Source organism: Asterias amurensis, chromosome 20 (genome assembly GCF_032118995.1).
Source record: "Asterias amurensis chromosome 20, ASM3211899v1".
Taxonomy (NCBI): domain Eukaryota; kingdom Metazoa; phylum Echinodermata; class Asteroidea; order Forcipulatida; family Asteriidae; genus Asterias; species Asterias amurensis.
The window spans coordinates 2,794,457-3,201,837 of record NC_092667.1 but is presented as its reverse complement, the minus strand read 5'-3'; the positions used below and the strand labels follow the sequence as shown (position 1 = coordinate 3,201,837).

Below are 407,381 nucleotides of genomic sequence, written 5' to 3'. Positions count from 1 at the left end.
GGTGAATTACCCATACTTCCCCTGGTGTTGCAAATTCTATACACTTTCAACTGTGTGGTGAATTACCCATACACCCCCTTGTGTTGCGTATTCTCTTCACTTTCACCTGTGTTTTGAATTACCCATACACCCCCTTATGTTGCGTATTCTCTATCCTTTCACCTGTGTTGTGAACTACCCACACTTTCACTGGTGTTGCCTATTCTCTACACTTCACATGTGTTTTGAGTTACTCATATACCCCCTTGATTTGCGTATTCTCTACACTTTCAACTGTGTGGTGAATTACCCATACATACCCTTGTGTTGCGTATTCTCTACACTTTCAACTGTGTTTTGAATTACCCATACACCCCCTTGTGTTGCGTATTCTCTTCACTTTCACCTGTGTTTTGAATTACTCATACACCCGCTTGATTTGCGTATTCTCTACACTTTCAACTGTGTGGTGAATTACCCATACACCCCCTGGTGTTGCGTATTTTCAACACTTTCACCTGTGTTTTGAATTACCCATATTTCCCCTGGTGTTGCAAATTCTCTACACTTTCAACTGTGTGGTGAATTACCCATACACCCCCTGGTGTTGTGTATTTTCAACACTTTCACCTGTGTTTTGAATTACCCATATTTCCCCTGGTGTTGCAAATTCTCTACACTTTCAATTGTGTGGTGAATTACCCATACTTCCCCTGGTCTTGTGTATTCTCTGAACTTTCACATGTGGTTTGAATTACCCTTACTTCCCTTGGTGTTGTGTATTCTCTACACTTTCAGCTGTGTTGTGAATTATACCCTTACTTCCCCTGGTGTAGTTTTTCTCTACACTTTCCAGTGTGTGGTGAATTACCCATACTTCCCCTGGTGCTGCATATTCTCTACACTTTCACTTGTGTTTTGAATTACCCATACTTCCCCTGGTGTAGTTTTTCTCTACACTTTCACATGTGTTTTGAATTGCCCATACTTATCCTTGTGTGGTGTGTTCTCTCCCCTTCAATTATATTGTAATTTAAGCATACTTCCCTTGTGTGGTGATCTACTCATACTTCCTTTGTGTGCTGATCTACCCATACTGAAATAGTTACCCTTTTCATGTCTATAAATTAGATGTCCAAGTTAATATGACTTAATATATGATAGCTATTTAATTAGTTAGTTTTGTACATTAGTCTATATTCCAGGGGTGTGCCAATAATCTTGTCTGGTGATCTACTCATTCTTTACTCTGTGATTTATGACCCTTTCCGCTTAGTGGTGGTTTGCTTACACTTTTCCTTGTGTGGTGATCAACCTATTCCTTACACTGTGGTAAATGACACTTCTCCTTGTGTTGTGAACTACTCGACCATTGTGTGGTGAAATATCCATACTACCCTTTGTATGGTGAAATTACCACTTTGACTTCTGGTTAGATTCATCCACACTTCTCCCTGTGTGGTGAATAACTCTAAATGCCCCTTTTGTCCCAAGATCCATCCCTTATCTGCACTAAAGATGTATGATTCAGATTTCAATTAATTCATACATGAAAAACTAATTAAAATGCCTTACAATCCCCCGAAAAACATCTTCCCTTGCGGATAATCAGGGCACTCTGATTTTCTTCTTGGGAAACAGTTTTACGAGTCGGAGAGCACTCTGATTGAAACTGTTCAGAGAAATTTCAAACAAATTTTTCTTCCATTTTTTGTTTATATGAATACAGGGATTACATTCCCTTGTGGATAATCAGGGCACTCTGATTGTCTTCTTGGGACAGTTTTACCAGTCAGAAAGCACACTGGTTTAAATTTTTCAAAGAACCTTCAATAAAATTTTGGTGGGACTTTAGGATGAAAATAATTGATACCTTCCCTTGCGGATAATCAGGGCACTCTGATTGTCTTCTTGGGAAACAGTTTGACCAGTCAGAGAGCACTCTGATTGAAACTGTTTAGAGAAATTCCAAACAAATTTGAGATGCATAGAGTTGAAGAGAAAACCCTAACCGTCCTTTCTGAATCATATGTCTTCGTGTAGTTATTTTAATGTAGTTAGTTTAACTGTACGAGTTGCTCCTACAAAAGAATGAGACCACGAAAAAGAGTTGTTTTAATTAAAATAATTATTTTTCTCGAAAGCAAAGTCATTATTTCAGAAATTGGGCAAACATAAAAACGAAATTATGGAAATCTAAGTATCTTGCAGAGATATGGACATTTCTATCAAACAAATGACCGTTAAAACTTAATTCCTTTTTGTTTTGTTAAATCTCAGTAAGTATATTCAAAAGTATTGACTTTTCTCATGAGTGAAGTTAACGATTGTCAGAAATTGAGCAAAATTATGGAAGTATCTTGCAGAGATATGGACATTTCTATCAAATACAATGATAAAATTTCATTACTTGTTGTATTTTTCATTAGGGTTTTAGCTCTGAAAGATATTGAGAATACTTTTCAGAGTTCAAGGTAAAACCACAGAAATATCTTTTGGAATCATTGTGTAGGAGCAGCTCATTCGGATGAGTATTTCATGTATGTTAGGGCCTCATCCAAACCCATGAAAAACTCGCAGAGTTGTGCAAACACCTGTGCCTGTTGGTGGACCCCCTCGGCTGCCTGGAACAAGTGTTGGTCTTGTTGGTCTGGGTGCAATGGAAGGTATGTTCTCTGTTCACTGAAGTTCAATTAGATGCACCACTAGTGTTTTGTTTCACTGGTGTAATGCCTTACAAATTTGATGAGTTAGAGCGTAGCAATTTTTGGATGCATACATACTAGCGCGTTTCAAGCTGGAAAGTAGTGGTTGGTCCCTAAAACGTTTGGTTCGGCAAGATCTCTCAAGACGTCGGGATGAGGGCCCCTTATCATTTATCCTTTTGTTGGTCACGTCACTCTTTTGTTCTCTAGTAAACAGGTTTGTGCTGGGGATCGTTTTAGATCAACAAAGGTGCGAAAAGATGTCTTCGCTTGAGCCAATGGAATCTGGACTTGGTGGATGATGAGGACTTCTATTCAGTTGATGATATGATGGCTGGTGAAACATGTTCTGCTTGGTCATGCAACTTTACATCAAAATATCTAGTAAGAACACCCTTTTTATTGCCTTTTGATACCAACGATGACATTGGATTCCTATCATTCGAATTGGTTAGTTTTTAGAAGAGGTCAAGGGTTGCATATTCTCTATACTTTCATTGTGTTTTGAATAAGCCATACTTCCCCTGTTGCGTATTCTCTACACTTTCACCTGTGTGGTGAATTACCATCTCACCCCCTTGTGTTGCGTATTCCCTACACTTTCAACTGTGTTGTGAACTGCCCATACTTCCCCTGGTGTTGCGTATTCTTTACACTTTCACCTGTGTTTTGAATTACTTCCCCTTATCCTGCGTATTCTCTACACTTTCACATGCGTGTTGAATTACCCATACTTCCCCTGGTGTTGCGTATTCTCTACACTTTCACATGTAATTTGAATTACCCATACTTCCCCTGGTGTTGCGTATTCAATTCACTTTCACATGTGTTTTGAATTAAACATACTTCCCCTGGTGTTGCGTATTCTGTACACTTCCAACTGTGTTTTGAATTACCCATACTTCCCCTGGTCTTGCGTATATTTACACTTTCACCTGTGTTTTGAATTACCCATACTTCCCCTTATCCTGCGTATTCTCTACACTTTCAATTGTGTTTTGAAATACCCATACTTCCCCTGGTGTTGCGTATTCTCTACACTTCCAACTGTGTTTTGAATTACCCATACTTCCCCTGGGATTGCTTATTCTTTACACTTTCACCTGTGTTTTGAATTACCCATACTTCCCCTTATCCTGCGTATTCTCTACACTTTCGGTTGTGTTTTGAAATACCCATACTTCCCCTGCTGTTGCGTATTCTCTACACTTTCACCTGTGTTTTGAATTACCAATACTTCCCCTTATCCTGCAGATTCTGGACACTTTCACATGTGTTTTGAATTACCCATACTTCCCCTGGTGTCGCGTATTCTCTAAACTTTCACATGTAATTTGAATTACTCATACTTCCCCTGGTTTTGCGTATTCAATTCACTTTCACATGTGTTTTGAATTAAACATACTTCCCCTGGTGTTGCGTATTCTCTACACTTTCACATGTAATTTGAATTACCCATACTTCCCCTGGTGTTGCGTATTCAATTCACTTTCACATGTGTTTTGAATTAAACATACTTCCCCTGGTGTTGCGTATTCTGTACACTTCCAACTGTGTTTTGAATTACCCATACTTCCCCTGGTCTTGCGTATATTTACACTTTCACCTGTGTTTTGAATTACCCATACTTCCCCTTATCCTGCGTATTCTCTACACTTTCAATTGTGTTTTGAAATACCCATACTTCCCCTGGTGTTGCGTATTCTCTACACTTCCAACTGTGTTTTGAATTACCCATACTTCCCCTGGGATTGCTTATTCTTTACACTTTCACCTGTGTTTTGAATTACCCATACTTCCCCTTATCCTGCGTATTCTCTACACTTTCGGTTGTGTTTTGAAATACCCATACTTCCCCTGCTGTTGCGTATTCTCTACACTTTCACCTGTGTTTTGAATTACCAATACTTCCCCTTATCCTGCAGATTCTGGACACTTTCACATGTGTTTTGAATTACCCATACTTCCCCTGGTGTCGCGTATTCTCTAAACTTTCACATGTAATTTGAATTACTCATACTTCCCCTGGTTTTGCGTATTCAATTCACTTTCACATGTGTTTTGAATTAAACATACTTCCCCTGGTGATGCGTATTCTGTACACTTCCAACTGTGTTTTGAATTACCCATACTTCCCCTGGTCTTGCGTATTCTTTACACTTTCAAATGTGTTTTGAATTACCCATACTTCACCTTATCCTGCGTATTCTCTACACTTTCACATGTGTTTTGAATTACCCATACTTCCCCTGGTGACGCGTATTCTCTACACTTCCACATGTAATTTGATTTACCCATTCTACCCCTGGTGTTGCGTATTCAATTCACTTTTACTTGTGTTTTGAATTACCAATACTTCCCCTGGTGTTGCTTGTTCTCTACACTTTCACTTGTGCTTTGAATTACCCATCTTCCCTTTATCCTGCGTATTCTCTACACTTTCAACTGTGTTGTGAATTATGCCCATACTTCCCTTGGTGATGCGTATTCACTACACTTTCACATGTGTTGTGAATTACCGATACTTTCCCTTGTGTTGTGTTTTCTTTACACTTTCAACTGTTTTGAAATACCAATATTTCCCGTTTTTGCGTATTCTCTACACTTTCACCTGTGTTTTGAATTACCCATACTCCCCCTGCTGTTGCGTATTCTCTACACTTTCACCTGTGTTTTGATTTACCCATACTTCCCCTGGTGTTGCGTATTCTCTACACTTCCACATGTGTTTTGAATTACCCATACTTTGCATGGTGTTGCGCATTCTCTACACTTCCACATGTGATTTGAATTACCCATACTTCCCTTGTGTTGCGTACTCACTACACTTTCACTTGTGTTGTGAATTACCCATAGTTCCCCTTGTGTTGCGTATTCACTACACTTTCACTTGTGTTGTGAATTACCCATACTTCCCCTGGTGTTGCGTATTCTCTACACTTCCACATGTGTTTTGAATTACCCATACTTCCCCTGGTGTTGCGTATTCTCTACACTTCCACATGTGTTTTGAATTACCCATACTTTGCATGGTGTTGCGTATTCTCTACACTTTCACCTGTATTTTGAATTACCCATACTTCCCTTGTGTTGCGTACTCACTACACTTTCACTTGTGTTGTGAATTACCCATAGTTCCCCTTGTGTTGCGTATTCACTACACTTTCACTTGTGTTGTGAATTACCCATAGTTCCCCTTGTGTTGCGTATTCACTACACTTTCACTTGTGTTGTGAATTACCCATACTTCCCCTGGTGTTGCGTATTCTCTACACTTCCACATGTGTTTTGAATTACCCATACTTCCCCTGGTGTTGCGTATTCTCTACACTTCCACATGTGTTTTGAATTACCCATACTTTGCATGGTGTTGCGTATTCTCTACACTTTCACCTGTATTTTGAATTACCCATACTTCCCTTGTGTTGCGTACTCACTACACTTTCACTTGTGTTGTGAATTACCCATAGTTCCCCTTGTGTTGCGTATTCACTACACTTTCACTTGTGTTGTGAATTACCCATACTTCCCCTGGTGTTGCGTATTCTCTACACTTCCACATGTGATTTGAATTACCCATACTTCCCTTGTGTTGCGTACTCACTACACTTTCACTTGTGTTGTGAATTACCCATAGTTCCCCTTGTGTTGCGTATTCACTACACTTTCACTTGTGTTGTGAATTACCCATACTTCCCCTGGTGTTGCGTATTCTCTACACTTCCACATGTGTTTTGAATTACCCATACTTCCCCTGGTGTTGCGTATTCTCTACACTTCCACATGTGATTTGAATTACCCATACTTCCCCTGGTGTTGCGTATTCACTACACTTCCTCATGTGTTTTGAATTACCCATACTTTGCATGGTGTTGCGTATTCTCTACACTTTCACTTGTGTTGTGAATTACCCATACTTCCTCTTGTGCTGCGTATTCTCTACACTTCCACATGTGTTTTGAATTACCCATACTTTGCATGGTGTTGCGTATTCTCTACACTTTCACCTGTATTTTAAATTACCCATACTTCCCCGGGTGTTGCGTATTCTCTACACTTTCACTTGTGTTTTGAAATAACCATGCCCTGGTGTTGCGTGTTCTGTACAACCAGACATGTTTTGTGAAGACACATACTGTCTTTTGTATGGTGAATTTATCACGATTAATCTCGGCCCCGTTGAAGTGTTTGGTCAATGTCTGGTTTTCTTAAGGATGGTTGAATTTATATTGATCCAATGTCATCTACAGTATCATTTATTGGCAAACATGCAGTGAGAAAACATCACTACTTATCATGCTCAAACTGTTGAAAAATTTGTGACGTTTGTGATAATACGTCAGCACTTTTCCAAAGAATTTTGGCGACTTGCTTTACACACAATTGGTAACAAAATTGCTGCCCATTACAGAACTTGTTTCTCCAACCAGCACATCATCATCTGGATAGAAGTCATCATCATCTCTCGAGTTAGGATCCCATTGGAACAAGCGTCGACACCTCTTAGCACCACCAGTGCAGCTTGGTTGCGAAACCACAATCGGTGAAATCCTAAGCACTCTTGAGGGCACCATTTCATTTAAGCAAGCAACAACTACTTTCTGCTTAGCACTTCTGCGTTTAAAACGAAGCGCTAAATTGCGTCTAGCTCGTTAGATTTGTAAGACAATACATCGTTGTTACAAACCACTAGTAGCGCATCTAATTGAACTTCACTGAACAGAGAACATATCAACCATTGCACTTTGGACCTTTAGATCATCACGAGTTCCAGGTGGCCGAGGGGGTCCACCGACAGGCACAGGTGTTTGCACGACTCTGCTTTTTTTTTGGCCAAAATTTTCAATAAAAAATTGAACAGAACTCTCCTTGTAACTTGTGTTTTATTTGCATCAACCCTACCATCCCCCCCCCCCCCCAATTCAAATATGGAAGGCCCATCTTATCCCGATGGAACCGACCCCCACACTATAAGGACCTATTATATAGCCCCCCTACAGTGTGGGGGTGGGTTCCATCGGGTTAAGATGGACCCTCAGGCCACCATGTTTAACTACAATGCAGTTGGGTATGTATAAAGTCGCTTTTAGCCAAGTATTTTTGCGCATATGTAATTAGGTGAAAAAAATACACAACTGTTGCTGCACTGTGTTCAAATATGGCGGCCAAGTAGACGACTCAAGTAATAATGAGATATTAGTCTTCAACTTTGGGGCAACCAAAACTTAAATTGATTCACCCCTACAAATTGGCCTTTATTTTCGTACACACAAAACCAAACTTAAAATATTTAAAACCACAAGGCTATAGCCTTGCAACCATTTTCAAGCAAAATTTGATAAAACCATAAGGCTATAGCCTTGCAACCATTTTCAAGCAAAATTTGATAAAACCATAAGGCTATAGCCTTGCAACCATTTTCAAGCAAAAACCATAAGGCTATAGCCTTGCACACATTTCAACGCAAAATTTGATAAAACCATAAGGCTATAGCCTTGCAACCATTTTCAAGCAAAAACCATAAGGCTATAGCCTTGCAACCATTTTCAAGCAAAATTTGATAAAACCATAAGGCTATAGCCTTGCCTACATTTTCAGGCAAAAACCATAAGGCTATAGCCTTGCAACCATTTTCAAGCAAAATTTGAACAAACCATAAGGCTATAGCCTTGCACACATTTCAACGCAAAATTTGATAAAACCATAAGGCTATAGCCTTGCAACCATTTTCAAGCAAAATTTGAACAAACCATAAGGCTATAGCCTTGCACACATTTCAACGCAAAATTTGATAAAACCATAAGGCTATAGCCTTGCAACCATTTGCAAGCAAAATTTGATAAAACCGTAAGGCTATAGCCTTGCAACCATTTTCAAGCAAAATTTGATAAAACCATAAGGCTATAGCCTTGCCTACATTTTCAGGCAAAAACCATAAGGCTATAGCCTTGCAACCATTTTCAAGCAAAATTTGAACAAACCATAAGGCTATAGCCTTGCACACATTTCAACGCAAAATTTGATAAAACCATAAGGCTATAGCCTTGCAACCATTTTCAAGCAAAAACCATAAGGCTATAGCCTTGCAACCATTTTCAAGCAAAATTTGATAAAACCATAAGGCTATAGCCTTGCCTACATTTTCAGGCAAAAACCATAAGGCTATAGCCTTGCAACCATTTTCAAGCAAAATTTGAACAAACCATAAGGCTATAGCCTTGCACACATTTCAACGCAAAATTTGATAAAACCATAAGGCTATAGCCTTGCAACCATTTTCAAGCAAAAACCATAAGGCTATAGCCTTGCAACCATTTTCAAGCAAAATTTGAACAAACCATAAGGCTATAGCCTTGCACACATTTCAACGCAAAATTTGATAAAACCATAAGGCTATAGCCTTGCAACCATTTTCAAGCAAAATTTGATAAAACCATAAGGCTATAGCCTTGCAACCATTTTCAAGCAAAATTTGATAAAACCATAAGGCTATAGCCTTGCAACCATTTTCAAGCAAAAACCATAAGGCTATAGCCTTGCAACCATTTTCAAGCAAAATTTGATAAAACCATAAGGCTATAGCCTTGCCTACATTTTCAGGCAAAAACCATAAGGCTATAGCCTTGCAACCATTTTCAAGCAAAATTTGAACAAACCATAAGGCTATAGCCTTGCACACATTTCAACGCAAAATTTGATAAAACCATAAGGCTATAGCCTTGCAACCATTTTCAAGCAAAAACCATAAGGCTATAGCCTTGCAACCATTTTCAAGCAAAATTTGAACAAACCATAAGGCTATAGCCTTGCACACATTTCAACGCAAAATTTGATAAAACCATAAGGCTATAGCCTTGCAACCATTTTCAAGCAAAATTTGATAAAACCATAAGGCTATAGCCTTGCAACCATTTTCAAGCAAAATTTGATAAAACCATAAGGCTATAGCCTTGCAACCATTTTCAAGCAAAAACCATAAGGCTATAGCCTTGCAACCATTTTCAAGCAAAATTTGATAAAACCATAAGGCTATAGCCTTGCCTACATTTTCAGGCAAAAACCATAAGGCTATAGCCTTGCAACCATTTTCAAGCAAAATTTGAACAAACCATAAGGCTATAGCCTTGCACACATTTCAACGCAAAATTTGATAAAACCATAAGGCTATAGCCTTGCAACCATTTTCAAGCAAAAACCATAAGGCTATAGCCTTGCAACCATTTTCAAGCAAAATTTGAACAAACCATAAGGCTATAGCCTTGCACACATTTCAACGCAAAATTTGATAAAACCATAAGGCTATAGCCTTGCAACCATTTTCAAGCAAAATTTGATAAAACCATAAGGCTATAGCCTTGCAACCATTTTCAAGCAAAAACCATAAGGCTATAGCCTTGCCTACATTTTCAGGCAAAAACCATAAGGCTATAGCCTTGCAACCATTTTCAAGCAAAATTTGATAAAACCATAAGGCTATAGCCTTGCACACATTTCAACGCAAAATTTGATAAAACCATAAGGCTATAGCCTTGCAACCATTTTCAAGCAAAATTTGATAAAACCATAAGGCTATAGCCTTGCAACCATTTTCAAGCAAAATTTGATAAAACCATAAGGCTATAGCCTTGCAACCATTTTCAAGCAAAATTTGATAAAACCATAAGGCTATAGCCTTGCCTACATTTTCAGGCAAAAACCATAAGGCTATAGCCTTGCCTACATTTTCAGGCAAAAACCATAAGGCTATAGCCTTGCAACCATTTTCAAGCAAAATTTGATAAAACCATAAGGCTATAGCCTTGCACACATTTCAACGCAAAATTTGATAAAACCATAAGGCTATAGCCTTGCAACCATTTTCAAGCAAAAACCATAAGGCTATAGCCTTGCCTACATTTTCAGGCAAAAACCATAAGGCAACCATTTTCAAGCAAAAACCATAAGGCTATAGCCTTGCAACCATTTTCAAGCAAAATTTGAACAAACCATAAGGCTATAGCCTTGCACACATTTCAACGCAAAATTTGATAAAACCATAAGGCTATAGCCTTGCAACCATTTTCAAGCAAAATTTGATAAAACCATAAGGCTATAGCCTTGCAACCATTTTCAAGCAAAAACCATAAGGCTATAGCCTTGCCTACATTTTCAGGCAAAAACCATAAGGCTATAGCCTTGCAACCATTTTCAAGCAAAATTTGATAAAACCATAAGGCTATAGCCTTGCACACATTTCAACGCAAAATTTGATAAAACCATAAGGCTATAGCCTTGCAACCATTTTCAAGCAAAATTTGATAAAACCATAAGGCTATAGCCTTGCAACCATTTTCAAGCAAAATTTGATAAAACCATAAGGCTATAGCCTTGCAACCATTTTCAAGCAAAATTTGATAAAACCATAAGGCTATAGCCTTGCCTACATTTTCAGGCAAAAACCATAAGGCTATAGCCTTGCCTACATTTTCAGGCAAAAACCATAAGGCTATAGCCTTGCAACCATTTTCAAGCAAAATTTGATAAAACCATAAGGCTATAGCCTTGCACACATTTCAACGCAAAATTTGATAAAACCATAAGGCTATAGCCTTGCAACCATTTTCAAGCAAAAACCATAAGGCTATAGCCTTGCCTACATTTTCAGGCAAAAACCATAAGGCAACCATTTTCAAGCAAAATTTGATAAAACCATAAGGCTATAGCCTTGCAACCATTTTCAAGCAAAAACCATAAGGCTATAGCCTTGCAACCATTTTCAAGCAAAATTTGAACAAACCATAAGGCTATAGCCTTGCACACATTTCAACGCAAAATTTGATAAAACCATAAGGCTATAGCCTTGCAACCATTTTCAAGCAAAAACCATAAGGCTATAGCCTTGCAACCATTTTCAAGCAAAACTTGATAAAACCATAAGGCTATAGCCTTGCAACCATTTTCAAGCAAAATTTGATAAAACCATAAGGCTATAGCCTTGCAACCATTTTCAGGCAAAAACCATAAGGCCTTGCAACCATTTTCAAGCAAAATTTGATAAAACCATAAGGCTATAGCCTTGCAACCATTTTCAAGCAAAATTTGATAAAACCATAAGGCCTTGCCTACATTTTCAGGCAAAAACCATAAGGCTATAGCCTTGCCTACATTTTCAGGCAAAAACCATAAGGCTATAGCCTTGCAACCATTTTCAAGCAAAATTTGATAAAACCATAAGGCTATAGCCTTGCCTACATTTTCAGGCAAAAACCATAAGGCTATAGCCTTGCAACCATTTTCAAGCAAAATTTGATAAAACCATAAGGCTATAGCCTTGCACACATTTCAACGCAAAACTTGATAAAACCATAAGGCTATAGCCTTGCAACCATTTTCAAGCAAAAACCATAAGGCTATAGCCTTGCCTACATTTTCAGGCAAAAACCATAAGGCTATAGCCTTGCAACCATTTTCAAGCAAAATTTGATAAAACCATAAGGCTATAGCCTTGCAACCATTTTCAAGCAAAAACCATAAGGCTATAGCCTTGCAACCATTTTCAAGCAAAATTTGAACAAACCATAAGGCTATAGCCTTGCACACATTTCAACGCAAAATTTGATAAAACCATAAGGCTATAGCCTTGCAACCATTTTCAAGCAAAAACCATAAGGCTATAGCCTTGCAACCATTTTCAAGCAAAACTTGATAAAACCATAAGGCTATAGCCTTGCAACCATTTTCAAGCAAAATTTGATAAAACCATAAGGCTATAGCCTTGCAACCATTTTCAGGCAAAAACCATAAGGCCTTGCAACCATTTTCAAGCAAAATTTGATAAAACCATAAGGCTATAGCCTTGCAACCATTTTCAAGCAAAATTTGATAAAACCATAAGGCCTTGCCTACATTTTCAGGCAAAAACCATAAGGCTATAGCCTTGCCTACATTTTCAGGCAAAAACCATAAGGCTATAGCCTTGCAACCATTTTCAAGCAAAATTTGATAAAACCATAAGGCTATAGCCTTGCCTACATTTTCAGGCAAAAACCATAAGGCTATAGCCTTGCCTACATTTTCAGGCAAAATTTGATAAAACCATAAGGCTATAGCCTTGCAACCATTTTCAAGCAAAATTTGATAAAACCATAAGGCTAAAGCCTTGCCTACATTTTCAGGCAAAAACCATAAGGCTATAGCCTTGCCTACATTTTCAGGCAAAAACCATAAGGCCTTGCAACCATTTTCAAGCAAAATTCGATAAAACCATAAGGCTATAGCCTTGCCTACATTTTCAGGCAAAAACCATAAGGCCTTGCAACCATTTTCAAGCAAAATTTGATAAAACCATAAGGCTATAGCCTTGCCTACATTTTCAGGCAAAAACCATAAGGCTATAGCCTTGCAACCATTTTCAAGCAAAATTTGATAAAACCATAGCCTTGCAACCATTTTCAAGCAAAATTTGATAAAACCATAAGGCTATAGCCTTGCAACCATTTTCAAGCAAAATTTGATAAAACCATAAGGCTATAGCCTTGCCTACATTTTCAGGCAAAAACCATAAGGCTATAGCCTTGCAACCATTTTCAAGCAAAAACCATAAGGCTATATGCTTTGCACACATTTCCAAGCAAAATTTGACAAAACCTTGCAACCATTTTCAAGCAAAATTTGATAAAACCATAGGCCTACATTTTCAGGCAAAAACCATAAGGCTATAGCCTTGCCTACATTTTCAGGCAAAAACCATTAGGCTATAGCCTTGCACACATTTCCAAGCAAAATTTGATAAAACCATAAGGCCTACATTTTCAGGCAAAAACCATAAGGCTATAGCCTTGCCTACATTTTCAGGCAAAAACCATAAGGCTATAGCCTTGCCTACATTTTCAGGCAAAAACCATAAGGCTTATAGCCTTGCAACCATTTTCAAGCAAAATTTGATAAAACCATAAGGCCTACATTTTCAGGCAAAAACCATAAGGCTATAGCCTTGCCTACATTTTCAGGCAAAAACCATAAGGCTATATCCTTGCCTACATTTTCAGGCAAAAACCATTAGGCTATAGCCTTGCACACATTTTCAAGCAAAATTTGATAAAACCATAAGGCTATAGCCTTGCCTACATTTTCAGGCAAAAACCATAAGGCTATAGCCTTGCCTACATTTTCAGGCAAAAACCATAAGGCTATAGCCTTGCAACCATTTTCAAGCAAAATTTGATAAAACCATAAGGCTATAGCCTTGCCTACATTTTCAGGCAAAATTTGATAAAACCATAAGGCTAAAGCCTTGCCTACATTTTCAGGCAAAAACCATAAGGCCTTGCAACCATTTTCAAGCAAAATTTGATAAAACCATAAGGCTATAGCCTTGCCTACATTTTCAGGCAAAAACCATAAGGCCTTGCAACCATTTTCAAGCAAAATTTGATAAAACCATAAGGCTATAGCCTTGCCTACATTTTCAGGCAAAAACCATAAGGCTATAGCCTTGCAACCATTTTCAAGCAAAATTTGATAAAACCATAGCCTTGCAACCATTTTCAAGCAAAATTTGATAAAACCATAAGGCTATAGCCTTGCAACCATTTTCAAGCAAAATTTGATAAAACCATAAGGCTATATAGCCTTGCAACCATTTTCAAGCAAAATTTGATAAAACCATAAGGCTATAGCCTTGCCTACATTTTCAGGCAAAAACCGTAAGGCTATAGCCTTGCAACCATTTTCAAGCAAAAACCATAAGGCTATAGCTTTGCACACATTTCCAAGCAAAATTTGACAAAACCTTGCAACCATTTTCAAGCAAAATTTGATAAAACCATAAGGCCTACATTTTCAGGCAAAAACCATAAGGCTATAGCCTTGCACACATTTCCAAGCAAAATTTGATAAAACCATAAGACTATAGCCTTGCCTACATTTTCAGGCAAAAACCATAAGGCAACCATTTTCAAGCAAAATTTGATAAAACCATAAGGCTTATAGCCTTGCCTACATTTTCAGGCAAAAACCATAAGGCCTTGCAACCATTATCAAGCAAAATTTGATAGTAGAAGCAGATTGGGAAACGTGCTCGTCTGGAGATTTTTTCTGATTTGTGTTTTCGTAAAGAACCGATGCCTGGAATAAAAATATGTTTAATTCCTCCGTATTTTTGTGTTACAATATGCAATAGCTTAGTGCATTCTAGGGTCAAATTTCATAGGTACACAACTTGTTAAGTCCAGCAGTTTTATCAAACTTTTGTTGAAAATTGAAAAAAATCACAAGGAAGGGGTAAGTAGGCCAAGTCCAGCAGTTTTATTCAATCTGGGCAGACATAGACAACGTCACAAGGGGTAGTCAGCAGTTGTATCAATTTGTTTCGATGTCCCGGTGATGATGAAGTGGTAGCAGCAGGGCAACCTCCAACTCAGGAGCAACTAGAGAGGTCGAGGCTTGGATCAGCAAGGTGACAGAGAGATCGCCTCCAGATGAAGCCTACAAGAAAAAAAAACAATAACAACATGCATGTTAACTTTTTAACAGGGGTGACCGAGGAGTGTTGTAGGCAGCACCGAAAACAAAAATTACGAGTTTTCAAGCAAAATTTGATAAAACCGTAAGGCTTATTATATATATATAGCCTTGCAAACATTTTCAACCAAAATTTGATAAAACCATAAGGCCTTGCAAACATTTTCAGGTAAAAACCATAAGGCTATATAGCCTTGCAACCATTTTCAAGCAAAATTTGATAAAACCGTAAGGCTATAGCCTTGCCTACATTTTCAGGCAAAAACCATAAGGCTATAGCCTTGCAACCATTTTCAACCAAAATTTGATAAAACCATAAGGCCTTGCAAACATTTTCAGGTAAAAACCATAAGGCTATATAGCCTTGCAACCATTTTCAAGCAAAATTTGATGAAACCATAAGGCTATAGCCTTGCCCACATTTTCAGCCTTGCAACCATTTTCAAGCAAAATTTGATAAAACCATAAGGCTATAGCCTGCCCACATTATCAGGCAAAAACCATAAGGCTAAAGTCTTTTAATATGTCAATTGTTTTTCCAAAGTGTGTAAAAAAATACTGGTGTTGAGTAAAGGTTACTTATTGTTTTAGCTTAAAGCTATTTCTTGGTATTAAAGTTTGCCGTATTTGAACTAGAAGAAGTAAAAGCCTGTATAGGTGAAGTTAGAGTAATTTGTGATGATGACAAACCAATTCTCGACCTTCACATTCAGTCACACTACTACTTTGTGTTCCAAATTATAGTGAAACATTTTGCACACAAAATATAACCATACATCTGAAATCGAAATGCTCTTAGGAACTAGGTTATCTTTAATAGTTTGTACTAAACTCTTCAAAAGACAATCTGCTGCATGAACACTTTTTTTTCTTCTTAAAAGTTGCATGCTGCAAAATATTTTTATAAATAAAGTTGATTACGTACCTCAACATATCCACCTCAGCCCTCCATTCAGTTGAGCTTGAATCTCCCTGGGTGCGTTGGCCTTGCTAGCGAACTGACACTGTTGCTGCTTCATGGATGACATGGGTCCCTTAAGAGATGTGGTTGTTATGCCACCTCGCAGTTGGTTCTTATGTAAAACAAGGCAATTATTCTTGCATTAGTCTTCGTTTAATAACCTGATTGAACAGAGTATCGCAAAAGCACTTATAATCTTGTAGTTAAGTACACCATTGCAAGCACTATATTTCAGTTTCAAATTTAGCCTTTTCATCCTGCAGGGGGTGGGACAATCCACACAGGGGCGACATTGCTTTCCACTGTTGGGGAGGGGGGGGGGATTGGTTAAGGGACCATAATGCCTTTCATTTTTAAAGGTACATACATGCACATGGATTTTATTCATGGGTGTACCATGGGGGCTTAGACACTGTCAAACTATGGGAGGCTAATGATGCTTGGTGTAATTAAATACCCCACCCAGAATCAACATCTTTCATGAAGCTTACTTGGAATTTAGAGGACATCCAAAAATAAATTTTGAGTATAACTGGGAGACTTTTGAGATGCTGGTGGCAAATAATATAACATCCCTTGTTTGTGTCTCTGAGCGTGAGAACACATGCTCAGTATTGCACACCAAGGCCTGAGCACACTGTGAAACTGTGAACAAAAGGTTTGTCTAAAAGTCTCTCATACCTTGAATTTAGACCATTTGTTCGTCTTCATCTCCCATGATGAGTGGTGATAATGCCTCTTGGTTACTTGGACGGGTTCTTGGTGGATGCATGGGTTGGTGTGCCTGTACATCTATCTGTACAAAACGCAAAGTGTGAAATCAAAATGCAATCTTTACTTTGTTAAACAGGCGTTAGGTACAATAATGAAATCCCTTAAAATGTTTTGAAACTGTTTGAGAAACATTGAACTAAATAATACTTCATGTAGCAGTGCTCTTTACTACATAGAAAAATATGGTTATGGTATTTTTCTGCATATTCTTGTATCTTAGACTTGCATGATTATTTGATTGCAGCAACTAAGATGGGCAATTCCAAGCAAACATGGACATGACACCAAAAATAACATTTGTATCACGACTTTCTTTCCACTTAGAAGTTATAGCTATAACATATGAAAGATGTCCTTTTTTATGTCTCTGACCATGCGCGCACATGCTCAGTATTGCACATGTAGGCCTGAGTATGCGCACTACTAGCGAGAACTGTGAACAAAAGGACTGTCTATAAGAGTCTCTCATTACCTTGAATTTAGACCATTTGTTGGTCTTTACACTCCCATGATGAGTGGTGATTATGCCTCTTGGTTAATTCTTGGACGGGTTCTTGGTCCTCGGTGCATGGGTTGGTGTGGCTGTACATCTTTCTGCATTAAACGCAAAGTGTGAAAATTAATTAGCTTTCATTTCCGTACATATAAAACAGAACTTGAAATATGTAAACAGTGTAGGCAAAATTTGATAACTACACAAGCCTTGTACACACTTTCGGGAAAAATTTGATAGACAAGACTAGCCTTGTACAAATTGTTGCGCAAAATTTGATAAATCCACAAGCCTGTCCGCTTACGATGCCCGCCGTTCACTAATATAGCGCACACGCACTGCCGCATAACACCCCTTCTACAGAATGGTTTAGTCCAACTCGGTCGTGGCTCGGCAGTTCAGCAAGCGAGTAGGCTGGTGCCCACGTGTACAGCGCCTGGTAGCCAAGTGACCAAAAGATAAAGCGTTGAGCATATATTGAAAAGTCAAAATTCTGTGCGATGTGGCAGAAAAACAACAGTGAGTACCGAGCAGAAAATGTCTATTTTTGAAGATGTTTTTTAATTTAACTCAACAAAAAGGCCATACAAGCATCATGAATGTATATTGAGTGTGTGGTGAAAGTTTCGGGAATGTAGTACAAAGGAAATTTTAGTTATTGATGACGAACGGTTGAAAACTTTCACCTATCAATGCCGATTTTAAAAACGTATAGCGTTAAGGAGGTCCAAAATATTAGACCCCTACCTGTACCTCAGACCTAGGCCCAATTTCATAGTAGAGTTGTAATAGAATAATAATAATGAGAAGAAATATTTTAAGTCAGTATCTCTAATTTTTCTTTCTTACAACCTGTAACCTAGTCCTAGGTAGGCTTAAAACATGTTCAAAGCCATGGTCATAGTCATGTAGTCATGTAGTGTTGATGATAGTGATTACTAATTATTTGCCTCATTTTTTTTGTTTCGCCGACGCCCCCCCTCCCCCCAGTCCTAGCACCTTCTAACCCCCCCCCCCCAACAAAAAAAGACCAGACACGTTTTCCATCGCTATGTATCACAGTATTGATTTTACGCTAGCATTTTCTCAAGACAGAAGTCATGAAGTCTTAAAACAGCTGAATTGTTTTTCCTTGCCGATTTTTTCACGTGCATTTCAAACTTGCCGCTTCGACGACAGGAAGCACGTATGTTTGCATCATTTTGACCGTTTCACACACCAATATTCACACCAGGAAGTCCCCCAGAGAAGCTATACAGTTTTACAAACTTACCTCGCTATCTTTGTAGAAGGTTCGCCCGCTGAATTGTTAATAACATGTGAAAAACTTGCAGCGACAAGAGTCTTTTTCAGCCTTCAGCCATTTTCTTTCCAATATGGCGGCGATTTCCATGACGTAGGCCTACGTAGACCACTGACGTAGGCCGCCGTCGCGACGTGTCACCACTAATTTGCATATACTGTACACATTTTGTTTGGGGGGGGGTTGTAAGGACACGACTCGTCAATAGGGATGAATTAATAAGTAACTACGAACAAACTAATACAAAGTGACTTTTCTGTTGAAAATGTGAAAGGGAAGTAGGCCTATGGAAGGTTTTAAAAGGGGTTTTGTGTTTTCAAACGGAATTCACTCTCAAAAAGAACAATATCTAAGCAGATTCGGAGGTAGGAAGGGCGGGGCTTCATCGAGGGGGTTGGTTGGGAATGCGTTGGGGGAGCCTAAATAGTTATGATGAAGCATTGGTGTTTTATATACTAAGACTGGGCATTAAGTAGTAATCCAAAATATCCAATGCGTCAACATAAATGTCTTCATTCAAACAAAAGGGAAACAAAACTTGATTTGAAGAATATAATAAATTTAATATCAGATGTTCTTAAGGCGTATTATTACATAAAGAATAACCGAAATGTTTGAGTCTGACAATTTATACACTATTTAATCATTGTAAAAAGATTAAAGCTACTCATGTAATTTAAACAGTTGACTTGTAGGTTAGAGGGAAAGCAACAACTTGGTGTACCATCTTCATTCAAGGTACACATACCACCATCATTAAAGGCAGTAGACACTATTGGTAATTACTCAAAATAATTATTAGCATAAAACCTTTCTTGGTGACGAGTAATGGGGAGAGGTTGATGATATAAAACATTGTGAGAAACAGCTCTCTCTGAGGTGCCATAGTTTTCGAGAAAGAAGTAATTTTCCACGAATTTGGTTTCAAGACCTCAAGTTTAGAACTTGAGGTCTCGAAATCAACCATCTAAACGCACACAACTTCGTGTGACAAGGGTGTTTTTTCTTTCATTTTTATCTCGCAAGTTCGATGACCGATTGAGCTCAAATTTTCACAGGTTTGTTATTTTATGCATATGTTGAGACACACCAACTGTGAAGGCTTTGACAATTACCAATAGTGTCCACTGGCTTTAAGCAATAATCGTGTGCCATTTCTCGAGTCATAGGGTATTCAAAGTTTACAACTTATGAGCATCTTTGTATAAATATGACAGATAATGGCAACATTAGGCTTTTTGTTATTTGATTTTAAAGGGGACCTACCAGAGGGTAACAGATATACTATAATACAACTAGTGATGATTAATATTGATTAATATTATTATTATTATTTCAAACAATAACATTTAGCCTTATCTTGAAATTGTTTATTTAACAGCCACAAACTGTAACTGTTTCAATAGACCATATTTTACCGTAGACTTCAGTCAAAGGCACCGGACACCGTTGGTAATAACTAAATAAAATTGTTGGCATAAAAACTACAGTGAGGTAGTTTTTGTGAAAGAAGTAATTTCTCACTTAAATATTTTAACTGAATTCGAGACATCAGTTGAGGTCACAAATTCAAGCATCTGAAAGCACTTGTGTGACGAGGGTGTTTTTTCCTTCATTATTTTCTCCAAACCTCAATGACCAATTGAGTTCAAATGTTCACAGATTTTTTATTTTATGCATATGTTGAGATACACCTAATGAGACGACTTGTCTTTGACAATTAACAAAGGTAGAGCCTTTAAAGAAATAATAATAAATACAATCTATACAAACACGCTTTAGGAATGCACACAAGTTTACACTTTAAGGCAAATTACAAAATACTCGCTAAAGAAAAATATTGTAACTTAAGATGTTTTAGATATCAATATAAACCACAAGGAAACTGACTGGGTAAATTTGTAAATGATTTTTGGGGTTGAACAAAGAATTGACTAGAGTGGGATTCGAACCAACGACCTCCGGATTAACGTGCCGGCGCTCTACCAACTGAGCTATCTAGCCCTATATTGGCAGTGTCCCTATTTTGTCAATGTCTTTGTTCGGGGGTGCCAGTCAGAAGCCATACAACCGTTAACTGCCGTGTTCAACCCCAAAAATAAAATAAAAATAAGATGTTTTAAATAAATTCAAGTTAATCAATCTTTCAAACAGCTATGTTCACATACAACGAATGTCTTATTTTTATTAAAGACAAGAACTGAAAATTTTGGAGAATTTCAAGAGATTATTTTTTTCCGAAGTTTGAGTAGCAACAGATATGACCCAACAAACCAAAGTTGTCAAACAACCATTATTTTGATTTCGCAATCCAGCCAAGAGTTGGTAACCAAAGCCATTGATTGATTCAAGTACGAGAAAGCATTGTTTTCAACAAGACAATGCCCTTATATCATAGGCTGGTAGTCTTTCTTTCATTACAATATAAAGTCAGATTTGAAACTTGCCGGTGGTGTAATAAGTATTACAAGAAACTAGCTTACTGCTAACCATTGTTTTCAAAGACAACAGCCTTATATCAAAGGCTGGTAGTCTTTCTTTCACTACAATAAATAAAAAGTAAGATTTGAAACTTCCAATGAGATCTTTTCTTCAACGGTAAAATTTGTTAAGGCTATATCCTAGTTGCATTTTCATGTTAAATTTGATAAGTAAACAAAGCTTTAGCCTTGTTGCATTTTAGAGCAAAATTTGATAAATAAACAAGGTTGTACTCATTGCATTGATGTACACAAGCCTTGTTGCATTTTCACACAAAAAACCCTGATAAATACACATGGCTTTCTGGCAAAGTTCGCTTTGCTAGTGGTAAATTCATCACCATCTGCTCTGGGATTATTAGGAGGGTCTTGTAGGTCAAGGGCTGCAACGATAAGGAGCTTCAGCATCCATGAGCCTCTTGGGTAGCATGAAGAACACCTGTGAGGATACAAAACGGTTACAGTGTATTTAAATATTATGTACATAATGGATCAAAGTTTTTTAAAAAACTGTCTAACATTGCATTTGTAGGGTGTCATATCTAAGTGGATAAGAGCATCAAATTCAAGTTCTGGTGGTTAAGTTATCGGAGTGTAGGTTCGAATCCCGGTCGTGGCAATTGTATCCTTAAGCAAGATTCTTTACTGTGATTAAAAGCTTTTGGAGCGCTATGGTTGCCTAACTGTACCTTCCCAGAAGGCTGAGACAGAATAAAGGATTGTTATTGTAGAGTGTCATGGCTGAGTGGTTAAGAGCATCGAATTCAAGTTCTGGTGCAGTCAGCAGAGTGTGGGTTCGAATCCCGGTCGCGACACTTGTGTCCTTGAGCAAGATACTTTACTATAATTGCTTCTCTTCTCCCAGCGGTATCAATGGGTAGAGCTTGATATTGTGTATGAAAACCCACAAGCGCCTTACCGGCAGCTGAGAGTAAGGGATGTTATTGGCCCTATGACCAGGGCACTAATGTAAAGGGCATTTATACGGTTATTGTAAAATGAGCTATATAAGAATTTGTTATTGTTATTATTTTTTATTATTATCATTATTATTGGCCCAATGATCAGGGCATTAATGAGAGTTATTGTGAAATGCGCTGTAAAAGAATTTCCGTTGTTATTATTATTCTCAAAATGCGTCCGGCCAGTTATAACCAAACATATACCTTCCCTTTAACAAATTACACAAATAAATCAAGTCAGCACATTCCTATGAAACACTAACCACATAGAAAAATCCAGAAACACCCAGTTAACATGAACGCAGCAACCTTCAAAACCCAATAACTTGTCACACTTGATAACTTTTTGTAAAAGCCTTCGAAAAGTCTTTCAAACTCCATTCAACCACAACAAAGAACTCAATATAGATTTTGGTTTTGCCCACATTCATCACATCCATAGTCAGACTGAACTAGTAACAACCAAGGTGTGTCACTCTACCATAGTCCAACAGATTGTTGATTGAAATTCTGCAATGTTCAACATTTGATTTGATGCTTTGTTTCAAGCCATTGTCTTGGTTTCTTCCAACTCAAGTAAGTTATTATCAGTACAGGTAAAGTCAAAAGAAACCAAAGTAGGATTGTATGAGACATTTTAAGGCTGAAACATTGTATTTGTTTTGAGAGACACATCCAGGACAGATGCATAATATGACCAGACCCTTTACTCAAGTAGTAAAACTATTTGTGGAATAAAACACATCTGAAAACATCACCAACTCAAGGAAAATGTCATCTTTATCAGGGGCCTTGAAATGCAATTATTGTAGTCCATATTGCCATATTAACACTCAATGTTTCCAACTTAGACAACTGCGTCAAAAGAAGCAATTTATGGTTAATGGCAGTGTTTCAAAGTATTTTTCCACGAATTTGATTTCAAGACCTCAAGTTTAGAATTTGAGGTCTCGAAATCAACCATGTAAAAGCACACAACTTCGTGTGACAAGGGTGTTTTTTTCTTTCATTATTATCTCGCAACTTCGACGACCGATTGAGCTCAAATTTTCACAGGTTTGTTATTTTATGTATATGTTGAGATACACCAAGTGCGAAAACTGGTCTTTGACAATTGCCAATAGTGTCCACTGTCTTTAAGTGCGCTACTCAAGAACATGTTTGAACCTGCATTCTGAACTTGAGTCTGATGCCCTAGACCAATTGGACAGTTGATCTATTTTTATTTGTCATTAAATTTTCAGCTTAACAATTCAAGCTCTTTCACCGATCAAACAAGATGGCTGAAAGAATAACAGTCGAGTCAGTCTTACAAAAGATTGCATAAATAGACTGGCTGCACTAGTAATAGCCTATCACCAGCCTGCCTATCACAAACCCGCAGAACCCGTGTCTGTAACTCCTTAGCCAAATGTTCAGCCAAAACATGAAAAAAATTACATGTAAATACATGTATTTGTGGACCAAACAGAGCAACAACAAAAAACCACCAAAACCAAACCCTGTAATCTAATAATCCACAGTAGGTTAATTCGATGTTGGTATTATTTCTTTTTTTTCTGATTTACAGGTTAACAGTTCAAACTATTTCAATATTCATACAACATGGCTGAAAGAGTAACAGTTGAGTCAGTCTTACAAAAGATCAGTGAGAGACATCTTGAATGTCAAATCTGCAAAGATCGCTTCAAGGAGCCCAAAATGCTGGAGTGTTCTCATTCCTATTGCATGAAATGCCTCCAACAACTTGCAGAGACTAACCACACAAGTCCAACACTTATATGCCCAGTGTGTCGCGCTGAAACTTTCCTGTTTGGAAAAGGAGTTGTTGAACTACGAACTGACTTTAGGTTAACTTCTATGTTAGATGAAATTGAACAGCATGAAAGTGTACTACAAAAACAACAAGCAGTTCAACCACGTAGTAAGGGGTCTGTTTCTAAATGTAGCAAGCATACTGACATGGATGTTATCATGTACTGTGACTCATGCAAACAGTTTATATGCACAACTTGCATTGCAAAGGATCACAAAATGCATCCAGCCACTGAACTGAATGAGGTTTTAGACAAATGCAAGAAAAAAACGAAAACAATATTAGCAGAAGTCGGACAACATCGCAATAATTTCATGACCGCTTTGAAAGACATTGGTATGTGTCAGAAGCTGTTAGACACTATGTTTGCTGCCACCAAAGCAAAGATCTCCAAGAAGGCAAATGAGGAGATTGCCAAGGAGGCTGCAAGGATAAGAGGGGAAGAAAAGAAACTGATGGTAGAATTGGCCCAGGCTTATAAAGACCGAGCCTCTAAAATAGAAACTGCAATCGCCACAAATAACACTGAAGTGACAAAAGCACATAATACGGAAGAGATGGTTAATCAACTCATGGATGAACTGAACTTTTGTGAGAATCTAAATCTCATTGAAGAGCTCTTACAAAACCTCCAAGCACATACAAAGATACAACCAATGAACATGCCCAATGGGTTGACTTACATAGACTATGAAGATGATCAAACATCACTTGGGAGATTGGTGATGAAAGATAGACTAGAGCTAGAAGATGCAGCTGGTGCTGCGGCAACACAGCAACCATACAAACCTTGGACAAAATTTACAGAAATAACCACGTTCATGGACATAAATAGACAAATACAAAACATCTGTGCATCAGATGTTGCTTCCTATCACAATAGCACCATTGTTGTCTGTGATTTCAAGCGAAGAAGCTTGATCAAAATATCAGCCGACAGCAGAGCCCAATCAAAGGTCCTCCCAAAAGAGCTGTCGATTAAAGGTCTCATTCATCCAAGCAGAGTGACTGTGAACAAGAATGATGAGCTCATTGTTGTAGATAACACAGAAGTTAAAATCTTCAATGGCAATTATCGCTGTATCCATCAGTTCAGAGTCAACAGGCCATCATGCATTGCAGTGGATGAAAACAATCTGATAGCAGTGGTTTCCTGGAGAAACAGTGAGATCTCTTTACACGAACCAGATGGATCCCTCATCAGAAAGCTGCCAGCACCAGGAATCGGTAGACACTTTACCATCCACAAACAGCAGATCATCTATCTGTACACTAACATGGGTGTTGTTAAGTTAGTAGCATTGGATTACTTTGGTGGTATTGTATTCTCAGTAAATACACGTTTGCCTCATCGTTCATTTCCAGTTGGGTGTCCGAGTGGTATGTGTTGTGATGAAAAGGATGGCAGGATCTACATTGCTGTATGTGAAAGGGGTACATCTTACGGTGAGATCCAACATTACAGTCCTAAAGGCAATTTCATCGGATGTATTTTGAAGTGGACTCGTCCCAATTGTATAATACTGACACCAGCTGGAGATCTGGTCATGGCCACAGACACATCAGTTAAAATATATCACAATAAGTAAATACACAAATGAACCTTGTGTTGTATCAAAAAGGGCATGAATGCGGGTAATATTTGGGATTAGCAGTCATGGCCGAGCGGATAAGAGCACGGAACTCAAGTTCTGGTGCTTCGGTTCAGTAGAGTGTGAGTTCGAATCCCGGTCGTGACATTTGTGTCCCTTAGCAAGATACTTAACTATAATTGCTTCTCTCCACCCAGGGGTAAATGGGTACCTGTGAGGGCAGAGATGGTTCTTGTGATTGATTTAGTCGAGTAGCACATATTAATGTTGCATAGGCTGAATACTCCCCCCACCAAGGAGCTGAGATGGTTGAAGGAGGGAATTAAGGCCCAGTGACCAGGGGTAATAATGTGAAACACTTCGGGACGCCCTCCGGGTGTGAAAATGGCTATATAAAACGGGTTATTATTATTATTATTTTCATTTCGTTGCTGGTCCTCTTCTTTGGAATAAATTCCTCAAATCATTCGCAACATGTCCATGTGAGTAGTTTTATTAAGGAAATCCTCAAAACATGGTTGTTCACACAAGCTTATAGTCTATAAAGTATTATGTTTTTCTATAAGGTTCATGTAGTAGCTTTGTATATATTTATACTTTTTTCTTTTAATTGGTTTTCCGGTTTTGCGCCATGAGCATCTTGTGTGATGGATACCTGCGCATTATAAATATTCATGTTATTATTGTGGGTTTTTTCATTTCGTTTATTCTGGTTTTGCAGCCAAGAACTCTCAGAAAACCAAACTTATTTATTATACATGTACTAACCAAGAACACAATGGAGAGAAGAAGTTTCAGTTTTAGATGTGGACTGAAAACCCAAGAGACTTATTCAAGGGAAAACCCCACAGTCAAGTAGGGACTGAAAACCCAATCCAAGTTGTGACCCCGGTGTGATTGGAACCAGGTTCCTATAGGTGTATTTGTTTGTTATTAATGTTACTTGTAGCTTGGAAGAAGTTGCCGTTTTAATTAAACCAGTTAACTTTCCTTCTTAAAGGCTAGTACTATTTAGTGACAGTTAGGGAACTTTTGTGACACTAAGCGGCAGTAGAGTTACCAAGTAAATCCATTGTTCTCGGTAATGTGCACATGCTCAACTACGGAAACAATGGAAGTTTACCTAGAAAGGCTGCTGCCACCTAGCATTCCAACGTTTCCCATAACCAAAGCTTGCGTACTGTGCAGCGTAATATTATGGACCACACAGATTCTTTAAACTGTATATTTTTTTCGTCCATTGGTGTAAAATGAATGACGAGAAAAATTTAAATTGTAAAAACAAAACGCATAAAAAAGAGTCGGTTAAACTTTCTGGAATTACAGATCATTCAAACCAACATGTTGCACATGTTTAAATGATTGATAAGGAATAAATACATCAGAGTTTGAAAGTCAAGAATCTCACTCACCTCTCATTGTGAGCTTTCTGTTTCTTGTAAGAGCCAGCTCTCCCCGATAGTGTCTTCAGAGCTTCACTTGTAAAGTCCTCAGCATCTGACCTGGGAGTCTGACACTCACTAAGGATCTTGTGTGAAGACAAGATGAGGATCACCTGACATAAAAGAAGATCAGAGTACAGGATAAAAGATCCAACGATTATAAAAATGTCTTTGAGGAGCCGAAGGGTTTAAATACAGAGGAAGAAATTCCACATATCACTTTCAAGCTTTGCTTACACATCCCTTCAACCAACCACAAATAAGCTTTACTACTTTTCTACTATGGTTCTATTTCTGTGATACACACTCTAACAGAACCAGCCAATAAACACAACCTTAATAGCAACCTTCACATAATAATCTTTCAAATTTGATGAATATCCAACCACCACACAGAACCCCTTGAGCAGAATTTATGCATTGTAGGGTTCAAACAAGGGGGAAGAAATTAATAATAATAATAAAAATAATATACAGCACTTATAAAGCGCACAGAATCTGACAAAGAAAATGCCATTCAAGGGCGCCGGTTCCGAAAGTCAAGAGTCCATGATTAAGATAATTGTTTGAAGAGATGTGTTTTGAGCTGCCGTTTGAAGATTGACGGATTACTTTGTGTTCTGAGGGCAAGCGGCAGTGAGTTCCAAAGACGAGGTGCAATGCTGGAGAATGCGTATTAATATCAAGCTTTGCTTTTATACACATACCTTCAACCAACCACATCTCTATGCTTTTCAAAACAGGCCAACAAACCCATATAAAGTCAGTTCCATTTGTGTGATACACATTCTAACAGAGCCAGCCAATAAACATGCCCTTAGCAACCTTCACATAATAACCTGTCAAATTTGATGAATATCCAACCTACACACAAATCCCCTTAAGCAAAATTTAATTTTTTCATCCAAAACAAGTCTATTAAAGTTATTCATGCATTAAGCACATTCAACCACCACAAAGAACTTAAAATAGATTTGTTTTTTTTCCACATACGCAACATCCATAGTCAGACTGAACTAGTAACAACTAAGGTGTGTCACTCTACCATAGTCCAACAAATTTTTGATTGAAATTCTGCAATGTTCAACATTTGATATAATGCTGTGTTTCAAGCCATTGTCTTAGTTTCTTCCAATTCAAGTAAGTTATTTACAGTATAGATAAAGTCAAGGGAAACCAGAGTAGGATTTATTGAGTTATTTTGAGAAATATTGTACACCATCCATTGTGTCAGTTTCTCTATTCATGTCTCACTCGACTGTACAATTTGGACAGATGGATAATATGATCAAACTCTTTACTCAAAGTGTATTTATTTATGGAATAAAACACAGCAGAAAAGATAGCCAAATATTTTGTTCATATGATAAAAGAAAAATTCATAAAAAGCACGGCTGCCCTTCAGCAAACTATGTCTTAATGCAGCAGTACACAACAATTTAGAAAAAGTGTTCGATTATTTGACTGTTAAGTTCATCAAATTTATGATTTAGGATGTTCAACTTAAACACAAAACAGCAATGTGGTCTACTTCTGGGCTAGTAGATGTACACCAAATCAAATACAAACTTTTTCCGTGATGGGATATTGACTTAAAAAGTGTGCTTTGTAAGGTCTCCTTGAAATCAAATCATTGTAATCCAACATGCCATATTAACGCTCATTGTTTCTCATTTAGACAACTGGGTCAAGAGAAGCAATTTATGGTTAAGTGCGCTACTCAAGATCGTGTTTTGAACCCACGCTCTGTACTTGAGTCTGATGCCCTAGACCGTTTGGATTGTTGATCTATTTTTATTTGTCATTAAATTTTCAGCTAAACAATTTCACCGATCTTTCACCGATCAAGCAAGATGGCTGAAAGAATAACAGTCGAGTCAGTCTTACAGAAGATCAGTGAGAGACATCTTGAATGTCAAATCTGCATGGACCGCTTCAAGGAGCCCAAAATGCTGGAGTGTTCTCATTCTTTTTGTCTGGAATGCCTTCAACACCTTGCAGAGACTAACACAACTAGTCCAACACTAATATGCCCATTGTGTCGAAGTCAAACTTCCTTGACTAAAAACAGAGTTTCTCAACTTTGTTCCGACTTCAAATTGACTTCTTTGTTGGATGAAATAAGAGAGCATGAGACTAAATTACAAAGTCTACAAGAAATTCAACCACCTGACAGAAAGGAGTCTGTTTCTAAATGTAGCAAGCATACTGGCAAGGATGTTATCATGTACTGTGACTCATGCAAACAGTTGATATGCACAACTTGCATTGCCAAGGACCACAAAATGCATCCTGCCACTGAACTGAATGAGGTTGTTGACAACTGCAAGAAGAAAGCCAATGAAATATTAGCAGCAGTAGCACAACATCACATAACTTTTAAGATTGCTATGGAAGACATAGGTACGTCTCGTAAGACATTAGATTCTATGTTTGCTGCCACCAAAGCACAGATCTCCAAGAAGGCAGATGAGAAGATTGCCAAAGAGGTTGCACGGATGAGACAGGAAGAGAACAAACTGATGTTGGAGTTAGCCCAGACATATAAAGACAAAGCCAAACAAATAGAAACTGCACTTACAACAAATAACAATGAAATGACAAAAGCACAGAGTATGCAAGTTACAGTTAGTCAACACATAAATGAAGTGAACTTCTGTGAGAATATACAACTGATAGAGAAACTCTTGCAAGACCTCAAAGACTACACAGAGATACAGCCCAAACAAGTGACCAGCGATCTGAGTTGTTTTGACTTTGAAGGTGATCAGAAAACATTCGAGAGACTGAGAATCAAAGAACAGAAACTAGGAGCAGCTTCTGCTTCAGATACAGCAAGCAAACCCAAGACAAAACTGACATGGACACTGAAAACAGAAATAACCAGATATAAGAACAGAGATAAACAAATACAAAACATATGCGCATCGAAGGCGGCTTCCTACTGCAATAGCGACATTGTCATCTGTGATTTAAAGAGCAGTATCTTGATCAAAATATCAGCCGACAGCAGAGCCCAATCAACGGTCCTCCCAAAAGAGCTGTCGATTAAAGGTCTCATTCATCCTAGAAGAGTGACTGTGAACAAGAAAGATGAGCTCATTGTTGTAGATAACACAAAAGTTAAGATCTTCAATAGAAAATACAAGTGTCTCAATTGTTTCACACTGAGTGGACAGCCAACGATCCAGCCATCATGTATAGCAGTGGATGACAATAATCACATAGCAGTGGGATATGTACATGGAGAAATCTCGCTGTACAGACAAGATGGATCCCTCATAAGTACATTGCTTGCTCAAGGGATCGGTGGATTCTTAACTATCAACAAACAGCAGCTCATCTACACCAACTGGGACAACAAGAAGTTAGTATCAATTGACTACAATGGTGACATTGTATTCTCAGTAGATATCAATCATAACATGTTGCCTCGTGGTTTATGTTGCGACAAGGATGGTAGCATCTATGTAGCTGCATGGGATAAGCTATCACCATCAGGTGACATCCATCATTACAGTCCTGATGGCAAGTACATCGGTTGTATCGTCAAGGGCTGTGTTCATCCAAATGGAATAACATTCACACCAGTTGGTGATCTGGTTGTGGCTACGTATACATCAGTTAAAATATACAAACAGGAGTAAAAACAGATTTTGGAAAAACTGAAGAAACAACAAGACAAAGCAAGGATTGAACAATTCTATTTTGATTAATTCTATACTTCAGTCTAATCAGGGGTGCGTTTTGGCAGCTGTAACCAATACTTGTTTTTATCACTGATTAGTGTTTAAATGCTGGCCAAGTCAACTGAAACAGTTTTTGGTTACAACCGCCTAAAACGCACCCCAGGAATGGCCTAGATAACACTGAGTGATGATGATACCTCGTCTCAATTCTGACCTCAACTTCAGAAATCATTGGGTTTAAACTATAGAAACAAAACCCGGAGAACGCTGAGCTCGGCCACCCTCTGTGTCGTTTGTGGACGCGCCGTATCGATACCGCGCGATACGCCTGTATGGCAAAATTATCATCGTGTGAGACGCGTGTATGACAAAATGGCAAAATGTCAGCGCACATAGATCGTTTCTAGAGTGTTCATTGGTCAATAATGATGTCATTGTATGGCAAAATTGTATGGCAAAATTTTTTGCCATACACGCGTGATACGATCCATGCAGATTTGGCGTTCAAGATGTCCCTTACTGATCTTTTGCAGGAGTTGCTTACTTGTTGAAGCCATCTTGTAAATTAGAATTCTTGAAAAGCTGTTAAAGGCAGTGGACACTATTGGTAATTACTCAAAATATTTATTGGCATAAACCTTACTTGGTAATGAGTAATGGGGAGAGGTTGGTAGTACAAAACATTGTATAACGGCTCCCTCTAAAGTGGAGTAGTTTTCGAGAAAGATGTAAATTTCCACTAATTTGATTTTGAGACCTCGGGTTTAGAATTTGAGATCTCGAAATCAAGCATCTAAACGCACACAACTTCGTGTGACAAGGGTGTTTTTTCTTTCATTATTATCTCGCATCTTAGACGACCTATTGAGCTCAAATTTTCACAGGTTTGTTATTTAAAAAAAAAAAAATTACCCAAAAAATCGCTGCATATAGCAGCCACAAACGCAATATAATTTGTGAAGGCCTACACCAGATAAATTTTACTGTGTTTTGTAGAAATTATTAAGTTGACAATATACACTGTTCGTTGCGCTTCCACCGATGAAACCTCAGTCGGAAACATAGCCTCTTGAAACTTTCGAGTGCCATGGCAACAATACCAAAACCAATTAACAAATTCCATTGGTGTATATAATTATTAAAGGTTGTCCAATAAACGCCAAAAACGAGGAAAATGGCTGTCTGAACCCTTCCAATTATGCCATTGCAGCAAAACAGCCACCATAAAAAAGTGGCAAATAACCGATGGAGTAAGTGGGATGGCGGTGGGAAAATTATAAATATCTATTCCAAACGAATAACTGTGACGAAGTGAGAGATAAAATTAACAACCCTGCCAAAACAAAACTTCTGGCGTGCTGGGAACCACTTTGATTGGTTAAACAAAGCATACATCGATTTGCTACTTTAATTGTAAACAGCATGACCCAGAAACACAGCAATGAGTTTGGAACTCTGCACTATGCAGCACAGGGAAAAACAACAACTTAATGCTTGCAATATTTGTGCCCTGTGTGTATGCTGGGAACATGCCAAGTACAATGAATGTTGCGCTGAGTATAAGGCCTTGTATCTTTTATGGTGATAAAAGGAATTATGTAAAATGATTTGTTTCCTGCATCAAACTATAACTGCCATTAACAGCCCCGAAATGTAAAGGTTATAGGTTCAATGTGTTTGAGTAAGTATCTGCATCTATGGTGTTTCACACAGTGAAGTGAACTATTGATACTGAAACATCACTACTGTAGGCTTAAATGTAAACACACAGAGATTCTTAACAGGAAATGGAATTTCTACATTATAAGCAGATCAAATGTAAGGGGCAGTGTGTAATATAGTGCTATGAACGGAATCATTCTGTATTCACCTGGACCAAGTTACTTCTTCCATAAACAATTCAAGTAAGTTGCAGTAGAGTCAAACAGCAAAGGTATGTTTCAGAGATAGTTAGCTTGGGAACATTTACTTTCGTTTCAAAACAGGACATAACACGGTGAATGATTACCCTTTTATAGAATTGTAGCATATTACATCTAGTTGCTACTACAAAATCACAATTTTCTTACTAAATATTAGCATTCTGTTTGCACAAAGTCTGCTTTGTCTGTGTTGCTATGAAGGAGTGCTGAATGAAAATGTTCCATTCATGTATTTGACAATATCAATAAACAGTTTGACTGACTTTCTGATCAACCAAAATCCTCCAAGGTTTCCATAATAACAGATATGAAATGTCATCATGACCCAATGCTATACATGTTTTGATTAGACACAAATGACCGAAACAGAGTATGGGGGGGGTGGCGATTTCACAAAGAACTTGGGACTAACTTAGGACTAGTGTTATGAGATATACAAACCTTTATGTAAGGCTAGTCCTACATAAGTTAGGACATGCATGGATGAGTAACTTGTCCCCTACATGTAGCTCTATGGTACAACACGTATTTTAGGCATTCAGACGTTTTTTTTTAATGAATTACAATTGAGTCAACTGTGGACTTAACAAGTTACTGAGGCATAGATTGACTCAATTCCACTTGATTGAGCTCAACTAAATCATGTCCAATTGAGTCAGCTAAAATTAATGAACTCTATTTGAGTCAGCTACATGTATTGTAGATAATTGATTTAAGTCCATTTGAGTCAAGTTAAATTAATCAACTGTATTTGGGTCAGCTATGCATTTAGACAAGCTCAATTCGACTTGAGTGAGCTCAACTGGATCAACTATATTTGAGTCAGCTAAAATTAATCAACTGTATTTGGGTCAGCTATGCATTTAGACTTACTCGATTCCACTTGAGTGAGCTCAACTGAATCAACTCTATTTGAGTCAGCTATGATGTATGTAGATTGACTCAATACGCAGCATATAAATTGGTTTAGCCATGATAAATACATGTATTTGTGGACCAAACAGAACAACAACAAAAACCAACAAAACCAAACCCGGTAATCTAACAATCCACAGTAGGTTAATTCGATGTTGGTATTATTTCTTTTTTTCTGATTTACAGGTTAACAGTTCAAACTATTTCAATATTCATACAACATGGCTGAAAGAGTAACAGTTGAGTCAGTCTTACAAAAGATCAGTGAGAGACATCTTGAATGTCAAATCTGCAAGGATCGCTTCAAGGAGCCCAAAATGCTGGAGTGTTCTCATTCATTTTGTTCTAAATGCCTTCAACAACTTGCAGAGACTGACCCAACCAGTCCAAAACTAATATGCCCAGTGTGTCGCGCTGAAACTTTCCTGATTGGAAAAACAGTTTCTGACTTACGTACAGACTTTAAGTTGACTTCTATGTTAGATGAAATTGAACAACATGAAACTGAACTACAAAAACAACAAGCAAATCAACCACCTAGTCCTGGGTCTGTTTCTAAATGTAGCAAGCATACTGACATGGATGTTATCATGTACTGTGACTCATGCAAACAGTTTATATGCACAACTTGCATTGCAAAGGATCACAAAATGCATCCAGCCACTGAACTGAATGAGGTTTTAGACAAATGCAAGAAAAAAACGAAAACAATATTAGCAGAAGTCGGACAACATCGCAATAATTTCATGACCGCTTTGAAAGACATTGGTATGTGTCAGAAGCTGTTAGACACTATGTTTGCTGCCACCAAAGCAAAGATCTCCAAGAAGGCAAATGAGGAGATTGCCAAGGAGGCTGCAAGGATAAGAGGGGAAGAAAAGAAACTGATGGTAGAATTGGACCAGGCTTATAAAGACCGAGCCTCTAAAATAGAAACTGCAATCGCCACAAATAACACTGAAGTGACAAAAGCACAGAATACGGAAGAGATGGTTAATCAACTCATGGATGAACTGAACTTTTGTGAGAATCTAAATCTCATTGAAGAGCTCTTACAAAACCTCCAAGCACATACAAAGATACAACCAATGAACATGCCCAATGGGTTGACTTACATAGACTATGAAGATGATCAAACATCACTTGGGAGATTGGTGATGAAAGATAGACTAGAGCTAGAAGATGCAGCTGGTGCTGCGGCAACACAGCAACCATACAAACCTTGGACAAAATTTACAGAAATAACCACGTTCATGGACATAAATAGACAAATACAAAACATCTGTGCATCAGATGTTGCTTCCTATCACAATAGCACCATTGTTGTCTGTGATTTCAAGCGAAGAAGCTTGATCAAAATATCAGCCGACAGCAGAGCCCAATCAAAGGTCCTCCCAAAAGAGCTGTCGATTAAAGGTCTCATTCATCCAAGCAGAGTGACTGTGAACAAGAATGATGAGCTCATTGTTGTAGATAACACAGAAGTTAAAATCTTCAATGGCAATTATCGCTGTATCCATCAGTTCAGAGTCAACAGGCCATCATGCATTGCAGTGGATGAAAACAATCTGATAGCAGTGGTTTCCTGGAGAAACAGTGAGATCTCTTTACACGAACCAGATGGATCCCTCATCAGAAAGCTGCCAGCACCAGGAATCGGTAGACACTTTACCATCCACAAACAGCAGATCATCTATCTGTACACTAACATGGGTGTTGTTAAGTTAGTAGCATTGGATTACTTTGGTGGTATTGTATTCTCAGTAAATACACGTTTGCCTCATCGTTCATTTCCAGTTGGGTGTCCGAGTGGTATGTGTTGTGATGAAAAGGATGGCAGGATCTACATTGCTGTATGTGAAAGGGGTACATCTTACGGTGAGATCCAACATTACAGTCCTAAAGGCAATTTCATCGGATGTATTTTGAAGTGGACTCGTCCCAATTGTATAATACTGACACCAGCTGGAGATCTGGTCATGGCCACAGACACATCAGTTAAAATATATCACAATAAGTAAATACACAAATGAACCTTGTGTTGTATCAAAAAGGGCATGAATGCGGGTAATATTTGGGATTAGCAGTCATGGCCGAGCGGATAAGAGCACGGAACTCAAGTTCTGGTGCTTCGGTTCAGTAGAGTGTGAGTTCGAATCCCGGTCGTGACATTTGTGTCCCTTAGCAAGATACTTAACTATAATTGCTTCTCTCCACCCAGCGGTAAATGGGTACCTGTGAGGGCAGAGATGGTTCTTGTGATTGATTTAGTCGAGTAGCACATATTAATGTTGCATAGGCTGAATACTCCCCCCACCAGGGAGCTGAGATGGTTCAAGGAGGGAATTAAGGCCCAGTGACCAGGGGTAATAATGTGAAACACTTCGGGACGCCCTCCGGGTGTGAAAATGGCTATATAAAACGGGTTATTATTATTATTATTTTCATTTCGTTGCTGGTCCTCTTCTTTGGAATAAACTTCCTCAAATCATTCGCAACATATCCATGTGAGTAGTTTTATTAAGGAAATCCTCAAAACATGGTTGTTCACACAAGCTTGTAGTCTATAAAGTATTATGTTTTTCTATAAGGTTCATGTAGTAGCTTTGTATATATTTATACTTTTTTCTTTCAATTGGTTTTTCGGTTTTGCGCCATGAGCATCTTGTGTGATGGATACCTGCGCATTATAAATATTCATGTTATTATTGGGTTTTTTTCATTTCGTTTATTCTGGTTTATTCTGGTTTTGCAACTCTCAGAAAACCAAACTTAATTATTATACATGTACTAACCAAGAACACAATGGAGAGAAGCAGTTTCAGTTTTAGATGTGGACGGAAAACCCAAGAGACGTATTCAAGGGAAAACCCCACAGTCAAGTAGGGACTGAAAACCCAATCCAAGTTGTGCCCCCGGTGTGATTGGAACCAGGTTCCTATGTGTTTGTTTGTTATTAATGTTACTTGTAGCTTGGAAGAAGTTGCCGTTTTAATTAAACCAGTTAACTTTCCTTCTTAAAGGCTAGTACTATTTAGTGACAGTTAGGGAACTTTTGTGACACTAAGCGGCAGTAGAGTTACCAAGTAAATCCATTGTTCTCGGTAATGTGCACGTATGCTCAACTACGGAAACAATGGAAGTTTACCTAGAAAGGCTGCTGCCACCTAGCATTCCAACGTTTCCCATAACCAAAGCTTGCGTACTGTGCAGCGTAATATTCTGGACAATACAGATTCTTTAAACTGTATATTTTCTTTGTCCATTGGTGTAAAATGAATGACGAGAAAAATTTCAATTGTAAAAATAAAACGCATAAAAAAGAGTCTGTTCAACTTTCTGGGATTACAGATCATTCAAACCAACATGTTGCACATGTTTAAATGATTGATAAGGAATAAATACATCAGAGTTTGAAAGTCAAGAATCTCACTCACCTCTCATTGTGAGCTTTCTGTTTCTTGTAAGAGCCAACTCTCCCTGATAGTGTCTTCAGAGCTTCACTTGTAAAGTCCTCAGCATCCGACCTGGGAGTCTGACACTCACTAAGGATCTTGTGTGAAGACAAGATGAGGATCACCTGGCATAAAAGAAGATCAGAGTACAGGATAAAAGATCCAAATATTGTAAAAATGTCTTTGAGGAGCCGAAGGGTTTAAATACAGAGGAAGAAATTCCACATATCACTTTCAAGCTTTGCTTACACATCCCTTCAACCAACCACAAATAAGCTTTACTACTTTTCTACTATGGTTCTATTTCTGTGATACACACTCTAACAGAACCAGCCAATAAACACGACCTTAATAGCAACCTTCACATAATAATCTTTCAAATTTGATGAATATCCAACCAACACACAGAACCCCTTGAGCAGAATTTATGCATTGTAGGGTTCAAACAAGGGGGAAGAAATTAATAATAATAATAATAAAAATAATATACAGCACTTATAAAGCGCACAGAATCTGACAAAGAAAATGCCATTGAAGGGCACCGGTTCCGAAAGTCAAGAGTCCATGATTAAGATAGTTGATTGAAGAGATGTGTTTTGAGCTGCCGTTTGAAGGTTGAGGGATTACTTTGTGTTCTGAGGGCAAGCGGCAGTGAGTTCCAAAGACGAGGTGCAATGCTGGAGAATGCGTATTAATATCAAGCTTTGCTTTTATACACATACCTTCAACCAACCACATCTCTATGCTTTTCAAAACAGGCCAAAAAACCCATATAAAGTCAGTTCCATTTGTGTGATACACATTCTAACAGAGCCAGCCAATAAACATGCCCTTAGCAACCTTCACATAATAACCTGTCAAATTTGATGAATATCCAACCTACACACAAATCCCCTTAAGCAAAATTTAATTTTTTCATCCAAAACAAGTCTATTAAAGTTATTCATGCATTAAGCACATTCAACCACCACAAAGAACTTAAAATAGATTTGTTTTTTTTCCACATACGCAACATCCATAGTCAGACTGAACTAGTAACAACTAAGGTGTGTCACTCTACCATAGTCCAACAAATTGTTGATTGAAATTCTGCAATGCTCAACATTTGATATAATGCTGTGTTTCAAGCCATTGTCTTAGTTTCTTCCAATTCAAGTAAGTTATTTACAGTATAGATAAAGTCAAGGGAAACCAGAGTAGGATTTATTGAGTTATTTTGAGAAATATTGTACACCATCCATTGTGTCAGTTTCTCTATTCATGTCTCACTCGACTGTACAATTTGGACAGATGGATAATATGATCAAACTCTTTACTCAAAGTATATTTATTTATGGAATAAAACACAGCAGAAAAGATAGCCAAATATTTTGTTCATATGATAAAAGAAATATTCATAAAAAGCACGGCTGCCCTTCAGCAAAACTATGTCTTAATGCAGCAGTACACAACAATTTAGAAAAAGTGTTCGATTATTTGACTGTTAAGTTTATCAAATTTATGATTTAGGATGTTCAACTTAAACACAAAACAGCAATGTGGTCTACTTCTGGGCTAGTAGATGTACACCAAATCAAATACAAACTTTTTCCGTGATGGGATATTGAATTAAAAAGTGTGCTTTGTAAGGTCTCCTTGAAATCAAATCATTGTAATCCAACATGCCATATTAACGCTCATTGTTTCTCATTTAGACAACTGGGTCAAGAGAAGCAATTTATGGTTAAGTGCGCTACTCAAGATCGTGCTGTGAACCCACGCTCTGTACTTGCCTCTGATGCCCTAGACCGTTTGGATTGTTGATCTATTTTTATTTGTCATTTAATTTTCAGCTAAACAATTTCACCGATCTTTCACCGATCAAGCAAGATGGCTGAAAGAATAACAGTCGAGTCAGTCTTACAGAAGATCAGTGAGAGACATCTTGAATGTCAAATCTGCATGGACCGCTTCAAGGAGCCCAAAATGCTGGAGTGTTCTCATTCATTTTGTCTGGAATGCCTTCAACACCTTGCAGAGACTAACACAACTAGTCCAACACTAATATGCCCATTGTGTCGAAGTCAAACTTCCTTGACTAAAAACAGAGTTTCTCAACTTTGTTCCGACTTCAAAATGACTTCTTTGTTGGATGAAATAAGAGAGCATGAGACTGAATTACAAAGTCTACAAGAAATTCAACCACCTGGCAGAAAGGAGTCCGTTTCTAAATGTAGCAAGCATACTGGCAAGGATGTTATCATGTACTGTGACTCATGCAAACAGTTGATATGCACAACTTGCATTGCCAAGGAACACAAAATGCATCCTGCCACTGAACTGAATGAGGTTGTTGACAACTGCAAGAAGAAAGCCAATGAAATATTAGCAGCAGTAGCACAACATCACATAACTTTTAAGATTGCTATGGAAGACATAGGTACGTCTCGCAAGACATTAGATTCTATGTTTGCTGCCACCAAAGCACAGATCTCCAAGAAGGCAGATGAGAAGATTGCCAAAGAGGTTGCACGGATGAGACAGGAAGAAAACAAACTGATGTTGGAGTTAGCCCAGACTTATAACGACAAAGCCACACAAATAGAAACTGCACTTACAACAAATAACAATGAAATGACAAAAGCACAGAATATGCAAGTTACAGTTAGTCAACACATAAATGAAGTGAACTTCTGTGAGAATCTACAACTGATAGAGAAACTCTTACAAGACCTCAAAGACTACACAGAGATACAGCCCAAACAAGTGACCAGCGATCTGACTTGTTTTGACTTTGAAGGTGATCAGAAAACATTCGAGAGACTGAGAATCAAAGAAGAACAGAAACTAGGAGCAGCTTCTGCTTCAGATACAGCATGCAAACCCAAGACAAAACTGACATGGACACTGAAAACAGAAATAACCAGATATAAGAACAGAGATAAATCAATACAAAACATATGCGCATCGAAGGCGGCTTCCTACTGCAATAGCGACATTGTCATCTGTGATTTAAAGAGCAGTATCTTGATCAAAATATCAGCCGACAGCAGAGCCCAATCAAAGGTCCTCCCAAAAGAGCTGTCGATTAAAGGTCTCATTCATCCTAGAAGAGTGACTGTGAACAAGAAAGATGAGCTCATTGTTGTAGATAACACAAAAGTTAAGATCTTCAATAGAAAATACAAGTGTCTCAATTGTTTCACACTGAGTGGACAGCCAACGATCCAGCCATCATGTATAGCAGTGGATGACAATAATCTCATAGCAGTGGGATATGTACATGGAGAAATCTCGCTGTACAGACAAGATGGATCCCTCATAAGTACATTGCTTGCTCAAGGGATCGGTGGATTCTTAACTATCAACAAACAGCAACTCATCTACACCAACTGGGACAACAAGAAGTTAGTATCAATTGACTACAATGGTGACATTGTATTCTCAGTAGATATCAATCATAACATGTTGCCTCGTGGTTTATGTTGCGACAAGGATGGTAGCATCTATGTTGCTGCATGGGATAAGCTATCACCATCAGGTGACATCCATCATTACAGTCCTGATGGCAAGTACATCGGTTGTATCGTCAAGGGCTGTGTTCATCCAAATGGAATAACATTCACACCAGTTGGTGATCTGGTTGTGGCTACGTATACATCAGTTAAAATATACAAACAGGAGTAAAAACAGATTTTGGAAAAACTGAAGAAACAACAAGACAAAGCAAGGATTGAACAACTCTATTTTGATTAATTCTAGGGGAAATCTGTGCACCATGTATTTTACTTAGTGTGCTGCACAAAATTTTGAGTTTTGGGCATGCCCACCCTGCACCGTCCAGCACCGCCCAAGGTGGCTTCAACACTGATTACTCACCTTTCTGTTTCTTTGAATGTCTCCAACTCTCTCTGATAGTGTCTTCAGAGCTCACATCGCTGAGTCCTCAGCATCTGCTCTGCGAGTCTGAGACTGACTGCGGATCTTGCAGATCTTGGAAATGCCATGAAAATGCTTCAGACTTTGCAAGAAAAGGCCAGGTGGACATGATGAAAGACACCTTTGATAAAAAGAGTAAGAGTGAAAAAAAGTTGTTAACAATTGGAGACTTTGGAACAGTAGGTGGCAGCAGACTTACTAGGTAAATGTTAATTGTTTACGTAGTTCTGAGCATGCGCACATTACAGAGAACAATGGATTTTACCTGGTAAGTCTACTGCCACCAAGAGTCCTGAAAGTTCCCTATTGTCAAAAATGTCTGACCACATACTTCAGTCTAATCAGGGGTGCGTTTTGGCAGCTGTAACCAATACTTGTTTTTATCACTGATTAGTGTTTAAATGCTGGCCAAGTCAACTGAAACAGTTTTTGGTTACAACCGCCTAAAACGCACCCCAGGAATGGCCTAGATAACACTGAGTGATGATGATACCTCGTCTCAATTCTGACCTCAACTTCAGAAATCATTGGGTTTAAACCATAGAAACAAAACCCGGAGAACGCTGAGCTCGGCCACCCTGTGTGTCGTTTGTGGACGCGCCGTATCGATACCGCGCGATACGCATATATGGCAAAATTATCATCGTGTGAGACGCGTGTATGACAAAATGGCAAAATGTCAGCGCACATAGACCGTTTCTAGTGTGTTCATTGGTCAATAATGATGTCATTGTATGGCAAAATTGTATGGCAAAATTTTTTGCCATACACGCGTGATACGATCCATGCAGATTTGGCGTTCAAGATGTCCCTTACTGATCTTTTGCAGGAGTTGCTTACTTGTTGAAGCCATCTTGTAAATTAGAATTCTTGAAAAGCTGTTAAAGGCAGTGGACACTATTGGTAATTACTCAAAATATTTATTGGCATAAACCTTACTTGGTAATGAGTAATGGGGAGAGGTTGGTAGTACAAAACATTGTATAACGGCTCCCTCTAAAGTGGAGTAGTTTTCGAGAAAGATGTAAATTTCCACTAATTTGATTTTGAGACCCTCGGGTTTAGAATTTGAGATCTCGAAATCAAGCATCTAAACGCACACAACTTCGTGTGACAAGGGTGTTTTTTCTTTCATTATTATCTCGCATCTTAGACGACCTATTGAGCTCAAATTTTCACAGGTTTGTTATTTAAAAAAAAAAAAATTACCCCAAAAATCGCTGCATATAGCAGCCACAAACGCAATATAATTTGTGAAGGCCTACACCAGATAAATTTTACTGTGTTTTGTAGAAATTATTAAGTTGACAATATACACTGTTCGTTGTGCTTCCACCGATGAAACCTCAGTCGGAAACATAGCCTCTTGAAACTTTCGAGTGCCATGGCAACAATACCAAAACCAATTAACAAATTCCATTGGTGTATATAATTATTAAAGGTTGTCCAATAAACGCCAAAAACGAGGAAAATGGCTGTCTGAACCCTTCCAATTATGCCATTGCAGCAAAACAGCCACCATAAAAAAGTGGCAAATAACCGATGGAGTAAGTGGGATGGCGGTGGGAAAATTATAAATATCTATTCCAAACGAATAACTGTGACGAAGTGAGAGATAAAATTAACAACCCTGCCAAAACAAAACTTTGATTGGTTAAACAAAGCATACATCGATTTGCTACTTTAATTGTAAACAGCATGACCCAGAAACACAGCAATGAGTTTGGAACTCTGCACTATGCAGCACAGGGAAAAACAACAACTTAATGCTTGCAATATTTGTGCCCTGTGTGTATGCTGGGAACATGCCAAGTACAATGAATGTTGCGCTGAGTATAAGGCCTTGTATCTTTTATGGTGATAAAAGGAATTATGTAAAATGATTTGTTTCCTGCATCAAACTATAAGTGCCATTAACAGCCCCGAAATGTAAAGGTTATAGGTTCAATGTGTTTGAGTAACTATCTGCATCTATGGTGTTTCACACAGTGAAGTGAACTATTGATACTGAAACATCACTACTGTAGGCTTAAATGTAAACACACAGAGATTCTTAACAGGAAATGGAATTTCTACATTATAAGCAGATCAAATGTAAGGGGCAGTGTGTAATATAGTGCTATGAACGGAATCATTCTGTATTCACCTGGACCAAGTTACTTCTTCCATAAACAATTCAAGTAAGTTGCAGTAGAGTCAAACAGCAAAGGTATGTTTCAGAGATAGTTAGCTTGGGAACATTTACTTTCGTTTCAAAACAGGACATAACACGGTGAATGATTACCCTTTTATAGAATTGTAGCATATTACATCTAGTTGCTACTACAAAATCACAATTTTCTTACTAAATATTAGCATTCTGTTTGCACAAAGTCTGCTTTGTCTGTGTTGCTATGAAGGAGTGCTGAATGAAAATGTTCCATTCATGTATTTGACAATATCAATAAACAGTTTGACTGACTTTCTGATCAACCAAAATCCTCCAAGGTTTCCATAATAACAGATATGAAATGTCATCATGACCCAATGCTATACATGTTTTGATTAGACACAAATGACCGAAACAGAGTATGGGGGGGGGGGGTGGCGATTTCACAAAGAACTTGGGACTAACTTAGGACTAGTGTTAAGAGATATACAAACCTTTATGTAAGGCTAGTCCTACATAAGTTAGGACATGCATGGATGAGTAACTTGTCCCCTACATGTAGCTCTATGGTACAACACGTATTTTAGGCATTCAGACATTTTTTTTAATGAATTACAATTCAGTCAACTGTGGACTTAACAAGTTACTGAGGCATAGATTGACTCAATTCCACTTGATTGAGCTCAACTAAATCATGTCCAATTGAGTCAGCTAAAATTAATGAACTCTATTTGAGTCAGCTTCATGTATTGTAGATAATTGATTTAAGTCCATTTGAGTCAAGTTAAACTAATCAACTGTATTTGGGTCAGCTATGCATTTAGACAAGCTCAATTCGACTTGAGTGAGCTCAACTGGATCAACTATATTTGAGTCAGCTAAAATTAATCAACTGTATTTGGGTCAGCTATGCATTTAGACTTACTCGATTCCACTTGAGTGAGCTCAACTGAATCAACTCTATTTGAGTCAGCTATGATGTATGTAGATTGACTCAATACGCAGCATATAAATTGGTTTAGCCATCTTTTTAAATCCTAAAGGTATGAGCCTTAACAAAAGTCCAAGCAGAATATTTCTTAATTAATACGTTTTCGCTGAGTTGAAGATGGTTGAAGAGACCAAGGTTTTTGATGGCAAGTTTGTCTTTATAAAGCCTGGTTACATACTTCCTGCAACTGCAAAAAGGAACTTTGACGTCAAAGAGCTGTTTTTCGCAGATAATGTTTTGCAGGAGTTGAAAATAAGTCAAGTGACGCAAATTATTCGTTGCTATTTTGTGATGTCAACAATCGTATAGCATTCGCAGTCGCAGTCACAGAAAGTTTGAATCAGGCTTTAGTCTGGCTTAAATATCCTGAACACTGTTGGTATTGTCAAAGACCAGTCTTCTCACTTGTTGTACATCTCAACATGTATGCATAAAATAACAAACCTCTGAAAATTGGAGCTCAATCGGTCATCGAAGTTGCGAGATAATAAAGAAAGCAAAAACACCCTTGTCACACGATGTTGTGCGCTTTCAGATGCTTGATTTCAAGACCTCAAATTCTAAATCTGAGGTCTTGAAATCAAATTCGATGAAAATCTTCTTTCTCGAAAACTACTTCACTTCAGATGGACCCGTTTCTCACAATGTTTTATACTATCAACCTCTCCCCATTACTTGTTACCAAGTAAGGTTTTGTGCCAATAATTATTTTGAGTAATTACCAATAGTGTTCACTGCCTTTAAGTCCCACAATGGAAAAATCAGTGACTATGTGGACACTCGACAAGCAGCGCAAACAAATGTTTTTGTACGCTATGCAATTTTTGCTGTTATCATTCTTCATTGATTTTACAGGTAACCAAGTCAAGATGGCTTCAAGAGTAACAGATCAACCACTCCTGCGAAAGATCAGCCAGAGACATCTTGAGTGTCAAATCTGCCTGGAGCGCTTCAAGGAGCCCAAGATGCTGGAGTGTTCTCATTCATATTGCCTGAAATGCCTTCAACAACTTGCAGAGACTGACCCAACCAGTCCAAAACTAGTATGCCCAGTGTGTCGCGCTGAAACTTCACTCAGTGTAAAAGGAGTTTTTGAGTTACGAACCGATTTCAAGTTGATTTCTTTGTTGGATGAAATAAGAGAGCATGAGACTGAGCTACAGAGGCAACGAGAAATTCAACCACCTGGTAAGGAGTCCGTTTCTAAATGTAGCAAGCATACTGGCAAGGATGTTATCATGTACTGTGACTCATGCAAACAGTTGATATGCACAACTTGCATTGCCAAGGACCATAAAATGCATGATTATATTGAACTAAAAGAGGTTGTTGACAACTGCAAGAAGAAAGCCAATGAAATATTAGCAGCAGTAGCACAACATCACATAACTTTTAAGATTGCTATGGAAGACATAGGTATGTCTCGTAAGACATTAGATTCTATGTTTGCTGCCACCAAAGCACAGATCTCCAAGAAGGCAGATGAGAAGATTGCCAAAGAGGTTGCAAGGATGAGACAGGAAGAGAACAAACTGATGTTGGAGATAGACCAGACTTATGAAGACAAAGCCACACAAATAGAAACTGCACTTACAACAAATAACAATGAAATGACAAAAGCACAGAATAAGCAAGTTACAGTTAGTCAACACATAAATGAAGTGAACTTCTGTGAGAATCTACAACTGATAGAGAAACTCTTACAAGACCTCAAAGACTACACAGAGATACAGCCCAAACAAGTGACCAGCGATCTGACTAATATTGACTTTGAAGGTGATCAGAAAACATTCGAGAGACTGAGAACCAAAGAAGAACAGAAACTAGGAGCAGCTTCTGCTTTAGATACAGCATGCAAACCCAAGACAAAACTGACATGGACACTGAAAACAGAAATAACCAGATATAAGAACAGAGATAAATCAATACAAAACATATGCGCATCGAAGGCAGCTTCCTACTGCAATAGCGACATTGTCATCTGTGATTTAAAGAACAGTATCTTGATCAAAATATCAGCCGACAGCAGAGCCCAATCAACGGTCCTCCCAAAAGAGCTGTCGATTAAAGGTCTCATTCATCCTAGAAGAGTGACTGTGAACAAGAAAGATGAGCTCATTGTTGTAGACAACACAGAAGTTAAGATCTTCAATAGAAAATATAAGTGTCTCAATTGTTTCACACTGAGTGGACAGCCAACGATCCAGCCATCATGTATAGCAGTGGACGACAATAATCACATAGCAGTGGGATATGTACTTGGAGAAATCTCGCTGTACAGACAATCTGGATCCCTCATCACAACACTGCCCGCTCCAGGGATCGGTGGATTCTTAACTATCCACAAACAGCAACTCATCTACACCAACTGGGATGACAAGAAGTTAGTATCAATGGACTACAATGGTGACATTGTATTCTCAGTAGATATCAATCATAACATGTTGCCTCGTGGTTTATGTTGCGACAAGGATGGTAGCATCTATGTTGCTGCATGGGATAAGCTGTCACCATCAGGTGACATCCATCATTACAGTCCTGATGGCAAGTACATCGGTTGTATTGTCAAGGGCTGTGTTCATCCAAATGGAATAACATTCACACCAGTTGGTGATCTGGTTGTGGCTACGTATACATCAGTTAAAATATACAAACAGGAGTAAAAACAGATTTTGGAAAAACTGAAGAAACAACAAGACAAAGCAAGGATTGAACAAATCTATTTTGATTAATTCTAGGGAAAATCTGTGCACGGTGTATTTTGCTTAGTGTGCTGCACAAAATTTTGAGTTTTGGGAATGCCCAACCTGCACCGTCCAGCACCGCCCAAGGTGGCTTCAACACTGATACTCACCTTTCTGTTTCTTTGAATGTCTCCAACTCTCTCTGATAGTGTCTTCAGAGCTCACATCGCCGAGTCCTCAGCATCTGCTCTGCGAGTCTGAGACTGACTGCGGATCTTGCAGATCTTGTAAATGCCATGAAAATGCTTCAGACTTTGCAAGAAAAGGCCAGGTGGACATGATGAAAGACACCTTTGATAAAAAGAATAAGACTGAAAAAAAGTTGTTAACAATTGGAGAATTAGGAACGGTAGGTGGCAGCAGACTTACCAGGCAAATGTCCATGGTTTACGTAGTTCTCAGCATGCGCACATTACAGAGAACAATGGATTTTACCTGGTAAGTCTACTGCCACCAAGAGTCCTGAAAGTTTCTATTGTCAAAAATGTCTAAACCACATACTTCAGTCTAATCAGGGGTGCATTTTGGCAGCTGTAACCAAAAGTTGTTTTTATTCAACCCCAACCTATTTAAACTTACCTAGTCAGTTTCTCCTACAGTCTACTACTTGATATTTGAAGTTAAAAATTGGATCCCCTTCAGGTGATCCTTCTGCTGCCGCTTGTATCATAAAATTGGGTATGACCCAGTTACAGGTTGTATGACCACCAGCCTTATGTTAAATTTACTCAGTCAGTTTCAATAGTATTACAAGTAGGATTTGAAACTTTGCATGGTGGAAATACGATATAGAAAGGTTTGCGGTAACACCATGTAATGACTATATCTAATGAGTAGGATTTGAAACTTTGCATGGTGGAAATAAGATATAAAAAGGTTTGCGGTAACACCATGTAATGACTATATCTAATGAGTTGGGGTGGTTCTGAAAAACATCATTGGTTTCAACTCGACGTTTCGATCAGTATGCTCTGATCGTCTTCTGATCGTCTTCTGGATCGTCTTCTCCAACAGTTCTTTTCAGAACCATCCCAACTCTTTAGTGATAGTCATTACATGGTGTTACTGCAAACCTTTCTATAATAGTATTACATATCAGTCTAAGTTGCCTCATGGTGTGTGCTGTGACATTTATGGTGGAAGTCCTTATTTTACTGTATAGAAAGACTATCACTACCAAGTGAGATCCAGCATTAAAGTCCTGTTGGCAAGTTCATTGGGTGTACCTTGTATTGTCAGGGGATTTCATAACTCCATCAGCTTCTGTGGAAATGTCAGTTCATTTTGGTCAATGGTAAGCTTTTGAAGGGTCTATTTCAGGCCCCCCGTGTTCCTTCCTACATGCGATTACTGCCGGAACATCCAACAATAAGACAAATTTTGTTTTTTGAAGATGGATGGTTTGCCATGATGACATTTGGCGTCATCTGCTCATGCGTCACAGACGCCATACAAAAAATTGCCTGCTGACAACCATGAAAATAAACCACATTTTCAAAACTCACCATTATGTATCTCTTCCTCATCTTCTTCTTCAACTCCTTCAACAAAATGACTGTGTAAACAGTTTCAAATGTTTTGGCTAAGCAAATGTGTTTACTTTTCTTACAATTTCATTCTGGAATACTTCACAATTTAAAATTATAGTACAACCAGTGCCATCTCCTCCTAAAATACTTGATCAACCAAGTTAGTTAAGAGTTATAAATTAGTTCTAAAAATAATAAACTAACCCATTTGACTCCGCCCGCATATAAACAGTAGTTGGTAAGTCAAGTGTAATATCTTTTGAGTAGTGTTGGTTCTGAAAAGAACCAGTGGTTGACAACTCAACGCTTCTTCAGGTATTAGCTTACTTTACATTTTGAGCACTTTTAAAGCCATTGGACCCTTTCGGTTCAGAAAAAAAAATAAAAGTTCACAGATTTACAAATAACTTACAGGGTTTACAGAAGGCAATGGTGAAAGACTTCTCTTGAAATATTATTCCATGAAATGCTGTACTTTTTACAATAACTTACAGGGTTTACAGAAGGCAATGGTGAAAGACTTCTCTTGAAATATTATTCCATGAAATGCTGTACTTTTTGAGAAAACAGCCAAACAATATAAATTCTCGTTAACGAGAATTAAGGAATTATTTTAAACATATGTCATGACACGGCGAAATGCGCGGAAACAAGGGTGGGTTTTTCCGTTGTTTTCTCCCGACTCCGATGACCAATTGAGCCTAAATTTTCACAGGTTTGTTATTTGATATAGAAGTTGTGGTACACAAAGTGTGGGCCTTTGACAACACTGTTTACCGAAAGGGTCCAATGGCTTTAACAGAAGTTTTGTTTATCAACAATATTTTAGCTTTTACCCATATACACTGATGTGTGTTAGCACTGTATACTCAGTATTTACCCAAGTTCTGTAAAAAAAATCACAGGCATATTATTCGGGTGGGAATCGAACCCACAACATTTGCAATTTTAGAGCAGTGTCATACCAAATAGACCTTTTTTATAATCTTTATAAATCTGTTTGAAGGATTCATTTTAATTAATGACTCACATAAGTACAATAATAAAAAGCCAAATTTAATCTTTGCGGCTTACGTGTTAGTGATGATGACTTCAACTATAGGTAAAATCCAATAAATTAACTGGAAACTATTATTCTAAACTATTTCTTGTTTGGTCCCTGTATTTAAAGGCACTGTACACTGTTTGGTAATTACTCAAAATATATATCAGCATAAAACCTTACTTGGTAACGAGCAACGGAGAGCTGTTGATAGTAAAAAACATTGTGAGAAACAACTAATATAGTTTTTGAAAAAGAGGTAACTTCTCACTAAAATAGTAAAAGACTTCTGGCCAGAAGCCTTTTATTCCTATCTGAAAGCACACTATTATGTACAACAAGGGTGTTTTTCAATCATCATTTTCTGCAACTTCAATGACCAATTGAGTCCAAATTTTCACAGGTTTGTTATTTTATGCATATGTTGGGATACACCAAGTGAGAAAACTGGTCTTTGACTTACCAATAGTGTCCAGTGTCTTTAACTCATTGGTGTTTATACACTGCCAGGGTGCAAAATCAGCTGGGACTAGGCTTACTACTTATAGCTTTATAGTGGATGGTATTTACTTCACTACCTTGGAGTTAAATCTTGGGCTCAAAACTTTGACTAGCTTGTTCTAGTCAACATCAGAAGACTAGAATTTTCTTGTTTCAGGACAACTACTTAAACCAATTGTTTTAAGTATTGCATAACGTAGACTACGTGAACAGATGAATTCAATGTGTAATTGTTTTCTTCAACCCATTGTTAAACAGGCCCGGAATTTCATCTTTGAGAGGCAAGGCTATTTTGATATTGCTAAGGACACTTCCATTGGAAATTTTTAAAGTCTATGAGAAACTTTTGAAGGGTCGCCGCAACAGAATTACAGGCCTGGTTGACTATCACTTTAAAAAATCACGTTAGATAAAAATGGCATCCCTGCATAGAGCCCAAATCATCGTTTCCTTTTACTGCTGGAGGGTGTCTCGCTGACTTTACGCTTGGTGCCCCGCTCACTTGTTGATGGTGTTGAAGTAAAAAGCTGATATGTGTGGGAAGTTAAGGTGGTTAAATTTATCATCCCACCTGGGCCCAATTTCATGGCTCTGCTTACCGCAAGTACATAATCGGCACCGTAAGCACAGAATCGGCGCTTACGTAAGCAGGGAATTCTGTGTTTACAGCAACAGATTTCACTGGTTAGCGGCGAATTTTGGCTTCTGCACTTGCGTACTCCATGTTACGAGGCATTCTACGCTTACAAGGCAAGCGCAGCAGTTCGACGCTTGCACGTAAGCGGGGAATCGTGATCGTAAGCTCAGAATTCGGCGGTAAGAAGAGCCATGAAATTGGGCCCAGTGTAGTGTCTTACCTTCCAGGCAATGCACTGGAATGCAAATGATCACTTGTTTTTTCCAACAAGGGAGACACGTATAATAGATGTTAAATTTGCATCGGGGATAAAGAATATTAATTTTAGTTTTACCCATACACCGATGAGTGTTAGCACTACATCGGTGTATGGGTAAAACCAAAATTAGAAAAAATATCACAAGCATGTTACTCGGGTGGGATTCGAACCCACGACCCTTGCAATTCTAGAGCAGTGTCTTACCAACTAGACTACCGAGGTTGCCCGGCAGCTAGAGGCAGTTTGACTCCTATGTGGGTGACACAGTCTATCACCGTATACTAATTGTTATTTTCAAAGGATATAATTCTGGCTGGATCTCCTGCCTCAGCATCCCAGTCAGAATAAACTCAGCACTGACGATCTGTAGCCCCGCCTTTATGGCTGATTGACACTTGGCTTTATCCTCCTCGCATGATATAATGATGGTGTAGGGATCTGGCTTCACTGGCAAGCTGCTCAGGAACTAATGCATATTCAGATATTCATTTTATTCAAATTAGTAAGAACTGCCTTGATGGCTGATTGACATTTGCTCTTCAAGCAGACTTGAATCCTTGATTCTGGTTGGTCAACCCATACCATCAAGAGGTGTGATATAAACGTGAAAACGTGCAAAGTGACTATATAATAATAATCTGGGAGGCTAATCATCCTTAATCCCAGCTAAGAGCTGAATTGCGAAGGACGCAGCTACAACGTGTTCGAGAAGCAGGCATACAAGGGCGCCTCTGGCAGCCAGCCCCATTAACCCATTATGACCACAGAGCACAGCCAGAGATCGAAAGTGTCTGATTTTTTCGAGGGAGGAACACTGGATGGTCTGGGAAAACCCTCAACTCACATATGACCCTAGCAGGGTATCGAGCCAGGGTCACCTTGGTGAGAGGGGAGAGCTTTACGCACAAGCCAACCAAACCCTATTAGTGCAGAGTGCTACTGATCTACAAAGAAGTAAACAAAAAATGAGATTAAAATACTTACTTTCCCACCAGCACACAGAATGATTTCCTTCATTTGCTGTGGCTCAGGCTTGACACTTCCCGTCACAAACACGCGATACTTGGTCATCACACCGCCCTGCAGCGCCCTCTGTTGAGATGCCACATGCGTAAAACCGTGCTGTTTCTCTGCTGCCTTGTCTTTGACTAAGTATGGTGCCGGGTCTGTGGAATATCGGTTGATTATTCAGTGTTAATCAAATGTGGTATGTTTGATAAAAAGGCACACAGTCAACCCTTCTACTGTCTGACCATTCAATATCATCCAGTGTGGCTTTGAGTAATAGATAAACTATGCCAGCCTCCAATATTATATCACACGGTAAATGCAATCATACAAAACAGTCAACCCTCCTACTTTCTGACAATTCAACAACATGTAATGGTTTACAACATGATGTGGTGAAATGTACAGCTAGTCAAACCTTAACACAGGGGAGAACCCCCTTCTGTTTTTTAATAAGAGCACTGGGTTCTTTTGCGTGTGTTACACAACACCAGGACCACTGCCTAAGCATCATGGTAAAAGTGTCTCGTTAAAGGACACAAGTGTCTCGAACAGGACTCGAACCCACACCTTGCCGATCAGAAATTATAACAAAGAAAAAATACAAGTCACCAAAACAAATACATCTCAAGTAGAAAGGATAAACTTAGTTCAAACACTGTGCTGGACAATAAAGAGAACAGTTAATGAATTGTAGAATAATATTTAAAGAGGAAAAATCGACATTGTTTTGAAACTTACCAACGAATGTTTTACTGACTTTGCACTTATCTAGCCAATCAGGAACAACGATTAAAGCGCCCCTCGATAAGCAGCAAAGAAACTTCACTGTACGTCGAACCTTTGGAAGGGTTAAGAAAAATGTGTTTTAAAAAATGCATTTAGAGGTATTACACAAGATTGGTTGAGCTGACAAAATAGTCGCAGATACTGTTCACCTTTTGTGTCATCATGAAATAGCAAACCTGTGAAAATTTGGGCGCAATCCAAAGTGAGTCAGGAGAAAATAATGAAAAACCAAGGAAAATTTTTAGTATGTAAATGTAGTGTCCTTAGTTTTGATTGTAAAGAGCAAAACCTTAGTGTGTTTGTTTTTAGGTTTTCAGATAGTTTTCTCGAATACGACTTCATATCAGAGGGTAATAGTTAACAAACAAAATGGTTGCTGTCATGGTTGCTGTACCAACTTCACAATCAGTTTAACCAGTTTGGGTCAAACTTTAGTACACTGCTTGAACATACCCTACAAGCTCACCTTATCTGTGACGAGGTGTGTACAATCGAAGACCGATTCCACAAGCTCACCACCAAGGCTTGAAACAATCTGCACAAAGAACAACAAAATAAATAACATAGTGGTATTCAAATTATGAGAAAATAAAATTAGCAGTTGCAAACTATTTCACAACCAAAAGGACGTATGGTATAAATGCAAACAATTGTTACTAAGCTGAAGGAAAGATCCTTTATCACACAGCCATGACCCTACAAGGTTTAAATGGCCATTTAAACCAATTCACTACTCTTTGATTCCCAGTCATAACTGCCCTTTTTGGTAAAAAGCATAATAATGAAGGAAAACTTGTAAAACATGTGTGCTTTCTAAATTGACAATTTCTGTGCAAGCAACGCTCAACGGTTGTGCGTATGCACGCGTACTAATAGATTTTACATTGAGTCAGGTATGTATTGTTTGAATTTGCATAAAATACCAACCTGCATGGCTATAAGTTTGAGTGCCCAATGCGTGTTAGCCAACTCTGGTCTTTAACAGTACCAGCTATGTCTTCATATGTGTTCAATGCCAGGTAAACATGGTAATGCGAACCCCTTACAACCCATAGAACTATAAAAAAAAACACTCAATCATCCAACTTTTTGTTCGCAAACCGGGCAATCGTCCAACTTTTAGTTCGCAAACTTGGCAATCATCCAAATTTAAGTTTGCAAACTTGGCAGCAATCATTCAACTTTTTCCTTCATATGAATTCCACAAAATGAAAAGGCTCACCTTCTGCCACGACTTGTCAATCACCCCAGTGAACATGACTTTTGGCTTGAGGTCACTAGGTCGTCTCCGTAGCGATGGACTTGCAACCTCCCCCTCCGGTGTTTCAGGGGCGCTGACCTTTTTGCCAGATGGGGAGCCAGTCGGAGTGGACAAAGTGGGTGTGGATGCTCTCTTGCCACGCCTATTGTTAGGCATGGTTAAAGACTGTAATAGACAAACGAATTAAGTTCTATGGTGTAACTTTCTGCATTCAATCAAATCATTTCATTTATTAATTCTAGTTGTGGAGCCGACCACTCTCAGAAGACAAACTTAAACACTAAACTAGCCAAGAATAGATAGAAGACGATAGAAGACAATAAAGGAAGTTTCAGTTTAAGATGTGGAAGGAAAACCGTTGAGAATTAAGGGGAAACCAGGGGTGCAATCACTGCTTTATAGTGCGAGTCACTGTTGACAAAAAAAGTCTAAGACTGGAATCAAGATCTTAGGAGGCGATGGCATTTCCACCTCTTGACAACCCTTGAAATTATCGATTCCAATGAGCTTCTGCAAACAGTATCCCCATCACTAGAGAAATAGACTAAAGAGCATGACTTATTTTATTCAAAGACAAATACAACATTTTTTTGTTAACTAGGCAAACTTTAAAAAGTCTGAATGCAGATAAAAGTCTACAATTTCTCATCCCCGATTGAGGGGAAAGTTTGATTTACCTTTTCATTTTGGTTTTACCGTTATACACCAATGTGGGCTAGCACTGTATACTCTGCCTCTAGCTACCGGGCAATCTCCGTGGTCTAGTTTGTATGACACTGCTCTAGAATTGCAAAGGTTGTGGGTTCGAATCCCACCCGAGTAATATGCTTGTGACTTTTTTCACACAACTCTGGAAAGTACTGAATATACAATGTGCACACATATCGGTGTATATGGGTAAAACCAAAATGCATATTCTATCCCTGATGCAAATTTAACATCTATTAAATTTGATTTACCTGTTCTTCTTTCTTTGGAGTTTCCAGCACAGCAGCTTTCCTTCCCCTTTTCCCGCCTTTCCCTTGTGTCCCGTCCTCTTTCTTATTAGTCCCTAAAGGTGACGCATCAGACTGCGACGCATCTGACCCTTGATCTTCATCCTTCGTTCCTCGTCGCTTACGGCCGCCTTTTTTCACTGGCTCCGGAGCAAGGAATGTTTCTTGCTCAGCAGAGGGCTTTGTAGAGGGTTTAGTGACAGTTTCCTCAGAGGAGGTTCTTGCTCGTCTTGAGCAAGATGGTTCTGAATTTGTTGCAGGAAGTGAACATCGCTCTTTGGTTTCCTTTGTCTGTTTTTTCTGAACTTCTTCTATACTTGGATCCGAGCTGAGTGTATTTGTTAACCTTGATGTATCTTCAGCAACAACATAGTCAGTGATAGACGACTGTTTTTGTCCCTTTCCCTTGGCCGTTTTAGTGGATTCCTGAGGTGTTTTAGCAGCGGCCTTGGGCTTCCTACCCCTCCTAGCAGAAACAGGAGTTTCCTTTACTTCATTTGACTCTTGACTTTCATCTGCTGCTTTTCTACCGCGCGTTGATCTTGTTCCTTTACTGCTGCTACTGTTGTCCTCAACGAGTTTGGCTTTTGGTTCCTTGTCAGATTCACTTTCCTGTCGACCGAGAGAAATCTTAAGTTTTGGAACTTTTGCCTGCCTGTTCACAGCTGGAGTATCTGTTTCTGGATCAGTAATAACTGAGCTTGAATACTTCCTCTTGGGTACGTTGGATGCTTTGGAAGCTGCTTCTTTCGATGCTGCTTCTTTCAATGCATTGATCCTCCTTCCACGTCTAGGTTTCACCACCTCCTCACTTAACTTCCCATCACAAACTGTCACCTCAGTAATGCCCAAAGCTTCCAAAGACCTCCCCGAAGGCTCCCCAACAGCAACTTGTAAGCTTGATGTGGAAGACATTGACTCAGTGTCATCAGAATCCTCATCGTGGACAGCCTTCTTGTAGCTTGCCTGTCTCCTAGAGGTCCTCCTAGCAGCTGGCTTATCAAGGATGTTGTTGTTGACTTCCTTCAACTCAAGCCCTCCTGTTGACTTCCAGACCAGGCCCTGGTCCTCCTTTACTTCTACAGCGCTTTCCTCAGAATCCCCATCAACTGATTTCTTCTCTCCCTCAACAACATCTTGGCTTTCCTTCCTCTTTCGAGATGCCTCATATGGAAGAGTAAGATCCTTAGATTTTCTCCTCGTTGGTTTGGCATCTGTCTCTGTGAATCTCATCCTCTGGGGTTCTTTGACTTTAGGCTTCCTCCCTCGGGCAGATTTCCTGGTGGCTTTGTTCTCTTCTTGTGGAGAATCTTCTTCATCCGATTGAGTCTACAGAATTGAAAAAATATAAAATGAGCAAGAATAATAAAAAAAATTCATAACATCCGATGATATAAATCTGAGAAAAAAAGGTGTGGTACATTTTTGAGGGGATTATATTGGTTCACTCTTGACTTTTTTAGAGCACAATTTGTAAAATGCATTAATGGATTTCAAAAACTAATGGAGCTTTCCATTTCATAGAGCAATTTTTTGGGTCAGTCAGAATGTCAAAATCAAGGCCTTTTGATTGAATGAACAAAAACATTCCCGTACAAAAATGTACAGACCCCCTTTTCTCAGAACGATGTCCTCGGATGTTTTGGATGTTGAAAAAATTTGCACTGGAAGGTTATTGAATACAGCGTCAATAAACACCATTATAGTACGAGGATAAAGACTTGTATTTTCCCCCAATTCACATGAGGACTCTATCTATTGGAAAATGAGTACACCACAAAATTGAACTTGACAATTCCATGAAGAAACAGATAAGATTGGAAACACCTTGGTCCCTCATGTTGGAATACAAGCGAGACATGCACATCCTATTCAAGTCCTATTTAAAGTCACTGGACACCTTTGGTAATTGTCATAGACCAGTCTTCTCACTTCGTGTATCTCAACATAGGCAAAAAAATAACAAACCTGTGAAAATTTGAACTCAATTGGTCGTCGAAGTTGTGGCGAGAATAATGGAATAACAAATATCCTTGTCATCCGTAGTTGTGCGCTTTCATATGCTTGAATTCGAGACCTCAAAATCTTATTCTGAGATCTCAAAATCAAATTCAAATATTTTAGTGGGAAATAACTTCTTCCTCAAAAACGATGTTACTTCAGAGGGAGCCAATTCTCACAATGTTTTATACTATCAACATCTCTCCATTGCCCGTTTACCAATAAAGTTTTTATGCTATGCCGGAAGTTTGAACACAAGCTGTAGCCTGTATAATGCTTAAATTACATTTGATACCTTTGTTTGTTGTTACAATGTTGAAATAAATGTCAAGGGAGACTAGTACATCCTATTCCACCTTACCTGTTCCATGAAGGCCACTCTACGAACTCGTTGCGTCTGCTTCTTTTCAGGGCTTGCCATGGCGGAGCGTTCAGGCACTTTGCGGAGCATTGAGGAGACACGATGTCTTAAACCAACTAAAGGTCCCTCCTCTTCTTCTATTCCTTCTTGACTGTCTGGAACTTGCTGGAAATAAACCCCAAGAAAAAGATTACACCTAAAGGTGATTACTCATAGTTTTACCCATAGACCGATCTGTGTAGAGCAATGGTTGCTTTACTCCATAGAATAATATATAAGAACTAGAGGGCGCACTGGTGATGCTTCTTGCACAAACGCGACAGGACTGCAAGGAGACACGCGCGCCATTCTGCGCGCGCATTGAATATGAAGTACACGTTGGAATTTGTGTTTATTAAACGCTACGCGATGCTGTTTTGTCAACTTACAAAATAGCCACACAAACACACGCTGTGCGATGCCCGTTTTGTGAACTTAGAAAATGGCCACCTGTGCGCATGCCGGGTCGCATATATGGGCCAGTGTGCCCTCTAGTTCTTATATATAACTCTATGGCTTAACTCAGTACTTTTCTGATAATTCACAGTAACAATGGAAAATTTGAGAAATTATTTGCGAAAGCTCAGCAACCTTTATCCTGCGGCAGTAAATTTGCAATCTCAGATTTTAATTTCACCCTAACACCCATGTTTGTTTAGCGCTAAACACTTTCCTAAGTCCTGTGGAAAATAATCCACAGGCATAGTACAATTCTAAAGCAGATGTCTTATCACTAGACTACTGAGATTGCCTGTTAGTTAGAAGTCGTTCGAATCCTATGTTTTCATCAAGGGGTATGGCAACAGTTTAAGGGATTAAATTGAGTTCAAGTTAAATTTGCATCGGGATATTGAATACTATTTGGTTTTCACCATTTACCACTGTGTGTAAAGCAATGTATAACATGGCTCAGGAATGTACCGAGTATACAGTGCTAGAAACACACCAGTGTAGAAGTAAAAACTAACTAACATTCTCAAATTTTGCTTCACAATTGCAATTTGTATAAACACATATGTTTTTGTTTTTTGGTTGTTGTTTTTTTATCCCAGGGGACACCAGATAATTGTTGACATTTCACACAATCATACATTAAATCATTATAGCATTTAGATGAAAAAAGTAACAAGAAATCACAAAGGAATTTGAGCTATAGCCTTGACAAAGTACAGAGAAGAAATAATCGTTTCTTACCGTTTCACTCTCCTCATTAGCTCCATACACTTGAGTAGCTAAAGTGAAGTCATCATCAGCATCATTCTCTCCTGGTTTGATTCCTTCCTCATTCAATCCCTCCTGCCTTCCTGCAATCCCATCCTCCACGTCTCCCGACTGCTCCTTTGCGAGAGAAGATGGTTTCTCTCCTTCGGTCTCAGGGGTGGCTTCATTGTCATCATCATCACTGGTATCCGCCCCGTATGCTTGTGTTGCCATAGTTGTATCATCATCTTCATCTGCATCAATCTCTCCTAGTTTCACCTCTTCCTTATTTAATCCCTCTTCCCCTCCTTCAGTTTCACCCTCCTTAACTGCCGAATGCTGCTTTGCGAGAGACGTTGATGGTTTCTCTACGGTGGCTTCATCATCATCACTAGTGTCAACCCCGTATGCTTGAGTGGCCATAGTTGCATCATCATCTTCATCTTCTGCGCTGTACTGGAGGGTGGGGGCATTTGGGTCAGCTGTGGCAGCTTGTAGAAAATGTACAAATACAAGATTTTAGAAGCACACCAATAAGGTTATTCACACCAAAGGGACAGTCCTTATGATGCAAATACTGTCTCCAGAAATGATTTGCTAAGTTGCCTCTATTTTTTTTCCAAGAAACTTTTTAAGACTCCACTTCAATGGCATTGCTTCATATAATAATTTCATCGTTTCATGATTTGTGTTGCACACAGAGGCTCCTGCATTGTGTGCTATATAAACGTCTTCGTTTATTTCATCTTATCACAGCATAAAAAAGAAAACATTTTCCTCTGTGCCGGCAACTCCTCGAGTCTGACCACATCCCGTAACCTTAGATCTCAGGGTTTTCTCAGGATCCTTACTGTTCCCAAAAGCTCCGCCTTCTGCAACAGATCTATCCTCTTTGGCCCTTTTAATCTAGATGTTTCCCCAGTGCCTTCAGAATAGTGCCAAATGCTCCAACCACCACAGTGACTACTTTTACTTTCACGTGCCAAACCTTACTATAGGTTTTCTTGGTCAATTTCGACAAATGAGCAGCCAATTTCATTTTCATACGTTCGAATTAAAGCTGTTTTCCCTTTCCAGTTGTTACTGCGTTTTAAATTCAGATTCCGTTTTGAGGCATTCAAGTTCCTTTATCACTCTGTTCAATTTAGGGTTTCGTTGTCTTTTTTGTGACAAACATGCCTGCGAATTTGACTGCTGCTTTGATAAATTGTTAAGATTAATTATTATTTTGTTAAATCAAATGACGCAATCTCTACATTTGACTAATCATCAAACGAAATCGAATGACCCTTTTCAGTAGCATTCAATTTTGTGCGAAATAGAATAGCTTGGTGGTTAAATTGGCTGCTCATTTACCGAAATTGACCGAGAAAACCTATACTATTATAAGTATTATTAATATGATTAATACCTGCTTCTGATTCTACGCCATCTGCTTGTTGAGTTTCCATCTCCGCAAATCCAACAGTCCCCCTAGCTTCACCATCAGCCAATGACATATCTGTATCCATCGGCTCATCATCATCATTACTGTAAGCTAGCGTGGCTTCTTCGGAGTAGCTCATCTTTGGTGCTGCATCACTCCCCTCATAAGCAAGTGTCGGTTCTTCAGCAATGTTAGCGACTGGTGGCTTAGTATTGGCTTGATCATGAACTGGTTTACTGGAGTTCTTCATCTCTGGGCTATCATGATCAGAGTCGGAATCAGTAGTGACGTATGCCTGGGTTTCAGCGCCTGCCAAACCTGATACATCCATGACCTGTAAAAGAACATTCAAAAGTTATATGATTTGGGGGTAGAACAAAGAAAACTGATGTCCAAAAATCTTCCTTTGTAAGAAGTACTGCAGCTGTTGAGTATAAAATATAATTTCTCGTTTGGAGTTTATCGCTCAGTGAGCGTTTTATTCATTTTTGTTTTGGCATAGATGTAATGCAAAAATGGTAATCGGTGTTTCACTATTCTCTCGTGACCCAGGTTTGTCAGTTTGTGTATGTGGTGGATTACATAAAGTGCTTACACTACCAGCAACTTTTTTGCTAGCAAAACCAATTCTGTAATGTTCTTTTAAGTACACAAATCACTTCTCAGGTTAACAAACAATCACAACATCATGTGTACCTCATCATCATCTTCTTCTGTTGTGTAGGCAAGGGTTGGTTCTGTGGCAAGGTCCCCTCTTTCCTCCTCATTGCTCCCCTCTATTCCCATGTCATACTTCAGTGTCGGCTCCACCCCCTGCTCTCTCTTATCATTCTCTGTATCCCTCTCCGTCTCTGGAATGTCAGGAACAGTTTCTGCTTCGGCCTGCTTCGGTTTACAGTCTTCAAGACTTGCAGGCTGCATATCATATTTTAGAGTCGGCTCTAATACTGGCGCTGATTTCGAACCAGGAACATCGACTGCTTCGTCGGAATCCTCCGGACAAAAAGCCTGGGTTGCTAAGTCCGCAAACGCTAGTGTTTCAGCTTCCTCATTGTTGGGACCCTGAGGGTGCTCGTCGCTTTCGCTGGTAGTCTCGTCGTATGCCATTGTAGCTTCTTCCTCTATATCATGATGACCGGAGGAGAGACTTCTTTGATGTGGTTTGTTTTTATCATCGTCAGAAGAAAGGTTCAGTAGAAGTGTCGGTTCTAAACCTTTATGGGGGAAAAAAATTGATAAACCTCTTGAAATTTATTAAAAGGAACTGTCAAACTAAACAAGTGCTACTACTACATTTGTAGGTAGGAAATTGGTAGGTAGTACTTCTTTTGGTCTTCTTAATTTCACAGCCACTAATTGAGTTCTTGACTAGTCCTCTGTAGTTTGAATGATAAATAAACTATACCAGCCTGAAATATGATATCCTGTGAAAAATGCATCACACATCCCTGTTGCGAGATAATTTGTTCTGTGCACAGTTGTGCCCAAACACACACCACTAGTTGAAACATTGAAACCAATTCAAGAACTGACTCCGCAGTAGTGCAGTTAATTATGATCCTATAAGCTAAAGTTGTAGTCCCAGCCAATTTTCTATACATTCTGCCCGGGTAGTAGTTTGACACTTCTCTGGAAAATTCAACCTAGTGTAGGAGAATTTAAACACATCTTGATAAACTTACTAATTCTCTTCCTTCTTCTTGGGGTGTCTTCTTCCTCCGAGTCTGGTACAGTAAATGCTTGAGTAGGAGCATCAAAGAGACTCTGTCTCACCTCCTCCTCTTCTATTAAAACACAAACCATGTCATAATAGATGTTAAATTTGCATCGGGGATAAAGAGAACAAAATCTCAAAACATAGGATTCGAACTGCCTCTAGCTACCGGGCAACCTCGGTAGTCTAGTTGGTAAGACACTGCTCTAGAATTGCAAGGGTTGTGGGTTCGAATCCCAGTAACATATGATATTTTTTCACAGGACTCTAGTATACAGTGATAACACACATCGGTGTATGGGTACAAACCAAAAATTAACAAACCATGTCATTAGTTAAAGGCATTTATATTGCGCTTTTCCAAATCATGATCAAAGCGCATAGCAAAGAAAAGGATATATTAAAACTTGCAAGAAACAAATCATTAATGTACTATTTAGGAAAGAGATAAGTTTGAAGTTTTTTCTTAAAAGTAACACCACACAAAGAATTCCGGACATTGATTAGGAGTTCAGCAGCAGAGTGTGAGAAGGCGTGCTTGTCATAATTTTAATCTGGATTCATGAGTGTTAAGCTGAGTTTTATCGGGAGGGAGGGAGTCCTTGACGGTGGGTTTGGCGAAGATGAAACATATTAGACAGATAAGGTGGAGCAATGCCATTCAAACATTTAAAAACATATATATAAGAAGAAAGAAAGATAGGAGGTGTCCGAAACAGCGACTTTGGCTATAGCTACAGCTAGATTGCGCGCGTCTGCCTATTCTAGTCTTATCTCGAGTTAGGACCAGTCACTTGTCCGAACTTAGGACATGCCTTAAGTTTTTAATATCTCCTAGGGCTAGTCCCAAGTTGGCTCTTTGTGAAATCACTCCCTGGGAAAGCAAACTCGTTGTTTACCTGGGTCGGAATCAGTAACTGTGGGATATGCTTGGGTCTCTAGTTCAGCAAAATGTCCATAGGCTTGCGTTGGAGCTAGGGCCAGGGTACTAATATCCAAGTCAGACTGCTCGTTCCTTTCATCTACATCAGAAAAAAATTAAGAACGTTAAAGACACAGGGGTCGATTTCACAAAGAGTTAGGACTAGTCCTAACTTAGGACTAGTCCTAAGAGATGTCAAAAACGTACGGCTAGTCCTAAGTTAGGACTAGTAACTCGTCCTAACTCGAGATAAGACTAGTCCTAACTCTTTGTGAAATCCACCCCTGGACACCTTTGGTTATTGTCAAAACCAGTCTTGTCACTTGGTGTATCTCAACATGTGCATAAAATAACTCATCTGTGATAATTTTGACTCCATTGGTCATTGAAGTTGCAAGACAATAATGGAAGATGAAACACTCTTGTTGAACAAATTTGTGTGCTTTCAGATGCCTAACAAAGGCTTCAGGCCTAAACTCTTTCAACAGATTCAAATATTTGAGTAAGAAATTACCTCTTTTTCAAAAACTACAACATTTTTTACATTTCTCACAATGTTTTTTACTATCAACAGCTCTCCATTGCTCGTTACACAAGACCAGTCACTATACATCACATCAGAAAGACGAAGCAATAACCGTAAAGTGTCTCGCTTAAGGGCACATGTGTCAAGAACAGGACTCAAACCCACACTCTGCTGTTTAGAAACAACAGAGTCCGTTGCACAAAAGGGTGTCGTGGCCGAGTGGATAAGAACAACGAACTCAAGCTCTGGTGCTTCTGTTCAGCAGAGTGTGGGTTTGAATCCCGGTCATGACACTTGTGTCCCTGAGCAAGACACTTAACAATAATTGCTTCTCTCCACCCAGGGGTAAATGAGTACCTGTGAGGGCAGAGGTGGTTCTTGTGATTGATTTAGCCGAGTAGCGCATATTAATGTTGCACAGGCTGCATACTCCCCACTGGAGAGCTGAGATGGTTTAAGGAGTGATTTAAGGCCCAGTGACCAGGGGTAATAATGTGAAGCACTTTGAGATGCCCTCCAAGTGTGCAAAGCGCTATATAAAAACGGGTTGTTATTATTATTATTATTATTATTGAAAACCTTTAAGATCTTAATCTTTAACAAAAGGTCTAGATTTTTTGCGGTCTCAATCACAAGAAGATATTACATGTATTCTTACCTTCATCAAAGGTGTCATTTATCACGGTGCTCTCTGGAACAAAGATAAAAAAATTATAAAATTATAAAATAATCATCAAATATGCATCTTTGAGGTTGACATTGAAATTCGCACACAACACAAGATGAGTGTTCAAAATAACAAAGTTAGGCCGTGTCCGAATTGGCGGCTTCGGCTACAGCTACGGCTAGGGCGCACACGTCTGCTATTCTTCAACACTGACAGACGCGCTGATCTAGCCGTAGCTGTAGCCAAAGTCGCCAATTCGGACACGGCCTTATACGAGGACTGTGGACTATTTCTTCAGACAGAAGGTGAAATGGATTGGAACTGGTATCTCTTCACTGGGTGAACCCTGTGGTATAGCGGTAAAAATATCCTAAATGAAGGAGTGTGTTCGAATCCCACCTTAGGTTCCAGTCAATTAGAAACACGAGTAATGGCCTAACAATTTGACATTTGACAACAGTCTTTCTCAAAGGCTAAATGACAGCACAACAACCAGATTTATCCATTTAATTCACCTGATGTCATCATCACTATAATCTTGGTTGCGCCATTTTGGAAGTCAATGTCCTAGTTAATTATTTATACAGCATATTGCGAGTTTGAGCTGATGCAGCGTTTACACGCTTACACTTTGACTACCAAAATGGTGAGTGTGGTTTATCACTGCAAGCAGGGGTCTTTACAAGAATATTTGTGTATTTGGTGGAAAAGTTGCTTTAAAAAAAAAAAACTCAGAGCTTAGAGCACATAAAAGCTGGAGATGGGCAAAGGAAAGAATTCGGACACGAGACACATATGGGAGCTGGACAGAAGGAGTTCGCTAGTGTCAAAACAACACAGTGTGAAATGTTTTACCGGCTAGTGGCTTGGTTCCAGGCGTCTCTTCTACACTGCGATGACACATAGAGTTATCAGCCCCTGTTTTATCTGTTAAAAATATTTAAAAATATCAAAAATGTTTCATCAGCAACTTTTACAAATAGATATTTGCACTGGGCACTACTAGTATTTATTCAAAATAATTGTTAGCGTACGAACTTACTTGGTAACAAGCAATGGAGAGCTGTTGATAGTATAAAACATTGTGAAAAACGGCTCCCTCTGAAGTAACGTAGTTTTTGAGAAAGAGGTAATTACTCACTAAAATAATAAAAGACTTCTGCTGAAAACACACAAAGCACACAAAGTAATACAACAAGGTTGTTTTTTCTTTCATTATTCTCTTGCAAATTCGATGACCAATTGAGCCAAAATTGTCACAGTTTTGTTATTTTATTTATGTTGGGCTACACCAAGTGAGAAGACTGGTCTTTGACAATTGATTGATTTGAGGGAAGGTTTGAGACTTCATTGCAGGGGATTTATAACTACACGTACCTGGTTCAGTTGGAATATTCTCATCTGATGCCTCGGCAAAGATAAGAGTCGCTGGCTTTCTCTGAGGGGTCTCAAGGAGGATGGTCTTCTTCTCCTTGTTAAGATGATCATTCTCCATCTTTCTCTCTGTCTCTGTAGTACCATACGCCTGAGTAGGTTGGAGAATATCGTAGCTGGAACTTGAACCAAAGTCTGCGTCCTGAAACACCAATATGAAAATAATTGTTAAGAACTGGCGATAAAAAGTAGTTTGTCTCAGTAAGCCATTGTGAGTGAGATTTGAATAATGTCTTGTACAATGACTTGCTTAGTCACAATGAACCGCTTACAATGACAATTGAATTCCTCAGACTATGAGACAGTTGCTATGTCAAATGGTTCCGGACAAGCCTTTGTATAGCAACCTCCAGATGAGCAAACCATGGTACCATTGTGCTATACACATTCATTTAGAAATGCAAATGGATGTTCACCGTCTCTTACGTCTGAGGTATTCAAATTTAAGTGGTAACTTGTGATCAAGCACGTCATTGTACCAGACAATATTCAAATCTAACACACAAATGGCTTGTTGATTTAAAGATGCTATGTCAGATTTTTAGCCCCAAACATTAAAAAAAAAAAATTTTTTTGAGTGAATGGTATTTCAAAGAGTATCACCCGCTCTAACAAACAAAGTTTAACTTTTACTTTTAATGGTCAGGTACCATGACAAAAATTTAAAACGTTTCTTAACAAACACATAAGAATTGGTCACGTGATATATTGTCAGGATTTGAGCACTTTATTTCACTGCTACTAATAATTGACGGACTTTTTCGAGCAATGGCTCAAATGAAAGCTTGTAACTTACTCGACCCCCCATCAAAATACCTATTGAATTTTAAATCAAAAATTTTTGGGTCAAATCGGCCAAAAATCGGACATAGCATCTTCAAGCCTACTGAGTTGAGGAACACTCCCAGGAGGAGGATGTGTGGAATCAAGATAGACATTTTCATTGTTGATAAACAAACTGCTAGTTGACATGGATGTCCGAATAATAGTCAATCATAACAGGGCCCAATTTCATGGCTCTGCTTACCGTAAGCAAAGAATCAGCGCTTACGGAAGCAGGGAATTCCGCACTTATGTCAAGCATATTTCACAGGTTAGCAGGGAATTTGTGCTTGTACGCGCGCGTGCTCCAAATTCTTTGCTTAGACACCTAGTGCAGAAATTCAACGCTGGCACATTAAGTAAAGAATGGTAATCGTAAGCACAGAATTCAGCAGCAAGCTGAGCCATGAAACTTGGGCAAGATGATGTGACAGAGTTCAACACTTCTGCAAACTTTCAATCGAACAATTTAAATAAGTGCTTTTTCCATTACTTCACAATTTTTTTCTTCTCGTTTTTTTATCTTCCGAGATGGTGGCATAAACACAACACCATTGCCTCAGATTCTCTGTTCTTGCGTTTCTGACAGTTTTATGCCACTTTGTCCGAGTATTACAATGTAAGTATCAACTGAATGGATTTTTAAATAGCTAAGCATAACAAAAATTATGCTTACCAGAAAAAGGTGACCAGCCAAAGTACCATATTACATACACCGTTTTTGACTGGTATCCTGCCCATCTTGTCTTAGCAGGACAAATTAAAGCAATATTTCCTCAATATAAACACTCAAACAAAACAAGAAAATTCTGCAGCTATTTCTTGATATTTATAAATCATCCCGAGTATTTTATTTCAGCATGAGGTTATACACGCAAAAGCTTCAAACAGTTTTAACAATAAATTCCTTTTTACACTGCTCTATTCCTTGGCAACCCTGGGGAATAACAACCGCGCCCTTTCACACTTGGATCCCTTACCCATGATCTACCCCTGCAAATGGGTGTACACCTTTTAAAACATTTTGATACCTAGGCCCAATTCCATAAAGCCTGTACGCACAAAGATTTGCTTAGCATGACATTTCTTCCTTGATAAAAACAGGATTACCAACCAAATTTCCATTTGTTGCATAATGCTTGTTACTGGTATTCAGCTGTTGTTTGCTTATCCTGAAAATCACGTGGAAATTTGGTTGGTAATCCTGTTTTTATCAAGGCAAAAATTTCATGCTAAGCAAACTTTTGTGCTTAGCAGCTCTATGAAGTTGGGCCCTGGTCAAAATGCTCTGTGTGCCGACTCCAAAGTGGCACAATTAAGATTTAAAGTGAACTGGGTCAGTTGAGTTACGAGTTAGTAGTCGAGCTTTCTGAGTTACATGTAGTAGTAAGATTTTGCTGTAAGCATAAGGGGCCATTCAGAATAGTAAATGTTTAAAAATTGTATTTTCTTTTTCTTTCTTTTCTGTTTTAAATTCTCGGTGGGTTGGTCAAAAGCAATTTATAACTGAAAATCAAAATTTAGCTTTTATTAAAAAAACAAAAAACATTTCTTTAAACAAACGTCGAAAAAGAAGGAAAAATACCAAGCTCATCACTTTCTTTCTTGATTTAACTGCTTAGTTGCTTGTTTATGGCAAGAAAGGCCATTGAAAACTACTGTTGGAGACCTTTGATCCACAAATATCTGGTTCATTTGAGAAATTACTTTGTTCTTCAGTGTATAGACCGTGTTGAATATGACGTCACCGTTCAAATATCTGCCCTACAAGATGGCGTTTGTGCGCGTGTGCGTGCGGGTGTGCATGCATGTATGTGATGTAGAAATCAAATGGGGAATGTTGCGTGCTGCGTGCTTCATTGATGTACACGTTTAGACGCGCATCGGGTTTGACCTACAAGATGGCGCATTTTATTGCAACAATGAGGTTATTCAATACGGTCATTGATTATATGATGATTAACATTGACTGTTCTGAACAGCCCCTACCACAAAAAAAAAAATTACAGTATATAAATTCTTAGACTGTAGCGACTGAAACATTTTGTACCACAAATGTCTATATTATCCTCATCAATTCAACCACAATGATCAGGGCCTAATTTCATAAAGTCTGTACTGTAAGCATTAAAACTTCCTAAGCACACAAGTTTTTGCTTAACAGAAACCAGTTACCAACCAAAATTCCATCAAGTTTACATTGTTGCAACCGGTGCCCCGCACATTTTTTGCTTAGCACAGAAAGTTTTTAAGCAGTATTATCTACTTAAAAGCTTTCAGAGATTTGGCCAATGTTTTGTATTGACATGCTTGCCCATGGTTTTATGCTGACATACATGTACCTTCTACATTTCAAAAACAAAACATCTACTTTGTATTTTTTTCATTTAACATCAATTTAATTCCTTCTGCTACTAAGCTATAAAAGTAAATGAGTTGAAAAATCTGTGTATAGGGTACAAATGTAAGCATCATATTACCAATATCATTGCCATGCTCCCTGACCAAACCCACAACTTCATAAGGCAAAACAAAAAAGGGACCTGACTATTTTTTAACCCAGCCTTGTTTTTATGTTTTTTTGGTTTAAAGGGAGCGCCTACGTTTTGTAATCACTCTTAAATTTAATGTAAACAAAAGTTTGGTTAGAAAACTACAGCAGTGTTTGATAGTACAAAGCAAATCAAGAAACATTTCACTTCCAAGTAATGTGGTTACAAGTCAAAAGATAACAGTTTTTATGCCCCTAAAATTTTAATATGAGAAGTGTTATGTAACAGGAACTGCCACTGCCGTGTGGACCTCTACATGAGAGGCGGCGCTGCTCCAACCTCGACCGAGACAACCGAGGGTGCCGGGCCCAATGTCATGACTCTGCTTACTGCCGAATTCTGCGCTTACAATGACGATTCCCCACTTACGTGCAAGCGCCAAATTTCTGCGCTAACCTTGTAAGCGTAGAATGCCTAGTATTGTGAAGTACGCACGCGGAGAAGCCAAAATTCGCCGCTAACCCGTGAAATACGCTTGGTGAAGCACAGAATTCCCTGCTTCCATAAGCGCCGATTCTGTGCTTACGGTAAGCAGAGCCATGAAATTGGGCCCAGATCCATAGTCTCCAAAGACTGAGCTGACGCCAACTTAAGTTAAAAGTTCCTTCAAAGTTATCGCTCAATTCCATCAGGTTCGTGGCGTTCAACAATATTCACAACATATTAGCAAACAAAAGTTGGCTTCAAAACCTAAAGGTTATGAGCAATGTTTTAAAAGAGCTGGCTGATGAAGCTTGACGAAGGAGTAGGGTGAGACAGTTTCAGAGAACAGGGCCAGCATGGGAGAAGCTGCAGCCACCCACAGAGTGAAGGGATCTGGAACTTGAAGAAGGGAAGAGTCTGATGACCTCAGTTGCCTTGGTGCCCTTGAAATGCTCCAGTAGAAATTTACAGTTTCTTCATAGAGTGCCCTTGCCCTTTCAAAATCGAAGCAATTACAGGCCTGTATGCCTGTATTGAATTCTGCATATAGACTGGTGAGGAGCCATCAATTGCGTGGAAGAGTAGTACCAGAATGACCGTTTCAAAGTACACAAAATGTGTGTACCATTCTGCACTATGTTTGTTAAAGGCAGTGGACACTATTGGTATATGTCAAAGACTACGTGTAGCCTTCATAGTTGGTGTATCTCAACGTATGCATAAAATAACAACCCAGTGAAAACTTGAGCGCAATCGGTGATCGAAGTTGCGAGACAATAATGCAAGAAAAAACATCCATGTCACATGGAGTGTGCTTTCAGATGATTGATTTCGAGACCTCAAATTCTAAACTTGAGGTCTTGAAATCAAATTCGTTGAAAATTACTTCTTTCTCGAACACTATGTCACTTCAGAGGGAGCTGTTTCTCACAATGTTTTATACCCCAATACTCGTCACCAAGGAAGGTTTTATGCTAATAATTATTTTGAGTAATTACCAATAGTGTCCACTGCCTTTAAGTCGTCTACACCACCAAATGACTCAGAGGATCGTACATGTATGTCCGTATTGAAATCTGCATAATACAGACTGGTGAGGAGCCATGACTCGCGGGGGTAGACCAGAAAAAGAACTTTGAAGGTGATGTGTTTCTTAACAGGCAGCTAGTGGAAGGACTCAACAACAGGTGTGATGCAGTCTCTTAGCAAGACGAAATCCAATTCAGTCCACCGCGGGAGAGCGCTTCAACAAAATCGTTCACGTTTTAGATATCGGGGCCATCATTGCTGCAGCGCAATCTGGGGGAAATCTGTGCTGGGCAGCACAGCTTATTTTGCTCAGAGTGCTGGGCGAAAATTCCTAGTTCTGGGCAGGTCCGCCCGACACAGCCCACCGAGGCTACAAGACTGGTTTCTTGTGACTGTTTTTTTTTTTTTGGGGGGGGGGGTAGAGGTTTCAAAACCAGCAGAAGAATGAAAAAAGATGTAGCAGTTTATTATAATTGATGTTGATGAAGCCTTAGAAGAAGTGAGTTTACAATGTCAGGTTGTTATTTTCCCACTGACATCTGGCACACAAATGAACTTTCATCACTGCAGGATGCATCATTCCACTCGATGGTGATGAGGTTCCACAGCTCAACACAGCCCTGCACGTGCCCTCCATTCGGTTGCGATGGCGTCCACACCTCAAAATCATAAGCCGTCCCATCGCTCCAAGTGAACTGACTGTCCACATTTTCATCCGTCAGCCCAATCCACATTGCATCCCCTATGTCATGAGAGACAACCGACGTTTTCCACAACTCAACGAGGAAGTTATGGGTGCTTGATTGGTGGATGGAAGCAAGGTGGCCCTGGCCATTACTGGCGAAGTACTGCTGGCAGTGCTCTTCTGCTTCTTCCCACGTCTTCTGTGGGCCAAAGTAGCGGTAGCAGCTTCCTTCGAAGAACGACCAGAGCGGTGGGCACTCGGCAGCTTCAGAAAGTGCGATGATGGACAGCAACATGAAGGAGATTTTCACAATGACAGCCATTTTGAAGTCAGATTATCAAGTGTAACTTGTGCCAAAGGTGCAGGGAGACTTTATACAAGTTTCTTCTTATCAAACCAACATTCCACCACCCAGTTCTCACGCTCTGCATTCAGCGCTCTAGTCCTTAGTAGTTTAGTCAGTGCACGTGATCACAAATCTTGGACATGCGCGCACATTCTTGAAAATTTGAAATGTTGTCTGAGATCCGGGTTCTGAGCTTGTATTTCAGCATTAGTGTGGAATGTGATCGAACTGCACATTGTTTATGTTTCAACCTGATTTAGATTACTCTGTTACTTAATACACTGCCAATGGTTCAATGTTTAATAGAACATTCTATTTTTTTCAATACCAGGATTAATAAAAGGCGTTCTTCCTTAACAGTGTTCTCTCCAATGGCTAGTTCAGTGTTAAAATAAAATACCTCAGACAGTTTCGCTATTCATATTGGTGGAGAGCGCTTCACGTGGGTGTGTATAAACCTTTAATTAAGACCAGTAAAAAGTGTTGAAACATGGGTGTGACACGTGAGTTTGCACCTGTGCTTATAAGACAGTTTCTTCGTTCCTATTGATCGAGAGCAACGGCCACATCACGCGATACGCGCGACGCGCACAGCATTTCCTAATAAGGAGCTGTTTACCCGAGGGCCTTGATTGGGCCTTACCATTTCATAGCTGGAGGGGTGTTGTATTGAAAGAAATCATTGAAAAATTTTAATTTTTGCATTTATTTTACTTTTTGACCACAAGTGTTGATGTTTTTTGACCGAAAAGGTATTTATGAATGGGAATCAAAGTGTGTTGAATCGGTTTTCAACTAGTGGTTTAAACCCGCCGAGGCCTGGTTCTTGATAATTTACCTTGACTTCGTCTTGGTAAAATTATCAAGAACCAGGCCTCGTTGGGATTAAACCACTAGTTAAAAACCTCTTCACCACACATTGATTCCCTTACTAATGACAAGCTAACTGGTCCTGCTGGCCAGTCACTAAAAAGGTTAAAGACACTGGACACCTTTAGAAATTGTCAAAGACCAGTATTCTCACTTGGTGTATCTCAACATATGCATAAAATAACAAACTTGTGAAAATTTAGACTCAATTGGTCATCGTAGTTGCAAGAAAATAACAAAGAAAAAAAACCTTATTGCACAAATTTGTGTGCTTTCAGTTGCATAAAAAAAAGTCTCAGGCCTGAAGTCTACTACTATTTGAATGAGAAATTACCTCTTTCTCAAAAACTAGGGAGCAGTTTCTTAAAATGTTGGATAGCCTACTATCAGCAGCTCTCTATTGCTCGTTACCAAAGTAAGTTTTTTGGAGTAATTACCAATAGTGTCAAGTTCCTTTAAGGGCAAACTCTGACTGTGCTGAATTCTTATGACCCTGAAGAATGATACAATGTCAAACTAAACATCCTGTTATGTTGTTATCCAAGTGGGTTGTCCATATGGATTCTGTTTGATCGAATGTCAGTAATATTTATTTCCATATCACTTGTTTGTTTGCGACCCTTACACATGATGCTAAGTAAACTAAATATTTGTTACGTGGCTGATGATTAATAACATGCATCATGATATCCTCGTTACTATGAAATAAAACTTTACAAACAAGTAAACAATTAAAACAATCAAGCTAAATCAACATTATCTGTTAATATAGGTCCAGGTTTACTCCTGGACGAAGAGAAGCAACTAGGGTTAAGTGTTTGCTCAATGAAGAAAGTGACAAAAAGCAACACAAAAAAGAAATCAAGCTAAATCAACATTTATCTGTCATTACAGGTCAAGATTTACTCCTGGATGGAGAGAAGCAATTAGGGTTAAGTGTCTTGCTGTAGAATGCAAGTTTCAAAATGAAACGCCGACCAATTAACTGATGACTCGGCCACCAGACTGTTAGCTATAAATTATAAAAATCAAGCTAAATCAACATTATCTGTCAACACTGGTCCAGATTTACTCCCAGGAAAAAAGACAAATTAAGGTTAGGCGAAGTGTCTTGCTCATAAAGACACTGGACACCTTGGGTGTTTGTCAAAGACCAAGTCTTTTCCTGATGTATCACAACATATGCATAAAATGAAGATTTGAACTCAATTGGGTCGTCGAAGTTGCGAGATAATAATGGAAAAAAGGAAAAGAAAAACCTTGTCACACAAGTTTTGTGCTTTCCGATGCTTGATTTCAAGACCTCAGCTGAGGTCTCGAATTCAATTCAAGTATTTCAGTGAGAAATTACTTCTTCTTTAAAAACTACCTAACTTCAGAGGGAGCCGTTTCTCACAATGTTTTATACTATCAACAGCTCTCCATCGCTCATTATCAAGTAAGTTTTTTATGCTAACAGTTATTTTGAGTAATTACTAATAGTGTCCAGTGCCTTTAAGTGTCAAAATAGGATTCCATTTCCAAGCAATTAACTGATAACTCAGCCATCAGACTGGTAGTAATAAATCTGAAATAATAATAAGCAATTCTTCTCTTACCTTCCCCTTGCTTGTCTTTTCTCCCACTTTGGGCAAATCTTGGAACATTAACTCAGAATCAGTGTCGGATCCATCGTCACTCTCCGCTTCATACTTCTGTAAAAAAACAAATAAAAACGAGCTTATTACTCGGGTGGGATTCGATCCCACAACAGTTCCCATTCTAGAGCAGATGGGCCCACAAGATCACAAAAAGTTTCTGGTAGCCAGAGGCAAACCAAATGCTCACTTCTAAAAACATCTCTGTGAAAAAATTCCCCGCAAAAAGGTCATAAACACAGACTCAACATGAGCAAATAGTTAAAGGTTAATTCTTCCAGTGAGTGCCTGGTTTTGATTGCGCTCCAAACCTAAAATGCCCACCATTTTAAGATGTTTTGAAATTCGGTAAAAAAAAATTGAAATCAATCAGTCAGTCTTCCTCACTAACGAAATGTAACTTGCTGTTTTGTTTTGCCTTGGTACATCCCAAAGTCAATAAAGTCAATATTTCTTGAGATAATACCCTTATGGGCTGTACAATACTGGGCCCAATTTCATAGAGCTGCTAAGCACACAAATTTGCTTAGCATGAACTTTCTTCCTTGATAAAAACAGGACTACCAACCAAATTTCCATTAGTTGCATATTGCTTGTTACTGGTATTCAGCTGTTGTTTGCTTATCCTGAAAATAACGTGGAAATTTGGTTGGTAATCCTGTTTTTATCAGGGAAGAAATTTCATGCTAAGCAAATTTTCATGCTTAGCAGCTCTATGAAATGGGCCCTGGTGCTTTCTGAATACATCAAATAGAGCATACATGTAATGTACCTTGGCACCGAAAAAGCTACATGATGGCTAGTATCAATACTACCCCATGAAATTTGCGCAGGGGAAAACAACTACAGTTTGTTGCTTAGGAACAATTGTTGAGATTGTTTTCAGAGTTGATCATATCCAGTATTTTTACAGTCAGTCTGAAGCATGAAAGGTGTGACTACTACTACAGTGTAGGACCATTGGTTATGACAAAATGAGTAAAAAAATCAGATAAAAAACTGAACTCAAAAGAAGATAATAACAGTTTCAAACAAAGTGCAGTGTTGTCCACAAGCTACCTTTTTTCAATTTTTTTGGACTTTTTGAGAAATGAGTAAAACAAGTCACGAAAATAGTCTTCGTCTCAGGAGATGAACATTATTTGAGATGTAAAACCTATTTGCGTGATATTTTCTTACTCATTTCTCAAAACTACAGCACCTCAGCAAGTAATATTTTAAGGCAAGCTTTCTACTATCATTATCTTCAAACAGTGTGAGTTTATGTAAATCTGTGGACATTGTGTTTCGTGTTACAAAAAGTACCCACAAATCCTTTAAGCCAATGGCTTTCCGTTTATTTGGACAATACTGCCTAAAAAAAAACAAAGCTTACACATAAAAACGCTCTAATATTCTGAATACCTCCAATATTAAAAATTCAAGCTTCTAATTTGTATTATTTAATAAGCTGACAGTCACTCAATAGACGATTGACATCTTGATTTACAACTGCTACCCAACTGTTGTTCATATTTCTAAACAGCGTTTACGGTACGTTGCTCCACTTTAGTTGAAAGCTTGATGGTTTCATGGTCGTTTCAATCTGGGTGTTTTTTTTAGCATTGCTCTAATAATAATAATAATAATAATAATAATAATAATAATAATAATAATAATAATAATAATAATAATAATAATAATAATAATAATAATAATAATAATAATAATAATAATAATAATAATAATAATAATAATAATAATAATAATAATAATAATAATAATAATAATAATAATAATAATAATAATAATAATAATAACCGTATTTATAGAGCGCCTTTTCCAAAGGATACAAAGCGCTAGGGTTAATGCAACCAAACACCAAAAAGAGAATAATGAATAGTAAGCAAAAATACATAAAGTGACAGAGTCAAAACAGATTAGACGGAGCAATTAAACAGATGTGTTTTTAAGAGTCCTTTTAAACTGTTCTACAAAAGAAGCGTTCCGGATATGAGTAGGGAGTGAGTTCCAGTTGCGGGGACCAGCGATGGAAAATGCATGGTCTCCAAACTTGAGGATCGAGGTACCACCAGATTGGATTGAGATCAAAGACCTTCACGTTTGGGTTTGCTGAGATCTAATGCGTCTGAAATATATGGCCACAAATCTTCATTGCAACAATCATTGCTAAACTCAAGCCTTTTGAAGTAGGAATGCCCAGTTTTAATCAGAGTGGTGTTGGTCTGGGGCAATTTGGGGTTCGTGAGGGCGAAGTTCGCATTTTGCTGTAAAGTACATTTGCCATCCAAAGTCAGAGGGAAAATAAACCTAATTGTATTTAAAATGACTACAAACTATACAAAAAAAGCAAATATGACTTGTAGGATTTGAAACTTTGCATGGTGGGAATATAAGTATATATGTAAGGTGAGGTTTGCGCCATGTGTAAATCTCTTTTGAGCAGTATTGGTTCTGACAGAACCACAGAACCAGTGGTTCTGAACAAAAACGGAGTTGTCAACCACCAGTTCTTTTCAGAACCTACACTACTCAAAAGAGATTTTTTTTTTAAACACATGCTGCTACCGCAAACCTCAGCAAATAAAAATGACTTGATCAACTTGGCATTAATTTAACAAGAATTGTTTACTAAAACGTGTGATTTTTCCCCCATTTTTTGAATTGGCAAAGAAATCGAGACAGCTTATAATAAAAAAAAAATTGGAGCTCATAAATTAATGTACACTGCTCAGTAAGTAAGTGGAGTCATATCTCCTTCAACCCTCGCACAACGATTGGTTGCATTTTCCATTCATTATTTAAAGACACTGGACACTATTGGTAATTGTCAAAGACCAATCTTCTCAGCTGGTGTATGTCAACGTAAGCATAAAATAACAAACCTGTGAAAATTTGAGCTCATTTGGTTGTCGAAGTTGCGAGACAACTATGAAAAAAAGAACACCCTTGTCACACTAAGTTGTGTGCTTTCAGATGCCTGATTTTGAGACCTCAAATTCTAATTCTGAGGTCTCGAAATCAAATTCGTGGAAAATGACTTCTTTCTCAAAAACTACGTTACTTCAGAGGCAGCCGTTTCTCACAATGTTTTACACTACCAACCTCTCCCCATTACTCGTCACCAAGTAAGGTTTTATACTATAATTATTTTGAGTAATTACCAACAGTGTCAACTGCCTTTAAGATTTAATCAACAATTTATAACCTTTCTATTGCATGATGGCCAACCATGCGCAGAGCTGTGCATACCTGGTACAGGTTTGTGTAGTCACCACTTGGTATGGTATCATCTACCAAACTCCAGTGGATTATATGGAGTGGTCCAAGAGTAGGAATTATTTTTAATGGCAGGGAGCGATTTCGTCCAGAAATTTTGCATGGCAAAACAATAGTGGAACTTATTTTGTGCACACTGAATGCTAACATTGAGTAGCAAATGGTGATTTTTGAACAACAACTCATACATTTTGTGTAGCATTTTGCTCTGCTATACAAGGGAAATCATTTGATGTTATTGATTTGATACAGCAAACGACACACCTGGAGTTACTGACAATTAAGTGCTTTATGTTCTAATGTACATGTAAAGTTAACATTTTACTTGGATTGTACAAGTACGTAACAAACCAATCTACCAAATTGATGAAACAATTGAATCTATTGAATCAGATTACACCATGGCATCTCAACATTTTCTTATGACTAAGATGTTTCTCTTGTACCTGATGCCTGCATTTGCTCAAGCTAGCCAGTCATGTGTTTCTTCTACCGGAGCAGGGAAATGTCCGAACACTTGGAGACAGCGGGGAGACAATTGCTACGAAGTTACCAGCACTGATAAATCCTGGTCTGAGGCCAAAGAGGAATGCAAGCAGATGAGTAGTGTCATGTCTACTCCAAATTCTATGAATGAAACCCTATTCCTTTTAGGAATGGTGTCAACAGATAGATTATGGATCGATTGCTATTACAATGACAACCAACAAGGTAAGTTAATTTTGTTAGTGTGACTTTGAAAACACATTCCTTAGTATTGTCTAAAAGCACTGGACACTTACGATAATATTGTCAATAGACCAGTATTCTCACTCGGCGTATATGAACATGTGGATAAAAAACAAATCTGTGAAAAATTTGGACTCAATTGTAGGCCTGGAATTCACGCATGCCATGATGACCATTGCCTTCAATGCCCCTGGTCTTGGCCTTGATGCCCTTAAAAGTTTCCCATTGACTTTAAGATTTTTCCAAATGGAAGAGCCCTTGGCAAAATCAATGGCCTTGCCCTTTCATAATGTTCAAAGATGAAATTCGAGGCCTGAATTGGTCATCGAAGTTGCAAGAAAATAGTGAAAGAAGAAATACCCTTGTTCCACACATTTGTGTGCTTTCAGATGCCTAAAAAGGCTTCAGGCCTTATAGAGAAATTACCCTTTTCTCAAAAACTATGTAACTTCAGAGGGAGTCATTTCCCACAATGTTTTATACTATCAACAGTTCTCCATTGCTTGATACCAAGTAAGTTTTTGTGCTAATTTATCTTTTGAGAAATTGCAAAAGGTGTCCAGTGCCTTTTACTTCAATATGGCTACTGACCAACACACCTGAACAGAGGTATTAAATTGCCAAACAAGGCTGCAGTTTCATACTTCAGAAATTAAAAAAATAATAATACTGAAGGAGCTCCAAAAACAAAGCTCAAAGTACAAAGAAGTAATAACAGCAACATTTGTACAGATTAGAACATACTTCTTATTGGATATTTTTCATTTTTAAAGGAAATTACAGAATTGGTAAGAAACAAAAATCGTGTAGATCACAGATTTACATAAAACTTACACAGTCTAATAATGACGACAGTAGAAAACATCCCTTGAAATATTTCTGTCTGATATTTCATTTTTGATGAGAAATAAAGTTTATCGCTCAGTGAGCGTTTTATTTATTTTGTTTTGGCATCGATGCAATGGCAAATTTGTGATCAATTTTTCACTATTCTGTCGTGACCCAGGTGGCCGATCGATTTCAAACTTCTACAGGTTTGTCAGTGTATGTATATGGTGGATTACATAAAGTGCTTACACTGCCAGCAACTTTTTTGCTAGCAAAACCAATTCTGTAATGTTCCTTTAAATCTTTGCGCCATGGATGTCAAAATAAAAAACATTTTATTTTATGTGATATTTTTGTTCTTCTTTTTGTTTCTTTCAGAAATGGAATGCAAGGATGGAATGAGAGTTATTCAGTATAACGGTTGGGAACCAGGAGAGCCTAATGGACATAGTACTGAACCGTGTGGAGAAATCGTTAGAGGGTCGGGTAAATGGAATGATAACAGATGTGATCTTTCATACCTAGCAATCTGCAAGAGGCCTGTTCCAGCAATGCTGCACTTATAAAGCAACAATTTCACATTCACCCGGCCATAGGCAGAACTCGACACCAACTTCATTAACTACCAATCCAGGCATCACGAGACTCATTCAAATTTTCCTTCTACATCTGCACTATTCCAACCTGGAACAGGCTCCCTTTGGAAGCAGAGACAGCACCATCAGTCAAGGTTTTCCAGGCAGTGGCCCTTCCGGCGGTGAGAGACATGCGTCCCACCACCACCCATCAACAGCTTTAAGATGATGAGGATGTTTTTACTCGCACCTTGTAAAATACTGCGCTTTCACGACCATTCAACACGAGCACCCCTATACCACACCTTGGACAAGCAGTTGGCCTTCTAGGTGGTTATTCATCAAGCATCAAGCATTTACAATCTACAAGGCAAATGCCTTAAACAGGCATGCAACTGCCCGTTAAAAAAAAAAAAGGAGAAACATTTTGGAACGCACAACGCAAGTGCGGAGCGAGGCAGCCGAAACGCCACAGGACATGAGACACACAATAGTACCCTAGAAAATGTTGAGGTCTATTATGCTCTAAGGTGCATTGTTTGCATGTACTAGGCTTATTTTACATTATTGTAGTTGTACATTGTTGTTGCCAGGCATATACTAGGCTAAAAACAAAATTTAAAAAAATCTACAACCCACAAACTGGGGACAATTTCATAACACTGCTTAACGGTAAGCAAATCTTCATGCAACAATGTACCTACAGCAGAAAATACTTGTGGGTAAGTGTAATGCACAGTTAGCAAGAAAATTAGGCAGCCAGCTTGCACGTTCACCATGGATTTGCATAATTTGTTGCATTGTTATTCTATACAATAAGCACAGGAAGGGTTAAGCCCGGTTCATACTTCCTGCGAATGCTTCGTGCGATGCGAATGTCATTGCATCACAAAGGGAAATGGAGCGCGTACCGATTGTTGCGTCACCAAAATTCACTCCGCATTCGCCTTCGCAGGAAGTATGCACCAGGCTTTACTTAGATTAGAAACTTATGCAGTAAGCACATAATTAGACGCTTAGCAGCTTTACAAATTTGAGCCCTTGCGACTTTACATGAACAAATACTTGGATGATTCAATCAAATAAGCTTGAAATATTTTTCTGAAGTTTTTTTTCTCTCGAAAATTCTGAAGTTGACACCAATTTTTCACCAGTGTATAACACAGACAAAATTAGCCATCTAAAATGTTTTGTGTGTTGAGTAATGTTGTAATGGTGTAACACAAGTAGGTGCGTCAAATTACCATGGCAACAACTAACAATTGGTCTGCTAATAAACTATTAACTCTCCCTTTCAGCATTAGATATGCATCATTTACCACTGTCTTTGGGAATCTATACAGCCCTGGCATAGGCTAACAGTGTTGATGTCTGACACACCACGCACAATCCTCAGCCAATGATTGGGTTCTTTTGAGCCAAGTGAGGGCGCTATTGAAATAAAAAACCATTGCATCTTTAGATATCATAAAGACGAACCTATTTAATAAGATCACTAAGTTTACATTATTCCTTATCCCTGATTATGCTACAGTGTATTTTGGTATTTTAGTTTCTTACATATTTAGTAGGATTTAAACTTTGCATGGTTGAAGCATTACTGAGAGAGGTGCGGTAACGCCATGTGAATATCTCTTTTGAGTTGTGTTGGTTCTGAAAAAAAAAACGGTGGTTAAAGACTCAGTGTTGCGATCAGTTTTTGATCAGTATGCTCTCAGTAACTATTAGTTATTATAACACCCCTTGCAAGTATTCTGCCTGCTCATTGGTTTAGAGCGCGTCACATGACATGTCTTAGTTTTGCTAGACGACGGCCGTGTGATAGTGAGTTGGTTTGCCGTGCGCTAGTCCGAAGACTAGCACACGGCGCCGTGCGCTAGGCCGACAGACTAGCACACGGCGTGCAGTACCCAGTCGTCCGTTGCGTGTACGAGGATGATAAATTAATAGTCTGTAACCAATTCGAATTGCACGACACTACATGCAACACACAGTAAGTAAAAGTGTTTGCAATCTGTATTCGCGTTGTCCGTGGATTGTAGCATTCAGGTCTGTAACTTAATAATAATAGTACAGTATTTAGAAATGTTTGGGGTGTTATAAAACAAATATTGACTGCTTTTACTCGTGCAATGGTTAAAAACTATGACTCCCTCGGTGACCCCCGAAGCGTTCTATTTTCCCTCGGCTTCGCCTCAGGAAAATAGAACGCTCCGGGGATCACCTCGGGAGTCATAGTTTTAACCATAGCACTCGAAGCAGTCAATATTTGTATACTACTGTGACTATCAGTTACTACTGTAACTAGTAACTACTGATCAGTTACTTCTTTAATTAGTTACTACCATAACTATCAGTCACTAAGTACTGTATCTATCAGTTGCTACTGTAGCTATCAGTTACTTCCTACTTTCTTAACAGAGGCTCTCCTTTCATTTTGGATATTGTCTTTAAAAATTCAACCTTACGAAACATCGTTCAATAATGCATCTTCAGATAATGGTTTCAACCTTGGACTGGTGCAAGTTATTAAGCTACCTGTAGCTACAGATTGAAGTGTTGATTGCTGGTCCTTAACAAGCTGAATATTGCTTGGCAGTCACTCTAAAGCATTAAAGGTGTGAATGTCTTTGGTTATTTATGATGAATAAAACCAACAAAAAACAATGTATTTTCAAAAGGCTGTGTTCTGTACATCTTTTAGTTTGATTGAGTGCACTGGGTGGTCACAAGCAACAACTCGAAAAACGTCAAAATTTAAATAATCACTTCAAAAGTCAGTGAAGATTTACTACAAATACGCACGGGTATAAAGCACCTTTAATGTTACTTAGACTCTTGCAAACAGCCACTGTAACCCCTGGTTTCAGTTAGTTGCAGAGTGCCACGTTGGAAGGTCTGTATTTTAAAATAGCCAACGCAACTTAAAGATTTGATTCTAATTATGGCGTCGTCCAATTTTATAATGACTAAGATTTTACTGCTGTATCTGACGACTGGATTCTGTCAAGACAACCTGGCTTGTGTGGAATTCTATGGGAATGGGCTTTGCCTGGATGGTTGGAGCTATTGGGGTGATAAATGTTACAAAGCTACACAATGCCTACCATGGTTTTCAGCAAGACAGGAATGTCTTAATTTGGGTAGCGTCATGAGTGCTCCGAGTTCCTTTAATGAGACCAAGCATCTTCAGGAAATGGTTGGAAATGAAAAACTCTGGATAAACTGCATCGATCCAGAGTCAGGTAAGTTTTATGTCTATTTCTTCCAAACATGTTAAGATAATATACAATTCTGAGTTGGGGTTGAACAAAGAAATGTTTACTAGAGCAGGTTCAAGCCAGCGACCTCCTAAACTAATGTGCCCGCACTCAACCAACTGAGCTAGCTAGCCCCATGTTGGCGGTCTCCCCATTTGGTCAAAATCTTTATTCATGGTGGCAGTCTTCAGCCATACAATCGTTAACTGCCATGTAGCCACGGATCACACCCATGTTTAAGCTACAACCTGGGATGCAGCAGGCAAGGGATCACCTTTAGGGGATGTGACTTTTTGTTGGGGATACTAAATAATAAACCACAAGGGAAACTGTAGTTGTAAATTTGATATAATTTGGGGTTGAACAAAGACAAACTTACTAGAGCGAGATTCGGACTGACAACCGATGAATAAACATCCTGTCGCTCCACCAACTGAGTTTATTGGGCCCAAGGAATGTTTTAAAGGAACACGTTGCCTTGGATCGGTCGAGTAATGAAATGCATTTAGTTAGAAAGATGTTTTAAAAGTAGAGTATAACGATCCACACAAGTATGATTTCGAGATTGCACGGTTTTCATTTTATGTCTGGAACTAACACGGTTAACAAATGGTTTCAAACGCTTTTCAAAGACCAACTCGACCGATCCAAGGCAACGTGTTCCGTTAAACTAAAACACATGTTTTGTGTGTTACACTTTGCAGGAGTGTTTGAATGCAAGGAAGGGATGCGTGTTATTCACTTCAGAGACTGGGTTGTTGGTGAGCCTAGTCATGGTTTTGCTGGTGGTGAACAGTGTGCCGAGATCTGGTTCAGTGGTAAATGGAATGATGTATCATGTAACTATCATAAACGAGCTGTCTGCAAAAAGTCTATCACTCCAATGTTACACTTGTAAAGTTTACAATCAGTAAAGCGAATGCTTTTAAAGGCACTGGACACCTTTGGTAATTGTCAAAGACCAGTCTTCTCACTTGGCATATCTCCACATATATGCATAAAATAACAAACCTGTAAAAAATATGAACTCACAATTGGTTGTTGAAGTTGCGAGAGAATAATGGAAGAAGATTATTCTTTCTATAATGGACATGACTGCTCCAGATTTGTAGCATTACCTCAAAAACACTACCACCTTTTGAAGTGAAATTTTATGGTATACATGTAATAGCTCCAACTTCATAGAATGGAAACAAACAGTGGGTGCCAATTACCAATTGTATACAATCCCTTTAAACCGAGCTGGACTGGTGGTGATATTTTGAAACTGTAACTGTTTCAGGGTGTGTACCCTATTGGTAACTATCAGTTACTACTATAACTAGTAGCCTAACTACCATTAACTATCAGTTAATACTGTAATTAGTAGCTTAACTACCATTAACTATCAGTTACTACTGTAATTAGTAGCCTAACTACCATAACTATTAGTACTACTGTAATTTGTAACTGTAACTATCAGTTACTACTGTAATTAGTAACTACCGTAACTATCAAAAAGTAACTACCCTTACCGTAACTATCAGTTACTATGTCTGGAAAAATATAAGTTACCACCCACTCTTGTCACAAAGGCTTTCCTTTCATTTTGGGTATTGCTCCTTCAAAATCAAAGCTTACCAAACAGCGTTCAATAATCCATACTCAGATAATGGTTTTAACCTTGGCATGGTGAGAGTTATTAAGCTACCGATAACTATAGATAAAAGCGTTGATTGCTGTCTTTATAAGCTCAATATTGCTTGATCTAAAGCATTAAAGGTGTGAACATCTTTGGTTATAAAATTTATGATGAATAAAGCCAATAAAAAACAAATGTAACATCAAAAGGTTGTGTTCTAACGTCTTTTTGTTTGGTCCAGTGCACTGGGGGGTCACAGGCAACAACTCAAAAACACAAATTCATAGGTTAGTGAAGGTTTACTACAAATACGCATGAGTATCAAACACCTTTAATGTTACTTAGACTCTTGCAAACAGCCACTGTAACCCACTGTTTTCAGTTGGTTGCAGAGTGCCACGTTGAAAGGTCTTTATTTTAAAATAGCCAGCGCAATTTCAAGATTTGATCCCAATTATGGCGTCGTCCAATTTTATAATGACAAAGCTTCTACTGCTCTATCTGATGACTGAATTCTGCCGAAGCAACCTGGCTTGTGTGGAATCTTATGGGAATGGGCTTTGCCCGGATAGTTGGAGCTTTTGGGGTGATAAGTGTTACAAAGCCATCCAACCCCAATCATGGTTTTCAGCAAGACAGGAATGTCTTAATTTGGGTAGCATCATGACAGCCACGAGTTCCTTTGACGAAACCAGGTTTCTCGGGGGACTTATTGGAACTGGATTTTGGATAAATTGCATCCACCCTGAATCAGGTAGGTTCTACTTCTAGTTCTTCCAAACATGTTGATAGTTTTTCCCTGTGGGTTTTCACCTTGTCATTTACAAGTAATGTTTAGGTTTGTAAAACAATTGTAAATTGTGGGTTTTGTCCACATTAGAAACTTATGAAATAACAGTGCACAGTGGAAGTCGTGTCCTAAAGTCACTCAATGTGTTGCTGAGTCAAATGCACAGATGTTCAATGTTTATAACACAGGCAAACTGTCATGTACAGCAGCGTATTTGAGCACATGAATAACAATTTGTTTTTATTGTATCATCAAGTTTTAATGAGTAGGGCGCCCTCGTCCAAAAGCTTAAAGGATGTTGCACAATGGCCTATCCTGTGCGCCACGCGTACAAAGATGTGTTTTCTATTGTTTCATCATAATTTTACCAATGAGATGGTGACCTGATGACGCTTTTAAGGACTCAGGGTCGCTTTACCACTAGCCCGGTGTACATTGTCAAGTGAAAACTACTACAGGCTAGTAAACACCACTTCTCAACTTGCCCTCTGGGCTACTAAAAACTGTGCAACCTAATTGTTTAAAATGCTCAATTTTTTTCCATTCAGATGATAATAATACTTTTTTCAAATGTGATAACTTATTTTTGAGTGTTTTGAGAGTTACTTTGTTTGCCTAATATACTGGTTGTGATTGCCACCATTAAAGCATCAGCAATATACATTTATGACAGGCAACTAAAACAAGTTAAACCCAGAGTTTATTAGCCCGGTTGGCTACTTAAAGACACTGGACACTTTTGGTAGTTGTCAAAGACCAGTCTTCTCACTTGGTGTATCTCAACATATGCATAAAATAACAAGCCTGTGAAAATTTGAGCTCAATTGGTTGTCAAAGTTGTGAGATAATAATAAAAGAAAAAACACCCATTGTCACACGAAGTTGTGTGCTTTCAGATGGTTGATTTTGAGACCTCAAATTCTAAATTTGAGGTCTCGAAATCAAATTTGTTGAAAATTACTTCTTTCTCGAAAACTACGTTACTTCAGAGGGAGCCGTTTCTCACAATGTTTTATACTACCAACAGCTCTCCATTACTCATTACAAAGTAAGGTTTTATGATAATAATTATTTTGAGTAATTACCAATAGTGTCCACTGCCTGTAACAAAAACCTTAAGAGCAAGGTCTATTTTTGTGTTCGTTATAATTTGCAGGGGAATGGGAATGCAAAGAAGGGAAACGAGATATTCACTTCAGAGACTGGGACATAAATCAACCTAGTCATTGGTTTGCTGGGGGTCAACAGTGTGCTGAGGTCTGGCTGAATGGTAAATGGAATGATGCATCTTGTGATGATCTTAAATATGCTGTCTGCAAGAAGCCATTCACACCAATGTTACACTTATAAATCCACTGTTTACAATCAGTAAAGCAAATGCTTTGAACTGACACTCAAGTGACTCAACATGATTTTTAGCCTCAAACTTTAGACCAATCAATAGTTAGACTGAGCAAATGCTTAATTGAGGCTCACAAAGTAATTTTACATGATTTTGTTGTCCAATAGCTGGACCAAAACACTGTGGACGACCTTGCGTGAACCAAACTTCTAGAGCATTCTATAATACAGTATTGGTTAAACATGTACAGTGTTGTGGGGTTTTTTCAATCACTTTTTCTAACTCAAAACAGTTTAAAACTATCAAGAGCTGCAGTCTATGGCCAAACAAGTCAGTCCTACAGTCTAGGGTGTTTTTATTTCATTATTCTCTTGCAAATTCGGTGACCATTTTAGCTCAAAATTTTCACAGGTTTGTTAATATTTTATGCATATGTTGGGATACACCAAGTGCGAATAATGGTCTTTGACAATTAACAAATGTGTCCAGTGCCTTGGAGAAATGGTGAAGAGGTTTCCCTTCTTCATTGGAGTGAAACCGGCTAGAAACAAAGAAGAGATCTTACCTTTTCAACCTGGATGAACTGACAAGTAACATCACCAAAGATAAGGGAGTCATCGTGATGGAGCTCGTACCGTACAGAAGGCTTTAGAAACAACTATGTGAAAATAAAGAACATAATGACCATTGAAACGGCTGCATGGGGAAACTTCATAAAAATTGTTTAACCTTTTACGTTTAAGTTTTTGTTATATTCAAACCTCGGCTTGGGCTAAGGCTCCATCTGATTTTCAAACCACCGTTTGCAATTAGCGCTGCTCCAAAAATGCAGGTGTAAGTCGAGCTGCGTTTTAAATGCCTATGCAGTGCGTACGCAGGGCGCAGAGCCTAAGCCGAAGTCGGAGACCAAGCCGAGGTTTGAGAAAGGCCCCAGGGCCCAATTTCATAGAGCTGCTAGGCACAAAAACCTGCTAAGCATGAAATTTCTTCCTCAATAAAAACAGGATTATCAACCAAATTTCCATTTGTTGCATATTGCTTGTTACTGGTTTTTAGCTGTTGTTTGCTTATCCTGAAAATCCCGTGGAAATTTGGTTGGTAATCTTGTTTTTATCAAGGAAGAAATTTCATGCTAATAACCAAATTTGTGCTTAGCAGCTCTAAGAAATTGGGCCCAGGTCTACTGTCTTATTAAACAGAGGAGGTTACCAGACTATTCCTTACCTTTCCTCTTCTGGTCTTGTTCCTGCTCTCCATATCATAGATAAGGTGTGAGTCTCCCTGGATCTCTATACATGCATGCCTCTTGGACAAAGCCTATTGGTTAAAAAAATATTTTACAGTCACACATCAAATCCACCCACAGTCCAACGTCAAACACCCTGATCTCTCAGATTGTTAATAAAAAACTATGGCCGACCTGCACGTGCACATTTGCCAACAATTTCGAGTGGAATGAGTCGTGCAACCCAACTGTTGGGAACATACATTTGGGGTGTTGGTGGGTGGTTTTTAAAAAGGGGGACAACAACACGATAAGCAGACGATATTGTTTTCTTGTCGCAAACATAATTATGTTTAGCCTTCGAGAAAGACTCTGCTAGGGTCAAAACGTCAGGCCATTAACATTAATTTTTTGCTCTTAAACTCTCGGTCCATTTGGTTGGTAACAGCTAATTCTGTTTTCTAAACATAATTATAGTGTGTTTTTCAGTAGTTGATAAAGCAGTCAGTTGGAGTTGAAATAACGGGTTTGTTAGTTGATATCATGACGTACAAAAGAGGATTAAAATAAACCTACAATACAGAAAAAAACATTACTATAACATAACTACACGCAGTGTCAATCGTTTGCGCAAACGGTTGCAATGTTTGTGCAGGTGGAACACACCCAGACTGGTTCCTCCTATCACCATTTTAAAGCATTTTTTCTTGCTTTGCTAAGATTTGTATGTGGAAAAACTCTTTGGAATTCTTTGCATGGTGCACGTTTCCCTCAATCCAACACACTAGACCGTTTTAAGAGGAATATCAATTCCTTAGTTGAGTTATTCTCATCTTACATTATTGTAGCCCCTTACAGAGAGTGTTTTTATGGGCAAGCCCAGGAAATATTTTGTGACAAAATGTCATCTTAAAGGCAGTGGACACTATTGGTAATTACTCAAAATAATTATTAGCATAGGACCTTTCTTGGTGACGAGTAATGGGGAGAGGTTGATGATATAAAACATTGTGAGAAAGGGCTCCCTCTGAAGTGCCATTGTTTTTTGAGAAAGAAGTAATTTTCCACAAACTTGATTTCGAGACCTCAAGTTTAAAACTTGAGGTCTCGAAATCAACCGTCTAAACCCCCACAACTTTGTGTGACAAGGGTTATTTTTCTTTCATTATTATCTCGCAACTTTGATTACCGATTGAGCTGAAATTTTCACATGTTTGTTATTTTATGCATATGTTAAGATACACCAACTGTGAAGACTGGTCTTTGACAACTACCAATAGTGTCCACTGTCTTTACATTCATGACCCCTCACAACTGGCCACTCTTTGCATTGGCAAGAATCTTTTTTACCTTAAGGGGGATACAGATCTGGTTGCTCTCATGCCGGCCGATGAAATTATCGCCCTCAAACACAGGGAAGAGAGTTTCTTGGAAGCTTTTCTGACTGAAAACCTTGAGTTGGGCCACCTGTACATAAAAAGTAATAAGAGTAATAATCTAATACAACAGTTTTTTATAAAGCATTTCATCACAATGTGTCTCAAAGCACTCATTATTTTTAGGAGTTTTGAATTATGAGCATGCCATTTGACTTATGTGTGTGTATATTCCACACTTCTAGGCATAATAATAAACGGCATTTTAAATATGCTCTAACTTAGAAAACTAAATCACAGCGCTTACAAAAATAATTAGTACAGGAAAATAAATAAATAAACGAACAATCAATAGAATTAGTGAAATGAAAGCCACCAACGCTTGTCATACAAGCGAGAAATGGTTATCATAATCGCAGAATTTGACGGCTAGCAGAGCCATAAAGTTGTGCCCGGAGCTCAAGTCTGGTGCTCTTATCCGCCTGCTTGGCCATGGCATGCCACAAACATTGAAAGGGATTTAAAGGTGATGACTAAACTCACAGGTTGTTTATTCTCTGGATCTCCGAGATCGTCTGTGTCATCACTACTGTAGTCATCTAATGCTATGGCTTGAGTCTGATCGAACCCATCAAACTCCATCCTGCAAAGAGGGTTTCAAGAACCAGATGTCAGTAGCAGGTTGTTTGGATGGGTTGGGATTGTGATCTTTCTGGTAACCAAGAGACCCTTAAAAGAGACTGGCGCTGTGAGCTGTAGGCCTGAGAAAAAGATGATGAAAAACAAGTCTTTGATGTTGTAGTATTTTTAAGGATTTTACTCACCCAGATCGCCTCCCCAATTGGACCGTCCAGGTTCTTGCACAATCCTTAATATTACCACGAATACTGGGGTGGCCAAAAACTGGGCCGAAATGACACTTCTCTGAACTCAAATGATTATGGTTTCATAACTCATGTGTTTGTTTATCAACTGACAAGTAAAAAGTGTGACAGATAGTGGCGCACTAATAAGGTCAAAGGGCATCACGGATTGCAGTGCGCATGGGTACTAGACTGCACTGGTTTCAAGGAAAAATAAGGTAGGCAACAATAACACAAGTTTGGGATAACTTTCCATATGGCGCCACCACCTTTTTCACTGTTTTTTTACAAAAAGGGATATCTCATTGAGGTAAATTAGATACTATATTATTTAATATCGAATGAAAAAGTGGTGGTGCCATACGGAAACTTTTCCCGAGTTTGCTACAACACAATGTGTTCTCCAGATTCCAGCATGTTTAAAATAAAAAAGCAACTGGCGTACCACCACGCTGATTATCCAGATTATCACTGAGTTAGCTGAGATAATTGTAATCTTCGACGCCATGGTCATAAATTATTATAAATATAAGAACTCAAATGTTACTATCTTGACTATCGCTACACACAAACAAAATATGGCCATGATGATGATGGCGAAACGGTATTAAAAAGGTAGAAACTAAGTAAAAGAAGTGCATTGATTGACTTACGCGTACTTCTTGTTTACCTAGTTCAGTAGTTGTTCGTAGTTGTTGATGTTGTGCAGCAAGTAAATAACTCAGAAACTCACAAGATTCTCACAATTTCATGAATCACAGCTGTTCTGAAACGAAGCTACATTGAAGAAACAACCAGAATTGAACCTTTCAACCTGAAGTTTTCCTCAATTTAATTGACAACTATCCAGAAACAAATTTGTGTTCCCCGGCACATGATCTTCGAAGTTCAATGTCTGCTTTTTTAGTAAATAGTGGGGCAAGGAAGGGCGCCCCCTATTGTCAGGAACAGCATTGTTTGGAGGGGGGGGGGGTCGCTCGTCCCCAGCGCCTTGCTTTAAGTCCTGGATAGACTGGCCGCTGGGCCGAGCGAAGGGGGGGGGGGCGCGGAAATCAGTAACTTTCTCCCGTGTTGAAGGGAGAAAAAAAATACAGGATGGGAAAAGAAATTTTCCTCCATTTTGAGGATTTAGAAGAAAGAAGTGTGTTTAAGAGTGTAAAGTACCAGGTTGCACAAGGTGAAAAAGGTACTCAGAAGAAACGGCATTTTTAATGAGTGTTCATATAAAATTACTTGTCTTGGGATTCATGTTTGCCTCTTATTATGTGTGATTACTACACACTAGGCCGTAAACAAATAATGGATTTATGATAGACCAACATGAAAACCATGGCCAAATTCACTACATCAGCTGTATAAATAATATATTATGCTCCGCATAAATAATTTCAACGAAACTGCAAGGTGAGTATGTAGACACAAGACCAACCATTCACTATGCCTTTGCTTGGCATTGGACTAGACAGACTCGTCAATTACTGACTGTATAGAAATTAATTGTTCACTCATAAATGAAAATGATCGGCAATAATTCAACTAGCAGACTTCGTGACAATGATGAGTAGGGCCGATAGACAAACCAAGCACGTGGTTTCCTTTTACAATTATCAGTATGTATAAAGGCAGTGGACACTATTGGTAATTGCTCAAAATAATTATTAGCATAAAACCTTACTTGGTAACGAGTAATGGTGACAGGTTGGGCGAATAGGCGAAAAGGTATTTTTGATCGCCGGTGCGGATGGGAGTAATAGTGAATGTCACGTGAAGTAAGTTCCACCAATCAAATGACAAGGATCTGCATGTCAGTTATATAATATAAAACATTGTGAGAAACAGCTCCCTCCGAAGTGGAGTACTTTTCGAGAAAGAAGTGATTTACCACAAATTTGATTTCGAGACCTCAGATTTAGAATTTGAGGTCTCGAAATCAAGCATCTGAAAGCACACAACTTCGTGTGACAAGGGCGTTTTTTATTATTATCTCGCAACTTCGATGACCAATTGAGCTCAAATTTTCACAGGTTTGTTATTTTATGCATAATAAGTTGAGATACAGCAAGTGAGAAGAGTGGTCTTTGACAATTACCAAATGACAACAAGAAATCCATGGTACTCATCCAGCTCACAGCCTCAGTTTGGTTATCATGAGACCGTAACATAAAATGGAAATACCCTTTTTATGTATCCAGTTCGTTTGAGCAAGTATTCGTAAAATATACACAATATTGTTACACCGAAAGCATAAACTGGTAGGCCTAAATCCATTTTACGAAAACTTGTTGTAGGCCTAGACCACTGGTCCCCTGTTTTCATTCATTCGCAAGGAAAGGACAGGTTTTTTTTTTATGTATATACGTCTGATTTAACTGCGAATCTCCATAATCACGATGAGGCCACGTAAAATGATATGAGGTCAAAGGTGATTATTACGTTTAGTCTCTGGTGTAATTCACGAACCCCGAGGTGACGTCAGATTTTGCAGGCCAAATGGACTCCCGCTCAATATTTTCATCCAAGCCTCGGTTTGGTCACACTATAAATTCCGAGACTCCTGCGGGCTCAAACGAATTTCACTGTACTAATATCTGTTTTTTTACAAGTGACAATAAAACATTATTCTATTCTATTCTATTCTATTCTATTCTATTCTATAGGCCTAACTTATATTTATAGAAATCAACAAAGCCACTTTTTTTTTGGGGGGGGGGGGTTACATATCTCTAATTTTATTTATCACTTTTATCAGTAATCTTGACTTGGAATTATACCCCCAACTTAATTACATCGAAAGCAATTTGAGACCTCTATGGATCTGTTACATTGATCGTGCACAAAACATCGTTATCATAATAGCAAGTCATTTACCAACACGAAGGGTCCATGTACTTTATCAATAGATCGATATATCCACAATAAGCATTACCATCACAATACTACCCATAGAGGCACGACAACCCCCCACCAAAGGACACTTTGAATGCCGTGTGGACACAGTCTACACACGGGGTCCCAGACGACGGACAATGAGCGATCGGGTTTGGGTTTAGTGCCGCTGTATTTGTGTAGTGAATGACGACGGTACGGTAGCGAGTCTGAAAGCTGATGTTTGGCAACAGAATAATCTAATCGCTCAGATCCGATTTGTGGGGAAATACAGTAGGACAGCATCCGTGATCCGAGTGAACTATAAAATACAGACAGCAGAAATATTTATTGCCAATCTATGGAGAGTTTCACATTCGCCGTGAGCGTAAAATCATCTTACGGCAAATTGATTTTTGTCTTGGTACTCTAGATCATGGTGTTTCTACGTGGAATCGAAAGTCTTCAAGGTTTTGACTGATATCATTTTGCCGGATCTGTTGTGACTTTCGAACGGGTCATCACCAAGGATTATAACTGATGAAACCAGGAGCTTGTTAACTTTTTGGATGACGCAAATGGGATTTAGAAGCTGTGTTATCGAAACAGTTGGAGAAAGTTTTGTCACAAATCTCCATAGCGACTGTAGACGCTACTGCAAGGCATCCATGCTGGTGTGTTGACAGATCGCTGTCTGTTTATAAGACACTGTAAGTACTTGTACAAACTGAACGGGCTGTCGTTGGTTGTCTCCAAATATTCTACAGTATACATCTAGCCTTGGAAACGTAAATGTTTGATAGAATTCGTTTGAGACATCACAAAACCCAACATGAACACCGTGGCATGTATTCTTTCTTCCACCTTTGACAGTTTCTAAGCACAGATAAACATCTAATAATGGACTCTGTGGGTGCTAATAAATAGAGTAGTGCAAATACAATTATACTGTTGACTCAACATATGAAATAAAATGAGCGACCCGATCGGTTGAAGTGCAGCGTTTCTGTAAACTGATCTATTGCCGTCAATTTTGGAGTACCTAGGATGGACTTTGATTTTACGACTCGCTTCAAAATACAACAGCTGCCGGTATAAATTGGATTATTCAGTTTGGCAAATTGTATGCATAACGTGAATATGGGATTATTATGGATAATGTTGCTTGGATTCGGCACAATAAGAGAAGTGTTGTCATAATACGTTTGAGCGTTAAGAGATGGAGGAGAGAGGTGAAGATCGACTGCCAGATGAGCCGGGGAAAACGGCACCATCAACGGTACCACCACCGGCTACCGACCCGGTAGCCAACGGGTCAAAATCAGCTCCTGCTCCCGAGTCTCGTACCCGGAAGAAGGTCACTTTTGATCTGGATTTACAAGTGCACACTATACCGAAACGGATCCCTATCTACGAGAGGCGTCCAGCGGTGAACACAGCCTACGCACGGCCCCAGCAGCAGCCGCTATCCTTCGTTCCCCGCCCGCTGGACCTCAAAGGAAGGGACAGATACTTGCTAGGAGCAACCACGACCAAGAAAATCATCGACCTCTTCAACCTCCCTAATGGCTTCCCTTCTTATCCAATGCCACCCAAAAACGGTGCGAGGAAAGGGAGACCACAAGGAGGCAGCGCCCAGGCTATGATGAACCCAAATAATCCCTATTACACTTTTGCCAATTTTCGGACTTCTAAAATAAGTCGAGCCGCTCTGAATCTGAAACAAATCACAGCAGCTCTTGGTGAGCATTTCGACTCCAGCGTGTACAAGGAATGGGAGACAAGCAAAAGAGTACAGTCGTCATTGCCGTTCGCTACAGCGTCATCCTCGAAACCGAACGCTGCGAAGAACACCAGCAGCGTGGTGAATGAATTAGGCGCGCAGCAAACACGTAAGGGAGGTGGAAGAAACGCTATCGCTGCGTTCAGTCCGTCAAGACTTAGAGTTCGACCACAACAGCACCCGGTATCAGTGGGGGTTCAAACCCCAACGGAACGGACCCCCACCCCACCTAGGGGGCATCACAGCGGCTATGTGGAAGTCGCCCAATCCCAAACTGAGTCGTGGGATCGGCAGAGACTTCCCTCCGTCACAACGGAGCAAATGTATCTCAATAACAGAACCTTTTCAAGACGCATATCGTCAGATTCCACGAGCTCGTCAAGGAACGGAAACACAGCTGATGTAACGGGGGCTAGCGACGCGGGGCCCGGGCGAGATCGTCCGTCCTCACGGTGCTCGACTATCGATACATACGTCATATCGGATATTCCTGGTGCAAAATCAAGCCAGAATTCTCCGATCACCAGTGTCGGCTTAAAGGGACTAGCGGGTCGCAGGGTGGCGATCGGAACAAACCAGCGACCGGTCGCTTGGGAGGCGGGTATAGCCATGCCGATAAATGAACCTGTACTTAACGTTTCCGCTATACGGACGACTACAGGGACATCAGATACAGGGGCGTTAGGGCAATGGCATGTTACGTCAAGACCACCAAACCTTTCAATTTAAAGTTATCATTCAATCATTGGTAAAGCTTAACAAAATGTTTAATTTATATTAATCTCAAAGCTTGCTTTTTGACAAATTGAAATAACGATAACTATCGTCATGTAAGGAATATTTCCTGCTGTGCCGAAAAATGTTCACACTCGAATTTTTATTTCTGATGCCAAATTGAAAAGAAGCATTTTTAAAAGCACAATTAATAAACTTTATGTCAAAGCGCAACTGATAAACTATAAACACAAACAATTGATGAACTTGAATATAAACATCGACAAGACATCAACGGTTGTTCAGTGTTTTCCCTAACACAAATTACGTATAATATTATATCCTACTTTTAAAAACGTTCGAGCACACCACATAAATATTGATATGTATGTAAACTTATTTCGTTTTTCGTAATGTTCAAAGCTTCACTTTATCCGATTGTTGAGTTGTGTGAATTTCCTTTCAATTCCCTGCAATGCAAAACACCTGCAGAGTTTTAGTAGCATATTAACATTTGAGTCTCGATGTTAACAATGTGTTTACATATTTTAATGGATCCTTTATGAAGCAATTTACAGTATAAGACTTTAGAAGCAATAATTTCATGTATATTTCATGTATATTTCATGTATTATTTATTAATGACAATCTTTAAACTAATGCCAAGCAGTCAACATTGTTTCAGCACTCATATTGCACTTAGTATATATACATGTACAATGTACATGTTTATAAATGTACAATTTTCAACACACATCTGTTGAAGAGGAAAACCTAAACTAAGATAAAACACCCTATCCACAGGAACGGTTAAAATAATATCTGAAGACAGATTCTTGAAATTGTAAAATGGCCTTTAAAGACGCACCCTTTTTTATGATACAAAATTAAAAGAGTGTAATGCAATTTCCAAATCTTCACGAGAAGTATATTGCCGTTTTCTAAAATGAGACCTTTGACACTGAAACCGTGTTATCCATATTCACCGAACAGAAAAAAAAACATAAAGTCGTACCTTGCCTTAATCACTAAGGTTTCTGCTTACGATATCAAACAATGTCAAAACGTTTGTCCTTTATTCATATCCAAAGGTCACGTATCATTTCTCGAACAATTAATTTCACCTCGAACTGACACCGATAAGTACACTTTCCCGAGAAACCTATAATTCTGTTTTCTAAAAGAGTGTAATTTTGTTACGGAAATTCAAAGAACAGCAAATGAACATCAAGTCATGCTTCTTCTTGATTACCAGGGTTTCTGCTTTGGAAATACCCCAAAAATGTCAAAACGTTTTTCCTTCATTCCTTGCCCAAGGTAAAGTACCTCTGAGCAATTGTGACAATCAATCTCTCGACAGTTTTTAAGTTCACCTTGCATTGCTATGGATATAAGTGCATTTTTTTTTAATTCAAATATCTGAAGAAGAAAAAAAATCGTTAATAGTTCAAAACATTTTTTTTCCGGAATTGATTTGGATGCTTGGCTGCTCCAATACTTCAATAATATTTATGAAAACAGGGTTAACTTAACTGCTCTATTTTCACCATAATTAAAAGTTGTTATTAAAAGTTATGAATTTATTTATTTTCAAAAAAGAAATTAAGTGACAATCGTAGTAGACAGTTTCAATGTACATACTACCATTTGACTATCTAGTTTCCAAAGTTTGTCTATTTCAATCTTTTGATGTGCAATTTACATATCGTCGTGCAGCCATCGTGTTTTACTATAAATTAAGACATTTAAATCCTCTATAGGGAAGGTATATGTTTATTAATCACGCTTAAAAATAATGACAATAATAGCTTTTGGTTAGAAGCATACAGCATTATTTGATAGTGGAAAGCATGTGAGAAAATTGCCCTTCGAAATAATGTGGTTTGGCTACGTAAAAAGATATATCATTTGTTATGCTCTAAATTTGAGATCTCATGAAGCGTTTAAAACTGTTACTAACGTAATTATTTTTACGAAAATCACCGGATTTTCGGCGATATAAAAAAAAATGTATACTTTCCGTTTAGTTTAGGTGGGCCCTTCTGGTCACTGCACCGTTCTAGCTCATAGAACATGAGAATTCTACATTCAATACTGCTCTTTAAGACCTATACTTTTTGTGTAAATTTTGATATTATGGCAGCGAGTTTGTGCTTTGAAATGTGGCAATGTCTACTTATTCTTTACTAATTTTAACTTTCCATTCTTGCGTGTTATAACGAAGCTGTAATAAGTTCTAAAATCAATATATGGGTCAGCTAAAAGACCCTCAGAATTCAAAATAATAAATAAAATAGGAATTTCAAATTTCGAAGAAAAACAAAGTATTTGTCTTGTCTTTTCGGTTTTCTGTTTTACGATACTGAATTAAAACCAAGTGCCTCAGTAAAATTATGTCTGAGATTCGGTATAAAAAAATGAGAAATGATAGCCAGCCGGACCACTATCACTACTATTGATAACAAAGAAACTTGATTTTGGATGAGAACCAGGTGTCATGATAATCCTTAAAGATAAGAACCAGGGGTGAGACAAGGCTCGGCAGTTAGTTCTCGTCGTTGCGTACAAGGTTGCAAAAACGACCCTGCTACAGTACAGGTTTATCACGTACAATTATGTCCTCTATGCAGTACTATCCGGACGACATTATTGCATATGCAATAATGTCTGCCGGACGGTTTTGCATATGCAGTCGTGTCCGCCCGGACGCTGCTGCATAATGCAATAGTGTCCGCCGGACACATTTGCATATGCAGTTGTTTCCGCCCCGTGCAAAACCGTCCTTGCAGTAAATTAAACGCCCTTGGTCGACGGAACACGTTCGCCCTTTTTTTCAAGCTAAGTGCATGTCATGAATGACATGGGAAATGTTCAGAAATGCTGCAATCATATTCATGCTGCATAATATACGTAGCTTCAGTGCATGCACGCTCGCTGACGCGCACACATATACATGTACAGTCATGTACATGTCCACCGGACGGTTTTTGCATAGCCCCGGACACAGTTATAGGTCGCTGTTTCGTCACATAATAACATGAACACGAGGTTGTCATCCGACCGCAATGTGTTTTTTTTTTTTCAAACACAAATTATTGTCATTCTCGTTTCAATCCAATAGCCTATCAGGCATGTATGCTTCGTTTTAAATAGGGCAAGGGCACCAAGTCATTTTCTCCTTGGTAAAGGGCACCCTATGAAGAAAATGTAAATTTCTACTGGAGCATTTCAAGGCCACCAAGGCAATGACCAGGGGCCATTGATGCAATCGCCTTCGTTGCCCCCGTGAAGTATCAAGCTTGTTGAAGGAATTAATATATATTTTAAATGCCAATGGCACTACTGTCTAAAAGATACCCCAATAAAGTACACAACAACTGCACTGTGTGAGATTGTTGTAATAATATGCGTTTGCTGTTTGTACTTAATAATTCATTTACGAAAAAACAATGGCAAATAATTCAAAGCATCAACTAAAAAGTACAACAACATGTCCTTGACGTCTTCGGATACACCTAAAACTCGACCTTCCACAATTTCAAAACCGACAGCTGGAAAAGTGAATCGAACATCACAATAAAACACCTGCTTTAAACTCAATCAAATGTTTATCGCAAACAAAATATTGTCTATGCATTTGTCCAGCTTCCCTTAGCTCTGAAGGTGCTAGTCAACACTTACAAGGAATATAGCCACACATTGGCTATTTCCCCCAGGAAGTTAGCGGATCGACAAATCAATACGAAAGGTGAATAATTGATCAGTTCGCCCATTTGATTGATCCAATGCACTTTGACCCTACATTCAACAACAGGTTACGTATTTCGTAGTCTTTGCTTGCGGGGCGGTTCGTGGACGAAGTCGGGTTAGTGTATACAGGCAGTTTGTCGTGGCGGGCGCTATTGGTGAGCGATAAACGAGAAACGTCTTGCACCAAGACTACGTATTTTTTTCGTAACTGATATGCTGTCCACAGACCGCACGGCATTTTATGAGCATACGTCCGGTTTTTTAGTGACAAAAAGGAATGTTTAAACTTGCTGCAAATTGTTTAAAAGTGTACAAAATAAGACAAGATGATAACACGTTATTTTCGCTTTTTGACGAACTGTTGCTTTCAGTCAACCAAAGAGTCTAGTTGGTAAGACACCGATCTAGAATCGTCAGGGTCGTGGGTTCGAATCCCACCCGAAAAACATGCATGTGATGTTTTTTTTCACAGGACTCGGGAAAGTACTGAGTATACATTGCTACACACATTCGTGTATTGGGAAAAATTAATATAGTATATTGAACCAAATTAGGGTCAGATTGCCCTCTCAGCCTCTCTTTGGATTCGTGCGCTAATAAAGGGAGTAAACAAAACCAAGATATAAACATAGAGACTGATGTGATGTTATAAGAAAGTAATATTTTCGAGATTGTTTAACTCACCGTAATCATGACCAAGTCGACCTTAGTCGTACCAGACATAACATTCCATCATTACAGCTTTTAAACATCAAGTCATTCTTTCATCGGACTATTTTCGGGTTACCTTCATCATTCTTTTTGTACGGTCATATTCCTTTATGCAATAACAGTTTAAAGAAACACAATTTTTACCATCGATACCATTAGGGGGAAAGGAGCCAGCGTTTAGATTCATCTTAAAGGCACTGGACACTTTTTAAAAGGTGACTATTTAAAAGTATTTTCACTTTGTGTGTCCAAACATGCATCAAAATAACAAATCTGTGAAAGATTGGATATTGGTTATCGAAGTTGCAAGAGAAAAACACCATTGTTGCATAATTAATTTGTTTGCTTTCAGATCAGATACCATTAGGGGACATTAGATTCATCTGAAAGGCACCGGACACTTGGGTAATTTTCAAAGTAGGGGGGGGGGTGTTGGGTTCCGGGGTTTGCGCTGCCAGGGTTCGCGCCTACACCTTACAGTTCCACTCCAGTGGCTGTGTTGAAAGCTCTGCTTCTTTAGTAATTTAAAAATCATGCATATTCGGTTTAGGTTTCCAAACAGATGGAGGGCCCAGAGGCAGTCGTCCAAGATCATCACTGGGCCGGCCTATGGTGAAACCGACCACAACTGGTGCGACCCTTGTTGTCTCTGCGATTGATTGGTTCATTGAGGGGGCCGTCTTTAATTATCCTTGCGGACAAGAAAGACAGGGCTATAAGGAGCTATGCGAGAACAGTACTATAGAGGGCGCCCTGTAAAGTTGCTGCTCATTGAGCGTGCACAAGTCTACAAATTGAACTTTATCACGTACCCGATGGCTCGCGGTTCCATTGACATTCTTTGTCTCACACTGAGATATCAACCTCTGGTTTGAAGCAAGTTTCTTAAGTATTCATCCTACTGGTTGAACACGTCGTCATCAGAGCGGAAAACTGTGCATTTTTCAAGAAAATTAGTAGACTGCGTGCAGGCACGTGCTTACAAAATGGCCAAGGGAACCACGGGACCACCAGGTCTAGTTCCCAACGCGTGTGTGACGAGCAAGGCTCTAAATGTGCGAGAATTGGGGGCCAGGCTATAACACATTTTCATTTTCACAGTTTCATGTTTTAAATTTTATAAGTGCAGAACGGGCATCACCACCCTTCACCAACCCGTCAAAATAATTCTCAAAAATTACACCAAAACAAAAACCAAGAATGAAACGAAACTCAGAACCAACAAAAACAAACTTTCTAAAAAAATCATCAAATAACTAAAACTAATAATACAAATAATAAAACCAACTCAAAACAAGAAAATAAAAACCGAGCAATCAACAACAAATAACCCAAAATAAGTACAAAACAGACAAATAAAGCCAACATTAGTTGTGATAACTTTAAAAACAATAGTAAATCAACACACAAACAATAACCCTGAACAATAAAAGAACAATGAAAACACATTTTTGTGCAATTTTTTTTTAATTATTAGTTCGATCATCTCGGCACATCATGACTCAAAAAAACTGTAAAAAGATGTACGAATTTGGTACATCAACAAAACTGTAAAATTAATGAACATATTATGTATTAATTAGGACCAACCTGAGAATGTTATTCAGACACACTGAACTCCCTGACGCACACAGTGACAATGGCAGTTCTAATGTTGATTTCTTATAGTCTTGTTTGCCTTGTTTTGGTTACTCTGGTTTAAACTAAAGGAAAAATAAAATGGTTGCATCATGCTGAAGCGTTGATAGCTTTAGATCTTACTTCGAAGAGATTGATAGCATACTAGTGACAACAACGTCATTTCTAATGTAAAACATTTGATTCAAAATAAGCAGCATGATATGTATCAACACTTTCGTTAAAGGAACACGTTGCCTTGGATCGGACGAGTTGGTCTATATAAAAAGGGTTTGTAACCGTTTTTTATAAATGCATATGGTTGGAAAGATGTTTTAAAAGTAGAATACAATGATCCACACAAATTTGCCTCGAAATTGCGTGGTTTTCCTTTTTTTGTGCGAACTAACACGGTCGGCCGTGTTAGTCGACGAGGTAAAAGAAAAACCGTGCAATTTAGAGGCATGTTTGTGTGGATCATTGTATTCTACTTTTTCAACATCTTTCTACCCATATGCATTTTATAACAAACGGTTACAAACGCTTTTCAAAGACCAACTCGACCGATCCAAGGCAACGTGTTCCTTGAAACAGTCGTGTGTCCTTCGTTGTCTCACATGAAAGATATCAGTATAACTATAGTCCAATCAGGAACCAGTCTCAAACCACAGCCCTTACTATAATTCTTCATCAATCCCAAAACACAAGATTCATCTGCTTTAGCGGCACTTGACACCTTTGGCAATTGTCAAAGCAGGGCCCATAGAGCTGCTAAGCACAACAATTTGCTTAGCATGAAATTTCTTCCTTGATAAAAACAGGGTTACCAACCAAGTTTCCATTTTTTTCATATTTTTTGTTACTTGTATTCAGCTGGTGTTGCCTATCCTGAAAATCATGTGGAGATGTGGTTGGTAATCCTGTTTTCATCAAGGAAGAAATTTCATGCTAAGCAAATTTTTGTGCTTAGCATCTCTATGAAATTGGGCCCAGTATTCTTACTTGGTGTATCCCAACATATGCATATAAATAAAAACCTGTACAATTTTGCGCTCAATTGGTCATCGAAGTTGCAAGAGAATAATGACATAAAAACACCCTTGTTGCACAAATTTGTGTGCTTTCAGATGCAAAAAAAAAAAGGCTTCGATCCTGAAGTCTATTATATTTGAGTGAGAAATTACCTCTTTCTCAAAAACTATATTACTTCAGACAAAGCTGTTTCTCATAGTGGTTTATACTACCAACAGCTCTCCATTGCGTGTCACCCATAGTAAGTTTGTATGCTTACATTTTGAGTAATTACCAATAGTGTCCAGTGCCTTTAAATATTTGGAGACACATTGAGAGTTAAAGTCTGTTAAGGGCCTCTTTTAGAACCTGAGCTACTTAAACAATTCTTACTTTAGTTATGTGAATACACTTTTACAAATCTACCAAAACATTAATTATCTACTATACATCCCCAAGGCAAGTATCAATATTAATATCTTGTTCGTTGATAATATAAACACTTCTTTCCAATATACATACATCTTCAAGACTTATCTACAATTGAGGGGTTTTCTCCTGGTAAAACGATATCATTCCCTTCCCTAGTTTTTCGAGCAAAAAAATCATAAAGGGATGAGAAATCATTGGTTTTTGGAAAAGTACATTCATTCCAATCCTCTATTTTTTAAAAATAATATCATAAGGGATGGTACATCATTGGTTATTGGAAGAGAACATTCATTGTTAAGAATTTGATCATTGGGTTTAGGAGTTAATTTTTAAATAATTATCGTAAAAATTAATTATTACGCCTTGGCCCCCTAGTAGGAATATTTCAGACATAAAACAAACATAAATTGATCGATCTGGCAAGAGTTATACAAATATTGTTAAGGGATTAATTCCCTTTCAGCCTCCAATACTCAATTTGTAACTATTCATAAACATATTTTATTTACCTTACAAAATTTCACAATGACACAAGTATTATTGAATTTAGAAGCTTCAATTAGTGAACCTATTTATAATACACATCTGTAAGTGGATTTTAAAGAGCTGTGCATTACATGCATTACAGAATCATAATTTGTGACGTCCCATGGCAAAATCAGACACTTTAGCCATGAATAGTGTAATGTCTTAAAAAATCTACAATATGTAAAAATTGTCCAATTTAGACCTTAAATAGTTTTAAAATTAATTTATAATCTCATCTATTTGATGAACAAATAGACTCAGTTTTGGCAGAAAGTGCCGATTTTGGGCATGGGGCATCACATTTTGATCGATAGATTTTGTGTTATTGTAGTCAATAAACATATAGATTTTAATAAGTCAATAAATAATAGAGCAAGGTGCTACCAATGAAAAACTTGTTTGGTCATCAGTTGTTTTAAATTTACATATACTTTAAAAAAAAATGCAACCCTTTGATAAAATACTGTTTTTATATTATAGTATTTTGTTCTTTATAGAGTCAGCTTTTGATCAATGGCTGTTTGAATTTGACATCCTAATATTTTCCCTATTTTACCTAATCACAATAATCTTGTTAGTGTTTTTTTTTTTCGTCGATTTGTGTAATACACAATATAATTTTCATTTCATGCAATGTGGCATTAAAGGCACTGGACACCTTTGGTAATTGTCAAAGACCAGAATTCTCCTTAGGTGTATCTCACATACGCATAAAATAACAAATCTGTGAAAATTTTGACTCAATTTGTCATCGAAGTTGCAAGAGAATAATGAAAGAAGATCCACCCTTGCAGAACAAATGTGTGTGTTTTCAGATGCCTAATAAAAGGCTTCAGGCCTGAAGTATTTTACTATTTGAGTGGAAAATTACCCCTTTCTCATAAACTATTATACTTTCCGAGGGAGTATTTTCTCAAAATGTTTTCAACAGCTCTCTATTGCTCACGACCAAGTAAATTTTTATGCTAAAGGTTTATTTGAGTAATTACCACAAATTGTCCAGTGCCTTTAACATGCTTTTTAATACACTCTTTTTAATATTTTAAAGCGCTCAGTGACTGGTTTGATGTTAGGCGCTGTACAACCTGCTTATTCTTATTATTTCCATAACTTGTTTTCGTGCAAATTGACTCCCAAAATGGGTAGCTGCTTGTGACATTTTGTGCAAGGAGTAAATATTCAATATTTGATCAAGAGCTTTAACATATTACATCATTGTACTTTCTATGTAATCAGCGTCTTGGTCAATGCCATTTTCATCTATTTGTGTATGATTACCTTGCATGCTGATAGGGGGCGAATCATTCTCCTTAGGTTCCTGTTGATCTTTACCACCATCTTCATATGGATAGGCTTCATGGTTGTCATCCTTAATCTCCTCCTCTTGCGGGGCTTCGCAAGCCTTTCGAGCAGCCTGAGATGCGACACCAGCAGCAACGCCAGCAACGGCAGCAACACCCGCTGCAAGACCACCACCTCCTGCTGCGGTGGCCTTCTCAGCTACAGCAGTTTTCTGAGCAATGGCCGTCGAATACTTTGGTGGTTCATGGTACGCCTCCACTGCGACTGTAATATCAGAGGTGTCGGCATCATCGACTTCAGTTGAGACTGTTGGGATTCCGTTTCCAGTGGGAACATCGTTGTTGGACGGAGAATGAGCGCCCTCATCCAGATTCCAGTCAGAGACTTGGAGCCCCTTGTTGTCATAGGCCAGGGTTCGACTCTCCGTGCTGTCCTCTCCGCCGACTGTGGCAATAATCTCGGCCACATCGCTGGACTTCTGACCGCAGTTGCAACCGATGAAGTAGCCCAGGCACCACAGACCACAACTCTGCTTGGTGCCCTGACGACCGTACTTAGTGCGGCGATTTATCTCAGTCTTGACGATATCAATTTGTCTGTCAACCTGAGACGATGGGAGGCATTCATGAAATCAAAGTTAGCTCAAAAATACAATATGTATTTACAGGTATCTAAAGACAACAATGTAATTGGAAGTAAAAATACAAACACACAAACACACAAGGTATGGGCCAAAAAGCACAACTATTTTAACTTAATTTTGTGTGTGTATGCATTCACGCAGTGATTAAAAGTAATGACCTTGGCACTGTGATTAGTTCATCCCTCACTCTATGACCAGGGGTCTTTTTCACAAAGATAGTCCTAGCTTAGGGCTAGATCTCTTTAGGAGTTATTAAAAACTTAAGGCTAGTCCCAAGTTAGTAACTCAAATAACTCGTCAATCTTGTCTTAACTCTTTGTCAAATCCAACCCTGATCTCATTGATGCAATGGGACTCTACTTATTTGTGTATTTTTCCAACAGAAATTTACTTTACAAATTAAGCAATAATTGTGAAAATCTTTACCTCATCAATTTTGTGACGCAGTTTTGTCTCCTCGTCCACCTCATCTTCGTATATTTCATCATCAGTCCGGTAATTCATATCCTTCTTCTCGCTGAAGGTATGACGCAATGACATCAACTGTTGGAGTAAAGAAGTTTGAGACTGAGGATGGGTATACACACAGAGTTGTGAGGACTTATACACAATGGAACAAAAGTCCTCACAAAGTAGACCCACAAATTGATTCTAAAAAAGGGGAATAATAGAACAGCAATAACATGTCCCCACAACTGTGCATGCAAAAGAATGTGTGATTTTGTTGGAGCACAAAATTTGTTGACAATAAGAATAAAAACCAAGACAGCTCGGCTAGAGCCCAATTTCATAGAGCTGCATAACAGGGGGATTTTGTGCTTACTTTCCAATTTTCATTTCATAGCAACACAGGAAAAGGCATGCTAACATTCCGGTGCTTAAATAAATGAACGACTTCACAATGCAAATCCATGGTGAAAGTGCAAGATGGCAGCCTAATTTTCTTGCTAACCTGTGAAATATGCTTACAACTTGGCATATTTTTCTGCTACAGTATGCACAAATATTGCTAACGGTTAAGCAGCACTACTAATTGGGCCCTGGTTGTGAGACAAGCTTGAACAGTGGGTTTATACTAAAGAAATAGAACCGAGAGAACGCTGAGCTCAGCCGCCCTCTGTGTTGCCTGTAGACGTGACATATTGATATCGCGCAAAATGATCATCGCGTGACAAGCGTGTATGGCAAAATGGCACGATGGCATCGCACATAGACCATTTCTACATGTTTTCATTTGTCAATGTTCATGACGTCTACTGTATGGCAAAACATTTTGCCATACACGCATAAAAAATGGCGTATGCGTTGTACGAACCTTGGGTATGAAGACGATAATCAACAAGAGAGTGATGGCACACCATGTCAGAGAGCCGATAACAGCAAAGGAGATCTCTGGTGTGTTACTCAGAATGAATGACAATGGTGCACTGACAACGCTGAGTGTGACCACACAGTACACGGCGATACCAGTACTGAAGATGTCATTGAGGGATATGATCTTCAGCTCACGGGTTTCATAGGCAAGAAAAGCTCCTGGTAATCATAACAGAAGTATATTACATTATAAGTCAGGTACAGTAGAAGTCATGGTGCACTGACAACACTGAGTGTGACCACACAGTACACGGCGATACCAGTACTGAAGATGTCATTGAGAGATAGGATCTTCAGCTCACGGGTTTCATAGGCCAGAAAAGCTCCAGGTAATCATAATAGAAGTATAAAATTAGAAGTCAGGTACTTGTGATCCTGTACCGATTTTTAGATATCAAATATTATAAACCACAAGGGAAACTAACTGACTTATCTAGTTGATAACCCTGCATAGCTTTAGCGGTTTACACATTGTGTGACCCGCAAGTTCACTATTTATTTAGGTTCTTCCTATAGTAGCTTTAGTTAGCTGAATAAGCTTTAGTTAGCTGAAAAATAAAGTCTTACCAAGTAGGAGAGCGAGTCCATGAAACACAAACAGACCCACAATGAAGTAGATCGAGTTATCCTTGTTACAAAACTCTACTTTGTCATTGTACAAGGTGTTCTCGTCCAAATTATCCTGCAGATCAAAACAAAATACCTCATCAAAAATAAACAATATAATAACCTACGATTATTTTTTCAATTATATAGGATTTGAGGCATTGCATGGTGAGGTATTAATATATATTTGGTTTGCGGTAACACCAAGTGTGTATCTACTTGCCAGGTAGAGTCTGTCTTGCTTAATTGTACTACCGCGGAGTAGATTGTTCGGGTGATCGGGAGACTTCTTACTTCTTCAATTGTTTCTGAAATAGAAACTTTGATTGGCTATAATTTTCCTGCTTTTTTTTTATCCTTCCCTTAATCCCTTTCCCCTCCTTTTTTCTAATAAATGGATATGTATTTGTTTGTACTTGTTTTATGCCTCTGAAGAAGGTCCGGTTTGGATCGAAAAGCTAAGGCCATCTACCCTACTCATTATATAATAACGTAATAGATTGATAAAGCACACAGTCTAGCTGTACAATGACTAAACATTGTGAAAATTCATTGTGTGAAACGCAGTGTGAAAACACAGCTTACATCATTTCTTTAATTTCTAATGAGTGGGTCAGCAGTGGTAATGATGTAAACTTTGTGGATGTTTGGCTGGTTACCTGTTTCTGCTAAGCAACATTTTCCTGTGCTTATTAACTTGTTGTGCTTAAGGACTTTAAGGGCCCAATGTCACGGCTTTAAACTTGCAGCACCCTTGAAAGTGACCGATTGTATGGGTAAGCACGGAGGTAGGCCCAAAATGAGGCCAGTGGAAAATAGTTTGGCCCCTTTAATTTTGTGACAATTTCTTTGCACAGCTTGACTATAAGCCATTGTGAGGAATGGCGGACACAATACTATTGAACTATTAGGTTTGGGTAAATCTGATCATATCCACCCAAAACAAACAGTGCAATCCCAGTGTCCACTATTTTTCAAAAATGGCCAGAGAATTTTAGCTCAATGACGCATAGCTCACCCTGCTTCCCACAGTTACCACACTGGATTCCATTGGAAAGGCAACAATCCATACCACTAGGGCGGCGACATCAACGACTAGAAATATCATCAAAGTCCGTGCCATGTGGCCACCGTGTGGATCCTGTAAGAAATAACATATGATATTTAATTTTTAAAGGAAAGGCTTGCTGCTCTCATAAAATGTTAGACTTATTTTCACTTTATTTGATTGGAACTGGAAACAACATTTTATGCAGTCTGCTCTAGATTTGGCAAGGCTTGAATCTCATCCGAGTAATGGGCCTGAGGTTTTTTCCAAAGAACCAGCGAAAGTCATGAGTATACCGTGCATACACACATTGGTGTAAGGGTAAAACCAAAAAATGTTTGTTGCAGTCATCACTAGTTTCAATTGAATAGAGTCAATTGCAATCTTTAAAGCCATTGGACACTTTCGGTAAACAGTAATATCCAAGGCCCACACTTCGTATATCACAACTTATATATAAATAACAAACCTGTGAAAATTTAGGCTCAACCAGCGGGAAAACCATCCTTGTTTCGCCGTGACATGACAGGTGTCTAAAATAAATCCGTAATTCTCGATATCGAGAATTGATGTAAGATCTAAGCTCATGCCATGCCACTGTTTCAAAAAGGGCCCCATAAAATAACTAACGAACCTAAGAACCCAAATCACAATCAAATCATATTTTCCTTAGAGAAATAAAACTATTTTAAGAATAAGACAGTTTCCCCTACCGGTTTCCACAGGTTAGTCTTCATCACCAGCAGTTTATGAGCTCGATAGATCTTGGCGAATAGCACACCATATGCACAAGCAAATCCAATAGTGAGTGTTACTGAACACAACTGTTGGTTTGAAAGGTTAAGTTATACAATTTATTTCCATCACTTCAAATAAACGACACTCTGGTTTGGCATGCTAAGAACCAGCCAGAGCTCTTAGGGTTAATGGATGTTTTTCTTTTCTGAAAAAAATATTATTATAATGAGTGTGTGAGGCTTCACGTTTTTATAAATTAATTTTTCTGACATTTGTTTTTCAAAAGAGGGTCGTAAAATTTAGCGTCAAGGTCATCGAAAATTCCACGTCATCTCGACCGGAAGGTGGTATGATCATGATATTGATTTTATCTAAAATTTTCGAGACATTCCTCAATTCGATAGAGGGGGGTCACAAATTAAAAAAATTATTTTCTTAGAGAAACGTTCTCTTGTCGATTTTGATTTGTTTGTTCAAACTTAGAGAGAAAATTTTCATTTAATGCCCCTTTGTTCATTACAATAATGAAATTGCTGATAATTAGCACATGGAGAGATATTGCCAACATCACCATTTCATCCTTAATTATTATGTTTCAATGTCTTACTTAAAGGCAGTGGACACTATTGGTAATTGTCAAAGACTAGCCTCCACAGCTGATGTATCTCAACATACGCATAAAATAACAAACCTGTGAAAACTTGAGCTCAATCAGTCATTGAACTTGCGAGATAATAATGAAAGAAAGAAAAACCCTTGTCACACAAAGTTGTGTGCGTATGCTTGATTTCGAGACCTCAAGTTCTAAATCTGAGGTCTCGAAATCAAGTTTGTGGAAAATTACTTCTTTCTCAAAAACTATGGCACTTCAGAGGGAGCTGTTTCTCACAATGTTTTACACCATCAACCTCTCCCCATTACTCGTCACCAAGAAAGGTTTTATGCTAATAATTATTTTGAGTAATTACCAATAGTGTCAACATTACCAAAAGTGTCCACTATTCCTTTAAGGAATTCTTGAGATTGTTGAATAAAAACAAGTGTTGTCTCCTTACCTTGCATGTAACAGTGAAGTATTCATCGCCCACAAAACTGCTGTCCATACCAAGAAGAACCACTGAACAGTAGAGAAGGGCACAGCCAAACAGCATCAACCCAAGGTAGCCTGGCATAGCACGACGAAATGCTCTGATTGGGGAGAACAGAAACAACAAGTTAGTCATCAATGTGGGACCCTAAGTTTCCCTGAAGGGGGCATCAAAGTCAAATTGAGTTTTGTGATGCACTCATTTCCCAGCAGATACATTCTAGTGTCCTCATAATAGCGGGGATCAAATTATAAGTCTATAACCTTATGTTAAAATGGTGTAAATGCAATTTTATTTGATACTCGTTCAGAGTATTGAATCATTGGACACTCAAACAAATTCTTTACATTCCAAATCGTGTATTTGAATCATGACACCATCAAACATTTGTTCACAAAATTTGCAAAAAAATTTCAAAGCGGCACACACAAGCCAATTACACAAATTTTACCAGAGGTTAAAGACTTATAACAATTACCAGGTAGAGGAATGGTAAAGATTTTTCAATAACTTTGTAAATCAGACTGTTGTAAAGTTGTTGTAACTACTGATTAGTACTTACGATCTTTGCCTGTAGATGAACATCAGAATAGAAAGGGCTACTACAAAGATGATCCCACCACCAGATAACCCAGTTGCTACGTAAATGTAGACTGGGGAGATGGTCTGAGTAATATTCTCCACAGTGGTGGCGTCTTTAGGGGCCTTTCCACCTGAAGAAAAATAACAAGTTCACTTAAAGGCACTGGACACTATTGGCAATTGTCAAAGACCAGTCTTCTCACTTGGTGTATTTCAACATGTGCATAAAATAACAAACCTGTGAATATTTGAGCTCAATTGGTCGTCGAAGTTGTGAAAGGATAATGGAAGAAAACCCAACTTTGCTCGAACAAGCTGTGTGGTTTCAGATGTTTGAACTCCAGACCTAAGCTGAGGTCTCAAAATCAATTCAAATATTTTAGTGAGAAATTACCTCTTTCTCAAAAGCTATGCTACCTACAGGGAGCCGTTTCTCACAATGTTTTATCTTACCTGGCCATTCAATGTTAGTAATGTTCAGATTCTCTTCCTGTGGTGAGTAATAACCAACTGCCTCCTCCTCTTGATCTAAAGATAATAATGATGAGCATTATTATGTATTCTGGTTGGTTGAAACACGGTCACTCATGGTCAACTAATATTAATCTAGTGCATTGGATTTACGCCACCGTGGAGTTGGCCAAGACGCAGACAATAGACTTACAAACTTTGCCTGGTTACAGCGTCCTCTCAGTGAACAGCAGCTAAAAAACTGAATCCGTGAAAACTAAATGCCTTCAGAAAAGTTTCTTTTCTGATATTTTGAACACATATGGACTGACATAATTCAGTCATTAGTGCATGTCTATCACCACCCCCCCCCTCATTTTGCTTGATTGCATCAGGTATGTTTCTAATTTATAATCAAATATGATCTGAAAATGGAATGATTACCTTTCATTAGGTAACAGTTAAAAAGCAGTTCTTTTCAGAACTGAGAAGTCTCCCGAACCTCCGGTTATCTACTCCGCGGCAGTAGAATAAAGCAAGACAGTTCTCTAAGAACAAACTCTACCTGGCAAGTAGATACACACATGGTGTTACCGCAAACCAAGTATACATTGATACCTCACCATGCAATGCCTCAAATCCTAGATTACCTTTCAGTTGTCTGATTTCAATTAGACCTTCTCTGTTTCCAACCTCAGTGAAACTAACTTTACCCTGAAAGTTGAGAAAAGAGATAAAAATGTAAAACAATCACTTTCTGTATGTTCAAAATAAGATTCACTTTTAGAATCACTTTTAAACAACTGATCAGGAAAACTGGTTTGTATTCAAATTCTTTCAGTGAAGGCTGTTTTACTCATGAGGTATGAAAAGATTGACAAAATTTTCTAGGATAAACCAGAAATTTCACAACCATGCTCAAATTAATCAAGGGACACCTGCTAAATTGCTGTCGTGTGAACAGGGATTTAGATGTTCATCAGTCATGTACATGATATCTTGATAAAACAACTTTGCTGAGTACCAAAATAGAAGTAGAAGTAGAAGCAGAAGTGTGTTTTTTACATCAACTTACCGACACACCATCAAATTGTAAACTGCTAAGAACCTCCATCAACAGATCCCTTGTCTCAGCGTCTTCATAATCGAAATCCTCAAGGTTCTTTGTCGTTAAATTGGCTGAAATAAAGTGAAAAACGTCACATCTTACAACGATTTTATAGAAGTTTTATACAAATTTCATACAAAAACATGCACGCCTAAACGAATAAAAATATTTATTAAGACTATGAAAAAACTCTGTTTATTCTGGACCTAGGGCATAATTGCAAAATTTGTAAAGTTTGCCTACAGGTTTCTTCCATGCCATTCACCTCTGTGGACTCCGGTTTGAATCCTGGACTAGAGCCTTGCATGTGGATTGGGTTTTCAATCCCTACCTGATTGCTTGGCTTTTGCATTTTGGGGTTTTCTTCTTCATCTCCTCTACAGGTACACTCAGGGCCAAATTTCATAAAGCATGTAAGCACAAAAAAATGCTAAGCACATAAAAGTATTGCTTAGCAGAAACAGGTTACCAACCCAAGTTACATTAAGTTTGCATTGTTGTGGCTGGTGCCCGACTCATTTTTTGCTTAGCAGAGAAATTTGTCAAGCAGTTACACAAAGCGCTTGCCATCATGCCGTCAGAAGTCTGGTCTTGTCCCGTCTTGACTATGCCAACTCTCTTTTGGTAGGTGACCTCGCTCGACTCCAGCGTCTACAAAACAAGGCCGCTCGGCTAGTATTTGCGTGTGGCCGTGACCAGCCTTCTGCCGGCCTGATTGCATCGCTGCATTGGCTCCCTGTTAAAAAACGTATCAACTTCAAAATTTTCACTCATGTATACAAAATCCTCCACACCCAATCTCCATCATATCTGGTTGATGAATACAGGCAACGACTCCGCTCATCAGCTGATCAGACCCGGCTTTCCGTTCCTAGAACTAGACGGAAAGCTGGGGATAGCTCATTCTCCATAGCTGCCCCTCGCCTATGGAATGAGCTCCCCGCGGGTCTGAGAGAGGCGATCTCGTTGCCTGTATTCAAAAGCCTCCTCAAGACATTTCTTTTTCCCCACCCATCCTAGTTTGTTTGTTTTTCTTTTGTTTTGTTGTCATAGTCTCATGTAAAGCGCTCTGTTCTCCGTAGAGCGCTGTATAAATGTTTCATATTATTTTATTATTATTATTATTATTATTATGTTCTGCTTAACCTTGTTATGGAACTGAGCCCAGGCCTACAAGTCACAGCGCTAGATGCACATAGTAGCTATAAAAACAATATAAAAAAATAGTTAAAATGATCTAAGGTTTGTGCTTAAAAATAAATGAAACTTTGCTGCAACTGACATGGATGAGAAGAACAAATTTATTTGTGCAGGGAAATTAAATTGATAAAAGGAACTCAAACTGATCTGGGGACATGCATGAGTTTAAGGGCGCGCTAAAGAAAATGAATTATTTTTTGCTGGTACTGAAAAGAACAAAAAAATTATTTGCGCAAGAAAATGAAATTGATATAGTAGCTTAAGGAAACCCTAGTTTGAATGATCTGGGACATGCATGAATTTGATGGCGTGCTAATGAAAATAAATTAATTTTTGGTGAAACTAATCTGGGGAAACCTATAATACAGTAATTAAATTACCTGCAGGCTTGACAAAATTACTGCATAAAATTTCCATTGAAAGAAAATAATCTCATTTTATACATTTGTAAAACAATAAACAGTGAAACTGTTTTCAGGACTCAGATAATATAGTAACTAAATTACTGAAGGGCTAAACAAAATCGATGTATTATTTTTCCTTTGACCAAAAAAATAATTTCATTTTGTATTTTTTGTATAACTTTAAACAAATAAACTGTATCCTTTGCAATGCAAGAAAGGACTAAGAAGCCTGTGTGCAGGTCTTTGTTATACAGCGATTTTAATTTTGGTTTTTACCCATAGTAGCACTGTAGGCCTATACTTGGTACTTTACCGAGTCCTGTGAACAAACATATCAGGTGTATTACTTGGGTGGGATTCGAATCCATGACCCTTGAGATTCTAGAGCAGTGTCTTAATAACTTAACTAGACAACGGAATATGACTCTAATCCAAATTCGAAATAATTTCTTGATTTAATAGGCAATTTGAATAATAATTTACCTAGACTTGTGTTGAGGGCTAGTGCAATAGTCCAAGTGGCGTCGTAAGCGTACGATGCAGCAGCCTTGTTCTCAATGAAGTCACTGGAGGTGTTTTTCTCCCTCTCAAATCGCTCATTCACAATTGTCTCATACTGCGTGGGAGTCTGGTGAAGGATACAATCAACATAAATGACGAAAAAATTAAGAAGAAAAAAATTGAGGGGTTTTAATACAGTTTTGGGCCATGACATGAATCCCTACTCACTGTGAATGAAGATGTATGTAATATAGTAAAAACTCCATCCTCGTGTCTGAAGCCCTGTGCGCGTACCCAAAACATGCGCAATTGTCAAAACGACTGCGGGCAAAGCTAGCCTGAGCTGAATACAAAGCCGAAGCCGTGGTTTCGAAAAGGGCCATAATTTAGCTTCATATTAGTTGTCAAGTTTTTGAGACAAAAAGTGAAAAACCACAAACAATGTTTTCAGGAAAGGTGTGTAAATCTGTTGAACATGCCAAAATAATTTTTGTGAATTTGTTTTACTCATTTCTCAAAAACTACAGCATCTCAGCAAGTAATATTTTAAGGGAAGCTTTCCATCATTATTATCTTTATTCTGTATATAGGTTCAATGTAAATCTGTGAACTTTTGTGTTTTATGTCAGACAAAAAAGTAGACAAACTCTTCCCTGTTTAAGCTTTTTTCTTTTTCACAGTCTTTTCAAAAATTGTGTTTGTAGCTTTTCTGATGAAATTTAGTTACTTGTTGTGCATTTTAATTTTTCTTATTTTTTGTTTAAACGTATAGTTTTCTATGGGGAGCGTTACAAATATTTAATTGATTGCAAATAGGTGTACTCTGTGAGGGCAGAGTTGGTTCTTGTGATTGATTAGCTTAGTGCGCAACATATTTGGCAGCACAACTAGGCTGTATACTCCCCAGGGAGCTGAGATGGTTTAAGGAATGATTTAAGGGCCATTGATCAGGGGTAATAATGTGACGCGCCATGAGCTCACTGTGTGACGAACCAGCTGTCGATTTCACAAAACTCTTCCTAGATTAGGAGTTAGGGCGAGTTCAGTTCCGCCATTTAAAGACGTTAGGACGAATTGAACCCATCCTAAGTTAGGAAGGGTTACTCGTCCTAACGCGAGATAGGAATAACCAGCTTTTTGTTGAATCGGCTGCTAGGCGCTATATGAGAAGCCACTATTATTATTTCAATTTCAATTTCAATTGACTTTATTATCCACGATGGTAAATTCATTTAGGCCTCTTAGTATTACTCACCAAACCTGAGATGGTGACCTTATCTTTTTCTTTACTCAGTGGGATGTTTTCCGTCGAGATGTAGCCTCTTACCGCCTCATACATCTGCTCCTTGGTGCAGGGTACATCCGGGTCCGGTTCAGCCCACCATTTTGACATGTAACCTCCGGGTAGGAACCATGCATAGTTCTTACCATACAGTCCTATTTCATAAGCCTTTTGTTTGGAAAAAAGGTAAAGCATTTTGTTAAAAAAGTAACTTTCAATACAAATATGAATAGTAGACTTGCGGGTACAACCATGTGTAAAATCTCTTTTGAGGGAGTGTTGGCTCTCAAAAGAGCCGGTTTGGTCTTGATGTTTCAAACAGTATACTCTGCTCGTCTTCAGGAGAATGCTGGACTACTGGTGGTGGTTGAACCATGCATAGTTCTTACCATACAGTCCTATTTCATAAGCCTTTTGTTTTGGAAAAAAGGTAAAGCATTTTGTTAAAAAAGTAACTTTCAATACAAATATGAATAGTAGACTTGCGGGTACAACCATGTGTAAAATCTTTTTTGAGGGAGTGTTGGCTCTCAAAAGAGCCGGTTTGGTCTTGATGTTTCAAACAGTATACTCTGCTCGTCTTCAGGAGAATGCTGGACTACTGGTGGTGGTTGAACCATGCATCGTTCTTACCATAGAGTCCTATTTCATAAGCCTTTTGTTTGGAGAAAAAGTAAAGCATTTTGTTAAAATTAAAGGAACATGTTTTACCTTGGATCGTGCGAGTTGGTCTTTGAAAAGCGTTTGAAACCATTTGTCGAGTTAAACTTACCTCACAAAATACCCGTCTAGCCATGTTCTCGTAAAAATTGCCAAATATAATCCATGCTTCTTTGTTCTGTGGAATAATGAAAAAACAAAAACAAGTTAACAATTTGTGAGAATGTACACCACAGGTAATTTCATTAATATCTTAAAAAAAAAAACTCTTCAGACAGCTACGAAGCCCTGGACAAAATTAATATGCAATCCAGTAATTAATATAACAAAACTACTCAGTCTACATCTGACCTTAAGATTGAGGACTTGCTCCTTTGGAGATGTGGTAAAGCTCTCTGATGTGATGAGGTCAATATTAGAGTTAGCCAATGCAGAGCTGAAATCATTAATGGACTGCAGAAGCAAAAGGAAAGATCACAAGAGTCAATAAACAAAGCCATTTCTGATTGCTGGATAAAGTTTCATAAAGTTTCTTAGCAGAAAATACTGCTCAGCAAAGATTTTTGCTCAGCAAAGATATTTGCTAGCAATGATATTTGCTTTAGCAAAGATATTTGGTTAGCAAATGTATTTGCTGAGCAAAAAATTTCACCAGTTGCAACAGTGTAAACTTAATGGACTTTAGTGATTTTTTTTCTCACAGTGGCGTTTTTTCTCATTAAGCAAGTTTTTTTCTCACTGAATGGATTACCAAGAAATAAATAAATTAATATTTTGCTAAGAGGCACTCTGTAAGAAAGCCAAATACCTTATTTGCTTAACTAGCTTGGCTAGTTATTGGGACGGAGGCTGCAGAAACTTACAACACACTAGTCCATGCTTGCTTTCCCATCAATTTGACAAAACTGGCCCGTTTGAATGGTTCACAGGTAAAATAAGCCTGTACAAATGCTGTATTATTATTATTGTTATAACGTAACTGGCCACTGCATAAATGGCCGAGGAAATAACTTAATACAAAACCTCTTGTTCTTACCGTAGAGAAGACTTCTTGGTTCTCATGAAGTGTCGCTACTCTAGTCCAGTTGAACTTCTTAATCATAGCTAGACGTGCAAAGTTATATTGGGAATCAGCAGCGTTGGTACGGAAGAAGGATTTGTACTGGTTACGAACTGACAACGCTGGACTGGATGCTGAGTAGGATACCTACAGTAAAATACATTTTTTATATTCATTCCTATCTTTATTTTGCATACAATATTTTGTGAAGGCACATTTTTTTGATGACAGTTTCTAAAAAAATGTGTGTTTCCCTGGACTGGACAACTGCTAGTCAAAGTGTTTTTTACTGTGCAAAGATTTAAAATAAAAATAAAACGCACATTTGTTTGAATGGTTCCTAAGTAGAAAACCCCCACTGTTTTTTTTTATTAATTTTTAATTTTGTTTTGGTTGAAAATGGTAAGTTGCTTCTATAAGCAAGATGTATTTGTCATTCACATAACCACAGTACCACTGCATGGTGTATGGGGTTTTAATGGCTCAATACAATCTGGGCCCAATTTCATAGAGCTGCTTAAGCACAAAAAAGTAGCTAAGCACAACAAAATTATGCTTACCAGATTACGGTTACCAGCTAAAATACAATACCACATGTACAATCTGCAACTGGTATCCTTCTTGTTTTTGCTTAGCAGGTTATTGTTCAGCATAGTTTGCTGCTTAAGCAGCTCTTTAAAATTGGGCCCTGCTTCTAGGGTCAATTTATATTTGTTAGCGTATTATTGCTAATTACCTGAATAATGTTCCAGAGGTCTGCAGCCAGCGAGATGGTTTGAGCAACAGAGGAGCATCCAGCCCCAAGCAGCATGTGGTAGCGTGTACCAGAGTTGATGTGCTCAAACAATCCCTGTGTGGCAATACCAGCATTGCACTAAAAAAGCAACAAAACAAAACATTATAGACCAATTAAAGACAATGGACACTATTGGTAATTGTCAAAGACTAGTCTTCACAGTTGGTGTATCTCAACATATGCATCAAATAACAAACCTGTGAAAATTTGAGCTCAATCGGTCATCGAACTTGCGAGATACTAATGAAAGAAAAAACACCTTTGTCACACGAAGTTGTGTGCTTTGTGATGCTTGATTTCAAGACCTCAAATTCTAAGCTTGAGGTCTCGAAATCAAATTCATGGAAAATTACTTCTTTCTCGAAAACAGAAGGAACTAAGATCTTTGACAAGAACAAATGACATATTCAATTATTATTTACCCAAGTCTGAAAGAACTTGCTGAAAGTCTTTTTGAAGTGATGTTTAGTTTTACAATTACACAAAACCAAATTTAATAAAAATAGTCATATTCATCTGGCCCTTCCATGAAACACACAAGTAAATACTCAAAATCAATCATTTGTTCTCCACAATAGACTTCTAATTTATTGGTTTTAATCAAATTGAGCGAGGAAGCAAAATGTAGTGTCAGGTAAAATTTGATTGATTTTCTTCATCACTGCTTTGTGCGTGTCAGTTCCATTGTCACCAACTCACCATATTACAGGCCAAACCCATTGCTCCCCTGCGAATCTGAGGACGGTGTCACACAAGGCAATTTACAGCCAACCAATTCCAGGAAATCTCAAAGAAGAAAGGCCCTTCAACGTTCACCAATCTTATATATCGTAAGACAATGTTGGAAAAATGACTCATGTGCTGCCAAAGTGGTCCTGTAGCATGCACTGCAGTTGATTGCCTCCAAGTTGCCTGTAGAATGCCTTATGTGACAAGGCCCTTACAACTTAACACAGCCGTTGAGTAAAGATGTCCCATGATGGCCAAACATATTTTCAAGCTCCTTGTGGAAAATATACTCTAAAAAGGCACTGAACACTATTGGTAAAAATTTAAAATAACTGTTGGCATACAAACTTACTTGGTAACGAGCAATGGATGGCTGTTAATAGTATAAAACATTGTGAGAAAAAGGTAATTTCTCACTCAAATATTAAAAGACTTTAGCCCTGAAGCCTTTTATAAGGCATCTGAAAGCACACAAATTTGTGCAAAAGGGTGTCTTTTCTTTTATTATTCTCTAGCAACTTTGAGGACCAGTTGAGTCAAAATTTTCACGGCTTTGTTAATGTTTGAACACACTAAGTGTCCAGTGCCTTTAAGAACTAAAGTTTGAACATGGTAGAAGCCAATCAATAATAAGTACATGCCTTATTGCCTGCTGTCACTGCTGTGTATTTTTTGTCATCTTAGTCCTTACGAAAAAAGACTGCCGCACAGCCAGTATTTGAGAGGTTTGGATATTGTTGAACAGGTATTGACATTTCCTATAATTGACTGTGAAGGTCTTTAGTTGACAAGCCACTTCTCACTAAGAGCATCATCCTTCACAGTGATAGCCATCTCACTTCTCACTTTTATTTGTCTTAGTGAAAGACACCCATTAGAATTGCAACAAAAAAGCGGACAAGGAATCACAAAAATAAAAGTCAAACTTGATACTCCAAAAGAGAAAACAAGTGTTTTAAAGGAGATTTTGTTTCTGGGTAATCAGAGAGATTGTATTTGCTTTTGGCAGATCATACATACTTTCATGAGCTTATGTAGTCTTAAAGAAACATACATATTCGGAAGTGTCATGGCCGAGCAGTTAACAGCACCAAATTCAAACTCTGGTGTTTCTGATCAGCAGAGTGTGGGTTCGAATCCCAAGCCGTAACACTTGTGTCCTTCAGCAAGACACTTAACCATTGCTTCGTCCTTCGGATGGGGCGTAAAGCCGTTGGTCCCATGTGTTGTGTAATCCCATTCATTTTAATCCCATTCATAAATGCCTTTTTAGTTAAAAGGCGTAATAAAGTATGAAACGCTGAAAAACTTATCCGTTTTCCGCCGTCCTGAGCTCTGTACGTGTGTTGCATTTATATGACTGAGACAGTTTTCGGATATGCATTCGTGCACGTACTACGCATCTAAACGTATCCGAAAACAACGATTATAAACAGCTCCAGCTGGTCCTTATCAACCATTTAAACACCCCCATGTGACGCGCTCTCCACCAATAGGAATAGCGAAACTGTCTGAGGTATTTATGAATGTATCTTTCTTGCCTGTAAATTAGCATTTCGTTGACAAAAACCAATTGATGACCCAACCTTCAAATGAAAATAGCCTGAATACTTACATTACTATCGTTCCATTTCATAGCCAACTTGTATCCAGGGAGAATGTCTGCCTGTTCATTGATGTGTTCCAGAGCGAGGTTAGCAGCCAGTAAGGCGCTACTTCCACGGTGAAAACTATCCCCCGTTATCGGAAAGAATCCCATGATGTATAACGGGTACCTCGGATCGGCAGTCACTGACGTCCCGATTGTCGTACCTCCTTGGGTGCTGTTGGTGACCTGGGATGTCGCAGTGGTAGGCAAGCTCTGAGGGGTCGTGTACTGGACCCCTGAGGTCATTGTGTCGGTGGTCACCCCACCACCGGTGTGTGGTAGACTGACTGCAACTGTGGTAATCACCCCTGGGTTAGTGGAAGCCCAGGGGGTCGTCAAGATTGGTCCCTGGGTGGAATTCGTCACTTGGGCGTTAACTGCTGAACACCCAACTAGGAACAACATCAGCGCACTAAGGCGCATCATCTTGAGGAACTTTCAAAAGGTGCCTTTTCCCTTGATATCCTATAAAAGAAACAAAGAACAATTCCTCTCATTTTAAATTTTCATCATGTTCTCTTTCTTTGTTCACCCTGATGAATATATCTGTACAATAGTTTTACTGTTTTTTTAGCGTATTAAAAATGTACCTTTTATGTTTTTAAACTTCATGTATTTCTATTATTTTTCATGCTTTAACAAAGTTGCTGTACATTGAATTGTTTTCAAACTTTGGGTCACCCTTTTTCTTTTTAAAAATGTAAATGAAATAAATAAATAAATAAATAAATAAATATATATATTAATGAATAAATAAAGTAAAAATGTATAAAATTAACATTTATTGCTAAACCTTTGAAACTCTTCATTTTACAAGAAAGCACTAAATTACAAGGCACAGACCTGGGCCCAACTTCAAAGAACTGCTTCAGCACAAAATTCTGCTTAAGCAAAAAAATCCATGCCTAGTAAAATCAGAATACCGGCCATGACTCCACTCAATTGTTATGCTAAGTAAACAACAGCTAAATGCCAGTCACAAGCAAAGTATATGGCATGAAATTTTGGCCTGTAACATGTGTAAAACAAGCAAGCTATTTTTGTGCTTAACCAAATTTTTTGCTTAAGCAGCTCTATGAAATTGGCCCCTGTAGATCCCTCAAAAGCGGAAAGAAACATACAAGCAGAATTCAATTAAAGCTCAGATAATAACAGGTGCAGGATAAGGAAAGACAAATTTACTTTCCAATTCAATGGCTGTGTCAATCCAATTAGCGTAGCTACCCATAACCTAGGCCTATAAGTAGCTACAATCCCAGCAAAAATGCTTGGGCCACCCATTCCCAACGTTACATAAAACCAAACCATGTCCACTTTCCACTGACAATAAACACTCTCTCCCCTGACCTGTGACTTTTTACTTTCCTGTAAAATATAATTAACTCCCAGCTAATTATGTTGAAAAAAGGAATCGTAAACAGAATAGAAACACGTAAAACTCATTATGATCATGGGACTAACATGGTCCCGGAAGTATGAATACATAACAAGTATTTGAAGAAACAGAATCGTAAACACGTAAAACTCAATATGATTGGGACCAACATGAACCCGACAGTTTTAATACACAACATGTAGGCCTATACACAAGACTTGCACAGTCTAATTTTAATCTTAACTTTGATTTTAATTTATAGTTGCCACAATTTCTTACTGCCTGCTCATCACAACTTTCCCATTAGCACGAGTCGCAGTGAAATATACCCTGGAGGCATTGGCTCAAAATTATCCCTGCATCATTACAAACGTGTCAAGTCACTTTGACACTGGACTAGTAAAATAACAATTTTAATTATTAATAATTATATAAAAATCTCACTTTTAAAAACCGATCAAATAAAGCCCGGTTCATACTTCCTGCAAATGCAAATGCGATACGAATGTTGACATAACTCACAACAAATAATTCACAGCAGTTGAATTTTGCTCAACTCTCTTGCGAATATCGAAGCGAAAACAGAGTTGTGACGTCTAATTCATGTCAAATTCGCATCACATTCACATTTGCAGGAAGTATGAACCGGGCTTTAAAGTTATGGGTTTTCCAGACTCAGGAGACTGGATTCTGTTACTCTGTTTTTATGTCAGAATACATTTCATGCAAATTTAAAAATACACTCTTTGCATTTTATGACTTTGCTTTTCACTTTTTTTCAGGACTTTGGATGTTTGAAGAAGATTTTTTATGGCAGACTGTTGACAAATCTGTGTGAATATGCAGGTGTTATTTATGACACCTGCATGTTACTAGTGATGTAAATGTGATATGGAACTTAAGTGGGTGTCGAGTTTAATGTATAAAATGGAGGTGGCTGTACTATCCTATATCATGGTTTATTGCAGTAATTACTAACACGTGTCATTTTTCAGGATACTGTAAAATCTTGGACCCAATTCCATTAAAGCATTTTTGTCTGCTAGGAAAGATATGAAAGACATGGCTGTTAGTTTATTTCTATTCAGAATTTGTTTTCGGTTCTTAGCAGAGTTCAGTGAAATTGGGCCTTGGTCAAAATCAAAGACAATTTTAGGCCTATAGATAATAATTTATAAGCCTTTTGTGCTAAATAAGTAGAATTACCGAAAATGTCTGCAACATTTTTCAGTGAAAAATGTCCGCTTTGAAAAAAAAATTGAGTGTGAATATTTTCTTTTTGTGAGCAAAACTTGGTACTGGCCCAAGTTGTCCTTAACAATGTGCACAAACACAATTCCCTGGTAGTATGATGTTTCGTTGCAAACTAGATAATTGGAATGAATGTCCTTTTTACCCATTATAATGACGTACATGTATCATATTCAACTTGCTGGGGGAAAACATCATTTATATGATTTACCAAAATGGCACAGACAAACAATAGTAAACACTGATGGACCTGTATCATATCTTGGACTTGCTGTGAAAAAAACAACATTGATATTATTTACCAAAATGGCACCGACAACTCACAACAAATAAGCATAATTAATAAACACTGATGCAAACTGACAAATCAAGGGACTTGATCTGCAGTTTCTCAAATTCACCAGCAACTCATTTCAAAAGATGCATGGAGGATTTGTGCGAGTGATTGATGCACCAAATATAATTGGAAATGGACAGACTTTGACCTTCCCAAGAGAAGCTACAAATAACAGGTTGCTGGCTCTGAAACGCCATTCTGATAAACTAATGGATTTGGTAGCATCAATGCATGCCCAACAAGAGACCGCATCAGCTTTTGTCTATTGGCTTAACCACATAGTGCTTGGTGGAAAAGGGTACGGATTAATGTAGAAGGCCATGTGGAAATTCTTGAACTTTTTTTAAGAGGAAATTTCAGCTCAGAAAAGAGAAGATGATTTTTTTACCGGATGCAGAATTGTTCTGACATTTGAATGAGGAGAACTCTTTTAGTGAATTGAGTGAATTTTCCATTTAAGATTATTGACATAAAACAACCCAATTTCCCATTTTTTTATTGAACTATTTGAAGATTAAAATGCAGACAAGGCTCAAGATTTTTATCTTTGCGCCTGTCTTGGTTTGTGTTTTCATTCTCATCCCTAGTTATAGATGGTTGAGGAATGATGAAACAATAAAAGTTAAAACCTTTCGTTTTTAGTATGAGGGTAAGTCAACATTTGAAAATCATAATTTTTTTGGAAAACTAAATGTATTACAACAGTGAGGTATTATTAATCAAAAGTAAACATAAGATCACTAGAATTTTCATGAGCAATTGCCTGATACTCAAATCATTGGCTTTTGGCCTGCAATCCAGTGTTAATTTTGTACTCTGCTATTCTGATACAATCTAGGCCTTCGCTGTTTGATTTCCAGTCTTTGATGTCGGTCTGCTTTCTCTGCTCCTGCTTACAATTCATCTTATAATTCAATCAGTGAAGTCTTATAGTCAACCATCCCACTCGAAAGCATCTTGCCTTATCTTTCACTTATCAGACAATCAAGGCTGAGTTGGGATGTATTGCCAGTTCCAGTGTTTGCTATTAGCGCAGCGTATTCTTCATTATGATCTTCATTTAGCTTCAGCGTGCCTAGAAACTGATCTCTTATCAGTCTCTTTGAGAATTTCAGTTCAATCCATAGAGCTATATATATTGACTAGAGCGCTAACTTGCTCTGCGTTTTGAAGCCACCCTGGGCGCAGACATGTTTGATGTGTTGCAAGAATTCGGAATTTTAAAAGAACACACATTGCCGCGATTATTTTAAGTTTGGCGTGTGCGCTTACGTACGCAACTGTCCACTCGCGTATGTCCGCGCTACGAAAACCGTAACTTCGACTTTATTACCGTACTAAAAAAAGTAAACGCGCCTTTTTATCATGACGCACATGACGCTCACAGTTTGTGCGCTGATCAGCAGATTGTGCGTTCACATTTACTGCATTTTTTGCTTCGATGGCACATAAAAAAGAACAAACGCACTATTATGCAAATAGCCGTACAATTGCCGTACAAAATTTCAAGCTTTTGTATTGGTTTGTACATAAACATGGATGCGCCCACACGGCTTCAAAACCTTAGTGCATGTATAATGGGGTGTTAGCGCTCTAGTCAATATATATAGCTCTATGGTTCAATCATGGACGAGATGGCATTGGAAGAGTACAGTATATTCACTCCCACTTTATTTTTAGAAAAATAATATCATACAGAAAGGGTGGGTTTTTTTTTAGGGGGGGGGGTTGCTGTGAAATACTTATTTAAAAAAATGGTTCATGGTTCTCTATGATCTTCATAATAAGTAATTATGTAATAAACACTGATTTTGTTTATCCTTACAAATCCTGTTATTATACCTTTGATGTGGTGCTTTAAGTGTGTTTTCCAGGAGATATTTTCTACAAATATTAATTGGACAGAGAGTGTCACGTGTGCATTGTGATTCATTGACTATTCTAACCTACTGTTCGTATTGTAATCATTTTGTGTTGCCAGTTCATTGTCAACATCACTGTAGACCTGTGCTACTTTCACCCGAACCAGTTATGCGATGATTTAAGTGTGTTTCCAGAAGATTTTTCGACATAATGACAATTTAAAAACAAGTGTCACATGTGCATAATGATTCATTGACTATTCTAACCTACTGTTCATGTTTGTCATCAAGTGTTGCCAGATTATTGTTAATATCACTGTCAGACCTATGCTACTTTCACCCAAACCAGTTATGCGATGATTTAAGTGTTTTCTAGAAGATCTGTCTACGTAATAACGAACGTAATAACGAACGGAGAGAGCGTATTCATTGACTATTCTAACCTACTGCCCCTACTGTTATCATTTAGTGTTTCCAGATTATCTGTATCTGTAAACTCCATCTGGTGGATAACCAGCACAGAGATAACATATTATTGTTAATGTCACTGTAGGCCTATGCTATTTTCACCCATTAACCTACTGCATTAAATGCAATAATTTTACTGCCCAAACTATTGATTCCATTTAGGAGAGGGTTCTTAAACAAAGACACAATAGATCCCTATTATCATAGAGATAGCATGACCTTTTCAAAATTACCAATTAAGACAATCTCACGATGTGAATTTCAAGGCTAACCTGGTTTAAAACAACAGTCCCTCAGGCCATATACAGCTCTCGATATTACAATGGCAAGATTTAGGAGGTTTTATTTTTTTCTTCTTCTTTTCCCCGGGGACAAAAAATGGCATGATAGAATACTTTTGCCAGGATAGCGTGACATTTCCGCAATGGATGGAAAGCTGCATGGGAAGAGCACCAAGGTCAATGATGCAAAATCCAAGACGACAGTTGAAGCGATTTCTATTTTCTGCAATTTCCATTTTCTGCGATTTCAATGATTTCTAGTGCACTCATGTAACAATAGCAAGGTTTTAGCCAGGATTTGGTAAAAGGGTGTCCAAATTTGCTGGAAATTTTAAAAGTGGGTGTCCAAATTGTTCACTTACAATAAATTTACATGTAAATTACAGATGAAACAGGGTGTCCAAATTAAAAACAGGACACCCAGACACCCCTCTGGCTAACACTATGTAACAATGTCTTTTTTTTTTAAACACAAACTTAGTTTTCCAGATGTTATGTAAATACCAGAATTTTGAATATCAAAAGGCACCAATCCAGGCAGTTCTCTATTGAGAATGCAATAAATTATTCTCATTATAGACATTCAACAACATCGATCTGGTCTATTGTCAGTGTTCCCTTCATATCCACAGACAATTACTTTATGGCAAAAGAACTTGTTAATTATGTTAAAAGTCAAATGATGATTACATTTGCATAAAAGGGTCCCATTAACGGTTAAATATAATTAGTTGTGATAGAGTTCCCGCTCTGTTCAATCAAAGAGGTAGAAATAGACCTCCATGGTCCATTGTAGCACACAGCGCAAAATATTTACGGTCAGATGCTTCCATTATTACAACGAGACTAAAATGTAACCTACATTAAAACGTGAATTTTAACCCTGGGCATTAAAATCCCGGTTCACAGAGCTTTGCATAGGCTTATAACATGTTTGCGACTGTCGAATGGTAAAAGTGACAGTGGCATTGATACATAATGTACAGTTCTGTGTAAGAACTTGAAGTCACCGGTAAATTTGAAAGAAAAAGGTTTCAAAAGCAAGTGTAACTTAAATTATGATATTTTCTCTAAAGCACATGTTGTCATGTTGGGCATTTTCTCACTTGAATTTTGTTGGATATCAGCACTGTTTCACACTGTAAACAATTCTCATGCTGACCTGACAACTAAAAAGCCATTTGTTTATAGGGACATTTTTTCTAGGGCGAAATTTGATCAAGGGTGAGAATAACACAGAAAGTGTGAATTGATGAGACTCGTGATGAGGAAGCAATATTGATTGGGGTCAAAGATGGAGTCAATATGACCTTAATTTGGTTTGGATCAGGGTCACGCAGAGTCAGGAATTATCAATCATTTTATATTTCATAATCCAAGGTAATTTTTCATCAAAGCCATGGCAACGAGTGTGACTTTAGTGTTGAAGTACCGACTACTCATTGCTTAGTTTTTAATCCTTTAGGACTCATAACAACATAACCTACAATCTTTTATCATGTGTTTTTTAGCGCAACTTTCCAAGCATTCTGTGAACAGGCAATGATCTATTAATTTTAAAAGTCTTGCAAAAAATTGTTAATGGCCTTTTGTTCCGACCCTAGCAGAGTCTTTCTCGAAGGCAAAACACAACAAACATAAACAGGTAACTAAGTATAACATAAGCAGTGAAGTGGAATCACATGAATAGGGTTAGAAAGCATGCAGAAAAAGCATGGGGTAATAATAACAAGTTCTTATATAGCGCATTTCACAATAAACCGTATCAATGCGCTTTACATTAGTCCCCTGGTCATTGGGCCAATAAACATCCCTTTAATCTTTCTCAGGGTAGGCTTAAACAATGAACCAAGAGACAAACAAAGGGGGTGGGGGAGAGGCTTGAATTTAAAACCTTGTTAAACTAATTGAATGTTCCATACATAACATTGGACCTCTTCTACATGGACCATTGATATACTCATTAACCAAAGATTTACTCGCAATCAAATGTCATTGTATCCCACATACGCATGGGGAGGTAACACGTGCAGCCTAAAAACTGCCTTAAGCAAATTAAGGCATCCCACAAAGAGATTGAGCAAATGCTTATATAATTTCATTAAAATAACTGAAAAAGTATTTTTTTTGTTTAGGGCAGGAATTATCGTGAGATGTGAACAATTTTTGTTTAGTGTCAGTCAACAGCTGCTGGTTATCAAAAAAAAAAATACTTATATAATATTCTCCATGTTGCCAAGCAATCATCAATGTATGCGCCTCAAATCCTATATCGTGAACATGTTCACAAAATTAAGCCACAATGGAATGAAAGGCCCTATTACATTCCATTTGAATGATAACATATCTAACAGACTCAGGGCTTGCATTATGCTGGTTCCAAATGCAATTATTCTACTTAAATAATTTTCTTTTAGTGTAATGCTCAGTCTCATTAAAACCACCTACATTTTTTTGGAGCTATTTGGAGGTTATCATACATTTTGTGATTAAATGCTCATTTCTTGTTTGGTCAGACAATAAAAGAAGAAAATACCCTTTTACCCAGACGGTTTTGGCAGATCCCATATTATAGCCCATTTGTGACATGGTAGTAATATCGGAGTGCACAGTGTTTGGTTTGGGTAGATACAGACCACTGTATCCAAAAGTAAGAATTATGTCCACCATACCTCAAAATGGCTTATTGCAGACACAACATAATTCACACAAAAAGTACTAAAATTGTAAAAACTGGATCTATTTTTTCTTTAAATTCAAACTCATTACTAGCCTTGAGCCACATACTTTTAAACCCTAACTCCTTTTTAGAAAAATTGTAAAAACACAAAGGGCTAAAAAAAGGAAAATGTGGGAGGCTATCTACATTTTTTTTACTTAAAAACCCCCAATCATTTTCACAACAAAAAGTTACAGCTAGCCACTCAATGTGGCAATTTAATCCACCTGAAACAGCTGTTTTTAATACCAAGGCTTTTAGATATTTAAATGTTTAAAAATTGCAATTTGTTTTTAAGGGAACTTTATGGATGACTGGACACTTGAACTAATGTCTCAGTCTGTGGCCCAGTGTAAAATTGAGTCCCTGCTTTTGATTTGATTTGTATCAAATACCATGTTTTTATCAGAATGAGTTATGCCGAAAATGTTGATATCAGCTTTGGTATCTTTATTTTCGTGGACATTGTCATGGTTGATTGTTGTACTGCTTGGTACCTGCTGTGGCTCGAATAGGCTAGGCTTCAACTTGTGTCCTATTTGACATAATAAACATATTATATTTTGATTCTGTTGCAAACTCCTGTTTAAAATGTTCCTAATACAAATTGTATTTACTGTCATTGAGAATGTCAAAGTAAAATAAATGTCTTATTGAATTGAATTGTCTTATGTTGAATTTAAAGTTAACATTCACACAAAACGGAACTGACCAGACTAAAATTGGCAGTTTCCCTTTGAGTTGACCTCGTTTTGGTTTTAATTTACATGTTTTTGACCGCCTGGACGATACCTCCCCAACCAAATCAATTTTGGGAATGGGCGCTAAAAAACAGAAGCTGCAAGTGCAAGTAACTACTCAAAATAATTATTAGCATAAAACCTCACTTGGTAACAAATAATGGGGAGCTTTTGACAGTATAAAACATTGGCAGATTAAACGGCTCCCTCTGAAGAAACGTAGTTTCGAGAAAGAAGTAATTTTCCACGAATTTGATATTTGGAGATTTTGAGGTCTCGAAGTCAAGCATCTGAAACGCAACCGACAACTGCGTGTGACAAGGGTCGGGTGATTTTTCTTTCAATTTTATCTCGCAGCTTTCTTTGACGACCAATTGAGTTCAAATTTCACAGGTTTGTTACATTATTCATATGTTGGGATACACCAAGTGCGAAGACTGGTCTTTACAACTACAAAGTGTCCAGTTTAATATGCAGACAGACCAAACCGCTCCAACACAAATAATGAAAATGCGAATGTGTCCAGCTCTTCACCGCAGCTCATCACTGCAAGCCAGATACCGTACACTAACACCGACATTTCTAACCAATGTAAATTGGAACTTACCCCGATGTCAAAATAGTCCAATGCTTTCACGCTGCAGTTGTTGCTAATGAACTGAGGCACGACAAACAGTGTCCACACGCTGTACAGCAAGTCAATTTCACGGTGCAGCTTCCAAGGGAATTCAGCTAGATTCCCACGGAGGACTTGGTGTTGAGGAAAAAAAGAACGAGTGGGAGGTTTCCGAGCGACCAGAATGTCATTCACAGATAATTTATGTTGACTGCGGATGCACGAAAGTAAATACTGTTTTGTTCTCCGCTCCGTCGTCAATGAATGAGTAATTATCGCTTTTTACAAAGCGATAACTTAGCTTTTGGCTCAACCATCCGGTTTTCTCCTCTTTATGGACCATATGTTGTGGGCGGGCGGCATCAACATTTTACACATTTGAGGAGCAGACGATAATACGTCACGAGCAAAATATCAACCACTGCTTTCGCTGGTAGCCCGTATTTATTGTGTACGATTGAACGGCAAAAGCAAGTGAGCGGAGCCAGCGAAACTATTCACGTACAAAACGTCTTGGCGCGTGTGTGTCTTTTTGAAGCACCGTGTGCGCAAGTGCAGTTTTTTATTTAAGTTGTGCGCAAGTGCTGTTTTTTAATTAATTTGCTACGGCATTATAATGGTCAAAGAAATTAATATATTCAATGATTCGTGAGTGACGTTGACCTTGTATTCATGAATACGCATAGTTCATGCTTCCCACAGCCATTATGTAGAACACAAAGTTGCCATTATGCAAATATTTTGCCTATAGGTGTGTAGAATCATGGAGGTAGTTGAACCTTTATTTACCATAAAGAAATCAACTGGACACAAATGGGTTATGTTTTATTGCAAAATAAAAATTTATTCGCTCAAAAAGGCAATCATGAACTGACACGATTTTTAGCAAAAAAGCCCCAAAACGTAAACTTTTTAAAAATAATACCAGCCACTTTAAACTGAAGTAATAAATTCTATTGACAAAGTAAAGCTATTTGAGCATCTTCTTATCAAATACGATTTGCAGTTCTAAAATTAGCTATTTTCTATTTATTGTTTTGAATATATTTAAAAATAAAATGAACATAGTTAATTTGCATAAAAAAACTGAATGATGAATGATATCAACCAATCAAATCTATGTATGCAAATCTGCTTCCCAATCGGTGACAATCAAAAAGAAATATTTCAAGTTCTTTTCAAATCTTCTCCTTTTGGGAAGACCAAAATATTCAGAAGCAGTTTTTATTATACCTTGTAAACTTAACAAAAGTACAAAATTCATTTTAAAACAATTCTAACTTCAACCAATTTTCCAAATGTAAATATCATAATCTAAACAAATCAAAGAAACAATTTTCTTGTCTACCGCCTTTTTTGTGAGTATCAAAAGAAATGAACTAAACTCAAAATTACAAACAAAAACCTACACATATTTCTTTGTTTTTAAAGCAAAATGGAAATAAAATCGCAAAAGAACTTAGGCAAATATAGAATGGTGAATTTAAAACACAAATTATGTTGTCATATCCTTCAATTCAAAAACAAATGTTCATGTCATTATTATAACTTTTCCTCTTTTGCAAAACAAAATTTTATTTCAGCTTACACCCCCAAAAAACCTTTGTCATGTTGTTATAATAAGTACGTCAATATTAATTTTGGTTTATAACTTGAAAGACAGAAATGAAAAGAAAATAATTCCACCCTAAAATGGCAAGAGAACTATCTTCACAGAGCCAATGATTTGATGATTTGGTTCATACACATTGATTAACATGCGTAAGACCTTAATAATTCTGAACTTTCGTCTCCCCCAGTCTTAAATGAAATGTACAACAAAACGTCAGGTTTATACATTACAAGTAACAAAATAACATCTTTGTTTGAATACTACAATTTGTACCGTCAAATCTTCACAAAACCTTTGTTTTTAATTACAGAAGAATGTTCAAAACATTTCTCAAGATTAATTGGCTCCATTGTGTGGTGAAGTCTAACCAATCTCTTAAACTGTCCAAATCATGCAAGTTATTCAAACCTTAACGTTGTTACTGCTTTAACTGACTTATTTCCCTCCCTAGTTTACTTAACAGTTTAACCAAGCTTAAGAATTAGTTAGTTGACTAGTTCATAATCATAACTTTGTCCGTAGTCAAAAATGTTAGTTAGTTGCAGTCCACCATGTGCATCCATAAGAATAAAGATGATTTTTGATGCTATATTTTACTTCTTTTACATGCTACATGATTAGAAAGACCAAACCTCACAAAAGGAGAGGAAAAACATGAATCTTACAGCTACACTATTATCACCATGATGTTTACTACGGTTTAATTAAAGCATATGTGGCTACAATATGCAATAGTTATAGTAATCTCTAGCTTTGCTCAAAAGCCAATAAATTTTAAATTAAACTCTAAGAAAGGTAAACGCTTTATATCGATGGCAACTGATCCCCAAAAGTCAACATCAATAAAAATTGTTCGCCAAATTTTAAGTCCATGATTTTGCACAGATTTGTCCCCACATTTCATACAAAGTCATAGACTTTTTCATTTAGTTATTTTGTAAATTCCAAGTCAACCATAGATTCAGGCAGTAAACAGGTCCCCACATGTTTAATGCTTAAATCCTAACTAGATGAAATGGATTAAAATATTTACTTTTTGATAATCTTTCTTACTCTCCGAAATGTAAAAACCAGTCTGTAATGATATTGAAATAACCGGTCCCCACAGGTACTTCAAGATCACTAAACCTGTATATCAAAGCAAGGAAACAACTGGTCCCCACTCTTGTGTTTCCTGCATGAATTAAAGTATAGTCAACTGGTTTCGACACAACAAACACAATTTATCCAATAGGTAGAGTTGTTATAGTCCTTCAAGCAATGTGTTACTAGTCCCCACTGGAACACATCATTTCAAGGAGCTAACAAAATCTCTCCTCAAAAATACATATATTGTTCAATCAAAAAATCTACAATGTCAACTGTTACCACATCTTTAACACTATTACTTCCGCTGCACATCTATAATGTTCTATTTTTTTTATCTTAAAGATTCACATACTCTGATAGTCCATTTAATTGTTGGCATTTATTTTTTTACACAGAGTACTAGCTCAAAAATTCGAAAAATAAACATAAAAATAAACAAAATCCCACACACCAAATGTCGTTTTACTGCTTTTATATACAAACTTTTGTTGCAAATAATAGTTATCGTTTGACGACATTTTGCCATTCTTTTACAATTTTTTAACCAATACATGAATAAACAGATTTAATTTCAACTTAAAGCAGTTGACGCATTATGTGTGGTTACTTCATGAATACGTCCCGTTTTAGGGGGGAACAAATTCTCCAGTAAATTTCCACACGTGACTGTCACATCAAAATGATGTATAAAGGGAGTTTTTTTGAAGATTTAAACTTGTGTTTCAAACCTTCAAATATTTGTCACAACTTTGGTAGATTTCTTGACATGTTTGGTTGTTACATTGTCGCAATTGGTAATATTGTCAGTGCAAGAAAGCCCTATCGACAGACCTCCGCTACCTGACAATATTTGGGTCACCTTAAAAACTATTTCAGACATTTCCTGACAAAACTTTCAGTGAATAACTAAAATAAAATGCATTCCCTCCGTTGTCATGTACCTCACAAAAAAACTACAAATACAAAAATATGATTTTGAAAAAATCAACAAAGTAACACCAAACAACACCGTAGCAATATATACAAACAAGATAGCAAAGAAAGCCATGCCATTTTTTTCTACATAGAATTTCAATCAAATTTTCATTTTAAACCTAAATAGTCTCAAATTAATCTATTTATTTACGTTTAAATGTTTCAACAGGCCACATATCAAAGGAAGACTGCATTTTAAGTTGGGCACCTTCTTCAGAGCTTTTAAATGCATATAAGGGTCAAAATTGCGTCCACAAAAGTCACAAAGATGAAAAGACCTTGGAAAGGAAATTCTTCTTGGTGATTTTTGTAAATGAGTCAAGACGTTGAAATTCTGTCTCAGATGTTGAAATTCCAACAGGTTCTCTCAACAGAGAGCCGTTTGAAGCTTCAGACCATCTAAGAATTTGGTAGAACTTGGAATGTTTTTATACTTTCTAAGCTACGATAACATTGTGCATGCTCTGAGTTGGTTTCCAAATTCGGTGTCAGGAGTGGGATGGGCTCTTCTAGCGCCAAGCCCCACCAGTTGTCTTAGATTTGGTTGTTGATGAAGATGAAGACTTGACTGTCGATGATGATGACGATGTAGCCTTCTTAGATGGCGTGGTCAGGCGCGTGTAAACAGACTGCGAGGGCGCTGCTTTGGACATAGTACGCTCTTCTTCACGCGTGGTTCTCATAGTCACCTCTCCCTGCATACCAGCACCCATTGGCTTGGACTGGTAGTCCATTGTGGTGTACTGTGACACTGGAGTGCTTGATGAGGAGTAGTTAGACGAGGAGGTTACTGTACGTCCAGAACCCAATCCTATCATAAACAAAACACCAATACATTCATTAGTATGTTTTAAAATGAATCAAAAGAATCGCTTTTACAACAGAAAGTACTCCAGGCATCAACATTTCTGTGGTGCCCTATTCTTTTGCAAAGTTCCAAACTAAAGTAAAATTGCAGTGCCCCTTCCAAAACGAAACTCAAAGCCTGATATTCTGTTTACAAATTCAGGAAGACTCCGGTTAGTTGAAACACAAGGGACGGGTCATAATATGTATCCTTCATGTGTATTTCATTAGGTGACGGTTGAAATATTACACATTATGGAATCACTGCCTTTTTCAGCATTCTTTAACCTGGTAAGCCTCATCACAAAACCTCATCAGAACATTTCTCAAATGACTCAAATCATAAGACTCAAAATCAGTCCAGTCACAATGCCTAAGAAAACAGCCAACTCAAAACAAAAAGGTCACCCTGGAGTCGAACCAGGGACCTCTGACTCTGGAGTCTAGCGGATATTCTGCTGGACAGCCAACTCCAAACAAAAAGGTCGCTCATTGTACAATGAAGCAGACGATTAAACAAGACAAACCTTTAAAGGGCTTCTAAACACACATCGGGAATACAATCAAAATCCATGCTTTTTCGTTATCTCAACAATATTCAAACAAAACAGGAAAAGTGGAGATTCTAAAACCGGGCAGATTTACATGCACAAACAATATGTACAAAATGGTCATTTTGAATTTACCCATACACACTGATGTATGTTAGCACTGTATACTCAGTACTTTTTTTCCGAGTTCTGTGAAATCAAAATCACAGGCTATTACTCGGGTGTGACTCAAACCCACAACCTTTGCAATTCCAGAGCAACTTAATACCAACTGTTTTCACTGGATGCAGGAAAGTACCGAGTATACAGTTCTAACAAACAACGGTAAAACAAAAAAGATATTCTTTATCCCCAACACAAACTTTTCATCTATTAAATATGTATAAACCTTTCCTTGATACACACATGTCATAGGTTCAAAATAAATGAAATTCTCTCATATTTCCCTTCGTTTGTTTCTGTCAAATTATTTTTCAGTGTCACAAGTAATTACGTTTGGATGGAGCCAATCAATTTTCAATGCAGTGCAGTCGAGCTACAGAATGCATATAAACGTATTGTTCGGATCAGCTGGACTAACTGAATTATTACAACCTTGGATCTAAAATGTAATTTGCCTAAGGGGGGGGGGGGGGGGTACGTGATTGGAAATGGTTGGAACTACAGCCCTGTGGCTGTTTTATGACCGGACAGAGAAAAAGAAAAGCGTTAATTAACTGCAGCTGCTGGTACGATGAAAACCACTTTCTGGAACTAATTGTTTAATGAATTTAATTAGGCCTTTGTTCTTTTGTAACTCAAACTCTAAGCTAGCAGGAATACTAAGAGATTATAGTTAATACAAAGGCTAACTAAGGAGAATAGAATTTTTTTTTGGTCAACATAATGGAGAATACAAAATCGTAATTTCGCACCCATTCAAGTCAATGTAATGAATCTGAGATTACAAGTGTAAAATTGTTGGGTACTGATTTGGTATAATGAAAATTCAGGGCTCAAATTTTGGGTAAAAACCACAATACAGGAATTGAAACTCAACTGGAAATTCCCAGACAAATCTCATAAAAGAGTTTGGGTACTTTTTGTACAATACAAAAGCCCATTGTATTGTATTGTTTATAATATCCACAGATTAACATTAAACAACTTGGTTTGAAGATAATGGTGGTAGAAAGCTTCCCTTAAAATATTACTTGCTGAGGTGCTGTATTTTTTTAAAGAAACAAGTGAAACAATTTCACAAAAATAAGTCGCGCCACAGTGATAACAAAAATTATTTAGGTAAGGAAAACTAAGACAAATGTATTTTCAAAGGGTGTGAGTTTAATGTAGATCTGTGTACATTGTGTTTTGTGTTACAAAAAGTACCCAAATCCTTTAAAGACATATGTGCAGCTAGTAGCTCAGTGATTCATTTTGTTTCTTAATTTGTATTTTCTAGAAGGAGCTGACCAGTCAGGCTTTCTACCTTGGCATCATGAGCCAGTAATGCAATCATTACATTGATCTCCCAGCATGTCTCATCACTCCCTATGCATGCATGTACAGGTTTGTTACCATGCCAACTAAGTGGTCTCGGGAAATACTTGATGAATTTGAGGGAGGAGCCTTCTTATTGCTGAGCTGGAGCAAGGAAGGGAGGTTGTTGAAAACACGTTGTGCAGTAAGGCTTGTGAATATTCGAGAACCTTTTTGCTTTGGAAGTAATTTACTTATTAATATATGTTTTGGTCTATTTAATCACCATATTTTTCCCGATTTTTCCCAAGGGCAAAACAAATCTGAAATCAGACTCAAGTAGGAATAATATCGTGCCTGGGCGGTTAAGAAAATGAGAAAGAAATCTTATTATTCCAACAGGCAAAACCTATGAATGAAAGTCATACAAACTCGGGTGGGTAGGCAATACAAAGGATAAACATTACAAGTCGCACAACAAATGGGATGGCAAGCTAAAAAGAATTAATCCCAAGCTACAAAGGCACCTAGAAATTCTGAATCCAACCGAAACCAAATCAGAAATTCTTGCTTTTTTCGTTTTTTTTTTCCCCTCAAAATTTGTTTATTAGAACAGAATCAGATAGAACTGACAGCTCTGCATTTCAGTGGCATGACGTGAAATTTTGTTTGCTATTCTCCAATATATATTGCACTGAATTGAGCAACCTTGGAATTTTCTATCAGCAAAATGGACCTCACTATAGAAAACCCTCCAGAAGCACTAAGCAATATTAACCCTTCCATCTTCCCAAGTATGGGTAACATTATGCAGGAAAGCTGTTGGATTCTGCTGGATTTGGGTGTAGCTAGGCTTAACAGACTTGAGACCAAGACTAATCATCTAAAAACTCAATACAATGACACATGATACACTCCATAGGGATGTATACATACGTAAAAACACAAAATCCTAGTGGCGCATTCCACCCTTTTTAGCAGCTACAGCGGAAGGAATAAAAATCAAAGCAAGGGTAACTGCTGTTAATTTATTTCAAAACTAAACGAGCTTGATATTAATCCAAAGAGGAGGGGATTCATTAGTCAAAGTGTCGAGCTGGGATTGGTTGATTAGATCAATTCAGATGCATTAAAGGAGCACTCCAATAAGGACTTATTACAATTTCTCTATAACGAGAACAGATGTCACACCAAGAGTGGAGTGCCCCTTTAAGGAAAACAGTAAGCTTGATCCTTCACCGTTTAGTTTTTAAATCGAGTCCCAGCTTATCGGAGCCTCTTCCTTTAAAGGTGATAGAAGATCTGGAGGAACCAAGGAGGGACGTGAAGAAGGAAAGAACAGAAAAAGCAAAGATGTAGGAACAAAATGTTGTAAAGGATGATACCATGAAGTATAGAATACACGTTATCTGCTTTATAAATGCATTTATTTCCTGAGCTATCACAGATAAGCTGCTTCTGGTAAGCATATATTTCTTGTGCAAAGAACTTCAGGAAGTATTTGTTGGAAAATGAATCAAATTTCAAGTCGACTAGCAAAAACAAGATTGTAGTTTTTTTAAAGATTGTAGTCTGGAATAGCTGTTCATGTATTTTTTTTAAGCCATCAGGCAAATGTGTCAAATGTTAAACATCCGAGCACCTTTGTATCTTGAAAAGTGTGGGCAAAATAACTTTGTAGACATAAATATATCCTAGACAAAAAGTTGGAATTTAAAAAGAAATATTTATAATGCTCACTGATAATGGTATATTTTTTATTGTCAAGATGCAGTTACCATGACAACATTCAATTATGTCTTCAAACTTTTTGTCAGGCTTCATTTTGTGCCTCCAGCAAGTCAAGTACAATGGAAACAAAGAGAGGTTCAATCCTAGAAGCTAAATGCAAATTTAAGTATATTCTGCAAACGTATGCAGAAAAAAACCTTTCCCAATTGCCAAGAGGAAAGCAATCTGAATTGTAAACTTAATAAAAACCACTAGGCTCGGACTTCAAAACCAAGCTGGGTAAATAATGCATTTTATGTGGTGTTGCTAAGAGACGTCTATCAGTCATTCAAGGACAAATACATTCTGAGTACACAGACGCTAGCTAGACACTGGTAAATGTCAAAGACCAGTCTTCTCACTTGGTGTATCCCAACATATGTATGGACTCAATTGTTGAAAGAAAATAACAAAAGAAAAAAATAGCACAATAATGTAGTGTTTTCTCCTTAACAGCTTTTATGAAATAAGGCCCTGATGAGGTCACAACTCAACTTCTCAAGACAGCCTGAATAGATCAGAGATGGAAACATGAAACTAGTAGGACGTTGGTTTTAGAAGATAAGAAATTTGAAATTCCTTAAAGGCACTGGACACATTTGGTAATTGGCAAAGACCAATAACTCTCACTTGGTGTATCCCAACATATATGCAAAAAATAACAAACATGTGAAAATTTGGGCTCAATCGGTAATCAAATTTGCAACTATGAAAGAAAAGACACCATTGTTGCACAAACTTGTGTGCTTTCAGATGCATACTAAAAGGCTTCAATTGAAGTATTTTACTATTTGAGTGAGAAATTACTTCAGAGGGAGCCGTTTCTCAAAATGTTTTATACTATCAACAGCTCTCCATTGCTTGTTACAAAAAGTTTTTTTGTAAATAGTTATTTTGAGTAATTAACAATAGTGTCAGTACCTTTAATTTACAAAACATGAAGCTAGAAAGACGTTGGTTTAGGAAGATAAGAAGTTTAAAATAACTTACCAGGGGTAGAGGATGAGGAGTATGTTTCCTTTGAGGAGGTCTTCTTGTAGCTACTTTCTCCGTTTCGTTCCATGCTTCTTGGGGATGAGGTTGCACCGCTAGCGTATCTAGATGTAGTAGTAGTTCTTGGGCTGCTCTTTGTGGTCGAGCCGGGAGACTGTTGCCAGGGGCGTGCTACCTTTCGCTTTTCTCTGATCTGTAATGGAGAGTAAAAAATAAGGTAAGTTGGTGTGATCTTCAAGAACATGTGTTGTGAAGACAGGGGCTAGCCACATACCCAGATACCCTGAAAAATTTCCCAGTTTTGGTAAATACTTTTACAAGACATGTCTAAAGCTATGGTTTAAATTGAAAATAAATTATTTTGAGGTCTTTCTCCCATCTAATTTGACATTTCATAATCTATACAGTTTAAACACGAAATCACAGCGCTAAGCAGTCACACCGACAACTGATTTTACAATGAATTTAAAACTTTGCATGGTGGAAGTACAACTAAGACAGGTTTCGAGTAGTGTTGGTTCTGAAATGAGCCGGTGGTCAACAACTCAACATTTCGATCAGCATGCTCTGATTGTCTTCAGGAGAATGTTCTACCTTGATTAGAATTTAATCTTTTAACTTGTTTTTACCTTGATGAGTGGTCCGCTAAGGCTTCTTGATCCTGCGCTTCCAGTACTACACTCGGAGGGTGAGCGAGAACGTCGACTGCGACTTGACTGGAAGGGTGTCATGGACTGACTGACTCCTTCGGCCAGGATGAATTTCTCACGGAGCTCAATGTTGGTGCGTCCCTTGGCTGGAAAAACAAAAAACCCACACAAACTGTTTACGTACACTGAACAAAAAAATCATTGTTGCTAAAGTTTTCTGGAAATGTGAACAATAACAGACTTGGTTTTAACAACTCTCATCAAAAATATTTTTTCTGGATCGTGTTTTGAAGCAGTTCCTTTAAAAACAACATCTTAAAATATTGCACTGGAATATTTGTGTACCCCTTTAAAAATAGTGGAATCAGCCTTGAATTGAGGCTAGCTATTGTCTGATATAGTTTATCAGCCTTGTGTGTGGGTGGGTTGCTTCTGACAACAGTCCTTTTGTTGGTTTATTTTTAGCTTTGTTTTTACTGGAGTAGCTTTCTTTTCTTTGTGTCCTAAAACAAATACGAGGGAGGTTGGTTCCCATGGCTTTGAAGATAGAGTGACCTTGGTTCACATCCCACACATGCATCCAGGCCTAGAATTTCACGGCAGTCGTGGATACCATGGCCTCCGTTGCCCTGGTCTTCGCCTTGGTGCCCCTTAAAAAGGTGCCCTTTTCAAAATTAAAATGGCCTTGTCCTCTTGAAGATGAAGCTCCGTGCCTGTGCACCTTTTGTATTTCTTCAAAATACATTCCCCAACCTCTGTTACTTTCTCATACAGTCATTTATTTGAATTCCTCAATATAGCTTTCGATTGCAATTGTTTGAGTTCTACCCATTTATATCTGCTGTCCTGCTAGTGTTCAATTTGGGTTTAAAAAAAAACTAAATTGTCACGAGTGGGTACCAAGATACTACTAGTTTTAGCAGTTTGGGTTTGAGTTGGGGTTTGGGTTGGCCTCGAGTGAGGGTGGGGGGAGGGGGGGGGGCTGGATATTACATGCACAAGGTAATCTGCCTTCACCGTTCTGATTTGGATTTTGGAAATAAGTACAAGTAAATTTGAAGAGCCTTCTGTTTTATCTAACATTATTCACTACGTTTTTACTATATATTATTATTTATTTATTTATTGACTTCTTATTGAGGGGGGAACTAGGAGCAAAAGGAAAGCAAGAATAAAATGGAGAGGGCAAATTCCCTGAAGTTCAAATATTGCTAAATTTGACTAGAGCGATCATTTCCAAAGAAGCAAAAGCCGACAAGTTTGTTCATGTTAATTGGATTAACATTGGGGTAATGTAAAGAGATAAACAGGGCATGGGATAGCATTATACACCATTGGTAATCAGAGAATCAAATTTGTATTGCCCTTTCATGAAACCTGAAAACTGGTCTCACCACCAATGGTATACAAAGCCATAAACTGTCCAGGTACATGGGTGGGGGAAAATGGAACAAAAATCTCCCTGATTGCATGCAAAAATAATCTTTGTTGAATTACTACTTACGCTCAGGGCCAAAGCTAACACATAGGTCTACATAGTGAGGAAATGATTGACATGATAAAATAACCAAAATGATTACACGGTCAACATAAAAGATGGAATGTTTATGGATGACAATTCTAATGTCATGCAAGACAATTAAATTATTGATAGAATATCGTAAAATGAAAAATAAAATAAAAAACATGACTGGTTTGATACATAAATGAAGATGAGACATAAACAACATGATACAATGACAATGGTTGACACAATGAAAAAAAATTACTTCTTTTCTTTGACATGTAAATGGTATTAGTCCCTACTTGACTGCGTGGATTTTCCCTGGAATAATTCTCTGGGGTTTTCCTCCCACTTCTAAAACTGCAATTTCTTCATCATCTTCTCTTCTCGTTTGCTCTAATTAGAGCTTTGAGAATATTTATCCAGATTTTGTCAATTTAGTCTCTCATTCAAGACTGAAATATTACAAATGCATTTTCTTACCTCTGCAGGGATCGTTCTTCACTAGGAACTCATCGAGTGCCAGCCAACCACCACCGACGCGTACCATGACGGTACTACGCAGGATGCGAACCAGCCTCATCTGCTGGGATTCACCAAAGCGGTATTTGGTCTCGGCGATGCGCTGCACTCGGAACTTCTTGGAACAGGTGCAGAGTCCGCACTGGCGTTTCACCTGGTAGGGGTCAGAGTTCAAAGGTCATTAAACCATTCAAAATATTGACTGAAGCAAATCGATGGGAGTTTGAGACACAAGAGGGCAGCAGACATACTAGATAACCAATCATCCTTATTGTAGTTCTGAGCTGGTTTTACCTGGTAAATCACGGTTCATACTTCTTGCAAATGTGAAACGAATTTTGATGTCACATGGCTGTTGTCGCAGCTAATGTTTTGCGGAAGTTGAGCACAGGTTTTACAAAATTATTCTTTGCAAATTTGTGACGTCAAAACTTCATTCGCGTACGCAGGAAGTATGAACCACCCAGCATTCTCATAAGTCTCCCCTGCTAATTCATGAATTACTAAACACCGCTATAACTATCAGATAAGAAATTGACTCATTGTAACACTACAGTCAAATATCTCAAGTACAGTCAAAATACATGCTACTCCAAATGAATGTCTGTATGAGAGAGATTGGCTGTTGCAAGTTTGGTGTTTATATCCCCTTGTGGGAATTTGGCGAGTTCCCTGGATGGGAAGATCACCTAAACAAAAAAGTAAAAACATAACAAACAAACAAACAATAGGATTCGAGACTTGCCTCATCTTCAATCTTCTGAGCGTCAGTGCCTGGGTGTGATTGGCCGCTTTCCTTCTCTGGCCAGAGGGCTGCGATGAACTCCTTGTAGTCCACGTAACCGTCACCATCCCGGTCAAACTTGTCCACCACTGCGTTCATCTCCAGTTGGTTGGTCTGGAATTCTGTTACAACGAGAGAACAATTCCAGTTTGTTAAATTTCTTTTTCTTCCAGTGTGCACGCAAATCTTCCTGGTTTTAAAATCTCCACAGTACTGTTTTGAATGAATGTACTGGACACTATTGGCCATTACTTGAAATAATTGTTACCATAAAAACTTACTTGGGAACAGCAAAGGAGAGCGGTTGATAGTATAAAACTGTGTGAAAAAAACAGCTCCTTCTGAAGTTACATAGTTTTTGAGAAGGAGGTTATTTCTCACTCAAATATTAAAATACTTCGGGCCTGAAGCCTTTAATTAGGCATTTGAAAGCATACAAATTTGTGCAACGAGGGTGTTTTTCTTTCATTTTTCTCTTGCAACTTCAATGACCAATTGAGTCCAAATTTTCACCGATTTGTTATTTTATTTCTAACGTTGGGATACACCAAAAGAGAATACTGGTCTTTGTCAATAACCAAAGGTGTCCAGGGTGGTTTTCACAAAGAGTAAGACTAGTCTTATCTCGAGTTAGGATGAGTAACTTGTCCTAACTTAGGACTATCCATGCGTTTTTTTTGTCTCCTAGGACTAGTCCTAAGTTAGGACCAGTCCTAACTCTTTGTGAAATCGACCCCTGTGCCTTTAAAGAATGGATTCGTAGACTTACTGGAGTTGAGAATTCCATCAGAGAACTCCTTGCGAGACAGCTTGCCGTCCCGGTCCAGATCCAGCTTGCGGAAGAAGTCCATGACTCGTGCCTTCTTGTGGCTCATCCAGCGAACGTAGCGTTGGCGCCACTCATCAAAGTTGAAGTTCTTCAGCTTCTTCAGCTGTTAGGAGGTAACAAGGTCGATAAATTTTAGATATTTTGTCTGAGGCTAAACACTTTTTACAAATAGTTTGAACCCAATTTTAAGAGTTTAAGAGACTTTGTCAGGCTATTTAATCAAAATTTTTCTGATGTTTCCAAGGGAAAAATAATCGGAAATCAGACTTAAGTAGGAGGAATATCATGCCTGGCAATTGGACAGTGTGATAAATGCAACAACTTACCTCAGCTTGTCTATCGAGGGCGTCCTGCAGTCTGCGTCTGCGATCCATGGCCATCAGCCAGACTTGCTTCCACTTGTTGTGCAGCGCGGCAACACGCGGGTTGCGCGATGGGTCTGGTCCTGGGCTTGGCTCGCGGCTGATCGGTCGGCTTCCCTTACCGCGGCGTGAGCGGTCCAGCATTGGAATACCACCCTGGCCGATGTCCGTGGAACGGCGGCGTTTGTGGGCCTTGGTCAGGCGGTCTACTTCAGATTGTCTGGTGGCCATGTCGTCTTCAAAGTTCTGAGAGAAATGCAAAATAGAAACAGTAAACTCAGGGTTGTGATAGGCTGTTGGAAAAAAATGAACTGTATGCGCAAAGTGTGAAAACTTGCAAGCGTGAAACCTTGCAAGCCCAAAGCCTGCGTGAGTGCGTTTGAAGTCTCTAAGGTTTTGCTTGGACTTTCTCAAAGTGTTGTCAAATTCTTTAAAGTGATTGAATGATGGACCCATTCTAAAGCCAGATTCACACTTCCTGCGAATGCGATACAAATTTTGACGTCTTTCGCAACAAATAATTTAGAAAAGTTTATCACAGTCGAGCTGTGCTCAATTCCTGCGAAACATTCCCAGCGAAAACAGGGCTGTGACGTCAAAACTTGTATCGCATTCGCACGAAGTAAGAACAGGGCTTAATGGTTCTTTAAAGTCCGCCGTCTCGACTCTCCTGAAGCTAAGGCCTCACCTGGTGTTCTTCCAGCAGCTTGTTGATACGGTCGATATCATCAGGCACTTGGCGAGAATCTCGTTCTTGAAGAGTGTTCTCAGACTGCTCCAGCCACTTGAGGAGCTTCTCAAGTAGCTCGGCATTGTCCTTGAGGTTGGTAAGAGCATCTTCTAGTCTGTCTTGCCTCTCTGTGTACCAGTTCATCACCTTAAGACAGAACAAAGAAACAAAGTCAGAAATATTTTGTACACTTGTAATAAAAGTGATTTGGGGTTGAACAAAGAAAATTGAAAAGTGTAGGACTTGAACCAACAACCTCCGGAATAACATGTCAGCTCTCTACCAATTGAGCCATCTAGCCCTATATTAGCGGTCTCCCTATTTTGTCAATATCTTTGTTTGGGGTGCTAGTCAGAAGCCATACAGCTATTAACTGCTATGTAGAGGGATCACACCCAAATTACTATACAACCTGGGAAGCGGCAGCGAGGGGATCACCTTAAGGGGATGCAACTTTTTATTTCAGACAAAAGCCTATAATTTGATGTTTTTTTTATTTGCGATTGTGAAGTGTTTTTTGTTACGTACTTCTTCCCATCTTGCTTGTAGTACTGTAATCCAGTGTTTGATGACCGTGACGGCATCGGGGTGGCACTTGGTTAGGATGACGTCACCCAGCCCGCAGGCCTCGTTCAATCGCATCTCATGGGTCGCAATCCGAGATTTGAAATCCTAAAAATTAAGCAAGACAAAAAAAGAGGTGATTTTTAACTACAGAAAAATACCATGTACATTTGACATTTTGATCTGGATATTTATTCTAACTGCTCTTATTAGAGCCAAATGAGAATAGCAGGTGTGTGCGGTGTGGTTTTTATTTCTAAGGTGGGTTATAGCAACTCCTTTAAAGGTCTTAAAGGTGTTATTGTGATGTACATTAATGATGTCTGGTGGTAATGTGTTCCAGTCTACTATGAGTATTTGAAGCGATCTTTGTCGGTAACAGGCTATCATTTGTGTAATGACGTCTTGCCCTTATTATTTAGTGCCCATTAAGCCTGCAAGCACAAAAACTTGCTTAGCACAAACTACTTGTGGCCAATTATTTACCTGGAGAGTTTGTAGTTGTTCTGTGATGACTTCTTTGTCTTCACTCAGCGGTCCGTGGAATCTCAGACTCTGCTCAGCATCAGCTAGCCACTCCAGGAGCATGTGTACAGCCTCGTGGAACTCCTCAGCCTGGTCAAGAAAATAAAATTGTTCAGACTACACTCGCGGGAAACAACTCCAAAATATTGGCTTAAATATATTCCTTTAAAAAAAAATTAACGATCCAAGTATTTTCTTAAAGGTATAACACTTTGGTTTTTATACATCTAAAGTTCATCTTTTTCCCTTTTTAATGAACTTTTGCTAATCCCTTTGTAAATTCAGAAGTAATTCGGTCCTTGGGCTGCCAGTTTAAATGTTTATAATAAACATGACTAATCGTAACAAAAGTCGTGTTCTTGAAACAGTGCGTGTCCTGGCCGAGCAGATAAGAGCACCGGACTCAAGCTCTGTTGCGTCTGATCAGCAGAGTGTGGGTTCAAGTCCTGGTCATGACACATGTGTCCTTTAGCAAGACACTTAACCATTGTTGCTGTGTCCTTCAGATGAGACAAAAAGCTGTAGGTCCTGTGTGTTGTGTAATGCACATAAAAGAACCCAGTGCACTTATCATTAAGAGAAGAGGTTTGCCCCGGTGTTCCTGGTCTGATCGGCAGCAGATCACCTTGTAAAACCATTACATGGAGCTATAAAGGAATATATCTCATACTTCAAAGCATGACACTTAACCATTGCTTCATCCTTCAGTTTGGACGTAAAGCTGTAGGTCCTGTGTGTTGTTGTAAAAACTATCAATGTACGTAATAGACCCCAGTGCACACCAATTGCAAAGAGAAGGGGGTTCCCCCGGTCGTGTCAGGCAGTGGGACTATCTTCAATCATGAAGACTGCACTAGAAAAGAAGGAAAAGAAGAAAGGCGTCACTCTTACCTCTTTCATGGCGCCGTCCAGTCTCTCCTGCATGACGCCACTAAGTTGGCAGACATTCTCCCACTTACTGTCCAGCTCCTGCAGTTTAGACCTCAGGTGTGATGTGTCCTCGCTTGATTTGTCCATCAGCTCCTTGGCTGATTTATTTACAGAGCGTACGCTGCCCTTGCGGCTGCTCAGGTCACGCTGGAATCCCTGTGGATTAAGAATGGCAGATTGTATATAAAAATAAGAACGCTAGCACTTTAATCCGGAAGTCGTTGGTTCAAATCCCACTCTAGTCAATTCTTTGTTCAACCCCGAAAATCATTCCAAATTTACCCAGTCAGTTTCCATTGTGGTTTATATTGATAATAAAACCAATTACAATTTATAAGCACTATTCCATCAAGATAATAGCACAATTAAAAAGCATTTAACATGGGAAAAAGAGAGTCTTTAGAACTTTACAGAATGTATACGATGTAACATATTCCTGATGGCAATAGGAGTGTTGCTCCAAATCATTGGCTCGGCTACACATTTTTTTTTCTTTCTTCAAAACTTCTGAATTTGGCTGCTGAATTAAGCTGAAACAAAAGCCAAACTAAGGTGTTGAAAAAGGGTGAAATAATTTGTGTGTCTAAATTGAATTACTTGGGTCGTTAAACTTAATGGATGAGCAGTTATCTGCCTGTTCTTACGTCATTTTCTTCTTTTTGGAAAAGGAATTAAATAGAAATAACAGATGTGAGTTGCCAGAGGAAAAGGATGTTTTTATTTTCGGCTCTTTTTTATGAGAGGAAATGATGTCCTTTGTCTTACCTTGTGGGTTTCCATGAGGTTCATGACGGTGTCGATGTCACCATGGACCATGTTGTTGTCAGACATCTTGGGTTCTACTTCATAGAGCCAGTCTAGGAGTGCCTGTAGGGCATCCTTGAATTGGCCACTATGGAGGAGGGCTTCTTCTAGCTTGCGTTGTCTGTTTGAGACCACAAGAAATATAAACTATTAGCATGAGTATCTAAGGAGCTGTCAATTTGTTTACAAGCGCACAAACCGTACACTTTTTCAATACCCCCCAACTTGGTAGCCCTTGGGTAATTTTTCAAATAATGTCTTATGATTCCCAATTAAAATGAATGAGCATTCAAATGTGAATGAAGTCTCTTTTTGGAGATTGCCTGGGACTGGTTGCCTGTAAATTGGCCCTAAAAGTGTGACATGGTCCTAAGAGTAGATAACATTTCTGAGCCGGACGTACCTGTCTACAGATTTTCCGCAGACCGTGTCCCACTTGTCTTTGAGGTCAGTCAGCTTGCCGTTGATGACCTTAGTATCTGCCGGGTTACTCTTCTCTCTCAGGGCTCTACCGGCGCGTAGTGTAGTGTCGTACATCGGCTGTTTGGCACCCAAGGATCGTTGCAGCTCCTAGCAGGGTAAGACAAATACAACAATTCAGTTACAGAATGCTTTTTCAAAATCTGGGTAAAAATTTAGCATTGGCAATTGATCTACAGACTTGGTGCATTTCTTCTTCTATTTTAAGTTGTGTCCTCGGTCAATGATGTTACGGCTGAGTTGTCCCAAGATCTCCATGTCCCATGTTCTCCATGTTGATATTTCTCCAGATGTCACAAACCCAGTGTCCCTTCTTAGTAAATTAAAATGAGTAAGGTTGGGTCAATTTTTTGCATTTGTAGTACATCTTCACAAAAAAAAAGAAAACTTAAGATTGTTTATATAATAGATGTTATTCCTTTATAAACAATTTCAATCAATTTTGAGTTACTTATTAGCTTTCTGAAGGGTTAATTCTGTCCTGGCTGTTTTCTTTTTATCTTTGCAAAGAAACAATCAGTTTCAGCCAACACGTTTTGGGTGTTAAATGACCATTTGGAGATGTAGTCTAAATGACCTGGTGTAGATTTTAGCGGTCGTAACCAATAACTGATTCGGTCATTGTGAAGTGATCAACCAATGGCAGTTCAACCGAGACAGTGATTGGTAATGAAAATGTTGAGCCAGTTTTCAGGTAAATAAGACGACCCTACCTTGTGTTTCCTGAGTTGAGTCTTGATGGTCTCTGGGTTGTTACCAACAGACTTGTCCACGTCAAGCTTGCCCTCGGCATCTTCCAGCCAGTCAAACATCTTCTTGTACTGATCGGCAAACTGTGAATAAACAAAACAATCATATGTTTATCAACATGAGCGTTTACTCGAACAAAAGATGGTAGAGTATCAAACAATTCTACACAGAATTTTCATCCCAGATCTTCAAAAATGGTGATCCCTTTACTGCCGCTTCTCAGGTTGGGTGTGACCCCTGGCTAAACAGCAGTTACAGTTTGAATGGCTTCTGACTGGCACCCCACACAAAGATACTGACAAAATAAGGCGACCAAGACCATTAAGGCTTTAAAGCTCAGTTGGTCAAGCATGCAACTATTTAAATGGCACAAATGAGAATATAAAAAAGAGGATGCTTTGAGCATACTGAAGACGTCGAGTTGAAACCTACGATTCTTTTCAAACTACTCCACAACTCAATTAGAGATTATCATTACATGGTGTTACCGTAAACCTTACTATAAAGTAGGAAGAATAGTTGAAGCCTTACCTGCTTGGATCGTTTGAATCCAGAGTCCAGTTGCCTACTGCGCTCATTGCAGCGGTTCTGCACTCTATCCCAGCGGTTCTGCACGCTGATCAGCAAGTTCTTGATCAGAGTGACGTCCTGTTTCTGACTGAAGTATTTCAGCTGAGTGCCAGTGCGGTCGAGCTCCTTCATGGTGTCTCGCTTGGCGGCGATGTCACGCAAGAAGTCCTGCATGGATAAAAAATGGTCAAGGAATCAAACGATGTTCCTGATTCTGTAAATGTTTGCCCCAAACAAGGCTCTTGGTGAGGGGCTACAAGATTCAAGGTGAAACAACCTAAGGGGAGCTGAAGGTAGGAATTGATATCCTCTTAAAACAGCAGAAGAGTAAACAAATTAAACAATGGTCCTGATTTTGTACAAAGTTTTGGGTAAAGGAAGTTCACCCCAAATGAGTCAAAAGCCACTTTTGGTAAGGGGCTACAAGAAGATTTTTTTTTATAGTTGGTCAGACACCGCTCTTGAATTGTAAGGTTTGTGGATTTGAATCCAACCCGAATTAATATGCCTCTGTTTTTTTTTCACAGAACTCGGGAAAGTACTGAGAATACAGTGCTAACACACTTCTTTGTAAGGGTAAAACCCAATTTTAATATTAAGTACAATACCTTGTGATCGCCAATCTGTTGGTTGACGGTATCCAGGATGGTGCTCGGAGGCTTAGAAGCATTCATGGTCTTCTCTGCTGTAGTCAGCCAGCTGATGAAGGACTGTAAGGCATCGTGGAAGTTCTGCGCCTGCGTCAAGGCATCTTCAAGTTTTGTCTACAATCATCAGAGGAGTGAAAAATAACATTAAATGAGAAATGTCCCTAATCAAAAAATTCACAAACTATAATGTCTGTACTTTCCTGAATCTACAAAAATATAAATGAAGCTCATGTCAAAGATAGACTAATAATAACAATAGTGGCTTCTTACATGTACATAGCGCTCAGGTTCGTCACTCAGTTACGCTCATGGCACTACAACATTATTACTCCTGGTCACTGGGCTATTTTATTTCATTTTGTTTAAACCATCTCAGCTCCCTTGGGAGTATACAGCCTTTGCTGCCAAATATGTAGCACAATGTCACGCACTAAGCAATTATAGTAAAGCATCTTGCTCAAGGACACAAGTGCCATGACCAGAATTCGAACCCAAACACCGAAGACTTAAACCATCAAAACTTGAATTTGATCCTCAAAACCACTTGGCCATGACACCCTACAGACTGTGCTCTTTTACTGGTTTTCATTGTAAGGTAACCTATAGTAGTAGTCAGGGATTAAGACCTGTACATCACGTCCCAAGTTACCTGTCTATCATTGGCCTTCTGCTTAGCGCTGTCCCAGTTGTTCTGTAACTGCGCCAGTGTGTGGCCAACACCTCCTTCGCGATCAGCTTCTGGTCCAGCCTTGCTGCGTAGCCGACGGCCGGTGTCCATAAGGCGGTCAAAGTTCATCTGCTCTCGAGCCATTTGTTTCATCAGCTCCTAAAACAGAAACAAAAATCATTGTAAGTTTTGTGCGGAATGATCATACGATGGTTAAAAAGATTTGCTCAGTTGCGTCAAGATACATCCATAAAAATTCTTATTAACTTTTTAAATAAAAATAAAAATCAGATTTCCGGTTAAAAACGAAGAAATCACATCCCTAAGTTTGACTGATGAAGTTGGTGACACTTACATTGTGTCTGTCGAGTTGTTCCTTTGCTGTCTCTGGTAATCCTCCAACAGGTTGGGCTGAGGACAGTTGGCTATCCATGTCTTTCAGGAAGTGCAAGAGACGATTGGCTTCATCTCCAAACAGCTTGCTCTGTAAAGTCACAATAAAGTGGGGAATGAAATGTCTACCATGCAAACCATGTTTGGTCTCAAAAACTGGTTGCAGAAGTGGGATATACTCATTTTCCTGTTCCTGTTGCAGTATTTGATTAAAAAAGTGTATTAAGCTACAAACCCAGAAACTTGCAAATGAAAACAAAGAATTTATCTTCTTGAAGATAAAATTTTGCAACTTGCAAAGATTTAAGGCCACAGTGAGTTTGCTGTGTGGCTCGACTTGAATGGTTGATTGAGTTTGCTGTTTGTCTTGATCGACCTTCTCACCTCTCCAAGACTTCCTTCCAACTCTCTCTGCCTGTCCTCGCTCATCTTCAGCAGATTGCCCCACTTGCCGTTCAGGTCATCCAGCTTGTTCTTGATCACTCCAGCTACCTGGCGATTGTCGGCCGAGGCAACGAAGGTTCGTCCAGCCTGGTTGACAGAGTCCACGCTGGACTGGTGAGACATGATGTCATTTTGCAGCACCTATCAGTCAGAAAAAAAAGAAATGTTAAAACAAAACTTTCTTTAAAAGCAGTTTTAAAGATAAACTTTGGCTGAACTTGGATAAAAAAAATGTCGGGTTTGTTTACAGTAATTAAGATAAAGTAATTTAGTAATCTAAACAAACAAGTAACTCTCAATGTACCTTGTGCTTCGCAAGTTCAATCTCAGCTGATCTCGAGTCACCCATCACTGGTTTCTGTTCTTTCATGTTCTTCTCCGCTCTATTCATCCATCCAAGCAGCTCATCCAGTGTAGAGTCAAGCTGACCCAGAGCCAGTAGCCCGGCTTCCAGCTTGTGCTGCCGGTCAAAGCTGCGTTCAGTCAGGGCCTTCCAGCGACGGTTCATATCACTCAATGGACCCTGGATTCCTTCGCGGTTCTCGAAGGTGCACTGGGTCAGGAGCTTGTTGCCGAGTTGGTTGACACGGTCCAGGTTGGGAGTCTCGCGGTCTTGATCTTGCTTGAATTTCTGAGAAGAAAAATGCATTTTTTGTTGAATTTTATTCTTAACAAAAAATAAATCCCCTCAGCCAAAGAAATCTCATATTTCTCCCTTTGAGGACTGCTTCACTTCTTTCAAAAAAATCCGAAGCCTCAAGAAGATTTTGAGAAATCCTGAACAATCCTGAGAAAATCACCTGCCTGGTTGAGGTTTATAATGGAAGTCATCATCATCACTTAGCCGCGCAATCGAGAGGTGTTAATACCTCATCATGTTTGAAAAGTCCTCAATTTCAGACTCAGTATCTCTACAGACCATGTCGATGTAGTTGAGAGGTCACGCAGGCCTGTGTGCTTCGTTTTTGAAAAGGCAAAGGCACCAAGGCATTTTCTCTTTGGGGCAAAGAGCACCCTATGAGAAAATTGTAAATTTCTACTGGAGCATTTCAAGGGCATCAAGGCAATGACGAGGCAATCACCTTCGTTGCCTCCGTGAATCATCTGGCCTGGTCTAGGTCCTCTATTATAATTGAAGTATCTCCTTACCTTAAGGTCCTCCAGCTGCTTCTTGACCATCGGAGCCTCCGTCCCTACTGCCTTCATGGACTCTAGTTCCCCCTCAGCACTGGTCATGTACTCATCAAGTTTCTTCTTCCCATCCTCAAAGGCCTTGGACAAATTAGTCGCATCGTTCAGGCTCTGTTCCCGGTTGCGGTAGGTCGCATTGAGGGCCTCCCAGTTTGTGGTCAGCTCGTCGAGACTCTTCTGGACATCTGGTTTGTCAGCGTCTCCGCAGAGGCGGATCAGCTCCTTGCCAGACGACTTGGTCATCTCCATGTCTTGATTGACAGCGTCGACGTCTTCCTTGATGGCCTACGATTCAAAACGATGTGAAAAACAAAACACATCTTAACGAGTGATATAAATCTCTTGCTTCCCAAAAGAATTTGTAGGATTTGAAACTTTACATGGTGGGAGTTTAACTAAGCGAGATTTGGAAAACACCATGTGAATATCCCTATTTTAATTAGTGGTGGTTCTGAAACGAACCGGTGGTTAACGACTCAATCATTTTATTCAGTATGCTCTGATCGTCTTCAGGAAAATGCTGGACTTCGTTGCTGGATGCTGCTTATGGAGACTAGCTTGTCGCTGGGCTTTACTCAGAAGCAGCTAGAATCAACCCCCGCTCCATTTTTAGCCTCGCTACTGTGCTTAGCAGCTTATCAAATTGAAACCGGGGCTCTTTTTCACGAGTAGAAAATATTGCTCAACAAATTCCTGCTCAGCAGGATCCGCAGGATACCAGTAACAATACTGTACATGTATACCAGTAACAATATTGTACATGTGACAAGGTAGTTTAGCTGGTAACCTAATTCTGACAAGCATATGCTGAGCTACTTTTTAAGCTTAAGCAGCTCTATGAAACTGGGTCCAGAAGTTAATCAACAGAGTTAAACCTACATGAAGGATGTCCTGTTGGTCTCTAACAGCTCTCTCTTCAACCGCTGGAGGCTCTGAGTTTGTGATCTGGTCCTGGATATCCTTGATGGTCAGGTTGGTGCTATGGAGCTCCTCCCAGAACCCTTCGGCTGCATTCAACGCTTCCATCAGATTGCTTGCCCGCTGGTTGGCTGTGCGGACAATCGTATCCCACTTGTTACTCAGCTGGTCCAGTTTGTCTCGCATTTCTAAACAGAATCAAAGAGTAGCTGGTGTAAATAGATTTATTCAATAATAAACAAGGGAAAACTGACTAGTTTAAGGTTTAACAAAGACAAATTGATAGGAGTAGGGGTTCAATCTGCAACATCCGGATTAACGTTCCGGCGCTCTACCAACTGGGCTATACAGTACTATGTTGGCAGTCTTTGACTGTAAGTACATTTATGAGAAAACAAAATTAGCTGTTGCAAACTGCTTACCAACCAAAAGGACCTATGGTATAATAATTGCAAAAAATAGTTATTGGCCTGACGTTTTGACCGCAGCAGAGTCGTTCTCAAAGGCCAAGTGGGAAAGACTCTAGGCTTCAAGAAAGACCCTGCTAGGCTCAAAACAGCGGGCCATCAACTATTTTTTGTAAAACTATTTATGTAAGAAAAGACCAAACAGAGAAGAATTATTTTTCTTCACTTTACTAAACAGTAAGGTAGGATTGGTAGAAGCATGACTAAGACAGGTTTGTGTCAACACCTTGTGAAAATCTCTTATGAGTAGTGAAGTGAACGGGGAAACCTTTACCTCTGATGTAGGCATCGTCTGAAGGTGCAGCACTGATCATGTCTTGACCAGCCTTACGCATGTTCTCCACTGCGTCCATCTGGTTGTCAACCTGGTCTTGTAGAGCCTGGAAGAAATACAAAGAAACAACCATCAAAATCAATTCTACATTTCAAACATTTGCTTTTGTTTTGTGAACTCGGCAAACACACAAGGGGAAACAAACACCAAGCAACAGCCGATCCCTCTCATATAAACATTGATTTAACATCTATGATTATGAATTGCACAAATCAAGACATTTTTTTTCAAATATAACATCAACCTCTACCCTTGCAGGTACCCACTTATACCCCTGGGTGAAGAGAAGCAGTTATAGTACAGGATCTTTCTCACATGAACCCAAGTGTCACGACCGGGACCGGAACCCACACTCCGATGACTAAACCACCAGAACTTGAATTTGATCCTCCAAACCACTCGGCCATGACACCCTACATAGGTGAAATGCCAACGGGGCCCGATTTACCCATGAATTGAAAGACTCATCACCCACAATGATTTGCGTTTTGTACCTGTAGTTTCTTGCGTTGTTTCCTGAGGACGTCCGGTTCGGATGAGATGGATTCTGGTTGAGCGAGTTTCTCAGCTGTGATGTTCAACTGCTCCAAGGTGGAATCTAAGTCCTCAATGAACTGCATGGAGGACAATTAAGACAGTTTGTAAGATGGTTAGAGGTTCCTATTTAAATGCCTAGTGAAGGGAAGCAATTTATGGTTAAGTGTCTTGCTGAAGGACACTAGTGTCATGACCACGAGTCAAACCCACACTCCGATGACGCCTGCAATGTCATCTTTGAGAGGGCAAGGCCGATTTCATTTTCAAAGGGCACTTCCATTGTAGAAGTCTATAGGAAACTTTTGAAGGGGCACCAAGGGCCAAGACCAGGGGCACATGGCCTCTGTTGCCCCCCCCCCATTAATTCCAGGCTTGACATAAACCAGCTCCTTCTCTTTTTCATCCTTCACCTTTTTGAATTTCTAGTTATTAACCCTCTTGATCCATCCTAGATAGTTAAGTAGCGTTTTTTTGTTTTTGTCCTGTAAAAAGTTGCCACCATGTCCACACCCTGTCCGGCTATATTTTTCAGAACGTAGTGAAAACATGTTTGCTGTTATAGGGCATTAAACTACACATAAAAGTAAAAATAAAGACAAGGAAACTCAAGTGTGGATGACTTACCGTGCTAGTCCTTGAAAGGAGATCAAAGAGTTTCTCTCCTCTGCTATTGACGTCTTGTTTGACGTTCTCGTAGCGTGTGTTGTCGCTGTCTACCTTGGCTTCTAGTGAGCGGGCTCCAGCTCCTGGGCTGATCTTGCACAGCTCTGGAGCGATTCTGTTCAGCTTGTTGATGTACTGTTGTTTCTCGTTGACGGATTGGTTCATCAGCTGAATGATGAAAATATCAAGGATTGTCAAATTTTCTGAAAACCTCTTTCAAGACTTATAGAATGGGTCAATTTGTGACTAAATCAAAATTCTAAAAGATCAAAAATAAAAATAAAACTAAATTTTAAACTTTCTTGTGTGAGATTATTAAATGCCCGAAATTGCTTTTCTCACCCTGTTCTTGTCGACTTCTTTCTTGATCTCCTCGACATCCAAGCCTGGTGGACGAAGGCTCTTCAAGTCCGACTCGATATCCTTCAGCCAGCCTGTCAGCTCCTCATGGGTCTCATTGAAGGACAAAGCTAGCGGCAGGGCTTCCTCCAGGACCTCAACGCGGTCAGCGGAGGCCGTGGAGAGGGCATCGTACTTCTGCTTGAGCTGCTTCAGACGGTCATCAAGTCGTCGACGCTGGTTGGCATCGGTGGTCTGCTGGAGGAGGATCTCGGCTGCTCCGATGGTGTCTTGGATGCGACTTGACTTAGAATTGATCTCTCTGTCTAAGGCCTGCATCAAAAACAACAAGACGTCAATGTTTTATTTCTCATATAAAGATTACGACCTTAGATCATAATATTTTTGGGGTGTTGTTGCCGTGCCGTGTAGCTCACCAGAACCCAAGCTCTGGGCCCAATTTCATAAAGCCTGTAAGCACGAAAGCATGAAATTTCTTCCTTGATAAAAACAGGATTACCAACCAAATTTCCACGTGATTTTCAGGATAAGCAAGCAACAGCTGAATACCAGTAACAAGCAATATGCAACAAATGGAAATTTGGTTGGCAATCCTGTTTTTATCAAGGAAGAAATTTCAAAATTTTGTGCTTGCAGGCTTTATGAAATTGGGCCCAGGTGTTGTCATCAGCAGAGTGTGGGTTTGATTGCCAGTCATGACACCAGTGCCCTCGAGCAAGTCACTTTACATAAGTTGTGAAGGTAGTGCATTCTGCTCGACCTGCAATGCTCCTTGTGGATGATACCCATGCCTACATCCTTACAGGTTGTGAAGGGGGTAACCCTGTTTCAGCCTTAGCAGTATGTGGCAGCGTGCCCCTGGTAGCAGTTGATCTTGGTCAATAATTCAAATCAGTGGCCATCCAGTTGGGCGATAACTTAAAAAAAAAAAAAGGATCTGGGGATCTTTACCTTGGTCTTCTTGAGTTGTTCTCGAACTCCGTCGGCGTCCACTCCGACTGTCTCCTTGACATTGTTAGCTAAGGTTCTCTCAGTGTCATTGATCCAGGCTAGTAGAGTGTCCATGCTCTGCTCGACCTTAAATTCCAAATCAAATAAAAGATTATTATTCACTTCAAATCTACTCTGCCTCTTTACCAATGACATTGCTCTTCTCTATAGTCTTCCTAACAACCAGATTTCCCATCTTCAACGCCTACAAACGACCGCAGCATGTATTCCTGTTCTATCACCCCAATTCTGAAACAGCTTCACTGGCTAATATTAATAATAATAATAATAATAATAATAATAATAATAATAATATTGAAGTCTTATATGGCGCACGTTTCTACCAAACAAGGTACTCAAGGCTTCCTTTCTCTCAATGAGAGGGGGTGGAGGAGAAAGTGATGTTATTACCTTCTGTGCTCCTTCCAGCATAGCACTAAGTCGATACTCAATGTCCTTTGTCTGTGCGCACAGCTCAGTGAAGCGCTTGTTTGCATCGCTGCATTGCTGGCGGACCTCTGCAGCTCCTTGTCCTGGACTGATGGCGATGAGTTTGTCTCCCTTTTGGTTCATGTCATCGATGACCGGACGGTGTTCGTCGATTCCACGTTGTAATTTCTGCAAAAGAAACATGAATAACATAAGAGGCACAGCAATAAGGCAAGAGAACCTTGCCGAGGGAACCACAGCAAAAGCAAAGGCGCTTAAGCCCAGTTCATACTTCCCGCGAATGCTAAGTGAGTTTTGACGTCACAGGGCTGTTTTCGCAGTGAATGTTTTGCAAGAGTTGAGCACAGCTTTACTGTTGTGAATTATTCATTGTGAATTTGGAAAATTCGTATGGCATTTGCATTCCTAGGCTTAAGCTCTTACTGTGGGTGGCAAGGGTTATTTCAAGGCCTGTAGTGTTATTTTCAAATGAAAACATCACATCGGCAAAAAGTTTGACTGGACTTCCAAACAATTTATGAAATCAGATGTGAATTTCTACATTACCTCTTGAACCGTCTTCTGCTGTTCAGCGGGCACTGATTGGTCGAAACCTCTCACATCTCTCTCAGCTTGCGTGATCCACTTGTCGACGTCGCTCTGGATGCGATTGAAGTCTTGGGTGAGTGGAACAGCTTGCTGGAGCTGAGACAGTCGGTCCTCGCTCTTCTGACAGATGTCATCGTAACGATTCTGGATCGTGTCAAGTTTCTGCTGGACATCAATGATCTCTTTACCTGGAGAGTGGAAGACAAACGATGTTAGGTTTAGTGACACTAGACACTATTGGTAAATACTCAAAATAGTTATTAGCATTAAAAACTTACTTGGTAACGAGCAATGGAGAGCTGTTGATAGTATAAAACATTGTGAGAAACCGCTCCCTCTAAAGTAACATAGTTTTTGAGAATGAGGTAATTTCTCACTCAAATTTTAAAAGACCTCAGGCCTGAAGCCTTTTTTAGGCATCTAAAAACACACAAATTTGCGCAACAAGAGTTTTTTTTTTCCTCACTATTCTCTTGCAACTTTAACACACGCAAAGTTGCCAACACTTGCATCTTGCAATCAGGGAGATTTTGTACAGCAATCAGGTAACTTTTTAGAATCACACTCAACATAAAAGTGACAAGATTTCAATAATCGAGAAGGTTTGCAAGTTTGTTCATCAGAACATGGTAAGGTTGGGTTATTTTCAGGGAACTTTCTGCAGAATCAGGGAGAGTTGGCAACTCTGCAAATAGCAACGTTGCAGGAGTATTTCATGGTGGTTTGGATTGATAATGTTTAATGCTTTTGTGCATCAAGGGTGTTCTGAAAATAACTGTTCTTGCTTTTAACTACTACCTGGACGGCAGATAGAAAATCGGCCAGGACTACTACTCTCGCTTTAGTGGATTGAGGGGACTTCTCGTTATTATCTTCACTACCGCGGAGTGAGTTCTCAACGTTTCAACTAGGTTTCTCTAGTCATCGGCAGGAGACTGAAGAGTGTGAGAGAATTTAGATTTTTACCTGTGCACTGTTTAAGAAGATCCTGACCATCTTGAATGACCTTGTTGATGTCAGGTCGACGAGATTGGATTCCAGTATGAAGAGTCTGAAACCAAGCATGGATTACAAACAACGTTAACATTACGTTTGACTTCCTCTAAAACACAATTTTTCAGATGGTGACTTTCCTGTGGGGACTTTTACGAAATAGTAGACTTTTGAGAAGCTGGCGGCAGTAGATATAATGGTCCTTATTTTTGTGTCTCTGAGCGTGGCGAGAACTGTGAAAAGGACCATCCAAAAGTCTCCCATTGAAAAAAAGGTCACACAACGATTTTCTTTGATATACTAGGTCCCACAATGGGATTCTTTAGAAAATGATATAACATAACATGTGCGCCATTTTGGGAGCATGGGCTGTATACTCCTAAGCAGTTGAGATGAAATGCCTGAAGCTGAATGACAGGGTGGAGATAACTCCGACAATTGGTTTGAAGCCCAAGTACATGTAAGAACCAAGAATACTTTCGCTAACTTCATAAAACCTGTAAAAAGAGTACAATTTCAGTATTATCTTGGTGCCTTGCGTATCCACAACGCCAATAGACCTCTATTGCAACTCAAGTACTGCCCTTTGTCAGTGGGTTCAAAGTTCAAAGATAGTTCCGCTTTCACTAAAAAAGGCTTTTTAAAAGTTACACAAAATATCTGTGTCATGCAAGCTACATAAAATTACATCATTCCAGAATATCATAACATTTTCATACAGAGAGTGGAATTGGTTATACACAACATGCAAACAGTCAGTCATAACTTAGTATAGTTAACAATTAGGTATAATAAGTTAATAATATTATGTGGTAAAAGATTTATGAAGGAATCAAACAATATCAGAACGTAATGCAATCAGATATATCACAGAACACATATAAAATACAAGGACAAAAATGTATGGTCAAGCACAACTTTGGTCGTATGAAGTGAAATTTTCATTTTTGCAGAATCAAACCCTCACAAGCTGCGTATTCTCACTTGTAGAAAAATAAAACTGTTTCAATGATTTATAATCAACAAACTTGTTTCAAATTTTCCCCCAACAATATTTGTACGGGGATGTACATAAAAATAAGTCCCAATATTGTCATTCTTTGCATGTCTTTTCATTCTGATCATGGAAATGTTTTTTTTTTCATAAATCATTTAACCAAAGGTATACATAACCGTTTAATAAACCCTGTTTAACATTATAATCAAGCTATAACTTAGTTTATTTAACTAGAAGGTTTATGGTTTATTATGCTATACCAGTTTTAATGTATTTAAACCAAGTTAAAAAATTATGAGTTCTATAGTAGAGATTACCAGTAAAATAGGTAACAAGTTTAAAGACTGATGGATTGATGAATATGTGGATTATTTAATTAGTCTAAATGTATTTAAGCCAAGTTAAAATGGTAATGCATATTAAATGGTTTAAAGACAAATGTGTATTTCATATGGACTTGAGATTTGTTAAACGGTCAAGTTGTAAACCACAATTTGTTAAACAGTTTACATATATTTAAACCAGGTTGAAGACATTCCATAGGTTACAGAAACGGTTTAAGGACTCATGGATCGAAGTACTAAACTGAGTTGAAGATGTAGTATTAAACCGAGTTGAAGATGTATCATTCCACGTCATGGTGTTTGTCAGTGATGGTTAGTAACCTAGAAGCATTAAGCATTTGAATCCTGGTTTATGAAGCAGTTTATGAAATGTTACAAGATCTTCTGAAGAACCGTGATTGCCTTTTTTCCAATGTTATTTGTTCAACAGAATTTCTATCACACAAGTATTAGTTAAAGAAACTCAAGTTGGCAAACATTAATAGGAACAGCAACAATTGCTACTTGAATGCAAACTTATTAAGATTAGTTGGAACTGTTAGATTGTATCCTTGAATGAAGACTAAGAAAGCCTTATTGAAACTGGTTAGTTCAAAGTCACACTTCACTCAATAGCGAAGACTGTACACAGCTGTGAATAAAGTGCTATTCACACGACAGCAATATAACTGGGGTCCCTTGCTTAATTTTAGCATGGTTGTGTTATGAAGCCATGTTTGACAGGCAAGAGAACTTGGACAGTAGAACAAATTGTTGTCCTTTCACACGAGGTACATTTTTGTAAAATTCTACAACCATGCTATAGCTTAGCACGGGACCCATGCTAAATTGCTCTCGTGTGAAAGGGGCTTATGACAATATATTACCCAGTATCAAAGTTGCACAAAAAACGGTCACAAGGAAAATAACCCATAACCATTATTTGCAAAACCAGTTGTGAGCACAGGGCTCAAATTCATAGAGCTGCTTATTTACAAAAAGCAGCTAAGCACAACCAAATAATGCTTACAGGGTTACCAGTCAAAATACCATGAAACAAGCACTATCTTTGACTGGTATCCTGCTCATTTGTGCTTAGCGCAGAACCGGTTGGCAACATTATCTGCTTAAGCAGCTCTATGAAATTTGCTCCAGATAATAATTTCTACAGTAAGGATAAGGAGCAAACAGCAGAAAAATCACCAGACACAGCAAACCATGTGAGCAGTAAATTCCCATTCCAGTATATAACCATCCACCACAATGAGGTTCAGCAAACCAATGTTTAGAAAACCAACAGTTTTAAGAAAGATTTTTTTAGCCAGTACAGAGAAGGGTCCAGATAAAGAATCAAGAGTTAGGGTCACTGAAAAGAACCAAGTGCTTAAGTAGCTCTATCTATAAAAATGGGTCTTGTTTAGAACTATCGGTGCAGTGCCACCAATTCACTGACCAATCCAGTTAGCTCCGACATCTCTTATTCCCATTTGTCATGCATAAATATTCAAAAAGGCATACATGAGCAAGGTTGAGATAAAAAAATTCACATCAGCAGTGGAAACAGAGGGTAGAAAAAGATTTTAAAAACGGTGTTTTGGGACTTAGAATTAGAAATTTGTATGGACACAGGTTTACAAACAGAGTTTGACCCTAGGTTGAAACCAGAGTTAGTACTTAGGAGGCAGCTTTAGCATCAAGATTTCAAAACAAGCTGAAACAACAGAGATTGAGAGAAACACCATAGAGGGGAAAGGTCATTCTTCAAGTAGGAGAAGCATTTGGAGGAAAGAAGGTAGAAGGTAGGAAAGAAGGTTGAAGGTAGGGTAGATTAACACTTCATTTCCAATAGAAGGGATTATTTCAGTCAGTTAAAAGAAATATCCATTGAGGAAAGTCAACCACAGGATTAAAGTTAGAAGCCTTCGGGCAAACACCAAGTCCAAAACCACCACCAAAAAATCACTGACAACCAAATTCCGACAGACGATATTCGAACATCATCTACTGTACCATATGTTCGCTAAGCTGTCTCTTCGTCACCTCCGGGTAGATGGATATCGGTTGTTGCTTCGCTAGACTCCGCTCCGTCCCAGTCAACCAACGAAGCAGGGACGCTTCCCCACACCCAAAGACCTCTTTACTGGCCAAGGCGTTGGACAACCGTCCTTGTGTATCAGCGCTCTTGTCTGCCAGCGCCTTGAAGCGACTGTTGAGGTTATCCAACCGTGATCGGACAACCTCACGCTCAAGGGGGACAGAGATTCGGCACAACTCTTCGCCATTTTGGTTGGCTTTATCCACACTGGGTGATTTGAGTTTCACCTCTCGGGCCAGAGCCTTTGAGTAAGCATGAGGAATTGAAGGAGATGGCATCGTAATAAATAAGTAAATAATATTACGCTGATATTTATAGAGCAACTTTTCCTGAGGTTGCAAAGTGCTAGGATGTGTCCAAAACAGATGGAAAAAAAATCATTTATATTTCAAACATCTCAAGATTGTTGGAAATAAGAAGTCTTTAACTATTTTAAACATATCTGGCTCTAGATACAGTTTCCCTTCATCTTTTTTTAACAAGCAAATGAGCAACTTCTTAAAAAAAAAAGGAGATGACATTTTAAGATTCAACAATTTCTTCATAGTCTAATCTTGGGCGATTACTTTACTCCAAGTTCAATGCTGATCATCTCCAATGATAGCATCATCTTATTAGCTAACAGACACACATTTATATCACAATTTCAAACATTCTTGCAATTTAACAGTGATGTATACCGTTGACTTCAACCTATCAAACGTACTAGTTATATGCTATTATCTGAGCAACCAGTGTCACTTGTTGAGATAACTTGCTTAGTGAGTTGTTTTAAATTTTTAAACACCAATAGTTGGATTGCACATGATGTCATTGACCACCATCTTTCATTATAAACAATGGAAAGGAGCATGCGTGTACACACTGCGCAAGACTCTCAGCCAATGATAGCCTTTCATGCGTGCACGTTTCATCAAAGTTGACGGCTAATCAAGAGGTCTATTACTGATGGTATTTGTTAATAAAAATTTACTCTCTAGTTACCCATTAGTTTTTTGATAAACCATTAATAATATACTGCTAAGAGTTCCACAAAATGGTTTCAGGACCCTAAAAATAGCCTTACCTGTTGCTGTTGGATCTGCTTCTGTATCTGTGCCTTCTCAGTGCTGACAGGTTCCTGCGACACCAAGCTCCTCTCCGTCTTGTCCAGCCACTCCACTAGCGGGTTGATCTGCTCATGGAACCCCTTGGCTGTCTTCTCCGTCTGCTCAAGCTTCTTCCTGCGGTCGCGCACCGAGTCGACAAGCGCCCTCCAGCGTCTCTCCAGGTCAGTCAGTTGCTGTTGGATGCGAGCACGGTCTTGGGTCTCGGACACTCGGGAGAGCTGCTCGCCCATCTCTTTGAGGGCCTCAACACTTGGCTCTCGATCGGTGATGAGACGGTCGAGAAGCTGTTGACAAAAAGAGAAAGAAACGTTTGAGTTTATCCTTTAGAATCAACGGATCCCTCAAATACTTTTTAGCAAAAGCCATCCATGGTTCTTAAGCTGTGTTCCCATGAGACTATTTTTTGTTCAAGTACCGCAACTTTTCTGTAGAATGACAAAATTAAATCCAATGGGGACGCTTGGTAAACTGCCCTCCTTGTCAACTCAACGCAATCGTAATATAAAACTAACAGGCCGAAAGAGGTTGCGAAAGACTTCCACGCAGCCCAGTAAATTAACAGGGCTCCTAAAAAATAAATGGGAACAGCTCTGAGCTGAAAAGCTACTGTGACCACGCTGTAAAACGCTATGTTAATGTCGCAGAATATACACCAGAATTACACCAATCACAGTAACTTTACGCGTTGCAGCAGAAGAAACAATCCAATGGGAACACGGCATTACTTCCTCCCTTTCCCTTAATCCCTTACCCCCAACCCCCTTAATCTCAAGTCCCCTTGTCTTACCAGTTGTTCAGCCAGCTGAGCCTTGACCACCTTGTAGTCTGAGGAAGCATCCTTCTGGTGTGAGACAAGCTCCTCTGTCTCTCCGATCCAGGACATCAAGCTGTTCAGAGCTTCCTGGAACTTGCCGCATCGGAGCAGGCCCTCGTTCAGCTTAGCCTCACGGTCCGAGTTCTGCAAAGAGATTGCAATAATTTGTTACTGTATAATGCAATACAAGAAACATGACCAAGATGGTGGAAGCGTGATAACCGTTTGAACTTACGGTGGTCTTGAGCTTATTCCAGCGGTCATTCATGGCCTCCAGATCCCCCTCAAGCTGGCTGGTGCTGACCCTTGGGGCTGCACTCTGGATCAGGTTCTGTCCGACGCGGTTTGCTTCACGGATCCTAGGAGCTAAGGTGTCCACATAGTTTCTGATGTAGGTCTGCCACAAAAAAAAGAGGGGAAAAAAAAAGTATTTGTCAAAAAACCAAGCAGAGACAACAAGATAAGACTAATTGTTTCATCAGGACTCATAATCTTGTCTGACCCATCTCACCCAATGTAGCATAAGTTTTTATTAAGTCGTTGGGGGATCGCCTTTTGCAATGGAGAATTAAAACACAACACTGTCCCAACTGCAATGAGTTTAAGTTGTTGTGCTTTTCTGAGTTGTCAGTTTTGAGGAGTACTCTTGTATATAAATTATGATGTATGATTATGATTTTTTGTAACCCTACCTTAAACATATTTTTATACTTGATATTCACTCTTTATTGTATCTGTTTAATCCATCTGTCTGTTTATTGTTCTAAGATGTTAGTGCTTTGTCTGTACTGTTTGAACTAAGGCCAGTTTTAGTTTACCCAGTGTGAGATAACAAAGTTCAGATCTTATCTTATCTTTACAGTAAGTGAATCTTGAGAAATGTTCCCGATTCCGAATCGAGAACAGAATCGTAGAAATTCAACGTACCTTGAACTCCTTCATCTGCTGTTTGACCATCTCCACATCAGCGCCAACCGGTCTCTGGCTTCTCTGCTGCGTCTCAGCTTTCTCCAGTCCCTCTTCTACATCTTGGATGATCTGTTGCAGAGTCTTCAGCTTGCCTTGTGTCTTCTCCAGGTCACCCTGTCTGATATTGGTTCGCTCACGGACGCGGCCCCATCGCTTGTTCAGGTTGTCCAGCTAAGAGATGTACAAAAGGAGCAAATGTTACAGACTGTTCTTCTGCTAAGATTAAAAGCCAAGAACTCAGGGGTGCATTTCACAAAGAGTTATTAAAGACTAGTCTTATCTCAAGATACACTGAGCAAGATTTCCCTGGGTTTGGCAACTTTTGAGCTCGGCTGTTTTTGTGAAATGAACATAGGACATGCTAGCCTGATCATCTGACGTCATACTGCGAGGCTCATGAATTATGGCAGAGTTCTGCTGTTAGCTTACGTTAATCCCCATCCATAATCACCTTTCACCTACATTCAAATCACATGGAGATACAAATACACGCTGCATGCTGCAAGCAGACGACCGAAAGTGCAGCTGCCAAACATCACCTCGGACCAATCAAAACACAGATATAGAAGGCGTACACCACTGCATATTTATCCAAATGAAATCATTGTATCCAATGAAATCACTGATCTGTGAAACCAATACCTATCTTTGTGGATAAAAACAGGGGACCAGTCTAAAGGCATGCATACAAACCTGGTCTCTGAAGCCATCGGGGTCGGTCATGTACCCACGGTCGATGATATCGCGGAAGTTCTTATCAGCACTCAGGAGCGCCTTCTTCAGGTCATCCAGGTCATCGTTGAATTTCTAGAAAAAAAAAAAAGAAAAAAAAAAAAAGCTTGAAGATGACACCTCAATTATTGCCGGAAATGGGAGGAACACAAGCCTAAAAAAAAAAGTAAAAAAAAAAAATAAAAAAATATTGGACAACGAAAACAATTTCTGGTACCTGTGTCTCCTCAATCTGTCCACTGACAGTTGGCGAGTCTCGAGCGACGGGTGAAACCTTCTCCAGCAACTCCTCCGAGTTTGTCATGCGAGATCCGATGTCAGTCAACAGCGTCTAGAAAATACAAAAAAAGGAGATGAATGATGGTTCATAATGACTTCAAGTTTATATATTTGGTTTGCGGTAACATCATGTGTGTATCTACTGTCCAGTCCTTATTCTTGAGGATAAGGACAGGAGAACAGTCTACTGTTTAACTACCTGGAAGGCTTTGACTTCTTGACTTCCAAGCTCCAGCTGGTTACGTCTGTCACCAACCATAGCCTTCAGTCTCTCATAACGTCTGTGAACTCCATCCACCTCATCAACGATCTGTCCAGTGTCGGCGTTAGAGGGCGCTGCAGACATAAGGTCACCACTGCGATCCTTGACGACCACGATTGTCTTCTCGATGTTGTCCATCTCGTCTTGGAGATTCTACGTTTGAAAATGTTGAAAATCAGAGGTTAGACCGCAGGACTTGCATTCACAAGGTTATAGGTTCAAATTCCTTCCAAGCTGATTTCACAATGACTAGAATAAGTATTGTCAACTACTAAATCTCAACTTCTTGATTTGTGCAATTCATAATCTTAGATATTGGAGATTCTAAGTTTGACAAGTTTGAAAATAAGTTAGAACATAGGACTGGCATTCAAAAGGTTGTAGGTACGAATCTTACCAAGCTAACCGCTGATTTCATAATGACTTGAATAAATATTGTCGTCTAGTTACTGTATCACAACTTCTTGATTTGAGCAATTCATAATCATAGACTGAAACCAATGTTTGATAGAGTTTGGTTGTTGCCGTTGAAAGCATCAACTGTTGTTTAGGATCTTATGATTTGTGGTAATTGGTTCTAGAGAGATGGCCCAAATAAACTGAACGATCCATCCCCATTATGGGATGGTAAGACGAGTAACGTCCCGGTTCGATCCTAGGCATCCCCTTGATGGTATATGGGTGGCAATGCAATCTGTTAGATAGGCAAGTGATATATCCCCTTGTGGAAGTTTGCTGACGTGAAAATCGTCGGGATAGAAGTAAAAAAAAAAAAATCTTTTGAAAAAATTGATAACTAAAGACACATACCTGGAGTTTGTCGAGGTTTCTGAGATCCTTGGATCCCATGATGTCATGAGAAGCGAGTTTCTCTTCTACGTTGGCCAAGGAGTTCTGTGAGTGGTTGATGTTGTCTTGGAAGCTATTCAGCCTCTCAGACAGGTCCTCAAGGACTTGCAGTTGGCCGTTCACATCTAAAGAATAAACAAAAATATAAGCATTTGTTCAATGAATTGAAACCAGCTTTTCTCTGAGCGGCCATGACTCACAAACGAGATTTCTTACATGGTGTCACCGCAAACCTTGCTCAATTAATTTTTTTTAAGTAGTTCCCGTTCGAGTTTGAAGCATGGTCAATTCATTGAAGTAAAACCAAAGTAGTCGGGCACCTATTCAGTTCAATGAAAATCATAATAGATAGATGTAATTGCACACAGGGAACATGGCGTAGACGGTGACAGCATAATGAATTTCTCGTAAAAAATGTTTGTTACCAAACCTCAATATTTTCAAAACACTTCCTCCAATCAGTCAGCATCAATTCCAAAATTAACGACAGTAACTGAGTTGTATATTTGGTTTGCGGTATACAGGGTATACACCATGTGCGTATTTACTTGCTTGGTAGATTATGTTCTTTTGAGAACGTGTCTTGCTACATGTTTTACTACTGGTGAGTAGATTTTTGGAACGTAGAAGAAACAAATGTTTGTTATGGAACACTTCCGTGGTAGATTATGCTCTTTTGAGAACTTGTCTTGCATAGAGTGGATTTTCAGAGTTGAGTTTTGGGAATTTGGGAGACTTCTCTACTACCAAGGAGCAGGGTAACTGAGTTACACTGTGCTAACCAAACAAAAGTTTTCATAGTGATAACAGAATATCAAAGAAGCCATTTTTACTTTTCTGGAGTTTCTCCCATCTGTTGTTGACCACTGACACTTGATCAGTGACATAGGGATGGTCTACATCTGTCTTATTGATCAGCTCTTTGGCCGTCTGGTTGACTGCGTTGTGGTGGTCACGGTGATTCTCAACATCGTCACGAAGTTGCTAGAGAGAAACAAGAGAAAACCAAATTGTAAAGGTTTGCATAGACGCACATCTACAACCTTGAGTACCCTCCTGCGTTTCAACTCTTTGGGCCATGGTTCAAATCCCACCACAGCGAATCATCATTAGGAATTCCAACTGAATTGAGACCTGCTGTTATATTTTGTTCATTGGTGGCTCGACTCGACCACGGACCTCTACGGTTCACTTGACATTATTTATAATCTCAATGCATATGCATGTCATAAGGGACCATTGCCTACAAGCTTTGCTTCTTAAATGGATCCCTCCGCAGTGTCAACATTGCTGTGCATCTATTTCTTCAAACCTATGTTGTGAAACGATTATTTTTCATTGTTGTAATAATTTCTTGTGACTGCTGTTTGATATTGTTTTTTATTGTCTTTTGATACTGTGGAAATAAAATGAACCTTGAACCTTGAACTGAGACACATACCTTGACCACTTCGTACTGTCTCTTGACAACGTTGGGTTTCATCGTCACCGGTCCCAGTGATGACAACCGGTCCTCAGCACTCCTCAACCATGGTTGGAATTGGTTCAGCTCGTCCGTGTACTGTTTAGCTGTTGTGTTTGCGTCTCGCAACCTATCCTGTCGCTGAGTGGATTTGTCGTTCACACCGGACCACTTCTTGGTTAGGGTGTCGCGTTTGCGTTGCAGAGCGGTCTTTTCGGGCCCCACGGGTGCTTCTTCGGTGAGGTTGTCCATCTTCTCCACCATGCGGTCGTAGGTGTAACCCTGCTTGATGATTTCCTTGGGGATGTCCTATTGGTTGTGACAGGACACATTCAAAATCGTAAGAAACGCTTACATGTTGGGCTCAGCAAAAATTAAATGGAATCAAGTTTTGCTCATTCACTTGTTTTTTTTTTTACAAAGGGCCACCATGGAAAGCAGTGCTGGGCACTGATCAGAGTTTACCCTCATTAAAGATGTGTATAAATAAATAAATAAAGGAAAATTGTATGCTCCCTTTAAATTTGGGGTTTGTTTGCAAATGGATGATTTAATTTATGATCTGAATTTTTTTAATATATTTATAAAATATGGTGTAATAAATGAAGGTATCTGGAAATAAATTTGAAATACGGCTCCATTAAACATAAAATGAATACTCCGACAGTAGTATTTATTACATAAAGTATTTTTTTACCACAGTATAAACATATGTTTATTGGCAATAAAAATATCTAGTCCGAATCAATAAATTAACTCAATTAAAAAGAATTTGACTCAATTGATATGAATGTCAAATGGTTTTTTCCATGTCCATAAACCCAGAGTGATTTCAAAACTTACTCGGTTAGTTTCCCTTGTGGTTTATTACTTTAAACTGAACATATGATAATGCTGCACTTACCTCATGCTCAACCAGTTGTCTTCTGAGTACGTCAGGTTTAGCTGAGATTGGTTTGGACGAGGTTAACTCTCGTTCTTTGGTGTCTAGCCACTGTAGCATGTTAGTATTGGAGTCCTCAAAGTCCTTAGACTGCAAGAGAGCTGCCTGTAGCTTCCCTTGTCTCTCATCTAAAAAAAAATAATAATTTAATAGATGTTGAATTTGCTTTGGGATTAAGAATATTCATTTTGGCTTTAAAGACCTGGGGCCAATTTCATAGAGCTGCGTAAGCAAAAAACTTGCTTAATCACGAAAATAGCTTGCTTGTTTTACACATGTTACTGGCCAAAATGTCATGCCATATACATTGCTTGTGACTGGTATTTAGCTGTTGTTTACTTAGCACAACAATTGAGTGGAGTCTTGGCCAGTAATCTGATTTTACTAAGCAAGGAATTTTTTTGCTTAAGCAAAATTTTGAACTTAAGCAGCTCTATGAAATTGGGCCCTGCTTGAACGTTGAGCCAGCTCTAGCAATGTAAAGGTCATGGGTATAAATCAAATGCGAGTGATTTGCCTGTGGATTATTTTTCACAGAACTTGGGGAAAGTACCGATGATTCGATGTTTCACACACATCGGTGTATGAGTAAAAACTATATTTTATTGCATTTTGTATTTCTCTACCACATGTACTGTATTCTAGATTTCTTCCTGGCTTAGGCTAAGATTTGAATTTTGGTTACTCTACATGTGTTTGTTATTGCTTGTATTTAGCACCATGAGTACTTTTATGGATTTGTGGGATTTATAAGTTTTCATTGTTCTTATTAACACATCGAGCGCTTTATAAAACTTAGTAATTTTATACCTAGTTTTCTGCTGAGCTCTTGGTATGGAGTCTTGACACTCTCTAGTTTGAGGGTGACTTCAGCCTTGGCAGTCGTCTCCGGGTTGAGGGTAGTGAGTGTTCTGTGGGTGTCTGTCATGGTTTCCACTGCAGGCTTCTTCCTCTCAATCTCTCTCTGTAACGTCTACGATTGGACATCAAAGCAAGAAACAGAAAAAATTTAGACTCATCAAGAGGTGAAAGAGACACGAGGAGAACTTGGGCCTGCTTCAAAGAAATTCTAAGCATAAAGTCCGGTTTATACTTCCTGCAAAAGTAAAGCGTATTTTGATGTCACAGCCCTGTTTTCGCTGTGAATGTTTCGCTGGCGTTGAGCACAGCTCAAAATTCGCATTCGCGTTCACATTCGCTTTCGTAGGAAGTAGGAACAAGGCTCGAGTTTGTTAATCATTGATCAGTATTGGAAACAAGTTCCAAATTATTTTGGGGCTGAACAAAGACAAATTTACTAAAACAGAGTTTGAACCTGCAGCCCTTGGGAAAAATGCAGGCGCTCTACAAACTGAGCTATCTAACCCTATGATGGTGGTCTCCCTATATTTATCAATTTATTTGTTTGGGGGTGCTAGTCAGAAGCCTTTGGGAATTACTAACAACAAACAAAACAATTAATAATAATAAAATGAATATAAATAATAAATAAATAAATAAATATCAATTAAATACCTTTGTCTCCTCCATCTGTTGTCTGACTACATCAGGGTTGCCGCTGATGGGTGTCAGCGTTGAGATCTTATTCCCGAACTCAATCAGCCAATCCGAGTTGTCCGCCAGAATCTCATGGAACTTCTCGCTCTCCCTTGAGACGTCGTCGATCTGCCCCTCTCGTCCGTCCAGTCTCTTCTTGACCTCATCCCAGAGGCGTTGAATCTCGACCAGTTGGTGCTGGATCGGGGAGTTGGTACGGGTGCGGGAGTCTTGCTTCTCCAGGATAGACTTGCCCGCCTCTTTGATGTTGTCCATCTGACCTTCGTGGGCATTGAATTCATCTTGGAGGACCTAAGAAAGTACCGATACAAAGTAAGTTGTGGTCAATTTCAAGCCATGGCCTCTGTGCCCTGGTCTTGGCCTTGGTGCCCCTTCAAAAGTTTCTCATAGACTTTAAGATTTTCCGTGGAAGTGCCCTTTTACAAAATGAAAATGGCCTACAGGAAAGTTCTTCTACCTTCAGTGATTGGGGGAATTCCAACTTCGATCCTAATTTGTTTGCGAATAAAAAAACATTGTTAAGCCAGACTAATCTCTGACCTCTCTGAACCTTGACCTTTCAACACAGTAATGCAGACACTCTAAACAAAATAAACACATCTCACAAATACACACAAATAATATTTGATCATTTTCCCTCTTTTTGTAAAATAGGTTGTCTGCCAAACAGATGACTTATGACAAGATGTTAAAAAACACATACAAATTATTAATAGACAAACACAAAAAGTGCAACCAACTTCAATATGTTTATTATATGTCAGCGAAAACGAAACATTAGTCCTTGATATCATTATGTATTTTTTTCCCCCCACATCAAAAAAGGCTCAAGTGGCCAGACACAAAGCTAATGTGTCTTACTAGCTAACCATTTCCAAAGGTTACAGATTATTAAGTACTTATTAGCGAATGACACATCTGCCGGCTAGCAGATGTTCATAATCAACGCATACCAACAGCTCCAGGCTATGTTTTTTATCAGGCATCCCAGATAAATTATCTCGATAAGAAACAGTTCAAAGTTAAAGTGTCTCTGATGGTGGTGATAATAACCATGATCAAGGGTTAGGATTCTGGTTTAAAGGAATCCTGTATGAACTATTATTAATCTGGTCACGTCATTTTTTGGTAATATTCTGCAAATTGTGCTAATGTTTATGACTATGACTTTTATGACTTGCATTCACATCCAGAATGGCTTTTTCATTGCTTCATGGCTATTTACCACCCTGTGCTAAGCACAACAAAATTATGCTTAAATCAGAATAAGGTTACCAGCCAAACTACCATGTCACATGTACCATTTGTGATTGGTACCCTGCTCATTTCTGCTTAGCAGAGAGTTGTTAAGCAATATTTTCTGCTCTATGAAATTGGGCCCTGGTAAATGAGTACCAGTTCATTTTACATCATCAAAGTCAGTTCAAGTTATTTTGTTCATTATTTTCTTGGCATTTATGAAGCTCGTTCAGAAAGGAATATTCACAAATTCCAATTAAATGGATTCTCATAAATACCTATAATACATTAATACCACAATAAAATGCATACTTCACAAAGTACCAGCAGAAATTGCAAATCTATCATAGATGACGCAAGTCATGCTCGTATTAGACAAACTTGGTCCAAAATATATTGAGGGGATCGGACTTGGTGCCCCTTCAAAAGTTTCCCATAGACTTGAAGTAAATCCGTTGTTTATGCTAAAAGAAATTTTGTACAAATTGTTTTACTCCATTTCTCAAACACTACATCACCTCAGCAAGTAATTTTAACGGAATCCTTCTACCATAGTTATCTTTAAACCATGTAAATCTATCAACGTTTCTGTTATGTGTCCTTACTAAAAGGAACCCAAACTCTTTAGGAATACAATTCTTACCTCTACTTGTTGTTTCTGGTTTCTGAGGATCCCGGGCTCGATGCCGATGGGTCCCAAGACGGCAGTCATCTTGTCCTTCTCGCCCAGCCATGTCTTCAGACGTGTGTGCGCTTGCTCAAAGTCCGCTAGGCTGTTAATAGCCCCCTCGAGCTCCTTGGTGCGTAACTTGGCTTTGTCTTGGAGTCGAATCCATCGTTCCTCTGCAAACATATAAAGTATAAATTTATTACTAAAAATAAATATAAAAAAAAACAAATCCCATATAAAAATGTATTCAAAGGTGTTGACATAACAACTCCATTCTGCACTGGTTTGATACAGCACCAGGGCCCAATTGCACAACTCTGCTTACCGCTACATTCTGCGCTTACAATCACCATTTTGCTTAGGGGTAAGCAGTGCTATGACATTGGGTCCATTTGGGAACATCTTTAGAGAATAAGAAAAGTTATGACAGTATGAGGAGACACAATTACTCTTACAAGATATTTTCAAGGTAAATCTCTACAAAAGATAAATCCAACATACACAGTTTCAAATCCTATTCAATACTGACATAGAATGACATGCAGTTATATAGTCAGTTCAGCACAACTTCAAGTCAGTCTGCAGACAAGCTGCAAGTACACACTGCCAAATAAGACTCAACTAATGTTAGCTACGTACGTTATATACATTAAGTGCTATTAGAATCGTATAAATTTAATTGGAGGGGTCATACATGCAAGGAAAATCAGCGTGATTGATTTAGTAATGATGTGTAGTTGTAGAAATCTCAAGCTAGAAATGACTCAAGCTATAAAAACTATATAAATCTTAGTGAAAATTGATGATGACACCATCTGAGTTGTACCTTCCGTTGTTGCTATGTATGGAGGAGGAAAGAGCTTAGCATCAAGGGAAACAAGACGAGGGTGAGGGTTGCTTGCATCACCAGGAGGAAAGAGGCACAAGATGATGATGATGAGAATTAATGGAGCAACATAAAGGAGCAGCCAGTCCAACATGATGGTCCGGATAAATAAACAAGGGAGGAAGATTTCAACAACTACGCAGCAGCGGCTCTCGAACCTCAAAACAATAGCGGTTTAGCTAACGCATGTCTGGTGCCTAGAATCCATCCACTAATGTCTGGTCACGGCCTCACTCTAACACATGTGTTTGTTTAGGGTGAGGAATGCTGGATGTCAGACTATAAAGCTGTCATAGTTTTTCGTGAGAGGAAGCAGGGGAAGATGGATTGAGGAGAAATTTCAGGAATGAGGGGAATTCTATCTTCAGGGCCAATGATTCAAACAGTTTAAGATTGGGAGGTGATGTTCAAGATGAGGTCGTCGCACAAGTGGAGCGTCACTTTTTTTATGAGACGAGTCTAAGAGTGGATGTTGTCAAGTTTTACAGCTTGAATGAATTTTAGACAGCCATCAGGGACTTAGGCTGAGACATTTGTGTCGTGAAGGTATGTTGAAACTCACACACTTGAGTACTTTTTAGTGCACTAATGAAATGTAGGCTTTGAACAAAAAAGAGACAGATGTTGTAGACTTCACCGAGTGAAACAATTCTTGCTGGGGTCAAAATGTCGAGCCACTTACTTTTTAATAGATGTTAAATTTGCATCGGGGATAAAGAATATTCATTTTTGGTTTTACCCATACCCAGACTCTTGGTTTTACCGATGTGTGTTAGCACTGTATACTCGGTACTTTCCCGAGCTCTGTGAGCGAAAAGAATCACAGGCATATTACTCGGGTGGGATTGGAACCCATGACCTTTGTAATTCTAGAGCAGTGTCATACAAACTAGACACTTTACAATTTGTTGCATTTAAACCGTAAGTACTTTTGGTTAACAGCAGTTTGTAAAAGCTAATTTTGTTGTTGTTGAAATATATATATATGTTGTTTGTAAGAATCTGATGTTAAAATGGAGTAAGTTATATTTATAGTTAGGTATAAAAGAAGGTTTCATTTTAGTTGTACAAAGTTAAATTCTGACAGTGGGTTGTTTGTGTTCCCCGGCTATGATCCTGAACTTTAAACAGTTGGCTAAAATAAAAGCCTGTAAAAACAAAAACTTGCTTAGCACAGAAAAGTACTGTTACAGAAACAGGTTACCAGAAAAATAACATTGAGTTTACATTGTTGTGCCCTATTCAATTTTTGCTTAGCAAAGAAATTTGTTCAGCAGAAATCGGGCCCTGTTCGATACAAAGGCTGGTGTGCCTTGCCAGTTCCAGTGGCTGAAACACAAGTAGCCCCAAGTGAACTAACACCAAGGCTGGGCTAATTACTCGGCTAACATAACCAAACAACAACAATGATCTGCAGTAACAAGATATCTCTGATCGAGGTGTTTCCTCGAAGTCGACTCCCTCCAACTCTACAGGAGCACGGATCCTCCACATGGATCATTGATGGGAGGTAAGATTGAAACTTGTAAGAGAATCTATTGCTAGCTGTGGGTCGTTGCTTCCTCTAGGGGATAAGGTGTCCATGTTGACTGATTAAGGACAACATGAAACACCTAAATAGAATGAGTAATAATAGTTCTGGTGTTGATGTTACAAACAGATGTTAAGCACAACAAAATTATGCTACAAGAATAAGGTTACCAGCAAAACTAACATATTACATGCCATTTGTCACTGGTATCCAGCTCATTTATGAGTCCAATCCTCGAGGTTCAATTGATCCTAATTGATGGAAACATCATTGACTTGCTATGTACATGTATCTTATAAACAGTGGATGACTCTGTACTCCGTACAGTCATTGGCTATTCATTACAAATTACACCAGTAGTTTAATTCTTTGCATTCAGTGTTTTTTATTTTTATTTTCATCGTCCAGTAGCTTACAGCAAGGTATTGGTAGGTATACAACACAGAGCTGTTCCTGGACTTTTTAGTAGCCTTGTCAAGTTACAGTGGCTGCACAGAAGTCTTCCGTGACCTCCTTTGGCCTCCTAGTTTTACACACGGTCACGGTAAGTTGTGCTTAATGGTCAGTTTACCATTGGGTTTACCGTTGTCATTCTACAGAAAAGTTGCTGCACTTTAACCAAAACAATTCCAATGGGAACACGACTTTGGTTTATTTTAGGGTTGCGGGTGGGGGGTGGGGGGGGGGGGATGGGTGATGACTACCCAACAGTAGCATCTTAAGGCATCAATCAATACAGGAAATCCCATCTCTATTAAGGTGCTATCCATAACCTTAACCAGTCATCTATGCCTGAGCCTACAGTTATCAAAGTGACGAAGCTGTCTGCCTAACTAAACCACCTTGAGTACATCAGTAAATAGACTGGAGGGATTATTAAAAATACCACAAAGATGAATAACTGGGTATTTATAGAAGCTTTCCACACTGTGTAAAAAAACAGATGGATTTGTGGCCGGACTAAATACAGCTTATGAAGCAAAGAGATGTTTGGAAGGGGTCTCAAGTAGGGGAAATGGCATGGTGTCGTGGCTGGTATGAACCTTTGATTTCTTGCTAAGCAAAATGTTTACAATGCAAATATAATCAAAGGATAATAAAAATTACTGGTGGCAAATAAAATATTCCTAGGTTGGTTTATCTCTTCCCCAAACAACTCAACAAAATACCTTGCTACTTTGTAAACTGAACACAGTCAAATTCCAAGGGGATGAAATTTTAAACCGAAAATACAAAGCGTTAGGGTTGTGAGTAGTCTTGCCGACGTTTGTGTACAGTATGTGCATATTTTGTGTTTGTACATGTGCATGTTTGAATATCAATACATCCATATATTCTCCTATTGAATTTCTTTTATAAACTAGACAACTGGGGTCAATTTCACAAAGGTAGTCCTAACTTAGGACTAGTCCTAAGCAATGCTAAGAGATAGGACTGGTCCTAAGTTAGGACCAGTAACTCATCCTAACTTAGGACTGGTCCTATCTCTTAGCATTGCCTAGGAATAGTCCTAAGTTAGGACTACCTTTGTGAAATCCACCCAAGGACTTACTATTTTTGTGAATACTCTCCCAATAAAGTTCCTGCTTCTTTTTGTCATTGTACAAGTTTTTCTGGTTATTTTCTAGCGTTGATTGAATGAATATTGCTGTCATAAATTTAATAAAGATGAAAGCATTTCAAGTGGAAAGAGTTCTTTGGGTGAATGGTTCTTGAACTTGTTCTTATCTCGATCTGAGCCATCTGTAAACCATTACACTCCAATAGCAGAATCAGTCTAGCATTGGAACTGTTTTGGACCATTGCAACATTCTGCATTTAAAAGCACTGGACACAATTGGTAATTACTTGGTAACGACCCAATGGAGAGCTCATGATAGTATTAAAACATTGTGAGAAACGGCTTTGTCTGTAAAAACATTTTGTGAAGCCTTTTATTCGGCATCTGAAAGCACATAAATTTGTGCAACAAGGGTGTCTTTTCTTTCATTGTTCTCTTGCAACTTCGAAGACCAATTGAGTCAAAATTTTCACAGATTTGTTATTTTATGTTTAATTTTATGTTGGGATACACCAAGTCAGAATACCTGTCTTTGAGCAACCTCCATATGAGCAGACCCTGATAGCATTGTGCCATACACATCCACTCAGAATTGTGTTTGGGTGTTCACCGTCTCTAACATAGCTACGCAAAAGCTTGCCCGAATCATGTAACATAGCAACCGACTCTATAGTCTGATGAAAATCAAATTTAAGTGGTAACTTGTGATCAAGCACGTCACTTTTTTACCAGACAATATTAAAATCTAACACGCAAAGGGCTTACTACCAAACTGTCCATGCCTTTAAAGGCAGTGGACACTATTGGTAATTGTCAAAGACTAGCCTTCACAGTTGGTGTATCTCAACATATGCATAAAATAACAAACCTGTGAAAATTTGAGCTCAATCGGTCATCAAACTTGCGAGATAATAATGAAAGAAAAAAAACACCCTTGTCACACAAAGTTGTGTGCGTTTAGATGGTTGATTTCGAGACCTCAAGTTCTAAATCTGAGGTCTCGAAATCAAATTCATGGAAAATTACTTCTTTCTCGAAAACTATGGCACTTCAGAGGGAGCCGTTTCTGACAATGTTTTATACCATCAACCTCTCCCCATTACTCGTCACCAAGAAAGGTTTTATGCTAATAATTATTTTGAGTAGTTACCAATAGTGTCCACTGCCTTTAACCACCGTTGTCTAGACAGCCATTTTGTTTTGCAAAATGCCAGCTTCACTAACCACCAGATCACAATAGAGTCATCAGTCTGCGAGTCACTATGACCATAGCCTTGGGGCTAGTTCATAATCAGTCATGCTGGTACTAATTATCCTTAGTGACCAGTGAAGTTTATCATCACTGTTTAAATTTATACAGGCAATTCATTTTTGCTTTACCTTTTATTTGAAATGCAAGGCCAAGCAGACAACGGATAGTCCATAAAAAATGAAACAGCTATTCTTATATTCAAATCATAATAAACAACACCAGCATTGTAATATTTCATTTCTCAAATCATTTTCCCTGTGAATTTTGAGCTTTCAAAACTGTCAATATTTTATCCAGTACAACCACATGACCTAAATAAAAAAAACAAAGTCCTGTTAACTAACGCCAAAAGAAACACTACCTTCAACAATTTTGGGGCTTCTACGAAAAACCCATCATATAAACTGAAATATTAACACTATTTCTGGTCTCATCACACACACACACACTATTAATTGGTCATAAAAACTGTCAATATTTCACCCAGTACAACCAAATGACCTAAAAAAAAATAAAAAAAAGTCCTGTTAACTAACGCTAAAAGAAACACTACCTTCAACAATTTTGGGGCTTCTACGAAAAACCCAACATATAAACTGAAATATTAACACTATTTCTGGTCCCATCACACACACTATTAATTGGTCATAAAAACTGTCAATACTTCACCCATTACAACCAAATAACCTAAATAAAACCTAAAGCCTGGTGAACTATCCCCACGAGAAACACTATCTCACAAATCTAGGATTAAGATTGTTTACTCTAACCTTTTGTGAGGTCATCAGGTTAGGGTCAGGGTTTATAGACCACCTGATATGAGTCATGTGACACTAGATGATGGCACGCCCAATATGTCGGCCATGTTTGCTCGATGAGTCTATTTTAGATTGCTTTACGCTTCATGACAAATTCAAGGTGATGGCATTTCCAATAGTATGTGTCATGTTGAATGCGGTTGAATGCTATTAAAGCTAGCTTCGAAATTTACATTGAACGTATTTCAAGTTGGTATTTCAAGTATTTCAATAATTTGACAAATTGATGGCTTTGTGTTTTTTATTTTTTTTATTTTGTATGTTGGCATTTTTAGTTATTAATTTCATAAAATTTTGTATTAATTATAATTTTGTATGCGTCACAGTGACGCAGGTGTCACACACAAAACAACTTGACATGGATATTTGGAAAATGAGAGACGTGAACAAATAAATTTATTAAACAGGAATCTGATATTGTCATATGATTCACAAAGACCAAAAGGTATCTATTACGTTTCTATGGTAGCCAAAGAAAGCCTGAGAGTCTGGCCAATCAACACCCTTTAATTGGCCGGCTTTGCATAGATAATTGAAATAAAGAAAGAATCTGGCGATTGATGGAAAACACAATTAATCTTTAATGTCAGAGACAGCAGAGACTGGTGAGTTGTGTTTTGATGAGACTTCCAGGACTGGAATTTAAGCTTTCAAAGGGCAAGGCCTTTTACATTTTGAAAAGGGCACTCCCATTGGAAAATCTCTGCAAAGTCTGTGAAAACTTTTTGAAAGGGCAGCAAGGCCAAGATCAGGGACAATGAAGGCCATGGTAGCTCGGTAGTGTGAAAAGGGTTTTCTAGTTTTCAGTAATTATTTCAGTGAACATCTTGTTCAAAATTTTGTTATTAAAGAAAAAATGCCATATTATAGTTACAGAAAGTAAGGATAAGATGTGACATTTTCTACAAGATTTGCGCTTGCGTTTGATGACGAATAGAGCCCAAATTACATCCAACATACATCCAGAACCTGCTACATCTTCATGCTCCACCCAGGCACCTCAAATCATCGTCCACCAAACTTCTAAACATTCCACGCACACGCCATTCATGGGGAGCCCGCTCCTTCTCACACTCTGGCCCATCACTATGGAACGAACTCCCCCCAAACTCCAACAACTCACTACATATTCCAGCTTCAAAACCCATTTGAAAACTTATTTGTGTGCTTAACTATATTCTTTGCAATCTGGCTTCGGCATCTCTCCTGCGCCAGGAGTGTCTTTTAAACAGACATGGCGCATTATAAATTGCCACTATTATTATTATTATTATTATTAAATTATCTTCATTACGTTTCCCTACCACGAGTTCAACTGAACAAGTGCAGCTCTCGAAATAACCCATGCCACCCACAGCACTTGCAGTGGTGCCCTGTGCTTTTGCTGATACAAATTTACTTTACCTCATAAAAGTGCCCCTAACTAGAGAGAACTTACTGTGCTCCCTGAGGCCTGCAAGTGATGACAGTGCAAGTCATTGGTTCAAGGAACTAAGAACTTTATGGGTGGTTTTACAAGCTCATCAAAACCTGTTTGGAGGATCGGTTTCCAAACAGGGTAGTTTGAACAGGAACTGAACCAACATTTACCGAGGTGGTTCAACAACCGTTTCCTGTATACACACCTTCTACTCAATACAACTGCTGATGTTTGTTCTGAACAAATTTTAAGAGGATAATATGAACTGAAAGAATGTCAATCTGTCATAAACTTTAAAGGCATTGGACACCTTTGGTAATTACTCAAAATAATTATTAGCATAAAACCTTACTTGTGGTACCGAGTAATGGGGAGAGGTTGATAGTATAAAACATTGTGAGAAACGGCTCCCTCTGAAGTAACTTAGTTTTCGAGAAATAAGTAACTTTCCACGAATTTGATTTCGAGACCTCAGATTTAGAATTTGAGGTATGAAATCAAGCACCGGAAAGCACACAACTTCTTGTGACAAGGATGTTTTTTCTTTCATTATTATCTTGCGACTTCGACAACCAATTGAGCTCAAATTTTCACAGGTTTGTTATTTTATGCATATCTTGAGATACACCAAGTGAGAACACTGGTCTTTGACAATTACCAATAGTGTCCAGTAACTTTAACACGGTCCTGAAACTTTTCAAGAGAATGATTTCGTTATGTGAACTAAATGAATGCCAATCATAAACTTTAAGAGAACGAGTGCTAAAAGGTGTTTTGTTTTTCACGACAAATAGGACAACTCAAATTTACTTACTCAAATTCAAAACCCGATCCATCACAGAATCAACACTTCACCTGATCTTGACAAAAGTCAGAGGTACACAAACATTTGACTTCAAGCACCAAATGACTTGGTATTTCAATTCGCATGTACAATAGTCAGACAGTACATGGAGTTAACAACATGGCAACATTTATCAAAAACAAAAAGCCACAAAAAATGGCTGATGATATTGAGTGAGATTAGCTTGCCTCAGTGGTTTCTTGCACCGCTGTGGAACCTGGTTCGAATCCCACATCAAACTAAACCCTTTCATGAGTATTGGGTTTCCAGTCCCTGCCTGATTAGGTTGGTTTTCCCCATCAGGGTTTTCCTCCTATATCTAAAACAATAACATTACTTCTCATTTCCTACTCATCCTGTTATTGTGCTGTTGGGTGTGTCATAACACAACTTAAAAAAAACACAGTCTCAAAACTAAACCAAATACAAGTTTTGTGGGAGTTATGGCTGTGAAAAGAACCGGTTTGGTCTCAACATTTCAAACACTCTACCTGGCCTGTATGTTTTGTTTTTGAAAGGGCAAGGGCACCAAGGCATTTTCTCCTTGATAAAGGGCACCAAGGCATGTGGGAATGGAGGCAATCACCTTTCGTTGCCTCCATGAAGTATCAGACATATTGGGTGGCACTAGGTTGTCTCAAGGTTTCCTCACACTTACAGGTGGACGGGTTTCAAGTCCCTACCTGATTACAAGGGTTATCCCCATTGGGGTTTTCCTCCTATATCTAAAACTGAACATTCCTTCTCGTTTCCTAATCATCCTGTTTATTGTGCTGTTGGGTGTGTATAATATAAATAAACTAGACATTTTGTTGGTGTTTGTGAACAAACACAAAGCTGTTCCGTGTTCACACTGCTCTCAAAACTATTAGCCTACTTACTTTAAACCTATGACACATACAATGTACGCAGGTTGGCCGGAGGCAAGACTGCACCTATATGTAGGAGTGACCTGGGCTACATTAGGCCTATCATCATGTGCCATGGGCGATGCTTTGGCGTCGCCTGAACTGCTAAATATTTTCTTATAAATACATGTAAAGTGTTACCCAAAACCAAACCCAAGTTTTTAAGCGACATCTCTATTTACTTATTCATATTGGACTACTGTAGATGAATGTAAAAAATACCATGCATTTACACAGGTAGTAATTCCAACTAATACGCCAATAGTCTCTCATACAATTAGCTTAACATGCCTTAAGCTATACATGTATAACAAATACTGTTTCACGACATGTCTGGACAAACTATGAATACAAGCTACCCATAATAGGATTCGCTGTTATTTAGCTCTAAGCCATTCAGCCTTCAGCTTTCTATCACAAAATGTTGCGTGTAAATTAAAGTAGAGAATGACATATTTTTCCCGTTTTGTTTGAGAAAAGAATAGATTTGAAACCACATTCCTTTTACTTCCCTATTACTTGAATACTAGGCAACCACAGGGGCCCTAAGCGAAATACAAAACAGCAACATGAAACAAAATTATTACAGATTGTATTTTGTTGGTAGATCTAAAGTAGCATGACAATCGTTGCGGAACCTGCTCCTAAAAATATAGGATTCGAACTGCCTCTCGCTACCAGGCAGTCTCGGTGGTCTAGTTAGTAAGACACTGCTCTAAAATTGCAAGGGTCGTGGGTTTGAATCCCACCCTAGTAATAGTGGACAGTGGGAAGTTGACAGGGATCGGTTGTATATAATGTTAGGAATGGGTGGCCCAAGCATTTTGGCCCAAGCATTTTGGCCGGGATTGTAGCCTCGATATTGGCATTGGCAATCTCCCTTTGTTCAGGATATGATAAGTGCATTAAAAATTAAGTACAAACGAAACACATTTACACAGTCAAAGTCTCTGTGTGATTCAAAGCTAGCACAACAGAAGCATTCAAGGCCTGTATGCTTTGTTTTGAAAAGGCAAACACCAAGGCATTTTCTCCTTGGTAAAGGACACCCTATGAGGAAGTTGTACGTTTCTACTGGACCATTTCAAGGGCACCAAGGCAATGACCAGGGGGCATGGAGGCAATTGCTTTTGTTGTCTCTGTAAAGTATCAGGCTTATATTCAATACCCTCACTAAAAAAAAACTAGACGCATAAAATATTAAACAGCAGTGTACACTTTAACAATTAAATCCGGTCTATTCATTCGAAATCAATACTTCACAAACACGTCTGGACAATTCTGCCTGACAAATCTGCCCGACGTGTGTACATACTGCCTCTGAAGGCTTAAGTGTTTTTTTAATCAATGCAAATTTATTCACACTAATTGTGATGAATATAGCCGAGCTACTGTTTCCCACTGCACATGTTGAGATTGTGTGTTGTTATTGTTAAGCTTCGATTACTCATTTTGGTATTATTTGTCAGTTGATCATTGAATTATGATGGTTCAAATTTCATTATTTATGGGTTCCACCCAAGTAATATGCCTGTAATTTATTTCCACAGAACTGAGGAAAGTATCGAGTATACAGTGCTAACACACATCGGTGTACATATATGGGTAAAACAAAAATTAATATAAGACCCTAGCAAGTTTTGTTCCAGTGCTTCAGTTTCAGTTACCATTTTGTATGTACTTTTCCAATAACCAATGATGTTCAATCCCCATAACTTATTTTTCTTGCTTTGAGAAAATAAGACAACTCCCTTCACAAAAAAAGATAACATTTTCAAATTGTTTTGGGAGTATTTGGGAGCTTATCTGAAAGAGAATTGGGCCCTTCACATTTCTCCAAAGTAACATAATTTGCAGTTGTTGATGTTCGAGTTCTACAGGTGTACGGTTATTTGTCCACTTCCAGCTAAAGCTCAAATCAACTTCAAAAATCAAACTTCAAAAATCAAACTTCAAAATAACACTAACAGTGACGGTTACAGCCCCATCACCCTTGGCATCCAACCCTGAATAGTGAATACGAAACAAAACCTTGAAAGGACAAATCTGGCTTTTTCCCCCCAGTTCCCAGCCCGAAACGGCTTTACAAACAAAATAGAAACACCAACAATCTCTAACTAAACACACCTTTTTTCCCCAATTGTGTCCATTTAAAAACCAAAACCACCAATGCATTTGAAGTTTCCATGAAATAGTTTTGGAGCTTAGGGGAGTGCCATTTGTGTTAAAGTTCAACCATGCAGTGAAACTACAGGGTTGATCCAAATCCAGGGTAGCCTTCAGAAAACTTTTGTGCGCATTTCTTTAGAGGTGGTTCTGTTGATGTTAATCTTGCGTAAAAGACCAGACAACAATTTGCAAAGTACTTGTCATTGTTGTGGCTTATGTCAAGGGCATGTTTTGCTGCTGGACCAATTGCTTTCTGATGCACAAAATTTACCTAATGTTATTTGCAGTAGCTTAACATTTTCCATTTGACTGGAGAGTTTAAATAACTTCTGGAATAAGGGTGGGATATGAACATGAGTGAAGAATGGACTTACATGAGCTGAAACTGAAATTCTTACTGGAGCAGAAGTGTTGACAATAGAACAATGTAAAGAACGGAAGTAAAGTGGTGAAAATATTGAAAGAGTTTAAAAAGTTGTGTCTGGACTGCATTTTGATGTGGGGGAACTTTGCAGGGTGTGTTTTAGAGTTTTAATTTATATGTTATTATTGATTGTAAGTAAGGTTGATAATTCAAGGATGGAGTTTCATCTTTGATGGGGCAAGATGATTAGCTATTCATCATGTTTTCATAATTATTACATAATTTTTTAATAGGATTTAAAAACAAATCGCTGCAAAGATCTGAGCTATGAATTTTAAAACATTTTGGCCGTAGTACTACATCCTACAGGAAAATCCAGGGATTAAAATAAATGAACAAGTTTAGTATTTGAATGATCTCTTCTCAACTGCAAATCAGAGACTTTCTAACCAGAAACAGTGTGAACTTGAAAGCATCTGGCTTCCGTCAGAAGCTGAGAATAATCTGATCGAGGGAAAAAGACTCAAACCTTTGATATAGACGAGGAGTTTTGCCGTTGATGTTATTTTCCCCGCAGGATTGGAGACTATCACTTGATACTCTGCATTGTCACTTTCATTCACATCACAAATGACCAACATACTACTACTCTCATTCGTATAGATCAAACACCAGTCTGTCTTCACGACGTCCGTGCCGTTTTTCAACCACTGGACGTCGGCACGAGGATGGCATGCGTACTGCGCGTCAAAACACACAATGTCACCCTCGTCCACTTCAGTGTCACGGAGCTCACGGGAGAATTTAGGCACCGCTTCCCAGATGGGCCCGTTGAGTTGGCTTTTCTTACGCGACGTCATCGATACTTCCACAGGCCCGCTGCGGTTACCCGTAATATACGTCCGTTTGGCTGGCGTTGTTGTTGTGTCGGGCACATCCCGGCCGTTTAGGCTACCATTGCGGTGCCGGACGGGGAACTGGTAGGGTATGACCGGAGAGCCAAGTCCAGCCATCGAAAGTCCAGCTGGACGTTGGTAAGGAGGGTTGGAGTTCTGAGTTCTCCCCGGCAACCCATTTTGTTGCTGTTTCCCGAGCTGTCTCGTAACACTATCACTACTCACGGCTTGGTGTGATATTCTTGGTGAACTCATTTTTGTTGCTATAAAAGTAGGCACTTTGTATTTTGATTAATTACAGGCTATAAAAAAAACCTTCATTGCATTTGTCACACACGTATGGTAGAAAACAATCTTTCAAAAATACTATTCTAAATATGAAATGTCCTTCATTCACTCCATCGGGTAGTTACGCAGACTGCCTCCCTTAACTAGACTGGTACAGATGATCAAAATCCAGCCAGTCAAATCAATTGCCAATCTCCTAAATGGATCGCACACTTTAAATCTTCACATGGCTGCCACTCCAAACAAACATAGCTGTTCAAGAATACAGTTAGCAATCCACTGTAGTAATCCTGCTTGATCTGTTTACAGTGTAGACATCAATAGCAAATGGATTAACTAGACTTGATGGATCAATAAGAGCTTTCTTAGAAGTCTTTCATCGTCAAATATAAGTCCATAGGCAAACAAATTCCAAATATCCTTACATGCGAATTGACAACATCCCAGCAAATATCCTCTCGCTCAGGTTATGGTTTTATAACTCAACTCTGTATTGTACGTACGGCATCAATAAAAAGCTACCCGCACATTGTCACAGCATGTGTGAATTATCATAAACACACATTCCTAATCCCAGTGTTTTTATACTCGTTATATGCAAATGAGAACACTTCCTGCTTGCCGGTGGTTGCTCCAGCTACTGTGGTTCCAGAAACAACCCACGTTGACAATTCCTTTCCAAGTTCTCCGTTTCTCCGACCCACACAAGGATGTTGTTTCTCTACACCACACACAAAACTGAATTCCTGCTCTTCCATTCGGGGTTTTAACTCCCAGGTTTAAATGGCACCCACTATACAGTGGCTTGCATGTTGTACAATGAATGCCTATGCTTGATTGCACGTCCAATGTACAATCCCCACTCCATATCACAACAATACCCTTAGCTCTCTTTGCATTGACCCACCACCAGGGTCAGGATTCACTGTGTATAGAGGCCTATGACTGGACTGTACCATTCTGATTCACAGGTGTGTCGGTGCATTAACATATGTTGGGAAAGTTAAAGGGGCAGGTACGGCGGGTTTGTTCGGTTTACTGTAGCAGTTTTTGTTTGTTTGAATGATCTTCCCATCAAGGGAACTTAGCAAACTCACACAAAGGGATATAAACGCCAAGCTGGCAACAGCCAATCTCTCTCATACAAACATTGGTTTAACGTCTATGATTATGAATTACACATATATCAAGAAATTATGATTCAGTAACTAGACGACAATACTTATTCTAGTCATTGTGAAATCAGCGGTTAGCTGGGGGGATTCGAATCCACAACCTTGTGATTGCAAGTCTTGATGCACTAAATCATAACACTGTTTGTGTACATGTTGGACCGTAGTTAAAAGTAGCTAAGCACGACAAAAATATGCTTAGCAGAATAGGGTAATCATCCAAAATACAATTTCAACGCCTTTACATCTAAAATATAAACCCAAAGCGCTCAATCATAACACTGTATGTGTAAGTGTTGGGCCTAAGTTAAAAGTGGCTGAGCACAACAGAATTATGCTTAGCAGAATTGGGTAACCGATTAAAATGCAATTTCACATGTACTGTTTGCGACTGGTATCCTGCTCATTTGAGCTTTGTGGGAATATGTTTAGCAGAATTTGGTATTTCTTTAATCATTAATTCATTTTTTAACCAATTTCTAGACAAATTTATGTATACCTCACAACAATTTGTGTATATATACAAACATCTTTCTTAAACTGGTTTGTCTGTCACTATACAAATATTTCCTAATAATAAAAAAAAACAGCCTTAAATATTTACATTCGGATTCAGCAGAACATGCCCTTTGAAGTGACACGTCCTTGATGGATTATTACAAGTGATTAATAATAATTAATCAATTATCTATTTATCACAAGCACAATAGATCATAGCTATGAAAAACACCATGGATTAGGATTATGCGTAAGAATTACTAATACTGTATAACACGTTTCTTTACAACAAATTTGTTGGTGTATTATTTAATTGTGTGCTCAATGGAAAAGGGGTGGGTCCAGAGTCATTGAGTTTTTGTTTTTTTTTTTGTTTTTTTTTGCAATGCTCAAGTTTACACATGTAACAATACAACATACAAGTACAAATTACATACCAAGGAAAAACAAAGAGGAGACCAAAAAAACAAAAAAAAAACAACAACAACAACACTGAGGGGGTTGGTGTTCTTTTGCTTGGGGAGGGAGTGGTTTGCTTGGGGAGGGAGGGAGTGGTTTGCTTGGGGAGGGAGTGGTTTGCTTGGGGAGGGAGGGAGTGGTTTGCTTGGGGAGGGAGTGGTTTGCTTGGGGAGGGAGGGAGTGGTTTGCTTGGGGAGGGAGTGGTTTGCTTGGGGAGGGAGGGAGTGGTTTGCTTGGGGAGGGAGTGGTTTGCTTGGGGAGGGAGTGGTTTGCTTGGGGAGGGAGTGGTTTGCTTGGGGAGGGAGTGGTTTGCTTGGGGAGGGAGTGGTTTGCTTGGGGAGGGAGTGGTTTGCTTGGGGAGGGAGTGGTTTGCTTGGGGAGGGAGTGGTTTGCTTGGGGAGGGGGTGGTTTGCTTAGTCACACTTATCCAGTGTACCCTCATATAAACATCTAAAAGCATGGAGACATTTGCCAAATGTGAAAATTCTTAAAAATTGGCTGGCAGGCCTGGGATCCCCCTTATACTAGACTTTTAACTTCCAGATGTTACATTTAAGGAGGTTAACAGACTCTGTGCAACACCAGAAATACAAAAACTACAGGTCTGAACACAATGTGGACTATTTCTTTCTTCCTTTGTTTCACTTCTTACAAGAAAGTTTACGAGAAAATCCTGAAACCAGGAAAATCTTGAAGGAATCACTTGCCTGTTTTATATAAACTAATCAGGCAACATTTTAGAATATAACGCAAGACAATATCTAAAGAACAAAATCTACCTGGCAATTAGATATACACATGGTGTTCCTGCAAACCAATATATTTACTTTATTATTTCCTATCCCAATGTGGCATCCTTCGCTTCCGATAAACATAAACAGGATCTGATAAGCAGCTGACAGAACCTAGTGTTTCCTTCCTTCCTAAAAAGACAAGGATGATCAGTGGTCAAATTACCTTCCAATTCATGGGGGCGTTGTCTTCAAATGAACAACAAAATCAACAAAGAGCCCTTAAAGGCACTGGACACTCTTGATATTTATTTAAAAATAGTTGTTAGCATAAAGAGGTACTTGGTATTATTGTTATTCGCTTCTTGAACTATTTCCCTTGTGTAGAGAATGCCAGGTCAGCTTAAGACCAGAGGGAGTAAAGTAATATTTGTGCACTCTTTTTTCTATGATTGCTAAAGGCAAACGAAAAAAAAAGGTCTCTGTGGTATAGAGTTGTTTATAAGTCCAGGACAAAGTCTTCATTCTTTAATTCCCTTATTGATAGAGTATTATCACCTTAATTTTATTTTTGCTGAAAGTCAATATTTTTGACAAACTCAAAAGTGCATAAACCGTAAAAACATACATCGTTAAGCGATAGACACAAAAGAAATCTTCATTCTTTACCAAAGTAAGATTTATTAATTGCTACCAAGACAAAATGCCTTGATAGATTATTGATAAATCAAAAAACCTATTAACAAAAAATTATGCTGAAAAGTTAAAAATATCTCAGTCGGGCTCACTGATTATATTTTGGATAGTTGCAGCTTTCTACAAAAACATCTCTTTATTCTTGAATATTATACAGCACAATTTAATTATCAGAAGTGAAGATAAATCAGTCGTGCATTCTTTAGAATAACAACCAAGGAGAGACACGAGGTGTCAGTAAGCTAAATTGATCGGCTGCATAAGTTATTTGCCTTCACAACATGAATAACTTGACCTAATAACTTGCTGTGGGAGTCAAGAACAGATAGGGAGATGGTTTTGTGTGAAGATGCACTATACAGGTAATTGCATCTTAAGACTACTTGGCTTTCCAATTTAAGATTCTATCCATCCATCATCTTAAAGGCAGAACAGTTTTATCTTTATTGAAATTTAATAGATGTTAATTTTCCATCGGGGATAGAGAATATATATATATTTTTTTAAACCCTTACACCGATGTGTACTAGCTCTGCTCACTCAGTACTTTCCCCCCGAGTTCTGTGAAAAAAAAATGGGTTTAGCAGATGAGTTGCTTGCCTTATACATCACTGTTATAGCATTGGAAATGTGAAAACATTTATTGGAACCTTTTACAAACAAAAATTATATTCTTGTATTATTACAGCCCAATAATTGTTCGAGTTCAAACTATTCTATGTAAGATGTTGGACAATGAGGAACATATTTGTGTTTATGAATTTATTTATTTATTTATTTATTTATTACACACCCAACACAGCACATTTAGCCCCAACAACAGGATGGATGGGAAACAAGAAGAAATGTTCAGATTCAGATGTGGGAGGAAAAACCTCAGTGGGGGGAAAACCCACGCAATCAGGTAGGGACTGAAAACCCAACCCACATGATAAATGTCAACAAATCCACCAAGTTTAACCATTGATTTGTTCCAGATCCTATTCATAGACATGATGATAAACCATGTGGTTGAAGAGGCAGGAAACGGAAGACTGTTATCCAAAGGAAGATTGATAGGAAATACTTCAATTAGGTACCAATAAACAGACTGTAAACAAGTAAACAAGTCATACAAAAAGCTTGTCTATTAATTTGTTTTGATTCTATTTAGAGACAAGATGATAAACCATGTTGTAGACAAGACAGGAAGATTGGTGGGAAATACTTAAATTAAGTACCAACAAACAAACGGTAAACAAGTAAACAAGTCATTAACAAAACAATTTGTCAATCCATTAATTTGTTCCAGATTCTATTTATAGACAAGATGACAAACCATGTGGTTGAAGCGACAGGAAGATTGGTGGGAAAACCTACAAGGTATCGACAACAAACAGTAAACAAGTCATTAACAAAAACATTTGTCAATCCATTAATTTGGTCAGATTATATTTATAGACAAGATGATAAACCATGTGGTTGAAGCGACAAGAAGATTGGTGCTGGGACATACTACAAGGTTGGGGTTACAAACAAACAGTCAACAAGTAAACAAGTTATGGTCGTCATGTAAACAAGTAAACATGTAAACAAGTTATTGTCATCATGTGTTACAACTGATAAGGAATGGATTCTGTCAAAGCAGTGATCAAAAGTTGTCTTTTCCTAGTCAATAACCCCCACCCTATATATACATATCGTCAATGTTTCCCAAAACAGACCTGTATGCTTCGGGTTTTTTTATTAAGAAAGAGCAAGGGCATCAGGGCACCAAGGCATTTTCTCAAAAACATTTTCTCAAATGAGGAAATTGTAAATTTCTACTGGAGCATTCCAAGGGCACCAAGGCAATGACCAGGGGGCATGGAGGCAATCACCTTCGTTGAAGTATCAGGCCTGTAACCAATACCCACTTCTCTAGTACACCAAAATGGCTCCATGATCAAACCAAACAAACTTAAGGGAAAACATGTACTCCATATTGTCAAGAGAGGGCACTCTTCACTTTACAAGGTGAACCCAAATATTACAATCGTTGCATGCATAGTGAGTCACACACAGGCTAGCATTTCATACAGCTACTTAGGCACAAAAAGAGTAAGCATAACAAAATGACGTTTTACCATAATAAGATTACCAGCCAAATGTCTCAAGTACAATTTGTGACTGGTATTCTGCTCATTTCTGCTTAGCAGAAAATTGTTATGCTGACATATTACACAAACCCCCTTTTTTTAATCTTTAAAAAGATTTTTCAGGCAATTTAATTTTAATTTTTCTGATTTTTTGAGTGCACAAAATCAACGATCAGACTTAAGTAGAGAGAACATCGTGCTTGTATAAGCAAGACCCAGTACAAATTGATTAATATAATAAAATATAATATCAAAGTCTGATATAGCGCATGTATCTACCAAACAAGGTAGGCCTACTCATCAAGGTACCAAGTATAATACAAACTTTGATAGCAAGTCTGAAGATTGATAGCAAGACCATACATGGTTTGAACTTAATATCCGGCCAGTAGACTAGAAAGGCAACAGGGTGTCTTAAAGGCAGTGGACACTATTGGTAATTGTCAAAGACTAGCCTGCACAGTTGGTGTATTTCAACATATGCATAAAATAACAAACCTGTGAAAATTTGAGCTCAATCGGTCATCGAAGTTGCGAGATAATGAAAGAAAAACACACTTGTCACATGAAATTGTATACGTTTAGATGGTTGATTTCGAGACCTCAAGTTCTAAATCTGAGGTCTCGAAATCAAATTCGTGGAAAATTACTTCTTTCTCGAAAACTATAGCACTTCAGAGGGAGCCGTTTCTCACAATGTTTTATACCATCAACCTCTCCCCAATACTCGTCACCAAGAAAGGTTATATGCCAATAATTATTTTGAGTAATTACCAATAGTGTCCACTGCCTTTAAGGTGTTCTTCTCAACGCTACAAAGCTTCAAGGGTGTTGAATCACTTCATTGATAATGATTTACTACTTTCATTACATATCACTAGTACTACTGCTGGCTAAATAAACATAGAGTAGCAAATGTAAAAAGCAGTGGACACTATTGGTAATTACTCAAAATGATTATTAGCATAAAACCTTTCTTGGTAACGAGTAATTGGGAGAGATTGATAGTATAAAACATTGTGAGAAACGACTCCCTCTGAAGTAATGTAGCTTTTGAGAAAGAAGTAATTTTCCATGAATTTGATTTAGAGACCTCAGATTTAGAATTTGAGGTCTCGAAATCAAGCATCTGAAAGCACACAACTTCGTATAACAAGGGTGTTTTTTCTTTCATTTTTATCTCGCAACTTCGACGACCAATTGAGCTTAAATTTTCACACCAGTGTTATTTTTATCCATATGTTGAGATTCACCAAGTGAGAAGACTGGTCTTTGACAATTACCAATAGTGTCCAGCATATTTGTCAAGATGACTTTGTTCTGATTTTTCAAGGGAAAAAAATCTCCCATTAACAATCCACTGCATGTCTAAATGGTATCCTCTCAACATATTTGATGGGATGTTTATCCTGTCAGGTTTTGTAGTATCAAATGACATGTCATACACACAGGTTGTGCTCTTTTGTACAAACATGGACGCATGGTTTTAGTGGGACCCAATAGCTTCAGATCCATGTGGGACCCAATAGCTTCAGATCCATGGAGAAATGTTAATGGGCAGATGCTACACCATATACTCAGAGCACTATAAGTTCAAAATAAGATCAAACATTCAATGCCCAATTTCATAAAGCCTTCAATCACAAACTTGCTCAGCACAGACAAATATTGCTTAGCAGAAACTGGTTACCGCCCAAAAGTCCATAAAGTGTTCATTGTTGTGACTGGTGCCCAACCATTTTTTTGCTTAGCATAGAAATTTGCTAAGCACTATTTTCTGCTTGAAATCTTTATGAAATTGAAAAACTGCTTATACCCACCAAAAGGACCTCAGTATAAATGCAAAACATAGTATGTGGCCCGACATTTCGACCCTTCTATAGCGGAGTCTTTCTCGAAGGTTAAATGACAACACAACACCACACATGAACAGGTTTATACAAGTGTAATAAAAGCAGGAATCATTTTGGGAAGTTGATGTACCAAGTTGTACAATTTTTGTTTTTAGCCTCGAGAGCATTCCATAAGTCATAAAATATGCTATGTATGGGAGTCAGTTACAGCACTGAGCACGGATGTAGAAATACATGGTTACATGTACCAATGAGTATATACTCTATATCCCACCCCCCCCCCCACTCCTCCGACACCAAAATGTAAATTCCAACGTATCTAAGCATGCATTCATATCCAGGGATAACGGGATAGGTGAAAACATTTCATGTTTCGTGCCAAAAGCAAAATGAAAGGAAATTATCCAATTTGAGCGACAGTAGATCAACCGGTAAAGAGAGTTTTGGGTTGCGTGTTGACATGCAGGGTGCAATGAAGGTCAGAAATATAGAAAGATAAATCATTCAACTGGAATGTGGGAAAGTGGAGTACCAAGTTAAAGACAAAGCACATTGGTGTGTCATTTTTTAAAATTAAAAAACTGTTTACTTCATTTGGAAAGCTAAGTGATTATAAAGTTTATATCAGAACAGAGAAATATTCACCAAAATACTGTAAAATCAAGGAAATGGCATTTAAGGACTAAACATATGGTTAATTCAATTGCCCTAATACAAAATAAAAAGCCAGAAACAAATCGTAAATCCGTGTACATGCTACAATATGTTTTCGTCTCACTGAGATAAAACATTTTTGTGAAATGACTTTACTCATTTCTCAAAAACTACAGCACCTCAGCAAGTAGTTTTTTTAAGGGAAGATTTCTACCATCATTACCTTTAAACTGTTTAAGTTTAAAGTAAATCTGTGGACGTTTGTGCTTTGTGTCGAACGACAAGAATACCCAAACCCTTTACAGACACTGGACACTATTGGTAATTGTCAAAGACTAGTCTTCACACTTGGTGTATCTCAACATATGCATAAAATAACAGACTTGTGAAAATTTGAGCTCAATCGGTCGTCGAAGTTGCGAGATATTAATGAAAGAAAAAAACATCCTTGTCACACCATGGTCACACGAAGTTGCGTGCTTTCAGATGCTTGATTTCGAGACCTCAAATTCTAAATCTGATTCGTGGAAAACTACGTCACTATCAACCTCTCCCCATTACTCGTAATCAAGAAAGGTTTTATAATAATTATTTTTAGTATTTACCAGTAGTGTCCACTGCCTTTAAACCAATGAGGTACCATACCTTTAAGTGCAATGAACTTAAAGGATATGATGAGTCTTTTACTTTCACAACAGGATTGTATTACTGACATTTCAACCCAGTTAAGTAGAAACCGAAAAGTCTAGACTAGTCATAATTTTTCCATACTTAGAGGAGAACTCAAATATACGCAGGGCCCCAACAGTTTTGTTTGGGAATATTACTATGGAAAAGAAGTGTAAAAAATTAGTAATTAAATATAGAATAAATAATTAGAATAATTCATGCAAGTGTCACTTCAACCAGCAAAGGGATGCAAAGCAAATCAACAGCACCACAACAAAGACATTGAAACAAAAGGTATATCCATAGAATTGGGTTTGACTGCATGGAGTCTTGACTCATTTATCACATTCTGTGAGTCATACACATAGTATATTAATTCTTGGATTGGTGTACTGACCAGTCGTTTAAATTCTGGCAACCGCTGAGCATACCTAAGAGTTGGATTTACAGATTTCTACAGAGTGTAGTCAGTTATAATCAGTTGGTGTTACAATTAACCATTCATATATAGAGCATATTACTTTGATATGCGCTGTTAGTATTACAAGGTGTATGTGGAACTATGTGTGCTGTCGCGCAATATGCCACCAATCAAACCAGTAACACAGGGCCAAACCCCTTCCTCTTAACGATAAATGCACTGCCGTTGATTTCACAAAGAGTTAGGACTCGTCTTATCTCGAGTTAGGACGAGTAACTCTTCCTAACCTAGGATTAATCTTAAGGTCTGCATGCTACAGTGCAGGGTTGGGACTCGTCTTAAGTCCTAAGATTAGTCTTAAGTTAGGAAGAGTTTTGTGAAATCGACGGCTGGGTTATTTTACTTGCATTCACAGCTCATGAGACCTGCGGCTTTACATCCTACATGTACCTGAAGGATGAGGCTGTGGTTAAGTGTCTTGCTTAAGGACAAAAGGTCACGACTGGGACTCAAACCACACTCTGCTGATCAGAAACACCAGAGCTTGATGAGCTGGTGCTCTTATCCACTCGGCTATGACACGCCATGTGTCAGTCAGAAAAGATTCAATTTAATTTCTTATTTTGGTGTATGACTGAAAATATTTCTGGGTCAAACAGATGATTTTAGTCACAGGTGGTTCTCATTGTTTTGGACCCCAATGGATTAAATGACTCATAAATCCCTCATTGGAATGCTACAAGCTTAAGAATGAACAAAACAGTTTCATTGAAAATAATTGTCATTGAGAGAATGCGAAATACAAAGTTTGCAGTTTGGTTAAAATTCAACTATGGATGAGTTTGGTTATACCTGGGTTAAATTTCATCGAGCTGTTTAACAGGAGATTTTATGCTTACTTTGCAATTTCCATTTCATGGCGCTGCTAACCATAAGCACACAAAAAGGTATGATAACCTCTCGGCGCTTACTGTATGAATAAATGAATGGCATATACAATACAAATCAATGGTGAACATGCAAGATGGTTGCCTTTTTTTCTTAATAATAATAATAATAATAACAACCGTATTTCTATAGCGCCTAACACCACCTTCTTGCCATCCTGTGAATTACGCTTATACTTAGGCAAATTTTTCTACTGCATTAGCACGAAAATTTGCCTCGCACGAAAATTTGCTTACCGTAAGCAGCGCTATGAAATTGGGCCCTGAGACACTATACTTGAAAATGTTTGTATTGTAGACTAAGATTAATGCATGGGTTATTAATTTCTGAATAATGTCGCTGGTTTTGACTTTGGTTTGATGCATGGATACCAGCATAAACGGACCAATGAAATTCAGTCACATTAGAAGCCTGTACATCATAGACAGGTTTAGAGACAGGGGCCAGTCTTTATTGCTGTTATGTCAAGTTACAGTTGATCAGTCTTGAGGAACAACCTCCTACAGCTTCTAAATAACCTTTCCTCTGCAGAAATGCTTAGCAATTAAAGGCAATTCAAGACAAACTGCTTTAATAACCATATACTGCATGCAGGTAAAGAGCGGTCTTTTGCTTAGCAGACAAATTTGTTTAATAATGTTATAGGCCTAACCTCGAAAATTGTTCCCCAAAATTGTTCCTGATCAATTTTGTTTAAGTTGCAAAACCATTAAATTACCAAATCACTACTTTTGTGTACCACTGTTTTCATATTTGTCATCCATCTATTTTAATTATATTTATAAATACATTTTTGTATGCCAGCATGTTGAGGCAATTTTGTCCATGACCCAGTTGTGCATAACGACGTCAACTGGCCGCTAATAAGTCTGCGAATTGACTAATACAATAATTTATCTCATAATAATTACAGCACTGTGTTGTGGGTTTCTTAATGTATAATTAACTGATGTTAACATCATGTTTGCATTTAACTGTACATTTTGCCTGATCAGCAGATATGGTTTGTATTTAACAATATTGAACGATAAAGAGCGCTGTTTGGTAAACTTCCAGATCACCAGCACCACTTCTTGCTAACGTAACCGCGGCTTTAAGAAATGCCCTTTATCGGTGGAATAGTCGCGACGTGTGTAAGCATTGAGTGTATGTCCACCAATATTATGAAGGGCTTATGGTTTTACCATAGAGGTTTTTTTCTGACTCAAAGAAAAACATCTTTCACCAAGACTACAGGAACCCTAGCAGACCAAATAATTAAGTTAATGAAGTACCCTAAAGAAACAAACCACGCCACAACATATGGATATACTTTCTGCCAAAAGAGCTCAGGGATAACGAAGCAGGATATACAAACATTTGAAAGGAAATAAAACAAAAAAAGCGGGCGAAACAATCAAACAAACTCAGAGCAGACTTGAGACAAGACACAAGCGTTTTTTGATCATCACCTTCTGGTGCTTCTCCTGCCTCCTCTTTCTTCAGTTCTTTCTTGGCCGCGCGACGTGAGCAGCAATGTCCCATCGTTCCGGAAGCTTTTCCATTTTTACAAGAAAAATAATTGCGGCCATAAGAAAAGCAAATTTTTACAGTTAAGCCAACGTAAAGGCTTTTTATTAAATGAATAAAACATAAAAGCATGGTTTTGTTTTGGAAGAGGATGGCTTTGGCAAACAACATATATGTGTACTGTTTCAGTAACAAAAATCAAATAAATATTCATATTTTCACAGAAAAGTTTGAATGCAATAACTATTTTCATGATTAACTAAGACGCTAACTGTTCATCCTTTTGAATGTGTTTTTTCTCTGTGACATTTGATACATGTACATCTTGTGTCTAAGATCAATGCACACAGTGGACAATATTTTGAATTTTTTTCTAGTGGAAAACTGTTCTGGGCGGCACAATGTATTTTGCTAAAAGGAGTGGGTTAAAAATTGTGAGTCCTGGGCACGCCCGCCCAGCACCGCCCACAACACTACTTATATACTATCCATTGTGATGCATAAATTGATTAGCGCATATTGTGAATTACTACTATTAAATAACATTGAGTGATATCATAACACATAAATCACATACCTCATATAGCATCTGTAATAATGGACACTTAGCGGACACGTAAAAGCAACGCCAACAACCACTCAACCTCAGGTAAAGTACAAGGAATGCTGACAAGACTCTACATGTATCTACTCACTACACTAAAACACTCTACGCCGAGAGCACATGGTATGGTTTGAAAACAACACATTCAAACCGTTTTCCATGAGTACAGTGGTATAACAATTGAAACAAACGCAATCAATATAGAATGCAGAACGTGTCTGGGATGTTGTGGGTTGCTGGCAACCGTGGTATAACACCGGTCCGTGAATTGATTTGGGTCAATGGGATTCAACTGAATCATAGCCCTGGAGAAGGGTTGGGCCTTGGGCTTAGTTCATTCTGAAATTGTATACAGTTTGTAACAATCAAATGACTCTCCTTCGTGTTTTGTGATAGTTTTTTGTTCGTGTAGCTTTTCAGAATCAATCCCCTCTACAAATTGAATAACAAATTTCTAAGGGGTATAAATGTTAAGTGCTGGTAAAATAAATTGTGATTGTTTCGTCTTGTGAAAGGTTTTTTTTCTTGTAGCTTTTCAGAATTAATGCCTTCACTGAATACTCTACAAATTGAATAACAAAATTCTAGAGGGGTATAAATGTTAAGTGCTGGTAAAATATATTGTGATTTCTTTCATTTTGTGAAAGTATTTTTTTTCCTGTAGCTTTTCAGAATCAATGCCTGCGCTGAATACTCTACAAATCAAATGATATCTTTTGTAAACGGGGTATAATTTTTGTGTGAGTTTTTTGTTTAAATCTTAACCAGTCACAAAATGCATTATCTTTTGATAAATGTGTTTGAATCTACTGTTATTTCAGTTGGACACTATTTTGTCAAAACAGTGCATACCTTTTTCAGTGGAATTTTGTAATCATCATGAAAAATAGTACATTGCAATGATGGACAGCCATCTCAAACCCATCAAACAGTTCACAAAACCAACCAAGTATGTTACTTTTCCTATCAAAGCCTAACTATAATTATAGCCCTTAACATTTTGTGCATGTGTCATAAAACATTTTATCACATAAATAGTAGGTAAAGAAACAATGGTAGCTCAGTTGAAAAAAATTGCAAAAAATCCTTGTTTGAAAAACAATACAGTACAAGAAAACAACAACAACAAAAACAACAACAACAACAACAAAAACAATTCAAGAATAACAAACTTACAAAAACTTGTTGCATTTACTGTCTGTGAATAAACCTCCGATATTCAGCCAATAATTTTTCAAAGCATGTCATTTATCTCTGCGGTGACAAGTGACCTTTACTTTCCAGGTCACTGTACTTTAAAATGTTAACTATACTATTTCCAATCAGTAATTAACAAAGCATCTGCAAAATAGGCGCAGTCACAAAAAATAGACAATGTCCTGCATTTTTGGCTTCCGTCACCATGGAAACCACCTTGTGGTTGATTACTAATAATGGGTTAGATTCATAGCTAGATTAAAATTCTGCTAAGCCAAGACAAATCCTGCTAAGCAGGTATAGGTTACCAGCTAAAATGCAATGTGATGTAGCTGATATATGGCTGGTTCCCTGTTTATGAACTTACTACGCATTTTTCTGCTGACCATTTTGATGAATAATATAAACCCACGTGACCGTCACGACATGACATGTATTCCATTTTCAGCTGACCATTTAAGTGGGACCATAACGACCTAGAGTCTCTTCCTTTGTTTTGTAATTAACTAATTTACTAATCATCCCATCAGAGTAAATTATTCACAAATCCAACAACCACATTGCACTTAAGCTAAATGGCCTCTATGATGTATGGTCATGAATTTTTTTAGAAATTAATCAAGGTAAAAACTATCCAACCTTGAAAGGTCATTAATTGTTGCTTATAAAATAGAAAAGGCCAAATGTAGGCCTCTCTAATGTAGAAAAGCTTTTAGTAAATCAACTGTCTGACAATGTTTTTTATTTTACCAACAAATTTATTTTCATTTTTTTTTTTTTTTTATGTTATTGGTTTGGCTTTTCTTTTTTGGTCCATTAATCAAATTCTCCTCAACATTTTCTTTAGAAACATAAATTTTGGTGGACAGAATTTCAAGATCTATACGGTACTGACTTGACAAGTGGGGATTATATGCAAATTTAAAAAACACAAAAACTATTCTTGAAACCTCATTTGAGTCATTCAACTGTCATAGAGACTTCTGTAAAACATGTGTTCTCATAAAACTTCACATTACATGAATATGAAGATGAAACTCTCCAACTATCTTCAACGTGTCTGTTTTAAAGACTTTTTGAAACATTTTTGTTTTCATGAAACAGGTACAAGAACTGGAATATAAAGAGGAAATTTGTTTTAACGTGTCTGATGTTTTCTACACACCTGTTTGATAACCAAAGACACAAAAAAATAAACCTCGACAGCAAACCATAACTAAACCGAAAATCCCAAGCTTTCCCCATGACTACAAACGGAAGCCACCTTTGAATCATACGTCCACTCAGACAAGTAGAAACTCATGAGTCACTTCAATTCCTACTATACATGATTTGACCTTTGTTGACCTTCATAGCATGGCACAAGGTTTCAATCTCTGCATGATTTAACTTAAAAAATCTGACACTATAGAAACAACACATAGATTACCAACACACAGACAACTAAACACACAAACATCAGATAAATGAAACACCCCTACATGAGTGAGAACAAATTGGATTTGAATCAAGCGTGACAATCCCTTTAGCTATATAAAAACCCACCGGAGGCGTTATTCCGTCAAAAGACGCTTAGTGTAGTCCCACGACCGTGAACATCATCAAAGGCGTCCCAGATGACCAAACACGCAGCTCCCGTATTACAAGTGTTACAATGCCACACGCACATACACAACATCAAATTAGCATAACATGAAATAGGTGCACCTCGCCGCACGCACGTGTCATAGCGACTTATCAGTTTATAAAGAGTAAAACATCTAACACACACATGGTTATAATTCACAGCTATGGTCTACACTATAGGGCAGTACGTAGCAAATTGAAACACAAGTCTATAATATGTAATGCGTTGTACACAAGATCCCTATACACCTGTCAGGGACAATTTCTATACATCGGTGACCTCATCAGCTGCTGTGCATATTCACATACCGCACGGGATACCGGGAAATTACACCACACCCCTCCTGTCAACAATGGACTCCTCCAACCACAGGTTAAATATCACCATTCTTTTCATATCATTATGCAAATGAGTAAATTTGCATATGAATACAAACCAGGACAAATGGAATCTGTGTAGGTGCAGTATTATGCTATGGATATATTTAGTCTTGTTTTTGATGAACAGCTGGGGAAATTCCCATCCTACGTGGTTTAAATTGGGTTGAGAGGGTCAGGGTTTATCTTGAATGGACAATGTCAGATTTAATGAGAGCAGTTGTGACACTTCACTGTCTCAAAATCTGTGAATCAAATTTGAAGAGCTGCTGACATTTGCATTTTGCAATCAGGGAGATTTTTTTTACAACAATCAGGGGAGATATTTACTGAGTCAGTATGAAATAAATGTTACCTTGTGTTGACAGGTAGATATAAAAAATAATAATAAAATAAAATTACATTCAGCAAAATAGGGACAACAATTCCATAATCAGGGTGATTTTCAATTTTTGTTTTTCATCAGGACCTGGGTTTTTTTTTAAGGGAAATTTTTGCAGAATCAGGGATATTTTCAGATTCATCTGAATACGGAAATATTGGTTTGTTTTCAGGGATCAGGGAGAGGTAACTGCTAAGGCATATTAAAACAATTTACAAAATTCATATTTAAATAAATCCTTTGACTCAAAGTACTTTACTTAAACTTATGATTGTTAAGAAAGACATTTAGTCTTGTGAACAGGAAATGCATGTTGTCTATAGATGTAACACATGATGTAATAACATACTGAAAATGTGTTTACTGATAACCATTCAACATCTTCCAGTGATGTGTTTATTTTTATGGATTATTTTCATAAGTATTTGAATTTAGACTATTGTAAAGCAATACTTCTGATTTCAATGCTATTAAATTTATTTTTCCAAACACACCATCCTTATATGTTAGAAACTGGTTTTGCTTTTGCATATTCATCCAGATGTACTGATTAATTTGTTTATGCTAATTAGCTTGTAATTAAAATGGCACCTTCGTACGTTGATTATTGGAATATTGATTGTACAAATAATGACCCACTCCCAGCTGTTTGTAAAGACACAGGGCATGGTGTCCCAGACAGAAAGCAAATGTAGACGGGTCATGAATGGAACGCCCAGCTAAATGGAACGCCCCCCAGTAATAACCAGTTTTTTTAACAAGTCTACATTTTCAACCAGAGCGTGTACAACAGGGACCAATTTCATAGAGTTGCTTAAGCAGAAAGTATTGCTTAACAACTGTCTGCTATAAGCAGAAATGAGCAGGCTACCAGTCACAAATTGTAGATGCGACATGGTAGTTTAGATGGTAACATTATTCTGGTAAGCATAATTTTGTTGTGCTTAGCTACTTTTTGTGCTCAAGCAACTCTATGAAAATGGGCCCAGCATACAGTGGACATTTCTTTAAAGAACTGACTGAGAAGTCTCTTGATTTCCGAAAATCTTAATTATTTTGGTAGAAGAGAAGTCTCCTGAATTCTGAAAAATCTTAATTATTTTTTCATGATTCCCTCTTTTATGAAATAATAGGCAACTGGAGCAAGCTAGTCAAAACAATGAGACCATGCAATCAAGAAGTCCCCTCGATCCACTAAAGCTTAAGTAGTAGTACCAGCCGATTTTCAACCTTTTGCCCAGGTAGTAGTTAATAATAATAAGACTTGTAATGCACACGTATCCACCCTGCTGGGTGTTCAAGGCGCAGTTAAAAAGTGGGACAGCTCTTTTCAAAACTGAGAAGTCTCCCAAATTCCAAAGTTCTACTCCGCGATAGAAGAATATAAAGCAAGACAAATTCTCAAATTCTCAAAATAATCTACCCAGCAAGTAGATACACACATTGTGTTACCGCAAACCAAATATATGTTGATACCTCACCATGCAATGCCTCAAATCCCACAAAGCATACAGCGTCATTTAAAAAAAGATACACTGATTCTTACTAATGAAAGGAACTTAACGACTTTTTCCAAATTTGCAAATATTACAAACAAATCTTGATAGAAACCTAAATTGTGTTATTTAATTTTTAGTACACAGCAAAGGAATAAAATGATTTTTTTTTTTTAAATACAGCAAAGCAATGGTTTACTTGAATTTTTTTTTCTTTCTTGATTTGAGTAATTTATTTGAGAAGAAAAATTTTGGCTTGACGTTTCGACACTAGCAGAGTCTTTCTCGAAGGCTAACTGACAACACAGCAAACATGAACTGATAACTAAGTGTAATTTAAGCAGTGAAGTGGAAATACATGAATAGAGAGAGCGAGATTCAAAAAGCAAGCAGAAAAAAGCAAGAGGTAAACATTTCTTTTTTGGGTAAAGAAAAGGAGGCACAATTCAAATGAATATTTATATTAGTAAGAGAGTGGAAGATGGTGGTAGGAAATCTGCAGAGATGTCTTTGTATATTGGCTGAATTCATTCAAGTGTTTCCACTTCTTGAAGATCGCAAATCACGTCTAGGTGCCAACTTTCCAAACAAAATTACTTCTATTACTTACTTAAGTTTGGACCATTTTATTAAAATTAATATAAGTTTTACTGGGTCTGTATTTGTAAAATTTGTTCTTCAGGGTGGAAATAAGATGTTTTGATGAGTTTCTCAGGAGACGTCTTATCTTCTGACCATCCTGCGGTAGATCTTCATCCGTTGCCAATCATCTTTCCAATCTTCATCTCGATATAACAATTTACTTAAAACACTAAAACCATGTTCCCATTGGACTTTAAGTACCGCAACTTTTATGTAGAACTACAACATTTATTCCAATGGAGCGCTTAGTAAACTGACCTCCCTGTCAACTTAACACAACCGTGATGTAAAACTAGCAGACTGAAAGAGGTTATGGAAGACTACCACGCAGAAACAGTAACTTAACAGGGCCGCTTTAAAGTCCAATTGAAACAGCTCCGCGCTGTAAACCTACCGCAACCACGCTGTAAAACGCCGCGGAATATAAGTCCAGGTGGGAGCTAGACCAAAGCCATTCAGGGTAACTTTCCGCGTGGCCGCAGAAGAAAAAGTCCGATGGGAACACAGCCCTAAGAAATCAAAATAGCAAAGTATGGCTTACCCAGTGATGACATCTGGCTGAGGATGTTGTCCGCTCCTTGTTGGTGCGTCTTGTTGACTGTCAGATCATCGGCAAGGGCTCGGATGGTTGAGACGTTGGAAGCGTGATCATCGATATCACTCACAAACACCTGATGGGAGAATCAACAACAAATCCAAATCAGATGAATCTATCAGAATCTAACCGAAAATGATTGTGTAAAAATCCTGGAAATCTGAAAATGTTTCATGTAGGAGTTGAGATAAAATCGCATGGTATTGAGTAACAAATAAACCACAAGGAAAACTGTTAAACGCAATTCAAATCTTTATTATTCAACCCAGTAGGATTTGAAACTTTGTATGGTGGAAGGTATAACTAAGAGAGGTTTCAGTTGAGTAGTGTTTGGTTCTGAAAAGAAATGGTGGTTATGACTCAATTCACATGGTGTTACCCCAAACCTCTCTTAATTATTCAAAGCCAAGGGTGCCCCACTTCTTTCTTGCTCCCAGCGTGCACTAGCAATAATGCATTTTTGATATTTATCCAACAAATTAGGGGTCCGATTTTTTTTCCCTCCCAGCCTCATTTTGGTTATATGGATGAGAATGGATGAGAAACTAAATTGATGAGAAACAATGTACCTGCATCATAGTAAGTTTAGTGTCATTGAGAAAAAAGAAAAGAGGAAAACAAATCTTTTAAAGTGTCATTGAACTTTGACACTTGAACTTTGATCTTTGACTTACCAGGTGTTCTTGAAGTTTCCTTCTTGCCTCCTTAGCCGTTGGTCCAGGGGTTACCTCTTCCTTCAGCTGAGCCTCGGCCTTGTCCAACCAGCTCAAGAAGCTTGTCACCTCATCCCGGTAGGTCTGGGCCTTCTCCAAGGCTCCGTCCAGGTCATACTTACGCTCGGCGAGTTTGTCTCCAAGGTAGGAGTAGCGTTCGTTGATGTCGGCCATCTGGCGCTGGACTTCACTCATACCTGAAGACGAGAAGTCAAAATTTAGGAATTTTTGTTTGAGACCTATTCCTTTAAAGGCAGTGAACACTATTGGTAATTGTCAAAGACTAGCCTTCACAGTTGGTGTATCTCAACATATGCATAAAATAACAAACCTGTGAAAATTTGAGCTCAATCGGTCATCGAAGTTGCGAGATAATAATGAAAGAAAAAAACACCCTTGTCACACGAAGTTGTGTGCGTTTAGATGGTTGATTTCGAGACCTCAAGTTCTTAACTTGAGGTCTCGAAATCAAATTCGTGGAAAATTACTTCTTTCTCGAAAACTATGGCACTTCAGAGGGAGCCGTTTCTCACAATGTTTTATACCATCAACCTCTCCCCATTACTCGTCACCAAGAAAGGTTTTATGGTAATAATTATTTTGAGTAATTACCAATAGTGTCCACTGCCTTTAACGCACAATGTAATGGTTTACAAGGTGCGGTGGTGCACTATGCTGCCGATCAAACAAGGAACACCAGGGCAAACCCCTTCTCTTTTCAATAAGTGCACTGGGTTCTTTAATGGGCGTTACACAACACACAAGAGCAACGGCTTCATGTCCCACCCGTAAAGATGAAGCATCATGTCTTGCTTAAGGGCACAGGTGTCACGACTGGGACTCGAACCCACACTCTGCTGATCAGAAACACCAGAGCTTGAGTCCAGTGCTCTTAACAGCTACACCACGACCCGCCACAGGAATGGGATATGAAGTAAACTTAGAGTGAGGCTCTTCAATGAATTGATGAAAACAAAGAAACAAGAGCTCACCATCATCGAGCATGAAGGCACTCTGGTCCAGATCAGAGCCGATGGAGCTACGACGGGACGAGCTGAGACTGCGAGAATCAAAGCTGTGCGTGTCGGACCTCATGGTCATGAACTGTTTGGAGCGTTTGATCGGGGAGCCCTTCAAGCCTGGAAGCTCTGGGTCTTGGGAGAGGCTCTCCAGGGTGATGCCAAGGTGGTTGATGTCCTCGATACGGTTGTGGTAATTGTCGTAGTCTGACTGGATTGGCTGGAGGTTTTGAATGGTTGTCAGAAAAAAAATTAATTTCCTTTGGTATAAAATAAAAGACATTAAGTTAAACCCACTCTTGGATCTACCGCCGTGTCCAAGTTGTATCACCTTAAGTAGTACTTACGTTACACGCAAATTTGAATTGTCAAAATTCATTCAAGGGTCGATTTCACAAGACAGTCCGAACTAAGGACTAATTCTAGGAGTTATTTAAAAACTTGATGCTAGTCCTAAGTTACGACGAGTGACTCTTCCTAACTCAAGATAAGACTAGTCTCAACTCTTTGTGAAATCCACCCCAGATGTTCAAAAAAAAAGTATATAACAACAGCATTTACACTCCGAGATACAACAGCAGCTATGCTCTGACATTTGTTCACAAAGTGTTTAAGTGCAAACAAGATGCAAACTTTTTGCAAAGTCGAGGTACATAGGGTCAAATTAGCTTCCCCAGGTCAACCCTGCGGTGCTCATTCGGGTGAGCCCCTGACAAGAGCTAATCAAACGATCACTCGCCCTTGTGCCAGCCCCAAGTGACGCGTTCCACAAGCAGGGCACTTGGGGCTGACCCGGGTGAGCCCCTGGAATGACGTCAAAGCTATCTGAACGTACCAGGGGCAGACAGACCGAGGTCGACCCTGGGAAGCTTATCGAACGCACCCACAGTTTTTCACTGACACAACGATGATCAAACCAAGATACACAACTAACCTGTTGGGTGTCCTGCTGGTGTATGATGGCCTCCGGTTCGATGGCGATAGGAGGAAGGCGGTCCACTTTGTCTTCAATCTTCTCCAGCCACTCCAGGGTTGTCTTGAGCTGGGCTTGGAACTTGTCATGGGCATCCTGGCGCTCCTGCAACTGTCGGTTCCTGGCGAAAACAAACAAAGAGAGTCAAGTATTATTTCATAAAAACAAGAAATCATAAAAAATAACTCAGTGACACCTCATGGATATTTTGTTCAAATTTCAGTGCAGTATTTGTCCACAAAAACCTCTTCCCATTATTGAGAAACACTTTAAAATTATTACCTCTCCCTTAAAACATCTTATTCAAGTTACAATTGTACTTTGATATTGTTGTCTACATGGCCAGAATGGGTGTGTATGGATTCTTAAATTAAATCCTTGTGAAAATACTGGTCTTTGACAGTTATCAATAGTGTCCAGTGTCTTTAACATAGTTTTGAAGAGACTGAACAAATCAAACTTGAACTCTGAACTTTGAACTCACCTCTTCTGCATGAGTCCTTCGAGAGACTCCCAGTTCTTGTTGAGGTTGGCCAGGGTGTCGACGACTCGAACCTTGTCCGATACCTTAGGGTCTCTTGTCACTTCACTGCCCAATACCTTGATGTCTTGGTACTGGTTGCGATGAACGTCAATGTCTCGCTGCATCTCCTAATGAAAAAAAAGAACATTTGGTGGTTTCTTTAAAATAGGGAGAACGCCAACATAGGGCTAGATAGCTCAGGACATTAAATTGAGTTTTATGGAGGTATTAAGACAGAAATGGTTCAAAAGAACAAAACATACAAATTTCCATTTATGTTTACTAGTCTCCTTACCAGCAGTTTGGTGCCCATTTCAAGGATGTCAACACGTCCGAGCTCTTTGGATGTAACCTTCTCAATAAACGGCAGCAGCCAATCTTCAAACGCCTCCACATCGTCCTCCAGCTGAGACAGCTTGGCGAACATCTTATGCAGGTAGTCACCGTGGTTGCGCGCGCTGTTGGTGATCTTGTTGAAGCGCGCGTTGACGCCTTCAAGCTTGGCCTGGATGTTGCGGGCGAGGGTGGGGTCGCTAGTCTTCATCAGCTTGCTGGCTGTCTCATTCAGAGTGTCCACCGTGGGTTTGTGACTGTCAATATCTGTCATCACGTACTGTTGAGGAAGAAAAAAGGGACACGTGCGTTTGAAAGTAGTTTGTATTTTTAGAGGACGTTTTTAATTTTGTTGGCCTTTTCCCCCAAAACCACAATACACCACAATCACGATACACCACAAGCCACGATATACCACAGCCCCGCCCGGCCCCGCCCAAAAAACCAACCTTCTGGTCTTGCATCAGCTCCAGCAGTACTTCCTTCTTGGCAGCAATGGGTGTGTTGACTACCCTGTTGGTGTTCTTCTCTGCAACATCCAGCCAGCGTAGGAGTCCGTCTATACCTTCCTGGACGCTGTAGGACTGTGTGAGGGCGCTCTGCAGGTGATTGTTGCGCTCAGCCAGCTGCGACTCCATGAAGGTACATTTCTCAGAGACGTCACCTGATAACAGGAGATTTTAATTAACTTGTTTATTTGGCGGGTTAGATGGTAATAATTTTGTTACCAAGAAGTTCTTTGCTACATTTTGATTATATAGGATTTGAGGCATTGCATGGTGGGGTATCAATATATGTTTGGTTTGCGGTAACACCATGTGTGTATCTACTTGCCAGGTAGAGTTCTTAGGGAACTGTCTTGCTTTATTCTACTGCCGAGGAGTAGATAATCGGAGGTTCGGGGGACTTCTCAGTTCTGAAAAGAACTGTCCTGCTTTATAACTATTACAAGGGCGGATGGTATAGAAATATGACTGGACTACTACTTTAGCTTATAGGATCGTTATAACTGTACTGCCGCGGAGTCACTTCGGAATGGTCTCTCAATACATTTTGATTGATGCAAAAAAGATTTCATCTCTCTATAATCAACTACAAAGTTATCAATGAACTAATGAGTGGTTTGTACTTACGGATTGTTGCCAGGACTTCATCTTTGATGGTGTCTTGAAGCTCAGCAAGATCTTTCCCGTGCTCCTTAAATTTGCCAACATCTTTGGTATGCAACACAATGTCGTCGTGTAATTTCTGAAGAAAAAACCCCAAAACAACAAGTTTTAAACATAATAAATGTCAATAATGTTTCTTTGTATAGCTAAATCTAAGTTTGTTTGTAGATTTTTTAATAATATAATAATAATATTGAACATTTGTAGTACGCTATGTCTGTCAATGATGACACTCCTGGCGCAGAAACAAGAACTCTGCTTATACAGAAAGTTTGAAAGTTATGGTTTCCAAAATACATATGTTTTGAGTTGAAAACAAGTATCTGGTTGTATGTGTTGAAGTGGGATGCTGTTTCAAAGAGATGGCCCAGCATGTGAAACGCAACGATCACCCCAGGAGTGCCAGCCTTTAAAAAGACAACAGGCCATTAACCATTTTTTTGCATAAAACTAAATCTCTCAAATATTTTCCAAATTATGTCCAACAAAATAAATTACGAATCCCACCTTGACTCTCTCCATTTGGTTGCGGACATTATCCGGCTCAGCCGCCACCGGTTCCTGAAGCTCTTTGGTCAGCTTGGCGTACGCCTCGTTAACCCACGGCAGCACCACAGTGCATGAGTTGCCATACTTGGTATGCTTGTCCGTAAGCTCCTTCAGGTGCTTGTAGTAGTTGCGGCTGCCCATGCGTAACTTGGTGTAGCGGTCGTAGGCATCCGCCAGCTCGTCGCGGATGATGTTGGAGTCCGGAGCTTCAGCGAAGGTGCGGTTGTATTCAGCGGGGAGGGTTGAAGTGCGGAAGTCAGTCAGAGCTTCTCTGTAGTTCTGTGAAGCATCATAATGAAATAAAATCAAATAGTTGAGTTATTCAGAAACAACACAGGTTCTCAAAATACTTGCTGAAAGCGCTGCCAGCTAAGAAAACAAATAAAAAAACAACAACAAACTTGCATTCTACATTCTTCCGCTTGCAACTTAAAAAAGGGGACCAAGCCTTTTCCAATGCAGGCCCAGCCCTGTGGAATTCACTTCCTGATAGCTGCAGAAAAGCAAACTCACTTGAATCGTTCAAGAAACTGCTGAGGGCCCACTTGTTTCATCAACTGTGATTTTTATTTTGACAATCTTTGTTTTAGATTTTTGTTATCAGTGTTGGACACATCCTAGCGCTTTGCAACCTCTGGAAAAGACGCTCCATAAATGCCAGCTTGTTATTATTATTAGTATCTATTAAAGCAAACTCCAAATCAACAACAAGAAAAAACTCTCACAAGAACTGCAGGTGATTAAAGTTGTTAAAGTTGATCGGACTTACCCTGGCATTGTCCAGGAACTTATGACCTGACCTCTGGATGAACTTGAGGTCACCCTTGTGGTCGCTGACCTCCTCCATGATCCTCTTCTCCTCTTCGACCTGCTTCTTCAGAGCCTGGAGGTCCCTCCCAGGAGCTCTCTGGATCGTCTCGTTGGTTCTCTCCGCTTCTTTCAACCACTCCTCAAACTCCTCAAACTCTTCCCGGTACTTCTCCAAGTCATCCAGGGAGGAGTCCAGCTTGTTCTGGCGAGTGATGGATTGCTTGTTGACCTCGTCGTAGCGGGGTTTCAGTTCGTCAAGCCCCGATCTGAGGAAGGACTCGTCTTCTGGTTTGAGCTTACCGCCGAACTCCCGAAGAAGGATGGCGATGTCGTTGACATTTTTGCTGATTGGTTGATCGTGGGCAACAATGTCTTCACGAAGCACCTTTTAACAGGGGAATAAATACACAAAATATTAATTTTAGGCGAACTAACTTTTAAAAGTTCATATAAACAAATACACTGTGAAGCTTAGATCCTATAACAAGATGAAATAGCTGGGCTCGGGTTTTTTCTTGAATAGTAGTAATTTGTACCAGACCAAAGTTCACAAGTTTTAAAGAAAAAAAACTAGCCTTGTAAGATCATATTTATAAATGCACTGTGAAGCTTAGAATCTATAAGAAAATGAAATAAGGGCCAATTTTGTTCCTTGAATTATAGTGATTTGTACCAGGGCCCAATTTCATATAGCTGCTTACAGTAGCTTAGCAGAACAAAATTATGCTTAATGGGAAGTTGGCTGGTAACCTGTTTTTACTAAGCAGGATTTTCTTTTGCTTAGCAAGTTTTTGTGCCGACAGGCTTAAGTGGGGCACCAGTCACAACGATGTTAACATAGTGGTATGTTGGCTGGTAACCTGTTTTTACTAAGCAAGGTTTCGTAAGTTTTTGTGCTTACAGGCTTAATACAAAATTGGGCGCTGACTGAGGTAAAGATAGTTACCCTGTGTCTGTCTAGTTGACTACTGAGTGGTTTAATCTGCTCGTTGATTGGTTGTTGAGATCCAAGCTTCTTCTCTGTCTGTATCATCCAGTCAGTAAGCTCCTGGAGTGTACCTCCAACATCCTCCAAACGGCTACTCATGTTGGACTGAAATAAAAACATAGGGTGCGTTCGATTAGCTTCCCTGGGTCGACCCTGCAGTGCTCACTCGGGTGAGCCCCTGACAAGAGCTAATCGAACGTTCACACTCGCCCTCTCGTGGTGACGGCATGCACCTCAGGTCACCCCCAAGTGACCCACTCCACAAGCAGGGCACTGGGGGCTGACCCGGGTGAGCCCCGTCAAAGCAATTCGAACGTATCGGGGCAGACCGGGGTCGACCCAGGGAAGCTAAACAAACGCACCCGTACATACATACAACATAGGCCCTTTTCAAGCAACGGCTTCGGCTTTGGATTCAGCTCAGGCTAGCTTGGCCCCACCTGTTGATTTGACAATTGCGCATGCTTTGCCTATACACGCTCAGGGCTTCAGACGAGAGAAAAGAGTCTCAAGCCGAATCCAAAGCCGAGGCTGTGGTTTGGAAAAGGGCCATAGTTTGATATGGCGCCATTCCATCAAGATAGTAGCGGTTTGTAAAGATTCAATTTGAGCAAGATCTATATGAAAATATATACAAACAGCAAACAATCAATATGGGAAAAGGTATGTTTTCAAGTTGTTCTTCAAAATGTCAAATGATTTTTCAGAATGGAGTGTAGGTGAGAGATTGTTTAATAATGTTGGTGCCACATTAGAATAAACTGTCGCCAATTTGCAAAAACGACACCTAGAAAAGCCTGGGAAAATATTTGCAAGGACATAAAAAGACCAAATGGACAGGGTTTGAAAAGCCCAGCCAACATGACAAAACTAGCCAAGGTGGCACCACAACGGTTGTGGGTGTCCACTGAATAACATATTTTATCCGCGAGTGATAAAATGAAGAAGCTGAAAGGTGCAACCTACCTGTTCCTCTTGCTCAGTCCTCATATGGTTGATGTTACTCTCAAGATCCTGCTTGCGAGACTTGACTCGAGTCGACAGGTCATCGTAGCGATTCTTCAGGTCATCATTCTTGGTCTGTAGCTGCTCTTGCTGCTCGGGACGAAGCTTCTTGGATTTCTCGCTGATGAGGTTGACGGCGCCGGCGGAGGCTTCCACTACTGGGGCCTGGCACATTACGACTTGCTCTTCAACAGCCTGAGAGTATGATAACATAAATAATTACAATCAGGGAGAAGAAGTGAATGGTGGTGTAAGAGTCATTGCTGAAAGAGTCCTAGTTTGGAAGTCTGAGAATCGTAGTTTTGAAGTCTGAGAATCGAAGTTTTGAAGTCCGAGAATCGTAGTTTTGAAGTCTGAGAATCATAGTGTTGAAGTCTGAGAATCGTAGTTTTGAAGTCCGAGAATCGTAGTTTTGAAGTCTGAGAATCGTAGTGTTGAAGTCTGAGAATCGTAGTTATGAAATCTGAGAATCCCAAGTTTCTGAAGTCTGAAAATCCTTGTCAAGAGTGTGAGCAAATAAAAATCAGGGAGAAATGAAGGGGTGAAAGTCATTGCTAACAACAAAAACTGAAACTATAATCCAGATCTTAGGAGGTACATTGAGATTATGCCAACCTGTTGATAACTTTTATTAGTTATATATTTAAAGTAGTTTCTGCATTAGATAAGTTGATCAAAGAGCCCAACACATTTTGTTTCCAGGCAGACATGAAGGCAAAGTATGCTTTTAATTTTTTTTAAATCATTTGGTTGTTTTGATCATATGTAAATGAAAACAAATCTGAAATTTCTCATCCCTGTGACTGCTAAAATAAAGAGTGGATTTGAAATCCTAGTTTTGAAGTCTTACCATGATGGTCTCCAGTTCCTTCTCCATCTCCTCCAGAGGGCTGAGTCCAGGCATAGGTGGGGCCTGAGCCATCTGCATCTCAGTCGTAGTCACCCAGTCCAGGAGGTCATCTACTGGCTTGGTGCGGTCAGCGAGGGCCAGAGCGGTGTCCAGCTCATCATCCCGGTCATCGATCTTGATGTCCAGGGCGTTGTAGCGACGGTTGATGTCGGCCAATTGGTGCTGGATCTCGGACTCCTCTGTTGGATGGAAATAATAGTACATGAGCAAGACACAATTATGAGGTTTAAGGAATTCACAAATCATCAATGCGCAGTATTTTGACCGCATGAGGGCACTCTCAAACATATTTGTATCACTTCCGGGGGTATACTTATTCATACCATAAACAGTTACTAAAGACTGAAACACATTACCACCACAGACATCATATCCATCTCGGACAATAAGTCTTTAATCTTATCCACTAAAAATGATCTCATCTCATCCACCACCCCACTAATCCTATCCACTACAATCCTCACCTTCAATAAGTCCACTGATATCCGCTTCCTCAAATGGCCTCTTAGCCTTTTGTCGCTTGGCCGGTCCTTGATCCGGCTTAGGTGTTGATGTGATGATCTGAGATGATCGGCGATGAGGCCTGCTTGGGGCGGTGGTTATACCACGCATTAGGGTGTCCAGTCTGGTACCCTGATCGTTCAGATGGTCTAGAGTGGGTCGGTACTCAACAACATCACGCCTCAGTGGCTGTAGAGGAGAATTGAAAACAAATAATTAAGCATTGTTACATAGATAGGATAACAGTTGTAGTTTAAGCTGTATAAGCTTTTTGTGCAGAGAAGTGTGGTTTAGACACCGATTTCATGGTCTGTCTGTGACTCATGGAGCCAATTTCTCAAAGCAATAAAATCCATCATAAGACAAATTTTCAGTATTACCATAGTAATTGGTATTGTGACATAACACTTTACTTAGCAAGACCGACTGACTTTAAGATCAATCTTAGCTCTTTGTGAAATTGGCCCATGGCCTTAGCTCGCTTGGCCTATGGTTGTATAGACCCATTGCATATGACGTCACACTCTCAAAAAGGAGGCAGATGATTGGACAATAGCTGTTCTCTGTGCGTAAAAACGTGCGCGTGACCTCAGCATACCTGTAGCGTTTCGCGTTATGCAAGGGGGAGCTATTGATTTTTTTACACAATACAGAACGGCCCTCCGAACAATGCAGATAATTTTGTTGTCAACTCTCTTTTGTGCATGTTTGTTTACGATTTTGACACCCAAAATGACACCCAGGATAGGCACATGTGAGTATGCTGCGCGTATTGCCAGGGGTCTATTCACTATTGAGAAGCTCTTTCAGAGAAAAGCTGAAGCTTGAGCCATGTCCAAATTGGCAGCTACAGCTACGGCTACGGCTAGATTTACAGGTCACCATGTGTTGAAGTATAGTCTGTCCTTAACAACACCCTTAGCAACAGTTGTAGCCATAGCCATATCCAGATACAGCTTTAAAACATACCTTGAGCTCGTCATACTGTGACTTGATAGTACCCAAGTCTTTGGCTACCGGTTGGAATTGATTGAAGCGACGCTCAGTGGATATCAACCAAGTACTGACGTCTTTCAGGTCATCGTTGTACATCTTCTGGGCCTGGCGGCGTTCCTCAAGAATCTTTTGCCTGATAATAAAATAATAATAATAAATAATAGTACCAAGCATTTATAAGGCGCTATAAAAACAAGAGGGGGGGGACTGAATGAACTAAAACTAATACAAAAACAATCAAATGTCTAGCGAAGAAAACAAATAAAAAAGAGGAGCAAGTTAGGTTGTAGGAACAGAAGCGTCTTGAGGAGGCGTTTGAACACAGCCAATATCCTAACACAGCCGATGTGAAGACAACAAATTATGAGTTAGAAATATTGGCATCAAAAGAAAGTCATCATTGATTTGACATCTTTTATATATCGGTAAATTGTCACACACACCGTAAAACATTCTAACAAATTTGGATGAAATTTTGTAAATCTCAAAGCCTGGATCAGACATCACAAAAGTTGTCACAAATTATTGGTATATATGTATAAAGCCTTAAGCCCGGTTCATACTTACTGCGAATGGGAATGCGAATGCAAAGCGAATGTCACATGGCTGTTTTCGCAGCAATTGTTTTTTGCAGGAGTTGAACACAGCTAACATGTGTGGCGTCAAAATTCGTATCGCATTCACATTTGCAGAAAGTATGAACCGGGCTATTGACTTAAAGACTTTGGATGAAAGAGCCTTACCTGAACTGAAGGAGTTCAATAAGGGCATTCCAGTTGTCGTCCACGTTGCGGGCAATGTGCTTGACCGAGCCGGGCTCATTGACCCTCCTGTCACTAGTCAGCTCATTGGCAAGCTGATGGATCAACTGGTACTGTGGGCGCTGCCTCTCCATCTGGTCTTGTGTGTCCTGTTGACAACGGGAAAGTAGAGAAGAAGACTTTTATAAAAAGGTACATCGATAAGGAGACAAGGCTCAATTTCACAAAACACTAAGGGTGCGTTCATTTGGCTTCCCTAGGTCGACCCTGGACTGCCCCCGGTGCATTCGAATAGCTTTGACATCATTCCAGGGGCTCACCCGGGTCAGGCCCAAGTGCCCTGCTTGTGGAGTGGGTCACTTGGGGGCTGACCCCAGGTGCATGACGTCACTACGAGAGCGGTGAGTGGTCAGACGTTAAGCTCTTGTCAGGGGCTCACCCGAGCGAGCACCGCGGGGTAGACCCAGGGAAGCTAAACGAACGCACCCTAAGATTCATCTTAAAGGGTTTGGGTACTTTTTGTCAGACACAAAACACAAAAGTCCACAAATTTACATAAAGCTTACATGATTTAATGATAATGGTGACAGAAAGCTTCCCTTAAAATATTACTCGATGAGGTGCTGTAGTTTTTGAGAGATGAGTTCAACAATTTCACGAAAAATATTTTTTGTCTCACTGGGACAAAATATATTTTAGCATGTACAATAGATTTACGTGACTCTCCTGAAAACATTTCGGTGTGTTTTTCTCCAAAAACATGAAAACTTTTATTACATATATCTTCAGTTACAGCGAGAAGGGATTCATGTCATGGCCAGACATATGATCTACAAAAGGTATCAAGACCCTTTAAACCGATGGTTGTATGAGAGAGATAGGCTGTTGCCAGCTTGGTGTCTATATCCCCTTTGTGGAGTTTGCCTAAGTTCGCTTGAACTAAACAAACAAACTGACCTTCAAGATGCTACCGAGCTCGGTGATGTCCATCTTACTAATATCCGGCGCCTCCAAGGAGTCCAGCGCCGGGATGAGCCAGTCTTCCAGCTTATCAACCTCATCCTGGAGACGGTTCAACCGGTCAGTCAGAAGCTGGAGGAACTCACAGCCTTCTCTGGAAGGCTTCTCGAGGCTGGAGAAGCGAGTGTTCAGGTTGTCTAGCTTGGTCTGAATGGTACGGGCGACTGACGGCTCACAGGTTTGGAGGAGTTTACTTGCTGCCTTGTTGACAGTGTCCACGCTTGGTTTGTGCGCTTGCACATCGCTCAAGAGTGTCTGGAAGTATACAAAGTATTTATAATCAATTTCTATTCAACAAACAGGCTGTTATGCTTCGTTTTTGAAAAAAGGGAAAGGGCACCAAGGAAATTTTCTCCTTGGTGAAGGGCACCCTATGGGGAAATTGTAAATTTCACTGGAGCATTTCAAGGGCACCAAGGCAATGACCAGGGGGCATTGTGAAGTATCAGCAATTCAAGCTTACTAACAAAACATGTTTGCATCATAAGACAAGTTAAAAGTCAGCTACCGAAGCAACTTAGTGTCTCTCTCTGATCCGGACTAGCCCTCTAACGACTTGCGGCCATCTTGTTGTTTTTGTGTGAATTTTTACAGACGCATTTTTAGCGCCCGACAAGCGCTTTACACAAGAACTGGAAAGTTTTTAACAAGCGTGCACACAAAGCATGCACTATCGGTTAGCCAATCAGCTTTGATTTTTAGTGTTTCCCTCCCAGGGGTTAAAGAAGAACGCGCGACACGGCGCTGCCCACGGTAGCGAGGCTGAGGAACCCCTTCTCACCTTGTACTGTTGCATCTGGTCATTAAGAGGTTCCTTCCTGAGGGTGATGGAGGTCCTGTTCTGCAGCCGATCCAACGTGGTCTCTGTTGTATCCAGCCAGGCTAGGAGACTCTCAAGACCCTCCTGTACACTGTGGGATTCAGTCAGTGCTGTCTGGAGTAGGTTACTACGCTCAGCGATCATGGATTCTAGCTGGCTGTAACGGTCACTCACATCACCTAGAAACATCAACAAAACATTTCAAGATAAATCATTCCATTTCAATTTTACTTTGAAGTTTCTTGAGGGAGGGGTAGTCATATGAGTCACTCCCAGGCTACAGGGGGTAGGCATAGACCTGCATCCTACTAGATTTATATCTCTCAATACATACTAATTCATGCAGATGTGATGGATTGTATGAAAATGAGAAATCCTGCTGAAACTTAGATAAAAGTTCCAAATTTGTGTGGAAATAAAGCCAAACGAATGCAAGATTGTTGTATAGGCTCTGTATATTACGTCAAATCTGAAAGTTTGGTCACACACTTAGGGCTATGTTTTTCAACTCAGTGATGGCAAGTTTGACCTCTTTCATGAGATTCTTAATTGCTCAACAAAGGTATTTTGCTAAGCAATATTGTCTGCTTAACAGCTTTTACTCAGTAAGTAACTTACGGATCTGTTTGCTGACGTCCTTCTTGACGTCTTCGTGAATCTCACAGAGATCTCTACCAGTGTTCTTGATTCTCTCTACATCCTTGTTGTGCAGAAGAACGTCATCACTGAATGCCTAAAAGAAGAACAAATACGATACATTATTATTAAAAATAATGAAATCAATTAACCTATACAAAATTAATGAGGAACCCATTGTTAGCTCCATCTTGGGCTAACTACGATTATTCAGAGCTGCTACCATTTGCATGTTGGAATCAGGGAGATTCTGTACAACAATCAGGGGGATATTTAGAATTACATTCAGCATAAAAGGGACAACAACTCCATAATCAGTGCTCACGGCGCTCTAACAATATTACCCTTGGTCACTGGGCCATTTTATTCCACTCCTTAAACCATCTCAGCTCCCTTGGGAGTATACAGCCTGTGCCTGAACATAGACACATTGGTGTACTTTCAGAGAATTTTCTGCAGAATCAGGGAGAGTTGGTTGGTTTGGATTTATTGCACTTACCTTGAGTTGTGCTATCTGTTGTTTGACCGCGTTCGGTTCAGCTGCAATGGGTTCCTGAACCATCTTGCCTAAGGTGACGTACGAGACATCCAACCATGGTAGCACCGGGTTGACCTCATTGCGGTACCTCTGCTGCTTCTCCTGGATGTCAGCCAGGCGGTTACGATGGTCCAAGCAGCGAGTCTTCAGACGCTCGTAGCGGCTGTTCACACTGCCGAGTTTATCACGGATTGTGTGAGAATCGGGCGCCTCGCTGAAGGTCTGGCTGAACTGGCGGGGCAGGACAGAGGTACGGAAGTCCCCGAGATCTTCTCTGTAAGTCTGTCATAACAAAATGATCATATTGAGTTTGAATTCCCTTAAAATCAGCGGGACACATTTGGTAATTGTCAAAGAACAGTATTCTCACTTGGTGTATCCCAACATATGCATAACGTAACAAATCTGAGAAAATTTGGACTCAAAATTGATCATCGAAGTTGCAAGAGAATAGTCAAAGAATAAAAATACCCCCGTTGCACAAATTTGTGTGTCTTCAGATGCCTAAAAAGGCTTAGTCCCTCTTTTAATATTTTAAGAATCTTATATCACATCTCACAACCAAACTCCGGTAGTATTTATCTATCTTTTTTTGTGCTATGCTCCTCAGTCAAAAAGAAATATTAATCAACTCTTTTCAGAAAGTTTTTCTCCTGAAGACGATCAGAGCAAAAATTGACGTCAAAGTTGTTTACCTTGGCGTTGTTGATGAATGTCTGGCCGGTCATGTTGACAAACTTCAGGTCTGCACCGTGGGTCAAAACATCCTCAGCCAACTCACGCTGGCCACTGTACTGATCCCGTAGGGCCTCTGGCTCGGATTCTATCTTCCGCAGTGAAGACTCAAGTTTCTAGACAAGAAAATAATTCATATCCTTATTTGAAATCTCTCCTCAGATATTCAAGTGAGCCTCGCACTCAAATTTTTTATCATCACGATGTAAACCATCTTTTGTCCCCTTCCATTTAACCCAATGTTAAAAGGGGAACAAATTACTGACTTTTGTGAAGTGATAAAAATAAAATAGACTTTTAATACAAAAATTGTTACTTTTAATAGTTGGATTTTTGAACAAAAACAAAAAGCAAAGCGCCAATGACTTTTAGACGGTCCTTTTTCACAGCTCTTGCCAGTAGTGCCTGTGCTTAGACCTACGTGTGCAATACTGAGCATGTATGCACATGCTCAGAGCCGCAAAATATGACTGTAATTGCACTAGTTTATGTGCCATTTAAGGCTAGGAGGTATATTGTTGTTTTCAGCTCCTCATTTTAATGAAATTGTGTCATAATTTTGAGTTTAACCATACCTGCTCAGCCATGCGTAGCCATTCTTCCAGGGTACCAACTTCCGGTTCCAATTTCCCGAGGTCATCGCTGGCAAAGCGAAGTGCGCTCAGCCGCGTGTTGGACTGTACGTTGACCGTCTCGTAGCGTGCCTTGACCGTATCAGCGATGTACCGTAGGGAGGTACTGTCATCCTCGCTGAGTTTGTCTCCACGTTGCTTTAGGAGTTGGTTGGCTTCTTGGACCGTCTCCAAGACGGGGCCCTGGTGGGACACGATGTCCTCATGGAGAGTCTGTCAAGAAATTAGAGTAAGAAGGTGACGCTTTCATGTTATGATAAGGGGCATCAGGGATGCGTTCCACTTACATATCGCAACCGTTTGCGCAAATTTGGTTTTATTGTTACAATGATTGGTTGCACACTTTGTGTTTTCATAAGGTGGCCCTTTGTAATGAAGATCGCGACACCATACATAGTTTTTCTTCTAACGTTGGTTTTTGCTGTAGTCTATTGTTGGTATATTTTAGTCCTCTTTTGTACATCATGATATCAATTATTTAACTTGTTATTTCAACTCCACCTGACTGCTTTATCAACCACTGAAAGCACACTATAATTAAACAGGGTGACAAGAAAATCAAATCGACTGCTTATGGATTTTAAAACCACCCAGTAACACCTCAGAAGTACGTTTGCCTATGGTTGCCAACGTTTGCCAAATGAATGAATGAATCATCTAACATCTGTCAGGAAACAACCAAGCGAAAACCCTCTTTATATTCATAGAATCTGCATAATATTTGCATAACAGTAAACATTTCCCATCAAAGAAAATACGCATATTTATTTCAGGGAAAATGGCACGCATTTGGTACATATTGTTACTAGAGGAATGTCATACCTTGTGTTTGTTGTACTGGTCAGTGAGTGGTCTCGTCTGCTCGCTAAGTGGCTGTTCTGATCCTAGCTGGTGCTCTGCCTTGGTAACCCAATCTTGAAGCTCATTCAGCTGGATGGTCAGCTCATCAAAATCTGCTTTCAGTCTCGTCTAAAATTGAGAAAGGAACCAAACATATAATAATTACAATTACACAAACGAATCAACCTTGGCTCTCACATCTTGATCTTGAACCAGTTGAGAAGACACCAGGGCCCAACTTCAAAGAGCTGCCTTAAGCAGAAAACACTGCTTAACAAATTCCTGTTAAGCAGATATGAGTAGTGTAACAGTCACAAATTTGGCTGGTAACCTTTTGTTGCAGATAATAGTAGTTTATTTAACTTTTGCGACCCCTGACCCACATAGCCATTCCTTTTTTCATACATTTTATTCATTCACAGTTAGTTGTATTTATTGTTGTTTTGGCCTTCAGATGCTTAGATTCTTGGTGTTTCTGTTTTTATTTCTTTGCCTTTTTGCTCAACTATTATGTGCAAATATTTATTGTACATTTTGTGCTGTTTTGGTGAAACAAATAAATAATAATAATAATAAAAATAAAAACAAACAAACATTCTTACCTTCTCCTCCGTCTCAATCTTAAGCTGGATGAGGAGACTCTCGATGGTCTTGCAGACATCTTCCGATCTCTTAGTGAGTTGATCGTACTGAGCCCGGAGCTCCTTGCTGCGTTGCTGGAGGTTCTCTACCCGCTCAGGGGCGAGCTTACCACGTTTGTCCTTCATGAGTTGGTCCGTGGTGTGAATGGAATCCAGGATGGCCACTTTGTTGCTGTCGATCTCATCGTGCAGATTCTGAGAAAGAAAAACAATCTGAGGATCAGACACTTTCAAAAAACAAAAACAAAAACAACAACAAACCCTGAACATCGCAACTCCTCATCCAGTATTATTTTCTCTGGACGAGAGAACAAGATGGTTACCATATTAGCATAGAGAGGGGGGAGCGTTTTTTAACCAAGTTTCAGTTACACAGAGACAGACTGGTTGAGAGAACAAAGATAATCCTGGATGTTACACAAATGTTTACACAAACTCATTGAATTCATATTAAAAATGGCAAACTGACCTGCAGAATTGAGGGATAGATTATTAAAATAATTACTCTCAAAATAGGAACATTAAGGCTCTTTTGGAATGCAACTGAGGTTTTGGTCAGAGAACGGCATAGCAAAAGCAGAAAATATTTTTCAGAAAAGAGAAACACACAGTATAAAATATTTCTTAATAGACTGACAGGCAACTATATTCGAGGCTCCAGTCTGAGGTGAGTTTCGGACTGGGGTCCACAGAGGTGAACGGCAGGGAAAGAAACCAAAAAGTCAACCTTATTCAAACGCCATCCAGATTTCCCTTACCTTGGCCGCCTTGAGTTCATTATGCAGTTGATCTGTATCGGTACTCCTAGGTGCCGACTGAACCACCTTCGCGTCAGTCACTGTCACCCATTCAATCAGACCTCCCATGTTTCCACTCTTCTCTAGGTAAGACTTGGCTAGATCCATCTCCTCATCCCGGTCTCCGAGCTTCACCTTCAGGCCGTCGTAACGTTTGTTGATGTCCATCAGCTCTCGCTGGATCTTCGTCTCTTCTACAGGAGAGTAAAGACAACAAAGTTTAATCAGCAAGTTGAGGGACCGATTTCACAAAGATCTAAGAATGATCTGAACTGCAAATCAATCATAGTTGCTAAGTAACGTGTGATGTCACAATACAAATCCCTATGGTAATACTGACCAATTTGTCTTGCGTCGGATTTTATCGCTTTGTAAAATCAAGCCCTGGTCACTGAGCCAAATATTAAATTCCTTAAACCATCTCAGCTCCCAAGGGAGTATCCAGCATGTGCTGCCAAATATGTAGCAAACTAAAGCTAAATCAATCACAAGAACCATCTCTGCCACCATAGGTACCCATTTATAATCCTGGGTGAAGAGAAGCAATTCAAGTGTCACGACCGGGACTCGAACCCACACTCCGATGACTTAACCACCAGAACTTGAATTCGATGCTCTAAACCACTCGGCCATGACACCCTGTTCTGTATAGTTACATCCTGATTGAGTAGTATGTTATGTCTTGAGTGTATGAAACAACAAGTTTGTTTCATTTCGGATGTTTTGGATGTAGAGATAAAACCATATTGAAACTTACCATCGGTGGTGAAGTCACTAGCATCAGGTGTCTCATACGACCGGCGTGACATTTGTCCGGATGAGGGTGACGATCCGATCTGGAGTGACCGGTAGCGTGGCCGGACGGACATCGGTACATCTTCATCTCGCTGCAATCGGTCAAGATTGTGGCCGTACTTGTTGACCTCTATGATCTTTGGCTTGTAGGCAATCACATCGGCCTTCAACGGCTGAGGGTAGAATTTTAAAAATAAAGGTAAGTTAAAAGTTTCCAACAGTTTCAACATAGTTTACGGAGATTTTGGAAGAGCCATATCACACAAGGCAATACAGGCAACCCCCAAAAAGAAAAGACATTCACATTTCAATGTTCACCTATTATACTTGGAAATCGTCAGACATTGTTTGAATAATGACTCATGTGCTACCACAGTGGTCCTGTAGCATGCACTGTAGTTGGTTGCCTCCAAGTTGCCCATAAAAATTGCCTTGTTTGACAAGGCCCTAAGACCCCTTCTCGTTCCTACTTGCCATGAAGAAAGTTGTCTTCAAGATAAAAACCTGCTTGGTTCATTTGATGCAAAGCCATCAATATCTACTATTTAACCCTTCCTCTAACAATCTATCAGGTCCATAATCATTTTGCTACATCTTTTGAGTAGTGGTTGTTCTAAGAAGAACTGGTGGACGAAACTCATCAGCTTGTTTCCATCAGCTTGCTCTGATGATTGTCTACAGGAGAAGACGACTGGTTTATAAAAGCTACACATGTTAAAGACTAACCTTGACTTGTTCTATCTGTGTATTCAGCGTGATGATATCATGAGATACTTCCTGTAGTTGGGTGACTTTGTGCTCCATGGTGTCCAGCCAGTTGGTGGTGTCCTTACTGGATTGTCCGTAGCGTTTGGATGCCTTGAGTTTGGCGTCCAATTGCTTGCTCCTGGAAGAGATAACAAGAAGAATATAATAATGTTCTGACTTTACTTTCACCAGTTGTAATATTTAACAATTTATTTGCCATTTTCAAAGTCCAAATTCAAAGCACAAACTAAATTATTCAAAGAGATATCGAAAAATAAAGAAAACGTGAATGCTTTTTGTTCAAACAACTAACGTTAAGCCTTGTTCAATATTATTTACTAACCCCATTTGAATTATGTTATGGCAGGTTGCCAGGTAATCCGGGCCCGGTATTCATGTATGTCTGTTGGGGGTTACTGTCAAGTAAAGTTTGTTATTAAATAGTTACTGGTTTTGCCCAATTGGTAATTAACCAATGTGGAGTAACATGGTTGAATAAACATAGCCTTTAAAGCTGATACCAATAAGCCAACTCAATGTGTACTGTTGTGATTTTTGTGTACAAGGATTAAGTTTGTTTTTCTGATAGTCTTAGCCCTCAAAATAAATTAAATAGTTTGATTTTAAAACTCTGTCCGACACCAACCTCTTGACCAGAATCTCTTCCAGGGTCCGCCAGTTAGTGTCGACGTTGGTCAGTACAGCCGTGACGTAGGATGTGTCGCTGGCTTTAGGGTCTCTGATGAGCGCTTCTCCTTGCTGATGGATCCGCTTGTGTGACTGCCGGTGGTCTCCAAGCTGCTGCTTGATTCCCTGAAAGATCCAAAGTCAAAATATGCATCAATTTCGAGGACTGGGCAAGAATCTTTTAAATCACAGTCATTGAAAAAAAGTATTCTTAAATAAATTAAATTTTGTCTTTTAAACCTCTTGTGGTTGAAACATCACGCCATTTACTATTTATAAAAAATTTTTAAAAAATTAAAAAATTGTTAAGTAATTGTTTGCAGAGCACACTTTCAGAACAATTTTTTGAACATAAACTGACGAGAATTAACTGTCAATAAATAGTAAACTTGCGGGTACAACCATGTATCTTTTGAAGGAATGTTGGCTCAAGAAAGAGCCGGTTTGGTCGCGACATTTCAATTCTCTGCTCATCTTCAGAATTTTTATTATTATTGAGTACTCACCTTGAGTTTCTTGTCACACTCGTTCAGGTCGAGGCGAGCGAGCTCCCTCGACTCCAAAGAGTCAATGGTCGGCAGCACCCAATCCTCAAACTGGTCAACCTCATTCTCAAAGTTATTGAGCTGTTCGAACATCCCCTGGAGCATGCCGCCATGCTGGGTGGTTGTGTCGCTGACTTTGTTGTAGCGGGAGTTCAGGGTGTCCACCTTGGTCTGCAGGGCTTTGGCAACCTTGGGCTCACTGGTACGGATCAGATCAGAAGCTGATTGGTTGATCATCTCCACGCTCGGCTGATGACTGATGATGTCATCCTCCACATTCTGTTAGGTCAAAGGTCAAAGGTATTTAAATACAATAATCATATTGCTTTGAATGAGGGACTTATGGGACCCTTGCTGGCAGCAGACTCACCAGATAAAAACCGGATGCTCAGAACTACGTAAAAAAAAATCCAAAGTCTCCCATTGGTTGAGTTTTAAATCCACCAGATATCAATAATGACCACTTGCATTGGCCGCCATCTTTGATGACAAACAATGGAAACATGCACACAACTCTCAGCCAATGATAGCGCTTCACGCGTGCACGTTTCATCAGCTCTAGAATTGCAAGGGTCGTGGGTTCGAATCCCACCCGAGTAATATGCCTGTGATATTTTTTCACAGGACTCAGGGAAGTACTGAGTATACAGTGCTACACATCGGTGTATGGGTAAAAACCAAAATTAATATTCTTTATCCTCGATGCAAATTAAACATCTATTACACGTTTCATCAATAAAAGCGGCCAATCTTTTCAGACGTAGGTTTTCTGTTTTAATTTAAATGGATTATTAATGTAAAAATGGCTGCCTTAAGAAAGTTGATCTGCAGCCCCTGAATGAGGATTGAGAAACCCACCTTCTGCACTTGCATATTCTCAACCAATGGTTCCTTCTTGATGACCAAGACAGTTCCCTTCTCCATCTTGTGTACGTTCCTCTCAGCCTCATCCAGCCAGCGTAGGAGCAAGTCCAGACTATCCTGAATGTCTTGTGATTGTGTCAGGGCGTTCTGCAACAGCTGGCTGCGACTCTTGATCTGAGTGTCCAGTTCGTTGTAGCGGTGTTGGAGCTCATCTGCAAAAGTTGTAAAAAAAACCATGAAAAAATATTTGCTTGCATGATCTGTTAAAGGGTTTTGATACCTTTTGTAGATACATTTTTTTGGCCATGACACAAATCCCTATACTCACTGTGAATGAAGATGTATGTAATATAGTTAACCTGTAGAGGTTTCAGCTTCATTTGTCGTTACGTTTTTGAGAGAAAAAAAGTGAAAATCACAGAGCAATGTGAAATTGTTTCACTACAGCACCTAAGAAGTTATATTCAAGGGAAGCTTTCTACCATCAATATATCTAAATCATGTACGTTTAATGTCAATCTGTGGTTGTTTGTGTATTTTGCTGTACAAAAAACACCAAAACCCTTTATTACATACTTATAACGTAGGATTTGAAACTTTCCATGGCGTCAGTACCATTACATGTAGGTAAGGTTTTTGGTATATCTCTTTTGAGTGGTATTAACAACTCAATGTATCTCCCAAAACTATACGCAAGATGTTCATAACTTACCAATGTGTTTAGTGATGTCCGGCTGTAGCGCTGGTTTAACATCAGCCAAGTCTCGTCCCGCATCCTTGGTCTTCTCAATGTTTTTAAGATGGAGCACTACTTCATCATGGATGACCTACAAAGAAAAAAAGCATCAAAACCATCAATTATGTCATATTCTTCTCCAGGTTAGACAAATGAGATTGCTCTACCCTGATCTACCTGACTCACTGTTGATAGTCTGAAATATTGTGAGAAACGGCTCTCTCACATTCAAAGACTTCATGCCCATAGCATGTATAGCATTTTCTTAGGCATCTGAAGTAACATAGTTTTTTTATAAGAGGTTATTTCTCACTAAAACATTCAAAGACTTCAGGCCTATAGAATGTATAGTATTTTATTAGGCATCTGAAAGCACACAAGATTTTGCAACAAGTTCTTTGTTTGTTCATTATTATCTCGCAGCTTCGACGACCAATTGATTTCAAATTTTCACAGGTTTGTTATTTTGTGCATATTTTGAGAAACACTTGTGAGAACACTGGTCTTTGACAATAAGGTGTCCAGTGCCTATAAATAAAGTATACATAACAAAAACATTGTTTTTAAAACAAGCAGTCGCTTTGGTTTAAATGACTTGACCTTACCTTGAGTCTGTCGATCTGTTTCTGTACAGCCTTCGGCTCAGCCCCGATGGGTTCCCTGAGGTACGACTTGAGGGTTCCTTCCTTGTCCTGGAGCCAGTTACCAAAGTTATCCGTCCTGTCATTGAATTTCTGTTGCTTCTCAACGACGTCACGAAGCTGGTTGGTGTGCTCCGTCGTGCGTGCCTTCAGGCGCTCGTAGCGCGTTGTGATGTCTGACAACTTGCTGGGAATGACACTGGTCTCTGTGTTCTCCTGGAAGGAGCGCGTGAATTGGCGCGGGAGGGCCGCATCGCGGAACACCGCAAGATCTTGGCGGTACACCTGAGAAAATGGAGCAGACAATAACATTTTTACTACTTTTGAGTGATAACAAATTATTAAATATGAAATTTTTCAAAAACTGTTGTCTGGCAACAGAGCTTTATCTAACATTTCCCCTTGCTAGGGAATTTATTGCGGCTTGACCTAAGACCAGAGAATAACCCATCAATCTTCAAATGACAGTTCAAAACTCATCTCTTCAAACAGGCATTTTAATTCAAGGACTTTTGACTTTGCGAACCGCCTTTCAATGGCAAATTTGTCAGATACTTTGCACTGTATAATTGCTATTTATCAAACGTAAAAAAAGGTTACGATTTCTTGAACTATCATTCTTACCTTCGCCGAGTCAAGCACCTTCTGCCCACCCTTCACAACAAACTTCAGGTCAGCGGCGTGAGCGATCACGTCCTCCGTGAAGGCCCTCTGTTGACCCAACTCCTTCTTCAGGACCTCTGGGGCCTTGGACTTGCTGGCGAGAGACGTCTCCAGATTCTGCTCTGCCGTCTGAAGCCAGTTCTCAATGTCACCAACCTCCTCTTCGTGCTTCGGGAGATCCTCCACGGCGAAGCGGAGCTTGTTGTTGCGGTTGATGGAATCAGTGGCCAGATTGTCGTAGCGGCTGCGGAGCTCGGACTGTAGCTCTGTGAGCTTAGTCTGGTCCTCCGGGCGAAGGTTCTGGGTGTGTTGACGAAGGAGGGACTGGCATTCCTGGATTGACTGAAGGACTGGGTTCTGATGCACCTGGATGTCCTCATGAATTGCCTGAAAAGAAGAACAGAGTCAAACATTATAATAAAAAATAATAATAATAATCCATTGCGTCATGTCTGTCAATGATGACACTCCTGGCACAAAACAAAGAACTTGGGGTTCGAAAGCTATGGTTTCTGAAATAGATATGTTTTGAAATGTGTATTAAATTGAGAACATGTATCTGCTTGTCTGAGTTGAAGTGGGGGGCTGTTCTAAAGAGATGACTTGGCATGTGAAAAGCAGCGATCACCCCAAGAGTGCCAGGAACGTGATTTAATGGCTGGCTGATATATTGATTGATAGATTGATTTAATCTATTGACTGATCGATCAATTGATTGATTGATTGACTGATTCATGGATTGATCAATTTACTGAAGTAGTAATCTTGAGGCTCACCTTATGTTCCTGTTGTTGAGAGATCAGCGGCTGTGATTCCTGGCTCATTGGCTGCTGTGATCCCAGACGTATCTCGGCCTGAGTCACCCACTCTAGCTGATCGGTCAAGGACTTCACTGTGTCGTTCAGCTTGTCATCAATCTCAACCTAGGAAGGGAAAAACAAGAAACAACATAATCATTGAAGTGAAAGTATACGTTTGGTATCCACTCTTTAAAGTACCAGTCACAAATTGTACTTGTGACTAGGTAGTTAAGCTGGTAACCTTATTCTGGTAAGCATATTTTTATTGTGCTTAGCTACTTTGTGTGCTTAAGCAGGTCTGTGAAAGAGGGCCTTGGGTCATCTTCAGTCTGTATTATAAGTAGAAATCGAAACATTACAAATTCTTTGGCTTAGTGCTAGAAGGCCGTTCACAGCAATTTTACATCCGTAATGATAAAATAGAATTCAAAAATCTTCGCTGCTAAACTGACCTGTTGATCTTCCTGTGATTTGAGCGTATCCATCAGCACCTGGGCATCCTTCAACCAATCATTGCTCTTGACTGATACCTGCTCGTAGTTCCCTCGTAGATCATTGGTCATCACCTTCAGCTTGTTCTGCTGGTCTGGTGAGAGTCGATCACGGTGGTCTCGCAGGAACTGCTCGGCGTTGTGGACCACTTCGAGGATGATGGGGCGGTGGTCGGCCACCTCGGTTTGTACCGGCTGTAAGAGAGAGAGACGGAGTAATAAGATGTGATATGGCCAGTGTATATAATCCTCTAGCAACTTCACTAGCTCCCTATCTCTCATCGAATCATTTTCTAGCTGATGCTCATTGTCCACAAAACACTTTACAGCAAGGCTACCCACTATATCTCAGAACTATGTGAAGTTAACACTCCGCCAAGAAATCTTCGATTCCAGTTCCATGCTTCTCCTCAATGAACCCAAGTCTTGACCCACCTGCGGTGACAGGTCTAATTCTTCAGCTGCATGCGCCACACATCTGCGCCACTTAATCTTAGATCTTGTCTTTTCCACAAAAATAAAATCTCTTCTCAAAACTTATCTTATGTCACAGGTTTTTAAGGATTTATTTAGTTGTGTCTGTGTTCTTTTGTTTTTTTTTGGTTTACTGCGCCTTGAACACCCAGCAGGGTGGACATGTGAGCAAAACAAGTCGTTGTTATTTTTTATTATTGTTAGTCCAGCTTGGAGTGGGGGCGGGGTATTAGAAGACGTCTTCTCCCTACCTGGTATTTATCCAGTTCTCTGCCCAGAGGCAGGAGTTCCTTGCTGGTAGGTCTGGACTCCGTCAATCTGATGTCCACTGATGATACCCATTCTTGCATGCTCTGTACTGACTCCACCTTGTCGGCCCAGAGGCGGACGATACGTAGGTCCTCCAAGACGTCGGTAAGACGGCGCTCAAGTTCATCGTAGCGACGGTTGACCAATTCCAGCTCTTTCTCAACTTCTGTGTCCTCTGCAGACACAAACAAATATAAAATTAGAAGTCAGTTTATTCATACTACTAAAACGAATTATGTTTGATGATTGGACAACAAAGTGCTGAGTAGTCAGGTTGGTGTCGTGATGTCTTGCCTTACCTTCCACCTCTAGGACCCTGGTTTGAATCCCATCAGGGACACTATGTGGATTGGGTTGTCAGTCCCTACTTGACTGTGTGGGTTTTCCTTTAAATAATTCTCTGGAGGTTTTCCTCCCACACCTAAAACTTTCTTCATTGTCTTCTCACCTTGTCCAAATGCTGAACAGGCTTTGACAAGAATCATCATGGACATAGATGTTCATTGTAGAACCATTATAATGTATGCATACCAAGTGAATACAAATTTATTTATTTGTCACACGAAGTTGTGTGTGTTTAGATGGTTGATTTCGAGACCTCAAGTTCTAAATCTGAGGTCTCGAAATCAAATTCGTGGAAAATTACTTCTTGCTCGAAAGCTGCGTCACTTCAGAGGGAGCCGTTTCTCACAATGTTTTATACTACCAACCTCTCCCCATTACTCGTCACCAAGAAAGGTTTTATGCTATTTTTTATTTTGAGTAATTACCAATAGTGCCCACTGCCTTTAATACGACAAATATGATGCATACTAAACAAATTATATTGTGCAATAAAGTCTTTTCTCAATCATTGGCTTGAGATAAGTCATTCCTCCTACCTTCAAGGAAACCCCTGTCCGGTTGATCTGTTGGTTCTCTCGGTTTAGCTTTCTGTGGTTGCCAGTCGGTTTGTAGAGTAGCGCCAATCTGGGATGACCAGTAGTGACGTCTAGCATCCAGAGCAGCCATGACCTCCCTGATCAAGCTGTCTAGGGCTGAGCCGACCTTGTTGACTTCCACGATCTTAGGGCGGTAGTCGGTGATCTCACGCTGAAGGGGCTACATTTACAAGACAATCAAATTCAATCAATCAATCAATCAGAAATAATTTATCAAATATTATTAACCACACGGGAAACTGACTGGGTAAGTTTAAAATGATTTGGGGTTGAACATTTTTTTTTTTACAAGAGTGGAACTCGAACCAACGCCCTCCAGACTAAAGTGCCGGCGCTCTCCCAACTGAGCTATCTAGCCCTATTTTGGTAGTCTCCCTATTTTGTCGATACTTTGTTTTTTTGGGTGACAGTCAGAAGCCGTAGCCAGGGATCACACCCAAGTTATGATACAACCTGGAAAGCAGCAGCCAGGGATCACCTTAAGGAGATGCGATTTGTTATTTTCCCCTGTGGTTAATAATATTCGCTATGGAGTTTCGGCGATATCTCAAAACAATGACCAGATTTTTTCAGATGTTAATTTTATTGGATACAACTACATTTATATAGGACTAAAACAATCGAACGATTCCAAAAACCAAAGTATACAACGCCTTTAAGGTGAACTATTACTCACCCTGAGTTGTTGGATCTGTATATCCACTGCCTTTGCTTCTTGGACGGTCAGGTCCAATGTGCCTAGTTTAGTCTCCATGTTGTCCAGCCAGAAGTCGACTTCCTTAGATCTACTCTGGTAGCGTTTAGTGGCCAGCTGGCGATCCTCAAGCTGTTGGAGTCTGTAAGGTTTCAGAGTAGAAATAACCTTATTATTTTTGTCAACTAAATTTGTTAACTTAATAGAAGTTAAATTTGCATCAAGATAAAGAATACTATTTGATTTTAGCCATATACCGATGTGTTAGTACTGTATATTCAGTACTTTCCAAAGTTCAGACCACGGTCAATCCGTGCAGAAATTTTTGACACCAACCGAGAATTCTCAACCCAATCCAGAGCAGAGTTGGTTTTGTCACAGATAAAGCGCACTGTCCTGATCAACACTATGTTGAAAAGTTGTAGTGTTAAAAGGTCAGTCCGCATTACAGAGATGGTATCCGTGTACAAAACAGACAAAATTTTATAGTTTGAAAAGGCCTTAAGATAGGTAGCCCCTGCATGACATGCTGCATTTGGGCGAGAACCTCCTTCGGTTTAGCTTCCAACCAAGTCAACACCAAAAAGTCATCTTGTACTTACCGTTTGGCGAGTACATCATCCAGTGACTGCCAGTTCTGATCCAAGTTGGTCAAGACGGCCGTGACGAATGAAGTATCTCCAGCCTTTGGATGTTTCATCAACTTCTCACCAAGCTCATGGATGATGTGATACTCTGGACGATGGCTCTCTACGTCTTGGGAAAGCACCTACAATCATAATTAACAAATACATTAATATAAGGAATGATCAATCATTGATTAGTATCATTTGTTTTGTTTTTAAAATTGTATTTGATACAAAGGCTATGCTTTGCCAAAGCTGCTCATGCCCTGAGGAATAAGCTCCTCATCACTTGACAACTTCAAGAGGGAATTTAAGTCACAGTTGTTCACATAGACTTACATCAGGTTTAATTTAACAACAAGTACATGAATATCTAATATCCATTATTTTTACATTGTATGGTTTTTTTGTGTGTAGGCGCATCGATCTGTTTTCTGGAGAAGTTCGCATTATAAATCCATATTATTGATATTATTAAGAGCACAATCTTGTCACATATACAATCAATGACTGGTATCCTGCATATTTATACGCTTAAGCAGCTCTATGAAATTGGGCCCTGTTACATTTCAGAATCTCAACAGTCCCTTTACAAAACTACATATAAAATGGATATGTATTTGTTATAAATGGATATGTATTTGTTTGTACTTGTTTTATGCCTCTGAAGAAGGTCCGGATTGGATCGAAAGCTAAGGCCATCTACCCTATTCAAGAATATAAAGGAATATATGAATTGAAATGACTTTTGACCACTCCTTTGATACTTATCAGACAAGTTTGAATACTAACCTGCAAGGTTTCTTCCAGCTCTGGGATCTCTTTGCGATTGAAGTCAGCCGATTCCAGCTCCTCCAACAACGGTACGAGCCACTCTTCCAAGTTGTCCAGTAGTTTCTCTAGGTCCACAAGATCACCAGAGAGGAACTGCAGCACCTCACCTGAAAAAAAAAAAGTCATTAATACATCAGATTTGAAACTTTGCATGTTGAAGAATAACTAAAGCCGTGTTCCACTTGGATATTTTTTTGTTAAAGTGCTGCGACTTTTCTGTAGAATTACAAAATTAATTCCAGTGGGGACGCAAGGTAATCTGACCTCCGTGTTAACATCGATCCACTAAAAGCATAACGTATACTTAGTCCCGGCCGACTTTCTACCTTCCGCAAAGGTAGTAGTTAAAAAGCAGGACAGTTCTTTTCAGAACTGAGAAGTCTGAAAAATTCTGAAAAATCTACAAGTTCTCCAAAGCACATACCCAGCAAGCAGATACACACATGGTGTTCCCGCAAAGCAAATATTTATATTCTGTATGTTACTTTGTCTTTCTGTTTCTGTCATTCTCAGTGCTCTATGGGAGACCAAATTATTTGTTAACAGGTTCACTGGATATAAGTTAAAAAAAATAAGAAATAAAGAAATAAATTTAGAGTATAAACAAAAGATTTGCAATCGTACCATGGGTCTTGAGCGAGGAGGTCATGTCTCCAAACCGGTCTTGGAAGTTGTCTACTTTGTCTTGGTAGATGCGACGTTCCTCCGGCTTGAGTTGACGGATTACGTCAGCAGTGGAGCGCAAGACACGGTCGATGGTCGGACGATGGTTCTCAATGTCTTTCTCAAGAAGCTGCAAAAACAAAAGTGTCATGGTAAAAGTACGAACCAGACAATAAAAAAAATGTCCCACTTTATTAAAACATTGTGTTACACTAAGAATCTAAAACCTTTCATGATAACAGTGGCGTCTTATACGGCGCTCAAATCTGTCACTCAGTGACAGTCATGGCAGTGGTACATTATAACCCCTAGGCACTTGGCCTTAAACTTCCTGGGGAGTATACAGCCAGTGTATACAGCCGGTGCTGCCAAGTATGTAGAGCACTAAGCTAAATTAATCACAAGAACCATCTCTGCCCTCACAGGTACCCATTTACCCCTGGGCGAAAAGAAGCATTTACAGCCAAGTATCTTGCTCAAGAACACAAGTGTCATAAAAGGGAATCAAAACCCACACCGTGATGACTTAGCCACCAGAACTTCAATGCCCTTAACCACTCGGCCATGAACACCTCGAAGATATCGGATGAGCTGTAACTAAATCGTCCAAATTGCCAAAACCAAGATCATTTAAAGTAAGGTGCATCAACTTGTTTAGTAAAAATGGTTTCCAAATTATTATTTTCTAAATGGCTATAAGTAAACAACCCCCACGCCAACTCACTCTGTATTCCTGTAAGTTCTCCACCAGAGGTTCTTTCTTGACGACGATGACCGTTCCTTTCTCCATCCTCAGGAGTGCCTTCTCCTTGTCTTCAAGCCACTTCAGGAGTCCGTCGAGACTTTCTTGGATTGACTGGCAGTCAGCGAGAGCCTTCTGGAGTCTCATCATGCGGTCTGCAATGTCGCCCTCTAGCTCATCGTACTTCCTCTGTACCTCAGCTATGATGGAGAAATGCGAAGAAATAGACAAGTGAAAATATGATGGTTTACATAACACAAGATTTCAAACTTTGCCTGAGGAACTACAAATGAATCTCTTGAAAAATTTGTTTATTAATTATTATTCTTTTACTTTGTGAGACCAAAAACTTGATTAAATTGAAGCATTTTTTGTAAGTACATCGAACAGCATTTGAGTCAGATTTGTAGAAAACTGTATTTCTTGGTCCAGCGGTTCTTTTCAGAACCATCACTACTCAAAAGAGATTTCACAAGGTGTTACCGCAAACGTCTCTTGAGTTGTTGGTCCAACCGCTTAAAATTGTTTCAAAGCACTCCAAGTACCACAGAGTCAAGGCCCCATCACACAGGCCCCGATAACGAGTATGAAAACAAGAATGGTAAAAATGCACGCCCTTAGTTGGTTGAATTGCTCCACTCAGAATTGCTCCACTCAGATCCCATGCTTATTCAACCGACCAATCAAGGGCGTGTATTTTTTATCGTTCTCGTTTCCTTTCTCACTATTGGGGGATGTGTGACCGGGCCTTAAAAGATACAAGATGCTCATTCCAGTTTTATGTCCATTCCCTAACCAACACAGGGAAACAAAATTGTAGATATCGTGATTCAATCGTACCTTTAGTGGCATCCACTGCTGGTGTGGTTTCTGGCTGAGCTTCAGTCACTTCAGTTCCTGTGTCTTTGACTGCCTCGACATCTTTCCCATGAAGGACAACGTCATCATGCATGGTCTGTCAACAAACAAGAAGTCAAACTTTAAACATATCTCAAAGGATTGGCTTTAGAAGTTGGGGAGACCTATGTGCATATGATGTTAGGCCTCCCCAGAGCTGGCAATGTTTTGCATCTTGCAATAGATCTAATGCACATGATGTGATACAAGTTTTTACGTCACCGGGCAGTTTTCGCTGTGAATATTTCGCAGATGTTGAACACATTTGAACTCTTCCGAATCATTTGTTTCAAATTTGTGACGTCAAAATTCTTATTGCATTCACATTCGCAGGAAGTATGAACTAGATTTTAGTAGCTCTGCTTCCAAATCAGCATGCCTAAACAAAAATTACCGGGGAAAGAAAAGGAATGCTGTGAAACTCAAAATGAAGCAAAATTGATTAAAACTACATACCTTGAGGTCATTGATCTGTCTCTGAATGTTGACCTGATCAGCAGCGATCGGCTCCTCAAGAAGTTGATCCAGATCCTCCCGTGTCTCATCGCACCACTTAGTGGTACCCTTCACGTTGGTGTTGAACCGGCGGTGTTTGTCCAGCAGTGAGTTCAGGCGGTTAGTGTGGTCGTTGGTCGCCATCTTCAGGTCGTTGTAGTCGTCGTTGATGACGCTGACGGTGTCGCGGATCTCATTGGTCTCTGGGTTCTCTGGGAATGCGCGTTGCTGGTCGCGAGTCAGGACTGATGAGCGGAAGTCACTCAGATCTTCACGGTAGCTCTGTTTGTGAATATAAAAAAAGAAATTAAACTTCGCTATTTGTTGTCAATTCTTATCTTTATAGTTAATTCTTATCTTAAATTTAATAGAATTTAGCTAGGTTTAGAAAAACCGTTGACTATTAAGGAAGCAAGTGTTTGCTATAGCAGCGCTTAGAATGGCTATAAAAGAGAGCAGCCATCTTGCTTTCTTTGTATATAAAAGCATGAGGCCAAAGTGAGGCGTAATGGCCACAAAAGTATGGTCTCTTACTATGTAAACTTGGGACTTGACTAAAGTAAGTAAGGTTTGCGGTGACACCACGTAAAAATATCTTTTGTGAGAAGTGGTGGCTCAGAGGAGAGCTGGGTTTTCTGATCGAGGTTTCGATCAGTGTGCTCTAACCGTCTTCTGGGGACTTTATTGAAGCTAACACAAGAGCCGAAAAGGCTGAGCTACTTAACCGAAGACTAACCTTGGAGCTGTCCAAGAACTTCTCGCCGGTCTTATTGAGGTACTTCAGATCAGCGCCGTGATTGACCACATCGTCGGCAAACTCTCTCTGCACGTTGTACTGCTCCTCCAACTCCTCAGGCGAGGTCCCGACGTTGTTCTGGGCTTCTTGGATCGTCTCCTGAGCGGAGCTCAGCCAGGTCTCCATCTCTTCCTTGTCCTCTTTAAGATGCTTTAACTCCTCTGTCTGCGACGAGAGGCGATTCTGACGGCCGTAGGACTGGCCCAGGACACCGTCGTAGCGCGTCTTTAGGTCGTTGACAAAGTTGCGGAGTTTGAACATGTCCTGGTCCTTGAGGCGGTTGTTGTATTGGTCGAGGAGCTGTGTGGCGGTGTGGATGTTCTCCATGACTGGCTGCTGACGGGAGAGGATGTCTGTATGCAGAGACTGGTAAAGATGGAAACAAAAATATTAATGAGTAACGAAGTGAAACCAAATAGGCAAATCAAGGAGGATTTGGGAAGGGGGAGGTGGTTGAATTTGACAAAGGACCAAAGTTGACATCTTCAGATTACACTATTCCTCTAGAACACTCTCTGTAAGGAAGCTTTATCTTCAGAATGAGACAGGCCCTATCCTATCACTTTCAGCATATGATGGCCATTCCTTATAGTTGACTTTGGTATGCATCCACCATTTTTACTCTCAGTTGATTTCTCTTCATAGAATGTCACTTTCCCGCCCGTTTTGGGTTACATGCCCCATGGGGATTCGAACCCACTCTGCTGATCAGAAACACCAGAGTTTGAATTCGGTGCTCTTAACCGCTCGGCCACGACACTTTCTTTTCCCAACAACCATCAGGCTTACATGTACAATACTAAAATTGTTACACCTGGTTTGGTTATTCAAGGAAACTTTGACAACTCATTTTAGTGTACCTTGTGTTCTTCAGTCTGTTGGCTGAGCACTGCGATATCTTCACTCTGTGGTTGCTCTTCAGCGAGACGGTTTTGGGCCTCAGTCACCCAGTCAATCAGAGACACCACACCATGGCAAGAATCATTGTACATCTTACGCAGACGGATCTGAGGAAAAATAGGGGTATTCCGTGATAAATTTTCTTCACATCAAATATCAAAATTAATGTTTGTTAAATACATGTCTTAATACATAATACATATCCACAGTTAACAATTGAATGGCTTCTGCCAGGCACCCCAAACAAAGATATTGATAAAATAAGAGGAGCGCCAACATAGGGCTAGACAGCTCAGTTGATAGAGCGCTGCTTGTTAATCCAGAGGTCATCCCACTCTAGTAAATTTTTCTTTTTTCAACCCTAAATCACAATACATATCTTGGTACATCCGTTCATATTCTTTTAACATTTGTTCCTCTTTAGAAAATTTGCTGCCAAAACTCGAGACGACGCGTCTTTAAGGAAAACATTTAATACTTTAATAATTCAAGAAAGTGCATCTTGAAGAATGACTGATGCTCAGTACAAATTTGCTGCCAAAACTTGTGAAGATACGTCTTGTTAGTTCAAGCTTATATTTCTCAAGAAGGTGCATCTTAAAGTTACCTCTTCTTCCAATTCTTTCTCCAACCTATCGATAGTCTGCTGCGTGTCTGTGTTGATCTTCTCGCTACGGTGATCCACCTGGTCAAAGTAACTTCGCAGCTCGTCTATCTTCCTCTGCATCTCCTCTTGCTGCTCCGGCGAGAGATTATTCCGGTTCTCCTGGAGGAATTGCTCACCCATCACGATCGTCTCCAAGACGGCCGGCTTGTTGGATGCGATGCTCTCATGAACATCCTGGGCAGAAGAAGAGAGAAGGATAATAAAATATGAATAGAGAGGTTTAGCTACACGTTTCTTGATGAAAAAAAAATGATGAAAAAAATATGACAGTGTCCAGGGACAGTCCTACGACCATCAGAACTGTCTTTACTCACAGACAGAGGAGGTGGAACTGAAAACACATCTAAAAGGTTCCTACCTGGAACTGAGAATACTCCTTCTTGAGTGGTTCTAGTTCCCTGCTTGTTGGTTTCTTCTTCATCAAGCGGCTGTCTACGGTGGCACACCAGTCAAGGCGGTTGTTGACAAAGCCCAGTCGATCAAGGAACAGATGAGCCAGATCGATATCTTCCTTGCGATCGGTGATCTTGATCTTGAGGGCGTCATAGCGACGATTGACGTCAAACAACTGCCGTTGGATGTCTGAATCCTCTGTAAAGTCAAGTCATCCAGAATTTTTGAAAAAAATTGTTAGTTTAATGTAAATCTGTGGACATAGTGTTTTTTTGTCCTACAAAAACTACCCAGACCCTTTAAGGCAAAAAGTGTTAAGGAACGAACCTGGGGCTTCAGGTTGGGTAATGCTCTTATCCATCCTGTCTTGAATCTCACGTCGTTCCATCTCCTCTTTGGTCATGGTCGAGCTCAGCTGGTTAGAGCGGTAGTGAGGTTTGGTCGACAGCGGAGCCTGAAGCTCACGGAGAAGGACATCCAGGCCGTTACCGACCTTGTTCAGGTCCTCGATGGTCGGCTGGTAGGTGCCAACCTCCAACTGGAATGGCTGTAGATTTACAAAAAACGTACAAATATGAATTTTAATTAAACAATTTTGAGAATTTATGAAGCCTTTAGAAGCTGTGTACATTTTAAATCAATTGAACCAAAGGCCTAATTTGGGTGTCTTTATTTAAAGGCACAAGAAACCTTGGGTAATTTTCAAAGACCAGTGTTCTCACTTATTATGAGTAATTACCAATAAAGTCCAGTACCTTTAAGGGTTTTTACCTGAAAGTATACTTTTCGTTTTGAGACAGATTTATTATTATAAAAAAATAAAAAAAATAAAAAAAATAAAAATAAAAAAATGCAATACCAACGGTTGATTCTGGAAAAGTCATCGTAAATTTGTGTTCCGTTCAGAGAAAAGTGAAATAAGTAACAACTGAAGCAAATTATTTGTTGCGATTTTTTTGGTGTCAAAGTATGAACCGGGCTTTAGATGTAGATTTTTACTTTAATTTTGTGTGGAATCGTTAAAGTTGGAAGAAATATAAGTGTCTTGAGCGATACCTTGAGTTCTTTCTCCTGTCTGTCCAGAGTCTTGTTGTCCATAGCAACGGGCTGCAGCTGACTGAGTTTACGTTCCATCCCTGTCAGCCAGCCGGTGGTGTCGTGGTAACCCTCATTGTATTTAGCAGTAGCCTTCTGCTTCTGGTCAAGCTGTCTCTTCCTGTAATGGTTAAGATAAGTTTGATTAATTAACACAAGTTTCAAAAGGACATCCCGTATAATAGATGTTCAATTTGCATTAGGAAAAAAAAAAAAAAAAAAAAAACATACACAGATGTGTGTAAATTCAGTACTTTCCCCGAGTCATGACAACAAATTTAATAAATTGTTTAGGTACATGTACCCGCTGCTAAATTATAGAATTCCAACTGCCCTCTACACCAGAATGGCAAAGGATCGGCTAATAGGCTTGTGGTTTATTTCAAAGGACTCGGAAAAGTACCGAGTATACAGTGCTTTGAACACATTAGTGTATGGGTAAATCCATATAAAGGACAGCAAATGTTTGATCACACTTTCAGTATCCTAAGCCCGGTTCATAATGCCTGCAGTGCAAATGCGATATGAACTTTGACGTCACAAACTCGGTTTAATTGTGCTGAACTCCTGCGAAACATTTGCAGTGAAAACAGGGCTGTGACGTAAAGATTTGAATCACATTTGCACAGGAAGTATGAACTGGGCTTTAGTCAGGTTTCCTTCTTTATATGTTTAAATTGATATCAGACAGGGTACCAGACTCTTTGCCTTCAAGCCTCAGTTTGGTTACATGTATAGAAGTTTTAAGTTACCTGAGCTCCAAGAGATCAGAGGTCGTCTTCCAGTTGGTATCCACATTGTTAAGGACAGCGTTGACGTGACTAGTGTCTTTAGCTTTGGTTTTCTTAACGATGTCTTCACCAAGCTGATGAATCAGCTTGTATTGTGGACGATGGTCCTCAAGCTGGGTGGTGTAGTCCTATGAATGTGATAAAATATCAATATTAAACATATCATTTTGCCACTGTGGCTTTCCAATTAAATTTTGTAGAACTCTTCGGTAGGAAATAACAGTATCAAAGTAATAAACAACAATTTGATTCAGGGTCCAATTTCATAGAGCTGCTTAAGCAAAAAATATTGGTAACAAGTTTCTGCTGATCAGAAATGAGCAGGATACCAGTCACAGATTGAACATGTGACATAGCAGTTTGGCTGGTAACCTTATTCTGGTAAGCATTATTTTGTTCTGCTTAGTTACTCTCCGTGCTCTAGGTAGGTATATAAATTGGACCCTGCTTCTATTACTGTACATATTTATAGTTATAATTGGTCTCAACGTTTTACTATTAAAATAATACCTACAGATTGGGTTGTGGTTCTAAAGTTTCTACTAGTTCTTACATTGATCTTGCGGCTGAGTTGATTCATATCCATCTTCATGACATCCCGTCCCTCCAGTGCCTCAATAACCGGAATCTCCCAGTCCTCAAGCTGGTCCACCTCCCGATCAAAGTCATTCAGCTTACTCTGCAGCAGGCGCAGCTGGTCGCCGTGCTTATCGGTCACGTCGCTGATGGTGGCGTAGCGTCTGTTGATGTTATCCAGCTTGGACATGACGTCCTGTGCCTCGCTGGGTTTGGATGTCTCTAGGTAGGTAGCGGCTACCTGCTGGACTGACTCCACGGCTGGCCGGTGAGCTTCGATGTCAGTGTGGATCACCTATACAGCAGATAATAAAAAAATGAAACATGATACTTCGTCGAAACGCTTAAGCCTGGTTCATACTTCCTGCGAATGCGAATGCGAAGCGAATTTGACATGAATTTGACGTCACAACCCTCCTTTCGCACCAATATTCGCAAGTGAGTTGAGCAGAGTTGAACTGCTGCGAATTATTCGTTGCGAATTTGTGGCGTCAACATTCGTATCACATTCGCAGGAAGTATGAACCGCGCTTTACTCTTCTACCCTGTATCAGTTTCAAGTCTGTACTCCTCATAATAAAGACCTTCACCTTTGGCAGGTGGGGAAAAACGATCCATGAAACTGCCTTAGCAATTTAGGGATTAATTCAATTTAATTCAATTACTCTTTAATTGTTCTAAAAAAGGCAATTCAAAAGTTTGCATACAGTCAAAGTATTGAGAAACTAAAAACATTAAAAACAGAATAAAAAAAAGAAAATCAACTTATGAAAAGATCTTCTGAATCCTGTGAATTTTCTTTTAAACTAAAGACCAAACTGCGAGAAACTGTTAAAACACCACAACTTGTGTGTTCAAACAGCTAGTATAACCCTACAAAACCCAACGGACAGATTTTATGTCAAGATAAACCCTCTCACCATGTGTTCCTCGATGCTCTCAAGCAGAGGTTCCTTCTTGGCAACGATGATGGATCCCTTATCCATCTTATGTACGTTCCTCTCAGCCTCATCCAGCCAGCGTAGGAGCAAGTCCAGTCGGTCTTGGAGGCTCTGGGACTCAGCCAAGGCTGATTGAAGATGGGTAAGGTGAGTCTTGAGGTGGGCCACAAGCTCATCATAGCGATCTTGGAGGTCAACTGATGTTTAGAGAATCAAACAAAGATATTTTTTAGTTCAGTTCTGATGAAGCTTTAAGCTGAAAGTTTATGTATGAGACAGATTGGCTCTTGCCAGCTTGGTGTTCATAACCCCTTGGGAGAGTTTTCCATTGCAAAAAACAAGAAACTGTGATTAAGTAACTAGAAGACAATAGTTATTCTAGACATTGGGAAATCAGTGGTAAGCTTGGTAGGATGCAAACCCACAACCTTGTGATTGCAAGTTCTGGACCACATTGACCACTAGCTTTCAGTTAGGTAGCCAGAAAAGTAACTTTGAAATGCAAAAGAACAGGTAATTGTTTTTGAGATTTATTTTCCCTCTCGATTTCAATTTAAAAGACAAGCAAATGTCAGCTAAGAGTGTCAGCTCCAGGTACATTTGGTTTACATTTATTCTAGTCCTTGTGAAATCAGTGGTTGGATTTGAACCTACAACCTTGTGATTAGTTCTGCAGTCTAACTGCTGAACCTACCTGCTGTTTGAGAGACTTGTGGTTTGATGACCGGTTGAGCGTCGGTCAAGTCTGTTCCTGTGTATTTCACCTTCTCAAGATCACTGGCATGACCAACAACTTCATCATTGAAGTCCTACATAAACAAATTTTAAAATAATAATTAGAATAGGTGTTTATATAGCGCCTTCACAAATAGATCAAAGCACTGAACAGAATAAGACGAGAGACAAAATATGAAGACGGGGGTTACAAGCCCAAAAAATTGTTTAAGACGTTTCCTCAGAATGGCGATAGAAGAAGCATTCCTGATACTGATGGGGATAGAATTCCACAGCTTGGGACCAGCTTTAGAAAAGGAACTTTCCCAGAGAGATTTTGAACCAGTAGGAATCTCAACCCACCTTGATTCTGTCGATCTGTTTCTGGATGGCCAGCGGGGAGGCACTAATCGGCTCCTCCTCCAGGAGTGCCTGTTTGCTCTCGGTCTCCGGCAGCCAGGTTGAGAACACGTTTACAGCGTCATTGTAGACGCGGTGCTTCTCAACGAGATCTCGCAACAGCGCACCGTGCGTGTTGGCCTTGGTCTTGATGGCGTCAACGCTGGCGTTGATGGTGTTGGTACGCTCACGGATGACGTTGGGCTCGGGGTTCTCTTGGTAGTTGCGGTTGAACTGACGAGAGAGGGCCTCGTTACGGAAGTCAGAAAGCATTTTCCTGTAGTTCTGTTTTGATTTAGAGAATTAAGAGCATTGTTTTAAGTAGGATTTGAAACTTTGCATGGTGGAAGCATAACAAAGAGAGGTTTGCGGTAATACCATGTGAAGCTTCAAACATCATTTTAAATTTATCTCATAGGCTGTCATGGCCAAGTGATTTACAGCATCAAATTCAAGTTCTCACGGCCGAGTCATCACGGTATGGGTTCGAATCCCGCTCATGACACTTGTGTCCTTTAGGAAGACACTTGCAGAGATGGTTCTTGTGATTGATTTAGCTTGGTGTGCTACATATTTGGCAGCACAGGCTGTATACTCCCAAGGGAGCTGAGATGGTTTAGGGAATGAAATAAAATGGCCACGTGACCAGGGGTAAAAATGTTGAAGCGCCATGAGCGTCACTGAGTGACGGACCTGAGCACTATACAAGAAGCCATTATTATTATTATTATTGAGTTTTTGGTTGTTTGTATAAGAAGGAACCTGTAGAGAGCAACAAACTCACCTTGGCTTGACCCAAGTACTTTCCACCACTCATGTTGATATACTTCAGATCACCCTTCTGGTCATTCAAGTCATCCACGAACGTCCGATGCTCATCAAGCTGTCCCTTCAGCTCTTCGTACTCCGTCCCGACGTTATCCACCAACTCATCCAGTGTGGTCTCTGCCTCCTGGACCCAGTCTTCAAACCCTGCCACGTCCGTCTCGAACTTGGTGATGTCTTCGAGGGCTGGAGTGAGCTGGTTCTGGCGGTTGTAGGATTGAGTCAGGACGCCGTCGTAGCGGGTCTTGAGGTTGTCGCGGCCGTCGTCAAGCTTGGTGGCATTCTCTGGACTGATGCGGTCGCTGTACTGCTTGAGGAAGCTCTCAATGTCTTGGACACTTTGAGCCACTGGCTGCTGATGGGCGGTGATGTCGTTGTGGATGACCTGTTGGCAACAATAGCAGAAAACATATCCTATCAATCCATAAGCAATTTCTGAAAACATTACAGTTGCCAAAACATAAATAGTGGCATCTACCAGCAACCCAAAAAGCACCTTTTTAAAATTTAGGTAGCCTGCTGCATGCATGACAGACGGTATGTTTAGAAAGCCACTCAAGGTGTTTTCATGCAGTATAAATTTCTGAACATTCTGGAGGTTCACGCTTCATGTTTCTTGAAATCACTTGACCAGTTACTGGGACAGGGCCTTTTCGTACACAGCAACAAAACTTGGGAATTCACTTCCTTAAGACATAAATCAAATACACAACATCACTCTCTTCCAGCAGAAACTTAAAACACACTTGTTCATGCTTGCTTTCCCAACAATTTGACAATACTTTTACTTAACTTCTACAAGGTGTCCTTAATTGGTTAACAGGAAAGTGCGCCTTAAAAATGCTCTATTATATTTGGTTTGCGGTAACACCATGTGTGTATCTACTTGCCAGGTAGAGTTTGTTCTTAGAGAACTGTCTTGCTTTATTCTACTACAGCGGAGTAGATGTGCAAGCTTAGGGAGACTTCTGAGTTCTGAAAAGAACTGCTTTTTAGCTATTACCCGGGCGGATGGTATAGAAAATAGGCTGGGACTACTACTTTAGCTTATAGGATTACTCTATTATTGTTGTTATTATTTGGATGGATCAATGTTCTTTACCGTGTGGGTCTCCAGTTGATCCGAGACAGGTGCAGATTGCTCAGCTTCTGGCTGCTCTGAGCCCAAAGCTTCTTCTGCCTGGGTTATCCAATCAAGTAGTTCCAGTAACGCAATCAGTTTGTCCTTCATCAAAGCCTCGATGCGTCTCTGTAATACATAGAATCAATCAAAATAAGCAATTTGCATGTTGGATTCAAGTACAATGACAAGTTGATCACAAGTTACTTTTTAAATTTGAATTCCGCAAACAAAATACCGATCCACTAGGCTCTGCACTTAGGCACACGTTTGAGCAAGAACACGGACCTTATTTGTCAGACTTTTGGTTGCGCAATGGGTTGTGATTGGTCAATACGTAATGGGGCGAGGCTTAATGGATCGGTCTATTGAGACAGTTGCTATGTCAAATAATTAGGGGCAAGCTTGAATGGAAGTGTTTGGCACAATGGTACCAGGGTTTGCTCATCTGGAAGTTGTTATGCAAAGGCTCACCCCGACATAGCAACTGTGAAAAACCTGTTATGCGTGCTGCCGCCAGCGTCTCAAAAGTTTCCCGTTCTTACCCTTTCCTCCTCCTCTCGTTTGAGTTTATCCAACTTGGCCTCGTCCTCCTTCAGCCAATCCTTGGCGTTCTGCGCGGCGTTCTCAAAGTTGACGCGCATCATACCCACTTTCTCGTTCAGAACGTCTCGCTGCTCTGGGTTGAGGCGATCGGCGTACTCGCGCTCGAAGTGACCCGCCTTGCTGAGAGTGTCGCTGATGTTGGGCTGTTTGCTCTCAACGTCCTCAACGATTTGCTGAGGGGTTAAATAATGATAACAAAAAAAGATGCATTTTGTTACTTGAAAGTTTGAAATAATACCTTAGACTTGGCTCATACTTCAAAAAAATTGCAAGACAAGATTTCTTGCATCAGAATTGGAAAGCACAAAATAGCACTTTGCATATTTGTAGGGAAGGAGAATAAATTTGTAAATAATTTTGTGCTGAAGAAAGAAAACATGATTAGAGGGGACATGAACCTGCGGCCTCCGGCACATTAATACGGAGGTTGTAGGTTCAGGTCACACTCAAGTACATGGAGGGATCAACTTACAAAATGGCAGCACAAACACACACTTTGAGATGCTGTTTTGTCAACTTAGAAAAGGCGCGCATGCCGGGCCGCATATACAAGCCAGTGCGCCCTCTAGTTCTTATATATATATAACTCTATGGTTATTATCCAGTGAATCTATTGACTATACCTTGAATATCTCTAGTTCATCTTCCAGCGGTTGGATCTCCATGGCGCGAGGCCTGCTGCGTTCCAGCTTGACCTGAGTGGCGGTGATCCAGTCTAGGTTGTCTTGTACATTCATGGTCTCGTCCACGCAGCGGTCGGCGATCTCCAGGTCATCCAGGGAGAGTCGGAGGCGTTTACGGAGAGCCTCGTAGCGGCGATTCACCTCATCCAGCTCATTCTGGATCGGGGTGGACCCTGATATGGAGAAATCAACAAAACAGTTTAATTGTTTTTATTTCCATTCATACATTTATGCACAATTTTGTGAATCCAAACTTATCAATACAAGGTAATAAAACACAACTCAAAGAAAACACTGGTCGAAACGTTGAGCTCTTAAACCACTGGTTTTTCTCAGAACCCCCACACCTCATAACATGGTGTTTCTGCAAACCTCAAACCTCTATGAATTGAATAGTCCTAAGGATCTATAGACCTTTCCATTGTTGATGAACAAACCGCATTGGTTGGCTACGCTCGGTCGATTGTTAGAAAAACATTCAATCATGTTAACTGATGTTTCTGACCAAATGTAATATTTTCTGCAAACTTTTAATTAAAAAAAAAAACTCCCAAGATTGGTTGCTTTGTCTCCAACAAATTCAACATTATTTTTGAATAGTTGTGTGACATTGGTACAAACTCTGGCCATCTGTTTTTGTTTTGCATGTATTGCTTCCAAAGTTTTCCAACATTAGTTGGCAAAACAAATCTTGCCGTGACGCTGCAATAAAATTGGTCTATACTACTATTTATTTATTTTCAAATCAAGATTTTTTTTTGTGATCAATGTATACCTGCAAACTCTGCATCAAACTCTTCAGAGATCCCTGGCACTGCTGGTTCACCCTGGCCGAGCCGAGTAGAGAAGTAGTGAGGGTTCCTTGAGACTGGAGCTGCAACATCCTTGATGAGACGGTCTAGATCGTTACCAACGGTGTTGGTGTCTCGGATGCTGGGCTCGTAGTCATCTACCTCTTGAAGGAGTGGCTGTTAAGGAGAGAAGTACCAGAGATATTCAGGGGTGATATTCAGTCCATGGAAAAAAGTAGGAGGGCAAATTTGTCAGAGACGTTTTTGATCAGATCAAAGAGCACAGGCATGCAACTATAACTTCACCAAAAAGAGAGGAAATTACAAAATTTCAATGATTTTCTCTAGTATTTTTCAATTGTGAATGGTAAAACTGAGATTAAAAAAAAGAGGAATGATCCGAGGAAAAGTTGCATGCCTGTAGACATATGTAGTAAATTATGTACATGTGAAGGCTTTCAGAGATTTTTTTAAGGCTACTTTATCACAATTTTTCTTATTTATTGGATGGATGCTGTCATGCTATTTTAAGGATTTCAAAACATAATGATCTTTGGAACTAAAACAAAATGTGTCTCAGACTTTCTTCAAAGTCTAATATATCAAACAATAGGAAGATATAAATTCATGATCAAAAACAAAGGATATGGTGAGTTAATCAATTAAATTTGTTATCAAACCTTTAATGAATGTTAGATAAAGTTACATGTAACTGAACAAATGGGTTACTGTAATGTTTTTTAATTTAATAAATGAAATGAGATATGTTTTTTAGTCATGTAATCAAACCGTGAGTTTGTAAAAGTATTAGATGATAAGGGTATAAATCTGGTGAAACCAAATATTGGTGTAATTATCAAATAACACAAATGAATATTAACAAAGTTGGTAATATGTTGTTAGTTCATGATGAGTATATATCGTTGACAAAATCCTGTAAAATGAAAATTGTTAACACAGTAATGAACATATGGTGTATATTGTGAATCAACTACCACCAATCTGTGGAGACAAATTCAACCTTGAAAACACGCCAATGGATGAAAAATAGTTAATTTGTCCTTAGTAAGGTTAAACTAAACAAGCTCTTTTTTTCACACTCATGCAAACGTCGATCTTAGTTTTTACTTTGAGTCCAAAAAGTGCCCATATGAAGCAAGTTTGACATAAAAGACTTCAAAATTTTAAATGTTCGCAAAACTTTTGACCAATCCAGGGCCAATTTCACGGCTCTGCTTACCGCCAAATTCTGCGCTTATGATCACCAGTCTCCACTTGCAAGCCGAGCAAGAGTTTCTGCACTAGCTATGTAAGCGGAGAATGCCTAGTAACGTGGAGCATGCACGTGCATAAGCAAAAACTCCCTGATAAACCATGAAGTACGATTGACGTAAGTGCAGAATTCCCTGCTTCTGTAAGCGCCGATTCTTTGCTTACGGTATGCAGAGCCATGAAATTGGACCCCGGTCTCAAACTCTGAGCAAACCCTTGACAACCAACATGCACCCTTACCCAAACCCTGTCACCCAATAAATAAAACAGACAAACAACTAGTTATTGAGATTGTGAACAAACAGATGATCCCAAACCACAAACCAAGTCTAATACGAGACCACAGGGTAACATTTTTAATATTCTCTGAAAATTTTTGACCATCAAATTCTCAACAAACATTTGAAAATCCACATGCACCCTAACACAAACCCATTAACCTGATAAATAAAACAGACAAACAACTAGTTATTGAGATTGGGAACAAACAGATGATCCCAAACCACAAACCAAGTCTAATACTAGACCACAGGGATTTTTTAATATATTTTCTAAACATTTTTGACCAATAAGATCTCAACAAACATTTGACAATCCACATGCACCCTAACACAAACCCATTAACCTGATAAACAAACAGACAAACAACTTGTTATTGAGATTGAGAAAAAAACAAATGATTCCAAAACCACAAACTCTATAAACTACAACATGGGAGACAAAATGTTATGATGGGGTATTAAACATGAGGTATACACGTAGATGGGGTGAGCCTCAACCATACATCTTACTACCTTGCTGATAGATTCTGGAAGTCTGTGTTCCTCGTCGTCGGTATCTACGGGTACCTCACTCGGTTCTTTTGGTGAGCCAGACTAGTAAAGTGCGGAGGGAGTGGGGTTCGGTGAGAAAATATATATTACTTACGTCTGGGTTAGTTGTGTTGTAAACTCTGTGTTTTTGTAAGATTAAGTGCAGTGTATAAGGGTTATTGTTCTTTTAATAAATTATTGACAGTCAAAAACTTCATGGCAGTTTTTGTTTTGTTTTCTTTAAAAATCTTTGGTTATTAAACTAGAATAAAAATGATTACATTTATCAGTCAAAGAAAAATCAAATCAAAATGATTTGTTTTTAGTTTGTGCAGATTGTCCACAAAGAAAGAAAGGTAAACAAAATTAAAAATATCACAACAACCGAGGTGTTGAATTCCCTAAGTCACATCAAATGGATTAGTTAAAAGTGGATGACGATTGGTCAGAAGTTAATTGTGAGGGACGGACACATTTTAACAAACCTGGGATATTCTGGCCCTGCGTAACTGTCTGGCGAAAAACTCAGGCTATAACAATGCAATGTGTAGTAAAGTTAACAAAGGAAATGTAGTATGAAAAATTGCTTTATATTACAGACGATTTCTTTGAAGTGGGGGATGAGGAGTAGGGGGATGGGGAGCGTTGAAACTTTTCCAATGGTACTGTTGGTGTTCACTCCTAGTTAACAATCTGTGCAAGTCTTGTATCCATGTAAACATTGGGACAAGTAAAAATGTGTGGAGCATTGTATGTTCACCATAATTCCAGAAAAAGTTTGAAAACACACAAGACTTGCACAGTCAGTATATACCAATGGATGTTCTGAGGTTTTAAAGGATGTAAAGGATTAAGAAATAAATACCGTCTCAAAGATAAATCAGTTTCACAAAGGAATTTTACTCGACTGAGAAGAGGTTGTTACAAATAGTACATTTTCTTATACACGTTCATATTTCAAGCGAAAGCAAATTCAAAGCGAATTACATGACGCGAAAAATCATGTTCGAGAAATTCACTTCGCTTTTGAACCAGGCATGACGCTTAAACAATCCAATCTAACTGGGTTGATTATGCTGCCTGTACTATGGTATGGTAGGCTGTTCATGATGACTGCTCATCAGATAAAGTCTGGAGCTGTTATAACGAACTGGTCTTAATTTCATTCAGCTGCTTAAACACAATATTGATGCTTAACACATTTCTGCTTAACACATAATTTCTGCTTAGTAAACATTGCACACTACCAGTCACAAATTGCTGAAGTATATATTTTCAAATCAAGTGGTCGGTTCCTTACCTTGAGCTCTTTGATCTTAGCCTTGATGGCCCCAGAGTCTCTGGCCGTTGTCTGGGCTTGCTGGAGACGTCTTTCCATCCCTTCCAACCAGAAGTTGGTGTCCTTGTGGATACCGTTGTACTTCTTGGTCGAGGCATTCAGGTCATCCAGCTGCCTTGCTCTGAAAAAAAATTAACAAATGAAATAAATTTAACAAATGAAATAAACTTTAATAGATGTTAAATTTGAACCGGAATAAAGAATACTTATTTTTACACTGATGTGTGTTTGGACTGAGTGACGGATATGCCATTAGTATTATTAGATGCCAGTGTAACACCGTCAAAATCATTTCCCTCCTTTTATCAAACAGTCTCTTTGTTAATCACATAAAAATATTTTAACAAGACTCTGTGACTCACCTCTTAGCAAGAATGTCATCCAGACCGGCCCAGTTGACGTCAACGTTAGCCAAGATTGCCTTCACGTGAGACGTATCATTGGCTTTGGGTTCACTGATCAACTGCTCACCGAGTTGGTGAACTCGTTTGTTGACAGGACGCTGGTTGTCAACTTGTTGTCTCAGGTTCTGTGGAATCAACAATTAGCAAATAAAATTAGTTCCTTTTTTGTTTTTGTTTTTTTATTTAAAGAGTTTTGATAACTATGGTAGATCAAACTTTCTGGCCATAACATAAATCCCTATGAAGATGTATGTAATATAATGTACCTTCATGTAATATAATGTACCTTCATTAAGTGAAAAGTTTTTGAGAGAAAAAAAAGGGTGACATCACAGAGCAATGTTTTCAGGAGAGTTGTGTTAATCCATGTACATGATAACATTATTTTTGTAAAATTCTTTTACTCATTTCTCAAAAACCACAGCACCTCGGCAAGTAATATTGTAACGGAAGCTTTCTACTGTCATTATCTTTAAACCGTGTAAGTTTAAAGTGAATTTGTGGACATTTTTGTTTTCTATCGTACAAAAAGTACCCAAACCCTTTAAAAGAAACCTTCCTCCTCACCTTAAGGTTGCTAGTGATCTGTGGGATATCCTTCCTCATGAACTCCTTCGATCCAAGCGTCTTCAGAGACGGCATGACATTCTCCTCCATCTCATCCACCTGCTTCTCAAAGTCGTTCAGCCGGTCGGTCAGCGACCGCAGCGTGTCGCCGTGGGTGACCGTGGAGTCTCGGACCTTGCCGTAGCGTTTGTTGATGGTGTCTAGCTTGGTCTTGATCTCTTTGGCTTCTTGGGCTCCCTTTGTCTGCATGTGTGTGGTGGCTACGCGGTTGACGGTGTCCACAGTTGGCTTGTGGTCCTCGATGTCTTTGAAGACCACCTGATTGAAAAAAGGAAACATGAGCAATCAGGAGTGATTTTCTTAGAACTAACTCTTGAACTTCGTTCGTGATGGGGAAAGCTCGAACACTTGGAAATGGTCAGATGATCTGGGCTCAATTTCACAAAGGGCCAAGATTAATTTTAACCGTGTATCGATCTTAATTGCTAAGCAAAGTGTGACGTCACAATACAAATCACCGACAACTCATCTTAAGATGAATCTTAGTGCTTTGTGAAATCGAGCCTAGGTTAGGTTTGCACTGACACCGTGTGAAAATTTCTCTTTTAAGTAGTGTGGTTCAGAAAAGAACCGCTGGTTGACAACTCAATGTTTCGATAAGAATGCTTTGATTGTCTTCAGAAGAATAATTACCCATCTGAGTTGTCGTTTTGGGATGGTTTGTATTAATGCATTTTGGTGGCTGATGTTGAAGACGTTTCATGCCAAGTTTCGATTGGAGGCAGTTTGTCTGATAGCTGTTGAGATATGCAGCGAAGTGCTTGGTAAGGATCCATGTCACACAGCCACGTAGCAGTATGACCTAACGGATTCAAAACTAACCTGTTGTGCCTCTGAGTTCTCAATCAGAGGTTCTTTCTGCACCACCAGGAGGGTTCCTTTCTCCATCTTGTGGACGTCATTCTCGGCCTGGTCAAGCCACTTGAGAAGCAGGTCCAGTTGGTCTTGGAGATCCAGGGCTGCTGTCATGGCATCACGGAGGACCTCAAGACGATCCTCAATGGTGGCCTGCAGAGACTGATAGCGCTTCACGATCTCATCTGTCGGGGTAACAAGACAATTATTAGGAAATTAAAATTAAGTTGGGCTGCAGTTTAATCAATCAATCAAGAAGACATTTATATAGTGCCATAATCAGCAAAAATTGTTCAAAGGGGCTATAAAGACAGTTGCATGAAATTAACTACCATACACTTGTTGAAAAAGATAACATTTGAACAGTTTCTTAATAATATGAATAGTCTAAGCATCCTTGATGTGATTTGGAAGAATGTTCCAGTCTTTTGGTCCTTAGCAGGAGAGTAAGCGATCTGCAAATGACACAGCATTGGTTCACGGCACGATACACTGAGGAGAAGATGTAGATCTAAGCTGTCTGCCTGTTGGTTGCAGCTGTAGTAAGTCAGAGATGTAGGATGACAACTCTTTAAGGGTGAGCTTTGTTCACAAGAAGAACTTTGATTCTGATCGATGTTAAACCATCTAATCCTGAGATTTATCCCAAATGGAAAGTCACAAGCTCTGAGAGAAGACTTACCGACTCTGTAGTCCACGTCTCGTTTGACGGCAACGTGAGCGTTTCCGAGATCATCACCAGTGTCTCTGACTTTCTCTACGTCACTGTAGTGCTGGATGATGTCATTTCTCACAGCCTATGGGAACGAAAGTTATAGAATTAGTAGAAAGTTTGTATTTGCAAAACCCAAGTCTTTTAACTCTTACCATTCCACAACTTAAACTTTCACTTTTCAAACAACCCTTTCTTCTTCTTCTTGGTAAAGTGCAGACTTCATGGTATGAAGAGCACAGATTTTACAAAAAACAAAACATGTAAGCTGAAGCTGTGAACAAATTCATGACAAATGAACAGCAGGACTCTTACCTTGAGGTTGTCGATCTGTTGCTTGATGCCTTCCGGCTCCGCGTTGATGGCCTCCTGGACAATCTTCTCAAGTTTCTTCTCCGTTGTGTCCATCCAGGGTCCCATGGGCGTACAGGCGTCTTCAAACTTCTGGTGTTTGTCAACGAGGTCACGCAGAGTTGCAGTGAACTGGTTGGCATCGCCCTTGATGGCCCCGTAGCGGAAGTTGATGTCCATCAGGTTCTCCCGGAGCCAGGTAGGCTCTGGGTTCACCTGGAAGGTCTTGGAGAACTTGGCGGGGAGGGTGTTGGTGCGGAAGGTCTCAAGGTCTTTGCGGTAGGTCTGATGAAGTAAAACAGAAATAAGTCTTTTGGTAATTTCATTTTTTTTCTTTTAGATGCCAAAATATGTCAAACATGTAACATCATCAGGGGGGGCCCACATTATGTAAATCTTGCTGCTTAGTCAACGGCGCACTTGTGCATCCCGCCTAAAGAATACTGCGTGGTTTACCCCTAAATTGAAATACGATTTCCTAATAATGATTATACCTTAGCAACATCCGTGATCCTCTGTCCGCTCATGTTCAAGTATCTCACATCAGCTCCTTCAGCCACCATGCTCTCGTTGAAGTCGCTCTGCTTCTGCAACTGTCCCTTCAGCGTCACCAAGTCCGTGGCGATATTCCTCTTAGCGTCCGACAAGGTCTTGGTCCCGTCCTTGATCCATCGGTCCGTGTCGTCACGCTCGAAGGTGAACTTCTCGAGGTCCGGCACGACCCCCTGGATCTTGTTCTGGCGTGTCTGGGACTCCACGTAGACATTGTCGTAGCGGTCTTTAAGCTCCTTGCTGATGTCTTCCAGCTTGCTGCAGTCCTCAGGGCGGAGGCGTGAAGCACACTCATCGAGGAGCTGCTTGGCACCGTGGATGCTCTGTGCGACTGGTTGTTGATGAGCTAGAATGTCGTCATGTAGCACCTGGTAATGTCAACCAAATTTACAAATTTATTATTATTTTGTGGTTGTTGTGTATGTATCTTACTTTGTTAATTATAAGAAGAAGAAGAATGCGCCGGTTTCAGTCAAGTTTTGACGCTCATAGCACGGAACAAAAACAAACTAGAAAAAAATAATATAGCAACATTTCAAAAACTGCATATAAACAACTATTAATACAAAAACAATATCTGAAACTAAGCCAAACCATTTTTCTGGAAGAGATGGGTCAGAGGAAGTTAGAAATCACTAAGGGTGGATAGGCTACATATTCTGAGTGGGAGCTGATTTTAAAGGTAAGGGCAAGCATAAGAAAGGGATCTTTCCCCCCAAGAACTGCCTGCTAGGTGGAAGACTAATAATAAGAATGGTTACTTTGTTTCTTTTTATTGTGTTCCAACTGTTTTAAAGTTTGACAAATACAATTATCACAATTTATACTGACCTGGTGTTCCTTGGACTGCGACACGAGTGGCTTGATCTCATCACTGAGTGGTTGCTCAGAACCAAGACGTCTCTCTGCCTCCGATATCCAATCAGTCAGGTCGAGTAACATGGCAAGCTGCTTGCGTAGACGCTCCTCAAGGGCAATCTGTCAATCAAGGGAAATAGGTAGAATTCCTTACGGTGAATCTTACGTGTGTGGACTCATTTGGTAATTACAACAGCGGTTTACATCAATGCACTTTACATTAGTGCCCAGCCGTCAGTTTCACAAAGAGCTAGGACGCGTCTTATCTTGAGTTACTTAGGATTAATCTTAAGGTCTGCATGCTACAGTGCAGGGTTGGGACTCGTCCTAAGTCCTAAGATTAGTCTTAAGTTAGGAAGAGTTTTGTGAAACCGACGGCTGGCCACTGGAATAGTAACATTCCTTTAACTTTTATCAGCTCACTGTGGAGTACACAACCCTGAGCTGCAGTGGCGCTCCAGTGGCTTTTTTGAAACACAAAACCAACCTCTATCGTCGCAGGTACCCATTTATACCCCTGGATGAAGAGAAGCAATTATGGTAGTAAAGTATCTTGCTCAAGGACACAAGTTTCACGACCAGGATCCAAAGGCCTTTTCATACACAATATCAACCTCATCCTTACAGGTACCCATTTAGACCCCTAGGCGAAGAGAAGCAATTATGGTAAAGTATCTTGCTCAAGGACACAAGTGTCATGACCAGGATCCGAAGGCGTTTTCATACGCAATATCAACCTCATCCTTACAGGTACCCATTTATACCCCTAGGCGAAGAGAAGCAATTATGGTAAAGTATCTTGCTCAAGGACACAAGTGTCATGACCAGGATCCGAAGGCGTTTTCATACGCAATATCAACCTCATCCTTACAGATACCCATTTATACCCCTAGGCGAAGAGAAGCAATTATGGTAGTAAAGTATCTTGCTCAAGGACACAAGTTTCACGACCAGGATCCAAAGGCGTTTTCATATGCAATATCAACCTCATCCTTACAGATACCCATTTATACCCCTAGGCGAAGAGAAGCAATTATGGTAAAGTATCTTGCTCAAGGACACAAGTGTCATGACCAGGATCCGAAGGCGTTTTCATACGCAATATCAACCTCATCCTTACAGATACCCATTTATACCCCTAGGCGAAGAGAAGCAATTATGGTAGTAAAGTATCTTGCTCAAGGACACAAGTGTCATGACCAGGATCCGAAGGCGTTTTCATGCACAATACCAACCTCATCCTTACAGATACCCATTTATACCCCTAGGCGAAGAGAAGCAATTATGGTAAAGTATCTTGCTCAAGGACACAAGTGTCATGACCAGGATCCGAAGGCGTTTTCATACGCAATATCAACCTCATCCTTACAGGTACCCATTTATACCCCTGGGCGAAGAGAAGCAATTATGGTAAAGTATCTTGCTCAAGGACACAAGTGTCATGACCAGGATCCGAAGGCCTTTTCATACACAATATCAACCTCATCCTTACAGGTACCCATTTAGACCCCTGGGTGAAGAGAAGCCATTATAGTAAAGCGTCATGACACAACAGTCGTGACCGAGATTCGAACCCTCCTACTTACCCTCTCAGCTCGTTCTCTCTTGAGTCTTTCCAGCTCATCCTGAGACTCCTTCAGCCAGTCTTGGGAGCGGACGTCCAGACGGTCGTACGTCTCCCTCAGATTAACTGTCTTGTTGTTCAGATCTTCTTGTTGTTCGTAGTCCAGTTTCTCCCTGTTGTCCTGAAGGAACTGGGTGCTCTTCAAGTACGACTCGTTGACGGGCGACTTCTTGGATGTAATCTCAGAGCAGATGTCCTGTTCATCAGAGAGAAGGAGAAAATGTTTAGGTCAGGATTGCGGTAGCACCATAAATCTCATTAACGAGTAGTGTTGGTTCTGAAAAGAACCTGTGGTTGCCAACTCGAGAAAACAGTCGGAGAACAGCATTAAATACATAGATACTGAACAAAAGTACCCGACAAGTACAAAGTATTGCTTAACAATTTCTTGCTAAGCAGAAATGATCAGTATACCAGTCACAAATTGTACATGTGACATGATATTTTGGCTTTTAATCGTAATCAGGTGAGCATAATTGTTAAGTGCTTAGCTGCTTTTTGAGCTGATGCAGCTCTATAAAATTGGGCCAAGAGCTTGGTGAACTAGACCGCTCGGCCGCGACACACCACAAATTACTTCAAAATCCAACTAAAAGTCTCCCCTACCTGGAACTGATTGATTTCTTGCTCCAGGGGCTCAATGTCTCCGCTCGATGGTTTTGAGTTCTGAATGTTGGACTCTGTCTTGGTTGCCCAGTTCAGTTGCTCGTTGACGGTAGCATCGCGGTCGATGTACTGCTCGGCAAGTTTTAGATCGTCCAGACGGAAGTTGAGCTTGATCTTCAGGTCGTCGTAGCGTTTGTTGGCAGTGTCCAGCTGGCGCTGGGTTTCTGTTTCTGTTGAAATGAAAAAACATAAGAAGTTGTAATATCAATTTCAAATTGGTATAAAGAGAGCCATGTGTCCACACTCTGCTGATCAAAAACACTAGAGATCAGGTCCGAGCTTAATCGCTTGGCCATTACAAACTATTTTCTATTTTATGAAAATTTGCCCTATAAGGGAAGGATCCTTATAATAACAATAATAATAGTAATAGCAAAACTTATAACGCGCACATACTGACCGATTGAGTGCTCAAGGCGCCTACAATAATACACTACAAAAACATGGAAAATGATGATCATCTTACAATGAGTAAGAAAAGGCCTGAGACATCTCATGAGTTTTAAGCTGAGATTTAAAAGGACTTAAGGAACAAGACGTTGAATATGCAGTTGGTAACAAGTTCCACAAAAGAGAAGCAGTTGCAGCAAATGCCCTGTCCCCCAACTTCTTTTGGAACATCACTCAAAAGTTTGGGGGCTTTAGATCATTGCAGACCAGGACAAGTGACAGTGGGAGAATGAATGAGGCAAGAAATGCAGCTAGGGGTTAAGTCGTTGAGGGCACTTTCTTACCTTGAGTCATGATGCCACTCCGATCCAGATCCTGCCTCCCCCTAGAGCCATCTCTCCCTGTGTCCTTCTTCTTGTCACCCACCTGCGTGGAGCGACTGTGGGGTTGCTTGTAGGCAGACTGCTCAACCTCTCGGACCACGGCGTCAAAGTTGTGTCCGAGCTTGTTCAGATTGTCCATGTTGGGTTTGTAGTCAATCACGTCCTTTTGGAAGGGCTGTATATGGGGGAAGATAAAATATCTTAATGTTGGAATTTTTAAGATGACTGTTTAATCTTATGTACAACGTTGCATGTTTTAAAAATAGGTTATTTTTCTTTAAGGTGATTTTGGGTTAAACAAAGAAAACTTACTAGAGTGGACTTAAACCAAAAACCTCTGGATCAACTTGTCAAGGCACTGCCAACTGGCTATCTATCTAGCCCTACGTTGGCGTTTTTCCTTATTGCTTATAATTTTTCGGTAAGGTATTACTAACAGCTAATATTCCACATGAAGGCACACACAACATGCGACATCAACAGTTTTTAGGACCCTGCTTGGTGCTAAGAACCAAAATGTTGTAATTTGTAATTACCATAGTGCCGATATAAAAAAAACACCCACAAAAACAACATATTTCATTTGAAACAGAATTAGCAAATTCAGTAAACACTTCATTGGACAACTACTTAATCGGGCAAATTTACAAGTAGTCTTGTACCTTGACTTCTTTGAGTTGTGCTTGCACAGTTTTAAGGTCCCTGCCTGCTGGATGCATTTGGGCAAGTCTACGCTCGGTGTCTGTCAGCCAACCTGTGACGTCCCGATTGCTGTTGCCGTACTTCTTGGCAGCTTCTTGCTTCTCTTCCAGCTGCTTGATTCTGTATTTTATAACAAAATGTATCTTTTTAGTCAAGGTTGAATCTTTTTAGTTTTCTTCCAGTTAAACCATAGAGTTATATATAAGAACTAGAGGGCGCACGAGTGATGCTTCGTGCACAAATGCCACAGGACCGCAAGATGACAAGCGCGTCATTCTGCACCCGCGTTGAATATGAAATACACGTTTGAGTTTTTTTTTATTGAATGCTCACGCGATGCTGTTTGTTCAACTTACAAAATGGCCGCACAAACACACGCTGTGAGATGCCAGTTTTGTCAACTTAGAAAATGGCCGCCTGCGCGCATGCCGGAGCCGTATATAGGCCAGTGTGCCCTCTAGTTCTTATATATAACTCTATGAGTAAAACCCATATCACTCCCATAATGAAATTAGCCTTAAAAGCGCCCTCGTGTGGTAAAAACTATGGATCAATGGAATGGGTAATAGAAATGATAATAACTAGTTCTTATATAGCGCCGTTCACAATAACGTCTCAACATGCTCAATGCACTCAACCTCTTTCTTCTCAGGAACCCATTGGTGAAGAGCAGCAATTATAGTAAAGCATCTTACTCAAGAAAGTGTCATGACAAGGATTCGAATCTACACTCCCAGAACTTAAATTTGATAGTCTAAACCACTCCGCCATACACCCTATGAAATGAAATTAAATAAGATCTAGAATCTGACCTCTTGTTGAAGACCTCATCAAAGTCGGCCCAGTTCAGGTCGGTGTTCTTCAAGACTGCTGTGATGTAAGACGTATCGTTGGCCTTAGGGTGGTTCAAGAGTGCATCTCCCAGCTGGTGGATCTTCTTTTGCTGGGGCTTGTGGCTCTCGTACTTACGAGAAATCTCCTGAAAGAATTGATATACAATAGAAAAGTTTGCTCAAATTACTCCTTGCAAAGAACATTTTATGCTGCTTTTGACAAATAACAAACTGTTGAAAAGTAGATTTCGAAAACGATGTTGAAATATTTAAATGCACTGGACACCTTTGATAATTGTCGAAGACCAGTTTTCTGACTTGGTGTAACCCAACATATGCATTAAATAACAAATCTGTAAAAAAAGAATTGCAAGAGAATAATGAAAGAAACACCCTTGTTGCCCAAATCTGTTTGCTTTAAGATGACTTAAAAAGGTTCAAGTCTTTGAATATTTGAGTGAGAAATTACCTCTTTCTCAAAAAACTGTTTTTCACAATGTTTTATACTATCAACAGCTCTCCATTGTTAGGTTATGCTAACAATTATTTTGAGCTGTTACCAATAGTGTCCGACGCTTTAAGTAAGGTATGTGGTGACCTCATGCAAACATTTTTTTTGTGAGTACTGGCTCTGAAAAGAGCCAGTTTCTGCTCGACTCTGTTACTTCTTACTGGTTTATAGTTGACTTACCCGGAGTGTAGACTCTGACATATCCTGTGTCATCACTTCTCTGGATTCCAGGGTCTCTAGATCCGGTAGGAGCCAGTCCTCAAAGTCGTCAACCTCCCTCTCAAACTCAGCAAGCTTCTCCGACAGTCCGTTCAACCCCTCACCGTGCTTCTTAGTAGCAGCGTCCACCACGCCGTAGCGGGAGTTGACCTTGTCCAGCTTGGTCTGGATGAGTTGGGCGTCTTTGGCGTCTTTGGTTTGCATGAACTGCTTGGCGGCTACGTTGACGGCATCGATGGCTGGGCGGTGATTGGTAATGTCATCCTCAAGGATCTAATAGGGGAACCAAGTCAAGTCTCAGTTTAAAGTAATCCAGTCGTGAATCCATTGTAAAACTCGTAAGCTGGCCGCCTAATTTTCTTGCTAACCTGTGAAATACGCTTAGGCTCAAGCAAATCTTTGTGCTATAGTTGGAATGAGAATTCGCTTACCGTTAAGCAAAGCTGTAAAGTTGGCCCCTGTTGGCTAAGATGCATGTTTTAGTTTATCTTGATGGAAAACAACTTAAACCCCTTCCCTTCTTCTTCCTTTCTAGTGTGGCCTTCATGATTGAAGATAGTTCCCCTGCCTGACACACCGGGGCAAACCCCCTGCTCTTTGCGATAAGTGTGTACTGGGGTCTTTTATTTGCGACGATAGTTTTTATAACAGCAAACGGGACCTACTGTTTTATGCCACATCCAAAGTATGCAGCAATAATGGTTAAATGTCTTGCTTTAGGACACAAGTTTCAAAAACCCACACTCTGCTGATCAGAAACACCAGAGCTTGAGTCTGGTGCTCTTATCCGCTCGGCCACAACAACGCCACGGATATCTCTGATTACCTTTGTGTTTTCGATCTGCTCTAGCACCGGTTCCCGCCGAGCCTGGATGATGGTTCCCTTCTCCAAGGAGTGTTCTTTCTTCTCTGCTTCATCCAACCATTGGAGAAGCATGTCAAGGTTCTCATCAACGCTCTGGGCGTAGCTCAGAGCTTGTTGAAGCTTCTCAAGAAGGTCATTGACGAGGGCTTCTAGGGCACTGTAGCGCTCAACGATCACACCTTTGGAAGGGGAAAATTTAAGAGAAGTTTAATCAACTCATCCTCAAAGGCCATGTTCAGACAGCATTCTAAGGTTAAAACTGGCAGAGTCGTGGCCGTACCGATGAAGGCCCGAGCTGAAGGCGAGGTCCTTAAATGCACGGCCACGACCCTGTAAGGTTTTACACAGCCATTTAAGAACGAGTCCCTACTTAAAAAGCGAAAAATTTTTGAGGTTTGTACATTTAAAAAAACTTTTGTAAAATTTTGTACTTGGCTTGTGTATACGCACATGTAGAAATAGATTACACGCGGGTACTAATAGCTATACATGTATATTGAGTTCCGAACAACACACTAAGCCAGCCGGTCTAAAACAAGCGAAGCTATGTCTTTATCAGCCTTTTGAAAACCCCACATGAAGTGTTCTCCACCAATAGAAAATAGCAAAACTGTCTGGGGTATTTATGAATGACTTTTAACATGTAAAGCTTTATGTACGACACTGTGGTACAACGGCTGGAATGGCACTTTGCGAATGGAACGATGGAGTGACTAATTAATATTTGTAGTTACCTGTTGTCCTCTGTACCACTGGTCTGACTTCTGGCTGGACGTTGACGACATCCTCACCCTTGTCTTTCACATTCTCAACATCGCTGGCATGGTTCACCACATCCTCATGGAAAGTCTGATGCAGAAAAAAAACCACGAAAACGGACAAGTTTCAGAGAAGTGATCAAACTCATTTCCTCAATACCCTGAGTTCCTTTAAGTCTCAAATATAAACCCAACTCTATCCTAAGTTGCGCTAATTTGTATTATTGTTAATCGCATTGTTATTGTTTGTGAAATGTGTAGTTTTGTAGTTTTTTTCTTTGGTAACTTTTGTATTTCTTAAGCTCTTTTTATCAAATTTGAAAAAAACGCTATATAAATAAGGTGATTATTATTATTACAAAAAAAATTATTCAAAGGTCATGAAACAGTGACTTACCTTGACTTTCTGGATTTGTCTGATGATGGAGTCGGCCTTGACTCCAATGGGTTCCTTCTGCAAGGTGTCCAGTGTCTTCTCAGCCTGACCCAGCCAAGTCGACGTCCCAGTCACCTTATCATGGTACGCCTGGTGCTTCTCGACAAGCTCCTGGAGCGTCTTGCCATGCTTGCCGGAGCGTAGCTTCAGCTTCTCAAAGCGTCCGTTCAGATCGGTCAGAAGATTGCGGATGATGTTGCTCTCTGGGGTCTCCTGGAAGGAGCGGGTGACTTGGCGAGGGAGGGTGTTGTTGCGGAAGTCTCCGAGCTCTTGGCGATACACCTTTTAAGGAAATTCAAAACAAAATGAAAAAATATTAAGAGCAAGGCTCACAATTTAAAAAAAATTATAGTGATCATCTACACAATTATCATCCAAGTTTCTGAAATAATTGTTTCCCAACTTCTTATATTGATATGATTAAATAGCCTGCCAAATATCCTTTATCTATTTGATATTCTAACAACTATTCAATCAAAAAAATCTTCAAGAGAAACAACAAATAATTCCTAAGAAACCCACTCACCTTAGAGAAGTCTAAGAACGTCTGCCCGGCCTTGTTCAGGAACTTCAAGTCTCCCTTCTGGTCATTGATGTCATCGATGAACTGAACATGATCCGTTGACTGCTTCTTCAGGGTTGGCAGCTCTTGTCCGACGTTCTTCTCAGCTTGGCCGATCTGTTGCTCGGCCGTCTTCAGCCAGTCGATAAACTCTGTGAAGTCCACCTCTAGCTTGTGGACGTCCTCGATACCCGAGTTGAGCTTATTGATGCGGTTGTGCGTGGCCGTGTGGACGTTGTCGTAGCGGGTCTTGAGCTGTGTCTGGCCATCGCGGAGACGTGTTTGATCCGGGGATGGGATATTGTCGCCGAAGACGCTGAAGAGCTGCTCGATGTCTTCGATGCATTGAAGCGTCGGCTGCTGGTGAGCTTGGATGTCATCATGCAATGGCTGAGATGGGTACAAAAAATAAAAACCAATCAAAATACAAAAATGTTGCAAATCGTCTGCTCAAAACTATTAAGTCATGAGTGCAATTTGTATGGATTTCCAAAACTGCTTTTACATATTTTTAAGCTCCTGGTAAATGGGGTTTATTGATCAAGAAGAACAAATCTGGCTTGTGCACGTGCGTACTCCACGTTGCTAGGCATTATTCGCTTACACAGCTAGCACATAAATTAAGCGCTTGCACAGTTATTGGAAAATAATGATTGTAAGCGCAGAATTCGGCTGTAAGCAGAGGTATGAAATTGGGCCCTGATTCTTAGTAAAGGCCCGGTCACACAGGCCTCGCTAACGATAACGAAAACAAGAATGTCAAAAATGCACCCCCTCGATTGGTTGAATAAGCGTGGGCCTATTCTAAGTGGAGCAACTCAACCAATAAAATGCGTTCTCTTTGCGAAGTTATCGTTTTCGTTATCGCTGCAGTGTGAGTCGGCCTTTAGTCAAGCCTGATACTTAATGGAGGCAACAAATGCCTCCATGCCCCCTGGTCATTGCCTTAGTGCCCTTGAAATGCTGTGGTAGAAATTGGCAATGTCCTCATAGGGTGCCTTTTATCAAGCAGAAAATGCTTTGGTGCCCTTGGTTAGCCTGGTTATCCTGTTTACCTTGTGTTGGCTGTACTGTTTAGCCAGTGGCTGTGATTGTTCATTCATCGGCTGCTCAGCTCCAAGAGCTTGCTCTGCCTTGGTCAGCCAGTCAAGCAGCTCCTGAAGGCGTAGACTCTTCTCTCTGATCTGCCCCTCAAGACGCATCTGTGTCAACAAAAATATTTAGTTTGTTTATTGGACAGTTTCACAAAAAGTACTACACTGCTTGCCTTTTCCAAGGTTCTAATAACAGTTGTTCAAATAAGAAACAACTCTCCACTGTTCCCTCGAGCCCGTGGCTGTTTCATACAAAGCGCTGGAAATTGACCGTGGGAACGATCAAGGTAATGTACACAGGTAAACAAAACTCATGTTCACCTCTGCGCTTTGCGATATGCGTAGCGCACATTTCCAAGGTTCCATGGAACATGTGTCTTTGTATCACATCACATGATTGGTTCTCGACCAATAAAAATTCACAATTTGTTACCGAGGTATAACAAAAACTATTGTTTCCCCCTTTCTCTCAATGTGTATTGAGTGATACCTCGTTTGGGAATCCAAACGTTTGGGCTCAAGTAAAAGCATAAGGAACTAGACCACATCAATCTTATTCTGGATGTGGGTTATGATGAATGGTAGAAACCTCAAACACTCACCCTGTAGTCATATTCCTTCTGCAGTTGATTGAGTCGATCCACAGACTCCTTCATCCAGTCATCAACCTTGTTATAATCCCCGTCGTAGTTCACTCGTAGCTCCTCGATCCGTCGTTCCATCTCGTCCCGTTGCTTCGGGGACAGACGGTCGCGATTCTTACGCAGGAACTGCTCTGAGCTGGTGACAACGTCGGCAATGTTGGGCTGTCTGCTACGCACATCGGAGTGGACACCCTGTACAATAAAAAGCAGATTTAAGATTACAAATTTACCAAAGGTTGAAGAAGTTTAGTAGAGGGAGGTTATTTTATTTATATCAGTGATCATTTCCAGAGTTTCTTACATGCATATAACCCCCCCCCCCCCCCCGTAGAGATGAGAGTCACTGCAGACAAAAATAAATCTGAAACTGGGATCCAGAATCTTATCGATCGCTACGAACAGGTTAAAGATAATGCATTGAAAACACCCAGAATTTTTAACATTTTCAACAAACTGGATTGGAGAGATGAAATCTGATCAAAAGAGGAATGAGATTTTTGCTTTTGAACTAAAAATGTTTCTACTTTTCCCTCTTACCTTGAAGACTTCAATCTCTTTAGTGAGCGGTTGGATTTCATTACTCATGGGTCTAGTCTTCTCCATTTTAGCTTCTGAGCTGGTCACCCAGTCCTTGGAGCTCTTGAGGTTGGAGTTCTGCTCAACCCACTGCTCTGAGAGCATCAGATCATCCAGAGAGATCTGCATGCGACGTAAGAGATCGTCATAGCGATGGACAACATCGGTGACCTCACGCTGGATCTCTGTCTCACCTGAAGATGATCAAGTAAACAAAAAGTTAGGCATGTGGTGTCAGAAGCTGATCACAAGCTTGCACGTGGCGGTTGGCAGAGAGCAAGGCAAGATGATCAATAGCCTGGTGCTTTTCCTAGAGGACATTTAAACACAGTAACTAAAACTTAACAGTGAAAGTTACTCTCTCTCTCTGACCGAAAGCCGTAACTGCTCTCTCCAGAACAGCAGCAATGCTTGTAGGAGAGTGCAACAGTTCAAGAAGCAAGATGCACAAGACACAAACTAAGATTTTGGATTTGGATATATGTTCCCAGTGCTCTTATCAGAGCCAACAAACAAGAAGATACTGAAGAAGTTTCAGTTTTAGATGTGGGACTGAAAACCCCAGAGAATTATCCCTGGGAAATAAACCCCACTCAGTCAAGTAAGAACTGAAAACCCAATCCACTCGAACCGGGGTCCCAGAGGTGGAAGGCGAGGCTAGACACCACTACACCAACCGTCTTATAAGCATAATCTTGACAGCACAAGCAGAGAGCACAAATGGAAATTTGCAGCCCACCCTCTCGCTCCTGGACAGAAGCAATGCTTGTAGGAGAGTACAACAATTCCAGATTCAAGACATAAAGGCGTTTTTTTTTTTACCTAAGAACTGTACGGGTTCATCAATCTTCCTCGGTGACTTGTCTTTAGTGATTTCAGAGAGCTCTGTCGAGCGATAATGGGGAGACGACTGCACCGGTTGGACTACCTCCTTCTTCAGTGTGTCCACGGTGGTACCCGTCTTGGTGTTGTCGTCCACTCTGGGTTTGTAGTCAACAATCTCCTTCTGCAACGGCTGGTGAATCAAGCGAGAGAGAACAAACTTATGAAATGAACAATCATTTTAAGAAGAAAAAGTGAAACTTAATCAACAGTACCATCCAATATAGACTCTTTATTATTATTATAAATATTTATTTGGCATTAAAAACACATACAAACAACATACGTTCACAGAGAATTGGTATTAAAAACAAAATTTTAAAAAGTCAAAAACAATAGACATGCCAGAGAATGGCAGAGGTTAAAACCGCAAATAATGTAAGTCCCCTCAGAACAAAAAAAAACATCAAAAAACCACAGAAAGCAAACAAATTGAAAAAAAAACCTGGATAATAAGAAAAATGAATAATGAAAAAATACTCATTCTTTTCTTGAAGAATGTTATCTTTGTACAGAATGACCCCACATTTTCAGTTGCAAAGATCTCATCAAAAGGAAAGAGCAGGGGAGAAGATGACACTTGATCAAGGTACTATTAAAGGGCTAAAGATCCTACCTTGAGTTCCTTGAGTTGGACCTGAATGGTGTTGAGATCCAGGGCTTCTGGTTGCACCTGATCCAGACGACGCTCAGTGGTGTCAAGCCAGTAGGTCACATCCTTACGTGTCGTGCCGTATCGCTTGGTTGCTGCCGTCAGCTCATCAAATTGTTTATTTCTGCAATAAATGAAAAAAAAAATTAAAATGTGAAAAGTACAGTCAGCAATGCATCAACAGCAGGCAACTCTGTTTTATGTAGAGCACAGGGCAATTGATGTGAATTATTCGTTGCAAATTTGTGATTTCAAAATTTGTATCACATTCGTAGGTAATATGAACCAGGCTTAGTATAGTAGACTAACTGCATCTATTTCTTATTCAGCCCATTTCATACTTCCTTCAAATGATTCGTGTGAAGCAAATTTGATGTCACAGCTCTGATTTCACTGCAATTGTTTTGCATGAGTAGGGCACAGAACTGCTGTTGCGAATGGTTCTTTGCCAATTTGTGACGTAAAAATTTGCTTATATTCGCACTCGCAGAAAGTATGAACCAGGCTTCACTCTATAGACTTTATGCACATGATGTCATATCAGTAGGGCGCCCTCACCTAGACGGCGAAAAGCGGCTGTTCAGTGGCCGAACCTGTGCGCCGGGCTTACAAATTCTTTGCGTTTTGATTGTTTTGTCATTGTTTTACCTCTAAGATGGTGGCTGGATGATGTCAATGCATAAGGTATATTCTTAATTTTGTGTATCACTGCTGATCCACCGCCTAGACGATCAGAAGACGATCAGACCATACTGATCGAAACGTCGAGTTAATCCAACGGTTCTTTTCAGAACCACTTCAACTCATTTAGAGATTGTTATTACATGGTGTTACCGCAAACTCTTTTATATCTTATCTCCACCATGCAAAATTTCAAATCCTACTTTTCTTAATTTGATTTTTTTGTTTACCTCTTGACCAGGATGTCTTCAAAGGCCTTCCAGTTGATGTCCACATTAGTGAGGATAGCAGTGACGTGAGATGTATCCTTGGCCTTGGTGTCTTTGATCAACTCATCTCCCATCTGCTTGATCTTCTTGAGAGGAGGGCGATGGTTGTCAATCTGTCGACGAAGATCCTGAGAAAAAAGGACAAAACGAGAAGACATCGTGAAAGGAAAGTTTTATTTTACGATTTTAGAGGAGTAAAAAGCTCCATGAGGAGTATACAGCCCTGAGCTGCCATGGCACTCCAGTGGCTTTTTCATGCACAATATCAACTTCTACCCTCGCAGGTACCCATTTATACCCCTGGGTGAAGAGAAGAAATTCTAGTAAAGCATCTTGCTCAAGGACCAAAGTGTCATGATTGTTGTGGCAGAAGATCCTGTCCCTCGGAGATTCTTTTTTTTTTAGTTGCCAGACACACAAGGCCTGAAGGCCACTTCAAGGTGTGGGCTACAACTATTTTTTTCAGAGGCCGTTGCCACCTACTCCTAGGGCTGAAACAGGGTTACCCCTTTTACAGTCCATACAGATGTAGGCTTGGGTATCATCAGTCCGAAGCCTGGCAGGTAGAGCAGAAAGCACTACCTCCCCAATTTTACGTAGCAAGTGTCACGACCGGGATTCGAACCCACACTCTGCTGATCAAACACCAGAGCTTGAGTCCGGCGCTCTTAACCGCTCGCTCATGTCCCCCTAAATGGTCAAACAGTGTACAAACTACTTCTGATAGCGCCCTCTTTTGAAACCTGCTCCTCCAGCCCATGTTAATTTCTCATATGGGGAGACAGAATCTCCGGCGAACGGAACTCCTTGATTACTAACCTGAAGTCTGCTGCCGAACTCTGGCAGGTCTTGCTGTGTGACCTTATTGCTCTCCAGCGTGTCAAGCGAGGGCAGTAGCCAATCCTCCAGCTGCTCCACCTCATTCTCAAACTCAGACAACTTGTAGGTGAGCGTGTCCAGGTAGTCACCGTGGTTGGAGGTGACGGTAGCGATGCGTGAGTAGCGATCGTTGATGTCGTCCAGCTTGCCCTGGAGCTGGCGTGCCTCGTTGGGCTCACTGTTCTGGATGAGGTCCCTGGCGCTGACGTTGACCGTCTCGATCGGGGGACGGTGATTCTCAATGTCGGAGTGGTTGACCTGGGTTGCAATAATCACAGGAGATAGTCAATTTAGAATGTCTCTGCACTATAGTAAGAAGTAGGTTCAAAAGGAACAGGTTCACTTACGACCTCACAACAAACACTACAAAAGAGGCTAACATTAGAAAATAAAAAAAATTTAAATCCTGTTCTATCATCCCCATTCTGAAACAACTTCACTTGCACCCCAACTCTCAACACATCATCTTCAAGCTTATGCTCATTGACCACAAAGCACTTAATGGCAAGGCTCCCCACTATATCTCAGAACTACTTCAAAATTACACTCTGTTAAGGAATGTTTGATCAAGTTCCATGCTTCTCCTCAATGAACCCAAGTATCGACACTCCCGGGGCAACAGGTCTTTTTCTTCAGATGAGTGACAGTGAACAAACCTTTTGCTCTTGCATGTTCTGCAGCAATGGTTCCTTCTTGATAGCGATGAGAGTTCCCTTCTCCATCTTGTGAGTATTTCTCTCTGCCTCATCCAGCCATCTTAGAAGCATATCCAGCTGATCTTTCACATCTACACACTGTGCCAAGGCTCGCTGTAAATCCTTGAGTCTCTTGGCAATCAGGGCTTGGAGGGCATCGTAGCGGCGTACAATGTCATCTAAAAACAAACGAAAAAGTATTTCATCTGGTTATAATACTGATGCGGATCATTTATCTTTCTGTTTTTGCAAAAAACTTATTTGTATGAAAAAAATATATATATCGCCAACATACATGTAGGGCTAGATAGCTCAGTTGGTAGAGCGCCGGCACGTTAATCCGGAGGCCTTTGGTTCAAATCCCACTCTAATCAATTCTTTGTTCAACCCCCCCCCCCCCCAAATAAAAATTGATATATATATATTTGTTATGAGTGGCCGCCTATAACAGGGATGTGATAGGCTGTTGAAAAATAACTGTGAGTGCAACGTATAAAAGCTTGCGAGCACAAAGCCTGCTTACATACATTTATCTTTGGTTTTAAAGCCATACTATGTGATCTGGGGCACTCTATATGGTTTTCATCTTCATGAACTCAATCTGAATTTTTAAGAAAGGTCTGAATGGAAGGTTTTATCAAACTTCACCTGTGTTTCTTGAGATCTCTGGTTTCAGCTCTTCTTGTACCTCAATCACTTCACTTCCTGATTCCTTGACATTCTCAACGTCTCGGAGATGGAAGACGACATCATCACGAAGCGCCTAGGGAGGAAGAAACAACGGAAGTTTAGAACAATACACCCCCAAAAATTGATCATACACTCACAATGGACCGAAAGAAAAGTTTTGCAGACATTTAGAACAAAAAACTGAAGTGTTAAAAGCCAGTCAGGCATGATATTTGGTCCTTGAAAAAAGTTGGAAAACTTTATTCAGTACATCCATGTATGCATGGTGAAGGCTTCATTAGACTTTTCGGGCTATTTAAAAGCAGTGGACACTATTGGTAATTACTCAAAATAATTATTAGCATAAAACCTTATTTGGTGACGAGTAATGGGGAGAGGTCGATAGTATAATGATGTGAGAAACAGCTCCCTCTGAAGTAAGGTAGTTTTCGAGAAAGAAGTAATTTTCCAAGAATTTGATTTCGAGAACCTCAGATTTAGAATTTGAGGTCTCGAAATCAAGCGTCTGAAAGCACACAACTTCGTGTGACAAGGGTGTTTTTTCTTTCATTATTATCTCGCAACTTTGATGACCGATTGAGCTCAAATTTTCACAGGTTTGTTATCTTATGCATACGTGAAGATACAGCAAGTGAGGAGACTGTTCTTTGACAATTACCAAAGGTGTCCAGTGTCTTTAATCAAAGTTTTTAAACATTTTACAAAGGGCTGATAAAAAGGAAAAATCAGACTGAAGTAAGAAGAATATTGTAAGCCCTAAATCAGTGTTTATTTTGGAATTTCAAGCTCCAAGAGACACAAAGCTCCTTCCAGCCCTAACCCCATTAATCTTCAATTAACAAGCTTCTGTCCAACTTCCTTTCCCATGCACTCAAGCCCATAATTCACTTCCAAGGTATGCACACCTGATACCCCCAATGGACCATGCACTGACCACCACCAGTATCCGGTCAGTGACAACACTTTTCCCATGCCCTATAAAATGTCCTCAGTTTCACTTTTAGTTTATTCTTGATAGTTCTGGTTAACCCATGTGGTCCAATCCAGTTTCGTCTGTTATACCATCAGCCAGGAATATCGTAATAAAATTCCTATATAGCCCAGTATACAGTACGTGTCTGCCTTCATCTTTCTGTCGTCTACATGATCTCTAATATCCGTAACTATCGGCCAGCTCAAGTAGCACTCATCATTTTAATCCATGACATGTATGAAGGAACAATTGCACAATTCTGTGCACAACTGGAAAATTTTAAAAATTTTGCTAACCTCCACTTTGTCGATCTGCTTCTGGACACTGATGGGATCAGCTCCGATGGGCTCCTTAGTCAAGTTATCAACCACCTTCTCTGCTCCCGGAAGCCAGTCCAGCATAGTCTCACTAGCTTTCTTGTAGGTCTGGTGACGCTGTACAAGGTCCTGTAGGAACTCGGTGTGCTTGGCCGAGGTGCGTTTGAGCTCGTTGAAGCGGTCGCTGAAGTCCTTGAGCTTGTTGTTGATGGTCTGGGTCTCGGGGCTCTCCGTGAAGGAGCGGTTGAACTCACGGGGCAGCACGGTGGCACGGAACTCCGAGAGATCCTGGCGGTACACCTGGGTTAGGACAAATATAAATAGCTTGGTGTTAGGATTCGAAGGCCATGACCAGGGCGCAATTTTATAAAGCTGTTTAGCAGAACATTCTGCTTAGCAAAGGAATTTGCTAATCAAAAAAGAAGTGGGGCACCAGTCCTAACAATGTAAACTATATGGAATGTTGTCTGGTAAACTGATTTTGCTAAGCAAGATTTTCCTGTGCTTAGCAGGTTTCTGTGCTTATGGGCTTTATAAATAACCTTGACTCGGAAGCCTTTAAGTCCAATGCCACTGGCTAAATAATTCTCTTTTGAGGGAGTGTTGGCACTGAAAAGAGTCGGTTTGGTCTCGATGTTACTATTAAAGTATTCTCTGCTCGTCTTCAGGAGGATTTCTTTTTAAATTTACCTTGGCTGCGTCGAGGAACTTCAACCCAGTCACATTCATGAATCTCAGGTCTGCGGCCTCGCCCAGGACTTCCTCGTTGAAGGCCCTCTGTTGACCACTCTGTTGCTTCAGTGTGGTCAAGTCGCGGCCGATGGTCTTCAAGGCTTTCTGTTGGGTCTGCTCGGCCGTTGCAATCCAGGGCTCAAACTCTTGCTGGTCATCACTGAACTTGACGAGTTCATCGACGGCTGTCGTCAGCTAAAGAAACAAATCAAATTTACAATGTTATTTATAGATTACTAGCAGAAGAAATATAAGAATACCTTTAGTAAATGACAAGTCAGTTAAAAAAAATTTGCATGCAGAAACGACACTCTACAACACATTAATGGAATAACTCACTGTTGATGAAACAACGTTAACTATGCTGTCAAACATACGTTATGCGATCAAGCTAAATGACCTACATTTGTATAGCGCTTCATACATAGTGTTTCTAAGCGTTTTACAAAAAAACAATGAGAATAAACAAAACAAAAAGAGCAATCATGATTTTAATTGGTAAGTTTTCAATCAAATATGCTGATGGGCCGATTGTTCCAAAGTTTTAGGGGCATAAACGGAGAAGGCTTGTTCACCGTAGTGAGTATGGGTACTTGGACCAGGATCTAGTTGCAGGTGTGCTGTGGATGATGAGCGGCAATATTTCTAAAGGTTGTGAAATTTGTTAACCAGATTTCTTACCTTAGTCTGCCTGTTGGTTGATTGGTAGTTGACAACACCATAACGTGTCTTGAGCTCAGTCTGGAGATTACGCAATCTGGATTGGTTGGATTGATCAACTCGGTTGCCATACTGCTTCAAGAAGCTCTCGACGTCTTGTACCACCTCAAGGATCGGCTGCTGATGCTCCTGGATGTCTTTATTCAGGGCCTGGAGGAGAAGAGGAGGAGAGTGTCAGGGCAAGAAACTCCAAGATGAAGACATTTACTGAACTTGAATCATGCATGAGTGGAAATGAACAACACTCAAAAGGCACTTGACGCTTTTGGTAATTGTCAAAGACCATTATTCTCACTTTGTGTATCCCAACATATGAATAAAATAACAAATCTGTGGACTAAATTGGTCACCTAAGTTGCAAGAGAATAATGAAAGAAAAAAACATCCTTGTTGCACAAATTTGTGAGCTTTCAGATGCCTCAAAAAGGCTTCATGCCTGAAGTCTTTAAATATTCAACAGAGAACAAAACTTTAAATAAAAAATTCAATGCTAACAAAAAAAGTAAAACACAGAGTAATATGCCTGTGGAATTTCTTTTCACAGTACTCAGGAAAGAAATCAGTATAGAGTGCTTTACACACATCGATGTTAGGGTAAAACCAAATAATATTCTTTCCCCCCGATGTAAATTGGACATCTATGGCTCTTTTCAGAACCAAGGCTTTCGGCTCCAGATTTGGCTCATGCTAGCTTGGCCCCACGGCTCAAGCCGAATGCTAGCTTGGCCCCACGGCTCAAGCCGAATCCAAAGCCAAAGCCATGGATTCGAAAAGGACCAAGGCTTTCGGCTCCAGATTTGGCTCATGCTAGCTTGGCCCCACGGCTCAAGCCGAATGCTAGCTTGGCCCCACGACTCAAGCCGAATCCAAAGCCAAAGCCATGGATTCGAAAAGGACCAAGGCTTTCGGCTCCAGATTTGGCTCATGCTAGCTTGGCCCCACGGCTCAAGCTGAATGCTAGCTTGGCCCCACGGCTCAAGCCGAATCCAAAGCCAAAGCCATGGATTCGAAAAGGACCAAGGCTTTTGGCTCCAGATTTGGCTCATGCTAGCTTGGCCCCACAGCTGAAGCCGAATGCTAGCTTGGCCCCACGGCTGAAGCCGAATCCAAAGCCAAAGCCATGTATTCGAAAAGGACCTAAAATAAAATACATATTTAAATGTCCGCAGCACAAAAGCAAATTCTGACGCATGATATTCTTTCTCTATAGAGTACGATATCATGCAGAATGCTGAAATCCGATTCTTAATCAGCCAAAACGAAAACAAAAAATTGCAGCATCAATGATTTTCAATGAGTGAAATGACAAACGTGCCACCAAAAACTTTCAAAGTTTACATTCAATACAGATACACAATATGTCATCAAAAATATAATTGAGATATAACTCTCATAAAAACTTCACCACTACAAAACACATTTATCATAAATAATCAACAACTTTCTCTTTTGACTTCTGCCAAAACGAAAAACAACAATCGCAGAACCAATGATTCTCAAGGAGTGAAATGACAAACATGCCACAAAGAACTTTCAAATTTACATTCAATACACAGATACGTCATCAAAATAACAATCTCTTATCAAAATAAAAATCTCACATAAAAACTTCAACACTAAACACATTTATCACGAATAATCAATCCAACTTTTCCATTTTGATTTCAGTACTCAGTGTGCACAATGTCAATCATAGACCTCTCTATCGCAACGTCACAAACTGAGTTTTATGCCAACAGAGATTGGAAAACTATGGAAAGCCATCAATGCAAAACAAAAACAGATAGCCATGTAGTTTGTAGAAATGTTACCCAAATATTTAATTTGTTGGAAACAAATCAAACAATCATAAGAGATATTTCAGCTCATGATTCTTTACAGAAAATGCTGAATTTGGTCAAAATTTTTGTCAACACAATTGATTGAATGCCCACATTCAGCCGGCCATTCCAATCAGAGCACTTTGTTCATCAACAATGGAAAGGTCTTTACTGCACTCAAGTGAATTGATTCATGCAACTACATGACAAAATGCAGGGAATATTCCCCCAATAGTCTTACTATAAGTTGCTTGTATGTTGTCAGCATGGGCTGGTTGGTAGAAAAAGGTGTTAACAAAATGTAAATACAGCAACAATGTCACCACACATAGATTTAGCCTTGCCCCTAATCAGCGCATATCTAGAATCCAACACTAGTCACTGGCATTTTTTTTTTTACAGAAAATGAATAATTTTACTTCGAGGTAATGTGGTCACGGAAAAAGAAATCAGTTTTTATCCACCCAAATTTTAATTTGAGAAACGTTCCTGTCAGAACGTTTTCTCGACTCACAATAGACCGATCCACTAAGCTCCGCCCCATTGCCTATTGACCAATCACAACGCAACGAAGGTCTGACAAATACGGTCCGACATGCGTGCACGTACATGTATCTTGGCGCGCGCGACAGAGTTATGCAGAAAGGCATTGGAGAGCCCCACGTGTTCTTGCTCACATGTGCGTCGTGGGCAGAGCCTACTAGATCGGTCTATTGGGCTTAAGGCTAATCTTAAAGATCAGTTCAATTCAGTTCAATTAAAATAACTTCTGTTATCCTAGATTAGGAAATTACAAAAGATTGGGCGGCTCCATTATAAAAACAGTTTTAAAAATACCAACTAGGGCAACACCACAACTAAAAGAAGTACACAAAAGTTCAGAGTATTAAGAATTTAATTGCAAGATAAACAAATAATCTCAGTACAAGACTGTGGTATATTAAGATACAATGTATTTGAACGGACAAAAAAAAAACTAAAAATGGAACAAGAAGGATGACTACGTACCGTGTGCTCAGTGCCTTGACGACTGAGTGGTTTGACCGTCTCTTCTTGAGGTTGCTCTGATCCAAGACGTTTCTCTGCGTCTGAAACCCACTCCAAGAGAGCCTGGAGGGATCTCAAAAGATCACGGATTCGCTCCTCAAGACTCATCTGAAAGATACAAGACAAGATTTTCATTCAAACGAGAAAGTAGATATGGGATTTGAGGCATTGCATGGAGAGGTATCAATAAACATTAGGTTTGCGGTAACACCATGTGTGTATCTACTTGCTGGGTAGATTATGTTTTTTTGAGTACTTATATTTTACTACTGTGGAGTAGATATTAGAAGTTTGAGAGACTTCTCAGTTCTTAAAAGAACTGTCATGCTTTTTAACTACTACCTGAACGGAAGGTAGAAAATGGGCAGGGACTGCTACTTTAACTATAGTGGATTTAGGGGACTCCTCGTTATTAGCTTCACTTCCATGGAGTGAGGTTTTAATTGGTCTCAATGTTTCGACTAGCTTGATCTAGTGGATAGCGACCTGCCTCTAGCTACCGGCAACCTCGTTGGTCTAGTTGGTAAGACACTGCTCTAGAATTGCAAAGGTCGTGGGTTCCAATCCCCCCCGAGTAATATGCCTGTGATTTCTTTTCTTCACAGAGCTCGGGTAAGTATACGGTGCGAACACACATCGATGTATATAAAACCCAAAATTAATAATAAATAATAATAGTAGTAATAGATTCTTACGTTTTCATCTCTGTCCTTCTTGAGTGCTGCCAAGAGGTCCTCAGCTTGCTTGAGCCAGTCAATGGAGTAAGTCTGAAGTCTCTCGTAGGTTGTGCGTAGCTCTCGTACGATGTTGGTCAGCTCGTCCTGGAGTTCAGGGGTCAGCTTGTCCTTGGTAGTCCGTAGGAACTGCTCTGCATGAACGGTCACATCCGAGACTGGTCCCTGTAATAAAGAAATAAGCAATTTACAAAACGTCCAAAAGCAATTGCATCGTATTTTAGGTAAAACAGAGTGGTAAGAAGCAATGAAGAGCTGTTGATTGCATAAAACATTGTGAGAAACAGCTCCCTCTGAAGTAACGTAGATTTTTAGAAAGAGGTATGCCCTTTTTGGGCATCTGAAAGCACACAAATTTGTGCAACAAGGGTGTTTTCTTCTTTCATTATTCTCTTGCAACTTTGACGACCAATTGAGCCCAAATTTTCACAGGTTTGTTATTTTATGCACATGTTGAGATACCTCAAGTGAGAAGACTGGTCTTTGACAATTACTAAACATGTCCAGTGCCTTTGAAGCTATCATAAACATTTATTCTTCAGTTTTTCCATTCAAGTCATTACCTTCTTGGAAGCAATGTCACTGGTGATAACCTTGAAGTCACGGATCTCATCTTCCAGAGGTTCAATGTTCTGGCTGACGGGCTTCAGACGCTTGAGTTGAGTCTCGGTGTCGTTGGCCCATTCTAGGAGTCCGAACACCCCACCGCATCTCTCCATGAACTGAAGCATGAGCTCTAGGTCTTCAAGACGTTCGGACAGGAGCCAGACAAGGTGCTCGTAGCTACGGTTGGTATCGTCAACCATGCGGTCGGCTTCGGTGTCTCCTACAAAGTGAAAAGTGAAAATTTGAAGGAAAGTGCTTGACAAACAAAAACAAAGAACAGACAGGTTGTCTCAGGATTTCACCCTGCCTTTCACCTCTGTGGACCTGACTTCGGGCCCAGACCAGAGCCTTGCATGTGGATTGGGTTTTTCAGTCCCCACCTGACTGCGTGGGTTTTCCCTATAGGGGGTTTTCTCCCGTAAATTAGAAATCCTTCATCGTCTTCTCTGCAAAAAAGTTGGTGGTATGTTTCCATAATGAGCATTTGCCGACTATATAATTCAGATTAAGATTCAGACTATTCATCAACTGTTAGGACATGTTCAAGCGAACCAACAGGTATTTTTGTTTGGGCGTTGGTTTTTTGTAAATGGCACAAAACTTTGCTCCTAATGTGATTATTTCATGATTCTGGAAGAACATGGATGACTTTGAAGAATTTTTTTGCAAACTTGTCTTGACCTTTGACTTAAATACTCACGGTCTTCAATGAACTTGGGTTCCTCAAAGACTCTCCTATCAATGGGTTTGGTCAGGTCTAGCTCTGTAGAGCGGTAGTGAGGACGAGTAGCAATGCTGATCTCAGTCTCATAGATGAGTTTATCGTAGATGGCACCGAGGCGAGCGTTCTCTGTTACCTTGGGCTTGTAGTCCTTGACTTCCTTCTGGAAGGGCTGGGGGCGAGACAGAAAAATGGTGGTAAATTTTTTTGAAATAAGGTTAAATAAAACTGGGAGCAGTTATTTGAGTAATAAATGAGAAAAAAATGTTTTCCCTAAAACGATGAGAACCTTTTTTGGAGACTCGAAAAGGAATTGGAAAATAAATGCATTTATACTCAATCTCTTTTTGAGCTAATCGGTGAATCAAGAAATTTGTGGTAAATTGTAGAATAAAAGGGGGCCAGTTACTCTATGACTTGAGGCATAGTCTCATAACACAGAATGGATAACACAGGACCAACTAAATATCCAATATATTTGGATACTTCAAGGGAGTTACGATTGAGCAAGGCAATCTCGGAAAGAAAGAAAAATGGCACCACTGGGAACGAAGGTTGGGATTTGAGAAAATAAACATACCGTAACTTCCTGTATCTGTGACTGTAGCAGAGGGATGTCCCTGGCAACCTTGGACATCTGACCAACTCTACGTTCCTGTCCTCCGATCCAGTTGTTGACGTCCTTCATGAAGGTGAAGAAAGTCTTCTGGGCGGCTGAGCGCTCCTCGTATTGTTTGGTCCTTAACACGAAGAAAACCAAACCAAGATATAAAATGTGTTTTTAAGCAGCTCAATAAAATTGGGCCCAGATCTTGAAAATCCAAAAATAACTTTTCTAAGATTAGGGTTTTTAATAGAGAAGGACAAACTATGAACGGAATTGCCGTTTTTGGATTGTACTAGGGATGTGTTAGACGTGTTGCGGTCGGACGTCATTTTGATGTACATGTGCAAATAGATCTTAATTGATTAGGGTCACATTAAAAACATTTTCCAGCCAAAGCATAAAGTTCTGAACAGAGGATTTGTTATGGACAAGTTTGGATGTTTTGAGAATTAGTTTGGCGTGACCCAGCCTTTAGTTTATTTAGTTTACCTTCGAGCGAGGGAAGTATCCAAGCAATCCCAGTTGAGTTCAATGTTTGTCAACATCGTCTTGATCTCAGAGACATCCGTTGCCTTGGGATGTTTCATCAACTCCTCGGCTACAACGTGGATCTTCTTGTACAGAGGACGATGATCGTCAACCTGCATCTTGTAACCCTGAAAAGTAAATAAGATATGTATGTTTATCTCCTCGTTTGCAAAATGGTCGTCTTTTAGAAGACATGACTCAACTTGTTACAGCCATGATCAATTGATTCATAATATCTAGGAATATTAATGTTGAATAGCTCTCTTTTATAGTCAGTCCAGCTCCTATACGTCATTTGTTTAGCCCTGCTTTTGTATACATATTTCTCTAATAGGAACCCAGTCTGTTTTGTGTTACCTGTTTATCTTGTCTCCTTGTTTGTAGTTTGCTGTCTAGGCCGTCTTCTACAAGCCTTTGCTTAATCTGACGGCCTCATACTCTCTTTATCTTTGTTCACATAAATTAACTATTTTCCCTATATCTTACGTGCTTTCGCTTATCTGTTTAATATTTTGTATATCTTAAGAAGAGTAGTAAGAAACAAATCCCGTAGGTGGTGTGGCGTGTTTGTCAGACACCCGGGTATTTTAAGCAAAAGTGACGTCATTAGTGCAGAGTGCTATGGAATAATAACATACCTTGAGTTGGTCACCAACAATTGGAAGGTCTTGTTCCATGAACTTCTTGCTCTCAGAGTGCTCCAAGACTGGAAGGAGCCAGTCTTCTAGCTCATCCACCAGCTTGTCAAAGTCAGCCAGACGGTCTTTCAAGCTAGCCATCTGGCGACCGTGCTCCTGGGTCGTGTCTTTCACCTGTGCGGAATTAAAAACGTGTACTTGATGTGTATTCAGTTCTGAATAGAGTCGGTATGGTCTCAACGTTTTGAACAGTTTAGGCAAATAACATTCCTTTAATCTTTCTAAATTCCTATGGAATATACAGCTCGATCTGCATGGTGCTACGAAAGCTTTTTCAAGCAAAATATGAGAACCTCTACCCATTTATACCCCGGAGTGAAAAGAAGCAATTAGTGTAAAGCATTTTGCTCAAGGACCCACGTATCACGACCGGGATTCGACACCCACACTCCGATGACTTAACCACCAGAACTTGAATTCGATGCTCTTAACCGTTTGGCCATGACACCCTACTCGTCTTGAAGGAGCTACACATGTAATTCTATCTTCATCTTGAAGAATTCGTACCTTATTGAAGCGAGAGTGAAGAGTCTCCAGTTTGGATTGGATGATCTGAGCCTCCATTGGTTCACACTGCTGCACGAAGCTGTTGGCTTTCATCACACACTCCTCAATCATGTTCTGTTTGGCTGTGATGTCTTCATGGATCACCTGAGTGGAGGAGAAAGAAAATGAAAATGAAAAAAGGACGTTTTGTTATGATGTACTTATCTTATTTTTTTCCATCTGTCGCAAAGTGGATTAGATTGGAGAAAAGCTCAATACAATTAAAATTTTCTTAAAGAATTACATCATATAGCTAGAATAAAACCAAGATCCCTTAATCCACTCTTATTAATTAACCCCATCTTAATCTACAAATACCTGATATATCCACTGGCACATGAAGTCCTTCCTAATCTACTTACATCTCCTTGCTGTAGCTACTCCCACAAAGGTCCACCTTGACCAAGTTCCCTTAATCCCTCGATCCACTTTGATTACTTAATCCATTCTTAATTCAAATCTACTTACATGTACCTGCTGTATCTCCTGCAAATGAAGTCCATCCTATTATAATCCATTAATCCTACTCGTATAACTTAATCTAATCTTAATCCTAATCTACTTACATCTCCCTGCTGCATCTCCTAAAATCGAAGTCAATTCCAATTATGATCCCTTAATCCTATTACTTAATCCAATCTTAATCCTAATCTACTTACATCTCCCTGCTGCATCTGCTCCTGCATGGGTGCCTTCTTGACTACTAAGACAGTACCCTTAATCCACTCATATTACTTAATCCAATCTTAATCCTAATCTACTTACATCTCCCTGCTGCATCTGCTCCTGCATGGGTGCCTTCTTGACTACAACCACAGTACCCTTGTCCATCTTGTGAACATCCTTCTCAGTACCATCCAGCCAGCTCATCAGATCGTTCAGGTTGTCGTGCATGGACTGCGACTGGGCGAGGGCGTCCTGCAGGAGACGAGAGCGGTTGCTCAGCTGCCCGTCGAGGTTGTCGTACTTGTCAACAACGTCCTCTGTAAACAACAAATAAAAAAAAAAACATTGTGATAACAGCTTTACAAATATAACACAGGACAGTTCATTTCAGAACTGAGAAGTTCCAAAACATACTCAGCGGTAGTAAAGAATCTCTTCAGAATTCTAAAAAAAATCTACTCCGTGGTAATAGAGTACATGTATATAGTAAGAAAAGTTCTCAAAAGAACATAATCTACCCAGCAAGTAGATATCCACATATGTTGATACCTCAAATCCAAGGGTGAAAGGGCTGGTCATTAGGGGGTAACCCCAGTGATTAACGGCCAGCCCTTGTGTGAAAAGGGCTCAAGAGTGCCAGGCCTGGAATTTCATTTTTGAAATGGCAAAACCATTTTGATTTTGCAAAGGGCACTTCAATTAGAAAGTTTTATAGGGGCACCAAGGCCAAACCAGGGGCAGCGGCGGCTATGGCCTTTGTAGCCTGCCTGTCATTCCAGGGAGTCCCAGAGTTACATTCCAGAAACCCAGATTATACCACCTGTCAGTAGACTTACCTGAGGACGATCAGAGTATATACAGGGGCCAATTTCATAGAGCTGCTTAAGCAAAAAAATTGCTTAAGCACGAATATAGCTCGCTTATTTTACACATGTTACTGGCCAAAATTTCATGCCATATACATTGCTTATGACTAGTATTTAGCTGTTGTTTACTTAGCATAACAACTGAGTGGAGTCTTGGCCGGTAATCTGATTTTACTAAGCAATGAATTTTTTGCCTAAGCAAAATTTTGTGCTTAAGCAGCTCTATGAAATTGGGCCCTGATCTTGATAAAAACTTTCAGTTGTCAACCACCTGTTCTTTTCAGAACCAACACTACTCAAAAGAGATTTTCACATGCAAAGTTTTGAATCCTACTTAGGCCGTTTTGGACGCGGCCTTAGACTCACCTGTGTTTCTCTGGACAGGGACCTGTACATTGGGCTGAATGTTGACCAATTCCTCTCCGTACTCCCGCACCTTATCCACATCGGTCCTGTGCTTCTTCACGTCCTTCTTGAAGTGATCAAACTCATCAATCTGCCTCTTGATTGTGTCCGTCTCGGCGCCGATGGGCTTGTGGAGAAGAGTCTGAAGGGTCTCGCCAGCATCCTGGAGCCAGACGTTGGTGTCGTCAGACTTGTCCCAGTAGCGCTTGTGTTTCTCCATGAGGCGTTGGAGGAGATGGCCATGGCTGAAGCAGTCTGTCTTGAGCTTCTCGTAGCGGGTGTTGTAGTCCTCTAAGGTCCTTCTCAGGAACTCTGAGTCAGGCTGCTCCTGGAAGCTACGCAGGAACTGCTTGGACATCACTCGCTGACGGAACTCGGCAAGGAAATCTTTGAAAGTCTAGTAGAGGAAAAATAAATATTAAAATTTAAAGTATTTCGAAAGTTCAAACTGTTTTGAAAACTCAAAATTTCCACAACTCTGAATTGCCCCCTTAGTACCTCTGTACTACCTCTGTAGTAAATCTACTCCACGGTAGTAGAGAGAAGTCTCTTTGAATATGTCGAGAGGGCAAACCCCATTTTTATTTTGCAAAGGGCAAAATCTTAAAGTCTATTAAAAAACTTTTAATGATGGCTCAAGAAGGACTCAATAGGACTCAAGAAGATCAAAGTGGAAAAATGATGCTTAAAATCTGAAAACAGTTTCATAATCTCAACGTTACTAGGCATTCTTCATTTAAACAGGTAGCGCAGAAATTTGGCACTTTCACAGTAAGCGAAGAATCGTAGCATTGAGGGTGATTTTGATAACTTACCTTGGCCGTGGACAGGAATTTCTGAGTAGCCTTGTTCATGTATTTCAGATCGGCTGAGTGTGTGACAACATCATCGGTGAAATTCTGATGCTCCTCAGTCTGCCGGGTCAGCGTGTCGTAGTCGCTGCTGATGTTTCTCAAGATGGTGATGATCTCTTGCTCGGCGCTTCTCAGCCACGTCTCAAACTCACCGCATCCCTCTTCGATCTTGTCCAGATCCTGAAACCCGAAGGTGATCTTGTTGGTGCGATCGGTGGAGTTGCGGTTGATGACGTCGTAGCGTGATTTCAGCTGCTCAACGGCGTCCTCAAGGTCACGTTTGTTGTCCTCGGTCATCTTCTTGCCCTTGGCCTTGATGAGGGCCAAGGCGTCTTGAGCTACCTGCTGGATTGGCTCGTTGTGGTCCTGAATGTCTTCATTGATGTCCTGGTACAAAATGATATTTCCAATGTGTTACTACAAATCTTACAAGAATATCATTTAAGTGAATGCCCCTCGTCTATGGAACTCATACCGCTTAACCTGAGAACACAGAATAATCCATCAAGCGACAGCTCAAGACTCATGTCTTGAAACAGGCATTTTCAATCCTGATGTCTTTGCGAACCTGCGCCCAGCTGTTTATTGTTGTTATTATTTACCTTTTGTAGAGAGACCTGGTTGTTGAGCACCTGGGTCTGCTCGGTCATGGGTTGCTGAGAGGCAAGTTTCTCCTCTGTAATCCGTACCCACTCAAGAAGATCTCTCAAAGCTTGCAGAACAGACTCCAACTCCAAACCAAGATTGGACTGAATAATAAAGAAGAAATACAATACCAAATCATTAAAGCAACTCATTTTTGCATAATTTCCAAAAAGAGCACTTATAAAGATAACCATGAACCTTGCGAAGCATGAACCAAGCTTAACAAGTAACTAAATCAAAGCAAAAGTTTCTAGTCTCACCGATTCCTCCTGCTGGAGGTTGATGCTATGGATCTCCGTCTCAGTCTCCTTAATGAACTGCTCCGAGATGACCCAGATCTGATCTAAGAAGGTCCGGAGTTCATTGATGCGCCTCTGTAAGGTCTCGATCTGTTCTGGAGACAGCTTGTCTTTGTTGACGCGGAGATAGGCCTCGGCTTCGCTGATCACCTCCTGTATCGGGGCTCGTTTGTTGCGAATGCTCGTCTGGATGCTCTGTAGGAAGAATCAAAAAGCAAAACAATGTAAGATTACCCAAATAGCAATTGAGAACTGATTGTTTTTTAACCCAAGATGAATGTAACTTTTCCGTATTTGGGCTCAATTGTTGCGAATGTTGGTTTGGATATTCTATAGAAAAAATGGGGTTGGGGTTGTTGGTAGCTTCACATTGTAAGAATATCCAAGTAGCAATTGAGAACTGATTTTTTTTCTTAACGCAAGATGAATGTATTTGTCATGGCCGATGAGTTTAGAGCACCAGACTCAAGCTCTTGTGTTTAACACCAGCATCAAGTTGGTTCAAGCCATCTAGTGGTTTTGTCAGGTTCTCTATCAATGACCTTGGCAATGTCCTATTTGATGGCGTTGGTTGATGGCTGCAATCTGGTCGGTAATGGCCGACTTGTGTTGTTCAGTAATGGAGGAAGAGCGAGTAGACCGGGTGTTTAGTCGATTTCCAAATTTGCCCCTATCTTTTATATGTTCAAGTAGTCGAGTGCCAAAAGTGGACTCGTTTCACCGATGTAGGTTTTGGGGCAAGCAGAGCAAGGAATTTCATAAATGGCCTCTGCTTTTTGCAATGCCCTCTATGACCACCAAGAAAGGGTATATAAAAGACAGTTGAGCACTAGGCATGGTCACCAGTATGAAGAAGCTCCTAGTGGAACGTAACTAACTAGAACAATAATAATAATAATAATATCAAAGTCTTCTATAGCGCGTATCTACCAAACAAGGTACTTAAGGTGCTGAGCATAACTTTCAGAAAGATAGGTTATTGAGGTGATGGATTCTGAGACCCAATTACATTCAACAGCCACAGCCAGGAACACCAGTACGAACCACTTCTCTTTTTCGATAAGTGCACTGGGTTCTTTTACATGCGTTACACAACACATGGGACCAACAGCTTTATGTCCCTTCCGAAGGATGAAGCAATGGTAAGGTGTCTTGCTTAAGGACACAAGTGTCACGGCTGGGGATTCAAACCCACACTCTGTTGATCAGAAACAATACTACTGGTCTGTAAGTAACATCTACATTATTTTGTCAACAATCCAGAAGAACTTATTTAATGACCCTCTTACCTTGATATCATCCATGCCTTGTGTCAGCGAGCCCAGATCTTTGCTTCCTGTCTTCCTCTGGTTGATCTCAGCATCCATGGTGATGGCCCACTCTTGTGTGTCCTTCAGACGATTATTGATGCTGTTGTACTCACTCAGGAGCTCCAAGAGGTCTTGTCGACCAGTCAGGCGTCTCAGGAGTTCATCATAGCGGTGGCGAGTCTGATGGGTCTCGTCAAGGATTGGAGATTGCTCTGTAATCATAATAGAAAAATATATTGATAAGCGCTATCAAGCTCTAATAACCATAATAACACAAGGTTCTTATATAGCGCTTCATTACACCCCTATAGGTGTATCAAGGCGCTCAGTATTATTTTCTGCAAGGTATGTGGAATTAGGTTTTGAAGTATGAGACCCATTCCTTTTTATATAACACCCAAGCAGATCCTTGTCATTAATTGGAGGACTGTGCGTCATGTGATAGCAAATAAATGTACCATTGCACGCTACGTCATTCATCGTGCATTATTTGTTCCATTCACCGTGCAATTTGCGTTCCAACCCATTTGTTCTATTGCACGTTGCGTGTGCGTGTCTTTGATAATGCAGCAGTATAGTTACTGCAAGGGATGGTACATTAGGGCGCCCGCGTGTCTCAAAATAGCAGTAAAGAACGCAATTTACAATAAGTTTATTCACCTTCTAAGAAGCTCTGATCAAGGTGCTCCTCAAAGATCTTCGGTCTAAGTCTCTCTCCAGGGCGTCTTGCCTGACCGACAGACGTCGACTTCTGATGCGGCATGACCGCCAGCGGAGCTTCCGTCTCCTTCACCAGTCTATCCAAAGTCGTTCCTAGATTGCAGGTGTTGACAATCGAGGGTTCGTAGGCGACCACCTCATGGCGGACGGGTCGTACTTCCTTCAGTTGGATGTCGATTGTGTCTGAGTCTCTGGAGACTGGTTGGAGTTGGTGGACGCGACGCTCGGTATGGTCCAGCCAGTGGCTGGTGTCTTTGTCAGCTGCGCCATACTTCTTGGCGGCTGCCTGGCGATTCTCAAACTGAGAATTCCTGTAACAACAAATTTACCGATTTTATTTTAACAATTTTGAAACGAACATCTGCCTATTTTGTAAAGTTGATATGAATATTCTTACACATGCTTACAAATTTACTCAGGATTGGTTTCAATTCTTGACCAACATTTCTGAGAACTATTCCTCAGATCTGGGCCCAATACTAGCTGCTAAAAGGAACACGTTGCCTTGGATCGGACGAGTTGGTCTTTGAAATGCGTTTGTAACCGTTTGTTATAAAATGCATATGGGTAGAAAGATGTTGTTTCCTTTTACCTCGTCGACTTACACGGTCGGCCTTGGCCGACCATGTTAGTTCGCACATTAAAAGGAAAACGTCGCAACTTCGAGGAAATTTTGTGTGGATCGTTGTATTCTATTTTGAAAACATCTTTCCAACCAAATGCATTTTATAAAAAACGATTGCAAACACGATTGCAAAAACGATTGCTGAACATTTTTCCACTAAGCACATCATTTTGTACATGTAAGATGGTATTTTGGCTGGTAACCTTGTTCTGGTGAAGCATACTTTTTTATGCTTAAGCAGCTTTAAAATTAGGCCCTGATAAACTCTCCTAGATGTACGTACCTCTTCTCCAGTACATCCTCCATTGTCTCCCAGTTGCTGTCCACACTATCCAGTACCTTCTGTACGTACGTAGTGTCGTTGCCTCTAGGGTGAGTCAGTAACTCCTCGCCCAGCTTGTGTACCTTACTCAACTGTGGCTTGTGGTTCTCAACTTGACGTGTTGCATCCTAAGCGAGGGAGAGAGAGTAGAGGAACAGGTTAACAGAGACATTAATTAAATTGCACAGAAAATTGAACTTGTTTGAATGCTACTTTTGAAGTTTGGACCCAAGAACGAAAGAACAATATTTATTCAAGTTATTGTGAAACCAACACTTAGCTTGGGGAATTCAAACCCACAACATCGTAGTTGCAAGTCCTGCAGTCTAACCACTGGACCACTAGTTACAGGTAAACACATTCCTTTAAAAATAAAAATTGGAAATAAAAATCCAGGGAAAATCTATGCAATCAGGTAGATACTGAAAAACCCAATCCAAGTAGTGCCCCAGGTGGGATTTGAACCGGGGTTCCAGAGGTGGAAGGCGAGGAAATAAAGCTAAACTTACAGTGAGTTTGCTATACACAGCTGGCAGCTCGTCCTTCATGAAGCGTCTGGACTCCAGGTTCTCCAGCAACGGTAGCTCCCAGTTCTCCAAGAGGTCCACCTCCTTCTCGAACTCACTGAGCTTGCTGTTAAGATCCGTCAGCTGTCCGCCATGTCTCTTGGCGGTGTGGTCCACTCCAGCGAAGCGGCTATTCACCTCCTCCATGCGGTTCTTGAGGACCTCGGCGACTTTGGGTTCACTCATGCGGATTACCTTGCTGACGGCATCGTTCATGGATTGCACCACAGGGGCGTGGTTGTCGACATCGGTCTGGAAGACCTGTAGCAAGAACAGTCAAAAATATGTTTAATGGTTGTCTACAGAGCAGTTCCTGTTCAAAATAAATCTCCTTTAGGCAGTCTTTGTTAAATATACTACTTACCCGACAAGTCTGAGAGCATTCCTGCAGTGGTTCCTTCTCCACCTTGATGACGGTTCCTTTATCCATGATATGAGCTTCCTTCTCAGCCTGGTCCAACCACCTCAGTAGTCCATCCAGGCTGTCTTGAACGCTGCGAGAGCGGCCAAGGGCGTCCTGAAGGTTGTTCAGACGATCGTTGATCTGCCCGTGGAGGGAGTTGTACCGATGGTTCACATCCTCTGTGGTGCGGCCGACGCTTGTGCCGAGCTGGGGTTGGACGGCGCAGAGTTTGTCACCGAAAGTCTTGACGGTGTCGATCTCGTCAGAGAAATGGATGACGTCATCCATGAATGTCTGGGAAATGGATTAAATACAAAAGTGGATCAATATGAACATTTTATTACAACCATTTATTAAATCTTTGTTTTTTTCTAGGAAAACCTTTCAGCAAAACACTTTTTTCTCAAAAGTGCACAGCAGTTACAATCATTCAACCATATAAAAATAGAAAAGTGTATAAAACATGACATGCCGATGATTTTTGAAAGGGAATATTTTATGCATAAAAAATTCCAATGGGAACTTCTTGCAGGAGATGATAGACAACTTTTTCTTGCAGTTTTAGAGACCAAAGACGCTTTATATTACAGGAAAATATACATTGAACCAAAAATCAGCAAACAAATAATTAATAAGTTGTATTTCTGACCATAAACTTGTAATCTAATGAATCATTTAAACAAGTTTTTGATATGAAAGCATACCTTCAGATCGTCAATCTGTTTCTGAATCTCTGAAGTCTCAGCCGGGACTGGTTTGCTGAGCATGTTGTCCAACGTTGTCCGTGAGTTTCCCAACCATCGGTCAGCGACGCTGACCGAATTCTGATAGCGCTGGAGCCGGTCAGCGATATCGGCCAGGCTGTTGGTGAAGTGGATGCTGTTGGTCTTCAGGTTGGAGTAGCGATCGTTCAGGTTGGTCGTCTGGTCGCGGATGATGTTGGTGTCCGGGTTCTCTTGGAAGGAGCGGATGAAATCACGAGGCATTGTGGTGGCTCTGAACTCAGACAAGTCAGACTTGTAGTTCTGTATTTTCAAATAAAAATATTTTTTATAGTACATCCAGCCATTGTTACAATAGACAAGCCCTGGGTTTCCTATTTCATAGAGCTGCTTTAGCAAAAAATGATGCTTAGAATTTTTAGCTCAGAAAAAATAAGCATTTGCAATGATGTTTGGTCATTTTGAAAAAAAGTAAGGAAATTTTATGAGCACAAGAGCTGACCAACGGTTTTATTAGACTTGTTAGTCTATTTAATCACAGGGGTTTTTTTCTGGTTTTTTTGTCCAGATTTGTATTATTATTTCTTTTTTCTTTCTTTTTTTTCTCTCCACTTGTTCTGAAAATAACTTTTGTGCCACCCTTGTTTTAATTTTTATTATTATTTTTATACCGCCATCTCACCAAAACACGAACCCACCTTAGCATCATTGATGAACTTCTGCCCGGTCATATTGATGAACTTCAGGTCTCCCTTCTGGTCATTAACCTCCTCCGTGAACGCCTTCTGGTCCTCAATCTGCTTCCTCAGGGTGTCCAGATCCTGCGGGACGTTCTTCTGAGCCTGCTGGAGCTGTCTCTCGGCCGTGTCGATCCAACCAGAGAAGGAGTCCTTCTCAAGCTCGTACTTGTTCAGATCGTTCAGACCGTAGTTCTGCTTGGTCTGGCGCTGATGGGATTGGTTGCTGACCACGTCGTAGCGGGGCTGGAGGTTGTTGACGACCGTGTGGAGCTTGGTGCGGTCGGTGTCGCGGAGACGGGGGCCGTACTGGTCCAAGAAGCGTGTGGCTTCTTCCACTTTCTTGACTACTGGGGTCTGTTGCTTCACAATGTCCTCATGAAGAGACTGGGTAAATTCAGATAGAAAATTTAACAATTAACTTCTGTGAGCATTTTATTTATTCTATTACACTTCACACTGGCAAAACACCAACAGAAACTGAAAGATATAATCCTAAAAATAAAACAAAAAAGACAAATATTCAAATATTAAATAAAATACCTCAAAAAGGCTACAGTAGCTTTTATATAATAATAATAGTGATAATAATAATAAGTAAACTTTACGGCTTTCAAACAAATCTTTTCAGGGGACAGTCTTCAAAATGCAATATCCGAAGTTGTGAGCTTACCGTGTGTTGGTTGACCTGTTGGGTGAGAGGTCGAGTCTCTTCACTGAGTGGCTGTTCAGATCCTAGACCCTTCTCAGCGGTGTCGATCCAGTTACTGATCTGAATCACATCCTCAAGAATCTTCTGGCTGCGTCGAGTCAGGGTGGACTACCAAGAAAAAAAAGAGTTAATGTTAGATTCATCTCAAAGGTTTTGGTTACTTTTTTCAAGCTTTAGGTACACACAATGTCAGGCTACCAAACTGTTCATGTTATGGGGCCATGGTTTAATACTGTGGAATAAATAAAGTTGAAACCTGTGGTAGTTTAAAAAAAAAAAAATGAACATTTCTAGTGCGCCATGTCTGTCAACGATGACACTCCTGATGCAATATAAGGAACTCTGCTATACACAAAGACAACCAAAGTTTTAAGAGATGTTAAATTTGCATCGGGATAAAGAATTTTAATTTGGTTGTTTACCCATACACCGATGTGTGTTAGCACTGTATACTCAGTACTTTCCCGAGTCCTGTGAAAAAATATCACAGGCATGTTACTCGGGTGGGATTCGAACCAAAGTTCGAAAGCTATGATTTCTAAAATAGATATGTTTTGAGATGTGTCTTTAATTGAGAGCAAATATCTGATGGGTAATGTAGTATTTCTCTTCAAGTAGATACCTCAATTGGTAGAGTGCAAGCAATTTTGTCTTTGTTCAACCCCCAAAATCATTGAAAATTTACCCAGTCAATTTCGCTTGTGGTTTATTATTTGATCTGAGACTCAGTACATACCGACTCCTCTTGCTCGTTCCTCAGCTGATTCAGACGGTTCTCAGAGTCTGCAAGCTCCTGTCGACACTTCCTCAGTAGCTCATCGTAACGATTGCGTAGATCATTGCTGAGTCGTTGCAGAGCTTCTTTCTGTTCTGGAGACAGTCGATCGATGTTCTGATTGTAGAAGGTATCGATGCGATGGATCATGTCATTGATGGGATGCTCATGGTTGTCGATATCATTCACCAGTAACTAACAAGAAAACAACAAGTCAATTACAAAAACTTGTTTATAGAAGTTAGTTTTGCGTCCTGTCATTCACAGACTTTAATAATAATAATTGTTTTTTAAATCGCACTTTTTACACCCGAAGGGCTTTTCAAAGCGCTTCAACATCATAACCCCTGGTCACTGGGCCACTAAATTCATTCCATAAACCATCTCAGCTCCCTGGGGAGTATACAGCCTGTGCAACAAAAATGTTCTACTAGGCAAAATCAGTCACAAGAACCATCTCTACTCTCACTGGTACCCATTTACCCCTGGGTGGAGAGAAGCAATTATAGTTAAGTGTCTTGCTCAGGGACACAAGTGTAACGACCAGGACTCGAACCCCACACCTGCTGAACAGAAACACCAGAGCTTGAGTTCACTGCTCTTATCTGCTCATTGAGTATACAATAAACGCTTAAAACATATTGGTGTAAAGGCTAAAACCAGATATTGCCAGATTTGATGAGCAAAAATACCTAAAATCAAAGTCACTTTGTAAAACTGAAGAAAGATCCTCAACTGTACCTTGTAGTTGTCAATCTCCTGTGACAGCGTATCGATGTCGTTACTGGTTGGTATCGCACGGTCAAGCTTAGCGTCAGTGGTCTTAGTCCAAGTCAAGAGCTCATTGCCGTTGTCTGTATGATCCACAAAGTTCTGCATCAGCTCCAAGTCCTCCAGTCTGTAGTTGATGTTCTGGTTCAGATTGTCAAAGCGCTTGCTGGAGGTGGTGTAGGTGCGGCTGACGTCAGATTCTGTGTACCAAAAAATCAATGGAATTGTAATCAAAAGAATTTTGAGACCAATTTGAGACTCTGCAGTAAAAGAGAAGTCTCTCGAATTCCAAATATCTACTCTGCAGTGGTAGAATATAGCAAGACAGTTCTACCTGGCAAGTAGATACACACATGGTGTTACCGCAAATATACATGTACATTGATACATTACCATGCAACACCTCAAATCCCATATAGTTTATACCAGTGTTAAACATCTAGAGGACTATTTGCCTTACCTTGTGGTAGGAAAGCACTCTTAGTGAGTTCCTCAAACGTCCTCTTTGTCTTCTTGATCTGTGGCTGCTCATTGGTGACCGTACCGAGCTGTGTAGTGCGGTGTACTGGTGCTGATTGGACAGGCATTATCACCTCACGCTGGAGGTTATCCAATGTCTTACAGATGTTGGACATCTCCTCGAGCTTAGGCTTTAGCTGGACTGTCTCCTTCTGCAATGGCTGTAAGGTAAAAACATTGATATTAGTCCAAGTTGATCATTCGTTTGCTCGAGAGGTTTGGGATATAATAATGGGTATTTATAATGCGCCGGTATCCATCTTAAGATGCTCATGGTACAGCAACACATAAGAAGAAGGGAATGTTTATGTAGTCCTCAAGTGCGTTTTGGCAACCCTTATCAGAAACATGTTTGAGCTTTGGTAATTAGTTAAGCATTTTCACTTGTTTGGCTGAACCACGGTGGCGAGGCTGTTCAGACCAAACAGTGGCCGACTTGTTGGCTTGGTTAGACTTAGTTTCAAGATGGCGGGCTAAAAAAAAAAAGAATTTTTTTTAATGGAATTCTTAAAAAATTCATGAGAATTCTTAAAAAATTTGATGGAATTCTAACAAAAAATAAAAAAATATCCTGAAGCATATCAATTAACTAATCTTGATAAGTTACAAAGACTAAGCTCCATTACTTGAAAACAAAATGAAGGCTGTATATTCTAAGAACATGGATTTTTAAAGAGATGTACACCTACATCATGAACTGTTTCTGGTTTAACTGATCCGTTTTCGCGTAGCTCTCGGTAATGGTTTCGGTCAGTGAACCTTAAGACAGAAACTTGTTTCCGGTCATGGTCGCCAAAGCACACCCCTTTATTAGGTGAGGGAAGTTTTGAACAAAGCCTATGATGGAAAAAGTTTAATATGGCTGGAATTGTATAATGATGGTGCTCTACAAATGCCTTATGACTTATCGATTTGAGCGATTGATGAAATAAATTTGAGCAGTAAACACAGGGCAGACAAGAAGAAGGTGATTTTGTTTTTACCTTGACAGTGTTGAGTTGACTTGAGATGACCTTAGTGTCTCTGGTAACCGAGGGTAGTTGATCAAACTTCCTCTCGATGGTCCCAACCATGCGATTGATGTCTTCATTACATGTATTGTAACGTCGATTCATGTCTTCTAGCTCCTCAAGTTGCTGAGTCCTACGAGTTTGTGAAAATTAATGAAACAAAACATCAATTGACTCAGTTGTCATGAAAGAGTAACACGTATGTAAGCTCCCTCAACCACAAACTCAAAGATTCTATTTTTTGTCTTCACGTATGTTTTCCAGCTTATTTTCAGGTTTAAACACCCCCACATGACGTTTTCTCCACCAATAGGAAAATTGACTTTGCCTGGGGTATTAATGAATGAAATTTCAAATTCCGTCAAATGATGATCGTCACATGTGTTGCTTGAAGTTTGCTTGAAGATAAATTTGCTACCACACGCGCGCTCATGGAAATGCAGAAAAATATAGCACCTCTGCACACCATATCCATCGAGGCCGTACACAGAAACGCTAGATTTGTCCGTATTCCACTCGCGCTTGTGTGATAACTTATAACATTAGAACCCAGTGTTATTAGTATGATTACTACGTACCTTGTGTTGAGGATGTCTTCCAGCGTGTTCCAGTTCCGATCAGTGTTATTCATCATCGTGGTCACGTTGGTCTTATCACGGATCGTCTTGTTCTTCGCTAGGTCTTCCATCAGCTTCTTGGTCTTCTGGTACTGTGGACGCTGTCTATCCACCTGTTGTGTGATTTCCTGTATGAAGAAGGTGGGAACAAGACTGGTTAGTTTGATGAAGAAAAAGTCACACAATGTAAGTTAACAAGGTAAGTCAATTTACATACAACAGTGGGCCAGATGGAAAAAATAAAAATTGAGTTTCAAGTCAAGCATAAAAACTTATCCTGAATTTTGTTCTGATAGTTGTTGTACCGCGCCCTCTTGTGTTGGTCACTAGGCAGTTGCCAAAGTGGCAGCCATATTTAAGTGTGCTCTAAAACTTATAGCTTTGAACATGACCGATGATTACAAACAACTATAGAAGTTTGTTGTATCTCCATTTATCAACTATAAATAAAAACATTCTTACCCACTTCAAGATTTGAAACCAAAGTTGGGAACACTCACTACTTGAGTTTCTTGCTTGTTTTATACTCAGTAGTTCAAACTTTGCAACTCACCTTCAGTTTCTTGCTGAGCTGAGGAGTGTCCAACTTCATGAGTTCCTCTGACTGAAGTTGCTCGACCACAGGGAGGACAAAGTCCTCCAGTGTATCCACTGTTTCTTCCGTTGTTACAACTTGGTCCAGGGTGTCGTTCCAATCAGTACCAAGAGTCTGTCAAGAAAAACATCAACCGAACATATTTTTTACTACTTAGTAATAGTAGTACTCAGTTTTGGTAAGATATCTGCTTTACCAATGCAAAGGTCATGGGTTTGAATCCCATCCGAGTGATTTGCCTGTGGATTTTTTTTCACTGAGTACAGTGCTTTGAAGGGATTTGGGGCATTGCATGGTGAGGTATCTATGTCTACTTGTATGTTTATATTTGGTTTGTGTGTATCTACTTGCTTGGTTGATTGATTGATTCTGTTCTCTTGAGGTGTGGTCTTGCTATATATTCTACTACCGCACAGTGTATTTTGGGAATTCGGGAGACTTCTCAGTTTTGTAAAGAACTGTCATGCTTTTTAACTACTATCTGGGCGGAAGGTAGGAAATCGGACGGGACTACTACTTTCATTTTAGTGGATCAAGGGGACTTCTCGTTATTATAAATGGTTTATTTATTTGAATAAAAAAAAAAAAAAAGGTGAACTTCACTACCGGAGTTCTTAATTGGTCTCAACGTTTCTACTAGCTTGCTCTAATCATCGTTGCGGTAACACCATGTGTATATCTACTTTGCTATTTACACATCAGTGTAAGGGTACAGATAATGATATACTTGATTGTAGCTGTAGTCACTTACCTTGGTGCGATCATTGACGTTGGTGTACATCTTATTGATCGTATCCAGTTTGGTTTGTATGGTACGAGCCATCTCTGGTGTACTCTCACGGATCAGTGGGGCTGCATTCATATTGATGGCCTCAATGGTTGGACGATAGCTCTCAAGCTCATTCACAAAGGTCTATTGAGAATACAAACAACATTTAAATCTCTTACTGCTCATTGATTTAAAAGCACTGCCGTCGTTTTCACAAAACTCTTCCTAACTTATGACTAATCTTAGGACTTAGGACGAGTCCCAACCTTGCACTGTAGCATGCAGACCTTAAGGTTAATCCTAAGTTAGGAAGAGTTATTCGTCCTAACTCAAGTAAGACGAGTCCTAACTCTTTGTGAAATCGACCCCTGGACACTATTGATTATTACTCAAAGTAATTGGTTGCATAAAAACCTTGGTAACAAGCAATGGAGAGCTGTTGATAGTATAAAACGTTGTGAAAAACGGCTCCCTATGATTAATGTAGTTTTTGAGATAGCGGTAATTTCTCACTCAAATAGTATGATTAGGCATGGTTTCAAGATGGCAGACTCATTTTCTAAAAATGTCAATGGAAATATTTTCAGAATGAAATACCCTGAAGTATCAAAATTATAAATGTTGATAAAATTACAAAGACTACGTTCCATTACTTTAAAAAAAATGTTAAGCTGTAATATTTCAAGAACATGAACTTTTAAGAGATGTACCTGCGCCATGAACGGTTATCGACCCGTTTTGGCGTAGCTCTCGGAACTTGTTTTGGTCAGTGAACTTTAAGTCCGGAACTTGTTTCAGGTCATGGTCGCCAAAACCAGAGCTGCCAACATTTCACGATCAGGAAGGTTTGTATAACAACCAGGAAGGTATTTAGAACTACATTCATTATAGTAGTGAGAGAGTTTCCATAATCAGGGAGATTGTCAAATTTGTTCAACAGAACAAAGAAAGATTGGTTTATTTTCAGGGAACTTTCAGCAGAACCAGGGAGAGTTGGTATCTCTGCCAAAACGTGCCAAATAGCTTTCACATCGTGCTTGATATAAATTTAGATAGAATTTGTTTAGTCATTTGCAAGCAAAACGATGAGAAAATGCAGTGTATAAAACACGGGGTCTCTAAACGGTTATGTATGTCAGAAAAACACTCATGATGAATGCGAGCGCACTCAAGTGAAACATACCTATAGTTTGCGAAACAAAATTCAACACAAGGCTGATGTGAATGGATACGGTTATCATATTCGTATCTGTATCTGTATCCGCACGCTTGCGAAACCTCTTATATGTCCAACTAATACTCACCTTCTGTACATTACAGCTCTCTTGTAAAGGCTGCTTCTTGGCCTGGATCACCGTGCCTTCCTCAAGCTGTGTCGTGTTCCTGTCTACAGTGTTCAGCCACTTCAAGATCCTGTCCATGTTATCTTGGATGTCTGTGGTCTTCGTGTAGGTGGTGTGGAGCTGGTTGACTCGGTCAGTGTACTGGACGTTCAGGCCGTTGTACTTGTCGATGATGGTCCCTACAAATCAAAAATATAAAATCACAACATTGAGTGATAAGATCAAGGAACAAAGAATAAGATTTGCTGGGCACTGTAGTAGGAGCGACATATGCATCAAGACTCATTCACTGAGAACCAAAACATAGACGCAGTAAACGAGGTAGACCAAAGTTGACCTACTTCAGATCTTCTGAGGAAAGACACCGGACTGGAGACAGCAGTGCTATGAACAGCAATGCAGGACAGAACCCTATGGACACCACCCGAAATAAACAACTAACAACACAACTGCAACCATGGAAACAAATTTTTCAAAAATTTGTCAGATAAGATGGTTGAGTATCCATAAGATTTCAAATCAGTGCAACTACTGACCAACACATTTCCACTTGAAAAAGATACCACTACATAGTGCCACTACATAGTGCCCCCGACATGAAGACCCTTCCCATGAAATATGTAAATTGCACATAGCGCGTGCGCACTAACGTTTTGGTTGGCAAAATGAGGGAACATCGCGCTGTTTTGTACACGGCTAATGGGTGCGTGACGCACACACGATTGCGCGTCTGCTTAGTGCACAACTCTATGGCGTTTGCCAACCAACTGGGTCTGTACGCATGCGTGAATGTAATTAGCATATTTCATGGGAAGGGTCCATTGAACCAAGGTCATAGAGGTGGAACGCGAGGAGAGATACCACTACACCAACCCGACCATTAAGGTAGAATCTTACCGACTGTCTTCTCTACATCATTCTTGAGTTCAGGATGGGCATCTACCAGTTCCTGGCCAGTCTCACGGCAACGCTCAACGTCTTTAGAATGAGCAGTCACGTCAGTGTTGAACATCTAATGACAAAAGTGAGACAGAAATAATAATAATAATAATGAAAACTTATCAAGCGCACAAATCAATAAAAGTGCTCATGGCCCTAAGTATAAACAATACATACCCATATACAATAACCAATATTGAAACGTAAGCCTAGACCTAATAATGCAGATTACAGTACATGTGGTCGAGAAATACAAAATACAATATCTAAGAAAACATTGAGGGATAAAAGTGGAGTGTCATTGCTCTTCTAAATATGCAAACAAAAAGTTAATGGCTCGACCAGAAAGACTCTGCTAGGATCGAAAGCGTCAGGCCATTAACTATTTTTTTGCATTATACCATCAGGTCCTTTTAGTTGGTAAGCAGTTAGCAACTGCTAATTCTATTTACTTCTAACTATCAAATAAGTATCAGATAAAAGCCAGATGAGATAATAAAGAAACATTAGGAAAAAATGCCCCTACCTTGATCCGATCAATCTGCTTCTGAACAAACTCAGGCTCAACACCAAGAGGCTCTTTGGTTAGCCTGTTCAGCGTCTCGTAGGCATCCTGCAACCAGCTTGTACACACCTCAATGGAATCCTTGTACCTGGTCAGCTTATCCAGGAGGTCACTCAGGACCGAGAAGTGGGTGCTGCTGGCATTCTGAAGCCGGTCGTAACGGACGTTCAGGTTGTTCAGGTTGTCTCGAATCAAGTTGGTCTCCGGTTGCTCCCGGAACTTCTGGTTGAACTGGCGAGGGAGGTTGTTCACGCGGAAGTCAGCAAGATTCTTGCGGTAGATATCGGCTCCCTTGATGAACTTCTGGCCAGCGACGTTGGTCATCTTCAGGTCACCCTTGTGGCTAAAGACATCCTCATTGAAGTCTTTGAGCTGCTTGACCTGTCGACGGATGGTGTCGGCGTCGCCGCCCATCTCGCTGTGAAACTTCTCCATGGAGCGTTCAGCTCCCTTCAACCACTCCTCGAAGCTGGCGGCGTCAGGCTCCAGGCGTTCTAGGATGTCCTCGTTGCCGTTGAGTTGTCGCATTCGGGTTTCTGAGTCCCTGGCCACTGTGTTGTAGCGGGTCTGCAGAGCGGTCTTGCCTTCTTGGAGTTTGTTGCGGACTTCGGGGCCGAGTTGGGCGCCGCGGTTCTCAAGGAAGGTCTCTGTGGTGTGAACTGCCAGTAAGACTGGCTGCTGGTGAGCCAGAATGTCATCGTTGGTGCTCTGAAACAAAACATAATAAATAGACAAATAAAGTACAATCAATCTTATTTGAAACTAAACACGACTTTAATAATAATAATAATAATAGCCCGTTTTTATATAGCGCTTTTCACACCTGGAGGGCGTCCCAAAGCGCTTCACATTAACCTTGGTCACTGGGCCTTAAACCATCTCAGCTCCCTGGTGGGGAGTATACAGCCTATGCAACATTAATATGCGCTACTCGGCTAAATCAATCACAAGAACCATATTCCCTCGCAGGTACCCATTTACCACTGGGTGGAGAGAAGCAATTATAGTTAAGTGTCTTGCTCAGGGACACAAGTGTCACGACCGGGATTCGAACCCACACTCTGCCGAACAGTAGCACCAGAGCTTTGGTATGAACAATTCTCTTGCGAACAATAGGACATTGGATGAATCATCAAGGGCTAATTTCATGGCTCTGCTTACCACCAATTTCTCTGCTTACGTTCACCATTCTTTGCTTACTGGTCAAGCGTCGATTTCTACGCTAGCTGTGTAAGCAGAGAATGCCTAGTAACGCACAAGTAAAAGTTCCTGGCTAACCAGGACCCAATTTCATAAAGCCCATAATCACCGAAACTTGCTAAGCACAGAAAAATATTGCTTAATAGAAATGGGTTACCAGCCAAATTACATTAAGTTTACATTGTTGTAACTGGTGTCCCACTCGATTTTTGCTTAGCAAAGAAATTTGTCAAGCAGGTTTTTCTGCTTAACAACTTTATGAAATTTGGACCTGTGAAAAAAGCTTGAAGGAATGCATGCAATTCCCTGCTTGTGTGAACCCCAATTCTTTGTTTGAAATTTGGCCGAGATGATTAGTTCAAGTTCCATGCTTCTCCTCATTGAACCCAAGTCTCGACACTCATGGGGTGACAGGTCTTTTGCTTCAGCTGCGCCTTGCATCTGGAACTCTCTACCACTTAATCTTAGATCTCGTCTTTGTACCACAACATTCAAATCTCTACTCAAAACTTATCTTATGTCACAGGTTTTCAAGGTCTAATTTTGTTTGTTTTGTTAGTTTTTGGTTTTTACTGCGCCTTGAACACCCAGCAGGGTTGATACGTGTGCATTACAAGTCTTATAATTATTATTATTAGTAGTAACGTGACGTATTGGTGTGGTGTACCTTGTGGTCTCTGACTTGTTGCATGAGTGGTGGATGTTGCTCTTGAAGAGGTTGCTCATTACCAAGAGATTGTTCAGCCTTCGTCACCCAGTCTAGAAGATCCACTAGGTTGTCTACCTTCAGCTTGGTCTCACGCTCAAGGGCAACCTGAAACACAGACAAATCAACAAATATGATGCGATGAAGCAAATTGAGTCTTTGTTAGAAATATCAGTATTGAGAAACGAGACAAAACAGGCCAATGGGGTGGCACTTTCAAAAATACTTTGTTGATAAATTTTAATGCCAAAATATATTTTTGTTTATACTGGCAATGTCCTTCCTGATAAGTAATATAAAAAGGGGTTAAAATCAGTGTTGAAATCAAATCTTATTCTCAGTTTTATTATATCGCATATCTTAGTTTTTCTACTTTCACCCAGGGGTATAAATGGGTACCTGTGAGGGCAGAGTAGATTCTTGTGATTGATTAAGCTTAGTGCGCTACGTATTTGGCGGCACAGGCTGTATACTCCACAGGGAGCTGAGATGGTTAAAGAAAGGAATGAGATAAAATGGCCAAGTGATCAGGGGTGGATTTCACAAAGAGTTAAGACTAATCTTATCTCGAGTTAGGACGAGTTAATGTCTATTAGGACGAGTTAATATCTCCTAGGACTAGTCCTATGTTAGGACTATCTTTGTGAAATCGACCTCAGGGATAATAACGTAGGATCAACATGTGTGACGGATTTGAGCTTTATATAAGAGGCCACTATTATCATTATTATTTGGAGGCTGTACAAACAACTTTTGAAAGGAACACAACAAGTTTTCTTTGTAAATGACACTTCTTTGAGAAAAAAAATACTAATTAGGAAATTTCAAAGGGCGTTGTGCCTAACGCAACATTTGCGATGGGTACTGTAGAAAAAGATTTGGGCAAGTTTTATGCATTATCTGTTTTTAGCCAATACACCAATGTGTTTTAAGCGTTGTATACTCAGTACTTTTCTAAGTGTACTCTAACCCCTTACCTTGTCTCGTTGTTCAGAGTCCAGCAGGGCCATCATGTCACGCAGCGCATTCAGTCTCTCCAGAGAGAATCCGACCATGTTCTCGTAGTACTCTCTGAGTTCACTGATGCGTTGTTGCATCTCCTGTACCTGGGGTTGGGTCAGCTTGTCTCGACGGTCATGAAGGAGGTGTTCGGCATTCTGGATTGCCTCTAACATGACGGGGCGGCGGGAGAGCAACTCACTGTGAAGAGCCTGTTGGATTCAATCACAAATTAAAATAATAATATTAATAAAAGAATATGAAGTAAGATCGATCACAAAAATGCAACGTAAATGTGAGGATAGATCTGTTGCAGAAGGCGGGCGCTTTTGGGAACAGTAAGAGAAAAACCCTTGGGATGTAGCCCGACTCGAGGAGTTGCCGACACAAAGGAAAATTTTCTCTTTCTTTTGCATGCTGTGATAAAGATGAAATAATATCTCTCTTCAATCTTTAGAGATGTTGAAGGCACAGAAACAATGTAATCCAGAAAACCGTGTATATATCCAGTGAAAAGAAAGCAAAATAAAAAATAATGAAAACATAATTTACAATGGAAAGCATCAATACTGTGAAAGGGGTCACCCTTTTTCAGCCCCACGAGTAGATGGCAACATTCTGCTGGTGGCAGTTGATTTGGTTTGTTGATTCAAACCAAATCAGCTCAGCGTAGCCGGCACCTTGAAGTGGCCATCTGGCATAGTGATGTTAGGCAGTGTCTCATAAAAAAATAAGTTTTAATTTCAATTTTTATTTTTTACCTTGTGGTCAGTAATGATAGCCTGTAGAGATGAGATATCTCTGATATCAGGAATCGGTTCCTTCAGCTTTGTCTTGATCGGTCGGCTCCATTCCAACAGATCCTGAAGGTCTCTGTTCCTCTCGTTGTACTGGCGGATTATCTCGTACATCTCTTGGATGGAGTCTTCACGGAGGTTCACGTTCTTGTCGAGGTTCTCGTAGTCGTTACGGAGACCTTTGACCTCGCGCATCACTTCGGTGTCTGCGAAAAAACAATAATTGGACGATAAATTAAAATAAATGCTTAGTGTTCTTGTCAGTAGAGAATATGTTATCAGCTTAGTGCTCTGAGGCAATGGTTCATCCCACACAAGGAGATGACCTGGGCCCAATATCACAGAGCTGCTAAGCACAAAAGTTTGCTTAGCATGAACTTTCTGCCTCGATAAAAACAGGATTACCAACCAAATTTCCACGTGATTTTCAGGAAGGGCAAACTACAGCTGAACACCAGTAACAAGCAAAATGCAACAAATATAAATTTGGTTGGTAATTCTGTTTTTATCAAGGACGAAATTTTGTGTTAAGCAAATTTGTGTGCTTAGCAACTCTATGAAATTGGGCACAGGGCTCCCTCCTGCCAGTTGGGCTGACAACTTGACACCTGTCTTTCAGTTTTCAACTAAAGGATGCTGGGCTGCACAAAATTGAAATAAAAAAAACTCTGAAAACGGCCTATATGCAGATTTGGGTGCCAACGGGCCACAGAACGGAACTTGCTGTTGTGATGCCTTAAGACTTTATGCCGTTAGTAGTTTAAGGTCCTGTTTTGCAACTTTTTATTTGTTACAATCAAAATGACCTTGCAACCAAATAGCTTTAGATCTGAAAAAATGTATATGCATCACACATATATTTTTTCATATTTGTGACAAATTTTTATAAAATTCCTTCTATCACAAATAATAATAATAATAATAATAATAATAATAATAAGACTTGTAATGCGCACATATCCACCCTGCTGGGTGTTCAAGGCGCAGTAAAACCAAAAACAAAAACAAAAACAAAACACAACACAAAGAAAAACAGACACAACAACCTGTAGTAAGAATAATGTTGGAGCGCCAGGAGCATCACTGAGTGACAGATTTTGTATTATTGTAAAGGATCTATTTAAACTCTTGCGTAGTACCAACAAGTTATCTACACTTTTAATCAACAATGTGCAAGAAAATAAATATAAAATATTTGTTACCTTCAGAAACCTGGAAGTTCTGCTGGAGCTCAACCACACGGCGTTCCATCTGTGGGACATCACCGCTAGCGACCTTGGTCGAGCGTCGACGGTTAGTCACGACAGTCTCAGCAGCTTGGATCAACTGGTCCAGAGTCTTACCGAGCTCATACGTCTCGTTGATCTTGGGTTTAAAACCGGTTACTTCACGCTTCAGTGGCTGATTGCAAATCAAAGAAAGATGAGAATTAACTTCAGATCCAACCCAAACTTGTCGAAAGTTTCTCGATGGACTTTGGTACATCAAAATATTGTAACAACTTTATGATCATTAAGTTCATCAGGAACCACTTTCATGTCTCTGCTTACTGTAAGCAAAGAGTCAGCGCTTATGGAAGGATGAAACTCCATAGGCTGAACATCTGGCGTCACACTTCAAAGCTTGTGAATTAGCCAGAGATCTGCCATTGAGCCTAAGTCCATAATCACCTTTGACCTTGCATCGTTTCACATGGCATTTGTGATTCTGGAGATTCGCAGTTAAATCTGGCGTACATGTGTATACAAATAAAGCCAATACCTGTCATTATCTTTAGAGATTAGGACAAGGTACCAGTCTAGAAACTCCATGGGTAATAATTGAGCGCCAGTCTAGAAACTCCATGGGTAATATTGGAGCGCCAGTCTAGAAACTCCATGGGTAATATTGGAGCGCCATGAGTGCCATACATCAAGCATTTTTCAGGGGTTTGCAAGGAATTTCTGCTTGTGCAAGTGCATAGTCCACAGTGGTTACCATTCTTTGCTTAGTAAGAAAGAAATTCTGAGCTTGCTATGAAGGGAAGAATGGTGATCGCAAGAGCAGAATTCTGCAGTAAACAGAGCCATGACATTTGTCCCAGATTAAGTTGCGATATCTAACCTTCATTTGTTCCAGTTGGTTCTTGAGTGTTTCCAGCTCTCTTGCAATGTCCGGTAGATGATCAAACTTCGTGTTGGTACTCTCCAGCCACATACTGACCACCTTGACAGAGTTACGATACTTATTGTAGATCTGTTTCCTCTCCTGAAGGTAATCATTCCTGGAAGGGGAAAAACAAATAACATTCATCAAAATTATTTCCTGGACACGTTTGGTAATTGTTAAGACCAGTATTCTCACTTAGTGTATCCTCACATTTGCATAAAATAACAAACCTGTAAAAAACAATTGTCTCAATTGATCATTGAATTTGCAAGAAATTATTAAAGAAAAATGTCCTTGTTGCACAAATTTGTGTGCTTTCATGATGCCTAATGAAATGTAATAATTAAAGTGAGAAATTGCCCCTTTCTCAAAAAATATTACTTCAGAGGGAGCCAATTCTCACAATGTTTTATACTATCAACAGCTCTCCATTGTTTGTTACCAAACAATAATAATAACTATTTTGAGTAATTGCCAATAGTGTAACCCTTTACTCCTCCAAACCCCAAAACTGTCTGAGAAGTTTGGAAAGATGTATTTTGACTTTTTATACTTGCAGTTGAAATAATTAGTTTTAGCCTTGGAGAAAGACTCTGCTAGGGTCGAAACGTCAAGCCTGTGCTTGTGAACGAATGATTAATTTCAGGTAATTTCAGTTTTGTACTTACAGTCTGGTGAGAGCTTCCTCCATGGTCTGCCAGTTCCTGTCCAATCCCTTCATGAGATCAGACACGAAGGTAGAGTCTCTTGCTCGGGGATGTTTAATCAGCTCTTCCGCTACCTTGGTGATACGCTTGTACTCGGGATTGTGAGTGTCAACCTCTCTGGTGATTTTCTGCAATGATTATTATACAAAAGTGATTTATCAATCAAATCAAAACAATAGTTCTCATATCTCATTGCAAATTTCAAGTCAAATTCACTTAATTTTAATCAAGGCAAAAGGCCTGGTCACAAAGGGCCTCAATAGCGAGAACGAAATCGAGAATGTTAACAATGCACGCCCTCGGTTGAATGAGCGTGGGCATATTCTGCGTGGAGTAATTCAACAAATAGAATGCGTTCTCTTTGCATCGTGATCATTTTCGTTATCGCTGCAATGTGACTCGGCCTTTAGTCAATTTTACTCAATGACACACATCCATTAAAGAAATTCTATTAGATGAGGTCTGGTAGGAGGCTGAGAAGTCTGAAGCGCAGAACCAATAGATATTCAAACTCTTTTCTACCACATTCTACACATATTTTTAATGTCAGCCAGTAATTTTTTTCTCTTGTTCTTTCTTGGTGTTGTCTTTATATGACTTGAACTGTTGGATATGCTCTTGTGTAAATACAGTTTTAATTTTAATAATGTAAATAATGTTTTATTTCAGCATAATTTGTAAATCTGGAATTTTTTAGAGCCTTGTTCGACAAAGCAAAGAAATTTGCTTAGCAGTATTTCCTGCTTAGCAGCTTTATGAACTTAGGCCCTTACCTGGATGACCCTCTCAATCTCGGGTATATCTTGCTTCTTCAAGTCTCTAGACTCCACGGTATCCAAGACAGGGAACAGCCAATCCTCCAATCCGTCGACATCGTCCAGCAACTTGCCAAGTTTATCCAACATGCCACGTAGATCGTCATCGTACAGCCCGACAGCGCTGCAGAGCTTGTTGTAACGTTGGTTGATACCATCCATCTGTGATTGCAGGTTGCGTGCCACGATGGGGTTGGAGGTCTGGCTTACCTTGCTGACACGCTCGGTCAGAGTGTCAATGGTAGAGCGGTGTTGCTTCAGGTCTTGTTCAACACCCTAAATTGAAGGGGGAAAAAACAGATATTAGAGTTCAAAATCCTTTCATTTTTTGTCTGCATATTTGACTTTCTGTCTAGCCTTTTTCACTCCATTGCAGGAGGAAAGCCTCTTCACCAATTCTCCATTTCACTCTATCCTGAGCTGTCTGTTGCCAAGCAATGCCCCTATATGTACTTAGTTTATCGCTCCATCTTCTGTTTTCTCTCCCTCTTTTTCTTGTTTGGTTTCTTGGAGTCCAGTTGGTTGTTTTGCATGCCCACCTATTGTCATACCTCCTTGCTAGATGACCTGCAGGCGATTTCACGAAACGCTCGAGTTAGGATGAGTAACTCTTAGGATTGGTTCAATGCGTCCTAACGTCTATGGTAACGGAACTTAACTCATCCTATGTCCTAAGATTAATTCTAAGTAAGGAAGAGTTTGGTGAAATCGACAGCAGCCCATCTCATATTTGACTAGCTTTCCTTATTATCTGTTTGACTTAAGTACATAATATCCGCATTTCTGCCTTTGGCTGCCATGGAATATTTTTTCAGTCAAAACAGTCAAAACCAAGACACAAATAGACCTACCTTGAGATTCTGAATCTCTTCCACGACCGGCTCACGCTTAACGGTGACCTTTGTACCTTCCATGCGCATGAGTTTCCTCTCGACCTCATCCAGCCAGCTTTGACTCAAGTCAAGACCTTCTTCCAGACCATGCATGTCTCTCATGGCTGTGTGGAGGTCGTTGGAGCGGGAGCTCATGCACACCTCCATGTTGTTGTACTTGGTGACAACCTCATCTGATAATAATCAAAGAAAAGATGTTGGTGAGTGGGAACATAACCATAATTAGCTTCCCTTCACCCTGGTGTTTTTATTTGCTGATCAGAAACACCAGAGTTTAAATTTGATGCTCTTAATCGCTCGGCCACGACACTTCCACAGAACACAGGATGAATTTCTTGTTCAACTTGCATAGTTAGTAACAGAATATGTATATGGTAGAAAGTGGTTGTACTTACTGACAGTCTTGTCAATGCTAGGTTGGAGGTCCGGCTGTTCCTCAGCAAGCTCAGAACCAGCTGCCTTGACCTTCTCAATGTCCTTAAGATGGCGAGATACGTCATCTTGCACTCCCTAAGCAAATTTTAAAAAGTGGTTATCAGATACTAATCAATGTGTCTTAACTTAACAGCAGATGGGGGGGGGGAGAAGGTCATCAATCTGAGACATTTAGTGTGACTTCTTTAGGTGTATTAGATAAGAAGGTGTAAAGTTGGTTGATGAGTCTTACCTTGATGCGATCAATCTGTTGCTGAACCACATCTTGGGTTTCACCGAGAGGCTCTCGTACAATCTCATCAATCTCCCAGGTTGTGTTCTCAATCCAGGTCATGGCGTTGTCAACAGCTGAACGATACTTCTCATGGAGTCCTGTTTGCATCAAGAGAACAAAAAAGTTACAACGAGACATTGCAAAACATATGTCCAATAGTATGTATGTTTTATAACTAGGAATAGTCGAAGCTTAAAAAATAGCATTTTTCCCGAAATTGTTGGTGGGTGGGTCAAAAGAAATAACTGAAAATATAAATCAGTTTTTATACAAGAAAAACTGGCCAGGATCTTCATTCACAGTGAGTAGGAATTCAGTGAGGCTCATGGAGCTATGTAGGGTTCTAGTCAACATGACTTGACTGTCAAAACAAATCATACTAGGGAAATTTCAGATGAGTTAAAAGGTGATTTTACCGAGCAGGTAGAGGATGCGCTGAGTGTGCTCGTTGCATTTGAGCTTCAGCCTGTCGTATCGCTCATTGGCATCAGTCAACTTGTTCAGAATGATATGAGACTCAGGTTCCTCACGGAAGTTGCGCAGGAATTGGTTGTCCATGACGGCCTCACGGAACTGCGCCAGCTTCTGACGGAAGTCCTAGAGGGGGGAAATAATATTAAAACATGAAAATCATGTTTGGAAATTATTTATGAAATCGACGTTAACAATTGTGGAAGTTGTTTTAAAAGTAGTAGCCCACTTTCGACTTGAAAGTTCTTGAATTGTAGTGCAGGTCTTAAGATCTATTATGGTTCCGGTGGCATAGGGAAATCTGTCCCACGAGATTCTAGATCTTCGGTGGGACATGCCACATGGGAAATAAACATTGGCTGAAGGATGATGATCCAAAAGAGGATGCTATAAAGGAGAAAAAGTTTGTACACAGTTTCATGCCATGAATTTCATCTTTGAAAGGGGCAAGGCCATTCTCATTTTGCAAAGGGCACTTTTGAAGGGGCACCACAGCCAAGACAAGGGGTCCGGAGGCCCCAGTTTGCCGTATGGTGGACAGAACCTCCGGTGGGACAGACTCTCCTGCCACACCAGCACTGCTGGTGCTAGATGCGATTTACTCTCGTCATTTCTTTTTGAAGTTTTTGAAAAAAACTATTGACAAGTTATACCTGATTCTCATCCAGGAATTTCTGGCCAGAGATGTTCATGAAGCGTAGGTCAGCAGAGTGCGACACCACCTCTTCGTTGAATGGTTGGATCTTGGAGACTTGTTTACGCAGAGCCTCGCGATCCCGTGCAACATCCATCAGGTAAGCATCAAGAGTACGCTCGGCAGAACGCAGCCAGGTCTCAAAGGAGGAGAATTCACGGTCGAATTTCTGCAACTCGTTGTTCCCGGAGGTCATGTGTTGGTTGCGGCTGTCAGAGTCGGTGTTCACACGGTCGTAGTGAATCTATAAAAACCACAACCAGAGAAGAGAAATTACATGTTGGTTTTTGGAAGATTTTTATCGAAGTTCGCCCAAAACAAGGCTAGAAGCCATTCTTGGTAGAGGATACAAGAAAAAAATAACTCAGGGGAGCTGAAGGTAGGAATTGATATTCCTCTTAAAACAGTCTAGATTGAGGATGGAGGAAAAAATGCACCAGGCAAGGAGTTCCAAAGAGATGCAGTATGTGGACAAAAGCTGTTGGAATGGCTCTTTGTTCAACATCTCAGCAAGGGGAGAGAATATGGGTGAGAAACAGACAGCTTTGGCCCAATTTCTTTGCTTACGATCACCATTCTCCGCTTGCCGTGTAGGCGAATAATGTGGAGTACACTTGGCACAACCCAAATTTCCCGGCTAACCCGTGAAATACACTTGATGTAAGTGCATAATTCCCTGCTTCTGAAAGGTTTTTTTAAAAACTAAAAACACTTCTGCCGTTGAGAGCGGGCGTCAAAGGACAATGCCGCTGACGTCATTTGTGGGAGTTTGCTTTGTTATACATCCACGCTGCAACAAAGCAGCTTTGTCTACTTATTTTGAGAGTGATTACGTAACGGGGCTTTTCGCAAATCTTGCAGAAAAGCTCTGGACAAGGGCATACAAAATGATTGTTTTTTTACACAATTGAAACCTATTTATAATCATATGACTCGATTTCCTTATTCATCGAAAACATTTTAAGTGGAATTCAGCAAAGTTCACGACTTGACATTTTCGTTCAAGCAGGTCTTTAAATGGTCAGACAGTAGGAGGGTTGACGATATGAATATTGGAGTTTGAGTGACCAACCTTGAGATCGTTTGAGTAGTCCTTGAGCTGTTTCTGGTTGCTGTCGCTCAGTTTGTCCGGTTGAGTTTCCAGTAAGAATTGAGCGTTGTGTACTGCCAGCATGACCGGCTCATGATGCACACGCACATCTTCATGAATATTCTGCGGAGAACAAAAGAGCAAATAAGATTATTATACCTCGGTAACAGATTGCTAATTTGTATTGGTCGAGAACCAATCACGTGATATAATACAAAAGACGCATTTGGGTCGGGGTCGGGTAACATGAAAAGTAATGTATACCGGGATACATCACCTTGATCATTCCCACCGTTGGTCGTTTCTAGCACCCTGTATGATAATATGAATAGGCCCAGGTATGAGCAGAGCAAGGGTATGAGGTTGTAATTACGCTGGTACTAGGTAAATTGATATACATTTCTCTGCATTGTGCACCACCCTGCAAGGTTCCAAATCATACTTTTGTTCAGGGGTGTTTATATACCAACTTAGCTAGAGGGTTGAAAGATTTCCACTAAAAACAAACTTCACAAAATCATGAATATCTGAACAAATCAGTTTATCAATACATCATAGTTTAAGAGAAATAGATTGAAAAGAAATAGTTAATTTGCAACAAGTTAATTTGCATTGGTTGCAACAAAAACAGAGCTGTGATGTCAAAAAGGACAAGGGACTTGAATCAACAGATTTCAAGTCGGCAATGGGGGACAGGAAGGCTTGGGGAACCATCGTGATTCGAGGACACCAATCGACTTAAACAAGTAAGCAAGATGTCAAAAGTCGCTTTGCATTCGCATTCACAGGAAGTATGAACCGGGCTTTAGAGTTGTTTGTCATTCAGTACCTTTTGTTCACGGTGTTGTTCGCTGAGTTGACGTAGCTCTTCATTCATTGGTTGCTGGCTTCCCATCTGACTCTCGATATCGTTGATCCAATCAACAAGCTTCATCAAGGTGCTGATCTTCTCCTGGACTTCTCGCAAGAGGTTCAGCTGTTGGCAACAAAATCAGGTCATTTAGGAATGTGTCAAATTTTTCCAGGAACAATTATCAGCTCCGCAGAAATCAGCAGGAAACAAGTAAACTATTGTTGGTAGTTTGGGTGGTAAACTTATTCTGGTAAGCTTAATTTTTGTGCTTGGATACTTTTTGTGCTTGAGCAGCTCTATCAAATTGGGCCCTAGTTACGAAGGTTTTCCTCAAATGCCTAAAACTGAACTTTTCTTCATCATTCTTTACAGGTTTCTTCAGGTTATTTTGGAAGGGATTATTTGCAAGTTTTAGATCATCTACCAGATGTGCTTTGCTGGGCCCCACGACCACGAGGGGAACGTCTGGCCCAGAGTGAGCCTGTGTCTTCTCGTTCAATTTTATGATATAGTGTTTTTATTTTGTGTCCTTTCAATGTATTTTATTGCTAACTATTGAAATATTAAACCAATCCCTTTTTAGCACTTGCGTTGTGGATGCTGTATGAAACAAACCAATTAATAATAAATCAAATAACGATTTCTCGATTTCATATTCATACCTTATCCTTCATCTGTCTGACCCAATCTTGGACCTTGTGATTAGCTTTGTCAGTATGAGAACGCAAGTCGTAGACACCACGCTGCAAGACGTCTTGCTGGTCGTGGCCAAGACGGTCTTTATGCTCTCTCATGAAGCCCTCTGATGAGGTCATGACCTCCTCGACCTGGGGTCGGCTGTCATTCAACTCACGCTGGAGGGCCTGGATTGAAAACAAAAAGACAAAATAATAATTAGGATTTGAAACTTTGCATGCTGGAAGTAAATTAAACTTTTGACTTTCGGAACCGGCGCCCTTTAATGGCATTTTTTTTTGTCAGGTACAGTGCCCTCTATAAGTGCTGTATATTCTTATTATAAGTATAACTAAAGCCCGGTTCATGCGAATGCAAAACAAATTTTGGCATCACAGCCCTATTTTCACATTCACAGAGTTTGGTTGGCAAAATCTGGTTGGCAAAATGAGGGAATATTGCGCTTTTTTGTACATGGCTACTGGGTGCGTGACACAGAGGCGATTGCGCGTCCGCTTAGTGCACAACTCTATGGTGTTTGCCAACCAATAGGGTATGTACAAATGCGTGAATGTTATTAGCCCATTTCATGGGCAGGGTCCATTAACGTCATATGCGCCCCAGCAAGAAGTGAGTTTCAACTTTCCACCCACCTTCATGTTGTTGTACTGGTCTTCCAGCACGCCTACGTCGTTACTCAGCGGTCCCTGACCGTCCAGTTGTTGCTCCACGCTGGTCACATAGTCATACTGGTCATTCATGACTCGGACGCGGTCAGCATAGAGTTTAGCCAGGTTGAGATAGGCGTCTAACTCCTCCTGACGGAAGGTCAGCTTGTTGCCGAGGTTATTGAAACGATCGATGACGCGGTTGACGGTGCGTTGAGTGTCTGATGGCTCTGTTGATTGATTAGATTGAGAAAGGATTTTTTATATTGATTATTGATAATTGATTATCTTAAAGGCACTAGATACCTTTGGTAATTGTCAAAGACCAGTATTCTCACTTGGTGTATCCCAAGATATGCATAAAATAACAAACCTGTAAAATTTTGACTCAATTGGTCATTGAAGTTGCAAGAGAATAATGAAAGAAAAAACACCCTTGTTGCACAAATTTGTGTGCTTTCAGATGCCTAATAAAAGGCATCAGACCTGAAGTAATTTATTATTTGAGTGAGAAATCAAAAAACTAGGTTACAATTTCAAGTTAAAGGTGCTCTTTAAATAAATTGTAGATAGGAGCGAGTTTGCCTTACCGTCTTCAAAGAAGCTCATGCGAGGGCGGTCTTGCTCCTCATTTGCGTAACGCTGCATCCTGGGTGCCCTATCCACCAGGTATCTGCCATCCTTGGATGTAAGTCCAAGGCTTGGGCGTCTAGGAGCCACAGTCAGCGGCAACATGGCTTCACGGGTCACAGTGTCCAGAGTGCGTCCGAACTTACGAACGTCCTCGATGTTTGGACGATAGGCAGTGTATTCCTTCTGCAACGGCTGTACGGAGATGAGAGAACAGGATTTTGATCAATGCAAAATAGTAATCTTGTGGGAAAGTGTGTTTCTTCACTGGCTTGGATTAAAATACCCTTGCTGGGTAATTTATGTTCTTTGAGAACTTGTCTTACCGAAGAGTAGATTTTTTCTGAATTCGGGAGACTTTTCAGATTTGAAAAGAACTGTCCTGCTTTCTAACTACTTCCTGGGTGGGAAATCGGCCAGAACTACTACATTGGCTTAAGTGGATCGAGGGGACTTCTCATTATTAACTTCACTACAGAGTAGTGAGTTCTTAATTTGTCTTGACACTAGCTTGCTCTGGTCACCGTGAGGAGACTGATCAAAGTTGTTAACTACCTGTAGTTGTTGCATCTGTACATTGATGGTCTCTTTATCGGAAGCGATGGGTTGGAGTTGACTGACTCTGTCCTCCATGCTTCCCAGCCACACGTTCCCGCTCTTCACTTTACCATCAAAGTCCTTGAAGGCCTTGTTACGCTCCTCCCACTGTTGCATTCTGAAATATGTAAAACAAATATCACTTTCATCAGTTTGGAATTTAAGACAAAATATTATATTTTTACATTTTGCGGGGCCATAACGCCAAAAAAATATTAATACTTCGGGGCCCAATTTCATGGCTCTGCTTAGCACCAAATTTCTGTGCTAGTTGAGCTCGTAAGCCAAGAATGCCTTGTAACGTGGAAGGCGCACACACACAAGCGCAAATTCTCTGCTAAATACTGAATATTGAAGCGCCTTGAGTGTCACTGAGTGATGGAGTTGCGCGCTATATAAGAAGCTACTATTATTATTACTGTTATTATTATTAGGTGATAATACAATTTGAAATCTATTTGTTTACCGTCGGCCGAAGGCAGTCTCCAGAGACTTCCAGTTGAGGCCGACATTGTCCAGAATCTCTGAGATGTAGCTGGTGTCAACGTTCTTGGATCCTCGCTGGAGCTCTTGACCAATCTTCTGAATCTTCTCGAAGACTGGACGATGGTTGTCCACTTGGCGTTGGTAGTCCTATTAACAAAACAAGTGAAAGTATCAGGTTACCAGTCTGTCTGGTTCTCATCTATAAGCAAACTTGTTTACATGATCTTCCCGCCGTGAGAACTCAGCAAACTCACACTATCTGGCAAAGCTGGCAACAGCCAATCTCTTACTGTTAGTTTGTTGCTTTTGGTTTGCTGTAATTTCTTTCCTTTTGAATTTGTCAGTGGGCATTTCAAAAAGAGCCTTTTTGCCTTCTGTAAAAGCCCCCATATTGGTTTGCTCCGTATCGAAAACATTTTATTAGTATAGGACGTCCTTAGCCACACTCTTAGCAACAGCCGTAGCCATAGCTGCAGACGCCAATTTAGATACAGCTGTGCATCCTTTTTTCACAAATATCGAAAAATCGAAAAATGTTGATTTGAATTTGAATTGAAAACTGTTTTGTGACCTACCTGTAGTCTACCTCCCATATCAGGCAAGTCCAGACGAACCAGCTCCCTAGACTCCAACGAGTCAATCACCGGCAGCATCCAATCCTCAAGATCCCCAACCTCTTCAAGAAGTTGAACCAGACGATCCAGAAGACTCTGAAGGTTCTCCTTGCGATCACGAGCACGGACGATGACCTTCTCAAAGCGGGAGTTGAGGTCGTCCAGGCGAGACTGGATGTTCCTAGCCATCTTAGGGTCACACTCTTTGATTAGCTCAGCGGAGGATTCGTTGGCTGAAGCCACGCTCGGCTTGTGGCTGTCAATGTCAGTTTGGAGAAGCTGAAAAAAAGTACAAATAAAAATTCATTCTTGATCGAATCACTACAATCCCGAACCTCACAAACAGATAGATTGCACATAATGTCACAAACCACCATCTTTGATGTAAAACCACCTTCATTATAGAGTGCCCTATAATGCCATCAATAAGTGTAAAACCAAAAGTTCAGAAGATCAACAAATTTTGCTCCAACGGTTACACTCTGTTTGCGCAAGTGGAATGCCTCCCTGGAATCCTTACTAAGAGACTCAAATTCAGAGCCTCCCAAAAGAGTACACATTATTGTACCCGCATGTTTACTGGTTATACTTACTTCTTAAACTCAAAATCACTGAAGAACCAACCCTCTTTTATGAATCAGTTATAATAAAACTTTAGATTGCGCTGCTATATTTGAAACTGAACACCTACATTTGAAACTGAAAGGTAAAGATTCCACCAACCTTATGCTGTTGGAGTTGCTCCATAACAGCGTTACGTTTCACCATGATCTTAGTGGTATCCAGTTTATTGAAGGTGTTCTCCTTCTCTTCCAGCCAGATGAGCAGACTATGAAGACTGTCCTGTAGACTCAGGCACTGCATGCGAGTCATCTGAAGGGTGTTGCTACGCTCTGCTATCTGCCTCTCCAGACGACTGTAACGATCCTGGACGTCACCTAGTGGCAAAACAAACGAAACTCTTAGTAAAACCATGTAAAAAAAAAGAATTTTTTTTTATACGACAAAATTAGATGGTTTTTGGCTTGTACACTCCCAAATTAAAGTTGGTTTTTGGGATAAAATAAGCAAAACTGTGAAAAAAAACTCTGATTGAAGTCATGTTCAAAATAAAGATTCAATATTGTTAAAATGTTAAACCCCAAAAATGTAAAGTTAGTTTGTTGCACTGTCCAGATTTTAGGGGATAAAATAAGCAAAACTACAACAAAGACACTGTGCTCAAGTTAAACATCTTGAGTTTCCAAAAGAAATAAGAGTAGTTTTGGGTGGAACAAAGAAAAGTTGAATGAGAGAAAAAGTGATTTGAACCTAATGACCTCCAGATTAACGTGCCGGTGCTCCACCAACTGAGCTATCTACATGTAGCCCTAATATTGAAGCCAGTTCCTAGAAATGCAAAAGTCATGGGTTCGAATCCCACCCAAGTAATATGCCTGTAATTTTTACACAGAGTATACAGTGCTAACACGTGACAGCGTTAGGGTAAATTACACCAACATTGATATTCTTAAGAACAATTTTAAGGATACACTTACCGATCGCTTGTTGTACATCATTCTTGATTTCATCTTGTGCATCAGCGAGATCCTTGCCAGCTTCCTTAGATTGCTCTACATGTCTGGAATGCTCAATCACCTCATCGTTGAAAGTCTGAACAAAAAGATAGCAAATTGAAACCCTTATAATCCATATATCCTAGTTTGCCCGAGTTTGATGGATACAGTAATATATAGCCACACAATCCATTCTTTGCACAGGGCAAGGCAATCTGATTAAAATAATTCTTTCAAAACCCACACTCCAAAGTTGCCCGAGTTTGATGGATACAGGCAATAAAACCACACTGAAGGCTAGGACCAAAATAATAAAAAATAAAAACTTCTTCCAATAGTTAATATAACTATAGTTATACTAACTATTGGAAGAAATTTTTATGGATACAATGTCTTTAAGGTTATCAACAAGAAACGCTACAAGCATACCGGTACTCACTTAAAGAAATAGATGCTTTATGAAAATGCATCTTTCAATGGTTCACATATGACGTTGTAAATATCTGATGAAAGAATTATCCCACTCAAAACAAGCTAAACAATGGAAGACTTTTGAACATCCTTTATTACAGTTCTTGCCAGTGGTGCGCCAGCACTTCTCAGACCTAGGGTGGATTTCACAAAGAGTTAGGACTAGTCTTATCTCGAGTTAGGACCAGTTACTCATCCTAAACTTAGGACTATCCATGCAATTTGTATATCTCCTAGGACTAACCCTACGTTAGGACTAGTCCTAACTCTTTGTGAAATCGACCCCTACACACGCAATACTGAGCACATGCATGCATGCTCAGAGTCGCAAAAAAGGACTGTTTTGTCTGCTGCCGCCAGCGTCTCAAAAGTCTCCCATTGTGAAAGTCCAATGCCATCGATCAGACTTGAGATAACTTCTATTTGCCACACAGGCCCCGATAACGAGAACGACAACGAGAAGGATAAAAATGCACGCCCTCGATTGGTTGAATGGGCCTTGGCGTTTTCTGCGTGGAGCATTTCAACCAATTGAGGGCGTGCATTTTTATGGTTCTCGTTTTAGTTCTCGTTATCGGGCCTGTGTGACCTGGCCTTTACTCTGGCTTTCAATCTAAATTGCAATAATTTCTATTTGCCTTACCCTGAGCTTGTCGATCTGTTGCTGAACAGCGAGAGGCTCCGCAGCGATGGGCTCCTGCAGGAGTTTGACTAGGGTCTGCTCAGCACTCTGCAGCCAGGTACGCACCTTACCCAAGCTCTCATTGAATGTCTGGTGCTTGGTGATCAACTCATGCAGATGATCATTGGTTTGCTCGTACTTGGTCTGTAAGCAGAAAAGGAAGAAATGTGATTAGGCTTAAAGGCACAGGGGTGGATTTCACAAAGAGTTAGGACTAGTCTTATCTCGAGTTAGGACCAGTTACTCGTCCTAACTTAGGACTCTCCATGCAATTTGTATATCTCCTAGGACTAGTCCTAAGTTAGGACTAGTCCTAACTCTTTGCGAAATCGACCCCTGGACACTATTAGTAGTTACTCAAAATAACGGTTAGCATACAAATATACTTGGTACAAGCAACGGAGAGCTGGGCCCAATTTCATAGAGCTGCTTAAGCACAAAATTTTGCTTAAGCAAAAAAATTCCTTGCTTAGTAAAATCAGATTACCGGCCAAGACTCCACTCAATTGTTATACTAAGTAAACAACAGCTAAATACCAGTCACAAGCAATGTATATGGCATGAAATTTTGCCCAGTGACATGTGTAAAATAAGCGAGTTTTTTTCGTGCTAAGTAATTTTTTTGCTTAAGCAGCTCTATGAAATTGGCCCCTGTTGATAGTATAAAACATTGTGAGAAACAACTCCCTATGGAGTAACATAGTTTTTGAGAAAAAGGTAATTTCTTACTCAAATGTTAAAAGACTTCAGGCCTGAAGCCTTTTATTGGACATCTGAAAGCACACACATTTGTACAATAAGGGTGTGAGGATTTTTGGAACTACATGATGAGGTATCATTGTATATTTGGTTTGTGGTAACTTCATGTGAGTATCTACTTGCTGGGTAGATTATGTTCCTTAGAGAACTTGTCTTGCTTTATATTCTATTGCTGTGGAGTAGATTTTTCAAAATTTTGGACACTTCTCAGTTCTGACAAGAACTGTCCTGCTATTCTACCTGGGTAGGAAATTTGCCGAAACTACTACTTTCGCTACAATTTTGTTTTATTTCTTGTTTTGTCAGGGAGTTACTCCATTTGTAGAAACACTCTAGGTACATGAGTAAGGGAAGAACTAATTTCCTTTCATACCTGGAGTTTGTCAAAGTGGCTGTTGAGTCGCATCAGCCTGTCTTGGGTTATGTTAGAGTCTGGTGCCTCGCTGAACGTCTTGTTGAATTGACGAGTCAGGGCATTGCTGCGAAACTCTGACATCATCTGCTTGTAGGCCTGGAAAGGAGATATAGAAATAGACACAATATTTATTTATTATTCGTAATAAACAAAAGTATACACATCTTGAAGACCCTTCCTATACAGGGAATGATTTCATGGCTCTGCTTACAGCCGAATTCTGCGCTTACAATCACCATTCTCTGGTAAGCAGGGCCCCAATTTCATGGCTCTGCTTACCGCCGAATTCTGCGCTTACCATCACCATTCTCTGTTTGCAAGATATGGGATTTAAGGCATTGCATAGTGAGGTATCAATATATACTTTATTTGCAGTACCACCATGTGTGTATTTAATTGCCAGGTAGATTTTGTTCTTTACAGAACTGTCTTGCTTTATATTCTACTAACGCGGAACAGATTTTCGGAATTTGGGAGACTTCTTAGTTCTCAAGAGAACTGTCCTGCTTTTTAACTACTACCTGGAAGGAAGGTAGAAAATTGGCCGGGACTACTAATTTAGCTTTTAGTGGATCGTTAAAAACTTCACTACAGAGTAAGTTTTTAATTGGTCTCAGTTTGCAAGAGCTTAACTTATTTTCACAATATTTAAGAGAATCTCACCTTAGCATTATTGAGGAATCCCTGTCCAGTCAAGTTAGTCTTGTTCAGTTGATCTTTGTTGGATCGAATCTCGGCATTCAGCGACTGAAGCTGAGAAGACTGCTTCTTCAAGACGTTGATGTCGCGCCCAGCGTCGCGTCCGAATCCCTCCACGGTGTCCTTAGTCTTGTTCAGCCAATGCTCAAAGGTTACCACGTCCTTGTCAAAGTTGCGCAGGTAGTCCAGAGCGGAGGCGAGTTGTTGTACGCGCGAGTCACCCTCGTTGTTGAGGCGCTCGTAGCGCATACGCAGCTCGGAGACGTAGTCCTGGAGGCGGGCGGCGTTCTCACGAGTCAGCTTGTCGCCTTGTTTCTTCAAGAACTGCATGACGCTGTCGATGTTATTCTTGACTGGTTTGGCATGGCCGACTACATCGTCACGTAGGGCCTACAAGTGAAAATGGAAACGATATGAAATCTTCTTTTTCTTCTGAGTTTTTTTTAATAAACATTAATAATAACTAGTTCTTACATGGTGCATTTTACTATAACATCTCACTGCGCTTTAATTTAGTGCCCTGGTCATTGGGCTAATAACGTTCCTTTAATCTTTCTCAGCTCCCTGTGGCGTTTACATACAGCCTGAGCTGCCGTGTCACTCCAGTGGCTTTTTCAAACACAACATCAACCTCTACCCTCGCAGGTACAAACCCATCTATACCCCTGGGTAAAGAGAAGTAATTATAGCAAAGTGTCTTGATCAAGGACACACTTGTCACAGGCATGATATTTGGTCCTATGAAACTACAAGTTTATATGCTTTAAAGACTTTCATTTCAGGCTATTTAACCACAATTTTTCAAATTTTTGTGAGGGAAAAAAAAAACTTCCGTAAGAAGAATATCATGGCTGGTGTCACAATCCAGATCCACCAGAGCTTGAATTTAATGCACTAGACCACTAGGCCATGGAACCCTATAGTCACTGTGGGTGATTTTTTGCTTACCTTCATCTTGTTGAGCTGCTCGCTGAGTGGCTGCACCTGCTCAGCCTGTGGTTGGGAAGAACCCATAGCATGCTCAGCCTCAGACACCCATTGCATCAGATCCTGCAGCTGGCTAACATGGGTAATGTACAACTTCTCAAGGGAAGTCTGTAAAGAGATTCAAGACAAAACAAACATTAAATAATTAATAATTGATTGAATTTATATTGCGCTCTCTCCAGGACCAGCCTGTTTGAGGGCACACAACAGGAAGAACCCATAGCATGCTCAGCCTCAGACACCCATTGCATCAGATCCTGCAGCTGGCTAACATGGGTATGGTAAAACTTCTCAAGGGAAGCCTGTAAAGGATTCAAGACAAAAAACGTTCAAACTATGTCATATTCTCCTGAAGACGATCAGAGCATACTGAAATGTTGAGTTGTCAACCGTCGGTTATTTTCAGAATCAACACTGCTCAAAAGAGATTGACAAATTTACAGTGTCATAGATTTCATGAAACTTCTTAGAACAGTGTGCTCAGATTTCTTCGCAGATTTCTGTGCATCTGAAGAAGACAATATTAGCAAGTTGTTTTCACCAGGTAGTTGTTTTTCAGTTATCAGCTAACAAACCACAAGAATTAATGGGAAAAAAATAGTTAAAGGCCCGACGTTTCGACCCTAGCAGAGTCTTTCTCAAAGGTTGAATGACAACACAAGCCTTCGAAAAAAGACTCTGCTAGGGTCGAACTGTCAAGCCATTAACAACTTTCTGCATTTATACCATACGTCCTTTTGGTTGGTTGAAGCAGTTTGCAAAAGCTAATTCTACTTTCTCAAGGAATAAATTTACTTACAATTTCTTCCTTCTCCCGATTCGGTCAATAACTTTGTTCAGGGTGCCAGTCAGAAGCCTAAAGCCCGGTTCATACTTCCTACGAATACTTCGTGCGATGCGAATTTCATTGCGTCACAAAGCGAAATGGAGCGCGTACCGATTGTTGCCTCACCAAATTTCGCTTTGCATTCGCATTTTCAGGAAGTATGAACCAGGCTTTAGTTAACGATACAGCCTGGGAAGCTGCATCCAGGGGATCACCTATGCAACTTTTTATTTCAGGTATCAAACAATACACCACAATTTGCTTACAATTTCTTCCTTCTCCCGATGGCGTTGAGACAGCATACCCTTGAGACTATGAAGACGATCTTCAGCCAGGCTGACGACCTTGTCATAACCACGGCGGAGGTCTCCCATCTTACCGTTGATCTCATGTTGCTGTTCAACCTTCAGGTAGTCATCCTTGTTGTTGTGGATGAAACGGTCGGCTTTCTTAAGAGAATCCAAGATGGGCTCTTTGTGGTGGATGATCTCTTCCAAGAAATGCTGCAAAGGGAATAAGATTGTGAAGTTTTGGGTCATTATTTATATTGACTCATTCTGAATCAATATTAACAATGACTATTTCTTGGTAAATGTCTACATTGACTCTTTCTAGGTCAATAGTTACAATGACTCTTTCTGAGTCAATACTTACCTTGTGTTTCTCCAGTTGGAAAGTCAATGTTGGGATATCCTTGCTGACTGACTCCATGTTGGTCAACTTCTGCTGGGTCATGTTGACCCAGTACACCAGGTCACTCACAATCTGGAAGATGTTGCGGTACTCCTTGTCCAGGTCAGCCTAGAGGAGAGAGGTTAAAAGTCAACACAGGTCAAAGGTGAAACAAGACCATTATTGCGCAAGTTCTTGTGGCGACTAGACTTGACTAGACCGACTAGACTAACCAGAAACCATAGAACACAGGGAGATTGACTATATCGAACCATGCACTGGAGCATGGTCGACTATGGTCAATTTAAGAGCTACGTCATAGTTTCTAGTCAGGTCTAGCTGTTCACGTGAGCTTACTTATTGATTTGTGACTGTCTGTAGTAAGTTCATTGATGTTGAGTTTTTTGTCAGGAAAGTATTGTTTGAAAGTGACTTTGCATGATGTGTATGGATTGTTATTTTAATTATGTCATAATGCAGCCAGTGTAACCAGACCAGGAAACAAATCAAAACTCATAAAAGGGGGAAAAGCATTAAGTTCAAACAAAATTCAGAGGAAAAAAAATCAGTTAGTCATGAAGATCAATGAATAAGAGCCTTGGATAATTAGGGAAAACAAAAGCCCGAAAGTGGATAAAAAATACAACGTTAACTAAAAAGTATCATATATCCTGTCCCTAAAAAACAACAATCAATTATTTATTTCACAAGAAAAAGTGCAAAAAGGGGCTTTTCAAACTATCCATTTGTAAAAGTTTGGGTTAGGATCAATAGGAACCTTTTTTTTTAACCATGAACAAAAAGAATAATCTTGAAAATAAAGAGCCGAGTCTAGAAAAGTGGTGTACATTATGTGTCTCTTTGATTGTTTACTTTGATAAAAATTAATTCATGGACAGATTTAATATGATTAAAAATGCTTGTCAAAATCACTATGATCACAGCACAGCACAGCACTAATGAGTAATCAACTGCTACATAACAATGCATAAGGAATATGCAGGAGGGAAAATACAGTACATTCCTCTCAAATCAATGTTTCTTTTTATTTTAACACCTTTCCAAAAGGCCCCCTCCGCCCACCCAACAAAATATATATATATAAAAAAAGATAAAAAAATTCTAGTAAAAAAAGAAATTGTAGACTACAGACAAGTACTAAAAAGCGGAAATTTTTAATTGAAGTAAAAAAAAATTTGAAGCAATTTTAAAGTACAGAATTTTGTATTAATATATGATAGCTTTCAATGATTATGAATATTGATAACCATGTAGGACACCTTGCAGCTATGAATATTCATGAATAAGGGGTTAAAGGTCATTAAGGGTTAAGGGTCATTCAAATTGTGAAAAAGATGGTGGTTTTTGGAGACAAAGACAAACATATAGAATGAAGACTCTGACAAAACAAATGGGTTAACAAAACTGTTTTTATTAGTCATACAAACAAATACCACAGCGAGAAGACAATATGGGATGGAAAAACAACAATAACAAAGGAACAATCAACAGAGTTGGGTTTTACAAACAAAACCATATTAATATTATTAATGTGAAAATGTGGGAGATTTATTCAAAGTAAACAAAATAGTTGAAAACTCTTTCAAAGGAAGTTTCTTTCACTCTAAGTAAGGCTAAGAAAAGTTAGAGAAATTTCATTGGGGAATTGTTTAATAATGAAGTATCTTCAAGACAGATCAAGGGTGGGGGAAGGGGGACATACAAGGGGAAAAACATACAAATCTGAATAAGAAAAACAAAATTTGGTTTATAAAAGTTTGTGTGGAATGGTGTACAGTAAGAGGTATTAATGTTCATGTTTATATTCATAGATCAACATTAGACCAACATGAAATTTCTATAAAAAGTTTCAAAAACCATAGGAAAGTTTTCTGCCAACTTAGCTGTAAGGAATTACTTTTCAGAATCTGGGACAAATTTCATGGCTCTGCTTAGCATGGAATTCTGCGCTTACTGCCTTTAGAAGCATACCCTTTACAGGGTGCTGTAATTGCAAAAGTCTGCGGTAAGCAGGACCCAATTTCACAGAGCTGCTAAGCACAACAAATTATGCTTAGCAGAAAAAGATTACCAGCCAAACTACCACACAATATGTACAATTTGTGACTGGCATCCTGCTTATTTCTGCTCATCAGCAGACAATTGTTAAGCACTAATTACTGCTTAAGCAGCTCTATGAAATTGGGCCAAGGGCCATGAAATCAGGTCACCAGGTCACACATATGTAGAGATTAGACTAGCTACAAGTCTAAAACATGCTTTTTCTAAATTGAAAGGGTGTCTTCACATGCAATTAAGTTGGGACTGTCGTGTACATTGAACATACAACTGGGGGATGAGGGAACTCTACTTTTGGTTATTTACATAAATTTACAAACAAATACTGCAGGATTTTTTTTTTCTGCACAAACTCTGAAGTGTATAATTTTTATCTCTGACACAATCCTACTAAGTAATATTCTGTTCTGAGTCAGTTTAAGGCAAGTAGTTTGGAAATTGTTAACACACACGCACGCACACACAACAGAGAGTAAAACGGGGGAAAATCTTGAACGAAATGGAAATATGAAAATAAAAAGATTAAGGTAAAAGTCACATGCAAACAAAATCAAACAGTAAAAGGAATTACTAACCTCTTCAGAATACTAGAAATGCAATGTCAAGACGCACAAACAGAGAAAGAAAAGTAAAGAGTTACATGGTATGGCCTCAAAAGGAAATCAAATTTCTACTTTACGATAATAAAATAAAAAAAGTAATGAAAATCCAAATGACCCCAAAATGAAATGATGAACGAATGATTATCACACTCTGATAAGAAATAGAAAGACAACGTTCAGACACGGTCATGACCAGAACTTTTTATTGCAAAAAAAATGAATGATACATAGAATGTTAATAATCTATAACTACTTTCAAAAGCAATGACGGAGTATAACAAGTTTGAATTTTATCAAGTTGCAGTTGAAACCATAGCTTTATAGGAGCAGGTTCTTACGTTGCAATGAAACGATACTCCTAAGGAAAATATTTGAGCAGTTTTCAGTTTACAGGTCTGGAACTACTGCCAGGCTACAAAGGTCATGGCCTTCGTTGCCCCTGGTCTTGGCTTGCTGCTCTTTAAAGACACTGGGCACTATTGGTAATTGTCAAAGACCAGTCTTTTCACTTGATGTATCTAAACATATACAATAAATAACAAACCTGTGAAAATTTAAGCTCAACTGGTCTTTGAAGTTGCGAGATAATAATGAAAGAAAAAACACCTTGTCACACAAAGTTGTGTGCTTTTAGATGCTTGATTTCGAGACCTCAAATTCTAAATCTGAGGTCTCGAAATCAAAATTCGTGGCCAATTACTTCTTTCTTGAAAACTACGTCACTTCAGAGGGAGCCGTTTCTCACAATGTTTTATACTATCGATCTCTCCCCATTAGTCATTACCATGTAAGGTTTTATGCTAAAAATTATTTAGAGTAATTACCAATAGTGTCCACTGCCTTTAAAACTTTCCCATTGACTTTAAGATTTTCCAATGGAAGTGCCCTTTGCAAAAATAAAAAAATGGCCATTATCTACTAATTAAAGGGTTTGGGAACTTTTTGTACGACCCAAAAATACAAGCTTTAAAAAAATCATGCTCACAGTGCTGAGCAGAATGGCAAGTTTGGTAAAGATTGATAAGCTAAGCATACTATTCGATATTCGATATCATCATTTGGAGGAGCAATGAACAGAAACATGCAAAAGCTAAAAGACAACTAAAATATCTGAGAGATGGAAATGTAAAATATGTAGCAAATAACTGCCAGCAGAGTGGGTATGGGAATTGGGGGAGGAAAATGCAAATTAAATACAAAGCAACGGGTTGGATCTCTCTTTATCTATAAAGTGTGGTTGGAAGATAAGAAAAGCAGAGAGGCTTCTTGCAAGATGACAGCCAATCTGGGATGAAATAGATGTGTCAAGGGCAGCAGCTGGTGGTTGGCGAAAAGGGTTGAGGGATAGCCGCAAAAAAACTGATCAATGAAGAGGTAGCTGAATGAGATGAGATGTTACATCGGATGATCCAAGCTCTACTTAGCCAGGAGCTGCTCAGGTGGTGACTAAGATGCGATTAGTAGATTCTAGCTTACCCATGTTAGTACAGTTTCAGAGGGTTGTTGTAAGGGTATGTCCGGCGGGGATAGGTAAGATCTGAAACGTGTTACGCTTGCCGACAAATGGCTCACCGGTGCTTCGGAACTAAGGAGGCGCTCCACACGATGCATCACGAATTCCCGATTCGCGATCGAGGGAGACTCGTACGTGACCGGAAGGGATTCTTGAACTGGAGGTGTGAACTTGTATTTTTCAGATGACGATGGAGTCTTTCGTGAGGCCTTCTGAATGGTTGCCTCATCTGGACCTGATCTTGGAGTCGCCTGTTCCTCAGGAACATTTTGAAAGGAGACTAACTTTCTTGATGTTGAGGTTACTTTAGACTCCTTCTTGGTGGTGACTGGATCTTTAAAGACATCATCCTCATCTTCTTCCTCATCTCCTTTAGGATTACCAGGCTTAGGATTGGAAGGATTAAGGGGATTAAGAGGATTAGGATTTCCAGGTTTAGGGTTGGGATTACAGGGATTGGGATTACCAGGCTCCATATGTGGATTACCAGGCGCCGGGTGGGGATTTCCAATTTTGGGACTAGGATTTCCAGGATTTTCATGTGGATTTCCTTCAACAGGATGGGGATTACCGGGCTTTGGATTAGGATTTCCATATTTTGGATTAGGATTTACTGGGTTTTCCTGCTGATCTCCATATTTTGGATTAGGATCTACTGGGTTTTCCTGCTGATCTCCTCTGCCAGGATACAGATCAGGATGCTTTGAAGTGGGATTTCCTGTACTTTTTGGATTATCTTGTAGCTGGATTGATTGATGACCAATGGGATCAGTTAGCACATCGTCCGGATAAGGATTTCCCTGGATTGGATTAGGATTAGGAAGCACAACTTCAATTTGATCTTTTTCTAGTGAAATCTGTTCAACACTCGGCTCATGGAGGTCTTCAAGCACTCCAAGTTTCTGCATCAAATCTGACGAAATCTCTGAACTTGAAACTTTTTCTCCTTCCAATTTTTTTTCTGAATCCTAAAAAATACAAAAGAGGGACAGGGTCACTCTCTGTTTTTGACATTTTCTTGAAAAAAAATCTTACCTTAAATATAAAAAAATTAAATAAAAAATAATAATAATAATTTTGTTTTGTTTTGTTACTTTAAAAATTAGCAAAAAAAATAACTGTTTCAAGTTATGATTAAATTAATTAAGCCTACTTAGACATTCTCAATTGCTTATCTAATTTGACATGCTATATCATGCACTAATTGATGGACAATTCGAAATGAAGCAAGCACTTTAATTAACTACAATAAATGAGTGGACAAAATGTATAAATGGGAAAAATGTTTTCGTGCAAATGTAACGATACAAACGTGCGAAGTGTCTACAATGACAATGTGAGAATTCTTTTAAGTTCCAAGCACAGTACGTTAAAGAATAATAGTCCTTAATAATCAAGTCACTATTTAAGTCAAGACATTGTTAAAATTTGATATGGAAATATTTTTGGCACAAATAAGTTTTTGTTATCTACAACGAATCATTCATTGTTAGTTTCAAGTACTAAAATAAGGTACCAACCTTTTAAACCTTTTTTTGCGGAAACTCCATCAAACTTATAGATAAATCAATTTCCTGGTTACCACTAGCCAAGTCAAGCCACAGGACTTCAGTACAAGAAAAACAAAAAACACTCGACGCAAAACACAGAAATATTTTATTACAGATATCGTTTGAGAGAATAGTAAAACAGTTACAATAACAGAAAACACAAATATTTTAAGATTTCTGTAAAGACGACTTGGTTATCCTTGAGATCTTTAAATTCCCTAAAAGCATGATTTTGAAAAACACAGCATAACCAATTGTATGAAATGTCTCACACAAACAATGGAGAGACAATATTGAACAATTTAACATGAAGTTGATTTCACATGGATTCTGTTTAAAAGCTGTAAAGATGGGGTGACTTTGGTAAAACAAAAATGAAGAATGAAAAAGCAGTAAGATTGGCTCGTTGGGAAACATCCATCAAAGCTTAGAAAAATGACATCAGTAAGAAGGAAAACATGGAAGGAACTTGTTACAGTCGGATTAGTTTCAGAAATAATTTGGGGTTTTAGGAAAGACAACTTTGAAATGTATAATTGTAAAGGAAGTATACGTGCATTCACAGCAAAGGAAAGTCAAGATGTGCAAACATTAAAGGCAGTGGACACTGTCGGTAATTGTCAAAGACTAGCCTTCACAGTTGGTGTATGTCAACATATGCATAAAATAACAAACCTGTGAAAATTTGAGCTCAATCGGTCATTGAACTTGCGAGATATGAATGAAAGGAAAAAACACCCTTGTCACACAAAGTGTGTGCTTTCAGATGCTTGATTTCGAGACCTCAAGTTCTAAATCTGAGGTCTCAAAATCAAATTCGTGGAAAATTACTTCTTTCTCGAAAACTATGGCACTTCAGAGGGTGCCGTTTCTCACAATGTTTTATACCATCAACCTCTCCGTATTACTCGTCACCAAGAAAGGTTTTATGCTAATAATTATTTTGAGTAATTACCAATAGTGTCCACTGCCTTTAAGTGGATTCTCCTCCACAAAGATAAAGACCAAAGCACAGTGGTGCGTTCAATCCACAATAAAAAACCTCTGGCACAAATTAAACTGTGGCACAATTTGCGAATGTTTTGGAGCTCACAAGATTTCTTTAACAGTTTGCTTGGCATCCAAGTATCATTTCAAATTTGAGATAAGAGCTAAGGATAGGTTTTTTGTTGGGAGGAGGGGTAGGGTTAAGAAACTGAAAAATGCTAAGACCACACCAGTGGAAGCACTCACCTAGCTAGCAAAGGGAATTGAATTGAGTGCAGAATCCGCGGTTTAGAATCAGACATTCTCGTAATACCGTGTAAGGGGTTAGGGTAAAGTCTTAGATAGACCGATCCATTAAGCCCGCCCCATTGCATATTGACCAATCACAACCCACTGCACAACCTAAAGTCCGACAAATAAAGTCTGATATGCGTGCGCGTATGCTTGGCGCGCGCGGCAGAGTTGTGCAGAATGGCATTGGAGAGGCTCACGTGTTCTTGCTCACACGTGCGCCGTGGGCGGAGCCTAATGGATCGGAGTATCCAGCACAAGAGCTGCTAACATTTGCATCTTGCAATCAGGGAGATTTTGTGCAACAATCAGGGAGGATATTTAGAATTACATTCAACATAGAGTGGACAAAGTTTCCATAACCTAGGATATTTTCAAATCTTGATCATCTTGCAATCAGCCGGGGAGATTTTGAACAACAATCCGGGAGATATTTAGAACTACATTCAACAAAATTGGGAGACATTTTCCACAACAGAGGAAATTTTCAAATCTGTTAATCAGAAGGAAAGATTGATTTGTTTTCAAGGAATTTTCTGCAGAATCGGAGAAAATTGGCAGCTCTGGGTTTGATTTTATCTTTCTGGCTGGCGACACTTGGCAAGGCTTGTTGTTATTTATGTTTATGATTATATTGGTTTCATATTTTAAAACAATGAGTCGCGATATGATAATCTCCAAAAAGTTTGTATTTTATTAAAATGCAGGTTATATTCTGGAATGTGAGGTGTGTTGCTGAAATGTACATGGTTGTTTGAACTGATTTGAAATTTTTAATTTTTTGGGTCTGATATTCTTGTTGTGCAATACAATCGACTCTTGTGTATACAAATAGTGTTGGTACATTTTTAAAACAACATGTCATAAAAATATCAATAATAGAGAACAAATTCCAAAATGTACAAAGAAAATTCATGTTAAAGTTGCCCTCGGCTTTAGTGTTGGTAAATTTAACATTGACGGTATCATTTCAAACAGTCGATTTAGGATTTTTCTGTTAGAAGGCCCCGAGTGTTCTAAAGAACCGGGGGTCGATTTCACAAAGATAATCCTAACTTACGACTAGTCCTAGGACTCTTTAGCAGTTATTACAAACTTAAGGCTAGTCTTACTCGTCCTAACTTGAGATAAGACTAGTCTTAACTCTTTGTGAAATCCACTCCTGGTCATTTCTTAAGTTTTTGAACTCCATTTTCAAGTTGAGTTGAATAATGTGGGTTATTGCCTTCCACTAGAGAAGGTTTAAAGCAACTACTTGCGGCAGGAGAAGATCGAAAAACAGAAATTTTGAATGATCTTTTGGAGTTATCGAAATATGATGCGCACCGAAAAGCCATTTGCTGAGGGATCGTAATGCTGCATGGGTGAGGATGGGAGGAAGTGGGCGCCAGTGGCGTTAGGGAATAGGACTGGATGGGTTGAAGTGGGATAGGGTAGGATTTGCGAGGTGGGGGCTGGGTTTGCTGAAGCCAACCTGAGGTAGAGGGGCTTTTTACACCTTTCCTCAACACTTTGCAAGAATGCACTTTGCAGTGGCGATAAACAGAGTTTAACTCCAATTGATACCCAACAAATAAAACATAACAAAATAACTCATAAAATCTTCGTTGAAGATATTTTTAAAGAAAGGAAACTGTTCTACCCCCTCCCTTTCATTTATCCAAAGTAGAGATATCTTTAACACTAATACAAAAGCATTCATCTGTAAAAAATGCGCAAAATGCAGAAATGTCTGAAAATCTGAAAATGTTGACACTACGTGAAGCGCTACCTGAGCCTAAATTGTGCAAATTTATTCTAGATTGATTCAACACAAACTTGACAAACTTATACACAGAGTAAAAAAAACGTCTTACATTTGCCACATTTCCCGCAGAATTGATGGTGTCCACTCGAAGGTTGACCCTCGCGACGAGGTCGCGATAACGATCATTGAGCTGATCCATGTCCTCTTGGACTATGTCGGTTCCCGGTCGGTGATTCTCTTTGCTCTTTAGGGTGCTGCGTGGGTGGATACCTTTGATTTTGGTCAGGTAACTATCCACCATTGAATCATAGGACTGTGAATCAAAAACACAAAGTTAATTTTTCATATTGTTTTGATTATTTGTTTCTACTTTTAACTTTTGTTATTTATTTTTTTATTTATTTTTTTTTTTTTTCATATAATTTTTTTTATTAATATTCTTTTTAAACCTAATTATTCATTTTTTCTCCCACTTTTAATTAATTATTTCTCTAGGGCCTACATTTTTATTTGTTTTCTATTGTTATTTTTGTCTGTTTTTTTGTTTGGTTTACTTCTTTGTTTATCTTCTTGTACGTGCTTCCTTTGTAGGTTTTGTTAGGTTGTTTTGGTCAGGATACCCAGTTATTGACTGTACATGTCAGATGGTTTGTTGTCTGGTAACCCTAATCCGGTAAGCATAACTGTACTATGCTTAGCTACTTAGTGTTTAATTGGTCCCTGGTCGGACAATTCATAGATTTTTCTTAATCCTTACCTGAGCTTGTCCAATGAATGCTCCAGCCCGCCCATTAACAGTCATCATGTTATTTTGGCGGCGGGCTACATTGGTGTTAAAATCACGCGCAGCGCTTATTTGCTGCTCAATGTTGAGGGCGCCCTTCGCTATATGGTCAAATTCCATCAGGATGACCTCAGCCTGTGAGATCCAGTTACTTTCTCGTGTTAAGAGATCGGTGAAGTCTTGCAGAACATCACTTGAACCATTCAGCCTCTTTAAACTGATCAAATAAAGAGAAATAAAGAGTCATTACTCACTCATCAAATATGGATCTGAACAAGAACCGGACAAATAATTTTTCTTTTTCCCTTTCACCGATGTGTGTAAGCACTGTACATGTATACTCAAGTGTTTCCCTAGTGAGAAAAATCACGGGTGGGATTTGACCCCACAACCTTTGCAGTTCTAGAGCAGTGTCATACCAACTAGACCACCGAGATTGTCCGGTACATGTAGCTACAGGCAGTTCAAATCCTTCTTTTTTTTTAATACCGGAATGGTCGTCTCAATGTTCTACCTACACTTAGTGCTGGACATGTGGCATGATGTTCCTTTCTATACATCCTGTTACTGCCACTTACTGTGCTGTTGGGTCATGGATGTTAAACGAATGTTTGTATGAGAGAGATTGGCTGTTACAAGCTTAGCCTTTACATCCACTCGTGGGAGTTTTCTGAGTTCCCTTGACGGGATGATCATCTAAACAAACAAACACACAAGCAGACTGACTACTCACCGTTCATGAGTCTGATTGCATACGTCCTCCCACCTCTCTGCGATATAACGCACCTCTCCTTCCAGCCTCTGTACATCTTGATGGGTGGGTGTAGTCTCAGACAGACTACGCACACGTACCATCTCATCATTGAGTTTATCAATGACTGGTTGGAATGGTGGAAGCGTTCGCTGTAAACCCTGCACAGAAAAGATGAGAAACATAATTGAATGAAGCTGGTACATATTCGTTCAAGACTTGAAAAACAGTTTTGAGTTTGTCAATGTCCGGGATGAAATGGCGGAAATTGTTGATTTCATTTTAACCTGCGTGCCTATTACCTGGGCCCAGTTTCATAGAGCTGCTTAAGCAGAAAAAATGCTTCAAAATTTTCTGCTTAGCAGAAATGAGCAGAATACCAGTCAACAATTACAAACGTGACATTGTAGATTGGCTGGTACCCTTATTCTGTTAAGTTTGTGCTTAGCAGTTCTATAAACATATATCAAATCTTCTCTCAGATTTACAAGAACAGTATTGCCAATAAAGTATTTCTATTTGAGTGATGGCCCCTGACAATGAGTAAAAGCTGCTAATAATGGCAATGAAGTATTTTTATTTGAGTGTGGGGCCCCTGACAATGAATAAATGCTGCTTACCTGTAGTTTGTCCAGGTGATTCTGGTGTTTATCCATATCACCTGGCATTTTGCCGTGTAAGGTTAGTACCTTCTCACAGCTTGTAACGACCTCGCGTGCTCTGTGTAGAGTGTGTACAATATCAGTCACTAAGGCAACTCTGTATAAAAAAGAACAAATAAAACTCATACATTAATCAACAATAGTGGCGATTTTGTTCACAATTTACAGCAAATAGTAAATGCGCTCTCTATAAAGTAAGGCAGGGACAAACATTGGCGTGTTAGAAATGTTTTTTCTCTTTTTATATAATAATAGTACAGATAGATTGCACATAGTGTCGTTGACCGCCATGTTTGATGATAAACAATAGAAAAGTGCAGGCGTGTACGCGCGCGCGAAACTCTCAGCCAACGATAGCCTTTCACACGTGCATACTTCATGAAACCCAACATTTATTTTTAGGGGGGAGGGAAGGTGTATTGAAAAGGTGTACGGTTTGTTAGTTTGTGAAAATGTTGAATATTGTGAACGGTACCTTACACCTAATGGGAGTGTTAATTCATTGAACACTGACCTTTCAGAGCAAGCGTTGGAATGTCTGACGATGCCGTCCCATTTCTCATTGAGAATGTGGTATTTTTCAGCGAGTTGTGGAAAGTCAGCCTCCCGTTGGTGGAGTACTTGGGTGACGGCATCGCTGATTCGGTCGTAGATTGGCTGAAGTTCAGCCAGGTTATAGTGGAATGTCTAAGAAGAAAGTGGAATCAAACTTGCATCACTAAAACAAAAATGTTCAGGTTTGTGTGAATGAGGTAAATTCTTCATAAAAGCTTCAGATTTAAGAAAATAAGGTACATGTAAGTTCAAATCCCTTTTAGTTCCACATAAAAGGTAGATGAAACAAAGTTAACAACTGATGGTGTGTATGAATGAATGTTTGGAAGTGTAGCCAACAGCCATAGTCAGAAGCCATAGCACCCAGCTATAGCCATATTCACTTGATGCAGGCACAACCTATTATTATGGTCTAGCTTGCTTTTCTACTTCCATTTAACTCATCACCAAACTCAGGCTGAATGAGAAAAAAATAGTCTGATCCCGTTCCAGCTTATTTAATACATACAGGACGGAGGTCAAAGTTCAAACTTATTGAATAAAGCTACTTTGAAATATTGACTTACCTGAAAGTCAGAGTTGAGTGTTCTGGACTCCTCCATTGTGTGAGGGAGGGGTGTTTCAACCCTAGATTCTAGCCGTTCTTGGTCTTCGTACAACCTCTTTATAAAGGCGTCCATATCCATCATCAAAGTCTCGATCAAACGACGATCTACTCGGTGGACAAAATTTGACACAACCACACAGAAAAACAATTTCATATTATCATATCACTTGTTTTGAAATTCAGTAACTCAAATTGGATTACCATAAATTGTCTAAACAATATTATAAATAACAATTTATTACATATACCATACATTGAATAAATATCGTAAAAATCAATAAAATATTGCTACTGTTTAAGGAATAATTTAGTGATAAGTAAACAAAGTTATGAAAACATTGATTTTTTAACATTAATGTGCATCATTTAAATTTAGCCAATAAAATGAACTGCTTAAATTTTGTGCAGCAATGAAAAAATTCAGAGTGTTTTATGTAATACACAGTACACACCTTCTTGAGAGAGATCTGATACTTGGCTATCAGCCTCCGTGTCGATCTGCCGAGATGAATAAACCCTTTCTACATTGTCAGCTGTTATATAGCTGTCTTGTAATTGTGAGTCCACGTCCGATCGTCTGCGAGATGTGTGAAGCTGATCAGTCAGATCATCAAGCTGAGTATGGATTCTTTGCGTCGAGGAGTTCACCTTTTGCAAAGTGACACTCTCAGAGACATCTTGCTGTCTGATCTGTTCTTGACGTCGCTGCTCTGTTACAGCGGCTTGCTGCGACATCATCCGTTCATACTGCAGGTCTTCCTCAGCAAGCTGCTCCGCAAGTCGCTGCCTGGCGACCAATCGAGCCTCTTCGTCCATTTTGCGACGTTTAGACGCAGCATGCTCAGCGCTTTCTCTCTCCGACTGCTCTGCTTGTTGGGCGACGATCATCTCGAATTCTAATCGCTCGACAGCCATCTTTTCAGCAAGTTGTCTTTCTTCTTCTTGTCTTTGTTCCATGGCTAGTTGTTCTGCTCTCCGCTGCTCATACGCCATTCTCTCCGCATATTGCCGTTCAGCTTGTTCTTGCTGCTGGTGTCTTTCAAGACGTGCTCGGTCGGCAGCTTGTCTCTCCAACTCCATCCGCTCTTGCATCATTGTGATCTCAGTCCTTCGTTCCATCTCTAGACGCTCTTGGCGACGATGCTCCTCCTGAATCATCCTCCGTTCGACTTCCTTCTCTTCGGCTAACTCCCGTTCTTTCTTCACCCGTTCCTCCTCCTGCCTCATCTGCTCTGTGTTCTCCTGGAATTGTTGAAGCATGACCTGTCGTTTGGACATCTGGGGGAATGTCCCGCTCCTGTCTGGCGTTAGCTCAGGGCTCATGATGTGCTTCTTAAGAGTGACCGTCCGATGGGTCTGAATCTCAGGCGCCGCCATTCTCTCCAGGGAAGCTCTCTGCGGCGCTTCGCCAGGAACAACTTCCTCCGTTCGGATTTTCCGAGTGGTCACCGTTCGATGTGTTTCACCATCTGGCAACTGTTCGGTGACCTCCTCTACTATGACTGTCTGACCATCTTCCGTGGTTTCCCTTCTGGATGTGACTGAGCGATGCGACGAAGACGATCTCGTTTGTGTTTCGTGTCCGTTTTGCGATCTCTGGACAACTTGCTGAGGTACAGGCGCAGCTTCCATTTGCTGGACAGTCTTTCTTCGGACTGATGTGTCCACGCTTTGCACTGAGTGGCTTAGAGCTGTTTGCTCCTGGATCCATTGCTTGAGTTTAGTTTGTGTTGCATTCCATAAGTCAACAAGATGCTTAAACTGTTTCTCAATTCTGCAAATGAAAATACCAAAGGAATTGTCAGTTAGCTTTTACGATTGACAAAGTTAAACACATCGGTGTATGGGTAAAACCAAAAATAATAACCTTGGTTGACAAAAACTTGGGTTGTGACGTTGCAATAAAAGGTCTAAATCACAAAACACAAAATGGCGGCATCTCAGGAGAGTACAATGCTGTACTTACTGTGCAATGTAATCCAACGCTTCAACATTTGGGGGTGGAATGAGGAAGCAAACACCAGGAGCATGTCCCTCCATCCCAGCCCGGTTCACCACTCTCCACTTGGTGCGATTAGAGTTATCAAGTAGCATATACTCTTCACCTTTTACTATATTCAACTGAAACGGAAACAAGATGGTAGAAACATGGTTAATGCTATCAGTCTTACTAAGTACATCTGATACTTACAAGAGTCCAATTTCATTGTGGCACTTAGAAGAAGCAAGCATTACTTAACAATCAATATTCTGCTTAGCAAAAACTAACAGGATACCAGAGCCAAATTTCAAGAAGCTGTACAGCAGAAAATACTGATTAGCAAATTTCTTTGTTAAGCAAACAATCAGTGGGGCTCCATTTGTAACAATGCAAACTTTATGGAATTTGGGCTGGTAACCAGTTTTTGTTAAGCAAGAAAATTTCTGTTTACAGGCTTTATGAAATTGGGCCATGTTACAGATATACATGGTATTTTGGCCGATGACAATATTCTGATCAGCATTTGATATGCTTAGCTAATTGTTGTGCTTAAGCAGCTCACTGAAGTTGGGCCCAGTAAAATTTGAAGCTAGTTTAAATGGTGACCAGTACTTTTTATAAGGCCATTCTAACTTTGGTTTGGCCACCAAGCTTTCAAAGTCAGCGCACCAATCTACCTCCTTATATCCGTCAAGCATCATCCCTTGAATCCTTAAAAAATGTAAAAAAAATTGTTTGAAGATAGATTTGTTGCTTACCTCAATCCCTGGAAAGTCACACACAGCAATAATTGGGATTGGTTCATTGAGACGTTGACGTCGTTTCTTAAGAGGCACAATATGTCGACTTCTCTGGCCGAAGTCTCGAAGCACAACCTGGTACTCCTCAATTCTGTTTTTCATGGTCTGAGGAGAAATTAGATAAAAAAGATGGTTGTAATAAAATATTGTTAAAAGAAAATGCTAGGTGGAGATTGGTTGGTTCAAATTAGGGTTGGGTTTGAATGGCATGAGGATAAGATGGGTTTTTTTGGTGACTGGCTCTAATTTAATGTTTACCAACTATTATTTCTGCTTCAAGACATGTTCATACAAACTACTTAAAACAATTTCAACCCACCATTAATTCTTGAAGAAGTTGCTTGGCCTCCGACGGTGACATGTCTTTTTGGTCATATTTGGAGGCAAGGAGTTCCTGGTTCCGAGCCATCCATTGCTCGAATTCCCTGGCATCGTAGAAAAACTGCAAGAGAAGAAAAAACCAAGTTCTGCAAAATACTCTCCAACGAACTAATACACATCTACGATTTGCATTTCTTAAAACTAAGTCATAAAGTAATTTGTTAGGAAATTAAACTTTTTTACAAATTTAGACAAGTCTAATGTTGGATGTGTTTTCATTAGAACGAAGCAACATGTGAAGCATTGCAGGTTAATCAACTACAAACCACTTTTTGTTCTTGAAAATCTTTTTTTTCTTCTAAGGATTCTACGTCTCTTTGAAAAATGGATGATACGCACATTCCATAACTAACATAATTCAGATATTGTTTCTAAACTACTACTAAGTTTAAATGCAAAAAGAAACAAGCACTACAAGCATTCTAACGGGGGTAAAAATATCAAAAAAGTAAAAGCTGTAAAAATTTCAACTACCAAAAAGAAAACTGTACTCATCTTGAACCAAAATTTCTTTGTAACACAAGCCCAAATTGTCAAGTCACGATACATAGCTGAGTTTACAATGATTTACAAACACTTCAATGAAAACACACCCAAGGGAAAGTAAACACTACGATACCTCATCTCACTTCTAAATAATGCCACATTTTTTAATTTGGAGTTAAACTATTTAGCCTTCGAGAAAGACTCCGCTAGGGTCGAAACGTCAGGCTACTAGCTATTTGGAAATGTTGGAAGGGCTTTAAGACGCGTTTCTGGTGTATAAAGGCTAAAGCGCTACATAACAAACAAATATTTTTACTTGTTTTTGTTCGTATCATTTTACACAAACCTTACTTCGCGCAAGTCGACAGTGCAATTTAGTTTTATAAAATGTATAAAGGAATTTAGTTGACAAAATCTTATTTTGTTTACCGAGAATCTCTGCTGGTTTTTTTTTTAGGAGGGGGGAGGTGGGGGTTGGGATCATGGCATCATTTAAATCAAGATGAATTAATGGTTTATGTATTAGTGGGTAAATAGTGGGTATATAAAGAAGTTGTGGAATGGTTTTTTATATAATATCATATAAATAAATGCATGCCGTCACCATTCTAAAAGGACCACTGTTAACAAATTACTGGAGAATGAATAAAATATGTAGAGGAAGACAAAAAAGAAATGGAGCTAGGGTATAAAAAAAATGATATAACATTTAGCATATTACGTGAACCACTTACCATGCAGAACAACACAGGTTACTGGGCAACCGCACATTGATGGGGTGAGAGTGTGATTGGTCCACGGACAAAGGGATATTGTATGAAACGTACCGTAACGTAGAAGAAGAATGCAAAAGGGACATTGACATGCTGGAGTGTTTTGAAAAAAAAATCGAATGGTGGACACGCTCAACGCACTGACACCACGAAACACCACAGGTAACTGGGCAACCGCACATTGATGGGGTGAGAATGTGATTGGTCCACTGACATAGGGTATGAAACGTTCCGTAACGTAGAGGAGAATGCATAAGGGACATTGACATCACAATTTGACATGCTGGAGTGTCTTGTAAAAAGAAATAACCGGTGGACACGCTCAACGCACTGACACCACGAAACACCACGAAATGGATGTACCCGCATGCACGCATTTGATTTTCTCGTTTCACCGGTACATCAAAGTCATGCGCGAAATGAATAACACTGAAAGGCATGCATTCAGTAGGATTCTATGAATATCCAAGCATGCATTCACATTAACATCGAGTCATGCAAATATAAAAGTTATCTTCATGCAACACACAATACATCCAACCAGGACATGCTTTTTACGTCGCATTTAAAGGGAAGGGATTTGGCTACAAATGAACTTTTCATTTAGCCATTTGTACAGGAAGATTGTTTATTTTTTATAACTTAATCAATAACACTGAATAGAGTCCCTTCAATTAAGCCCCAATGAAGTTTAAACATTGTACAATATAGAACTCATTCCAAAGAAAAATCATGTTTGGATTAAGTAGGTCCAGAAGCCCCTTAAGTAGAGCACTTGAATGGCAACCAAAAGTTTGCTGGTTCGAATCCCATCCAATTCTCTTTAAACCAACTTACACTATCATATTGTCAAAGCATGTATTCTGATATTTTATCAACTTTACCAATTTCTCTCCCATAAAACCATTAATATTGAATTCTAGAATTAAGCAATATTTATTTAAAAGCATTCTCAATTTCAAAAAGAAAACGTTCTTTGCCATGAGAAACAAAAAAGTTCATAAACTCACTGAACAATATTTCTTTTAGACCAAACAAAGAGTTGGTTCTTTTCTTGAGTCTTGTTGGTAAGTTTTGAGGTGTGTTCAGAAGGAGTTTTTTGTGGGTCTTTCGGGAACTTGGGTTCGGAAGAAGTTTTGTTCAGGTGAAAAGGGTGAACCAGTGTTGTATTTATGTTTGAGATGTGTTGGTGATGACGTGATTGTTAATTCACTGGTTTAACACCTATAACAAAACAACCCTCTGAGTCAAGTATTAATACAGCTTGTGCAATATTTGCGTTATTTATCATTCAACAGGAATTAGAAAAAATAACCAACTTTGATAGCTTGTTAGTTTTTTATACATTTTTCACGAGCGTTCGGTTGTTAAATTTTTCAGTTGCATATATATGGGCAACTGAGAAGAACTTCTTCAGTTTTTGTTTTTTTGTTAGTTTTTATATATCGGTTACATTATTAAATATTCATGCAGAACATTAAAATCATTAAAATATGCAATGAATTTGCATCTCATTAGCATAAATGAATAAATAATTGCACGGATGGTCTGCATGCTCTTGTGTGGATTTGTGTAAAGCATTCATGTGTTTCAGGGTATATTCAAATAATTATTAACAATAAACAACTCATTAACAGGTTTGTTTGTTATTGAAAATGAGTAAAACCATTAGAAATTTATAACATGTATGGTGACTTAACAATTCAACTGAGGCTACAAAACAAAGTTTTTATCCAAACCCAAATTATCTTGACTTCACTATGCGAATGAAACAAGTGAAATGTCCATTCAAATGATGCAATCTAATGAAATGTAACCATGTGAATGACCCCCCCCCCCACCCCCACATTTTTTTTTAATAAGGAAATAAACAAATATATATTAAGACTATAAAAATAAAAAAAATTAAAAAAAATTGAAACTGCTTAGCGCATTGGGGTAAAATAAAAAGCGGATATTAACTAGCTGTAATGGTGGGGCTATCTGTAGCATTAGTAAGCCATTCTGTGTAATGTGTCAATGTAAAATGATGTGAAATGTTTGCGCTGATAACAATCTACATGGTTTGTCTTCACTGCTACTCGAGTCTAAAAACAAAATCCTTCTTGATACGGAAATGTCTTCAGGACAAGACTTGAAGACCACAGCAATCTTATTATTGCCAACACTTATGGGATATCAAGTCATGCTTGACTGGGATAAAGCCTCATATGAGGCATTAGTGCATTATCACTAATGTGAAAATATCACTAATGGCCCTGCAGTGATGGCATTAATGGTGAGGGGGAGGGGGCATTATAACAACCCATTGACTGGGGAATGGTTATTCGGATGTTATCTCATACATATGAGGGCATTATCACTAATGGCCCTGCAATGAGGGCATTAATGAGGAGAGAGCATTATAACAACAACCATCTGTATAAAATACACCACACTTGACTGGGAGACTACAAAAGGTTGTTGGGATATAGCCTCATACATGTAAAAAGGGAATTGGTAAATTATCATCAGAACTACGTGTATTAACTTCCCTAGACCGAGGTTGTTACTGGCAGGGCCGGGGCACTAATGCAACACCAAGTCAAAAGTATGCATACAAGCTTAAAATGACTCCACAGATATTATAAGGGGCATTGTAACATGGTCACAACGTTTAAAGGACACTGCATGCAAATTGGGACATAATAAACAAAGACCGCCCGGGTCATTATACAGGGCAATATAAATACAACAATCATCTCATACATGCAATATGCCCTCTGTAAGATCATTAATTGCACAAATATAACAACAAATCAAAGAACATCACAAACTATGGCACATTGAAATTTCAGCCATGGGAATGTTGGCGAGGAATATGTAAAACATGGATGTTTATGTGGATGTTTATGTGGGTATGTGTCAATTCCCCCCTAGGGTGGGGAGAGGTATGTTGATTTACCTGGTGGTACTCTGCAGCATACTTCAAGTGTGTCTCCAGGGAGTGGGCAAGCTGTGTCAGGGTGTTCCACTGAGACTGCATAGCTGACAGATGATCCTGGTGGTGGCAGAAGCGGGATAAAAAGTATGGAGGGAAAAAGGAATACAAATGTGTCACATCCAAGTCAACCCACCACTGTTTGGGACTAGCAAAGCCCAGTTCATACTTCCTAGTGACACCGTACGAGCTCCCGTTCCAATTGTGACGCTAGGAAATTCGCACGATGCATTCGCAGGAAGTATGAACCTACTGTATTTGTATTTGTTACAATGCTGTTTGAACTTTACAGGATAGCAATTATACATCTGTTTTCATAACTGAACTAAACTTCACAAAATTAGTAAGAATCTCCATCTTAAACTTTACAATTTTCTGTTGTTAACTTTGAGAATGGACTTGTTAAGTCCTATGTGGAATCCTACGGTACTAGGCAACTATGCTTACAACAATGCATGGCTTAGCTGGATGGTTGTCATTATGGAGTCTCTCTCCGTGGTTCTGCACAGAGGTCACCTGCCTCTCACGACCCTGGATTTCACGCATCAGATTCTGAGGAATTAAAAAAAACAGAAACGAATCGTTTCAAAATTTGTGTGTCGGATCTTGTAACAGGAGATGGGGTTAAGACCAAGCCCAATGCAATCTGAGTGTTCACTCTAATGACGTTGAGGTACCCTCAAGACAACACGCCTCCAGTGTGTCCTCTATTCAGGGGACACAGGTTCCAACCCCAAACTCTCAGCTCCCTCTCTTTGCTTTGCCTCAATGCTTGAAGAATCATGAAGTAAGCCCACCCAAAAAATTTTATAGCTCTACAGATAGGAAGTAGTCGTGTAAGTTTGAAGTACTGAGATATGATTGGGAACATTGCAGTTAAAGCCATTGGACACTTTCGGTAAACAGTATTGTCCTAGGCCCACACTTCGTGTATCACAACTTCTATATAAAATAACAAACTGTGAAAATTTAGGCTTAATCGGTCATCGGAGTCGAAAGAAAATAATGGGAAAACCCACCCTTGTTTCCGCACGTTCGCCGTGTCATGACATGTGTTTAAAATAAATCTGTAGTTCTCTATATCGAGAATTTATATTGTTTAAATGTTTTCACAAGAAGTAAAGCATTTCATGGAATAACATTTCAAGAGAAGTCTTTCACAATTACCTTCTGTAAACCCTGTTAGTTATTCGTAAATCTGTGAACTTTTATTTCTTTTTCTGTACCGAAAGTGTCCAATGGCTTTAAATGCTTTGTGGACAATGAGCATCAGCTGGAAGATAATTTGTTGAGAGATAGCTAGTGATTGGGTGATAGAACATAAATGTCTACCTTGTAGTGTTTCTCCAGTTCAGCAATGTCCAGATTCCTGGCGCTCAAGTCACGGTTGGCGTGTTCCTCTTCCTTCTGGTTCATCCAGATCATCTCCTTGGTCGACATCTGGACAAACTCCAGGAGCAGTTCAATGTCACGAACTCGCTTGACGGCCATGTCCTAACAGAAAAAAAATATTCAAGGAAATCACCCATAAGAAAACTAGAACCAACCTAGAACCACACTTTACAAAAATACAGGTTGACAACTGGACAAACTACAGGAGCAGTTCAATGTCATGGACTCGCTGGACAGCCATGTCCTAAAAGATTTAAAACATTCAAGGAAACTACTCATAAAAAAATAAACGCCAAAAAAGGGAGATCGCCAACATAGGGCTGGATGGATCAGTTAGTAGATTATTGGCATCTTAATCTGGAGGTCGTTGGTTCAAGTCCTGCTCAAGCCAATTTGTCTTTGTTCAAACCCAAAACTATTTATAAACACACTGACACTTCCAAAAACCATTCAGAGAAAAAAATTCTTGTAACAATTTTCTTTCAGCGAACATCGTCCATGCTACTTCAAGAGATACATTTTAAAGAAAACTCACTCAACCAAGTTGAACATTTCAATATGATCCCAAAACTACCCTCCCCACTACATTTCTGACATTGACTGATAAACTTACCAGGAGAAATTTATATGCCTCTTCCAAGATGGCCACCTGGTCAGTGTTCCTTTGAAGCTCCTCTCCGGTCATATTAGACTGTTAAAAAGAAAGACAGACACAATCTTTTAACAACATCAATATAGGGTTTGGGTACATTTTGTACGAAACACAAACATACACAGATTTACATTAAACTTACACGGTTTAAAAATAATGATGGTAGAAAGCTTCCCATAAAGTATTACTTGCCGAGGTGCTTTAGTTTTTGAGAAATTAGCAAAAACAATCTCACAAAAATAATTTCCACCTCAGCGAAATGAAGGACTCTCCTGAAAAGCTGAAACTTCTACAAGTAAATTGTATTACATACATCTTCATTCACATTGAGTAGGGATTCATGTCATGGCCACAAAACTTGATCTACACAAGGTATCAAAACCCTTTAAAGGTGACTATTTTTGTTCTCTTTTCATAAAAGTCAAACGATACTATTAGCTTGATACCAACCAACCAAGCATGCTAATTTGTTTCTCTCTCATAAATTTCCACTAACCAGGACATTGCGGCACCTGGCGATGTTTCGTTCATACTCTCGGATGGCATGCAGGTCCGCCTTGCTCTGCTGCAAACTCTTCTGAACCTTCTCCAAGTCATCTCCGTAGCTTGCAACTTTCAGAGTCGACTGTACACAAAAATACAAAGAAATTTAATAATAAAAATAATAATTACAATTTTAATATATTGTGCCTGTTACATATTAAATGATCAAAAGTGCATGAAAATTTTGTAAATACATGGAAGGGAAATGGCAAAGAAAAGACAAAGACTAGAGGCTAGAAGGGGGAATAGTCAGCATAATGTGGTATAACTAGAATCCATAAAGCATAAAAGGCACCAGACACAAAAAATTAGTATGCACAAACCCTGACTAAAACACAAATATTTTGGGTCTTAACCGAGCATACAATATTAAGCTTTTATTTAATTTCAAAATATTTTCTTCAGCACCTTCAAATTATGATTACATTGTTAGAAAAAAATGTATTTGATCAAAAAACTTCTTTCTTTTTTTTAATTTGAAAGTTACTCGCCTCTTTATTTTTGACCCATTTGTAGCACTCTATAATGAATTGGTCCACGTTGCCTTCAACAAAGCGACGCTCTGTGCGCATCTCCACACGGCGTTCCAACTTGATGGCGTCACCCTGTACCAGAGTGCGGCTAGTCACCTTTTGGGTAGTCCCAGCAATCTGGAAGTTACGCAGAGTTGACAGGCGTTGCTGCAGTTGGTCAAGTCTGAGAACAAGTACAACAAAAAATGTCAACGCAATTAAAACTTGACCGTTCGGACAACTCAGCGGAATGTCTGTCCAACCATCAGACAACTCTTTGAATGTCAAAGACAAGTCAACGGATGGCCGTTATGGGCGCGTTTGCATGACACTGGCGTGCAGCAGCTGAGCCTAGACGGGGCCATAGCACGGGGGACGAGAAGCGTGCGGCCAGGGATCATTTTAGTCCAGATTGTGGGATGGGGGAAACATCCACTAGGCAAGGAGTTCCAAAGAGATGCGTGGAATAAAGCTGTTGGGATGACTCTTTGTTCTACATCTCAACAAATCAAGAGTGTATGATCGGGCCCATAATCGGGCGTCCCCTGGGCTGGGATGGAGGGAGGGCGTGGGGGTGAGTGGTCGATTTCCGTACGCCAGCAATTTGTTAAATCATGTGACTCATTCACAGTGAATGGGAATTCATGTCATGATGGCCGAAAAACTTGATTCACAAAAGGGATCAAAACTCTTTAAATCTGAAGTTTCATCTTTGAAAATTGAACTTACTTCCTAGACAGCTCTGGTCCATTGGAGTGATTGTTCTGTCTCAGTTGAGCCACTTCTCGCATCAGAATGGCGATGTTTTTGTCACAAGTCTGTCAAGACAAACAAAAAATAGTTAACATTTTTACATTTAATAATTTTTCTTATTGAAGCCGCTTACCAAAAGTTGTTTTCAGCCTTGTTTGTGGCTTACTTGCATGTATACAAAATTGAAGGACAAAAAAGTTAAGTTACGAAAATTTACTTGTTATCAGGTGTAAGCTTTTCCTTAGAAGCCTCACAATGCCCAACCATATAAGATACATCCCTTCTCCAAAACTAATCTCAAAAAGCTAATCTATAGAATTTGAGGCTATGCATGGTGAGGTATCAATGTGTATTTGGTTTGCGGTAACACTGTGTGTATAACGTGAAGTATATTTTTCGGAGTTCGGGAGACTTCTCTTACTACTGCAGAGTAAACTTTCTGAACTCGTGAGATTTCTCAGTTCTGAAAAGAACTGTCCTGCTTTACTACCGACTGGAGCGGAAGGTAGAAAATCGGCCAAGAATACTTCTTTCGCTGAATGGATAGAGGGGACTTAACTTTATTAACTTCACTGCCAAAAAACATCTAATCATCTAAATTTAATTCCTTGTTTTCCTTTTTAATTCCGTCACCTTGGAAGCTGATTCAATGTCATCAATCATTGTACGGACATCAGCGGCAGTCAGTTTATCAGCTTTGCCTTCAGCGTCATGGATCCGTGATTGGATCGTATCAAGATCAGCGGACACCATGGGGATCTGTCGACTCACTTTGTCGGCAAGGGCGTCTTGCTGTTCCATTCTGTTGGGTGGAGGGATGAGGGAGGTTGTGTTATTATGTATCAAGTAATAATAATAATAATAATTGTAACTAGCTCCTATATATTGCATTTCACAATAACATCTCAATAACGTCTACATTAGTGACACAAATATTTGTTAGCATAACAACTTTCTTGGTAACGAGCAACGGAGGGCTGTTGAAAACAATGTGAGGAACCGCTCCCTCTGAAGTAACATTAAGTTTGAGAAAGAGATAATTTCCTGAAGCCTTTTAGTAGGCATCTGAAAGCACAAAAATTTGTGCAACAAGGGTGTTTTTAACTTTCATTATTCTCTTGCAACTTTGATGGCCAATTGAGTCAAAATTTTTAAAGATTTGTTATTTTATGCATATGTTGGGATATACCAAGTGAGAAAACTGGTCTTTGACAATTACCAAAGGTGTCCAGAGTCTAGAATCTACTGTAACATTACACACTACTTCCACTACACACAGAGAAGATATCGGTAGAGTTTTTACCTGTGAAGCTCAGAGTTGAGGACATGCTCTCGCTGCTGAATGGACAGCATACAACGGTCAAACTGAGACTCGACGTCATTGACATGTAGGCCAGGTGGGGGACGAAACTGGCCAGAGGACTTGGAACTCCTCTGTAGGGTCAAAGGGTAAAGGTTAAAGGTCAAAATCAGTGCGAGTGGGTCAAAGATATGGGCTTGAGGGTCTCACGTTAAAAGTAAGCACAACATTGGTAAGATTGAAAATGTAAATAATCACAGATTTGGACATGACTTAAATGGTATAAAGATTGCCATGGTGGGAAACCTTCCTTGAAATAGTTTTGCCTAAAATGCTTAATTTCAGGAAATGAGTATACAATTTGACACAATCGCGCGCATCCAAAACCTGATGTTTGAAAATCTTTAAAAATTTAATGGGGTTTTAATTAACTGTTTTCTCCTGACTGATGACAGATTGAGCTTAAACTTTCCCAGGATTGTTATTTAATGTATATGTTGGGTCACATATAGTGCAGATACTGGTCTTTGAAAATTGCCTACATAGTACATGTACGTTAACTAAATTATGATGCAGGCACTTTGGGATTTCTCACCTCCACTTCTCTGAATTTACTGACGACTCGTTGCTTCTCAGCCTGTTTGGCGGGGACTTCCTCAGACTTGAAGCGACTCAACTCAGCTAGGGCTCTCTGCACACACCAACCAAAAAATAAAAAATAGTCTTATGAGGCACAGTATAACCCAGTCGTATACTTTCATCACAACATGAAATTTGACTTCTTACAGATTAAGAAATCACAACAATAACAGTGTTCTGGTTCTGGTCCCGGTGATATACTGAACAGTCTCTATTCATCAGGATGTAAACATAGAGGTGACTGAGCAGCAAGATTTGTATAAAGTGTGCCCCCCTGATGATGTTCCATGTCCTTGGCTTTAGTTTACTCTTAAAAATACAATTAGTTGGTGCTTCGGGAATATCTCATGGTTTGTTCCATTCTGCAAATAATCTTGGGAGGAAGAAGAATTTGTAACAGTCTTTGTTTGCAGGAGGCTTGATGAAGGCAGTTGCAGCATGTTGTCTAGTTCCAACCCTTCCCGTATGTGCTTTGGTCTGGTATGAATCAGTGTCTATGGCAACAAGCTTGTGGACAAATTTGTAAGACAACCATTGGATGGCCCGCCGATGTTTTAGTCGCCCCAATTAAGTTGAGAAATCATTGTTGACACAAGGTTGTCAAAACATAATTTTGTTATAGATTTCGGAAACAGTTGTGACATTACCTTGATCTCAGACGTAGTTTGGGGAACACTACGATCTTCGAACCTTGTGTTTGTACGTTTGACCCACTCGACCATCTGACGAGCAGGCTGTGTGTACACCTCCCATTGGGGACTAGTGCCCTGTGGTTAAACAAAACAAATATAGAAACATCAGTACAAAACAATCAGAACAATTGTAAGTAGTGGTTATATATTTATTTAGATGGTCATGATCACGTTATAAGAATGGATTTAAGTGATCAAGAGCAAAGAACCCAATGGAAAGAAGACAAGGATGGAAGTTTCAGCTATTAACAGGCCCGATACTTTGTGGCGGTCAGAGAAGGCATCAAGTTTACATTGGTGACACTGTTGGAAGATGCAGGACTTGAGGTTTGTTCACTTCATGAGGATGTGATGTAAGATGAGGTTGCAGCAGACAAAATATTTATTCTATTCATTGTGAGACCAGCGTTTAGCTTGGTAGGATTTGAACCTGCAATCTTGTGATTGCAAGTCCTGCAGTCTAACCATTGGACTACGGTGACCACTTGACCCATCACTGACATGCCTGATACTTTGTGACTGTCAGAGTAAAGCCTGGTTCATACTTCCTGCAAATGCGAATGCAATACCAATTTTGACATCACAAATTCGCACTGAATAATTCTCTAGAGTTGAACTGTGTTTTTAACTCCTGCGAATCATTTTTGCTGCGAAAACAGCCATGTGGCATCAAAAGTCGCTTCGCATCCGCACTCGGAGGAAGTATGAACCGGGCTTTAGGCAGCAAACGTTTTTTTTTTTCTTTTTTTTCTTTCAATTGCAAGAAGAAAAAAACAGCAAACTCACATTGGTGACACTATTGGAAGATGCAGAGCTGGATGTTTGCTCGCTCCGTGAGGACGTGACGTAAGACGATGATGCAGCCGCGGGGACAGACTGCACGGACGTCTTGAGTGTTGTGCTCATGCTGGAAGTCTTCGTCCGCTTAGGGGGGACTGCGGGGAAGACCTCGTACAGTTGGGAAACGTACGTCATGACGATTTTCTCATCGGGCTCGGGTACATCTACATCTGTAAGATGAAGAATGAAAATAAAGGGGAAAAGCATTTCAAGATTCTGAACAAGTCTGAAAAGATTTGTAGGGATAATACATTGTTTTGGAAAAGAAAGTAATGACTATAACGTCTGAGGGTAGGACCAGTCAAAATTCTGACCAAGTGATTTGGCTGGCTAATTACCCTGATAAAGCTATGAGTAAAATCTCTGGCAGGGTCGTGGCCCTTCCATGTATGTTGAGGTCCTTTTATCGCAGGACCACGAACCTGCAATGTTTTAAATGGCGGATTAATGACGGTTCTTACTGTGTTTAATTTACACGGTTAAACATGGTATTTGGTGCCCTCTCGCCCTTCCCCCCCCAAAAAAAGAAGACAAATCGTCCCGGGTATTTATGAGTATTATTTACAAACCTTCAGCTTCCAGTAACTTAGGAACTCCTAGATCTCTCTCGGCCACCGTGAACGCAGTCCTCAGATTCTTCTTATGATCAGAGGGTCTAAGACTATTAAAGTCCACCAGGTCAGGCCTGTTGCGGTAGATGATGGCATTGAAGGCAAGTCCATCTCTCCAGCTCCGGCCGAAGTTGGTCACGTTGACTCCCGGTACCCCGTCGACGGTCTGTTTAGCCCACTGGAGGAGCGCCTCCCTGGGCTGAAGGTGTTGGCCATCGATCATGATATCGGAAATCTAAAAATAAATGACAAAAGAAATACTTTTTTTATCAATATGGTTCAAATTTGAATATTTGAAATGTGACTTCAATTAATGGAACCCCACTTGGACATCGTTGTGGGGTTAGAAGACCAAAACTCCGCTGGATCGACGGAATCACAAGGTGGAGTGGCCTCAGCGTGGCTGAACTAACTCTGCCAACCCTACAGCGACGCAAAATCACCCCTGCACAAGCAACACATCCCAGGAGAAGTGGACTCTTAGTTATACCATGCAAAGTTTCAAATCCTACTGAAGAAGTTTCTAACAAATAGTTTGTTTGGCTTTTTTATCGATCCGAATATTTCTGCATGATTTCACCGCACAACTGAAAGAAAAAGCTGTCAAGTTTCAACATGTTTTAGACCATAAAGGAAACTAAGTTGGTAAATTTACTGAGTGAGAGTCCCTTGTGGTGTATTACTTGATTTCTGAAATAAAAAGTTGCATCCTCATAAAGGTGGTCCCTCTCCTGCTGCTTCCCAGGTTGTAGCGTAAACTTGGGTGTGATCCCTGGTTATACAGCATTTACAGACTGAATGACTTCTGACTGGCACCCCCAAACAAAGATATTGACAAAATAGGTAGATCACCAACATAAGAGCTCGGTAGCTCAGTTAGTGAATCCAGGGATCACAGGTTGAAATCTCGCTCCAGTAAAATTTCTTTGATCAAAATCCTAAAAAAAGGTTGAGTAATGTTCAATTCAAAGGAAACTTATTAAGAAAACAGTTTTCCTGATAATAACATCAACTCAGAAGCAAATATTTGTCAGGGTGATTTGAGGCGGAACAAACTTCGCACAAAGTAAATAATACTAATCCAATACACTAGATCTGATCTTGAATACAAGCCAGGCAGCGCTCAACATCAAGGCAAACAATTATCAGCTCTTTAGAGTGACATGGCAGGTTGTAAACACCCTCAGGGGTTGCTAAATAAACACTGTCTAGACTTATCTTGACCTGATTAGTAAAGGCCACATATATGTGCATACAGTGAGAGCTGGGCCCAACTCCAAGGCTCTACTTACCGTAAGCTAAGAAGTGGTGCTTACGGAAGAGAGTTACGTGCTTACTTCAAGTGTGTTTCATAGGTTAGCAGGGACATTCTGACCTGAGTAAAGGCCATTTGTTACATACAGTGAGAGCTGGGCCCAACTTCAAGGCTCTACTTACCGTAAGCTAAGAATCGGCGCTTACGTAAGCAGGGGATGTTGCGCTTAGATCAAGTTAATTCCAACAAGGCAAGAAAATTTTGTAACATGCCTGTGATATTTTTTCACAGGACTCGGGAAAGTACTGAGTATACAGTGCTAACACACATCGGTGTATCGGTAACAAAAAATTAAAAAAATATTTTTATCCCCGATGCAAATTTAACATCTCTTATAAAGAAATTTTGCTTGAGCCTATGTGCGCAGAATTTTGAGAGTGGTGATCGTATGCACAGAAATTGGTGATAAAGCAGAGCCAGGGTTCGGGCCCTGTATTCATCATCGTGTGGGGGCAAGGAACCCGGGCTCGATTTTACAAAGAAATAAAATTAATCAGAAGACAAAATTAATTGTCAGCAATACCATAGTGATTTGTATTGTGACACCACACTTTACTTAAAAGGTGTTTGCCTAATTATGAATACAATTTGGGGTGAACAAAGACAAACAAAAATTGTGATAGTTGTTACACAGCATTTCTAGCCTTAACTCCTCTGTCACTGACCCCACCCACTCTCAGTGTTTATCCAAGCAATGACCAGCTGCATCAACATAATAGTGTGTTTTTTAAGGCCTGGGATGATGTAACCTACATCATGTATCTTGGGAATAGAGCAGTGATCTTTGGAATGTCTGGGGCGAGTCACAAGAAAGATTGGGGTTTATCCCAAATTGAAGAAAATGATAACTGGCATAGCTTCCTACTCATAATAATAATAATAATAATAATGGCTTCTTATATAGCACGCATAACCATCACTCAGTGACGCTCAAGGCGCTTTAACATACATTATTTTCCTGCAAGGTATGTGGGACTAGGTTTTGAATTATGAGGCCTACTCCTTTTACATGGCACCATGTAATGGTTTACAAGGTGCTGTAGCGCAATATGCTGCCAATCAAACCAGGAACACCATGGTGAACCCCCTTCTCTTTAAGTGCACTGGGTTCTTTAAGGTGTGTTACACAACACATGAGACCAACGGCTTTACGTCCCATTCAAAGGACTCTTGAGTCACTGCTCCACGGAAAATAACTAAGTTATTACCAATCAATACGAAATTAATTTAATATTGTCCTTCTTGTATGTATAATGAACTCCCAAACTCCTACACTTTGATGCTTCAAGCTTTATAAAAACATCGACAGCAGTATGCCAGGGACCCCGGGAAATACACAACAATTACTAATAATTGTTATGGACCTACTCCCACATTCAAATTCCTCTGACTCCCAAAACATCAACAAAAACATGCCATTTGGAAAACCCAAGAAGCTATAGAAATAATATAGCCACTGCCAGTACTAATATTTATTTTATTTTGTTGTTATGGTTCTACTCCCACACTGAAATTCTTCTACTTTGCAAACAAGAAAACAGTTTTGATTCTAGAGATGTCAAAATTAGTCAGTGAACATGACTCAAATATTCTTTAATGTGCATTACACACTATCCAGTCTTCATTCGCAAACACTTCACAAGGTTTTTAGAGAGCACTGAAATATTAAGTGCACACAAAACGTGGTCCCAACATTGATCCCTGGGGAACATCTCCCTATGTCTTACTATACTATTTCTATTCAAACAAAATCAGTCAGTGGATAGGACTTAAATGTTCTTTACTTCCCACCAAACCAAACAAGATCTTTAGAGAGCATGCCCGAAACAAAAATAGCAAACCAAACCTAAATGGTCCCAAAATGGATCCCTAGGGAACAACTCTCTATGTCTTACTCTACCATCTCTATTCAACCAATCATATTTATTCAGTGCATGTAATTTTAAGAACTGTGAATATTAGATGCAGGTGTACAGTTGAACAAACATAGCAAGGGGATTCCTGAGATGGGCCACTCATCTAGCATGTCTAGGGACTACTGCCTCTATGATAAATGACCGGCAAGCCTTGTGTGAGTCATTATACACTCACAATGACTGTGTGGATCATGGCACTTTAGACACTTTTTCAAAAGTCTGTACTATAAACATGTATGCATCCATACTTTACAGAAATCAATACATAATTGCATACAGAAACCACTACTAGGAATGAGTTTAAGTTTTAGGGAAAAAATAATGAGCAACATATGACCACAGGGATTAAGGTTCAGGTTTTACTCAGGGCAGACAGATGTTTTACAACAGATGTAATAACTGATGTTTGAAGCTGAAGCAACAACCTTTGTGTTCTTCCCAGTAACCATTTTCTTTGTTTCAATAGACCAGATAAGTCTCGCACATATTGGACAATTTTTGGGGCCACTTTGGTCCCTCAGACTTTGCCTCAACACATAAAGGAAATGAGCGAGACATTCTATTAGAAAGAATCTAATGAACTGCCTAATTAGCGAGCACTTTGTCTATTTCTACCTGCATGTTCAATCAGATCTGAAACGAGGTCACATTTAGAGTACTAAAATCTCCTAAAATAAAATTTTTAAGTGATCCTGCTGCTGCTGCTTCCCAAATTGTATCATAAAGTTGGGAGTAGTCCCTGGCTATTAATTAATACAGCAGTTACAGGTTAAATGGCTTACTAGCACCCCCAGAACAAAAGTATTGACAAAATAGGGAGCCAGCAAATAAAGGACTATTGACCCCTTGCACCCGCTTCACACGCGGCGACTGATGCCACGCTCACCATGTTGGTGGTCAATAGGCTCACGTGTAAACGCCGCGTCACCTAAAAATGCACACGATGACATTGACCACCAAAATGGCACATTCAAGATTATGACGTCAGGTGAAATGGGTCAATAGATAGATAGCTAAGTTTGTAGATTTCTTGGCATTTTAATCCGGAGGTCGAGGTTCAAGTCCCCCTCTAGTCAAATCGTCTTTCACGTCTTTGTTCAACTCCAAAACGATCTTTGCATAAGGCTTTATTATGGTATACTAAGAATTGTATGCACAATTCTTTTAGTCAATTTGTCTTTGTTCGACCCCAAAACAATCTTTGCTTAAGATTTTTATGAGGTGTCAAGAATTGTGTGCACGATTTTTCAAGAGCTTCTGCCTTCCCAATTGAACTAATTTAAGCTGACCCCCTGTACACTATTTCATGACCACTTGATCTTTGGTTACAGACCCTCCAGACACCGTCATTGACCTGATTGCTTTGTTCACACGACAGCAATTTAACAAGGGTCCCTCGCTTATTATTAGCATGGTTGTGAAATTATTATATTGTGTACCTCGTGTGAATGGAAACAATGTTTATACTGTCCATAAAGGACAGCAAACTTTAGAAGATTTCATTTAGGAACTTGGACAGTCCAAAAATTGTTGTCCTTTCACACAAAGTGCTATTTCTACGGTTTCACAAGCATGCCCAAACTAGGGACGCCTGTTATAATGCTGCGTGTGAAACGAGCTACCTGATAAGATGTAACATGATAGTGGTTCAAATGCTGGGATATTTATACAGCAGAGAGATTAGTTACTGTCATTAAATCAGTCTTTAATGAAATCAGTGTATTATTACAACGAATCAGTGTGGATTCACCAATTCAAGGAAAAGCTAACTGCAAGACAATCATTGCCATGTTGGCATAATATACGAGGGGGCAAAAGTTAAACTTCATCAAACTAAAACGCCCTTTAAAAAAATCAACCAAAACATTGCACAACTTCCCCTCCATAAAAATATGATCCTTGAAAACTAGGGAATTGAAATGAGTATACTTCTCTTATCCAATGATATGCACCACCCTTTTATGATATGTTTCTTGAAAACTAGACGATTGAAATGAATGTACTTTTCAAGAAACTATGATGTACCATCCTTTTTTTATAAGGTCCTTGAAAGCTAGAGGATTTGAATGAATATACCATTCCTTTAATGGTGGAATCCTTATTCAGCTTCAATGGTGGAATCCTGATTCAGCTATCTATAGCTATACTAGCCAATGATTTGTACAAACCCGAAATTATATGGTTCTTGTTTATGTATATATATGTATGTATCCCTATACAAAATTTTCCTTGAAAATACAGTATTGGAATCAACATCCTTATCAAAAAATCCAATATTACAGTAGCATTTAAAAAACGATCACACAAACAATTTTTTTTTTTAAATCAACATCTATAAGATCACACAATGCCTACCGACCATCATAAGTACAAGCAAGCTTTTGAGATATTCATTATCAGGCTATCGTCCCATATGCTTGATATGTTAAACTTGACATACATGTACAGTAGACCTACACATTATTCAAAAGGGCTTCACGCACTTAACAATTTTATTCCGGTTCACATAGATTGTCGACGAGCCTACATTACTATGCAGATCACTGTGGGCACCTGTAAGGGATTTGCAGACCGAGGGCACATGGCATAATGTGCATTAAGTATACACGTCTTATATCTCTATTATGTGTCAGACATGTTGAATACTCTCTTCTTAACTTGTTGTGCATACATTGTATACATGTAGAGCTCAAATTTGGGGGAAAATTTGCTTTCTACCTAGCGATTAATTCTAATTTCAAAATGATCTGTTTTATTAGATATTATTAATAATATTAGTTGATGCATGGTTTAGTATTATAACTAAAGGAATTTTGTTCTTCTCCAAGACAGTTTGAAAGATAAACATTGTTTAGGAATACAAAGTAAGATTGGGGCGTGGCAAGTTGATTTGCTGTAGATATTAGCTTACGTACATTACTTGACTCGGGTTCTATGCTAATCTGTGGTTAGCAAATATTAAATACTACGAGTAAGCACTATTTTAGGCTTAGCAGCTTAAAGAAATTGAATCCATACGTAAAGGCTATTATCCTTAATGTAGTAATTACTTCACACCTCACCTGATTCTCATTTGGTTTGATATTTCTGTCGACACAGAAACTATCAATTTTCATCCATGCACAAGTAGGCCTTAATTTAGAGGAACTTGTTAACGATGAAATCGTCCATGACGGCAATCTTGGTATGTTTTTGAAAATGACAGTCAGCATTAAGTGTTGTAGCTAAATCAATTTTAGTGGTGGGCTCTGTAAGTCCACGAAGGGCAAACAAATTATTTATTTTTAAATATGGGGCCATCATTGCTGAAGTGCAATCTGGGGAAATCTGTGCTGGGCAGCACAGTGTATTTTGCTCAGAGTGCTGGGCGAAAATGTTTTGCTCCGGGCGAAAATGTTTTGTTCTGGGCAGGCCCGCCCAGCACAGCCAACTGTGGATCAACGCTGGTCGGCATGTCACAGCCCTTTTTTAAACCATCATCCATTCAAACCAACCAGAGCCTACAATGTCAGCATAGTCTGATCCCCTCTTTATACTCAATAAATCAGTATATATAACTGCTATTGAACGCAGGGTACATGACAACGATTGTGGTAGCACGCTAAAGGTCGTTGATTCTAAAACAACAAATACAGCACTTCAATTTCCAACACCTCTAAACTTCTAGCTATGTTCTCATGACTCAAAAAACATACCTTGGCAACCCACGGTTAAATAAACACAGCAAAAAGTTGTTATTATTTTGACACAAAGTATTTCTCATTATTATTTCTTCTCACACAATAAAGGGACTTTTAAAGCTCTGACCAATATTTACATAAAGCAAGAATGGTGTTTACTCTTCCCTGACTAAAAAACATGACTGACCCTCAGATGAATCAAACTCAAGTCTCCACAATGGACTTTGTCATTTGATTCATCAGAAACATAAGCTTAGTGTTTCTTTGTTGTGTTTTTTTCCTGAATTTAAAAGTTGGAATGTACGAAACCTTAATGATGTGAAACTTTGCCTGCATGCGCCTAGTATGAAATCAAGCCTGGTTTATACTTCCTGCGAATGCGAATGTGATACGAATTTTGAAATCACAAATCGCAATGAATAATTTGAAAAAGTTAATTTGTGCTCATCAACTCCTGCAAAATATTCGCAGCAAAAAATGGAGTTGTGACGTCAAAATATGTATTCCATTAACAGAAACCTTGAACCCAGGTTTAGTCGTACATAGATTGTTCATACGGAACAACATCAAATGATACCCTATTAATTTTACCATCTAGTTTATTGCTCTGTGATTATACAAATCCTTAAGCCAATAATTAAAAGTAAGTGCTTTTTTTAGTATTGTGGGAAGAATGTCAAACCAATTTACGGGCTTTGTGCTCCGCATACATTACTGTCAAAGTACATCTATTCAAAGTTAGTTTTTTTTTATCACCATGTACGTTATTCTTATGGCTGATCATTAGACACGCTTCAACAATTCCTTTTCCCCAACACCATGGGGAAGCATATAACCTCAATCGACTAATGAACACTGAGGGCTTGATCAAACACTCTCTCATATCAGCCCTACCCATTTATACACCTAGATAAAGAGAAGCAAGTTATGGTGTGAGGTGTAACCCTCACTTACACAAGCAAAATCATCATCGTCAATGATTGGGTATTAAACCAGCTTTCTCCTGAAGACAAGCAGAGTTTACTGTTTGAAACGTTGAGACCAAACCGGCTCTTTTCAAAGCCAAAATTCTCTCAATATTATCTTAAGTTTATTCCTGTCCTTCACACCATGCAAAGCTTCAAACATCACACACATGAGAACTCATATGCCAGAACATAATAAGTCCAGAGACTAAAAAAAACCTGATCAAATAGATAGGACAAGAAAGAGTAAAAGTTCTCACAATGAGAACTTACACCATGTACCGTTGAAAATATGTGACTGGTTGACTAACACATGCAATAACAGCATGCACGTTTGAGAAACTCAGGTCTAATACTTAACTGTTAAAAAACAAATGCAATTGCCTCCCCACCCCTTGTCATTGCCTTGGTGCTCTTGAAATGCTCCAGTAGAAATTTACAATTTCCTCATAGGGTGCCCTTTACCAAGGAGAAAATGCCTTGGTGCCCTTGCCCTTTCAAAAATGCAGCATACAGGTCTGGAAACTTATTAAAGACAGATAAGACTATTGCCCTTATAACAAAACTTGAAGCAACAAGGTTTTTATTATCACATCATGATGTGATAATGACCTCTTCAAAACTCAGATAACTCTGAGATCAATTCTGCACAAATAGGGTGTTCTGAAGCTGCTTGATCTGAGACAAAAAAAACTTTCAGATTGCTCTCGGATCAATATTAAATCTGAGTAATATTTCCTGGATGACTTATCCACTTTGTAATCAAACAGAGTCCCGTTAATTTGAGCCGAGCTAGAGAAAGCTTCTTTATGTTGACATTGGCACAGACTGTTTAAAGTCAATATCAGCGTCATGAATGAAGAACCACTTAACTGGTACTTTATCCCAGACATCAGTCAATACAACCAATCATCAATCTTGTCAGTTGATATTTTACTTCCGGATAAAATGTTAACGGCACTGGACACTATTGGTAATTGTCAAAGACCAGTCTTCTCGCTTGGTGTAACTCAACACATGCATAAAATAACAAACCTGTGAAAATTTGAGCTCAATTGATCATTGAAGTTGCGAGGTAACTATAAAAGAAAAAACACCCATGTCACCCGAAGTTGTGTGCTTTCAGATGCTTGATTTCATGGAAAAATACTTCTTTCTAATACTTTTTATCTCTGAATGAGCAACTTGTGTTAACAAAAAACACTCAATCTGCACTGACACAATAATCAACTCACTTAAAACTCTTGCAAAAATTTGAAAAGTTTAAAATATCGCGGGGCAGTTTGCAAGGCTAACGAGAAAAATGAAACATGGCAATACAAAGAAATTAGTTAACATTTATTTATTTATTTATTTATTTATTTATTTATTTTTCTGGGGGGAAAAAATTTTTTTTAATGAATGAAAAATAAATGCCAACAATGAAATGAAAGATGAATTTCCCTGCTGTGGTATTTATTCATAACCTACATGAAATGAATATTCATTTCAGGACAACCAGATAACGGGTAACAAAACAAGCATCTAACCCTACCTCCAAATCTGCACTATCTTGGTCCGGAATTTTGGAATATTGCACTCGTAATCCCTGGGTAAAGCTTTCCCTCTTCGAGCCATTCTTCGGTTTCTTTGTCCCCCCTCCATCATCTTTATTGCTCCTCCTCTTTAAGAACTTAGGACGGTGAAACTTGGATTTCTTTTTCTCTTTTGGCCGAGCTGCGCGTGGAGGGTCGCGATAGAACGGCTGCGACAACGATGATGGGATATCATCGTTTGAGTCACGCAGGCAACCGCAGCAGTTAAGTTTGCAGGCTTTTCCGCCCATATTGCACTGATATTTCTACTCATAGAAGTTTAACTTAAAAAGAGTTCAATCTTTAAAATGTTGAGAGATCTTCATTCCAGGAAAGTCTAGCGACCCCTCCTATGGGATAAATATCCAACGAGGACCAAATCATCTCATTGTCTTCCCATCTGGAGATATCCGACCATAAGGAGAAGCGATTCTTATAATATGAAGATGTTCAAAGCAGATGGCCACAGATGTTATCCCTCTTCAGCGTCATGGTTTTTCAATTGATTCCAAAAGGTAACGTGTTGCTACAATAGCTTCTACAAGACTGACGATTATATCTCAACACAAATCTACTCTGGCAGATGGATGACTGGGTCGTCAGAAACAATTTCTCAAAAGGCTTGGTTACTCATCTGATGAGTATGCAAGGTGTGTGATATGAGAAGCAACAATCAAGTAAGTGCTGCTGGTTCTTAGACGCTGAATAAATCCTACATCTTCATCTAGACTAAGATGGCAACAGTACTGCTTGAATATAGGTGTGTGCTCTCTATACAAAGAAAGCCGTCTGGAAGCAATTGGTTAAATGAGATGAGATGATTCTACTATCCATCAATTAGAAACTTCAACGGTGGACAATGTAAAATCCCAACAATCTTTCCATGAGCTGTTGTTAATCCTGGCAACAAATCGAACGATTTGTCACGTTAGCATAATAGTCGCAGACTAAACATCTGATAATGTATGTACACATGTTGTCATCAACGCTCCGATGATGTCATCAAAGAAGATGGGCTTGTCTGTCCGACCGCTGCTGATGATAGAGGCAACAATATCTCTCCTCCTGGAATGTACAACATCTGACTAGCACAACAACATGGTTGACACTCCGAGATGGATGACATCAAAACACGAATCAGATGTTCGCCAAAGAGAGAAATATCTACGGCTTCTTCTCGTCGGAATAATTCTATCTCATCTTCTACGCATGGCGGCTGCCATCTTAAGCTATGACTCAGCCCCCTACACTCTAACGCCTGGCACAGTTTTACTCCCCCTCTCCCCTACTCCATGTGATCGAGAGAGATCTACTCCAGACAGAAGAAGGCCTCCTCTTTCATGAGCATAATTTATGCCCTCTGAATATTCTTCTCAGCGATACTGCCTCACTGACTGGCCGCGTGGATATTAATGAGTCCAGGGATCCCCCCTTCAGGGCTATACCACGTTGCTCCGGTTGACTTGGCCTATATCCCTCCAAACCATTCACTCATTGTTAGCATCATTTAAAATAAATGTATACACAATACCCCCCGAGATGATTTTTCTATTTCCCATACACAATGCAGACAAAATAAATTCCCAGTGGTCTGTATTACTTACAGTTCACTGGATATTTGGGTAAATAAATTAGGGTGTGATTTATCAATAATCTGGCCTTTGTTTTCTTTTTCAGAGAGCAGACAGACCATGAAATATTGAATGATTTTACTGGCCATTGTTTTCATCATGTGAGAATCAAGAACATTTTCAAGAGCATTAATGATTTAATTTTTTTTTTCTCAAGGGAATAACACAAATGTTCTGATGTTTGTTGTTTTTAAGTTTAAAGACTGCCAACAATGTAATATAAAAGAAAGAAAATATTACAGTCTACTCTAATTTATTTCTACATTAATTGCTTGCTTTGTCGTAGTAAATGGTATTTAAATCACTGTAGAAGACTTTGGGACATTAAGAATGAAAATCTTGAAAACAAACATAAAATCTAATCTAAAATTATAAATACCAGTTATACTCAAATTTTTATTGACAAATCCAAAATGTTTTTAAATCAACCCAGTCGTTTTCATTGTGGTTTATTACTTAATATAAAACTAATAATCATAAGGCGAGTTCTAAAAAATGGATTCAATTATCTTTAAATTATTTAAGGTACCAAAACCTTTCAAGGTGAAACTAGGTCAGAATCAGACGCAGTGGCGTCAATCCTGAAGAACGCAGTGGCGTCAATGCTGAAGAACGCCAGGCTATAAGGGCTTGGAGAAAGGAACAAAGGGCCCTGAACTCACTGGGTGTCACATCTCAGAAAACCAACTGACTCTTTAATACACAATGAAAGATCTGGGGTGACTGGAATGGGTTTAGTGTGTTTGGAATAGGGAGGGGGGGGGGGTCCCCGAAGTGGCTTAGTGCATAGGAGGCAAATCTGAACTCAAAATACCTTGACTGCTCAACTCAATAAAGTGCTAAAAGTAAATGGCTGAACCAAACTTTGTGCAGCAAGTACATGTAGAGGTGCTTTACAGCACAAGGCAAATTAAATATCTTGATGAAGATATGTAAGTTGTAACTTACATATCTTCATCAAGATATTAAACACCAGAGCTAAAAAATAACACTGGACTACAGGCCTGCCGCCCGTGATTTTAGTGTCTGGCCGGTAACTCATGACCGAACAATTCCGGTGGTCTTGCGTTTTTTGATTTCAACAAATTTACTCGTCCTAACTTAGGTCAGCTTTCTGGACTGGTTATTTTAATTTCAAGGCGCCAAGATCTCCCCTAACATTTCTTTAATAAAGTAAATCACATCCACCCAGCCTTGGTTACATTATTATCTACCGTGCGAAACAAACGTGTGAAATCCCTTCGATTAATAAAAAACCTCCCCTCTCCACAGTGACACTACATCAGATAAGCATGTAGCCTTTTCCCAAGGCTCTTAACTCAAGCACCCAGCTTTGACTTCACCAGGTAGCATGCATAACAATACTGGCACGGTCCTGCAATACTTGATATACAGTATAGAATGTTTTTTCAACCTCAGACAACGAAGCCCAGAACGAAGGGTTCGACTTCGTTGAACGAGGTTGAAAAACCATGCTTCGACCACACGGTATGCTGTATAAGTACTGCATGCAGTATCGTGCAGTTTAACGTACAAAGTGTGATTCATACTACCTGGTGAATTCAAAGTGGGGTGTTTGCGTAAAGAGCCTTGGGACAAGGCTAGTAAAGCATGGTGAGGACCACGGTGTACCACGTGACTACAAGAGACCTCACATGGTCATAGGAAGCAGGTGACACTTTAATTACATGGTGTGGTTGATCACGGTGTGGTCTACACACGTACATCAGTCTGTGAAAGCTCATTACTACACAGCTGGGTTGAGCAGGGATATAATGTAAAAACCTGGAGATCTTGTTACATGTAGGATGAGGAGTATCCCTCTATTGGTCAATAATAGTTAGTCTAATGGCGTTGATGTTTGAACTTTAAAATGTCAGTCAAAATTTAATTCACAAACATTTTCTTTTAAAGCCAATATACACTTTCAAAAAAGTTCAAAGATTTACAAATAACTTACAGGGTTTACAGGGTAATGGTGAAAGACTTCTCTTAAAAATATTATTCCATGAAATGCTTTACTTTTTGAGAAAACATTAAAACAGTTATCAATTCTCGATATCGAGGATTATCGATTTATTTTAAACACAAGTAATGACACTGCGAAATGTGCGGAAACAAGGGTGGGTTTTCCCGTTATTTTCTCTCGACTCCGATGACCGAAATTTTCACAGGTTTGTTATTTTATATATAAGTTGTGATATACCAAGTGTGAGCCTTTTGACAATACTGTTTACCGAAAGAGTCCAATGGCTTTAATGAGATATTGCCTAAAATTGGACAGCCACTTCAACGTGAGGGCTACGCCTACCTGATTTGGACTGTTGACCCAAATCAACTGTCACCAGGGGCATGGTGCCACATCCTGGGCCTACTTTCATAAAGATGTTAAGCAGAAAATATTGCTTTACAAATTTCTTTGCTAAGCAAACATTGAGTGAGGCACAAGCCACAACAATGCAAACTTAATGCAAGTTTGGCTGGTAACCTGTTTCTGCTATTAACCAATACTATTTTCTGCTTAGCATTTTTTGTGTGCTTACAAGCTTTGTGAAATTGGACCCTGGTTGGAAGAGCAGAATACAATACTACAAAGGCTTCATAGACCAAAATCATCATCCCCTGAAGCTTTGGAAATTATGGAAGTATGTACCCTTCTCATTGTACCAAAATAAACTTCAAACACTAAAGAGAAAAGGGGCATAAGGGCAAAGGTGCTGATTACAAGAAATTTCTAGACAAACAGAATGTCAAGTAATTACATGCATCATCTCATTCAACTGATGCACAAATTGTTGTCTGCCTAAGACATCTGTGGGGGTTTTGTGTGCATCAAACCAAAATTAGAATGAATTTCTTCTGGTTTTGGCAACTCAATTTTAACATTTATAACCAACATACCCAAATCGTAATTTTCCCATCTCACTAGAAATCTTATGTTTGATATGATTGCACTCTGGCTCATGCATCACAAGTAATAAATCTTACACAAGATCAAGGCGGTATTTACCTAAGAAATGTCAATAACATCAGATGTAAAAGGCTAGGGTTAAATGATGACTGTCACAACAATTACGTACAAGGAATTGAACAAGATGGATGGATCTAAACTGTTTTCTACTGCTTCATCTTATTCAAAGTATGGAGGTAGACATTTTCAAAGTAGTTCTGATTTCAATATTACAAATCTTGGTTTGTTTTATGGCAACAGCTCTTATGTTTCATTTTTGTCACCTGAAATATTTAAAACTGCATTATTTGAAATAATATTAACAATAGTAAACAGTATACTCTGCTAGTCTGCAGGAGAAAGGCTGAGCAAGAAGTGTGAAACGTCAAGACCACACCGGCTCTTTTCAGAGCCACCACTCCGTCAAAAGAGAATTATTACATGGTTGTATGCGCAAGTTTACTATTAATTTTATAGTTTATTCTTATCCTTCACACCATGCAAAGCTTCAAACATCACTCAATCAAAGAATGGCGGAAATGCTTACAGTACATACCAATTTTGTCTCTTTGAAAGTCCAGCATATTCCCCAGTCCATTATACAACAATTCCGTTGATAAACAACAGTCAACCTCCCAACTTGGACTGAGTATCACGTAGGGACCAACACAAACAGATGCAACAATATATCCAGTGAGCAACACTGATGTCATGCTCCTATGGTACACATGTATTGGTATCACAGGTGACCTTGGTTGCCAAGATGGAGTTTATATCCACCATCATCTCAGATCAAGTTTCGTTACTCCACTCCAACTAAAAGGCACTGGACACTATTGGTAATTACTCAAAATAATTGTTAGCATAAAAACATACTTGGTAGCGACCAATGGAGAGATGTTGATAGTATAAAGAATTGTGAGAAACGGCTCCCTCTGAAGTAACGTAGTTTTTAAGAAAGCAGTCATTTCTCACTCAAATATTTAAAGACTTCAGGCAGGAAACCCTTTTTAGACATCTGAAAGCACACAAAAATGTGCAACAAGAGTGTCTTTTCTTTCATTATTCTCTTGCAAGTTCAACAATCAATGAGTCCAAATTTTCACAGGTTTGTTATTTTTATGCATATGCTGCGATACACCAAGTCAGAATACTGGTCTCTTACAATTACTAAAGGTGTGCAGTGCCTTTAAGTTGACTTTTTGCCAGGATGTCTTAGATGATGTGGAGTTGCTAGGTAGGGGGTTGACAACTGCACTGTCTGAGAGTCTTGGGTTACGTTAGTGAGATGATGTTGATTTTATTAACACTCTGCATCTAAGATTGCTCTTACTCCTTATGTATCAACAAAATTTCCACTATTTATTTATAGACTTTGAGAAAGACTTTGCTAAGATCGAAACTTCAGGCCATGAATTGATTTTTGCATTTATACCATAGGTCTTTTTGGTTGGTAAGCAGTTGGCAACAGCTAATTCTATTTTCTCATCTTTCCAGAATTACACTCTGGTCAATCTCATTTCTTATTTTCACTTTTCCTAAATGTAAGTAGGGATGTTCAGAAGGACACACCCCCATCTATCATACCGCCCCCATCTTAAAAACCACAAGAGCATTCTCTAAACCACAGGTCACCTACCTAAGGTATCTTCAACAAAAAGACCCTTACATAACTGGGTTACATAAGTTTGTCCATGACAATTGTATAAAGGAACCCTAATTTTCTGAATTGCATTTGTATTGATTGTAGCGCTGCAACTGTCTATTTCTTGACTAGTAGTTAATATCCCATATTGTCTATTTATTGACCACATCAGAGGATTACCTTTTGGCTTGAGTAAACAAGTACAAGATCTGAAAAGCTGGCTCCAGTCTCAACCACAGTTACTTCAATTCTTTATCTAGCTCATTGTTCATAAGTTTGATTGTCCTGTCCTTTAATACTTTTCTACCTAATAGGTAGCATGGCTTACTAGGAACTCAGGCCTGATACTTCGTGGAGGCAACGAAGGCGATTGCCTACATGCACACTGGTCAAGACAAAATGGTGCTTGAATGAAAAAAAAAAAAAAATTCTCTGAGATGTCTGACACTGTTAATAATTCAGATATATTGTATTTATGGCTTCAGTTCTGCATAACTTTTATTTTCAACATGTTTTGAAGGAGTGTGTTCACTACAGACCAATAAAAAAATACTTAACAAGTAGGCCTAATTTATAATAATATTATTATAAATTAGGCCTACTTATACAGCATTTATAAGGCGCACTTTCCTGTAAACCATTCAAAGGCGCCGAAAATTAAACAAAAATTTTTTTCTCATAGCTGTAATGCAATCATTTCAATAAACGCACAGGCAGCCTTTTTTAACTGATTGAAAATGATAGCTTTGTCCTCAACAGAAATCTTACTCTTATTGAACTTTCTGCAGTTCAAAGAAATATTCAGGAGCTGCATTAAACCTTGCTAAACATCAGCTCTAAGGTAACAGGCCGACCGTGACATTTTAGCAAACTAAACTCGGGACAATAGGAGTTTTCCCGAGCCCAGACGCCCACTCTATGTGTTTAGTTTTTACCCTTGATTAACCACTGTGACAATTCAAACACTTCATCAAGATAAGAAACTTTGTGATTGAAAACAAGTAGGTAATGAAAATCTGTTACGCGGTAACAGATCATAAAGGAAGGTAAGTTCTCAAAAGAACACACTCTACCTAGCAAGTAGATACACACATGGTGTTTACCATAAACCAAATAATACTGATACCTCACCATGCAATGCCTCGAATCCCATAAGTACTATAGGTAATGACTAGGCATAGTTTTGTGCAGTGTTTTCAGTTTTTATTAACTAGTCATCTGATCAACTGAAAGGTTGTACGCAGGGATATGTTGTGTGGAATTTAATATGTTAATCATTTAAAACATGAAATCGAGCAGTAAAAAATAATCATGTATTATAAAGATACGCCTATCTTATCCAATAGTCCCTTTCGAGAAAAAAAATCAGAAAAAAACATGAAATCTTGACTAAATGTGTTCAATAAAGATTTGAAATTCTTCTACGAATCGAACACAGAGTACATTTTTAAATTGTCTTAGTTTTCAAATTAGCATATATAGCAGTTTTGGTATAACTACTTTATCATGATTCAAAGACAAGAAAATTAGTTAAGGAAGTTGGGCCAGCACATACAACCAACAATAGTATCAAAATTGGAAAGGGGTATGCCTCATATTATATCAGCGGCTCTTATACATCCATAGCACCAAAACCAAAAACCAAAAATGTTTTCAGCTACCTTGAATTTCAGTCCAATAGCCCCCCCCCCCTCCAATGCCACTCCCAAATAGTCCCTGGAAAGCTGACCTCCTAATAATTTCTACCATTGGATTAACTCAGTGTGCCCCTCCAGCAGCCCGAAAATGACCCCCTCTAGACGAGAACACCATCGTGAAAAGACTAGCCCACAAAAAAAAAACGCAACGTATTGATTCAAAATATTTACTAAGTTTACTTATTCACACCACTACTGTATTTAAAATGTTAAAAAGAACACCAACATAGCACCGTTGGCTGTAGATGTTTCAAATAACGGAACTAAGCTTGCAGACTTAGCCTCATTAAAGGCACTGGACACTATTGGTATTTACTCAAAATGAATTATTAGCATAAAAACTCATTTGGTAACGAGCAATGGAGAGAGCTGTTGATAGTATAACAAATTGTTAGAAACAGCTCCCTCTGAGGTGCAGACATTTTGAGAAAAGGGTAATTTCTCACTCAAATATTAATAGACTTCAGGCTTCAAGCCTTTTTTTATTAGGCATCTGAATGCATACACATTTTTGCAGCAAGTGTGCCTTTTCTTTCATTACTCCCTGCAACTTTGATGATCAATTGAGGGTAAATTTTCACAGATTTGTTATTTTTTTTACATGTGTTTGAAGAATACTCACTGGTCTTTGACAATTACCATAGGTGTCCAGGGGTGGGTTTCACAAAGAGTTAGGACTAGTCTTATCTCGAGTTAGGACGAGTTACTAGTCCTAACTTAGGACTAGCTGTACATTTTTCATATATCTTAGGACTAGTCGTAAGTTAGGACTAGTCCTAAAGATATGAAAAATGTATCCTAAGTTAGGACGGGTAACTCGTCCTAACTCGAGATAAGACTGGTCTTAACTCTTTGTGAAATCCACCCATGTGCCTTTAACAAGCACACTTACTTTTGTATACAAAGCATCGTTGCCTGTGGACATTTCAAACAACAGGACTAACTAAAGCCTGCCAGACTTAGCCTACCTACGGCCTACCTAACCCTACATTGCAAACAGGGGATTTGGCTGTTTCAGAAAATGAAAGTTCTCAGAGTCTCATTTCACCTTTTCTAGGTAACTTGACCCCTCACAGTTGATCAACGATCATGTTTCATGTTCATGAATGCGCAAGTACATACTCTCACCATGTTCTGAAAAATATTTGCACAAACCTCTCCCCAGCCCAGTCTAGACATTCAACATTCAAACACAAACCATGACACCTGAAAACGGCTTAAAGAACACCCCCACCTTGATGTAAAGAACCCAACTCTGGAATGTGAATGTTATTTTACGCCAACTCAGCTATCCAACCAAGTTCACACCAGTTCTAGCTGGTATAAATCACAATAGCAAAGGTGTCTTTTTTTTTCCTAATATTATTTTCAAAAGGGTGTGCTGGAGTTTTGAAGAATAGTGAGCTTATCTAGGTTCCATGATGAATAGCAGAACCATGGGAAGAAAAGGAGCGTGTCTGCAGGGGCTGGATTATTATTATTTCACACCTGTAAGGTGTGAGGATAAAGGTTCATTGCGACTCGATTAAAGCACCCAAAAAAAAGGGTTTGGGTAATTCTTGTACGACACAAAACACAAATGTCCATAGATTAACATTAAACTTACACAGTTAAAGATAACAATAGTAGAAAACTTCCCTTGAAATATTACTTGCCGAGTGAGGTGATGTTTTTTTTGAGAAATGAGTAAAACAATTTCACACAAAAAATGTTTGTTTCAGTAAGCTGAATATTATTTTAGCATGCACAACGAATTTACGTGACTCGCCTGAAAAAATTGCTCTGTGGTTTTCACTTTTTTTATTTTTCTCTCAAAAACTTGACAACTAATGAAGCTGAAACTTCTACAGGTAAATTTTATTATGTGTGATGTTCATGATATAATAAATAATGATGCTGGGGTTTTTTTTAAGGTGTGGGTTTTTTTCTCTCGCCAAAAATGCAATAGCAACAAGCAACTTTATAGATTGTTTTCTCACTGCTTAACCAAGTGAAAGAGCTCAGAGATCTGGATAGCAGGGGGTTGCCTTTTAGTAACACAATTTTACCCCAACACTTGCCAAAGATGGTTTTATAAATCTTGATATAAGTATATAATAGTAGGCTGTGCAGTTTAATCCTTGCTCCGTGGTTGAACAAAACAAAAAAATTCATGAGAACAAAGTGACCAGTAACCTTCTCTCAAAAGGGTTTACAACCTTTGGGTATCAGCTATAGTTGATATACAACACACTGGATCAATGCCACTTTATGTTTGTCTCAATTAATGTTTTGAGAGGAGACCAGCACGCACAAAAAACCCAAGGTGAACACTTATTGTATAGCAATGCTATACTTTACTGGAACAAAACTTGATGAATATACAAGGGGGCTGATAATGATAGAACCCAGTGTAGAGTTTGTTCGTTGAATACAACACAAGGTCCGTCAAACAGTAGCATTATCATTTGTTTGGTGATTCGGATTAAAATGGCAAACCAGTTGATGGTCCACACAGTGGTTAAACCTTTTATTATAATTTTAAGTCAAGGTATTGTAAATGTCTGCAACCTTGTTCTGAGTTCTAAGCCTGTGTTTGGCTTAGGTGTTTTTATAAGACCGGAGTCACGTTTGAAGACAAGACCACTTACCATGACTCAGTTTCACAAAGTCTGTAAGCGCAAAAGAATTGCTAAGAAAAGTATTATATATTTGATTTGCGGTAACACTATGTGTGTGTCTACTTGCCAGGTAGATTTTGTTCTTTAGAGAACTGTACAGCCCAAATTAAATTAATTTTACATAGTTTTGACTGGTACCCTACTGATGCCCTACTTAATTTTCTGCTTACCAGCTTTATGAAGTTGGGCCCAGTAGCAAAGGGCTTAACAATGGCCCAGTTTGGGTTAAGTCATCACCATAGGGATAACCAGTAGGAAGTCTGGGTGGTACATACCTGTGAGAACTCTCCTCCGTCTTTCATTTCAACAAACAAGTTTCAAAACTCTTAAACTATCTGCAGATTCTAGCCAACACTTTCAGACTTTTGTTGAACCTCCCTTTTAAAAATAGAATTCACTCTGGTGCAGACACACTTTTTTTCATCGGAATTCAACAAACAAGTAAATCCAAAAGTTGACGTGTCAAGAAACAACTTCACAAGCGTGACAAGTGGAAGATCACGATACAAACACAGCTGGAACGGAACTGATTGTCCAAAGTCAAATAAGAAAACACTTGCTCCACAGGCAAGTTCTAAGCCACAGACAAACTCGTGGGGTGGTCTGAAAAAAGTAGTCCAAGCACACAGAAGGATCCCAGACCAACACCTAAACCGATATCAAATGGGGATTGTTTCTCACAGTGTCACCATCTTCTTTATTCCCCCATTCAAATCAATATAACCAAACTGAGGACGAAAGAGCTAAATAGTCTGGCTCCTTAATGGTGAATAAGAATCAGTGTTCATTTAACACATGAAGCGTCACAACTCACAAACTTATAAATACAATTAAGTTACAGTTAAGTTAAGTTAACAACCTGGGCCCAATTTCATAGAGCTGTTTAAGAATAAAAAGTTGCTAAGCACAACCAAATTATGCTTACCAAAATAAAGTTACCAGCTAAAATACAATTTTTTATGTTCAAAATGTAACTGGTATCCTGCTTAGAGGTGCTTAGCAGAAAAATTTCAAGCAATGTTTTCTGCTTAAGCAGCTCTACGAAATTGAGCCAAGCCGTCATGAAAGAGCTATGCTGACTTAGGTTATAGACATCCTAACCTACATTTGGACAACCCACGTTCAATTTGAAAATAATACAATAAAGTCGAGACTCACATCAACAGTTATCTCAGTAGAGTCCACTTTGCCACAGACATTAGAAATCAAATAATATTGATCTAAATTACACTATGACGGATATCTCGCTGCTGGGACACCAGACTGGCTATTAAGTCAAGGTTAAACATCTAGCTGACGAAGATGAATTTGATTCCAAATCCGAGTCCAGGGAGGTAAATGTATAATTCCAAAATCACTGTATGGTTTTTTGAAACGGGGGCATTAAGGGCAAATGTCCTGTGAATATTTGTGTGACGGTGTCAACTTAGGGGAGTAGGGGGTGTTAAGATACTGTGGTTCAGATCTCCTAGAGAGTTGGTAAGTTTATAAATGTTATCAGGTCCTAATCTAGATCACAACATGGAAAAGGTAAACTGCTGTGGCAATAGATGTTAGTTTTTTAAAGAAAAGTTTCCAGTTCTATGGCCCTTTTAGAAGATGTGAGCTTCACTTCAGGGCTTTAAACGACAGGACCCGAAGCAGAAAATGCTGCTTGTCTATGATTTTTGCTAAGCAAAAAAAGTATAGGGGCACCAGTCAAAATGATGCAAACCTCATGTAATTTTGGCTGGTAACCTGCTTTTGCTAAGTCAGACTTTTCTGTGCCAGACTTTTATGTGCTTAGCAAGTTTATGTGCTGACAGACTTGATGGAAATGAGCCATGGAAAAGGGACTGATGTATCCAGTTTTCATAGAATTAGTTACAGATTTGACTGGAATATGTTCAAATATTTTATATGTGCAATAAACTTTTCTTGGGAAAATAGTGATGTTAAGATTTTATGCCAACCATTATGTACAATTATATACCTGTACAAACACAACACACAATGTGGAATAGTTTTACGATTTGCATCAGTTGCCATGAAGGGCTTACAACTTAGACATTGCCCAGTATTCTATTCAGGCCCTACCAGTCAAACGTGACACACCCCCACTTTTTGAAAAGTTCATTATACCAGAGAATAAATGCTCAAGGCTACACGGCTGACAGTAGGACCCTAAATAGAAGTGTATCACACAAAAGCATGCATGAGTCATCGCTGAAAATGCTTCTAGACTGGACAGCTAATGAGTTTTAAAACAAATATGTCATTTCTGCTTCCTTCGTTCTTATATCAACATTACGAGGAACAATGATTCAACAATTGGTAATACTGAAAACAAAAACATCAAATGATTCAGAGCATTAGGTTTAAAGAACAGCTAGCAACCCTAGCAGTAACCTGTGTAACATAATGTACGAGTGCATGTAATGCCATGCATTTTGAAACATAATATAAGTTACTAATTTTCTCTTAGAAATTGTAAACGAGCATTCTAGAAACAATGTCTGCAGTAACAGCATTCAAAAGTTTATAGCTGACTTCGTAAACTTTATTTGGGTCTTAACTTGAGCATTCACAAAGGTAATTTTAACAACATGAGGGGTATTCCAAACAACAGAAATGTATTATAATTTCAAAAAGCACAGTCCAAAGATTTTGCTGATTTCATAAGTCCAAAACACTGCTTGGTATTCAAGACACTGGACACTATTGGTAATTGTCAAAGACTAGTCTTCACAGTTGGTGTATCTCAACATAAGTATAAAATAACAAACCTGTGAAAATTTGAGCTCAATCGGTCGTCGAAGTTGCGTGATATTAATGAAAGACAAAAACACCCTTGTGGCACCATGGTCACACTAAGTTGTGTGCTTTAGATGCTTGATTTCGAGACCTCAAATTCTAAATCTGAGGTCTCAAAATCAAATTTGAGGAAAATAACTTCTTTCTCGAGAACTACGTAACTTCAGAGGGAGCTGTTTCCCACAATGTTTTATACTTATATCAACCTCTCCCCATTACTCGTAATCAAGAAAGGTTTTATGATAATAATTATTTTGAGTAATTACCAATTGTGTCCACTGCCTTCAAGATCAAAAACATAGCAAAAAGACCGAGGTCAGTGATACAGCACAGAGGTCAAACTAAGCAGTTTTCAAAAGAAACTTAGTAGTTAATCATCCTTTAACATCAATATCCAATTTCATTTAATACCTCCCCAGTCATGCAAACCTTTATTAAGTCTTATTTTCTTATAATACCTGTACAGATCGTTTACACCCATCCATCATTCTCATCTAAATGGTATACAATTATAACAGGTTGACCTAATAGAGTTTTTCAAAGAAACTAGGTGTGCACAAGCCAAGGATACAACTGGGCCCAATTTCAAAAAACCTATCAGCGCAAAAACGTACTAAGCACAAAAAAAGTATTGTATAACAGAAAAAGATAACCAGGCAAAATTATATTAAGTTTACATTATTGTGAATGGTGTCCCACTAAATTTTTACTCAGCAAAGAAATTTGTAAAGCTGGATTTTCTGCTTCACAGCTTCATGAAACTGGGACCAGGTCACAAAAAGAAACATGTTTTTAATCAAATTCAGTCTAGAAAGGTCCCCAGCAGACAAATGTAAATATTGGTCGTTCAAATACCACAAATCAAGATTTGTGAGTGAGAGTTACAAAGACATGTACTAGCCAGAATATTGTTACAGGTTCAATTCCTTCCCAAGTCCCAAAAATATTTCAGTATTGTCTTTGACCTCCTTGCACAACACGGAACACATTTCCAGTATTTTTGGAGTCACTTGCATACATTTTTACTCTCAAAATGGCGGACAGCAAAGGTGCGTGTAAGTGCACTGCGCATTGTAAAATGAGTCAAGTTATTTAACATAGCAATACTAATACTGCCTAATACACAGAATTTCTGCAGCGAAAAAAGGCATACTTGATTTCAAGTTGCAGTCATGAGTTTAAATTAACTTAAATCTTTTGTTGGTCTTCATCGTAGTTGATACATATCAAGAATTATTACAACAATTATTGCTGAGCCGCCAATAAAGTAACCATATTGCACACCACTTGGGGCACTTTGGAGATAGTGGTTATGGGTTCGAATCCAAACCAAAAAATCTACAGAAAGGTCTCTCTGTAGACGAGAACTGATGAGAAAGTTTGCCGAACCAGAATCAGAACTGAGGTACTTACCCGTTTGACTGGTCCACCAGTACGGGTGATAGTCGTAGGCCCGCGAGTGGTCCGAGTCGTCACGGTCCTCTTCGTCGTCTGATTGGACGATCGCTGAGACTGCGACGCTGACGACATGTTATTTGACGATCTCTGGTTGTTATACATGGTTGCTATCAAATCGCAACGCTCACAACCCCAAAATAAGCTGTGTGTCAAACAGTGGTAAAACTCTCCGAAAAAGTTTTGCGGGAATTTAAAAACTCCCCAAAACCTTTCTCAAGAAAAAAGAAAAAAACTCTCTGAACTGGTGTCTGAATCCAGTCAGAGTCACTCTGCCCTAGGTCTAACCATTGTGTTGGACTTGGATAAAACACCAGAGAAAAAAGTCCAGGTTCCAGACAGGGCTCCGGACGAATTGAAGTTGAGCTCCTGCCCTAATGGTCGGCAGACATAGAGTGGTTCAAACAACCTCAGCCTGGTATTTAAAAATGTCCACACATTGTTGCTAGTTTGGCGTGAGAAAGAGAATGACTAGCGAGGTGTGTCTCAAGGCCCAGTGCGGTGGGTGAGATCATAAAAGAAAAGAAAAACCTACCTGAGTTCCGAGACACTCTTCCATGGTTGAATGCTCTCTCTCAGTCCAGGTCCCTACTCAACCTCCACACCACTACCACAACCCCCAAAGGCGTTACAGAATACACAAAGTTCCAAGTCCACTTAAACATAGAGAGGGGACCCCAAAAAAAAAAGCCAGGGCTCCGCTTGTGTTTTCATTCACTGTTTGGGGTTGACCTTCGCAATTGTTGATTTGACCCTAGCCTTTGTAATGTTAAACACCTTTCTTTGATTACCCTCAGACATTTCCATGGTAGTTTCAGCTCCGAACAAACAGAATTCATGGGAATTTCTCATTCACAGTCTGCCCTTCCCATGGTACTTAAACATACCTCTCGAGTTTAGCGGCTCGTATTGTAAAGTCCTGTGGTCAATAAATCTAGATTTTTTGTTGTTGTGTAACCCCAAAAATATGAGGTATCCATCAATATTTAAGATATTTCTACCACTGTTATGAAATTGATTTCTCTGAAAAAAATAACATACAGAATGTTTTAAAAGTGTCTCAATTTCTTTTTAAAGTAAACTAAAAACATTTACTTTAAACAAAATTCAATATCAACTATAAATGCTCAGCTTATCTCTACATAAATTCACCTCTTTATGACAAATTACATTCTAAATCAATTTGATCAGTGAGTAATGACACAAATTTAAACTTTGTCTGTCTGACCGAAGGTCCACAGACCAGTAAGGGAGGTTGTACAAATACATCACGATGCGTTGTATTTTGACTGTTTGTATAGATGACAAAGACTTATATTGTTCTCGATATTGCATGGAATGAACTTGGGTCAATAGTGGACATCCGGTACAGGTATTTTGACATCATTGTTTAATATTTGCAACCAAACCAGAATCTGGTTGCTTTTTGGTAGGGATGTTTTATCTCTCCTTTCTTTTATTAAAATATGGTCAACAATTGGTAACAATCAAGAAAAGTAAATTTACAATTATTCACTTGACAGCAGACTTGATAGATCCCTCCCCCCAAATAAATAAAAAATAAACAAAATAAAAAATTATTAAATAAATAAATTGATGTCTGCACCATCACACCAAAACCAAAGGCCTATAAGCTGAACAGTTCCAGTGCTCATGGGTTACGTATTTCCTATATTGTTTGCAGGTATTTAAAGTATGTCACAAAAGTAGAGGTCAAATAATTGAAGGCATAACAAAATAAGCACAAAGAAAAACTTTAGTCCAATATTATGAAGTCTTTTATCCTGTTTTTTTATCAAGGTAGGTTTTGAAACATGGTGAAAGCGAGTATAACCGGACAAGGTTCACGGTAGCACCATGTGTAAATCTCTTCTGAGTAGAGTTGGTTCTGAAAAAAACCTGTTTGGTTTTTTTTTTCTTTAAGGGTTGGCAAGGTACACAATAATTAATCAGTGTTCCACTGTTTCAATCCGCCTTAAATCACATGCAGTTTTAAAACAGTTGCGCAATTTAGCAATAGTGCAGGAATGGTTTGCACAATCTGCCGATTGCGCATAATAACTTGTGCAAGTTGACGATCATGCTGAAATGGTTTGCGCAATTTGACGATCATCATGCAGGAATGGTTTGCGCAATTTGACGCTCGTGCAGAATTGACTTGCACCCCTGAGGAGAACCCTGATTACTACCTTCATTTGCAACAGTTCTAATCAGTCGGGAGGGATGGGTTTCAGACTGTCAATTATTGAAATAACTATCATCCAATATTTAACAATATAACTGCTATCACATAAAGTTGATACAGCTAAAATGGTGTCCATCAGTCATAAATTAGAAAGTATACTGTACTGGTATTATTCAATCTGACAGTGACACCCTATAGTGTATATTTCAAAGTATTTTCTTTCTATAGCATTCCATACATGAACAAACAGTTGCTATAGGCTATTTTTTACAAACCTCTACCTGATTTAATACATCTCTTTTTAAACAGAGGCTGGTAAAAAAAAAAGTAAGTTTTCTTTTTTGGTTATTTTTCCTTCTTGTCAATTAGAGACTAGCACATTAGGCGCCTCTGGGACACTTTGAAAGAACATGTTTTCTTAGCACTTATGTCAATACTGAAATTACAATACATCCAACCAGCATCCAACAATCCACAGGACTTATATAGTAAGAGAAAATAAAGACGAAAGGCACAAAAGAAATGTTACTTTCAATATTTATCTTGTTACTTTACTTCTCCGTCTTTGTATAACCTCTGACCTTTCTGGGTGCGGGGATTCCTCAGTTCAATCAAGTTCACTGGGTTGGCGTTTGAATTTCAAAAATTCTATTGAGAGAGATAATCCATAGAGTGTTGTGATGAAGTAGTGTTCAAGTTCTGAATATTGGTTTGAGTCTCGCCCTAGCCCACCCTTTTTCTTTCCCTGTACAGCCAAACTTTTTAATGGATAGCTTTTTTTTAATGCAGGGACAAATTTCATAGAGCATCAAAGTTGCTGCTCACAAAAAAACTATGCTATAAGTTGCGAGATAATAATAATAGAAAAAAAACACCCTTGTGACACGAAGTTGTGTGCTTTTAGATGGTTGATTTCGAGACCTCAAATTCTAAATCTGAGGTCTCAAAATCAAATTTGTGTAAAATTACCTCTTTCTTGAAAACTATGTCACTTCAGAGGGAGCCGTTTCTCACAATGTTTTATACTATCAACCTCTCCCTATTACTCGTCACCAAGAAAGGTTTTATGCTGATAATTATTATGAGTAATAACCAATAGTGTCCACTGCCTTTAAGAGGAATGATTTTCCATATTTCAAAAGAAATCTTAGAATTATCAATTGCCCACTACCACCTTGAAAGGTACTGTTTCACAATCACCAGAAGGACACATAGCTAGAATCATGGTAATGGTTGTCATGCCAACAACTCATTCAATTATATCATCTGTTGCCATAGTATCATTCATGAGTAATCGCAGCGAGATTAGGAATGCCATATTAAAGAGATAAAACATCAAACACTGCTTAAACCCTACTTTTATAATCAACCCCCCCCCCCCCCCAAAAAAAAAAAAAAAAAAAAAAAAAAAAACAGAGATATGACTGTACAAAAATGAATAAATCCTTTAAAATGGATTAGAGATGCAAACAAAAACTAGAGATGTAAAATCCAGGGGTTAACATTTCCAACTACAAAGACTCTTCATATCACCCAAATAGAAAACTCGAAGTTTGGACAATCACAAAGTTCACGAAATTCACGGAGCCCATGGCCTCTCTTGAACCCTAGTATTGGCCTTGGTGCCCCTTTAAAAGTTCCCCATAGAGATTTTTTAAAAACCTTTGCCCTTTCAAAGATAAAATTCCTGTAGAGAGCTATTGTCTTTTCCTCCTTAATTACAAGCACATACTTTAACCCTAACCATCATTGTCTCCAATTGAGAAATAACTGCCAGATAACGAACTGAAATCCAGCCATGCTTGGGCTTGGGTGATGATAATGCATGGTCTTAAAATATTCAGCATCAATTGAACAGTGAACTTGTATAAAGTTGAACTAATGCAATTACATCCACAAATGCATTTCTGATACTAGACAAGAAGAGACTCAGTTTCCGCTTCAAAAGATTGAATACAAAAATAAACAAAACAAGTTAAATTTTCTGGACGATTCAACTTTTTTTTCCTCAGTCAAACACTTAACATCATCACGCATGGAACGACACCGTGAATGCATCTGGTGTTATGTTTTTATTGTTTCGGTTGTATTTTTCTCTCTCTTTTTTCTTCGAAGGGCACGGCCAAGTTGTGTAGAGAGAAAACAGCGTCTGGCTTTGGTGTCCTATTGGACAGTTTTTTGAGTGACTCTTTATGAGACAGTAACAAGCTACCGTATCGTGGGAATAAGGTGGGTAGTGTGTGGGGTTGAGAGCCTAAACCACAAGACCCAGCTCTGAGAAATATCAACTTGGTGACCCCGGGCTGAGGCCAGATTCGGGTTACTACAACAATATCATAACTTTCAGTCAGGGGTTAGGTTCCGACCTTGGCTTGCTTAGTTACAATCAATTTTTTCAAAGGCTTTTTTTTAATACTTTGTAGGGTTTTGAGTTGTAATCTTTCTTGCACTAAATAAATTTGTTCATAAATTAAATAACTTTGTTTGTTCTGGGTTTTTTTTCTTCTGTTAGGATTGAGCCTCCACAATGTTGATTTTTTTTACATTTTGTTATATTGATTTAAATTGAATTGAATTGCACTGTAGTATGTTTGTCTGTTTGTTTAACTTTATCAAATCATAGAGAAAGATCTAATTAAGTTATCTTAAAACATGTTACAAAGATTGGTATCCAACTCGCATTTCTTTAAACACAAAATTTACTATGTCTGGTTCCCATCCTTACTAAAGAAAGAAACAACACAATACTACAGCATTCTGCACAGAGACAAATAACTGCAGAGGTACCCCCACCTTTGTGTAGTTCTCAGCAAAGACTTCACTTGAAAAATTATGGCATTTCTGAAAATGCAGATGAATCACTAGATAAGTATGGTTTGAAGCTTTGCATAATGTGGAGAAATAATATGAACTATAAACAAATAGTAAACTTGCGGGTACAACCATGTGTAAATCTCTTAGGGTGAGTGTTGGCTCTGAAAACCGGGACAAAATTTTAAAAGTTCAAAGAAGTTACAGCCAACATTAATTATTGGAGTCTTATACAGCGCACTTATCAAAAACTGAAACAGGTTTTTAAAAGTTTTGACTTTTTAAAAAGTTTTGAATTATGAGACCCATTTATGTGGCACCTTGTTATAGGGTTTATAGGGTGATGTGTTACATTCAGCAGCCACTGGCAGAAACATCAGGGTACACCCCTTCTCTTAGCTATAATTGCAACTAGGTTCTTTTACTTGCATTACACAACACACATGGCCTACAGATTTACGTCCCATCTGAAGGACGAACTTATAATGGTTAAATGTCTTGCCTAAGGACACAAGTGTCACGACCGGGACTCAAACCCACACTCTGCTGATCAGAAACACCGGTGCTCTTATCCGCTTAGCAACAACATACCATGAATGGATGTTGTGATACTCAAGTTGATTTGGTTTGATGCCACAGTTTCTTACTTACAACAGGGACTTGAACCCTCACTCTGCTGATCCAAAACAACAACTGGGGCCGATGTCAGAAAAGACATCTATCATTATCTATTGTATGTTTTAACTGTTAAACCTTTTGCTCTTTTTAAGGAAATTCTTATACTGTACATGTTCTAGTGCAATTCAACCATATCAGTTGTCATACTGTTCATTTCTTTGTAATGTTTTTATGAAATAAACCAATAAATATAAATATAATATAAATATAAAAGATGTATGCTAAAGGTTAAGTGTGATGTCACAATGCAAATCACTAGGTTGATACTAATAATTTGTCTTTTGATGAGTTGTATTGCTTTGTGAAACCGGCCCCAGAGCTTAAGTCCAGTGAGCCCAATTTCAGGGCCCAATTTCATGGCTCTGCTCAGCCTGGAATTATGCTTGCTGTCTATAGAACTACAATGCTTCATGGGGAGCCATAAGCGTAGAACTCCTCGGTAAGCAGGAGCCCTGCCCCATTGGAGACTTGGGATTTTGTTAGGTTTGTTAACGAAAAACTTATAAGTTCCCGGCACTTCTGTGCCACAGCTTCATTCGTAGTCTGGTTCGCAATTGCAATCGTATCCCAAGGAATTCCGAATCCGCCAGAGGGCAGTATAGAACTATATGCTTCATGGGGAACCATAAGCAGAGAACTCCTCGGTAAGCAGGAGCCTGGAATCTTAGAGAGATTGACTTACCTGGAAGTGGAGGATGATGGTCCAGATGAGTCCCAGGGTAAGTTTGACATTCCCATCAACGATGTCCACATTTCCAATGTTGACTGAGTACACCTGTAATCAATCCAAATTTAATTGGTTTAACTAATAATAATAATAATAATAATAATAATAGTTCTGGCTTCTTATATAGCGCTCAGGTCCATCACGCAGTGACGCTTATTAACCCCCCCCCCCCCCCCCCCCCGGTCACTGGGCCTTAAATCATTCCTTAAACCATCTCAGCTCCCTATGCTGCCAAATATGTAGCGCATCAAAGCTAATCCGTCACAAGAACCAACTCTGCCCTCACAGGTACCCATTTACCCCTGGGTGGAGAGAAGCAATTACATGTATAGTGAAGTGTCTCAGGGACACAAGTGTCACGACCGGGATTCGAATCCACACTCTGCTGAACAGAATCACCATGGCTTGAATTCGGTGCTCTTATCCGCTCGGCCACGGCACCCCAGTTTGATTTGATTTGGTAATGAGGTTGTAATACTCAAGTTGATTCAGTTTGATAGCCCCTATGGAGTTGAGAATGTCTGAGGAATGATTTCAACTTGCCAACCTAAGTTATCTTTTAACAATCTTCACAACATATCTTGTTTTGTGAACTGTACTTGTGTTTGAAAAACATGCACTTTGAGGGAGTTGATGCTCTCTTTATTATGAAGACGGTTACAAAGTGTACTTTGCGAAATGCAAATGCGACTTAAATTTCACAAAACAATTAGAGAATCTAAATGACATTGCCTCATATTTTCACCCGTCTTTACCGACCCTAAGACCAATGTTATCTAGCAAAGTAAAACATTTACTCTAAAATCATAGATGACACTAGCCTGAACATCTGATGTCTCACTTGGAGGCTTGTAAATTATGTCAGAGATCTGCTGTTGAACTAGCATACATAATCACCTTTGACCTTGCATCATTTAACATGGCTTTCATGGTTCTGGAGATTCGCAGTTAAATGCAACTTACATGTGTATACATATGAAGCCAAAACCTGATAAGGACCAGTCTCAGATGTCACTTACCTTTCTCTTCTTCAGCACGTTGAGGGCGTTTTCCACATTTTGCAGACGATGAAGTCGCAACTTGCCTCGTTCCTGGAGCTGTTGATTAGAAGTTCAAGAAAACCGTAAATAATTTTGTCTCGGTCATAAACAAAGGATTATACACACCCACGTGACGCGCTCTCCACCAATAGGAATAGCGAAACTGTTTGAGGTATTTATGAATTCTGGTTTTAACCTTACACCAATGTGTGTTAGCACAGTATACTCAGTACTTTCCCGAGCTCCGTGAAAAAAAAATCACAGGCATATTACTCGGTTGGGATTTGAACCCACAACCTTTGCAATGTTCCTCTACAATATTTAGATTTTCATGTTCAGAGATTTACTGGTCGACTAACAACGGCCTCTCCAGTAATAACTTGCAGTAGTAGACTAATCCATTAGGCTCCGCCCACAGCGCACGTGTGAGCAAGAACAGGTGAGCCTCTCCAATGCCATTCTGCACAACTCTGCCCCGCGCGCCAAGTATACACGCACGCATGTCAGACTTTTGGTGGCGCAATGGATTGTGATTGGTCAATAAGCAATGGGGTGGAGCTTAATGGATCGGTCTATTACTTTGATCTTGCCAAAAATATATAATTTTTGTACATAAAACACATGTTCTTTTGGAATATTTGGATCATTTGTTCTAAGATTAATTGGTGGACTTACAATAGGCTCTCCAGTAAGAACTTCCAGTAGAGCAATGAGTCGACTTCCATCTCTAAGATCCTTGAAGAGATCGTGGACTGGTGTAATCGGAGTCTTCTTAGACTTGTGCTGAGAAAAAAAACATTGAGAAAATATGGAAACAAAGTAAGATATTGGTGTTTGAGGAATGCAACACAGGCATGTTACAAATAATATTCAGAAATGTTATATTTTCATTCATAAAAGTTCATAATAAACGTTCATTTTTCAGTTATGAAAGCAAATCAATGTCATTTAAAAGGTTTGGGTTCTTTTTGTACGACACAAAACACAAACTTCCACAGATTTACATTTAACTAACACAGTTTAAAGAGAAATTAGAAAGTAGAAAAGCTCCCCTTAAAATATTAATTGCTTCGGTGCTGTAGTTTTTGAGAAATAAGTAAAAACAAATCCACAAAAACAATTTTCTTCTCAGTGAGACAATTTTTTTATAGAAGATACAACCGACTCTCCTGAAAAAACATTGCTCTGTGATTTTCACTTTTTCCTCAAAAACTTAACGACTAATGAAGCTGAAACTTCTGTAGGAAAACTGTATTTCAAACATCTTCAATCACAGTGAATAGAAATTTAATGTCATGGCCAAAAACTTGATCTACAAAAGGTATCAAAACCCTTTAACTGGGGGACACAGAAGGGAAATAAGTCTGGTCTCTTCCGGTATTAATATTCATGTTGGATTCTCTGGTACAGGGAACATGACAGGCAGCAATACAGTGCCTTGAAACTCTCTGAATCTGTCTAGAACAGAAGTTCGTTGTGAGGCCGGAAGACAATAACAAATTATAAGTTGCTCCCAGACGAATGAAATTTGAGCTGGAAGGTCGGTCGACCATGAACTCTAAGAATGTCCCCAATCCTCATGTTAACATTAACCACCTGTGAGAACATTACACTGCCACATTTGAAATTTTTTTTCGGGGTTAAATCCCACTTTCGTTCTGGGTATTGGTAGACAGAAGGTTTATGGCCTCTGCAACCGCATTTGTATGGTATTGAGAGATGTGCTTCAGTTTTGATTCAGTCAGATTTAACATTTGACAGTTTTTAGCTGTAAACAGGGTGTCAAATGGCTTCCTACTAACCATCAATCCCTGGACCACACAGTTCTCAAAGACTTTGACTAAAACGAATCTTCAATCAAAATTACTACAATAAACAGGCCTGAAAATCTACTCTTGTGAGGGCAAATTGCAATTTTTTCAAAAGGCCATGTCAGACAAGGCAATCAGGCAACCAGTTTCAGGCAACCTCTGAAGAAGAACAAACATCCACATGTGTATTGAATATAAGATACTTGGGACAGAAAGATGGCGTTAGAAAAATGTTGGTTGTACAATCAAAGTGTTCCTTTTTTGCATGCAATGCAATTGGTTGCCTTCAAGATGCCTGTAAAAATTGCCCTGTGTGACACTGCCTTAAGAAAAGGGCATATCAATTAGACAACCAACATGGGAACATCTTTGTGGGACATTGCAATGCATAAAGGCAAGATGAAATGAAGCCAATACTACTTTTGCCTCTGTAAATCTAGGATTTGCAAAGATTCTATATAAAAAAAAAACTATTTGCCGATGTTCAGTGTCTTTACAGGATCTTTTGATCACACTTAATCCCCTCTTAATCTGACTAAATCTACATCGGAAGCTAGACGTTCAAACATTCTTTACTCCTTCACTGCTTTCACTGAAACGTTAATAGATTCATTCAAATAGAAGTATGAGGCAGTACATCAACACGCTCAGTGCAAATATTGACTTCCAGGGTTTGTTATTGTAAATGTATATATGTATAGGCTACACGAATTAGTCTAAGAAGTTTTATTCAACCAAGAAGAAAAAAGCTGTACTTCAACCAACAAAAAGCAACAGCAAACACAAAATCCTTGAGCAAGCAAGTCCCAGGGTCTTTATCCTTCAGTAGGAAACACTTTGGAATGCTAGAGAATGTTTTCCTTCCTTCCTGAATGTGGCTGACCAAGGTCACTGCCAGAGGCTGCCGCTCCCAGTTTAGTTGTGGGGGAATAATGGCTGTTTTTCCCAAGAAAGACACGTGCAACAAGAAAGACAAGAAAGACACGTGCAACAATGAGAGTTGGCCAGGACTCCTTTAGGCTTTCTCATATTGTCAACAGTTTAGTTATCAAGGAACTTGTTTAAAAGTAGCAGGGACACTTAAAGTTCCGAGATATTTTCATTGCCTACAGTTATAGAGAGGAAGAATGGTAACAGTTTCATTTTTTTTTTACAGAACTAACGTTGTACAAAATATGTTTTTTTTTTTTTTTTTTTTATTTATTTATTTTTTTTTTTATGCAAGTCGCCGACACACAAGGCCTATAGGCCACTTCAAGGAGTGGGCTACAATTATTTTTTTGGGAGGCCCTTGCCACCTACTCCTGGGGCTGAACCAGGGTTACCCCTTTTTGCAGTCCATACGGATGTAGGCTTGGGTATCATCAATCCGAAACCTGGCCGGTAGAGCAGAGAGCACTACCTCCCCAATTTTACGTTGCAAGTGTCAAGACCAGGATTCGAACCCACACTCTGCTGATCAAACACCAGAGCTTGAATCCGGTGCCCTTAACCGCTCGACCATGACACGCCACGTTCCTGGTAGACAAATGCTAAGGTAATCTATGAAAACAGCAGAGCTGCCAATATTTGTATCTTGCAATCAGGGAGATTTTGTAATAGGGAGATCTAAAATCCCAGCCAAAATGCTTGGGCCACCCCATGTCCAATTCCCCTGACAAACATTCTGTGACACAGAAGAAGACCATGCCACAATGAGAACCAACATTGAACGGGGGCAGAGGGCCAAACAAGATATGGCTGGGATTGTAGAATTGTATTCAATCCAACAGAGGAAAAGATACCATAATCAGGGAAGTTGACCAATTTGTTCGCAAGAACATGGGCAGATTGGTCTCTTTTCAGGGAACTTTCTGCAGAAACAGGGAGAGTTGAGCAGCTCTGAATACAGGCTTTACAATCGGAAACCTTGCAAACTTTATGACAACTTTACGCTGATGTTGAATGGTCTAATTATAAGTGACCAAGGTTGTTGCCAGAGGGTGTTTCTGTCAGTTTCGAGGACTGTCCCCCACCCTAAGGTCTAAGTGAACAATAATGAGATTTAACAATGGGGCAGTTGTTAGAATAGGAGAATGCCAAATTAGGAAAAAAACATACAGGGTCTCAGAGGAGGAAAGCACACTGGCTCACCTTCAAGAGGTATTCAGTGTGTATAATAAGCCATTAGCAATCAAAAATGTCAGTACATTACTTCACGTTGCTCATTTACCAAACTAAAGACGGTGTTTGTAAGTTACATGGTTCAGAGCAAGGTTTTTCATAGTAATTTCCTGAGTAGCAAAGCTGGTATTTTTCATGATTCATGAAAAGCATGTCAGAATCCATGTCACTGGAGGAGTAGTCTTTGTATACCAGACTATGTTCAGGGGAAACAGATTTTGTGTACAATTAACAAATAAATATATTGCCTTTATTGAAAAAAAAAAACATAATATGCCTCAAGATGATCCAACACAAATGACCTGATAGTTTTCAACCCACAGTTTTTAAGGACAATACCAATACAATACTCCTGCTGTATCATTTAATCTATGTAGTACCTGACTATTATGACATAAATAACTTCCTTCCTGGTGACAACAACCATTCCAACAACTTCCTCTCAACAAAACAAGTCAGAGGAAACTATTTGCAAAACTGCTGCTACTGGTAGGGAAGTTACCTTCATTGGATCAAGATAAGGTACAATGTGCTACACCTGCTTACTTAATAAGAGTGATATTTTTTGTACAATAATTGATAACTTTTTTCAAAACTGCTGCAATTTGTCTGCAATTTGTCAAAAACATTAATCAATATTTGTCAAATTTCTGATATAACTAATAGCAGGCATGATATTTGGCCCTTGGGGGAAAAAAGTAGAATAAATTCAAGGACTGACCTATACATCATGTACATAGAATATACTTTTCAGGGTCTTTAATCACAATTTTTCTGACTTTTCCCAAGGGCGCGAAAATAAGAAATCAGACTTAAGAAAAAGGAATATCTTGCCAGTAGTGTGCAAGGGGTAGCCTGAAAGAGTTTTCCCCATGCACGAAAGGTCAAGAATGCCCTCCAGTTTTGGCGAACCCTAGAGAACCCTGGCGTGTGTATTCGCTTTGAATGTTTGAATCAAGATACAGAAAACATTGGTAATCTGTATTCCTTTTTACTTGCCAAAGAAAGTCAAAATATGAAATACCAAAACTAGTGTGCTGTCCTTCTATAACCCTTTATTAGCCCTCCATACAAAAGACTAATTTGCCTTTCATCAAATTAGCCACCATAAAAGCAATACTTCTATTTATTCTTACAATCACAACTCCAAGGCCAAATAAACCCACCAACATTCTCTCCCTTTACAACTATCAAAAAAAGGTACTCTTGCTCCACATGTACGCAGCCTAACCACTTTATATCCAATGCAGTTAACTGGAAGAGTCAATGAAAAAGAAAACAAGAATTTTCTTTCACATCAGCTGCGGTCTCGTGTTTTTTTCCTAAAATTTCAATGGTTTTTATAGTTTTTGAAAGGAGGAGGTGAAGTGCCTGGATGACCCTAGACTGTTGGGGATAAAGGGCTCCAAGCTCCCACAGTTAGGGGGACCTGGAACGCTGATTTTGAGACGTGAGACTCTGGGTTTGTATTGTGTGCCATCCCAGATCCAGGGAACGGCTTTTCCCATGGGGTATGCATTTCATGCACACTGTACTTTGAACCAAACCCTGCCTTGCCCAGCACCCAGCGCCTAGCGCCCAACGCCCACTCACAAAAAAGTTATCCCAGAGGTGTCAAGAAAAGCCATCCTTGACTCGTATCCAGGCAGATGGCAAATTAACCATGGAGGGAAGCAAATGTGCGTGGGTAAGGGGCGGTGCGCCTCAAAAGAAAACCTGGGCAATTGAGACACGTTCTTACATGTACAGAAACTATTTTATTAGTAAAGTTATGAGGAGACTAAACCACCAGGGATTGATTTGCAGGCATGAGATTGTTTCCCCAAAACTTTTTCTTATACTTCCCCGACCAAAAGATATAAATTTACATCTGAAAAGATCAGAGACAGGAAAATCATTTAACCGCAGGACATTATAGTTGCCACATTGAAGGCACATAAACTTATGACATAAAAAACTTTGCAGTCCAGCTGGCAAGTGTTGAGAGTGTACAGGAAACTATAAAGGTTCTTGGCTTCAAAATGTGACAAGTTTTGTTTTCTAGCCTTCGAGGAAGACTCCTGAAATATCAGGTCATTTACTTTCAAAACGTTACCATTTGGGTTGTAAGAAATTTACAAAAGCTAATTCTATTTTCTCAATAATGTTTTGTTAACTGAACTAGTGGGGTACCAATCCGATACTATGCATCATTATGCTTAGAAAATCTTCTATTTGCTTAGCAAATATCTGTTGTAGATTGCCAGAAAGTTCCTCCATACAATATTTATGTATAAATATGACAAGTTAATCTTTGATTACGACTCAGTGATAGTCATTTCATAATGACTTGGTGACTTGGTAAAAGTACAACAGCAACAAAACCTGATGATACCTATCCTTAAAAAATGTCAATGTCACATGTTCATACAAGTGTTGGCTGAAAACTGACTAACAAACCGATGTGTAATCAAAGTGTACTAACAATGGACCCACCCTATGATTTTCTAAGACCAGGTGTCAAAAATTCTATTCACTTCGAGTTGATCGAACTTGACTCAAGGTAAAGTTTCTGAAGAAAAAGAAACGACCGAGCACAAGCAACCCACCCGGTGGTGCCACACTCTGACCAATCACAGGCCTGTACTAATTATAGTCTCACTCCATCAGCCAATCACAAGCTGCCAAGTCAGACAGCTCAAGGGTCTCATTGGTTAGTGGTAATGAGCTGACCTAGAAAATATTTGCATAAATTGAGAGTCTGGACCAATTCAGTTTCTGGAAGCTGTCAGATTTTTTTTTTTACACTCCCCCTCCGGGCTCTTTTATTGTGGGCGAATTGAATAGCGTCTGTAGTCTGTGCTGTTGGTATTTTATTCATTGTGAAATGTAGAACAAGTTTACCGCAATGTCAAGGCAGGGCTTTCATTCAAGACTATAAAAATGAAATAAATATGATGGATTTGGACTTCAGTCATATTAGGGAGTGCCTCATGCAAAATGCAGACAACTGAATAAAAGCACACTTGTTTGGCTTGTAGCCGATCTTTTTGGACTTTTTATGAATGCACATTGTTTGAGTACCATTGAAGTTTTAAGAACAAATTCATGTATTACAACATCTCTTGCCTTCTAGTAGATACTATAAATTACATACCCCTTGGGGTACATGGGTTGTCTATTCAGCCCACCTCGGTGGGATATATCAATAAGAATGTACCCTAGATCAGGCATCAGACTTGGGGAGCAGGTACATGAATAATTATAACCCAAAGGGGATGTTTTGTCAGCAGTTGGGTGTAGAAAGTTTGACAAAAGTATAAGTAAATGGAGTAGTGGTTTTGTATAGATTAAGGTTAAGCCCCACTTGCTTTGTAGATGTGGGTTGTCTGCATGTAGCAGGGGAGGGGAGGGGTATGTCATTCGGGATGTACCCTATTGACCCGATTCACCTGATGTCATAATCAGAACAATCTTGGATGCACCATTTTGGTGGTCAATGTCAAGTTGACATTGTAAACGTGTGTTATTCAGAGAAGAGTGCATTTTAGGCGACACAGCGTTTACACGTAATCCTATTGACCACCAACATGGTGAGCGTAGCATCAGTCGCCGCGTGTGACGCGCGTGGGTCATCATAGGTGTAGGAACTTGATAACAGTAGAAGTAAATGGAGTATTTTTTTTGCTACAGATCAAGATTAAGCTCCACCAAGCTAGGTAGATGTGCCTGGTTAGACCATAGACCTTTATCATGCTGCCTCCATCTTGGTCATGTTCCTCGTATCGAATAACAATAATGCATGCTAATAATCATTTTGCAATTAGTAGCCAGTCTAGTTTGTTCTTCCAGCCACGGTTTGGTAACATTGATATCAATGGGAGAATTTCAAGATGGCGGCACCGTGTTAAAGGTCTATTAGAGAAAGCACATCTCTATTGTTAGCTACAATTATCAGCTTACAAAGGTTGATAGTATTAGAGCCTACATTGCTTAATCAGGCATACCAATGACAACTTCTGATACAAAACTATATGTCGAATAAACAGATGAAAATTTTGATCACATCATCAGCTTTATACAAGACTTTTTTTTAATGTTAAGCCTCAAATGTCATCTCTAAAATTGGTTGTCATTTCAGAACTTTCCATCCCATAAGCTTTATGTTCCTTGTTGTCAATTAGTCAAACTATTTGTGTTAAGCATGTAAACATGTTGCGTCGCTCCCATAAACAACTCTACCTTGTTCAAAAAATATCCTCAGTGTATTGTATTTTAAAGCGCTGCAACCCCTATAAAAGTTGCACATAAAACTTACAACACTAGCCTAAAAACCACAAAGCTCTGAAATCTGAATGCAGTATAAGTTTTATGATCAGCCGATGCGATCGATCATAGTGGGTTTTTGAAAAGATCATTTATCACGTACAATTGTATGAGACTGGGTTGTTTTCTCAAACTTATTTGAAAAGTCTTTCAAAACTGATAGACTTTCGACTGCGAGAACAGAGCATTAGTTTTGTTGGATTTTCCCACAACACAATGTGTCTGGGTGAAGCTCACCCCTTTTCTGCTCTTCAACTCAGCGCGTACTGATGTAGAAAGAACCGCTCTGCTGCACAAAGAGATATTATATTCACCACTTAAAAGTACGGGAGGTACACATTTATAACAAACTCGCCCATGAACAGAAATGAAAGTTTGCTCTAGGACACTTTTGTTGTCCTTTCAAGCTGTTGAAGCCGGCAATATTGAAAACATGTTGAAAGTGCTTGGATTACTGAGAAATGTAAATAAAATTGAAAAGAGTTTGTGTTATGAAAAGAGTTGCATCAATCTTGCTTTCAATACCAATGGAACCATTTTTATATTGATATCCCTAATGAAAGTACAACAATTGGGTTGGGTTGAAGCGAATTCAAAAGTGAGCAAACACATTTAGCTTTGGGCGTGTACCTCCATAACACAATAAATTTTCCATCGTGTCCTACAAAAAACAACCACCTTCTTCCATGATATTTGCCCTTCAAAGGCGCAATCAAAAATCCCTCTTTAAGTACTATGCTAGTGTAGAAACAATGGTTTAACAGGGGAAAATCACTTGTAATTAGGTCTCAGATAAATACACAACCAAACCCTTCTTTAAAAGGACTCTCCTAGTTTTACCATGGAGCTATGGTATAACAGGGGACAATCCACTTGTAACATGGCTTGGGTCTGCTTTTAAAGACACAACCAAAAAACCCCCTCTTTAATTGTGCTTTCCTAGTTTTACATTGGAGCTTTGGTTTCACAGAGAAAATCCACTTGTGTTAAGCACTACATTCACTATCAAATTATCAAATTATCAAATTATTATTTATTCACAAATCAAGATGCCGTAATTTCAACAATTGTACAACAATGTCATTAACTGGTCAACGATAACTTTGAGCAATTGAATCACAGCAGAAATCACAGCAACTAAGCCGTACTATACCCTGATTCCAACACACAGCCAACTTATTTACCATGGAGACAAAGTACGCCCTCTATCAACATGACAAGGCCAATGGCCAAAGTTCATTGTGTGTCATTCCATTCACACTATCAATACAAATTCTGAAGAAAAAAAAAACTTTTACAGGGGAGAGAAAATTAAACAGCAGGATGACAAAAGAAAACCTGAAATGGGAGCCAGCCACCATGGCTATGACCTACAAGAGAACCTTTGTACATACAAACAATCCTGTATTTCATGAATGAGTACTTAGTTATTTGAGAATGGACATTGGAAAAGGGGGCGCGGTGATATGGTGGCCTGATATGGGCTTCTTTGTACTGAGCTATCCAGGTGTATTGAGAGGGACAGGTTGGGGCATAATAAATGGCCTTGCCTTTCCAGGTGTGTGTGGCAGGTATGGAATTACACAGAGGCCATGAACTGTTGCCCTGGTCTTGGCCTTGGCGCCCCTCCAATAGTTTCCCATAGACCTTTCAGATTTTCCAAGAGAACTGCCCTTTGCAAAATGCAAATGACCTTGCCCTCCTAAAGATGAAATTCCACGTCAAGTTAAAGGCAGTGGACACTATTGGTAATTACTCAAAATAATTATTAGCATAAAACCTTTCTTGGTGACAAGTAATGGGGAGATGTTGATAGTATAAAACATTGTGAGAAACGGCTCCCTCTGAAGTGACATAGTTTTGGAGAAAGAAGTAATTTTCCACGAATTTGATTTCGAGACCTCAAGTTTAGAGCTTGAGGTCTCGAAATCAACCATCTAAACGCACACAACTTCATGTGACAAGGGTGTTTTCTTCTTTCATTATTATCTCGCAACTTTGATGACCTATTGAGCTACAATTTTCACAGGTTTGTTATTTTATGCATATGTTGAGATACACCAACTGTGAAGGTTAGTCTTTGACAATTACCAATAGTGTCCACTGCCTTTAAACATATGAGGTGTTTGAAAGGTGCTTTGCTTCTATTTCTCCCCCCATGGTTGCTTCAATGCCAGTAGTGTTGAAAGGCTCAATGGGGATTGGAACCCAATACATTTTGGAATCAATTACAAGACAGTTTTGGTTTGATGGTTTGAGACTGTGACCATTTTGAGCCCTTGAAATTCTTTAATTTGGATCTTCATTGCCAATGAAACTAAATGACTCATTGTGAATAGGAATAGACCGATTAGGTTACTGGAATCAGAGAATTAGGTAAGGATCAAAATCACAGCATTTAAGGACTTAAAAGCCACAGCCTAACCAGTAACCAGTGACGACCCAGAAGCAAATAGTCAAAGTGGTTCTTGGAAGCCGAAGCTGGCTAGGAGGCCATGACCTGCTTTGATTGAAATGGATTGAAAGACCCACATATGTAGGTAGCTCGTCAATGATAAACTGAGATGTATTCAATGTACCCTCTTGAAACTACAGTATTTATCATAGTCCACTCAGGAGTAAACAAGAGTTTTCACACCTAATCACTTTATTGTTTGCCTGTTTAAAACTCAAAGGGAAGATTCCATTCAAATTGCTTCCTGTCACAGTCAGTGGCAGTGGACCCACATTAAGGGTCCATAAAGTCATCAGTCTGAAGTGGTAAGATTTGTTTGATTATCACAACTAAGGAGTCAACACCGCTATTGAAACCAGTGGCTTTGTTAGTTTAACCATGGCGGTAATCATGATCAATTTTCACCTGTGGGGGAGGGGGTACACATATTTCATGCATGCCATCATATCTAGGCCTGTATGCTTCATTTTTGGAAAGGGCAAGGGCACCAAGACATTTTCTCCCAAGGGCACCCTGATGAAGAAATTGTAAATTTCTACTGGAGCATTTCAAGGGCACCAAGGCAGTGACCAAGGGGCATGGAGGCAATTGCCTTCATTGCCTCCGTGAAGAATCCGGCTTGGGGTACACATATTTCCTGCATGCCATCATGTCTACATTCTAATGTACTCCACATGATTCAAGGGGTGAGATGGCAGATGTAATACCAAAGTGTGTAGACCTTATGCATTGACGTCATCAAGTCGCCACCTTAGAGGTAAAACGATGATGTAACAATCGCAACGCATAGATTTACAAGCTGGTATTGAGGAAACCATTCAAGATATTCACATAATCAAAATGAAAACGTTCTAAATTTAAATCTCCTCTACATGTCTTCAGTTGAACCAGCAAGAATAACGTAAATATTTGAACGCCAACAGTCCATTTAACGGGCGGAATAATAAGAACCTGCATAACTGAATACAATCATTCAATATTAACAAGTACATTCAAAACGACCTGTATTTGTACACAAACATTTTGAAACCACTAACAATCTGCCTCAGAATGCTTTCAGGTTATGATATTTAAAATGACAAGTTTGTATGCCACAAAGCAAGTTATTGTATGTTTCTTGAAAAGTAGATAATTGGAACGAATGTACTCTTCCAATAGACTGTGCAAGTCTCGTGCGTATCCGAATTTCCAGGACCATATGGTTCCTATAAACAAATCAGAGTTTTAGAATGAATGCACTTGTTCAATACCAAAGATGTACCATCCCTTTGTGATATGTTTCTTAAAATCTAGACGATTGGAATGAATGTACTCTTTCAATACCAAAGATGTACCATCACTTTGTCATTTATTTCTTGGAAACTAGAGGATTGGAATGAATTTACTCTTCCGGTCTTCCAGTAACAACTTCTATTTAAAATATTATTCTAAATAACATAATAGAACTATCACAAGCCTATAATTATGAATAATAAAGTAAATAATGCACAGTGTACACTTTGAGCACTCTAGCGCATGTAATTATTTAATAGGTTACATTATCAGTTAATAATTTGATAACAAGCACAGATAACTGCTGTTAGTTGCTGGTATCAGCTGTTCAGTGCACATTAGCATTACTGCCCAGTTGTACATAATAGAGCCAGCAACCAAATAATAGAACAGTTGTAGAGAATGCAATGAAAGCATGCCATTATTTTAGATTATATGACTATTTCTAAGGGTATATATGTAGTTAGTTTTTTTAAAAAGAAGTTTTTAGATGAGAAATCTTCCAAACTTAAAAAGCTGATTACGGTGATCTCCTTAACTTTGTGAATATATTGTTTTGGGGAGAATGACATCAATACCACTCTTTCAGGACAGTTAGTTTCAAGAAGGGAGTTTTAGATCAAAAGTCCTCCTTAATTAAAATATGATGTGCTGGACTTTTTAAATGTTGAACTGGCACTTCAATTGTTGACTGAATACTTTAAAATGCTGGATTTAACGTGTAAAATGCTGGATTCAACACTTTCAAAGTGTAGTCACTCACCGAACTCATGCAAGTGTTGGATTCAACTCTTTAGTTTTTAGAGTGTAGGTACATGTAGGGGGCTTTGAACACCAAAGTAACATTCTGAATTTCACTCCTACATGAATGCCCCTAAATTTTAACGCTCAGGAAAAAAATGACCTGTAGTGTTTTGTTTTTTATTTCTACAAGTAAACTTCTTGCCTGATTTGAAGTTTTTGGGTTGATATTTTTGTCTAGGGTTTTCTTTTGCTCGGGTGTAAACAATTGTATATTTTTAAATAATTGTAACTATTGAATGAAAAGTGGTTTTTTTCTTAATAAGGACAGTTCTCTTCAGAACTAAAGTAGTCTGAACTAAAGAAAGAGACAGATCCCATAATGTTAACAACGAGTCACTGAGTCACCCAGCATACATCTCCAAAGCTTCAAAACAGGTTGTTGTTTCAGTCACATGGATGACATAAGCAGGTGGGTTTTAAACATTTTGATGTAAACATCCTTTTTATCATCATGCGATTGTATTGTTCCCTGCCTACAGCAACAACGATGTGTCCTTTACCAATAAAGGACCAGACTATTTTCTCTTAAAGCTACAACTTGATGAAATACGTCTCACCATCATTACTTTGGCTTTGGCCATGGCTGCATCAGTTACACTGACAACATATGCTTTCTGTATGGGGCTTAAAACCCGGTTCATACTTCCTGCAAATGCGAGAAAAAATTTAAAGTCACATATTCGCTACGAATAATTCGCATCAGTTGAGAAGAGCTCAACTCCTGCGAAACATTTGCAGCAAAAACATCCCTGTGACATTAACATTCGTATTGCATTCGCAAACGCATCCGCATTCACAATTGCGTTCACATTCACAGGAAGTGTGAACCAGGCTTTAAGACAGAGCCACAGCTCAAGATTTGAAGGGAAAAATTTCGATAAATTTTAATGGAGCGAAAACGTCTTTTACAAACTTTTATTTGATTTGTCTCGGAGACCAATTTGTCTGAAACAAAACTCACCTTTTTAAGATGTGAGTTGACCCATTTTGTGAAGGTTCTTTTCTGTACATCATCTCTTGCATCTGGAAAAAAGAAAGAAATTGTGTAATTATAATTTTGCAAGAATTAGAAGAACAAATTTGGTCTTGAAGGTGTGGTATCTTTCCATTCTTTTCATGTCACTTGAACATGGTTCGAATTCCATTTTGGAATTGACACTAACTACAAGTATTTGCAGTCTTTCTCCGTTTCCATGAGTTTCTCCCACATTTAAATTTTTGCAAGCACAAGAACTTGCTAAGAACAGAAAAGTATTGCTTAAAAGAAACATGTTACCATTCAAAATTACAGTAAATTTACACTGCTGTAACTGGTGCCCCAACTTTTATTTTTGCTTAGCTAATGAAATTGTCAAACAGTGTTTTTTGCTTAAGCAGCTCTATGAAATTGGCCCCTGGTCCCAATTTCATAGAGCTGCTTCAGCAGAAAATATTGCTTACAATTTTCCTGCTTAGCAGAAATGAACAAGATACCAGTGATAACTTGTACACAATACATGGCAGTTTGGCTGGTAACCTTATTCCGGTAAGTATAATTCTTTAGTGCTAAGCTGCTTTTTATGCTTAAGCAGCTCGATGAAATTGGGCCCTGATCAGATTCACCTTAAGTGACTAAAATAAACTTTTATTTGATAAGTCATTTTCAACTTGACTATTTAAAGCCAGTGGACACTATTGGTAATTACTCCAAATAATTATTAGCATAAAACCTTTCTTGGTGACGAGTAATGGGGAGAGGTTGATGGTATAAAACATTGTGAGAAACGGCTCCTTCTGAAGTGCCATAGTGTTCGAGAAAGAATTAACTTTTCCGCGAATTTGATTTTGAGACTTGAGGTCTCGAAATCAACCATCTAAACGCACATAACTTCGTGTGACAAGGGTGTTTCTTCTTTCAGTAAATATCTGGCAACTCTGACGACCAATCAAACTCTAATTTTCACAGGTTTGTTATTTTATGCATACGTTGAGATACACCAACTATGAAGGCTAGTCTCTGACAATTACTAATAGTGTCCACTGCCTTTGAGAGGTTTTCCCGACCTCCCCCATTCTGGGGTCAAAATCAGTAGACTATTACTAACATAGAGCAAGGGCAGAGACATGCACTGATAACTTGTTTGATTATTGCAAGGTTGGTCTCACAAGTATAGGGTTCATTTTCTATGAACTATTCTGGTGTCAGTTACTAATATATGGGAAGGAGGGTGATTACTTAACACAGAAAACAAAAAACCCAGTCTGGTTTTATGATTTATTGAGAGCAGACATGATGGCTTGAGTGCAATAGTAAAATAGGAGGGCCAACCTCTTCATGGGGTCTGGGTTTGGTTTTTATTTTGCATTGTATAAAAATCTGCATGGTCAATGGTACTTTTGTAGTAACACTGAGGTTGCCACGCCATTGACAGATAAACCTATTTTGTTATAATATTCTGGATAAAAGCATCCATATAATGCCCGGTATGCCCCAGGACACATTCACTTTCCCTTTTTTGTGTGGAGTTGGGTTGTGGGGCTTTGGGGTTAGATTGGTTTTTTTTTTGGTTTGTTTTTTTGGGGTTTTTTTTTTTATGACTTAAAAGATGATGTTACAAACTCTAGAAATCTCACCAACAAAAAAGAACAAGTAAAATTTTCCCAAGTGGAAATGCATGGCAGTAATTTCACTTTGAAAAACCAAAAAGGTCTCTGGATTCCAGGGGCGAAGATTTAACAGTGTAAGGGGAACTTTTCCAGAGAATTGGACAATCCCAATAGAAAGTCAGAACAGCTCAAGGAAAATTTGTGCCAGTACAAACGCAAAGAAAAGCACAGAACTTCTGGACTTATTGGGTCACTGGTTTGAAATTATCTTGAATAGTGGAATGGTGGAACTGTGAAAAATCAAACCCGATATAAAATATGAAGAAGGTCGGGGCTCCAGAATAATTACTATCAACAATTGCTTAAGTCCAGAAGAACCAAAGAAATAAAAGCGGTGACACAGCACGAGTAACAAAATACAATCATTTAAAGGCAGTGGACACTATTGGTAATTGTCAAAGACTAGCCTTCACAGTTTGTGTATCTCAACATATGCATAAAATAACAAATTTGAGCTCAATCAGTCATCGAACTTGCGAGATAATTATGAAAGAAAAAAGCACCCTTGTCACACGAAGTTGTGTGCGTTTAGATGGTTGATTTTGAGACCTCAAGTTCTAAATCTGAGGTCTCGAAATCAAATTCGTGGAAAATTACTTCTCTCTCAAAAACTATGGCACTTCAGAGGGAGCCGTTTCTCACAATGTTTTATTCCATCAACCTTTCCCCATTACTCGTCACCAAGAAAGGTTTTATGCTAATAATTATTTTTAGTAATTACCACTGCCTTTAAAGCCTATTTTATAAACCGATCGCCCGTGGAGGGGAATAAGTCAAACTTCCTTATGAAGTGAACCAGGTCAAGAACTACAAAGTATTGTGGTAAGGCATGCTCACCGCTCAAATTTCAAGAAAAACCAAAAAAACTTCCTTTTTGTGTTTTAAAGAGGATATTTGGATTTAAAATACTTTTTAAAGCATATCTACAGGCATGGCATTTGGTCCGTGGGAAAAAAGTAGGAACAAGTATTACAGGGGCTGACCTACATTTACCTATGGTGTAAACTTTACTAGGTTTTCCAACTTTTTTTTCTTTCCAAGTGAACAAAAATCATCCAGTACCATTAATAGATGAAAATTCGCATCGAGCAAAGAAAGGAATATTAATTTTGATTTACCCTTATACTGCTCTAGAACTGCATAGGTTGTGGATTCGAACCCGGGTAATATGCCTGTGATTTTTTCACAGAACTTGGAAAACTACTGAGTATATCACACACATCGGTGTAAGGGTAAACCAAAATTAAGAATTACATACTCGATATCCGTAAATCTACAAAAGTATGAGTTTAGTAGAGGGTTATACTGGCCAAGTGCTTCAAACTTTTGAGGGTTACCAGGTAAGGAACCAGATCTGCATGATTTGCAGAAGAATTTATGTTAATTTTTAAGGTATCAGTTTAATCTCCCCTCCCTTTTGCCCAACCCTCTTAAATTTGGGTCACATTTTTTTTCCCTTCCTCCCCCCATAAAGTAGACCCTAAGTCATTCAAACGAAACCCCAACATGAATTCTGAAACTGAATCTATTGTGGAATTTAAAGCCATCGTTCCTAAAAATCTGGATAACTTAAGAAAATATTTTTGATGAAAGGTTTGCTGTTATGAAAACACTCATGGTAGTTATTATGACACGCTATCATACTGTTGGAACAGCCTCTAGGCCCCTCTGAATGGGGTCCATCAGACGGAACCAATATCTATTGTTGGATTTTGAATGGAGAGTTCCAAATAACCTCTTTATTCAAATTTAGAAACTTAATCCACATGACCTCACCTTGTCAGCTTACAACTATACACACTTGCAGGGTCCAATTTCAAGGCTCTGCAACAGGATTCTGCGCTTACCACGCCCTTTTAAGCATGGGGTGTAAGCGCAGAGTTGCAATGCGTAGAGCAATCAAATTTTGACCTGTGCCTTTTGTTTAAGGCGGTAACTCAAGCATAAAGACTTACAGGGGTAGATTTCACAAAGAGTTAAAAATTAGTCTTCCTAGTTTTTACGACTACGTTACTCGTTAGGACTATCTTTGTGAAATCGACCCGAGAAAAACCAAATGCATTTATTTCTTTTGCTCACTCCTTCAGTGTAGAATCATGTCAATTCCAAATCCAATAATCACAGAATCCAAAATGAGTGGGATTCGACCTCACTATTTCCCTACTCTACAACATTACACAGCACTATATATTTTAAAACACACACTCACAAGCCAATATTTTTATGGTGAAGAAAGGAAACATCAATTTGTTGTTGAAACTCTCAATGCAAGATATAATAATAATAATAATAATAATAATAATAATAATAATAATAATAATAATAATAATAATAATAATAATAATAATAATAATAATAATAATAATAATAATAAAGGAAACTTGTAATGTGCCATGTCTGTATCAGGTGACACTCCTGGCGCAGGAACCCTAACAAAGCTAACAACTGAAGGAACTAATTAAACAAACTAAACAGAAGGAGAAGCAGCTTGTGAAAGTGTTGAAGGAAGTTTCCTTTCTGAGTTTGATGGGGAGTGAGTTCCATAGGGAAGGACCAGACCGGGAGAGAAAGAGCGGTTTCCCCAGGAATGATGAGAGAGGGGTACTCGGAGAAGGTTTGTGTCAGAGGAGAGAAGGCGTGGGTTCGGTTTATGGCGTTGTAGCAGCTCTTGTAGGTAGGTTGGTGCTGTGCCATTGAGAGTGCGAAAAACCAGAACCAACACCTTGACATCATTGAACAACTTTCTTGTTATTCCTTTAAAAGAAATTACCTCCCATACTCTTATAATGGCAACTAAGAGAGCACATTGAACACAAATGAATGACAGTCTGTATGCCTAACCTAAACTAGCTTCTCGTGCTAATTAGTGTAATTACAAAACTATGACATTCTATGACTTGCTTAGGTGAATAGTTAAATGACAACATTCACAAAAAGTTCACTAATATTATTTAAAGGCAGAATTTTACACAAGATATTAATACTTTAAAAACAATTTCTGGAGTGGTTGCTGTATTATCGTTAAATTCTGATCATATTTTGTTGTCACTCGACTGAACCATGATTGCACTTTTTAAAGCTAATAAGAGGAGACTAATGGTGGGGCCACACACCTGTGTAGGGCAAGCCTTTCCCCCAAATCACACCCACTCACTGACTACTCAACACCACACCAGCCTTTTGGGTTCAATAAGGTTCCAGTCACAATAGACACAGTGTGTACACATGAATTCATGCAGAAGACGGTAGCATTAAATCATCCAACAATCACAGTCATTCTTTGACTTTTTTTTCAACAGACTTCATTCATCAGACTCTAGTCAATTGGTGTTTTTTGAAGGAGAAAAGCTCCACTGAATAAAGGAAAGCCGCTGGAAGGTTTTGTTATATAGAACAACCCTTGATAAGGTTGTTTCCACTCCAGAGATTTTAAATTCAAAAATGAAAGGCAACTCCAGCAAGCCCACTTTTTGGAGGCACACCTTTTTTTTATTATTGTCAAATTTTTTCAACTTGTTGAGGGTTCAAATTCAACTCTTAGATAACACCATGTTTGTATGAAACATCTAAATAGTTTGTCAGTGCTAACCAATTAGATTCAATGAAACGATCTTGGCTTGGCCTTGAAACAATGATTTATAATAAAAAAGATATACTCAAGAAAGGAAGCCTTGCTTTAAATAAAAAATTTGAAAAACTCAAACTCTGCAAGTGCAAAGAACAAATATTGCAACAAGAGCGGGGTAAAATTATTTCCCACTAGTTCTTTTGCACATTGAATTTGTCCCTGAATAAGAAAGAAACAGAATTCCAAACAGAATTTGAGACATTGAAAAAAAGCTAATAATGGATTCCCATATAACTGAGCCAACTGACCACAACTTTTAATATCAGACAACCTGACATTGCCCATGGCTACAGACAGCATTCCTAGAACTGAAGGTCAGACAGAGGTCATGAAGTAACAGTCATTGACCTTCCATTGCCAAAGCACACTCTGTCCCCCAACCTGTTGTTTTAGTCTGTACAATATTGATTTAAGACAAGATACAGAGTTAAAGGGGTGTGCAGTTACATGTACAAAGCCTGAATATGAAGGCAAGGGAGGTTACTAATAGCATGGAGGTCAATAGGCAATGTCTCATGTAAATTTTAACATTTTGGGGATCAATTTAGTCGTATACACTACACCTTGCATTCTCCTGTTCACGAATTAGGAAGAAATTAGGAACCCCTTTAATAGGTCTCAATGTTCAAATACCTGAGAGACTTGCACAATATATTGCCTCAGTGCCCCAAATGCCTCAAATGTTCCTGCACAACTTCACGAAATAGGAAGCAATTAGGAACCACTTTAACAGGTCACAATATTCAAATACACAAGAGACTTGCACTTTTATCTATTGCCTCAGTGCCCCAAATGCCTCAAATGTTCCTGCACAACTTCACAAATAAGGAAGCAATTAGGAACCACTTTTAAACAGGTCCCAATGTTCAAATACACAAGAGACTTGCACAATATATTGCCTCAATGCCCCAAATGCCTCAAATGTTCCTGCACAACTTCACAAATAAGGAAGCAATTAGGAACCACTTTTAAACAGGTCCCAATGTTCAAATACACAAGAGACTTGCACAATATATTGCCTCAGTGCCCCAAATGCCTCAAATGTTCCTGCACAACTTCACGAATTAGGAAGCAATTAGGAACCACTTTAACGAGTACCAATGTTCAAATACACAAGAGACTTGCACAATATATTGCCTCAATGCCCCAAATGCCTCAAATGTTCCTGCACAACTTCACAAATTAGGAACCAATTAGGAACCACTTTTAAACAGGTCCCAATGTTCAAATACACAAGAGACTTGCACAATATATTGCCTCAGTGCCCTAAATGCCTCAAATGTTCATGCACAACTTCACAAATTAGGAAGCAATTAGGAACCACTTTTTAACAGGTCCCAATGTTCAAATACACAAGAGACTTGCACAATATATTGCCTCAGTGCCCCAAATGCCTCAAATGTTCCTGCACAACTTCACGAATTAGGAAGCAATTAGGAACCACTTTAACGAGTACCAATGTTCAAATACACAAGAGACTTGCACAATATATTGCCTCAATGCCCCAAATGCCTCAAATGTTCCTGCACAACTTCACAAATTAGGAACCAATTAGGAACCACTTTTAAACAGGTCCCAATGTTCAAATACACAAGAGACTTGCACAATATATTGCCTCAGTGCCCCAAATGCCTCAAATGTTCCTGCACTACTTCACAAATTAGGAACCAATTAGGAACCACTTTTAAACAGGTCCCAATGTTCAAATACACAAGAGACTTGCACAATATATTGCCTCAGTGCCCCAAATGCCTCAAATGTTCCTGCACAACTTCACAAATTAGGAACCAATTAGGAACCACTTTTAAACAGGTCCCAATGTTCAAATACACAAGAGACTTGCACAATATATTGCCTCAGTGCCCCAAATGCCTCAAATGTTTCTGTACAACTTTCTACATCCCTAAAATTACCCCCTTTATGTACCCCTTCCTTATACAAGAACCAGGATATTGCCTGTCTGTACATTAGTATACGTCTGTCACACTTGTAGGATGAATTATATATAGGACTTAATGGACCTACACAAAAACATGTGGGATTCCACATTCACAGCGCAGGTTCACAAAATTTGTAAGGCATTGGAAAATTGAAATCATTGTTTCTTATTTTGTAGCTATTATTAGCAGACTGGCTCAGAGTCAATACAGTATTACCATGGTATGTACCGTAGACGAAAATAGTAAACACACCGGACCACTGGACGGACTCTTCTTCTCATAATGACTGATAAGACAAATTACAACAAACAAACCTGAAAACAATCAGATGATAATGTATTGGCCTGTTTTGATAAAATGCCAATGGGGCACCCAATAATTTTCTTTGAATTGAAGAGAAAATGTGGACATTTGAAGAAATTTGAACAGTGTAAACAGGCCTTAGTGTTTCTCTTCAGTAACGGTGACTTTTAGACATGAGACATGGTAAGCCCGGACCTGAACATGAAATGCACACCGTGGAGGTAGTGAGGTACTACATGTACAGTATGAAGTTACCATGGAGGAAGAAAATAACTAACTCCATAGTCACACCATGGAAGATGAACCATCACTTCCTTAACTGTGTAACCTGATAGAATTGATCAGCATGTTGTTACATGGAGAATGTTATCTGCTTCATGAGCGATACTCAGCTGGTCACTGACGAGTACATTATCCGTACAACGTCAACAGCATTCTCCGCTGTTAACAGTCCATCGGACAAAAAAAAGGCTTATGGCGGATTTAAACCCAGAAGTATTACTGTCTCACAGAACATCACAAACTACCCCCAAAATTGTGCTTTATTAGAGCATCTATGTACGTATACCACAGCCCTGGAATAAATGGAGGCTACAGAAACCATTGGCTTTTGATGCCCTGGTCTTGTCCTTTATGCCCCTTCAAAATTTTCCCATAGACTTTTAACAGGCCTGGAATTTCAAGGACATGGAAGCCATGGACTTTGTTGCCCTGGTCCAGGCCTTGGTGCCCCTTCAAAATTTTCCAACTGACTTTTAATGTTTCCAATGGAAGTGGCCTTGCCCATTCAAAGATGAAATTTCAGGCCTGTTCCTGAGCACCACAAAGTACCCAAGTTATGGCTTAACTATAGAATATGTACACATGCAAGTAACTGACTTATTCTTATTATGCAATGACATGGTAAAAAAAAGAAAACAAGTCCGCAAGTCCCGTTCAATGCAAGTAAAATCTCACTACAACAGCAAATCTCCTTTTGTAGTAACCATCAACAAGACATTATCTAATTGTCCTTTCTCTATGGTCTGTTGGGTAAACCCAGATTACTCCCACTGACACAGAAATGCTGCATACACAAAGTGACCCACGTCAGTATGGATTTACTGCACACTGCAGCACTGAGTAAATTGCGCCCAATGAATGGACTCTGGAATCTTCAACAACTTAAGGACATTGCAAACCTGGACCTTCAGGTCACTGACTTTTGAATTGTACGTAAAACTTCTGGTTTTGTTGAAGCTCCAGTGATCTCATGGCCAACTATAACCCTCTAAAAAGCACTAACAATGCTAATTGCCATTGCTAGGAATGTTCAACACCCCTGTTTATTGTTGCAAAAATATTTGTCTACTTTTAACGCATTTTGTTTATTGATGAATTGAGAGATTCAATTCATCAGGCCCACTTGTACTACGGTAATAATACTACATAGACTTGTAGAAGTCCTTGGTCAGTCAGTGATCTTTTCAATGGTAGCCTTGTTTATCACAACAATTGAAAAGCCAATTTTGTTGTGTCACAAATGGAAAAACAGCATGATTGTTTGTGTCACGTAATTCACTTTGCATTGGATTCCAAGTGAAGTTTGATCCAGATTTAAAAGGAACCCCATGCAGTGGCAATCTCTCTGGTCAAAGCAAGGTTGTCATAGATGGATAAAGCCTTCAGGGGCATAGCGGATCAGCTTTTCTTTAAATGGAGTATGATTTTTTGACAAACTAGAAAATTAACTTGACAAATCGCATTAAGGGTTTATTGCTGTGGCAGACACACTTTGTCCTTATTTCACAACGAGTTACGTGTTTTGACGTATGGGTAAAACACAAATATTTTTGGTTATCACACAAGCAAACAGGGAATTTGGAAGAGAAAAAAGCATGCCTCAATATCAAATGTTCAATGAGACCAAAGGCCGAGTTTGATATAAGGAATGTTAACAAAAAATCCAAAATTTGTTCAACATTTAACAATATTTAACTGTAGAAGTATGTAAATGGAAATACAGGCCTTAAATTTCATCTTTGAGAGGGCAAGGCCATTCATCTTGAAAAGGGCACTTCCATTGGAAAAGGGGCACCAAGGCCAAGACGAGGGCAACATGGCCTCCGTGAACTTCCAGGACTGTTATGTTAAAGTAGCGAGACTAACACCTAAACAGGTGTCCACAATGCTGACAGTCTTAAACCACAAGTTGTTTGCTTTATAAACAGTAAGTTGGCTGGAATGTAGTAGCCTATTGTGATGTACAAACATGTATCACTTCCACCAGTGGGTGCATTGAGTGTAGGGTGTGTCTCCTCATGTACAAACTGGGTACAATATCTTGTACACATTTCAGACATGTACCGGAGTTACAATGTGCACAGAAACTATAGAGGCTATATCATCTGTTAACCCTAGACTCAATTTCATAGCGCTGCTTAGCAGCCGATTGTGTGCTTACTGCACTTTTGGTTTTGGTATATTAGCCTACAGAGACAAACTTACCCTGAAATGCAAGTGTATGGTATATTGTGTCAAACATATCTCAAAATGGCATACGAAAGTGCCCTTTGCAAAATTACAACATTGGCCTTATAAATATTAACCTCCCAAAGTTCCTTTTCATTCTGTAAGACAGAAGGGAGGTTCTTTCTAGTTTTTCACCCTCTCCACATCACTATCATTCAACCACATTGCTTGCAATCACTGTGCATGTAAACTCGTGGAACTCTGGGCTCTGCAGTTACGGTTGAAAATACCTAGAATTTTACTTGCTAAAACCATTGGCTACTCCTGCATTCAACAAGAAAGCACTATATTTTATATAATTTGCCAGTTTTAGCAAAATCAGACATTGTCAACAATAATATATTAAGTATCTATTGCTTGCTAATAACAAGTTTTTAATGTCAGCAATTTTCTTTTTAAGTCCACTGTGAATTAAGCCAACACAATTAAAACTGGATTCATTCCCACATAGTACCCGCCCCCTTCCCTCCATCAAACTTTAAAAATAAAACACTGTAGTTTGCTGGGAAAAGTTTCCGTATGGCGCACCAATTTTTCATTCGATATGAAATAACATAGTATTTAATTTACCTCAATGAGATAATTATTCGGAAAGGTTCCCGTATGGCGCCACCACTTTTTCACTCGATATGAAATAATTTAGTTGTATCTAATTTACCTCAATGTGATATCTCTTTTTGTAAAAAAGAGTGAAAAAGTGATGGTGCCATACGGAAAGTTATCAAATAAAACACTGTTTTATAGTTTGCTGGGAAAAGTTTCCGTATGGCGCCACCAATTTTTCATTCGATATGAAATAACATAGTATCTAATTTATCTCAATGAGATAATTATTCCTTTTTGTAAAAATGAATGAAAAAGTGGTGGCAACATACAGAAAGTTATCCCCTATGACCACTGACTGTGTGTACTGTACTACTACTGATGAGGCCAGCCAGAGTGTGAACAATTTTATCAGACTACACCGCCCTTTTTAGACTTGAAAATTCTTTCAAATTGTTTACGAAAATGATAACTAAATTATTCTGAACTGTGTATAAAAGTTTATAGACCTTAAGTGACAACAAGGGCAACAAAATTACATAGGAAAATCGTAAAGGTTTTAATTCAAAAGTTCGGAAGTTGTCTGATAAAAAATGTTATTCCAAGTTTGTACACACACACACGGCGACTTCGCACAAGGCGCGAATTGCTTTTCACTTTTTGCATGGTCGAAATGTCGTCTGCTAAATTCGTATCACATTCACACACACATGTCATGCATGTGCCACTATACTATCAAAAAAGTAAAACTGCACCAGTATATACGAGGTCTTTTGTCACAGTACAACAAGTTTAATGACACTTTGTCAACAACTGAGAATAATCAATAAATCCCTAGCCTAAAAAAAAAAACATTTACAAACCTTTAGCGACATGAATGGATTGTTCAAACACAGAATCCTTCCCGTCAGCTTCCTTCCCTTTGGGGTTTTTCTCGGCCATTTTGAAAAGTGGTAAACAATCACTCGGAACACCAGCGGCCCGACGACGAAGGCATATCACTTCACAGACTTTACTTTCTCTAGTTTGAAACTCAAAACTAGAAAACTTTCCTTTCTTTCGTAACCCGATACAGGGCTCAGCCGTTCACAAACCTTCGAAAAGGTTTTGCTGAATGAACGAACAACCCCCGTCTCGAGTCTCAGTAGTCGAGATGACTTGCCCCCACGGTAGTCAACACTCGTCTATGCATGCACCGGTGTCATATCAGCACACACCACCAACAACATGAATCGATGCACACACACACCCCAAGCACTGGTTTGTTGAAAAAGTTTCCACAATTGGCTGTCGGATTTACCATTATTCATCCGTCACTAGGCTCCAATGACTTTGACGATTACCATAAACTATTGTTGACGGGGTTGGGCCTATTCATGTCTTTCCCAGGGGCAGGCATGAAATGGCAAGCAAGCTCAAACAGCTCCACCAAAACACGTAACGGGTGGTTGGTTGCATACCACGTTGTTGCACGTACGGCGGTGTTTAGAGGAGCTGTCAGTGGGTACGGTGTGGGGTCAAGGGGTTACGGGTTTTGGGTTTACTGAGTGTCTAGTCGTATCGGGGGGGGGGGTATTCTAGGCCTATTGTTACCATGGGTCCACCATGGTTCTTCCTATTTAGTACTTACCGGCAACTTGCAGAACAACACGGTCTGCAAGATTTGTCACCTCAACAAACCAGCGGTGGTTGCCATCGTTTCTCCCCTGCCTCGCCAAGACGTCTGAGATGGACATCCGGGTACCATTGCGATCGAAGTCCATTCTTGTGTTTTCTCGAGTTCTTGGGCTCGTACTCCTCCAATACCAAATGGAATCATAGAAATATTGTTTTAAAAATTATTCAATATAATCCAGGGTTCAGAGACCTCCGTGGCCTATTTTCAGGAAAACTTGATCAAATTATCCATATCAGCAATTCAAATGCAAAATGAACGTCAAAATGGCTAATCTACAATTCATATGCTTTAGGAGGCCTACATCAGCCGGCGCTACATGCTGTCACAGATTTTGCCCCAACTATACGCGACCCTGAACTCAAGTGCCCCTGACTGGTGTAAGGCCAAAGCAAGTGGTTATATGGACTTGCACGGACTCGGGCAAAACAATTCCTCCATGGAATGACGCAAACACTTGCCCACCATAGTCATCATAACAAAGCTATGTGCCCAACCCAGTAAATAGTTGCATGTGTTTTTGCACAAAACGAACTCAAGTTGCTGGAAACAGGAAATACTAGAAAAAAAAACACCTGTTGATCTTGATCGCACAGTCAACCACAACTACCACAAACATGCAGTAGTAGACTTTGAACGGTAGTACATAGTGACAACAATCAAAAGCGCTGATATTTTAAAGTATAGGCCTATCGGTCAGAGATATGTGATGTGTTTTTATTCCACCGTAGGCCTAGATTGCATTTTGACTTGCATTTTGTTCAAATTTGTCACAGTGCATAAAAACGATTGAATGCATTCTGGGCATCCCGCATCTCAAAAATGTCAATGATCAGTCAAGCGTTGTCGATCTTTTATAAAATGATAACAAATTATATTTAATAAACCCACAACATAAGAGACTGGCCGGTGTATAGGCGAACAGGCGTCATCCAGGAGCGTTTCGGTGAATGGAACGATCCAGGGGTGCGAGAGGGCATTCCAGGGGGGCACAGGGGGGCAGGTTGTGCGGTCGGATCGATTCTTGTTTGTAAGTGGATAAACTCTCAAATCAGACTCATGGGAAAGTTCGAGAGAATAATGAACTTTCGTTTTATTAACCATGAGAGGTTTGCGGTTTAACACTATATGTAAATTTCTCATTTGGTTCGACGTTTCGATCCGTATGCTCTGATCGTCTTCAGCAGGACTCAGTGTTGCCGGATGCCTTCCTACTTGGCTCAGTGATGCCAAGTAACTTGGCTACAAAGACTTTCTTTTCTCGCTCAGAGCGCCTTACCGACTCGCATACCACGCCGCCTTATTCGTTCGATCACTGTTCAACACTTTCTATTCTATTCATTATTTGTCCGCTAGTACAGTGCTAGTGATCGATACATCCTCACCCAAACAGATCGTTGCTTGCAAATTGCAG

At 39.4% G+C, this 407,381-nt stretch overlaps 10 protein-coding genes and 1 long non-coding RNA gene across 25 annotated transcripts; 6 read left to right on the top strand and 5 right to left on the bottom strand.

Moving 5' to 3' along the window:
• Positions 1–10,642: 10,642 nt before the first annotated feature.
• LOC139952586 (uncharacterized) lies at positions 10,643–18,789 on the bottom strand. Of its 2 annotated transcripts, XR_011787904.1 has the most exons (6): positions 18,687–18,789; positions 17,393–17,514; positions 16,828–16,942; positions 16,111–16,258; positions 13,689–15,149; positions 10,643–13,466 (listed from the first exon to the last, which is right to left on the bottom strand). It is a non-coding gene; the product is annotated as an uncharacterized lncRNA (long non-coding RNA). The 2 variants fall into 2 exon arrangements; XR_011787903.1 differs by having other exon boundaries at positions 10,643–15,149.
• Positions 18,790–22,605: 3,816 nt separating this feature from the next.
• On the top strand, positions 22,606–26,907 carry LOC139952411 (uncharacterized). The gene is made up of 2 exons (XM_071951531.1): positions 22,606–22,734; positions 23,729–26,907. Exon 2 carries the CDS (start codon positions 23,764–23,766, stop codon positions 25,561–25,563), a length of 1,800 nt encoding a protein of 599 aa, XP_071807632.1. The 5' UTR covers positions 22,606–22,734; positions 23,729–23,763; the 3' UTR covers positions 25,564–26,907.
• A 1,150-nt stretch (positions 26,908–28,057) lies between these two features.
• LOC139952592 (uncharacterized) lies at positions 28,058–30,655 on the top strand. The gene is made up of 2 exons (XM_071951779.1): positions 28,058–28,148; positions 28,825–30,655. The coding sequence occupies exon 2, from the start codon at positions 28,862–28,864 to the stop codon at positions 30,653–30,655; it is 1,794 nt and encodes a 597-aa protein (XP_071807880.1). The 5' UTR covers positions 28,058–28,148; positions 28,825–28,861.
• Positions 30,656–32,455: 1,800 nt separating this feature from the next.
• On the top strand, positions 32,456–35,915 carry LOC139952478 (uncharacterized). Of its 2 annotated transcripts, none has more exons than XM_071951615.1 (2): positions 32,456–32,601; positions 33,721–35,915. In XM_071951615.1, exon 2 carries the CDS (start codon positions 33,756–33,758, stop codon positions 35,553–35,555), a length of 1,800 nt encoding a protein of 599 aa, XP_071807716.1. In that variant the 5' UTR covers positions 32,456–32,601; positions 33,721–33,755; the 3' UTR covers positions 35,556–35,915. The 2 variants fall into 2 exon arrangements, with proteins under 2 accessions (XP_071807716.1, XP_071807717.1); XM_071951616.1 differs by having other exon boundaries at positions 32,567–32,630.
• Positions 35,916–38,858: 2,943 nt separating this feature from the next.
• On the top strand, positions 38,859–40,675 carry LOC139952086 (uncharacterized). Its single transcript, XM_071951039.1, has one exon. The coding sequence runs from the start codon at positions 38,859–38,861 to the stop codon at positions 40,653–40,655; it is 1,797 nt and encodes a 598-aa protein (XP_071807140.1). The 3' UTR covers positions 40,656–40,675.
• Positions 40,676–40,685: 10 nt separating this feature from the next.
• Positions 40,686–48,246, top strand: LOC139952084 (uncharacterized). Of its 3 annotated transcripts, none has more exons than XM_071951034.1 (2): positions 40,686–41,042; positions 44,903–48,246. In XM_071951034.1, exons 1-2 carry the CDS (start codon positions 41,015–41,017, stop codon positions 46,708–46,710), a joined length of 1,836 nt encoding a protein of 611 aa, XP_071807135.1. In that variant the 5' UTR covers positions 40,686–41,014; the 3' UTR covers positions 46,711–48,246. The 3 variants fall into 3 exon arrangements, with proteins under 3 accessions (XP_071807135.1, XP_071807138.1, XP_071807136.1); XM_071951037.1 differs by lacking the exon at positions 40,686–41,042 and adding an exon at positions 42,942–43,087; XM_071951035.1 differs by lacking the exon at positions 40,686–41,042 and adding an exon at positions 42,942–43,116.
• Positions 48,247–48,367: 121 nt separating this feature from the next.
• LOC139952082 (uncharacterized) lies at positions 48,368–90,239 on the bottom strand. Of its 3 annotated transcripts, none has more exons than XM_071951031.1 (22): positions 90,008–90,239; positions 89,035–89,252; positions 88,466–88,582; positions 87,115–87,207; positions 86,456–86,548; positions 73,428–73,523; positions 65,046–65,244; positions 64,524–64,595; positions 63,660–63,692; positions 62,453–62,575; positions 61,522–61,623; positions 60,536–61,053; positions 59,825–60,173; positions 58,408–58,904; positions 57,175–57,339; positions 54,777–56,141; positions 53,779–53,982; positions 53,023–53,091; positions 52,509–52,608; positions 51,744–51,925; positions 51,065–51,225; positions 48,368–50,397 (listed from the first exon to the last, which is right to left on the bottom strand). In XM_071951031.1, the coding sequence occupies exons 2-22, from the start codon at positions 89,131–89,133 to the stop codon at positions 50,304–50,306; spliced, it is 4,731 nt and encodes a 1,576-aa protein (XP_071807132.1). In that variant the 5' UTR covers positions 89,134–89,252; positions 90,008–90,239; the 3' UTR covers positions 48,368–50,303. The 3 variants fall into 3 exon arrangements, with proteins under 3 accessions (XP_071807132.1, XP_071807133.1, XP_071807134.1); XM_071951032.1 differs by having other exon boundaries at positions 90,025–90,239; XM_071951033.1 differs by having other exon boundaries at positions 89,035–89,134; positions 90,025–90,239.
• LOC139952088 (alpha-N-acetylgalactosamine-specific lectin-like) lies at positions 66,751–71,041 on the bottom strand. The gene has a single exon (XM_071951041.1). The coding sequence runs from the start codon at positions 70,933–70,935 to the stop codon at positions 70,450–70,452; it is 486 nt and encodes a 161-aa protein (XP_071807142.1). The 5' UTR covers positions 70,936–71,041; the 3' UTR covers positions 66,751–70,449.
• On the top strand, positions 76,689–79,044 carry LOC139952648 (perlucin-like protein). The gene is made up of 3 exons (XM_071951854.1): positions 76,689–76,797; positions 77,139–77,456; positions 78,681–79,044. Exons 1-3 carry the CDS (start codon positions 76,689–76,691, stop codon positions 78,866–78,868), a joined length of 615 nt encoding a protein of 204 aa, XP_071807955.1. The 3' UTR covers positions 78,869–79,044.
• Positions 90,240–101,317: 11,078 nt separating the features above from the next.
• LOC139952593 (gamma-aminobutyric acid type B receptor subunit 1-like) lies at positions 101,318–129,974 on the bottom strand. The gene is made up of 19 exons (XM_071951780.1): positions 129,625–129,974; positions 119,952–120,449; positions 117,548–117,685; positions 116,788–116,958; positions 116,103–116,204; positions 115,864–115,929; positions 115,065–115,259; positions 113,792–113,936; positions 111,672–111,775; positions 111,247–111,310; positions 110,600–110,674; positions 110,127–110,277; positions 109,532–109,664; positions 108,452–108,562; positions 107,709–107,831; positions 106,652–106,766; positions 106,026–106,243; positions 105,137–105,253; positions 101,318–104,671 (listed from the first exon to the last, which is right to left on the bottom strand). Exons 2-19 carry the CDS (start codon positions 120,408–120,410, stop codon positions 103,973–103,975), a joined length of 3,186 nt encoding a protein of 1,061 aa, XP_071807881.1. The 5' UTR covers positions 120,411–120,449; positions 129,625–129,974; the 3' UTR covers positions 101,318–103,972.
• Positions 129,975–130,451: 477 nt separating this feature from the next.
• Positions 130,452–406,070, bottom strand: LOC139952738 (uncharacterized). 9 transcript variants are annotated; one of them, XM_071951938.1, is made up of 215 exons: positions 405,923–406,070; positions 393,683–393,744; positions 380,587–380,694; positions 379,891–379,968; positions 378,827–378,919; positions 348,148–348,424; positions 347,525–347,748; positions 346,694–346,813; positions 346,003–346,098; positions 345,411–345,541; positions 344,741–344,909; positions 344,084–344,172; positions 343,334–343,538; positions 342,796–342,924; positions 342,261–342,338; positions 341,588–341,749; positions 340,703–340,807; positions 340,220–340,315; positions 324,884–325,306; positions 320,709–320,855; positions 320,321–320,557; positions 319,190–319,336; positions 318,206–318,631; positions 317,501–317,638; positions 316,330–316,512; positions 315,198–315,312; positions 314,383–314,597; positions 313,621–313,938; positions 313,026–313,192; positions 312,518–312,677; positions 311,923–312,157; positions 311,318–311,562; positions 310,652–310,852; positions 309,966–310,112; positions 309,119–309,259; positions 308,006–308,290; positions 307,298–307,478; positions 306,840–306,979; positions 306,568–306,682; positions 306,131–306,345; positions 305,238–305,555; positions 304,426–304,592; positions 303,713–303,872; positions 302,812–303,010; positions 301,574–301,815; positions 300,791–301,024; positions 299,775–299,921; positions 297,869–298,615; positions 297,301–297,415; positions 296,365–296,582; positions 295,043–295,204; positions 294,250–294,405; positions 293,658–293,824; positions 293,053–293,212; positions 292,011–292,230; positions 291,521–291,750; positions 290,741–290,974; positions 289,966–290,112; positions 289,254–289,679; positions 288,538–288,858; positions 287,795–288,127; positions 287,374–287,691; positions 286,826–286,992; positions 285,858–286,228; positions 285,177–285,409; positions 283,849–284,082; positions 283,546–283,692; positions 282,905–283,330; positions 282,051–282,486; positions 280,918–281,135; positions 280,114–280,257; positions 279,547–279,720; positions 278,870–279,036; positions 278,354–278,513; positions 277,753–277,945; positions 277,010–277,272; positions 276,408–276,611; positions 275,674–275,820; positions 272,807–272,995; positions 272,084–272,320; positions 271,373–271,693; positions 270,062–270,176; positions 269,375–269,592; positions 268,659–268,976; positions 267,801–267,967; positions 266,854–267,013; positions 266,178–266,370; positions 265,317–265,549; positions 264,738–264,971; positions 264,097–264,243; positions 263,006–263,431; positions 262,441–262,761; positions 262,020–262,134; positions 261,247–261,464; positions 260,382–260,693; positions 259,670–259,836; positions 258,818–258,977; positions 258,117–258,330; positions 257,323–257,552; positions 256,679–256,912; positions 255,066–255,212; positions 254,177–254,602; positions 253,647–253,967; positions 253,302–253,416; positions 252,587–252,804; positions 251,705–252,022; positions 251,096–251,262; positions 250,695–250,854; positions 249,880–249,924; positions 249,377–249,457; positions 247,295–247,487; positions 246,460–246,692; positions 245,776–246,009; positions 245,213–245,359; positions 244,070–244,495; positions 243,250–243,570; positions 242,867–242,981; positions 242,152–242,369; positions 241,209–241,526; positions 240,617–240,783; positions 239,826–239,985; positions 239,097–239,316; positions 238,735–238,967; positions 238,317–238,550; positions 237,670–237,816; positions 236,750–237,175; positions 235,975–236,295; positions 235,462–235,576; positions 234,604–234,821; positions 233,841–234,009; positions 233,175–233,323; positions 232,359–232,525; positions 231,739–231,898; positions 231,003–231,222; positions 230,064–230,296; positions 229,300–229,533; positions 228,824–228,970; positions 228,009–228,434; positions 227,349–227,669; positions 226,720–226,834; positions 226,002–226,219; positions 225,105–225,422; positions 224,558–224,724; positions 223,891–224,050; positions 223,127–223,337; positions 222,331–222,563; positions 221,534–221,767; positions 220,914–221,060; positions 220,035–220,304; positions 219,420–219,575; positions 218,686–219,006; positions 218,169–218,283; positions 217,512–217,729; positions 216,668–216,985; positions 215,693–215,859; positions 214,923–215,082; positions 213,917–214,142; positions 213,393–213,631; positions 212,504–212,737; positions 211,496–211,642; positions 210,509–210,934; positions 209,698–210,018; positions 209,155–209,269; positions 208,471–208,685; positions 207,984–208,301; positions 207,650–207,816; positions 207,127–207,286; positions 206,166–206,412; positions 205,135–205,370; positions 204,407–204,536; positions 172,850–173,049; positions 170,926–171,258; positions 170,221–170,383; positions 169,372–169,538; positions 168,447–168,776; positions 167,839–167,989; positions 166,967–167,130; positions 166,094–166,309; positions 165,833–165,946; positions 165,577–165,690; positions 164,842–165,054; positions 164,150–164,311; positions 163,888–164,058; positions 163,058–163,384; positions 161,907–162,233; positions 158,550–158,634; positions 157,542–157,771; positions 156,957–157,163; positions 156,507–156,632; positions 155,538–155,867; positions 155,157–155,363; positions 154,490–154,609; positions 153,936–154,041; positions 153,156–153,382; positions 152,235–152,561; positions 151,390–151,716; positions 151,026–151,226; positions 150,604–150,732; positions 150,231–150,407; positions 149,540–149,695; positions 148,893–149,099; positions 148,325–148,444; positions 147,535–147,701; positions 147,093–147,252; positions 146,289–146,483; positions 145,359–145,487; positions 144,837–144,980; positions 144,267–144,455; positions 143,543–143,824; positions 143,157–143,319; positions 142,349–142,509; positions 141,565–141,757; positions 139,557–139,723; positions 138,925–139,120; positions 130,452–134,120 (listed from the first exon to the last, which is right to left on the bottom strand). In XM_071951938.1, the coding sequence occupies exons 1-215, from the start codon at positions 406,053–406,055 to the stop codon at positions 133,819–133,821; spliced, it is 45,231 nt and encodes a 15,076-aa protein (XP_071808039.1). In that variant the 5' UTR covers positions 406,056–406,070; the 3' UTR covers positions 130,452–133,818. The 9 variants fall into 9 exon arrangements, with proteins under 9 accessions (XP_071808039.1, XP_071808042.1, XP_071808041.1 ...); XM_071951941.1 differs by having other exon boundaries at positions 324,980–325,306; XM_071951940.1 differs by lacking the exon at positions 405,923–406,070 and adding an exon at positions 405,156–405,482.
• Positions 406,071–407,381: the final 1,311 nt, after the last annotated feature.

Bases quoted from the DNA above. Each gene is read 5' to 3' on its own strand.
- LOC139952411 (XM_071951531.1), top strand. From the start codon at position 23,764: ATGGCTGAAAGAGTAACAGTTGAGTCAGTCTTACAAAAGATCAGTGAG.
- LOC139952592 (XM_071951779.1), top strand. From the start codon at position 28,862: ATGGCTGAAAGAATAACAGTCGAGTCAGTCTTACAGAAGATCAGTGAG.
- LOC139952478 (XM_071951615.1), top strand. From the start codon at position 33,756: ATGGCTGAAAGAGTAACAGTTGAGTCAGTCTTACAAAAGATCAGTGAG.
- LOC139952086 (XM_071951039.1), top strand. From the start codon at position 38,859: ATGGCTGAAAGAATAACAGTCGAGTCAGTCTTACAGAAGATCAGTGAG.
- LOC139952084 (XM_071951034.1), top strand. From the start codon at position 41,015: ATGATGAAAGACACCTTTGATAAAAAGA. The intron at 41,043-44,902 runs GTAAGAGTGAAA...TTGATTTTACAG, and splicing joins AGACACCTTTGATAAAAAGA to GTAACCAAGTCAAGATGGCT.
- LOC139952088 (XM_071951041.1), bottom strand. From the start codon at position 70,935: ATGGCTGTCATTGTGAAAATCTCCTTCATGTTGCTGTCCATCATCGCA.
- LOC139952648 (XM_071951854.1), top strand. From the start codon at position 76,689: ATGGCCAACCATGCGCAGAGCTGTGCATACCTGGTACAGGTTTGTGTA. The intron at 76,798-77,138 runs GTAGGAATTATT...CTATTGAATCAG, and splicing joins TTATATGGAGTGGTCCAAGA to ATTACACCATGGCATCTCAA. The intron at 77,457-78,680 runs GTAAGTTAATTT...TGTTTCTTTCAG, and splicing joins TTACAATGACAACCAACAAG to AAATGGAATGCAAGGATGGA.
- LOC139952082 (XM_071951031.1), bottom strand. From the start codon at position 89,133: ATGGAGTTTGATGGGTTCGATCAGACTCAAGCCATAGCATTAGATGAC. The intron at 53,983-54,776 runs GTAAATCAAATT...TGTCTATTACAG, and splicing joins CTCCAAAGAAAGAAGAACAG to TCTTTAACCATGCCTAACAA. The intron at 53,092-53,778 runs GTGAGCCTTTTC...TTCTTTGTGCAG, and splicing joins TTGACAAGTCGTGGCAGAAG to ATTGTTTCAAGCCTTGGTGG.
- LOC139952593 (XM_071951780.1), bottom strand. From the start codon at position 120,410: ATGATGCGCCTTAGTGCGCTGATGTTGTTCCTAGTTGGGTGTTCAGCA. The intron at 106,767-107,708 runs GTGAGCTATGCG...TTTGATCTGCAG, and splicing joins TGGTAACTGTGGGAAGCAGG to GATAATTTGGACGAGAACAC. The intron at 104,672-105,136 runs GTAAAGATTTTC...CCATCGTCTCAG, and splicing joins TGCGTCACAAAATTGATGAG to GTTGACAGACAAATTGATAT.
- LOC139952738 (XM_071951938.1), bottom strand. From the start codon at position 406,055: ATGGACTTCGATCGCAATGGTACCCGGATGTCCATCTCAGACGTCTTG. The intron at 303,873-304,425 runs GTAAGTACAAAA...TTCCCCTTCCAG, and splicing joins GAGGAAGCTCTCACCAGACT to GAATGATTACCTTCAGGAGA. The intron at 293,213-293,657 runs GTACGTAGTAAT...ACAAACTCGTAG, and splicing joins GAAGACATCCTCAACACAAG to GACTCAGCAACTTGAGGAGC.